This window comes from Pan troglodytes, chromosome 5 (genome assembly GCF_028858775.2).
Source record: "Pan troglodytes isolate AG18354 chromosome 5, NHGRI_mPanTro3-v2.0_pri, whole genome shotgun sequence".
NCBI lineage: Eukaryota > Metazoa > Chordata > Mammalia > Primates > Hominidae > Pan > Pan troglodytes.
This window is the reverse complement of record NC_072403.2, coordinates 68,884,380-69,427,895: the sequence shown is the minus strand read 5'-3', so window position 1 is coordinate 69,427,895 and position 543,516 is coordinate 68,884,380. Positions and strand designations below refer to the sequence as shown.

Genomic DNA, 543,516 nt, shown 5'->3' with positions numbered 1-543,516 from the left:
TCAGGCTTTTGCTTCTTTTTCTCATTCTCAATTCTCAGAGCACAATTGCTAAGCACATGGACTTTAGAGAAAAGAACTGAGCTAGGATTCCTGCTCTGACAACAGCAGGGTAACCTGGCCAAGTTTCCCAACTTCTCTAAGTTCCAGTTTCCTCAGCTCTAAGCCTTCACCTTTGAGTTGACCAATGTTTATACTAAGTGCTCAAAACCAGGGATGCCTTACAGAGGGCTCAAGGAGGCTTTCTGATTGCCACAAAGATTACATGGGGTGAACTTTACAGGTACTGAGATGCCCTGGTACTTTTACCTAATAGAGGTATGCATTCACTGTCTTAAGATGATTCTAAGCTTTTTTAAGTGTAAAACTTTTTTTAAAGAGGTTTTTCTTAAAACAGGAGAAACTGAAAGATGAAATTCATGTAATTCACTAGTTTGTGTAAGGCTGGTTGTACCTGGGACTGAGAATGGCTTTGGATCTACTACTCATTGAAAAATCTGCTCATTTTCCCTTTTTCTCCTCAAAAGGAAAACCTCAAATAGCTAATATGACCATACCTTCCCTATTCTCCATAAAATGTTTCAGTCAATCAGCGGTTACAAGATCTGCCTCTAACCCCTGGAGATGCTCATCCCTAATAGAAAGCTATATGGGCCTTGCCTATTTTAAAAACATGTATCAAGATTCGATCAGAACTGATTAAAGAATTTGATATGTAGAAAAAACTATTAGCGAAGAGGTGATCAAAAACTGACCTAACAGCTTGTTTTCATTCATTAACCCATTCGTTTTTACTTTCATCTTGCAAAAGAAATCTGGAGTCTGATATTCCCTCAACCAGATATATCAGTAAAGGTAGATTTATTGACGATATACACATTTGAAATTGAAATGTTTTTAAAATGTGTAAAACCCTGACAGCAATTTCTTTGTAATGGTGCAAATTATAACTTAGATTTTGTTTTGTTTGGGAACTAACTTTGTTTTCTAACAAGTTAATTTCCAAAAGAAAAGTGGACCAAAGTTAAACGGGCTTTATTTAAACACAAGTTCTCTGTTTTAGAATCTTATGATAGTAAGTTTCAGAGGATAAGGATAGGGAAAAAAGTACTGCAAGTCATTGCAAATTAGATAGAATGTTTGGTTCTGAATTTCCTCCCTTCTCTCCAGCAAAAATAACAAGGATAATTCTGTTTCAAAACCAATTTTTAACTCTAATCTTTAAGCTCTTTAGGAAAACAATCAATTTTGTGGAATTATTTATATTTTTCTTCATTAATACAGGTAAGTAAATAATAGAGTTCTCTTTCTTTTGTATTTTGGAAGGTTTTTTTTTTGTCAGCATCATTTGATAGCTCTTACTTTAAATTACAGCCATCAAAACCATGTGTTTTAGGGTTTAAATAAATTTAGATTTGAATTAACAATAGTTTTCATATTTTTTTTCAAGTAAAACTGGCATATGAAACTGTACAGTTACTTTACGAATTAGGCTAAATCGCACATTTTATAAAAAGATTCAAAACATATTTCTCTTCAAGTTCTGCGGTCTTTAATTTTAATGATTAGTGAGTCAGAGTACCAAATTGCGATGGTGTAAAAGTTTTCAGAAACTTACCTATAAAGTGGGCATAGCTGCACAGTGTTTCACAGGCAGTTCTAAATTCTAGCCTCTTTAGAACTACACAATTCATCTCAGCCTACAATTTAAGATTTTAAAAAATTGTTTTCCCCTCATCTAATGCCTGACATAGATAGCTATTTCTATATGTTCTTGGCTGAGTAACAAAAAATCAATGTCTGAAGGTAATTAAAGCTTTAAAGAAGAAATTCTTTTACTACTGAATTTCAAGTCACACACACAAAATAGGTGAGAAATTATTTTATCATATTTAGAATCAAAATATCCCTTAAAATATTTACATTTTACAGTAAAAAGGATAGCAAAACACAAGATCATGTACAAGCTTAAGTATTCAAGTTTCTGAAGAGCCAAAAATGAAAATGAAAATAATGGCCTACCACAAAGCTGTAGTATATGGTAATAAATGACTTCAATGAGTGCAGATTAAAGCAATAAATGTACCCCTTGGGCTTCTGATTCTTGGTCAAAAACTGCTCAACTAAATGATTAGCATAATCTGATTATGAAGTTGCTTGGATTTTTGTTGCTCCTCTACAGTTTCTTTAAAAACAGTGCAATTTAAAACAAACTTACAGAGCACACATTACTCCCAAATTAGTCATTATATAAAGGACATTCACTAGAGGAAGTAAATATATTCCATAGTTAAACCATATTTACCAATTAAGGAATAAAACTAAAATTTCTAAGCCTTTATTGCATATTAATAAAACAAATCTTTGAATATACAGCAATGTAAAACTTTTAAAAATATTAAATTCCTATAACTAGGGACCGTTGGTATGAAGAAGGGATGATGAGCACTGGTACAGAGCACTCTGCACCAACACACAGAATTTACTGTTCTGCAAATGACCAATAGTAAAAATTTTAAAGATGGCACAATCCTAGCAGGCAATCTTTCTTTTGTTTACAAGATACAACATTTTAAGTTATTTAAATGTAATCCTGAAGCAGCCTGCAAATTTTACCTTTTGCTTTTAGTTCTGTCAGTGTGGTCCCTATCTTTGTGGTACCTATCCCTGTCCTTTTCTCCTTCTCTATGTTTACTTTTCTCTCGTTCTTTGTCCTTCTCATAGTCTTCACTTTTAGGTTTATCTGGCTTCTTGTCTACATTCCTACTATCTCTGCTTGCTTTTCCATCTGTTCCTCGATCACCATGTGATAACCGTGCCCTCTCTTTATCTTTGTGCCCTTCCTCCCTGCTTTTTCTGTCTCTGTCCTTGTCTTGGCTTCTGTCTCTGCGTCTATGCCTTTCAGATTCTTGCTCCCATTCCTTTTCATGTCGCTCTCTTTTCAAATGGTGTGAATCACTATAAAATCTCTGGCGGTCCCCTTTACCCCTATTAAATGGCCTATCCAGTTGCTGTTGGTCTTGCCTACCCCAAGGGTCACTATGGCGCCTTTCTGGCCTCCGAATGTCTTTAACCTGGTAAAAGTTCTGCGGGCCTATATACCTTGATGCTTGTGAGAGAGGACCCATCATACGCTGTGGCTGACCTGGGAGATGAACAACAGGTGGCCAGGGAACCATGGGATTTTGAGCAAAGCCAAAGCCTGGAGGGGGAAGTAATGGAGGTGGCAAATGTGGTGGAAATCCAAACATGCTTTGTGGGGGAAAATTAGGAGGCCCTGGAAATGGAAATCCAGGTGGGCTAGACTTGAGATGCTGAAGGTTGGGCTGCTGTGGCCTCATGGGTGAAAAGTTTGTACTTGTTCTGGGGCTGGTGCTTCTGGAAGTAAAGGTGATGCTTTTAGAAGGAAATTCTGATGGACATGTGTTTCCAACTTCAAAATGAGATGTCGCTACTGCTGATCCTCTTCGAAATGGGTGCACAGTTTCAATATTTTGCATTAAAATATCCTCCTGTAAGGGTTTTGCTTGTTCTGCTTGAGAAGTCTGTATGTTTTCTACTGATGGTGAGTTTTGTGCAACTTTTAAATTGTCACTCTGCTGAACACACGAGTTTTTCTCTACAGAACACAACTTTTCCTCTACATTGATTTGTTCTGTTAAGTGCTCCTTGTTGTGTGACAGGCCAGGCAGCATGTGTTTTTCTCCATTCCGGCAACTATCTCCATCTTTGCTTTCTGAAGTAGTTACAGGCTGACTTCGTCCTGCTGCTTGCCTAGGATCCCTTTTCAGGTTGATAAACTGTGGAGACCTCGCTGTATTAGCAACAAGGTTTTCACTACAGCTCACATTACCATCTATGTTTCCTTTTCCTACATTAGATCTGCATGGAGAACTATTTGAAGTCTGGTTATCTTGCAAATTATTCTCTTGATCTTCCTGAAGCTGTCTTTTTAATGTTTTCTCTTTACTCTCCACAGTTTCCTCTTGTTTTGACTGAATTGATAAATTTGTTAAAAATGCTTCTGTAGAAACATCTGGTGGCTTACCTCTGAGACTAAGACTCGTCAAAGGCCCTGCAGAAATGGAAGAGGACCCTACTACTGATGTTTCTATTTCTGCTGACTTATCTGTAGATTCTGAAAGATTATCTACTTTATCTTTTATCTCCTTGTTTTCACCATCAGTTACTTCCACATTATCTGTTTTCTCTATTTTTGAGTTGGTCTGCTCATTTAAAAATGGAATTTCTTTAACAGTGTTTTGTTCCATCACTGACTGGGCCTGGTCATATACTTGACCAGTGGTGCCCAAAAGGCTTTGAAGTATATCATCCACAGGAAGAGGTTTATTTGCTAATTCCAGAGTAGTAGGTTGATTCTCCCAGCCAATCAACACGCCAGGAAGAAATCTTAAAGGTTTTGGTGGCTCCTGTTTGGTGACTTCCATTAAAGGTTCAACTGCTGTTGGAAGGTCTTCCTGAAGATTCTGCTGAGGTTTATTTCTCTGCTTGTGTAATACAGTTGTAAAAGAATTAAAAAAGTCATTTTCTTCCTCTGGTGCTTCTTCTGTAGAAACTTCTATTTTACTTTTTTTATCAGGTGGCAATGCTATTGGTGGTGCACTTTCAGGAGTCTCAGCTATATGACTAGTACTAGCACAGGCACTGTGCTGTCGCTTCAGTTTCTGACGAATAATTAAGCCCAACAATAGATTAGGTCTATGCAGTTCAAGCCCTGTATAAAACCAAAAACATCAATTAATTCATCATTTTCAATCATTGCAAAAAAAAGGTAAAATTCTGCCTCTAACTTATTACAGGATATTAAATGGTGCCTGGCCCTGTCAAGCCATCACTAGAGGGCTGGATCCTGAGAAAGAAGGCAGAATCAGTCTTTTCACTCTGGTCCCACCTCCCATGTTATTTCATTCTTATCCTATTATTAAAACGTATACCTACCAGGTCCATCAAAAGGCACAAGAGGGTGTGGAATTTTATCTGTGGCACCCAAAGGAATAAGGTACATATCTTTAACCTGCTTCATGTTGTTAGCAGCTACTCCATAGCGCTTTCTGCTACTGAAGTATGCAAAGAGCAAAGTATAAGAAATTTGATCTTCTTCAGTTACTGGTGTGAAGCGAACCACACAAATTTCCTGTTCAAGAAAATAACAAATAATTGTTTAAGGTAATAAGCTAAAGAGTAGCTTGGTTTTAAAACTATTTCTCAATTAGTAATAATCTATTGAACTTCGTAATGATGGTACCAAATAACGTGGTTTACCAACTTAAATACAGAAGAGAATATTAAAAGCAAGTAACTCTTAAGAAAAGATCTTTACTGATCCATTGATGGATTTATCTGATGGCTTACATTTCTTATGGAAACATAAGAAATGGAGTCCAAAGGTGATTAATGACTTTTTTGAAGGTGACAGATACAACTTGTCAATGGCAGAGATGATACTGAAATCCAAGTCTTCTAATATCTACACTATATCCTGATTTCCAATGCTGTAACCTCCACAAAGGGCTGCCTATGTTTTTGACCCACTGGGAACTAAAAGCACCCAACACTTCCACCCTACCATACATTTATATACACAAACAGACAAATCTACTAATAATCCAGTTACTAGGCACTGAATTTAGAAATAAAAAGGGCTGGATGAAGAGACCTTATATACATACAGACCATAAATTTTGTAAAGTAATTTGGCTTAGGAATTTTCTTGCTTGCCTCTAGGTTTTGTTTCAGATAGAAAAGACAGTCCTAATTTGTTATTAATTTGGTAGTGTTCAACAACAATGTTTTTTTTCATGATGGTATATGGCCGAAATGGGAGAGCCAGATTTGCTGCAAAGCCTAAAACTGATGCAAGCTCCTAAGGAAAACATGTGAATGAGCTGAAATATGACTCTATCTCTTATAAAATGTGTGTTGTGTGTCATCTAAACTGCCCTCTTTTAGAGTAAAAATCACCATACATATGTTAGTAACAACTATTACAGAGTGTTTAAATCTGTTAAATCGGAACATACTATAAAGTGTTGGGCAGTAATATGTGTGTGGATTCAAGAGTGATTCTCAAAATGCCCAAGAGTAATACTTCTCATTTTTATTAGTGCTTTAAAGTTTATTTGTATTTTAACACTGTATCAATTTAAATTCTAAAAATCTATATTGGAACAAAATATTCTTTTCAGCTTAAGATCATCCATTTTGGATCATTCCAAAGAAAAGCTAGAGACTTCTGAAAAAGAGGCAAAAAAGTAACATTTATTCATTCAAGATTTATTTATCGAATGACTGTTAATATACTAGGTACTATCACATCCCGTGGAGGGAAAAACAATTTCTTCTAATGATTAAATTTTCCTCTGTAGTAATATTCTATAAGTTTAAAAAAAGAAAAGAAAATGTAGAGAGAAAAAGGAAAAGGAGAAATATTATTGTGATAGAGCCATTTCACAGTATCTTTTCTCCTTTCCTCCTATTACTAATAAGAAGCCCTTAACTTTTAGCTGGTCACATGGCCATCCAATAAAGATTACATTTCCCAGCCTCCCTAGCAGCTATGTATGGATGGCTATGTGACTAGGTTCTTTCCAATGGAAGTTAATGACTGCAATTTGCCTTTGAAACAACTAGACAGGTATTCTTCCTTTACTCCTATTTGGTATGTTTGACTGCTGAGGACAACACTCCAATCAACTTCTATATTTTTTGAGTCACTATATTTTAGATTCTCTTTTTTGCAATAGCTTAGCTGTGCCCTAACTCAAACACTTGTCTGTAATAGAAGCAAGGCAAAATTCCAGGGTGAATTTCAATACTTACTCTAAAACATTTCTTCTAAAACATTAACAGAAGCCACAAAGAGAGCATCCCAGGAGAGGAAAAAAAAAATGCTGTACTGTTGACAGCCTCAGCAAATGGCTTTTGTTCAGTTTTGTGAGGTATATTACATAGACTTAAAATGTGTATTGCCTCCTTTCCCCAGGAGACTTTGCACCCTTGCATAAGAATTCTAAACTGTTTACTTTCTAAACATTTTCCCATGCTGGTATAGTGAAAAAAGTTTTCCTCACCTTGGTTCCTGATGCTTTTATTTTTTCCACATAATCCCAAACTGTCTGAGGTGATATCCTGCCACCTACTTGAATACTATCTGGTAGGTCCTATGGTTAAAAAAAAAAAAAAAAGAGAGATCAATATATATAGATTATCTTTATTATGACATTAGTAATTCATACAAATTTGATTCTAAGACTAATTTGAAACAGTAATAAAAACAAGTAAATAAAGAGATTATGAAAAATGTATCGGAAAACATAATATAGAGAGCAATTAGGTTTTACTTGAAATGCCAACTACAAATGACTGTTGCCTAAAATACAGCTACTAAGAAAGAGTCTGAGTTCATGCCCAATCTCACTACGAAAGATGGGAAAGGGAAGCAATGGCAAGCATACCACATTAACAATTCAGAAAGAACACAACACATTTCAGAATATTAGCAGAGATTGTAACCTCCCCTTTTGGTAGCAGTAGGCAGGAAAATTCCTTAATAATTAACAGCTGAATTTCAAAGGTTACCAAATGTAATTACAGAGTGTATTTTTGCACAAAGGAGAATAATATTGTAATAATTCAAGGTTTATTTTTTTAAAGGCATAATCTTTCTGAAAACAGATGACTACACATGAAAGCAATTAAGAATATTTAAAACTTTATTCAGTACATTCCTATTTTTTCCACGAAGACTGAGGAAAATCATAAAAACATAATTGATATTAAATTCAATTTAGTTTATTTAAATTATTAACTACTTTAAAATATTTGATTTGGGATTTTAGTCCAAACTAAAAACAAGTACAAAATGGAAGTGAAAATCTGGAAAGCAACCACATAAAAACTGTGTCTCGGAGGGGAAAATAATAATTTTGTTTAAAATCAAAAGGATTTTGTAGTTAAGGGCTTACCTCTCCGTTTAAAGAATTATCTTCACCATGGACTGACCAAATAATAAATTTCTAAACAGATTTGCTCAAGAAGAACATCATGGATCTAATTCATTTTTCTCTTATAAAGCTCACATTTTTAAAATATCAAGCAAACTGTATATAAAAGTGATTAGTCTGTTTATTAATCGAAAACACACTGCTAGGCTGGGCCCGGTGGCTCACATCTGTAATCCCAGTATTCTGGGAGGCAGAGGCAAGCAGATCACTTGAGGGCAGGAGTTCAGAACCAGCCTGGCTAACATGGTGAAGCCCCGTTTCTACTAAAAATACAAAAATTAGCCAGGTGTGGTAGCACACATCTGTTAATCCCAGCTACATGGGAGGCTGAGACAGGAGAATGGTTGAACCCGGGAGGCAGACGTTGCAGCAAGCCAAGATCACGCCACTGCACTCCAGCCAGGGCAACAGGGCAGACTCTGTCTCAAAACAAAAACAAAAACAAAAACAAACCCACAACTGCTAACCAAATAAACTGATCAACATTACATAAACAGTATTACATTGAATTAAACTAATTGCAGCCTAATCCAAAGAAAAGTGAAGTTTATGTTAGCCTTAAAAAAAAAAAAAAAGACAGGCAAATGATTTAGGCTTTTTCAAATAATAAAAGGAATTTTTTTACAATCTTTTAATTCTTTAAAATCAGCAGATAGAGAATAAATGAAAAAGGTCAGATATGAACAAGATAGCAAAATATGATCTCAACATAAATACAGTATATATGTACTGATTTATTTTCCTTCTATACACATATAAAAATACATTTCCTTCAAAATAATTCAAAAATGTCACTGTCTCATTTATCACAATATTATAATGTTACTGCTGCTTATTTTCCATAAATACCACATAATAGTTTCTTTCTATTTCCCTCAGGTGTAGAACCAACCAAGGGTATCACTTGCAGCAACTACAGTCACTAGTCTCACTGGTTTTCAACTAGCTGTAATGCTTCAACTCCCAGTCTACATAAACCACATTCACAGAAATAGGCAGGTAAGAACAGTAGTCATGAAGATGGGGAAACATAAGCAGTGGGGAAATCAGAAGATCTGTTCAACAAAAAATTCTTAATGTGTTAACATTAAAGACCAAAAGTATGTAAATCTTTTATTTAAGTGTGTATTCAAAGAAAAACTTGGATATCCATGTAGACTCTCATTGATTTTGAATTATCTGACACAGTGAGGCAGTACATCTTGGGAAAAGTGCAGGACACAGGAGTTTAAAACTTTCAGAGAATAGTTTATTTAACAATTCTGAAGATCCATTTGTTAATTCATAATTATATTACTTGGACTGTTTAAAAATCATTGTTAATAAATATTTCTATTACTAACTGTCTTATTTCCCTGTCAATTACTTTCAGAAACACACATTATCAATTCATGCACAGAAAAGCAGAAAAGTTCACAGTACCTCTGTCAGGTATTCTGGGGAGCCAGATACTGGATAGGCTTTGGTAACAAATTTTGCCACAGAAGGCATGTTGATAAAACCTTTCCAGATGAAGTTCAATCGAGCCAGAAAGGTAGACTCAACTTCAACAGTTCCAGGCATCTCTGGACTAGAAAATGACATTAAAAAGCCTAAAGACAAGCTGATGAATAAATCAATGTCCTACCTAGTCATCAGTTACTCGTATTTTAGCATGTGAAGAAGGCCAAAATATGAGGCTATTGACAAAGAGTTCACACTTTCATTTTATAAAATTACATTCATATTTACATAGTAATGTTTTACAAAATCTTCCCTCTTGGCTGGCTTAGGAGAACTAAGATTGAGAAAAGTGCAAACATTTCGTCTTTAATAATCTATCCCTGACTTTTGGGACCAGCATAATTAAAGAGAATTTTAAAGCTGTTTCCCCACATGCTCCAATCTCTCACTGAAAACACTCCAAATATATTTATTTTCGAAGTCTTGTTTTATCTATCTCAAAGTACAGGAAAGTACAGTTATTTTCTCAAATGAGAGGTTCCCAAAATGTCACTTTTCTGTTTTTGAAGACTTGCAAGTATAATCTGGCAAAGATCTATAATGAGTATTACAGAATTTACAACAGAGAAAATTACCGTGGAGCAGGAGAGAATGTTGACTTTGGAGACTCCTGTTTCTCCTCCTCAAAGAATTCAGAAGCCAAAATATTTGAGGTTGAAGACAATGCATCTGCTATACTTTCTGCTTCATTGTCTGAATGTTTGCGAGCTACTCCTACAACAACTTTTACTTTTTTTGGAGAAAGATCATCTACAGGTGGTGCCATTCGACCTAAGCCCAGAATACATCAAATGAAACCAACTGTTAACTACAACTTTTATAACTTAACCCATTTTCACTTTCTAAAGTTATTCAGGTTCTATGATTCAACTGCTGAGTAACCATACATTTCCTGGGGTTATATCTAACTGTCATCATTTAGTTATATCACAACCACATTTAAGAATCAGCAGAAAATTCACTAGTGTTCTCCCCACTGCCAGCCCTCTTCTATATACAGGGACCTAAGCTTATCTGAAATGCAATTCAAAGCAAATCATGCATGGTTCTACCTGTAATAAAGTTAATTTCCCCTTAAAATCTCTTTATAATTATTTCCTACATGTAAAACATATCATGAGTAAATATGGACAAGATTAGCAGTCCCCAACCTTTTTATCACCAGCAACCAATTTCATGGAAGACAATTTTCCCATGGACGGTGGGATGAGGGGAGAGATGGTTTCAGGATGAAACCATTACACCTCAGATCATCAAGCATTAATAGTTAGATTCTCATAAGGAGCACGCAACCTAGATCCTTCACATGTGCAGTTCACAATAGGGTTTGCACCCCTATGAGAACCTAACGCCACTGCATCTGACAGGAGGCGGAGCTCAGGCAGTATCGTCCACCGCTCACCTCCTGCTGTGAGGCCCAGTTCCTAATAGGCCATGGACCGTCCAGGTTTGTGGCCCGGGGGTTGAGGACCCCTAGAGTAGTAATTCCTCTCTTAGTGAAGTGAAAAATTAGAAGAAGAGAATGTTAAACAACTCAGACAAGCTAAAATGAAAATATTATTACTAGAACCTAAAACAGGTTTCTTAATTCTCTGACAATTTTTTTTAACTAAACCACACCAAATTCCAATAGTCTCGAGAAGTAACATGAAGAACTAAGACAAATCTGTATTATCTGTATCCAGGTTTGGATTATATAGCAACAGCTCATGACTATACATGCCTGAAGAGACACCTCACCAGAGAAGCTATACAGGTGGCATATAAGCATGAAAAGATGCTCCACATATGTCATCAGGAAAATGCAAAGTAAAACAACAGAGAGATACCACTATACACCTATTAGAATGGCCAAAATCTAGAATACTGACAATACCAAATGCTAGCAAAGATGTAGAGCAACAGGAACTCTCATTCATTGCTGGCGGGAAGGCAAAATGAACTCTCATTCGTTGCTGGCAGGAAGGCAAAATGGCACAGCCTCTGTGAAAAATAGTTTGGAGGTTTCTTATAAGATAAACATACTCTTACCATACAATCCAGCAATTGTGCTCCATGGTATTTACCCAAAGGAGCTGAAAACACATCCACACAAAAAGCTGCATACAGATGTTTATACTAGTTTTATTCGTAATTGCCAAAACTTGTAATAAAACAAGATCTCCTACATTAAGTGAATGGAAAAACTATACATCCAGACAATGGAATATTATTCAATGCTACAAAGGAATGAGTTATCCAGCCATGAAAAGACATAGGGGAAGCTTAAATGCATATTACTAAGTGAAAGTAGCCAATCTGAAAATGTTACATACTAGATGATTCCAATTACACAATATTCTGAAAAAAGCAAAACTACAGAGACAATGAAAAGATCAGTGGTTTCCAGGGGCTGGTGGGGGTGTTGGGGGAAGGGATGAATAGACAGAGTAAAGAGGATTTTTAGGGCAGTGAAAATACTCTGTATAATACTATAATGCTAGATTCATGTCTTTACACATTTGTCCATACCCACAGAAGGTACAACTCTAAGAGTGAACGCCAATGTAAACTATGGATTTGGGGTCATTATTTTTCAATGTAGGTTTGTCAGCTGTAGTAACTGCACCACTCTGGTGTGGGATGTTGCTAACAGTGGAGACTATGCACGTAGGGAGGCAGCAGGTACGTGAGAAATCTCTGTAACTTCCTCCCAATTTTGCTATGAACCTAAAAGTGCTCTTAAAAATAAAAAGCTTTTTTACAAAAAAGTAATTTCAGTTTCTGATTTGTCTTATGTTATATATAATAAAATATAAATGCTATTTTACTCCTTTACTTTAGTAAATGACAGTATCATCACAACTGCCCACAATGTTTGATGTTCATTCTAATGGTTAAATTCTTGTCATTTGACTCCAGCAAGAACAGTTTTTAAGTTCAAATCATATATAGTATAATTAGGTCTAGACAGTAGACTATACCACAGTATCAAACTATACCTCAACCCAGAAAACCAGTCACACGAAAGCTTAAAGACTGTGAGTGAGTGCCTCACCACCAATATTGGGAAAACAAAACCTACTTAAATTACATATACTAGTATCTAAGTATCCTTCTTTCATAATGAATGCAAAATTTTAGGAAGAAAAACTTCCAATTACCTATGCAGATTTTGCAGTTGAGATCAAAAAGATGCTGTCTGTGTTGACTAGTGGTATCTTTAGACATAGAGTCAACCTCCTCTTTTTGTTTTTCAGATCCTTCTGGCTTCTCCAATGACTTATTGGCGGCTGGTTCCTAACGTAAGTCAAAGTAAAAATTAGTTTTAGCTGATAAAATTTGGCCTCAATTATCAAAATCAATTTATATTTTCCATTTATATTTTTCTAAAATGCAGTTGTTCCATAGATAAGTTTTTGATTTTTGTTTTTTGTTTTTTTTTTACAATTTCTTAAGAAAATGAATGCTAGCTTTTAACTGTGACTTAAAAGAGCAAAAATTTAAACATTCCCCATTCTTCAAGGCTTCTAGTAAGATTTCAAATTATTTCTTCACTGACTTTTGAAAATAAGAAAAGCTATGCCACCTATCAAATGACAGTCTGCCTAAGAAGCACTTACAAATTTCTAAGCCTACTAAAAAATTCACTAAGTCAGGCCAGGCACGGTGGCTCACACCTGTGATCCCCACACTTTGGGAGGCCGAGGTGGGCAGATCACTTGAGGTCAGGAGTTTAAGACCAGCCTGGCCAACATGGTGAAACTCTATCTCTACTAAAAATACAAAAATTAGCTGGGTGTATTGGCGCATGCCTGTAATCCCAACTACTTGGGAGGCTGAGGTGGCAGCATCGCTGGAACCTGGGAGGCGGAGGTTGCAGTGAGCCGAGATTGCTCCACTGCACTCCAGCCTGGGCAACAAAGCAAGACTCTATCCCACCAAAAAATAAAAAGAAATTCACTAAGTCAGAGCACTCCAGGAATCTACACTGTAATAACTGTTCAACAGGTACCTATAATGCAATTTGAGAGACATTACTCAACACTCAAAAAACCACTAAACCAATAAAATAGGCTACTTTTAAATGGATGCATATTTTAAAATTCTTTTCTCTATTTTAAAAACATTAGGCAAATAAACCTTTTCTGAATCTTCATGTTTTGAGCTATAAAACATGGCATATCTATCCTTACCTGAATCTCCATGGCTGCTTCCTGTTCTTTCATTGGGGCATCACTCTCAATTTCTATTTCACCTTTATGAGTTATTTTGGTGATTGGCCGTCGTTCCACTTCTCTCTGCTCTTTCTCAATCATTTCTATGGTCTAACAGAAAATACTTTTTTAAAAATATTAAATTTAAAATATGTATTTCCAAGTGTACACCTTAAATAATAAGAGCTTACCTAAAAATAAACGAATCACCACAGATGACTTTTAATCTTAAGGTAATGTCTCATACAACAAACATATTCTGAGTACTTTTATATGCCAGAGACAGTTTTAAGTACTGCGGTTATAAGAATTAGACCCCATACCTCAACCATGAGAAGTTCACATGTACATTTATATCAGGAGGCAAATGAAGTCCAAAGTAATTTGCAAAGTGGTGAAACATACTATTTGTATTTGAAATCTGTTTGCTGATTTAGTACTTTTTAGCAGCTGCCACAGGGAAATAAGAACTATTTTGCTCTTAAATTCCTAATTCAATGTTCTAACATCCCCCACAATAGTAGTTTATTCAAACGACCGATCTGGTAGTCCTTTGTTAGTTGTCTCCTAATTAAGCCTGCTTAGTGACCCTGAAAATTCGGTTGAACAAGCTTAGCAACAAAACATCAAAATTAAGCAAGTATAACAAGAAGTGGTATAAAGGTAGCCAGGAATAGAACAGGTAAGGAAGGCATAGATGGTACTGCCTTTGTTAAGTACAAATCATCCTTTAAAGAAAAATCAGGTACATGGCCTTAAGAAAGAACAAGCTGGCATTTTCTGATACAGATGATACTCGCAGCCAGTTTCAAAGCAGAAGAGTGGCATGTGCATATTTGGGATATGGAGGGAAGGAAGAGGAGGTGATATTATTTTCAAAATATAAGAGGCGGAGAAATTACACACGGTGAAGGTAAAGGAATGTATGAAGAAGTATGAGATATGTCAAATCAAGGCCTCTAGATGAGCTTCAAACTAGATCTGGCATAGGTCTATATGGAGGTTTAGTGCCTGAGATGTAACTAAATATTATGAACAAAAGAATCAGATAAATCATGTAGAGTTAATATGAACTACAACCAGTATTTTCTAGAATAAGAGGCTAACATTCTGATGCCATTGTAATACAAAAATTGGATAACATGGCTATCTCACTGTCACAATGGCTCTAAGTAACATACTTAATTTTTAAAGGTACTTTAAATACCTTTAAGTTCACAATCTCCAAACAAAAATTCTTGCTATCTGTGAGTTTCAGAATTTTTAAATTTAAACATGAAATATGGTGCACACACTCTATATTACATAACATTCCAGTTAGGTCTGAGACACGTAATTAAATATACAATATTTCTGTGAATATGAACATTCATACATGGCAATTCAGGTTAAGCTTTATCAATAAATTAGTTATGCGAAAATAACTTTATTTTTCAGGGCTTTTGGCATTTGAAACTTTGGATAAGAGATAAGCCTGTACACATTTTTATTCTGACTTAATTCATCTGGCTCTACAAATTACCAATATTCATAATACCTTCAAACTGTGCTGCTGAAAAATACAGATGTAATTATGAAAAGATGTTAATTCTTTTCCCATCCTTCTCATTTACAAACTATAATAAAACACAAGGTAATTCTGTAACCTAGCAACTGGAGAAAATGAGAAAAAAACCTGACAAGATCAGAGAAACCAACAGAATTTAAGAACTAGAGGAATGGAGAACAAGTAACTAAAAGAAGCATGTAGGTGGCTCACGCCTGTAATCCCCACACTTTGGGAGGCCAAGGTGGGCGGATCATGAGGTCAGGAGATCGAGACCATCCTGGTTTAAGAGGTAAAACCCCACCTCTACTAAAAATACAAAAATTAGCTGGGCGTGGCAGCACGTGCCTGTAATCCCAGCTACTTGGGAGGCTGAGGCAGGAGAATCACTTGAACCCAGGAGGCAGAGGTTGCAGTGAGCTGAGATCATGCTGCTGCACTCCAGCCTGGCGAATGAGCTAGACTCCATCTCAAAAAAAAAAGAAGCATGTAACACAAAGTCTGTGTTATTGTGCAGTCTGTGTTGAATTTACCTCTGTATAATTTTTACCCAATGGCTGAAAAACATAGATTTTGATAGTCAAACGCATATTTATAGATAATCTTACATGTCTGTTTTCTCTTCGTCTCCAAGCAGCTAACTCTTTAGAAGCTAGTTCTTCTGGACTCATTCTGATAAGATGATCAGGAGTTACTTCTCCTTTCAGTACTTTTTTAAATAATATCTGGAAGGATTTTAAAATAGGAATAGAAGGGGAGACAAACATTTAAAAGAGTGGTTACTACACAGAAATTTATAATAAAGATACAATTTTTGAAGACTGATTTACAAATACTTAATTATTTATATATTACCTACTACACAGAGATTAAATGACAGCTTTGTGTTCTAGGAATTTAAGGCAGCAAAACACACATTTCATATAAAAATCAACATATATGGAGAAGCATGTACAGTAGAACCATTACAATACCTACCCAAAAGTTGTATTAAGTCTACCCAGGGACACAATCTAACCATAACAATAAGCAATCTATAGTATAGCGAGGTACTGCATCAAAGAGCTTTACTCAATGTAATGGTCTTCATAGTTTTAAGATTTTACATATTTAAATCCTGACAGGCTTGGAGGAAACTGCAGAGCAAAAAACCACCTGCAAGGAAGAAACCTGAAAGAAACCTGAGGGAGGCCGGGTGCCGCAGCTCACGCCTGTAATCCCAGCACTTTGGGAGGGCAAGTCAGGAGGATCACAAGGTCAGGAGTTTGGGACCAGCCTGGCCAAAATGGTGAAACCCCGTCTCTGCTAAAAATACAAAAATTAGCTGGGCGTGGTGGCGTGTGCCTGGAATCCCAGCTACTCGGGAGGCTGAGGCAGGACAATCATCTGAACCCGGGAGTGGAGGCTGCAGTGAGCTGAGATGGCGCCATTGCACTCCAACCTGGGTGACAGGGCAAGACTCTGTCTCCAAAAAAAAGAGACAAAAACCTGAGGGAAATAAATCTTTATTTAATTGCTGAAGAAAAGCTTCCAGATTATGTAATTCCAGAAGCATCTGATCCTCGGGACCATGATGGCAGAATGTACAATTTTAAGTCTCTGTTAGTGTACTTCAAGAAAATACCTCAAATCACCTACTGTAGCAAATATCCTTATACAAATTTATATCAGTTGTGTGAAAACCTTTTACGCAAAAAGGTTGCATCTAATCACATTCTGTTACCTAGAGTAATCTATAGTAAAAAACTGCTGGTGGACCTAGGTAAATGTCATACACAAGAGATCAGTCATGTTCTGAACCTTTAAAATGTTTGCTGGCATGATTTTTGCTTATTGTACTTATCAGAGACCTTCTTTTGGTGTTGAGAGCTAACACTGACACATACACGCACACAAATGCACAGCCTTTAGATTTCCTCTGTCCAAAACATGAAATCCCAAGAAAAAATTAGGGGTTTAATTAACATTTACTCTACTGCTATAATACTTGGAACTAAAGTTATATTTAAGACTATCTTTAGAACTAAAGTTATGTATTTTCTTAAGAAAATAAATTACATTTCGATAAAAACAATTTAAAAGCATTTTTACTCTATCTTCAGATTTAAGTACAAAATAGCTCTATTTTCATATTTAAGAAAAAAATAGTGTTATAAATTTTAGCTTAAAAGTTTTTGAAGAATACATATGAATGAATTTTTTAATAAATTGTATTATATAAAGGAGAGTAAAGAAAAAATAATATAAATCAGGTTAAGACACGTTTAGCATTTCAGTAGACTGAATGGTTAATGCTATTAGTATGCAGAATTATTCAGTAGCAAAAAGACTATTAAAATTACATGTTCTACATCAAAAGGAAATTATAATCTCACTCCAATTAATAAATTATAGATCTACTGTATTACAATCTGAGATACCTATGTACTCAGGAAAGTTGGAAGCATAAACATATGAACAAAGCATACTTACATTGTTTTTAGGATCTTTCAAATTAAACATCAAACTTCTATATTTGTTCTTATATTTAGCATCTGTGTCCCGAAAAAAAGAGAAAAGCTCTTTCTCAATTTTTGTGGCAACTTTTGCTGCCTTTTCCTCTGGTATCTTCAAATTTGAGTCTGTAAGTCTTAAAATTAGAACAATTCAATTATTTTTCAAATGTATAAAGCATAATTATTGATACTTCTATAATAAAAATATATGTTACCTCTTCATAAGAATGTCTTTGAGAGAATGTCTGACACTTTGCCTGATCTGATCTGCAGAAGGCTTGGAAGCAGAAGCAGCAGGATGTACATTAAGCACTCCTTTTTCAACTTTCTTCTTTTTCATCTCTTGCTTCTCATGAGTACCTAATTTGAATAAATATCCAAACTCATTACATTGCTTTTAAAAATATCTTTCCTTTTTAATGAATAAGTTTACAAACAAAACTGATTAAAAGTCACTATTTAGAAATAAGATCAGAACCCACAATCCATACTGAAATATTCCTGACACTGAAATCCTAATTAAAATGAATAGTGACTAAAAACTAGTCCTACTCTTTCCTCAATTTAGACAATGGCTTTTAGAGCTAGTTATTTTTCCACAAATATATATTAATTAACTTTTAAAAAGTTTTCAGAAATTTTGATCTGAACTTATTAGGAGCAGATAACCTAATACCACAAAATTGATGAATCTCTTCTGGTTTTACTAATTTGAATGTTAAGCTTTTCAAATTATTTTTATTCTATCATTACTAATTCCCAAGCATCTCCAAAATCTCAATGTCAAACATCCCACTGCTCTGACTTATTATACCAGCACATTTATTCTAGAATCTCCTCATGCCAACAATTCTTAAATCTATGATTTTTACCATCTTCATGTATTCACTTTTCATACATTATAAACTTAGATTAGACAGTCTAATACCATTACCAGCCCCTCGTATACTTAATCTCTTTATTCTCTCTCTTTTAAACATGTGTGTTGACAAAACCACAACCCTGCTCAAAGCCAACTTCTATCCTTCACCCAAATAGGCAACAAACGGCTGAAGACAAGGGAGAAAAATAAGCACTGGTACTGACAGATGTCATTTTAAATTTATAACCACAAGTTTTAAGTAGGTAAACTCAACCTTCTGCCCTAATCCTATTAACTTTTCCTAATAAATTTGCTCTCCCACTTTTTAAGATATCTATTTCATACTTTTTCTCCTCTCATCTCAAACCAACAATACCTCCTTCTCAACTACAATCTTTTTGATTTGCTCTTCATATTTCACTGAAAAAAAATGGAAAAACTGTCAACTATCATTTTCCCATTACCGAATCCAACCTACCTACATTAGTTCTTCCCCCTACCACATACAACCTTCCCTAGTATCCAATGGATGAGCTTTACCTTTCTGATAAATACCTCCCTCCATGTGGAGTGAATCCCATCCCCTCTTGTCTTCCCGAGTTTCACACCTATACTATCACTTCCCTCTCTTACATCATCAACATCATCTCTCTCTAGCTGTCTGTTTCTATTGGATCATTCCCATTAGTCTTACAAACATACTATGGTATCTTCTTTAAAAAAAAATTCACATCCACTTCTAACTACGACAGCATTTGTTTCTTTAAACAGCAAAACTCCCTGAGAGTTATCTGTAATCAACGTCTCCAGTTCCTCACTCTTCCGTTCATTCATAAGCCATTACAACTGGTTTTTTTCCCTACTGCTCCACCGAAACCATTCTAGTCAAGGTCACCAATGATTTCCATTTTGCTAAGTCATAGACTTAACAATCTTGTGTTTATCTTACTAAATGTCCAGACAGCACTTGGTCATTCCTTCCTTCTTGAAACTTCACCTGGCTTCCAGGCCACCAGTCTCAGTTCTCCTCTTTCCTCACAGGCCACCCATTAGTTTCCTTTGCTGTATAACCTCTTCTCTCCCCAACTCTTAAATGCTGATGGCCAGGTTCAATGGCTCATGCCTGTAATCCCAGCACCTTGAGAGGCCAAAGCAGGAAGATCACTTGAAGGCCAGGAGTTTGAGACCAGCCTGGCCAACATAATGAAACACCATCTCTACAAAAAATCAAAAAATTAGCTGGGTGTGGTGGTGCACACCTGTAGTCCCAGCCACTCAGGAGGTTGAGGCGAGAGGATAGCTTGAGCCCAGGAGTTCAAGGCTGTAGTGAGCTGCTATTGCACTACTGCACTCAAGCCTGGGTGACAGAGTGAGACCCTGTCACAAAAATAAAGTAAAAATAAATGCTGGTGCTTCCCAAGGGCTCTGCTTCTGTCCCTTCATTGTCAAACTCTCCTGTAGCTATTTATATCTAAGCCCATGATTTTAAATACAGGTTGAGTATGCCCTTATATGAAATGCTTGGGACCAGAGTATTTTCAATTTCAGATTTTTTCAAATCTTGGAATATTTGCATTGTACTTACCAGTGGAGCATCCCAAATCAGAAAATCTGAAATCCACAATGCTCCAACAAGCATTGCCTTTGTGCATCATGCCAGCATTCAAGTTTCAGATTTTAGATTTGGGATGTTTAACCTGTACTAACTGCTATGCACTAGTAAATCCCAAATTTATATACCAACCTCCAAAGTCTTCTAATAGGCTCCAGACTCATCAGCCAAAGATTTACTCAAAACATTTCCATCTCGATGTCTAATAGGAATCTCATAATGGCCAAAACATAATTTTTCAATTTTCTTCCCCAAACCTTTTTCTTTTCTCAGACTCTATTTCCTTCACCAATACCAACCTATATCTAACCCATCAGCAAGTTCTGTCAACTCTATTATAAAACATATGTGAATCTGACCACTACTCACTACCTTCATTATATTTCCATTCCAAGCTACCATCATTTCTTTCCTAGGATATTGCTACGGACTAATCAGGCTACTCTCTTTCTCTCCTGCCTTCCTACAATCCAAACTGTACAGAGCAACCAGAGTTTTCCCTTGTACAAAACCCTCTAAAGGTTTCCCACAACATTCAGAACAAAATATAAACTCTGCCATAGCCCCAAAGGTCCCATGAGGTAGAATAAACCATCGGAGTACCTGCTACTCTTGTTCTAATTACAATCCACAAAGAATTACTAGTAAAACTGGAATTCTGGGATCCTTGGGAGAAATTAATCACATCCTACTAATAATGTTCCTGAAAGACAGGGAGAGGAACGCTATACAGATAGACATATACTCAGGTTTTAAAATAGGGTACGAGCAATAATTTTCTCTGAACTCATCTTCTAACACTGTTCTATCCCTTTATGTATTACCTTCTAATCACTCTACAGTGGCTTTCTTGCTCCTCAAATGCCACACTTCTTTCTACCACAAAGCCTTAAGATTTGATGTGTCCCTTACCTAGTACCTCCTCCAAAAATCTTTGCACCCCTTCAAATCCCACCTCACAAGTTACTTCCTCCATTCCATGTAAAAGAGAAGTCCCATTACTCTTCCCACCTGTGACTATCCATCCCATTACTCCACTTTTTCTTCTCAAGCTGTAAAATAACATACAATTTTCTTACTTGCAAACTTACTGCCTTCTTCCATTAGTATTTAAGTGCCATGAGAAGAGGGGTCTTATCTTAATTTCACTAGCGCTTCCCCAGAATTTAGAGCAAGTTTTTAATTACAAGTAAGGCCAATCACCTAACCCATTTGTATTGCCTTAATGGCAATACAACATTTAATAATGTTAAATTTGTAAAAATTCCCTAAGTATACTAATTAATTGTATATTAAATAAGATATAAATATATTAGTATATAATTTTTTCTGTTCATCTCACTACCTGGTTTTGAAGCTTTTTCTCCTGTGCAAGTAACAGTTGTAGACTCTTTCGGTATTTTTTCACTTTTTTCTTCTGAGGATCTCCGAGGTAAAACTGGTTGTCCCATCTTACGAAGAGGAGCTAGCTGCCATTTTTTAATTTCATTATCTCTACAGTCTGATGAATTTCTGCCTTCACCAGACTCCTGGAAAATGAGTACTTAATTCATTAGAATGAAAATAACTAAACAATCTTTGTTTTTTAAGACGTTCAAAAATAACTCTTGATTATTAGTAAAATGAGATTCACTCTTTCATTCGAAATCTATTCTGCACCTATTTTGTGTAGAACACATAATAGCTTATAAAGGAGAAACAAAGGACATAGAGATCATGTTCCCAATACCATTAGTAGAAAGAAAATTAAAAATAAGGTAGTAAGAATTCTCTTATTTGGCTCTGGATATGGAAAAAGGAGGAAATTGTAAAGAAACAAGTATCTATATTCTAAAACAAATGAAATTAAGTTCACTTATATACTAGCAAGTGTATCAATTAAGTTCTCAGTATGCCTATTGGCAATTTTAATTCCCATGAGGTAGAATAAACCATCAGAGTACCTGCTACTCTGGTTCTAATTATAATCCACAAGGAATTACCAGTAAAACTGCAATTCTGAGATCCTTGGGAGAAATTAATCACATCCTACTAATGTTCCTGAAAGACAGGGAGAGGAATGCTATATAGTCAGACATATACTCAGGTTTTAAAATAGGGTACAATCAAAATAGTGCTTTTCTCTAGACTAAGAATCCTCTAATTTTTATTTATTTGTCTGGTTTTTGTCTGCAACTAGACATTCTTGAGAGCAGGAATATACTTCAATATTATACACCCAAGGCACGTACTGCTATGCCACACAACAGAAACTCAATAAATAGTTCAACATAAAAATCTAGGGATAAGAAAAGCAGATTCCATAAACTAACATCAGACAAGTCCAAGACAGAGTCAACAGTTCACATCAAAAAGAAAAGGAAGCAGTGATCACTTGTATGGTGCACACATTTACAAAATCAGACTCACCTCAGATTCTTTTCTGATACAGACTGGATAAAGAGGTTCTCAAAATGTTAAAATTGTTAACGTTTTATGATGTCTTTTTATTTATTTATGAGACGGAGTTTCACTCTTTTGCCCAGGCTGGAATAAAGTGGCACAATCCCAGCTCACTACAACCTCCGCCCCCCAGGTTCAAGCGATTCTCCTGCCTCAGCCTCCCAAGCAGCTGGGATTACAGGCATGCACCACCATGCTCGGCTAATTTTTGTATTTTAGTAGAGACGGGGTTTCACCATGTTGCCCAAGCTGGTCTCAAACTCCTGGCCTCAGGCGATCCACCCACCTCAGCCTCCCAAAGTGCTAGGATTACAGGTGTGAGCCACTGCACTCAGCCTTTATGATGTCTTTTTAAGCAAGACAGAGACAACTCAGCTATGGTCAATACAATGAGCTATATTTCTCATTGTACTGTATATGTATATGGCCAAGAAGCTGTACGTAAGAGGTGAGTATTAATACTAGTTAATAATAAATAGAAGTTTTCCAAAGACATGCTATAAACTGTTCTCATTGTGGCTCTCAGATCCATATTATCAATTACTTTGATGATCAAATCAACAAAGTAATAACACATATCAGAAGGACAGAATCTGATTTTCAAAAAGTCTTGACAGACAAAAAATATTAGATGCCACAAGGATATGACAAACTAGAACTTAATCCAGATTTGTCATACAAGGAATGCCTGAAAGAAACGGATTTGTAAGTAGGTAAGATTCTGGAGAACACATCCTCATGCTCTTCAATCTAAATTAACTTCCATATCGTGTTGCAGAGAAATTAAGTTTTAATAAGGAGGCTTCAATTCAGGGATGCAAATTTCAGCTCAAACTGATCAACTTTCTGACAATTAGATGCTTAAAAATGAAGATGTATCCCCTTGCAATGGATTTCAAACAGAAACTAGATCATCACTTCCTAGAAATGTTGTAAGGCATATTAATAAATCAAAATGATTGGACCAAAAGATTTCTAAAGCTCCAACTCTAAGATTCATGTTCTTTGCGTTTTGGATTATACTTGCCTAACCACATACATGTGTTGCCACTGTTTCTCCTCTCTATCAGTATTCTATAAGAATAACAAATTAACGACTAAAAAAGTGATAGGTAATAAAAAGGTAGACAATGAGGAAAGAAAATTTAATCAGATAAAATGCCGTGTCCTTTATACATTTCTCCTATTAAAGCCTAAATATCTTGAAATTTCTATTTAGAAAATGCTTTCAGAAGGTAGTCAAAAAAATAATGCCAAATGGTCAAAGGGCTGGTAGATATTTATGACTGAAAAGCTTTTTTAAAACAACTTAGCAAGCACAATTTACACTTAATGGCCACAAGATCCACACACATCCTACAACAGAAAATTCAAGTACCAAACTAGGGGCTAGAAATGGCAAAAAAGACTGTAAGAGATAAGGCCTGCATATTCTAAAAGTCACTATCTGGTTTCACCAAGACTGACAACAAATTTTAAATAAAAACCTATTCACTTTCATGGAAAACTAAATTTGAAAATGTAAAAGGACATTAAAACTTCTAAAGAGAAATTTCAAAATTATTGCAGTCAGTCCATACAAAAAGCTCTTAAATAAACAAAATAATGCATTAATGAAGAGCTCACCCGTTTTAAAATTTTGACCTTGTGCTTCACTGTATCATCTATATATTTGGTTCTATCATTTGTTGTGTGTTTTGATAATCCAAGCTTTTCACACTCCATTGTTTTATCTCCACTATGGAATTCAACTGTAGCTTGGTTTTCCAAAGTATCTGGATCTAGTATTTCAGTCTTTTTGTCTTCTTCAGCACAACATTTTACACAGACATATTCTTTGTCTTCCTCGCCCATCTGCTGTGCTTGAGAAAGACTTAACCCAACACAATCACCATGAAACCAGTCATCACATCTCCCACAGCCAACCATAAACCTGGAAAACAGAACACCAAAAAACTTTTATCCCTTTTTTTAACAAGAAAATCTATGTCAAAAATGAGGCTAAATTAAATTTTCAATATTTGATTTTCTGAAACTTTGCATGTTTTCCATCTCTATCCATTCCATAAGTTCAACATACAGCAAGTTTTCAAAGAAAATAATATTCTATTAAAATGATACCTTTAAGACCTCAAATATTTCTCCTCTGGTATGAATGAGAAAATGCTGGGGGAGGGAGGGGACAATAAACCATCAGGAAGAAAAGACAACTGGCCTTTGTCAGTCTTGAATACTATAAACAATAACAAAGTATAGACTAACAATAAATTTATCCACTGAGAAGGGTGGTAAGATCTTGGTAATAATTTCATCACAGACAATCCATCAAAGTTACAGCTACCTACCTCACCACAGACGTGACATCACACATAAAATTGGGAAGAATTGTTTATCCAACAAATCGTTTTAAATAAAAGAAAAAAACAACAATAGTAACAAAAATGGAACTCAAAAACTAGCATGATGGAGCCTCTCAAACTGTTTATTAGCCACCTTACCTAGATAACCTTAAAATATTCTGGTTCATGGTGTCACGCTGATTCAGCTAAAGAATCTTTTTCTGTACTTTTAAGTTCAAAGGACTTCCTTACTAATGACCATGTGTTTTAGATAAATTTCTTTTTCCAAATAAAGATCACTATTCTATCTTAACATAAAAATATTAGTACTTGGGTTGGATTTAATTCCCAATCTCCTTATAAAAGTTTTCCCATCACTGTCTTTTAGCTAAGTAATAACTTCACTAACCAATAGGAAAAGTCCAGGGATGTGAAACGTATGACTCTAAAAAAGCTCCTATCTTTCCAGTTTAAAAGGAGTATCTATAACTACTTTTGAAAATAATAGCAAATGAGATATATACACAGCAATTTAATTTACCTGCTTTTTAACCCGTTGTTAGGAAAGCTGCAATGCTTTCAGACAACCATCCTTAACTTTGTCCTTTTTTCATCTTCAGGCTAGCAATTTATGATACAGCTGAAAGACTTAGAAGGATTTAGGTATGTACTTTAACGATCTAAAGACTGTGCTACTGATTTTGATAATAGTGGCACCACCAATAGTACCAAGCTCCTTTCAAAAAGCTGTAATCCAAGAGAGAGGATATTGAAGGTAACACACTGGGTGATATGGTCAATTCAAAATATACCAGAGGTACTGTTTTAATGTTAAAACTGTAAAAACTACAAGAGTGAGTTCCAATCCTTAGTATTTTTAAAGTCTTGCCAAATACCTCATTCCTCAATAACAGCACTTCCTTTTCTTCTTCCTCATGTGCCTATTGTGTATAAAACCACTACTATGCCTTGAGACTTGACTTCATCACATCTATAACTTATCATTCTTTATCCTTGCTGGTAATACCTGTGCTAGCTTTAGCAGGTTAAGTCCTCATTTCCCTAGGGATTAATTTGGTTTAAAAAAATAATATAGAATATTTGGGGTTGACAAGCAAGAAAACTTTCGAACAATGTAACACACGTTTAGAAGACAGAAATAATTCCAACAGGTTTGAGATTTTTGATGGGCCCATAATGATACAGATATTCTAGCAAAAGTGGAATAAAGTTTGAAATGCAAGTGTTTAAAAGTTCTCCCACTTCGGGTTGCAAAGCTAAAATATTAAAGATGATTATTTGTAATGAGCATTGTAGCTTTCCTAACAATGGGCTAACTGCTATTTCTTGAAAGCAACTGTCTAACATGAATGTTTCTGAAATGCTGAAGGAAAGCTAATGATTTCCCTTTACTTCCACAATCAAAGGTATATTAAGATTTCTTCAAAGCAAGTCTGGGATAGTTTCAGTGAGACATGACTTAAAAACCTACAGTACAAATAATGCTATTGTTCCAAATCCAAACCTAAAGGTCAAAATATAAGGCACATATTAAGGAATTTTCACATTTTTATTTCACAACCAGGGAAGAGTGGTTTGATGATCGTGAAATTTATCAAGCAACTCTTTCAATAAGCCTCATTTCAAGTTGGAAATGTCTCAAACTTGAGAGGCTATAAAAAGCAAAACTCTAGTGCCATCTACAGATGTATCTTAATAGTTTATATTTTAGGTTAAAAAATGCAGTTTTAAGAGTTTTTGAGAGAGAGAAAAGACTCACTCTTCTAAGATCAGAGAATTCTACGCCACATAAACATTAAATCATTTTTGTTACTAACAATCTGCAGAGAAAAATAGAATCCTTTGTTCTAGAAGAAAATTTCTTCTCAGAAGTTTTCTTGTTTGAAAGCTATAAATCCATTTTCTAAGTCTGTTTGTTTTTTAAATATTATCTGATATACTAGTCTTCTACAATTGGGGCCAAGAAAGTGTAATGCAAACTAAAAACTCAAGCATCTTCTGGAGAAGTAGAAAAACAGAAACCACAAGGTAAATAACATGAAAAAACTAAGACTTCCTCCTTACAAAATGCCAACTGACTTACGTTTAAAAGAAGTTCAAAAGTTGCATTAATTTAAAAAATCAGAGGATTAAATAATCTGGTCTTTAAAATCATACACCTTTGATGTAAGTTTGAATCAGGAAAATAAAAGGAAGCAATAAAAATCTAGCATATGTTGCTTCTTTAAGGGTCTACTGTCTTTAGGATATGCATAGAAGTTGCTTATGATTAATATCACATCTAGCCATGACATAGCTATATTACAAAATATAATTTCCAACTGGGAGCACACACAAGGAAGCTAACTTCAACTGCAATATGTAAAATGATAAAGCGTTTATATAGTCTTTACAGAGGCAAAGCTGTTGCAAATGCTAGAAAATGTCATATTAACAAACAGCTTTCAATGTATCTAGTGCATAAAATCAAAGAGAAGGATCAAAATTATTTCCAAACATGCCCTAATAAATTTATATTCTTACACAAGGATGAGAATAGGAAAATTGCAACCTGCATGACAGGTGCATTTTCTGAGTAAACGAAATGTATACAAGCACAATGTATCAAAGTAGTAGAATCACAGTAGTAGTGAAGGCTAGTTAATATGTAAAAACAACAATCAGCTGGGCGCCATGGCTTGTGCCTGTAATCCCAGCACTTTGGGAGGCTGAGGCGGGCGGATCACCTGAGTACAGGAGTTCGAGACCAGCCTGGCCAACATGGTGAAACCCCATCTCTACAAAAAATACAAAATAAGCCGGGCATGGTGGCACTTGCCCGTAATCCCAGCTACTTGGGAGGCTGAGGCAGGAGAATCACTTGAACTCAGGAGGTGGAGGTTTCAGTCAGCCAAGATCGCGCCACTGCTCTCCACCCTGGGCAACAGGGAGACTTTGTCTTAAAAACAAGAGAAGAGGAGGGGAGGAGGGAGGGAAGGGGAGGGGGAGGAGGGGAGGAGGGAGGGGAGGTGGAGGGAGGGAGGGGAGAGGGAGGGGAGGGGATGGGAGAGGGGAGGGGGAGGGGAGGAAGGGAGGGGGAGGGGGAGGGGGAGGGGAGGAGGGGAGGGGGAGGGGAGGAGGGGAGGGGGAGGGGAGGAGGGGGGGAGGAGGGGAGGGGGAGGGGAGGGGGAGGGGAGGAGGGGAGGGGGGATGGGAGGGGACGGGGAGGGGAGGGGGATGGGAGAGGGGACGGGGAGGGGGAGGGGACGGGGAGGGGAGGGGGAGGGGAGGCGAGGGGAGTGCGAGGGGAGTGGGAGGGGACGGGGAGGGGAGGGGGGTGGAGGGGAGGGGGAAAAAACAATTACATAGGCTTTTTTTTTTTTTTTTTGAGACGGAGTCTTGCTCTGTCACCCAGGCTGAAGTGCAGTAGCATGATCTCGGCTCACTGCAAGCTCCGCCTCCCTGGTTCACGCACCATTCCCCTGCCTCAGCCTCCCAAGTAGCTGGGACTACAGGCGCCCGCCAGCACACCCAGCTAAGTTTTTGTATTTTTAGTAGAGACGGGGTTTCACCGTGTTAGCCAGGAAGGCTTTAATTCACAAAATTGAAGTAATCGAAAATGCTGCTTCCATAATTGTTTCCAATGTTAAATTATTCACATCAATTACAGAGTGTAAACCCAAAATCTCTATGCACCTGACATTCTAAGTCATTCTACAGACGTGAGCAAAAACACTCTACATTCTATACAGTAGATCCAAAAGGTGGCAGCAAGTAAACAACAACAAAGGGACTAACACCTACTCTTAATTTAGGAAAATTATTAAATGTTGGTGAAGCATGAGTCATCATTAAAAAGCCTGGGCAAACTCCTGAAGACTGGACTGGAACTTTATCTACAAGGTTAGTAAGTTACATTATAACTTACTAACATGGCTTCCAACTCTATGCCAAAGTTTCGTGTTAGAAATTCATTTACTTAAGGCACCTATTCCATCTCTCTGTCCACATAATTTTTTAAAGATTCTGGCAGAGAGAAAAAGGCTGGTTTAAAGGAGCACTTAAAAGCACCACCTAACTCTTAATTCTCTTTTGCCTGAAAACAGCAGGCCCACTTCAGAATATTTGAGTAATGTGTTCATTTATTTATGGAGACAGAGTCTCACTTCGTCACCAGCTAGAGTGCAGTGGCTCGATGTCGGCTCACTGCAACCTCCATTTCTCAGGTTCAAGTGATTCTCATGCCTCAGTCTCCCACATAGCTGGGATTATATGCATGCACCAGCACACCCAGCTAACTTTTGTATTTTTAGTAGAGACGGGGTTTCACCATGTTGGCCAGGCTGGTCTCGAACTCCTGACCTCAAGTGATCTGCCTACCGCCCACCTCAGCCTCCCAAAGTGCTGGGATTACAGGCATGCGACTGCGCCTGGCTGAGTAAGGTGTTTTAAATAAAAAACCATATAATTAAGAGCATGTAAGTGACAGTGAATGTAGCACTGTATTCAAACAAGTGACAACTTTTAAAAACTGGAATATATTGTTATAAACTAACCCTTGACGCTAAAAATAGGCCATGGGCTGGATCACAAATGAAGAAATACTTTGACATAAAACTTATTTTACACAATAGCCCCAACATCTCCTTTCCGAACTCCCCAATCACCCTAACACCACCAAAATAATATGTTACAACACACTTTACTAAATTGTCCCTCCCTAAAGAGCTTCATTTTTATGTACTAAGATAGTGCTGGGAAAAATCACTCTAGCACACTTTCATGAATAAGGATAAGAAGAATATAATATACAAATTATAATGTTCTTTTATCATATCAGCATTGAAAGAAGTTCCAACAGCAATATGAACACTTGAACAGAATAATCTGGTAGCTGCAAACTCCACTTCATCTCTTGCTTTCCTTTTCTTAAAAAGCTAACAAAAAACACATTGGGGATTGAGGGGTGCAGTGTCATAAAACTACAAATCACTGAATACTAGAAAGAATGATGAAAGTCAGTGCTAAAATCATCTCTAAAATTTTAAAAAGACTAGAATTCACAAAAAATTATTTAAAACATTCAAAAAAAGAAATACGTTTTCACTCTATTTCATGTTGACCTGGGTAATCTAACAACTGTTTAGCTGTCAAATTTCACTGCAAGATAAAGTTTGATAGTTATGAAATGGTGTTCTTTAATATGTTTCATTTTAAGAAAAAAAAAACTTCAAAAGAAAAATAGAATTTCCATTATGACCTTCATACTTTATTACTAGTTCTTCTCACACCAAATGAATTAATATATAACTTACAGACCCAAAGCAGTGTAACAATTTTCCAATTACCAGGAAGTGTTTGGCTTTTTTGCAGATGCAGTGGCTAAATTACACTGTCTAACCTGTGACAATGACAAAATATTTCCATGTATGTCAGCTGTTGGCCAGACTATGCTTTTTTAAATGTTCTAGGATGATATATTTGTAAATTCAGTAGATCCATCTTTCTATCATTTATCCAAGACTGATGAAGCTTTTTGTTTTTGCACAGGTCTCTGTGTATCAAATAATGTCTTTAAAACAATTCTCACATTAATCCCACCCCCAAAAAAGCAATTTATTTTCAATGTACACATCACTCATACACACATACACACACACCTGTTGCCATGTGGTTTTTTGCAAAACCCACACTGCTTGCTGGGAGTCCACATATATTTGCTTTCAAATGAGGAGCTATGATCAGAGCCTTCTCTTCTTATGGTAGCTATGTTATCTGGAATGAACAATGGTGGCTCATCTAAAGAAAAACTTTTGCTGCTTCTTCTTTGGCGGGGTTGTAGGTTCTTCTCAGGTTTTTTCAGTTTCAGTTTATCCTCTTCCTTAAAATGCTCAACGCCTGGGTGTTCAAGCTCTTCCTTCACGTGACTATTGGTTTTCATTGCTGGGGCCTGTTGCTGAGGCTTATGACACTGTTTCTGGCTAGAATGTGATACATGTCCAGTTTGTGCAGGATGATGAGGTTCTTTCAAGCAACCAGGATGAGCGTGTGACTTATCACTCAAAGAATGAGTTAAGGGCTTGAAAATTTGTACTAAAGTTTGATCCTGTAATGTTTTTTTCAGTACAGAATGAGCTTGGTTTTTCACAGATTTAACCCCAGAATTGCAACTCTGAATCTTTGGCTCCTTATCAATTTGTTTTTTTCTGACTTTGACTGGCCTATGAAAATTTTGCTGAGATTCTGGTTCATCAGTATTTCGTTTCACACTTTTGACATTAACTTTAGTTTTGCTATGTATTATTTCATACTTTGCTGCAACAATTTTCTTCGGAGTATCTGTGGTCATGTTTTGCTTAGAATGAATTACAGGTTTTGTATGTTTGGATTTTACACTTTTTGACTCTAAGTAAGAAACGCTACTTGACTGGCTGTTTCTGTCATCCTGAAGGTTTGCTGTTTCATGGGACTCTATTTTAGTACTTTCTATAGCATTCAACTGTTTTGAATTTTGGTCAGGCACATCACAAATAGCATTTTCCAAAATATTACTTTCCGGTCCAAAAGTACTAGTATCAACCACCTCTAAGTTTGATTTATTAAACTCAGTGCTCTCCAACTGCCTATTAGACTCCGCATCTTCACAATAACCCAATGGTTCAATTTTATTTCTTTCAAGGGTGTTCTCAGTTTTATCAGCAATATCCATGGTATCCTTCAATTCCAAATTACATTCAGTCACTTCATCTACACAACTAGGCAAACCTACAAGGCTGTTTTCTGTCTTATTTGGATTTGTACAAGCAGCATCACTAGAAATATCAGAAGATCCAGCGTCCTCAAGAATATGGTCATCTTCATGGGATAATTTTACTGTCTCCTTTGATTCCTGTTCAACTTTTCTTGTTGCTATCATTTCTTCAACAACAGTCTCACCCGTTTTACCTGAAATGGAATCATTTTGTTCATGTTCTTCTTTATCTGAAAACTTAAACAATGGACTACCAACAGGCTTGGCTTTACATTCCATCAAAGCTTCATTTTTCTTTTCTCCAATAGTAACACAAGTCTCTGAAAGAAGTGAACAATTTAATTCATGAGATGGCACATCTATTTCTCCCGGATTATTACACTTATGCTTAGAATCTAATCCATCTTCATCCTTCATTTCAAGACAAGATGACACTGAAGAATGACTTGAAGACACTGATACTTCAGGTACCACTTCAATTTGTCCGCTATTTCGGCTGCACCTTCTATTCTCCTTATGGTACTCAGGTTTCAGTGACATACATACTTCTTCTTTAACCTGACTCCTTTCTGGTTGTTTCACTCCTGCTTTAGCAGTAGATACAGTCTTCCCAGATGCTTTTTTTGTGTTACTTAATGGTGCTGCATTTGAACGCTTGGCAATAGTGCTCTGTCGCAAACTTCTTACTTGTTCTATCACAGGGGAAAAAAATAAATAAAAATACTTAGCTATTTTGTCATGTGCTTTTATTTCAATACAATTTAGAATATATCACTTCTTTATTCTGAGCTATAATTTTCTCAACAAAAATGTATTGAACAGTACTCATAATGGTGACATGATATATATACACATATATATAATTTAACATGTGTCAAATTTTATATTTATCAAAGTTCTCTGAATTCTAGCAGGGGGAAAAGCCTCTAAAAAATTCAGACTAATATTATACCTTATTAAAAGAAATGTTTTCATCAAATCTCTTTTCCATAAAAAGTAACCTAGGAGTGACGTAAGTAAAATGAGCTTCCTTTACCATTAATGCCCATATTAAAGCAAGACCATCATGGATTTTTAAACATTAAATATTTCTAAATCTATAAAACCAAATATATTCCAGTGCTAAAGAAACCTGAACTAAAAACCTCCTATCACAAACCAGGATCTGTGCGAGTTTCAAAATACAGCCTCAAACGGACTCTAATTCCTTTATCAATGTGCTTCCCTTGGGTCACCATTTTAGCATTAAAGCTATTCCTAAGAAATGATATCAACACAGAGTACCACATACAGCTCATCAAAAAAGAAACACAATTTAAAAGACTTAAACCAAGCAAATGTATCATAAGGAAAGTATGAAAATAATTTAAAAGCTTCCCACACAATGCTCCTAATAGTCCATTAAATGAAAAGAGTTTCATTTCCCTATTCTGATACATCCCCCCCCTTGTATCAGGAGAAAGGAGAAACACAAAATGAAAAGAGCTAAAAAGAAAGAGAGCTAAATAATTCAGTAAGTACAAAAACAACCCACAAACTGAATTTGTCACTTATCACTGAACTGTGAGAATCTTTAAAAAGGTAAATGTCCAGATGTTGCTCCTAGTTCTGATCTAGTATTAATAGCACACTTTCATTTTCAAAAGTATGCCCAATTTGAACAATAAAATTATATAGTCATCCTTATCTTAGAGACCCTTTCTAATTCCCGTAGGACTCAACAAAGTATCTGAGTATTAGGTTAAGTACTTAATAACTTTTAAAAATTACTTGGTGGGTTATGAACTATTTATCACATATTCAGTTATAAAATTTTTTTAAATAACTAAAATTTTAATAAAGCTTTGTTTCAATATTTAGGTGATCTTTAAAGCTTTAAAGACAGATTATAGTAATTTACAGCTCTACTTTATTCATCCTTGAAATGAAACAAATGAAGGATTTTAACACTTATTACACATTAATAAATAAAGATCTTTTAACACCCAAGCGGTTGCTAAAAATGACAAAAGAATAGTATATTCAGCTGTGAAGGATTTTCAGATAAAAAATGGTTTTCCAATAGGAAGCAATTTATTAAGCAAAGGCTAAAGTCACTTTTTCTCCTCTAAATATTACCTGCCTTAGTTTGAAGCCTGATTCTATAGGCAAAAAAGTTTTATTTTCCTACAATGTTTATTCTATTCTTTTCATTTCTCAAAGCCACAAGTATATACCAAATAACTGATTTTGAAAATGTATTAAAAACATAGATCAAGAAAAGATGATGAAATAAATACATGCATCTAAATTTATTCACTTCTCAAAACCCTACTGAAGCTATAACAGCGGGACATTTTTTGAAAAGTCCAAAAGGCAAGGAAGAACGAGAGAGGAAAAACCAGCAGCAAATTTTGGAAACCAAACAAGAGATGATTACCAAGTAATTGACATAAGAGACCCAAAAGTAATTAATAAAACACTAGGCTGGCAGTGTTGGCAAAAACTAACACCATTAACACCTCAAAAGTCTTAAGACTTGGTGGTCCCAGATGATTCTAAAGTGTGAATGAAGACAGATGCTTAACACTTAGAAGGGCTGAAAGCTCTTTAAAAGCAGCAGTTAGATTTCTAGATCCCTCTTTCCCCGACTCCATTTATTGGGCAACTGCCCTTCCCTGGTCCTGAGCCAAAACTCGTAGCTTATTCTCTGGAGATAGTAAAGCAAGGTTTCTAGGCTAAAGAACATGAGGCACAGTTGAGACTGGCTGTAAAGTACATTGAAATTTGTAAGATTAAGTGAATTTGTATATACTGAAATCTGAGAAACCCCAGTCAGTTTCCCTTACAGGCTTCCATAATATGCTAGCAATCTAATAAGTTATGGAAAATAACCTAAATTCTGATAGGAAGGTTTCTGCCAGACAACAGTACAGCCAGATTGCTATACGCTGACGCTCACAGCTGGTAAAACCCAATCCCCACACTTGGAAGTTTCATAATTTTAGTTCCCTACCCTTAAACATGAGCAATAATCAAGGGTCAGACATTTCAGGAGAGCATCTAGGAAAGATGGAGGCCAAAACCTTTTTTAAAATTTTTTTTACAATAATGCAACATTGAGAAGTCAGAAACTATGAAAGGAGACAAAAACTGTTTAAAACGCCATTAGTATCTTAATAAAGACAAAAGAAGATACTACATCCATGAAACATGAATAGAACACTACAGAAAGGACCATTCTCAAAACAACAACAAAAAGAACATTTAAGAATCAGAAGTTCAAAACTTGACTGAAAAGTTGGAGGATAAATATGAGAAAATTTAAGCACGTTAAAGAAAAATTACAAAGAGGTGGGAAGTAGGCAAAATAAAGAAAACAGAGGGACCAGTCCCTGTTATGTAACAAATAATAAAGGTTCCAGAAATCAAGAGCTAACAAAATAAAGAGAGGAATTAACAATGAAATAATTTGAAAAATTTTCCCGGAATTGAACAATAACATTTTTCAGACTAAGAGGATCTACTGAGTGTCTTGAGCTCCATACACAAAATACACCAAAACCAATACATATCATCATGAAATATCAAAACACCAAAGCTGAAGAGCAAGATTCCACAAACTTCCAGAAGAAATCAGATAACATACACTCCTACACACACACACATCAAAATAAACTTCTCAACAACCCTGAAGTTAGAAAAAAATGGAGCAACACCTTCAGAATTTCTGAAGGAAAATGATTTCCAACCTTGAATTTTACGTCCAACCAGACCATGATTCCAGTATGAGAATAGACTAAATACAAGGTAAACATACAAGGTTTAAAAAGTGTATCTCACAGCTCCTTTTTCTCACAAAACTACTGGAAGAGGTGCATCACCAAAATAAAAAAATTGAATCCAGAAAGAGGAAATAGGAACTACAACAAAAGCCCAAAGCACAGACTTCCAGAAAAATGGTAAAGAGAGATCCCTGAACAGCTTTGCATCAGGCTCATAGGACTAACAGGAGTCTGTCTACATAAGAGGGAATCAGAAGGCTCCAAGAGGTGTTTTCAATAAAACGGATATGACAGAATACCTGAAATACACAAATATCTTTAGGGTAGATTTAGACAACTGGTAGAGCAGTTTTAGTATAACTGCTGGTATGTACACACTAAACAACTGAGAAACTAAAACACTTAAATCAGAAACACAAGAAGTCATACAAGAAAAGTAACTGTAGTTTATTAAATGTATCATCTCTAATAGCATATTACTCATACTAACATAATTACCATTGATCTAACAAAATTATATATTGGAAAAATGAAAAAGATGTTCTTTTTCGTGATGGGGACAAGTAGCAGGAAGAAAACCATCCACAGTGGGAAGTCAATAGATGGATGAATAATAAATCAGAATAATCAAAAAACAGCAACATATGCATGTTACCAAGAGATATAAAGGTAAATACCAAAAAAAAAAAAAAAAAAAAAATTAAACCAGCTCAGAGTTACTAGTGGTTTCCCCTGGGGAAGGAGAAATGGGTAGTGTGGGGTGGTGGGTACTGAAAACTTATACAACAAATTGATATGATCTCAAAACTGATTGCCATCAAAACGAATGGATTAGCAAAACATCAAGAAAATATGATTTCTGCTCAGCAGGTTTATAACCTAACACATCTGTCCCTATACCTCTAATTTTCTAGCTAGACCTCTCTCAAAGGATTACCTTGTGCCATTAAACGAGGTGATTTTCTTGGAGATCTCACTGAATTTTCTTCTACCTTGTCCCTTAAGTTCCTGTTAGGTAAAATCAGTTCTTCTTCATCAATGGTATCATTGCCACTTTCTTTAACAACTCCTTCATCCATAATATCGTCAAGACCAACAACTAGAAAAAAACGACAAAAAAATTAACTTTTAAAAATATTGGGAATGTTAGGCAATTAAAGGCAGTACAGAATACTGTGAGATAGTCTTAACGTAACACTACATACACCTGAAAATCTGGAATGTGAAATTTTCTAACATGTGAAATTGCCACTACCAAACTCCCAAATCAAGTCAGTTTTATAAACTTCCACCTTGTAAAGTAATTAGTCAAAGAGAGTATTAGCTATATTATACTCTTTCCTGATTTAGCCTCAAATATCACTTCCATTTATTACTTGCTGACCCCTTGTGAAAGACATAGGTGACTATACCTGGAGTACTCAAGTATCACAATTTTGGTTAAGGTAGTACAGGAGTTCCATACCCTGAAAGATTCTAGGTTCATGCTAGAATCAAAAATTCTACTTCTAACTGGGATCCCAATACTCTACTACAGACTTTATGCTACATGTATGAAAGCAAGCAATGCAGATGTGCTTTTGACTGGTACCAAAAGAAAAAAAAAAAAGGAAGAAACGGAAAAAAACAGAGAGAGGAAAAAAATGAAAAACATAATGTAACTTCCCCTTCCCCCAAATGCTGGAGAAAATAGTAGATGTTTAATATAGCTATATAATTACATTACCTTCTCCTAGTCAAAAGAGAGACAGAGTCATGTATTTAATTTGTGGGGTGGAGAAAGAATGTAAAAAGACTCAGGAACAGTCAAAGAAATAGTAACACCGTACTCATATTGTCATTAGGTTTATTTCTGTGTAGAACAAATGCCACTTAGCCAACATGTATCAGTAATTCTAAATGTGCAGTTGTACGAAATCTTGCCAAAAAGAATGTGATTATTTAGATCAGCAAGTCTGGATTCAAATCCTTACTAGAACGTTTAAAAAAAAAAAAAACACCTTTATCAAGTCACTTAACCTCTCTATCAGTTTCTTTATCTCTAAAATGAGAATAACAATACCTGTCCTACCTACCTCACAGGGCTGTTGTGAGGATCAAGTGAGATGATGTATGAGAACTCACTCTGTAAACTTTAGAGCACTATACAAATGTTAGTTATTATCTTCATCCTAGGGGTTAGAAGGAACCTCAAGGAGTTATCTAGTCCTCATCTTTGTGTCCAAGTAGAACTTCATTTAAAAGAGCTCAACAAGATAGTGGTCTATCCTAAAATTTAAAGAGAACAAAATTCTTCATAAGTTTACCTTTAAATGACACAATCTTTTTGAAGAGCAATTTGACAACAAACAGAATCATGAAACTGCTCATATGCTTTGATCAAAATAAATTTAAAGAGAGGAAAGAATAGATTATGAAGAAAATCCTGACCAGAAAACAGTGTGATCCTTGTTAGAAACAAACACACAAATAAAATGCATGCATATGTACATTTAGATAGAAAAAAAAAAGATTGGCAGAAAACAGATGAAAATTATACCAGTAATCATATGCAGTAATTCTTATCCACAAACAGATAAGAATATACCTTTTTCCTATTTTCCAAATTTCCTGCTATAAGCATGTATTATAAAAGTAAAAATAGAGCCCACGCTTTTAACCATTATGCTATGCGCTAAAAGTTTGGAGGAGAATATGCTTTAGAAAAATTAATCAGGATTAATTTAAGATATAATTTGTGTAAAGACAGGTAGGAACTCCAGTTAGGCTGTTCCACCATGATGGAATATTGGTTGCCACACATTCACATACATCCTCAGGTTTTTGTTGCTATTGTTTTTTGTTGTTTTTTGTTTTTTTTTTTTTTCTTTTTTTTTGAGACGGAGTCTCATTCTTGCCCAAGCTGGAGTGCAGTGGTGCGATCTTGGCTCACTGCAACCTCCACCTCCCAGGTTCAAGTGATTCTCCTGCCTCAGCCTCCCAAGTAGCTGGGAATACAGGTGTGTGCCATCATGCCCAGCTAATTTTTGTATTTTTAGTAGAGACGGGGTTTAGCCATGTTGGCCAGGCTGGTCTCGAACTCCTGACCTCAGGTGATCCGTCTGCCTTGGCCTCCCAAAGTGCTGGGATTACAGGTGTGAACCACTGCACCCAGCCTCAAAAAAGTTTTGACATTAGATTATAGGTCTACTATGTTCCTTTAAATACATAAATTTTAAGACTACTTTTCATTAATTCTGTAGAAAAGCATATATATATAGTATATGCATTACAAAGATGCATAAGAAACATTAATAGGAAAAACACAACAGACTGTTCAATCAGTGATTTAGTTGTAAGGAATTTTGCCATTGCTGTTGTTTTTTAACCTTCATTATACTTTCTCTGACTTTTCCAAGTTTTCTATAATGAGCATGTATTCTACAATGTAAACAGGAGAAAAAAAGAACCATCCAAAATAGAAAAACAGACCAGAAGGAAAGCCTGATGAATAGTGTTTGTTGACAGGGAGTGAAGTCATGTAATGAATTTTAGAGCTGTATTACAAAGCAGAATCAACAGGATTTTGCAAGCCAAATCCAAAGGTCAATTATCAGGTTTTAAATTATTCCATTTCCTAGCAGCATCTGACACAGCTGATTCCTCTCCACTTTCTGAATCTCCTTTTTTTTCACTTCACTTCTGGGATATCACATCCTCCCATTTCCCTAGCCACTTGTCAACAGCCTTTGATAAAGCCTTCTCTTCCTGCAGACATCTACATACTGAAGGATACAACAGTTCAGTCCCCCCATCTTTCTTCTTTATCTACACTCATACTCACTCATCCCTTCACACTCACTTATCCCTAAGGTGATCTTATCCAGGCCCATCTATACTCTAACGATTCCCATAGGTATCTTCTCCAGCTCGAAGCTCATGAGACCTTCAGAAGAGTGTAATCTGACATCTTCATTAAGTTGTCTAATAAGTACCTCAAAGTTAACATACCAAAAATGAACACTGATTCTACCAATCCTCCCTCCCCCTCAAAAAACTGTTCCTCCCAAGGTATTCAGAGTAAATGGAACCTCCAATCACCTAGTTCAATTCTAAAACTCTAGAACTGTCCTTAGCTCCTCTCCCCATATCTGACACATCCAAGCTATCAGCATATCCTGCTAGCTTTATCTTCAAAATGTATCACACATCTGACCAGCTAACATGCTACTCCCAAATCACATCTCTCATCTAAGACTGTAACAGCCTCCTAGTGTCCCAGGTTTCTCTACTGCCATCCCCTCTCCCCTGACAGTTTATTCTCCACAGTTATCACTGTGATCCTTCTAAAATATTAAGTCAGATCACGTTAATATTCTTCTGTTCAAAATCCTCTAAAACCTTCCCAACACATTTAGACATAAAGCCCAAAATCCTAGCCAGGGCCCACAGGGTCCTATAACAAGATCTTCTCCTGCCAATTTCTTTGACTCCATCTCCTCCCCCTGCTGATTCACTCTCCTCCAGTCACACTGGCTTTTCCTGAACATAGGGAAGCATAAGCCCATCTCCAGGTTTTTGCACTTGCTATTCCCGCTGCATGAAGGCTCTTCTCCCAAATACCCATAACTCATTCTTTCCCTTCCTTCAGGTTTTACTTAGATGTCACCTTCTCAGAGAAACCTTCCCTAACCACCTTATGCAAAACAGCACATATTCCCATTACTGCCTATGGATCCTTAGCATACTTTATCCTTTAAAATGTTTCTCTTTAAGACATTAAGTATCTGACAGTCTTCTCCACTAGAGTGTAAGCTGCACAGGTAAGGACCTTTGTCTCCTATTTGTGGCTGAATCCCCAGAACCTAGAATAACAACCTTGTGTACAGTAGGTATTCCAGAAAATATTTGCTGAATAAAAGAATTATGAGAAAAGACAGATTGGGAGAACTTAAACCTTGATGAGTGAGAGAAAATGTTTCTATTGACCAAACAGAGAAGTTGGAAAGAACAAATTTGGAAGTAACATACTGACTTCACTCTTTTGATATATTGAAGACATGAAGGAAAAAGATCAGACAAAAGATGCATCAAGGTAAAGCAACATCACAAAAATTTCAAAGTCGTGGTAATCAGGAAGGTTAACTGCTACACAAAGAACGAATAAAGGAGAGAAATCCACTAGTTTGACACACAAAGCAGAGAATCAGATGAGAAGGAGTTAAGAAGTAAGTAAATGAAGAATGACAATAATTGTAGTCGCTTTTAAGTTTAATGGAGGAAAGTGGAGAGAAGGAAGGGGACAGAAGAGGGAAAAATCAACAGAGATCTGACCATGTTTATATGTGCTGGAAAATAACTTGGAAGGTAAGTGATGACTTGAGGTTCTATCATTGAACAACCTCTTGGTCAACAATCTACAATTAGAATAACTAAGACTGCATTTGAGATGTTTCTCAAAGGTAAGATTTCCAAGCATGCATCTTTTTTTGAACTCCTGCTCCTCCTGACAACACACTTCCTTCAACTCAAAAATCCATTTCTACATTAAATCAAGCTCTACATTGCTTTCAGAGTTTCCAGAGCTCTCATGCTGAACATTCAAGAGCCCCAACAACAGAAGCACCTCCAGTATGTTTTTAGTTCCCACCTATATTCCAGAACTAGGTACTAGGTGCCATTCTCATTTTTACCCCCAAGTCTGAAACTTAATGCCAACTTTATAACAGAGGAAATAACTGATCTAGAAGTAGTTAAGCTGAGTTTGACCTTTGTGCTGCCAGCATAATCATCACATAACAAATGTGAAAAACTCCCTACTAGTCCTGCCTTGTAATTTTCCTTTTTGTGTGGTATTAAAGTGATTTAAACCAATCCCTACTGTTGAGAAATGGAATAAATTTAACCCCAAATGGTTCTGAAATTTTGGCATAAAATCCATGATCATACTCAGAAATCTCTTCGAGCCTGATTTTACATCACATTCAAATTCCTCCCATCCCAACCCCAAATTGCCCTAATTAAACTTGCTTAAGTGAAGTCCTCCTGACCTTGATACTATTTTAACTCCAGACTATGTAATTTAAACCTATCTTTTTGGAAAGGGGGCAAATGAGATAAAGAGAATAAAAACCATTCAGAGTTAAATTTATTGCACTGCTCAACAATAGAGATTTGTTTAAATCACTTTAATACCATACAAAGGGGGAGAATTACAAATCAGTAACAGGAGGGACTCTTCATATTTGGAATGCATTAATTATGCAGGCAGCACAAAGGTCAAACTTAGCTCAACTATTATACTTCTACATCGGTTATTTCCTCTATTACAAAGTTGGCAGTAAGTACCAGACTTGAGGGGGAAAAGAACATATCTGTGCAGTATCACAACAATAAAGAATAGATATCTACTTTATAGGGGCTGTGTTAAGTATAGTAAGAAAATATGTGAACACCTCCTCTTAACAGAGCCCCTACAGCTTACCCCTCTAACATCGCAGGAGACCACCAGTCTCTACTTGACTACCCGTTGGTAAGAGTTCTTTCCTTCATGAATGAGTAACAGATTCACTCCAAAAAGAGGCTGAGGTATGATACACTACACCGAGTTGTATGTTACATACAATTAATTATTTGGGAATGAATTTATCCTTGTAGATAGTATCATGTTCTTAATTTGAAAAAAATTAACAATGCTATATAAATGCTGCTTTTCTTCCCCTCTTCTATTCCTTCTTTACGATACATTTTAAAACACAGGTTCACTGAGTTGAAGATGGTATATATATACACCATATATATGTGTGTATATATATATACACACACACACATACACATATGTGTGTATATATATATACACACACACATGTGTATATATATACACACACGTGTATATATGCACACATACACATATGTGTATATATACACACACACATACATACACACACATATATATTCATTTTACTCTTAGATATCAAATGTCTCTCCAAAAATATAAAATATTTACAGTGCAAAGGGCTTCATATTGTCTCAATAAGAACTCACTAGCACTAATTTCAGATTTTTAAAAGAAACATGGTTACTAAAAAAGCTTGAATACTTTGTGGATTTATACACTGCCTTTTTGTATATCTTTAAGTTTGTCAGTTATTAAGTCAAATTTAAAATTTCCCTATTAATTCTTAAGTACTTTGTATAAGGCCAAAGAGCTTCTATAAAAGAGCAACGAATTCGGCTGCCCAGGAATGGCAGCTTTACCAGATACAGCAAAAGCCACCCCTATCCTTTGACTGAATGTTTTTCTCTGCAATATGGCTTTAGCCCAAACTATGCAAACTCTAAAGACAGATAAGGTGAAATACTTGGCTCCTGTCAACTCCCTTACCTTTATAGTTAAGAGGAGGAGATATTCACCTTTTTGGTACAGGCACAGTTTGGTGCCCATTTGCTACTTTTTCTTACCTGGTAGGTTAGACTTTCAGTTGTAAGGTATTGGGATGCTTTTGCTTAGAAAGGGTCTGGGAGGCATTCCAGTCTCAGGCGGGTACCCTGCCCCCTTGATTTTTCAAGGAACCCTCAGCCCCATCCTTGAAGAAAACATAAGGATGTTTTGCAAGTTTCTAGAAATCTGAGCCAGAAATTAGAAATCAATTTACTGATTGTTGTAGATGTGAAGGATTAACCTTAACAAACAGACAAGAGGCTGACAGAAGTGAGCTAGGTCTTGCTTATCCTGTTATTAGGTATTTCGTGGAATAAGCAGTTGAAGCTGGAGAAGGACGAGAAGAAACGGTGATTTTTTTTTTTTAATGTTTCGGGGGTTTTCTCCTATGGTTATCCTGAGTTGGGGTTTATAAGGCAGCACAGGCTGCCTAATGCTGCTTTTTTATGAACTGAAACCACTTTGGGATATTTTTTCTGCAACACTGGAAAATTTTATTTAAAAACAAAAAATACTTAAGCAGATATCTGTATCTTTTCAATTCTTTTCTAAGAGACAATACTTATTGGGTCTGCACCTCCATACTTGAGCTTGTTAGCGGTGCTGTTTCTGCTGTTAGCCATGTTAAAGTGTTAATCCTGCACATTTGGTAATACAAGATTGTTGACATTAAAAAAAAAATCCCAAGCATAGACAAAACAAAGAATAAGACAGTGTTAAAGGAAAAACTTGAGGAGAAATAAATTTGAAGGAGCTTTACTGAGCAGTGAACAACTCATGAATCAGGCAGCCCCCAAAATCACAGCAGATTCAGAGAGACTCCTAGGGTGCCTCTTGGTCAGAACAAATTTATAGACAAAAAAGGGAAGGGAAAGTGACATACAGAAATCGGCAGTGAGGTACAGAAACAGCTGGATTGGTTACAGGTTGGTGTTTGCCTTATGTGAACACACTTTGAACACACAGAAGTCTGAGTGGTTCAAGTATGGCGGCTGGGATTGACCAATACTCAGCTACTGTTACAGGCACATACTCCCAAGTTAGGTTTCTAATCTTGTCTGCTGTTAAGCTAGGTTACGGCTCATCCACAAGGACTCAAATATAGAAGTAGAGTCCTTCTCAGGCATATTTAGTTTGCTTTAACAGTAGATATCCTATCATGTAACCACAAACCATACCTGTGGAAAACAGAGCAGTAGAAACCTAACCATAAAACATGATCTTCTAATTTCATTAAAGGAGTATCTAAATATAGGACATTATAATAAAGGCTAAAAATGTATTAAAGTGTTTTTTAACCTACCAAGCAACATTATGAAATTAAGAAAAATAAAAAAATACACATTCCAAATTTTCATTTCGATTAGCTCTGTCTGCCCTATGTGTATAAAAACAGGCAGAAAGGAGGCACTTGGCCAGACACTAACCAATTTTAGAAAATCTATGGTGACATAAAGTATACACTCTGTTAATATGAGTATCTGTGTCTGTGGAGAAGGGGAGAATACTTTATGGATTGCTTCCTAATTGTTTAAATATTATTTTTATTTCTTAGATTTTTTTATGCAATAGCACATGAGAAAGTTACTGTCTCATAGTTCATTTATTTATACAGCCCACTAATTACAGACTTGGTTCGGTAAAAAACTGTAAATATTGGCCAGGCACGGTGGCTCACGCCTGTAATCCCAGCACTTTGGGAGGCTGAGGCGGACAGACGACGAGGTCAGAAGATTGAGACCATCCTGGCCAACATGGTAAAACCCCGTCTCTACTAAAAATACAAAAATTAGCTGGGCGTGGTGGCATGCAGATCATGAGATCAGGAGATCAAGACCATCCTGGCCAACATGGTGAAACCCCATCTCTACTAAAAATACAAAAATTAGCTGGGTGTGGTGGTGCGTGCCTGTAATCCCAGCTACTTGGGAGGCTGAGGCAGGAGAATCACCTGAACCAGGTAGTCGAAGGTTCCAGTGAGCCGAGATCGCACCACTGCACTCCAGCCTGGCGACAGAGGACGACTCCGTCTCAAAAACAAAACAAAACAACTGTAAATATGAATGTAAGCATGTAAACACAACCCTCAGAGATACTAGAACTATTTAGTAACCATGAATTACTTTAATCTGATAAAAGTATTAACTAAACATTTTGAGTACCCTTCATTTGCTATTTCTCTGCTTGGAATGTACTTTACTCGCCTAGGATTTTCAAAAGGCTGGCCACTACAAGTACCTCAGCATGCAGCTACTCTCAATGTTTGAGAGAGGCCTTCCCTAACTAGCCCAAGTCAAATAAACCATGACCTCTGCCACCAAAAAAACAATTAGACATTTTCTATCACCTTACAATTTACTAGGCTGACACAAAAGTAATCGTGTTTCTTCCCATTGAGAGTAATGGCCAAAGCCACAATCAATTTTGCACCAACCTAATACTTGCCGGCTCCATGAGGGCAAGGACTTTGTCTCAAACACCACTCTATCCTCCAGCACTGGAAACAGTCTGGCATATGATAGGTATGCAATAAATATTTGTTAAACAAACAGTACAGTACCAATCACTTTTATCTCAAAGAAAATCATTATACCTTACATACGATTGTTGTAAACTGCTGATCCCTGGAATGTTATTTAATGAAAATCACGTTACTGTAAAACAGGAATAGGTTTAAAAAAAAAAAAGCAGCTCAACCATCTTATAATATGGATCTCATTATTATTCACTGAGTTTCACATTCTAATAAGTCAATTCCCAACTAGGCACTTCATTCTGTAACATTTCAGTTGCATTTACTCAAATATATGAAAAAAAACAGACACAAACAGGACCACCCAAAGAGTTCTTAGAGAATCACATATTTTTTTCAGTAAAAGAGGCCAGGAAACTGAGTTAAACAATTTACAGCCCTAATTTGTAGTAGCCCAGGAAAAGACTATTATGCTACTATATGCTCCACTAAATAGAATTAAAACTCCACAAGAGCAGGAATTTGTTATTCCTTTGTTTTCTGATGTATCACTAGTGCTAGAACAGCAGCTGGAACATAAAATGTTCAGTCTTAAAACATAGCTTAAATGAACAAATGCATGAGTGCATACAAAAATATCATAGCTCTATCTCAACAGATGAGAACCTCCATGTTCAACTAGACTCAAATCAGGAAGCTATCCTCAGCAATCAAAAGAAATAGAATAAAACACCTCCGCCGGGCACGGTGGCTCATGCCTGTAATCCCAGCACTTTGGGAGGCCGAGTTGGGCGGATCACAAGGTCAAGAGATCGAGACCATCCTGGCTAACGTGGTGAAACCCCATCTCTACTAAAAATACAAAAAATTAGCCAGGCACGGTGGTGGGCACCTGTAGTCCCAGCTACTTGGGAGGTTGAGGCAGGACAATGGCGTGAACCCAGGAGGCAGAGCTTTCAGTGAGCCGAGATAGCGCCACTGCAGTCCGGCCTGGGCGTTAAGAGCGAGACTCCATCTCAAAAAAACAAAAAAACAAAAAAACAAAAAACACCTCTACTCCATCACAGTAGTGTTGACTAACCCATGCAGAAGTCAGAATTAGGATGACAGTTTAGAAAGCACAGATGAGAAGGAAGCATCCAAACATGGAATAACCAAATAACTACAAAAAAAGCTGTTCACTCAAAAAGATGGAATTAGTAGCATTTTTCAGGGTGTATGCCTAAGAATCACAGTCTCCTTTTAAGAGTATAAAAATGGTTCTATAAAAGGAACTTTCATCAAGTATATTAAAGAGATTAAAGATATGAACCTTAATAGAAAAAAAAAGTCAACTCTGTAATAAATTTGGAACACATAAGAGAATTACTACAACTTGGAAAACACAATTCTGATAAACATACCTAGGTAAAGGTCATAACTTAATGAGAAAAAAATTATTATTGTATGTATTCAGCCTTGAAACAGCAGTAAAATGTATCTTGCTCCATTCTATAATGTAGGTTTAGAAGTCAGTAAATGCTTCCTGTTATCTTCCATAAGTTTCTCTGGCCTCTTATGAACAGTTTAGAATGGGTAAACGCTTACATCAAGTTCATTTCAGTTAACTTTCCAACTCTAGAGCCTTCCTCAAGAAAAATCAAGTATATAGAAACCCTCAGAGAAAAACTACTTTAATACGGTTTATTTGTCCATGTGTTTTACATATATACACACCTTTTTAAGAGTGTAGTCCCTTATTTTTATTTCACATATTTCTAATAACTCAAGTTTCCTGGCCTCTCACAATTAGACGAATGGATCGAATATTCTAGATGTTTGAGAAAGATAAACTAGAAGGTCCTAAGACAGTATTATAAAAAGACGAGAAACACATCATTCAAAAGCAATTTTTTTCCTAGTGTATTTGTCCCAGGCCCAGTTAATACAGGGACCAAAAGCCTTACCTACAAAAACAGTACCTAAGGATGTTGCTAATAAGTAATAATACAATCACTGGTTTCCCAAGACTACTAAATCAACAGTTAAAAGCTAAATTATGTTCACTATACTGCTTTAAAAAGGAAGAATTATCAATATAGTTTTTTAAATGTCAGTTTCTTGAAGATTTATTTACAATAATTATTTCCCTAAATCATCACAAGAATGTTTCTGTATTAAAGCCAAGACTGATCTGTCCACTAATCAAGGTCATTTATTTGACAATTTTCCTGTCACCAGTGTGTATCAAATTTAATTTAAAGCATTTCATCAACATTCAGCCTTAAGATAAGGGAAAAATTTTCTACCAAACCTTCACAACCGATCAGTTAATTTCCAAGCTGACCTCCTTTTACATATTTCACGTGCTTTTTTGAAGTTGCATATCAAGAAATCTTATACTGAAATTGATTGTAATTATACACGTAACAGAGGAAAATATGGTCCTAAGGCCAAAATTAAAAAATCACAGAATGAAAAAAAATCAGCAAGTACTTTTAGAAGAATTCTGCCTCTATAACAGTAACAAAACTATGCAATGGAACACACAATTAAAAGTACATCTCACTGACTACATTGTGAGGTGATTGGGTTAAAAAAAAAATTTGAGCATCTTAAGGAAAAAAGCACTGTGACATATATATTTTTTTAATCTATGAACTCATTATAACCATCAAAAAGGAAAGAGGGCCGGGTGCAGTGGCTCAAGCCTATAATCCCAGGTTTAGGAAGCCGATGCGGGACAATCACTTGAGCCCAGGAGTTCAAGACTAGCCTGGGCAACATGGAGAGACCCCATCTATACAAAAATAAAAAATAAAAAATAAATTAGCAGGTATGATGGTACACACCTGTGGTCCCAGCTACTTGGGAAGCTGAGGCAGGAGGATCACTTAAGCCCAGGTGGTCGAGGCTGTAGTGAGCCATGATCACGCCACTGCACTGCAGCCTGGGCAATAGAGAGCCTGTCTCAAAAAAAAAGGGGAGGGAGGAGGAAGCCAAAAAAATTATTTGCCACCTCTGGCATTAGCAGTGATCATTTCACCAAAACTCTTTACTCTGAAAGATCATTCCTCCAACTCCTAACTCTGAAATGTTCATTCTTTCCTTCTAATCTGCCTCTTCAGTAGGAACTGTAAGCAACCAGGTAATGAAACAAAACTTTCCCTTACCAGAATGCAGCAAATAAATGTAAAAGAAAAGTTAGATTTAGAAAGCCATCATTTTGCTACAACTGACTCCAGCGAATATCATCAATGGATGCATAAAACCATTAGGAAAAAGGCTGATGAGGAAATAAATATTTTCATATTGCCAAGGCTGCATCGCTGTGCAGATTACTTGCCATCTCAAGTATTTAGGAAGAAGAGATTTTGCTCTCACCACCTTAACCCAGTAATCCAATTTAACATCAAGAGTCAGATGATAAACATTCTAAGATGTGACATTATACAGCTTCACCTATGAAGTTTTCTGAATGCCAAATATGTTTGACTCTAATCAAGTTTTTAAACCTAATTTCCAACTTGCAGAAAATCCAGTTTAAAAAATCTAAAACTCAGGATGTTGCTAAGAGACATTTGGTCTTACCTGTTCAAAATGTATCAATGGAAAAAGGAGTGCAGAGACTTCGGAAATACAACTAAATGCCAAACTAGGTCCTTGATTACAACCTGAGTTGAACAAACCGGGTGAAAATAATAGCTTGGGGACAAATGACTAATTTGAACATGGACAGAATATTAGATGATACCTGGAAATTGTTTCTTAGGTGCAGTTATGGTATTGTTATATATAAGTCCTTTTTGGGAAGATACATGATAAAGTTCAACTAAATGGGTAGACTGGATGGATGAACTGGTAAACTGATAAATTAATACAACAAATATAGCAAAATATTAACAGCTGTTGAATATTGGTGATGACTAAACGTGAGTATACTGTACTTTGTTTTTCAGTATGTTTTAAATTTTCATAATACAAAATTAAATTAAAAATTTTTTTAAAGCTTAAAATGACAAGTATCCTTAACCAGGTATCTAAATAGCATATATCTCATTTACAGTCTACTTTGTTCCAAAACATATTTAAAGTGTCTTTTAAAAGGATATACAGTCAACCCTCCAAATCCATGGGTTCTTCATATGTGAATAAAACCAATAGCATATCAAAAATATTTGGGAAGGCTGAGTATGGTACTCATATCTGTAATCCCAGCACTTTCGAAGGCCAAGGTAGGAGGATTGCTTGAGCCCAGGGGTTCGAGACCAGCCTGGGCAACATAAGGAGACCCCGCCTCTGCAATCCCAGCACTTTGAGAGGCCAAGGCAGGCAGATCACTTGAGGTCAGGAGTTCAAGACCAGCCTGGCAAACACGGTGAAATGCTGTCTCTACTAAAAATACAAAAACTAGCTGGGCATGGTGGCACGTGCCTGTAATCCCAGCTACTTGGGAGGCTGAGGCAGGAGAATGGCTTGAACCCGGGAGGCAGACAGTGCAGTGAGCTGAGATTACACCACTGCACTCCAGCCTGGGCAACTGAGCAAGACTCCATCTCAAAAAAAAAAAAAAAAGGAGGGGGACAATGATGTCTGTATGAAACATGTACAGCCTTTTTTTTCTTGTCATTATTCCCTAAAGAATACTTCACCACAACTATTTACACAGCACTTACGTTGTATTAGGTATAATTCAAAGATGATTTAAAATACATAGGAGGATGTGCACAGGTTATATGCAAATATACACCATTTTATACCAGAGACTTGAACATATGAGTATACTGGTATTGTGGCAGGGAGAAGTCCTGGAACCAATCCCCTATGGATACCACGGAATGACTCTACAATATAAGGGAATGTTTTAAAAGAAAAAAAAAATGCTGACAAACACGAAGCAAATATATATATATTAAAGATTATTAAAATCTTTATGCCACATATATATGTAAATATATATACGTAAGAAACTAAGATGAACTCAAGAATAATGTCAGTACCCAGAGTAAGTTACAAATATTTACTTTTATTAGGCGTTCCCTGATCTCATGAAGACTAAAAGTCAAAGTTTGTCAGGTATTCAGCAAAGCTCTTTATGGAGAAACGCATGAAAAAACAGTCAGTATACCTTAAAAAGGTACTACCTCTAAATTGGTCACTCCTTCAAAAGACATCCTTATAGCAGCTTTTATTAGACTTTATACATTAAGCAAATCATTTCCTAAGGGGGTGTGTATAACTAAAGCGGTAGACATGACAATCAATCTATGATTAACTGCTACCTAAATTTTAAAAAGAAATCAAACTTAACTAGTATTTAATCAGATTGCCACTAGTATCCTTGATGAATACATGTCAGTCAATTTATCCAAAAGGAAGGATACTGAAAGAGTAAAAATTCCATAAAGTAGAGAGGAGTTGACACCCTTAATGCATTTTGTTTGCCTTCAGCACTTTGCATTGTTACAGAATGTCATTAATATAAATATAGTTCCTTTTATACTAAAAATACTTTGTAAAAACAGTAGACTGTTTACAGTAATTTTAGGCCAGGTGCAGCAGCTCATGCCTGTAATCCTAGCACTTTGGGAGGCTGAGATGGGTGGATCACTTGAGGTTAGGAGTTCGAAACTAGCCTGGCCAACATGATGAAGCCCCGCCTCTACCAAAAAAGGCAAAAATATTAGCCAGGTGTGGTGGCAGGTACCTGTAATCCCAGCTGCTTGGGTGGCTGAGGCAAGAGAATTGCTTGAAGCCAGGAGGCGGAGGTTGCAGTGAGCCAAGATCACACCACTGCAGTCCATTCTGGGCAACAGAGCAAGACTCTGTCTCAAAAAAAAAAAACCACAAAGCTAAACAGTAATTTTAATGAAACAGGAAGTGATTATTAAAATCTTTATGCCACAAAAAAATTATCCATTAATTCATAGCAAAGGACTTAAAAGAGCTATTATACTTAATAAATTACACATTTTTGGTTTACAAAATAAATGTTCTACAAATAAGACAAGTGTTAGAAACGTGCTGGCCTTTTCTAAGTAGATGTGATAAGTCATGTGAGAAAATACACACCTTTAATCTGTCCCTTCTAGATAAAATGATATTTTAGTGATAAGAAAGAAACTCTTTTTCTTACTTTAAAAATAAAAAACTCGGGCTAAGAAAACTGATATTTAGGTATGTTTTCATTGTTACGTATTATCTGGCTAAAAAATGAAATGTGGCACTTAAAAAAATGTTTTTAATCTGGACATTTAAAAATTTTCCCAAATAAAAAAGTTCAGTGAATTTTGATCTCATATAGTAATAATTATTTAATGTAACCACTTCCTAGTAGTTTTAAAAAACAAGCACACTGAAAGATGGCAGAAATGTTCTAATTAACTAAAATAAAAGCTTTTCTGTATTTAAAACAAAAAAAAAAACTAAGATTATAACTTACAATAAATTTCTTCCATTTAAATGTATGTATAATCGAGTTATCTTTTTCAGCTATGATAGCCATTAAAACTCAGTATCAAGCTCAACTTGGAACCAGATATGTAAAAAATTTTATCAAAATAAGATGAAATTTCCAAAACTAATTAAGCATGTGCAATCGTAATGCATTCCAAGTAAGTTCTTATACAACTAATAATTTTAGTTAATAATTTGAAAAGTATAAATATTTTATCTATGGCTCAACATTTTAAAATATTTAATATCTACTGTATTTGTTATACAAAATACATTAATACAGTAAAACAGTAAGACAAGTAATATAAATACACGTAAAAATACTGGTGTGCACTCAAATGTCTTATATATAAACTTACACAATCAAAAAAGTTTGGTTATCTTACCTTAATGAAATATCTCCAATACACAAGTAGCAATTTTGACACCCATCTCCTTCAGAGTAAAACAAGAATTCAATCTCCCTCTAAAATTTCTGATACGAGCAAATGATCATGCTCTATGAACAGAGAACTGGACTTTATCTGATTCCCAAGTTCCACTTGTTAGGGAGGAAATACAGATATACAGTCTAGAAGTCTTTGACAAGTGAAGTGAGGCAGGATGTGCTCTGAAAAAAAGCCTAGTAGTCAAACCTGGGTCCCAGGATGACCAATGAACTAGGAAAAGGTACTGATCTCAGATTCCTCACAGACTGAACTATAGAAATTGTACTTGAAACTGCTAGCTGTTGCCCAATAACCATTCAGCCATTCTTCCTCATTTACTGGAATTCCTATTTTTTAGCTGGGTACATGGTTACTCATAAAAAAAAATGACACTTTTCAATCTACCTTACTGATAGATGAGGTTACTAAGGTGTGGCCAATGGGATGTGAGTAGAAATGAACATACAACTTTCAGGATACAATTTTAAATGAAGGAGATATTACCTTTCCCTCCCCTTTTTTATTGAGTGGAATCAATATCTAATAGCTGAAGGGGCCATCTCAAATTATGCAATAAAGGTGAAATTAGTCATCACACATAATAGCGCAAGGTAGAAGGAGCTTGGGTCCCTGGCACTGTGCAACTCCATACTAGCTCTCAGTCACTTCCTTCTGAGCTACTGCAATTTCTTTCTTTATACCACTGTTATCTGGAGTTTTCTATCACTGTTAGCTGAGTGTAATCCTAACTAAAACCAAGGCCAAAAATTCTGAGTCAAGATGATGACTCAGTAAATTACAACCTATGGGAAGCAAATCCATGATGGCAACAGAGACTAGGAAAATAATATAAAGTCTGGAGTACAGAAAGTGTTTCTGGGGTCAGACAGGAGGCTGAGGAAATGAGAAATGGACAGCCAGGGAGGCTGAGGAGGTCTAGGTCTATGATTTGGAGAAATGTAGGTAGCCAGCTTTCCCACTTCTCTAAAAAAACAAGGATCTGCCACTGCCAAGGAATTATGAAATTCAGCTTCTGTAGCTGGCGGGTACAGAAGCTATCCTATTTCTAGGATAGTGAAGGCGAACCAAGGATAGGGCCTTGAAACAAGTAATCACACTTCTGGGCCACTATAAATTAGCCAGTCTCATCTTGAGATCCCGTAAGAATCAAGATGCAGCTCTCTATCTTTCATCAGAATTTCTTTTTGATCAGTGTCCTCAAAAGATAGCAAAGACCTTAGAGATTTTATTATTTACTTTGCTTCCTGACAGAAAAAAATTAGTAATTATGAGGCTAATTAGACAAAGGAAAAGGAGGTCAAAACTAAGGTTAAGAAAACATTTGCTCAAGGATCCTTGATATTCTTTATATCAAAATTATTTTTTTATTCACTTCCTTAAACTATCCAGGCTGTTGTCCACTCAACTTAAGGGGACTATTCACACTGTATCTTCTGAGATTGGTACCCACTGGAGTTGTCAACCAGTAAAATGCTCTCATCCTAATCTCAGACTCTGTTTATAGAAAATTAGCTTTAGCAGGAAAATAGAAATGACATCAATTATGCTTTAAACAACGTCATCATTTTGGATATTCTCATACTTCAGGAAACTTACATGTAATCATTCCATGACAATTTATCGTTCTTGTTATGTAAGCACATATTTGATAACTAATTTGTCATTCACGATTCACTTAAAGACATGATAAAAAAAACCTATGACGAAAGATCAAAATTAGGGAAAGACAGTATTTTAGGGAGGAAGAGATGGCAGAAAATAGTGCCAATACCAGTAGATCCAGATCAGAAATCTTTTGAGAAGATCTCCAACTAAGCAATAAATATGGAAGGGAAAAGAGTACAAGGGGAGAAGACACAGGTCTACAGAGTTCCAAAAGAATCCAGGCAGCAACTATAGTAAAAATGGCAACAAGGGATTCTGCAATCCTGTCATGACTAGAAGAAAACAGTGAGAAAAATCACTGGAACTAAAGAAGATAAAATTGATGAATTTTACTCAGCTAGTTCTTACTTTAAATGTGGGCTATAAAACAAAAATTATACCAAAATGATCTTCCTTTGTGTCTGAAGCTGTGGAGCTTCTCCTGTCTATTTAAGGCATTAAAGAGGACCCCAAAATAACTTTTTGAGGAAAATTTTGGCCCTGTCCTCTACAGCAGTGGCCCCCAACCTTTTTGGCACCCGGGACCAGTTTCATGGAAGACAATTTTTCCACGGATGAGGGGGTGGTTTTGTGATAAAACTGTTCCACCTCAGATCATCACACATCAGATTCTCATAAGCAGAGCACAACCTAGATCCCTCACATGCAGAGTTCACAATAGGGTTCGCGCTCCTATGAAAATCTAATGCCACCGCTGATCTGACAGGAGGTGGAACCCAAGCGGTAATGCTCACTGGCCCGCAGCTCACCTGTTGCTGTGCAGCTGGGTTCCTAACAGGCCCCAAACTGGTACTAGTCCATGGCCCACAGTCTGGGGACCCCCGCTCTACAACAAGGACAGCAGAACAGCCTCCTATTCAAGAAACACTCCTATCAGAGCCTAAATTTATGCAATCTCATACCCAGCTCTGGTGATCAATAAAACTTATGTATAGGGCAAAAGAAAACAAAAGGCTAATTACATTCTCAACAGTTCTCAGATAGTATCATATAACTCATCTTCTTACCAATATATTGAAAAATCTAGTGAGAACTGATATCCAAGGTAGGCTGTTTGAAAGATAACTTAAAATCTACCTGGGATTGGATCAGTCAGACCATGATGTTAGCCCCTGTAATACTGCTCATACTGGAATATATATTGAGGGATATAAGAAAAAGCCCTATGTTCACTGAAATTATGTTAAAGATTTTTTTATATCACACTGGTTGAAATTTCTTTCCAGTTTTAGTGTCAAAAATTATTTTCCTTTTCCTAGATACTAAATTTGTTTTTACATTCAGGACATTGTATTCTTCACCTCGGAATGTTTCCTCTTCAATAGTAATTGCTATAAATCTGAGAGGCAAAGTTGTACCTCACCTGCATCAAACATTTTATTTTCTTAACTTCTAGTCTCATTATCTGGTCCCACTTTTTCCTTGTGCGTTTTTCCAGTCAAAATTTACTAAATGCCTACTATTCTAGTGCCGGTATGAATAACATACATAGCTGCAATCCCTGCCTTCCTGGAGGTAAATTATTTAAATATCTTTAATAATTAAAGTATGGCTAAACCTCCACGAATAATTCCTGGGATTAAACACAGTAATGCTGAGAACTGCAAGAACTGTAAAGGGTCTGGGATTTTTACCCTACTCACAAACTAATGAACTAGCCCATTACTGATTCATGTTTACTGACAGAAGACACAAGGGTACTGGGTAAAGACAAAGAACTCTGTCACCCATGGCACAGCAAGCAGCATGATGACAAGATAACCCTGTCTCCTCAAGTTCCACAGGGACAACACAGATATGCCTATACAGATGCCTACAAACACAGTGGGTTGAAATACAGGAGAGCAACATTGTTGAAAAGGCATTGCCTTTTATAGTGAGCAGTAAGCAAGCCTGCTGATTGTCGAGTTAAGAGGTAGGGGTGAGAGAGCAAATGTAATGTCATCCTTCAATGCTGCTTGCTGCAATTATGACCCTGAGAAATGGTCCAGGAAAAGAGTGGTCAGGACCTTGCATTCTTGCCATGCTGAGCAAGAAAGCTCAAGAACACTCAAAACTCATGGCAGACAACCTCTCCCAGTAAGTTTATGTTAAATAACTAGACTTATTAAACATCCTGGGAAAATAAGAAGAAAAATTATTTCTATACTAAACTTTAAGCTCCATTAAGAAGAGATCAAGTTTTGTTTTACTCAACATTGTATGTCCACTGCCTAGCATATTACCTAGCATATAACAGACATTCAATAAATGAATAAAGTCAAAATCAGCTAATTTGTACAAAAAAATTATCCAAGTTAATGTTTATTCCTAAACCACAATTTCTTCAACTGTAAAATGAGTATGAAGTTAGAGGTTTTTTCTTATATCTAGTTGCATTCCATCCTGAATCAACTTTATCTGATAAAGAAGGGTTCAAGTAGCTTGCAGTACACGTCTACCTGTTGGCATTTATCAAAGGCACATCTTTAGAGCACGTCTCTGGTATTCAAGATTAACAAAATCACTGGCCAATGACTATTTTTCTCTCTAAATTGCTTGGTCTTTAATAACTAAGCGCCATTTTGGGCACTCATACATCTTTCCTACAAACACACATATATTCTTTAAACAGGAAAAAGAACTATCTTCTTTGTTCTTTCAAGAACAAAACTAAAAAGAAACACACACACACAAAAACAAGATAACATCCTAATCTTGCTGACTACAAAGCTAAACAAAATCTGAGAACCGATTTAGAGCACTGATCTTAACAGAACTTACGTACTTGAAGGCAAAAAAATTTAGAATGATTGCAATCTATGTACCATGACTTACATATTAATAACCTCAGGAAATTAACCATTCTCAAAACTTCAGTTTACTGGGCTATAAAATGAGATTAATAGTACAGGTTGAGTATCCCTAACCCAAAAATCAAAATACAAAATACAAAACTTTTTGAACACCAAAATGACATTCAAAAGGATATGCTCATTGGAGCATTTTGGAGTTGGGATTTTCAGATTAGGCAGGCTTGCTGAATGAGTAAGTATAATGCAAATACGAAAAAATAAAATCCAAAATCTGAAACACTTCTGGTCCTAAGCATTTCAGGTAAGGGATACTCAACCTGTATTATCTACAGCTCTTAAGGTTTTCGTGAGGATTTAGTAAGATAGAGCTAGCAAAGTAGTTTTGCACAGTATTTGGTACATTAACTTCCACACATTTTAACTATTTTTTCCACTTCCTTTATATATAAAATCCCTTAAGAGAAAAGAGCTGGGTGCTTTCTTTTTAAGCTGCATCTGCCTACAATACTCATCTTGAAACCACTTTCTCAAAAATCCTAAGATTAACACTAGTTTCATGACAACATATATAAAATAGCAGTTCAAAGAATAATGTATCATCTTCTGAGTTTTTGGGACCTTACTGTGATGGTTAATTTGATTTTTTAATTATTTAGTTGACAATAATATATGTTTATGGTGTACAACATATTTTGAAATATGTATACATTGTGGAATGGCTAAATCAAATTAATTAACATGCATTAACTCACATCAACTTTTTTGTGGTGAGAGATTGTTCACTTTATACATCAACTTGGCTAGGCCATGATTCCCCAATATCTGGTCAAACACAAGTCTAAATGCTGCTGTGAAAGTATTTTTTAAATAATTAACATTTAAACCAAAAGACTTGAGTAAAAAAGATTACTCTCCACAATATGGGTCAGTCACAATCAATCAGGTAAAGGTCTTCAGAGACAAAAATGTAGGTCCCCTGAATAAGAGAAATTCTGCTTCCAAAATGCCTTTGGACTCAAACTGCAACATCAACTCTTCCCTAGGTCGCCAGCCTGCCAGCCTACCCTGCAGATTTTGGGCTTGCCAGCCAGTCTCCACAATCACATAAGCCAACTCCTTAAAATCAATCAATCAATCTCTCCCTCTCTCGTTATAAACACACACACACACACACACACACACACACACAGAATCTATTGGTTCTGTTTCTCTGGAGAAACTTGCAAACTCAGTGAGGTTTGTTAATAGCTTTATTACTAACACAAAATTAATATTACTAACAGATGAAAAAATCTGAAAGCAAGGAAAGTAATGCAAACACACCATAAAAGAAATAAACATCAAGGTAACAATGGAGAGGGTTCCAAAATCCCTAAGTAACAATTACTGGATGCCAGAAATTTTATATTTATTATGACTTAATTAAAAGAGTCACTGGTTCAATATGGCAGACTTTGTACATCTTTATTTCTCTCCCCACCCCCAAATCCCATTAAAATGAGAAGAAACAGAAGGTAAAAACCTGTAACAACAAAGTGAATAAAAAGAAGACCAAAAGCAAATGAAAGATTTAAATACAATTCTAGGAGATGAAGAGAAAACTGAACAGAAAAGATTACTAAAACAGAGCATGAAAAAGTCATAGCCTAGAGTCCAAAGGAGCTGAAGCTTAAGAAGTTGTGAACAACCTTGTCTAACAAACTTTTAGAATCTCTAAAAATGAAATGATAGATGGCATAAGTAGTGAGCTGGGCTAGACATAAGGATTAACTGAAAGCCTTAATACTTTAATACTGAGAGGTCAACCTCATCTCTTCCCCTACTTGAATACCCAGCAAGGCCTACAACCAAGCATTGAACTCAAAGTAAGAGAAAGTATTTTCTTAACCCTGAACTTAAATTGAATGAACTGAAGGAAATAGGACAGTTACCATCTAATGATAAGGTACTTCTCACCCTGGTTCCCCAAAATAACCTCAGGCTATCTATCTAAAGCCTACTTATCCCACAGCAAAACTTGACTAGATTTCCTATTCATTGTAAATATTAACAACCAACCAAAAATAATCTGACCTTTGGGGAAAGCACACAGTACTATGAGAAAGATCAAAATAAACAAATAGGAAAATTAATTCAGACTATATATAAAGAGAGACTTATTCAGTTGACCCTTGAACAACATGGGTTTGAACTGCGCAGTTCCACTTATACATCGATTTTCTTCTACCTCTGCCACCTGTGCGACAGCAAGACTAGCCACTAGCCCCTCTTCTTCCTCCTCCTCCACAACCTACTAAACATGAAGATGAAGATGAAGACTTTTTTAATAATCCACTTCCACTTAATGAATATTAAATACATATTCTCTTTTTGATGATTTTCTTCATGACATTTCTCTAGTGTACTTTATTGTAAGAATACAGTAGATAATACACATAACATATAATGTACAAAATATGTGTTAATCAGCTGTTTCTGCTATCAGTAAGGCTTCCAGTCAACATTGGCTATTAGTACTTAAGTTTGGGGGAAGATAAAAGTTGTATGCGAATTTCTGAATGCAAAGAATGGGGGCTCTGTGACCCTAAATCCCACATTATTCAAGAGTCTACTGTATATCCCTTTGAGAATAGACTACTACTAAAAACATGGAATAAAGAGAATACATGAAAGAATTCTTAGCAACAGTAAAATATTTGTCAAAATGAAATATTCAAAGAGGTGGAAAATATGGCAATAAGTATCTAGAAAGACATAAAGCAAAATGTTGGAAAGACGCAAGAAATACGTAAAAAGCACCAGCCAACATCTGTCTTCCAGGAGTTTGCAGAGAAAACACAAGAAAAGTTTCCAGACTTGAAGAGAACACACTCCAAATTGAAAAGGCCCACCAAGTGCCCAGGGAAATAAATGAAAGGCTAATGCAGATACATCACTGCAATTTCAGAACATCAAAAGGTAAAGAGAAGATCCTAAACTGGGTTGGAGGAAAGGCAACCTAACAATGCAGCAAGCCTTATATAAGTATCAGGCAACACAGCAGCAATATTAAATGCTAGATGGCTAAGAAACAATGAGTTAAAATTTGAAGGAAAAGTGATATTCAACTTTGGATTCTATGTAAAACCAAATCATTACTCAAGTATGAGAGTATTAGAAAATTACCAAGGACTTCAACAAAGAAAGAGGGTATAGATAAAAAATAAAGAAGATCGAATACAGGGAAACAATAGCTCTAATCAAGGAGAGCAGTAAAGCTCAGAGACAGAAGATGTATAACATGCCTAGAAAATGACAAACTCAGGGGGCTCTGGGCAACAAATCTCCAGGGGAAAAATGAATTCAATAGACCAATAGTAGGCTCAAAATCTTGGAAAAAGAAGTCTCTTGTAACAGCACAGAAATGCAAGTTTATACAAACACACATACAAACACACAGTCAGCAACTGTACTAGAATAAAAACTGTACTAGTCTTGGTCCAAGGTGTCTTGGTTTTTTTAGGGTTTCAGGAATACAATGGAATAAATTTAAGCAACAGATGAAGAAACAAAAACTATCAGAGATACAGTAATGAAGACAAGATTAATTTTATTTCACATTTTAAGTTAAAAAGAAAAAATTAAATCGTCAATGCAAAGTACAACTAAGATATATTCAGTTTTATATTATGTCAAGCTATGGAAAGCAAAAATAAATGTAAGCAAGTAGAACTAAAACAGAAAAGCCACAGAATATGCAAAATAAAGACTTCAACTGGAAAGCTCTGGCCTTGGGCCAGAAATTCCCTACTCTGGATTTTCTGAATTTATAAAGTGATACTTTAGTATTTACATTAAAAGATGTATATGTTTTAACTCTGAGTTCAATTGTTACTTTTGTTATTAAGGATGGCTGCAGCAATGACTATGGAAAAATATTTGAAAAGAACTGCACAATCTATTAGAAATGTCTAAAGCAGGGGCGGGCACAGTGGTTCATGCCTGTAATCCCAGAACTTTGAGAGGACAAGGCGGCAGAATGGCTTGAGCCCAGGAGTTCAAGACCAGCCTGGGCAACATAGCAAAACCCCAACACTGCAACAAAAAAAGAAAAAGAAGAAATATCTACATAGAACAGCAGTCTATAACCCAGAAAAAGCATAAGAAATAAAACAACAAGAAACAAACTGAACTAAGAGCAATTAAAGCTGCTTATATAAATGTAGTAGTTACCACTGTGCTTTTAAGCTATATTGCATATAATTTAAAGAAGCTATGAAATACATAAAGCCTACCAATAAAACTTAGGACTAAAGTGAACATAAAAAATCATTTGTATTTCTTTTTATAAAAAGAAATAACAGTTTCATGGATAATTTAGTTTGGAACAGACCTTAAAAGGTCACCTGAAGCCAGGCGCAGTGGCACATGCCTATAATCCCAGCACTTTGGGGGGCTAAGGTGGGCAGCTCGCTTGAGCTCAGGAGTTTGAGACCAGCCTAAGCAACATGGTGAAACCCTGTCTCTACAAAAAAACACAAAAACAGGCCGGGCATGGTGGCTCACACCTGTAATCTCAACACTTTGGGAAGCCAACGCAGGTGGATCACCTGAAGTCAGGAGTTCAAGACCAGCCTGATCAACATGGAGAAACCCCATCTCTACTAAAAATACAAAACATTAGCCAGGCATGGTGGCGGGCATGGTGGTGGGCGCCTATAATCCCAGCTACTTAGGAGGCTGAGGCAGGAGAATTGCTTGAACCCGGGAGGCGGAGGTTGCAGTGAGCTGAGATAGTGTCATTGCACTACAGCCTGAGCAACAAGAGTGAAACTCTGTCTCAAAAATAATAATAATAATAATTAGCAGGGCGTGGCAGCACACACCTGTAGTCCCAACAACTAGGCAGGCTGAGGTGGGAGGATCACTTGAGCCTGGGAAGTGGACACTGCAGTGAGCTGAGATTGTACCACTGCACTCCAGCCTGGGCAACACAGTGAGAGCCCCATCTCGGAAAAAAAAAAAAAAAAAAAAAAAGGTCACCTAATACAAATAACTATCTGATGCCTGAATCCCCACTGAAACACCTCAGTCAAAGGGTCATAACCAGCAAAAGCAAAAATCCTATATGCCCAGCCAGGGAACCTATTATTCCATTTTGGAGAACCACAAGTTCCCCCTTTTAGCCACTTAAACTCTGCCTCCCCCTAACTGCTGCCTAAGGGACCTAGGTCTTTCCCTTTTATTCATAAAGAAGTCAAATCTCTTATCAATATGATAAACTTCCAAATATCTATGGCAGCTACTAGGTCATACTCTTTCGATCTTTTGGCATTTCCTCTTCTTCCCTAAGTTACAGCTCTAATTCTATGAAGTGTTTACCTCTCTTTTATCTTTTGCTCTCTTCAAAACATACTCCACGTTCATCTGAACCTCTCTACGTAAAACTCAAAATGATATGTAATCTTAATCATCAATCTTCCAGAAATTTTTATTCTTAAAGGGTATGTATGTGCTTACAAGGTTCATCAGTTCATCTTGTTCAACATTTGATAAAAAGTATATACTTTGTCTTAACCAATGTATTTCCATCTCATCTGCATGGCTACACGTATTAAATTTGTATTTTTCATGTTCAACCATGATTGTCTCTGTAATAATAAGTCTCCCATCAAAGAAAAGCCCAGGACCCAGTCTTCACTGCAGAATTCTATCAAACATTTAAAGAACAAATACCAATTCTCAAATTCTTCCAGAAAATTGAAGAGGAGGGAATTCTTCCTAACCCATTCTGTGTGGCTAACATTACCCTGATACCAAAACCAGACAAAAACACAACAAAAAAAGAAAATTAGAGGCCAATATCCCTGATTAATATAAATGCAAAAATCCTAGCAAACTGAATCCAGCAGCACATTAAAAAGATCACTCACCACAATCAAGTAGCATTTATCCCAGGAATGCAAGAATGGTTTAACATATGAAATCAATAAATGTGATACATCACATCAACAGAATGAAGAACAAAAACAGTATGATCATCTCAATAGACACAGGAAAAGCGTAAGTGATAAAATTCAACATCCCTTCACAATAAAAACTCTCAACAAGTTAGGTATAAAATAAACATATCTCAACACAATAAAGGCATGACAAACCACAGTCAACATCATACTAAATGGGGGAAAGTTGAAAGTTTTTCCTCTAACATCTGAAACAAGACAAGGATGCCCATTTTCATTCGACACAGTACTGGCAGTCCTAGCCCAAGCAATTAAGCAAAAGAAAAAAATATTAAATAAAGGACATCCAAATTGGAAAGGAAGAAGTCAAACTGTACATCTGCACTGTGAGAACTTATAAACAAATTCATTAAACTTGTAGGATACAAAATAAACATACAAAAGTCAGCAGCATTTCTATATACCAAAATAAACTAGTGGGGAAAAAAATCAAGAAAGCAATCCTACTCACCAAAAAATGTAGAACACTTTGGTATAAATTTAAGCAAGAGGTTAAAGATCTCTGCAAGGACAACTACAAAAAAAACTAATAACAGAAATTAAAGAGAACACACATCAAAAAATGGAAAGACATCCAACGTTCGTGGTTAGAAGAATATTGTGAAAATGACCACATTACCTACCAAAAGCAGTGTATAGATTCAATGCAATGCCTACCAAAATACCAGTAACAATATTTACAGAAATAGAAAAAAAAATCCCCAACACCACACAAAAAAAAATACACAGAACCACAAAAAAAAAAACTAGCCAACATAATCCTGAGCAAAAAATGCAATGCCTACCAAAATACCAGTAACATTATTTACAGAAATAGAAAAAAAAATCCCCAAAACCACACACACAAAAAAAATACACAGAACCACAAAAAAAAAAAAAAAAACTAGCCAACATAATCCTGAGCAAAAAATAATAATAATAATAAAGCTGGAGTTATCACACTACTGGACTTCAAAATATACTACAAAGCTATGATAACCAATACAGCATGGTACTGGCCTAAGAACAGACATACACACCAATGGAACAGAAAAAGAAACCCAGAAATGAATCCACATATTTATAACCATCTGATTTTCAACAAAGGCACCAAAACAATCATTTGGGAAGGAATAATCTCTTCAACAAATGGTGCTAGGAAAACTGGATATCTATGTGCAGAAAAACGAAACTAAACCCCATCTCTCTCCATATAGAAAAATCAACTCAAAATGGATTAAAGACTTAAATGTAAGATCCAAAACTAAGAAACTACTAGAAGAAAATGGGGGAAATGCTTTAGGACATTGGTCTGTGCAAAAATTTTATGGAGACCTCAAAAGCACAGGCAATAAAAGCAGAAGCAGACAATTGGGATTAGATCAAACTAAAAAGCTCTGGACAGCAAAGGAAACAATAAACAGAGTGAAGAGAAACCTATAGAATGGGAGAAAATATTTGCTACTGAGCCATCCAACAAGGGATTAATACCCAGAATATATAAGGAACTCAAACAACAACAACAACAAAAAAGCAATCCAATTTTTTAAATGGGCAAATAAGCTGAAAAGACATCTTTCAAAATAGACATACAAATAACTAACAGGCATACGAAGAAAATGCTCAACATTACTAATCATCTGGGAAATGCCAATCAAAACTACAATGAGATATCATCTCATCCCATTTAGAATGGCTATTATCAAAAAGATAAAAAATAATAAACACTGGCAAGAATATGGAGAAAGGGGAACTCTTACACACTCCTGGAGGGAATGTAAATCAGTACTGTCATTATGGAAAACATATGGAAGTTCCTCAAAAAACTAAGAACAGAACTACCATATGATCTAGCAATCCCACCACTGGGCATAAATAGCCAAAGGAAAAGAAATCAGTATCTCTGCACTCCCATGTTTATTACAGCACTATTAACAGTAGCCATAATATGAAATCGACCTAAGTGTCTACCAACAGGCGGATGAATAAGAAAATGTGGTATATATACACAATGGAATACTAACTAACCATTAAAAAAGAACAAAATTCTGCCATTATGGGAACACAGATGAGCTCTAGGACATTAGGTGAAATAAGTCTGGCACAGAAATATAAATACCGCATGCTCTCACTCATATATAGCAGCAAAAGAGTTGAGCTCACACAAGTAGACAGTACAATAGTGATTACTAGAGTTGGGGAAGGGGAAGGAGCAGGGGGAATAGCCAAAAGTTTGTTAACAGATACAAAATCACAACTAGGCAGGGCACGGTGGCACACACCTGTAATCCCAGCACTTTGGGAGGCCAAGGCAGGCAGATCACTTGAGGTCAGGAGTTCAAGACCAGCCTGGTCAACATGGTGAAACCCTGTCTCTACCAAAAATACAAAAACTAGCTGGGCATGGTAGCAGGCCCCTGTAATCCTGGCTACTCAGGAGGCTGAGGCAAGAGAATCACTTGAACCCGGGAGGTGGAGGTTGCAGTGAGCCAAGATCGGCCCCCTGCACTCCAGCCTGGATGACAGAGAAAAACTCCATCTCAAAAAGAAGGAAAAAAAAGAAAAAATTACAGATAGATAGGAGGAATAAATTCTAGTACTCCATTAACACTACAGGGTAACTATAATTAACAATTTATTGTGCATTTCCAAATAGCTAGAAGGGCAACTTTTGAATGTTCCTAACACAAAGAAATGACAAATATTTGAGCTGATGAATATGCAAATTAACCTAATTTGATCATTACATATTGTACACATGCATAAAAATATCACTGTACCCCACAAATATGTACAATTATGTGTCAAAAACAATTTTTTAAAACTCGATTCTCAAAAATAAGTTATTAGTGTAAAAGGTTCATTGAAGCACAGAAGCTTTAAAAAAATCAAATACTAATAATAAACAAAAACAGTCAAGACTCCAGTGAAGATATATAATGAACTTATATGTGTAGTTGGATTCAGAGATCTAATTAATATGCACAAATAGCCCCACCAACCCCCAAGAAAGTACAAATAGGGAGTAATAAATATCTGAAAACTGAATTTCACTAGACCAGAGAGCCACTACGTTCAGTTCAATGTACTGTCTGATTGAAATGCTGTCCAAGAGAAACACAAAGCCATAAAACCCAAAACTTTTTAAATAAATCTGTGACACACTGGTACACCAAACCTTTTTTCCAGAACAAGTGCAATATAATTTTTCCAATATTACATAGATGAATTGTCTAGTGATAAAGGAGCCTCAAACTAGGTATGACTAAAGTTTAAAATTCATATGCCAAAAAAGGGACTAAATCACACTATTACTGATAGTTTTACTAATTGTAAAACTAGTCTTAACATATATTACAAGTATTACAACACTTTGCTTGAAAGCAGTGCAAGTAAAAATTCTATCGAACAACACTGCTTGATGTCATATAATATCAATGTCATTTATGATAGGAAAGCAACGTGATGTAAGCAGGTGTTTTCCTTTACTTGAAAAAATACTCAATTACACAATATGAATCAACTCTTCCCAAATATTTGGGATACCTGTAACAGTTCAATGACTTTTTAATTTGCTTAACCTCCAAAAACCATACTAGAGAATTTTTTTTTAATTAAGTGAATGATGATTTTGCTAGCCATAATGCAGCCTTGAAAGGACATCTTGGTTTCACTGAAGGATGCAGTAGCTGCAAGTAGTAACCTACAGTAGCAGATAAGAGTGCTATTTGAATGAAAGGCTGCTCTAAACACTCATGTTTCTACAGTATGTCTGTTTTGTTGGTCTTAAAACAATGTTGAACTATATTGTAAAAACTAAAGATATCAACTTACAGCCACTGAACATTTATTTTCAATATACCATATTAAGAAATGGATTGTAAACACAAGATTGTTCCACACTTATGAATCATAGCTTAGCTGTCAATGTAAAAAGGGAACACATTTGTTTGTAAAATGAGAGATAAAATAAACATTTCTTCATAACACTGATAATGCCAGTAAACACCATTTCAGTGATTTTGAATACACTCCTCAAGTGGTATATATAAACAGTATATTCAGTATCTCAAACCTGTTACTTGGGAAAATACTCTTTTGCTTACTCGCTAGAGGTTAAAAAAATGTATTAATGGGCACATCTAAAAACCATATGCAAACACTACAATTACATGAAGTAATACTTGACACAGTCAAAAGCATTCAAAGAAGAAAGCTGGCTGCTTTCTCTCAAAATAAAACAATTGGCATCCCAACTTTTGTGTATCCAACAGAGCACTAAACGTAATTTTCAGTTTAGTTTCTTATTTTTATAATTTTCTAAAACTATGATTTTTTGAGACAGCTGAAATACAATCCAAATCACTATGTCAACAACAAAAATACTGGTCCGAAACCAGCCTGGTTCATCATAACAGAAAAGATGATATAGCAATTATTTTGGTAGCTAATTTTAGCACTAAGGTTACAAAATAGCCACAGTCTATAGCTTTCATTGGTCTAAGGAATACATATAGGATTATTTCCCTGCTTAGCTTCAATGAAAACAGCTAGTAAAAGCCCATAGTGCCAGAAACAACAATCTGGGCAAGAACTATGTTGTTTTTATTTAAAAACAGCTGAAGTTATTTATAAATAGCTGAAAGTTCCTGTCCACACAGGGTTTTCATCAATAATTACAATAAGATTTCCCAGGCCAAGCACAGTGGCTCACACCTGTAATCCCAGCACTCTGTGAGACAGAGGCCGGAGGATAGCTTGAGGCCAGGAGTTAGAGACCAGCCTGGGCAATATAACAAGACCCTGTCTCTACCAAAATAAATGAATAAATAAATAAATAAATAAGATTTCTTTTTTGCAATTATCTCTTAAATCTAACAAAAAGTTAAATTTTTTTTCAAAAATGTTTTCCATTTTGCTTTCAGAAAATGTGTGGGCCTTTTACTGACCCAAATATCCCAAAAGGAAAAGAACTTTGAAGAAATCAAGATAAATCCCCTGCTAGATGGCACAATGAAATTTAAACAATCCTAAACAGAAAAGCCTTATTAAGTTTCCCCCACATATTTCCTTACATATCTTAAAAACATATACACTATACATATACCAATACAAACATTCTGCTACAGAACCAAAGATAAATAATTCTAGTAACCAAATTTTAATATCAGAAAATTTAGGAAGTAATTTAAGTTCCTAAATTTAAAAGTTCATTTAAAAGATAACAGAATCACAAACGAATAATAAATTGTATCTCAAAAAATTTCTATGTACTTCATAAAGGTGCTCTAAGTCTTCTATTAGCAAAAGAAATGTACAACAAAACTGAAGAGATTTTTCACATTAATAAAAACTTTTCATATCAACAGAAATCAATTTTTAAAAAAGGACAGGAAGTAGGAATACAGGTATTACTATAGGGGTGGAATTTTATAAGTAAAATAGTCTAACAAGATGACACGTGTCAGTTCCACATCCAATATAACCACCCTTGAAGGTAACTGGAGTTCCAGCAACAACCATGTTAATATTAAATAAATGTTCTTCCTGAATTTGGACTAAACTAGGAAACAGTGAGCATACAACCAAACACTGTCAAAAATGCTTAAAAATAAAGATAATTAGAGCTACTATACTGACACAAGCACCAAAGTAAAAAACTTGAACAATGCATACATAAAACAAAATTTTAAAAGCTTTAAAACATTTAGAATACAACAACAGAACAATGTAAACCTAAGTAATAACACAACATAATATAAATAATTCAGAGATACACTATTAGCAAGCAATTCAAAAGACCTCAGTTTTAAGTTGTTAAAATGAAGCTTCCTAGTAGCCAGTGTTGAGGTCCTCAGGCAGAGTAACCTGACAAACTTAAGGGCCAACAGCAGACCACCTATTCCCAACATTAAGTATTGCCATATTAAATTTAAAATATACATAGAAAATGTTTTAAAAAATGAAAAATATGCCGAACAAACTGTACAGGAGAAAAAGTCTAGTCAATGAAAAACAAACCAACATCACATAAACCTGAGAACTATTTACTCTAGGGAATGGTGAGGGAAAACCTTACTGTTCCATGGGAGGCTGATTTTACCTTTACCTATAATTTTACTCACAGAATAGCTATTAGTAATTGCCACAACGTTTACAGTAATATTTTCTCTGCTTTATAAAAGAAAAACTGTTTTTTATACATTAACATGACAAAGTAATTTCTTATTAAGAATAGTTTAGCCTTACAGAAAATTACTATCTTCAGTCTTTCAGTTACTTCAACTACAGACCCTTTTCTGTCCAACAGAAATATAAGACACGTATGTAATTTTGAATTTTCAAGTAGTCACTTTTAAAAAGGCAAAAAAACCAAAACAAGTGACATAAATTTTAACCACAAATATCCAAAATATCACCTCAGCACATAAGCAACATAAAAAAATTGAAGAAATATTTTTTAACTTTTTTTCATACTGAGTCTTCAAAATCTAATGTGCATTTTATAGCACATCTCAATTAGGACCAGACTCATTGCAAGTGACCAGACTCATTGCAAGTGACATGTGGCTAGTGTTTACTGTCCAGGGCAGCAGAGGTATAGAGTTCTTTCTCTGGTTTTAAGATACATGTACAAAATACCAAAGGAGGTGAAATGGGAGCAAACAATGTAAATATTTCAGGGGCTGGGAGGTATGCTGAGAAAGGTCAATTCAGCCATCCCCCGACTCCAGCAGGCCTAAGGTGACCACATGTCTCAATTTGCCGGGCAATCCCTATTTACTAAAGAGTCCCAATTTACACCTGTTGTCAAATGTAATTATTAAAGTACTCTCTGTAATTCTAGTAAGTGTCCCATACTGGATAATAAATTATATGGTCACCCTACCTATATCCATAATATCCTTGAGGATAACTCCACACTCCTTGGAAGAAAATGTAGTTTAAATTTTAATTCTGATGCCTGGAAAAGAAGCTCTAAATTCAAAGGAAATAACCCTAAATTTACTACCCTCCTCATTAAAAAAAAAAAAGAAAAAAAAGAAAAAAGAAAAAGCTGCTGAAAATTTTTTTATTTTAAATTGCAGACTAAAAAAAAAAAAAAAAAAAAAGTAAGAATTACCTGTTGAACAAGGCATCTGGAAATTGGGATCATTGCTATCCAAAACAGGCAAACAGAACTGGTTACTTGCAGATCCTAGCATAGGATCCTTATCGCTGAGCATGTTCTTCAGCGAGTCCTCTAAGACATTTTGACTTGCACTAAAATCCTCACAGACTTCATTCTCCAGGTTGGATCCTAGAAATAGGGCATCATCTAAGTGTTCAGTAGGAATTAAATGATTAAATGTATCAACTATATCCATGAAGACTTCTGTGTGTCTTTCAGCCCTATAGAAAGACAAAAAAAATACCATAAGAAATAAAGCTATCAATTGAAAATCACCTAATACCAAATTATTTTAATAGTTTTGAGTCTAAGAACACACTTAAGGTATTTCTGAATTGTTGTTTAAAAAAAAATCCTCACTTGTTTTTAGAATATACATTTGGAAATGTAGAACGAATCTTTACTAAATAATGTTTCTTCATCATGCATGTAGTATATCACTTTACCAGAAATCCTACTAAATGTTTACTCAGTTCATTATTTTTAGGAAAAAAAAACTATGTATATAGTCCATTAACTTGACACATACGAAAGAATTACATGGCTTAAAGCATAAAAACAATTGTTTTTAACCACAACCTTTTCACAAATTAAGCATCAGACACTGCTTTTACAATAAGTCCACATAAAAGAGCTAAAATCAAATATTTTAAATTTTTATCCCATACCTATTAAAACCATAAAGTAGGCTTGTTTTATTTACAAAGTATTAAAATTATTTAAAGAAAGGTAATATATATAGACAAAGGGCTTTTATTGTGGGGGAAGAGGTGGAAAATGAAAAAGAAACTATTAACCCAACAAATCAAAACTTAAAAGACTACACACACACACAAAGATGTGCACAAACACACCTTTTTTCAAGGCCCCCTTTTAGGATAAAAACAAGATAAATGACACAAAAACAATCTACATCATGTATTTAGATTTATTTTAGTTACGTGTGGTCTATACAAGTATCAAGTTAGTCTCCCATTTGAATTGTACCTACATTGCTCAGCAAAGTCATTTCAAAGCTCTACAGGAGCCTCAATTATGAAAAGTTAAAACAATTAAGTTAAACCAGTTTGAGAGAAAACTGAATCAACATATTTTAGGGGGTGGAAAGTCAACCGAAAAAAGTTAATATTAATTTAACAAAAAGTCCCAGTGATTAACCTATAACATCCTGGGCTCCTTAATTCTACGATTTTTGAGATTAGCTCCAAATTTAACAAAATTTCCTCAAACTAGTCTTGAATTCTCTCCCCCTATAAAAATGAGAGAAGAATTTCAGATACACGCTAACATTCACTAGTTATATATGTCATACTGTACAAAACATTTAACCAACATTTATATAATTTAAGCCCCAATAATAAACAGGGTCTATTATCATCCTCGCATTATTTTAAGAAATGCACTTGAATAATTTAAATGTCTTCCCCAAAGTCACAAAACAGAGCCAAAATTCTAGCCTGGGTTTCAAGCTCCACAGCCCATACCCATTAATAAGTGTTACCCTTTCACACTGAGCTAAGGGCTGGGATGATCTGACTCATTAAGGGCTCTTTAAAAACAATTTTCCTGCCAGGCCCAGCGGCTCATGCCTGTATTCCTAGCACTTCGGGAAGTGGGCAGATCACTAGAGCCCAGGAGTTGGAGACCAGCCTAGGCAACAAGGCGAAACCCCGTCTCCACAAAAAAAAATACAAAAATTAGCCAGGTGTGGTGACGTGTGCCTGTAGACCCAGTTACTCGGGCGGCTGAGTTGGGAGGATCACTTGAGCCCGGGAAGTGGAGGTTGCAGCGAAATCAACCCACTGCACTCCAGCCTGGCAAAAGAGCCAGAACCTGTGCCCAAAAAAAAAAAAAAAAAAAATCCAACAAATTAGTGACTGCCTGGGGCCACGAATAGGGAAAGGATGAACTGCAAAAGGGCAGGTGGATACCTGAGAGGTGACGGAAATGTCCTAAATCTTGGTTGTGATAATGGTTTCACGAAATCTGTTCATTTTTAATGAATGCATTTATTATACCTCAATTTTTTTAAAAAAATAAGCAAATTCCTCTCTCACAAAAGTTAATGTCCTTCTAAATAGAAGTTTCAGTATCTCTTCTCATTTTTTTCCATTTATTTACACTGAAATGTTAATAAAGCACTGAAAGAAAATGCTAACTACTTTACAGATTTGCTGCTTATTTTACATGCATTCTCTCAACTGACAGAAAATTGTAGCTAGCAATGCTGAAGAAAACTCAGGACAAGTTCCTTTAAGAATTCCCTACCACTATATCATCTCAGTGCCAAAGAAAGTCTCAATTATCATACAACACCAATACTTACGCCCAATATGTTTTTAGGTTCCAAAAAAATTTTAGTATATTAAATTCTGGTAATTAAAAATAATTTATGAAAATATTCACTAAATGTTTACAAAATTAAGTAGAACTACCAATGACTTCATTTATCTGAACATACTGGAATCCAATACAGCAAGCCAAAGCCACCTCCTCTTCGGAGAGTTGCATCCCAATTAGTAATCTTTTTTCTCAGATCAATCAAAAAGAAAAAAGGCAGTTTCAGCCCTAGAAACAAATGGCTAACCTTCCTTCAAAAAACGGTATACTGAATCTACTGAAAAAGTAAATGCACTTGTTACCATAGCAACATGAGGCCAGCAAATTCTGCAAACTTCCTATGAGGTCTTCCTGTTGTACCAACTATATGCTGTGAGCTTTCAAGTGATGGGAACATTCACAACATTCAGAAGTTATGGTCACAAAGCTCAAGATCCCATAGCTATACTGAAGACCAGGCCATTCTAACTAGTCATCTAAAGGAGCAATTTTTTTTGTTTTCAATAATACTGCTATTAGTGAAACCATCCTAAAACTCCTTTACTGAAAGTGGCTTCAGAGCCTGTAATATATTTCTTGAAGATCGATTTTTTTTAAATAAAGCATATTGTAAATAAAATGGGTCAAGTTTTCCAGTAACCTTTTTAAGTCAAAACTATTATGACTTATGAAGTATGCTTCCCCAGATTTAAACAGGCATTATCAGGAAAAAGGTTTCCACAGTCACAAGTGGAGACAGACTGAAGTTATGTTTCTTTAACGATACCGTTTATTTATTCATCAAATGTTTACTAAGCAGCTACCATTGTGTGAGACATGTTTAGTAGGCTAATGAAAATGGGAATCTTCTAAGAACATAGTAATAAAGCATATCACATTTGTGAGTCCAAAGAAGACAGTTTCCACAGGACAAATCACAATCCTAGTGTTTCATGGGACACGTTTTAAGGAAAATTGTTATAAATGAGTCAGAATAATTTTTCTTACGTGGTTCCAACTGGCTCTGGAGATAATTCCAAAGAGAAAATGCCAAAAATGAACAGTATGTAGCCATCCAAAAGAACTCCCTTGAAAGTAACATTTACTGGAGGTATAATTCATTTTTAAAAATCAGTTTCAGATATAAAGTGATCAGTCTCAAAAATAAAATAGCTCTAATGCTAAACAGGCAAACAAATTAGCCAAATGTAGAAATATTTACTCACTCGTAATGGATACAGTAATCTATTAAACACATTGTGGTACCCTGGATTAGATCATGGAACAGAAAAGGGACAGTAGCAAAAAAAAACTGGTAAAATCAGAATAAAGTCTGTAATTTACCATTATCATTGGTAATACACCAATAATAATAATCTCTGTTCTGATAAAGCACTAGCTTTATGTCAGATGTTAATAATCAGGGAAACTAGATAAGAGTATATACAAACACTACACACCCTTTGCAACTTTTCTATAAATATAAAATTATTACAAAATAAAGTCTTAAAAAAACTAATCTAAGAATATTCTGGGATACCTAGTAATGTGGCTAACAAAGATAATCAGATCTAATTAAGGGGGAAAATTAGGAGCCAATTTAGTATCTTTGTTAATTAAACAAATTGTCTAATTTAAACAAATTCCTGTTTCTTACACTAAAATTTTACTTAAATGCTTTCCTATATTTGGCATTCTAAATTTAATAAAACATAGGAAGCCCATCTACTGGCATTCTAAATAATTAAAACATAATAAGCCTATATAGGGTGTATTTTAAATGGCTAATGATACGTGTATATCCAATTAAATCCGTATTGGTAATTTGGGAATATACATGTTAAAGTCAGAAATTGTTTCTGGGTAAATTCATGTTTACAGACAACAGAATATATGCAGCTAAGTATATAAGTGAATAATCTGCATAATTCAAAATTATTCATTTACTCATACATGTGTTAAGCATCTACTACAAAGCATTTTAAGTCTAGTGAAATGAACCCATCTGAAAGTCGAAGAACTCACAATTCAAAACGACATAAACATATAAGCAAATACAACACATATAAACATCACAACAAAATGCTAAGTGCCGTATTGAAGGGCTTCACAGAGGAAGGTAAAACTCCGGAAGCTAACAAAGGCTAGGCAGGTGATGATGTGTAAGCTGGATCCTAATGGTCCAGAGGATATTCTAGGCAAAGGGAACAGCATGTCTTAATCATGAATGGCTGAGTTTGGTCCTGATGGACCATTTATAAAGACTCAGAATACAACTAAAAATAATTAGTACTAATTTGCCAAATAAAATTTAATCTGAGTCCGAAGATATTTCCTGCTTTAAAATATGTTTCATCTGTAATTCTCAGAGAATTATACTGAAGCCAGGTTTAGTTTATACTAACAAAATAGCCTAATTGCTTTTCAAGTGTTTCAAGTATTAATAGAATGCAAAAAGATGAGATTTAGAAAGTGTCAACAGCAAAAAAAAATTTCACTTTAGGCCGGGCGCCATGGCTCACACCTGTAATCCCAGCACTTTGGGAGGACGAGGCGGGCAGATCACCTGAGGTTAGGAGTTCGAGACCAGCCTGACCAATATGACGAAACCCCGTCTCTACTGAAAACAAAAAAGATTAGCTGAGTGTGGTGGTGCATGCCTGTAATCCGAGGCTGAGGTGGGAGAATAGCTTGAACCTGGGAGGCAGAGGTTGCAGTGAGCCAAGATCGCACCATTGCACTCCAGCCTGGAAGACAAAAACAAAACTCCGTCTCGAAAAAAAAAAAATTACACTTTACAAAAACTCACTTTAACAGCAAATTAAAATTCTCTATCCCAACTTTTTAAAAACAACTTCAAAGTAAACCTATGAATTCTATCCTATTATTTCCTAAAACACACACACACACACACACACACCAAAAATAAATCACTAAAGCTATCAAAGGCCAAAGAGGTTATATACTAAGATGAAGTTGTCTCTCACGTAGTCTACATTTGTGTCTGTGGGTGTGTGTGTAGGGGAGTGGTGTGAGGGGAGCAAAAATATATCAGGAGACCAATATCGCTCAAGAAAAGTTATACAAGGCAATAGTGATGGTGGTGGTGATGGGGGATTGGTCTATGTATGATAGTAAGTGAAGGCCTCACAGCGTAACATTTGAACCAAAATCTCAAGTGAGGTAGTGATCAATGCATAAATGCCAAAGAGCAATCCAGACAAAGACCCAGAAGTACAAAGGTCTTAAAAGTGGAGCGCACTTGATGCCTTCAGCCCCCACACCATCGTTTAAAATAAGCAATTTCATCAGGCATGCTTACTAAAAACAAATTCCTAATAGGCAGTAGCAGTAGAAGAACAAAACTACTACCAGTAATGATAAAACAAAACTTCTTGTGCTCAAACTTCAAGACAGGCATTGTTCTACATGCTTTATATCTATAATTCTCAATCAGAGGTGAGTATGCCCATGCAGAGAACATTTGCCATGTCTAGAGACATTTTTGGTCATCACAACTAGAAAGGGTACTATTTGCATCTAGTAAACATACTATAATGCACTAGGACAGCCCCACACACACACAAAAAATTATCCAGCCAAAAATGTCAACAGTCAAGTTTAAGAAATTCAGCTCTACATTTTTTAATTCATTTAATCCTCAAAACAACCTTATATTATTATCCTGATTATATAAAAATTGAAATAAAATGAAATTAGGATCAAAGAGTTTAAATAATTTGCCATAGTAGGTGATGGAACTAAAAGTTGTTTGGTTTTATTTGTTTGTTTGTTTAAGCCATCTCCTACAGGAAGAACAGAGCTAAAATCTGAATCCAGAAAATTTCATTTAAGAGTCAATGTGCTTACAACTACCCTATGTGTTTGTAAGGTTAAACTCACTGGATATTTACTGTGTGCAAGGCATTGTGCTAAACAAATTAAATGCATCATGCCATTTAATCCTCACAACCAAACCATTAGGCAGGTACTATCATCCCCAATTTACAAGAGAGGGGCTAAAGTTTAGCAAAGTTACACCCAATATTACAAAATAAATAAGTGACAGAGCCAGGACTCAGATCCACTCTGCATTACACTAAGGTCGGTTCTTAACTACTATGATATAACAACACTAAAGATGAATCATGGGTTATCCATCCTTCGAGGACAGAGTCAAAAATTAGTAAGTGGTTAGGCCATGTGGTATGACACAATACTACAAAGTATCATTCTACGAAGCAATTCAACCTAGTCATCTACTCTACACCCCCACTTCAAATTCTGGTTCAGTTTCATTAGTTAGAATCTATTGGCAAGACATCATTAAAGAAAGCAAGGATCATAACTTTTCTAAATGTATCTGGTAAAAAGAAGATATCAAAGTGTCTGCTGCACAAAGACAACTAAGACCAAAGCAGACCTAAGTCCCTAGGAAAGGATCTGAAGATGTTGAAACTGGCAAACGCAGAATTACAGTAGCCAACAGCAACAAGAAAGAGTTAACTTCAAAGTTTACAACTATATTGGCATTATATCATAACTGACATTATAAACATTAGGAATTTGAATAAACCACCAAAGTAGTGGACCTAGCTCATCATTAAAACTATGGCCTAGGGAGTAACAACCCAAGCTAACGTGTAATTGGCACACACTATATGCCAGGCCCTGTGTATTGTATGCATTATCTCATTAGTTCCTCACAGCGACCCTATAAGGTAGGTGCAATTATTAGTCCTTTCTCATTAGAGCAAACTGAGACCCAGATAATTACATAATTTGCCCAAGGTCACATACCCAATATTCCTACATTTGAACCCATTCAGTGTGATTCCTGAGCCTACACTTTTACACTCTATAATGCACTCTACACATTAATTTTTATGCTTTTAATATATCATTAATGAAATCTTAAAAAATGCTAGAAACAAAAGTGACTCATCCTTCTTCCAAAATAAAACAGGAATATGCACTTAGCCACCCTCTACACATTTAAAAAAAACAAAATGTAAGCCTCAATGCACATGAACATCATTGGAGGAAAAGCAATTTATCAGCTACAAACTTTTCCATTTATTTTCAGTCTAAAACTTTATGCTTTCATGTGCCCAGCTCATGCAAATTACAAACGAATTAAAATGTTAAAGTTCAGCCTTTCTGTATAATCTACCACGCTCTTCGAAACTGTCTAATAAAGTTAGATTATGCCAACAGGTTAAAACTTCTGGAAATATCTTAAAATTTTTACTGAACTATTTCTCTATATCCACTCTTCACTGTATAATAGTCATAAAATTTTAAAATACCATTAAAAATGGTCTAAATTAAGCACATTATGCAGGACAATAATTGTCAAGTCCACACATATAGCAATTCCTCATAAAACTCTTGATATTTTCCCCTTTAACTCTAATACACTGATTAACATCAGATGTCAATGAATCTTGTTTCCCAGACTATAATATCTTTACTGAGAATAGAAACAGCCTCAGGGTCTCATGTATGTTTAATCACATCAATACTCTCAATATCTTTCCATGTGTAATCAAAGGGCAACAATTAAAGAATATTTTTTGACTGTGTTCTCAAAAATGCAACAGTATCATAAATGTCTAACAGTTTGCCAAGCAATTTTTATAGTTGAAAAAGTGTCTATCCTTCTGAAGATACTCCAGAATTCTGAGAGAGTGCTCCAAGAAGAAATAAGAGAAACAGAGCCCAAGATGTACTTTTCCAGAAAAGAAAAAAATCCAGCAGCCACTTGTCAGAAAGAATTCTTGAAATGTGGATGAATAAAAACTGTTAGAAATCAGCACCCTAAGAATCCTGAACTCCTTGACACTGTGTGGTGAAATATGTATTTGTAATACACAAACCTAAATGTTGACCAAAAAATCTCATTATCTCACTAAAAAACAGAAAAGTTATTATCTCCAGAAAAAACATATGTAAAAAGGATTTTATGAGAAATTTAAATGGATCTTAAGAAGGCAAAATGTATCAAAAAAGCAAACACCATCCCACCATGTTAAGGAAGATAAACATCATCTATTTCAGTAACTGAAACACAGAATTGTATGTATAATTTTCATTCACCAGTTTTTCCAAGTAGGCCTTATACTATGAAAAAAATCTAAGCTCTTGATTTTGCAATACTCCAAATTGCCACTTGCTGCCTCCCAACTTTTATAAGTAATACATTACATAAGTCAAAGACTGTCAACTTTCCTAATGGATTCCAATACTCAATAAAATTTAAATTTTAATAACATAGTTTGAAATGATTAAAGACAAATTCCTTTCGATTTTTCTATCTTGAAATGTGCATCTGACCAAACCAATTTTTTACCTACATTTACATAGACCACTTCTCAGAGGTGACTTTTCTGATTATGCAACATATAAGTATACCATAAGATCAACATGATAAAGTTATCTGAAGTCTATCCCAACAAGAGAAAATGCATAATTCACGTGTATGCAAAAGCAGTAAAATAAACTATATTTTTCTATTCTTCAAAAAATGAACCTATAAAAAATGTAAATAAGAGGCAAACTTTGGTCCCATCACTGGCTCATTTTTATCATTTTGACAAATTACCGAGTACAGCTATCTGAAAAAGCTTAAAATCTAAAGTTGTAATCTTTTTACATAAAAGTAGCCCGTTGCAGGACTGATTGTGTGGCTCAATCAGAGGAATCATCACTCCTAAAAGTCTGCCACTAAACTCTGCTACTATCACCAGAAAATGAAGTATGTATTGTAAAATAATAATAACAGTGATAATGACAATGATGATGAAGGAAAGAATCATTATGGTAATGTATAGCCAGTAAACAGATGAATGAAGAGAAAAATTAGTGGGGAAAACGGCTAAGTGATAACTAAAGTTTAAAATTACTATTTAAAATAACAATAATCTTTACACAACACCTTTTTGTGCTGTGGAAGGGAGCTATAAATTCAAAAACGTAAGTATGCTACAATAGAAAAGTTTCTGGTGCTTTGACTCAACATGTCGCTCTATCACAAACATACATCTTTTTCTACAAATATTTTCACAGTTCCAAACACTTCATTCAGGAATCGAAAAATGAATAATGGAGGCGTAGTTTTGTTAGGTCTTTAACAATCATTTTGTCAAAGGGAAGACAAGTTCGACCCCAAAATAGTAACTAAATACAACAACGTACTGTTTAAGTACTCCCTATAGAGTTTACTGCATTGGTTTTTAAATTTAGCTTAAAATAAGATAGTAAAGTTAGTATTTAGAGAAGCCTCAATAATCGATTATTCTTTTTAAATTAAATTTCTCTACATGTAATGCAGATTAGGACTAGAATATTAAAGCAGTGTTGCCACTTAACATTAATCCATGAACATATTCTACGCTGACTACTGGAAAGCACAATAACCACCCCAATCTAGTCTCTAGGAATTGGCATTTAAAAGCCCAAAGATGGAAAAAGGTCACCTAACCCGGCAACACATCCTGAGGGAAAGGAGGGACACAGGACTCCGTGCGCGATATCAACATTCTCTTCCTTTCTACTCTCCGCACCGCCCCCGCCCCCCGTGTCAGGTGATCAGTTATTTAGCACCATTAACACGTACGTATCGACAAGTGGTTCATTAAATTACATGTATTATCGGAAGGCAAGAGTCTAGGCTTCTCATTTCAAACTAAGCAAAAGGAGTCCACAGTTTGAGTCCCGGGCACAAAAGCGCGCGGTAACTGGAGGATAAATGGAACAGCAACTCTCATCTCCAAAAAGCAGCAGCAGGGAGCAGCCTAGCAGCCAGGGCCAGTCCCAGTTTCCCGAAACCAAGGCCCAAAGCTCCATGCTGGGGCTCCCTGAGAAGGAAGAGGCCCCAACGGCCGGATCCGGGGGCCTGCGAGACGGGCCTTCCAGGCAGCGCCCGCCGTGCCTCGGGCCTGCGCGCCCGCGCCTCAGCGGCGGCGGGGCGCCCTCGCGGCACACGGCTGGGTACCAGTGGTCGGGAGAGAGGCCGTGGTCCCGACCCTCCGCCTGGCGACCGCGTCGCTGCGACTCCCTCCCCAGCCCGCGGTCCAAATGGTCCACAGGCGGCAGCGGCGCGGCCCAGGTAGGCCGAGGACGTTGCGCAAGAGGCCCGAGAGGCGATCTCTCGGCTGCGCGGGAGAAAAGCGCGGAGAGTCCGCCGCGGGAGGGGCGGAGAGGCCCGCGGAGGCGCTGTGCGTGTGGAAGGGGATGGGGGAGGGGAGGATTGCCCGTCTCCCTGGCCGCGGCCACAGCCGCAACTCACCCAGCTCCGCCAGACGAGCGCTACCACTGGCAGCAAGAGGAAGATGGTGGACGCTGCCGCCGCCGAAGAGGAGGAGGAGGGGGCCCGGTGGGTGCCGCGGAGAGGGGGTACGCGCAGGACGTCGGCGTCGCTGCCACAGCCTCTTTTCCTCCTGGGACCAAATGGCTGCTGCTGACGACACTATTCTTGGCTTCCGCGCCGCCCTCCTAATCCTCGTTGCAGCCGCCGCCGCCCTGAGCCCGAAGGTCGCTTGCCGCGTGGGGACCGTGCGACGGCGCGAGACCCCGCAGCCATCGGCGTGCGGCGGCGGCGCGGGAGCTGGAGAGGGGCCGTGTCACGTGACCCCACTGTTTACCGTTCCGGGGGCCGCGGCCTGCGTCGCTGCCGCGCCTGCGCGCTTTAGGGCCTCGAGCGCCGCGCCTCCGTGGGGCCCCGGGCTGCAGCGCTTCCCGGCGTTGCCGCGCCCCTCCCTGTCTTCGGAGGACGCGGCACCGCCTGCGGGCTTCTAGCTCACACCTCCGGGCCGCCGGGAGGGGCGAATCAGAGGAGCGCTTTTTCTCGACCGTAGTAAGCACTAAGGCTTCACAGTTAATATAATATTGATGCGCAGCTCCCCAACCCCAGGTACTTTTTATTAATTGACTGTGAGTTCAAGAATGGTAGAATAGGATGGAGTAGATGAGCCCCTCTGCCCAAATATCTGTGCTGGCTCGGCACAGCAGCCTTACCATTAACTACCTCCGTTACCCTCACCCTACATGGCTGATCTACCTCAGGACTCAAATTGCTACCTCCAAGAAACATTCTTGGTATCCAGTAAGCAGTCTTCAGAATATGGTCCCAGGTTTCCCTGAGGGGTCGCCAAGACCTTTCAGAAGAGCCTCCATTCCTTTGCCAGAAGCATGTGTCTAAGGCCAAATTTTCTTCCCACCCTTCAACCCAAACAGCATATAGCAGCTGATTCAATGCAGAAACAGATAAGAGAATCCAGCCATCTTCTATTAAGCCAGACATTGAGGAAATCTGCAGAAATTTTAGATATCACCCTTTTATTAATTTGGAAAATATGCTTTTCATAAATACATTATTTGTGGTAACAAATATTGTGTAGAGGTCCAGAGACAAAAAAAGTTTGAGACCCACTGGTCTGCTTCCACAGACACTTGAGCTAACCCCTATCTCAGCCCTTAATAAGCACTGTGAAGTAATTGTTGCTTGTCAGTCACTCCAACCAAAAGGAGCTACTTAGGGACAGGGTTTGTGGCTTTTATCTACAGGGACTATTACAGTATTCTGCCAGTACCTGCTGAGCACCTTCCTGTGTGGTCTGCACTGTTCTAAAACCTTTACAGTACTTGTTGATTTAAGCTTTAGACCAACCGCAGCCCACATTGTAAGATTAGTGCAGGGTGGAAGAATAAGTCACAGGCATGTGGTGAAGATCTGTTCTTTCCTCTCTCTAGTCTTCTGATATTTTAAGCACTCTTAATAGCAAATGCTCTTCTACAAAGGAAGTTTGGGTTGTCCTGATTCCACTGGATTCTTAGAGTTTCACCGCCTGTCTTGAATAATCAATCCCTCAAGACTTTGTTTTACAATCTTTTTGTAATGTGTTTTTGAGAAAGGAAAATAGAAATGAGAAATTTTTTTTTAAATTCTCACTTGGGATGTCTGGGATGAATTATAAAAACAAGCCTAATGTTATTCTTACTCTTCTGGTGGATCTCAGTGTGACGTTTTAAAAGGGCGTTCGGAAAGAGTAAAATTATTGTTATAAACAAAATCCAACCCCGAAGGAATTCAACAGAGTAGAACTTGATGAGGGAGACCACTAGCTGGAAAATCCCTTAGAAGGGCTGAGGAAAACTTACCTTCTCAGAGAAGTTTTAATAAATTTAAGATAAAACAAAATGGAGATTAAAAGAAAATGTAAGAATCATAAGACTGTCACATTTACAAAGCAAAGATTTCTGATCCTTAAAAAGTCAACAAGCTTGCCATAGGCATGATGTTTTGATTCTGTTATTTTGAACCAGCCAAGTGCCCAGATTCACATTTGTCCACTAATGGTCTTTGCTTTTTGCTTCCAGATGTAAACACGAACTGTTTATCTTATACCCAATTCATGGAAAGGTTAGTAGAAGAAACAACCAGCATAATAATACTGGCAACAGCTATAACTGCACACAGGACTTATTGGAAGATCAGATTGTATCAGTAACATTGAAAACTCCAAATTAACTTAGGAAAATTAAATTTGGTAGGAAAACAAGACAGAGTAATTGATAATGACTAAAACTGACAGTGTATTTGTATTTAACTAAAAAATTATCAAAGAAGGAAAAGTGATAAAATTTGGATCTTGCAAAACATTGACCCAAGAAAACTGAGCCTGGCAGAGATTAAGACCATGGAAGACAGTAAACAATGTAGATACAAAAGTGAATTTTGATATGAAAAATGCTTGTCATCACTGAAACATTGGTCCCTACAGTAATCAGTAAACTAAATATGGAAAAAAAATTGGAAGAATTAACCACTATGAGCAGAAAGTCAATAAAAATATTAAATTTATTTAATGAAGTTTTTTCTGGCAAACACTTTGTAGACATGTACTTTAGTGTTAATTTAGAATAGATTTAAACGTTCGTATGCTTAAACACAGAATCAAAACAGTGGGGTCAAAAGATCTCAAACTCAGCCGGGTGCGGTGGCTCACGCCTGTAATCCCAGCACTTTGAGAGGCCAAGGCAGATGGATCACCTGAGGTCAGGAGTTTGAGACCAGCCTGGCCAACATAGTGAAACGCCGTCTCTACTAAAAATACAAAAATTAGCCAGGCATGGTGGCAGTCCCATGTAATCCTAGCTACTCTGGAGGCTGAGGCAGGAGAATGGCTTGAACCTGGGAGGTGGAGGTTGCAGTGACCCGAGATGGCACCACTGCATTCCAGCCCGGGCATCAGAGTGACAGAGACAAAAAACAAAATAACTCAAACTCATTTTACCGATATCATCATTGAACTTGGAGGCTTAAGTTACAACACTTTTTCTTACATCGTGGGCTTGCTGCCTTCCACACATTTTTTTTCCTAGTTTCTCCGGAAAGATGGCCCACAGCTACTCAGGCTTTCAGCAGTAAACAGTGGGTGAAAAGAAGTGCAAGCCCCACCGGGAGGTTAAAATTTCCATAGCTTACCTCTGTTGAGGGGGTGGTGCCTAGGAAGTCTGGGTCAAACAATAAAATAAAGCTTTTCCGTGCATCAGGACTGCACAAGCTATAAAGCACCTTTGTAAACTTCAGCAACTTTAAGGCACAGGAAAAGAGCAGAGAGAGACCTGAGGCATCAGATTTTTAACTAACTCTGTGATTAACCGTCTTTGTGACCTTATCTCTCTAAGCTCCTCTGCATTACTCTCCCTGCCAACACACTTCATTTGCTCATTTGTTTATTCATTTATTCCGTTATGCACCCCAATAGGTTTCAGAAATAAATGGTATTGTTCCTGCCCTCAAAGAACTCAGAAGAGTGGCAGTAGATAATTAGGATTCAGCCTGGTGTGACAGCAGTTGATGCAAAAGACCCATATTCGTGTTTTATCTGGCCTGGAGTGGGTATGGGGGCATTTCTGACAAAAGGGATGGCCTCAAGGTCAAAGAAGTACCAGAGAGCTTGGTGTGTTTCAGGAACTACAAATGATTCATTATCTGATTTGAACATGTTGCAGCCATGAAAATAATCAAAATTCTTTTAACAAAGAAACTATCTGTGATGTTGTCCCTCAGTGACAATATTACCTCCCTACTTGAAATCTTTTCATAGTTCCCCAAAATATAAAGAATAAAATCCGGGGGGGGCGCGGTGGCTTACGCCTGTGATCCCAGCACTTTGGGAGACTGAGGCAGGTAGATCACCTGAGGTCAAGAGTTTGAGACCAGCCTGGCCAACATGGGAAAACCTTGTCTCTACTAAAAATACAAAAATTAGCCAAGCATGGTGGTGCGTGCCTGTAATCCCAGCTACTCAGGAGGCTGAGACAGGAGAATTGCTTGAACCCAGGAGGTGGCGGTTGCAGTGAGCCAAGATCACACCACTGCACTCCAGCCTGGGTGACAAAGTGAGACTCCATCTCGAAAAATAAAAATAAAAATAAAATCCAAACTTCTTAATGTAATCAAGGCCCTTTAGGATTGGTCCTTGCCAACTCTTCAGTCTCTTCTCTCCCTGTTTCCTGCTTTTTAACTTATGATACAACAATACCTAATTACTTACTGTTTTCTACACACATCCACACAATGTCCCTCAACCTAAAGTTTTTGCTCATGCTGCTCCTTCTGACAGGAATGCCCCCTCCCAAATGACCCCAAAAGCCTCATAATTCCTCCTCTCACTTTATCTGAATTGTTCCTGCATCCCTTAAAGATGCAGTTCAATGATGTATCCATCACACTTAATGGTGGAAAGATAGACGCATCCCCACTCAAACCAGGGTTACACAAGGCTGCCACTATCACCACCATTATTCAATATTTGCCAATACTAAAAGGCAAGAAAAGAAATAGTAGCTATAAAAAAGGAAAGGACACAAAAGACCATTATTTGCATATAATAAAAACTGCCTAACAGAGAATCAACAAAACAACTGCTAGCAGTAAAGAGTTGCCTTGGTACTATTTAAAAATCAGTGAAAAAAATAATGGCTTTCCCATAAACAGCAATCATCAGTAGAGTACAGTAGGGAAAATAAATTCCAACAAAAATATAAAACATTTAAGCAGCATAACAGGAAAAAAATGTGTGTTTTTTATATGTACACAAAAAGAAAAGCTATACATATAAAGAAACAACCCAGAATAGCCAAAACAATATTGAAAAAGAAGTGGAAAGGTGGAGGACACACACTTCCTGATTTCAACACTTATAATGAAGTAACAGTAATCAAGACAGTGTGGTACTGGCATAAAGATAGACATATACATCAATGGAATAGAATTGAAAGTTTAGAAATAAAACCATGTGTCTATTTTCAAAAGACTTTTGACAAGAGTGCCAAGAATACCATGGGGAAAGAATAGTCTTTTCAACACATGGTCCTGGGAACCACTGATCAGCCACCTACAAAAGAATGGAGTGGGACCCCCACCTCAAACCACGTACAAAAATTACCTCAAAATGAATCTACCAGACTTCAGTTACAACAAAGAGGTGAAGGGCACCTGATATGGGATAGTGAAATACAACTTTTTTCTGACTAAAGACTGGTTTCCCAGTTGCTAGAGCAATCATTTGTACTCTGAGCACATTCAGAATCAGAATCACAAGATACGATTGAAAGCAAGTTTATGTTGCATGCTCCTAGGCCCAGAAAGTAGAGAAGCAAAAGGAAGGGTCTTTAGTTTAAAAACACAGCAAATGTTATAGCTCTCCCTACTCCAGGCAGAAGACTAGAGGTTAAGTGTCCCCTGAAGTTTGTGGTTTCCCAAGATGCTGCATCAACCAGTCCAAAGGTGGAGAAGCAACTTGAACTGCAAGCACAGTAAATTGGAGCAAGAGCAGAATGCATGTCCATTAGGCAAGGCTGCCTTTGGAATGAGGGTTAGGGGACCTGCTTCTTATGGGGCTAAATAGAACCATGCCTTTTCTCAAAAGGGACCATGCTAGCATTCCTGAGCTAGGTGCCCACTCATAAGCCTTTCAGATTATTTCACTAAAAGCCAATAACTTGTTTGTAATTTGTGTTTAAATTCCAACTATAACAGAAGAAAAAAGTTGTAAAATCTTGTGTACAACTTAATGTCTACAGAGAGAGAAAGCCTCAAGAAAATGTAAAATTTGCTTGGAGGGTCCAGGCTCTACAAGGACATTTTTTTCAGGAAGTCCCGCCAATACAAATATGTAGAAAACTTGGTTGATCACAAATTGGAATTCAGAAGACATATTGGAAAGATTGGAAGGGAGGGCCAGAAATGAGGATTTCCTCAAACTAGAGGAGGTGCTGGGAGTTGAAAAGGTGAAATTGTGTGATAGCAGACAACCAGGGAAGTCATATGACAAGAACATTCTAGAAGAAGAAAAGGCTAATTCCAAGATACTATAGTAGTAACACATTTGGGAGGTTCTAGAAGCAGAAAGAAGGCTAGTCTGACTGGAGTATAGGGGGCAAGACGGAAAGATGAGAGATTAGCAAGAACAAGGCAAGATGTTTAGAATCTACTGTAAATAAAATGAGAAGCTGTGGGAGTATTAAAAGCAAAAAGTGACGTCTGATTTTTTTGGTAACAGTTGTTATTAAGATATAATTCACATACCATATAATTTGCCCATTTAAAGTGTACCACTCAATGATTTTTTAGTACTTTTTTAGTATATTTAGTGCATTTAGCACAGAATTGTACAACCATCACCACAGTCAATTTTAGATCATTTTCATAGTGCCAAAAATATTCCATACCTTTTGGTCGTTACCACCCATGCTTTATTCCCTCACCAGCCCTAGGCAACCACTAGTATGTCATTAATTGTCTCTGGATTTGTCTATTCTGGACACTTCTTACAAATGGAATCATATAACGTGGTCTCTTGTGACTGACTTCTTTTACTTAGCTTTAATGTGTTCAAGGTTTGTTCATGTTATAGGGAGCATCAGTACTGCACTTCTTTTTATTACCAATAATATTTTATTGTATGGGTATACCACAATTTTGATCCACTGACATTGATGGACATTTGGGTTGTTCCTACTTTTTGGCCTTTATGAATAATGCGACATAAACATATACAAGCTTCTGTGTGGACATACACTTTCACTTCTCTTGTGGTTATACTTAGAAATGAAATTTCTGGGTCTTATGACAGCTTTATGTCTAGCAATTTTTTTTTTTTTTTGAGACAGAGTCTTGCTCTGTCACCTAAGCTGGAGTGTAGTGGCACAATCTCAGTTTACTGCAAACTCCGCCTCCTGGGTTCAAGCAATTCTCGTGCCTCAGCCCCCCATGTAGCTGGGATTACAGGTGTGCACCACCATGCCTGGATAATTTTTGTATTTTTAGTAGAGATGGGGTCTCACCATGTTGGCCTCGCTGGTCTGGCCACCTGGAACTCCTGGCATCAAGCAATCCACCTGCCTCAGCCTCCCAAAGTGCTGGGAATATAGGCGTAAGCAACCATGCCTGGCCTATGTTTAACAGTTTTAAGAATTGCCAAACTGTCTTTCAAAGCAGCTGTACCATTTTACATTCCTAAACAGTAATGTATACAGGTTCTAATTTCTCCACTTCCTCTCCAACACTTGTGATTATCTGACTCTTTGATTATTTTTATCTCATTAGGTGTGAAGTAGTATCCCATTGTATGATTTTCAATAAACCTACTCATATTTTCTGTTTTCCTTGAGTCTAATTAGTTGTTATAGTTTCCTAGGAAATTGTTCATAATGTCTACATTTTCCTATTTTGTAGCACAAACTTTTTATTTTTATTATTCTCTTACTTTTTCAGGTCCTTTGTATTTATTTATAGCTTTATCAACATTTTTTTCCTCATTTTTCTAAGGTTCTGCTTTCTACAATTTTGTTTGAATAATTTTACCAAAGGTTTGTCTATTTTGTTATCATTTTAAATCATTTTCAGCTTTGTTAATCCACTCTACTACATCTTTGTTTTCTATTCTTTGATTTGTCTTACACATTGCTCAAACTACTTTAAGGAAAATGAATTTCAGCCAAACAAGAGTGAACAATTATGGTTGAATGCCTATAAAAGCGAAAATAACAGATATTCCATTGCAGAAATCCAAGAGGCTGAGAAAAATAGTGATGCATGGACCAGTGTGGTAATAATAGGATTGAAGGAGATTTAAACACAGCCAGACTATCTTTTGAAAGTAGAACTGGCAAGGTATACTAATGGATTAGATGCGGGACTAAGGAGAAAGAAGTTAAGAAGTTCAAGATTTGGCATCTAAGTAACAGGATGAAAGATGGTATTATTTGCTGGATTTGGAGAAGATTGGTGTGGGAGCAGATTAGGGTGCAGGGGTACAATGATTCTGTGGTAGGCATTTCACAAATTTTATGTTGGAAATATCTGTGAGATATCCAAGTGAGACTTTAAAATGAATAGTTGGATATAAAAGCTTAGAATTCAGGAGTGATGGTAGAGCTGAAGTTATGAATTTTTCAAGCAGTCAGCATACACTAGATGATACTTAAAGCCACAGGACTAGATTAGATTACCTTAGGAGTAAATGTAGACAGAAGGATAAAAGGAGCTGAGATGGATCTGTGGAGCATGGCAACGTGTAGAGGTTGAGAGGAGGATGTAGCAGAAATCTTATACCCAGGAAATTGCTTCAGGTGATCTCTGGAAGCTGACACAATCATGCATGTGAGGCCAGACAAGATAGTCCTTCCTGATTATACTTTATTTATTTATTTATTTATTTATAGACATAGTTTGACTCTGTCCCCCAGGCTGGAGTGCAGTGGCACGATCTTGGCTCACTGCAACCTCCACCTCCGGATAGCTGGGATTACAGGCGCATGCCACCATGCACGCTGGGCTAATTTTTGTATTATTAGTAGAGACTTGGTTTCGCCATGTTGGCCAGGCTGGTCTTGAACTCTTAACCTCAGGTGACTCGCCCGCCCGCCTCAGCCTCCTAAAGTGCTGCAATTACATGGATTACGTGCATGAGCCACCATGCCCAGCCAATACTTTTGATACATATTTAAAGAAAAGCTTATGATACAAAGTTTTGTGTACTGCTTCAAGAAGATGTTTCTGATTATTTTCAGAAAAGGTCTTAAGATTGTTGTGCCCTTCGCTATGCATATGCCATCAGGGAAATTCAGAAGGTGGAAATTTCTGAAAGTCAAATGACCCAGTTTCTTCAATAGATTAATGACATTAAAAAAAAAAACTAGAAAGGGAAGGTGAAATATTATTGATTAAAAGAGACTTAAAAAACACATGAAACAAATACAGTATGTGGATTTTCTTTGGATTCTGGTTTGAACAGACTAGTAAGCAACTGAACAAACTAATAACTGAAACATAAAGACATTTTAAGGCAATTGGAGAAAATTGAACAGACTAAATATTTAAGGCCTTTAGAAATTTTTGTTTAGTGTGATAACTGTATTGAGCTATGTTTCCTAAAAATCCCTTGTTTTTTAGAAATTCTTGTGGACACTCATATAGGTGAAACTGTCTGTTATCTAGAATTTTATTTTAAAAACTCCAGAAAAAATAATTAAGATTAAAATTAATGGATGGAGGCTAGAAGAAAGAAGAATGACAAAATGCTAATAATTATAAATACTAGGAGATGGGTACAAGAGGGCTTATAATACTGTTCTCACTCTGCTTTTATGTATGTTTTTAAAATTTCACAATAAAAAGTAAAATTAGAAAATCGTTGCTTTCACATGTGCTTATTTATTTATTTATTTATTTGAGATGGAGTCTCGCTCTATCGCCAGGCTGGAGTTCAGTGGTGCAATCTTGGCTCACTGCAACCTCCACCTCCTGGGTTCAAGGGATTCTCCTGCCTCAGCCTCCTGAGTAGCTGGGACTACAGGAGTGGTCACCACGCCCAGCTAATTTTTGTATTTTTAGTAGAGCGAGGTTTCACCATGTTGGCCAGGATGGTCTCAATCTCTTCACCTTGTGATCCGCCTGCCTCGGCATCGCAAAGTGCTGGGATTACAGGTGTGAGCCACCGGGCCCGGCCCACATTTAATATTTTTTCATGAACTACTTCTTTTATACAAACACATTTAATGTTTTAAGCTTTGGATCTAAAAATGTGGCAGAGGAACACAAATTTGGTTTTAAGAAAAAAAAATCACTTCCAATATTTTAACCTCCTACTCAGTTTTCATTATGTGCTTATAATTTCCAAAATCTCCCTTGAATTTAAATGACAGGAGGATCTTAATGCCAGCATGTGAGAAATGCTTGCCCTCTCAGGACACGTCAATTTGGTTTCTTTTTTTTTTTTTTTTTTTTTTTTTGAGACGGAGTCTGGCTCTGTTGCCTAGGCTGGAGTGCAGTGGCGCAATCTCGGCTCATTGCATGCTCCGCCTCCCCAGTTCACGCCATTCTCCTGCCTCAGCCTCCCGAGTAGTTGGGACTACAGGCGCCCGCCACCGCGCCCGGCTAATTTTTTGTATTTTTAGTAGACACGGAGTTTCACCGTGTTAGCCAGGACGGTCTCGATCTCCTGACCTCGTGATCCGCCCGCCTCGGCCCCCCAAAGTGCTGGGATTACAGGCGTGAGCCACCGTCCCCGGCCCAATTTGGTTTCTTCTTAAGCAGCCAACTAACATCTTTTGCAGGTAATCATTCATTGTTAGTAAGTCCTGCCAGGCTAGCATTGTAATCTACCAAGTATGGTAAAAAGTCTTCATTTTGTTCCCGCAAAAATATGTAATAGCATATGTAATAGCAGATATTCCATCTTGCTTGAATAGTTTGTATGAGAACATGAAAAAACAATTCCAAAATCTGAGTCGATCAAATTAATATTCTACTTTTAATTCTTCCTCACATAAGTGAAAGATTCTCAAAAGGAATTTTTTTCTTCAAAAACTTCATAATACAAATGAAGTTAAATAACAAAATTTAAAATACAATTCTTAAAGATTATTTTGATGCTATGAATTCTAATTTTTAAAAGTTCTGCAAAGATTATAACTATGATGATGATAAAATCTAATCTCTATTATTCTGTCTGATACTATTTTTGAAATTTTTGCAAACATCTCTTGACTCGAAATTGATACACTATTCTTAAAGTTGTCTAGCCAACATTTTCTTGTAACATTGATATGAATCATAACTCTATAACCTTTTGTATTTAATATTTGAAAATCCTTAGAAATTGTCTTGGTGCATTAAATTAACAGCTTTTATAATCATCATTAATCACTGCATCATTTACTCTTGTAATAATATAAATATATATATTTGTACTTTAAGTAATTGATAAAGTTTCCAAATTTAAAGCCCTTGAGGACTTTGATTTTTAGGATACTTATTTATATTTTAAAGTGTATATTCAGATATCAATACATTCAAGTGACATGTTTAGTGTATATACTAGGTTGTCAGGCTTATTGTTTAGGATAGTAACCTATGTGTTCACAGAATCACTGTTCAAGTTCAGGGATGTATAGAATAACGCTGAAAAAGGTACTCAGCTATTTAGCCATCCAAAGAAAAGCCAAAACCAAAGTGGTATTGAAGATTTGAGCTCATAACCAAGGCAAAGTCTGGACTACAAAGGAAAGGACAGTATCATTTGTAGGATTTACACTGTCTCAAGGAGTCTCACTGGAAGTGAGTTGGATCTACAATAGAGCAAACAGTTAACAATACCTCTTCTCACTACAAAATATGTATTTTCTTAATCAGTGTGGTTAGAGTGGCCACCAAAATCTGATGCCAGGAGCATCAGTAATCTCAGTTACATTCTGAAGTGTTTGCAAGTTCAGTATGCAAGAAACATAGACCCACACAATTAGATGAAGGCTTGGCCTCTGGACTTGGGAGTATGGCCACAAATTCTTTTGTTGAATTGGGTCATAGCTCTATGGGCAGAATTTTAGAATTTCAGCAGTAGATATCTGAAAGTGTCATCATAGGGAAATGATAGGTAATCTAGCCACAGGAGTGAATGAGGTTCCAAGTAAGAAACTTAGCCCTGGAAGGGCAGGTGCTTGGGTAGGAACCTGGTCCCAGAGAGGAGAATGGTTTATAGGATATTGTACCAGTAACCTGGAAATGTAAATTTATGATGTGGACTCATGCACTGGGGCTTTTAGGTGCCAAGGTCAGAGCCAAAGCAACAGCGAGACTGACTATGCTGAGCTGTTAAATAACTGCTCTTGAATTAGACTCTTACAAACTTCTGTCCAGGAGGCCAGGGAAAGGGCTAACAGAGAAAACAAGCCACGTTTGTTGAGAATGATTGCTGAACACTGTACACACATTATTACATTTAAGTGCCTCGACAAACCTACAAGATTGTTAATCTCATTTGGAGATAAGAAAGTTTAAGTAACTGGACGCAGGTTTTAGCCAGGAGTCATGAAGTTATAATTTGAACTCAGGTCTTTCTGCCTCGCCTCCTCACTCTATGCTTTTTCCTCAGAACTTTGATCGAAGCTTTTTCTTCATTTGATCAGATTTGCTTCAATCTGTATCTAAACATAATCTGTATCTGCTCTTTTCTTTTTCTTTCTTGTCTCGATATAAGAGAGGCTCTTTTCTAGATGCAGTGGCTCATGCCTGTAATCCCAGTATTTTGGAAAAACAAGGTGGGAGGATCATTTGAGCCCAGGAATTGATGCTGCAGTGAGCTATGATCACACCGCTATGCTCCAGCCTGAGCAACAGAGGGAGACCGTGTCTCAAAAAAAAGTAACACATGTTTATTGATTTAAAAACAAACCTTAAAGAAGTTATAAAAGTAGAAGTCCCCGCATACCTGCCCTCACTACCAATTTTACTCCATGTAATGCGTATCCTTCTAAATATTTTTTCTAAATATTTTTATACATAATTTATATCAAATATTTGCAACTGGACTTTCACTTGGTCTCCTGATCCCAATTACTATGCACTAGTCTGACCTCTGGCCCAATCAAATAGCAATGGGAGAATTCTCAGTAAAAGGCACTAGAATGCAAGTTATTTGAAGGCAGGGATTTTTGACTGTTTTATTCACTGATATACACCTAGCTCCTCAAACAGTGTCAAGTACATAGTAGTGGTTCAATAAATATGTATTGAATGAATGAATGAATCTCTGACAAAAGCCAAGAGGGGAAATTAGCGCAGAACAGCAGCTGGCCTGGAAGCTAACAGATAAAAATGGAGTAGACGAGAAAATGATCTGGCTACTGCAATAATTAGAAAGACTGATAAGTAGCATCTTAGACCACAGAAAGTAGAGGACATCTTATTAGGTGACTCCTTGGATATTAGGGAGCCATGTTTCAAAACTTGAGTATGGGCTGGTCTCTAACTCGCCGGGTGATAGGGGAAGTAGTGCATTGCCTCTGCTTGGCACCATGAGGTAGGATGTAGGGCTCGTGCCTGAGTGAGCCCTTTTAGGAAAAGTGGTGCTGGGCCAGGGTCTTCCTTCACATCTGAGGTGCTTTATGTGCACCACCACCCTCTAAGCCAAAAGAAGTTCTGAAACATTATATTCGTCTGAGTCCAGGACAATTGCGCCCTTTTGAACACAAGCTCCCAAAACCTTCTACTTCTCAGTATATTGTAATGGTTAAGAGCACATATTCCTCCTATCGAATATTGGCTTTACCAGTTATTCCAATGACATACTGTATAATGTAAGGCAAATTGCTTAGCCTCTTGGTGGGTTAGTTTTTTCGTCTAAACAAATGGAAATGACAAGAGCACCTATTTCCTAGGATTGTTGTGAAGATTAAATAATTACTGTAAAGCTCTTAGAACATCACTTGGTGTTATGGACTGAATTGTGTGCCCCTAAAATTTATATGTTGAAGCCCTAACTCCCAATGTAACTGTATTTGGAGATAGGGCCTTTTAGGAGCTAACTAAAGTTAAATGAGGTCATAAGGACGGCCTCATATGACTGGTATTGGAGACAGCCATCTGCAAGCCAAGGAGAGAGGCCTCATAAGGAACCAACCCTGCCAACACCTTGATCTCAGACTTCTAACCTCCAGAACTGTGAGAAAAGAAATTTTTGTTGCTTAAATGTGAAATAATTATATATATATATATATATGTAATTTATACAAACACATTTAATGTTTTAAGCTTTGGATCTAAAAATGTGGCAGAGGAACACAGATTTGGTTTTAAGAAAAAAAAATCACTTCCAATATTTTAATCTCCTTCTCAGTTTTCATTACGTGCTTATGATTTCCAAAATCTCCCTTGAATTTAAATAACAGGAGGATCTTAATGCTAGGTTCCATATGAGAAATTCTTGCCCTCTCAGGACACATCAATTTGGTTTCTCCTTAAGCAGCCAATTAACATCTTTTGCAGGTAATCACTCATTGTTAGTAAGTCCTGCCAGGCTAGCATTATCATCTGCCAAGTATGGTAAAAAGTCTTTATTTTGTTCCAGTAGCCTTTTATATATGTAATAGCAGATATTCCATCTTGCTTGAATAGTTTGTATGAGAACATCAAAAAAAAATTCCAAAAAGCCCTATCTCCAAATACAGTTACATTGGGTATATATATATACACACACGTATATACATGTGTGTGTATATATATATATATACGTGTATACATATATGTGTATATATGTGTATTTATATATATACGTGTATTTATATATGTGTATATATGTATATATGTGTATATATATGTGTGTGTATATATATGTGTATATATATGTGTGTGTATATATATATATGCCCCAGTTCCTGACTTTAAGCCACTAAAACCCTTGTAGATAGGGGTGCTAGGAGAATCTTCACTTTTGGCATTTGGTCTTTGATCCTGATTCCTGACACAGACCTCCTAAATCTCTTGATATTTCCTGGGTTATAGGAGGATCTTTTGTTCTAATGAGGTGACTTTTGGTGGGCTCCTGAGTAGCCTCAGGATAGGAGCTTGTTCCCAAGGGAAGCAATCGTATGACCAGAAGATTGAAACTTTCAGTGTCATTCCCAACTTCTGGGGAGGAGAGAGGGGCTGAAGGTTGAGTTGATCACCAATAGCCAGTGTTGTATTCAGTCATACCTATGTAATGAATCCTCCATAAAAACCTAAAAAGACAGGATTCAGACAGCTTCTAGGTTGCTGAACATGTGGAGGTGCTTGGAAGATGGTGTGCCTGGAGAGGGTATGAAAGCCCCCCCATACCTCTCCCTCCCTGTGCATCTCTTCTATCTGGCTGTTCACCTGTATTCTTTGTGATATCCTTATAATGAGTAAACATAAAGTGTTTCCCTGAATTCTTTGAGTGTCGTAGCAAATTATTGAACAAGAGGAGTTGGTCATGGGAATCCCAGTTTATAGTTGGTTGGTCAGAAGTACAAGTCACAACCTGGGACTTGCAATTGATGCCTCAAGTGAAGCCAGTCTCGTGGGACTGAGCTCTTAATCTGTGGGATCTAAAAAAATTAGCTGGGCATGGTGGTGCATGCCTGTGGTCCCAGCTACTCATGAGGCTGAGGCATGAGAATTGCTTGAACCTGGGAGGCGGAGGTTCCAGTGAGCCAAGGTCGACCCCTGCCCTCCAGCCTGAGTAACAGAGAGAGATTGTCTCAAAAAAAAAAAACAAAAAAACAAAAAAACAAAACTGTGGGGTCTAACTCTAACTCAAGTAGATAGTGTTTGAATTGAATTAATTGGATTATAGGATGCCTAATTGGTGTCCACTGAGGAAGTCCTTTGTGTGTGAGGGAAAATCCTCCCACATATGGTATCAGTTTTCTATGTTGTGTTGAGTGTGTAAAAATAGGAAAAACAATTTGTTTTCCTAACTCTTACATTAAGCCACTGTGATATTTTGTTATGGCAGGTTTAGCAGACTAAACAGTTGGTATACAGTAAATATTCAGATTCTGTCAGTTCTTTTTATTAATTATAATATCATTTTCCAAGCCCATGAGGGGTACACCTCCTCTCCTGCTACATTCTCAAGATTGAAAGACTAATCCATCCTTCACACTTACCCTCAGGTATCATTTCATAATCTATTTTCTGCAGATATCTTCAGTCTTGTCTTTTATTTCTTTAAACGGTCAGCATAGTGTTCTTAGACTCTGCATTTGGTAATCCCTACATCTAAAGTCTCTGAGGGCCTGCCTTTTGCTCATGGAGACTAATTTGGGGGTGGGAGGCTTGATTATCTGTTTGCTGGGCATTGTGATTGAAATTGAAATGTTTTGAAGATACTCTCCTCCAGAAAGAGTTAGCACTCATGTCTGGGGCTGTTATAAGTCCTGGACAATAGTAAACCAAATTCAAGTCTTGAGTTTCTCTGGATATTCCAGTAGATTCAACTGGGCTGTGATTCTACATAGGCTCTTCCATTTCCAGGTCATCCACAGTTTGAAAGAATAGCTCCCATTTATTGCAGGGAGGATTCTTTGGAGCTCCCCGCCAAACCTTTGTTCCAGACCTTGGTTGATTTATCTTCCTTGTTACTCCATAAAGATTCCACATTCGACTCCTATACTTAAAATGGGAAAATGCTGTTGGCCAAAAACAGCTTTCTTGTTAGAATAACTCTCTAGGTTCTTTTTTTTCCTTCAAATGTGACCTAATAATTCTCTAATGTCTTGTCATTTATTCCATACTCTTAAGAATTTATTCCATACTCTTAAGGGAGCCAGACTGGAAAGGAAGGGCAAGCAAGGTGAGAGAAAGTTTAAAAAGCCTAAGAGTGGAAGGGAGAGGGAGTCTAGCTGCTGGCTTGGCATACAGTCAATCAGCTCCATCTAGTTTTCTGTCAGTGGAGCTGTGGTTGTGGGGTAGGCTTTAGGGTCCTTCATGTCTTACTGAAGAAAAATGGCCTTCTAGAGTGAGAAAATCTGCAAACGCACCAAGCCAATCTCATGTTAATATTGACCTGATATGAACTCAATAAATATTTGTGAAATGAATAAAGGAAGCTAATAACCTGAGTATACTTACTTAATGCTCCTCTATTCATCAACATCATTGAAACGATAGTAAAGAAATACGAAGGAAATAACCCCATAGCAGTAAGTAAAATGGGAAGTGGCTGATCAGTTAACCAGAGTTTTCAATGAATTTCTGGAAGATGGAATATGTATGGTAGTTTACTGACAAAATAACATAAAACATGAGCTTCTGGCCAGGTGAAGTGGCTCACACCTGTAATCCCAGCACTTTGGGAGGCCAAGGTGGGTGGATCACTTGAGGTCAGGAGTTCGAGACCTGCCTGCCAACATGGAGACACTCCGTCTCTATTAAAAATACAAAAATTAGCCAGGCGTGGTGGCAGTTGCCTCTAATCCCAGCTCCTTGGCAGGCTGAGGCAGGAGAATCACTTGAACCCAGTAGGTGGAGGTTGCAGTGAGCTAAGATCATGCCAGTGCACTCCAGCCTGGGCAACAGAATGAGACTCTGTCTCAAAAACAACAAAAACAACAAAAAATTATATCATAGAACAAAGTCTCAGCATTCCCATTCTGACTTTTTGTTGCTTCTCCACACTGTCCTCTCTCTTTTTCTTTCTTTCTTTTTCTTTTTCTTTCTTTCCTTCCTTCCTTCCTTTCTTTTTCTTTCTTTCTTTCTTTTTTTTTTTTTTGACAGAATCTCGCCCTGTTGCCCAGGAGCATGATCTCGGCTCACTGCAACCTCTGCCTCCCAGGTTCAAGCAATTCTCCTGCCTCAGCCTCCCAAGTAGCTGGGATTACAGGCACCTGCCACCACGCCTGGCTAACTTTGTTTCTTTAGTAGAGACGGGGTTTCACCATGTTTGCCAGGCTGGTCTCAAACTCCTGACATCCACCCGCCTTGGCCTCCGAAAGTGCTGGAACTACAGGAGTGAGCCACTGCGCCCAGCCTGTCCTCTTGCTTTCTACCTAAAAAGACCAAATAAATAAAGTTGGCCAAGAAATACCCCTCACTCATCTACACACATACTGCTGCTAGCTAGGGAAGAGACTTGCTGGAGAAACAACACACAGCTGGAGAAACTCATGCCAGCATTGATACTGACTAGCCTATCTTTTATTTTGTAAGTATAAATGGACAAATATATATATCCCCAGAAATAGGAAGAAAATTAACAATTTTAATGTAAAAGACCAGGATGAACAAACCAAAAATGGGCAGAAACAGAGCCAATTTGAGAAAGAGAAGAGAACTTACAACATTGATAACACAAATTCTTATTAGTATCCTCTGAAGAGTTAGAAGTCATATTGTATCCACATTACTATGCTAGATACTCTGTTCGAAAAAACCTGTGCTAAAAACTATGAAAAATGAACCATTGGGAAACACAAAAAAGCTTTTAGAAACCAAAAACAAATGTTAAAAAAAAATCAATAGAGCTAGGTGTGGTGGCCCACACCTGCAATCCTAGCACTTTGGGAGGCTGAGGCAGGAGGATCATTTGGGGTCAGGAGTTCGAGAGCAGCCTGGCCAACATGGTGAAAACCTGTCTCTACTAAAAATACAAAAATCAGTCGGGCGTGGTGGCTGAGACAGGAGAATCGCTTGAACCCAGGAGGCGGAGGTTGCAGTGAGCCGAGATCATTCCACTGCATTCCAGCCTGGGCAACAGAGTGAGACACCGTGTCAAAAAACAAACAAACAAAAAATCAATAGAAGTGCTGCAAGGAAGTCTCCAGAATGAAGAGCAAAAATGAAGATGGGAAGCATGAAAGAAAAGGTGATATATAGAGGCTTAATCTAGGAACTCCAACACTTGATCTAAGGTGTATTTCAGAAAAAAAGAATTGAAGAAATAGAGGAGAGGGAATTATTAAAGGAAGAAAATTCTTAGGACTGAAAACAAATAAGTTTTTAAACTAAAAATACCTATAAAGAGTCAAGTAGGCTATATGAAAACTAAAATAAAATATTACGTTCCCACATCTTCATTATATTTCAGATTACCAAGGAAAAAGATAAAAGTGTAAAAGCTTCCAGAAAGAAAATCCAAGTTCACTTACAGAGTAAGGAGTATCCAACTGTCAATTTCTAAATAGCAACACTGGATATGAGAAGATAATGATGAAAAGTGTTTATAAACTTCTCAAATAAGTGATTTTGGACTTCATATTTTATGCCCAAATTATCAGACAATTGTTGAGTACAAAGAAATACATTTTTAGACATGCAAGAATTCAGAAAGTTGATCTCCCAATCATCTTTTTTGAGGATACTATTTGAATATATAGTTTAGCAGAACAATGAATAAATGTGAAAAAGAGGAAAGTATGGAAACAATGAAGCTAAGCCAGGGGAAAATTAGGACAAAGTTTGTCCAGATGGAAGCAGGAAATTAGAGGGATCCTGGAACAGTCCTGCAACAGATAGTAATTTCTACAGGCTGGATAATCTTCACATAGAGTAAAGGGTTTCTTTTGTCAGCGAGGCGAAAGAAAAGCAATCAGAAGTACCACTAAGCAATAAAGGTTTTATAAGAAATGGTGGTTTACGGAGTGATTGCTTTTCCCCCTTTGCCCTTCTGTCACCCATCCCTTGCATGTGGCTCTTTGAAGCTTCTCAACTTTCTCCTGGGACGCTTCATGAATAACTTGTAATAGAAATGTTACTGAAAAGCTGCCTAAACAAAAAATCGTATAAAGTAGGAACTTGTATAAACAACTAATACTGTTGTAAATAAAAAAAAAAACTGATGAGTTAAATATAAGGCAAACTAAAATATGGAATGATTGAATAGGCAACTGAATGTAAGAAGAGGAAATATTTTATCTTGATGTTTGGAACATTATTTTTTGATTGGTACAGGGAAAAAATGTTGGACTTACAGCAAAGTATAACCTTATTCTGCTTTACTCTGTAGTAAACAATATTAACGTCATAAAAATGTAAATGCTATCTTTTGAGGGGCTTTCAAGTTTCAAAACTATTCTACACAAAACAAAGAAATCTTAATTTTTGTCACAGAACTGAATAAATGACTGAATTAAATGATTTCATTTAGTTACATTAATTATTTACTTCTTATCAATTGGGAGGTGCAAGGTCAGGAGGAGAGATGAAGGATAATGCAAGAGTAGCTTACAAAACAGGGAGCCAATATGTTCTAGTTGAACTGAATAAGAGCTCTCTTTGCTGCATCTACTGCGAAAATGAAGACCATTCTCAGCAATCATACTGTCGACATTCCAGAAAATGTCGACATTACTCTGAAGGGATGCACAGTTATTGTGAAGGGCCCCAGAGGAACCCTGCGGAGGGACTTCAATCACATCAGTAGAACTCAGTCTTCTTGGAAAGAAAAAAAAGAGGCTCCAAGTTGACAAACGGTGGGGGAACAGAAAGAAACTGGCTACCGTTCGGACTATCTGTAGTCATGTACAGAACATGATCAAGGGTGTTACACTAGGCTTCCATTACAAGATGAGATCTGTGTATGCTCACTTCCCCATCAATGTCGTTATCCAGGAGAATGGGTCTCTTGTTGAAATCCGAAATTTCTTGGGTAAAAAATACATCCGCAGGGTTTGGATGAGAGCAGGTGTTGTTTGTTCAGTATCTCAAGCCCAGAAAGATGAATTAATCTTTGAAGGAAATGACATTGAGCTTGTTTCAAATTCAGCGGCTTTGATTCAACAAGCCACAACAGTTAAAAACAAGGATATCAGGGAATTTTTGGATGGTATCTATGTCTCTGAAAAAGGAACTGTTCAGCAGGCTGATGAATAAGATCTAAGAGTTATCCAGCTACAGAAAGAAGATGCCAGATGACTCCTAAGACCTACTTGTGATATTTAAATGATGCAATAAAAGACCTATTGATTTGGGAAAAAAAATATACTGAGTAAGATACTAATGTTTAAGAATATGTGAATTTATCAATGTAGCCATTAAAAGAAAAGCAAGAGTAGTGACTGTAATTACTTACACAGTATTTACTATGTGCCAGGCACAGTTCTAAGCATTTTACATACATTAAGTCATTTAATCCTCACAATAATCACTCTAAGTATTCAGAGACTTTTGTCCACTTGAGAGACAGTAAAACTGAGTCACCAGGTGCAGTGGCTCACGCCTGTAATCCCAGCACTTGGGAGGCCGAGGCGGGCGGATCACCTGAGGTCGGGAGTTTGAGACCAGGCTGGCTAACATGGAGAAACCCTGTCTCCACTAAAAATACAAAATTAGCCAGACATGGTGGTGCATGCCTGTAATCCCAGCTACTCGGGAGGCTGAGACAGGAGAATCGCTTGAACACAGGAGGCGGAGGTTGCGGTGAGCCGAGATCGCGCCATTGCACTCCAGCCTGGGCAACAAGAGTGAAACTCCGTCTCAAAAACAAAAACAAAAACAGAAAACAAACAAAAAAAAACTGAGTCACAGAGGGTTAAGTAACTTGCCCAAGTTTACGTACATAGTAATGGTGGCTCACAAATGGAAATAAAATAACGATTTAATTAAGAGGTATGGATGGGAAAATTGATAAGTATGAAAAATGATTTGTATTAGGAAGCAATATATCTTATATATTATCCCAAGTTGATAAATTTGCAGTAATAAGCTATTTAGAGCTGTGGAGTTTCAACTGTAATTACTAGAAGAACTAGAGGCTGGGCAGCAGAGTACTTTATATTTTACTTTCCATTTTAAGCCATTTTACATAGTTATTTAATAAGTGTATATATTTTTTTAAAGTTTTAACTCTTTTTTTATTAGAAAAAAAAAGTTTAGGCTGGGAGCGGTGGCTCACGCCTGTAATCCTGGCACTTTGGGAGGCTGAGGTGGGCGGATCACCTGAGGTCGGGAGTTCGAGACCAGCCTGACCAACGTAGAGAAACCCTCATCTCTACTAAAAATAAAAAATTAGCCGGCCGTGGTGGGGCATGGCTGTAATCCCAGCTACTCGGGAGGCTGAGGCAGAAGAATCACTTGAACCCAGGAGGCGGAGGTGGTGGTGAGCTGAGATCACGCTGCTGCGCTCCAGCCTGGGCAACAAGAGCGAAACTCCGCCTCAAAAAAAAAAAAAAAAAAAATTAAACTGGGCCAGGTGTGGTGACTCATGTCTATAATCTCAACGCTTTGGCAGGCTGAGGTGGAAGGATCACTTGAGCCCAGGAGTTCAAGACCAGCCTGGGCAACATGGCGAAAACCCAGCTCTGAAAAAATTAAAAACTTAGTCAAGTTTGGTGGCATGCACCTTTGGTCCCACTTATTCAAGGAGTGTCACTTGAGCCCACGAGGATGAGGCTGCAATGAGCCATGATCACACCACTGCACTCCCACTCCCACCTGGGTGACAGAATGAAAATTACAATTAAAATTAAACAGATCACCTCCTTCCAAACATCTTACTCACTCACACATAATGAAACATCTCTCAAGATAGCTTCCTCTTGATTTTAGATATTAGTACATTCATACTTGGGGAGATTGCAGATAATACTACCAAAATACAAAAAGTGTCTTCAGGTCATTTTGGTTAAAAGTGCCTCATCTGCCATGTGTCTGTATACAGTTCATCTTGTGTTCATAAAAGGTGACATTAGAAACATCTTACAAAGCTGTTAAAATGTTTGTGTCATCTGAGCACAGTGCTTACTAAAGTAATGTAGTGAAGAAAAATCCCATGGCCTGGGAGAGTAAAGATGATGAAAGTGTTACAGTGAGAGCATACAATAGAAATACTGAAGAGTTAATGATGCCAAATTAAAGAGCAACCAAAAGCAGAGTCATCATGGGATTATAGAAAGGAAGAGAATGTTAATTTATTCATTCTCTTATTTAACCAATATTTATTGGGCATCTATGTGTTCTTAATGTATATCACATGTTAAATGCTGAGCTTATAAAAAAATTGGACATGCAACTTGCTCTTAGTTTACAGTTTAGCAGATAATACAAAGGGTGCATATAAATACCTTTAGTATATGATAGAAATTTATAAGTAACATCATGTGATAAAAATATGGTAACAAAAGTAAGGGAGAAATGCTCCAGGGAAATTATAAAAAATTGAGCAATTTTTAATTGTATCATGTGCTCAGTGACAGGCGGATGCAAACTAAGTTGTAGGCCCATCACTGGGGTTGATAAATATAGGTCAGAAGATAAGGAGACATCATGTGATGTTGCTACTGAACTAATCGTATGTAAAAGTAGCCATATATTTTTGTTAAGAGAACTACCTTTACCAATTCTTTCTGGAATAGGACAGTTACCCATACCTCTGCTGGGCACTCAGCCTACCCAAAGCCAGAATAATACAAGGAGAATATGATAGAGGAAAAAAATACAATATCTTTTAGCAAAATTGCACACTAGATTCAATGTTCAGTATTAGAAGGTTTGTGTGGTTAGGTGATTTTGACTCTGAGACTGAACCAGGTGGCTGATTTTTCAACTTCTGCATTGTGGGCAGGGTCCGAGAGGCTGTAGTACTCCCCCAGTGTCTCTCCCTTATCTCTCCACGCCCACCAACACACACACACACACACACACACACACACACACACATCCTTGTCCCTCTGTAGCTTGGGTTCCTTGTTAATCAGATACAGAGAGAGCCTGAGCCAGAGAGTGAAGAGAAAAAGGTGGGATGGTAAGGACAGGGAGGGGAGAGAAACTGGATGGCAGCCAGCTCATAAAGGTTCATTGGACAAAGCACAGCAGGACAATGTGGAATACAAGGTTGCAACTTTTTCTGGTATCTCTAAGAAGCTCATTGGAAAGGATGTTACTTTTGAATTCCCAGAGTTTCAGTTGTAAACAAAAATAACTAAAGTATATTTATAGTAAAAAAAAAAGACTCATCTTTAACACATTTAAACATTGAATTCAATCAGATCTAGTACTAGTTTTAGTGGACATGAAAAGATTTTGGGAAGTGGGCATTTAATAGGAAAATGCTAAGTGGAACCCAAATGTTCATCAGTCTTATGTCTTAGAAATTCAAACACAGATGAGGTATGTTAAAATGATCTGCCCCTGTTCACCCAGAGTTTCCAAAATATTGACATCAGAAGTGTGTTCTCCTGAACTTTCTCTGGAGGTTGGGCTCTAGGTCTATGGTTCCCATAGCAGTGAAAAACACATTCATCACTTTTTACTGTGAAGGGTTAACTATATCTCTCACTAGACAATGAGTTCCAACAGCATTAGATTCATGTCTTATTCATTTTTCTAGTAGTGTTACTTTGTTTTATATAGACTGCTTTTCTTTCTTTTCCCCTTTTCTTCTTTTTCAATAAATGTAATAAAATGTTCCCCCAAATGCCAAAAAATACTAAGGAAGAATCCCTTCACTAAAATAAGCCTTCATTTTGTTATTCATTATATCATTGTTTTCATTCATTGTGAGTCTGTTTAATTTTAAGTAGAAGCTTGTAAGACCAAATTTTTATAAATTAATGTAAGATGACTAATAAATACTCTAACAGAGTACAACAGCAAATAGCTGCTCAAATTCCAATGAAGGTGATTCTTTACCTAGTTCTCCTTACATTTTTTATTCTAGAATTGAATTTAGTGATAGCACAGAGAAAATTCACAGTTTTAAAAAGTAATGAACTACCTATACAATAGGACAAAAGATTTACTAAGCTGAAGTCATTTTATGCTTCATGCGCTTAACCCTAATATTTTGGGCAGATAACTTTTTATGAATCCAAAATAAGTAAGCATTCACAACAGCTTTTTAAAATTGTATTTGAAAATAGTGCATCATGAAAGTAGAAACCTTTAAACAACAGCTGCAAAAAATGTTAAGTCAGCAAAATTGTGTTCATGTGTTGGGTTTTTATTTGTTTCTGAAGACAAACACAATATATGAACCACTCTCCTGATTACAATGTGAGTACAACATATATTTCCATAAAAATATATTTACTTTTATACTAAATTTATATATACATGATTTATATGTACAATACACATATATAAATACACATATATTTATATTACATTTTATATATACGTATGTGCGTATTTTTGTATATATGCATATATATAAAATACTTGAACCTCAGAAAATTTTTACTTTGGCCTCTGTTGAAAGCACTCAATAAAGAGAAAATTTGTTCTATATTCAGATTCTATGACCTGGCTTCCTTATCAGTGGAAACATTGGCAAATATTAGCTTTACTTAGGATCAGATTTATTTCTGTTGTATATGCACATAGTTGTAATTGATTGCTTTCTATGTTAACTTCCCAGGAAACCAAGGGTTATTTTAAAGAAGCATTGTGGGTAATACTGAAATCCAGCGAACAAGAACAGGCAGGAGACATGATTGAACATTCTTTACAGAGGGAAAAAAAAGGCATTCAGAACTCATAATGTGCTCTAGAGTAGTTAGCTTCTGCTTAGTAGTCATAACATTACAAGAAACCAAATGTCAGGTTTAAAAATGATTAATGTGTAAATGAACTGTTGTGCTACCTGCTGCTAAGATCTCAACAATCAAAGTACTTTTAGCACTATCTTGGAACAAAAACCATCATTTCTAGGGCAGAGGTTTGCTTTATTTTTTTATATTTTTTGGGATGGACTCTTGCTCTGTCACCCAGGCTGGAGTGCAGTGGCGCAATCTCGGCTCATTGCAACCTCTGCCTCCAGGGTTCAAGCTATTCTCCTGCCTCAGCCTCCTGAGTAGCTGAGTACAGGCATGCACCACCATGCCTGGCTAATTTTTGTATTTTTAGTAGATATGTGGTTTCACCATGTTGGTCAGGCTGGTCTCGAACTCCTGACCTCGTGACCCGCCAGCCTCTGCCTCCCAAAGTGCTGGGATTACAGGCATGAGCCACCGTGCCCGGCTGGGGTTTACTTTTTCTCCTCATAAAAATGCTGATGTTTTATATGATTAGAATGAATCAAGTCAAAAGTGAAAATAGGCCAGGCACAGTGGCTCACATCTGTAATCCCAGCACTTTGGGAGGCTGAGGCAAGAGGATCCCTTGAGGTCAGGAGTTTGAGACCAGCCTGGCCAACATGGCAAACCCCATCTCTACTAAAAGTATAAAAATTAGCCAGGGCATGGTGGCACGCACCAGTAGTTACAGCTACTCGGGAGGCTGAAGCATGAGAATTGCTTGAACCCAGGAGGCAGAGGTTGCAGTGAGCTGAAATTGTGCCGCTGCACTCCAGCCTGGGCGACAGAGGGAGACTCTGTCTCAAAAAAAAAAAAAAAGAAAAGAAAGAAAAAGAAAAGAAAAGAAAAAGTTGAAGTACATTTCTATTACAACTTCAGTTTTGGTTTTTTATAACATATTGCTGTATAAAAGTTAACATATAAGGTAAGGAAAACTTAGTGCATTATGGCTATTAACTTATTTTATTTTGTCTAGTTTTTAACTGTTTATTTTCAATGTTTTTGGGTACATAGTAGGTATATATATTTATGGGATATATTAGATGTTTTGATATAGGCATGCAATGTGTAATAATCACATCATGGAAAATGGATATCCATCTCCTCAAGCATTTATCCTTTGTGTTACAAACAATCCAATTAGACCTTTTTAGTTATTTTTAAACGTACAATTAAATTATTATTGACTGTAGTCACCCTGTTGTGCTATCAAATACTAGGCCTTATTCATTCTTTCTAACTATTTTTTGTATCCATTAACTATCCCCACCTCCCTCTCACTCTCCCATTACCCTTCCCAGCTTCTGGTAGCCATCCTTCTACTGTCTATCTCCAAGGGTTCAATTGTTTTGATTTTTAGATCCACAAACAAGTGAGAACGTGCAATGTTTGTCTTTCTGTGCCTAGCTTATTTAACTTAACATAATGACCCCCAGTTCCATCCATGTTATTGCAAATGACTGAATCTCGTTATTTTTTATGACTAAATAGTACCCCATTGTATATAAGTATGACATTTTCTTTATTCATTTATCTGTTGATGAACACTTACATTGCTTCCAAATCTTAGCTATTGCGAACAGTGCTGCAATAAACATGGGAATGCAGATATCTCTGCAACATACTTATTCTCTTTCTTTGGAGTATATATGCAGCAGTGGGATTGCTGTACAGTACTTCTATTTTTAGTTTTTTGAGGAAGCTCCAAATTGTTCTCCATAGTGGTTACACTAATTTACATTCCCATCAACAGTATGAGAGTTCCCTTTTTTCTTAGCTTATATCCAAAAGACAGGCAATAACTGGGGGTGAGATTAGTTATGAGGGTGAGATGACATCTCATTGTAGTTTCGATTTGCACTTCTCTGATGATCAATGATGTTGAGCATCTTGTCTTATGTCTTCTATTGAAAAAATGTCTATTCAAACCTTTTTCCCATTTTTAATTGGATTATAGAATTGTTTGAGCCCCTTTATGGCTATTAACTTTAAAACAATAAATAGCTAATGTTTAATTTATGCTTATTATTCGGGTTCTTTTCAGTATCATTAGGATAACTTTGTGGGTATTGGCTTCAAAATTACATCCAGTAGGCCGGGCACAGTGGCTCATGCCTGTAATCCCAGCACTTTGGGAGGCTGAAGCAGGCAGATCACCTGAGGTCGGGAGCTCAAGACCAGCCTGGCCAAAATGGCGAGACCTCATCTCTACTAAAAATACAAAAATTAGCCTGGCATGGTGGCAGGGGCCTGTAATCCCAGATACTCGGTAGGCTGATGCAGGAGAATCGCTTGAACCTGGGAGGCAAAAGTTGCAGTGAGCTGAGATCACACCACTGCACTCCAGCCTGGGTGACAGAGCGAGACTATGACTAAAAAAATAAAATACTTTTTTTAAAAAAAAGAATAAATAAATTTTTTAAAATTTTAGAAAAAAGCTTAGTTCAGCCTGTAAAAATACAAATAATATGATTATGGACAAATAACCACTGAGCCACTAACCAATTTAATTTCTTCTCATATATGGTCAGAATGGAAGCTAACTTTCCTTCATAAGCAAGAAGTCATTGTATGCCATAATACTCAAAAGGAATGAAAACCACAAAGCAAAACTTTCCAGAAGATCATGAGAATCAGAGATCTTTTCGAAGACTTTATAAATTCTTGGCATTGGATCATACTTTAGCTTTGTTCAAGAGTCATTGTCTTTTGGAAGAAGTTTTCTGATCTCCCGGCTCATAAGCATTCAGGACACAGCAGGGGCCGAGTAAGGAAATTGTGGAGATTTTATACAAACTGGCACAAAGGATTCAGGTGACTCTGAAAGGTGGAGCAGTTGGTGTTCTGGGCAATGTTGCTGGGTGTTGGTGGCAACACATTTATGTGAAGTGAGTGGCCTGATTAGGGAAACAGAAGCAGTGTGATAGGAAAGGCTTGGCTTCTAAGAGTCATGGAAGGGTTTGTTACTTTCAAGAGTGGTATAATACATGCCGCTATTAATACTAACAGTACATTTTACTTGACAGCAAAGCAGCCAATCAACCCAGAACACCAATTGCTAATAGTGACGGGTCTAGGTAGAGTTAATGGGGCCTCAGACCTTTCAGAACTCATTGTTCTTTCAGAACCTAGGTTTGGTCAATGGCTCTTTAGTCAAACCAAGGAAGGTTGTGTCCCAAGTCCAGCTCGACTTAGAGGTTGGGAAAATCCTTGAAAATGTTGAATACTTGTTGCAACCATCCTTGCAGCCAAACATGGAATGAAGGTCAGGCATTTCTTTTCATGGCACCATAGCATCACACTATTATTTTCTAACTCTCTGTCTCTTCCAACAGACTGTAAATTATTTGAGTCAAGAAAACTTACATATTTTTGTATCTAAAGTGGCTTGCACAATATCTGAGACAGAATAAATATTTTTACAATGAATGAATGGATTAAGCAGCTAAGGACTAAATCAGAAGGGAAATCTAAAGCTGGAATGTTAGTCTATCAGAAGAGAGAGGTTCCAGGCGGAAAACGGTGGCTCACACCTGTAATGCCAGTGCTTTGGGAGGCTGAGGTGGGAGCATTGTTGAGACCAGGTATTAAAGATAAGCCTGGACAACATAACAAAACCCCTGTCTCTACAAAAAATTTAGAAATTAGCCATGTGTGGTAACACAAGCCTGTAGTCCCGGCTACTTGGGAGGCTGAGGCAGGAGGACCACTTGAGGCCAGAAGTTAGAGATTGGTGCACTATGATTGCACCACCGCACTGAAGCCTAGGTGACAGAGCAAGACCTCGTCTCAAAAAAGAGACAGAGAGAGAGAAGTGATGGAGCCTGAGTTGTTACTGTAGCTACCACTGAAGTTTGCCAATATGCCAACCACCACGTTAAACATTTTTCATGTATCATATAATCCTCACACAACCTTTTGAGGTAAGTACCATCATAAGTATCATGGTACAGATAAGTATATGATACAGATAAGGAAAATAAATAAAAGAAAATTACAGAAAATCCCCCAACAAAACGTGGCCCTGAGTCTCACAACTAGTAGGAATTGGACACCATAGCTTAAGAGTTTTTTTTAATTAATTAATTTATTTTTTATAGCAGTTTTAGGTTTGTGGAAAATTAAGCCGATAGTAAGAGAGCTCCCATATAACTCCTTACTCTTTAGCTTATAGTTTCCCTTATAATTAAAATCTTGCATTAATTGGTGTGTTATAATTAATAAACCAATAACAATATATTATTATTAACTAAAGCCCATAGTTTATGGTCCTTATTTTGTGTTGTACAGTTATATGGGGATTGACAAATACATACATAGCTTAAAATTGTAACCCCATGTCACAATAAAAAGATACTCTGGAATCATTAAAAAGATGTTTGAATGAATTCTGAGATCTCATCATGAAGATGGCAACTCTTCCAAATTAATCTATGACGTTAGTGCAATTCCTATCATACATCCAAAGGATCTTCATTAAATTTGAAAAACCCATGCAAAACTCAAATGGAAAAGGCCAAGAAGAGCCAGGACAATTTTGAAGAAGAGGAAGCATTATCTTTACCAGATATCAAGCTTATAATAAATCTATAATAATTAAAACATGCTCTTTTTACAATTAAACAGATCATCAAATAGACCATTAAAACGAAATACAAGTCTGGAAACAGACCCATGCATATATGGATTTTTTTATTTAAGGCAGAATTTTTATCTATTTATAAATCAGTTGGGAAATGGTAAACTATTCAATAAATGACACTGGAACAAATGATTCTCCATATGGGGTAAGAAGGAAAATTTTGCCACCCACCAAAAAATTAAGGTAAAGTAGACACTAAACATGAAAAACAAAACTATAAAACTTAAGAAAACACAGGAAAATGTCTTCATTATACCTGGGCCAGGACAGATTTCTTTAATAAGGCACAAATACCACAACTCATAAAGGAAAACTGATAAATTTGCATATAATAACATTTTTGCATATAATAACATTTGAAATTTTGTATGACAAAAGACACCATAAACAAAGTAAAAGGACATGCACAAATTGGAAGAATTTTGCAATTCACATAGCAAAATACTTAGAATTTACGAAGAACTGCCACTAGATAAATAAGGCAAAGCAAAAAGGAAAAATAAAGCAATTGATTTAAACAGGAGAGGAAAAAACGGATGGCAAAGAAAAATATGTAAAGATGTTCAACCTTGCTATGAATCAGAGGAATGCAAATGAAAGGCACAATGCTAGGCTCTTTTATACCTACTGGCTTGAGAAAAATTGAAAATTCATATTATGTGTTGGTAAAAGTGTAGAGAAATAGAAATTCTTGTACACTGCTAGAAATATAAATGACTCTCAATACTTTGGACAGTGAGGCAGAGACTGCTTATTCTTTATCAAATTCATTTTCTTCTTTTTCTAGGGTGCGCAGCTAGACTGTCTTTCCTAGGTTCCCTTGCAGTTGGGTGTGGTTATCTAACAGAATGTTACCAGTGGAATGGGATTAAAAATGATGTGTTTCTCCATGTCCTTTCCCCCTTCTGACTGCCTGGAATGGCCATGCCAAGGGAAACTTGAAAGTCACATGTTAAAAATGGCAGCATCCCTTACAGCCTGGTTACCTGAATAGCTGTGTAGAGCAGAGTACCCCTCCCCTCAACCCATTCTACAAGTTACCTGGTGTTCATTCAACTCACTATGAGGGTCTCAGCACATGCTGCTCTAGGTTTTTAGGTGAATGAGAAATAGACTGTTATTGTATTTGCTGCATTATTTTGGGGTGGGGGAGGGTCTGTCTGATGCTGAATCTGAGATGCATTTGGCAATATACAAGATCTATACCTGTGGCTAGCAATTCTGTTTTTACCTACATTCCCTAGAGAAACTAATAGTTATATGAAGAGGGAGACATGTATAAGAATGTTCATTGGCCGGGCGCGGTGGCTCACGCCTGTAATCCCAGCACTTTGGGAGGCCAAGGCAGGCGGATCACAAGGTCAGGAGTTCGAGACCAGCCTGGCCAATATGGTGAAACTCCGTATCTACTAAAAATACAAAAATTAGCCGGGTGTAGTGGCGGGCTCCTGTAGTCCCGGCTACTCTGGAGGCTGAGGCAGGAGAATCGGTTGAACCCGAGAGGCGAAGGTTGCAGTGAGCCAAGGTCGTAGCATTGCACTCCAGCCTGGGCGACAGAGCGAGACTGCGTCTCAAAAAAAAAAAAGTTCATTGCAGTACTAATGGTAATAGAGGAAAACGGGAGGAAAACTAACTACCTTCATACAGGAAAGGATAAATTGTGACTTGTTTATAAAATGGAATACCATAGACCAGTACTTATTAGCAATTTAGACACACACTTATTAACATGGATAACATTAAAAAGCAAATTATGGCCAGGCGCAGTGGCTCATACCTGTAATGCCAGCACTTTGGGAGGCCGAGATGAGTGGATCACTTGAAGCCAGAAGTTCAAAACCAGCCTGAGCAACATGGCGAAACACTGAATCTACGAAAAATACAAAAATTAGCCAGGTCTGATGGTGCACGCCCATAATCCCAGCTACTCGGGAGGCTGAGTCAGGAGAATCGCTTGAACCTGGGAGACACAGGTTGCAGTGAGCTGAGATGGCACCACTGCACTCCAAGCTGGGCAACAGAGCGAGACTCTGTCTTAAAAAAAAAAAAAAGCAACTTGCAAAATAACTATAATATGCCATCTATGTAAATATTTAAAGATCAGCCTATGGGGAACACTTATAAACAGTACGAAAATGAGAATTATAATGAAAATCACTAATTCAGTATAGGAATTCTGGGTCGGTCATGTATGATTGTGTTGTGGGCACCATTCATGTAAACTACAGTGTTTATGCAGTATTCAGTCTTCTATGATAGACATAGGAAGGAAAGGTAGAAAGATGGGCATGATTTTTTAATCATTTATTTATTTATTTTTGAAACAGTCTCACTCTGTTGCCCAGGCTGTAGTGCAGTGGCGTGATCTCAGCTCACTACAACCTCTGCCTCCCGGGTTCAAGCGATTCTCCTGGCTCAGCCTCCCCAGTAGCTGGGATTACAGGCACCTGCGATCATTACAGGCACGTGCCACCATGCCCAGCTAATTTTTGTGTTTTTAGTAAAGACGGGGTTTCACCATGTTGGTCAGGCTGGTCTCGAACTCCTGACCTTGTGATCCGCCTACCTCAGCCTCCCAAAGTGCTGGGATTATAAGCATGAGCCACCACACCCGGCCATTTTAATAATATTTTAACTTTAATTGTGTCTGTAATTTATTTTAAATGACAAAGAGAAAGAGAAAGAGAAGAATCTGATATTGTCAAATGTTGACTTTTGTTTAATCTTGCAGTTCATTAGTAGATGCCTTTTTTTTTTTTTTTGAGACAGAGTCTTGCTCTGTTGCCCAGGCTGGAGTGCAGTGGTGCGATCTCGGCTCACTGCAACCTCTGCCTCCCAAGTTCAAGCGATTCGCCTGCCTCAGCCTCCTGAGTAGCTGGGACTACAGGTACGTACCACCACACCCAGCTAATTTTTCTATTTTTAGTAGAGACAGGGTTTCACCATATTGGTCAGGCTGGTCTTGAACTCCTGACCTCGTGATCCACCCACCTCGGCCTCCCAAATTGCTGGGATTGCAGGCGTGAGCCACCGTGCCTAGCCCTTTTTATTTTTGTACTTTTTGCTACGTGAATAGTGTTTCATAATGTACCCTTTTTATTTTCATACTTTTTGCTACGTGAATAGTGTTTCATAATGTAAAAAGATAAAAAGAAAAGTAACTAAAGAAGGTCCCAAGGGCAATTCTTTTTATTATTTCACTATTTTATTATTCTTTTTATTATTTCACTTTATTTTTTTCGTGATTGAAAAGTAACGGCCAGGCGCAGTGGCTCAGGCCTGTAATCCCAGCAGGTTGGGAGGCCGAGGTGGGTGAATCATCTAAGGTCAAGAATTCGAGACCAGCCTGGCCAACACGGTGAAACCCTGTCCCTACTAAAAATATAAAAATTTACTGGGCGTGGTTGCACACACCTGTAATCCCAGCTACTTGGGAGGCTGAGGCACGAGAATCACTTGAACCTGAGAGGTGGAGGTTGCAGTGAACCGAGATCATGCCACTGCACCCCAGCCTGGGTGATAGAGTGAGACTCCATCTCAGAAAACAACAACAACAAAAGAAAATTAATAAATGCTTTATTATAGAAAAATTTGAAGAGCACAAAACACAAAAAAAGACTAAAGGAAATAAGTCACTCATATTCCCATTCTAGAAGTTCTTATATTTCTGAAAGTGTAGCAAGATTCCAAAGCCACTGGAAAAAGTGAAAATTATAATAAAATCTAGTATATGCATCAATATTTTGATGCTTATTTAACTGTAATATTCTACTGATATATTGTGGTTTGCCTATAGTATATGGCCCATAAAATTGGTATATTAGATAGGCAATAAAGTGACTGCTATGGTTTGCAGGGACCTTTATCAAAATAAAACTCATTAATTCCAGTTATTTTCAAATAGGAATAGAGAGGGGATTGGTGGGAGTTTACAGACATGGGCATGGCTATTGTTGGTTGGATGTGGAGCCTTAGAAAAAACACACTGTGTCTTTCATTTGTCTTATTACTCACCAGTGGATATTTATAACAATGAAGATGAAATTCGGTTTAAACAGTGCTGAGGACAATTCAGAAGCACTGAAAACAAAATGCATGTTAAAGGGTAGGTGCAGTGTGGCAGATTATATTTTCCAAATGTGGCCACAACAGTATCTTTTATCTCACCTCTCGTCTTACCATACATTTTCTTTCTTCCCATTGAGAGATGGGGTGTAGGTTATGACTTCTCCTCTCCAACCTGGGCAAGTCTTTGTGACTGCCTTGACCAAAAGCATATGGCAGAGGGATGCCATGTGACATCTAAGGACAGGTAATAAATATGCCACATGTTCACCTTGATCTCTAAGGATCACACTGAGGGATGCCACCCACATATAAGCAGCCTAAATATTCTGAGGCTGCCATACTTTGAGGAAGCCTAAAGTAGCTCATATAAAGAGACCCTGAGACTACTTGGAGAGAGATGCTTGACCTGCCCCCAGTTGCTTCAGCCCTTCATTGGTACAGTCAGTGTCTCACTACAATTGCATTAGAAACCCAAGCCAGAACCATCTAACCAAGGCTTTCCTGAATTTCTGACCCACAGAAACCATGAGAGATAAGGAAATGATTGTTGTTTTAAGCCATTAAGTTTTGGAGTGTTTTCTTAATACCACAATACATAAGTGAAACATGTAGAAAAGAGGATAGAAGAGTGAGTATAGTTAACAATAACTTATTGTGTATTTCAAAATAGCTGCACAAGAAGATTTGAAATGTTCTTAACATAAAGAAATGATAAATGTTTGAGGTGATGGATATCCTGATTACCCTGATTTGATCATTATACATTATATGCATGCATCAAAATATCACATGGACCCTATAAATATGTACAATTATTATGTATCAATTTTTTTAAAAACTATAAAACAGGCCATGCAAGGCGGCTCACACCTGTAATCCCAGCACTCTGGGAGGCTGAGGCGGGAGGAACACTTGAGCCCAGGAGTTTGAGACCAGCCTGGGCAACATAGTGAGACCCCATCTCTACAAAAAATAAAAAATTAGCTGGGTGTGGTGGTGTGTGCCTGTAGTCCCATCTACCCAGGAGGCTGAGCCAGGAGGATTGCTTGGGCCCAGGAGATGGAGACTGCAGTGAGCTATGATCTCACCACTGTACTTCAGCCTGGGTGACAGAGGTAGATCCTGTTTCAAGGAAAAAAAAAAAAAATTGCTTCTCCTTCTCTGACTTCTCCTCTTTCACTCTCACTCTCCAATGAAAAACAAACAAAAAAGAGTTTAGGATCAGTTGCTAGCCTCCAGATTCTGAAATTTTGTTAGTACCAATTGGAAGCTTCCAGTTTCTTCTTTCCACATACATAGTCCCTTGGGTCTGGTCTCTGGTAGTGTTTTGTACCTCAAGAGGGAACAATTAACGTTAGTTGAACAGATGACTATTCTGCAGCAGCTGAGCATTCTTACCCTGGGTTTTCACCTAGCCAACATGGTGAAATTCCGTCTCTACTAAAATTACAAAAAAAAATTAGCCAGGTGTGGTAGTGGTGCCTGTAATCCCAGCTACTCAGGAGCCTGAGGCAGGAGAATCGCTTCAACCCGGGAGGTGGAGGTTTCGGTGAGCCGAGGTCACGCCACTGCACTCCAGCCTGACAGACAGAGTGAGACTCTGTGTTACAAAAACAAACAAACAAACAAACAAAAAAAGGCCGGGCATGGTGGCTCATGCCTGTAATCCCAGCACTTTGGGAGGCCGAGGCAGGCGGATCACGAGGTCAAGAGATCGAGACCATCCTGGGCAACATGGTGAAACCCCTGTCTCTACTAAAAATACAAAAATTAGCTGGGCATGGTGGTGGGTGCCTGTAGTCCCAGCTACTCTGGAGGCTGAGGCAGGAGAATCGCTTGAACCCAGGAGGCGGAGGTTGCAATGAGCCAAGATCATACCACTGCACTCCAGCCTGGGCGACAGAGCTCGACAGAGTGAGACTCCGTCTCAAAATGATAGTAATAATAATAACACAATTTTAAAAAATGTTGGGTTTTCATAAAGTAAACCAACATTGGACGCCCTTGTATTCTCTTCATTGTTCTTCCCACAAACAGGAAGTATACTTACTTTGTAAGGCAGTACAGAATACTCTTCCCCTTAGAGCTTTGCCTAAAAGCTTTACTAGTTTCACTTTTTGAGTCATGATGTTTTCTTCTTGGCATAAATGATAATGTGCTGTCTTCAAAATACTAGACTACGTCTCTGAATTTTTTATCCACTGTATAGTTGAAGAACAAGTGTGTTTAGTTTTGAGGTATTGCATATCATATAGTCCTAGGAATCACTTCTATATAGTATTATTATCATTCTTCAAATCTTGGAATTACTACCTTTAAAGGAAGAATAGAAAGCAGGATTTCCAAGGAGGAAGGATTAAAAATCAATTGGAAAATAACCAAATTAAACATTAAAAAAAAATTAAAACATTCATTTAACTAAAATTAGTGCAATAAATAACTGGGTAAATTTCCAAGAGTATTTGTCTAATAAAATCTATTATTACTCTTTTTTGTAAATCAAAAAACCCCAGTTTAGGGAACTAGTTTGGGCAAAAAATGGGGATTTGTTGGCTCATTTAAACAAACCCTGGCTGAGCACGGTGGCTCACGCCTGTAATCCCAGCACTTTGGGAGGCCGAGGAGGGCAGATCACCAGAGGTCGGGAGTTCAAGACTAGCCTGACCAACATGGTGAAACCCTGTCTCTACTAAAAATACAAAAATTAGCTGAGCGTTGTGGCACGTGCCTGTAATCCCAGCTACTCAGGAGGCTGAGACAGGATAATTGCTTGAACCCGGGAGGCGGAGGTGGCAGTGAGCCGAGATGTCACCATTGTACTCCAGCCTGGGCAACAGAGTGAGACCCTGTCTCAAAAACCAAACCAAATAAAACCAAAAAACCCTATTAAGATCAGCAGTACAGTTAGCATCAAAGGTATCTGGAACCAGGAACTCAAAAGTATTGCAGTCTTTCTCCCTTGTACCGTCTCTCCCCGCTTTTTTCTCTCTTTCCCCGTTTTTTGGTTTGCTTCTCTCTACTTTTTAATCTTAACACATTTAAAAGTAGAAGTTTCCTGTTTTTAATTCCTACTTCAGTCTGTTTTTCCTATCTATTGAATGTTTTAATTCCCATCAATCTTTATTTTTAACATCAATCTGCTTCTTCAAATTTTAATTTTTTAAATCCTTCTTAGCCTTTGAATTTTTGTCCCTAACCTTTACTCTTTGTCGATAGTGTGTGCTTATTACCAATTTATCTCTGTAAGAGGGAAGTACCAGAACTTAAGAAGAAGCATGGGCCTACAAATGTAAAGAAATTGATTTGCATTTATAAATAATGGAGACGGCAAGGTTCTGAGAAGTAGTCAGCTGGTATTATCTCAAACTTGACTTTACTGATGATTTTTAACCACGAAATTTAGACTTTCCTTAAGGATAATAACTTGCTTGTTTATCCCATTTCTTGGCTAAGGATGGGAACTACATTTCCCAGAATCCTCTTCCCTATATGGTTCTAGGTTAGAATTGAACAAAAGAGGAATGTGTATGAGATTTGGAAAGTGAATGAAACTGAAGCGACTGTGCTCAAAAGGTCATTGCTGTGAAACCGGGCGACAGGTAGAGACAGATGCTGCGAGTCCCAGCTTGTCCTGCTAGTCTCCATTCTGTGTCTTGCCTCTCTTGCCACCTGCTGGTTCGGCTGATCAATAACAGCCCCTGACCCAGGGTGTAGGCGATAGCTACACAAAGACAAACCTTTCCCCAGAGATGGCAATTTCGAGACCCTCCATGAATACGCTCTTTGCAGTCCCACTTTGGCAACTAGTCACGCTTGTTTTCCTGGATTTCTCGGCCAGCTGCAGTTTGTTACTCACATCAGTGCTTCAGTGGACTCTTCAGCCTATTTCTCTGATTCTCTGACTCTCCCTTCCAGACCTTCACTTTTGCAACTCTTTTCATATTCGTGTAAGTCCTAATTCCTATAGTAAATTAGTTATTCTCATTATCATTACAGTGTCTCTTGGAACTCTTCTATCTTCGTGCTCGGCTGTCTTTATTGCTTCAGGTGTCTTCCCTGATAGTTGCAAATGGCCACCACAACCGAGCGTTCCCTACTCATCTGACGCTGCTCCAAGCAGCAAGCAAGCGCACGGGTACTTACAAGTCTTTCTCCTTACAATCTTCTCTTGGTTCAGGAAAGAATATTGTTTTTACCAGAAACCTCTAACAGAATTCCCCTCTAAGTCTCCTAGGTCAGATCAGGCATCTTCCCCTGGTCACTGATAAAGGAGCTAAATTGCCATGATTGGCTCAGACTCGTGGTCCTGTCCTTGGCTGCACATCAGGGAAAATTTTAAAACGTATTTTCACCCGCACCCAACTTGCAACGATTCTGATCGAATTGTTTTGGGGTGGTGCTGTAGCTCAATATTTGTAAAATGCTTTCGCAGAGATTATAATGTGCAGCCAGGGTTGAGAACCACTGCTTGGATCAAACATGATTCATTCTCTTAATATTTCACAGTGCCTGAGCAAATCAGGGTTCTGTATAAGGAAGAAGGTAGAAATGCTGAGGGATTGGCAATCAAGATTTATTCATCCAAATTATCTCATTCAAGCATGACCTATGAAATAGATGGAAATATGACTAAATTTTCCACTTGATTTTCATCATCTAACATCACTAAGAGTTACCAGAGTTTAAACAAGTTATTTGACTAAATCTAGGAATAATAATACAACAGCTATTCTCTATTCCTTAGTTACTGGAAGTAAAGCCATTCTGAATGAGCTACTAAACCACGTGGCACAGAGCTCAAGAAATAACTATTCCTTTGTGGGGCACCTAATGAATTAGCCTTATTTAATTAATTATATAATTAATTGCATGATTAATATAATTAATTATATAATTAATTGCATGATTAATATAATTAATTATATAATTAATTGCATGATTAATATAATTAATTATATAATTAATTGCATGATTAATATAATTAATTATGGGGGTGGGAACATGGAGAGATGGTCAAAGGGTACAAAGTTTCAGTTAGAAAACATGTTTTTGAGATATATCGCACAGCATGGTGACTATAGTTAATAATGTAATGTATATTTCAAAATTGCTAACGGCAAATTTTAAATATACCACAAAAAATGGTAAGTATGTGAGGTGATGGATTTAATTAGCTTAATTTAATCATTTTACAATACGTAGATATATCAAAACATCACATTGTACCCCACAAATATATATAATTGTCAATTAAAAACAATTAAAAATTTTTTAAAAATCCCTGTAGTTCTGAATTTGAGTTGGAAGTATCAGTATGATATTGTAACATTATCTTTTTTTTGTATTTTCATTATAATTAATTTTTTTGTGTGTGTGAGAGAGGGTCTCACTTTGTCACCCAGGCTGGAGTGCAGTGGCAAGGATCTTGGCTCACTGCAACCACCCCCTCCTGTGTTCAAGCGATTCTCAAGGCTCAGCTCTCTGAGTAGCTGGGATTACAGTTGCACATCACCATGCTCAGCTAATTTTTGTATTTTTAGTAGAGATGGGGTTTTATCATGTTGGCCAGGCTGGTCTCGAACTCCTGACCTCAAGTGATCTGCCTGCCTTGACCTCTCAAATTGTTGGGATTACAGGCATGAGCCACAGCACCCAGTCTCAGTATAGTTAATTTTATACTACAGTTTAATTGTCTTTATAATGCACTTATTTTTTTCCACTTATTTTTTGAGACTGGGTCTCTATCGCCCAGCCTGGAGTGCAGTGGTGCAATCTTGGCTCACTGCAACTTCTGCCTCCCAGGCTCAAGCTATCCTCCCACTTTAGCCTCCATAATAGCTGGGACTATAGGCGCAGACCACCATGCCCATCTAAGTTTTGTATTTTTTGTAGAGAGGGGTTTTGCCATGTTGCCCAGGCTGGTCTTGAACTCCTGGTCTCAAGCCATCTGCCTACATCAGCCTCCCAAAGTGCTGGGATTACAGGAGTGAGCCACCATGCCTGGCCAGTATAATGCACTTACTTCTTAAACTCTGACTTTCTTTCTGCCACTTTTGCTTATAATTACATAATTTTTTGATATAATGTTATAATATTTACCCTTAGGAGAGATCAGAATCATACATCACTCCTCACAGAAATTGAGAGATTTTTTTCCTGTTAAACAGCATATTTTAGTGATTTCTCTATTGCCATGGTAAGGCAAGCCAGGTTAAACCAGAGGAGAATATTTAAGGGAATGTTCCTGAAAATTGTCTTATTTCTTATCTTCACTTTTGTGAATGGATACAGAATTTGTGTCTATTTCATGAATTTCAGATTAACTTGTACAGAAAAGTCATTATGATGTTCTCTAAAATGCAAATGTGTTAGGTTAATTTACAAACTATTTGAAAAGTTAGGCATTTCCTTCATTCTCCTTTCATTTAAAATTATTGCAAAAGCATAGAAATATTCAGATCATGTGGAGTATGTACATCCAAAATAGATAATTAAAAAAAATTATCTTGATTCTGCCATTGGAATTTTTAAAACAACTTTACTGAGATATAATTCACATACTGTATGGTTCGTCCATTTACAGTGTACAACTCAATGTCTCCCACAATATTCACAAAGTTGTGTAACCACCACCACAATCAATATTAGAATATTTTCATCACCCCGAAAAGAAATTCTGCATCTCTTAGCCATCACGGCCACCCTCTTCCATGTTCCTTCACTTTCACCATTCCTAGGCAAACACCATCTACTTTTTGTGTCCATAGATTTGTCTGTTCTGGACATTTCATATAGATAAAGTCATACAAAATGTAGTTTTCTTTTTTAAAATTGTATTTTATTGGCCGAGCGAGGTGGCTTATGCCTGTAATCCCAGAACTTTGGGAGGCCGAGGCAGGTAGATCACCTGAGGTCGGGAGTTCAAGACCAGCCTGACCAACATGGCGAAATCCTGCCTCTACTAAAAAAACAAAAACATTAGGCAGGCGTGTTGGTGCATGCCTGTAATCCCAGCTACTCGGTAGGCTGAAGCAGAGAATTGCTTGAACCCGGGAGGCTGAAGTTGCAGTGAGCCAAGATCACGCTGTTGCACTCCAGCCTGGGCAACAAGAGCAAAACTCTGTCTCAAAAAAAAAAAATTGTATTTTAGATTCAGAGGATATGGTGCATGCTTGCTACGTGGGTATATTGGTAGATATTGGGCTTCTAGTTTACCCATTACCCAAATAGTGAACATTGTACCCAAAAGGTAATTTTTCGGCCCTTGCTCCCTTCCCACCCTCCCCTCTTCTGGAGTCCTCAGTGTCTATAATTTTCATCTTTATGTCCATATGTACCCATTGTTTAACTCCCACTTATATGTGAGAACATGTAGTGTTTGGTTTTCTGTTTCTGAGTTAGTTCACTTATGATAATGACCTCCAGCTCCACCCACATTGCTGCAAAGGATATGATTTCATTCTTTTTTGTGGTTATGCTTCTTTTTTAAAAGTATTTTTTTTACCTTTGTCCACTGAAAAGACCTGGAGATAATGACCAACCCAGTAAAAATAACATGTATTACACAGACTGTGTTATAAATACCATTTCCAAATAAATGGAATTGATGCTTCTTGGAGGAATGACTGATTCTAGATATGGACCAGAAAAAGTACATGATGAGGCTAAATCATCATGTCATAATAAAAAGCAAAGAAATGATCAATTCTACTGGGATCATATCAAAAACACATGGTGCCAACTTGAAGAAGCTGCCACTGTTCAAAGACAGGATGATTTGACCACTAATATGAATAATGGATTAATCTATTGCAATAGATTAAAGTGCAACAAATATGTTTAAAGCCATAAATTCATAATGATGCTTTAAAAAACCCTACTGATCATCTTCAGGGCACAGAAGGAAACCAACTCATTATTTTGAAATCTGATAAAGAACACATATCATACATTTATTCTGCCTTTCTTGTATGCATATAGATAATGAGGGGAAGCCAGGTGTGGTGGCTCACGCCTGTAATCCCAACATTTTGGGAGGCTGAGGCGGGTGGATCACCTGAGGTCAGGAGTTCGAGACCAGCCTGACCAATATGATGAAACCCCCACTAAAAATACAAAATTAGCTGGGCGTGGTGATGGGCACCTGTAATCCCAGCTACTCAGGAGGCTGAGACAGGAAAATCACTTGAACCCGGGAGGCAGAGGTTGCAGTGAGCTGAGATCACACCAATGCACTCCAATCTGGGCAACAAGAGCAAAACTCCATCTCCAAAAAAAAAAATTCCCAAAAAGGAGCTATCTAACACTATGTGCCTCCTAATAAAAGTGCCACCTACAATGCAATATTATCAAGCAGACAAAAAACTCAATCTGAACAAGTCTCTGTCGTTACCAATTTACAGAAAATACAAGAGAGAGGAGCATGTTCAATAGCACCATTTTACTGTCAGAATCCATTTGAGAAAAAAGTTTTTAAAAATATATACAAAAAAAAATCCACCCTGTGAATGCAGTCAGCAAAATCTAGAATATAGGATATCTATAGGACAAACAACCCAATTTTTTCAACAAATAAATTGCAAAAAAATAATTGAGAAAGAACCTATAAAAGAAATATACCAACCAGTTGCAATGTATGGAAATTATTTGAATCCTACATTGAATAAACTTAAAAAAAAATGAGATAAACTTGAGCAGTGATTAGATACATTGGATACTTGATTATATTAAGCAGTTATTGTTCATTTCTAAGTGTGATAATATGATGGTATGTTTAGAAAAAAGAAATTATTTTTTAGAAATCCACAATGAAATATATTCAGATGAAATGATATTGCTTCTGGGGTTTGCTTCAAATAATCTAGTATGGTGGGGGGTGTTGTATTAGGTATCTATTGCTGCATAACAAATTACTCCTACATTTTGCAACTGAAAACAACAAACATTTATCTCAAAGTTTCTGTGCATCAGATATCCAGGCCTGGAGCCGTGGCTCATGCCTGTAATCCCAACACTTTGGGAGGCTGAGGCGGGCAGATCACTTGAGTTCAGGAGTTTGAGACCAACCTGGCCAACATGGTGAAACCCTGTCTTTGCTAAAAGTACAAAAATTATTTGCCCAGCATGGTGGCGTGCGCCTGGAATTAACTGTTTGAACTCGGGGCGGAGGTTGCAGTGAGCTGAGATCGCACCACTGCGCTCTATCCTGGGCCATAGAGCGAGACCCTGCCTCAAAAAAAAAAAAAAAAAGTTTCTGTGGGTCAGGAATCCAGAAGCAGCTTAGTTGCATGTTTCTGGCTGAAGGTCGCTGCAATTATCTGAAGTCTAGAGGGTCTGCTTCCAAGTTTACTCGGTGTTTGGCTGAGCTCATTCCTCACTGGCTGAAGCTAGAAATCTCATTTTCTTTCCACATGGGCCTTTCCATAGGCTGCTTAGTTAACAGCAAGATGTGGCAGCTAGCTTCCCGAAAAATGAGAGCCTAAGATAGAAGCTTCAGTCTTTTATAACCTAATCTCAGAAAAGACACACCATCGCTTCTGCCATATTCTGATGGTCACACAGACTAACTCTGATACAACATGGAAAAGGGAGTACTGATGGGTATAAATACAATGAGGCAGGGACCGTTAGGCGCCATCTTAGGAACTAGCTACCACATTGACCCAATGTTTTATGGACTTAGGTCAAGCCTTCATCCTTCCCCTGACCATAAACCCAAACCTGACTGGTGGACCATAGTAGTATTTCTAGTCTTTGGTTTCATTTTTCAGATAGAAATTGTTGGTAAATTTTAGATCTTCTTCTACAAGGAACAGCCTGATTTATACATGCAGCCAGGCAAGCAACTTAATGCCAATATTTATACTTGGAAGTTTATCCTGTCAAGTTTTTACTTTTCGAGCTGCATTTCTGTGATGGGTTTGAATATTCAGATGCACCGACGAGCACTATCAAACCTGGCTGTATTTATTTTTATACATAGCATATTTTAATTAGCATAACTACAAGTATTATTTCATTAATGTCTAAATATTTGCTTTGTTTTTCTTTCCTTTTTTTCTTTTTTTGAGATGGAGTTTCACTCTTGTTGCCCCAGGCTGGAGTGCAATGGTGAGGCCTTGGCTCACTGCAACCTCTGCCTGTTGGATTCAAGTGATTCTCCTGCCTCAGCCTCCCAAGTAGCTGGAATTACAGGTGCCTGCCACCATGCCCAGCTAATTTCTGTATTTTTAGTAGAGACAGGGTTTCACCATATTGGCCAGGCTGTTCTCAAACTCCTGACCCTCAGCTGATCCACCCCCCTCGGCCTCGCAAAGTGGTGGGATTACAGGCATGAGCCACTATGCCTGGCCAATATTTGCTTTCTTTAAATCTGTATCTTAACAGCATCCAGCTGATAGCTAGCTACCCATGAAAATTATTTGAATATACTTTTGCAGCAGGGGCATTTTAATGTTTCTTTTGCAATCCAGAACCTTTAAGGAGAAGTTGTTTTGGTTTAGATTACTTGTTTTTATTATACTATAGCCAGTAGTTCATGTTTAAATTTCGACCTGCTAGTCTAAATTCCACGAAGGCAATGACTGGGTTTCTCCTCACCACTTTGTCTTCATTGCCTAATACATAGGATGTAATGTTCATGCAATGAGTGTCTATGGAATTAATGCATGATTTCTGGATTCTAGCAAATTGAAAAACTGAATAGCTCCCTCAAGACTGAAAATTTAAGATCCTAGCATACATGATAAAAATTAAGTCATAGATGTAAAATACTAACTAGTAAAAACAGAAAAGAACAAACATTTACAGCACTGTTTTCTTAGCATTCTGTCCGATTTTTTCTTTTCTTTTTTTTTCTTTTTTTTTTTTTTTTTGAGACGGAGTCTCGCTCTGAAGTGCAGTGGCATGATCTCAGCTCACTGAAACCTCTGCCTGCCGGGTTCAAGCAATTTTCCTGCCTCAGCCTCTGGAGTAGCTAGGACTACAGGCACGTGCCACCACGCCTGGTTATTATTATTATTATTATTATTATTGTATTTTTAGTAGAGGCGGAGTTTTACCATGTTAGCCAGGATGGCCTCGATCTCCTGACCTCGTGATCTGCCTGCCTCAGCTTCCCAAAGTGCTGGGATTACAGGCGTGAGCCATCGTGCCCGGTAACTATCTGATTTTTTTTTTTTTTTTTTTTTTTTTTTTTTTTTTTGAGATGGAGTCTTGCTCTGTCTCACCCAGGCTGGAGTACAGTGGCGTGATCTTGGCTCACTGCAGCCTCCGCCTCCCAGGTTCAAGTGATTCTCCTGCCTCAGCCTCCTGAGTAGCTGGGACTACAGGCATGCACTACCACACCCAGCCAATTTGTGTATTCTTAGTAGAGACGGGGTTTCACCATGTTGGCCAGGCTGGTCTCGAACTTCTGACCTCAGGTGATCCACCTGTCTCAGCCTCCCAAAGTGCTGGGGTTACAGGCATGAGCCACTGCGCTCGGCCAAGTGTCTGTTTTTCTTATGATTGCATTCAAGTTAGGGGAAATACCTCAGTAGAGATTTTTCTGAAACAGTTTCCTTGCAAAGGAAACAGATATTTAGATACAGTGTGCTGAAACTGGGGCAAGCCTGGTTGCAGATTTTATCATGTTACAGATTTTATCATGTTACAGATTTTGCATTATTATGATAATTAAAGAAACCTGCTGTTGAGTTAGTTCTCTCAGGCTGGATTCTTCATTGACAAGAAAGGGAAGTTACCGGTGAAGTTCTGTGGCATCATCTTATCAACACTATTTTTTGGCCTCTAGTGTGGGCAGGTCTCTAATAAACAGGTAACTGAATAAAAGAATTATAATGAATCACACCTACCCAAGTCCCATTTGATCTAGTTGAACTCTGTTGCTTATTCCTTCAATCTAGGGGCTTTTAGCTGTATATTCATTGTTTTGAGTTCCTATGTTAATGAAGTTCTAGTGCACGTCCACTTGTAAAATGGTCTTTATTTTAGCACTAGTAGTGCCCAGTATATCCAAACCTATTTATTGGTCTTCTTGCCAATGAATGTAGCCAATAACACAATGTAAACAAGTGAAACTGGAATTTAAGTTGCTGAATTTTATGAAGTTGTGAAAGTTGTCAGAATCAAAATGCAATCATTAACATTAGAACAACAAAAACAGCAACAAAACTCTAGAGCCAGGAAAGGCCATGAAGAGAGGGTTCTCATGCTTTTATGCTTGATAACAAAGACTATCACAAAGACTACAAAAACCAACCTTGCACAAAGGCCATTGCAACCTTACACAACAAATTCTTTTGCAAGGACATCTGCCCAGCAACTGCCTATCCAATCCTGGACTGACGTCACCCTTGTTATTGATCTTTGCAGCCAAAGATAATTATTTGAAAACAATTATGTCATCCTCATTCTTTTCTTAAAAACCTTTGTGTTCCTTTACCTCCCTGAATATGCACATAGTTTACTCTGGCATGAATAATCTCACTGCAATGCCCTATTCCCAAATAAGTACCTTTTCTTTTAGAGAGCCTCTCTCTGTTGTTTAGACTGACAAAGTCAATGAAAGTGATGTTTGAGAACTGCTCAAATAATAACAAAAGTTATTGTCAGATAAGGATCTGGCAGAGTTAAGTCAATTAAAAATGGAAACAAATGAAAATTTATATGGATGCTGTATTAGATGCTTCAAGACAAAATTATCTAAATAATAACTGGCTAAGGCTGGCCTTTGGAAAAATTAAAGTCCTGAAATATTTTTGCAAAAAATGACCAAGTTTGTGATCATATTCTGCAAGTCAGAAGTGAAATGGACATTATATTGTCACTCCCCCAAAAATCAACACTTGACAGCCGGGTGCAGCAGCTCATGCCTGTAACTAAAGAAGTTCCCAAGGGCAATTCTTTTTATCATTTCACTATAAAGTCTTTATTTTTTTTTTCATGATTGGAAAGTAACGGCCAGGCATGGTGGCTGTGTAAATGTCATCTCTTTTTTTTTGAGACGGAGTCTTGCTCTGTCTCCCAGGCTGGAGTGCAGTGGCGTGATCTTGGCTCACTGCAACCTCCGCCTCCCACGTTCACGGCATTCTCCTGCCTCAGCCTCCTGAGTAGCTGGGACTAGGGCGCCTACCACCACGCCTGGCTAATTTTTTGTATTTTTAGTAGAGACGGGGGTTTCACGGTGTTGGCCAGGATGGTCTCGATCTCCTGACCACCGGCCTCGGCCTCCCAAAGTGCTGGGATTACAGGCATGAGCCACCCCTGCTGGCCAAATGTCATCTTTTGAGAGTGTCTGTTCATGTACCTTGCCCACCTTTTGAAGGGGTTGTGTTTTTTCTTGTAAATGTGTTTAAGTTCCTTGTAGATTCTGGATATTAGACCTTTGTCAGACAGATAGACTGCAAAAATTTCCTCCAATTCTGTAGGTTGTTTGTTCACTCTGATGATAGTTTCTTTTGCTGTGCAGAAACTCTTTAAAAGTAATCCCAGCAGTTTGGGAGGCCAAGGTGGGAGGATCACCTGAGATCAGGAGTTCAAGACCAGCATGGCCAACATGGGGAAACCTCATTTCTACTAAAAAAAAAAAACATAAAAATTAGTTGGCGTGGTGGCATATGCCTGTAGTCCCAGCTACTCAGGAGGCTGAGGCAGGAGAGTTGGTTGAACCCAGGAGGCAGAGGTTGCAGTGAGCCATGACCACAACCACTGCACTTCGGCCTAGGTGACAGAGCGAGACTCCATCTCAAAAAAATAAAATAAAATAAAATAAAATAAAATAAAATAAAATAAAATAATTAAATTGAAATTGAATGAATGAGCTATTTCATATTACTGTAGATACCTCCATTATATTATCACTTCCAAAAAATGTGTGTATTGCCACCTCTAAAAAAACGGAACATGTGTGTATATGTATGTGTCAGTTTGGATATCTTTAAAAAATGAATAATGTCAACTTTTCCCAGTGTGTTCTGTAGAACACTAATCCCAAGCAGTCATCTGAAAAAAAAGGCATCTGCAGTGGTACAGGATGTTTTCTGTTTCCCACACGCTATTCTCTGTTCTGCTCTGTCCCCAAAAGGCTGATCTGTATAGATGACAGGTTCATTTGCCCTCTGCCTGGGGAGAGAGGGGAAAAGAGAGACTAGTAGGACATCAAAGGGGATGCGGAAATGAGGCTGAATATTTCTCGGTCTTTTATCGGTCTCCACCTGGATTGCTGTTAGTTGGCTGTATCTTCCAACTAAGGTCACAGCTTCTTTGAGGAAGTCCTATCCATTTAGCTCTTCTCTTCAGTCCCAGTAACTGGTCCCCCTCTCTTGCCTCTTTAGGCTGGGAGGTGGCAACTGTATCACAACATTCCTGTTGGCTTCCCTTTATTAAATGCTGCTTAGTTGCCGGGCGCGGTGGCTCACACCTGTAATCCCAGCACTTTGGGAGGCCGAGGCGGGTGGATCACCTGAGGTCAGGAGTTTGAGCAAGCCTGACCAAAATGGTGAAACCCCGTCTCTACTAAAAAACAAAATTTGCTGGGTGTGGTGGCACATGCCTGTAATCCCAGCGACCCGGGAGGCTGAGGCAGGAGAATCACTTAAACCCAGGAGGCAGAGGTTGCAGTGAGCTGAGATAGTGCCACTGCACTCCAGCCTGATGACAGAGCGAGACTCCATCTCAATAAATAAATAAATAAATAAATAAATGCTTTTTTCCTTTTTATAAAGTTCTGGGATACATGTGCCGAATGTGCAGGTTTGTTACATGGGTAAACGTGCCATGGTGGTTTGCTGCCTATTAACTCATCACCTAGATATTAAGCCCAGCATGCATTAGCTATTTATCCTGATACACTCCTTCCCCCACCCCCCAACAGGCCCCAGGGTGTGCTGTTCCCCTCCCTGTGTCCACGTGCTCTCATTGTTTAGTTCCCACCCACTTATGAGAAGATGCAGTGTTTGGTTTTCTGTTCTTGTGTTAGTTTGCTGAGAATAATGGCTTCCAGCTTCATCCATGTCCCTACAAAGGACATGAGCTTATTCCTTTTTATGGCTGCATAGTATCCCATGGTGTATATGTACCACATTTTCTTTATCCAGTCTATCATTGATGGGCATTTGGGTTGGTACCATGTCTTTGCCATTGTGAATAGTGCTGCAATGAACATATGCATGCATATATCTTTGTAATAGAATGATTTCTGTTCCTTTGGGTATACACCCAGTAATGAGATTGCTGGGTCAAATGGTATTTCTGGTTCTAGGTCTTTGAGGAATTGCCACACTGTCTTCCACAATGAACTAATTTACATTCCCACCAACAGTGTAAAAGTGTTCCTATTTCTCCACAGCTTTGCCAGCAGCTGTTGTTTCTTGACTTTTTAATAATTGTCATTCTGACTGGTGTGAGATGGTATCTCTTTGTGGTTTTGATTTGCATTTCTCTAATGACAAGTGATGATGAGCACTTTTTCATGTTTGTCGGCTGCATAAATGTCATCTTTTGAGAGTGTCCATTCATGTCCCTTGCCCACTTTTTGATGGGGTTGTGTTTTTTCTTGTAAATGTGTTTAAGTTCCTTGTAGATTCTGGATATTAGACCTTTGTCAGATGGATAGACTGCAAAAATTTCCTCCCATTCTGTAGGTTCTTTGTTCACTCTGATGATAGTTTCTTTTGCTGTGAAGAAACTCTTTAATTAGATTCCATTTGTCAATGTTTGCTTTTGTTACAATCGCTTTTGACATTTTCATTATGAAATATTTGCCTGTGCCTATGTCCTGAATGGTATTGCCTAGATTTTCTTCTGGGGTTCTTATAGTTTTGGGTTTTACACTTAAGTTTTTAATCCACCTTGACTTAAGTTTTGAAAAAGGTGTAAGGAAGGGGTCTAGTTTCAATTTTCTGCATATGGCTAGCCAGTTTTCCCAATGCCATTTATTAAATAGGGAATCCTTTCCCCACTACTTTTGCCAGGTTTGTCAAAGATCAGAGGGTTGTAGATGTGCGGTCTTATTTCTGAGATCTCTATTCTGTTCCATTAGTCTGTGTGTCTGTTTTTGTACCAGTACCATGCTGTTTTGGTAGCCTTGTAGTAGTATAGTTTGAAGTCAGGTAGTGTGATGCCTCCAGCTTTCTTCATTTTGCTTAGGGTTGTCTTGGCTTTAGAAGCTCTTTTTTTTGGTTCCATATGAATTTTAAAGTAGTTTTTTCTATTTCTATGAAGAATATCAGTGGCAGTTTAATGAGAATAGCGTTGAATCTATAAATTACTTGGGGCAGTATGGCCATTTTCATGATATTGATTCTTCCTATCCACGAGGATGGAATGTTTTCCCATTTGCTTGTGTCCTCTGATTTCTTTGAGCAGTGGTTTGTAGTTTGAAGAAGTCCTTCATATCCCTTGTTAGTTGTTTTCCTAGTTATTTTATTCTCTTTGTAGCAGTTGTGAATGGGAGATCACTCATGATTTGGCTCTCAGCTTGTCTGTTGTTACTGTATAGGAATGCTTGTGCTTTTTGCACATTGACTTTGTATCCTGAGACTTTGCTGAAGTTGCTTGTCAGCTTTAGAAACTTTTGGGCTGAGATGATGGGGTTTTCTAGATATAGGATCATGTCATCTGCAAAGAGAGACAGTTTGATTTGCTCTCTTCCTATTTGATTACCCTTTCTTTCTTTCTCTTGCCTCATTGCCCTGGCCAGAACTTCCAATGCTATGTTGAATAGGAGTGGTGAGAGAGGCCATCCTTGTCTTGTGCCGGTTTTCAAAGGGAATGGTTCTGGTTTTGCCCATTGGCTAGGAGTAGGCATAAATGGCTCTTACTATTTTGAGGTCTGTTCCATTAATACCTAGTTTATTGAGTTTTTAATATGATGGGATATTGAATTTTATCGAAGGCCTTTTCTACATCTATTGAGATAATCATGTGGTTTTTGTCTTTAGTTCTCTTTATGTGATGCATTATAATACATTTATTGATTTGCATATGTTAAACCAGCCTTGCGTCCCAGGGATAAAGCCAACTAGATCGTGGAGGATAAACTTTTTTTTTTTTTGAGGATAAGCTTTTTGATGTGCTGCTGGATTCAGTTTGCCAGTATTTTATTGAGGATTTTTACATCAATGTTCGTCAGGTATATTGGCCTGAAATTCTTTTTTTCTTGTTTCTCTATTAAATGTTTAATTATCCACTGTGAGTGAACAATCTGTCTTCTTCTGGGACACTGATTGATACAATGGATAAATACAATATTGTTCTCTTGGAAAGATTAAAAATTCACACCAGCATATTAAAGGCTCTAATATTGCAGTAAATAATGTCTAAGTTAGCCCAGTGTTTGCCAAACTTATTCATGAGACCATTTCTCTAATATACCTAAGAATATCCCTTGAAAATATTTGATTATAAAATTTCTTTGCTTAAAAACCACAAAACCGGCCGGGCACGGTGGCTCACGCCTGTAATCCCAGCACTTTGGGAGGCCGAGGCGGGTGGATCACGAAGTCAGGAAATGAGACCACCCTGGCTAACACGTTGAAACCCCATCTCTATTAAAAACAAACAAACAAACAAAAACCCCACAAAACCAAACTTGGCCGAGCGCAGTGGCTCACTCTTGTAATTGTAGCGCTTTGGGAGGCCAAGGCAGGCAGATCACTTGAGCTCAGGAATTTGAGACCAGCCTGGGCAACATGGCGTAACCCCTTTTCTACTACAAATACAAAAGCTAGCCAGGTGTGGCGGTGCACACCTGTAGTCCCCAGCTACTCAGGAGGCTGAGGTAGGAGTATCGCTTGAACCCAGGTGGTTGAAGCTGCAGTGAGCCAAGATTGTACCACTGCACTCCAGCCTGGGTGACAAGTGAGATCCTGTCTCAAAAAAGAAAAAAAGTAAATGCAGTACTAATCTAAACACACACACACACACACACACACACACACAACCAAACTTAATGGTTTATATTCTTGATGACTATTGTCAATCCTTGTAAGCAGCTAATTGTTTTGTGCTGTGTATGAAATATCGATTTCCTTATGGTCAATTGAGGTGTATAAGCTTAAAGCTATTAGTCATAGCATTGACTTGTCCCAAGTGGCTGTACTTTTTATATTTAGTTTTTGTGATTCCAAATTTGTCTCGTTATCAGGCTTACAAGTGTATCTTAATTGCTACCCATGTGCTTCTCAACTTTAGTGCCTGAATTTCATGACATCTATTTTGGCTGCCTGGAAACTTTAACCCCTTATGTTGGGCATTTCAGTTATGTAAAACGTTGCTGTGGATGTACTCTTTTAAACCCTGAGGTGGAGGTGATTAATTCTGTGTAGTTCTGGCCTTTCAGCATGTGATAGAAATGCACTTCTGAGTTAAGTGACATGTATGATTTCTTAGTCAAGCTTTTAATCACCGTGAGACACTCTAAATCCCTTTTTGCCTTCTGTCACAGCTAGGTTTCTCCTAAAAATACAAAATTCCTGTATTAAAAATACAAAATTGGCCGAGTGTGGTAGCGCATGCCTGTAATCCCAGCTACTTGGGAGGCTGAGGCAGGAGAATCACTTGAACCCAGGAGGTGGAGGTTGCGGTGAGCCAAGATCAGGCCATTGCACTGCAGCTTGGGAAACAGCAAAACTCCATCTCAAAACAAAAAACAAAGTCATGCATATTCATTTACATAACTGTGTGGTGTAGTGGACCAGCTCAAACACAGGTTTGAATCCCTGACTTCTACCACTTATTAGCTAGTCCCCTATCTGGAGGCTCAAATCCCTTACTGTAAAATTGGGACAAGACTGTTGGAAGGGAATCAAATTATAAAAATTACCTGAAAATAAAATCATTAATAAATGATCAATGCTATCAATTTATTAACTGGTTACTGCGGCAATATATATAATTATAAAATCACCATCAATCCTTTCATTCATACATTAACACATATCACTGGTTTAATTCATTGAAGGCAAATACAAGTTTTTCCCTTACTTTCCTTCCAAGATTCCACTTAGGCTGGTTACCCCAAAGGTAATGGAGAAACATTAAATGTCACTTTTAAACCACTTTTAAACCAGTCTTTAATTTTCAATTCAGGTGTGAGGCACATATATACACACAAACATATTAATTTAAGGAAGCAAGAATGTAGAATATTAACATGTATGGCAGACACTACTTCATGTATTTTGTTTAAAACTTAACTTTGAAATAACTTCATTGTTTACATGTAAAAGAAAAATATTCACTTATACTTCCACTTCCCTTTAAAGTATTCTCAAATTATATTTCTTGAAACTCCAATAGAAAGCATTCTCTCTTAATCATGGCAACGGGTCGGGTACTCATTGGTGACCAAAATCTGGTGACACCATCTTTTATGTTCTTTGCCATATTCTTAAATGCCTGGCAAACAGTAGATATTTACCAGATGAATATGACATTAAAAAAATAAATTTCAAGAGATTGAGATTCTTTAGCCAAGTTGAGGGACTACATCATTTTGAAGCACTCTAGAAGGGGGATGTGATTAAATGTGACTGCATGCCTGGGCTGGCTGCTTCTAGGTATAGAGCTGTGTTAAGGCGTGGGAATAGGAGAGCAATGCCCTAGGGAAAAGAGGGCACTAGGGGAAACAATGGTTGCAGTGCACTGCAGAATGACCAATGGCACCTACTTCCAGAGTTTTCCTTCAACTAAAAAGAGATGGCATTTTCTTATGATTCAGTAACCGCATTACTTACATCAACATTATGGTTTCTATAGACAAGCCTAGGTAACTAGCCTCTATTTACATCATCCCATTAAGGGTATCCAAACCCAAGTAACCAAATTTTAGAACACCATCAGATAGTTTCCTGCATTCAAGACTTCAACTCATAACTCTTTGAACTCTTATTAGATATAAGGAATCTAAGATGTATTATAGGCATTCCTATAATTAGCCATATTTACAAGATACAAAATATTTGGATAAAAAGCAAATTTCATCACATCGTATAATGTACAGATAAGGTTTATAAAGTAAATTAATTTATTTTTAGCACCATATATACAATCCAAACACTGCAAATTAATTTCTTTTCAAACTCAAAAGATAGTTTTCATTAATCATGATGGCACATCCTCTCTCTCAATAAATGCAAATGCTGTTTTATGGGCTGTGTGGTAATAGTTTAACATTTAGTAATTGATTATATAAAATTATGTTCTCAAGACTAGGCTGCATTTCCCTTAAAAAAAAAAAAAGCTCAGGTTAAAAATTAGCCAAAAATTTGTGATTACTATCACAAATAATCCAAGATTTAAATAACCAAGGGCCTCCAGAGGCCCCTGTTCTTCCTTTTGCCCTGTCTAAAATCCAATGGAATATATTAAGTGTTAAACTGGTATGAAGAGGTGGAACTAAATTCTTTGAAACACAAGGTGGAGTATCACTTTTTAAACTTTGAGTCCTTTACATTTATAACTGCTATTCAAAAAAAATTAGACAAAGACATCTAGATTTAGATTAACATGATCAAAGGGATTATTGTGGACCATTAAAGGAAACTTAACATTAAGCCTTCATGTACCAAATACTAATATTTAAATTAATTTCAAAATCTATAAAGGTATTTAATTATTAATTTGCAAAGGAGAAAACTCAGGCTCAGAAGTTGCACAAAACCATGAACTAGTGGAACTGAGCTTTACAAACCAAGGCTGTCCTCTACTATACATTATTTCTCCTCAGTACACAATAATAAATTGGTTCAAAATTATCTAGACCTTTAAAAAGTATATAATGGAAAGTGCTTTTAGTATTAAAGTTTTCATGAATGACCCTAACAAATTTTGTCTAAAAGTTTACTAAAACGCTGACATCATTTATAATCCTTCATTTATTTGTAAAAAGATGAGGACACACATTAAGTGAAGTGCAATTCATTTTGTTTTCTACAAAATAAGTTAATTTTAAGCAAACCAATCTCAATGATGATAAATGCATGTCATTATTTATTTAGATGTTTCAGCTCTCGCACTAAGTTTTTACAAGCTGGTGAACACTGACAAAATTATTTCTCCCACAGAACTATAACCACACATCCCCAGACAGTATAAATATATGGTTGAACTAACATTAATACACATCACCATTTTATCAATTACATAATAAAACAAATTGTCAAGTATCCAAATATTAAGTTACACAGCTCAAAAGGCATATAAAATATTAGATGTCTGCTCAATTCATTAGCAGAAACCCACTTCTTTTTTTGCAAGAGAGGTTGGGAAGGAAAAAAAAAATCACACTTTCAAACAAAAATAAGTTGGTAAACACACTTCTGATAAGTATGGGGAAAAAATTACAAGAATTTCAGGAAGTTTATGATTACAATAACAAAGCATCTCTACCTTTTAAAAAAATATTTTACTAAATTAAAGAGCATATTCTACATGTTTGCACAAGACAAAGGCAACATTTTGCTAAAAATAATTAATAGCCCCCTCCCATTCTTTTCTCAGGCCCTCCCTGTTAAGTTGCACCTCAGAGTGCAAACATTAAATTAATGTAAGGCTTTTTTGTCTGAAGACATTAAAGACATGTGCTTCTGTACAACGTAGATTTTCAAAATGGAGGTTTTTTTAATACAGCACAAAGTGAGATACATGGAAACACATTAAATAATCACTGTAAGACTTGGTAAAAAAAAATCAATGGTTAAGCAAACCTGACGTATATTGGTATGAATGTGGGAGATGTAAACATAAAGTGAGCAGGCAAATAACCATGTAGGCCCTACTTTCAATGTTTGAAATGATTGAAGGAATAAACCACATAAGGTCTAGTGTTCATAGTTCCTGGGATTTTAGTTCTGTATGGTACTAAAAATACACAAGTATTGTGCTGGGTATTTTGGCACCTAATCTTCCTAAATTTCTTATGTATTGATAAGATTCTGGCATGGGAATAGATTTAAACAAGTCATAACTCAATACTGCATGATTTGGGGAAAGGTCAATTGATACAAATGACAAGCACATTTTATATGCTGACAGCAAGAATCTTTTGCCAAGTATCCAAATAGGTTGACTGTAACCCAAATACAGAGGTTGCCAAATCTGTCTAGCTTGAGGCCTGGTAAAACTGCCTTTCAATACTCCTATGGAAGCTTCATTAGACTTACTAAGCCAACATGTTGGCTAATATGTATAACAAATTAGGCCCTATCTCAAGTTCCACTTCCAGTAGCATTAGGCACCCCAATTTTATTGAATGCAACAGTTGTTTCTATGACCGTTGGAATCTTTGAAACGCAGCCGCATTTTAGGACGATACTTCTCCAAATACAGAAGTTGCTTGCTGTTAAAAGCTCCACGCCGCTTTCTGGGAGGAGAAAAAAAAAAAAAAAATGAAACAAGGCAAAAGCCCCCTACAGTAATATTTAGTGTCTTATAGACAACCATCACCTCTCTTGTGGCAATTTATCTTTTGATTAATTAGGCTGTGACCTGATGCAGAAAGGAATATGAAGAGGCACATCAGTGTAAATGGAAAAAATCATAAAAAGTTAATTTTCTTTATATCTTTGTTTGAGTATTGGTTACAACAGTCGACTCACAAATCCATTTACACGTAAGTCCACGAAAAGACAAAACTAATTTATAGTGAAGTCAGAAGTTGCCTCTGGTAGCAGGAAAGATGACTACAAAAGCCACAAAGGCATGTTCTACAGCACTCAAAATTAAGATCTTGATTTCCTGGTTTTAATACTATCTCAAAAAATAATCACAATGATTAAATGGGCTATTAGACTATTAAACTCACTGACACTCAACAAGGAAATGAAAGAGAGTGCAAATGAAAAGAGAATCCATTACTTACTGTCTTATGAATTGTACTGCATCTTCATATTTCATTCCACCTTCAATTAATGCTAGGGCAACAAGTACTGGAGCTCTGGTGAGGTAAGAATTTTGATAAATAGTTTTTTCAAAATCAGATCTTTGTAAATTTATTTCTCCAAACATTCCCCAACTCAGAAGTATTATCTACCACCCTTCCTATTTAAGTAATACCTATGACAAATGTTGACTTTATATTAAAAAATTATAAGAATTTTTCAAGTTTCTGTATTTTCATTATCAATAGATTTTTACCTAGAATCAAATTGATAAATTCATTTACCTCCCAAGGCCTGCAACGCAATGAACAGCAATACAACAACCAGGTTCTTCACGAAACTTAATTTTCACAAGACTTAACCAGTCATCAACAATCTGGTTGGATGGTGGTGCACCATCATCAAAAGGCCAATCCTAAGTCAGAAGAATATTTAAACATTTTAGATCATTATATAAACACTGTAGTAATAATTCTAAATTTCTAACATGGAAATGTTTTCAAAAGCATTCCCATTTTAATGTTTAATCACATCTTATTAAACCCTGTTGTCTACCAAATGTGACTAAATGCTCAATCTTTACAAAAATGTTTCACAACTTCAAATCCTTGCTTAGCTTTTCACCTTTATTTAGAAATTAAGATTCTGCACAATAATATTTGTTTTTAGCTTTTTGAGGTCTATTTATGACTTAAATAGATATTTATTTGAATTTACTATTTGAATAAACTTTTGTAGCACAGCACCATAAACCCATAAGAACTGTTAAATACTTACAAGAACATGGATACCTTCTTTCTCCACAAGAGTAGTGTCATAAGTTGCTTCACATACTCTTACTATTGTGGTAACTCCATACTTCTTAAGTTCCTGGATAAAACGTACATTAAAAAAATCTTAATGTTTAACCACATCACTATAACTCAACATTTTATATTCTGATCATCTCTGATCAGTAAGTATGCTGGTTAACAGAAAATCATTTAAAGAATGCTAGAATCTATTTATGTTTAACACAAAAGCAAATTTTGTTTTAAGTGACAATGCTAGAATATAAAAAGAAAAGTGAATATTAAATACCATACATATTTTTAATAAACTGGAAAAGTTTTCCTTCTTTTGTTTAAATTGTGTGCCCCCTTCATACACTGAAGTTGTTTACAGTCATGGTAATACCGGATTGGGATGAAACATTAACCAAAAGGGGCTAGCAGCAATGCAGACAAAGGTAAATGTAACTAAAGGCATTATTTATAACTAATCGGGTAATCTGACTTCACTCAATTATACTCACTCCTTAAACTTTACTCATTTAAAATACATTGAATGAAGTCTTAACTACAGTAAAAAAGCCCACATACCATTTAAAACTACAGGCTTCAAAATGCATTATTACTAATTATAACTCTCCTGACATTTTTTATATATATGGTAATAAAAATTATATATTTATATATAATTTTATAAATTATATATATTTAGTATATATAATATACTATAATATATACTTATATATATACTAATAGCATATATATACTAATAGTATAGAGTATATATAGTATATATACTAATACATATTATATACTATATATTATATATTAGTATATATATAATATATAGTAATAAAAATTAAAGTACCATTAAAGTATTTCCCAGCCAGGCGTGGTGGCTCATGCCTGTAATCCCAGCACTTCTGAGAGGACGAGATAGGTGGATCACCTGAGGTCAGGAGTTCGAGACCAGCCTGGCCAATATGGTGAAACTACGTCTAAAAATACAAAAATTAGCTGGGCAAGGTGGCGTACGCCTGTTGTCTCAGCTACTTGGGAGGCCGAGGCAGGAGAATTGCTTGAACCCCGGGAGGCAGAGGTTGCAGTGGGCTGAGATCATGCCACTGCACTCCAGCCTGGGTGACAGAACGAGACTCCGTCTCAAAAAAAGGAAAAAAAAAGTATTTCCATTATGTTCTGAGAGGCCTATTTGCTATTTCTTAACAACTGTAGGTATTTATAAAATAAAACATGTGCACATCCCGATATACTATTCAGCATTCAATTCCTTTCTCCTAGTAAAAAGAGGCAGGTAGAGTTTTGGCTACATAGCTACCATTAGGAAGGAACAGAATTTGTAGTTGAAAATTGGATTCTAAGCATCAGATGGGGTTCAAGAAAAACCAACTCTGGTTTATGGCATTAGTCATTAGGTTAAGCAGATATATAAAAAATCCATAAATGGCAACCTTTCCCATGTAAATTTCTTACAAGGTAAGTAAGAGCTATACTGTTTTACTGTCCACATACCAATTCAAGCAAACTCAGGTACAAGAACTATTAACTCAAGCACATGCCCTTCTCAAAATGTATAAATATACCTCTAACATATAGAAGACATTGACATTTATTTCTGGGAACTGGAATTGTAGGTATACCATCTCATTTTTTCCAAAGTAGTTTTTATTTTGTTAGCTATAAGTCCCACTATTATATTGCAATCAATTTAAGCTACTAAAACATATCAAATCTTACCTCTATAAATTTGTTTAAGGTCGCATTGGTTGGATTGTGTGTAATAAGAAATCTCATGTTCTTGTATGTGACTTCCACAGGAGCTGGGCGGTTCATTCGAGCCATGTTAATTTAGTTAAAAAACACTCAATAGGGTTATGAAATAATTAAAAAAATTGAATACAGAAATGATGCAAAGAAACTGAAGTCTACTTCAATATACTCCACTTGAAATTCTCAGTGCTTTGAGTATGAAGTTGTAAGTAATGATAAATGAAATGAACCTCCTAACAAGAAGCAGCAATTCTTCAATCCAGTAATACTGAGGCCAACAGAAAAGAAGTGCACTGAGGTTTACCCCATCCAGGTCAGAACTCTTGTAAAATGCTCTGTGGATTTCAATTCAACACTTCTGTGTCCAGGATAACCACTCTTATGGGGGCTTCTTGGTGGAGCAGTAATCAGTTTCTACAGTTCACTTGTCTGCATAGAGGTCGTGCTGTGCCTGGCAGTAATCTCCACTGCCCTTCAGAAACTCCATAAATGTGTGACCAAGAACACCACAGAATTGCTGTTTAAAAGAAAAAGACAGAAAGAAGGAGAGAATAAGTTATTTTCCAATTCAAAAGAAACACATTAGGGTTTTACACTATTTAAGTTACACAACTATTTTTCTAAAGCAGGGCCTGAGCCGCTTCATCGACTTTTACTTGAATTGCAAAACTCAAGGGGTGAGTACAGATTAAATCAATCAGCATAAAACAAGCAGTCAGATAGATTAAACTGAAATCCATGATCTATTACCAAGATTCCTCAGAAAAAAAAACCAAACCCATTGTTACATTTTTGTGAAATTCATATATATATTCATATATATTCTATCTAGTTATATTCTCTCTATATATACTATCTATATATAATATATAATTATATGATTCTAGTAATTATCCCTTTCGATAGTTGTTTTCTTTACATTGTAATTACATACACTTTATGTTGATTTTTCCAACTAACAAAAACATTTTTACACATTAATACAAACTCCAGATAACTCTCAAGTTATTAGTCTTGCATAATTTACTTAACTTATAAACTGAAACATCTAAGTTCTTTTCCAACTTTATGCTTTTATATCCTTTTCTTAGACTGATATAAGTCCTTCTATATTTAGAATCTCACTTTATCCTTAACAATCTGTTATCATTCCTATTAAACTGAAGACGAGGAAAATGAGTCTCTGAAAATCAACTTGTTATGTGAAATACCATAAGAATGTATGCTTATGAATCTAAAAAGGAAACAACTCTCATTTATAACTGTAAAGAAAATATTCATAATTTTAATAATGTTCTTTTGTATTTTAAAACCAAAATTTCACATATACAACTCAAAACTGAAATCCAACTCAGAGAAGGCGGACAAAGGGATGTTGAAGGTGGAAGTGGCAGGTCTCAAAAGCAAGGTAACTACTGTAACCAATAAATATAAACAAATATGAATGTATTTATATTTTCTCTAAGTTCCCCCTTAAGAACTAAACCATTTTTATGCCAATATCAAACATTAAACCAATAGTCACAGCATATTTTTAAAATATGTACATGGAAGACACTGATGTTAATAATTAGTCTTCTTCCAAATAGTTTATAAGGTACCTGTGTACTCGGGAGTAAAGAGGGCACTAAGGAAAGTATTAATAACAGGTTAACAAGAGCAGTAATTCATAGTCACTGCCTCAAGCACTTCATGTGTACTCTCATTACCAAAAATGTTTTAACAAAAGGTTCCATTAGTTTCCATGCTTAAATTTAAGCATTTGAAGTCTTAAAATTAAAAATCAAACGATCTGCTCCCATTTCCATTTTACACCTTTAAATAGTCCCATGCTAGTTATAGTTTCTACAACTTTGCTAAATTTTGAAGAATAATTCTTATGATGATTACTGCAGAAAACATCAAGTCAAAAACCCAGTCTACTTTTCTGGTAAAACACAGAACTAGCATTAACAGTCATTTATCAAAAGGTCCCATAAGAAAGGTAACTTTCATTATCACAAGTTTGTTCAAACAAGCCCTCAGAGGTTACTTCACCTAGTTGGTCAGCAGGGTTAAAAAATTAAGTGTCTAAATTACAAAGCCATCACAGTTACAGTGAATACAGATTGTAGTAATCTGAAAATAATTTCATTATACTTTCACCGCAAATTCTAAATACTACCTCCGTAGAATAAAAAGTGTATTCTGACACTTTCCCAATGACATACAATGATCTTTAAAAGCTTTATAATGACTCATCACAGTATTCTAATTTCTAGGTATTACCTTTTTTTCAATTAAAAGCTAATTTGAGGCAGTATTTCACACCACTATTTCCATATTTAATAGCTAAAACTCCTGTCGGCTACAACGTAGTCTGGCCATATCCCTTCATGTAAGTAAGCACTTTCATCAGGAAGCAGAGAAAGAACTATATTAAGAATTCCCTTCCTGAAATGGTTATTTTTACTGAGTGGAGCCACCTAGTGGATGGGGGGACTCGTCTGTTAAAGCAGTGGTGACCACCGATAGCTTTCTGTTCCGCCCAAGACACTCCTCCATTCCCAATCTCCTACCCACAGGAAAAACTATCCATAATGGGGATTTTTTTTCCCTCCCACATATCAGTTGCATTATAATCACAATCATATACAAGAAGGGAGAGGAGGAAAGAGTAAACTCTGTGCAGAAGCTTAAATCATTATTATACTGCAGAGTCAAGCCAATTAATGTGTGTGTAACTCCTTTGTCACAAATAATTCGTTGTATAGTCTGTTCCACATCTATTTAGGTCTTAGGGCACCTAAGAAAGCATGTGTAAAATGCTGCTCACTCTTGGGAATGATTTAGTTTTCTAGTTTTCAACTGACTAACAGGAAGCACTGCCTCAGGATCTAGATGTCGGGCAGGTCAACAGTTCCAATCGTTGTGTAAATAACTTAATACTCGTGGACTGGTAGGGGGCTCCGCGGACAGAAGATAAAAAACCCTCAGAATTCTGGCTCTGGTTGGCTACTGCTGCCACAAACCAACAGGAGGCAACAACATATTACACCACAGAGTTCAGGAATAGTTCTAAACAGTCCCCGATTAAAAGGCGCCATCCAGGGCCCTTCCAAAATTGGCAGGGGAAATGTATGCTGGTGCCCGGACAGGAAGTCCTTCGCGTCAGTGTAACTAACAGTAGCCCTGTCAGTTTCCAAGACGCTCCGAACCAGGCCATTTCTCGACGACTGGCCCAGAGAAAGGACAAGACTAGACTTGTTCCCATTATCACGAGCCCGAGGTGGGGCGATAAATCCGGAACAGCTCGAATTACCAGGTGGAGCCTGGGAGGAGGGCGGGGCGGACGGCCGAAGTTCTCACCTAGCAGAACCCCACTCTGGCCCGGGCAGGGGTGCAGCTCGCGGAATGCCCCCGAGGGCCGCCGCCCCGCGCACGCGGCTGTGTGCGCCCGAGCACGCCCGCTGCGCCCCCTCTCCGCGCCGCAATCACGGGTTCGCGCCGCGCCTTCAGTCAGGCGCGGGCGCCGAGGCCATTTTGTCTGAGGCTCGGGTCCCGGCCGTCGAGCACAAGAGTGTAGCTGCACCCAGTGGCTGTCCCGCGCCCACCCCGGAGCTCCGAGAAGCTCTGGAACCAGATCGTTACCACCCGTGCCTGGCTGTCCCGCCTACCCCACGCCCGCCCGGATCTGGAGGCGAACCCGCCACCGCCGCGCCCTCCCCGTATCCGGCTCCGCAGTGACACGCGCAGCCCTCGCCCCACCCCGGGCCACGTCTCCCCGCTCCCAGTGCAGCCACTCTCCTCCGGCCGAACAAAGAGGCCCCGGGACGCCGCGGAGCCTGCCATGCCCGGACGGGTCGCGCCAGACCAAAGGGCCAAGGGCGGAGGCGGCGGTCACAAAGCGGCTTTTGTGCCACCCACCCGGCCCGCTGCGGAAGCCGAAACTGCCCCCGGCCGCCGCAGAAGCCGGACCGCGCCGCCCCCGTCGCTCCGGGCTCGGGAGGGACTCAAAAGCCGGTGCCCCCGGCGGCCAACCGCCACCCTGCAGCCCCGAGGGGCCCGGCATCTGCCTCCGCACAGCCGGCCGCAATCGGCCGGCCACAGGGCCATAACCCGCCCGCTCCCACCCGGGACCCACCGGAACCGCAACCCGGGGCAACCTGGAGGAGACGCCGGGCTCCGAACAAAGGCGACAGCGGGGATAGGGGGGCCGGTCGTGGATTCCCAGCCCGAGAGGCGACGATGCGACGGCTACTCACAGGAATATGTTTACTCATTGAAGATTGTGGCCTAATCATACAGCCGGTCCCGAGGCGGCGGCGACACAGGCGGTGGCGGTGGCTGCAGGGCAGGAGGCGGCGGTGGTCGTGGCGGAGCGGCGGTGGCGGCGATGCAGGCGGCGGCGGGGGCACCAGACTCTACCATGCAGTGAGCGGCTCCGAGCAGAGCGCGTAGCCGAGCCGGCCCGCAGCCGAAGGAGCCAATACACGCGCCGAGGCGCCCTTGCGTCACAAGCCCTCCCTTTTATAGCCGGCGCGACGTGCAACCCTCCAGCCACCAATCGCGGTCTGGAACCGCGGGCCAGGAGACGACAGGCGGGGGCGGAGGCCCGCCCCCTCCGGACGTCACTCCGCGGCGGCCGCCGCCGGTGTGAACCGGTTGATGAATGGCTAAGCGCCGAGTCGGAGCATCCCCGGGGCGGGGGAGGGAAGGGGCTGCCGGGGGTGCTCCGGGATGCAGGAAGCCTGAAGTTAAGAAGGGGTGGGAGCGAGAGAGATTCCGATTTATCGACTGGAAGGAATCATGCTGCAAACCACGTTTCTCATAATTAAAACCATCCAGGAGTGCACACATGTCACATGAGGAGACTCGAAGTTTGCCTGAATCGTAAAATGCAATCCTTCTAGGGCTGGAACTGCGTCTCAGTGTCGAGCCTGCTTTCTACTGCCTTAACCACGGTCATCTTTGCCAGTGGTTTACCTTGGCACCTGGGCCCCGAGTACCTTCGTCATCAAATAATATTTATGTCGCAAGACCGCTGTACCCGGTGACTCAACACCTTGCATGCCACGGCCTTAGGCTTGGTCAAGATGAATTCTTGTCCCTGGGGGCGCTTTCAAGAGGGGAGAAACTTACCTTCGCAAAACTTAAGGCTATAGAAGATGGGGAGAGTATCTTTTGATGCAGACGAAGCCCTATGCTCCCTATATTCTTTTTTTGATCACGCCTCTCTATACTACGTACGCGTGCAACTGCAGTTGGCTCAATTGTGGCATTTCGAAATCACATGCATCCTTTGTACTGCTGCTCACTTGATATGTTGTCTCAGATAATGAAAGGTTAGGAAGTGCTTAAAGAAAGCGTTTTTAGAAATTAAGAATCCTCGGTTTTGTCAAGCACTGATGTAATTCTTTGCGTCAAAGCTAAAGCTCTTCTTTATGTTCGTTTTCAGTCCTCTTTTACTGACTTCATTATTTAAGCCCCTAAGAAGTAAAGTCTTATCGCAATTCTGTGGCATACAAGGGCAACTCTGTTATTTATAATCTGAAAACCCTTTCTCCTCAGCTCTGGAGAAGGAGTAAACAGGACCTTTACCTGCTTTTTAAGAACTCAGTTTTCCACTAACACTGAAGCCTTTTGTTTGTTATTTTCACCGAGTATGAGATTGGAGAGGGCTTTAGGGATCAAATTTTGTCCTCTTTCAGTGCCCTGCAGCATCTTAGGATTTATTAGAACTTCTATTTAGAGACTGGTTGTATAGTTATTCAACTTTCTTAACTCTGTAAGTAAAATAAGAACTTTAAAAAAACAAAAACAAACAAAAGCCTGGGCCAGACTTTCAAAGGAACAAAAACGATTCGTCATTTTGAAGAAAATGGCTCACCCTACGACACATTTTAATCCATTAAAATCAAGGAAAACTAGCACACTTGAGACATATGTCCCTTTACAAATAAATGATTTTAAAAAGTAAAGACTTTAAAATCTTAAATTCTAAGAAAATATAGAAAGCTTAAAAATCTTGGGTGGTAGGGGCAAAGCTAAGCAGGCTGGGGAACTCATGTCGAAAAAAAGGGACAGATTTCATATATAAGAACTAAAAACTTTTATATGGCAAAAGGCTTTTGACAAATGTCAATTTCACACTGGGGGAAATACTGGTGATACTTCATGGGTAGGGTTAATATAAAAAGCTTGGCCAATGTATATAATAGTGTAGTTAAAAAGCACATATTCAATCAGCCACTCTTACTCCACAAGTTGGTAAACACAGATAATTGGAATAGTGAAACTTTTTCATGTAATGGCATTTCAAAAAATACATTTGGTGGGACAAGATATAAACTCAGCAAATGATTAACAGAGCCAAATATGTGTTAGCCAATTTTCTTGTAGAACTTGTGATACAAGTTGTGAGCCTTGTGATCCACAGATCCTGTAATTACCACAAGCAGTGCTGACACGAAGTATCCAGTCAGCTATGCTCATCAAGTTCTAAAAGCTCTCAAATTCTCAAGTGGCCTGGGGGTCTTAGCCTCTCAGACAAGGTACCATCTTATCCTACTATGAAAGTAACATATTTAAAGGATGAAAAAATGAGGCTTTTGCTGTTGAGAGAAATGATGCATTTTATTTTATGTATTTATTTGAGATGGAGTCTTGCTCTGTTGCCCAGGTTGGAGCACAGTGGTGCAATCTTTGCTCACTGCAACCTCAGCCTCCTGGGTTCCAGCAATTCTCCTGCCTCAGCCTCCCAAGTAGCTGGGATTACAGCCACCTGCCACCACACCTGGCTAATTTGTTTGTACTTTTAGAAAACTCCATGTTGACTAGGCTGGTTTTGAACTCCTGACCTCAAGAGATCTGCCTGCCTCAGCCTCCCAAAGGAAAGGACACATTTTAAACAAGATATAAGTGTGGTCTTGCTGACCAATCCATTAAATGTTCCTGCTTGTCAGCTGCCATTGTGGTTCACTGCTATGCTGAGGGTGTCTGCTGTATTTAGTTTAATACTTTTAAGCTGCAGATTCTTGGAGAACAGTAGAACATCCCAGCATTGGTCGGGAGACTTCTGTGATTTGAGGACTCACTAACCCTTACAGACTTGCACTCAGAGCATTAGCACCTGTACTTATTTAAAGTGGGTCTCTAACAGACTTGAAAATAGTGCTTCCAGACATCAAAAAGGGAGAAAACACCTCTAAAAGCCAATGCTTACTCTAAGTTCCAGGAGAAGCTCTAAAATAGAGGATTTTCCCTCCTGCTAAACAAGATTCTCAGCTGGAAGTTACTTCTCTCAGCAAAACATGTGTCCTTAACCTCATCACGATAGGCAGGGCTTTCTATTGACAATTCAAAATATAAAAGCCAGCAGTTGGGAAATAAGACTAGAAGAATATTATAAGGAAGTTGAGCGTGGTAGCATACAGGCTCATGCCTGTAATCCCAGTACTTTGGGAGACCAAGGTGGGTGGATCACCTGAGGTTAGGAGTTAGGAGTTCAAGACCAGCCTGGTCAACATGGTGAAACCCATCTCTACTAAAAATACAAAAAATTAGCTGGGCATGGTGGCAGGCACCTCTAATCCCAGTTACTTGGGAGGCTAAAGAAGGAGAATCACTGGAAAGCCGGGAGGCAGAGGCTGCAGTGAGCCGAGATCATGGCACTGCACTCCAGCCTGGGAGACAGAGTGAGACTTCATTTCAAAAAAAGAATATTATAAGCGATATTTTATGGAAGATGAAAGACTGCAGAAGGCAAGAGTGCAGAGGAAGATTGGCAAATCTTGATGAAGAAGAACAGAGAAATCTTCACAAGAACAGCAGATCTAGTAAACATTGATTCCATTTTACCAAGTTTACAAAAGGAGTGAAGGATTCCTTGATTTTCAATCTTCTCAGATTGGTTGGGGCTACAAGGAAGTCTGATAAAAACATTTAACATAGCAAGAGTAATATCATTGCAATAATAGATTAAACGTGACAATATCAACCTAGAAAAAGACACTAGATTGCAAGGTATAATGACAGTCTAGCAAATATATGTAATAGAGGCAAATACCCCAATGGGCCATAATCTAGTAAGTGTCTGGATACTAGTGCAGAGGGTAAGTTCCCATACCCATATTTAACAAGAGTCCTAAAAATTCAAGTATGCCATGGCTGCTGTCAGCATTGTTAAAGTTTATTTCCCTCTTGCTGTTTTAGAACAGCCTATTTTATATCCAATTAATTTGCTTATATGATTATTAAAAATAAATATGTAGTATACAGGCATACCTTCATTTATTGTGCTTTGCAAATATTGTTTTTTTTTTTTAACAAAATGATGGTTTGTGACAGCTTTTTGTCGAGCAAGTCTATCAGAGCCATTTTTCCAATAGCATGTGCTCATTTCATGTCTCTGTGTTACATCTTGGTAATTCTCCCAATATTTCAAACTTTTAAATTATTATTGCATTTGTTATGGCAATTTGTGAACAGTGATCTTTGATGTTGCTATTGGAATTGTTTTGAGCCACCACAAACTGTACCCATTTAAGATGGCAAACTTATTTGATAAATGTTGAATATATTCTGACTGCTCCGCTGATGGGCCAGTCCCTCAGTGAGACACAGCAATACTGAAATTAGGCCAATTAATAACCCTACAGTGGCCTCTGAGTGTTCAAGTGAAAGGCAGAGTCATTCATCTCTCACTTTAAATCAAAGCTAAAAATGATTAAGCTGAGTAAGGCAAGTTGAAAGCAGAGATAGGCCGAAAACTAGGCCTCATACCCAAAACAGTCAAGTTGTGAATGCCAAGGAAAAGCTCTTGAAGGAAGTTAAAAGTGCCACTCCAGTGAACACAGGAATGATAAGAAAGTGAAACAGCCTCATTGTTGATAAGGAGAAAGTTTTAGAGTTCTGGATAGAAAACCAGCCACAGCATTCTCTTAAGTCAAAGCCTAATTCAGAGTAAGGCCTTAACTCTCTTCATTTTTATGAAGGCTGAGAGAGGTGAGGAAGTTGTAGAAGAAAAGTCTGAAGATAGCAGAGGTGGATTCATGAGGTTTAAGAGTAGAAGCCCTCTCCCTAACATAAAAATGAAAGGTGAAGCAGTAAGTGCTGATGGAGAAGCTGCAGCAAGTTATTGAGAAGATTTAGCCAAGAACATTGATGAAGGTGGCTACACTAAATAACAGATTTTCAATGTAGACAAAACAGTCTTATACTGGAAGAAGATGCTGTCCAAGACTTTCATAGCTATAGAAGTCAATGCTTGGCTTCAAAGCTTCGAAGGACAGGCAATTCTCTTGTTAGGGGCTGATGTGGCTGGTGACTTTAAGTTGAAGCAGATGTTCATTTACCATTCTGAAAATCCTAGGACCCTTAAAAATTATGCTAAATCTACTCTGCTGTGCTCTATAAGTGGAAGAACAAAACCTGGTTGACAGCACATCTGTTTAGCATGGCTCACTAAATATTTTAAGTCCACTGTTGAGACCTACTGATAAAACGTGATTTATTTAAAAATACTATTGCTCCTTGACAATGCACATGGTCACTGAAATGCTCTGATGGAGATGTACAAGGAGAGTAATATTGTTTTCATGCCTTCTAACACAGCATCCATTCTGCAACCCATGGATCAAAGAATAATTTTGACTTTCAGGTTTTAATATTTAACAAGTACATTTCATAAGGTTATAAATTGCTGTAGATGGTGATTCCTCTGATGGATATAAGCAAAGTAAACCAAAAACATTCTGGAAAGGATTCTAGATGCCATTAAGAACATTCATGAGAGGAGGTAAAAGTATCAGCATGAACAGGAGTTTGAAAGAAGTTAACTCCAACTCTCATGGATGACCTTGAGGGCGTTCAAGACTTCAGTGGAGGAAATCACTACAGATATGGTGAAAATAGCAAGACAATTGGAGTTAGAAACAGAGTCTGAAGAGTTGACTAAATCGCTGCAATTTTATGATCAAACTTGAATGAATGAGGAGTTGCTTCTTATGAAGGAGAAAAGAGAGTGGTTTCTTGAGATAGGATCTGCTGCTGGTGAAGATGCCGTAAGCATTGTTGAAATGATAAAGGATTTAGAATATCACATAAACTTAGCTGATAAAGCAGTGGGTGAGTTTTAAGAGGACTGATTACAACTTTAAAAGAAGTTCTCTTGTGTGTAAAATACTATCAAACAGCACTGCCTGCTACAGAGAAATTTTTTGTGGAGTCATCAATGCAGCAAACTCCATTGTCTTATTTCAAGAAATTGCCACAGCCACCTTAACCTTCAGCAACTACGTCCCTGATCAGTCAGCTGCCGTCATCACTGAGGCAGGATTCTCCAACAGCAAAGATTATGACTTGCTGAAGGCTCAGATGACTGTTAGCATTTTTTAGCAAAAGTATTTTTAAATTAAGGTATTCTAGGGTACCCGTTTTCCCCACTTCGTTTCTGTGTCTTGACCAAAATCACAGTGACCCAGCCAGCTGTAGCCATAGGTTTTCCTCAGCTGGCTTGAACCCAAACCAGCTTGAACATTCCCAGGCACTGATAATAATGTCTTGGTTTACTGGAAAGAAACTGACCCCGACCCTGAGCCGAATTCCTTAAATTTTCATGTAAACTCCATCCCCTCACCCCCTGGCTACAGACTAATGTGGGTAAAACATCCCTTTTCTCTTGCTGTCCATCACAATAATACATTGCAACACCCTGCAAGTTCCTTTAATAAATGTTTTGGACTGATCACTCTGGCATTTAGAGCTTCTTTCTTTGAAATCTCAAACCAGCCCTGTCTTCAAATGGTTTGGGGTACTCTCTTGTACGAATTCTCCTGCTGCTGCTTTTAAGGCAACTCCAGCTATGGGTTCAGTGGGACAAAACAGGTATGTTCATTTTTTAGACATAGTGCTATGCACATTTAACAGACAACAATGTAGTGTAAATGGGAAACCAAAAAATGCATGTGGCTTCCTTTATTGTAATATCTGTTTTATTGTGGTGGTCTGGAGCTGAACTTGCAATATCTCCAAGGTATGCCTATGCTTAAATCTCTATGAACATATAATTTGCAGTGCTTAAATATTGTTCAAAACTAAAACATGCTCTATGTTAAAAAGTGACTTAATTTTCTTCCTTAAGACATTGATTTAAAGTTTTATCAAAAGTCTTTTGAGTAAGTTTTGATGAATAATCAAAATGCTGTAGCAGTGCTACATCCTAATTTCTGTGGGAAATTTAGACACAGAAATTTCCAATGAGCAAATAAGCTTGTTACAACAAGCCTTTTAAGGAATCTGGCCTAAGGACAAAGTCCAAAGGCCAATAGCTGCCTGTGGGCTACTGTGTTTTGTTGAGTCAGACATATAGAAACAGTCACCCACCTAGGAGGGTACTACAGATGTAAATATTTATATTAATAAATGAATCCTGCTGGATCAGAAGTAACATCTTATCAAGTCATCATATCAAACCATTTGAGGTAATATTTTCTCTGTAAAATTGATTAAGGCAGTTTTGAACGACTTTTTTTTTTTAAAGTCTATTTTAAGAAACAATTCTCTTGAATCGATCTCTATTATGCCCATTCTCTGTCCCTTTTTCATGTCTAATTGTAATCAATTTAAATATAAACCTGAAAGTTGTCTAGGTAGTCTCCAAATCAAATGAGAATGTGTATTCACATTAGTAATTCTGCCGCTTAATATAGTATTTACTTCTGTAGGAGCTTAGTGTGTGTATTAAGATGTGACAGATACCGCCTGGGCAACACAGTCAGACCCTGTCTCTACAAAAAAAAAAAAAAATTATCTGGGCATGATGGTGCATTCCTGTAGTTGTAGCTCCCTGGGAGGTTGAGGTGGGAGGATTGCTTGAGCCCAGGAGTTGTTAGGGCTGCAGTGAGCTGTGATCATGCCACTGCACTCCATCTGGGGCAACAGACCAAAGACCCTCTCTCTCAAGGAAAAACAAAAAAGAAATGATGGACAGATTGATTAGTAAGAGAATACTTTTCATTTGCATGCTGAAAGGCACCATTTCCTTGGGGCACTGAATAAAGGACTTATTATGAATCTATCCATAACTCATGACTGCTTTGCCTACTGGTACCTGGAGGAATCTAGTTTGAGAAGACTCTTCTTATTTTAGCAAATTTGGTGAAATTTCTGTTGCTGTTCTATAGCCTGAATAAAAATCATTTGGGAATTGAAAATCAGGAAGGCCACAGTCTCCATGTGATTGTTTAGAACATGTTGAATTATGCCACAGTCTGAACTGAGGCAAAAATAGCTTAGGAAAGGAGAATTTAATCTGGCTAGAGAAAGGGAATGGAGTATAAATAAATTTTAAAGGTTGGATATGCATGCTATGGCAAGGCTGTCACTTGACAGGTTTAATTTACAGAGTTGGCATTTAGGCTGCAGATAATCCAGACAGACACTGACCTAAGCAGCATTACTGGGGCAGGCCTTACATAAGGAGAAATGTTGTTGAACAATTTCCTGCAAGCATAATAACATTTATTTAACAAAAGCTGCAACAGTCATGCTTTTTTCTTATCCTAACACAGTTGCTTTTTAACTAGGGATGTTTAACAAACGTTGCTATCTTTGTGTATTTCTATAGTTCCATTCATGGTTGGAAGATACTGAACATAAGAGAAAATGAGTATAGAAGCCTTTTGAAATTTCTCTCTTTTTTTTTTTTGAGACAGAGTCTCGCTCTGTCACCCAGGCTGGAGTGCAATGGTGCAATCTTGGTTAACTGCAACCTCTGTCTCCCGGGTTCAAGTGATTCTCCTGCCTCAGCCTCCCAAGCAGCTAGGATTACCAGGCACCTGCCACCACACCCGGCTAATTTTTGTATTTTTAATAGAGATGGGGTTTCTCCATGTTGGCCAGGCTGGTCTCAAACTCCTGACCTCAAATGATCCACCTGCCTTGGCCTCCCAAAGTGCTGGGATTACAGGCGTGAGCCACCATTAAATATAGTTGTCCTATAATGTATTTCTTTAATCCTCAGACATATTAATGCACATAGTAAATACTCAACCACTATTTATTTGCATACTATCATATTACTTTCCCACATAAAATTCTATTAGGGCATCCTATTCCCAGTTTTTCTAAGTTTTCTTTGCAGGGTTCTTAGTCTCTCAATCCCATTAACAATGGTGTTCACTGGGGTTTTGTCCTAGGGCCTCCTGGACTCACTTTCCACTTTCCTTGGGGTTTTCACCTACATCCATAGCTGTGGCTGTCAACCTTCCCTCCTTCCCCAACACAAATGTGTTAAATGCCTAGCATATGCCAGGCACTCTGCTATCTTATGAATAACATAAACATGTTTTCTGCCCCAATGAAATTTATATACAGGTGAGAAAAGAGAGAAAATAACAAGTAAATAAGCATAGAATATATTTATAATCTGTGCTGTGAAGGAGGTCGACAGAATGGCTGGGGTGACTTAGTTTAGACAGTGAAGTCAGGGGTGGTGTCTCCCAGGAGATCCAGATCTAAATGATGAGAATGAATCACAAAAAGAGGGGGAGGAAGAGAGATATTTTTGGTGGAGGAAATGACAACACAGAATTTCAGGTGGGAGTTTGGTTGGTACTCAAGGAGTTGGAAGACCTGAGGGACTGCAGCAATACAAGGGAAGGAAATAAGCCTGGACATCTAGCAGGGACTGGATCACGTAGGACCTTGTAGGCCATGGAAAGAATTTGGATTTATTTTGCTGACAGTGAATCACACCACATATCAGGAAATTTGTTTTAAGAAAATTGTTTTTCTGTTCTGTGGAGAATGGATTGGAGAAGGCCCTAGAGTAGAATTATTTTAACAGGGTGAAACACTTGAGATTTCCTGCCTTGTCAAATGGAAGACAATGTTGGTGTTGACTATGATCAGGACAGTGGAGGCAGAGAAAAGTGGAGAGATTAGAAATATGGAAATAAAATGGAGAAGATTTACATCACAAAATGCCACACTGCCTCTAAAAATTGTCAAAGGCCAAACAGAGATATAAGGCCATGGTTTTGAGCCTATTTTGTGCTATGGTGCTGAATGTATAGGCACACTGATGAAAAGTTCCATAATTTCACATTTTCATTAGCAATATGTTTGTAGGGAATAAACCAGAAACTTAAAATAAATAAAGGCACTCAAAGTATGCTTAGAGAAAGACACTATTTCTGAGGGTTTTGAGAATATAGCAGCGGGACTCCTAAAAGTTGTATATTTAGGTATTAAGAGAACAATTAAACTCTTGATAGATTACAATAACAGCAAGAATAGCTAAAACTTATTGTGCTCTTGTTGTTTTCCAAGCCATGTGCTAAACACATATTTGCACTGTTTTGTTGAATTTATTAGAATACTCAGACTCTGAGATAGAAATTAGTTAAAAAATCAACTCATAGTGGGTGATATCACTTGAAGTATCTATATAATGAAATACTTTTCGGATATTAAAAGTATCTTGCCAGTCAAGGTGGCTCACGCCTGTAATCCCAGCACTTTGGGAGGCCAAGACAGTTGGATCACTTGAGGTCGGGAGTTCGAGACCAGCCTGACCAATATGGAGAAACGCTGTCTCTACTAAAAATACAAAATTAGCTGGGTGTGGTGGCACATGCCTGTAATCCCAGCTACTCGGGAGGCTGAGGCAGAAGAATCACTTGAACCCGGGAGGCGAAGGTTGTGGTGAGCTAAGACCGCACCATTGCACTCCAGCCTGGGAAACGAGCAAAACTCTGTCTCAAAAAAAAAAAAAAAAAAGAAAAAAGAAAAAGAAAATATCTTAATGTCTTTAAGATAAATAAATAATTGTAATGTTAAATAAAAAGAAATGCTATAAAAATAGAAAGAAATAAACTAAAATGTTAACAGGTAATAACTGACATTTAAATACTTTATGGGTGTCACTGGGTGATGTGATGATAAACAATTTTTTATTTATAACTTCCTATATTTTGTATTTTTTTTCCAAAAATGATACTCTTACAGTTGGGGAAAAATCATTTCAGGTAAATGCTCAAAGAGGTTGCACCGATAGGTCTGTAGCCTTATTGTACTCTCTGCAGCAGAGATAGAAGCACCAGGTTATCCTAACCTGACAGCAGCTGTCAAAAACTTTATAATCACTTTCGTTCTGATTCCATGTTCTTGGATAGTTGATCTGATTATAATTTACTTTCAATGTGTATTTGTTTGCCATCAAATGTGAGAATATAATGCCCAACTAGTGAGAAGCTCCCTGGGAAATTAAAGTTGTTTATGTATCATGTTTGTGGCTATAAACCAAGAAATCACCTCTAAACGTTTGGAAACATCTAAAACCCAAGGTGACTTGGGTATAACCTAAGTCACCTGGGTTGTGATTGTAAGTGCCCTGGAATGTGATTGTAAGCGGAAACAAAATCAATTTTATTTTATCTGCCCAGAGGAAGATTGTGAGAACAGAAGGAAGATGATGACTGGGTACACAGAATAGAAAGGTCTAAAGATATGAAGGTTGTCAGTGTTTATCAGGCACTGTCTAGGGAAGAGGCATTGAATCTGTACTGAATATGCTGGTTGTTGTAGAAATATACCTTATTATAGGATAGTATTAATAACATTGACTGACATTTATTGAGTGCTTACTATGTGTTGGGTATTGTATTAAGCACTATATTAATCCTTTCATAAATCTCTCCAGATTGATATTACTCCCATTATAAAAATCAGGACATGCAGCCTCAGAAAGCTTAGGGTCATACAAGTATTATGTGATGCAGCTGGAATTCAAATTCCAGTGGCTTAACTGCAAGAGTCCCTGCTTCCATCACTCTGTTAGGCTGTACTCATGGCCTTGAAATATCCCTTAAGGTTATTTACTTTCTTATGCTCTGGTTCTTTGCTAAACAAACAAGCTTTCAATTATTAATTTGGCTTCCTACGTGTTCTGATCCTGTAAAGGAATTATTCCATTACAAATGCACTGGCATTTGGGCTTATATTTCATCCTTCCATGAGTTTAGTAAAAGTGAATCATAAAATATGATTATGCAATACTTTACTGAAAATCTGCCCTTCCTTTTCATTCTGATGGCTACTTCAAGAGAAGTTGTTCCCCAGACTAATTCTACTCTAAGTGTATTCTGTGAACTGGTGCCAATCTATGAACTGTTACTGGTCTGAGAGGAGATAAGCATAGAAACTGAGAGCAAGCATTTAAAAACTTTTACAGCGATTTGACAGGGTAACTTTATTTCTATTGAACTTAATTTCAAAAATTAGGCTTTGTGGCTGGGTGCGGTGGCTCACACCTGTAATCCCAGCATTTTGGGAGGCTGAGGTGGGCAGATCACCTGAGGTCAGGAGTTCGAGACCAGCCTGGCCAACATGGTGAAAACCAATCTTTACTTAAAAAAAATACACAGATTAGTGGGCCATGGTGGTACACGCCTGTAATGCCAGCTAGGGTGGCTGAGGCAGGAGAATCACTTGAACTTAGGAGGCAGAGGTTGCAGTGAGTCTACGTCATGTGCACTGCCTTCCAGCCTGCACAACAGAATGAGACTCTGTCTCAAGAAAAAAAAAAAAAAAGGCTTTGTGTTTTGTTTTTTACTTTTCACTTTTCTTTCTTTCTTTCTTTCTTTTTTTTTTTTTGAGACGGAGTCTTACTCTTGTCACCCAGGCTGGAGTGCAATGGCGTGATCTCAGCTCACTTTAACCTCTGCTGCCTGGGTTCAAGTGATTCTCCTGCCTCAGCCTCCCAAGTAGCTGGGATTACAGGCGCTTGCCACCACATCCCGCTAATTTTTGTATTTTTAGTAGAGACGGGGTTTCCCCATGTTTGCCAGGCTGGTACTTTTCACTTTTCAAGTAATTCATTTTTATTGAGAGGCACTATTGTAAATGATGAAAACTATGGAAATTGGTTAGATATGTTATGAAATGCATTACCGTGGGGTACCTTCCTTAGTCTTTCATGAATGAGGCCATTCCGTGATCTTCCACAATATTATATGTTCCTGGTATGTCCATCCTGGGTTGCTGTTGTCACGAAAAAACACCATTCTGGCCAGGCACGGTGGATCACCCCTGTAATTCCAACACTTTGGGAGGCCAAGGCAGGAGGATTGTTTGAGCCCAGGAGTTCGAAACTAGCCTGGGCAAACCTGCCTCAGACTCCCAAAGTGCTAGTATTATATGCATGAGCGACCATGCCTGGCTGTGAAATTCATTTTTTTTCCCTCTTTTGAGACAGAGTCTCATTCTGTCACCCAGGCTGGAGTGCAGTGGCGCGATCTTGGCTCACTGCAACCTCTGCTTCCTGGGTTCCAGTGATTCTCCTGCCTCAGCCTCCTGAGTAGCTGGGATTACAGGCATACACCACCATGCCTGGCTAATTTTTGTATTTTTAGTAGAGACAGGGTTTCACTATGTTGGCCAGGATGGTCTCCATCTCCTGACCTCATGATCCACCCACCTCGGCCTCCCAAAGTGCTGGGATTACAGGTTTGAGCCACTGCACCTGGCCGTGAAATTCATTTTTTAAACCAAATGATTTTTTTTGCTGCGTTTAAGCCATTTTTCTTTTATTTAGTGTTCACTGTGAAAAGTAAATTTGCTGTTTTTACAAGTAAGGATGGAAATGAAACTGTCAAATAGCTTTATACACTATCACTTCCCCCAAATAACTCCACTTAAGTCCTTGCTGTTTACAAGTATCATTATATTATGATCCTTTTAATTAATGTAGAACAGCTTTAATAATCTTTGTTACAAGGGAGTATTTATAAGATATTTTTCCTCATTAGCATGTTATTTGTAAATAAGAACTGATTTTGGTGAAGTAAAGCTTGTTAATTTCCCGCTAATGGACATGGTGAACATCAGTGATTCATCTCTCCAGTGTTCTTTTGACTGATAAGGGGAGCAGAGTGAGCAAAATGATCTATCCTTCTCGCCTCCATACAGTCAAGCCATCCTTATGGCCTCTGATTTGTCCTGTTTAAAGCTAATCACCCTTCAACATTTATTCGGTGCTTACTATGTGCAGGCATTGTAATAGACACTTTAGGAGCATTATCTAACTCTTACAACAATCCTACTTGACAGATGAGGCAACTCATTCCATATCTTTATTTCTTTCTTGAAACTCTCTTATGGGGGCCCCTGGGATGGCTTGTCTTCCTCTGCCTCCCTGACCTATAGGTGTTGGTATTTTAAAGAATATTTCCTATTCTTTCTCTGTCATTCTTATACACTTTACAATTTCAGACTTACTTAGAGGACTTCTTTGGTCTCAACTTCCAAACATTCAAAGATGACTCTAAGATGTGCTTCCAGTAAAGTCTTCTCTTCTGAGCTCTGGATGTATTTATATTTCCATGGGATGAACTGAGGCACCTCATATTCAACATGGTTTAGGCTGAGCCAATAATCTCTCTTCCCCCATGAGACCTGTTCATTTTACTGTTATCATGAGACAATGACTGAAGCCTTTGTCCTTAAGGTGCTCAAGCCACAGATGTGGCAATCTTACTAGACTCCTCCCTTTTCTTCTTTTCTGTCTGACTGGCTACCACATTCTATTGAGTCTGGAGAGCAGTGGCTCAGAGATTGTCCCCCTCCTTCTAATTTTTTACTGTCAAAAGCCTTATTTGTTCATTTGTTCCTTCTTTCCTTCCCTGCTTCCTTCTCTCCTCCATCCCTCCCTCCTTCCCCCTTTTACTTCCTTCCACAATATTTTCTGAGTTGTATTGCAATAACTTAATTCAATGACTTGTCTTGTCCCATTTAATCCACCCTGCATTTTAAAAATGCATATGTGGCCGGGCACGGTGGCTCACGCCTGTAATCCCAGCACTTTGGGAGGCCGAGGTGGGTGGATCACAAGGTCAGGAGTTCGAGACCAGCCTGGCCAATATGGTGAAACCCCATCTCTACTAAAAATACAAAAATACCCAGGCATGGTGGTGGGTGCCTGTAGTCACAGCAGGAGAATTGCTTGAACCCAGGAGGCGGAGGTTGCAGTGAGCCGAGATCGCACCCCTGCACTCCAGCCTCGGTGACAGAGCAAGATTCCGTCTCAAAAAAAAAAAGCATATGTTCAGTATCATTTTAAAAAATGCATATCTGATCTTGCTATCCTCTTTCTCAAAATCCTCCAATGATCCTACACTGACTTTTAGATAAAGTCCAAACTCTTTCGCAAGATATTTAAGACCCTTCAAGATCATGACTGCCTTATAGCCCTACCTCCTGCTCCACTCCATTATGCTTTCTAGATGTTTGAAACCAACTGTGATTTCTAACATAGATGCCACACTTTCTCAGACCTCCATGGCTTTGTATCTGCAATTCCTTTTACCTGGAATTTTCTCTTGCTACTTCCCCTAAAACCTAGCATTAATTTATATTTTTATTTTTATGAAATGGAGTTTCACTCTGTAGCCCAGGCTGGAGTGTAGTGGTGCGATCTCGACTCACTGCAACCTCCATATATATATATATGGAGCGGTTCTCATGCCTCAGCCTCCTGAGTAGCTGGGATTACAGGCACACACACTACACCAGATAATTTTTGTATTTTTAGTAGAGACAGGGTTTCACCATGTTGGCCAGGCTGGTCTCAAACTCCTGACCTCAGGTGATCCACCTGCATTGGCCTCCCAAAGTTCTGGGATTACAGGCATGAGCCACCATGCCCACACCTAATATTAATTTTTAAATTAAATTTTCCTGACTTCCTCATCAACACAGGTATTCCATTCCCTGTACTTCCATTGTACCTTGCAAATACCTCTATTGCAGCATTCATCCCATGATGATAATCATTTTTTAAACGTCATCTATCTCTCTCACACCCTTTGAAGAATTCCAAGACAAAGGCTGTGTTCTATTAATTTCCCTGTGCTTAACACAGTACTTGGCACATAATAAGTATTTAATAAGAAACTAGCATATTTCATGCTATAATTGTTTCATGCTTGATTTCAGGATGTTTGGATGACTGTGCTAGTGTTTGGTAGACAACAGAAACCCTGAGAAATAGGATCTGGCAGCAGACAATGAGATTAGAGGATGAAATCAAGAAGTGATGATGATAATAGATGGGTTTATCTTGGATAGTATCACCTAAGTGCTACAGATTGTTTACTAATTTCTGCTTGTTATATTTGGGCATTTCTTGTAAAAGTCGATTAACAACTCACTTTTACGTTACTGTTTAGAATAATCATACTTTTTATTCTTTGAAATGAATAACAAGAACTGACAAGCAGTATCAGTGACTCAGGAATAAATTATTGATGTAGTACAGATTCACCCAAAGCGATAGTGACATGCTGATCTTTTTGGCAAAGCCTTTGCTCAGAGAATTTTAGACTTAACTTCCCCTGTGGTATCATCCTCCCATTATGCATTATGAGGCATACAGAAACCACGCCCTGAGAAAAACACCTAACAAGGCACACCTAGGGCAAGTTTGCCATAACATCTTTAAGTTGTTTTATTAGGCAGAGCATAGTGGCTCATGCCTGTAATCCCAGCACTTTGGCAGGCCAAGATGGCAGGATCACTTGAGCCCAGGAGCTTGAGACCAGCCTGGGCAACATAGTGAGACCTCGTCTCTACAAAAAAAGAAAAAAAAAAAGAAAAAGGCAAGAAAAAAAAACCAAGTTTGATGTTATACACCTGTATTCCTAGCTACTCTGGAGGCTGAGGCAGGAGGCACCCTGGAGCCCCGGAGGAAGAGCTGCAGTGAGCTGTGATTGTGGCACTGCAACAAAGCAAGAGCCTGTCTCAAAATAAATAAATCACAGTAAAAATTTTTTTAAAATTAAGAAAATAAACTGTTTTCTTGTATTAGGGTGATTAGATTTTTAGATTTGCAAAATGTGAACTTGAAAACTGGAGTAATTTTTTTGGAAATTTAGGGAAAATATTTCTATTGTCTTTATTGTGTTATACCAAAGAAAGGCTGAATAATATTAAAGTTTAATTGAGGCCAGGTACGGTGGCTCACTCCTATAATCCCAGCACTTTGGGAGGCTGAGGCAGGCAGATCACTTGAGGCCAGGAGTTCGCCAGCCTGGCCAACATAGCGAAACCCTGTCTCTACTAAAAATGCAAAAATTAGCTGGGTATTCTGGTACACACCTGTAATTCCAGCTTCTTGGGAGACTGAGGCAGGAGAATCGCTTGAACTGGGGAGGCAGAAGTTGCAGTGAGCCGGGATCACGCCATTGCACTCCAGGCTGGGTGACAGAGCGAGACTCCGTCTCAAAAAAAAAAAAAAAAAAAAAAAAGTGTAATTGAGAAGTGAATTGCATACTTTCTGTTGACTCACCATTGCTAGACAGAGTGGATGTATGCCTTTGGTAATACAAAGCTGATATGTCATGCAGTGAGACAAAATCCTCCATAACTACTACAATAGGCACAGAGATTTTTTGTGGTGCCAAGAACTATGATTGCAGCAGCAGCTACACTGGCAGTAGTAATACTTCTGGTAACCCAGGCCTCCTGCCATTTATACAAATGGATAACTGAAGACACTGGAGAAAGGGAGACACTTTTTGGCCATCAGCAATTTCAAGGATTTTCCTTCCTATTAGTCTAGATCTAATCTAATGACTGTGACAACAATATTGAATTATTAAATATTCTAATTTCCAGGGAACTCTCCTAAGTTCCTTGTTTCATTCTAAAAATCTGACTCAATCCTCTAATGCTGGAAATGTTTGCCCTGGAGAGTCATGTACCTCTACTCGGGGCAGCCTCTAAAGATCTACAGAACCCATTTTCTTTGCTGAGCCAACTAGATCTTCTTTGAAGAAGAAAGGGTCAGTTAGCACTATTCTTATATTACCAGAAATGAACAACAATTATTTTGGGAGTGGAAAGATGAAAAGAAATGGAGGTATGAGCCTTCCAGGAATACATGGAATAATTGCTGCTTTGCTTGGCTGTGTTCTGATATCAACCACATGTTAACAGAAACCACACCATGTGCTTCAGAACTTCCGACACTGCTGCTAAAAACACAATTGTCTCTTTGTATGATTCTAACATAATTTCTGTGAAAATCTACTATACACCAGCATTGCCTAAGAGGTGGATATACAAACATAAATAAGAGTAAGATTGTCCCCAAAAGTGACCCATATGTAAACAGTGACAATACAGCTTGATAAATTGTTCCTTTTTTTTGAGACAGACTTTCACTCTGTCACCCAGGCTAGAGTGTAGTGGTGCGATTTCAGCTCACTGCAACCTCTGCCTCCCTGGTTCAAGGGACTCTCGTGCCTCAGCCTCTCCAGTAGCTGGGACTACATGCCACCATGTCTAATTTTTGTATTTTTAGTAGAGATGGGTTTCACCGTGTTGGCCAGGCTGGTCTTGAACTCCTGACCTCAAGTGATCTACCCACCTTGGCCTCCCAAAGTGCTGGGATTACAGGCGTGAGCCACCGTGCCCGGCCTAAATTATGTAATAGGTGTTCCTTATTGTGTGCTATGGGAAGGCTGAGAAGAGATACCTAATTCAGGCTGGAAGGTTGTAATGTGGGAGTGGAGGTAAAGCCCTTGAAACAGTCTTCTAAGGATTTGGGACTACAGTCTAGAAGAAAGTGTATAAGAATTTCTGGTCAAGTTCTGGACAAGATACTCCCAGTATTATGATAAAAGAACATGAATAGAATGCTTTTCATATGCTTTGAGGTTTAAGAGAGACCAGAAGCTTGACAAGAATAGAGAAAATTCCTACTGTAATGGAATATACTTAAAAAGAAACTGCAAAACTAAATTATAACTAAATACACTTCTGGTGAGGATTGTAAAGTCTTTTTATTGCCTCTGAGAGGAGGCTACCATCTGTTACTTTGAATATTTGTGCTTTCAGTCTTCTGAATGTTTTTAAATTTAAATTACAGCACTGAATTACTCCTCCCCTCCTCAGATATAGTCAATGTCTATGGAAATTTCTAGACTGGTAATTGGAAATTTTCAGGTGTGGTTATAAGCCTCTTAAAATAAGGCCAACTGATATCACTAACTTTGATGCCCTGCTATTTTTCTTTCATATTTTCTGTTTTAAACTACTGTAGCCATAACCTTTTGAATAACCTGACTCAAATACGTTAATTGTACTCCATTACAATTATAATCCCAGGCTGGGCAATGGTTTTGTTTAGTTTGGTTATGTTCCTGCCACAATTTCCTCTTCCTTTCTCTTCTCCTACAATCCTTCAGTGAATTTTAAATCATAATTTACCTTTCCTGCTCCTATACACAAAGATACTAAATTCCAATTCCCCCAACCTAATCAGTGATAATGCAATCAATTCTTTACCAGGAAGCTACACATTCCTTAGCTGTCATTCATTAGTTAGAACATCAAGATCTAAATATGTGCTAATGTCCAGGCAAGGCTGACAAATTAGCTACACTGAGACACTAAAATAGCTATACTGCATGACAGGATACCAAACTGGCTTTCATTAACCTGTCTTGGCCAAGAAGAACTTTATTTTTAGGCCACCCATGTAACTGGTTATTTATAAGGAGGAAGCACATTGACCTTTGGCTTTCACTACTGAACACACAGTCATGGAGACCAAAATTGTGTGTGAAACTCATTCAGTGACCACAGGAGATTCTATCTGAACCCGAGTCGCTAACAGCATCCTGTTACTTTATGGTCCTGAAGCATGGTTTTGGGTACAAAATTTCAGCCTTGTGTTAAAAGCAGAGCTTTGACATCATCAACAGATTACGTTAAACTAAGCTGTATCACACAATTACTGAGGACTTATTTGATGAGGGAAAATTTGTAGTTCACATTTGAATTGTATACTTTGGAGGAAAAAATGGTTTGAATATAATCAATATACACAGATATACATTCTCTCTACTACTTTGCAACTGGTGACAAGTTAAATACAGTGCTGGTACATCTGTATGAAGACTCTCGTGCAACTACCTACATCATAGTTCCCAAGAATATTCATTAAAAAAAGGTTATGATCATAAAACAACGTTAAAAATAATGAACGGACTTCAAACTATACTACAAGGCTACAGTACCAAAACAGCACGGTACTGGTACCAAAACAGAGATACAGAACAGAGCCCTCAGAAATAATACCACACATCTACAATCATCTGATCTTTGACAAACCTGACAAAAACAAGAAATGGGGAAAGGATTCCCTATTTAATAAATGGTGTTGGGAAAACTGGCTAGCCATATGTAGAAAGCTGAAACTGGATCCCTTCCTTACACCTTATACAAAAATTAATTCAAGATGGATTAAAGACTTAAATGTTAGAACTAAAACCATAAAAATCCTAGAAGAAAACCTAGGCAATACCATTCAGGACATAGGCATGGGCAAGGACTTCATGTCTAAAACACCAAAAGCAATGGCAACAAAAGCCAAAATTAACAAATGGGATCTAATTAAACTAAAGAGCTTCTGCACAGCAAAAGAAACTACCATCAGAGTGAACAGGCAACCTACAGAATGGGAGAAAATTTTTGCAACCTACTCATCTGACAAAGGGCTAATATCTAGAATCTACAAAGAACTCAAACAAATTTACAAGAAAAAAACAAACAACCCCATCAAAAAGTGGGTAAAGGATATGAACAGACACTTCTCAAAAGAAGACATTTATGCAGCCAAAAGACACATGAAAAAATGCTCACCATCACTGGCCATCAGAGAAATGCAAATCAAAACCACAATGAGATACCATCTCACACCAGTTAGAATGCCAATCATTGAAATAACAGGTGCTGGAGAGGATGTGGAGAAATAGGAACACTTTTACACTGTTGGTGGGACTGTAAACTAGTTCAACCATTGTGGAAGTCAGTGTGGCGATTCCTCAGGGATCTAGAACTAGAAATACCATTTGACCCAGCCATCCCAATACTGGGTATACACCCAAAGGATTATAAATCATGCTGCTATAAAGACACATGCAGACGTATGTTTATTGCAGCACTACTCACAATAGCAAAGACTTGGAACCAACCCAAATGTCCATCAGTGATAGACTGGATTAAGAAAATGTGGCACATATACACCATAGAATACTATGCAGCCATGAAAAATGATGAGTTCATGTCCTTTGTAGGGACGTGGATGAAGCTGGAAACCATCATTCTCAGCAAACTGTCACAGGGACAAAAACCAAACACCACATGTTCTCATTCATAGGTGGGAATTGAGAATTGAACAATGAGAACACATGGACACAGGAAGGGGAACATCACACACCGGGGCCTGTTGTGGGGTAGGGGGAGGGGGGAGGGATAGCATTAGGAGATATACCTAATGTAAACGACAAGTTAATGGGTGCAGCACGCCAACATGGCACATGTATACATATGTAACAAACCTGCACATTGTGCACATGTACCCTAGAACTTAAAGTATAATTAAAAAAAAATGAACTTAATATGACAGAATCCTAGTTTTGAGACAAAATATTTGTACATAGGAAAAAAGCCTGGAAAGAAATAGGTGAAAATGCATACAGTGACTATTTGTGAATCGGTATGAATTGTGGACATTTTATTTTCTATTTTCTATTTTTTGTTGTTGTTGCCCAAATTACCCACAGCGGCTGGGTGCAGTGCCTCATGCTTGTAATCCCAGCACTTTAGGAGGCCAAGACAGGCAGATCACCTGAGGTCAGGAATTCGAGACCAGCCTGGCCTACATGGTGAAACTCCATCTCTACTAAAAATACAAAAACTAGCCAGGTGTGGTGGCGCGCCCCTGTAGTCCCAGCTATTTGGGAGGCTGAGGCAGGAGAATCACTTGAACCTGGAAAGCAGAGGTTGCAGTGAGCAGAGATTGAGCAACTGTGCTCCAGCCTGGGCAACAGAGGGAGACTCCATCTCAAAACAACAGCAACAACAAATTACCCACAGTGGCTTGTAATACTTTCATAAATAAAAAAAACCTATCAACATTTTCCAAGAGGTCCAGGTAATTATGGTCATGTATATACAATTAGATTCTCAAAGCAAAAATAAAGGTTATTTGAAAAAAATTATGGGGCTGGGCACGGTGGCTCACCCACGTAATCCAAACACTTTGGGAGGCCGAGGCAGGCGGATCACCTGAGGTCAGTAGTTTGAGACTGGCCTGGCCAACATGGTGAAATCCCTGTCTTTACTAAAAACACAAAAATTAGATGGGCATGGTGGCGGGTGCCTATAATCCCAGCTACTCAGAGGCTGGGTCTGGGAGAATTGCTTGAACCCAGGAGGTGAAGCCTGCAGTGAGCTGAGATCATGCCACTGCACTCCAGCCTGGGCAACAGAGGGAGACCCTGTCTCAATTCAAAAACCAACCAACCAACCAGCCAAAAACAAATATCACTATAGAAATGTTGAAAAACAAACCTCCTAATCACATATGCACCCGAACCAAGGCTCGAGGAGCTCTTACAGGCCCTTTATCATGAAAGTTGGTGTGGCCTACTCACCCCTCTCTGTAGCAGTGTTCTTTCTTCAGGTAGAGTCGCCTGAAGAACGCTTCAATTTTTGTAGCTTCACCCTCAGGTAGAGTCGTCTGAAGAACGCTTCAACCTTTGTAGCTTCACCCTCAGCTCACCAAATGGTGACCCAAGCCTCTCACAACTCCTTTTATACTCCAGAAAGAGAGGGCGGGCACACTGCCCTGGTTGATTACATTATCTCTGATTAATCACATAATCTTTTTTTCACACTGCCATTAATTGCAATCCAGGGAGGGGCTCATGAAGCATTTTGTTTTGAATCTATTATGTAGATTAAAAAACCAATCACTGAGGATTATCTAGTTTGGCTCACATTTCTCAGTTTTAAAGTTTTTCTTTTAAAATGTATCTGTTTAAACGTTTCAAGTTGACACATAATAATTGCACATATTATGGAGTACATAGTGATATGAAACTTATAGCATATAGTGATTAATTAGATCAGAGTAATTAGTGTGTTCCTCATCTCAAACATTTATCACTTCTTTATGTTGTGAACATTCAATATCCTCCTTCTAGCAATTTGAAACTGAATATTATTGTTAACTATAGGCATCTTACAATGCTACAGAACACTATAATTTATTCCTATGTAGTTGCAATTTTGTGTTCTTTAACAAATCTCTCCCTATTTTCCTCTTCCCTCTACCCTTCCAAGCCTCTAGTATACCGTGTTCTACTTTTTACTTCTATAAGATCAACTTTTTTTTTTTAGCTTCCACATATGAGTGAGAACAATCTGTGTTTAACTTTAGGTTCCTGCCTTCTTTCACTTAACATAATGTCCTCCAGTTCTATCCGTGTTACTGCCAATGACAGGATTCCATTTTTGTATGGATAATTAGTATTCCATTGTGTATATATATCACATAAAGGTTTTCTTTAAAAAAAAAAACTTCAAATCTTGTCAACATTTATCACCTTTAAAAATAATTAAATCAGGCTCTCTCCTCCTGCCGAAAGGAAAGAAGGCCAAGGGAAAGAAGGTGGCTCCAGCCCTGCTGTCGTGAAGAAGCAGGAGGTTAAGAAAGTGGTGAATCCCCTGTTTGAGAAACGGCCTAAGAATTTTGACATTGGACAGGACATTCAGCCCAAAAGAGACCTAACCAGCTTTGTGAAATGGCCCCCACTATATCAGGTTGCAGCGGCAGAGAGCCATCCTCTGTAAGTGGCTGAAAGTGCCTCCTGAGATTAACCAGTTCACCCAGGCCCTGGACCACCAAACAGCTGCTCTGCTACTTCAGCTGGCCCACAAGTACAGATCAGAGACTAAGCAAGAGAAGAAACAGAGGCTGTTGGCCCTGGCCAAAAAGAAAGCTGCTGGCAAAGGGGACATCCCCACTAAGAGACCACCTGTCCTTCGAGCAGGAGTTAACACCATCACCACCTTGCAAGAGAATAAGAAAGCTCAGCCGGTGGTGATTGCACACGACGTGGATCCCATCGAGCTGGTTGTCTTCTTGCCTGCCCTGTGTCATAAAATGCGGGTCCCTTACTGCATTATCAAGGGGGAGGCAAGACTGGGACGTCTAGTCCACAGGAAGACCTGCACCACTGTCGCCTTCACACAGGTTAACTCAGAAGACAAAGGCGCTTTGGCTAAGCTAGTGGGAGCTATCAGGACTGACTACAATGACAGATACAATGAGATCCGCCGTCACTGGGGAGGCAATGTCCTGGGTCCCAAGTCTGTGGCTTGCATTGGCAAGCTCGAAAAGGCAAAGGCTCAAGAACTTGCAACTAAGCTGGGTTAAATGTACACTGTTGAGTTTTCTGTACATAAAAATAATTAAAATAGAACAAATTTTCCTTGAAAAATTAAATCAGGGTTGTGTTTACATTAACTCAGTAAACCTTTTCTGAATTTCTACCATGTACCCTGGTACCCTGGGCTGTGCTTGGAGAGAGGAATAGAAGGAAAAACAGGACATGGTCACAGGCTCTACATAGCTCACAGGCTGCTACGATGGAGACAAACAAGAAAACTGAGAGCACCTATGTAGGAATGTGGCATAAGGACATATAAATACTGCTGTGAGTAGCGAACACTTTAAAGTGCTTGCCTAGTGCCGTTCTAAGCCTGTTCTATGTATAAATTCATTTTATCCTCACAACAAACCCATGAGGTAGATATTGTGATTTTCTTTACATTGCAGATGAGGAAACTGAGGTACAGAAAAGTTATGTCACACAACAAATAATTTGAATCTGGATTCAAAGCCTGGCTTCAGATTATAACAGATAAATAACAGTAATGCAGAAAGTGTTATAGTAGGGAAAATAAAAAGTGCTAAGGGAAATCGGAGAGGGTCATCTAACTGAGACCTAGGATTCAAAAAAGGCTTTCATGAAGAGGTTATGACCTCGGAGCTGAGTTGTGGAAGAGTAGTGGGTTTTGGAATATGGGGGATGTGGGCAGAAAAGAAACACGGAATCCCTAGAGGGAATTAAACAAGTTCCTGATTGTGAAAGAATTTATATTCCATACTAGGGAATATGAAATGGTGAGATAATGGGGAACTTTAAGGGTTTTAAGCAAGAAAGCCTTAAATCAAATTTGTGGTTTTTAAATAAATAAGTGTTGGAAAGTGCAAGAACAAAGGTGGAGAAATAAATCTGGGGTCTGTGTAGCATTAACAAATCCCCCCCTGGGCCGGGCACAGTGGCTCACGCCTGTAATCCCAGCACTTTGGGAGGCCGAGGGGGGTGGATCACGAGGTCAGGAGATCGAGACCATCCTGGCTAACACGGTGAAACCCCGTCTCTACTGAAAAAAAAAATACAAAAAATTAGCCAGGCGTGGTGGTGGGCACCTGTAGTCCCAGCTACTCGGGAGGCTGAGGCAGGAGAATGGAATGAACCCGGGAGGCGGAGCTCGCAGTGAGCCAAGATCCTACCACTGCACTCCAGCCTGGGCGACAGAGCAAGACTCCATCTTAAAAAAAAAAAAAAATTCCCCTCGGCACTTTGGGAGGCCGAGGCAGATTAATCACTTGAGGTCAGGAGTTCAAGACCAGCCTGGCCAACATGGTGAAATCCTATCTCTACTAAAAATACAAAAATTAGCTAGGCATGGTGGCACATGCCTGTAGTCCCAGCTACTCGGGAGGCTGAGACAGGAGAATCACTTGAACCTGGGAGGCGCAGGTTGCAGTGTGCTGAGATCATACCATTGCACTCCAGTCTCAGTGACACAACAAGACTCCATCTCAAAAAAAAAAAAAAAAAAATTCCCCCCTGCTAGCCTGTAAACTTCTGAACTCCTGAAAGGCATTCTCTTGAGAGTGATTAATCTTATTATATCTGAGTAGGGCAGAGCCAAAATGGTGCCTGTGAAAGGAGAATGCTCAAATAAACTTTTGATGGGAAATAAGTGAAAACCATCTATCACTACTATAATCCAAAACTTTTTAAAAAAGAATGTTTTATCAACTTTATTAAGGTTTAAAGAGTAATTGACAAAAATTAAATATATTTATGGTGTACTGTGTGATGTTTATATATATACACCTACACATTGCGAAATAAATAAAGCTATTTAACATATCTATCACTTTACATATTTTTTTGAGATGAGAAAATTTAAGATCTAATCTATTCAAAATTTTCATGTGTGTAACACATTATTATTAACTATAGTCACTATGCTGGGTAATAGATCTCCAGAACTTAGTCATCCTAACTGAAGGTTGTACTCTATTTTTTTTTTTTTGAGATGGAGTTTTGCTCTCATTGGCCAGGCTGGAGTACAATGGCACGATCTCAGCTCACTGCAACCTCTGCCTCCCTGGTTTGAGCGTTTATTCTGCCTCAGCCTCCCAAGTAGCTGGGATTACAGGCATGCACCACCATGCTCGGCTAATTTTTATGTATTTAGTAGAGAGAGGGTTTCACCATATTGGTCAGGCTGGTCTCGAACTCTTTGCCTCAAGTGATCCACCTGCCTTGGCTACCCAAAGTGCTGGGATTACATGGGTGAGCCACCACACCCGGCCAAATGTTGTACTCTTTAAACAACATCTCCTGATTTTTCCCCAAGCCTCAGCCCCTGGCAACCACCATTCTACTCTCTGCTTCTATGATTTTGACTTTGTTAGATTTCACATGTGAGATCATAGAGTATGTGTCTTTCTGTGCCTGTTTTATTTCACTTAGCAAAATGTCCTCCAGGTGCATTCATGTCATAACAAAGGACAGTATTTCCTTCTTTTTTAAGGCTAAATTGTATTCCTGTGTGTGTATATACTGTATATACATGTTATGTATATGGTTTTCTTTATCCACATTTTAAAATCTACATTTTCTTTATTTGTTGGCTATTGTGAATGATGCTGCATGGATCAAGGGAATGTAGATGTCTCTTCAACATACTGATTTCATATCATTTGGATATATACCCTGAAGTGGGATTGCTGGATCATATAATAGTTCTATTTTTAATATTTTTAAAACTCTGAAACTACTTTCTGGATATTCTTGTTTTAAGCAAATGAGTAAATATATTTTGAATAACAGAACCAGGTTTATTTTTATTTTTCTTTCTTTTCTTTTTTTTCTTTCTTCTTAGAACCAGGTTTCTCACTGCTAGAGACAAGTAGATACAAATATGGAACATGGGAAAGCTAGAATGAATCTCGGAGTATTGGATTGAATTTTGAGTACGTCTAATAATATTCAGATTTTGGTTCCTAAATACGTTTTCCTCTAAAAGGAAACAGGCCTTATTGAGAAATGACTTGTTCCAGGGCTGGGGCAGGAAAAGTACAAGGTAAGATTGGAAATTTCTTTCTTTCTTCCTTTTTTTTTTCGAGACAGACTCTTGCTCTGTTGCCCAGGCTGGAGTGCAATGGCACGATCTCGGCTCACTGCAACCTCTGCCTCCCAGGTTCAAGCAATTCTCCTGCCTCAGCCTCCCAAGTAGCTGGGATTACAGGCATGTGCCACCACGCCCAGCTAATTTTTTGTATTTTTAGTAGAGACAAGCTTTCACCCTGTTGGCCAGCCTGGTCTCAAACTCCTGACCTCAGGTGATCCATCTGCCTCCGCCTCCCAAAGTGCTGGGATTACAGGCATGAGCCACCACACCCGGCCTAAGAAATTTCCACGCCCAGAGATTTCTTGAGCCAGAGATTAAGGAAGTACTCAAAGGCAGAAGGAAAAGACATGAAAAGGACACCAAAATCTGCTTGAAGAGACTTCCAGTTGCCCCAAATCTGGGACGATTTGAGTATCAAAATAAGAAAAGATAGAAACAGATTATAACTCACTGAATAAAAGGAGAATCAATGAGTACATACTTAAATAAGTATTTGAGCAAGAAAGGAAACCTCCTTACAGTAGAATGCCAATTGGTACATGTTGAAGAAATGGCAGAATTAGAAATCACCATTTGGAAATTATCATGGTAATAATTTGGGATCAAATCATCAGTGGATGATAAAATTAGTGCATGAAAGTTTGATATGCAATATGGTATTTATATAACTTTAAAGTATCTCTTCGGAGACATTAATTGTAAAGGGAAAAGTAGTTATTTTAGAAATCTGGTAGCCATCACCATGACCAAGTGACCAAAGTTAATATCTTCAGTAATGGGAGAAATTAACATCAAGCATTTCCTGATAGGATACGTGGAGAGGAAAATAACATCACTTCAGAGATATTCCTGCCAAACGTGTATCCTGAATCTAATCATGAGGAAACATCAGAAAAACCCAAACTGAGAAACATTCTTGGTATAATTGGCTTGTACTAATCAGAAACATCAAGGTCATATAGAAGATAAATAATAATGGATCCACTATTAAGATCAAAGCAAACATGACATGACAACTCTAGCCAGTCTGTGACCCAGGTTTTTATTTTACTATAAAGGATATTACTTCGACAACTAGATAAATTCTAGCTAGTGTAGGTGAGCTAAGACTATTGTATTGATGCTAATTGCCTGATTTTGATAATTGTGCTGCAGTTATGTAAGAGAATATATATTCCTGTTTTTGGACCCTGGGGTTTTAGGACACTAAAGTGTTAAAGATATAATGTCTGCAACTTCCTTGCAAACAGTATAGAGAAAGAAATAATGTATATACATAGGTAGAGAGAGGATGATGGAACATGTTGGCAAGATGTTAAAATTCAGGGAATCTGAGTGAAAATATGTAGGAATTCTTTACATTTTTCTTGCATCTTTTCTTCATATCTCAAATTACATCAAAGAATGTTTAGAAAACTAAGATGATTTGCGGTAAAGCCCTCCAGACAACTGTCTGAGGCACAGTGTCTGGTAGTCTTTACTCCCCACCATTGTAAGTAGAATTAGGGCATACCAGCTCATAGGCAGAAAAGGAAACTCCGCTACATGAAATACGGGGTTGGGGGCGGAGAATTACAATGTGGTGAAGGAAATGAATGGTTGAAATCTGAAAGTTCATTAAACTCTGGACTACTCCATTTCTTTATATCTGTAAAAAACTTTATAAACAATTCTTAAAAACAGAATAACAAGGGACTATCAATGCTTTTGTGTACAAATAAACACGAAGAGTAAAATGAAATCTACTTTGTTTGGGGATCTAAAAGAAACTCTTATTACACTGTGAGCTGGGTAGAAAGTTGCTAGAAATTAAGCTAGAGGCAGATAGGTAGGAGAATGTCATTATAAGTTTCACTTGACTTAGGAGGCATTACATGATTTGCCCCAGGTCTTTCAGTAAAGATTAGGGTTTATTTCTCAAATATGGGGCTCTTGACTGGGGAACCAATTGGATGAATGGGCACAGTGTGTAGGTCACAATCTTCTTTCCATGTTCATGTGATATATCCTTCCTCACATTCAATCATCAACACTCTGCCTTATGAATACATAGATGCATTTATTCAATGAACAATTATTATTCTTCCTGTCAGATACTGTTCTCAGTACAAGACAAAATGGTGAATAAGTTAGATAAGATCCCTTTTCATAAAAAGCTTATAATTTACACTTTAGTGGGAGGATTAGACAGTAAACAAGACCCAAATATTTCAATATGACTATTGCAACTTTTGAAAGGTGCCAAGAAGGAAACCTACAGGATGATATAATTGAAAGAAAGAAAAATAAGTTTTCAGATCTTCCCTGAGGAGGGTTCATTTTAGTTGACGTCTGAATGATCACAAAATGCCTGGGACTGAGGGGTTTCCTGGGATAAGGAACTTTCGGTTTTAAAACAGGGACAAGTCTGGCAAACTGAGACATGAGACACCCTAGCACATGACTGGCTTATGCTTCAAAGGAGCACTCTAATTTGTGAATGAAATGATGTCACAGCTTTGCTTTAAAATAATCCAGCCAGGAGAAGGTGCATGGGGGATGTAGTTGAAAAAAGATTGGCCATATGTTAATTAATGTTGTGATGGGTAGTGGAACTCATTATACTATTCTAAATTTGTAGTTTGCAAGTTCAAGAAGATAAAAATAAAAGGATGCTTCTGGCTGTTTTATGGAGAATGGTTTGCAAGGGTTAGGAACACGACATAAGAGGCTAGAGCAGTAGTTTAGGAGACATGATCATGGCTTGGATGAATCAGGTAGGGGTGGAGGTGGTGATAATATGGGATGTATTTTGCATATAGAGCAATGGAAAGGATGTAGGATTTGTGAAGAAGTGTGGATTTAATAGGTAGAGGTCAGCGGAGAGGTTGGTAAAGGAGATTTCAAAAAAGCAGTCGGTGAAGGAAGACAAACCAGCGAGTGTCAGGTCAGTGAAAACTGAGTCAAGGAGAAAACTGGTCAACTATGTGAAGCGCCAAGGAGAAATTAAATGGAATAAGGTTAGATCATTGAGTCTTGGGGCAAAAACTGAACTGAAGAGAGATTGGAGAGAGGCAACATGGGAAGAAGGAATATGGAGAGGCTGGACTCTTGAAAGGTTTTACTGTGACTTGGAAAGGCAGTAGATTATTAAGTCAGATTTAGTAGTTTTTGAGTTCAAAGGAGAGTTTTTTTTTTTTATTTCCATAGGTTATTGAGGAACAGGTGGTGTTTGGTTACATGAGTAATTTCTTTAGTGGTGATTTGTGAGATTTTGGTGCACCCATCACCCGAGCAGTATACACTGCACTCAATTTGTAGTCTTTCATCCCTCACCCTCTTCCCACCCTTTCCCCCTGAGTCCCCCAAAGTCCATTGTGTCATTCCTATGCCTTTGCATCCTCATAGCTTAGCTCCCACTTATGAGTGAGAACATACGATGTTTGGTTTCCCATTCCTGAGTTACTTCACTTAGAATAGTATTCTCCAATGTCATCCAGGTTGCTGTGAATGCCATTAATTTATTCCTTTTTATGGCTGAGTAGTATTCCATTGTGTATGTATATACATATACACACACACACACACACACACACACACCACAGTTTCTTTATCCACCAAATGAGAGTTTTTAAAACATGGAGGAAATTCTATGTAAAAAAGTTATGTGTATTTACCAGTATATTTTAAAATGGCAGAAAAAGATGGGAGACACCAGGAAATGGTTGTAAGCTGGATGGAAATGACATAGTACAGAGGGAAATATTGATGATGTGAAAGAGAAACAGGGGTGAAGCCATTAAGGGTTTAAGGAGGTTGGCTTTCAGAAGGCAGTAGTGACATTTCACAGTAGTAGGAAGAGATGGTAAATCTATTAATAAATGCATCTTTTTTAATGGAGTTGGATGGAGACAGTAGGGGCTTGCCCTTCTGATTGCTTCTAATTGCTTGGTGAAATATATGGTAAGTTTATCAATCAAGGGGTGATATATGAATGCAAAGAGGTTGGAAATATCAGTCCTAAAATCTGATATTCCTTTATTAGTGCTAGATTCCTTTCAGACTTAAATTGTTTTTCTTGAGACAAGGTCGCCCAGGCTGGAGTGCAATGGCGAGATCTTGGTTCACTGCAACCTCTGCCTCCGGGGTTCAGGCGATTTTCCTGTCTCAGCCTCCTGAGTAGCTGCAATTATAGGCACCTGCCACTATGCCTGGCTATTTTTTTGTATTTTTAGTAGAGAGGGGTTTCACTATGTTGGCCAGGCTGCTCTTGAACTCCTGACCTCATGATCCACCCGCCTTGACCTCCCAAACCTTTCCTTAGCAAAATTATCCAAAGAGAATGGGAATCTAGCTAAGATACCTGGCTAAGAGGGAGGCTAAGAGGGAGGCAATGGGAGATACTGATACTAGTAATGGAAGAAGAAAACCTGCTTTGATTGTTTTCTCTCTTCTAGGATGAGATGCAGATTTCTTTTAAACTATATAGAGCTCAGGTTGAGTTAATTATACTCCTTAGTTTATGGCACACTATTCATTCTGTGAGGATTTCTTTCTTTCCCTCCCTTCCTTCCGTCCTTCCTTCCTTCCTTCCTTTCTTCCTTCCCTCCTTTCTTTTTTTTGACAGAGTCTTGCTCTGTCACCCAGGCTGGAGTGCACTGGCGTGATCTTGGCTCACTGCAACCTCCGCCCCCAGGGTTCTAGTGATTCTCCTACCTCAGCCTCCCGAGTAGTTGGGATTATAGGTGACCGCCACCAAGACCGGCTATTTTTTTTTTGTATTTTCAGCAGAGATGGCGTTTCACCATTTTGGTCCTAGTAGAGACGGGGTCCTATTTGCTATTTCTACGTCTCCCCGCCACCCTCATAACCATTCTGATGTGTTTAATATGCATCCTGTTTTGTGTGCATGCATTTTAACTTACATAAATGGTATTGTGATAGAAATCTCATTTTCATCTAACTTTTTTCTTTTTTCTTTTCTTTTTTCATTTGTGAGACAGGGTCTCTATCTGTCACTCAGGCTGGAGTGCAGTGAGTGGAGCAATCTTGGCTTACTGCAACCTCCGCCTCCTGGGTTCAAGCGATTCTCATGCCTCAGCCTCTTGAGTAGCTGGGATTACAGGCATGCACCACCACACCCGGCTAATTTTTGTACTTTCAGTAGAGACGGGGTTTCACCATGTTGGTCAGGCTGGTCTCAAACTCCTGACCTCAAGCAATCTGCCTGCCTCAGCCTCCCAAAGTGCTGAGATTACAGATGTGACCCATTGTGCCTGGATTTTAAGATCTATCTATGATTCTATAGACATCTGGATTTTAAGGACTGGATTTTAAGATCTATCTATGATTCTATACACATCTGGGCTCCTGCTTTTTCTAATGGCTGGGTGGTAGGTTGTTCAAGGAGTAAGTGCATCTACCACATTTTGTTTATTCACTCTCCAACCACGTACACCAGATTCCATCATCATCCTCAAACTTGTCTCCTTTTGGATGTTCAAAATGTCTTAGGGATGGATACCCAGGAGCTAAAGTGCAGGGGCATGGTGCATAGCTATATTGATTTGACCAAGAAACTCTAGATTGTCTTCTGGATGGCTGTATCAGTGTCCACCAACAGTCATGAACATTCCTATTACCCCCACCCCCAAACCCTCCAACGCTTGGCATTATCCAACTTTCCAATGTTTGTCCATTAATGGATCTAAAGGGTTATGTCACTGTATTATTTTTTTTAAATGTGTATACCTCTGATTATTAAGTTTAAACATATCTTCACACATTTGCTGAACTTTTGAGTTTTTTTCTGAAGATTATCTATTCACATCCTTTGCCAGTTTTTTTTTTTTTTTTTGAGACAGAGTCTCACTCTGTTGCCAGGCTAGAGTGCAGTGGTACGATCTCAGCTCACTGCAACCTCCCTCTCCCGGGTTCAAGCAATTCCCCTGCCTCAGCCTCCTGAGTAGCTGGGACTACAGGCACAGCCTGGCTAATATTTTTTGTATTTTAGTAGAGACGGGGTTTCACCATGTTGGCCAGGATGGTCTTGAACTCCTGACCTCGTGATCTCCCTGCCTCAGCCTCCCAAAGTGCTGGGATTACAGGAGTGAGCCAACACACCTGGCCATCCTTTGCCTATTTTCTTTTAGATTTCCTGTTCCTTGTTGATTTGCAAACCATAAAGAATAATGATTAAACATGAAGGATAGTGAGTACCCCTATGGTTGAGGTTGGAAGTGGGATGGAATCCTGGAGGGAGATACAGAGGATTTTAACTGCATTGTAATGTTTAATCCTTCAGGTTAGGTGGTAGGTCAAGTATACTTATTGAATTACTCTTTATCTCTTTGTTAATATTACATGTTATGTAATTTTAAACAAATTCTACAGGTTAGAATTTATTCATTATTCTAAATCAGTACTTTACAGGCCAGGCACGGTGGCTCATGACTGTAATCCCAGAACTTTGGGAGGCCAAGGTGGGTGGACCACCTTAGGTCAGGAGTTCAAGATCAGCATGGGCCAACATGGTGAAACCTCTACTCTACTAAAAAAACACAAATTAGCCAGGTATGGTGGCGCACACCTGTAATCCCAGCTATGTGGGAGGCTGAGGCAGGAGAATGGCTTCAACCAAAGAGGAGGAGGTTACAGTGAGCTGAGATTGCACCACTGCACTGCAGCCTGGGTGACAGAGTGAGACTCCATCTCAAAAATAAAAATAAAAAAATAAATAAATATTATTACTTCTCAAAATGCGGTTCCCACACCTAGTATCATCAGCATCACCAAAGAACTTGTTAGAAATGCAAAATTGGCTTGGACTTCAGACCTCTGGAATCAGAACTCCGGAGGTGGGGCGCATCGGTCTGTGTTTTAACAAGCCTTCCATGTGACTCTGGGACAGCTAAATGTTTTGAACTATTGTAGGCAAAAACTAAAGCACATTTTCATGCTATCTTAAAAAATAAGAAAATCTCTTTTGCAATCTCAACTTCTTTTTTTCTTTTTGCATGCTATTTCTTGGTATTTGCACTATTTTATATGCTTGGACCAAGTTTCAAAATCCTATTAATTATTTATTGCTTATGCAAAGCTACAGCTTCAAATACTGAACATGTAACTTTATCACTAAGTGTCTTGAATTCAAATTAAACTAATCTAATTTTTATTATGTTTTAAAACACAGAATATCCAACATTGATCTTTTATAATTCAATTGCTAAATCATTCAGTCTCAGTTTTTGCAAGTTTATTCTTTTTATGAAGAATGGAAATCCCTGTAACAATGTTCACTGAACTTTCAGTACAATTTTTTGAAATCTTGTTGCTAGAGAAACTAAGAACAGTTCTAGATTTCCCTCTTTCTCTGATGCCAGCTTCCAACCAGAACTTGGGAAACATTTCCTTTTGAACAACCTATCATTTCCCTACTGGTAAACACCAAGGCTCATATTCCAAAGAAGTTTTCATGGTGGTGATTAGGCACAATCTTGCTAAAAATTTGCATGTACATTTAATGTCAGCAAATTTAAAAAATTTTCCCACTATTTTGCAAAATAATTTCAGAGATAATTTATCTTTCTTTCTTACTAATCTCCATTTGGCTATACAAGACTGGCCTCAGGTAAACTCTGACTGATGCAAGTGAAATTTGTCTGTGACACTACATCCGCTTTTCTGTTCTTTTAAACTCCTGTCTGGGCCTGCCTGTATTCCATTGGTAGGATTCTCCCCAACGTCTCTCTCACTAGGGACGTGGCCCTTTCGCCAGATTCTTGGCGGTTGAGGTGTCCTCATTGTGCCCTATGGGTTAGGATAGTCACCCTCCTTCCCCCTTGCCATGTAAACACAAATTAAACTGTAGGGTCCCTATTTCCTCAGGGTTCTGATCTGCTGACAAGGGTGTTAATGGTTTAAGTGGAATTAATCAACCTTGACTGATTGTACTCAACTTGTGGTTTCACACTTCTTTTAGGAAAAACTTTCATTGTAAAAAGAAGTAAAACAAACAAATGCAGAATTCAACTAATTCATTGAGTGAGGGTTAGTTTTGGCACTCAGCCAGTTGGCTTTTTTCTCTGGGGTGAAAAGGTACGCTCTAAGGCAATGGTTCTCTACTGGGAGCGTTGAGAACCATATTGATGCCAAAACCCTGTTTCCAGAAATTCTGATTTAATTGGTCTGAGCCTGAGCCTGGGCCTGGGCATTGGGAGTGTTGAAATCTCCCAGGTGTTACTAATATGGTTTTTCCTCTTTATCCTGCTTTAGAATCACCTGTAGAGCTTGTTAAATCAGGATTCCTGGCTCCACTGCACAGTTTCTGGTTCACTAGGTCTGGAATAGGGCCTGATGATTTGCATTCTAACAATTCCCAGGGGACGTTGATGCTGTTGGTCCAGGAACCACATTTGCCTCGACCAGGAAATACTTCTACTGTCCCCACCCTCTTAAAAATACTTGTAAACTTAAGAATGGTTAAGAACATTATTCTCTTTAATTCATTCACTTTATCATCATGAATCCATGGAAGCCCCTTTCACTTTAGTTTCTAAAAATATTTAATTTAATTTTAATTTAACAAATATTTAATTTTAAAACTATTTAACCTGAATTCCCAATCACTACTCTTATTCTCTCTTTTCCCACTTTCTCTAATTCATTTGACATGTTACCCAGTTGAAGTGCCAATCCTCAGAATTAAGTCATAGAGCTTTTTGCTTTGAGGAAAATTTTAAATTGGAATGCTTTAGGGGGACCCTTATGTTACAAAAAGACTATGCTGCTAAGACTATCAAATATGTTATAGTTTAAATGTTGTATTTATCATTATTTACATAAATAATATAATAAAACCTTTTCTAATAAATAAAAATTAAGACTGCTTTTTCTTGTAGTGATACTTATTTTCTATTAAGTAGGAAATACTATAAAGAAATTCTTTAGAGTATTTATTATCCTTGTGGATAAAACACAGTTATCACGACTGACACAAATGTTACAGTGGGAAAATATTATAAAGTCATACATCAATTTTAAAACAGGATAAAAATTATATGGATAAAATATAAGTGGTGATTTGTTCCCCACGAAAATTCCTGAGTTCAGATGTTTTTGAATACCACTGTTTTAATCTAATCTTGTTATATAATTCACTCTGTCTGGGAAATTAATGGGATATCCTTAAACTTTTGTGATTGGTTTTCAAATACCAGTAAAGCAGAGGGATAAAATGACCTGTGTCAAAATTAAATATAGCTATTGATTTTTCTTTTTCCTTTTCTTTTTTTTTTTGAGACAGAATCTAGCTCTTGTTGCTCAGGCTGGAGTGCAGTGACAGGATTTCAGCTCACTGCAACCTACGCCTCCCAGGTTCGAGCGATTCTCCTGTCTCAGCCTCTGAGTAGCTGGGACTTGGCAGGCGCCCGCCACCACGCCCAGCTAATTTTTGTATTTTGGTAGAGACGTGGTTTCATCTTGTTGGCCAGGCTGGTCTGGAACTGTTGGCCTCAGGTGATGCACCGGCCTCGGCCTCCCAAAGTGCTGGGATTACAGATCGGGAGTGGTGGCTCAAGCCTGTAAACCCAGTACTTTGGGAGGCCGAGGTGGGTGGATCACCTGATGTCACGAGTTCCAGGCCACCCTGGCCAACACAGTGAAACACTGTCTCTACAAAAAATACAGAAATTAGCTGTGCATGGTGGCGCACGCCTGTAAACCCAGATACTCGGGAGGCTGAAGCAGGAGAATCGCAGCCTGGTTGACAAGAGCGAGACTCTGTCTCAAAAAATAAAAAAGTGCTGGACTTAACATGAGCCATCGTGGCCGGCCTAAATATAGCTATTGATTTTTAACTAGCCATAATCTTCCGGAAGGCTGTCAGCTTTGTGATCCTTTGATATCACAAAGGCACAATCCTTGTGACTAACTCATCAAAACTACTATAAATGTGTTTATGATGTTGCTCTAAGTATTACATTGATTTTTATAAATATTTCTACATTTATTAACATTCGATACCTCATATTATCCCTGAAAGAATCATATGACACATATGTACAACTGGCAAATGCCACTAATTTTAGTTATAGAATAAATGAAGTTTATTCACCATTTAATTAAGGAGGGAAATGCATATTATTGCTTTTTTTTTTCTTTTAAGACAGAGTCTCACTCTGTTGCCTAGGCTGGAGTGCAGTGGTGCAGTCTCGGGTCACTGCAACCTCTGCCTCCCTGTTCAAGTGATTCTCATGCCTCAGGCACCCAAGTCGAGTAGCTGGGATTACAAGCATGCCACTATGCCTGGCTTATTTTTTGTATTTTTAGTAGAAACGGGGTTTCACCATGTTGGCCAGGCTAGTCTCAAACTCCTGGCCTCAAGTGATTTGCCCTCCTTGGCCTCCCAAAATGCTGGAATTACAGGCGTCAGCCACTGTGCCTGTCCTATGACTGTGTTTTTAATCCTTCTAAATCTTTCTTCATCCACAGGGACCACACCCCATGTATTTTATTACCTAAAATACTGTTTATATGTTAACATTCTTACAATTATTATTATTATTATTTTGTGAAGGAGTTTCACTCTTGTTGCCCAGGCTGGAGAGCAATGATGCGATCTTGGCTCACTGCAACCTCCGCCTCCTGGGTTCAAGCAATTCTCCTGCCTCAGCCTCCAGAGTAGCTGGGATTACAGATGTGTGCCACCACACCCAGCTAGTTTTTGTATTTTTAGTGAAGAAATTTCACCATGTTGAAATTCTTCAGTAAAGAATTTAGTACAGAAATCTTTACTAAATTCTTTAGTAAAGAAAGAAATTCTTTACGAAATTCTTTAGTAAAGAAAGAAATTCTTTACGAAATTCTTTACTAAAGAAATTCTTTAGTAAAGAAATTTTACCATCTTGGCCAGGCTGGTCTCGAACTCCTGACCGCAGGTGATCCACCTGCCTCAGCCTCCCAAAGTGCTGGGGTTACAGGCATGAGCCACCGTGCCTGGTGACAATTTTATTATTATTTTTTATAGACATGGTGTCTTGCTACGTTGCCTGGGCTAACTCTTAGGCTCAAGCAATTCTCTAGCCTCAGCCTCCTGCGTAGCTGCGATTATAGACTTGAGCCACTGCACCCAGCATAAATGTTTTGTAAGTACTGCATTGACTTAGACCCCAGTTTTAGAGGTGTGTGTGTGTGTGTGTGTGTGTGTTTCTCTGTGTGTGTGGTGATGGCTTCTGTGTTATTACCTTCACTCAGTGGAGAAATGTATCAGGTTTACTAGTTCTGTATTCAAATGTCCTCAGAGAACCATTGCTCCTAACTTAGAGTGAACCTGGATCCCAGAGAGATTGCATGGCACCAGATGTAGTAGAAAAACATATTGCTTTCTGTTTCCTTCCAATTACACTGTTAAACCATGTCCAAAGTAAAACTTTTTTTTTTAAATGTAATTGCCATACATTCTGATGTGTGTTCAATTTGTGATGAATGGCAGTTTCCACATTAAAAAAATGTTTGTTCGGTTGGGCACTGTGGCTCATGCCTGTAATCCCAGTACTTTGATAGGTCAAGGTGGGCAGATCACTTGAGGCCAGAATTTCTAGACTAGCCTGCCAAAATGGTGAAACCCCGTCTCTCCTAAAAATACAGAGATTAGCCAGGCATGGTGGTGTGCACCTGTTATTCCAGCTACTCGGGAGGCTGAGGCACGAGAATCACTTGAACCCAGGAGGCAGAGGTTGTAATGAGCCGAGATCACACCACTGAACTCCAGCTTGGACGACAGAGTGAGACCCTACCTCAAAAATTAATTAATTAATTAATTAATTAATTAAAAAAGTTTGTTCAGGAATTTGCTATATTTTGTTTGTGTAGCTTTAAAAAAAATCCTAAGTATACTTCCCCATACATTTCTCAATGCTATTGCTCATTAGTCTATATGCCTCCTTCTGCAGCTTTACAAAGTCATTTAGAATTCTAATCCTGTCCTCCCAAGTAATAACCATTTATTCTAATTTGCTATTATCTGTAAATTTAATCATGTGCTCTAGTCCCTCAGCCATAAAACTGCTGCAAAAGTTAAATAGCTTTGTATTCAAGATTAAACAACGCATACTATAGTTTGGTAAGCATTATTTCTTGAGCAAACTCACTGTGAATCTCCAACCAAACTATTTTTTAAAGAGCTCTGTTCTAGCCTTTATTTTTTCATGTAATTATTCTGTGCAATGCAAAATTAAGATATTTTTAATGACAATATATATTCATCTTATTGTTTTCTTTTTTGAGAAACAGTCTTGCTCTGTGGCCCAGGCTGAAGTGCAGTGTCATAATCTTGGCTCACTGTAACCTCTGCCTCCCAGGTTCAAGTGATTCTCATGCCTCATCCTCCCAAGTAGCTGAGAAAACAGGTGTGCGCCACCACATCTGGCTAATTTTTGTATTTTTAGTAGATACCAGGTTTAACCATGTTGGCCAAGCTTGTATTGAACTCGTGACCTCAAGTGATCCACCTGCCTCAGCCTCCCAAAGTGCTGGGATCATAGGCATGAGCCATCTCGCCCAGCCTTATTGCTTTCTTTTAATCTATCAAGTCTCTTAAAGGAGAAAATGAATGCTTATAGATTTTGATGCCTCTGTCAGGTCAGTAGCTCTTCAAAGGCAGTGTCTGGTGATATTTCTGTGACTAACCCCTCCTTCCCATGCCATAGGATGAAGGCTCACATCGGGTATGTAATACCTTAGTGCAATACATTAATTATTAATGGTTAGCTAAAAAGCAGATATAATTTGATCAGTGTAACAAAAAATATATTGTGCAGTATTTTTTTTCCAGACAATATTTTTTGGTAGCTTATTCCCAAATAGAATTCAATCTTTTGGGGCCTAGATACTGATTGAACATGCTCATGTGTTTTTGGAAAATTTGTAACAATAAAATATTTTAACTCTCATAGTTATAATATGATTGATTTTTGTTTCACTCTCCAACTTCCTCCCCTCCATCACACTTGTTCTTCGGTTGAAAGGTGTACAGTGGCATAGGACATTTTTGAGATTTAATAAGGGGATAGTGAATGGGGAGATTTTTTTTGTGTGGATTTAATGGCATTTATTTACCTGGTTTGCACCTACCTCCATGTACAGCTAGCTGCCTTGGTATAGAAAAGGCTTCCAGAAATAGTCCTACCATCCACTGTGCTGTGCTGACCCATACATAGGATGTATGCAGCCATGAGCAGGTCCTGTGGCTGGTACTGGTAGTATGTGGGCATAGAGGAGATTCAAGATTTGAGAGGTATGAATCCAGAAGCAAAACTGTGGAAAATCTTATAGGAAAAGATCAAAAAACAACTTAATAGAGATTCACCAAAATTTGACAATATTCCTGAAAATTTGTATGACTTCACTCATAATAAATTGTGACACTAGAAGAAAGTTTTCAAAATTTCAATAACAATTTCAATTATATATGTGAGAGGAAAGATTGAATTGTTATTTCTATTTTTTTCTTTATTAACTATTATAAAGTTGTCATAAGAAGAGGCAATCAAAGAGTATGTGGTTGACCGGGCGTGGTGGCTCACGCCTGTAATCCCAGCACTCTGGGAGGCCGAGGTGGGTGTATCACACGGTCAAGAGTTCAAGACCAGCCTCACCAAGATGGTGAAACCCCGTCTCTACTAAAAATACAAAAATTAGCCAGCCATGGTGGTGGATGCCTGTAATTCCAGCTACTCGGGAGGCTGAGGCAGAGAATTGCTTGAACCCGGGAGGCAAGGTTGCAGTGAGCCTGGGTGATAGAGCAAGACTCTGTCTCAAAAAAAAAAAAAAAGTGTATGTGGCCATAAACATGCAGATAAAAGTGTTATGGGAGGCTGGACATGGTGGTTCATGCCTGTAATCACAGCACTTTGGGAGGCCAAGACAGGTGGGTCACTTGAGTCCAGTAGTTAAGACCAGCCTGGGCAACATGGTAAAACCCCATCCCTACAAAAAAGTATGAAAAATTGATCAAGCATGGTGGCTCGTGCCTATAGTCCCAGCTACTCAGGAGGATGAGAGAGGAAGATTGCCTGAGTCCAGGAGGTCGAGGCTGCAGTGAGCTAAGATGGCACCACTGCATTTACAAAAAAAAAAAAAAAAAAAAAAGCATAATAGATATGGGTCAGGAACTTAATACAAATATTACATTATCTCTTCTGGATTTTGTGATGTCTATGTAGGCATTTTACATTAAAAATTATAATTTGTTATGTTTTTTTCTTTCCAAATAAATGTTCATTTTTGGAATAAATTTTTTATTGTTTTAGTTAAAGAGAACCCCCAGACTGAAAATGTTACAGGCCTCACAAATCGGTATTTGCCCTTCATTCCATCTATTCCCCACTAATTAAACCAAATCCTCTTCTTAGTCTGTGATTAGTTTAGAGGTGGACAGTCTCTGCCCATTGGCTGTGAACCAGGAAGCAGGTAGCCCTCATTGCTTGCAGTTATCTTGATGGACACCAACTCAAGAGGCAGGCAGAACTGAGAGGACTTTGGAGACTGAGGGAACTGTGCTTGAAACCTGATCTATCTTTGGACACACAATATAGAAGTTCTCTAGTATTTATAATATCAGAATTTTCACAAGCAAAGCTCATTCTTATATTTAGTTGAATAGTTGAAATTATAAAGCTAGGTTAAAATGCAAACAAATGTAGAAAAATAGTGCTCATTTTTCTAAAGGATTTTCCATTGGTATGGAAACCATTCTAATCATTACATCTCTGATAGTTTATAGCATTGAAGCTATAAGAAAGTATCAATTTGGATGTTTTAAGGTACTACTTTATTAAATGTTAATTTATTTTAAAACTGCTGATTTATTCAATGTGAAAATACAGAAGACTAGGAATAAGAAAAAATGAATTCAGGTATGCCTCTAGAAATTTCATTTTGATGTACTTCCTTCTGATCATTTTTCTATGTATATGTTTTATTTGAAAAAATCTTTATGATAGTTTAACACAATTTTATTTTCTCCTTTTTTTCTATTATTCCCTATGACCCTAGTGATTCAGCACAGAAGGGCCTCCATGTTCACAAATTCAGGGGGCTTTTTTCACATTGTAGCCTATGTGAACGGCGTCCACTGGAGTTGTGCAGTAAATAGCCTGTGTGACTGTATGAGGCAGCCATTTACATCTGGGCGTCTAAGCCTTCATGTTTACCTAGAGCATCTTATGGTACCATCCCAACTACAGATTTGGGAATAAAAGGCAGGGCAAACCACTCCTGGCTGCCTTCCAGTACCATCATATAAATTTAATATTCAGCCTTTGTGCCTTTTTCTCAGGCTGGCTTTGTCTGTAGCTGTGTCTCACAGCTGTCCTCTTACAAGGTTACATCTATGCCTTTTCTTCACCTTGGAATAATCTGCTGACTCCAGTGTATGAAAAAAAAAGTGTTAAGTAAATTAACCTCATGGCTGTTTTAATGATCACATTTCATTGTTATATCATTTTGGATGGTTCCAATTTGACTTCCTTCTGTCAGTTTCTTTGGATTGATTTTCTATCTGCTCATTTTCAGAAATCTATACTGTTATTATCCTTGCCCTATCTCGAGAAACAGTTAATCTTCATGATTCTAATTTTCTTTTTGTCAAAAAGTGAAATATTACTCATAACTCTATAAAGGTACCTAAATAATGGTGAAAAGACAAATTACATAACCATTTGTAATGGCAAAATATCCTATTTCTTTAATAGTGAAAATACTAACTTACTGGTAACTGCAGACATATTTTTACACCTAACTGATAATTTTTAGTTCTCTGATAGCTCCTGCCAATTCCTCTTATGCACGTATTTTGGCAATATGGATGTGGGTAGGTGAGGGATTACTCAGAAAAACTGAACCTCATTCTTGGCTGATAGGATGATGAACTGTGTGATAAAATGCATAACCTTTTCCTCCACCCTTGGTTCACAAAACTTTTAGTTTTCTAACTTTTATTTTATGCAAACAGGGTTGGCTGCTCAAACCAAGCTTTTGAGAGAGTACAGCAAACAAAGCAATTTCTTAAAAGTTTAAGCCCCTCCTCTACAAAAGGAAAGAAAGGGGTGAGAATTAAAAGGGAGAGAGGTAGAAAAGGAAGGCTAGGTTGTTAGAAAAAGAGGCAAGAGAGGCAAGGGGGGGTGAAGGAGGAGGAGCAGGAGTGAGAGAAGCAAAGTAATCTGGTCAATTATTTTGCCTAAAAGTTTGAGAGATATCTGCTTGAATTGATGTAGGAAATTAAGCAGTTTGATGTTTGTTCTGATATTTGTCTTGCAATAAGACCATCTTATGTATCAAATGTTATGTAGAGAAAGAGTAGGTATTATTTTTTTGAGACTCCAGAGAACCTAGACACCTGTCTAAATTATATGAAAGTTCTGTAAAGTTATTAGCAAATATATATATATACACATATATATATACATATATATACACATATATATACACATATATACACATATATAATACACATATATATACACACATATATATACATATATATGTGTGTATATATATATATATATATATACACACATATATATATTTTGAGATGGAGTTTTGCTCTTGTTGCCCAGGCTGGAGTGCAGTGGTGCAATCTCGGCTCACTGTAACCTCTGCCTCCCAGGTTCAAGTGATTCTCTTGCCTCAGCCTCCCAAGTAGCTGGGATTACAGGCATGTGCCACCACGCCCAGCTAATTTTTGTATTTTTAGTAGAGATGGGGTTTCACCATGTTAGTCAGGCTGGTCTTGAACTCCTGACCTCAGGTAATCCACCGGCCTCGGCCTCCCAAACAAATATTTTTATAAAACATATTCGATAGTATAAATACTCTGTGGAGGGTGCCACCAAAGTTGATATTAAACCTCGCTTTTTTTTGAGACAGGGTCTCACTCTCGCCCAGGCTGGAGTGCAGTGGTGCAATCTTGGCTCACTGTAGCCTTGACCTCCCCAGTGCTCAGGTATTCCTCCCACTTCAGCCTCCTGAGTAGCTGGGATGACAGGCGCACACCACCATGCATGCCACCATGCCTGGCTAGTTTTTCATGGCTGGCTAATTTGTTTTGTTATATTTTTCGTAGAGACGAGGTTTCACCATGTTGCCCAGGCTGGCCTTGAACACCTGCGCTCAGGCGATCTGTTCACCTTGGCCTCCCAAAGTATTAGGATTATAGGCATGAACCACTGTACCCAGCCTTAAAAAAAAAAAAAAAGACAGAGATTCACTGTGTCTCCCAGGCTGATCTCTAATTGCTGGGCTCAAGCGATTCTCCCACCTCAGCCTCCAGAGTAGCTGGGACTACAGGTTCACACCACTGTGCCCAGCCAATGCTATTCTTCAAACAGCCCAATGGGAGCAGAAAATATACTATGTGTGCTCAAGTCATCTACACCATGGCTCTCTGTGTTACTAGTGTGTTTGAAATTTTGCGGATCAGTAAGAATTTTAGTGGCTCACTAGGCTTTATGAACCAATATATGTAGGAGTGGGTTACCCAGCAACCACTCTATGGCTTTAAGATGAGAAGGTAGGGGAAGTGAGGAAGTCACACTTACCTGCCTGCTGCCTGCCTTCCTTCTCCCATAGCCATGCTCTTGGCTGGGGAGAAAGGGTAGATGTAGAGCCTCCAAGAGCTGCAGAACTATTAAAAATCCAGTGGGTTTCTTTCATAAACACATAGATGCTTTTCTAAATCCAGCAGAAATCTGACTCCCTGACCTGATTGTCAGACTTGTGGTCAGAATCCCAGCACATGAACTGGCACTGCTGCTGGGAATTATGAGTCACCCTTTCATGTTCTTCCTGGTGTTGAAGCAAGTCTCTGCAGAGGAAAAAGAGCAATCTGTCAGGTGAGCTCATCACTGTTATCGTCACTGTCTAAACTCTAACTTCCCAAGAGACCATGCAATGTATGTGAAAGAGCCCTTTTCGAATTCCAGAAACATCACTGTCTCATTACGTGACCTTGGACATGGTTACTTAAGTTCTCAGAGCTTCAGTTTTCTTGGTTAAAATGGAAGAGTTGTCACCGAAACTTAAATGGGAAGTATCACGCAGATCTAGAAAAGTGAAAATATTATTTTATAATACTGTGGACACAGTATAAAGCACATTAGATATTATTTATACCCTCTACATTTTGAAAAGTTTTTGAGATATCTACAACATAAGTAGAGGAGAAAGGAAAGACCCATCAAATAGTAGATGACTATTTGTTAGGTCATTATTCACTCGGCACTTATTGGTCAATATTCTATGCAAGGTCTGTGGGTTACTGTGGTGATACGAGAATCTGTAAGATATATGGCGTATCTTTAAAGAGTTTATAAATCTAGGAGGAAAGATTGAACATAGACACAAGCAATTCAGAAGAGAACATGTGCTCTGTTTAAAATGTGCACATAAAGTAACTGCTATAGCACTTCAAAGCAGACTAATTCTGAGAAGACTCACTGTAGAAGAAAGGCAATCCAAGCCAGTTCCAACATGTGTTGAGTATCCATTATGAGGACTGCTCAGGTATTTGTATATTCAATAAGGACTCTCAGATAAAAGAAACTGCCTGAGTCAAGACATGAAGGTAGAAATACATATATAAGGTGCAGCAGGGAACAACAATGAGCTCATGTGGAAGCAGTGCCCTAATAAAGAAAGATAAACTTGAAATCATTTTGAAGAAGTGCATAACATCATGGATGCCCTTACATATAAATCCAACATTTGGTCTTTTGTCCTGTAGATAGTGCAAGTAATGCATCCTATGGAAGCCCTTAAGAAGTGTGTATATATATATATATATATATATATATATATTTATATTTGAGACGGAGTCTTGCTCTGTCACATGTTGGAGTGCAGTGGTGTGATCTCGACTCACTGCAGCCTCTGCCTCCCAGATTCAAGAAATTCAGCCTCCGGAGTAGTTGGGACTACAGGCGCATGCCACCATGTCCAGCTAATTTTTGTATTTTTAGTAGAGACAGGGTTTCACCATGGTGGCCAGGATGGTCTCGATCTCCTTACCTTGCGATCCGCCTGCCTCGGTCTCCCAAAGTACTGGGATTACAGGCATGAGCCACTGCGCCTGGCCTAAAAATCTTTTTTAAAAAATATTTTTGTTCTGCTTGCGGATTTATCATACGTGGTCTTCCTCTCTGTTGAACTGGATTGGCTCTGATTCTGGGAAAGGTTATGTAAGAATTCTTCATTTTTGATAATAGAATTTCAACTTTGTTATTAGCTATTCTAGAACCCAAAGCTTCTGGAAATTTCTTTTATTTATTTATTTATTTTGAGGTGGAGTCTTGCTCTGTTACCCAGGCTGGAGTGCAGTGGTGAGATCTTGGTTCACTGCAACCTCCGCCTCCCTCGTTCAAGTGATTCCCCTGACTCAGCCTCCTGAGTAGCTGGGACTACAGGCATCCACCACCATGCCCAGCTAATTTTTGTATTTTTAGTGGAGACGGGATTTCACCATGTTGGCCAGGCTGGTCTTGAACTCCTGACTTCAGGTGATCTGCCCACCTTGGCCTCCTAAAATGTTGGGATTACAGGCATGAGCCACTGCGCCTGGCCTAGAAATTTCTTAAGGCAATAAAATATAGTGGTTGAAACTCCTGGCGCCACTCTTTTGTATACTGGTACCGAAAGAGGGTTTAAACAATTGACAATTGGAAGAGACTGTCTTAGAGATACGTTGTCTCCTTAATGTCCCAACTCACTAGAACTCAAATATTAACATTTGTATCAGTCAGGGTTTAGTCGGGAAAAAAGAAACCACACCAATTATTTTAAGAGAGAATTTACACAGGGAAATTTAGTTATATAGATATTGGAGGACTGACAGGGGAAAAAGGAACAAATACACAGGGAAAGTAATTGCAGAAAGCAGCTGCTACCACTAGGCTGGGGGGAAAGGTGAAAGGTTGGGGTTGTTGGAAACTACAAGCTTGGAGAAGGTGGAAGCTGGAATCCAGACCTCTGAGGTGAGGAAGCTGCCTGGATGGCACTAGTGCTTCAGAACGCAGAGGAGAGTCCAGTGGAGCTGGAACCCGGATTTCAGAAGATGCTCTGAGAGAGTGGCATGAACTAGGTTCTGGGAGATGGGGAAATAGTGGAAACTGGAACCAACTGCTACTAGAAAAACCTAGAACTGCTGGCGTGAAGAACCACAGCTAGGTGATACTGACAAGAATAGCAAGCAAACGGGAAGGAGTGTGTTCCACCTCCTTCCTCCCGTCTGTTCTCTCTCTAGCTCCCCCATTGGCAGAATCTAACCGGAAGCCAGGTGGCAAAAATGACACTGGTGGTTACCCACAACCGGCTTCAGCATCACAAGGCCAAATATGGAAGAGCAGGTTTGATCCTGAAAGAGTACTAATAACTAGCACTACAGACACACAATTCACCAGGATAACTTATTTACAATTGAGAATTTTGAAATCTGTACCGGAGTTCTGATTCAGTAGTTGTAGAGTGGGGCTTAGAAATCTTCACCTTTGAAACAGCCTTGAATGATTTGATGCAGGACATCTTCTAAACACCCTTTCAGAAATGCTGCTCTAGTCTGTCTAAGCTAAATCCCTGAATCAAGTTAGAACAAGGCTTGGTGACGTGCTCAACTCCACTAATTTAGGAGTTAAACTCAATAATTAATTTTACTTTCTTAAGTTTTTTCATAAAAAATGCTTATATGAAGAATGCCTCTGAGGTATCTTCAAAAACTGCAATTTAAAGATTTGTCCATTGTGGTATGCAACATCTCGCATTCACATATAATGTTTAAAATTCTAAAACATATAAAAAGGAAATGATTAAAATAGAAACTTTGAATGAGATAATATATACAATTTCATGTGAGAAGATAGGTTTTTCACATGAGCTTGTATGTTTTTTCTTGTCAGTCAAAAGAAAAGAAAAGAAATAACACTTTGCATTTCTCTTTTGCTTTGGCTGCCAGGAAGCTCAGAGTCATTCAGTAGAATCTCATCCAAGGCTTCTGTTTGGATAATTTTATTTTTACGTTTTTAAAAACTGTGAGTTGCTTCATCTTTTTTCTTGAAACATATTAAACAATAAATTCATATAGGAATTAAAATTATACATATTTTTCAAAATGCTTTTACATGTACTACCTTGAAGTTCTCACTTATTAAACTCAAGGTATAATAAAGGCCCAAATTGATGTCCTCTTAGAAGAAATTCATCTGCTGTGGCAGTTTTGAGAAGGTACTGGTCTTCAATATGAAATATTTTTTTCATACAAATATGTGTCATTAATATATCCGCTAGGACTCTTTACACTTTATAAGCTAGATTAAAAGCCTATTGAGTGCTGGGCATGGGGGCTCACGTCTGTAATCCCAGCAATTTGGGAGGCCAAGGCAGTCGGATTATTTGAGGCCAGGAGTTTGAGACCAGCCTGGACAAGAGGGTAAAACTCCATCTCTACTCAAAACACAAAAATTCACTGGGTGTGGTGGTGCGGGCCTGTAGTCCCAGCTACTTAGAAGGCTGAGACATGGGGAGAATCACTTGAACCTGGGAGGCAAAGGTTGCAGTGAGCCAAGATGGCACCATTGCATTCCAGCCTGGGCGACAGAGCAAGACTGTCTCCAAAGAAAAAAAAAAAAAGCCTATTGATACAATTCTACCTTTTTAATATTTAATTTATTTCTACTGTTTATATAGTCATACCTTAGAAACTTGAGAATGACAATAAAACATTATTATGCTAGGAGTAGGCAATCTGTTAAAAATTCAGACACAGAGTGCTATAGGCCAGGGGTGTCCAATCTTTTGGCTTCTCCGGGCCCCACTGAAAGAAGAATTGTCTGGGCCACACATGAAATACACTAACACTAATGATAGCTGATGAGCTTTAAAAAATCGCAAAAAAAGTCTTATAATTTTAAAAGAGTTTATGAATTTGTGTTGGGCCATATTCAAAGTGTCCTGGGCCACATGCATGGATAAGCTTGCTCTAGGCAAATAAGATGTCTTAGATCTGAGTGGGCTTATAGTAGATTGACATGGAACTGGTTTTATTTTTCTGCAATAACTTACCACCTTGCAGAATTTCTTTTATTTATTTATTTATTTATTTACTTATTTATTTATTTATTTTTGAGATGGAGTCTCACTCTGTTGCCCAGGCTGGAGTGCAGTGGCACGATCATGGCTCACTGCAACCTCCCGGGTTCAAGCCTCCCGAGTAGCTGGGACTACAGGCATGCCCCATCATGCCTGGTTAATTTTTGTGTTTTTTAGTAGAGACAGGGTTTCGCCATGTTGGCCAGGCTAGTCTCGAACTCCTGACCTCAAGTGATCTGCCTGCCTTCATTTATAGACATCATATTGTGTATAATGCCTGAGAAAGTACATAATAGTGAAATAAACATCCTAGACACTTACTTTATAGTTGTTTTTGATGACTCGTAAGAGTGATGCAAAAAAAAATAAAAGAGTGATTCGGCTGGGTACTGTGGCTCGTGCCTGTAATTTCAACACTTTAGGAGGCTGAGGTGGGCAGGTCACTTGAGGTCAGGAGTTTGAGACCAGCCTGGACAAAAATGGTGAAACCCCATGTCTGCTAAAAATACAAAAATTAGATCAGCTTGGTGGCACATGCCTGTAGTCCCAGCTACTCCGGAGGCTGTGGCAGGAGAATCGCTTGAACCTGGGAGGTGGAGGTTGCAGTTAGCTGAGATCGTGCTGCTGCACTCCAGCCTGGTTGACAGAGTGAGACTCTGTCTCAAAAAAAAAAAAAAAAAAAAAGTGATTTAGTCTTATAAAGGGGATCATTTCATGACCTCAAAGTCTGAGTCACTTTACATGGTAATTAAAATGAACCCATTGCACTGAATCTTCCATGGTAGAAAACAGTAATATGGTATCTCCCCTATTGTTGAAAGAGTATCAGCTGTGAGTAAACATATGAGCAATAGGAGTCCCCAGGTCCAGTTGGAAAAAAATGATAAAAACGTATGAGCAAATATTTGTTTTCTGGCTGCTACACTATTGTGTTCTTTTAACTAATACAAATAATGTAATTTGGGGAATATTCAACTTATAGAGCCCTTTTCTACCTCAAAAAGAAAGTGCTTCCTATTGCTCTCTTTGCTTACTAAAGCTTGTCATGGTTACAGTCTTGATGAGAGTGATAAAGAGCTCTGGCATTTGGTCTGTTTCACCTGAATTGTAACTAGGGTCCCCTGATGAAATTATCTCCTGCAGGGACTACTTATTTATTGTTTATCTTCTGTTTAACTAGAATGTTTTTAGCAGATACAAGGTGATCTCATTTACATCATGAATGTGGTTTCTGGACATCTTATCTTTATAACTATACAAATAATTCATCTAAATTCAAATAAGTAACAGAAACAACAGTTCAAATTTGCCATATATTGTAGCCCTTAAAATACTTTGGAGAAAAAGGAATATGACATTCCATAAAATCAGAAAACATAAATATAGAGTTGGGATAAGGAAATTCAAGAGCCTAATCTGGAAGACAAGGATTCACCTATGTATTAACAAAAGGTTCTACCAATGTAATCCAAGACATGAAACAGTATCTGGCAAAGCCTGTAGGAAAAAGCACTGGAGAGGGAGACAGATTACTTGGGTTCTAGTCTGGGCTCTGCCACTAAATGAGTGTGTGCCCTTGAACAGATCAGAACTCTCTATGAATTATTCCATTTGTAAAATGAGAGAATTAGATTAATACATTTTTATAAGATTCCCATTGTTCTAACAGTCTGTCCCTAGGTGTTCCATAAAATATACAAGTAGGTTAAGTTAGAATTACCTGTTTAAGAGTAGCTTTTCAGATTGATTATTATTTCAGTTCATTCTGCATAAGGATACCAGACAAGGCAACTCAAGTCCCGGGAGGGTCAGAAAGTGCAGGAGCTTAAGTCTATCTGTTAATGAGTTACTGTAGGGGAGGCAGAGAAAGGGTAATATATCTGTTTATTTTGCAATTTATACAGTTCAAGGGGACAGTTTCTAAAATATATGCTATTTGTTTCCAAACTATGCTACTTTAGGAAATGCATAATTTTGGTGGTTAATGGTAGTATAATAAAACTTAGTTATGGCATTTAGCCATCTGTCATTTACCCTCTTTACATGTGTTGTTTATGTATTTTCTGTTTTTATGTAATTAGCTCCTTTGGTGTGTTCCTACATGGAAGGATACTGCCTCTTTCTGATCCTACCTGAGCTTCTGAAATAATTAGATTGGGGAGAAAAACGCTGAATTGAAATCTGTCTGACTTTTAAACAATGATGTTGACTCACTTTATGCTAGAATATGACAAGCCAGATATTATTTTCTGTGCAACATTAAAAAATTATTTGCCGTATTTTTCTTTTCTTGCTCAGTTTTATTTTTATTTTATTTTTTTCTTTTATTTTACTTTAAGTTTTGGGCTACATGTGCTGAATGCTCAGGTTTGTTACATAGGTATACATGTACCATGGTGGTTTGTTGCACCTATCAACCCCTCATCTAGGTTTTAAGCCCCGCATGCTCTCCCTCCCCTTTTCCCCCACCCCATGACAGGCCCCAGTATATGATGTTCACCTCCCTGTGTCCATGTGTTCTCATTGTTCAACTCCCACTTATGAGTGAGACCATGTGGTGTTTGGTTTCCTGTTCCTGTGTTAGTTTGCTGAGGATGATGGTTTCTAGCTTCATCCATGTCCCTGCAAAGGACATGAACTCATTCTTTTTTATGGCTGCATAGTATTCCATGGTGTATATAAACTGATTGTTTATGTAGTGCACTCCCTATAGCACATGGTCTAATTAAATGATCTCTTTACCACCTGTTTACAAGGCAAAAAATTAAAAAGAACAGTAACTCTGGCACTAATCATATTGACAAGGAAATAATAAACACAAACCACAGATTTATAAGGTGAACAATTGTGCCAAGGTCTTTTTTTCAGATATCTATTTTCATTTTATTTATTTATTTATTTATTTATTTATTTATTTATTTGAGACGGAGTCTCACTCTGTCACCCGGGCTGGAGTGAAGTGGCATGATCTTGGCTCACTGCAACCTCTGTCTGCCTCCCTGGTTCAAGTGATTCTCCTACCTCAGCCTCCTGAGTAGCTGGGATTACAAGCACATGCCATCACACCTGGCTAATTTTTGTATTTTTGATACAGATGGGGTTTTGCCACATTGGCCAGGCTGGTCTTGAACTCCTGGCCTCAAGTGATCCGCCCGCCTCAGTCTCCCAAAGTGCTGGGATTACAGGCATGAGCCACCGCACCCAGTCTATTTTCATTTTTAGTGTTTTACTATTTTTCCTATTCATTAGCAATGTTAATTGATAGATCTCCTGAAGGCCAAGGACAATATATCACAACATTTAAAGATAAGAATCACATAAATGTCTAATGGGAAAATATTCCCAATTGTAGAATCAATGAAGACTGAAGATAAAAAAAGAATGCATACAGAGGAGAGAAAAGTATCAATGCAACAGCAGTGTGTAAAGAGATCCAGTGGTTAGTTTTTGTTTGATAATTATGTTCTCGCAAATTTATGTGTAGTTTTAAAATATGTTGGATTCAGGCATTGAGGCTCCTCGAAAAATTATAGGTAGATGATACATTAAATCAGTCTACAGCTTTATACAGTTACAGGGTAAAAATTATTATCTACTGAATTTTAATGTGTTGAATGTCTATTTCAAGTCCATTTGTCAAAATAAAGTATGGTAGCAAATGTCTTTAATCTGAACAGAATGGTTTTTATTGATAAATTGATGATTGAATTTCAGGAGCTAAAAATCTATATTGCTTTCTAATTTTCTTATTGGTTTATTTGCAAGTCAAGTGTAATAGTAGGAAGTTAACTATAGTTTTAACATTGAATTACAACTGTCACACATGAATTGCTTAATACCTTTTCTGGATTTTAGTAGACTGACCTGTATTTCATTTTCATGTCCTACTTTTTAATTCAATTGAGTCACATAATGGGCTGTAATTGAGTCACAAAACAGGAAATAAGCTTGTGCCAAGTATATGGAACAAACTTGGCATATGTGGTGTCTTTACCCTTATTAGTGGAAAGTCAGTTCTGGTAAATCAGTCAGTCAGTTTATCATTAGTATTTCCCTCACCTGGTAAGACAGGACATAGTACAGTTTCACATCCCTTACCTGAAATTATGAAATCCAAAAAGCTATGAAAAGAGGAAGTGTTTTCAAAATTCAAAACCTGACCTGACTTGACTTGAACTCATTTAGCACTGAAACTGTACTGAACTGATATGCACCTTTGTAGTCTTTTTTTTTTTTTTTTGAGACAGAGTTTCAGTTTTGTCACCCAGGCTGGAGTGCAATGGTGTGATCTCGGCTCACTGCAACTTCCGCCTCCCAGGTTTCAGTGATTCTCCCGCCACAGCCTTCTGAGTAGCTGGGATTACAGGCACCCACCATCATGCCCAGCTAATTTTTGTATTTTAGTAGAGATGGGGTTTCACCATGTTGGCCAGGCTGGTCTTGAACTTCAGGTGATCTGCCTGCCTTGGCCTCCCAAGGTGTTGGGATTACAGGCGTGAGCCACTGTGCCCGGCCTGTAGTCTTTATTTATCTCACTTAGTGTGAATATGCGCATGCTTTACTACAGTGATATTAATATGGTTAAGAGGGTGCTACCCAGATCCTGCTGAAAGTATAATATATGGCATATGTATCCTGCTTTTTTTTCTAAAATCTGAAAGATACTGACTTCCAAAACAGTCTTCAAGAGTTACCTTTTCTTTGAATATAAATCTCCTAATGTGCATTTTTCAATACTGAGTTATTTTCTATCTTTTCAGCAACTTCCCAGGTACATTTACGATTATTGCATTATTATTGCAAGTATTAAAGGCAAAATTCTGCTTTTGTCCTCTCTGTTGTTAGTACACTGTGAAGGCTGAATGGCTTGCTAGAAAGAACCTTAGCTGTAAAGAGACCTAGAGGTAAATCCTGGTTGGGCTGCTCATAAGCTGTGTGACCTTGGACAACCTATTTAACATCTCTGAGCATTACATTTCTTTTTCTGTAAAATACTGACGGATACCTACATTGCCCCCACCCTCTTTTTTAGTCTCAACCTCAAAGAAGGAATTCTGATTAGGTGGACTATGGTTGTTATCCTTTACCTCTGTTGGATTCCATTGCTGCTCCTTTGTTTGCCCTGGGGATGTCCAAAATGATAATTTTTTAGTTAATCAATTATAAAATTTATTCTTGCCTTTTCTGCCAGGACCTCAAGATACCTAAGCTGTTAGTTTAGGTACAAGTAATAAGAAAAGTAAATACAAGCAAGAGAATTGATGTTATGCTTATTAGGGAAAGTAAAATAGCAATCTAAGATGTGCTCTGGCAGCAATAAAGTTATGGAAAAGGTGGCACAAATATTTTCCATAGTAAAGGGATAGTCTAGAAACCTACCGAGATTTTTTTTTTTTTTTGGAGATGGAGTCTCGCTGTGTTCCCCAGGCTGGAGTGCGATATGGTACTATCTGGGCTCACAACAACCTCCGCCTCCCGGGTTCAAGCAATTCTCTTGCCTCAGCTTCCTGAGTAGCTGGGATTACAGGCGCCTGCCACCACACCTGGCTAATTTTGTATTTTTAGTAGAGATGGGGTTTCACCATGCTGGCCAGGCTGGTCTTGAACTCCTGACCTCAGGTGATCCACTTGCCTGGACTCCCAAAGTGTTGGGATTACAGGCGTGAGCCACCGCGCTTGGCCCTACTGAGATTTTATAAGTGTCAATGGATTCTTTTAAAAACTATTGGGTTGCACTAGTAGAGACATTTTTGACATGATTTTGGACATAGTCTGTGTTTAGAGGTAGAGGAAGGCTGCTCCTTAATTTTTAATTCTCCATCAGTGTCTGTGATACATATTGTTGAATTATAGATCATTATTGACAATTTCTGATATAAAAGTCATATATGTGTGTGTATGTGATTGTGTGTGTGCATGTGTGTGTGTGTTGATAGATGGTGATGGTCCTTGTTTTGAGTTTTTAGAGTATATTTCCCTTTACAAAATTGTTTCTTTTGTTCATAGTGCTATTGTTGTTAATTGAGGTTATCATCAGGAGATCTTTCACCATTTAAATGGTTTCACTTTACGGGGCATCATGTGTGCATACCTTTATTTTCCATTTTAAATTTCTTTTTAAAATTCAGAGTCCTTCAGACTAAGAACATTAGGCAACACTTGGTGTAAGAAAATATGTGGTTACCATGGGGATTAGGAGCTATTCCAGGTCTGTTTGACCTCTTTTCTTTATTGCAGGTAATTTATTCTAATACATCAAAAATTGCTTCTCAGGAGAAACTCTATTCTTTGATAGGCACCCTTATAGTTCTTTAATGCCACTGGTCTGAAAGGTAAGACTTTCCAGATATATTTTATTTTTCTGAATATTTAGACCATAATATTATCCTTGTTTAATAATAATATAATAGTAATAATAAGCATGATGTATTGCACACTTACTATGTAGCTAGCACATAATCTCATTTAATTCTTAAAACCTTTCTTTGTGGTAGTATTATTAATTAGAATTAGGTTTGGCAGACAGAGAAATAAATATCCCAAAACAATGGCTTCAGTCAATGGTTTATTTCTTTGCCTATTCAAGAAATCCAGAAGAGTCAGTTCGGGGTTGATATGATATGGTGGCGGAGACTCAATCTCTTTCTGTCTAATACCTCTGGCACATATAGCTTCCAATTCCAAGGTTACCTCATCCACAGAGGAAACTGTTGGAGCTTCTGCCTTCATGTCCATATTCTAGCTGTAGGAAGAAGGAAGAGGAAGTCCTACCCCTTTCTTTAAGAATACTTCCCAGAAGTAGCACATGCCATTGCCACATATATCCCAAAACTCAGATGGCCACACCTAGTTGTAAAAGAGATTTTGTTCCACTCACCTGTGTGTCCTGCTAAGAACTAAGATTCTGTTGCTTTGAAAGATGAGAAGAATGAGTATTAAGAGACAGCCAGCAGTATGCCATGTTTGAGTGCCCTCATGCCCAACTTACAAATGGAAAAATTGAGTCATAAGAAGTTAAATGGACTTACTAAGAGCTCACAGCTGGTGGAGTCAAGATTCAAAGCTAGGTCATTCAAACTTCAGAGCTCTCAAGCACTACTTTGAAGTGCTTCTACCGTAAAACAGTTGTTTGACTTTATTAATCTCTTCTGCTAAATTAGTCTAAAGAAAACATTTCTGGACTAAGTTGCTAGGTCAATCTGTTGAAACAATGGAATCCTTTATTTTACCAAGCATTCTTGGCAAAGGGCACAGTACTGGTATCAACTTGTGCAATGAAGCCTTTACTTTTGCTGACCTTTTGGATAGGTGGATTCAAAAAATTTAGTGACAGGTTTAGAGAATTGCCTGGTGTACAGATTAAAGTCTTATTTTCAATCTTCTACTTGCTTAGGGTTGCAACAGGTTTTAACTTCATTAAAATATGCTTTGCTGTTTTATTGATGGTTTAGATTTTCAACAAGGTAATAAAGGGACAAAGTTTTCAATAGAGCCAATAAGAATAAATAAAAATAAATGATTTACTGTAGGAAAAATCACAGTAAATTATGATTATTTTTCTACTAAAAATTTTTCAAGATAAATGATAGCACATCTTAGAATAAATCAGACTATGTTACTTCTAAGTTATTTGGAAAGTATTACATTTAGATGGTTAACTTGTAATTCTTTAATATCTTACTAGTGTAAAAATCTAAATCATATAACACATTATGAACTAGGCCTCCCTTCCTTTCCCTTTCCTTTCTTCCTTCCATTTCACAAAGCCTAATTTGTTGTTCTTTTCCTTAGGTTAGGTTCGTTTTTGTTTAGATTCTTCTCTCTTCCTAGCTCGCAAGGGTTTTTAATCATTCTCATGCCTGACTAGCTCTTTGCTTTCTAGCACCAAGGGAGAAAATGAGAATATGAATTAATAAATCAATAAAAAAGTAAATACCATGCTTTATACATGTCAACTCAAGATTGCTATGTTGCTTACAATTTTCAACATTTTAAATAACTTCTGTAAATTTATCAATACTTTTTAGAGGCCAGGTGGGGTGGCTCACGCCTGTAATCTCAGCACTTTGGGAGGCTGAGGCAGGCAGGTCACCTGAGGTCAGAAGTTTGAGACCAATCTGGCCAACATGGTGAAACCCCATCTCTACTAAAAATACAAAATTAGTTGGACATGGTGGCGGGTGCCTGTAATCCCAGCTACACGGGAAGCTGAGGCAGGAGAATTGCTTGAGCCTGGGAGGCGGAGGTTGCAGTGAGCTGAGATCTCGCCATTGCACGCGAGCCTGGGTGACAAAGCGAAACTCTGTCTCAAAACAAACAAACAAACAAACAAAAAAACTTTTTAGAAAGGTGATTAAGATAAATGATATATATCAGTTGCTCAAGCCAGGCATGGTGATGCTTGCCTGTAGTCCCGGCTACTCAGGAGGCTGAGGCAGGAGGATGGTTTGAGGCCAGGAGTTCAAGGTTGCAGTAAGCTATGATCATGCCACTGTACTCCAGCCTTGGTGACAGAGTAATACCTTGTCTCAAAAAACAAACAAGCAAGGCTCGGCACAGTGGCTCATGCCTGTAATCCTAGCACTTTGGGAGGTCAAGGTAGGAGGTACACTTTCATCCAGGAGTTTGAGACCAGCCTGGGCAACATGGTGAGACCCTGTCACTACATAAAATAAAAAAAAATTAGTTTGGTGTGGTGGCTGGTGCCTGGGGTCCCAGCTGCTAGGAAGGCTGAAGTGGGAGGATCACTGGAGCCCAGGAGGTTGAGGCTGTAGTGAGCTGTGATTGCACCACTGTACTCTAGGTGACTGAGCAAGACCCAGACAAACAAACAAACAAAAAGCAGTTGTTCAACAGAAGTTCTTTACTTAACAAACCACAACAACACTGGGGACATAGAGTGGTTAATGACAAGGTTTAATGATTTGAGGGTTTGCTTAGAAGTCAATAGACATTTCATTGTTGTGACAACTTACAGAAAAGTCACTTCCAAATGAAAAAATATATGATAAAACGTCAAAGAGGGCTGGGTGCGGTGGCTCATGCCCGTAATTCCAGCACTTTAGGAGGCCGAGGTGGGCGGTCACTTGGGGTCAGGAGTTCAAGACCAGCCTGACCAACATGGTGAAACCCCATCTCCACTAAAAATACAAAAATTAGCTTGGCATGGTGGTGCATGGCTGTAGTCCCAGCTGTTCAGGGATCTGAGGCAGGAGGATCACTTGAACCCGGGAGGCAGAGGTTGCAGTGAGCCGAGATTGTGCCACTGTATTCCAGCCTGAGTGAAAAAGTGAGTCTGTGTTTCAAAACAAAACAAAACAAAAAAAAGCCAAAGGGAACAGTGATCACAGAACAGATCAAGGGTCAGAGCACAACAGAGATTTCTACTTATTTGTAGTGTGCCTTTGGTTCTTTGCAAACATTGAGCAAGAACAGGACCAGGGACCAAATGATGTGGGCAGAAGAACACAGATGATTAGTCTTTAACAGATTTTTCACTAATTATTTTATATATTATTCATTTATATTTATATAAGTAATATCTTAATACATATTCCTTATGAAAAATTCTAAAGCCACATTGGAATAAAGGCAAAATGTCTGTTTTCCAGTGTTTTTTTTTGTTGTTGTTGTTTTGTTTTTGAGATGAAGTCTCGCTCTGTTGCCCAGGCTGGAGTGCAATGGTAGGATCTCAGCTCACGGACACCTCTGCCTCCTAGGTTTAAGCAATTCTCCTGCCTCAGCCCCGCGAGCAGCTGGGATTACAGGCACCCGCCTCCACACCCAGCTAATTTTTGTATTTTTAGTAGAGACGGGGTTTCACCATCTTGGTCAGGCTGGTCTCCAATTCCTGACCTCAGATGATCCACCTGCCTTGGCCTCCCAAAGTGCTGGGATTACAGGTGTGAGCTACCACACCTGGCCAATTGCTTTTCTAGTTGAATGTGCAAAAACAACATTAAGAACCACTACAAATTCCTCACACATAATTTTAAAACTAGAGTATGAAAAGTACTCCTAATTTATTATTACTTTTCCATGAAGTGGCCAGAGAATTAATTCCAGGAAAAGGGGACTACGGAAAACATTGTAATTGGGTAACCATTATCCATGGCTCCCCTTATAAAAAAAAATCCCCATTTTATCTGGGGCAGCAGTGTGTGCAGCCCATAACACTTTGTTGGATAATTACCTTCCTAGACTCCTTTGCTTTTGAGAAGACCAGTGTGGCACACAATCCTGCCAATGAGATTTCATGGCAATCTGCATAGGAGGCTTCTGGAGGTTTTTAAATCTTTGCAAAAGGGACGATAATAAGAAAAAAGTGTCCTTTTCCATTTCTTTCTCGTTTGAAAGTAGATGAGGTATTTAGAACTATGGCAGCTATGGAACAATGAAGTGAAAAGAATAAAGACAAAAATCAGCACGTTAAGGACCCAGAGAAGAAAGAACCTGGACTCTTGGTTATATTTCAGAGGAGATGGACTAAGGATTGCCCCCCTCTAAATTTCTCTGGGTAAACACTGAATGTCCCTATGGTTTGGCTACTTTTAATTTCCTATTCTGTCAGTTGCTGCTGAAAGCATTCCCAATACAAATACGTATCTGTCTTGTTCTCTGCTTTAGTACGGAGAACAGTGCCCAACGTGTAATAAGTGATCAAAGAATGTTTGCTGAAAGAATAGAGTGAGTGGATTTTAGATCAGATTCTAAGCATCATACCAAAACTTGTGGGTAGTAAAGTTGTATTTATTTTACACTGAATTTTTAGTTTGAGTATAATTTCCCTGAAACTATTTGCCTTACACTGCTTTTTCCATACTAACAAAATCTCAGATATGTTTATCCTTCAACATGTTATCTGAGGGAAGATAGACCCCTCTGCAGTCTCATAAAAGCCTATCTTAATTGATCTAAGCTAATCATGGTAGTCTCATACCCTTTGCACAATGAATGACTTATGCCTGGGTATGAGAGGCAACTGTGGCCAACGGGGCTAATTCTGTGGGGATTTCAGGAAAAATATTCCCCATTAAATAAAAAGTGGGGCATGGAAGATAATGATTCTAGGTCTTCATGTGATGTCAGGATATGCCCCAGCCACTTTGCAGCAATGAAGGATAAGGCTTGAGGACTAAGCCACCACGCAAAGAATGAGAGCATGAGGCTGGCGCCATGGCTCATGCCTGTAATCCCAGCACTTTGGGAGGCCGAGGCAGGTAGATCACTTAAGGCCAGGAGTTCCAGACCAGCCTGGTCAACATGGCAAAACCCTGCCTCTAATAAAAATACAAAAACTAGCTGGCAGCTGTGGTACATGCCTGTAATCCCAGCTACTCGGGAGGCTGAGGCAGGAGAATCGCTTGAACCCAGGAGGCGGAGGTTGTGGTGAGCCGAGATCACACCACTGCACTCCAGCCTGGGCAACAGAGCAAGACTTTGTCTCAAAAAGAAAAAAAAAAAAAAAAGAACATGGAACAAGGGAAAGAACTTGAGTCCTTAATGACGACTGAGCCAGTCCAGGAGCAGAACTACCTCCATACTTCTTGCCATATAGTAAAATAAGTATCCTTACAGTTTCACCACTTTTAATTTTTTCAATCTGCATCTGCTTGCTAGGGAATTATTAATTTTTTTAATTACTTGCAGCCAAGAACATCATAAATAGTATGTGGATTTAAACTGTCTTTCAAATGTGTACACATAAGTAGTAACAAATCCCAATGTGTATTTTTCATCATCTTCAGATTTGGAGAGTCATTTTCTCAGTAAGAAGCATAAGAAAAATTACATAGTAAAAATATTTTCCAATTTTGATTCTGAGGGACAATTCAAAACCATGAAATAATAAGCTCTGTTTCAGAAAAAATTTTAATACGTTAGATTTGGGGGTCTATAATCTGAAACATCTAGGTAAACTATAAACTGTCAAAATTTTAAAAATGCCTAGGTAATGATTTCAAATTCTCAAAGCTACATTTTAAGAATTCACTTGAGGCTGGGTGCGGTGGCTCATGCCTGTAATCCCAGCACTTTGGGAGGCCAAGGCGGGTGGATCACCTGGGGTCAGGAGTTCAAGACCAGCCTAACCAGCATGGTGAAACCCTGTCTCTACTAATGAAGTACAAAAATTAGCTGGGCGTGGTGGTGCATGCCTGTAATCCCAGCTACTCGGGAGGCTGAGGCAGAAGAATCACTTGAACATGGGAGGCGGAGGTTTCAGTGAGCTGAGATTGCACCACTGCACTTCAGCCTGGGCTCCAAGAGTGAAACTCCATCTCAAAAAAAAAAAAAAAAAAAAAAAAAAGAAATCTATTTACTTGTATAAGCTTGACCTGGAGTAGGGATCAGGATTTGTAGGGCTTCCACTGGGCTCATCTTATCATCTTATAGATATAGCGTGTTGCAGGAAGAGGTGGGAATGTAGAACCAGGCACTTGTGTTAAGTGCCCCGATTGTTACTCCTAGAGTAATAGGTGCCATGAGCATAGCACCATTGATCTCCTTATTCTACCAAGCACATTTTATTGCCATCATTAGCTTATCTGTCTAGCTGCTCCTCTAAATAATTTGCATCTTGACCGGGAGCGGTGGCTCATGCCTGTAATCCCAGCACTTTGAGAGGCAGAGGCAGGATGATCACCTGAGGTCAAGAGTTTAAGACCAGCCCTGGCCAACATAGTGAAATCCTGTCTCCACTAAAAATACAAAAATTAGCCAGGTACGGTGACATGCGCCTGTTGTCCCAGCTACTCAGGAGGCTGAGGCAGGAGAATCACTTGAATCCAGGAGGCAGAGGTTACAGTGAGCCGAGATTGTGTCACTGCACTCCAGCCTGGGTGACAGAGCGAGACTCTGTCTCAACAAAAAAAAAAAAAAAAAAAAAAAAAAAATTCGCTTCTTGAAGGAAGAGAACATGTTTTGCTTATTTCTGTATTCCTGACACTGAAGATGGTGCCTGGCACATAATAGATATTGAACGAAAGTGGGGAGAAGAGATTATCTCTGGGGGAGTAGAATAAGGGGAAAAAAATCTAAATGTTAAATACTGAGGAGTTGTGACTTGAAGTGTTTAAAAAACTAAAAAAAAAAAAAAAAAAAAAAAAAAGAAAGGTAGTCAAACCATAGAAAGATTAAGTGGTAACTAGAACTTACAAGGGTTAGTTTAACTTTTATGTCTTTTTTCCTTCTCCCTGGGAAAGTACCTTTGGGATCATGTGGTGTTTGTGCAAATCGCTTGGGTCTACACAGCACAGAGTGGGGCTAAAGTGCAGATGAGGTGGAACTAAGAAACAGCCTGTCCAAACAAGCATGATTTAGAGCAGTTGCCTCATATACTGGACCACTTTTTTAGTACTGAAGGCGGCAATGACATACTTTATGGCAGTCACAAGCTGCTTTTAGTATGTTAAATGAATGAATACAGGCAGTTCTTCTGGAAACTCAAGGGTTTGTTGTTGTTTCTTTCTATCTTTAAAAAATTCAAAAATAAACTTGCCCCAATATTAATTTTAACCGAAGCTTTATTAGATGGTTACATTTATAAATTTACACTTCATTTGTGATAGTTCTTAATTATAATTATCACATACTCATGTTTTGAAAAGTTAGTGAAACTTTCCCTAAAGAGCAGGGCTTTCTGTTCTACCTCCATACAAGGCACTATCAGTGTGGGAGGAAGGGCAAAACACTGTGCTAAACCTGGCCCCATCCCAGGTCTGCGACTAACCCGGGGCCTTGGCCAAGTCAGCTAGCCTATCTACTGTTTAGTTTCTGCATTTGTAAAACAGAGGCATGTGTGAAGACAATCTCTTATGATTTCCCCTAGCTCTAAAATTTTACTGTTATAACGTATGAAATGCCTATGTTTATAGGAACTGAAACGGTTAAGGGTTAATATTTACTCTATAAGCTAGGTTTATCACTTCATCCTTTATAACGAAATTTTCATCTTACACATTATTATATCATACATTTAAGAAACTATGGCAGCTATATAAAATAATACAAAAACGAAAAGGTATAATTAATATTTGATATATTTATTTTAATGTCGATTTCTACAAATATACAACATGCGTACACCTAATTGAGATTATACTGCATAGAGAGCTTTGTATCCTCGATTTCATTGAATTTTGTATTGTGAACATTTTCCCATTTTATTAAAAAAATCCTTAAAAAATAGTATTTTTGGCCAGGCGTGGTGGCTCATGCCTGTAATCCTACACTTTGAGAGGCCAAAGCAGGCGGATCACCTGAGGTCAGGAGTTCGAGACCAGCCTGGCCAACATGGTGAAACCCCGTCTCTACTAAAACTGCAAAAATTAGCCAGAAGTGGTGGTGTGCGCCTGTAATCCCAGCTACTCAGGAGGCTGAACCTCAAGAATCGCTTGAACCTAGGGGGTGGAGGTTGCAGTGAGCTGAGATCATGCCAGTGTACTCCAGCCTGGGCAACAGAGCGAGACTGCCTCAAAAAAAAAAAAAGAAAATTTTTTTCCTTTATTACAAAATTTTATATTGTTAAATATAATATGAATACAAATAAATTATATAAATAATTATTATAAGGTGAACACCTGTAACTATCACCTCACTCAGTCACCCCAGAAATACTCTTTTTTTTTTTTTCTTTTTTGAGACAAAGTTTTGCTCTTGTTGCCCAGGCTGGAGTGCAATGGCCCAATCTCGGCTCACTGCAACCTCCACCTCCTGGGTTCAAGCGATTCTCCTGCTTCAGCCTCCTGAGTAGCTGGGATTACAGGCATGCACCACCACGCCCACCTAATTTTTTTGTTTTTTTAGTAGAGGCAGGATTTCGCCAAGTTGGTCAGGCTGGTCTCAAACTCCTGACCTCACATGATCCACCTGCCTCGGCCTCCCAAAATGCTGGGATTATAGGCGTGAGCCACCGTGCCCAGCCAGAAATACTCTTATAACATAACCATCTCCCTCCCTACTGAAGTGAATTGCCCTAATGACTTTTAATCATTTATTTTTCTTTATAGTTTTGCTATGGTGTGTGCATCCCTATACATTATCATTTAGTGTTTCCTAAGAGTATAATTTTTAATGTAAGTTTATTATTCTACTATATAAAGATACATAAATTCATACAACTTTTTAGCTTATTTTTTGGTGGTTTTAAAAAATTTTATTTTTTGGCTAGGTATCTGTTTACATAATGCAAAATTTTAAATGTTCAAAAGGGAAGGCAATCAAAAGTCTTACTACCACTTTGTTCTTCAGCCATCTGGCTATCTCTATAACCAGTTTTTAGGAAGTTGTTTTTGAGGAAAATGAGCCTAAGAATGGTATTGATATTTTTTCAGCTTTAATGTCCTAAACTAACCTCCTAAGTAGGTACAAAAATATAATTCTTAGAAAAGCATTCAAAAAGTTGATTTTTCTTTTATATGAAGTTGGCATAATTTCTGGAGTAAGATATGTGATTTTACTCTTGAACTAGTTAAATATGTAACATTGAACAGTTACCATGAATTGGTTGTGAAATAACCAAAGAAGGAAAATTAGGATCCAACTAGGTATAAATAGTGTGGTGGTATTTTACTTTGCTTGACTATGGAGCTGAGAGACCCAAGTTGCTTTTTTTTGTCTCTTGGGCATGATGGAAAACTCAACAGTTTCTTATGTTTTTGCTCTAGTAGATCAATAATGTCATGAAGATAACATGTTATACAAAAATGCATAATTCAGTTTGCATTAATGACAGAACTACCATCAACCTGTCTGAACAGTATACCATTTTTATGAAGCAGGGTTCTTTGGCTGTAAGAAACGAAAACAGGCTCTGCTTAACCTAAATAAAGGAAATTTACTGGGAGAATTCGGGTACTCATTGTTTGGCAGAAAGGATGAAGAATCAGGCTTTGAAATGAACAGAGCCAATACAACTTATGAGGTCCAGGAACTGCTGATAACAAGAATGGTCTCATATGAAAACTGGCTTTGGATATTTTACTGGATTCTAATAGAAACTGTTCCTGATTGTGGAACACCAGGTGACTATGCAACTAGACCTACTCATCAGGATGTTATCAGATACAGTAAGTGATAAGTTTGGATGGGTGTATCATTAGACTTATGATATAAATGAAACATATGCATCCAGCTTGACCATATTCAAAAGGTATGAATGAATTATATGCACATGTATCTCAAACTTTCAGGTCATCTGTCTCTGTCGCACCAATAACCCTCCCTTAACTCAAACTTGGGCCTCATGAAGGGAGGGGAGTAAGTGCTCCCCTCTGACTAAGTGATGGAATAAGAAATAACTTGGCCCAGTTTACACATGAATTCTCACAGTACATTAGCGATAGTGGAGAGTAAATTGCCACCACATTATAGCTCCACTCAAGGACGGAGGGTCAGCTGTGAAAAGAAATCCTCTCTCCAGGCAGGCAATGTTATGAGTAGTGCGAATGGTCATTCACTTGGTATGGAGAGAGAAATGTACTTTGTATAGATACATGGGGACCTGGGGAAGGTGGGAATGTCTTGGCTGGTTTGTCGGGGTAAGGCATCCTCGTATTGGCTCTCCCATCTTCCCTTCCTTATTATTCTACTCCCTCACTCCTGCTTCCCTGGGATTGCAGGGATACTAGTAAGATAGTGTCACGTGAACTTTTGTCTCAGGCTCTGTTTTGAGGGAAATCACCTTCTCTGAGATGTTCAGTGAGATATTTGTGGGCAAACCAGACTCCCTAACCAAATTACACATGCTTTACCAGAGCAACAATATATGTTCAGTGGTAGCTCAAGCTGTTTTTATGACCATTTTTCTTATTTTGGGAAGAAAATGAAGAGAAGCTTGTTCAAATTATTTTTGATAACTTTCAAGTATGCCCTTTCTCTTAAAATCTTTCTACTAGGTTAACCATTTATAAAATAACTGGGTTAGCAATCAGAGATAGAAAACTGTTTGTGAACAGAATGAATAAGGAAATTGTGTCATCAACAAAACAAGAAGAGCTGGGCGCAGTGGCTCATGCCTGTAATCCCAGCACTTTGGGAGGCCAAGGAGGGTGGATCACGAGGTCAGGAGTTCGAGACCAGCCTGGCCAACACAGTGAAACCTCGTCTCTGCTAAAAACACAAAAAATTAGCCAGGCGTGGTGGCGGGCACCTGTAATCCCAGCTACTTGGGAGGCTGAGGCAGGAGAATCGCTTGAACCTGGGAGGTGGAGGTTGCAGAGATCTGAGATCCCACCATTGCACTCCAGCCTGGGTGACAGTGCGAGACTTGTCTCAAACAACAACAACAACAACAACAACAACAACAACAACAACACCACCAACAACAACAAGAAGAACTTATCTCCTTTCCATGAGAAAAATCAATATGTAATCAAAATTTTTATTTTATTTAAAACTACCCAAAAGGTTGAATTTGACTTTTTCTAGATACCATTCACTATGTCAAAAACCTAAGCAAAGAATGTAAATAACTTTCAAAGTATTTCTTCCACTCTACTCCTGATGAGTCTAAAGTTAAACAACTGAAAACTGCCTCCCTCAGTTTAACATTTGGCACATCTCTTTTTAAGGACTTTGGAGATACCCTGTGTCCCATTACAAATAAAATATGACGGCTGGGCGCAGTGGCTCATGCCTGTAATCCCAGCACTTTGGGAGGCTGAGGTGGACGGATCACTAGGTCAGGAGTTTGAGACCAGACTGGACAACATGGTGAAACCCTGTCTTGACTAAAAATACAAAAATTAGCCGGGCATGGTGGTGCACACCTGTAGTCCCAGCTACTTGGGAGGTTGAGGCAGAAGAATTGCTTGAACTTGGAAGGCAGAGGTTGCAGTGAGCCGAGACTGTGCCATTGCACTTTGGCCTGGGCGACAGAGCGAAACAAAAAACAAAACAAAACAAAACAAAAAAGAATGCCAGAATTTCTTTCTTTCTTTCTTTCTTTCTTTCTTTCTTTCTTTCTTTCTTTCTTTCTTTCTTTCTTTCTTTCTTTCTTTTCCTTCCTTCCTTCCTTCCTTCCTTCCTTCCTTCCTTCCTTCCTTCCTTTCTTTCTTTCTTTCTTTCTTTCTTTCTTTCTTTCTTTCTTTCTTTCACAGATTCTTGCTCTGTCCTGCTCTCGGCTCACTGCAACCTCCACCTCCTGGGTTCAAGCAATTTTCCTGCCTCAGCTTCCGGAGTAGCTGGGACTACAGGTATGTGCCGCCACACCTGGCTAATTTTTGTATTTTTAGTAGAGATGGGGTTTCACTATGTTGACCAGGCTGGCCTTGAACTCCTGACCTCAAGGTGATTCACCCACCTCAGCCTCCCAAAGTGCTGGGATTACAGATGTGAGACACTACGCCCGGCTTTACTTTAGAATTTCTTAACTAAAGAGCTGAGGAAAAGCATATAATTCCTTGGCTTCACTTTATAATGCTTGATAGAAAATGGGGGTGGATGAGGAGATATCAATAACGTTAAAAAAAAAAAGCAAGTTACTAACAGGAATGAGGAAGCAGAGGGAAGTTCAAAATGTAGGATGAGGTGGGCTTTCTAGCCAATATAGGACAATAAAGAAGAAAAGGAATTCCATGGTCATGGTGATAACCTTACCAGTTCCTGGTGTAGATGAGAAATGAAGCATAGCTAATCTACTAATTTTAGGTGACACCATCATGCCTTTCACTATGACTCAAAAGAATGTGTGACAAACCACTTTCTCATCAGACCAGCTGATGGTATTGCCACTCAGAAATGGGGAGAAAATTCTTAAAGAACCACTAAGAGCTTTTCACTACTCTGAACTCTCAGCTTGAATAAAATCCACTTAGTCCTTTCTGTATTTCAGTGACTGCAATTATCAAGCATTGATAAGGAGCTTCTTGGGTTTTCAGAATGGTCATAAAAAATGATTTTCAGCTGAGTGTGGTGGCTCACACCTGTAATCCCAGCACTTTGGGACACCGAGGTGGGTGGATCACATGAGGACAGGAATTTGAGATCAGCCTCAGCAACGTGGCGAAACCCTGTCTCTATTAAAAATTCAAAAAATTAGACGGGCATGGTGGTGCACGCCTGTAATCCCAGCTACTCGGGAGGCTGAGGCACAAGAATCACTTGAGGCTGGGTGCAGTGGCTCACGCCTGTAATCCCAGCCCTTTGGGAGGCCAAGGCTGGTGGATCACTAGGTCAGGAGTTCGAGACCAGCCTGGCTAACACTGTGAAATCCTGTCTCTACTAAAATACAAAAAATTAGCTGGGCATGGTGGTGGGCACCTGTAGTCTCAGTTACTCGGGAGGCTGAGGCAGGAGAATGGTGTGAACGTGGGAGGCGGAGCTTGCAGTGAGCCGAGATTGCACCACTGCACTCCAGCCTGGGCAACAGAGCGAGACTCTGTCTCAAAAAAAAAAAAGAATCGCTTGAACCAGGGAGGAAGAGGCTTCAGTGAGCTGAGATCGCCACTGCACTCCAGCCTGAGTGACAAGAGCAAAACTCTGTTTCAAAAAAAAAAGATTTTTATTTTATTAAATATGGGTTGAAAATAGGTGAGGTATTTATAAAAAAAATGGTTAAGGATGGTGTATTGAGCATCTTTAATGTGTGACTGTTCAGCATTCATTTCTCTTTCCTAATAACATCACATTTCTTTTAGAGGGAATTATAATTTTATTATTATTATTGTTACTATTTGCATATATATTTTTATATATTTGTCATTGTTGTTGTTGTTTTGGTTTTTTTGAGACAGGGTCTCACTCTGGTTGTCCAGGCTGGAGTGCAGTGGGGTGATCTCGGCTCACTGCAGCCTTGACCCCTCAGGCTCTGGTGATTCTCCCACCTCAGCCTCCTGAGTAGCTGAGACTAGAGGCAGGTGCCACTGTCCCCGGCTAATTTTTTGTATTTTTAGTAGAGGCGGGGTTTCACCATGTTGCCCAGGCTGGTCTCAAACTCCTGGGCTCAAGCAATCCACCAGCCTCGCCCTCCCAGAGTGCTGGGATTACAGGCATGAGCCGCTGTGCCTGGCCTTGTTACCATTTTGGATTCAGCCTGGTGGACTTTTACTCAGCAGACCTATACTTTCTTAGCCAAAGTCTGAATATATGGTTGAAACCAGGCCAATCAGACACCTACTCTCTGGAATTTAAATCTTGGGTAGAGGATTAAAGAGAGGATTAATCTATTCTGGGGCGAGTCCTGGATTTTGTCAACGTGAAGCCATTCTTGTGATCTCCAGATCCTGGACCACTGCGAATACCTTGGATCAGCACATTTCAAAGTCTGGTTCTCTAGCCTTACTTCCAGGCGATGAAGTCTGATATATTTCAGTAAGTTTCCTTTCCATAAATGAACTAGAGCCTCTTTCTGTTGTCTGTATCTATAGAACTCTGACTCATTCATAAGTTATATCTTACAAATTAGGCAGTTTAAAGAAAAATGGACTTTACAGCTACAAGGTAAACAGTATGAGATCATAGCTAGAAGTAATGTCATAGTTGATTATTTAAACATTTTTTTAAAGCCTGCAGAAAAAAATTTACTCATGATGAATACAATAATTTTATAGAGAAGAAAAGTGGAAACTGGAAAAAAGAAGATAACATTGAACAAAAAAATTAGAAAATATATTTTTGAGAATTTTCTTATGGCAAAAAATATAAATTAGGTGATAGGTATTTAAAAAAATATCTGACATCGATTAATTAATTCATAGATTCTTACTGATGAGCGTAGAGCACAGATCGTCTTCTAGCTGGAATTATTTTCTAATTACTACTTGCTCCTTATTATTCAGATCTCACAACTTTTCTGGCTAAGTCTGTAGTATTGCATGCAGAGGGATGAAATTTCAAAGCTACGAAACTTGATTTGACTTGAATCCTCCCAGAAGTGAGAATTGTACAGAGAGCTTAGTCAGATGAGATTTAATAGGATCCAAATTTCAGGATTTACTCATTTTTCTCTTTTAGAAGGTCCAGCAACATTGATGACTTTTATGTGGGAAGAGTATCTTGATAAATCATATTAAAGAAAAAGTGAAGACCTAATTGCTTGTCACATTCCATCTGTATCATTATCCTGAACGATCATCAGGTATAACCCTCTATCAACAGACTTAATATATTATATTAACTTTCTTTTTAATGCATTTTTTTGGTGGTGAAAATGAAGGCTCATTTTTTTCCCTACCATTTTTTCCCTGTTCATTCTCACAGAAATTATGTAAAATAGAATGAGTCATAGTATATCAGGTATCTTAACCTTTATTACAGAAGCACTTTGAGAATTATTGCCCTAGCAGGTAAGCAGTTGGCATAAGGAAAAGACTGAATGGATTATGATGTGGTGATTATCCTAGACTTCACCCTCTGCTTTTTCTCAGAAGAGACAACACTTCTCTAATAGATAGTTAACTCAATCTAAGGAGAAAAGGTTCTGAAGTATTTCCAAAGTATTTCCTCTTATCTTGAGGTGGTTAAGGCTCCCTCTGAATCTGATGTCTGTGTGATTATGAATTTGCAACCCAAACTGTACTCATCATAGAAAACTTACACTGGGCCAGGCACAGGGACTCATGCCTGTAATCCCAACATTTTGGGAGGCCAAAGTGGGAAAATCACTTGAGCCCAGGAGTTCAAGACCAGCCTGGGCAACACAGCAAGACCCTGTCTTCTATACAAAATTGAAAAGAAAATAGCTGGATGTGGTGGTGTGTGCCTATAGTCCCAGCGACTTGGGAGGCTGAGGTGGGAGGATTGCTTAAACTGGGAGTTTGAGGATGCAGTTACCTGTGATCGTGCCACTGCACTCTAGCCTGGGCAACAGAATGAGACCCCATCTCTATAAAAGAAAGAACATTTACAGTAATGTTCTGTTAGTGATCTAATTCTACATATAGCCCTAGGATCTTCTTAAAAGATCCAAGAACAGCAGGATCTCCCTTAAGAAGCATTTTCTTGAAAAATATGGTCATGTCACTACTTTGTTATATTTGTTAGGAGTGCTTTTAGCTGCAAATAATGGAAAAAATCCAACAATTACTTAAACAACAAGCGCTTTTTTTTTTTCCACATTAGACAGCAGCTGGTTTCAGGGCTGTTGTCTAATGACTCCGTAAGTTCATCAAGGATGCAGTTTGTTTTTATTTTTATATTCAGCCATACATAGCATATTTATTTGTTGCTTTATAGTCTCAAAATAGATGCCATAGCTCTATGCATCACTTCTATAATGAAGACAAGAAAAGGCAAGGGGTAATGACAATGGCTTCTCCTCTAATTTTTTTTTTTTTGAGACGAAGTTTTGTTCTTGTCACCCAGGCTAGAGTGCAATGGTACAATCTCGGCTCACTGCAACCTCCGCCTCCTGGGTTCAAGCAATTCCCCTGCCTCAACATCCCCAGTAGCTGGGACTACACTACGCCTGGCTAATTTTTTGTATTTTTAATAGAGACGGGGTTTCACCATTTTGGCCAGGGTAGTCTCGAACTCCTGATCTCAGGTGATCCACCCGCCTCAGCCTCCCAAAGTGCTGGGACTATAGGCATGAGCCACCAGGCCCGGTCTTCCTCTCATTTTTTCCTTTTTTAAAAAAGCAAAGCCCTCACAGATTTGAAATAACCTGTCAGTCAGGCACAGTGGCTCACGCCTGTAATCCCAACACTTTGGGAGGCTGAGCCGGGCCAGATCACTTGGGGTCAGGAGTTTGAGACCAGCCTGGCCAACATGGCAAAATCCCTTCTCTACTAAAAATACAAAAATTAGCCAGGCCTGGTGGCACATGCCTCTAATCCCAGTTACTCAATAGGCTAAGGCAGGAGAATCACTTGAGCCCAGGAAGCAGAGGTTGCAGTGAATGGAGATTGCATCGCTGCACTCCAGCCTGGGTGACAGAGTGAGACTCTGTCTCAAAAAAGAAAAAAAAAAAATAACTAATTGCCAGGTGTGATGGCTCACACCTGTAATCCCAGCATTTTGGGAGGCCGAGGCGGGTGGATCACCTGAGGTCGGGAGTTTGAAACCAGCCTGACCAACATGGAGCAACCCTATCTCTACTAAAAATACAAAATTAGCCAGGCGTGGTGGTGCATGCCTGCAATCCCAGCTACCTGGGAGGCTGAGGCAGGAGAATCACTTGAACCCAGGAAGCAGAGGTCGCAGTGAGCTGAGATCACACCATTGCACTCCAGCCTGGGCAACAAGAGTGAAACTCCGTCTCAAAAAAAAAAAAATTAATTAAAAATAAAAATAAAATAACCTGTCAGAGGTCACTCAGACATGAAACAGAGAGGCAAGGATTCTCACCCCAGCTGTCCACTTCTTAAGCCAGTGCTCTTGACCATTGCCTTCTTTGGAGCAGTGATGGCTACTCTATGAGATTACAATCTTTTTTTTTCCATTATAATTCTCCTTCATATCCTCAAGTTTTCAGTAAGTTCTGTTAAATGCTGTAGCTTGGCTTTAGCTCTGCTTTGTGAGTTAAGGGAGGGGCCTCTGTTAACACTTATGAGAAAAATTTGGGCAGACAATACTGGCCAGGAGAAGCTTATTAAAGTGAGCTGCGGGGATTGGAGCAGGATGGCTACCTGAGGGGATGATAACAGCAGTGTGAGCTTGAGGAATATGCCTCTTTCAGACAGAGAGATGTCTAAGAACTTGAAGCACCCTCAGAAATGTATGGAATTATGGAAACTTGAGTTGTCATTACCTGGATTGTTAAATAAGGAGCTCAGAAAGCTGGGGAATTTGACATATGGTTGCATGAGTCTCTGATATTTGGTTTCTACTCCTAGACTTAATGTAAATTGGACATATAGACCTAACCAAATCCCACCTTGCTGCTAATTCCAAATACAACCTTGCACTCTACTCTGTTCACCTCTTGAGCTCAAGAGGGGTTGGATTGTTCAGGCTGCATAGGGCCTAAAGGTATCCTACAGCAGAAGGCTTTTAACAACATAAAAGACATTATCAGGTGTTCCATAGGTGATGTACAGAGAAAAACCCATATTTGGAGATTGCGCTGAACTGGAAATTGCTGCTGTAGTTATGAAGATTTTTATGCACCTGAAGCAGGAAAGAACTATCTCTTATTCAAATGCTACAAAAAGAGAGATTTTCTTCTCTATTATCCAAAGAACCTACTATAAGGAAATAAAAGGGATTGAAAAACTCTTAAAGCCCCACCCATAGCAACCGGACAACTTTTCAGGAATCTAATGTATAACAATCTATGAATTAGGGATTACTCTTCCCATTTTACAGAGTTGAGCACAGTGTTGCTTATTTGAGGTAACACAGCTGCTCACTAGTGGGACTAGCAGAGCTGGCACAGAAACCACTGACTGTACTATACTTTTTCTTGCACTCTGTTCAGCTTTTATCAAAATTTCCAAGGTTCTCTTCCAATGGGAGGCCATGTATGTCCACACATTAATGTAAAAATGATTAGGTTTGAGTGTTTAATGAAAAATTCTGTATATTGTAGATGTTATACAAGGCTTAAACAGGTCACTAACCAAGCAAGCAAACCAGAACTGATTTACTTTGGAATTGGTAAAAATCATCACATAAACAATGTATACACAAAGCAGATTCACTTGGGTTTTATACATTTTTCTAAATTCCTAAAGAATGTAGGATTTGGGAAACCATCAATATGATAATTTAATGTAGAGTTTTAAAAAGTACGTGCTTTAGGTGGGTGCTAATAATACATTAATAAATTCCATGTAAGCTCAGGTAAGTACCAAATGGCCTTTTGGTATACTTCCACCATCGGGTTTGCTTTCCACATCTCTTTGGTTACCCTATAGTCTTCCCTGCGTTAATCAACCCAATACCACTTTTCATTGTTGGGAAGAGTTTCCCATAAAGTTCCTCAATTAATTCCTGTTCTCTTTCATTCCCTACCCACATGAACTCCTGTAAATGAGCACTTGTCTCACCGACAGAACAATGTAACAGGGAGAAACCACATGAAAACATTGCTTCACTGTCCTGTCCTTGTTCAAGCATTGTGTCCACTATCTTTGATAGCATGACAAGTTTTGGGTTTTGGGTTTCTGTCATGACTACAGCAAACCTTGACTGACTGCCTACTACTTGCCAGACATTGTGTAGGTGAAGATCGGAGAACAAGACTGATCCCAGATTTGCTTTCATAAAGCTTATGTTCCAATGGGAGCCAATAGAAAATGGAAGGTAGAGATAAGCTCCTGGCATGAGTGCTCTGTTACAAATGACAATAGAGATGAGATAGGGAATAACGGGTTGGGGCAGGCAAGGTTGCTCTGACCAGGTTTTTTAAAAACTGAAATCTGCCTCACAAGAAGGAGCCAGAAAATCAGGCTTCGACCTGTTTGAACATCTGATCAGGTGAGATACTTTTGGCAAGTCATTAAAACTTTCAGTCTGTGTTTTCCTCTTCAAATAAGAAACATGACAAGGTGGGATGCGGTGGCTCACGTCTGTAATCCCAGCAATTTGGGAGGCCGAGACAGGTGGATCACCTGAGGTCAGGAGTTCGAGACCAGCCTGGCCAGCATAGAGAAACCCTGTCTCTACTAAAAATACAAAATTAGCCGGGTGTAGTGGTGCATGCCTGTAATCCCAGCTACTCGGGAGGCTGAGGCAAGAGAATCGCTTGAACCCGGGAGGCAGAGATTGCAGTGAGCCGAGGTTGTGTCATTGCACTCCAGCCTTGGCAACAAGAGCAAAACTCTGTCTCAAAAAAAAAAAAAAAAAAAAGAAACATGACAAATCTATAGAACTGTGAAGAACAAGGAAATAATTTCTCAGATAACTTCGTATGTGGGAAGAGAATTAACTATGCTAGGTCAGCCATTGAACATAGAATTTATGTCAACTATCTCACTAATCATAATTCCCATAAAATATAAAGGGCTATAAAATGATTGTTGTCATTCAACTCTCCCCAGGTCAGTTTTCTGTAGTCCTCCTTTCCTAAAATGACTCCTGTGGCCACTCAAGCTGAATGTGGAAAAAATAGCGCAACTGCTTATTTTCCCTCTATGCCTTTCCTATGCCAACTTTCTGTTAGTGTTGGGCAATGTTATAACTTTCTAATATTATTTTCTTTTATTTTATGTGAGATGGAGTCTCGCTCTGCCACGCAGGCTGGAGTGCAGTGGCATGATCTCGGCTCACTGCAACCTCCACCTCGCGGGTTCAAGTGATTCTCCTGCCTCACTCAGCCTCCTCAATAGCTGAGATTACAGGTGCCTGCCACCAAGCCTGGCTAATTTTTGTATTTTTAGTAGAGACGGGCTTTCACCATGTTGGTCAGGCTGGTCTCGAACTCCTGGCCTCAGGTGATCCGCCCGCCTTGGCCTCCCAAAGTGCAGGGATTACAGGAGTGAGCTACTGCACCCGGCCCTAATATTTTAATCATGCCTGTAATCCCACCACTTTGGGAGGCTGAGGCCTCGCTTGAGGCCAGGAGTTTGAGACCAGCCTGTGCAACATAACAATACCCCATCTTGACAAAAAATGTTTTAAAAAAATTAGCCAGGTGTGGAGATGTGTGCCTGTAGTCCTAGCTACTTGGGAGGCTGAGGCAGGAGGATTGCTTGAGCCCAGGAATTTGAGATTAAATAGTGAGGACAATGGAGTGAGACCCTATCACTAAAAAATAAAAATAAAAACATATTTCAATCAAGGATTTTTGTTGTAACCTTCAAATCTTTGTTCTCTTGTACTCTTAACATCCATGTGGTTGCTCAGACTATCTTTGGATCCTATATAGGCAAGGGCAGAACAAAACTGCATGAGCTTTTGACACAACCACTTCCTGGCTGGGTGATGTTAAATTATTTATCTATTTGCATTTCATCTATAAAGTAGGGATGATAGTAGTACCTACCTCATAGGATTGTTGTTGTAAAGAGTAGGCTGGGCATGGTGACTCATGCTTGTAATCTCAGCACTTTGGGAGGCTGAGATGGGAGGATGGCTGAGCTCAGAAGTTCAAGGTTATGGTAATCTATAATTGCACCACTGCACTGTCTCAAAAAAAAAAAAAAAGGAGCAAATACCTCTAAAGTTACTTCAAATAATAAACACTTTATAACTGTTGCCTATTTTATAACCTACTTCCTGAATCTATTTCTTTTTTATCTTATCCAGGCCTTTGCTATCTCACTGAAGTTATTGCCACTCCCTTGTGTATAGCGATGCCACACAGCTATATGCAACCTTGTCTTAATTGCCTATAATTCTGTCATTCATGCACTCCACAAATATTTATAAAGCACTTATTATGTGTGTGTCATTGTCCTAGTGGCTATGGCAAACTCTTAAAATAGAAAATATAGTCTGCCATCAGTAAGGTCAAAATCTAGCTGAGGAAGGGACTAATATACATGGAAAATGCTACAGAACAATATGAGTTAAATAGCCTTATAAATTAACACAAGAGGGCTGGACACTGTGGCTCACGCCTGTAATCCCAGCACTTTGAGAGGCCAAGGCGGGCGGATCACCTGAGGTAAGGAGTTCGAGACCAGCCTGGCCAACATGTGAAATCCCATCTTTACTAAAACTACAAAATTAGCCAGGTGTGGTGGCAGTCACCTGTCATCTCAGCTACTAGGGAGGCTGAGGCAGGAGAATTGCTTGAACCTGGGAGGCAGAGGTTGCGGTAAGCCAAGATCACACCACTGCACTCCAGCCTGAGTGATAGGGCGAGACTCTTTTTTTAAAAAAAAAAAAAATTAATTAATTAATACAAGAGGAGTCTAAGACATTACATGTGAGTGTTCCATTTACAAACATTCATGTCATCCTTTATTGCTATAAGAATTAGTATGCATTTTTTCCAGGCTTATGCAGTATTTATTAAATTTTCTCTTGATCCTTATACTAATCCCCTCATTAGATTTAAGTATCTTTTAGACCAGGCATGGTGGCTAACGCCTATAATCCCAGCACTTTGGTAGGCTAAGAAGGGCAGATCACTTGAGGCCAGGAGTTCAAGACCAGCCTGGTCAACATGGTAAAATCCTGTCTCCACTAAAAATACAAAAATTAGCAAGGCATGGTAGTGTATGCCTGTAATCTCAGGTACTAGGGAGGCTGAGGCAGGAGAATTGCTTGAACCAGGGAGGCAGAGCACTGAGATCTCACCACTGCACTCCAGCCTATGCTACAGACTGAGACTCTATCTCAAAAAAAAAAAAAATAAATAAATAAAATAAAAGAAAAAAAGAAAGAAGATTTAAGCATCTTTGAGAAGAGGGACTAGATCTACAGCAGAGTGTTAGTGCATAGGCTCCGGGGGCAGAAGGATCTCTTCTCTGCTACTTGCTAACTGTGAGAGGAAAAGTTGCTCAGCTTCTCTCAGCCTCATTTCCTCATCTAGAAAATGAGGAAAAAATAATACTTTTTTGGGTTAATGTGGGATTGAATGATATAATTCATGTGAACCCTTATGCAAAATCTGGCATTTGTAAGTGCTCAATAAACATAAATTATAAAAATAACTGTTTTATAGAACTTCTGGTATGTGAAAAATCTATAATAATCTATAAAATCTATAATTTATAGAGTATCTAGTACAGTGCTGTGTCAATAGTGGACAGTGAATTAAATGTGTTATTATATAGGTTAATAGGCAATGAAAACTTTCTACCCTCACCCTCAAAGGCATAAAATGCATGATATTTTAATATTTACTAAAGCAAGAGATTTAAACTTATAAATATAGGAATTAACACTGAAAATATTAGCCAATGTCTTTCCAGTAAGTATCTTGTTTCGGAACATTGTTCTACTGATATTATCTAATTTAGTGGAACGTCAAGTATTTGTCATCACACTCTAAATTAAATAATAAAACTTAGAATCTACGGACTGTAAAAATACAATAGAGATATAGCAAGGTAAAAGTTTTGCCTATGGCACACCGTTTCTTTAGAAACAGAACAGCTGGGTTCATGGGGGAGGATTGGTTCATGGGGGAGGATTGTGTGAGCTCAAGAGTTTGAATCCAGCCTGGGCAACAGAGTAAGTCCCTGTGTCTAAAAGAATAAAAAGAAGTAGAATAGAGTGCTTTAAAATTTTCAAATGCTATTCTTCTTTAGAAATTAGATAATGTGCGTTTCAGTAATTGGTACAATGCCAATTCTCAAAGACCTTCAAATATGAATCTGTAATTAAAATCAGAAATTTGAGCCACAAAATTATAGAGACACATATTCTTCTCATGTTTCATTATTTATCTTTATTTCTTGGCACTCTTACTCCTCTATTGCATATGTGTATATATACATATTACACGTTACATATGTGTCTATTCTGCTTATATATTTTATATTAAGAGTGAACACATAAGACTTATAATGATAAGCTGCTATAGGCTGCTGCTTTGGAGTAAATATGGGGATCCGAGGAGCCATAGAAATAATTTCTTCTGGCTGGGCATGGTGGTTCATGCCTGTAATCTCAGCACTTTAGGAGGCTGAGGCGGGCGGATCACCTGAGGTCAGAAATTTGAGACCAGCTTGGCCAACATGGTGAAACCTCATCTCTACTAAAAATACAAAAATTAGCCGGACACGGTGGTACATGCCTGTAATCCCAGCTACTTGGGAGGCTGAGGCAGGAGAATCATTGAACCCGGGAGGCAGAGGTTGCAGTGAGCCAAGATTGAGCCACTGCACTCCAGCCTGGGCGAGAGAGCAAGACTCCGTCTCAAAAAAAAAGAAAAGAAATGATTTCTTCTTTCTTTCTGTTCCAAGGGCACCTGAGATACAATGATTCACCTCCTTGATTGTTGAAAATTGAATCAACTTTTGAAAAGCAATTTTGGTTTTATAAAGTCATAGTTTATAAAGCTTCAGAAGTCATTCCCAGGGGATGCTTGAGGATGAATCATCAAAGAACTGATACCTGAATCAGAGAGTGATCATTCATGGGGCTTAGAAGTGTCAGACAAATAGGCTCATGATTTGGCTTTACATAAATGGGCCAGGAAGAGATGGTTGAGGAGTCTATAGTCATGGTACTGGGAAGGTCAAGGGAGGAATATCTCCTCTCCACGCAGGTTTAGCCTTTTGTCAACAAGAGAGACCCAAGATCTGATGGACACCATAACTCAGTGTTTCCTAGGATAGCCTAAAAGTTTCCACACCTGAATTAAATTCTAGAAAATTAAATTCTTTAAACTGAACATCTGGACAGTCCTGCTGAGATGCCAACCTCAAACTGTTGGAGTTGAAATCTAAGGAACATTTCTTCCATCTGACCTGAAGAGTTTGGGAAAAGGGAAAGAAAATGGACTTTTGTCACCTATAAGCTGAGTCAGATGGCTGATTACATTTCATTAAATTTTGTTAAGAAATCTGTGCTCTGCAAATTCATTGCTTTTAACACATTTGCATTTCCTTTACTTCCTTGTAGTTTTACAATGAAAGCACTTTTCATTTTGTTTTAAACCCACCCAGGGTCTTTGTGACCTAATTCTCCTAACAGATAGAGTCCTTCATGTTGAAGCAGCTAACCAAAGCAGACATTCAGGAAAAAATAATGGGGTGACAAAATATATTTTGTCTTATCAGACCTGGAAGGGTTGAGGAAGAGATTTGGGGAGAGGAAAGAGGGGGCAATAAGACATTGGAGAAATGTTAATAAAGAGTACCAATGGTGTTCACATTTACAAACATAACCCAAAGCAGAATAGTCTGTAAAATGTGAAGTTCAAAGCCAAATCAGCACTTCAGGCAAAAATGACATTTCTTTCTCAGCTTTATGAGACAGAATCCTGTAAGCCATATAACTTCAAATATCTTTAAAAGTGCAATCATTTCTCAAAAGTACTCAGCCTGAAGTGTGATTTTAAAGTTGGATTTAGATGTAAAAGTTAAGCCATTACACCTACACCTGTGTGTTTACTGAACTTTATATAGATGTGTATTTACTGGGCAACCATTGATATTGTCTTCCTCGAGTACATGCTGTTCTGTGCCTGGAAAAGCTTTGCTGTCTTTGTGTGGTTGCCTTAAATGTCAAGGCTGCTGCTGCAATGCCTCCTACCTCAGCAGGGCCGTGTGCACACCCACTAGCCTTAATAAAGAGGTAAGGTCTTAGGAAACAGAGTTAAGATAGAAAAGTGTCCTTTTATGCATGAACCCAGTCAGAACTCTGCCTTGATGTTTAATTCACTCATAGCTTTAAACATGTAACAACAGTTAGGTGCACAAGTGTTGTGAAGTCACTGTATAATTACGGATGTTTTCAAAGGAATTAGCATATAGTTACTATGAACAACATGTCCTATTTTGTGGAAACCATGCAATTAACTTGTCCTAGACTAATAAATTAAAGGTAGTATAAGCTTATATAACAGCTGCAGGAAGGACAGGATGGCTGGCAACACATTTATTGAGACCACTTTGAACTTATTAGCCTTTCTACTCAGTGCATAGATAGGTGTGTCCTGATTTAAGGAAGTTATGCACATGCCTGCATTTACAAAATAGATGTTTTAGGAAGTTTGAACATATTTGGTTAGGAGAAAGAACATAAAGTAGAATGAAGAAGAAGGAAAAAGTTGTGAAAATGATGCTCGTATAATTTGAAGTAGAACCAGAATGACAGTAAAACATACGTTAATTTTTTTTTTTTTTTTTTTTTTTTTGAGACGGAGTTTCACTCTTGTTGCCCAGGCTGGAGTGCAGTGGCGTCATCTTGGCTCACTGCAACTTCCGCCTCCCGGGTTCAAGCGATTCTCCTGCCTCAGCCTCCCAAGTAGATGGGATTATAGGCACACACCACCACGCCCGGCTAATTTTTTGTATTTTTAGTAGAGACAGGGTTTCACCATGGCCAGGCTGGTCTTGAACTTCTGACCTCAGGTGATCCGCCCGCCTTGGCCTCCCAGAGTGCTGGGATTACAGGCGTGAGCCACCGTGCCCGGCCACATATGTGAATTTATAGTGAATCCACACTAGCACATGGCACTTGCAGAAATTCAGTTTATAGGCAATTTATCAGAAACTCATCTATTGCAATTAGAAAGACATCCCTGTACCATACCCAGGAAGTTATTGATTATTTATTATATGTTAAAAGACTCTTTAATCTTCTTTTGTGTCTTCTGCCCATTCATATTTCATTATAACTGGCCTAAATTTGATTGAAAAAGAGAAACAGTTCTCCAGTTTGTTTTTCCATGGAGGCTTTGGGAGGATTCTCAAGGATTTTACCAATCACCTTTGGATCTCCTTTAGAATTTGGTTTTGGTGTGTTTTGAGGAAAAGACCTAGGGTCTCCCAGCTTACGCAGGAATTGCTAGAAGTGGATGGCTGACCTCATAAGTGCCCAGCCCTGAAGTGGTGATTAATGCCAATTTTGGCATTTTTGGATGTCTTCCAAGCAAAAAGCATTGCTGTAGGGCAGGGAGCACACTGACTTACACTCCAGGTTAAAGTGCTGGAATATCTGGGGTCTTGGTGACCTCTCAGCTTTCAGTCAGGGGCACCCCATCAGCATGGTCACCATAGAGAAGAGAAAGGTGCTGGTTAACCCTACCCTGGGAAAGGGCCAGATAGTTGGTAAAACATTATTTTTGAATGTGTGTATGAGGGTAGTTTCAGAAGAGCTTAGCATTGGAATCAGTAGACTGAGTAAAGAAGATCCACCCTCACCACTGTGGGCAGGCATCATCCAACCCGTTGAGGGCCCTAATCAAAAAAAAAAAAAGGTTGAGGAAGGATGAATTCACTGTCTCTTCTTGAGTGGGGTGTCTGTCTTTTCCTGCCCTTGGATATCTGCACTTTTTCATACTTGAACTGGGACTTAAACCATTGGCTCCCATTGGTCCCAGGCCTTTGGGCTTGGAATGGGACTTAAGCACCAGCTTTCCTGCACATCCAGCTTGCAGACAGATCATGAGACTTCTCAGCCTCCATAGGCATGATACCCTTTTGGTAGCCGGGCATGGTGGCACATGCCTGTAATCCCAGCTACTTGGGAGACTGCAGGAGAATCGCTACAGCCTGGGAGACAGAGGTTGCAGTGAGCTGAAATTGCGCCACTACACTCCAGCCTGGGAAACAGAATGAGACTCTGTCTCAAAAATAATAATAATAAATAAAAAATAAAAATAAAATAAAATAGATACCTTTTGGATCTGTTTCTTTGGAGAACTTTGGCTAATGCACTCCATGTCATGTGGCAAAATTCCTAATTCTGGTTAGGGTAAGGTTAAGTTTAGGCTCAATGACTGGAGGAAGAAATTTATTTCCTTGTGTTTTTTGCTTGATTGGTCATCATAAGGTTGGCATCATCTGTTGGCAATCTCTCCAAGAGAGGATCCACTCACTTATGGAGGTAGGTATCATACATTCTTATTTAGAAACTAATCCTCTTAATGTTTCTGCTGTTACCCATCTATTCTCAACCTTATACGGATGACCTGAAAACAGGCAGGAAGAGATACAATTGTCATCTAACTCGAAGAAGGACAGAGGCAGTGTACTCTTCTGGCAGCAGTGTAAAGACTTCAAACCAAATAGTTTACTTTTAACTGAATCTTTTGCACATGTGTTTGAGTATTTTCTTTTCCTATGTAATAGAGTAAATTCAATGAAATGTTATTTTATTTAAAATAGATAGCATTTTCTCAATTATTTCTATATTTTAAAAATAAAATACAGGCGCCAGGTGCAGTAGCTCACATCTGTAATCAGCACTTTGGGAGGCTGAGGCAAGTGAATCACCTGAGGTCAGGAGTTCGAGACCAGCCTGGCCAACATGGTAAAACCCTGTGTCTACTAAAAATACATAAATTAGCTGGTTGTGGTGGCATGCGTCTGTAATCTCAGTTACTCCTCAGGAGGCAGAGCCAGGAGAATCACTTGAACCCAGGAGACGGAGGTTGCAGTGAGCCAAGATTGTGCCATTGCAATCCAGCCTGGGTGCAGAGTGAGACTCCATCTCAAAATAATAAAGAAATAAATAAATATGTAAATAAATAAATGAATAAATAAAATCCAGGTCAGGTGTGGCGGCTTACGCCAGCCATCCCAGCACTTTGGGAGGCCAAGGTGTGTGGATCATTTGAGGTCAGAAGTTTGAGACCAGACTGGCCAACAAGGTAAAAACCCATCTCTTCTAAAAATACAAAAATTAGCCAGGTAGTGGTGGTGCACACCTGTAATCTCAGCTACTTGGGAGGCTGAGGCATGAGAATTGCTTGAGCCTGGGAGGTGAAGGTTGTGGTGAGCTGAGATCGTGCCACTGCACTCCAGCCTGAGTAACAGAGTGAGACCCTGTCTCCAAAGAATAAATAAATAAATAAAATAAAATACAGACTTAAGTAGCTTTTGAATTAAAAGGAAATCTTATTCCAGGCTATTTAGATATACTTCCAGCAGAAATTTAAATTGTATAATAAATGCTACTCTTATCTCTTTAGCATTGTGTATTTATTGGATAAATTACATGAAAAGCTAATTTCGTACAGCAAAAATACTCATTTAGCTTAGTTAAAATGTTCTATGATTTTTATGGCCCATTTCCCACATCTAAAATGGTTATATTTTAAAAAGAATACAAATTAAGCATTTTTGCTTAGTAGTATATCAATTTTTTTTCATGATCCTTAGCAAAAATTCAATATTATTTTACCTGCTTTGATATCTGCTATATTTATTTGTTATGGATTGCCAGTTTAAAATTGGAGGACAGAATTCATTTTCAAGTGACTTTCCAAAAAGATTCTGTGATCAATTTAAGATAAACATTATTTGGTATGTTCAAAATTTTGTTAAGATTTAATACTCTTGGAATTTCTTCTACCTTATTTATTCTCACTTGCAAAGGGAGAATAGTGCTTAACTAATAAAGCAGTTATGAGAATTAAGCTAAATGACGTAATATATCTAGAGCACTTAACACAGTAGTAGGTATTATCATTTGTGATAAAAGGTGTATATTCTCAATATCAAGCTCCCAGACCCTTCCCTAAGGAGAAATTAGTCTCTGCTTGGGATATTTGTGATTGTGAGTTTATCTTGTCAGAAAAGCACCTGGATATTATTAATATGGAAAAACTTCCCTGATGTGCAGTATTGGTTAGCTGATCACACAATTTTAGGATTATGAAAGTGTTAAGAGTTTATAAATTAAATGCCTTCAAAGCTAGTAGATTTTTTTTTTTTTTGAGATGGGGTCTTGCTCTGTTGCCCGGGCTGGAGTGCAGTGGCGTGATCTTGGCTCACTGCAACCTCCACCTCTTCGGTTCAAGCAATTCTCCTGCCTCAGCCTCCCGAGTAGCTGGAATTACAGGTGCCCACTACCACGCTGGGCTAATATTTGCATTTTTAGTAGAGATGGGGTTTCACCACATTGGCCAGGCTGGTCTCAAACTCCTGGCCTTAGGTGATCCGCCCACCTCGGCCTCCCAAAGTGTTGGGATTACAGGCATGAGCAACCACGCTCAGCCCTGTTTTATTTATTGTAAGGCTCCATGCAGGATTTTGAGGATTTATACCACTGAAAACTCTGACGTCTGTGTTCATTATTATACATAGGATTGGATAGAAGGATCTGTCTCCTGAAGCCCATGCAAGAAGACAAGTTTGAGTTCTCTTAACATTCAGGTTAGCTTTTGAGTTATCAAAGCAAAAAATATTAAAGAGTAGTGTTGAAAGATAATTTTGGCATTTTTGGATGTCTTCCAAGCAAAAAGCATTGACAACTTTGTTAGAGAATATTTGCAAAGTTTGCTGTAGGGCAGGGAGCCGATTGACTTACACTCCAGGTTAATAAAACTAGTTTCCCTCCCTCCTTGGAGACAGTCCAGGTGATAAAGATAATATCTCTTTCTGTGTCAGAAGGCAGATTTGTTTCCTGATCAAGATAATAAAGACAGGCCGGGTGTGGTAGCTCACGCCTGTAATCCCAGCACTCTGGGAGGCCAAGGCGAATGGATTGCTTGAGCCCAGGAGTTCGAGACCAATCTGGGCAATATGGTGAAACCCCATCTCTATTAAAAATACAAAAACAGTCCAGGCACGGTGGCTCACACCTGTAATCCCAGCACTTTGGGAGGCCGAAACAGGTGGATCACTTGAAGTCAGGAGTTTGAGACCAGCTGGCCAACATGGTGAAACCCCATCTCTACTAAAAACACAAAAATTAGCCAGGTGTGGTGGCTCATGCCTGTAGTCCCAGCTACTCAGGAGGCTGAGGTAGGAGAATCACTGGAACTCGGGAGGTGGAGGTTACAGTGAGCTAAGATTGCACCACTGCACTCCAGCCTGGGTAACACAGCAAGATTCTTTCTCTAATAATAATAATAATAATAAACATACAAAAACTGAGGTGGGAGGATCACCGGAGCCTGGGGAGGTCGAGGCTGCAGTGAGCCATAATCACACCACTGCACTGCAGCTGCGGCAATGGAGTGAGACTCCATCTCAAAAAAAAAAAAAAAAAAAAAAGAAGAAGAAGAAGAAAATAAGGGCAATGTCTTTAGCTATAGAGGTGGATGAGTGGGTATTACTGCAGCTCCTTTGAAAGATCGGGTTAGCTGTTACACAAACCCACTGTGTGTGCAGCATCTGCCTGGGCCTACCTCTGCATCTTTGCCCTGGGACCTGGGGGCAAGAGGGAATCAATGTGCACATGAAGCTCATGCTGTTGGCTGTGCCATGTGTAATATGTGAATAAACTGAACAAATCCATTTGGGCTCATTGTCTCCCTACTGACTGAATCTGTGGAAGTTTGGCAAACTGACCTAGCAGCTGTCGTGTGACTGCTGTTCAGGATCTCTTTGGCTGCTTGACAGGTAGGATGTTCACCTCCAAAAAAATGTTGATCACGAGTTCCTTACCTGAAAGGCAAATTCTCATTCTTATCTATGCTTTCAACTTTGTAGGAGAGTCCATAGTCATGTGAGAGATATTAGTAAAAGTATTAATGATATTTAGGTTAATGTGTATATGAGTACTTTAAAACTCATAAATGTCTTAGGTACACATTTATTAGTTTTGTCAATAATTGCCTTCCTGCTATCTTAAGGAGCATTTCCCTCTCATCCATCCATCACCAAAGTTACTATTTTGATTAGGAGATCCTGATCAACTTCTACAAACAATGTTCAGCCAGGTGTGGTGGCTCACACCTGTAATCCCAGCACTTTGGGAGGCTGAAACAGGTGGATCACCTGAGGTCAGGAGTTTGAGAGCAGCCGGGCCAACATGGTGAAACCCCATCTCTACTAAAAATACAAAAAATTAGCTGGGCATTGTGGTGCGTGTCCATAGTCCCAGCTACTCGGGAGGCTGAGGCAGGAGGATCACTTGAACCCGGGAGGCAGAGGTTGCAGTGAGCCGAGATCACGCCACTGCACTCCAGCCTAGGCGACAGAGTGAGACTCTGTCTCAAAACAAGAAAAAGAAACACAATTTTAATCTGTCCACATTCTGAAAATAACAGATGCTGGAGAGGTTATGGAGAAAAATGAATTCTTATATACTGTTGGTGGGAGTCTAAATTAGTTCAACTATTGTGGAAGACAGTGAGGCTATTCATCAAGAATCTAGAACCAGAAATATCATTTGGCCCAGCAATGCCATTACTGACTATATGCTCAAAGGAATATAAATTGCTTATTATAAAGACATATGTACGCATATATTCATTGCAACACTATTCACAATAGCAAAGACATGAAATCAATCTAAATGCCCATCGAAGATAGACTGGATAAAGAAAATGTGGGACATATCAACATGGAACATAAATTGCTTATTATAAAGACACATGTACGCATATATTCATTGCAACACTATTCACAATAGCAAAGACATGAAATCAATCTAAATGCCCATCGAAGATAGACTGGATAAAGAAAATGTGGGACATATCACCATGGAACACTATGCAACCATATAAAAGAATGAGATCATGTCCTTTGCAGGGACATGGATGGAGCTAGAGGCCATTATCCTTAGCAAACTAATGCAGGAACAGAAAACCAAATGCCACATGTTCTCACTTGTAAGTGGGAGCTAAATGATGGGAAGACATGAACACACAGAGGCGAACAACACACACTGGGGCCTATTGGAGGGTAGAGGGTGGGAGGAGGGAGAGGATCAGGAAAAATAACTAATGGATACTAGGCTTAATACCTGGGTGATGAAATAATCTGTACAACCCCCCATGATACAAGTTTACCTATGTAACAAACCTGCATGTACCCCTGAACTTAAAAGTTAAAAAAAAGAAACACAATTAAAAAAAAACAAATAGTGTCTTTAAGTAACAAGACAAAGTGGATAAAATGCATAGAATAAATCTAAATCTTTCTTTCAAAACTTGCAGGTTTCACTGGGGAGAAAGATGGGGAGATACAGGGTGTCCACATTCTGACACATTAACTTAGCACTTCGGTTCTAACATACTGAAACAAATTTAGGGCTTCCTTACTAAGGACCTTGCTACTTTGATTCTCACAATAACAGTAGGTATTATTGACACAACTGGTCCAGAAGTTATTTACCTCAGAGCCAGTATAATGCTTTGGGTATATTCTCTTGCGTGGTAAATCATCTTTTAATATGTACCTTGGTCTAGAATGCAGAACTGCAGTGCCAATCTGAAACTAGATTGAACCTGTCCACTGGCAAAAGACAAAGCACTCTTGTAAAGCTCTCTAGTGTTTTTGTCTGCTACATCTTTACTTAAATGCTGTCAATTGGTCTTTACATCTGGGTAGTCTTCTGGGATTTTTTTTTTCTTTTTTTTTTGAGACGGAGTCTGGCTCTGTTGCTTAGGCTGGAGTGTAGTGGCGCTATCTTGGCTCACTGCAACCTCCACCTCCCGGGTTCAAGTGATTCTCCTGTCTCAGTCTCCTGAGTAGCTGGGACTATAGATGTGTGTGGCACCACACTCAGCTATTTTTAAATTATTTTTTATTTTTAGGAGAGACAGGGTTTTGACAGGTTTTGCCATGTTGGTCAGGCTGGTCTTGAACTCCTGACCTCAGGTGATCTGCCCTTCTTGGCCTCCTAAAGTGCTGGGATTACAGGCGTGAGCCATTGTGCTTGCCCAGATTTTTGATGCCTATTTATTTTAGGATGGATTGGTGGTGCATGAATTAGTTTTCTGTTTTGTTTTGAGACAAAGTCTTGCTCTGTTGCCTAGGCTGGAGTTGCAGTGGTGCCATCATAGCTCACTGTAACCTCGAACTCCTGGGCTCAAGCAATCCTCCCACCTCAGCCTCCTGAGTAGCTAGGACTACAGGTGCTTGCCCACATGCCTGGCTAATTTTTTATGTTTCATTTTTTAACTCGGAAACCTAGTTGATTGCATGTTATGGGCTGAACTGTACTCCCTCAAATTCATTAGTGCTAACCCCTAGTACCTCAGAATGTGACTACTGGAGATACTTCTTTAAAGATTCTCAGAGTAGATGACAGAGTGAGACCCTGTCTTAAAAAAAAAAAAAAGAAAAAAAGGAAAATAAAGAAGAGAAAATTTGGAGAGAGATACAGAAGGAAGACCATGTAAAGACATAGGGAGAAGATGGCCATCTATAAGCCATGGGAAAGCCATTAGAATAAACCAACCCTGCTGACATGCCACCCAATCTGTGGCATTTTGTCATGGCAGCTGTAGAAGATTAATGCAGAAAACAATAAGAAAAGAGCTTCTGGCCAGGCACAGTCGCTCATGCCTGTAATCCCAGCACATGGTGAAACCCCATCTCTACAAAAAACACACAAAAAAATTAGCCGGGTGTGGTGGTGCATGCCTGTAATCCCAGCTACTCAGGAGGCTGAGGCAGGAGAATTGCTTGAACCCAGGCAGCAGAGGTTGCAGTGAGCCCAGATCAGGCCACTGCACTCCAACCTGGGTGACAAAGTGAAACTCTGTCTCAAAAAAAAAAAAAAAAAAGAGCTTCCTTTTGCACTTCTCCCTAGTTTGAAATCCATGAGGTATTTAAAGCTATGACAGCCATGGAACAATGAGATGAAAAGAATAAAGACACAAGCCAGCATGCTAAGGACACAGAGAAGACAGAATCTGGACCTTTGGTTACATTTTAGAGAAGCTGAACTAAGGGTTGCCTTTCTCTAAATTTCTGCTAGGTAAACACTGAATGTCCCTATGGTTTAGCTACTTTTAATTGCCTATTCTGTTAGTGGCTGCTGAAAGCATTCCCAATAGAGATGCATATCTGGCTTGTTTAACTCTCTAGTCTTAGTAATGAGAACAGTGCCTGACATGCAGTAAGTTGTCAAGGATTATTTGTTGAAAGAATAGGTCAGGCATGGTGGCTCATGCCTGTAATCCCGGCACTTTGGGAGGCCAACGTGGGCAGATCACTTGAGGCCAGGAGTTCGAGACCAGCCTGGCCAACATGGCGAAACCCCGTCTCTACTAAAAATACAAAAGTTAGCAGGACATGGTGGTGCGCGCCTATAGTCCCAGCTACTCGGAAGGCTAAGGCAGGAGAGTCGCTTGAATCTGGAAGGTGGAGGTTGCAGTGAGCCAAGATCATGCCACTGCACTGCAGCCTGGGCGACAGAGTGAGATCCTGTCTCCAAAAAAAAGAAAGAATAGAGTGAATGGATTTCGGTGTGATTTCGGCTCACTGCAACCTCTGCCTCCTGGGTTCAAGCAATTCTTGTGCCTTCTCCTGAGAAGCTGGGACCACAGGCGTGCACCACCATGCCTGGCTGATTTTTGTATTTTTAGTAGAGATGGAGTCTTGCTATGCTGCCCAGGCTGATCTCAAACTCCTGGCCTGAAGCAATCCACCCGCCTTGGCCCCCCAAAATGTTGGGTTTATAGGCGTGAGCTACTGTGCCTGGCCCATAAACCTTTTTGGATAATACCTGAAGTTCCTCAGCCTTAGGCAACAAGATTATTAGATTAAACTCAGTGGGTATTTTACTCTAATGAAGGGATCCAGGTGGAAGGAAGACTTGATTTACTTATTCAATAAATATTTTTTGGCTGCCTACCATGTGCCAGGAATTGCTCTATGATCTAGGTGTTGGGAAGATAGAAATTTGAACTAAAAGTTCAAGATCTCATGAAGCTTACATCCAACATGTGTATATGTATGTGTGGGAGAGGGAGAGAAAAAGAAAATATATGCTTAAATTAAAAAAAAGAAATAATATGTCAAGTGTAAATAGGCAAAGTGAGAGGAAAAGAAGGCTGAGAATTTAAAGGATGGAGTTCTGTTGAATTACTATATCTTATAGGAAATAAATGACCATTATTCAGAATAAACATGCCAGAAGACAAAGATTTCGTAGATAATCAGAAATAGAAGATAATGAAAACTTTCACTTCCTTTGCCTGAGGTTGTTTTTTTACTAAATTAACTAATTAATCTTTCAAGATTTTATTTAAGTGCAATGATCCAGGATGGATTTGAGATCTTGTTGAACGCAGCCACATCCATGGATTGCATATAGTTCTCAAAGCAGTGATCTGCTCCTCCCGCATATCTGTTCCAACTTTATCATCTTCAACATGATCTTTGAAGTTTTAAAATTCCGTATCCCACTGTAACTAGTTGAGAGGAGCCCCAGACTAAGCGGACTGCTTGAATTCTTCTGACTCATTTCTCTAATTTTTTTTAAAAAATTTTATTTTAATAGCTTTTGGGGCCGGGTGCAGTGGCTCACGTCTGTAATCCCAGCACTTTGGGAGGCTGAGGCGGGCGGATCACGAGGTCAGGAGATCGAGACCATCCTGGCTAACACAGTGAAACCCCGTCTCTACTAAAAAAAAATACAAAAAATTAGCCGGGCGTGGTGGCATGCGCCTGTAGCCCCAGCTACTCAGGAGGCTGAGGCGGGAGAATCGCTTGAACCTGGGAGGTAGAGGTTGCACTGAGCCGAGATTGCACCACTGCACTCCAGCCTGGGTGACAGAGTGAGACCCCGTCTCAAAAAAAAAAATAGCTTTTGGGGTACAAGTGGTTTTTGTTGCATGCATGAATTAGATAGTTGTGAATTCTGAGATTTAGTGTACCCATCACTCAAGTAGCATATATTGTACTTAATATGTAGTTTTATTCCTAGCGCCGCCCCTTCTGAGTCTCAAGGTCACATTATATCACTTTGTATGCCTTTGCATACTCATAGCTTAGCTTCCACTTATAAGTGAGAACACACGGTTTTTTGGTTTTTCACTCCTGAGTTACTTCACTTAGAATAATGGCCACCAGCTTCATCTAAGTTGCTGCAAAAGACATTCATTCCTTTTCATGGTTGAGTAGTATTCCATGGTGTATATATATATATATCACATTTTCTTTATCCACTCGTTAGTCAGTGGGCACTTAGGTTGGTTCCACATCTTTGCAGCTGTGAATTGTAATTGTGTTGCTATAAAAATATGTGTGCAAGTTTTTTTTTTTTTTGTTTTGTTTTTTGTTTTTTTTCATATAATGACTTCTTTTCCTTTGGGTAGATACCAAGAGGTGGAATTGCTGGACCAAATGGTAAATTTACTTTCAGTTCTTTAAAGAATCTCTGTACTGTTTTCCATAGAGGTTGTACTTATTTGCATTCCCACCAGCAATGTGTTAAGTGTTTCCTTTTCACCACATCCATGCCAAAATCTATTGCTTTTTGACTTTTTAATGACACTCTTCTAATTTTGTCATATCTGTCTCATTATCACAAGGTTTCACATCTAGTGAGATGAAAGATGGCAACAGGGGCAGGGTTTTTTTTTGGCTTTCTTTGATTCATACTATGCAGGGTATTCTTCCCTTTGCCTTTTTGATTCTTTACTTTCCTCCCCCTTATCAAATCCAAATAGATAAATGTCATTGTCATCTTCACGATCTGTAGCTCCAGTTCCTCTACTATCTTCCACATTAGCAGGACCATACTTGCCCAAAGCTTTCTTCATTCCTGCTAGGCTGGCTTTTTCCTTTTCGTAAGACTTGATGTAATTATACCAATGTAGAGCATGACACAAATTACCAGACAATGGACTGGAGACTGCTTCAATTACTGCCACATCTGCTTGTGATGGCACATACCCCTTGTTGCAGCTCTGGTCAGCCAGGTAACCATTGTGCACCTGGAGGCCAGTGGGGCTTTTCAGGTCTCTGAAACCCATGGCATCAACTGCATCTGAGAGCTGGGTAGCAGCAAAAGGAAGGAGCACAGGTTGTGGATGCCTAGCACTAAGAGAGGAAACAGGGTGCCTGGGGTTGTTGTAAAGAGTGAGTGGGAGTAATGACCTTAGAGAAAAGGCCCCCACTAAAATGTGAACTTCATGAAGGCACAGTTTTGCTTTGTTTTATTCTTTCCTGTATCTCCAGTGACTAGAGAGGTACCTGGCAAATAGTAAGTGCTTGATAAACAATTGCTGATAAATGACTGAATGATTAGGAAATAGGTGATTTAGACTTTGTAAATATGGCCAAATCAATTAAACAGAGTCTCAGATTCTTCATCTATAAAATGAGGAGTTCAAATTGAGCACTTTTTGTTTGTTTGTTTGAGACGGAGTCTCACTCTGTCGCCCAAGCTGGAGTGCAGTGGCATGATCTCGACTCACTGCAATCTCCATCTCCCGGGTTCATGCCATTCTCCTGCCTCAGCCTCCTGAGTAGTTGGGACTACAGGTGCCCGCCACCATGCTCAGCTAATTTTTTGTATTTTTAGTAGAGACGGGGTTTCACCATATTGGCCAGGATGGTCTCGATCTCCTGACCTCGAGATCCGCCAGCCTCGGCCTCTGAAAATGCTGGGATTATAGGCGTGAGCCACTGAGCCCAGCCTTGGGTACATTTTAGGATTTCATTTAGCTCTAACATTCCATTGCTGAAAAGAAAAAAAAAAAAAGAAGTTGTTACTGTACCTCCTACTTCACTTTGTCTACTTTACTAGATATATTTTCATCGATAGGCCAGAAAAATTATAGTGAATGTTGTTTGTCTTTCCAGCATCTATTACTTCCTTTCCCCTGCCTAAGAGTACTTAAATTTTCATCTGGGTCTCCCTTGCTGATACGCTTTGAAAGCAGTTGATCACCAGAAATGGACTGTGATTGACCAAAGCCAATCTCAGTAAGCCCATCTCCCTTGATGCAGTGATTGGTTGAGGCCTGGGTTGTCTAATCTAACCAGTTAAGTTAGCATTTCTCTGTCAGAAATGGACTCCTGTCTCCAGACAGGCCAGTGAGTTATGGATAAAGGGATTTTTGGGAAAAGTGTTTCTTGGCTCTTCTGAGAGTACAACTGAAAGACATGTTCTCTCTTGTCTGTATCCTTTTATACGTCTCTGTAAGCTTGGAACCATTGTAACCACTGTGGTATCATGAAGGTTGTAAACCTTGGAATAAGCTGACACTGTAGAAGGAAAAGCTGAGAGAGGAAAAATTAAGTCTTTGATAAAATCACTGAACTCTTGCATCAAACCAACCTTAAAGCACAACCTACCTTTTGAATTTCTAGTTCATAAACCAATAAACACCTTAATTGTTTACTCAAGCTTGTCTTTGATTTTTGCAGTTTTCTTTGAGGAAATAAGTTTAAATTCTTGAATCTTTAGAGTAGGATGAACTGATGATCGTCTATATGATTAGAACGAGCCGTACATGGGGGTGGTGAGGCAGCATTTTCAGCTAGGGATTATTTTTGGCTCTTTGTTCCTCAGAATACTTCTTTTCAGCTTACCTCTCACAACCCCACCTGGGTGATGTAACTCAACTTATTTAGGGTGGATGATGGAAATTTAGATTTTTTTTCAGAACGTCCTAGGGCCCACAGGAGTATTAGGGAAAGCAATACATGAAGAGTTGTACTTAGTTACCAGAACATTTTCATCACCCCCAAAAAGAAACCACGTATCCATTAGCAGTCACTCCCCACTGTGCTTCCCCCAGACCTTGGCAACCACTAAGGTACTTTCTGTCACTGTGGATTTGTCTATTACCCATTTATACATTTTAAACATTTTTTGGCTTAATAATTTACTAACCTCTTAAAATCCTCCCTCTTTGCTCTAATAGCCTTTTTGGTTTAACTTAAATTAGACTGTCAACTAAACTGGAACTCTTCAAATTTAGGTAGGTTCAGTGAATAGCTATGTATCTGACTCCATAAATCTTTACAGTATAAGATATATAAAACTTTATGTTCAGTTATTCTTCTTTTATTTTGTTTTTTCCTTTGATATAAGTTCAGTTCAAGAATACAGAATACTAAAGAAGGAAAAAGAATATGAGAAGTAGGAGGAGGATGAGGAGAAAAAAGAAGAAGATGAGTAGGGGGAGGAGGAGGAATATGACAGTATCACAGAGAAAGGAAAATTTTATTGATGAAACCAAAGAAACAGCCACTGTTGGATTCTAGAAAACATTACCCTCCTCCTCTGCAAACAAAAACGGATGAAGCCTGGGTGTGATGACTTATACCTGTAATCTGTAATCCCAGCACTTTGAAAGGCCAAGGAAGGAGGATTTCTTGAGGCCAGGAGTTTGAGACTAGTCTGGCCAACAGAGTGAGACCCCATCTCTACAAAAAAAAAAAGGATGAAAACCAAAACTGGATCTTACATGATTTATGTGATGAAAAACATTTTTGAAGCTTCGTAGACTAGGACGAGACCCCCATGGCATATTTCAAAGAAACTCTCCATTTCTATGTTAAACCCTATTTCCTTTCAATAAACGATCTGATTTGGATATGTGAACTTTAAGTGCTTTGTTAGCCACGAGAAAAGAAGATACAGCAATTTCATCATTTTGGGAAATATAAGAACATCCTTTTACTTTGTAAAGTTTAAGAGATCAGGTACATGTTTTTACATAGAACAAAAGAAGAATGATTAAATGTGATATTATGAGTTTTATTTTATAAAGGTAATTTATAATTAACTAAGAATGGATGACATAAAACTAACTGTTCTAGAACAGCATGTAACAAAGCAAAGTCTATTGTCTGTCTTTTCTGACTTTTAAGCTTATGAAACTTTGTTTTGTATTATTTCTTCAAGGAAGATTAACTGAAATTCTGTATATTAAATTTTAACTCTAAAATAGCATTCCTATCACAAACTGTGATGAGAAATGCTGCTTCCAACAGTTTTGGTATCAGAAAAACAGTACGGCAAATGTTAGAAACAAATTTAAAAAGAGAACTTATTTTCCATCTGTCTAGGCTTGACTACTAGGAAGGGTTTCAATTAAAAGCCATAGCTTCAGAGTAAAGGATGCTTATTTCCAAATTTAGATGGGAAGAGTAACATAAGAAAGGTAGAAGCAGCAGAATGATGAAAAAGTGTTTATGATGAATTAAAAACAATGGCAAATTTTATAAGACTTCCTTCCTAGATGATTGGATCTAATTTCTCTTCATTGAATCTAGGCTAGTCATAGCGATTTCCTTGATGAATAAAGTTCAGTGCCAATATCACTGAGTGACTTCCAAGGCTGGGTCTCCTTGCAGCTTATTCTTGGTCTCTTAGAATGTTTGCTTCATGTGCTCTTTAGACTCTCCCTTCTTGAGATACTATGTTTTGGAGTCTAGCAGCTACTCAGTGAGAAGACCCAGCCACATGGAGAAACAGCATGTAGGTGCTTGAGTTAATAGCTCCAGTTGAGCTCCCAGCTGAAAGCCAGCACCGACTGCCTTGTATCTTTGACATCCAGTCCAGCTGAGCCTTCAAATGATCGCAGTTCCAGCCAATATCTGACTGCAACTGTAGGGGGAACTCTAAAGAGAATTGCTCAATTGAGCTCTTCCTGAACTACTAACACCTCACATTGTAAGCAAAATGAAATGGTTGTTTTAAGCTATTAAATTTTGGGGTAATTTGTTATGCCACAAGAGTTAATCGAACAGTCCTGGTTTTTTCAACTGCTCTAACTTCTGTCACATCAAGCTTTGTATGCTGAGGTTGTTAGATTTGCAAGGATAGGAGAACACAATCTGAAAACTTGCAATAAACAAGTCATGTAATTATGAGGTAGCACTATCTCACCAAGGTGAACTTTTAATGATTTTGTTGCTTAGTGAAGAATCTCCTTAAGCTTCTCTCTTATGGCTTCATTACATCTATCAGTTAAAAAACAACAACAACAACAACAAAAAAAACAAAAAAAACAAAAAAAACCCAAACCAAAATAAAACAAAAAATCTACATAATAATGTCCTTTATCTCCACTCGGCTCTTGATCTGAATGACGTTAGACTAGACACCCTGCCTTTTCCCTCTTCCTCTGAAGGGCTGCCTTTGATTTTAGCACTCCTTGGGCCTGCCAGAATTTCAGCAGTCCCAGTAGGTTCCAGGGCAGACTGTTCTGAGCATGACCTGCTGGCATCAAAACTGGTGTGTGACTAAATTCTGATCTGCCCAAAACATTCTCTTACTTTAGCAACAACAGTTGCTGTCGATGTGCTGCTGCTTCTTTTTTAAACTTAGTGCTTGGGGTTGTTAACTACTATTAGCCCAAATATTAGAAATGTGTTTTTGGTATATCAGTCAGTCCCTGCCCACTATCTGGTATACTCTATATGAAGTTTGAAGCATATTTCAGGCCTTATTTCGAATACCTCTTTACTGGCCTAGGATAAGAGACAAAATTTATACCAACCTGTTTGAAATATTCAATTGTATAAATGCCTCATTCTTTATTTCACCATTAGGTCACTGAATTTTATTAATCATCTCAAAGTACACACATATCACTTTCCCAGGATTTGTAATAACTATTAACCAGAAACATACCATGTTGGGTTGGTATGATATCTTTGGATGTCAAGTATGTTGGGTCTCTGTGGGTGGTAATAGAGGGCAATTGGGTGTCTTTTTTTTTTTTTTTTGGCAGATCTATTCATTTAAAGCAGAAGTTGCAAACCCAAAAGTCACTGCAGCAGCATGCCAATGGGGTTGGCATGGGGTGTTAGGGTATGGGGACTATGAGGTATATGATGAGGTATATGAATGAAGACAGTAAGTTTGTAAATGCATTTTATAGCAGCATTTCTGCATCCTAAAACAAATCCTTTTTGATACCTCAGTTCTTACACTTGTTTTGTCCTTATAGAGGTCATTGTTCTTACAGTGGTTTGTTTTATAACAATGTTTTTAGTTGAACTTCTACAATGGAGACACATTTTGTTTGCATATTAAAGTTGTAGGAATAATTATTATTTCCACAAAGAAATATTCATTGTCTCATTTGCACAAAATCTGTGGGGAAGTCAACCTTTCATTTTCTCATTTTCTTTCTTTTTTTTTTTTTTTGAGACGGAATCTTACTCTGTCACCCAGGCTGGAGTGCAATCTCAAATCACTGCAACCTCAACCTCCCAGGTTCAAGCAATTCTCCTGCCTCCATCTCTCAAGTAGCTGGGATTACAGGCATCTGCCACCACGCCCAGCTAATTTTTTTTATCTTTAGTAGAGACAGGGTTTCACCATGTTGGCCAGGTTGATTTCAATCTCCTGACCTCAGGTGATCCTCCTGCCTCAGCCTCCCAAAGTGCTGGGATTACAGGCGTGAGCCACAGCGCCCAGCCTAACTTCCCACTTTCTTTTTTTTTTTTTTTGAGATGGAGTCTTGCTTTGTGGCCCAGGCTGGAGTGCAGTGGCGTGATCTTGTCTCACTGCAAGCTCCACCTCCCAGGTTCATGCCATTCTCCTGCCTCAGCCTCCTGAGTAGCTGGGACTACAGGCACCTGCCACCATGCCCAGCTAATTTTTTTGTATTTTTAGTAGAGACGGGGTTTCACCATGTTAGCCAGGATGGTCTCGATCTCCTGACCTTGTGATCCGCCCACCTTGGCTTCCCAAAGTGCTGGGATTACAGGCATGAATCACTGTGCCAGTCCCGTTTTCCCACTTTCTACACAAACATGAATGCAAAGAAATATTTCTGTGTTCTAAGAAAGTCAGCTGTCCACATATAGTGATAAATGGCAATCCATACTTGGTTTGCATGTTAGAGAAAAACAGAAAGTGGTAGTTACTGGGTTGAATTGAAGAGTACAAGCAGCTTCTAAAAAGGACATTGTCACCCAGTTCTACCTATGTGTCATGTGTGAATGTCATAATATGGGCCAAGTTCTCCCATGTTACCTGATTTCCCATGGAAAGCTGGATTTGGGATAAACATCTTCTGATTCCAAATATTGGCAACCAAGTCAATTTATAAATGAATGAGTGAGTTAAACTCAGCACATTGTGACAATAAATGGCTTGAGGGCTGCCAATGGAGCATGTATCTTTAATCTAAAGGGTTGTTATAGTTTTGGGCTTTTTAAATGATTATGATGTATATCATTATTAATAGCAAACATTGAGCAGGTATAACCAAGGACAATTTTCTAGACAGAGAATTTGGCTCAAACACAGAAGTAACATCTCAAGAAGGACATGTGTGAGACGAATCCAATGTGGAATATACAGATGCGGATAAATGGGATTAGGACTACTTGGACCCCAGTCAGGAAGAGAGCAGAGTCTTCTCTCAAGTATATCTGCCAAGGGTTATTCATCTGTTTCGTAACAACGAAGGAATAAAAATTGATATAGAATCTATTAAAATACACTTCCTCCAGACAATTATTTATGTGTAGGTTGTGGACTAGGGGTGGGAGAGCAGGACTGGTGTGGCTGAGACGTTGGTTAAAAACTGAATTTAAACATGAGCTAGATTTTTTTTTTTTTTTTTTTTTTTTTTAGACAGAGTGTCGCTCTGTTACCCAGGCTGGAGTGCAGTGGCATGATCTCGGCTCACTGCAACCTCTGCCTCCTGGGTTCAGGCTATTCTAGTGCCTCAGCATCCCTAGTAGCTGGGATTATAGGCATGCACCACCATGCCCGGCTAATTTTTTGTGTTTTTAGTAGAGACAGGGTTTTGCCATGTTGCCCAGGCTGGTCTGGAACCCCTGAGCTCAGGCAATCAGCCCACCTCAGTCTCCCAAAGTGCTGGGATTACAGGTGTGAGCCACTGCGCCTGGCCTAAAAGATTTTTTAATGAAGCTATCTCCTGGGATCTTCCCTGAATTGAGTCCAGGACAGTATGTCAAACCACTTCCTTTCCTTGAGCTCAGTTAATTGGTGGACTTCTGCCCAGGCTGAAATGGGAGATCTTATTTTTCACCCCATCGTAATTTGCAGAAATTGCCAAAACTTTTAAAATGTGGCCTTGAATTGGGCAAAAATTTTTTTATTTTATTTTATTTATTTATTTTTATTTTTATTTTATTTTTTTGAGACAGAGTCTCGCTCTGTTGCCCAGGCTGGAGTGCAGTGGCATGATCTCGGCTCACTGCAAGCTCCACCTCCTGGGTTCATGCCATTCTCCTGCCTCAGCCTCCCGAGTAGCTGGGACTACAGGTGCCTGCCACCACGCCTGGCTAATTTTTTGTATTTTTAGTAGAGACAGGGTTTCACTGCGTCAGCCAGGATGGTCTCGATCTCCTGACCTCATGATCTGCCCATCTCGGCCTCCCAAAGTGCTGGGATTACAGGCTTGAGCCACCGCGCCTGGCCCGAATTGGGCATAATTTTTAAGGAGGGAGCTGTCTTTCTGCCTTCAGTGTTTGGTGGAATAAGAGGATTGTCCCAAAACAGTGGTTGTAGATATCTATGTAGTATTGCACTAGCATCAGAAAGCCCAGCTATTCCAGAGATTGACTCTCTCTGGGGAGCTCATAGAGATAGTAGATTCTGTTCATACATGAGAGTGGCTTTTGAGTGCTTTTCCTAGGCACTCAATGTTGAAGCACTTCAAGAATCACTGAAATCCAGTCCACTTTGTCTTGAAGAACCTCAGAATCTTCATTTATTTATTTATCTTGCTATTTCTCCACCTTTAAAGGAACTTTGGAATCTTGATAACATTTCTTTACCCACTTCTACCCCCATTTCTAATTTTGAATAAACTTTCAACCAAGACAGGACCAGTCCCGTTTCAACCAAATGTAGGCCGAAGGGCCAGAGTTTGGGATGGGGATGCTTTGGGCAGGGAAATAAAATACGCCTTCTCATTAGACACAAGAATCAGCAAGTGTGTGCACTATCAAAAAACACAAAGGAATTTAAAGATACAAAATACAAGGAGGCAAATCAGAAAGATTGCTATATTTGTAGCTGCAGAGGCAAGAAATAAAGTTAGGGTGAGGATTAGAGAGAAAAAAAGAAAATAATCCTGGATAAAACAGAAGTGAGATTTCTGGTGAGGGCTCTCTTCCTGCTTGTAGACAGCCACCTTCTTGCTGGGTCCTCACATGGTAGAGACAGGATGTGATTTTGATCTCTTTTTGTCTTATTGTAACGGCACTAATCCCATCCTGAGGGTCCCCACCCTCATGACCTCATCTCACCTTAATTACCCCCAGATGCCCAACTCCAAATACCATTGCACTGGGGGTTAGGGCTTCAACATATGAATTTTGGGAGGCCATAATTCAATCTATAGCAGGTAGTAAAATGAATGTAAATCCTCATTCCATTATATTGGTCTACTGATTTTTTTTTTTTTTGACAGAGTCTTATTCTTGTCACCCAGGCTGGAGTGCAGTGGCGGTGATCTCAGCTCACTGCAACCTCCACCTCCCCAGTTCAATCGATTCTCCTGCCTAGCATCCCAAGTAGCTGGGGTTACAGGCACCTGCCATCATACATGGCTAATTTTTGTATTTTTAGTAGACACAGGGTTTCACCATGTTGGCCAGGCTGCTCTCGAACTGCTGACCTCAAGTGATCCACCCATCTCGGCCTCCCAAAATGCTGGGATTACAGGCACGAGCCACTGCTCCTGGCCTGGTTTACTGATATTTAGCCAGCTATTGTGTAATCTTCAACAGTTCCTAAGTAGAGATCTCTTCCCAATATTTATACATTGCCACCTGGATTGAAAAGGCTGAATCTGGGCCAGGCATGGTGGCTCACGCCTGTAATCTCAGCACTTTGGGAGGCTGAGGCAGGTGGATCACCTGAGGTCAGGAGTTTGAGACCAGCTTGACTAACATGGCAAAACCCTGTCTCTACTAAAAAAAAAAAACAAAAAAACCAAAAAACAACCAAAAAAAAAAAAAATTAGCTGAGTATGGTGGCGCATGCCTCTAATCCCATGTAATCCCAGCTGCTTGGGAGGCTGAGGTAGGAGAATCACTTGAACCCGGGAGGCGGAAGTTGCAGTGAGCTGAGATTGTGCCATTGCACTGCAGCCTGGGCAACAAGAGCAAAACTCTGTCTCAAAAAAAAAAAAAAAAAAAAAAAAGAAAGAAAGACTGAATCTGAACTGCATTTAAGATTTTGGTATTCAGAGTCAATAACTTCAGATGAGTACCCTTCTCAAAGAATTTTCTCTTCACTGTACTTATACTTATTTCTGTCTTGAAGTGCTACCAGTTACAAGATCCCTTAGGAATGTTCTTTGGTGTTCTTCTTGTGCCCCTACTAAGGATGACCTCAAAGAAGACATAGACTTTATTATATGTCCATTTCTGGCGGCTCCCCAACCAAGAACAAACAAGCCCCGTTTCAATTTTTAAGGTGTATTTCTTATCAGAGCAAGGAAATCGGTGCGGATAAAAATGCCCTAGTAAACCATGAAGAGTCACATGCCTCTAGAATCATTACACATTTATTTTTTCAGGTTAAAATAAAAAAATATATATTTATGTATCTCCCAGAGCATATAAATAAGTCATATCTTCTTTTCTTTTCTTTTTTTTTTTTTTTTGAATTGAGACAGTCTTGCTCTGTCACCCAGGCTGGAGTGCAGTGGTGCGATCTCAGCTCACTGCAACGTCCGCCGCCTCGATTCAAGCTATTCTCCTGCTTCAGCCTCCTGAGTAGCTGAGACTACAGGTGCACATCATCATGCCAAGCTAATTTTTGTATTTTTTTTTTTAGTAGAGACGGGGTTTTGCCATGTTAGTCAGGCTGGTCTTGAACTCCTGACCTCAGGTGATCTGCCCACCTTGGCCTCTCAAAATGCTGGGATTACAGGTGTGAGCTACTGTACCCGACCATAAGTCTGAGCGCGTGCCTGCCTGCCTGCCTTCCTTCCTTCCTTTCTCTCTCTTTCTCTGTCTCCTCCCTCTGTCTCTCTTTCCTTTCTTTCACCACAAATGCTTTATTAGATGAAATTACAAATACTAATTATAATTAAAACAATAAATGTGGCCAGGCACAGTGGCTTACGCCTGTAATCCCAGCACTTTGGGAGGCGAAGGTAAGTGGATCGCCTGAGGTTGGGAGTTCAAGACCAGCCTGACCAACATGGAGAAACCCCGTCTCTACTAAAAATACAAAATTAGCCGGGTGTGGTGGCACATGCCTGTAATCTCAGCTCCTCAGGAGGCTGAGGCAGGAGAATCGCTTGAACCTGGGAAGCGGAGGCCAAAATTGTGCCATTGTACTCCAGCCTGGGCAATAAGATCGAAACTCCGTTTCAAAAACAAAAACAAAACAAAACAATAAATGCAACTTAACTTTTTTTTCAGTATTGTTTTATGCTTGGAAATCAAATATAAGGAAATACTGTGTAATCAGAGCCCTAAGTTAACTTTTACATTTTCCAGTATGACAAATTCTAACAAAAGCAATAATTCTGTTTGATCTTACAAAAATTTTTATCACTATAATTAAGTCATATTTTCAATAGGCAATCTTCTTAAAATATCTTTTAACTCCCCACCCCACTATGTCTTGAATATTGGTGGTCCTGGTCCACTGACATTTTTCTAGGCCTTTGATCTTTACTTTAATTTTTAATGGTGATGCTTACAGCATTGCCTTCCAATATCTGACTTGGCTTTTAGAAAGGATTATGCAGAACATTTCCTGCCTGATCACTCCTCAGCATCAAAGCATAAAGAAGCAATCAAAATAGAAAAACAGCAGCCTTTATTTCTTACAGAGAACATTTGCACTTCTGAAGATAGTAGATTGAAGCATACCAAGTTTCTGGCTCCTGGGCTCAGCTCAGGAACATTCCTTCTGGACCCATATGTACATGTAATAAATTCATTAAAAGTACTATTGGGGCAAAGCAAACATCCTATAATAGCAGTGACTTAAAGAGGGTAAATATAACATGTATAAAATATGGTCCTACTTCAGGATTTTTTTAGAATTAAAAAATAAAGGAAGGGTGCAGTGGCTCACCCTAGTAATCCCAGCACTTTGGAAGGCTGAGGTGGGTGGATCACTTGAGGTCAGGAGTTCGAGACTAGCCTGTCCAACATGGTGAAACCCCATCTCTACTAAAAATACAAAAATTAGCCAGGCATGGTGAAGCAAGCCTGTAATCCCAGCTACTTGGGAGGCTGAGGCAGGAGAATTGCTTGAACCCAGGAGACAGAGGTTGCAGTGAGCCGAGACCGTGCCATTGCACCCTAGCCTGGACAATAGAGCGAGACTCCATCTCAAAAAAACCCCCAAAAACTAACTAACTAACTAAAAACATGGCCGGGTGCGGTGACTCATGCCTGTAATCCTAGCACTTTGGGAGGCTGAGGCGGGCAGATCACCTGAGGTCAGAAGTTCGAGACCAGCCTGACCAACATAATGAAACCCTGTCTCTACTAAAAATACAAAAATTAGCCAGGTGTGGTGGCACGCGCCTGTAATCCCAGCTACTTGGGAGGCTGAGGCAACAGAATCGCTTGTACCCAGGAGGCAGAGGCTGCAGTGAACTGAGAGCTTGCCACTGCATTCCAGCCTGGGCAACAGAGCAAGATTCTGTCTCAAAATAAATACATAAATAGGCTGGGCGCAGTGGCTCATGCCTGTAATCCCAGCACTATGAGAAGCCAAGGCGGGCGTATCACTTGAGGTCAGGAGTTCGAGACCAGCCTGGCCAACATGGTGAAACCCTGTCTCTACTAAAAATACAAAAATTAGCTGGGCGTGGTGGTGGGGGCCTGTAATCCAGCTACTCAGGAGACTGAGGCAGGAGAATCATTTGAACCAAGGAGGGAGGTTGCAGTAAGCCAAGATTGCACCATTCCACTCCAGCCTGGGTGACAAGAGTGAAACTCTGTCTCAAATAAATAAACAAATAAAAATTAAAAAATAAGTAAATAACAGTATCACTGATTGCTACAGACTGAATTTTGTCCTCTCAAAAAAGTCATGTATTGAATTCTTAACTTCCAATGTGAATATATTTGGAGATAATTAAGAGATAATTAAAGAGATAATTAAGACCGGGCCCGGTGCCTCACGTCTGTAATTTCAGCACTTAGTGAGGCTGAGGCGGGTGGATCATTTGAGGTCAGGAGTTTGAAACCAGGTTGGCCAACATGGTGAGATGCCATTTCTACTAAAAATACAAAAATTAGCCGGGCATGGTGATGCGTTCCTGTAATCCCAGCTACTCAGGGGTCTGAGGCAGGAGGATCACTTGAACCCGGGAGGCTGAGGTTGCAGTGAGCCGAGATCACGCCACCGCACTGCAGCCTGGGCAACAGAGTGAGACTCCGTCTCAAAAACAAACAAACAAAAAGATTAAATGAGACCACAGGGTTAGAGTCCTAATCCAATAGGACTGGTATCCTGCTGTCCTTATAAGAAGAGGAAGAGACACCAGGCTTGTTCACACAGAGAAACGTCCATGTGCAGTCACAGGGAGAAGGTGCCCCATTGGTAAGCCAAGGAGACAGGCCTTAGGAGAAACCAAACCTGGTGACACCTTGATCTTGAAATTCTGGCCCCCAGAACTGTGAGAAAATAAATCTGTTTTTTTAAGCCACCCAGACTGTGGTATTTTGTTATTGCAGCACTAGCAAATACACTGATTGTGTTTTATTTTTGCTCTGAGTTCTAGGAAACTCAGAGGCAAACGTGAAGTTTATAGTAACCATGTTGATCTTGTAGTTACCATATTTTTAGTCTTCTGTGACTCAGATTTTTTTTTTTATATTTCACTTTTATTAACTTACTTTCTTTTTTATTGTTTACTGCCTCAAAGTCTTTGTAGGGAAGAAACAGATTACAAAGAAATAAAGAACAATTCAAATGAATTCCTGATACGTACAAATTCTTATCTTTTATAGGCACATCTTCTCAGTCTCCTTTTTGCTGATCTCTTTCATTTCCTGGACCCTTTAATGGTGGAGTGCTGCAGGGCTCAGTCCTCCGACCTGAATTTTTTTCTATGTCAACTTACTCCTCAGTGAGACTCAGCCAGTCTCATGGCTTTAAACACTGGTTTTATATATGCTGATTTATATATTATTTTATTCATCATTTTCTTAAGTTCTTAAGTTTTGTATGTATATATGAAACCCAAACCTTTCCCCTGAACTCCTCATACCAACATCCAACTGTCAATTCAATATCCTCATTGGATATCTAATAGACATCTCATACTTTACATGTCTGAACTCCAAATTCTTCTCTCCTATTCTACTCTTCCCATAGTCTTGGTAAATGCCATCTTGGTCTTTTCCAGCTTGGTAGATACTAACTCTATCCTTCCAGTTGCTTGGGTCCAAAACTTTGGAGTCATACTTGACTTTACTTTCTCTTATCTCCAATTTCCACTCTGTCAACAGGCCCTGCTGGCTCTTCCATCAAAATATACTTAAAAATTGACAATTTTTAACATTTTCCTCACCACAAAGGTGGAAGCCACTATCATCACAACTCTTGGATTATTGCTGACTAAATGGTTTTTCTGGTGCTGTGTTTCTCCCCTGCAGCCTATTCTCCACAGTAGCCAGAGCATCCATTAAAATGTAAGTCATTCAGATCACTTTTCTGTTCAAAATCCCCAGGCATGGTGGCATACACCTGTAGTCCTAGCTACTTGGGAGGCTGAGGCAGGAGGATGACTTGAGCCCAGGTGTTGGAAGTTACAGTGAGTTATGATTGTACCACTGCATTCCAGCTTGAGTGACAAAGTGAGACCCTGCCTCTACAAATAAAAGTAAAAATAAAAATAAAAACTCTCTAGGGGTTTCCCCATCTCTCTCAGATGATTAAGAGGCAGTCTTGGCTGGGCATGGTGGCTAATGCCTGTAATTCCAGTGCTTTGGGAGGCCAAGGCAGAAGGATCTCTTGAGGCCAGGAGTTCAAGACTAGCCTGGGCAACCTAGCAAGGGAGGCAGAGGTGGGAGAATTGCTTAAGCCCAGGAATTTGAGTTGGCAGTAAACTATGATGGTGCTACGGCACTCCAGCCTGGGCAAAAAGTGAGACACTGTCACAAACAAACAAACAAGGCAATCCTGATAATGATTCATAGGCACAATATGATCTAGCTTGTGACCCAAATCATTTCTCATTTTTCACTTGTTTCCAGCCACACTGGCCAGAGTGCTTGCTGCTTGCTGTTTCTTATGGGTGGAACAGAATTTCTTCTTCTCCAGAATATCCGCAAATTCACTCTCTCCTTTGAGTCTCTTTTTCAGTTTACTAATCAATATAACTTTATGAAAGAGGTTTATCTTATGGTGTGCTGGTGAAAGTTTAATAATGGGTTCTCTGAAAAAAAATATGCTAGTATATACATTGTAACACCAACTTAAATTTAATCTCCATTGTTGGCATTTTATTCATCAGTTCCTTAAGTTCAAATTGACCATCAGTAAACAATAAACTACACTGAATTTCCTAGTAGAAAATACTCTCACCATGGCCACCTTCAAGCTACTAAAATGATGTCACTGAAGGTGGAGTTGGAAATAGATGTGCAGGCTGAGCATGGTGGCTCACGCCTGTAATCCTAGCATTTTGGGAGGCCAGGGTGGGCGTATCACTTGAGGTCAGGAGTTCGAGACCAGCCTGGCCAACATGGTGAAACTCCATCTCTACTAAAAATACAAAGATTTAGCTGGGTGTGGTGCCTGTAATCCCAGCTACTCAGGAGGCTGAGACAGGAGAATCACTTGAACCCAGGAGGTGGAGGTTGCAGTGAGTGGAGATCATACCACTGCACTCTAGCCTGGACGACGGAGCAAGACTCCAACTCAAAAAAAAAAGAAAAAAAGAAAAAAAAGAAAAAGGCCAGGCATGGTAGCTCACACCTGTAATCCCAGCACTTTGGGAGGCCGAGGCAGGTGGGTCATCTGAGTTCAGGAGTTCGAGACCAGCCTGGCTAACATGGTGAAACCCTGTTTCTAATAAAAATACAAAAAACTAGCCAGGTGTGGTGGCATGCGCCTATAATCCCAGCTACTCAGGAGGCTGAGGCAGGAGAATTGCTTGAACCCAGGAGGTGGAGGTTGCAGTGAGCCGAGATGGAGCCATTGCACTCTGGCTTGGGCAACAAGAGCGAAACTCCATCTCAAAACAAACAAAGAGCAACAACAACTAAAAGGAAATAGACATGCAGTAGTAGCACACCATTATATAGTATTTCCACCATACAGATAGATAGGACTTGAATAACCACAAGAGCATGGGGTGGGTAATAGTAAAAGGTAGTAAAATAATTAGGAAGTTTTTTTTTTTTTTTTTTTTTTGAGACAGAATCTCGCTCTTGTCACCCAGGCTATAGTGCAATGGTGTGGTCTCAGCTCACTGCAACCTCCGCATCCCAGGTTCAAGCGATTCTCCTGCCTCAGTTTCTCGAGTAGCTGGGATTAGAGGCACCCACCACCATGCCTAGCTACTTTTTTGTTGTTTCAATAGATAGGGTTTCACCGTTTTGGCCAGGCTGGTCTCAAACTCCTGACCTCAGGTGATCCACCTGCCTTGGCCTCCCAAAGTGCTGGGATTACAGGCATGAGCCACTGCATCTGGCCAGGGAGTTTTAAATATTTGTATGTTTCTTTTCATAAAATTTAAAGTTTATGTAATTTAAATTTTAGTGATGATCGTGTGCATACCATTGGCCACTTCTCTGATCATCCTATATAAATTAAATGTCCTCTTTTAATTTCTCTTCATTCCTTCTATCCTGATATATTTTTCTCCATTAATATTTAATACATTATATACATATATATATATATTTTTCCATACTAGATTTTAAGCTAAGTGAGGTAGGTACTTTACTTATTTTGTTTGTCTCTGTACTGTCAATGCTTAGAACATGACTTGCACATTATTTATTGAAGGAATGAATGAGTTTATTAATATTTTGTTCAAAATAGATATTAGCCTGTAATAGAGAAAGCAAACAACTGAGAATCAGAAAAATACTCCATGCAATTGCTGCATGCAACAGTTACATGCAATAGGTCATCTAATTCTCACAACTTCCCTAAGAGGGAGGGATTGTTATTACCATTTTATAGATGAGGAAACTGGGCACAGTCCTGCCCAATGACACATGATAAAGAACACAGCCAAGATTCATAGTCTCACATTTTTTCTTTAAACTTATTTTTTTTTAATTAGGGAAAGTTTCAAAAATGGACTAAAGTAGACAGAATAGAAAAATGGAACACAAATATCCATAATCCAGCTTCAGTAATGATCAGTTCATTGTCAGTTTTTTTTTCATCTATGCTCCCTTCCCTAACTAGATTATTTTGAAGGAAATTCAAATTACCATTTATCTGTAAAAGATAAGATAAGGGCACACTCTTATTGGAAATTTGGTACTATCCATTTTTGGCTTAGTGTTTGTTGGTCCCTTACTAATAGTTCTGAGACAAAGTTTTCTCATCTGCAAAATTGATACATCAGGTTTGTTCAAGTATTAAATTAGATGATATATTCAAAACACTTTGTTATACTACAAAGCACTATTAAATTTCAGGTTTTCAACACATGTCATTAACTAAATTGTGCTATTTACACAATTAAAGACTCTACATCAAAGCCTAGTTTGGTTGAGTACCTACAAGCATGACCTGCTTTTTCCCAGCAACATGGTTTCCCAAATAATATCATGCCTCATAAATATGCCAGAGTTCTTATAGAGAATCAGCAGTCACACATAACGTACAAGGCCTTGCAAGACCATAAAGTATTAAAAGCAAATAAATAAAGTATTACTTTTATATTGTAGTAAAGAGGAACTTGAACATCATATGTATTTATAACAATCTATAGGAATTTGCTTCTCAAATATGAATATTTTAGCATTCCTAGATATATGTAGCAATGTACAAGAGTGGCAGATGAGACAAAATGAGGTGACAAGATTTCTGTGGCACACCTTACTGGAGCCTCAGTTGTACTCTGCCGTAAATATAAAACATTCTTTTAAATAATAATAATAAATAAAGATAATAATATCAGCATATACTTAGATAGTTCTTTATACATGTCAGGTACTATCCTAGATGCTTAACATATATTCACTCATTTCATCCTCACAACAACTCTATGAGGTAGGCACAATTGTTATGTCCCTCTGAAAGATGGGAAAACAGAGATACAGAGAGGTTAAGATATTTGCCAACGTTACAAAACTAGCAGTGGAGGATCCATAATTTAAACTCAAGTGTCTAGCTTCAGTCTGTGTTTCTACCACTCATGCTGTCTCTCCTATCAGAAGAGAAAGAAATCATTACAGTAATGTTTTCCAAATATCTAGCTATTCAAGTTTTCCCTTTATAATTCTTATTTGTGAAAAAATATCCATGAAATCAATAGTTTGGTCAACTGGTCATATTTTCTCCTAAGACACACCTGAACATAAATCCATATTTATTAAAACAAGAAATGTATTTATCTGCATTCTGTTCCGGTTTATCCTATCTACCATGATCTTGGACACATTGGATTATGTAGACAGAAGCAAGATTGAGATAAATAATTAAGGTATCAAATTTGAATTTATGGCAAGTACGCTGTAGAGGTAGGCCTTGTGACAGTCTGGAAACACTCCTTGGTTGTTAGAGGCATGTGAGTGAAAAGTTTGAAGTAAACTTCTTAGGTAATAAGGCTTAGAGAACAAAAACCAAAATCTAGGAATATATTTGTTTTGTGCAGTGGTGCGATCTCAGCTCACTGCAACCTCTGTCTCAGTTTCAAGTGATTCTCCTGCCTCAGCCTCCCAAGTAGCTGGGACTACAGGCATGCATCACCATGTCCAACTGATTTTTTTTTTGTATTTTTAGTAGAGATAGGGTTTCATCATGTTGCCCAGGCTGGTCTTGAACTCCTGACTTCAGGTGATCCACCTGCCTTGGCCTCCCAAAGTGCTGGGATTACAGGTGTGAGCCACCACATCCAGCCATATGTTTGTAAACGGTGAGTACTAGTCATGGGTTTTCCTAGTAGTTCTTATTATTTCCTGACACTAGGTATCAGATACCCGAATCAGATACAATCCTTGTTCTCAAGTATTTCACAGCCCACTGGGAAAGACAGGCCTGTAATATTCTAAAGCAGTGTGATATGTGGGTTGAGAGAAGTTTTTATAAGATGATAAGTTTATAGAGTAAGAGAGTTCAGGCTTTGCCTCGGAGAATCAGAGAACACTTATTTATGACTTTTGGAAAAGACCTGGAAGAGAAAGAATTCTGAAGCTTGCAGAAGAAACGAAGGAAAAGTCCTAGTAGTACCAGATTCTTTCCCACCCTAGAAAATAATTATTAGCCAATTGCATACAGGAGAAAAAAAATGAAGCTCAGGCGACTATACTAGTATATGCAGAATCTATGTTCATACTTAGATGATAAGAATTAGAGTTGGAGCCAGAACTGTGTTTATACTAGAATTCAAAAAGGTCTGGGCATGTGTTTTAGAGCAAGCTTCTGGTTTCCTGACATTGATGCAGTATAATATGAAGTTTAGGAAGCAACACATTTGGAATACAAATTAATAGAAAGTAGAGAAGCTATAATTCAGGGCCGTGGGGTCTGAAGACCAGATTGATTTGGGATCTGTCCTTTGCCAACTGTCCAATGTAGAGTAGTTAACGTAATTTCTTGATGCCTTTGTTTTTCCATCTGTAAAATTGCAGCATATCTCTTCTGGAGGTGGTCATCAGAATTAAACTAGATCATGTAAATGTAGAACACATTCTGGAAACAAGAAAGTTCACAGGAAATAACTTGTCATGTGGGAAGAAAAAGTTCACAATGTTGATGTGCAAGGGCTTGGTTTGAAGACAGTCAGCCAGTATTTGAGGGAGAAATTATCCTTTAGCTCAGGCTCCTTGGATTCAGGACTAAATCTCAGGATGAGGGAGTACAAATGGAGAACAAGAGAAAACCAAAAGAGCACAGACAAGGCTGGGCATGATGGCTTATGCCTGTAATCCCAGCACCGTGGAAGGCTGAGGTGGGTGGATCACTTGAGATCAGGATTTCGAGACCAGCATGGCCAACACGGTGAAACCCCCATCTCTACTAGTAATACAAAAATTAGCCCAGTATGGTGGTGCATGCTTGTAATTGCAGCTACTCGGGAGGCTTGAGCCCGGGAGACGGAGGTTGCAGTGAGCTGAGATTGCACCACTGTACTCCAGCCCGGGCGACAGAGTAAGACTCTGTCTTGGGGGAAAAAACCCAAAAAACCCAGCAGCAGAGACATTTACGATACAAGATGGCATGGCAGTGGCCCCAGTAGCTACAGAAGATAGAAGCCCTCCTGAGGGACGCTTGGCCCCCTCATGCCAGACATTCAGTGTAGACTTTGATGCCTGTGGTACTATACACATTTTGATATGTGGGAGACTTCCTCAGTAGATGTTGTCTATTGGCTACTGTTTTGGGTGTCAAGGGCAACAGGAGTCATCACCTTAGTGAACTAGAACAGAAGAGAACAGCCAAAAGTATATTCAGAAGAACACACTCCTAATTTTTGGGAGGTTCAGTTTTCCACCGGGCATGCTGGGACAGAAAAGGAAAAATCCACAAGCCTGATTGTCATTGTGATTATTATTTTTTTCCCCTGGGCTGGTTTGTTCTGGGAAACATAGTTTTCACTTAAGTAATAGTAGGAGGGAAGGAACTAAGAAAATTCCTCCTAATAATAGAAATGAACAAGGAAGTGGCAAATAATATTCAGCATGGGCAAATGCAGTGGTCAGCATCCAGTTATGAATGATAGAAAGTATGATTTCAAGGTAAAAGAGTAAAGGACGTCAATTTAAATTCAAAGATAGAAATTTTCTTTTAGTTTTTCAATGTATTAATTTAGTACAAGACAAGTGAAATATTGGCTACTGTTAGGAAAGTTATCAGACTCATGAAAGAAAGCACAGTTATCTTTCACTCAGAAAACTGTGGTGTGTTTTTGGGCATCACACTCAAGGAAGACAATAAAGCTAAAAATAAGTGAATGAAGGTCAGAAGTAGAAGGGTAATAAAAGCTAGGGAATGGGGCCGGGTGTGGTGGCTCATGCCTGTAATCCCAGGACTTTGGGAGGCTGAGGCAGGTGAATCACGAGGTCAGGAGTTCGAGACCAGGCTGGCCAGCATGTTGAAACTCCGTCTCTACTAAAAATACAAAAAAAAAAAAAAAAAAAAAAAAGGGAATGAAATCTTCCATTTAAGGCAGATTTGAAAGACTAGGATTTTGATGTGGAAAAGGCCCAGAAGGAGATATGAGCAAAGTTTGTTGCACAATGAAGGGTGTGGACATGGAGCACGTGAAGTTGGTCATCAAATTCCTAGGAAACTTTAGCATTATTAGGTGATCAGAAAAGCTTCTTTTTTAAATTTATTTTTATTTTTTGAGATGGAGTTTTGCTCTTGTCACCCAGGCTGGAGTGTAATGGCATAATGCACCTCCTGGGTTCAAGCGATTCTCCTGCCTCAGCCTCCTGAGTAGCTGGAATTACAGGAATCCACAACCACGCCTGGCTAATTTTTGTATTTTTAGTAGAGACAGGGTTTCATCATGTTGGTCAGGCTGTTCTCGAACTCCTGACCTCCAGTGATCTGCCTGCCTAGGCCTCCAGTAAAGCTTAAAAAAGATTACTACTGAATAAGTGAAAGGAAGGTCTACTTCAAAACATGGGCAATATACATATAGACTTCATCCTGAAAGAATGAATAGATTTGCTGGGGGCGGCGGGGGTGGGTATGGTGGCTCACACCTTTAATTCTAGCATTTTGGGAGGCGGAGGTTGGAGGATTGCTTGAGGGCAGGAGTTCAAGACCAACTTAGTCAACATAGTGAGATCCTATAATGAACAGATTGAAAATTTAAACAGAAAATTTAAAATTCAAGAAAGTACAATAATTAATTTATAATATACTTCAGTAGACATGTAAGCTTGTGGCGTATTTTCCAAAGCTTTTTGTATTAATGAATGGAAAACCATTAATATGGTCTCTCCTAGTTCATAGACAGAATTGGAGTATTCAGTTAAACGGCATAAAAAAAATCTTCTGAGAGAACCAAAATGGTTTGACATTTTACCGTCAAACCCTGATTTCTGACTTCCATTTTAGGCCAGCTTTAAGGAACAATGCCTATAATTAATGGAAACATTGTTGACATTTCGAATTATAGTTGTTAATAATACAACAATAGACTTGGTCTTTCAGGTAAAATCTTATGTAAAGGAAAACACTCTAAAGCAAGTCATAAGCATCTTAGTCTGAGAGCAACTTGCTGAATAATTCCTGACATGGTATTTTCATCTATGAATAAACAAAGGGTTTCACATAGCATTATTACAAACTTTACATAATGGTAACAAAAAACTGAGCCTAATTTGTCTCTTCCAGTAAAAGTATTTGAGAAATTTTCCATTGCCCAATACCTTCCCATGATGGAAAATACACTGCATGGAAGGTATGTGTAAATATTTGATTCGTGTTTTACTGATTTCAGTGTCACAACCTAGCAATCATTAACACTTCAAAAAACATATACCTGGTTAGTTGTTTCCAAAGTACATTCTCTCTCTGAAGGCTTTTCAGACTCCTAGAATTAGAGAGGTCCCTAGCGAGAACCCAGTCTAATCTTTTAATGTCATAGGCAATGAAACCAAGACCGAGAATGTTTGGGTAACTTTCACACAGTCCTCCAACCTTAGTTGGGTCCTAGGACCGAGATCTTCAGGCTTTCAGCTCAGTTCTTTTTTAACATAAGTGCAGAATTACTGTTTACCCTTTGTTCTGAAGGAAGGTATATATAAACACGGTAACAATGTCATAGTTGTAGAAACTGAAGTGAAAAAAATCTAGAAAATTATAGGCGCAGCATTTGTTTCCAACGCTAATATATATGGTCACTTTATAAAATGAAAGGCTAGCCGGGCCCGATGGCTTATGCCTGCAATTCCAGCACTTTGGGAGGCCGAGGTAGGTGGATCACCTGAGGTCGGGAATTCGAGACCAGCCTGACTAACATGGAGAGACCCCGTCTATACTAAAAATACAAAATTAGCCAGGCGTGGGAGCACATGCCTGTAATCCCAGCTACTCGGGAGGCTGAGGCAGGAGAATCGCTTGAACCCCAGAGGTGGAGGCTGCAGTGAGCTGAGATAGTGCCATTGCACTCCAGCCTGGGTAACAAGAGGGAAACTCTGCCTAAAAATAAATAAATAAATAAATAAATAAATAAATAAAAATAAAAATAAATGAAATTATAATCACTGGAGAAAGAATTGTGAAAATAATAGCTTGACCTTGTGCTACTATGACATTAAATAAAGGTTTCCAACCTAGTGCCTTGTAGATGGTAAATATGTGAAAGTATTAGTTAAATCTGATTTGAATTTATTTTAATTAATTAATTAATTTATTTATTTGAAATGGAGTCTCACTTTGTAGCCCAGGCTCGAGTGCAGTGGTGCAATCTCGGCTCACTGCAACCTGTGCCTCTTGGCTTCAAGTGATTCTCCTGCCTCAGCCTCCTGAGTAACTGGGATTACAGGCACCCACTACCATGTCTGGCTAATTTTTTGTATTTTTAGGAGAGACGGGGTTTCACCACGTTGGCCATGCTGGTCTTGGACTCCTGACTTCAAGTAATCTGCCTGCCTCGGCCTCCCAAAGTTCTGGGATTACAGGCGTAAGCCACCATGCCCGGCCTGATTTGAATTTAAAAACCTAAATTCCAGATAGAAAAATACCTGGATTATTGGATTGCCAGACTATATTTTAATTTAATTTATTATTTTTTGAGACAGGGTCTGGTTTTGTTGCCCAGGCTGGAGTGCAGTGGTGCAATCTTGGCTCACTGCAACCTCTGCCTCCTGGGTTCAAGCAATTCTCCAGCCTCAGCCTCCCGAGTAGCTGGGACTACAGGCATGTGCCACCACGACTGGCTAAATTTTGTATTTTTATTAGAGATGGGGTGTCACCATGTTGGCCAGGCTGGTCTCGAACTCCTGACCTCAAGTGATCCGCCCGCCTCGGACTCCCAAAGTGGTGGATTACGGGTGTGAGCCACCACGCCCGGTCCAAACTATATTTTTAGAAAGTAGAAATATATCTACAAGATGACAAAATAACAGTATGAAAGAAAATCAGTCAAACCAGTATTTGGTGTAGTGTGGACTAAGCAACCACTTGTTAGGCATTTAAAATATCAATGGTCTCTAAATGATGAGGGTGAGAATGAGGGGAATGCTCCAGGTGAGCAGCATTCCTTAATGAGGTCAAGCATTTTGACTTTTGAATAAGGTTGTTTTCTCCATATTAAGGTGGAGAAGCAGTACGATGAAATGGGTAGAGGTTCAGGACCTCTGAACTGTTTTGTTGGAAACTTTTGCTCAGGGTAAAGCCTACAGAATTCCTTGAGTAACTCATTCAGAGAAGCCTGCAACAATGTGCTTGGAGCCTGATCTAGTGGCAAAGAATTTCTTCCCTTCTCTGCTTTCTTCCCTTCTCTGCTTTGATGAAGGGGGTGCTATAAAATGGCTCCTAAGCCTCTTGTTCTTTGGCCAGTGCCAGAATTTTCAGTCTGTTAGGAACAGAGGCTATTTCTGGTGACAGACCCATAGCCCAAGCTCTAAGGAGCTGCTGCAGAATGAGGAGGCTCTATTGAGTATGAGGGGCAGTGTGGTATATTCCAGGGAGCACAACTTACAGGTTTACTCTCTTCTGTGACATGAACTAATAACTGTCAACCTGAACAAAAAAACTGAGGCAAACAAGAAGATCGTTTGTGTGGTGGCTCATGGCTGTAATCCCAGTACTTTGGGAGGCTGAGGGGCGCTTGAGTCTAGGAGTTTGAGACCAGTCTGGGCAACATGGGGAGACCCTCGTCTCTACCAAAAAAAAAAAAAAAAAATGTATGTATGTATATGTATATATATATATTTCTGCCAAGTTTGAGGTCTGCAACCTGGGAGTATAGACTCAAGGTGCCCTGAAGATATGCTCCAATTAGCAGAAGTTACAAGTGAGTTTTAATTTTTTAACTTTTACTTTTTTTTTTAGATGGAGTCTCCCACTGTCCTCAGGGCTGGAGTACAGTGGCGTGATCTTGGCTCACTGCAACCTTTACCTCCCGGATTCAAGGGATTCTCCTGCCTCAGCCTCCCAAGTAGCTGGGATTACAGGTGCCCACCATCAGACCTGGCTAATTTTTTTGTATTTTTAGTAGAGACGGGGTTTCACTATGTTGGCCAGGCTGGTCCCGAACTCCTGATCTCGTGATCCACCCACCTTAGCCTCCCAAAGTGCTGGGATTACAGGCGTGAGCCACTTCACCTGGCCCTTGTTTTTAATAATCAAAAGTTAATTTTTTTTCTTTTTGAGACAGGGTCTCGCTGTGTTGCCCAGTGTGGTCTTGAACTCCTGGGCTCTAGTGATCCTCCTGCCTCAGCTTCCCAAAGTGCTGGGATGATAATCCTGAGCCACTGTGCCTCTGGGCCACAGATGAGTTTTTATTTATTTTTATTTTTATTTTGAGACGGAGTTTCACTCTTGTTGCCCAGGCTGGAGTGCAATGATGCGATCTCAGCTCACTACAACCTCTGCCTCCCGGGTTCTAGTGATTCTCCTGACTCAGCCTCCCAAGTAGCTGGGATTACAGGCACATGCCACTGTGCCCACCTAATTTTGTATTTATAGTAGGGACGGGGTTTCATCATGTTGGTGAGGCTGGTCTCAAACTCCTGACCCCAGGTGATCCATCTGCCTCGGCCTCCCAAAGTGCTAGGATTACAGGAGTGAGCCACCTCGCCCCACTCACAAATGAGTTTTTAAATGAAAAAAGAAGAGGTGATTTCTAAGTTGTTTTACGAGAATTTATATTAAAATAGCTTAAGCTATTGATTGGCTATGCATTGTTCTTTGTATCACAAATCCCAGGTACCTGAAGATAATGGGTGAGGCAGTTTGGTCAGAAACAAAATCCCTTTCAGAAATTGCCCTTGGGCATGGGTGCTGGTGTGGGAGGATAGGGAGAGTGAAGTCCCATATTCCTGTCTTTCTGAACTGGATAAAGTTTGCATGTCTCACATAGCTCAGAATGCGCTGAGCTATTTGTTTTTTCCTTGTAACTGAGATCCAGTTGGTTTTATTGGTGGGATGTTGTGGCTAACTTCCTTATAGAAAATGTAAAAACTTGGCCAGGCGTGGTGGCTCACGCCTGTAATCCCAGCACTTTGGGAGGCCAAGGTGGCTGGATCACCTGAGGTCACAAGTTCAAGACCAGCCTGGCCAACGTGGTGAAACCCTGTCTCTACCAAAAATACAAAAATTAGCTGGGCGTGGTGGCAGGTGCCTGTAATCCCAGCTACTTGGGAGGCTGAGGCAGGAGAAACACTTGAACTCAGGACGTGGAGGTTGCAGCGAGCAGAGATTGCCATTACACTCCAGCCTGGGTGACAGACAAAGACTACGTCTGAAAAAAAAAAAAAAAAAGAAAAAGAAAAAAAGAAAACGTAGGGCCAGGCGCGGTGGCTCACGCCTGTAATCCCAGCACTTCGGGAGGCTGAGGCAGATGGATCACGAGGTCAAGAGTTCAAGAGCAGCTTGGCCAAAATGGTGAAACCCCATCTCTACTGAAAATACAAAAATTAGCCGGGGATGGTGGCGGGCGCCTGTAATCTCAGCTACTTGGGAAGCTGAGGCAGAGAACTGCTTGAACCCGGGAGGCAGAGTTTGCAGTGAGCTGAGATCACGCCACTGCACTCCAGCCCTTGTGACAGAACAGGACTCTGTCTCAAAAAAAAAAAAAAAAAAAAGAAAATGTAAAAACTTCTAGTATAGAGCTGGCCTCAAGCCTCTTATCTGTTAACGACTAAATTACTAGTTTACTTAAGCTGAAATTAGTCAACTGGGAATCAAAAAAGAACTGGGGTTTAATATTGGTGTCCATAGAAATGTGGTAAGAATTTATTTTTTCTCCAGTACCTATCCAAGGAAATTAAAAGTGTTTCAATCTGTATTTAAACTTCCCTCATGCAAAATGCTAATAGCCTTACTGTGGTCCCATAACGGTGACAGGAAAAAACACACATTATTTTGAGTATTTAATTTACATTAGATGGTAAATGAATAAAAAAGACACTAAAAATATTAAAATCTGAACATATTTGAGAAGTAGCATCAGGAGAACACTAAAAGCTCTGGAAACAGGCTGAATGGAGAGGCAGCAAGGGGCAGTATTGAATGCTCTGTATCAGTTTTCCTACATGTAAATTGGGGATAATAACTGTACCTAGTGTATTGAATTGTTTTGAGGATTAATTATAATGACGGCCAGGCACGGTGGCTCACGCCTGTAACCCCAGCATTTTGGGAGGCTGAGGCGGGTGGATCACGAAGTCAGGAGACCGAGACCATCTTGGCTGACACAGTGAAACCCTGTCTCTACTAAACAAAATACAAAAAATTAGCCGGGCGTGGTGGCGGGCGCCTGTAGTTCCTGCTACTTGGGAGGCTGAGGCAGGAGAATGGTGTGAACCCGGGAGGCGGAGCTTGCAGTGAGCCGACATCACGCCACTGCACTCCAGCCTGGGCAACAGAGCGAGACTCCGTCTCAAAAAAAGAAAAAATTATAATGACATACGTTTGTTCAAAGTAAAAGAACAGAAAACAATATACCATGCAAACAACAAAAAAAAGCAGGGTGGTTCTATTAAAATCAGAGTTGACATTATGATAAAAAATATTACCAGGGATAATGAAGAACATTACATTACAATAAAGGGATCAGTTGAAGAAGACCTAGCAATCCTAAGTGTATATGCACTAAAAACAGAGCTCCTAAATACCTGAAGTAAAACACTTAGAGAACTGAAAGGAGAAATATATAAATCTACAATTGTAGTTGTATATATCAACTCTGTTTTTTTTTTAGTAACTAATAGAACACATAGAGAGAAAATTAGAAAGGACATAGAAGACAACCAACATGATCTGTTTATTTATAGAAAACTCCATGTAACAGCAGCAGAGTACATATTCTTTTCAAGTGCAAATGTAACATTCACCAAGATAGACTATATTCCAGGCCATACAAATCTCATTAAACTTAACTGAATTGAGATAAAATAATACAATGTATGTTCTCTGGCCAAAAGAAAATAGAAATAGAAATTAATTACAGAAAGATATATTAAAAATCTCCAAATATTAAAAAACTAAACACTATGCTTTTAATAAAATATGAGTCAAAGAAGATACCATAGTTAAAATTATAAAATATTTTGAATGAAACCAAATGAAAACAAAACCTATTAGGATTTGTTAGTGTGACCCAAACAGCACTTGGTTGGAAAGTTATAACATTAAATGCATATATTCAAAAAGAAGAAAGATCTCACATTAATGATCCAAGCTTCAATCTTAACATACTAGAAAAAAAGGGGCAAATTAAGGCTAAAGTAGGCATAAAGAAGAAAGTAATAAAAATAAGAGATGAAATCAATAAGATAGAAAGCAGAAAAAAAAGAAAAAAAATGGAATGCAACACTACTTCTTTGCAAAGATCAATACAACTGATAAACTTGTAGCCAGACTGACAGAAAAGAGAGAGACAGAGAGAGAGAGAGAGAAAGATAACATACCAATATTAGGAATAAAATCGGGGACATCATTACATTTCCTACAAATACTTAAAAAAAATAAATATATTATGAATTTTTTTCAATATATTTGAAAACAGATGAGCTTTGCAAATTCCTTTGAAGTCACAAACTACCAGAGTTTACTCAAGAAGAGACAGAAAATCTGAATAGCCTAATAAAATCCATAAAAGTCACAGTGAAAAATTTTTCTGCAAAGAAACCCCAGGTTGCTGGGTGTGGCGGCTCATGCCTGTAATCCCAGCAACTCCAGAGGCTGAGGCAGGAGTATTGCTTCAGCCCACGAGCTTGAGGTTGCAGCGAGCTATGATTGCGCCACTGTACTCCAGTCTAGGTGACAGAGGACAATCCTGTCTCTAAAATAAAGAATAATAAACAAACAAACGAAAAACCAACAAAGAAAACTCCAGGCTCAGACAGTTTGGCGAAACCTACCAAACATTTGATTTAAAGAAAAAATACTAATTCTCCACAAACTCTTCTGGAAAATAAAAAAGGAGAGATCATGTCCCAACTCACTTTATGGGACCAGCATTACTCTAATGAAGACCTTAAAAAAAAAAAAAAAAAAAAAGACAAGAAAACAAAATTCTAATATTTCTCATAAACAAAGATGCAAAAATTCTTAACAGAGTATTTTTTTCCTTCTAATCAATGGAATCCGAAGTATTACAGAATTAAATTCAGTGATATATAAAAAGTAATAGATCATGTCCAAGTGAGTTTATTCTAGGAATTTAAATTTAGTTTAAAAATTTTAAATCCATCAAAATAATACACCACATCAACAGATGAAAAATTGTATGACCGTCTCAATTGATGCATAAGATATATGTATGCATTTTTTTATGTTACTTTTTTCTTTTTTTTAAATTAATTTTTATTTTACATTCAGAGGTACATATGCAGGTTTGTTACATAGGTAAACTTGTGTCATGGGAGTTTGTTGTACAGATTATTTCATCACCCAGTTATTAAGCCTTGTACCCATTAGTTATTTTTCCTGATCCTCTCGCTCCTCCTACCCTCCACCCTCTAATAGGCCCCAGTTTGTGTTGTTCCCCTCTATGTTTCCATGTGTTCTCATCATTTAACTCCCACTTACAAGTGAGAGATACAACTATGTGGTATTTGGTTTTCTGTTCCTGCGTTAGTTTGCTAAGGATAATGGCCTCTAGCTCCACCCATGTCCCTGCAAAGGACATGATCTCATTCTTTTATACAGCTGCATAGTGTTCCATGTTGTATATGTACCACATTTTCTCTACCCAGTCTATCTTTGATGGGCATTTATGTTGAATTAATGTCTTCTTTGCTATTGTGAATAGTGCTGCAATGAATATACACATGTATGTGTCTTTATAATAGAATGATTTATATTCCTTTGAGTGTATATCCAGTAATGGGATTGCTGGGTCCAATGGTATTTCTATTTTTAGATCTTTGAGGAATCATCACACTGTCTTCCACAATGGTTGAACTAATTTACACTCCCACCAACAGTGTATAATTTTTTTCATTTAGCTGTCTTTTTTTCATTTAGCTGTTTTTTAATTTTAAATTTATTTTAATCAATGAAAACATTTAAAATAGTATTACTAGACATAAAAAAGGAGTGCCCTGTCCCTTTTGATTTTTGCTTTCTTGAAAACCATTACAGCCGGGTGTGGTGGCTCACACCTGTAATCCTAGCACTTTGGGAGGCCAAGGCCAGGGGGATTGTCTGAGCTCAGGAGTTCGAGACCAGCCTGGGCAACATGGTGAAACCTTATCTCTACCAAAAATATAAAAAATTGGCCAGGTGTGATGGCGTGTGCCTGCAGTCCCAGCTACTCAGGTGGCTGAGACAAGAGAATCACTTGAACCTAGGAGGTGGAGGTTGCAGTGAGTCAAGACTGCCCCGCTACACTCCAGTCTGGGCCACAGAGCAAGACTCAGTCTAAAAAAAAAAAAACCATTACAATCTTTTTCAATTTTTAGCTGTTTTGTTCTTGTTTTTTGCTTTTTTATTTACCTTTATGTTCGTAGATAACATGTTTACTAACGTTTCTTAAAAAATTATTTTTCTTTTTTTTTTTTTTTGAGGTGGAGTTTAGTTTTGCTCTTGTTGCCCAGGCTTGAGTTCAGTGGCACAATCTTGGCTCACTGCAACCTCTGCCTCCGGATTCAAGAGATTCTCCTGACTCAGCCTCCTGAGTAGCTGGGATTACAGGGCCTGCCACCACACCTTGCTTATTTTTAAATTTTATTTATTTATTTATTATTTATTTTTGTGATGAAGTCTCACTCTGTCACCCAGGCTGGAGTGCAGTGTGCAATCTCTGCTCACTGCAACCTTTGCCTCCCAGGTTCAAGCAATTCTCCTGCCTCAGCCTCCTGAGTAGCTGGGATTACAGGTGCTCACCACCATGCCTGGCTAATTTTTTTTTTTTTTTTTTTTTTTGCATTTTTTAGTAGAGATGGGGTTTCACCATGTTGGCCAGGCTGGTCTAGAACTCCTGACCTCATGTGATCCACCTGCCTCAGCCTCCCAAAGTGCTGGGGTTACAGGCGTGAGCCGCCATGCCTGGCCATTTTTCAATTTTAGACATTATTAATTGGTTTTCTACTAAGGAAGATGAGGACTTTGTTCTTTTTCTCGGACTCTCTCTCTCACACACACATTCAGATACATGCTTCTCCATGTCTCATACATTGCCTAAAAAGGGTATGTTTTCATTTGATAAATAATTGTGTTTATGTTATTATGTGACAGCTCATTATTTTCAGCTAAGCCACATAGTGGCTTACATTACTTGTTCAACTAGTTGTATATTCTATTTAGTATTGTTCAGTGTTAGTGTTTTGTTTCTGTTGTTTCTTAGGATCCAACCACTATTTTATCCTGAAACTACCTACGACTGAAAAATCTTTTCTGAATAGCCTCAAACATCAGATACTCATTTTTGCTTTCTTTCTCTGGGGGGATACCCTTTCTTTTATCTTCTTAATCCAGTTTGGACTGGTTGTTTTCTAGGAATTTTGAACAATTGCCATTTTGAATTTCTAGTCACCATTATACCAGATTATTTCTTTCTTTTCTTTTTTTTTTTTGACGGAGTCTCACTCTGTTGCCAGGCTGGAGTGCAGTGGTGTGATCTCGGCTCACTGCAACCTCTGCCTCCTAGGTTCAAGTGATTCTCCTGCCTCAGCCTCCTGAGTAGCTGGGACTACAGGCACCCACCACCACGCCCGGCTAGTTTTTGTATTTTTAGTAGAGACAGTGTTTTACCATGTTGGCCAGGATGGTCTTGATCTCTTGACCTTGTGATCCGCCCGCCTCGGCCTCCCAAAGTGCAGGAGCCACCGCGCCCAGCCTGTCCTTTTCTTTTATGCTTTTCCTCCTTTGCTTTTATGTTGGCTCTCTCTTTCTCTGCTGTCCTGGTGAGTTTATTTATTTAAAATTTCATAACTGTCATTTTATAGGTACAGTTGTCTCTCTGTGTCTGCAGGGCATTGGTTCCAGGACCTATCCGCAATCCTGCCACTGGCAGATACCAAAATCCCCAGAACTCAAGTTCCTTATATAAAATGGCGTAGTATTTGCATGTAACCCAGTTACATCCTTCCAATATACTTTAACTCATCTCTAGATTACTTATAATATCAAATACAGTGTAAAATGCTATACAAATAGTTGTTATACTGTACTTAAAAATTTGTATTTTTTGTTGTTATATTGTTATTTTTTCTTTTCTATTTTATCTCGTTAAACACACTTTTAACCTCTGAGTTATTTATTTATTTTTTTCTGAGTATTTTTGGTCCATGGTTGGTTGAATCTGCAAATATGAAATCCATGACACAGAAGGCAGACTCTATTTGGGGTAGAAGTCAAGATAAAAATGTGAATTTTAACAAAAATGAAAAAAAAGAAGAAAAAAGAAACAAAACAAAAAGAATAAGAAGAAAACTACAAAAACAACAATAACAAAAAATAAAAAAATGTGGATTTAATATGCCATGTAACTGGACCAAATTTGTTAACTTTTTTGTTGGGCCTGCCTGTCTTCTCTCCCTCCCTCCCTTTCCAGAGACAGGGAGGGGCAGAGTAGGATCCCTGAGACACCCTCCGTGATAGCTTGTTAATTTTTCATAGATTTTGTTTGAAATGCCCTAGAAAATTGTCCCTATGACTCATGCTTAAAATACTTAACCTTTCATATGATGTTTAGTAAATAAGGATGAACTCATGGGAGATTTAGGTATAAGCTAAATTTTAGCTTTTCAAACCAATCTGAATAGCTGATTCTCTGATATAAAAGTATAAGATGTCCAGTTGTCCTCTTTGTACATGGTGAGCCTTTTTTGTTTTATATTTTCCTCGTATCACAAAAATTTACTTAGGACATTGTAAAATAACATAGTGAGATAGTAATGTTCTATATTAGCACGGTGTCTTTTATCCAGAAGGTTTGCCAAGTACTTTGTAACTTGAAGGAGAGATTGTTTTGTTCTTAATTTAAAAGCACCTCATTCTGAGATGAAATATTATTATTTTATGAGGCACAGCTATACAAAATAATATTTTAATGAAAGAAGCATTCTTTTATGGAACTATGAGGATCAGATGAGTATTGCTGACAAATATAATTCACTAGGCTCTTTGAGTTTCTTGTAGGATGGCATCTAAATTTTGTTGGACAACTTATTGGATTTCCTACTTTGAGTTATGGAGAAGTGCCGTCATTTATCAATAACATGTTTCATAGCATTCCATACCTGAAATTAGCATCTACAAACTAACTCAAATAGGGAGTTTCATGAAGACTGCCCAAAAGTTAGAGGCACAAATAAATGAAAGATTTTGACATAAAAGTTATTGTAATATTTATTATATTTATAGTTTCCAAAGTAATAGAAATTCCAAGATTGTGACAAGAATATTCTGAAAAATGAATAGGATGCTAACAGTTATTTTGACTCCTTATAGTCATTAGGATAGATTAACAGGGAAATAGATTTAAGAACACTATAAAGATTGTATTTACCTGGACAGTAAATCTTGCTAGACATAACTTTTCATCTTTACTAAGATATTCAAAATAGTTATTTCATATACATATTACTAACTTTTAAAAATCCCAAGTTAATCCCAGTAACATAGAGCCAAGTAAGGTAGCAACACCAGATATTCTATTTTGTAGACTACTATTTCATTTCTAAATATAGCAACACTGCTTATTTGGCAGTCAGACTTCTGGCAACCCAAACTAAACATGCAGCTGAGACTCCAAACATAAATTAAAAAGGCCCCTGAGTGGTCACAATAGATGTCAAAAAAGCCAGAACTTTATTGAGGTGGAGACATGCCAGCCCTCACATTTAGCAGATATTCCATTCCACAACTGTTTATAAAAACAGAAAGGCTGCTATCATTAAGCACACTGACAGCAGAGTCTGCATTAGTTTAGCAAGATTTCCAAAAATGAACAAACAAACTTGTTTTGCTGTTAACTGCTATCCAATGCTAAAGTGATTCTTGTTGAGCTTAACTTTTTTTTATTTTTTTGAGACGGAGTTTCACTCCTTTTGCCCAGGCTGGAGTGCAATGGCACGATCTCGGCTCACTGCAACCTCCGCCTTCTGGGTTCAAGTGATTCTTCTGCCTCAGCCTCCTGAGTAGCTGGGATTACAGGCTCCCGCTGCCACGCCTGGCTAATTTTGTATTTTTAGTAGAGACAGGATTTCTCCAAGTTGGGCAGGCTGGTCTCAAACTCCCAGCCTCAGGTGATCCACCTGCCTCAGCCTCCCAAAGTGCTGGGATTACAAGCATGAGCCACTGCTCCCGGCCGTACTTTTTTCAACTATACTGAATTTTTCTTGGGTCAAGTAAGACCACCAACTCACATCAACTTAACAGCCAGCATGAATTGAAAAGCTCAAGGTCATGTTAGAAATCTTTCCAAACTCATAGGTTAGGAAATAGAATGATAATGCCTGACATAATTGATGGCAAATTTATTCACTCAACAAACATTGTATTGGGTGCATACTATGTGCTCGTTGCTGTTCTACTGAAGAGGTTACATTAGTAAACAAAATCCTTGACCTCGTGAAACTTATATTCTAGCAGAAGGAGGCAGAAAGTAAGCATAATAAATTAATAAATGATATCGGGTGTGAAGTTCTTAAATATTATGGCAGGGTAGAGGGAGACAGATTAAGCTCTGGGGGTGGGAATGTGCTTGGTATGTTTGAGAAACTGTGAGAAGGCCCATTTCCTGGGCAGAGTGATGGGGAGGCAATCCAGTCAGTGAGGTGAGAGGGCATGCCATCGTGTACGCTGTTCGTTTTTTTTTTTTTTTTTTTTGAGACACAGTCTCGTCACCCAGGCTGGAGTGCAGTGGCCGATCTCTGCTCATTGCAAACTCTGCCTCCCAGGTTCAAATGATTCTCCTGCCTCAGCCTCCTGAGTAGTTGGGACTACAGGAATATGCCACCACGGCCCTGCTAATTTTTGTATTTTTAGTAGAGATGGGGTTTCACCGTATTGGCTGGGCTAGTCTCGAATTCCTGACCTCCAGTGATCTGCCTGCCTCAGCCTTCCAAAGTGCTGGGATTACAGGTGTGAGCCACGACACCCGGCTGATCATGTACACTTTGTAGGCCATTGTCAAGATGCTTTTACTTGGAGTGTGATGATGGAGAGGTCATGGGGCGGTGGGGGTTGAGATGTCTGAGATACTTCAGAAGGATCACTATGGCTGTGTTATGAACGGAGAATAGATGATAAGGAACCTAGGGTGGAAAGAAGAACACAGTTGGCAGGCAATTGTAGTAATTCAGATGAGAGTTTATAAAGCTTCCAAACATATTAAGTATTTTATTATAAACAAAAGTCTCTAAATCTATGCTGATATTGAAGGTAATGACCACACATTCTTAATTCTTATACAAGGCATGAGATTCTTCTTTTTTATTTTTATTTTTTTTTGAGACAGGGTCTTGTTCTGTCACCCAGGCTGGAGTGCAGTGGCAGGATCTCTGCTCACTGCAACCACCACCTTCCAGGTTCAAGTGATTCTTGTGCCTCAGCCTCCCAAGTAGCTGGGACTACAAGGGCCTGCCACCACACTGGCTATTTTTTTGTATTTTTATTAGAGATGGGGTTTCACCATGTTGGCCAGGCTGGTCGTGAGCTCCTGACCTCAAGTGATCTGCCTGCCTTGGCCTCCCAAAGTGCTGAGATTACAGGCGTGAGCCACCGTGCCTGACCAGCATGAGATTATTTTTATTTTTTTGAGACGGAGTCTCCCTCTGTCACCCTGGATGGAGTGCAATGATGCAATCTCTGCTCATTGTAACCTCTATCTCCCAGGTTCAAGTGATTCTCCTGCCTCAGCCTCCTGAGTAGCTGGGATTACAGGCACCTGCCACCACACCCAGCTAATTTTTGCATTTTTTGTAGAGATGGAGTTTCACCACGTTGGTCAGGCTGGTCTCGAACTCCTGACCTCAGGTGATCCGCCCACCTCGGCCTTCCAAAGTGCTGGGATTCAGGCAAAAACCACCGCGCCAGGCTATGAGATTCTTGTACAAGGGTGTCTGCCCCGCAAATGGCACTTTTCCATGGAAGCTACCCATGCCCAGATCTTGCATCAGCTCAACTGTTTTGGACAAAGTGACCTTGTCCTTTCCCTCCTTCCAGCCTTTCGTTGGTTGGCTAGAGAGGGAATTGGACTCAAGCACAGTCAGCCATGGCATGCTAGTTCTTCAGGAGTGGGCCTGGGAAAAAACGCTCCATCTAAGTATTTTTGTGCTGATTCAATGAGATTCTTCTCAGGGATTTAACTGAGAAGAATGAAAAGAAAACTAGTTGATAACAGTAAAAGAAGGGGTCAGACAGGAGCAGATATGTTAATGGTGGAATGTTAGAGTAAGAAAAATTCATAAAGTCCTGCTTCTCAGGTCCCTAGGGAAGTTTAAAAATCTCAATGGCCTTCTAGTTTCTGGCTCTATGAGGCAGATTCTAAGTGATTCCTGCTTTCCCTGAGTTCTGTGTATGTGTTAACTTATATTGCTATCCTTCCTCATGTTACACTACTTTGAATAAACAGAATACATCTCTATTCCTTACATATAAAGAGCCCAACAGAAATTACAACCACTTGTGTAACAGGCTTCTTGCATTAGTAATCATCTATCAATGATTTTAGTCTATCACACATTGGGAAAGATTTTCACTGTCTACATCATTAATGTGTAGTGGAGAACACAGAATTTGAAGCTAGCCTCCCTGAGTTCAAATGCCAGCTCCATCCCTTGCCAGTTTTGTTATCTTGGGCAAGGAATTTAACTCGTCTTTCTGTTTCCATATCTATTTTTTTTTTTTTGAAAAAGAGATAACATACTACTTAGAGTTGTTGAGAAGATTAAATGAGTGAATACTGAAAGCTCTCAGACAGTGCCTGGTGCATAATAAAGACTCGAGAGGCATCATCATCCAGTAATGAAACAAGCCATTATTTCTAGATGATAAAAAATTCTCTGGGTGACTCCTATTATGAGTTGGTTAACTGCTATTAGTTAGGACAGTGGCATTTTTTGTTTAATTACTTAGATTCCTTCAAAATAGTTAGATAATTCCCATACCCTCTTGGCATGTTTCATAAAGGTCTCATGACACTTTTTTTTTTTTTGGTGACAGCTGACCATTTAGTAGAAATGAGCCTTTACACAGCTTTGTGTAATAACTAGAAATGGCTATGTTTTCTTTCTCCCCACCCCCAAGCCTATTCCTTTAGGCATGCAGGTAACTGTCCCCCACCACCTCCCATTTCTCCTCATTCCACCCGGAAACCCTGACTAAGGAACGAAGAAGTCCTACAAAGAGGAGGTCTCAAGTACCAATCAGCAGCCATTTGATGATGGCAGGTAGGTCTGATGCTAAAAAGAGTTTGTGTCCAGCAGAGCCCAATTCTGTAGGAATCCAAGCTCCAAGGCTGGGAGGCAGCAGGTGCTGGGGACAAGCTCACTGCTGAGAGTCGGTCTGGAGGATCTCATGGTGGTGCAGACCCTGGACCACATTGTCATAGATGGTGTTCATGCTGGTGCAAAGGTGAGAGGTGACAATGTACTAGCAGCCCTCACTTGCTCTCGGTGCCTCCTCGGCCTTGGCATCTGCTCTGGCCGCACTTGAGGAGCCCTTCAGCCCACCACTGCACTGTGGGAGCCCCTCTCTGGGCTGGCTGAAGCTGGAGCTGGCTCCCTCTGCGTGCAGGGAGGTGTGGAGGGAGAGGCACGGGTGGCAACCAGGGCTGCATGCTCGCGGGCCAGCACCAGTTCCGGGTGGGCGTGGGCTCGGCGGGCCCCGCACTCGGAGCAGCCTGACAGCGCCACTGGCCCTGGGCAATGAGGGGCTTAGCATCCGGGCCAGCAGCTGCGGAGGGGGCACCGGGTCCCCCAGCACTGCTGGCCTGTCCGCGCCCGGCTTGAATTCTTACCGGGCCTCAGCCACCTCCCCGTGGGGCAGGGCTCAGGACCTGCAGCCCGCCATGCCCGAGCGCCCACGCGGTGGGCTCCCAAGTGGCTCGAGCCTCCCTGACGGGCACTGCTGCCTGCTCCACAGTGCCCGGTCCCATCGCCAAGGGTCGAGGAGTGTGGGTGCGTGACTGGTGGGCAGCTCCGCCCATGGCCCTGGTGCGGGATCCACTAGGTGAAGCCAGCTGGGCTCCTGAGTTGGGTGGGGACTTGGAGAACTTTTATGTCTAGCTGGAGGATTGTATATGCACCAATCAGCACTCTGTGTCTAGCTCGGGGTTTGTGGATGCACCAATCAGCACTCTGTATCTAGCTAATCTGGTGGGGACTTGGAGAACTTTTATGTCTAGCTAAAGGATTGTAAATGCACCAATCAGCACTCTGTGTCTAGCTCAAGGTTTGTAAATGCAGCAATCAGCACTCTGTGTCTAGCTCAAGGTTTGTAAACGCACCAATCAGCACTCTGTGTCTAGCTCAAGGTTTGTAAACACACCAATCAGTGCTCTGTGTCCAGCTAATCTAGTGGGGACTTGGAGAACTTTTATGTCTAGCTAGAGGATTGTAAATACACCAATCAGCACTCTGTGTCTAGGTCAGGGATTGTAAATGCACCAATCAGCACCCTGTCAAAACGGACCAATCAGCTCTCTGTAAAATGGACCAATCAGCTCTCTGTAAAATGGACGAATCATCAGGATGTGGGGGGGGCCAGATAAGGGAATAAAAGCAGGCTGCCCGAGCCAGCAGCAGCAACCCGGTTAGATCCCCTTCTGTGCTTTCTCTTTTTGCAATCAATCTTACTGCTGCTCACTCTTTGGGTCTACGCCGCCTTTATGAGCTGTAACACTCACCTTGAAGGTTTGCAGCTTCACTCTTGAAACCAGTGAGACTACGAACAAACGCATTGGGAGGGACGAACAACTCCGGACGGGAGGAACGAACAACTCCAGATGCGCTGTTTTTAAGAGCTGTAACACTCACAGTGAAGGTCTGCGCTTCACTTCTTAAGTCAGTGAGACCACAAACCCACCAGAAGGAAGAAACTCCGGACGCATCTGAACATCTGAAAGCACAAACTCCGGACACACCATCTTTAAGAACTGTAACACCGCGAGGGTCCGCAGCTTCATTCTTGAAGTCAGCAAGACCAGGAACCCATTATTCCGGACACAGAGGGGCAGCTGCTGTAGCTGTGTCACCCGACAAGCAACCAACACCCCCGCCGCACAAAGCAGAAGCAACAGCAGCAGCAGCAGCAGTTTCAGCACAGCCCAGAAACGAGTGTGCTGCCGGGGGAGTGGCTTGCAGGGGCAGGATTCGGACTTAGATTTGGGGGTCTGATTTGTTTCCTTGGTAGATATCATCTGCTCCTGCTTGGCTACTTTGAGGGCATCATACTCCTTTCTCTGGCACTCCTTCTCTTCTGCCTTCTCCCGCTTCCGCATTTCCTCTCCTGAGCTTCCTTAGCTTGCTGCTTTGCCTCATGCTTCTCCTCTGTCTCTCGTTCTACTCCCAACCCTGCTGCCTCTCCCACTTGTGGTCTGCCTGTACAGCCTTCATGTGTTGTGATGCTTTGTTTGCATGCTGTTTCCATGGCTTCTCACCCAAGCAGTCACTTGCCACCTTGGCCAGGCTGGGATCCAGAGGTTATCCTTCAGGTCTAGCCACTTCAGGTTCTTCAGCTGAGCAAAGCTGACGACAAGGTGACCAGCCTGTTGTTGAGGAGAGCCAGGTGCTGGAGGTTGACCAAACGGCCCAAGTCTGCTGGTGGCTGCTGTGGCTTGTTCTTTCTAAGGTCTAGCTTCGCCAGGTGTGTGAGGCCACAGAAATCCGACGGGAGAATAGTCATTATTTATTTTTTTGAGATGGAGTTTCACTCTTGTTGCCCAGGCTGGAGTGCAATGCGCAATCTCGGCTCACTGCAACCTCGGCCTCCCAGGTTCGAGCGATTCTCCTGCCTCAGCCCCCCGAGTAGCTGGAATTACAGGCATGCACCACCACGCCTGCCAAATTTTTTTAGTATTTTAGTAGAGACAGGGTTTCTCCGTGTTGGTCAGGCTGGTCTTGAACTTCTGACCTCAGGTGATCCGTCCTCCTCGGCGTCTCAAAGTATTGGGATTACAGGCGTGAGCCACCGTGCCCGGCACAATAGTCATTTATTACAAGACAGATCCAGTGTGGTGGTCTTTGGAAGGGCAGCCCGCTCCTTGACCGGGTCTTCATCCAGGTTGCTGAGGCTCAGGTCTTGTTTGTTGCCGTCTAGCTGGTGGCGGAGGTTTCCGCCCTCGCTATCTGTGTTGGTCATGGTGACGGTAGGCTGAGCGGACCTGGCTCCAGGGTTTTGATGGGCGGGGGTAAATGAGCTGAAATGCCGCTGGTTAGTTCAGCGGGCCCCCACCCAACCCACCACGCCTGAGCCCTCTGTCGCCGCTGGTGCCTACACCTTGTTAATTTTAGACAAACAGATATCTAGGGAAAGGAGAAACAGGCAGTCATAGCTGTAGAGTGCCTGCTCTATACAGGAAGGAAATTGTTTGGTACTGGGGAAGGTGATACTACTGTAGAAAAACCAGGTTCTCGATACACGATCAGGAAAATTTAGGCAGGCACACACATTATAGGGTTTATTCGGTGAAGAGAAAAAAAGGAAAGAGGAATTCTCAGCAAAGTGAGAAAGAGTCCTGATAGCAGGTTTCCCGCCTCACAGATTGAATGCCAAATCACCACACAGGAACTGAGGAGGCCAGGCTCCTCCACCTACAAACAGCCTGAACTTCGCGAGGCTCCACCCCGTCCTCCCAGGGCGTAGGTGGTCATTATGCAGGGAGAATCAGTCAGGAAAGGGCAGGCTTCATCCGGGACCAGCAGTCTGGTTTTAGGCTTGAAGGCAGCCAGGGTTTCCCCAGGGACCTTTGGCTATCTGCTGTCCCTATCAATATTGACATCCAAAAAGCTCAGAACTTACAAGTAGAATCTGAACTCCATGAGGGCTTAGAAGACTGTTTTAGTGGTGGAGAAACCTATGTTTGTCTTTTTAAAACAGATACCAGCACCTGGAATATAGTAGACAATAAATATTTTTTGAATGAATGTTGAATAAATGAAAAATAAGCACAATGAACAAAAAGGCAGAAATTTCAAAGCTAGAAGAGATGTATAAATGAAGGGCTATAGAAACATAAAAGAATGGATAATAAATTCTGACCACACTGGAGTATGTGTATATAGAGAGAAGATTCGATATCTGAATTGGACCTTAAAGAAGAGTAGAGCTTTGACAAATGGTGCAGTGGGGTGGGACTTAAAGGGAGAGCTTTTCTACCAGAGGGAATTCCAAAGAATTAGAGAAGTGAACATGCATATTTAGTCTGGGAAAGAAAATAGATGGGGGGAATTAGAATTGAGAAGAGGTGGAGGACAAGAGTGGTTGGAAGGCAGTGGCAGGAGATGTGCCTGGAAAGATTGTTTGGAACAAGAATGTAAAATGACCTCCTGTCCCATACTTCAGACTTTATTCTACAGGCATGAAATTAAAAAAAATTTTTTTTTTTTTTTTGAGACAGAATCACACTCTGTCGCCCAGGCCGGAGTGCAGTGGCACAATCTGGGATCACTGCAACCTCCACCTCCCGGTAGCTGCGATTATGGGCTCGCGCCACCACGCCTGGCTAATTTTTGTGTGTTTTTTATTATTATTATTATTTTTAATTGTATTATTATTATACTTTAAGTTTTAGGGTACATGTGCACAATGTGCAGGTTAGTTACATATGTATACACGTGCCATGCTGGTGTGCTGCACCCATTAACTCGTCATTTAGCATTAGGTATATCTCCTAATGATATCCCTCCCCCCTCCCCCCACCCCACAACAGTCCCCAGAGTGTGATGTTCCCCTTCCTGTGTCCATGTGTTCTCATTGTTCAATTCCCACCTATGAGTGAGAATATGCGGTGTTTGGTTTTTTGTACTTGCGATAGTTTACTGAGAATGATGATTTCCAATTTCATCCATGTCCCTACAAAGGACATGAACTCATTATTTTTGATGGCTGCATAGTATTCCATGGTGTATATGTGCCACATTTTCTTAATCCAGTCTATCATTGTTGGACATTTGGGTTGGTTCCAAGTCTTTGCTATTGTGAATAGTGCCTCAATAAACATACATGTGCATGTGTCTTTATAGCAGCATGATTTCTAGTCCTTTGGGTATATACCCAGTAATGGGATGGCTGGGTCAAATGGTATTTCTAGTTCTAGATCCCTGAGGAATTTCCACACTGAATTCCACAAGGGTTGAACTAGTTTACAGTCCCACCAACAGTGTAAAAGTGTTCCTATTTCTCCACATCCTCTCCAGCACCTGTTGTTTCCTGACTTTTTAATGATTGCCATTCTAACTGGCGTGAGATGATATCTCATTGTGGTTTTGATTTGCATTTCTCTGATGGCCAGTGATGGTGAGCATTTTTTCATGTGTTTTTTGGCTGCATAAATGTCTTCTTTTGAGAAGTATCTGTTCATGTCCCTTGCCCACTTTTTGATGGGGTTGTTTGTTTTTTTCTTGTAAATTTGTTGGAGTTCATTGTAGATTCTGGATATTAGCCCTTTGTCAAATGAGTAGGTTGCGAAAATTTTCTCCCATTCTGTAGGTTGCCTGTTCACTCTGATGGTAGTTTCTTTTGCTGTGCAGAAGCTCTTTAGTTCAATTAGATCCCATTTGTCAATTTTCGCTTTTGTTGCCATTGCTTTTGGTGTTTTAGACATGAAGTCCTTACCCATGCCTATGTCCTGAATGGTAATGCCTAGATTTTTGTGTTTTTTGTAGAGACAGTTTCACCTTGTAGGTCAGGCTGGTCTCAAACTCTTGACCTCAAGTGATCCACCCACCTTGGCCTCCCAAAGTGTGGGGATTATAGGCATGAGCCACTGCACCTGGCCAAAAATAGTTTCTTTTGAATTATATACATATATACTCATACCGTGTAAGCAATGCCAAATAGTCTTTAGTACAATGTAGACCTAATGAACTGTGAGATTTCAAAAAGTAATTTTCATGGCAGTGTGGACAGAGATTAGAGTAGGGAGAGAGACTAAATTTGGGAGAGACGAGTGGGTTATTGTACTATATATATATATTTTTTGAGATAGTCTCACTCTGTCACCCAGGCTGAAATGCAGTGGCGTGATCTTGACTCACTGCAACCTCTGCCTCCAGAGTTCAAGGGATTCTCCTGCCTCAGCCTCCCAAGTAGCTGGGATTACAGGTGCCCACCACCACACCTGGCTCATTTTTGTATTTTCAGTAGAGACGGGGTTTCACTATGTTGGCTAGGCTGGTCTCGAACTCCTGACCTCAAATCCGCCTGCCTCAGCCTCCCAAACTGCTGGGATTACAGGCGTGAACCACTGTGCCCAGCCTGTACTAATTCTTATGAGAGGAAAAATGCTTTTAGGATTTCTGGAATTTCAACAAATACATTTTGACTCCAGCAATCATTATAGAATCCTGCTATGGCTTCTACAATTAACAGGGCTTTGAGTTCCTTTTCTTCACTAGAGTCAATTCAAGAAACATTTATTAAGGCCGGCACAGTGGCCCATCCTGGGCGAGAGAGTGAGACTCTGTCTCAAAAAAACAAAAACAAAACAAAAAACAATAAAATCAGAAAGAAATAAATATTTATTAGGATCCTATTACGCATTGTGTACTGTGGGGAGTGCAAAGCAATAGAGAGCAAGAAGCTCCAGTCTGCAGGGAGACACGTATCAGGCTCAGTCATGAATAATGAGGTATCAAATGTTTAGATCTCTGACAATTTGGCGAAAAAAAATGGTATTTTGGTGCAGTTCCCTTCCTTTCATTCCCTTTCCCTTTCCTCTCTTTCTGTCTCCCTCCCTCCTTCCATCCTTCCCTCCCTCCCTTCTCTCTCTCTCTTTCTTTCTTTTTCTTTCTTTCTCCTTTCTTTCTTTTCCTTCTCCCTTCCCTCCCTTCACCACCCCTCCCCTTTCCTTCCCATCCCTTCCCTTTTCTTTCTTTCTTCTTTTTTGATGGAGCCTTGCTCTGTTGCCCAGGCTGGAGTGCAGTGGTGTGATCTTGGCTCACTGCAACCTACACCTCCTGGGTTCAAGTGATTCTCCTGACTCAGCCTCCCGAGTAGCTGGGATTACAGGGGCATACCACCATGCCCAGCTATTTTTTTGTATTTTTGGTAGAGATGGGATTTCACCATTTCTCTCAGGCTGGTCTCAAACTTCTGAGCTAAAGCAATCCACCTGCCTCAGCCTCCCAAAGTGTTGGGATTACAGGCGTAAGCCACTCTGCCCAGCCTCTAAGAATATCTTTCTTTTCTTCAAAACTGTGGAATTCTTGGGTGTCCAAACCCAATGAGTGTGTTCTTAATCTGGGACAATTCACTCTCTGCCTTTGTGTTAATTCTGAGCCTTGCTGTCTGGGGAATGGTGGCAATTGCCTTCTCGTTTTCAAGGACAGGCAGGGTTCTATGAAGGCAATGTAGGAGGGTAAACATGTGGCAAAGCTGGGGGTGGAGGGTTCCTGGTCACCACAGCCACAGTACTTGCAAATGAAGTGAACCCATTCATTTATTTTGAAAACAGTTGATTTTGAGGTAATGTGTTGTTAATAACCAATGCTATATGATTGTTTTAGAAAAGAAACATTTTGGCCAGGCGCAGTGGCTCATGCCTATAATCCCAGCACTTTAAGAGGTGAGGTGGGTGGATCACCTGAGGTCAGGAGATTGAAACCAGGCTGGCCAACATGGTGAAAACCCGTCTCTATAAAAATACAAAAATTAGCTGGGCTGCTCTCATAAAGTTTACAGTTTAGTAGAGAGACAGAAGTACATAGTATTTCATTTGCTAATAAAAGCTCTGAAGAAAAATAAAGTGATATAAGGAAAAAAGAGAATGAAGATGGTGGTAGGGCTATTTTACATGAGGTGGTCAGCAATGTTCTTCCAGGGAATATGACATTTGAACTTAAAGAAAGTAAGGTGTGAACTTTGTGGGTTTTGGAGGAAAATGTTCCAGTCAAGGATTTAAAAAAACACAAAAAAGAGCAGTATGACTGGAGCAGAGTGTGCCAGAGTACAGAGATTAGTGATGAAGTTAGGAAGTGGGAATAGTGGTTTTTCTTTTTTTTTTTTAATTTGGATGATGACTCAAATACTTTTTTATACTATAATCACATACATATTCTTAAAACTGAAAGAAAACTTTCGTGAAACATTTACTATTTTTATTTGCTATGCATTCTAATATTTTTTATTCAATTCAATATTAAATATTCAATTCGATTTTATTTTTAAGAAGATACTGAGTGCGACCCACTAAATTAATTTCATGACCCATAAATGAGCCATGATTCATGGTTTGGAAAATTCTGATAAGGCTTTGTTGACCTGGTAGGATTTGGATTTTATTGAAAATAAAATAAGGAATTATTAGATATTTTTAAGCAGAGAAGTCACATGATCTGACATATTTTAAAAGAATTATTTCATCTGTTTTATGGATAACAGACCTTGTGGGTGGGTGGGTGAGGGGCAAAGGTGGAAGCTGAGAGATGCGACCATTCAGTTCTTTCTGTAACTTTACTTAGCACCATTAGTATTCATCAAACATCTTTTATCACATGTGCTAAGGATACAAAAATAACAACTAGCTTTTATATAGAAGTTTTATAGTTTGTCTTAAAATGGATTAACACATGCAAAACTTGACAGAATTGGTGCTCAGTAAACTTCAATTTTCTCTATCCTTAAGCCTTAATGGAATCTTCTCTTTGGCTGAACAAGGTTGATCTGAAAAGAGTTAAGTTTCTCTATAAATCTCATTTTGTTGTCTAATCTTGGCTGGCCTCAGGCTATGTTCCTTGGATGCCACACTTATCTTCTTGTATCTGCACCTGCACAGCCAACGTCCTCTGACTCAGATGGCATCTCCGTGGTGGGTCAGGGCTTTCTGTCCTTGATAAAATGGCTCGAGGCACATGATAATTTTGTTATTGCTGCTGATAGCAGAGAAACCCTTAATTGTGTACATCTTGCTCCTGAATACATGTAGCTAATGAATGCGAAAACTGCTTTTTTAAGGAGAAAAGTTTCTTTGGCAAAGAAGAGAGAACAGGGAAAAGCTCCTATGGAACTCTTTTAACCCAGAGGGTGCTTGATATTTTCTGTTTCTTTCTCATGATGTACCTTTCCTCTTTCTTCACTGTGCGCTGTTTTCCTGAGAGGCTGACTTCTATAAACTTTCCCAAAGGCTGTCTTCCCCTCTGGTTTCAGGTTGGGCTTGGCCAATGGTAGGCACCTGTGGAGATCTGATCATGAGAGGGGAGTGGGTTTTGGGTATTTACTGCTCCAGCTTCCTTTTTGTTGGGTTGCCACTCATTAGTTTTGTCTCTCTGCTAAAGGTCACAACTTCTTTCTTTTTTTTTTTTTTTTTGAATTTTTAGTAGAGACAGGGTTTCACCATGTTGGCCAGGCTGTTCTCGAACTCCTGACCTCAGGTAATATGACAGCTTTGGCCTCACAAAGTGCTGGGATTACAGATGTGAGCCACGGCTCCTGGCCCAAAGGTCACAACTTCTTCTTTTTTTTTTTTTTTTTTTTTTTTTTTGAGATGGAGTCTTGCTCTGGTGCTTAGGCTAGAGTGCAGTGGTGCGATCTCGGCTCGCTGCAACCTCCACCTCCTGGGTTCAAGCAATTCTCCTGCCTCAGCCTCCAGAGTAGCTGGGATCACAGGCGCCCACCACCATGTCTGGCTAATTTTTTGTATTCTTAGTAGGGACGGGGTTTCACCATGTTGGCCAGGCTGGGCTCGGACTCCTGACCTCAGGTGATCTGCCCGCATCAGCCTCCCAAAATGCTGGGATTACAGACGTGAGCCACTGCGCCCAGCCAGGTCACAACTTCTGAGGGGGCAGCCCTCTGTGACAACTACAGCTTTTCTTGGTGGATTCTAGTAACTCTCTCTGACCTTTCAGACTAAAGTGTGGTAATGGTTCCTAGTTTTTCTTGGTCCCAGGGAGATGCACCAGCCTTTGTTTCTCTTAACACTGCCTACTCCTTTGTAAAAAAATGTTTTATTGAACTCTGCTCAGTTGTTCCATTTGGTACCTGCTAGTCCCATGACAGGATACACAGAGGTTCCTCCACAGGGAGAGCTGGATGGGAAAGTGTACAACTTTTTTATTCAAAATACTTAAAGCTGTTTAAATATCAGGGACAATTTTGTCTTAAAGTAGCAGAAAAGGGGATTCTCAAATTATCCGTTCGTCTATGGCCATCAACACATGAATACTCATGGTTTATATGCACTTATTCTAAGCAGAACTGGTAGAATTACTTTGAAGAGAGAGTGTTTTATATTAAGCCTTAAATGTCTGTGTGTATATCTACAACCAGGCAGAAGTTCCTTATAAAATTATTTCAATTGGCAAAAGTAGTAGTTGGATGTGATTGAATAAGAGACTTCTAGTTATGAGACACATTGAATACTCGTTCACTGTGAATCACAGATATTCAATGAGAAAGATTACTGGTTACAGGCAGCATGCAATCATATTTAGAGCACAGATTTTGGAGTGAGACTTCCTGGGTTCAAATCCTGCCTCTGCTATTTATTAGTTGGGAGACTTTAGGCAACTTGGTATCTCTGTGCTTCAGTGTCCCTGTCTTAAAAGAAGAAAAATAGAAGTAATTAACATAGTATAGCTATAAGAAATAAATGAGTTAATTCATCTAAAGCCCTTAAGATATTGTCTGTTGCTAAGTATTTGATTACTCTATTTGTATTATCCTGAAAGTAGACAGGAAGTTTCTGGGACAGAGGCTGATTATTATTATTTAGAGCAATAATTTTATTTGTTATTTACCACCCCGCCAACTTTCCCCCTTCTGCGATGATAAAAGAGCCAGATGGACAGGCTTATACATGGGGATGTTTGGATTTTACCATAGGAGAGAAGCCCTAGAAGTACGAATCTTGGAGCTTGTAAAGGAAAGAGATGTCCCTTCATTATTTGAGAAAGGGAGAGATACTTTTGCTCCTTACAATAAAGAAGTTCTCTTTGGAATAGAAGGGTAAAGAGCATAGATTTTTATCTTTTCAAATGTAAGTACCTGTTTCCAAGGGAAGATAAGACAAATGTCTTTAGGTTTACAACTCCTGGAATGTCATTATGGCTTTGGGTCTCATCTTTTCCTAGAAGTGTAAACACATACCTCTGGGGAGGTAAATCTTTTACTATCTATTCAGTAATCTTTTGGGTTTAAGGCTGTTCTTTAACCTAAGTCCCAGTAAAATTTTTCTAGAAAATTCTGTGGAGAAAAATTTATTTCTTTTTCTTTTTTTTTGAGACAGAGTTTTGCTCTGTTGCCCAGGCTCCAGTGCAGTGGTGCGATCTCGGCTCACTGCAAGCTCCACCTCCCAGGTTCATACCATTCTCCTGCCTCAGCCTCCCGAGTGGCTGGGACTACAGGTGCCCACCACCACGCCTGGCTAATTTTTTTGTATTTTTAGTAGAGTCGGGGTTTCACTATGTTAGCCAGGATGGTCTCGATCTCCTGATCTGGTGATCCACCTGCCTCTGCCTCCCGAAGTGCTGGGATTACAGGCATGAGCCACCACGCTCAGCCTAGAAAAATTTATTTCTGACACCTGACACATAGCAGCCCTATCTATATAAATGTTAGTTACCAGGATCTTGTGAATGAACAGAAGGCATGGAAATTGGAAATTGCAGGTAACTTTTGAGGTTTATTTCTATCTGGGAGTTGTTTGATAAACTTACTGGCATTCTGTGTGCTACATTAATGCTGTTTCTTTTCTTTCTCTTTCTTTCTTTCTTTCTTTCTTTCTTTCTTTCTTTCTTTCTTTCTTTCTTTCTTTCTTTTGAGATGGAGTCTTGCTCTGTCACCCAGGCTGAGTGCAGTGGCATGATCTTTGCTCACTGCAATCTCCCCCTCCTGGGTTCAAGCGATTCTCCTGCCTCAGCCTCCCGAGTAGCTGGGACCATAGGTGCCCACCACCACGCCCAGCTAATTTTTGCATTTTTTTTTTTTTTTTTTCAGTAGAGTCGGGTTTATACCATGTTGGGCTGGCTGGTCTTGAAATCCTGACCTCAAGTGATTCGCCTGTCTCAGCCTCCCAAAGTGTTGGGATTACAGGCGTGAGCCACTGCGCCCGGCCAATGCTGTTTCTTAATGAAATTCAAAACTTCTGAAAGTTTGTTGCAGAATCCAAGATAATTTACAGTCATAATAATCAGGAATGTAAGATGTTACATTTAGTTAGTTAAAACTAATCACTTAGCATAAATGATCTAATTTAAAATTTTTGGCAATTTCATAAGAAAGATACTTAATATCTATATTTTACAGAATGGAAAAATAAAGCTCATGGGGATTAAGTAATTTGCCAAGGTCATACAACTAGTAAGTGGTAAAGCTAGAATTCCACTTCATGTTTATATGACTTCAAAACTCATGCTCTTAACTGCTGCAGTTGGAAGCAGAATTTGTTTCTTCAATGGGAAACACGTAGAAGTCCTCCATTCTCTCTGCTGATAGATGTCAACATCTGGGGATCAGAGGTACTGTGAAATACAATGCTCTTTCTCTTCTGCCTGGCCCCAACCAACACTCAGGTTTTGGCTTTGTGTACTGAGCCCAGTCGGGTACATTGGCCAAGGCTTGGCTTTGAACGGCCTGAATGTAGAGTCAGAAAACCTGGCTTTACTTTCTAGTTCTACTACTTAATAATTTGGTGACTCAAGGCAAGGTGGTTATTGTCTCTCAAATTCTGATTATGAATCTGTAAAATGGGGATGAAAATGCTGGGGTTGCCTTACTCACAGGGCTCACAGGGTCATTTGTGAAGATCAAATGGGATAATGTATATCAAAGCACTTTGTAGACCACAAAGTTTTAGAAGAGTAAGGTATTATTTACTCACTAGTAGACATATTTTGCCAGGCACTGAGTTAGTTGAAGGCAATAACAAAATGAATAATACATGATCATTCAGGTTGCTTTTTGAACAGCTCTTAATTATAAATCATATGTGGTAGACAAGGCACCCACCAAATACCCATATCTTTAACTTAATCATACATTTGTTCAGGATGGCAATGTGCCTGACCTCAAGCAGTGGATCATAGTTTGTTCAGATTGACATGGCTCCCCTGTTGTCTGGTTTTCTAACTCCTTTGCATTTAAAATTCTATATGTACTTGTTAGACTCTTGGCAGGGAACACAATTTCACTCCGATGATAAATTTAAACGATTTTAGGCTGGATGCAGTGGTTCATGCCTGTAATCCCAACACTTTCAGAGGCCATGGCAAGCGAATCACTTGAGGCCAGGAGTTTGAGACCAGCCTAGCCACATGGTGAAATCCCATCTCTACTAAAAATACAACAATTGACCAGGTGTGGTGGTGCATGCCTGTAATCCCAGCCACTCAGGAGTCTGAGGCAGAAGAATTGCTTGAACCTACGAGACGGAGGTTGCAGTGAGCCAAGATTGTACCACTTCACTTCAGCTTGAGAGACAGAGCAAGACTCTGTCTAAAATAAATAAAATAAAATAAAAGATTTTAATGATGAATCCACTTATGGAGATGTGGCAGGGTTAAAGATATCAATGAAGCACCCAGAGACCAGCTGTTCCCACCCCAAGGCCTGACAAAGCAAGAGATGGAATGTTACCAGAGCCCAGAGAGGCTGGAGCTTTGGAGAAGGGTGTCTAGAAGAAGCTGTAGTGATGGAGGACATGACCAGTCCCAGAATTCTGCTGAAATGGGACAATGGGAAGGAACAAGGAAGAAATTCCCTGATTTCACTCAACACACACCCTCCAATCTTTTTTCACGTCTCTTGTTTGACCTGACCAGAAGCCATAAGGCAAAGAAGCTCACCATCTGACATCATTCTGATCAATAAGATGTAGGGAGAAGTCTGTTATAGGCATTTCTGGGAAATTTTGGCTTTCCTGTTGAAAGCTGTCAGGTATGGATGAACAGTTCCCTTTATTCCTCCTTTCCTTCCATCCATGAATGAGGATGTGATGACCTGAACAGCAACTACATTGCAATCATGAGGCAATAGGCATGAAGGCAAAGGACAACATGCCAAGTGTGTTGGAGCAGAATGATAGGAGGAGCTTGGGTCTCTAGTGGCCTTGTTGAGCAGCTGAGTCAGCTCCTGTAATCCCTGTCTTCAGACTTTTTTTTTTTTTTTTTTTTTTGAGACGGAGTCTTGCTCTGTCCATGGAGTTCAGTGGCACAATCTCAGCTCACTGCAACCACTAACTCTACCTACTGGGTTCAAGCGATTCTCCTGCCTCAGCTGCCTGAGTAGCTGGAATTACAGGCGCCCGCCACCACACTCGGCTAATTTTTGTGTTTTTAGTAGAGATGGGGTTTCACCGTGTTGGCCAGGCTCATCTCGAACTCCTGACCTCAAGTGATTTGCCTGCCTCAGCCTCCCAAAGTGCTGGGATTACAGGCGTGAGCCACCACACCTGGCCCAGATTTCTTGATTTTTAAGAAATGTTTGAGTCTATATACTTTTGGCTGGTCCAATTCATATATAATATAGCATAGTTCTTTCATAGATGTTGTTTATATTTGGTCTGAGGAGATACAATAAAATCTCTTATTAAAAAATAGCCAAAATAGTGAGAGGAAAGGATTTTATCAATGAAGGAAGTAAAAATATGGCATCTGGGTTCATATAGTCCCAATATTTAAAAAAGTGAGCCTTACATCCAAATACCTTATTGTTACTAATTTTGTCATACTTTTCCCACTTGTAATACCTGCTTGTTAATTGTCTTCAGTTAGACTGCAGACTTTGTGCTAATGGGACTATGCTTTTCTCTGACTGCTTAACTGCTGAAGCCTCATGTAATGTCTAGCAAAGAGTTGGTTTTGAGGTCAAGAATTTGCTGTAATGTTTTCTTTTTAAGAGATGGGGTCTTGCTATGCTGCCCAGGCTGGCCTCAAACTCCTGGGTAGCTCAGGAATACCTCAGCCTCCTGAGTAGCTGGGACTATAGGTGCGCACCACCATGCCCAGCTGCTATAATTTTCTTAATGAACAATTTTCTCCATCATAGTTTCTTCGAGAAAATTTCATCTTATGAGAGCTGAAACATCAGGGATCCTGACTTCTCTATGAGCCATGAATCTTTGAGGACATTTCTTTGGATGTGAATGAAGAAATGGGAGCACCTAATTTGCAAGCTAGTTCTGGGTCACAAGATTTTCTGTCTAGAAGTTGTTGTGAAGGCTGTGCTGGAATGTCCTGCTCATTTAAAAGAATTATGCCTGGTTGGGTGCGGTGGCTCATGCCTGTTATCCCAACATGTTGGGAGGCCAAGGCGGGTGGATCACTTGAGGTCAGGAGTTCGAGACCAGCCTGGCCAACATGGTGAAACCCCGTCTCTACTAAAAATACAAAATTAGCTGGGCGTGGTGGTGCACGCCTGTAGTCCCAGCTACTCGGGAGGCTGAGGCAGGAGAGTTGCTTGAACCCAGGAGGCGGAGGTTGCCGTGGGCCAAGATCGCGCCATTGCACTCCAGCCTGGGTGACAGAGTGAGACCCCATCTCAAAAATAAATAAATAAATAATAAATAATTATGCATGTATTCATTCATTTGTCCAGTTCTGAAAATAAATACCTTATATTCCAGACCCAAAACTAAAAGTAGCTTTACTTAAATAAGGAGGAGGATGCGAACTGGAACACAGGCAGCATTTTAGTAGGGAAGAAGGTAGGTTGGGAACCTGCTTTATTGTGCAAACGTTTTATTTTTATGAGGTGTTATTAATAGCAGTGTTTGGTTAGAAGAAAATAAACACCTACAGCAACTGGAATGTTGCTCTCAGCATGAGGAAAATCACAAATATAGCTGTTTTATTTTTAATGACAATTTACTTTTGTGATAAAAACAGCATAATTTAATTATATATTAAAATAATTATGCTAGATTTATTGTGTTATTTTTTTGAATACTGGGATATATAGATAATTAGGTGCCTGTTAATAGATTTTTTTTTAAATCAATAACTTGAAGAAAATGGGTTTCTAGTGTTGGCTACAATTTTATGTAAACTGATTATCTTAGATTGATTCTTAGATGCGAGCAGAGTTTTGAGGGAGCCAGAGTGTATTTAACATTTTGGTAACTTGATTATGATAATAGTTCTCTGGTCACAAGAAGACAGCGTCCCTGTTCATAATCTTATTTTAACTAAGCTACCCACAAGGAGAAAACAGATTTATAATAATTTAGTCACCAAAAAACCTCTGAATTGCTGGGAAAAGGCTTAGAGAGTATAAACTGAAGAGAACTGATTTGACTGGCAAACTACTGTGAACTATTTTTATGCTGTGTATTTGTTTTCCAAACATTTCAAATTAGCACATTAAAAAATTGAGAATCTGTACTGAGACACTTTATATTGTGAGGGCAGATCAAGAATAGCCTATTTTTCCCCCTATAATCTGCCTCGGCTTATATTTTTAGTTTTCCAGCACCTGAGTAAGGAAAAATACAAGTTTGAAGTATAACAATGACCATGATGTTTATTATCTCGGGTGGAAAAAGTAACTATGAAAAAAAGGGAGGCCGGGCATGGTGGCTTATGCCTGTAATCCCAGCACTTTGGGAGGACGATGTGGGTGGATCACCTGAGGTCAAGAGTTCAAGACCAGCCTGGCCAACATGGTGTAACCCCATCTCTACTAAAAATACAAAATTAGCCAGGTGTGGTGGCACATGGCTGTAATCCCAGCTACTTGGGAGGCTGAGGCAGGAGAATTGCTGAACCTGGGAGGTGGTTGTTGCAGTGAGCTGAGATTGCGCCATTGTACTCCTGGGTGACAAGAACGGAAACTCTGTCTCAGAAAAAAAAGAAAAAAGGGAAAGGTCTGTAAATTTCCGGGTGCCAGTCATTAGTTAATTATTTATTTGATTGTCCTGAATCGCCATATGAATATAAAAGGACATTAGTTGTGTCCAAGGTATCAAGGATGAAAAGACAGGACACACTGATTTTATGAGCTGTTTTATGCCACAGTCATTCAGAATGTCAAGATAATAGTTTGTTCTTGACATACACTTAATAAAGGAAAATTTAAAACCAATACCTGGGCCAAGTGTGGTGGCTCACACCTGTAATCCCAGTGCTTTGGGAGGCCAAGGCAGGTTGATTACTTGAGGCTAAGAGTTCAAGACCAGCCTGGCCAACATGGCAAAATCCTGTCTCTACTGAAATACAAAAATTAGCCAGGCATATTGGCACCACACCTGTAGTCCCAGTTACTCAGGAGGCTGAGACATGAGAATTACTTGAACCTGGGAGGTGGAGGTTGCAGTGAGCTGGGATTGTGCCATTGCACTCTAGCCTGGGCAACAGAGCGAGACTCTGTCTCAAAAATAAATAAATAAATAAATAAATAAATAAATAAAACTAAATAACTTTATGCAGCCTACAGTTACCTGGGTTACACTCAGGCACAAGGAAAAATGGCAAACACTTCGTTTGTGTGTGTATATGAAGTTGGTAGAGGTCGGGAAGTAGTTGAGGGTTGCATAGTTCTAATATCAATTTTATAGCATCTCTTTAGACTATAATTGCGTTTATGGAGTTTAGCAACTCCCACTTGGATCAGCTTAAATTTAATTTATATTAGAATTGCAGAATTCCAAAGGGAAAAGCAAATCTCTAAGGATCATAAAACTTAGATGCTAGGAAGTTAATATCTTTTATGAAATACAGTGTGAAACAACCACCACTCTTCATAATTTGGAAAAATGTGTGCTATCACAGTCAATGACCTGAAGGCACTGCCACCTTTTCAAGTATTTTCTTATCATGTCAAGTTGCTGAGAATTGTGGTCCTTTCCCTTGCATTAAAAAAATTTTTTTAAATTCCATTTTTAATATTGAGTAATTTTAGATTTACCTGCAGTTGTAAGGAATAATACAGAGACAGATCTTGTGTACCCTTTACCCAGTTTCCTCCAATGGTAGTGCCTTGCAAAACTATAATATAACTGAGTATATACACATACATAATATAACTATTTATATAATACAACTGAGATATTGGCATTAATATGGTCAAGATACAGTATATTTCTTTTTATTGTTTTTATTTTTATACAGGTGGGGTCTCACTATGTTGCCCAGGCTTGTCTTGAATTTCTGGACTGAAGCAATCCTCCTGCCCCAGCCTCCCAAAGTGCTGGGTTTACAGCCATCAGCCACCCACCAAGATCCAGTATATTTCTGTCACCACCAGGATCTCTTGTGTTGCCTTTTATGTATACCTACTTCCCTTCTCCCTTCCCCTGCTCCCTAACTTCGACAACTGATTTATTCTCCATTTCTATAATTTTTTCATTTCAAGAATGTTATATGAATGGAATCAGTATGTAACCTTTTGGGATTAGCTTTTTTCCCCCACTAAGTAGTATTACCTGGAAATTCATTTAAGTTGTGGCATGTATGAATGTCCAGTCTTTTTTTTATTTCAGAGTAGTATTCCATGGCATGAACTTACCAAAGTTTGTTTAATCCATTCACCCAGTGAAAGGTAGCTGGATTGTTTCCAGATTTTAGCTATAATGAATTAAAGCTGCTATAAGCATTCATGCACAGGTTTTTGCATGAACATTGGTCTTTATGTCTTTGGGATAAGTGCCTAGGGATACAGTTGCTGGCTTGTACAGTAGTTGCATGTTTAGCTTTTTAAGAAACTGTCAAACTGCTTCTGCAGAGACTGTACCATTTAACATTCTCAATAGCCTTCTGTGAGTGATACAGTTTCTCCATATTCTTGCTGGCATTTAGTGTCACCATTTTTCATTGTAGCCATTCTGATAGGTATGTAGTGATATCTCATTGTACTTTAATCCGTAATTCCCTGATTGGTAATCATGTTGAACATCTTTTCATGTGCTTATAGCCATCAGTAGAATGTCTTATGTCTTTTATCCATTCTGGAATTGAATTGTTTATTTTTCTACTGGTGAATTTTTTTTCTTTTTCTTTTTTATGGAGATAGGGTCTAACTCTTTTGCCCAGGCTGGAGTGCAGTGGCACATCATAGCTCACTGCAGCCTTGAACTCCTACACTCAAGAGATCCTCCCACCTCAGCCTCCTAAACAACTAGGACTACAGGCATGCAGCACCATGCCTGACTAATTTTTAAACTTTTTGTAGAGATGGGTTTCACTATATTGCCTAGGGTGGTCTTCAACTCATGGCCTCAAGAAATCCTCATTCCAAAGTTCTGGAATTACAAGTGTGAGCCACTGTGCTTGGCTTTTACTGGTGAATTTTGAGAGCTCTTTTTATATTCTAGTTATTAGTCCTTTCTCAGATATGTGTTCTGCAAGTACTGGTTTATAGATTTCACTGTTTTGTGTGTGTGTGTGTGTGTGTGTGTGTCTGGTTTTGGTTTCAGGACAATACTAGCATTATAAAATAAACTGGGAAGGGTTCCTTACTCTTTGATTTTCTGGAAGATATTGTGTAGAATCAGTGTAAATTCTTCTTGAAATATTTGGTAGAATTCTCCGGTGAAAATATCTAGGCCTGGAGATTTCTTTTTATGAGAGTCTTAAAATTATGAATTCAATTTCCTTAATGGTTATAGGGAGACTCAAGTGATCCTTTTCATATTGGATGAGTTTTGGTAGTTTATTTATTTTATTTTATTTTTGAGGAATTTATTCATTTTATCTAGATTTCAAATTTATATGTATACAGTTGTCTGTAGTGCTCCCTATTATAGTTTTGATGTCTGTAGTGATATCCCCTATTTCTGATATTGGTAATATGTGCCTTCTTTCTTATTTTCTTTGTCAGTATTGCTAGAATTTTACTCAGTTTTTCTTTTTTTCTTTCTTTTTGCTTTTGAGACAGAGTTTTGCTCTGTTGCCCAGGCTGCAATGTAGTGGCATGATCTTGGCTCACTGCAACCTCCGCCTCCCAGGTTCAAGTGATTCTCCTCCCCCTCGGCTTCCTGAGTAGCTGGGATTACAGGCATGCGCCACCATGCCCGGCTAATTTTTTTGTATTTTTAGAAGAGATGGGGTTTCACCATGTTGGCCAGGATGGTCTCGAACTCCTAACATCAAATGATCTGCCTGACTCGGCCCCCCAAAGTGCTGGGATTATAGGCGTGAGCCATCATGCCTGGTCAGTTCTATCAGTTTTTTTCTTCAAGTATTTTGCCACTTTGTTGTTTGATATATGCACATTTGGGATTATTTCTTCTTGGTGTATTACTTTTTTATTATTACATAATTTATTTTTATTTTATTTTTTACTTTTTATACAGGGTCTCGCTTTGTCACCCAGAATGGAGTACAGTGGTGCAATCTTGGTTGACTGCAACCTCTGCCTCTGGGCTTCAGGTGATCCTCCCACCTCAGCCTCCTGTGTAGCTAGGACTACATGCTCAGCTATTTTTTTTTTTTGGTAGAGACAGAGTTTTGCCATGTGCATAGGCACATCTCGAACTCCTGGACTCATGAAATCTGCCTACCTCCTGCAGTGCTGGGAGTTTACAGGCATGAGCCACTTTGCCCAGATTATTATTATTTTTTTGAGACAGGGTCTCACTCTGTCACCCAGGCTGGAGTGCAGTGACACAATCACAGGTCACTGCTGCTCGACCTCCTGGCTGGAGCAATCCCCTCACCTCAGCCTACTGAGTAGCTGGGTCTATGGATTGGCACCACTGCTCCTGGCTCATTTTTTATTTTTTGTAGAGACAGGATCTCATTGTGTGGCTCAAGCTGGTCTTCAACTCCTAAAATCAAGTAATCCTCCCACCTTGACCTCCCAAAGCGTTGGGGTTACAGAAGTGAGCCACTGTACCTGACTGAAGCCTACTTTAAGTGATATTAGTTTAGCCACTCTTCTTTTGATTAATGCTAGCATGCTATTTTTTCTATCATTTTACTTTCAAACTATTTATTCTTATAAATAGGATATAGTTGGTTTATGTTTTCTTAATCCACTATGCCAATCTCTGTCTTTTAATTGGGGTATTTAAACCAATTACATTTAATAGAACTATTGATACATTAGGAGTGAAGTCTGCCATTTTGTTTTTTTATTTTCTGTTTGTACTTTCTGTTTTTTCTTCTCTATTTTTCTTTTCCCTGTCTTCCTGGGGGTTACTTGAACAATTTTTAGAATTTTATTTTGATTATCTGTAGTATTTATTTCTTATTTTTATTTCTAAGTTTTACTTTTCTGTATATATAGTATTTTCGTGTTTATCTCTTTGTATAGACATTTGAGGGAAAGGTAATATATATACATAACTTATCTCAGTCTACTAATGTCATCATGCAAATTGTTTACTCCTATAGGTAAATGGGTATCTCTTTTTTTAACATAATTTATTTTTTAGATAATTTATAGGTTCATAGCAAAATTGAGCAGAAAGCACAGAGTTTTCATATAACCCATTCTCATATATACTGCATATATACAGCCTACCCACTATCAACATTGGACATTAGAATGGTATATTTTGTTACATCTCTTACTGTTTTAAGATTTTTTGGGGGGACCAGGCACAGTGGCTTACATCTGTAATCCCAGCAATTTGGGAGGTCAAGGTGGGCAGATAACCTGAGGTCAGGAGTTTGAGACCAGCCTGGCCAACATGGTGAAACCCTGTCTCTACTAAAAATACAAAAATTAGCCATGTGTGGTGGCACATGCCTATAGTCCCAACTCCTAGGGAGGTTGAGGTGGGAGGATCGCTTGAACCCGGGAGGTAGAGTTTGCAGTGAGCTGACATTGCGCCACTGAACTCCAGCCTGGGTGACAGACAGAGCAAGACCCTGTCTCAACAAAAAAACAAAAAATTTTTTTGGTCTTTCATTTGCAGAAGTTTGACTATTATATGTATCTTCCTGTGGGTTTCTTTGGGTTTGTACCATTTGGGTTTCACTCAGCTTCTTGAATTTGTATGTTTATATCTTTTTTGTCAAAGTTGGGAAGTTTTCAGCTACTATTTATTTATTCAACTACTTTTTCATTCATGCCTTCTTTTTTCTTTCCCTCCAGAACTGTGAGGACAAGAATGTTAGAACTTTTGTTATAGTCTCACAGGTCCCTAAGGACTTGTTCATTTTCTTCCCTATTTTCTCTCTATTGTTCATATTGAATAATTTCTTTCTTTTTTTTTCTTTCTTTTTTTGAGACGGAGTCTCACTCTGTCACCAGGCTGGGGTGCAGTGGCTCAATCTTGGCTCATTGCAACCTCCGCCTCCCGGGTTTAAGCGATTCTCTTGCCTCAGCCTCCTGAATAGCTGGGACTACAGGCACGTGCCACCACACCCAGCTAATTTTTGTATTTTTAGTAGAGACGGGGTTTCACCATGTTGGTCAGGATGGCCTCGATTTCTTGACCTGGTGATCTGCCTGCCTCGGCCTCCCAAAGTGCTGGGATTACAGGCATGAGCCACAGTGCCTGGCCCCGACTGAATAATTTTTTTTTTTTCAGACAGAATCTTGCTTTGTCGCCCAGGCTGGAGTGCAGTGGCATGATGATCTTGGCTCACTGAAACCTCTACCTCCCAGGTTCAAGTGATTCTTGTGCCTCAGCCTCCCGAGTAGCTGGGATTACAGGTGTGTGCCATCACGCCTGGCTAATTTTTGTATTCTTAGTAGAGGTGGGTTTTTGCCATGTTGGCCAGGCTGGTCTTGAACTCCTGACTTCAAGTGATCCACCCACTTCAGCTTCCCAAAATGCTGGGATTACAGGCATGAGCCACTGTGCCTGGCCAGACTGAATAATTTCTATTGTTTTATCTTCCAGTTTACTTATTCTTTCCTTTGTTCCCTTTATTCTGTTGTTTTCTTTTTAATCATTTTTTTACCTGACTCACCAAGCCACATTCTGCTGTTGAGTTCATCCACTGAGCTTTTTGTTTCAAATACTGTATTTTTTAATTCTAAAATTTTAATTTGATTTTTCTTCATTTTCTTTATCTTCTATTTCTTTACCAAGACTTTTGATTTCTTTGCTGAGATTAAAAAAAATTTGTTCAAGCATGTTCACAATTGCTCATTGAAACATTTTTATGACAACTGCTTTACAATCTGTTAGGTAGTTTCATTATGTATGACATCTTTTTTTTACATTCCTTTTGAGATCTTCCTGGTTCTTGGTATGATGAATGATTTTCAATGGAAACCTGGACATGTTGAATATTGTGTTTTGAGACTCTGGATTTTATTTAAACCTATGTTTTAATTGGCTGTTGCTGATAACCCTGCAGCAAAGGAAGGCGCTACCACCTTTTTACTGCCAGGTAGTCTGTGAATTCTGGCTTCTAACTAGGCCTCTAATGATACCTCCCAAACTGGAAGGAGTATTAGTACCTATCAGAGGCCCAGCTGAGCTGGAGAGTGCTGAACTTACAGGTAGCCAGTTAGAGTAGCCAGTTAAAGCCAGGAGCCAAAATGAAAGTAACAGTCAAGCCTTTAATCACTTCCTGTGTTAGTATATGCAAGAGGTTAAGGAGAAAGTGCTGCCTGCTCTGGCTGTTTTGCCCCATGGAATGGCACATCAGTTGAGGGCCAGGTGGATCAGCACAGAGATGGTGTTGTCTCACTGCCAAACAAAAGGCTACTGTAGTTTTATGGGCCCAGGGGGCCGGGGGGATGCAGAAGGGAAAGGTCTAGGAGTGAAAAAGTACAAAGTACTTTTTTTTTTTTTTTTGAGACGCAGTCTCGGTCTGTCGCCTCCGCTGGAGTGCAGTGGTGCGACCTCGGCTCACTGCAAGCTCCGCCTCCCGAGTTCACGCCATTCTCCTGCCTCAGCCTCCAGAGTAGCTGGGACTACAGGCGCCTGCCATCATGCCCAGCTAATTTTTTTGTATTTTTAGTAGAGACGGGGTTTCACCGTGTTAGCCATGGTCTTAATCTTCTGACCTCATGATCCGCCTGCCTCGGCCTCCCAAAGTGCTGGGATTACAGGTGTGAGCCACCATACCAGGCTTTTTTTTTTTTTTTTGGGAGGGAGTTTCGCTCTTACGCCCAGGCTAGAGCGAAGTGGTACCATCACTGCAACCTCTGCCCCCCAGTTTCAAGTAGTTCCCCTGCCTCAGCCTCCCGAGTAGCTGGGATTATAGGTGTCCACCAACACGGCCGGCTAATTTTTTTATTTTTAGTAGAGACAGGTTTCACCATGTTGACCAGGCTGGTCTCGAACTCCTGAGCTCAGGCAATCCGCCCGCTTTGGCCTCCCAAAGTGCTAGGATTACAGGCGTGAGCCACCCAGCCAGGCCGAAAAAGTATCAAGTACTTAAGGCAGAGTGCAGGAAAGTGTCTTCAAGCTTCCCTGGTAAGGAGGCCTCAAAATGGAGGAGCCCCAGCTAAGAATGCAGATATACATAAAAGCATGGCTGGTCAGGGAGGATTGAACCCTTGGCTCTAATTCCCTTCAGAGTTTGTAGTGTATTGGTTGTGCACCAAATCTGGTGTGGGGAGACCATCTTTCCTCCTTGAGGCCTGCTAGGTAAAGCCTTCGTAATCGTTTATGGTTGTGCCTAAAAAAATCACACATAGGATTTTGGCTGCAACCAGACGCCTTATTAGTGCTTTATGATAGTAGACACTTTTTCATATTCCTCACACTAATGACAACTAAAAACCCTGACCATTATATATAAAACAAACATAAAACTCTGGAAGGTAGAAATAAGAAGGCTGACTGGCTAGGAACCTCAGGACTCAAGGAAAATACAGTGATAAGATCCCTGGATTTTCTTTTTGTCTCATGTATCCCAGATTTAGAGCTGAAGAAGTCAGTGCTCCTCACTTGGCTTCTACTGACACCATGGCAAGGGTGGCCTCATTACCTATGGGTGGTAGTGAAAGCCCTGACACTCTGCTGGGCATCCTCTGGCACCACTCCAGTGGGGAAAGGAAGGTTGCTTCATTACTGCTAGGCTGGGAGTCAAAGTTCCCCTCATGCTGTGAAGAGGGAAGTCTAGTTTTCTTTGCTGGCACAGTGGGGGTGGGGCACAGCTTTTTCTGTGGGTTTGTTTAGAGTAGCTATTGTCTATAAGGTTTCTGCCCTGCTAGGCTGCCCCTTTCCTGGTTTTTTGGCTAGAAGTAGCGGGCTTTTGTGGGGGCTTTTTAGTCTATACACTTTGGTGTTTCCCAGTTACTGACTTCTTCAGCTCTAAATCTGGAATACATGAGACAAAAAGAAAATCCAGGGATGTCATCACTGTATTTCCCCTTGAGTCCTGAGGTTCCTAGCCAGTCCGCCTTCTTTCTACCTCCCAGAGTTTTATGTTTGTTTCATTTGCTTTTTATTTTTATTTTTTATTTGAGACGGAGTCTCGCTCTGTCGCCAGGCTGGAGTGCAGTGGCGGAATCTCGGCTCACTGCAACCTCCGCCTCCTGGGTTCAAGAGATTCTTCTGCCTCAGCCTCCCAAGTAGCTGGGACTACAGGAGCGTACCAACACCCCCAGCTAATTTTTGTATTTTTAGTAGAGACGGGGTTTCACCATGTTGGCCAGGATGATCTCGATCTCTTGACCTTGTGATCCACCCACCTTGGCCTCCCAAAGTGCTGGGATTACAGGTGTGAGCCACTGCACCTGGCCTGTTTGTTTTATATATAATATTCAGGGTTTTTAGTTGACATTAGTGTGAGGAATATGAAAAAGTGTCTACTACATAATTCCAGAAGTTAACATCTTTTTCTTTGCATTTTTAAAATTTAAACAATCAAATTAATAAAATACTAAAAATTAAATGGAAACATTTATGAGAAAGGCAATTAGCCTTATCTCACTTCTGCATACCTCCAGTATTGTTTCTTAAAGAAGAACACAGTAATCATGTGTTTCCAGTTGTTTGGGGGTTTATCTCCATATAGTTAAATATGATAATGTACTTATTCATTATTTTAAAATTTATAACCTCTAAACATTATTCTGCTGTGTTACAAAATAATTTAATTTGGTTGCATTGTCCTCTTTATTCTTCTCTCAATCTTATTGGCATATATCATTAATCTTCAGTTCTATGGTTTACCTGTGTAGCATCAAGTTATAGTCACACTGTCACTGTATCTATACATGGATGGGTCTTTACACTAAGTACTATGAGTCCTCCTTTCCTTTCTTCCAGCATTTTCCTCCTCCCTCCATCTGACAACCTCTAACAGCTACACATTTACTTTACTCTTTTCCCTGCCACACTTTTACATAGTTTTATTTTAAAACAATCTTGGTGTACTCGGTTTATATGATACCAGTTTATATGTGTTAAGCCATAGTATAGTTAGGGTCCAGATAGGAGACAGAAATCACATCTGCTATTTAAACAGACAGAAGCAGAAGAATTAATAACAAAATGTAAAGTTATTAATCAGGTAACTGAAAGGGTAAAAAGTGAATTCTAGTCATCAAGGAGATAGCAACTATAGGAAGCAGCTATCACCCTTAGGACTGAGAGAATAAAGAGAAGATAGGAGAGTTAGTAAAACTTAGAAACTTAGAGGAAGGGCCCTGAAAAGCTGAAACTCAAACTTCAGAGTTGAGGGCACTGGTGCTGGTGTGTTGTGGGGTGGGGGTATGGGTGTGATGAGCCTGGTTTTGTGAATGTTAGAAAAATTGCACACAAGATTCAGCTGCAGCCATGGAAAGGAATTGCTGCAGCTGGGGGGAAGAAGTATTAATAGGATGATTCTCATAGGAATGGGAAACAGACAAGAAGAAGTACGTCTTTTCTTCCTCCAGCCTGTAGTCTCTCTTCAGTGCCTTCAAGGGTCAGCTGGCAAAGCAGAACTGTGGTTTGTAGGGTGCCAGGTGCAGCATCACAAAACAGGTTAAAGAAGAGGGATTTCCATGTTGTTTCACATCTGTTTTTGATAAGGACTGTGTATTTTATTTCTTTTCTGTAAGTTCAACTTTCGTTAAGTGTGTGTGTGTGTGTGTGTACATACATATGTATGTACATACACTTTTAAAGTGTATATATATATTTCTTTTAAATATCTACTTAGGCCAGGTGCGGTGGCTCATGCCTGCAATCCCAGCACTTTGGGAGGCCGAGGTGGGCAGATCACTTGAGGTCAGGAATTCAAGACCAGCTTGGCCAACATGGTGAAACCCCGTCTCTACAAAAAATACAAAAATTAGCCGGGCGTGGTGGTGGGTGCCTGTAATCCCAGCTGTTTGGGAGGCTGGGGTAGGAGAATTGCTGAGGTGGAGGTTGCAGTGAGCCAAGACTGCGTCATTGCACTCCAGCCCGGGCAACAGGAATGAAACTCCGTCTCAAAAAAAACAAAAACAATAACAAAAAAAAACTATGTATTTTATAAATTGTGTGTACAAAATACATAAACCACTCTATTTATGAGCAGATTCAGTTTATTTTAACCCATATTCAGCTACTCTAAGAATTTTAAATTTCATTTATTAGTGGTAGCCTGTAGGGAGTAAGGAGTGCAAAGAAAGACTGAGTTACTTGAGGGAGGATGTGATACAGGATATCAAAGATATATCTATATATTCATTATTTCTCAGTTTGGCCCTCAATGCCATCTGATGTTTCCTTGGACCATTAACTGCTCACTTCTATAGGGAATGCTTAATTCAAACATGTATGCCCGTGTTGGCAGAAGATTCTTTGTCTTAGGAGCATTTGAGACAGTAGCAATGAATCGTGCTGCCTCTAAGTAATTTTTTTTTTTTCAGAGATGAGCCATGGAGCCCACCATTAGCTGAATATTCTGAAAAAAAAGAAAAAAAAAAGCATCTCCCTTGGAAATGGAAGGGAAGGATGAAATCTGAGATAAAGATGAAATAATCTAGGTTTATGAGCTGTCTTCTCTTCTCAATGGTCAGGAAAACAGGGAATAAGGACCTTTTGCTTCATTTTGGATGTTTTATTTTATTTAATCTATTAGATCAATGAATGGCCTCCTCCCAATGCATGCATTCTCCATGTATTTGATGGTATTAGATGAAAGAATAATAAATGCCCGGGTGAATCTAAAGAGAGTTCACATAACGCTACTTACTCAACATCTATGGGAGTACCGAATGAAAATGTGCAAAGTAAAATGCATCAACAATTTAGAAATTCATGAAGTAGCAAAGCATAATGATTGGAGAAGCTCTTTTGACTTTTAGGCAGTGGAAGTCGCTCTAGCTATCTCAAGAAATGAGGGTTGATATGGTTAGGCTTTCTGTCCCCACCCAAACCTCACCTTGAATTATAGTCCTCATAATCCCCATAATTCCCACGAGTCAAGGGAGAGACCAGGTAGAAATAATTGGATCATGAGGGCGCTTTCGCCCATGCCATTCTCATGATAGTGAGTTCTTATAAGATTTGATGGTTTTGTCAGGGGCTCTTTCCCCTTGCCTCGGCACTTCTCCTTTCTGCTGCCTTGTGAAGAAGGCGCCTCGCTTCCCCTTTGCCTTCCACTATAATTGTAAGTTTCCTAAGGCCTCTCCAGCCATGCTGAACTGTGAGTCAATTAAACTTTTTTCCTTTATAAATTACCCAGTCTTGGGCAGTTATTTTTATTTTTTATTTTTTGAAATGGAGTCTCCCTCTGTTTCCCAGGCTGAAGTACAGTGTCTCAATCTCAGCTCACCGCAAACTCCGCCTCAAGGGTTCAAGAGATTCTCCTACCTCAGCCTCCTGAGTAGCTGGGGTTACAGGTGCATACTAGCATGCCTGGCTAATTTTTGTATTTTTATTACAGACAGGGTTTCAGGGTTTCTCCATGTTGCTCAGGCTGATCTTGAACTCCTGACCTCCTAGGTGATCCACCTGCCTCAACCTCCCAAAGTGTTGGAATTACAGGCGTGTCCCACTGTGCCCTGTGGGCAGTTCTTTATAGCAGTATGAAAATGAACTAATTGAGGGGGATATTTTATTTTATTCTTTATTTTAAAAAGTCTCCATTTTTAAATTTTTAAAGTTTTCATTTTTAATTTAATTTTTTTAAAAGGGGGTCTGGCTCTGTCGCCCAAGCTGGAGTGTAGTGGCATGACCTTGGCTCACTGCAACCTCTGCCTCCCAGGCTCAAGCAATCCTTCCACCTCAGCCTCCTGAGTAGCTGGGACTACAGGCCCACACCACCACACAAGGCTAATTTTTGTATATTTTGTAGAAATGGGATTTGGCCATGTTGCCCAGGCTGGTCTTGAATTCCTGAGCTCAAGTGAACTGCCTCTGAAAGTGTTGGGATTACAGGCACGTGCCATCGCGCCCAGCACATTTTCTATTTTTTTTAAAGCTTTATTAAGGTATAATTGATATATAAAAAGCTGCACATATTTAATATGTACAATTTTATTAGTTTGTGCATATGCAAACACTGGTAATAGCATTACCATAATCAAGGTAATAGACATAATCAACACCTCCTAAAGTTTCATTGTGTCCCTTTGGGTTTTTTTCTAAAGAATACATATCTACTCTCTTAAGAATTTTGAAGACTACAATATTATATACATTATGATGTATAGCACTTTTTCATCTAACAAAACTGAAACTTTATACCTATTGAACGACAGGTTCTCAAGGAAATGGGATATTTTACAGATGTATGTGAACAAAAAGATCAAGGATCTCATAGGATTTCTTGAAAGAATAAAGACTAATTTTTTTTTTTGGCACCTCAGGTGCATCAGGCCCTGTGCCACATAGTTTATACCCAGCAGCTCATTTAGCTCTCCTGAAACAAAACAAAACAAAACAAAATTAAGACAGTATTATTATCTTCATGTCTTGAGGCTAAGATGTTGTGACTTGATCGTAGTTATGAAGGAGAACATGGGAGAGGAAGTACAGTGTTTGTGATTCCAGTGGCCACTCTTCTCGACTGGCCCCCTGTTAATTACAAGCCTTTAATAACAGCCACCAATACTGAATATATTGGTGAATATAATAATGAATCCTCTTGCCTCTAATATTCAAGATAGCCATGGTGATTTAGTTGAATATAAATGAATTATATATATACACATGAAAGCTAGTATATATTCTAACAATAATTACTAACTTTAAAGGATAATCAGAACTCTATTCTGTTTGCACTTACTATCTTATCCTATTAAGGCAAAATCATTTCAGATTATTAAATATGACATTAATGTAGAAATAATTTTATGGCATTTTACCTTTATATGAAGTAACTCAATTATTTGTAAAAAGAGGGATAATCATGTCACAACCTTTATGCAATACATATAGTGGGTGGAAAATGACATTTTAGTTTTAATTAGGATAATTTGAGATTCCTGCTGAGAAGTTTGCCTAAGGTCACAGAACTACTCAGAGCTAGAAATACAGCACAGGAATCTCTATTTCTAGCCCAATGATCCACTTAGTTAAAACAGGGCTTATGCTATTCATAAAGCAATGTCATCAGTCACAAATCTAGTTAAGTAAGAGAGGAGTAAAAATTAGATATTAGGAGAAACAACCATTTATGTAATAAATGTCAGCCAATCTTTCTTTTTAAATTAATTTCATAATATTGTGTATCCATTTCTTAGAAGAAAAGTTTTATAAATTTAGGAAAAGAATGTAACTATTCTTGATTATCAGTTTCCTTGGTTGAAATGAAACTGCATTTAGAGTTCATTTTGTAAAGCTTCAATGGTGTCTCTAAAATTAGATGTAAAATAATAATAGATTATTATTAATTATACAGATCTCCATGATAATCCATAACCTCTGTAATGTATGGTGTTGCTTTATATTTTATTAATATGAGTGTTCAACACTGGTAGTTTAATTCAGAAACTGTTTTTACTTTTTCAGGATTTGTATAATGGTTTATAGGGATTATGATACCCCCTGTATTGTTCTCACCTTATTGACTTATTTTAGCACATGATTTTATGATCAATTTCTTCTTTCTAACTTGCCCTCATTTCTTTTCTTTTCTCTTTCTTTCCTTCTCTCTTCCTTTCTTCCTTCCTATCTTCCTTCCTTCCTTTCTTCCTTCCTTTCTCTCTTTCTCTCCCTCTTTCTTTCTTTCTCTTTCTCTTTCTTTCTCTCTCCCTTCCTTTCTTCCTTTCCTTCCTTTCCTTCCTTCTTTCCTTTCTTTCCTTCCTTTCCCTTCTTTCTTTCTTTCTTTTTCTTTCTTTCTCTCTTTCTTTCTTTCTTTCTTTCTTTCTTTCTTTCTTTCTTTCTTTCTTCCTTTCCTTCCTTCCCTTTCTTTCCCTCCCTTCCTTCCCTTTCTTTCCCTTTCTTTCCCTCTTTCTTTCCCTCTTTCTTTCCCTCTTTCTTTCTTTCCTTCCTTCCTTCCTTCCTTCCTTCCTTCCTTTCTTTCTTTCTTTCTTTCTTTCTTTCTTTCTTTCTTTCTTTCTTTCTTTCTTTCTTTCATCTCTCTTTCTTTCTTTCCTTTCTTGATGGAGTCTTGCTCTGTTGCCCAGGCCGGAGTGCAGTGGGGCGATCTCACTTCACTGCAACCTCCGCCTCCTGGGTTCAAGTGATTCTCCTGCCTCAGTTGCCTGAGTAGCTGGGATTACAGGCTTCTGCCACCATGTCCGGCTCATTTTTGTATTTTTAGAAGAGACAGGGTTTTGCCGTGTTGGCCAGGCTGGTCTCGAACTCCTGACCTCAAGTGATCTGCCCACCTCAGCTTCCCAAAGTGCTGGGATTACAGGTGTAAGCCACTTTGCCTGACCTGCCCTCATTTCAAGTCTCTAAAAACAATCCTGAAAATTCACTATTTTAAGTTTTTCTCTTTACCTTTAGTATAAGAAGAAATAAAAACTCATTTTATTTCTACTTGTTTTGTTTGCTTACCCAGAAATATTTCTACATAAGATATTTTATTTTAGAGTTTTTAATTGCGAAATGGTCATTGAATACTTGCACATTTGATAGTGCTTAAGTATTTTAGCACAACTTTTTTTTCTTTTTTGAGACAGGGTCTCACTCTGTCACCCAGGCTGGAGTGCAGGGGGACCGTCATGACTCACTGCAGCCCCAACCAACCTCAACCTGGGCCCAAGAGATTCTTGTGCTTCAGCATCCTGAGTAGCTGGGACTACAGGTGCACACCACCACATCCAGCTAATATTTTTTATTTTTTGTAGACTTGGAATCTGACCATGTTGCCTTGGTTAGCTCAAACTCCTGGGCTCAAAGGATCCTCCCTTCTCGGCCTCCCAAAGTACTCGGATTACAGGTGTAGCCACCATGCCTGGCCTTAGCACAATATTAAGCACTTCATAAGGCCTCAATAAAAATTAATTTTATTATTATTACCATTAATAGTGTGAGCAGCGCAATAGAACTATAGATCAAGTCTCTGTCTTCAAGGACAGATCTTAAAATTCAGTAATGGAGGAGATATGGCATTTAGAAAGAAGATGACACACAAGCCAAGGCTATGTCCTAGTGTAACTTATCTCTGATGCCTTTGCCTACTTTCTCCTTACCTGCTATCCCCTTTACTTGATAACTAACAAAACCGAAAACTGAAAGTAACTGGGAGAATGTCTGCGTAAATGTTAGCTCACAGCGTAATTCCTGGTGCTTGGGAAAATTCCAAATCACGAATATAGACTTTGACCAAGAGATCTTTGGGACAGTCAATATTATTCTTTAGAGAGCTGGCAAAATTTCTAGTCAATTTTAGGAAGAGGCCCTTGGAGTAATTCTGGAGTCCTGAGGCTACTTTGGAGATGAGACGAACTATAGTTGTGTGTCTGAGAAATAATCCTGATAAATTTAGGCACAATTTACATTTCCTACTAACTCAGTAGGTGTCTCTAAATATCCCCAAGAAATAGCCTGTACTGACATTTCTGGCCTAGCTTTATGCCAAACCTCGTTGCTTAGGAATTGGAAAAAAACTGGTTTTGCCCTGAGGAAGTGGTATGTTTGGAGCATGAGGCAGCAACCATTTACCAGCATGTGGGGTCATTAAGATTTCATGAGCTTTTTCTGTGCTACTCAAGTCCACCAAAATTTTTTCAACACCTATTAAGTGCCCAATACCATACTAAATACTTGGTTAAAACACATGTCATAGGTTCTTGTCCTTGAATAGCTTAACAATTTCCAAGGAGCAGGTTTTAAACTGCGTTCATTGCACTTTATGGTTCCAAGAAAGAAGCCCCAGAGCCAATACTGGCTTTAGTGTAATTTTAGAATTGCACCTAGCACATAATAAATGCCCAAATTGTGTTAGCCTTGTGGGTTTATAGTTCAACTGAAAAACTTTTATTGGCTTTATACCATTGATATATATTTATATATTGATCTTCTGAATAAGATTTTATTTGAAAAAAGTTTCTGCTGCTAAATAAAGTTTGAAAAACTAATGATCTCAGGTATCTCATTTCAGAGTCGTACTAAAAATTAATATAAACATTCCATAAAGACTTTACTCAATTTTATAATATTATAGAGTCCCACTTTTGATTAAATGAATGTCTACAAAAAGTCAAAACATTTTGACAAATATGTACACTTTACTGAGTTTAGAATGGACCAATTATAGATAATAGGAAACAAGACTTATAGCCACAAACATTATGAAACTTTGTATGTGTCAAACCTGTACCCGTTTTTGTGAACATTATAAAGGTTAACATGTATTGAGTGCCAGGTACTATTCTAAATCATTTTAAATATTTTATGTCATATCTTCATAGCCATATTAAGAGACAGGTACTATTCTATAGATGAGGTAATACCTTATTATTTTATTTTATTTTAATTTTTTTGAGATGGAGTCTTGCTCTGTTGCCCAGGCTGAAGTGCAGTAGCACTACCTTGGCTCACTGCAACCTCCGCCTCCTGGGTTCAAGCAGTTCTTCCTGCCTCAGCCTCCCGAATAGCTGGGATTACAGGCACCCACCACGCCCAGCTAATTTTTCTATTTTTAGTAGAGATGAGGTTTTGCCATGTTGGCCAGGCTGGTCTTGAACTCCTGACCTCAAGTAATCTGCCCATCTCGGCCTTCCAAAGTGCTGGGATTACAGGTGTGAGCCGCCACACCCGGCTGAGGTAATAACTAAAGACTAGAAATATTTAACATGACCCAAATCATGTAGCAAAAAAGTCTGTTTGTATAAAAACACAAGGCCATCTGAGCTATTAAGCATTATTATCCCAATTTTATAAATGCTGAAACTGAGATCTGAAATATCAGAATTTTTGTCTTAGATTATATAGCTATTAACTGTCAGAGCTGAAATTTAAAATAAGGTCATCTGACCCCAAATCTGGTATTTAAGGACTACCATAATGGTTAGAAATAGTTAAAACTTAGCAAAATATAAATTGGTTGTTTCTAACAATTGTGTAAAGTGAATACTTGATCAAGAAGTTTAGATACATGTAAAACTATCTTAAAAAGCCTGAATAGACTGACTAGATTACATTTTGTGGTTATTAATATATCTAAAGAAAGATTACATTAATCTAAAGAAACATTTAACATCTTTGTTGAGATATATCCCTAAGTGTTTCATATATTTATGACATTACAAAATATATTTTTGGCTGGGCGCGGTGGCTCACACCTATAATCTCAGTGCTTTGGGAGACTAAGGCAGGAATATCACTTGAGGGCAGAAATCTGAGATTAGCATGGGTAACATAGCATGATCCTGTCTCTACAAAATATTTTAAAAATTAGCTGGGCATGGTGGTGTGCACCTACAGTCCTAGTTACTTGGGAGGCTGAGGCGGGAGGATCACTTGAGCCCAGAAGTTCGAGGCTGCAATGAGCTATAATTGCACTACTGCACTCCAGCCTGGGCAATAGAGTAAGACTCCATCTCAAAGAAAAACAAAGATATTTAAAAATACTTAATCCTGATTATTTACTGCTAGTATATAGAAATACTTTTTTTTGTTGGGGTTGTTTGTTTTTTTCTTGTAAATTTGTTGGAGTTCATTGTAGATTCTGGATATTAGCCCTTTGTCAGATAAGTAGGTTGCGAAAATTTTCTCCCATTTTGTAGGTTGCCTGTTCACTCTGATGGTAGTTTCTTTTGCTGTGCAGAAGCTCTTCAGTTTAATTAGATCCCATTTGTCAATTTTGGCTTTTGTTGCCATTTCTTTTGGTGTTTTAGACATGAAGTCCTTGCCCATGCCTATGTCCTGCATGGTAATGCCTAGGTTTTCTTCTAGGGTTTTTATGGTTTTAGGTCTAACGTTTAAGTCTTTAATCCATCTTGAATTAATTTTTGTATAAGGTGTAAGGAAGGGGTCCAGTTTCAGCTTTCTACATATGGCTAGCCAGTTTTCCCAGCACCATTTATTAAATAGGGAATCCTTTCCCCATTGCTTGTTTGTCTCAGGTTTGTCAAAGATCAGATAGTTGTAGATATGCGGCGTTATTTCTGAGGGCTCTGTTCTGTTCCATTGATCTATATCTCTGTTTTGGTACCAGTACTATGCTGTTTTGGTTACTGTAGCCTTGTAGTATAGTTTGAAGTCAGGTAGCGTGATGCCTCCAGCTTTGTTCTTTTGGCTTAGGATTGACTTGGTGACGCGGGCTCTTTTTTCGTTCCATATGAACTTTAAAGTAGTTTTTTCCAATTCTGTGAAGAAAGTCCTTGGTAGCTTGATGGGGATGGCATTGAATCTATAAATTACCTTGGGCAGTATGGCCATTTTCATGATATTGATTCTTCCTACCCATGAGCATGGAATGTTCTTCCATTTGTTTGTATCCTCTTTTATTTCATTGAGCAGTGGTTTGTAGTTCTCCTTGAAGAGGTCCTTCACATCCCTTGTAAGTTGGATTCCTAGGTATTTTATTATCTTTGAAGCAATTGTGAAGGGGAGTTCACTCATGATTTGGCTCTCTGTTGTCTGTTATTGGTGTATAAGAATGCTTGTGATTTTTGTACATTGATTTTGTATCCTGAGACTTTGCTGAAATTGCTTATCAGCTTAAGGAGATTTTGGGCTGAGACAATAGGGTTTTCTAGATATACAATCATGTCATCTGCAAACAGGGACAATTTGACTTCCTCTTTTCCTAATTGAAAACCCTTTATTGCTTCTCCTGCCTAATTGCCCTGGCCAGAACTTCCAACACTATGTTGAATAGGAGTGGTGAGAGAGGACATCCCTGTCTTGTGCCAGTTTTCAAAGGGAATTCTTCCAGTTTTTGCCCATTCAGTGTGATATTGGCTGTGGGTTTGTCATAGATAGCTCTTATTATTTTGAGATACGTCCCATCAATACCGAATTTATTGAGAGTTTTTAGCATGAAGCGTTGTTGAATTTTGTCAAAGGTCTTTTCTGCATCTATTGAGATAATCATGTGGTTTTTGTCGTTGGTTCTGTTTATATGCTGGATTATATTTATTGATTTGCCTATATTGAACCAGCCTTGCATCCCAGGGATGAAGCCCACTTGATCATGGTGGATAAGCTTTTTGATGTGCTGCTGGATTCGGTTTGCCAGTATTTTATTGAGGATTTTTGCATCAATGTTCATCAAGGATATTGGTCTAAAATTCTCTTTTTTGGTTGTGTCTTTGCCCAGCTTTGGTATCAGGATGATGCTGGCCTTATAAAATGAGTTAGGGAGGATTCCCTCTTTTTCTATTGATTGGAATAGTTTCAGAAGGAATGGTACCTCAGAAGGAAAGTTCCTCCTTGTACCTCTGGTAGAATTTGGCTGTGAATCCATCTGGTCCTGGACTCTTTTTGGTTGGTAAGCTGTTGATTATTGCCTCAATTTCAGAGCCTGTTATTGGTCTATTCAGAGAATCAACTTCTTCCTGGTTTAGTCTTGGGAGGGTGTATGTGTCGAGGAATTTACCCATTTCTTCTAGATATTCTAGTTTATTCGCATAGAGGTGTTTGTAGTATTCTCTGATGGTAGTTTGTATTTCTGTGAGATCAGTGGTGATATCCCCTTTATCATTTTTTATTGCGTCTATTTGATTCTTCTCTCTTTTCTTCTTTATTAGTCCTGCTAGTGGTCTATCAATTTTGTTGATCCTTTCAAAAAACCAGCTCCTGGATTCATTAATTTTTTGAAGGGTTTTTTGTGTCTCTATTTCCTTCAGTTCTGCTCTGATTTTAGTTATTTCTTGCCTTCTGCTAGCTTTTGAATGTGTTTGCTCTTGCTTTTCTAGTTCTTTTAATTGTGATGTTAGGGTGTCAATTTTGGATCTTTCCTGCTTTCTCTTGTGGGCATTTAGTGCTATAAATTTCCCTCTACACACTGCTTTGAATGTGTCCCAGAGATTCTGGTATGTTGTGTCTTTGTTCTCGTTGGTTTCAAAGAACATCTTTTTTTCTGCCTTCATTTCATTATGTACCCAGTAGTCATTCAGGAGCAGGTTGTTCAGTTTCCATGTAGTTGAGCAGTTTTGAGTGAGTTTCTTAATCCTGAGTTCTAGTTTGATTGCACTGTGGTCTGAGAGACAGTTTGTTATAATTTCTGTTCTTTTACATTTGCTGAGGAGTGCTTTACTTCCAACTACGTGGTCACTTTTGGAATAGGTGTGGTGTGGTGCTGAAAAAAATGTTTATTCTGTTGATTTGGGGTGGAGAGTTATGTAGATGTCTGTTAGGTCTGCTTGGTGCAGAGCCGAGTTCAATTCCTGGGTATCCTTGTTAACTTTCTGCCTTGTTGATCTGTCTAATGTTGACAGTGGGGTGTTAAAGTCTCCCATTATTATTGTGTGGGAGTCTAAGTCTCTTTGTAGGTCACCAGGACTTGCTTTATGAATCTGGGTGCTCCTGTATTGGGTGCATATATATTTAGGATAGTTAGCTCTTCTTGTTGAATTGATCCATTTACCATTATGTAATGGCCTCCTTTGTCTCTTTTGATCTTTGTTGGTTTAAAGTCTGTTTTATCAGAGACTAGGATTGCAACCCCTGCCTTTTTTTGCTTTCCATTTGCTTGGTAGATCTTCCTCCCTCCTTTTATTTTGAGCCTATGTGTGTCTCTGCACGTGAGATGGGTTTCCTGAATACAGCACACTGATGGGTCTTAACTCTTTATCCAATTTGCCAGTCTGTGTCTTTTAATTGGAGCATTTAGTCCATTTACATTTAAAGTTAATATTGTTATGTGTGAATTTGATCCTGTCATTATGATGTTAGCTGGCGAAGGACATGAACAGACATTTCTCAAAAGAAGACATTTATGCAGCCAAAAAACACATAAAAAAATGCTCACCATCACTGGCCATCAGAGAAATGCAAATCAAAACCACAATGAGATACCATCTCAAACCAGTTAGAATGGCAATCATTAAAAAGTCAGGAAACAACAGGTGCTGGAGAGGATGTGGAGAAATAGGAACACTTTTACACTGTTGGTGGGACTGTAAACTAGTTCAACCCTTGTGGAAGTCAGTGTGGTGATTCCTCAGGGATCTAGAACTAGAAATACCATTTGACCCAGCCATCCCATCACTGGGTATATACCCAAAGGACTAGAGATCATGCTGCTATGAAGACACATGCACATGTATGTTTATTGCGGCACTATTCACAATAGCAAAGACTTGGGACCAACACAAATGTCCAACAATGATAGACTGGATTAAGAAAATGTGGCACATATACACCATGGAATACTATGCAGCCATCAAAAATGATGAGTTCATACTCTTTGTAGGGACATGGATGATATTGAAAATCATTATTCTCAGTAAACTATCGCAAGAACAAACAACCAAACACCGCATATTCTCACTCATAGATGGGAATTGAACAATGAGAACACATGGACACAGGAAGGGGAACTTCACACTCTGGGGACTGTTGTGGGGTGGAGGGAGGGGGGAGGGATAGCATTAGGAGATATACCTAATGCTAAGTGACGAGTTAATGGGTGTAGCACACCAGCATGACACATGTATACATATGTAACTAACCTGCACATTGTGCACACGTACCCTAAAACTTAAAGTATAATAAAATAAAATAAAATAAAATACTTTTTTTTAGTATATTAATCATTGCAATGGACTGGATGTTTATGTCTCCCCCATAAAAGTTAGTTGAAATTCTAGCTCCCAAGGTTATGACATTAGAAGATGGGGCCTTTGGTGATACCCTCATGAATGGTATTAGTGTACTTATAAAAGGGATGCCAGAGAGCTTGTATGACTCTTTTGCTATATGAAGTTCCAGGGATAAGATATCCATCTATAAGAAAATGGTCCCTCGCCAGACACTGAATCTGCTGGTGTCCTGATCTTGAATATATCAGCCTCCAGAACTGTGAGTAATAAACTGTTGTGTATAACCACCTACTTGATAGTATTTTATTATATAAACCTGAACAGACTAAGATTTCTATAATAAATAGAAATCTTGCTAAGCTTACGTATTAGTTCTGGATTTTTTTGGTAGATTCCATCTATTAATATTATCTATTTCTTTTTGAGTAAACTTTGGTAATTTGTATTTTTTGAGGAAATTTAAGTTAACACATTTGTATCAAAGTTGCCCATGATTGTATTTTAAGTTGTACATAATTTATCTATCGCTATGTAATAAATTACCACAAACTTAGTGGCTTAAAACACACATTTATTATCTCAGTTTCTGAGCATCTTCTAGGAGTCTGGGCATGGCTTAGCTAGGTCCTTCGCTTAGTGTCTCACAGGCTGCAATTAAAGTGTCATCTAGGACTGGATTCTCATCAGGGAAATATATTCCTCCAGGCTCTATTGAGTTGTTGGCAGAATTCATTTCCTTGTGGTTGTAGGACTCATGGGGGCTTGCTTCTTAAAAGCCAGCAATGGAGAGAGAAAGAAAGAGAGAGAGAGAGAGAGAGAGAGAGAAAGAGAGGCTAGCAAGTCTCTCATGTAACCTGATACATGTAAACACGTGTATCTCATTGCCTTTACCACATTCCATTGTTTAGAAGCAAGTTACAGGTCATGCTCACACCTAAGGATGAAGGATTATACAAAGTCACGAACACCAGGATGTGGGAATCACGGGAATACTTTAAAGTCTGTTTACCCCAGTAATATTGTCCTATTAACCTTTTAGTATTTGTAGAATAGTAAAGGTTATAGTAGTATAGGTAATAGTAGAATGTGTAGTGATGTCCCCTCTGTCATTCTAGATATTGCTAATTTGTCTTCTCTTTTTTTCCTTTTCTGGCTAGAGTTTTATCAATTGTATTGATCTTCCTCCGAAACTAGATTTTGGTGTCATTGAGTTTTCCCACTGTTTTCTGTTTTCTACTTAATTTATGTTTTGATCTTTATTTTCTTTTTCTGTTTGCATTGGATTTCATTTGATCTTTTATTTCTCAAGGTCCAAGCTAAAGACATTGTTTTGAGTCCTTTATTTTTTCTAAATTTAGGCATTTAATACTACAAATTTCCCCCTAAATTCTCTTTTTATGTCATCCCGCAGATTTAGATGTGTAGTGTGCATCTTGACCTTTCCTCCTCAAAAGTAGTCTGCACCACAAACCTTACTTAGTATTACATCCTCCTGACCTTAGCCCAACCCTCCCAAATACTTCATGGCTGCCAGCCCATAAATGCAAACTTTTACTTAAAATAATAACCTAGGATCATTTTTCAAAGAATTCCTAGACTTTAACATCCATATTTATCACCTGTATTAGATTAGTTCTCCAGAGAGGCAGAACCAATAGAATGTTGTTCTATCTCTCTCTCTCTCTTTCTGTCTCTCTCTCTCTATCATCTATCTATCTCTATATAAATTTATTTTAAGGAGTTGGCTCATGTGATTGTGGGGCTTGACAAGTATAAAATCTACAGGGTAGGTTGGCAGGCTGGGGAGCCAGGAAATAGTTGATGTTGCAGCTTGATTCTGAAGGCAGCTTGGAAATAAAATTTCTTATTTTTGAGGGGACCTCAGTTTTTTTCTAAGACCTTCAGTTGACTGGATGAGCCCCAACCATATTATGGAGGGTAATCTGCTTTATCAAAAGTCTACTTATTTAAATGTTAATCTCATCTTAAAAAAAAAAGAAAACCTTTATAGCTACATTAAGGTTGGTGTTTGCCCAAACATCTGGGTACTATGGCTTAGTCAAGTTGACACATGAGATTTATTATCACATCACCCATCTAATTTCCAGATTGCTCAATTATTAACTTCTCATTTCCAATGACCTACCTGCTCCAATTATATGTCTGTTCCAAAATTACATTCTGAGCCTGAAAATCACCAGGCAGGATCTACTCCAAAGTCACTAATTCAAATAGTCCACTTCCTGACCAAAGTCCCTTATTATTTCAGCTTATGTGTTCAAGTACTTTTATGGTAAAAGTTTTTAGAAGAGATAAGAATCTTCAGGCCCTTGATTCTTACTCTTTTCTCTATCAGTTAGGGCTCTTCCTTATCTATCTTGGATGTCATGGTCAAGTTCTTAAATTACTCTCTTGTAAAAATATTAAACATTATTTTTCTATCTTTCCATCATATCTTCTTGGTGAAAGCAACATGGGATGAACCCACATATTTTCTCCAAGCTTGCTTCTGGCTATCTGAACACCACTGGAGAAAAGGCACAAGAGTGCAGAATTTACTATGAATTTATGTTCAACAGGCTCAATGGTTTTCAGTTGCCTGACGACTATATATATTTCTTTCGTGAGCCAAATTTCTCACTTTAGATTGACTAAAAAAAATCCACTGTCATCAAACTTCCACATCCACCTTCACCTTGTCACTCTCATAGTATTTTTTCACCTCCTACGTCTTCAAGAAAACAAGAGCTCCTTTACAGCTAGCAGCTAGAGTTCTAGTTGCTGCTCATGTCTTCATGCTTAGCAGTAGTGATGGCTGCTTACAGTTGCTCGTCACTGGGAGCTTTACTCTTCGTTGTCAGTTGCCTTAATCCCTTTTCACATGTTGGTAAGTACTACCTTCATTAAACTTTCTTTGATTAAACCTTTGGGTATGCCATCTGTTTACATAAGTAATCCTGACCAATAGAAAATCTTAAATCAGCCTTTTGCCCTGTCATCATAACTGCACGCTCCAGTCGCATACATTTTAACACAGACTTCTCTAGAGCTAAACCAGGTATTAGGCCAAAGGTGAAAGATTTGGTACAATTTTCACCTACATGCCCATGGCTGATATTATGGATCGTGGCATGTATTCCTACTGATCCTTCCCACTTACAGCTGGGCAACTCATGAATACATCGGTTTAAATTTTGCTTTTTGCAAGTTGCATTCTTCCAAAGTAGTTTGCTTTTACATAACCTCAAAATTTTCTGCCCTTGTCACTCTTAGTTTGATTAATGGACATCTTGTGATGGTTATAACCTTGTTATTTTTGTATTTATTAATTATTAACTTTTTGAATTAACTTGTACCTTAATTTTGTAGCTATTTCTTTTTTTTGAGACAGATTTTTGTTCTGTTGCCCGGGCTGGTGTGCAGTGGCATGCTCATGGCTTACTGCAGCCTCAACTTCCTGGATTCAAGTAATCCTCCCACCTCAGCCTCCCAAGTAGCTGGGATCACAGGCATGTGCCACCATGCCCAGCTAATTTTTTTTTTTTTTAATTTTTGGCAGAGATTAGATCTCTCTATGTTACCCAGGCTTGTTTGAAATCCTGTGCTGAAACTAGCTTTGTAACTAAGTCTTGATTATTGGAGAACTCTGAGTTTATCCCTGTGCATAAGAAGGACATAGGTATAGAAAAATTTATTGAATTTGCTTATGACAGGTTGGTATAAAAGTCCAATTATATTATAATAATGGGCTTATCAAATATTTATTAATGTTGAATTAATGTTTTTTTTCAAACACAGAGTCTTGCTCTTGTCATCCAGGCTGGAGTGCAATGGTGCCATTTCAGCTCACTGCAACCTCCATCTCCTGGGTTCAAGTGATTCTCCTGCATCAGCCTCCCGAGTAGCTGGGATTACAGGCGCCCACCACCATGTCCAGCTAATTTTTGTATTTTTAGCAGAGACAGGGTTTCACCATGTTGTCCAGGCTGGTCTCAAACTCCTGACCTCAGGTGATCCACCTGCTTCAGTCTCCCAAAGTACTGGGATTACAGGCGTAAGCCACCACGCCCGGCCGGAATTTATGTTTTATTGTACATAATATTTATTTTTTGGATGATTGGAGAACAATGATGCCAGTTTGATGGACTCTCCATATGAAATGCCCCAAAACACAGTATCATTACCTTAAAGGTTAGTAGAGATATGCATGCATTTACATTGCAACATTGATAGAAACCACATTTAGAAGATAGAGCATGAATATGTTCGTGCGGAGCCCTTGACTGTATTTAATCTTACATTAAGCCAGGAGGATGTCTACTGTTATCTAGCGAGATGGCCTGCTCATTAAATGTCCTGGAGGTGCACTTTATCCATCTTTTGGTAGGACCTCTGCTATATTCCTACCTCTGTCCTTCCCACTTTCCTAGAATCCTGAAGAAGTTTACAGCTTATAAGGAAATATTCTTGCCCGTCTGTTAACAGTGCATCTGCCCAGTAGACTGGAAGCCCAGGACTCCTGCCCCTGCCAAGCAAGTTTTCTCATTTGCCAAGCTGGAAGTTGAGGCTCTCTTTAGTGATATCAATACAAATGTTTCTGTCATTATTTACTTGTTTCATGGACTTGATTCAACTAACATCTATTTATTACCCTTTATATGCCAGGCCATCTTCACGATACTGAATATTAAAAGATAAACAAAATGAGGGCTATTTTTGCAATAAATTTGAAGTCTATATCAAAATCGTGTGGAAATATATTAACAGAGAATTAAGTCTAGGTTAAGAACAAGAAAATCCTAAAAACTAATTTAGTATATTGGGAGGCTGAAATGGGAAGACCACTTGAGGCCAGGAGCTCAAGACCAATCAGTCTGGGCAACATAGCCAGACTGTATCTCTACAAAAAATAAATAAAAAAAAAATAGCTGGGTGTGATGGCATACACCTATAGTCCCAGCTACTCAGGAGGCTGAGGTGAGAGGATTCCTTGAGCTCAGGAATTTAAGGCTGCAGTGAGCTATGATTGTGCCACTGTACTCCAGCCTGGGTGACAGGGAGAGATTCCATCACTAAAAAATAAAAAATGATGGCCGGGTGCAGTGGCTCACACCTATAGTCCCAGCACTTTGGGAGGCCGAGGCGGGTGGATCATCTGAGGTCAGGAGTTCGAGATCAGCCTGCCCAACATGGTGAAACCCCATCTCTACTAAAAATACAAGAAATTAGCCAGGCATGGTGGCAGGCACCTGTAATCCCAGCTACTCAGGAGGCTGAGGCAGGAGAATCACTTGAACCGGGGAGGCGGAGGTTGCAGTGAGCCAAGATCATGCCACTGCACTCCAGCCTGGGCGACAGGAGCGAAACTCCGTCTCAAAAAAAAAAAAAAAAAAAAAATTAGTACTGTTGTGTGTTGCTAAATGATGCAGATATATTCTGAGAAATGTGTCATTTAGTGATTTCATTGTATGAAAATCATAGAGTGTATTTACACAAACCTAGATGCTATAGCTTACTACACACCTAAGCTATAAGGTATAGCCTATTGCTCCGAGGCTACAAACCTGTATAGCACATTACTGTACTGAATACTGTAGGCAATGGTAAGACAATGATAAGTATCTGTGTATCCAAACATAGAAGAGGTACAGTAAAAATATGGCGTAAAAGATTAAAAAAAAATGAGGCCACGTGCGATAACTCATGTTTGTAATCCCATCACTTTGGGAGTCCGAGGCAGAAGGACCACTGGAGCCTAGGAGTTTGAGACCAGCCTAGGCAGGATAGGGAGACCCTGTCTCTACAAAATTTTTTTGAAAACTAGCCATGTGTCATGGCATGTACTTGTGATCTCATCTACTTGGGAGGCTGAAGTCTGAGGATCACTTGAGCCCAGAAGGTTCAAGGCTGTAGTGACTTTAGCCTGGGTAACAGGAGCAAAAGCCTATATCAAAAGAAAAAATATATATATTTAAAAAAGTGGTACTATGAATGGAGCTTGCAAAACTGCAAGTTTTTCTGAGTAAGTCAGTGAGTGAGTGGTGAGTGAATGTGAAAGTCTAAGATATTGCTATACACTACTGTAGATTTTATACACATTGCACATTTAGGCTATACTAAATTTATTTAAAAAATAGTATTCTTCCTTTAATAATAAATTAACCTTAGCTTACTATAATTTTTTTACTTTATCAACTTTATAATTTTTTCAATTATTTTACTCTTTTGTAATAATGCTTAGCTTAAAACACAAACACATTTTACAGCCAAACAAAAATATTTTCTTTCTTTATATCCTTATTCTAAAAGCATTTTTTCTATTTTTACATGTATTTTTTACTTTTAAGGCATTTTTGTTAAAAACTAAGACATAAGTACACACATTACCCTAAGCCTACAGAGGGTCAGAGTCATCAATATCATTGTCTTCCTCCTCCACATTTTTTCCCATTTCAAGATCTTCAGGGGCAATAACACACATAGAGCTGTCTGTCATCTCCTGTGATAACAATGCCTTCTGGAATACCTCCTGAAGGACCTGCCTGAATCTGTTTTACAGTTAACTTTTTTTTTTTTTTTTAGTAAATAGGAGTATACTCTAAAATAATTAAAAATATAGTATAGTAAATATATAAATAAATAACATTTATTATCATCAAGTTTTATGTACTGTACATAATTGTACATACTATACTTTTATATGACTGGCAGTGCAGTAGGTTTGTTCACACTAGTATCCCTACAAACAGGCGAGTAATGTGTTGCCTTGCAACATTATGACAGCTATGATATCACTAGGCAATAAAATTTTTTCAGCTTCATTATAATCTTTTTTTTCTTTTTTTCTTGAGACACAGTTTTACATTGTTGCCCAGGCTGGAGTGCAGTGGCATGATCTTGTCTCATTGCAACCTCTGCCTCCCAGGTTAAAGTGATTCTTGTGCCTCAGCTTCCCGAGTAGCTGGGATTATAGGTGTAATTACAAGTGTAATTACAGGCGTGCCGCCACGTCCAGCTGATTTTTGCATTTTTAGTAGAGATGGGGTTTCACCATGTTGGCCAGGTTGGTCTCAAAAACTTCTGACCTCAAGTGATCCAGCCTCCTTGGCCTCCCAAAGTGCTGGGATTACAGGTGTGAGCCACCACACCTGGCCCATAATCTTTTTTTTTTTTCTATTAACAAGTCTTCCCACTTTTATTTTCCATTCATCATGCTCCTTTTTGTCAAAATCATAGCCCGCTTCTTTAAAATTGACAACCAAGATTCACTGGCAAGCATCCTTTGTCCTTGGACCATATAATCCCAGCTTTTGCCATTATGTGTTTTTTTTTTTTTCTCCCAAGCCGACAAGTTTCCTGGAGCCAACCTTTGCAGCTCAAAATTGTTCACGTAATTTTATACTTTATGGCTTTGAGCCATGAACACTTGTACAACGTTGTTTTGCCACTTTTCATTTTATTTGGCGATTATTTCCTTCTGGAATACTCCCTTTGTATTAGCCAAAGGAGTGAAAGTTTGTATTGATTTCTTAGATGGTGCATGGGGGGTTGTGAACATATTTAAGACACAGAGCTGGACAGATAGCAAGATGAAGCTGTCTTATGAGATAAGAGGATTGAGCTCTGAAATGCCCAGGGTCCAATCAGCCTCAGGTGTAATTCTCCCGTCATGCTTCTATAGGCCAAGAGTAGCTTGAGGGGGATGCAGAGCCTGCTAATCTATAAGGTAAGACCAGCCAAAGGCTAATATCTGGGGGGTGTGGGAGGGGCTCCCAGCTCAGGCATTCTCTTCCTTGGATGGGGATTCTGGCCTCCAGAGGAGGTGCTCCTTGAGGTTCTAGCCCTCACCAGCCACTCAGATCACCTGCAGCAGCACCTGCCTATCACTCAGCACTTTGAACAGGTGAGAACACCCCTTCCCCCATACACACGCTTGGTATTATCACTGAATCCTCCACCCACCCCAGTCCCCATCCAGACATCTTGCCTCTCTCCTCACTTACCCTAATATTTGGCACCCACTTCACACTCACCCTCTTCCAACAAGCCTCAGCCCCCTGATTCTGCAACTCCCAAGGTCCTGTCTTTCCCACCCTTTGCAGAACCAGCCCCTCCACCCCAGCAAGAGACTCCAGCTGGAAGAGGAATCTTCTAAGCCCCCAAGGGAGGGGTAAAGCTAGAGGGGAGCACCAATATTGAAAGCAGGAGGCCACAACTGATGCGGAGAAGGGTACCCAAACTCCAGAGCAGCCTGACTAGGGCTGGGGCTCTCAGGCAAATACCTGAGGCTGCCCATCCTCATCCAGAACACCTCCTCTGAGCCCTAAGGATGAGGGGAGCCTATGGCAAAAGAAGCTATAGGCAGCAGCATCTTGAGGTCTAGAGAATAACTGGATTTGTTGAGTGAGATTCTGGACAGTCTGAGTGTTGGAGCCAAGAGTGCAGGCAGCCTGAGACCAGGCCAGAATTTAAACTGCTGTCACAGAGGGGACCTAGACAGCTGATTCATCCTGGTGGAAACCCTGCCTCTTCCCCAAGTTTTACCCTAATGGTCCATTCAACTTGCCAACCCCTTTGCCATCTAAAGGCCAGCAACTTGCCTGTCTCTCCACCCTGCCCAGCCCAACATACCAGGAAGAGCAAGATAGCAACCAGACAATGAGAAACTGCCAGAGCTTCAGCCCCTGTCCCTGCCTGCAGACCTGCCGTCTCTGCAAAATGCCTCATCTCTGGATGCTACAAGCTTCTCAAGGAATCTCAAGTCCTAGCTGTCCTAGAGGCTAACCAAGAAGTCATCTCTCCATTTCAGTCCTCAACAGCTCCTGCAGACCCAAGTAGCGGAGGGGACCCCGAACACTCTCCTCCCACAGAGTCCCTAATCCTTTATCTCTCCCCTCCCTACAAGGCAGCCAAAGATTCTAGAGCCCAGGAGAGCCCCAGTTCCAGGCTCTTCACAGTGCCCACCCAGCCCAGCCCTCCAGAAAGCCCCCCAATTCCAGCCCCCACAAAGTCCAACTTTGATATTGTCCTGATAGTCCAGCCTCTTGATCCTTCCCCAGACCCTAGTTCTCCAGAGAACCCCAGAGCCCAGCCTCGCAAAGTCCTGCTAGCAGAGCACACTCACCTCCAGTCACTGGAAGAATTGGGAGGCCTGAATTCCATCACCCACCAGCAACCAGCAAGAGCCCCAGGCCAGGAGCCAGCCGAGAGTGGCTGATCTTAAGTGCTTTGACGGTTAAGGATCAAGGGTTGGGAGGAGACTCCTGTCCTTCAATAAAGCCACAAGAGCCAGAAGCTGGTTTTTCCTGGTGAATTTCTCTAAGGCCCTCTCTCTGGAGGGGAACACAACCTACCCACCTCTCACCCTCCAAGGGCAGCCTCTTTAACTGGATCCTAGAAGGGAGTTCCAGGAAGCCCCCCAATATACCGGGATCCTTACAACCTTACAGTTCCTCTGCATTTGTGTCTTCCGTCTTGGCTAATGCCTCCAATAGCTCAAAACAAACAAACTTTATTATACTTCACTATTAATTTTATATAAGTATATAAAAAGTTAACAGCCCTGCCCTCCCTTGTCCTCAGGAGCAGTCTTTGAAACACCTTCTTCCATGCTATTCTTAAGAACTGGGTGGATCTGATTGCCCAGAGAGGGCTCTACCTTTCCCCAAGGTCACACAGCCATGAAGTGGGACAAATGGAGGAGAGGGGAACTAGATGGGCAGGCAGCCCCACAGTTTCTTCTTGGAGTCCTGAGGGACCCAGGCCTCAAGTGCATGGGAGAACTGAAAGAAAGGAGAGGGAGTTGTCAGGTCTGCAGTGCACACAGAGGGAAGATGGTTCCACAAGCGAGGAGGTGGATCCCCAGCCCTGACACCCTCAGCTGTAGGCACAGCCGACTGCCTGACAGGCGGACGCCCCCCCAGGCCCTCCTGCAAGTCCTCCTGAGCTGTCAGAGGCCGTGGCAGCTGCTGTATACAGCAAGCCAGCACCCGGCAGTCCTGGGCAGGGGCAGTGGCTGCATTGGGCCCCAGTGTTACCGGAAAGGGGTCCTGATCCAGACCCCAAGAGAGGGTTCTTGGATCTCGTGCAAAAAAGAATTTGAGGTAAATCCATTGAGTAAAGTGAAAGCAAGTTTATTAAGAAAGTAAAGGAATAAAGAATGGTTACGCCATAGGCAGAGCAGCCCCTAGGGCTGGTGGTTATTTTTACGGTTATTTCTTGATTATATGCTAAACAAGGGGTGGATTATTAATGAGTTTTCCAGGAAAGGGATGGGCAATTCCCCTGGAACTGAGGGTTCCTCCCCCTTTTAAACCATACAGAGTAACTTCCTGACATTTGTAAACCATCATGATGCTAGTGGAGTGTCTTTTAGCATGCCAATGCATTATAATTGCATCATAACTAGCGTATCATGAGCAGTGAGGACCACCAGAGGTCACTTTCATCTCCATCTTGGTTTGGTGGGTTTTGACCAGCTTCTTTACTGCAACCTGTTTTCTTATTAATTATTATTGTTATTATTGAGACAGAGTCTCGCTCTGTTGCCCAGGCTGGAGTGCAGTGGCGTGATCTCGGCTCACTGCAACCTCTGCCTCCTGGTTTCAAGTGATTCTCTTGCCTCAGCCTCCTGAGTAGCTGGGATTACAGTCGCCCACCACGCCCAGCTAATTTTTGTATTTTTAGTGGAGACAGGTTTTGCCATGTTGGCCAGGCTGGTCTCAAACTCCTGACCTCAGGTGATCCGCCCACCTCGGCCTCCCAAAGTGCTGGGATTACAGGTGTGAGCCACCACACCCAGTTGCAACCTGTTTTATTAGCAAGGTCTTTGTGACCTGTATCTTTTGCAGACCTCCTATCTCATCCTGTGACTTAGAATACCTAACCTCGTGGGAATGCAGCCCAGTAGATCTCAGCTTCATTTTGAAGTGGCTACATTGTCTGGGGTATATACCTGGGATTTGTTGTCTGGTGCCAGGAAAATTTAGGACACAGACACACATGAGGAGTTTAGGAGCGAAGGTTTAATAGGCAGAAGAAAAGAAAGTAAAACAGCTCTGCCTCTTGAGAGAGAGGGGACCTCTGAGAAGAAAGACCTGCCAGCAGTGGATGGGCCAGATTTTATAGTCAGGTTTGAGGAGGCAGTGTTTGATTTACATAGGGCTCACAAATTGGTTCGATCAAGTATGATGTTTTCATAGTGCTTGTGGTAAGACTGGTTGCCCCACCCTAATCTTATCGTGCAAATGGGCTTTCCAGTTAACCAGCGCCATCTTGTCTGCTCCTTACTGTACAGAAGAAGGGAAGATGGGCCAGGCGCGGTGGCTCACGCCTGTAATCCTAGCACTTTGGGAGGCTGAGGTGGGTAGATCACTTGAGGTCAGGAGTTCGAGACCAGCCTGACCAACATGGTGAAACCCTGTCTCTAGTAAAAATACAAAAAAATTAGCCGGGCTTTGTGGCACACATCTGTAATCTCACCTACAGGTGGGGGAGGAGAGGCTGAAGCAGGAGAATAGCTTGAACCCAGGAGGTAGAGGTTGCAGTGTGCCAAGATCCAGCTATTGCACTCCAGCCTGGGCGACAGAGTGAGACTCCATCTTGGCTGGGCGTGGTGGCTTAGCCTGTAATCCTAGGACTTTGGAAGGCCGAGGTGGGCGTATCACGAGGTCAGGAGATCAAGACCATCCTGGCTAATGCAGTGAAACCCCGTCTCTACTAAAAATACAAAAAAATTAGCCGGGTGTGGTGGTGTGCGCCTGTAGTCCCAGCTACTCGGGAGGCTGAGGTAGGAGAATGGCGTGAACCCGGGAGGCGGAGCTTGCAGTGAGCAGAGATTGCGCCACTGCACTCCAGCCTGGGCGACAGAGCAAGACTCCATATAAAAAAAAAAAAATAATAATAATAATAAGAAGAAGATGGAGCCACCATCTTGAACATGATTGGCACAACTGCCAATCAATGTCTGCTGCTCGGTTTTACAGACTGCTCTTCATTAGAAAGAAAAATAATTTGGGGCTGCTTTTCATTAAAAGGAAAACCTTACCGAGGACTTCCGTATCCTCATTATCTGCCTAAGTAATTTCTTCTTAACTCCTTTATCAATTTTACCCAGCCCCTATTCAAGATGGAGTCACTCTGGTTCAAAGGCCTCTGACACCAGCGTTCAGATGAGCTGCTACTCCTCCGGAGGCAATTTGAAGTTGAGGGTCTGTGGCGCATGGGCACCCACCTGTTCCTGGCTGCTGGGTAGGTAGGTTTCCGCCTCCATCTGTGCTTCTCCTGAAGCTTCTGCACCAGTAGTTCCAGTCCCACAGCCAGGAGTAGGGTGGCCAGGATGGATTAGTCCACATGATAGCAGTGATGCCCCCTGAGACAGGGTCCCTTTGGAGCTGGAGCTGGTGGGCATGATAGTGCTGCTCTCATTTACAGAAGGGGCCCCTGCTGTAGAGGTTTGTCTCAAGGCTGGGCCTAAGGAGGCCTGCAGCAGAGGCAGGCCCAGGGCCAGGAGCAGCCCTAGGCCAGGGTTTGCCATGGGCTGGGTGTCTGGTTGGCAGCACTGAGGAAGGGGCTTCTAGCACTGCGCCCCTCCTACTTCATATCAGGACATGAGTACCTGAGAGGCACCTGGCCTGGGCGTCTTTGACCTCTCTCAGATTTCTGGTCCATGCCCCTCCTCTTTTATAATCTTATGGGACCACTGTTTTATATGTGGTCCATTATTGACCAAAATGTTTTTATACAGTACATGACTATAATTACTTGGAATTTTGGGGTGGAGGATGAAACCAGCGTTGTTGTTTTGTAATTTTTAAAAATAAACTTTCATATCATTGATTCCTTAAAAGAAGACTTATACTGGAGAAGAGACCAAGTCGCTCTGTGCGTCAACCCATGCCCATTGTCCTTCCATGTCCAAAGACCTCTTCTATGAAAGACAGCTGAGTGTTTCTCTGCTCCTAGGGCCCTTATGCTTTACATCATGTGACTTCTGCTTTTCTGGACCAGCAATGACTTAGTTCAAGGATTAACCTTTGAGACAGAGATAGCTAAAGCCTCGCTATCAGCCCATGAAGTGTAACTGAACTCTGCCCAGCAAGAATGGTCAATATTGGATGTTGACTAACCGTAAAGCAGATCTCCCTTGGGAATTTGGAGGGAAACTTAGGTGAGCAGAAACTAGAGACACATTGAGGCTTCAGAAGTCACAAGATAGTAAAAGCTAACACAGACCTTGAGGTGGAGAGAAGGCAAGTGGAGAGAACAGTGTTGGAGGATACAGAGGTACAAGCAGAGACTGAAATCAACCCACTTACAAGTTGGGAATCCTTGTCAGAAAAAGCAACAGAAGTTTACAGATGCATGGATCTTTGCAGATGTTGCTGTTAAGTGTAAGAGCTGCTATCAGTCCTCTACATTGTGTATTCTGAATGAGCTACAGTTCCAGCTGCTGGCTGAGTAGTTGCTAAGACACAACCTCTTGGTTCTTACTTCCCTTCCATATCTTTAGACCTACACCAACTAAGATAACTTGAAAATGTCATGTTTTTCTCAAACCCAAATAGGATTGACTGCTAAGGGCATTTATACATTGCAAATAAATTATTTAATAGCAAATTTGTCTCCATTATCATATTTTTAAAAAATGAGATTTTAAATAATGCTAAATGAGTCTTACCTGTGTACATATTCTATTAGTGCTATTTGAGATCTGATAATACTTAGTAATTCTATTTGTCTATTTAGCAGAAGCAATCAATTTATTTCAGATTACCTTTTATCCAAAGAGTAGGTAAAAGTATGCATCTTTTCCAATGGAACTTGTTATAATTCAAATAATTGAAAGTGAATGGAGAGAGATAAGAAAGTTAAGGATATTATCTGAACTAATTCAATTCCAATTTTCTTTTCTTTTTTTTTTTTTTTTTTGAGATGGAGTCTTGCTCTGTCGCCCAGGCTGGAGTGCAGTGGCATGATCTCGGCTCACTGCAGGCTCCGTCCCCCGGGGTTCATGCCATTCTCCTGCCTCAGCCTCCCGAGTAGGTGGGACTACAGGCGCCCGCCACCTCGCCCGGCTAATTTTTTTTTGTATTTTTAGTAGAGACGGGGTTTCACCGTGTTAGCCAGGATGGTCGCGATCTCCTGACCTCGTGATCCGCCCACCTCGGCCTCCCAAAGTCCTAGGATTACAGGCTTGAGCCACCGCGCCTGGCTGATGCCAATTTTCAATAAAACGAATTCAATTCCTGTGTAACAATCTCCTCCCTGTTGATAAAAAAAAATCTGACAATGAAGTGGTGAATTTGGCAATAGGTCATGCATTCTAAGAAAATAATAGTTGATCAAAATTTGTGGAATCCGGCTGGCACAATGGCTCAAACCTGTAATCCCAGCACTTTGGGAGGCCAAGGCGGGTGGATCACCTGAGGTTAGGAGTTTGAGACCAGCCTGGCCAACATGGTGAAAACCCATCTCTACTAACAATACAAAAATTAGCCACTAGTGGTGGTGCATGTCTTTAATCCCAGCTACTTGGGAGGCTGAGGCACAAGAATCGCTTGACCCTGGAAGACGGAGGTTGCAGTGAGACAAGATTGCGCCACTGCACCACTCCAGCCTGGGTGACAGAGCGAGACTCTGCCTCAAAAAAAAAAAAAAAAAAAAAAGAAAGAAAGAAAGAAAGAAAGTGTCCAAATACTTCAGCTGTAGAATTATTCTTTATACAGTTTCTGAGACCATTAGAGTATTTTCTCTTCATTTTCTACATCTCCCTACTTAGCATTCACAAAAGGTGTGAATGAAGGTTTTCTTTAGGCTTAGATTAGACCTAGAAAATTTTCTCTCACCATTTTTTTTTTTTTTGTGGGAGATGGGGGAGGAAGAGAAAAAGGAGATAAACTTTGAAGCATGTACATTAATGCACTTAATGTCTGGAGCACAATGACTACATTATTTTTAGTGTACAAAATAATTTAAAATGACTGCATTTTATGATCTCTATTTCTGTATGCACTACCTTTGAATTTCTGTATTGGAATAATAGTACTGATATGATCGTCTCCATTAGTAGATTCATGAACTATCATGGTTTGGTTTACTCACTGGCTTATATACTTAATATTGAAATGCAACCATGTAGCAGTTTCACAGCACAGAATGGCAACCAAGAGTTTTGTATACAGATAAGATTTAAGTGAAACTACACAGGACCATTGTTCAAAACAGAAGCCATGCTTTCCTTAAGGTTAAACACAGTTCCTTCAAATTTTTCTCTTTTGTTCTCTCCTTCTGTTATCAGATTGTGCTAGATTTTGCAATGGGGTCAAGGGTAGATGCAGAAGAAGACGGTGGGATTGTTTTGCCAAAATAAGACTGACATGTTCTAGACTGAGTGTAGTTTCCATTACTTGTTTAAGAATGAACACATAGAAACACAAGAAGATACAAAATGAATCAGGCTCAATATCCTTTCCTCTCTATCTGAAAATGTAAGGTAAGCTTCTTTTCTATTGTTAGTAAGAAAATATGGGAGTAGAAAATAGAAGGTTTCACATTTTTTGATTTGTTCTTATATTAATAGATCTATTATTTATCATAGCTTTTTCACTTTCTGTGTGACTCTGAGCAATTTACTTACTCTTTCTGTGACTCAGTTTCCTCCTTTCCAAAGTGGAGACAATAATGTTCAGTTTACTTACACATAGGGGTGGCCATAAGGATTAAATGAATGAATACTTATAAGGGTTAGCTCTTTTCTTCTTTTCCCTTCCCTTTTTGTCTTCCTCATCCTATTTGTATTTCATCCTTGTAGACTAGGAGTTACTACTTTCTGTGCATTCTGCTTAAATATATACATCCTAAGATGATTTTTGAGTGACTGTACATGGTTTGTGCCAAGGATAAGAATGTCTTCTATTCTGCTTTCAACTCACTGCCTGCTTATCAATACTCTGATGGCCTTTTTGTCTATTAGAACCACATTAGACTGACAACAAGTTCTCTGTCTTGTTTTTCCAAATGGCCCTCGAAGCCAGTTATCCCTTGGCCATTATTTACGTTATTTCTAGCTTTAAGACCTCTATTATTTTTCCAGGGCTGCTGTAACAAAATACCACAGACTGGGTGGCTCAAACAATAGAAATTTATTTCTTCACAGTTCTGGAGCCTAGAAGTCCAAGATGAAGGTGTTGGCAGGGTTGGTTTCTTCTGAGGCCTCTCTCCTTGGCTTGTCAATGGCTGTCTTCTCCCTGGCTTCACATCATTTTCCCTCTGTGCACCTGTGTTCAGATTTCCTCTTCTTACAGGGACATCAGTCATATCAGATTAGGGCTCACCCTAACTGGCCTCATTTTAACTTAGTTACCTCCTTAAAGATGCTATCTCTAAATACGGTCACACTCTGAGGTACTGAGGATTAGAACTTCAGCATGTGAATCTTCAGGAAACACAATTTAGCCCATAATAGGACCTCACTTTTCTCATCAAGAAGCTGGTATCTTAAATTTCTGTCCAACTGCCTACCTTGTGAAATTTCCTAAACTTTTTCCTTATCTTCATAATTCACCACTGGTAAGTCATTTTTAAATTATGAAATGATACTCCATAGTCATCTTCTGTTTCAAAAATTATTGCTGGGCATGGTGGCTACAGGCATGAATCCTAGCACATTGGGAGGCCAAAGCAGGTAGGTCACCTGAGGTCAGGAGTTCGAGACCAGCCTACCTAACATGGTGAAACCCCATCTCTACTAAAAAAAAAAAACAAAACAAAAAAATTAGCTGGGCATGATGGTGGGCACCTCTTATCCCAGCTATTCGGGAGGCTGAGGAAGGGGAATCACTTGAGCCTGGGAGGCGGAGGTTGCAGTGAGCCAAGATTGTGCCACTGCACTCCAGCCTGGGTGACAGAGCAAGACTCTGACTCAAAATCAATCAATCAATCAATCAATAAATAGCCAGGCGAGATGTGGTGGTATGCCTGTAGATCTAGCTACTCAGGACGCTGAGGTCGGAGGATGGCTTGAGCCTGGGAGACTGAGGCTGCAATGATCATGAGCTATGATCATGCCACTGCAGTGGGACTCTGGCTCAAAAAAAAAAAATTATTGATCAAAGTTAATCTCAGTACTGATCTCTGTGACATCTCTCCCATTGCATGGATTCCACTAAAATTCAGGCTCTAATTTTTGGTACTAATATATATTTTTAATCCATGATAAAATATTTTCTGTGAATACAGTTGTCCCTCAGTATCTGTGGGGGGTTAGTTCCAGGACCTCTGGAGCATATCAAAATCTGCAGTGGCTCAAGTATCTGATAAAGCATTTGCATGTAACCTATGCATATGCTTCTGTATACTTTATATAATCTCTTAAATCATTATAATACCTAATACAACAAAGATATATAATATGTAAATTATGTAAATAGTTGTTATACTCTGTCGTTTTAGGAATATTACAAGAAAAAATGCATCGGTATGTATTCAGTACCGATGCATTTTTCTTTTCCTGAATATTTTTGATCTATGGTTGGTTGAATTCATGGAAGAGGAACCCATGGATACAGAGGGCTGCTAATTGTATAATCCGATAGTGAGTGATTCACCTTTAAGATAATCTTTGGTTCGAAGGTCTGAATTTAAAGTCTATGCACTTTACCTTTGCTCGTTGTCCTTATTTATCTATTTTTCTTTTATTTTTTTTTGAGACGGAGTCTTGCTCTGTTGCCCGGGCTGGAGCACGGTGGTGTGATCTCAGCTCACTGCAACCTCCACCTCCTGGGCTTAAGCAATTCTCCTGCCTCAGCCTCCTGAGTTGCTGGGATTACAGGTGCACGCCACCATGCCTGGCTGATTTTTGTATTTTTAATAGAGACGAGGTTTCACCATATTGGTCAGGCTGGTCTTGAGCTCCTGTCCTCAGGTGATCCATACCAGCCTCGGCCTCCCAAAGTATTGAGATTACAGGCATGAGTCACCATGCCCGCCCCTTATTTATTAATTTACCTCTTCAAAGAATGCTACTAGACGACTATAATATCCCCTTACAGAAACCATATTACTCTTTTCCCAGTAGATTACCCTCTCTAAATATTTATTGAGTCAGAGAAAGGAACATGGGTTCTTTTGTTGAACTTCAATGTTGAGTGTATAGTCAAGGTATTGTATAGTTCCAAGACCATTAAAAGGAATTACTAGATACAAAGCATTTTCAAGAATGACATTTAGGTTAACTGGTTATGACTAGGAATGCAGAAATCAATACCTGACGAAAAGTGATGCAAAAATCAGGAAATGAGATTGGAAATATGAAAGACAGGTTACCAAAATAGGATCAGAGAATCAGATAAGGAGAATTAGCCAGAAACAAACAAACAAGTAAGCAATAATAATAATAATAATAGTAAAATAAAAATTAAAAAGCCCCAAAACTCTGAAAATCAATGATATTCTCAATGGCTGGATCAAGGTCAATGTATTTGTAGCTGAGCTACAGAAAGTAAAATGTTTACCTGGTGGCATGTCTTATCCCACTGAATTTTGGATTATAGATTAAGCTCTATGTATTCATCCTATCTATAGTCACAAAGGGGTCCCTTTCTTGCTTATAAAGTCTCTATCAAACTTCCAAGTAGGGAGGTAAGACTCTACAATTATAAAATCCTTTTAATATTTTATAAATCCTGAAATCTCTGGCAATTTATAAAGTTAATGAGAAATTGTATGTATTTCTACATTTTCACCTTATAATTTTTAAAAACTGTTAAGTGAATACTATCTGGTCCCAATATATTAACATCAAATTTATTAATTGGGTAGAATAATGAATAATGGAATTAGTAAAGTAGTTGGTGTCAGGAAATTGGGTTTGAGGTCTCAGACTTTTTGCCTATGTGATATTGGGTATCGTTCCTTCAGGAATTTGCCATTACTTATAAACAGAGCATAACACAGATATATGTATTGGGTTGACCATGTCAACTAAAAGATAGGTTATTAGCTTATCTTTCTGAATTTGCCTACATTTTGGAACTGACTTTGGACTTCATTTAAGTGGATAGATCCAAGATTGTAATTCCCACCTAAGAGAAACTAAGCAAGTTTATAGGGGACAATTGAGAGTCTAATGCTTGGAAAACTATGGATAAGTTAGAGATAAGTTAAAAACTCTGTGACGGGTTGGAGGCAAAACTTAAGAGCCAAGAGTATAGAGTTGGAAATGGAAGAAGACTAAGAACTGATGAGGAATAAAGGAGTAAAGTCTAGAGCAACTGCTGAAACAGCCTTAGCTTGTCAATAGCTAAACTTTATCCAATTGATTGTATCAATAGGATGATTTTGGCTATAATTTATAGAAAACCACAGCTTAAAGAAATCAGGGAAACTTATTTTCATATAAGAGGACACTTGAAGACAGAGTGATCTAAGTTTAGTTAATTCAGTGGCTCAGCAGCATCATTAAGAAACAAGTTTTTGTTTTATGTATATTTTGGTAGATCTGCCATACTCAACATGGAAACCAGTTCTCAGATGGATTCTCTGTACAGGTGTAAGATGGCTAAAGCAATTCCCATCTTCATAATCAGATATCAAAATGTCCAGTAACAGAAAGGGTGCTTCCTTCCTTGTGTCATGATTTTAAAATTCATTTACATGTCATTTTTAAATGACTATATTAGATTTCTAGGGCTGCCATAACCAAATACCACAGGCTGAGCTTCCTAAAGAACAGAAATTTATTTTCTCATAGTCTGCAGGCTCGAAGTTCAACACCAAGATATCACAGGTTTGTTTTTTCTGAGGTCATCCTCCTTGGCTTGCAGCTGGCCACATTCTCTGTGTCCCCACATAGTCTTTCCTCTGTTTGCTTATCCCTGGTGTCTTTTCAAGTGTCCATAGTTCCTCTCAAAATGACATCAGTCAGATTGGATTAGGGACTTCCCATAAAACCTCATTTAATTTTAGTAACCTCTTTATAGACATTATCTCAGCCGGGTTCAGTGGCTCATGCCTGTAATCCCAGCACTTTGGGAGGCTGAGACAGGAACACCTGAGGTCAGGAGTTTGAGACCAGCTAGCTTGACCAACATGGTGAAATCCTGTCTCTACTAAAAATACAAAATTAGCCATGTGTAGTACTGCATACCTGTAAACCCAGCTACTTGGGAGGCTGAGGCAGGAGAATTGCTTGAACCTGGGAGGTGGAGGTTGTAGTGAGCCGAGCTTGTGCCATTGCACTCCAGCCTGGCTAACAAGAACAAAACTCCATCACACACACACACACACACACACACACACACACACACACACACACACAAAAGGCGTTATTTCCAAAGGCATTCATATTCTAAGGTACTGGGAGTTAGAGCTTCAACGTATTAATTCAACACAATTCTGCTCATAACGGTAGTGGAAAACCTTTCCATAAGTTTCTCCCATATCATCTCCCCTCATGTCTCATTGTGCAGAATTAGGTCATGTGATCATGCTTAAACCAATCCTTGGAAAAACAACTGGGGTCATAATTATTGGTATAGGCTTATCAAGATTTACTCTGGGAACTGAAAATGGGGTAACCCCTCCTTGGTTCTTGTGGCAGGAAGAGAGGTAGACATCAAATGAAATCAGGGCCCTTCAAGCATGGAAAAAACTGGGGAGGACTTCTAGGAAGGCAGCCAACTGGTGTGCACAATCATCATAGGTTTGTGGTTTATGGGTGATTTGGGTTGGTCTAAACGTTTAGAAGCAGAGGAGACCGTAAATACACTAAGGAGTGGTGAAATCTAGGGAACTGAAAGCAGACATCTAGGATCCTTTTAGAATGTCAAGTTAGAGAAGTGGTTAGCAGAGAAGCTGGTATGTGGGAGACAATATTAATGAATAACCAGAGATAAAATGAGTTTGAAAGGGTGGCTCAATAAATAGTTCTACAAATTCTGACTTTGCAGTGCAGGCAGTATACTGTATCCTCTATGAGTTATTTACCCTCTCTGATCTTTATTTGTAAAATGGGAATGATAAAGTCAATTATTTCACAGATTTGGAGGATTAAATAAGACAACTCAGTGAAAAAGTTATTAAAATATAAGGTAATACATGGATATTAGAAACTATTATAGTGTATAGTTAACAGCATTGAATCTAGTATATGACTTGTCTGTGTCCAACACAATTTGAGAAAATTAGTTTAGTAAAGACTTAGAATTTCTATAATCTGTTTTGTGTCTTATTTTTATTTATGAGGGCATAATTTGCACTATGATCATCAGGTAGTTACCTGGATTAAAAAAACGCCCTGTTCAAAAGGCTTATCTCTAAGTTTTGGTCTATTCTGTTCTGGTGTATTCTTATCCCTGTGTGAATATGCTGTTGATCCCCTGGGTCTGTGTATGTGCATGCAAGAGTGTGTGTGTGTGTGTGTGTGTGTGTGTGTGTGTGTAAGTAATGGTTAAGCAAGGTTTATGTGCTATTTTGTGTGGGTATGAACCTATGAGTTGGTTGACTTCCCTTCTGTTATTGAGAAAGTTTAAAAAAAAAAATCCCCTCTTGGTTGGATGTGGTGGCTCATACCTGTAATCCCAGTACTTTGGGAGGCTGAGGAAGGAGAATTGCTTGAGCTCAGAAATTTGAGACCAGCCTGGGCAACATAGCTATACCCTATCTCTATAAAAACAAACAAACAAACAAACAAACAAATAAATCTGCTCTTTTAAAGGTGCTTAAGGCTTTCCTTCTTAACATGAACAAAAGCAGGAAAGGTTAAGCAGTCTTTTGAATTTGAGATACATATGCCTGTAGCTATTTAATTAATTAGAATGTGGGTCTTACATAAACTTAGAAAGATCATTGAGCCAGATAATCCCTTTTGTCTTTTTCATGGCTAATAATGATGGTAACAGTATTTACTTTTACCCATTCTTGAACTGTTCTAACTTAACAGTATGTGACAGCAGTAATTCTTATTATATATGTATATGTTGTACAGTTATATCTTAGCTTGGGTTTGCCAGGAAGCAGAGCTTGAGACAAAGTCTTGTTTTAAAACACTTTATTGGGAAGTATTGAGTCCAGAGATCAAAGGTGAGCCAAACAGAAGAGAGATGCCAAATGACAATGTATTATCAAGTATATATGTCTACAGGCAACTAGCTCCTCAATCACCCAGGCACATAAAATTTGTCTTAGGATTGTCCTTCTGAGACAGTGAGAAACCTTTCTCTCTCAATGGTCAAATGATTGGCTTTACTCTCCTAGGTAACACATGCATGGGTGCAAAACATGCTTCTGTGTCATCTCACATAGTGTGGTCAACAGAGAACACCTGGGCAGAAGATGAGAGGCTCCTGGGGACTGGTCTGAGACAAGGTGCTGTAAAAGAAAACCTATATTAAAGTGGTTGGAGGTGCACAGACTGGTTGCTTCACCTGCAGCCAGAATGCAAGACAGGTGAGGTGAAAGTCTAAAAGGATGCATAAAGACATATTCAATGTACTGTATACATACACCAATAATTTTGGTTAACTAGGGTTTCACTGTTAAAATAAATATTATTACTAGTAAGTATTTATAGTGAAGATATATTTGAGTCTATATAAAAACATAAGTTCTCTTCAATGTGGATGGCATTATCTATTTTAAAATGCTTGCTTATGAAATATAATACATTTTGTAGAGGAAATACAATATTCAAGGGTCCTGTTTTAAGCTTTGTTTCCTCTTGAAAGTGAGAAGCCTTAATGATTGAAGAAGAATAGCACTTGGTTGATTGCTTTTATGTTTAAGGTACCAGGAATTTAATTTGTGTGCTAGTAGGTTCAGCATGAGTGTGAAAATGTGATATAGTGTTTAAGAGTTGTCATGTAGTCAGGAAGGAACATTTTCTTTGGAATTAAAAAAACAATATTATCCCTTAGTGACTTTTTGTTGACATTCAACTAATGACAGAGAGACATTTCTGTTTCCTTAGAGGGCACTATGCTTTGAGGTATAATGCCATGCTCTGGGGGTAATTTCTGAGCTCCATTGCTTGCTGTGTCTGGAGTTGGACAAGATGAAATGGCAATATCAAGCAGCCACCTGCATTTTATTATAACTTCTTATTGTAATTATAGTCATCATGGCCATTTTGGTCCAACTTAGTTTTTCCAGATGAATGGGTTAATTTGCAAACTTGTGGTGATGAGGTAAGTTGTGATATTCATGGTCTTTCAGAAACAATAATTTTAAATGGTATTAACCAGTTGTACTCAGAAGGCTTTCTTACTGGATAATTTTTTATGAAGGAAATGCTAGCCTGTTTGATATTACTTTTCATAAGAAGTTATTTTCAAGAAGGGTGTGGTCTATAGAAGAAGTTTTTCGTAGTACTACTCTTTTCTTTCAGTACCAAGGTCAAGTATTTCATGATGAAATTTAAGAGCGGTTGTTAAATTTTGAGCAGAGGAAGAAATTTCATCAACCAACTACTTTCTTCCTGTGGATGCCCTGATTTGAACTATTTCCTTATGAAACTGGCATACAGATTGCAGAAAAGTTGAAATTAATTGACATCCATATGTTTTATTTTGCATCGTAAGCTGTTGTCTCTCAAATTTTTTTCTTCTTTCTTCGAGACAGGGTCTCACTCTGTCACCCAGGCTGGAGCGCAGTGGCACAATTATGACTCACTGCAGCCTCGACCTCCTGGGCTTAGGTGATTCTCCCACCTCAGTCTCCTGAGTAGCTGAGACTACAGGTGTGCACCACTATGCCTGGCTAATTTTTGTGTATTTTGTTTTCTAGAGATGAGGTTTTGCCGTGTTGCCCAGGCTGATCTCAAACTCCTGGGCTCAAGTGATCTGCCTGCCTTGGCCTCTCAAAGTGCTGGGATTACAGGCCTGAGCCACCACGCCTGGCCCATCACTTTTAACAGGTGTTTGTCTCTTAACTGAAAAAAAATTTCCTGAACTTTCTTTCTGAGAATTGAGATCAAATTCCAAATAGGGTTTCCATATTTTCATAAAGTTTCTGAAATATTCAAACCTGTATTAAATACAAAGCAAAAACATGCATATAAAAGGCAAATACCTTTCTGGCATCTAGAATGAGGATAAAGAGCACAAAAATTTAGGAAAAAAAGAAAAGAGCTATTTTTTTATTTTGATGCCACAATGAACAAATTTTATCCTGTTGGCTAACCTGCAACATGGCAATAAAAATGCTCCTTCCGTAACTTCTCTATGAAGGCTGAAAAAAAAATGTGTTCAGAAAGTGAATGTTATCAAGTCAATCACATAAGACTCCACCTGTCAAACAGCAGATTTAAGTTGGTGATGCTTATGACGCTGTGTACCAAAAAGGAGCAGCTTGAACATAAAAATAGGTCTGTGCCCTAGGGAGGCATGCTGTTTCCTTTCCTGTGATATGTGTCTGCAGACTCATCTCCATCAAGAATACCAATTCAAATTGATGTTATTGCTTTCTATTCTGTATTTTTTAGATGTCTGCCAAGTACCTACCAATGTGTAAAGTAGCACAGAAATTCAACAGGAGGAAGACAAGGTCTCTGGTTTTTTGAAAACTTTTTTTGAGAGAGATGTGTTGAAACAGACACATTAAAATAATGCAAAACAAAACCCTGCAAATGACTAAAAGCCATAGTAGATCTTTAGCTAGAAAACAATTTTATGAGGCCGGGCGTGGTGGCTCATGCCTGTAATCCCAGCACTTTGGGAGGCCAAGGCAGTGGATCACCTGAGGTCAGGAGTTCGAGACCAGCCTGGCTAACATAGTGAAACCCAGTCTCTACTAAAAATACAAAAAATTAGCTGGGTGTAGTGGCAGGCACCTGTAATCCCAGCTACTTGGGAGGCTGAGGCAGGAAAATTGTTTGAACTCGGGAGGCAGAGGTTGCAGTGAGCCAAGATTGCACCATTACACTCCAGCCTGGGCAACAAGAGCAAGAGTCCATCGCAAAAAAAAGGAAAAAAATTTATGGCAGATTGCTTCTACATTAACTACAGCAACATTTTACAAGCCTGCAAAATTTTTGTAAAGAAAACGAAAACAACTAAAACTAGCTTCATGGATCCTACTCCAGAGAGTTTGATTAAGTAAGTTGAATGCATGGACTAAGACTCTATTTTTAACAAGCTTCTGAGGTGCTTCTGCTAATCACTGAGTTATTGACCACTGGAGCAAGAGGAGCTAAAGAGGACCTGCTGCAGTCTGCTTGATACACACACATCATACAAATATTAATCACTGAGAAAAATTGAAAAGGCAATTTTATTGGCAATACAGATAAGGAAAGAAATAACATCAACTGCACTACCACCTTTCTCCTATTTTTCCTCCCAGGTGCAAGTCATCCCTGAGGAAGTTTTGACCAGCCGTGGATGCTACGCTGAGGCCCTTCTTTAAGAGTGATCTGATAGCACTGGATGTCTGCTGAGGCTTGTGTCGAGAAGGAATGAAAGGATGTGCCAACAACAGCAGTTGTCTCCTCATTTTCAAAGCTCAGGCCTCATGGTACCCCCTTCTCTTGGTTCTGTTTACTAAAACATATCAGTGCCTGACTATGCCTGAATGATCCATCTTCCTTAAGGCTGCTACACCATAACTAGGAGCTTTAAAAAAAAAAGGGGGGGCATTTACTCTCTGAGGCACTCAAAAAAGCACATGCTTTTAATTGAGGGATGGGGGTGACAATGGATCATTCTGTTGATTTTAACTATCTCATATTTGTTAACAGCATTATTTCCATGGATAGCTTTCTGAAAGACTGCCTATCCACTTAGAGGTGAGGAGAAGTAATAGGGGAGGAAACCCTGCCGAGCTGCAAAAAGTTCTAAATCCAGTCCTTTAATTATCTTGCTTAAAATTCTTTATTGGCTCTTTGATACCCTCAGAATAAAGCAAACTCCTTAAACATGACTTACAAAGTAATTGCTATAGTTTGAATATTGTCCCCCAAATCACATGTTGAAATTGATTCCTAGTGTCAGAGGCGGGGACTGTGAGAGGTGTTGGGGTCATAGGGCATATCTCTCATGAATAGATTAATGCTCTGTCAGCATGGGGTGGGGGTTGTGTGAGTTCTCACTCTTATTAGTTCCCAAAGAGTTGGTTATTCAAAAAGAGCCTGGCATCTCCCTCCTCTTTGTCTCTTGCCTCCTCTTTCACGTGTGATCTCTGTGCATGTGGCTTTCCGTTGCCTTCCGCATGAGTGGAAGTGGCCTGAAGCCAATGCTGTGCCATGCTTCCTGTACAGTCTGCAGAACCATGAGCCAAATAAACCTATTTTCTTTATAAATTATTCAGCCTCAGATATTCCTTCATAGCAACACAAATAGAGTAAGACAGCCATTAATATCATGCCTATACCTGAGACAGTGGTATGCATTAAACGTTACATCTGCCCCTACTTTTCTAGGTCATTATAATTTTGGGGGTGGGGTGGGAGAAGCATATGACTAGTGCTAACCAATAGGCTGTGGGTAGAAGTGATGTGTGTCACTTCTAGACTGAAGTATATAAAAGTCATTCAGATGTCTATTCCCCTGCTGTGGTGATCAAGAAAGCCAGATGTTTCTATTGTTGCGGATATGAGATGTTGTCTCCATTACTCTAGATCCCTAAGCGCTTGTGTTCATTAGATGCTGCAGCTAAACTGAAATTCTTTCAGTTCCTTGGTCATGCTTACCTGTCATCCTTTGCAAATACTTTTCTCTTTCTAGATTACTTTTCCATCTCTTCTTCAAGTGTCTCTTTTTCTTTTCTTTTTTTTTTTCAAAAATCTGGTTTAATCTTCTACCTAGACCACTAAAACCTTTCTCCAATAAGCAATAAGGCTGTTTTTCTTTCTTATTATTCATCCTTTTTCTTTCTTTTTTTTTTTTTTTTTTTTTTGAGATGGAGTCTCGCTCTGTCGCCCAGGCTGGAGTGCAATGGCACGATCTCGGCTCACTGCAACCTCCACCTCCTGGGTTCAAGCGATTCTCCTGCCTCAGCCTCCTGAGTAGCTGGGACTAGAGGCGCACACCACCACGCCCTGATAATTTTTTGTATTTTGGTAGAGATGGGGTTTCATCATGTTGGCCAGGCTGGTCTCAAACTCCTGACCTTAAGTGATCCTCCTGCCTCGGCTTCCCAAAGTGCTGGGATTACAGGTGTGAGCCACCGTGCCTGGCCCAAGTGTCTAACTCTTTTCTTCTCTACTTGGTCAGAACATCACTTTCTCTGGGAAGCTTATTTTGATCTTCTAGGTTTACGTTAGGTGTTCTTTCTATAGAATTATCCTGCACTTATCACACCATGAGGTAATTAGTTTCCTGCTTCTTTATCCTTGCACTTCTTTGAAGGATTGAATGAACCAACTCCCCAGGGCTGAGTTTGGAGAGCTGGGGCAAAAGGTGGAGTGAGGGAGGCAGCATGGCAGCATCTGGAAAGCTGTGGAAAATTTGCCTTCAGGGCATGCAGTTGATGGTTACCAACCCCCATTCTATTGCCTGGTTGATTGTTAGACCTCTTCCACCTTCTGGGTTGCTCTCTGCCTATTGGCTTGCCATAATTCATAAAGGATACGTTAGCGTCTATTGCCAAAGATTAAAAAAGCCAACTGGTTTCAGAATACTAAGTGGCAAATGTTTACTATAAGTCAGATGAAGACAGGCTGTTCCCTTAGCAATATTTTGCTCTAAGTAAGAGGAAAATTAGTCTAAAATTAATTTAAGATATAAATTATAATGTCAAAAAGAATCAGTGCATATCTGTCTACTTCTTTTTGAGGTATCATTTGCACCTAAAGTAATTTTCTTAATATGGGAGCAGTCTGTTTAGATTAGAAAAGCACAAGCAAGGCACTTCAAATAGTATATTTTTCTTTTGTTCTGCTTTGTTCTGGGTTTGGTAGCCTAGGAACACTCAGCTGAATTGTGTTTGGACAAGAATAGTGGCCACTTGTGAATGTAGACCATTGTTAAAATGCACTTTGTATGTTCTAGTAAAAGTTATTCACCCCAAAATCTTGTTTTAGCTAGCAAACTGACTCAATCTGAAAGTAGATGAGTTTTAAAAAGTCAAATAAAATACAATTTCCTATTTCCTTTTTTCATTTTAAGCCTATTCTCTGATGATTCCTTTCTCATATTTAAAATTCTACTGGGCTCAGGTAAGAGGCAGTCAGATAATTAAAAAAGAAGTTAAAGAGAAATGCAATAGGTGAATGTTTTCTAGAAGCTCAGAAAAGGCTGAGTGTATCCATTGCCATTTGTTTAAGTCTATTAGGGAGCTATAGTGCATAATATTGAATCCGAGCATAGTGATTTTTCTAGATGTCAGCATCAGTAGCCAGAGGGCTTGCTCTTCATCAAGGCAATCTTTACCCTTTGTAAGCTTGGCTCTGAATAAATAGAAAGTATTGATTAAGAAAAGTGAGGAAAGGGAATAATTTTGATGTTTCTTAGGTTTTAGATGGTACTCCTGATGTTTATTATCTGCATTGCTCTCTGCTGTGAGCCCAGGGTGTTTCTTCAGAAACGTTCTGTGTTCTGCCCTTAATAAGCTCTTGGGTTAAGTAAAAAAGAAATAGAAAGCTTTTTCTCTGCCTTTGAAGAGTGTAGGAATGGTTAGAGAGACAAAACACAGAAAATGTAAGCGCAATTAGCAAGCATCGGGGGAACATGGGCAAAATAATCTGGTATGAAGTAGGGTCTGTGGAGTAAAGAATCATATATCGTGGAGAGAGCATAGCAGTGTGTTAGAACGGGTTTGGACTGCTTGGGTTTGATATCATTCAGTACTATTATATTTAATTTGTGACATTAAGAAAATTACTTAATCCCTAGGCAAAATAAAGATAATACAACATTCACTTCATTTGGTTCTAAGGACCAAACAAGATAATATGTAGAAAGTGATTATCATGATACCTACAACATAGTATATGCTCAAAAAACATTAGCAATTATTATCAATATCATAGGCAATATTTTTGATTAGGGAATTATCTCACTTAAAGGAAGTAATTTTCTACTCACTTCCTAACATGCTATCTTTCTCTTTTGTTTTTCTTATCTCATTTCCAAACTCAGCATTGTCTTGACCCTTTAAAAAGTTTCTTAAAGTTGAGAAATAATAAAACCTATTATTAAAAATAATATACCAGCCAAGGGCAAACTGCCTTAAATGCATTACTCTCTAATCTCTCCAACAACTAATAAAGTAGATGGTGAGTACAGACGAATATATACATATCCACATAAATAAGTGTTTTCATATTTTGCTTCATGTATCAACCTAGGGAATGTGAATAAAAATGTTTCCATTTATGATCCAGCTTTTCTTGCAATTTCAATGCAAACTAGTAGTAATATTTGCCAAGAAAGATCATAATTGCTATATAATAATATAAATATAAATATATAGTAATAATAGCGAACACTTATACAATTGTTGTCAAGCACTCTTCTAATATATACATATATGTATGTGTAAGAATTAATTTAATACAATTACAGAAAGTCAAATTGATTATGAGGACCACCAACAATGTATTCTTTTGGCCACTCTATACTGCTTTTTATCAGCTCTGGATATATTTAACCCAATTTTAAAATTCTGGAATTCCTTAATTTCTAGAATTTGTATCTTTCAGTCAATGCTTAAAAAAGAAAATGATTAAAAAACAGAAACGGAATTAATTCTTGATAACATGTTTTCTTATTGCCCCAGAAAATCCACAATGACATCAATAACAATAGAGTCTTATAGCCTAAACAGAGTTCCCATGATAATTAGGAAACATTTGTGTCAAAATGTCAAACTGTCTTCCCAAGATCAGGTTTTCCTAACATGTTTATTATCAGCAACTTTTTTTTTCTCTTTTCCAGTCACAATTTCCTTTTATTACAAGACTGTATTTGCACAGCAGTATTTCCTTAAGCAAGAGATGGAGATGTTCAGGAGTAGCACATGTAATACCGGAGCTAGGTGTAGGTTTTGTTATCCAGGATACTGTGGAAGACAATAAGGGAAAGGGGCCTCATGCCAAGGATGCAAGCAGCCTCTAGAAGCTGGGGAAGACAATAAAAACCATTTTACTTTCCAGCCTCCTTGTGGATCCATTTTGAACTTCTGACTTCCAAAACCATAAGACAACACTTTTGTCTTGTTTTAAGCCATTACATTTGTGTTAATTTGTTACAGTGGCAGTAGTAAACTAATGTTGATACTAAATGGGAGAATCATTGTTCAAATCTGGTCTTCAAATGTGTCTATTCCAACTAAAATGTGTTTATGATCCTAAGTGATGTATTTTGTTCATTTTAACATCTTGGGAATTGAGATGCATCTTAGAATCAATGACATCTTACAATTGCTGCTGGTCAGATGGCAAAGGTGCTGTAGTGGCATTACCCTTCTTTTTGGAACCTAGAAGCACTGTCAACAAAATTTGCAGAAGGAGTATCAACTATTTCAAAGAAAATGTCAGAAAAATAGCATGGCGCTCTATTGAAACCATTTTGTTTTGAAATAATTGCCTACTTTCAGAAAAAAATGATGCAAATAATTTCTTTGTAAGCTTGACCCAGATTTCACGAAGATAACATTTTACCACAATTTGTTTTACCATTCTATCTGTATCTAAGTAATATATACTGGTGTTTTTTTTTTCTGAATAATTTGAGAGTAAGTTTTGGGCATGCAGACACAATGCCCTTTACACCTAAATAATACTATACTTCAATGTGTATATTCTAAAAATAAGGTCATTTTCTAACATAACCATAGTACAGACATCAAAATTAGTCCATTAGCATTGATGAAATATTCTTATCTAGACATTCCAATTTTGTCAGTTGTCCCATGGATGCCACTCCCCCCCACCCCACCCTGGCCTTTTTTGAGACAGAGTCTCGCTCTGTCTGTTGCCCAGGCTGGAGTGCAGTGGCCTCATCTTGGCTCACTGCCACCTCCAGCTCCTGGGTTCAAGCCATTCTCATGCCTCAGCCTTCTAATTGTTTTTGTAATTTTGGTAGAGACTGGGTTTCGCCACATTGCCCAGGCTGATCTCAAACCTCTGACCTCAATTGATCTGCCCGCCTTGGCCTCCCAGAGTGCTAGAATTACAGGCATGAGCCACCACTCCCTGCCCCACAGATGCCCTTTTTTAGCAAAAGAAATAATTCTTGTCAGGGTCACATGTTGTATTCAATTGTCTTGTCTCTTTAGTCTCCTTTAATCTTAAAAATTCTTCAATCTTTCCTTCTCTTTTATGACCTAACATTTTTTAAGATTACAGGCCAGTTATTTTGTAAACATATCTTAATTTTTGAGTTTGTTCTGATGTTTCTTCATGATTAGATTCAGGTTATACTTTCTTTGGTGGAGGAGAAGTGGGTCAGGAAAATCACAGATATTTATTTTCAGTGTAGCATATTAGGAGTTACCTGATGATGTCATTTTGTCTTATCACTGATGTTAACTCTGATTACTGGGTTAACATGACGTCACCAGGTTCCTCCACACTGTAGTTACTATTTTTCCTTTGGTAATCAACATGTATCATGTAGGAAGAAACTCTGTGCTCACTTAAATATCTTTTTTCTTTTCATCATTTCTTAATTGAGCACTCTTCTAAACCATAGGAACAAAATGGCTGTGGAGGAGGTAAGGGAGGTGGTGAGTCACATGTGTTTGCAAGCTGCTTGCATTGGGAGTCAAAGGGATGTCAGCCAGCTTTACATAGTCTCAAGTAGCACCAATGGCTTTGGTTCTTTGACAGATTATTTTATGAAATGCTGTGTCACCAGTGCAGTTAATGTAACAGAGGATATTTTGTGGAAATAAATTAAAACATGGGACTGAGCCCAAAAGTTAGACTTGGATGTAAAAAATTGTAGAAAGAAATAACCAATTTATTTACCTTATTTTTTTGGTATGTGCACACAATGATGTATAATAAAAATCTACATATAGTTAAGTACAAAAGAACTTTTAAAATAAGTATAAATGAATATTCTTAGTGTTAGGAAAGCCTTTTGTCATAGTTTGTTTTTTTCTTTTTTATTAGTACATTATGGCATGTTTTACAATTATGGTGTCTTAGATTCCATATGATGGAAGATTTGACATTATAGGATAAGGACTTTGCTGATCTAGTCCTTACTATTTTATTCTTTGCTTTCATTTCCCTCTAAATTGTATTCTTATGTTTTCTAAAAGAAAGTCGGATGAAAATAATTTACAATGTATCATCAGCACGATGAGCCCTAGTCAAAACTCTGAAGTAGAATAAATTCTTTGCTATTTGGAAAATCCCGTTGGTGGCATCTAATCATTATTTCCCCCCCTCTTACCACCCACTCCTCCACACATAGGGACACAGCTGCTCTTAGAAAAAAATCAGATCAACTTATTTGAAGTGAGTTAGGAAAGACAGTAGCATCACTCAGTATTCTATCTCAGCATATTTGGATTTTTGTGGGTACAGAGCCCTAGGTCAGCTTGATCAAAGAAATGAAGCCTAACTGAACAGTTTCACACATCTTGGTACTTCATGGGGTATTAGTTTTAGAGAGCTGGGAAGATTTTTATTTTTGTTTTACTACATAGTCAACAGTCCGGGACTAAGCAGCCCACCTGGTGTCTTCTGGACACAGTAGCCCCAGAGGAGTCTGTTTTATTCACTGTATTTCTTTTGCATGATGAATGAAACAAGAGTAGTAGCATAAGCAGAGACTTTGTAGTCACAAAATAGCCTATTTACCTTCATGAGACAAATACACATAATTTCTAAAGTCAGCAAACTCAAGGAAGACCCAGATTGGAAGCAATTTTGCAGACATCAGTGACAATAAGCATAGATTAGAGTAAAAGCCTTTCTCATGAAAAATGAAAAGATTTGAGAATACTGTATTTACTCTGCAAAGGGAAGATTAAGGGAAAAATGTGTTTGCTGCAGTTAAACTATGAACTGAGAATAAGCAGTTCTTTACCAAAACTACTCTGGGCCTCTATTTTTCTCCCATTATTAGCCCACACCTGAGAAATTACGTTGTCTAAATCCAGGAACTTTAAAGGACCAAAAGTCATTAGTATTGGGTTATAACAATGTAAATCATTCCCTATTTGACTAATAACTATTTATACTAAGAAAATGTGTTATTTTGACTGCTGGTTCTCATTTATAGGTAAATGTAGAAAAAAAGTTGGTGACAACTTCAGCAGCTGCAGTGAACAGAATTATGACTTCCTTTCCTTTTGGCTCTTAGGAGTTCTCCAGAGGTGCAGCAGAAATATCAACACCAGATGCCTCTAACAGAGATTACATTCATTTTTTATTTATGTTCCATCTATTTCTAAAAAAAGTATTTAATATAGTTCAAAATCTCAAATCATTTTCAGAGTGGAAACTTCTAATTGTTCTGAATATGTCTCCCTAGAGGGAAATGCCGTTTTCAGTGGTTTACAGAGCAAATCTCTTGGTTCGGTTGTTTATAAAAGTGGTGATAGAAGTTGGTTCTTATATGACAGGGCCTTGTGACTTGAATTGCTATGGCAGGGACTGACCCTGGTCCTGATCCAAAGATTCTAGAAAATAGAAAGCATTAGAAGAGCACCCAGGATATGTTCTAGGATGTTTTTTAACTACTTAGATTTGTCTGAATAGAAACAGTTTAGTTTTCAGTAAATGCTCATTAGTAGTTTTATAACTTGCTTTGCTGAAAGGGAAAGACATAATGATAGAGAAGAACGCTAACTAACATTTTGAGAAATTAATATATGCTAGATGCTAGACTTTCCACTCTGACAGAACCAGTCTGTTGGTCTTATGTTTCTTTTTTGATGTATACGCAAAAATTGCGCATGATAAAAATCTCCGTTTCACAGGCAGGGCCAGCTATGTAATTTGCAGGGCCTGGTGCGAAGTGAAAACACAGGCCTCTTGTTCAAAAAGCAGGAAAAATGCTTTTTCCTATTTCTAAAGTTTTTTTCTCTACTAGCCATAGCATTTTAAAAATTTTGTTATTTAATATTGTGCTTTCTTGGCATGGGGCTACTTGCAGGATGAGTGCAAACCCTCACAGGAACCCAGAGCCCTGCCCTGATACTTGGCAAGCAGAATGCTTACATCTGGCCCTGCCCCAATCTGTGCCCCTGCCCAGGCCTCAGCTGGGGGTGGAGGGCACCAGTGATTGCTGGGTGAGGAGAGCATCTTTGAGATCTCATCCTGGATAGATGCGTAGGCAGGACCCATGTGAGCCAAGGCTCCAAGCCTCCAGTGCCTGCTCCATGTCCCACAGGACTTCACTTACAAAATTCAAAGTCAAAGAAAATTAAGAATTTCAAGGTAGTGGCCTCTGGGCATTCAACCCTAAACATAGGCTTACGTGAGTGTGGGAATCTGCATGACCGTGTAACTGCCCTGGTTGTACAGCTCTGCTTATAAGTCCTTCTGAATAGGTTTTGGGATTCTTATTTTATAGACGAAGAAGTTAAACTATGAGTGTTCACACCTACTAAGTCACAGAATTAGAAATTCTACCTAGGTTGATTTAGCTTCTATACCTGTACCTGGGATACCATGCCAGCACATCTTGTCAGTTACTCTGTTCTGGGATCTACCTCAGGGCTCTGACTTTGCAATGTGACTTCTTACTTGAGGGGGATGTTATCTGGCATGAATAGTTCAAAAGTCTTTACAATAAGCTGAAATTATTGCATTTCTATTATCAAAATTCTAATGTCTGTAAATCTCCAGGTTGCAAATACCTGGAAGAGAAATGTGACTTTTGTTTCTTCTTCTTCTTCTCCTTCTCCTTCTCCTTCTTCTTCTTCTTTTTTGGATACACAGTCTCACTCTGTCACCCAGGCTGGATTGCAGTGGCCTGATCTTGGCTAACTGCAGCCTCGGCCTCCTGAGTTCAAGCAATTCTCATGCCTTAGCCTCCTGAATAGCTGGGAGGCAACAGGCATGTGCCACGCCCAGCAAATTTTTTGTATTTTAGTAGAGATGGGGTTTCACCAAGTTGCCCAGGCTAGTCTCAACTCCTGAGCTCAGGCTTCCGAAAGTGCTAGGATTATAGGCATGAGCCACCTCACCTGGCCTTATTTTTCTTAAATACTTTGAGTACTCTATTCCTATTAAGACAGTGTGCTTCTGGAAAGAATTCTGTAAACTCAATATATAAGTCTAACAGTTCTCTCAGTCACTTCCTAGAGAATATTCATTTTCTTATTGCATTGACTCTCCAGCTACCTGCACGGGGAGCTTGAGAAACTGATAGGCCCCATGGTTCAACAATCAAAGCAGAACCTCTAGGGTGAAGACTGGGCATCAGTGCTTCCACATTTTCCCAGGTGATTCTCATTTGTAAACACAGTGGCGAACTACCACTTTGCCTGTCACACTGAATAACCTGACATGAACGACGTTATTTTACAACAGGAGCCTTTCACTATCAGAATAAATTTCAAGTGACCTAGCATTGTTGCCACCTAATATTCAATACCTTCAATTACACCTGCATATGAATGTGTTCAAGCCAATGTAGAAATATTTCTCCTGGTATATTTATTAGTCACAATGGACATCTATTTACACTTCAAAAAGTAGCAAGTATACACATTGCAAGTCACATGACTTAAGACTCTGCCTACAGATCATTCTGGATGGATGTTTGGTGGTATTATTGTAGGAATTCTCTGGTCAGGTGCTCCAACATTTATCTGTGTATGAAGTTAAATCATCATAAAACAGCACATTTAAACTGATGTTCCCTTCCTTGTTCAGATTTAAAGACATACCCTCAACCTTTATAGAGACAAATATGAGCAGCACCAATGTGAAGGAAAGTCTCTGGATTTCCCGCAACTGTAATTGAAGGTAGTCATCATAGTGTTAAGATTTTGATGTGGCTCACCTGGAACAAGTTGATGGTTTTTGGTCAACTTCTCTTTAGCAGAAATAGAGGAATACTGATGGGGTATGTGTTTAAATATCCATTCTGTATGCAAATATGTATTTTGCAGTAACTCTGTGCCAGGCTTCCTTCTTACTCCAGAGGACATAACAGTAAACAAAACAAGATAAAAATCTTTGTCTTCATTAAGTTTACATTCTGGTAGGAGGAAACAGACAATAAACAAAATAAATGAATTTTAAAAATTAGAGGCTGATAGATGTTTTGAAGAAAAAGAATGCAGACGAGGGAAGTAAGAACACTGCAGTGGCAACATGCTGCGTGTGTGGAGTGGGGGGAGGAGTGTTAATTTTAAACGGTGTTACCGGGAAACAATTACTGAAAAGGTGACCTTTTAATAGAGGCTTGAAGGAGGGGAAGTGGTGAGCTGAGAAGGAGTCTAGAGGAGAGCAGCAAGTGCAGAGCCTGACATTCTCTGGGAATCCCAACAGGACTGTATTTCTGGAACGGAGGGGACAAGAGTGAGAAAGTTCCCATAGACGGTTAGGTCAGGGATTTGGAATTTCTCTGCTAAAGGTGCTGAGGGGAATTTTATAAAGCTGTAAGGAGGGTGCTGTAAGAGATTCACCATCAGAGGAGTACTTGGACCAGATAGCCTTTAAGGGTCCCTAGGAAATGCCATGATTCCTGGTTGTTGTAAGATGCACTTTAGTCTCTGAGCAGGCGTCTTTAACTTCAAAACCAGTCAGGATAAAACAACGAAAAGTCAAATTCAAAGTTGCTCCCACTTTTTTTTTTTTTTTTTCTGGTTCCTTTTTTTCTTTTTTTTTTTTAATACTTTAAGTTCTAGGGTACATGTGCACAATGTACAGGTTTGTTACATATGTATACATGTGCCATGTTGGTGTGCTGTACCCCTTAACTCGTCATTTACATTAGGTTTATCTCCTAATGCTATCCCTCCCCGCTTCCCCCATCCCACGACAGGCCCCAGTGTGTGATGTTACCCACCCTGTGTCCAAGTGTTCTCATTGTTCACTTCCCACCTGTGAGTGAGAACATGCAGTGTTTAGTTTTCTGCCCTTGCAATAGTTTGCTCAGAATGATGGTTTCCAGCTTCTTCCATGTCCCTACAAAGGACAAGAAATCATCCTTTTTTATGGCTGCATAGTATTCCATGGTGTATATGTGCCACATTTTCTTAATCCAGTCTATCATTGATGGGCATTTGGGTTGGTTTCAAGTCTTTGCTATTGTGAATAGTGCCACAATAAACATATGTGTGCATGTGTCTTTATAACAGCATGATTTATAATCCTTTGGGTATATACCCAGTAATGGGATGGCTGGGTCTAATGGTATTTCTAGGTCTAGATCCTTGAGGAATTGCCACACTGTCTTCCACAATGGTTGAACTAGTTTACAGTCCCACCAACAGTGTAAAAGCTTTCCTATTTCTCCACGTCCTCTCCAGCACCTGTTGTTTCCTGACTTTTTAATGATTGCCATTCTAACTGGTGTGAGATGGTATCTCATTGTGGTTTTGATTTGCATTTCTCTGATGATCAGTGATGATGAGCATTTTTTCATGTGTTTGTTGGCTGCATAAATGTCTTCTTTTGAGAAGTGTCTATTCATATCCTTTGCCCACTTGTTGATGGGGTTGTTTGATTTTTTCTTGTAAATTTGTTTGAGTTCATTGTAGATTCTGGATATTAGCCCTTTGTCAGATGAGTAGATTGCAAAAATTTTCCCCCCTACTCTAGGTTGCCTGTTCACTCTGATGGTAGTTTCTTTTGCTGTGCAGAAGCTCTTTAGTTTAATTAGATCCCATCTGTCAATTTTGGCTTTTGTTGCCATTGCTTTTGGTGTTTTAGACATGAAGTCCTTACCCATGCATATGTCCTGAATGGTATTGCCTCAGTTTTCTTCTAGGGTTTTTATGGTTTTAGGTCTAACATTTAAGTCTTTATTCCATCTTGAATTAACTTTTGTATAAGGTGTAAGGAAGGGATCCAGTTTCAGCTTTCTACATATGGCCAGCCAGTTCTCCCAGCACCATTTATTAAATAGGGAATCCTTTCCCCATTGCTTGTTTTTCTCAGGTTTGTCAAAGATCAGATAGTTGTAGATATGTGGCATTATTTCTGAGGGCTCTGTTCTGTTCCATTGGTCCATATCTATGTTTTGGTACCAGTACCATGCTGTTTTGGTTACTGTAGCCTTGTAGTATAGTTTGAAGGCAGGTAGCATGATGCCTCCCCCTTTGTTCTTTTGGCTTAGGATTGTCTTGGCAATGTGGGCTCTTTTTTCGTTCCATATGAACTTTAAAGTAGTTTTTTTCCAATTCTGTGAAGAAAGTCATTGGTAGCTTGATGGGGATGGCATTGAATCTGTAAATTACCTTGGGCAGTATGGCCATTTTCACGATATTGATTCTTCCTACCCATGAGCATGGAATGCTCTTCCATTTGTTTGTATCCTCTTTTATTTCATTGAGCAATGGTTTGTAGTTCTCCTTGAAGAGGTCCTTCACATCCCTTGTAAGTTGGATTCCTAGGTATTTTATTCTCTTTGAAGCAATTGTGAATGGGAGTTCATTCATGATTTGGCTTTCTGTTTGTCTGTTATTGGTGTATAAGAATGCTTGTGATTTTTGTACATTGATTTTGTATGCTGAGACTTTGCTGAAGTTGCTTATCAGCTTAAGGAGATTTTGGGCTGAGACGATGGGGTTTTCTAAATATACAATCATGTCACCTGCAAACAGGGACAATTTGACTTCCTCTTTTCCTTATTGAATACCCTTTCTTTCTTTCTCCTGCCTGAGTGCTCTGTCCAGAACTTCCAACACTATGTTGAATAGAAGTGGTGAGAGAGGACATCCCTGTCTTGTGCCAGTTTTCGAAGGGGATGCTTCCAGTTTTTGCCCATTCAGTATGATATTGGCTGTGGGTCTGTCATAAATAGCTCTTATTATTTTGAGATACATCCCATCAATACTTAGTTTATTGAGAGTTTTTAGCATGAAGTGCTGTTGAATTTTGTCAAAAGCCTTTTCTGTAGCTATTGAGATAATCATGTATTTTTTTTCCTTTGGTTCTGTTTATGTGATGAATTACATTTATTGATTTGCATATGTTGAACCAGCCTTGCATCCCAGGGATGAAGCCAACTTAATTGTGGTGGATAAGCTTTTTGATGTGCTGCTGGATTCAGTTTGCTAGTATTTTATTGAGGATTTTTGCATTGATGTTCATCAGGAATATTGGTCTAAAATTCTCTTTTTTTGTTGTGTCTCTGCCAGACTTTGGTATCAGGATGTTGCTGACCTCATAAAATGAATTAGGGAGGAATCCATCTTTTTCTATTGATTGGAATAGTTTCAGAGGGAATGGTACCAGCTCCTCTTTGTACCTCTGGTATAATTTGTCTGTGAATCCATCTGGTCCTGGACTTTTTTTGGTTGGTAGGCTATTAATTACTGCCTCAATTTCAGAACCTGTTATTGGTCTATTTAGGGATTCAACTTCTTCCTGGATTAGTCTTGGGAGGGTGTGTGTATCCAGTAATTTATCCATTTCTTCTAGATTTTCTAGTTTATTTGCGTAGAGGTGTTTATAGTATTCTCTGATGGTAGTTTGTATTTCTGTGGGATCGATGGTGATATCCCCTTTCTCACATTTTATTGTGTCTATTTGATTCTTCTCTCTTTTCTTCTTTATTAGTCTTGCTAGCAGTCTGTCAATTTTGTTGATTTTTTCAAAAAAAACAGCTCCTGGATTCATTGATTTTTTGAAGGGTTTTTTACATCTCTATTTCCTTCAGTTCTGCTCTGATCTTAGTTATTTCTTGTCTTCTGCTAGCTTTTGAATGTGTTTGCTCTTGCTTCTCTAGTTCTTTTAATTGTGATGTTAGGGTGTCAGTTTTAGATCTTTCCTGCTTTCTCTTGTGGGCATTTAGTGCTATAAATTTCCCTCTACACACTGCTTTGAATGTGTCCCAGAGATTCTGATATGTTGTGTCTTTGTTCTCATTGGTTCAAAGAACATCTTTATTTCTGCCTTCATTTTGTTATGTACCCAGTAGTCATTCAGGAGCAGGTTGTTCAGTTTCCATGTAGTTGAGCAGTTTTGAATGAGTTTCTTAATCCTGAGTTCTAGTTTGATTGCACTGTGGTCTGAGAGACAGTTTGTTATAATTTCTGTTCTTTTACATTTGCTGAGGAGTGCTTTACTTCCAACTATGCGGTCAATTTTGGAATAAGTGTGAGGTGGTGCTGAGAAGAATGTATATTCTGTTGATTTGGTGTGGAGAGTTATGTAGATGTCTATTAGGTTTGCTTGGTGCACAGCTGCGTTCAATTCCTGGATATCATTGTTAACTTTCTGTCTTGTTGATCTGTCTAATGTTGATAGTGGTTTGTTAAAGTCTCCCATTATTATTGTGTGGGAGTCTAAGTCTCTTTGTAGGTCTCTAAGGACCTGCTTTATGAATCTGGTTGCTCCTGTATTGGGCACATATATATTTAGGATAGTTAGCTCTTCTTGTTGAATTGATTCCTTTACCATTATGTAATGGCCTCCTTTGTCTCTTTTGATCTTTGTTGATTTACAGTCTGTTTTATCAGAGACTGGGATTGCAACCCATTTTTTTTTGTTTGTTTGTTTTCCGTTTGCTTGGTAGATCTTCCTCCATCCCTTTATTTTGAGCGTATGTGTGTCTCTGCATGTGAGATGGGTCTCCTGAATACAGCACACTGATGGGTCTTGACTCTTTATCCAATTTACTAATCTGTGTCTTTTAATTAGAGCATTTAGCCCATTTACATTTAAGGTTAATATTGTTATGTGTGAATTTGATCCTGTCATTATGATGTTAGCTGGTTATTTTGCTCATTAGTTGATGCAGTTTCTTCCTAGCATCAATGGTCTTTACAATTTGGCATGTTTTTGCAGTGGCTGGTACCAGTTTTTCCTTTCATTTCATTTTCATTTTTTCCTTCATTTCAACTTTGTTGAATCTGACAATTGTGTCTTGGAGTTGCTCTTCTCGAGGAGTATCTTTGTGGCGTTCTCTGTATTTCCTGAATTTGAATTTGGCCTGCCTTGCTAGGTTGGGGAAGTTCTCCTGGATAATACCCAGAAGCGTGTTTTCCAACTTGGTTCCATTCTCCCCATCACTTTCAGGTACACCAATCCGATGCAAATTTGGTCTTTTCACATAGTCCCATATTTCTTGGAGGCTTTGTTTGTTTCTTTATATTCTTTTTTCTCTAAAATTCTCTTCTTGCTTCATTTCATTCATTTGATCTTCAATCTCTGATACCCTTTCTTCCGCTTGATCAAATCAGCTACTGAAGCTTGTGCATGCATCACATAGTTCTCGTGCCATGGTTTTCAGCTCCATCAGGTCATTTAAGGACTTCTCTACACCATTTATTCTAGTTGGCCATTCGTCTAATCTTTTTTCAAGGTTTTTATCTTCTTTGCGATGGGTTGGTACATCCTCCTTTAGCTTGGAGAAGTTTGTTATTATCGATCGTCTGAATCCTTCTCTCAACTCATCAAAGTCATTCTCTGTCCAGCTTTGTTCTGTTGCTGGTGAGGAGTTGTGTTCCTTTGGAGGAGAAGAGGCACTCTGATTTTCAGAATTTTCAGCATTTCTGCTCTGGTTTCTCTCCATCTTTGTGGTTTTATCTAACTTTGGTCTTTGATGATGGTGACATACAGATGGGGTTTTGGTGTAGATGTCCTTTATGTTTGTTAGTTTTCCTTCTAACAGTGAGAACACTCAGCTGCAGGTCTGTTGGAGTTTGCTGGGTTCCACTCCAGACCCTGTTTGCCTGGGTATCACTAGCAGAGGCTGCTGAAGAGCAAATATTGCTGCCTGATCCTTCCTCTGGAAGCTTCGTCTCAGAGGGGCACCTGGCTTTATGAGGTGTTATTTGGCTCCTACTGGAAGGTGTCTCCCAGTTAGGCTACTCGGGTCAGGGACCCACTTGAGGAGGCAGTCTGTCCGTTTTCAGATCTCAAACTCTGTGCTGGGAGAACCACTACTCTCTTCAGACCTGTCAGACAGGGATGTTTAAGTTTGCAGAATTTTCTGCTGCCTTTTGTTCGGCTATGCCCTGCCCCCAGAGGTGGAGTCTACAGAGGCAGGCAGGCATCCTTGAACTGCGGTGGGCTCCACCCAGTTCGACCTCCCCGGCTGCTTTGTTTACCTACTCAAGCCTCAGCAATGGTGGATACCCCTCCCCCAGCCTCACTGCTGCCTTGCAGTTTGATCTCAGACTGCTGTGCTAGCAGTGAGCGAGGCTCCGTGGGTGTGAGACCCTCCGAGCCAGGCACGGGACATAATCTTCTGGTGTGCCGTTTGCTAAGACCATTGGAAAAGCACAGTTATTAGGGTGGGAGTGTGCCAATTTTCCAGGTACCATCTGTCACGGCTTCCCTTGGCTATGAAAGGGAATTCCCCGACCCCTTGCACTTCCGGGGTGAGGTGATGCCCCGCCCTGCTCTGTGGGCTGCACCCACTGTCTGACAAGCCCCAGTGAGATGAACCCGGTACCTCAGTTGGAAATGCAGAAATCACCCGTCTTCTGTGTTGCTCACACTGGGAGCTGCAGACTGGAGCTGTTCCTAGTTGGCGATCTTGGCATCTCCTCTTACTGGTTTCTGTATTAACTTTTAATTGTGATTTTAGAGTATACTCCTTCTACTTATATATATTTAAAAAGTTAACTGTAAAACAACCTCAGGCAGGTCCTTCAGGGAATGTTCCAGAAGAAGGTATTGTTATCATAAGAGATGACAGCCCCGTGCATGTTACTGCCTCTGAAGAACTTCCAGTGGGACAAGATCAAGTTGCTCCCTCTTGAAATGAAAACTCTGTCAACACAAATAGTTTTACGTTTTGTGTCCATTGCTATGTTTCAGGAGCTACAAGTGTGCCTGACATACAATACCTGCAAAATGAATATTTATTGTTTAAATAATGATCATTGAAGTTGACAGTTAATCAACCTACCCTTCATTCTTGCTAACAAGAAGTTCACTGAAAATCATCCACTTGTTCAAAGTTAAAAATCTGGGGTTGTAGGGGTGGAGCCAAGATGGTCGAATAGGAACAGCTCCAGCCCACAGCTCCCAGCATGAGCGACGAAGGAGATGAATGATTTCTGCATTTCCAACTGAGGTACCGGTTGCATCTCACTGGGGATTGTCGGAAAGTTGGTGCAGGACAGTGGGTGCAGTGCACCGAGCCTGAGCTGAAGCAGGGTGAGGCATTGCCTCACCCAGGAAGCTCAAGGGGCCAGGGAATTCCCTTTCCTAGCCAAGGAAACGGGTGACAGACAGCACCTGGAAAATCGGGTCACTTCCACCCTAATACTGCGCCTTTCCAATGGTCTTAGCAAATGGCACACCAGGAGATTATATCCTGCGCATGGCTAGGAGGGTCCTACACCCACAGAGCCTTGCTCATCACCAGCACAGCAGTCTGAGATCAAACTGCAAAGCGGCAGTGAGGCTGAGGGAGGGGTGCCCACCATTGCCGAGGCTTGAGTAGGTAAACAAAGCAGCCAGGAAGCTCGAACTGGGTGGAGCCCACCGCAGCTCAAGGAGGCCTGCCTGCATCTGTAGACTCCACCTAAGGGGGCAGGGCATAACCAAACAAAAGGCAGCAGAAACCTCTGCAGACTTATTTGTCCCTGTCTGACAGCTTTGAAGAGAGTAGTGGTTCTCCCAGCATGCAGCTTGAGATCTGAGAATGGACAGACTGCCTCCTCAAGTGGGTCCCTGACCCTCAAGTAGCTTAACTGGGAGGCACCCCCCAGTAGGGGCAGACTGACACCTCACATGGCTGGGTACTCCTCTGAGACAAAACTTCCAGAGGAACGATCAGGCAGCAATATTTGCTGTTCATCAATATCCGCTGTTCTGCAGCCTCCACTGCTGATACCCAGGCAAACAGGGTCTGGAGTGGACCTCTGGCAAACTCCAACAGACCTGCAGCTGAGGGTGCTGACTGTTAGAAGGAAAACTAACAAACAGAAAGGACATCCACACCAAAACCCCATCTGTACATCACCATCATCAAAGACCAAAGGTAGATAAAACCACAAAGATGGGGGAAAAAACAGAGCAGAAAAACTGAAAATTCTAAAAATCAGAGTGCCTCTCCTCCTCCAAAGGAACACGGCTCCTCACTAGCAATAGAACAAAGCTGGACGGAGAATGACTTTGATGAGTTGAGAGAAGAAGGCTTCAGACTATCAAACTACTCTGAGCTAAAGGAGGAAGTTTGAACCCATGGCAAAGAAGTTAAAAACCTTAAGATTAGACGAATGGCTAACTAGAATAACCAATGCAGAGAAGTCCTTAAAAGACCTGATGGAGCTGAAAACCACGACACGAGAACTATGTGACGAATGCACAAGCCTCAGTAGCCAATTCGATCAACTGGAAGAAAGGGTATCAGGATGGAAGATCAAATGAATGAAATGAAGTGAGAAGAGAAGTTTAGAGAAAAAAGAATAAAAAGAAACAAACAAAGCATCCAAGAAATATGGGACTACGTGAAAAGTCCAAACCTATGTCAGATTGGTGTACCTGAAAGTGACAGGGAGAATGGAACCAAGTTGAAAAACACTGCAGGTTATTATCCAGGAGAACTGTCCCAATCTAGCAAGGCAGGCCAACATTCAAATTCAGGAAATGCAGAGAATGCCACAAAGATACTCCTCAAGAAGAGCAACTCCAAGACACATAATTGTCAGATTCACCAAAGTTGAAATGAAGGAAAAAATGTTAAGAGCAGCCAGAGAGAAAGGTCGGGTTACCCACAAAGGGAAGCCCGTCAGACTAACAGCTGATCTCTTGGCAGAAACTCTACAATCCAGAAGAGAGTGGGGGCCAATATTCAACATTCTTAAAGAAAATAATTTTTAACCCAGAATTTCATATCCAGCTAAAGTAAGCTTCATAAGTGAAGGAGAAATAAAATACATTACAGACGAGCAAATGCTGAGAGATTTTGTCACCACCAGGCCAGATCAGAGCAGAACTGAAGGAAATAGAGACACAAAAAACCCTTCAAAAAAATCAATGAATCCAGGAGCTGGGTTTTTGAAAAGATCAACAAAATTGATAGACCACTAGCAAGACTAATAAAGAAGAAAAGAGAGAAGAATCAAATAGACGCAATAAAAAATGATAGAGGGGATATCACCATCGATCCCACAGAAATACAAACTACCATCAGAGAATACTATAAACACCTCTATGCAAATAAAGTAGAAAATCTGGAAGAAAGGGATAAATTCCTCAACACATACACTCTCCCAAGACTAAATCAGGAAGAAGTTGAATCTCTGAATAGACCAATAACAGGCTCTGAAATTGAGGCAATAATTAATAGCTTACCAACCAAAAAAAGTCCAGGACCAGATGGATTCACAGATGCATTCTACCAGAGGTACAAGGAGGAGCTGGTACCATTCCTTCTGAAACTATTCCAATCAATTAAAAAAGACAGAATCCTCCCTAACTCATTTTATGAGGCCAGCATCTTCCTGATACCAAAGCTGGGCAGAGACACAACAAAAAAAGAGAATTTTAGACAAATATTCCTGATGAACATCGGTGCAAAAATTCTCAATAAAATACTAGCAAACCAAATCCAGCAGCACATCAAAAAGCTTATCCACCATGATCAAGTGGGCTTCATCCCTGGGATGCAAGGTTGGTTCAACATATGCAAATCAATAAATGTAATCCAGCATATAAACAGAACCAATGACAAAAACCACATGATTATCTCAATAGATGCAGAAAAGGCCTTTGACAAAATTCAACAGCGCGTCATGCTAAAAACTCACAATAAATTAGGTATTGATGGGACATATCTCAAAATAATAAGAGCTATTTATGACAGACCCACAGCCAATATCATACTGAATGGGCAAAAACTGGAAGCATCCCCTTCGAAAACTGGCACAAGACAGGGATGTCCTCTCTCACCACTTCTATTCAACATAGTGTTGGAAGTTCTGGACAGAGCACTCAGGCAGGAGAAAGAAAGAAAGGGTATTCAATAAGGAAAAGAGGAAGTCAAATTGTCCCTGTTTGCAGGTGACATGATTGTATATTTAGAAAACCCCATCATCTCAGCCCAAAATCTCCTTAAGCTGATAAGCAACTTCAGCAAAGTCTCAGCATACAAAATCAATGTACAAAAATCACAAGCATTCTTATACACCAATAACAGACAAACAGAAAGCCAAATCATGAATGAACTCCCATTCACAATTGCTTCAAAGAGAATAAAATACCTAGGAATCCAACTTACAAGGGATGTGAAGGACCTCTTCAAGGAGAACTACAAACCATTGCTCAATGAAATAAAAGAGGATACAAACAAATGGAAGAGCATTCCATGCTCATGGGTAGGAAGAATCAATATCGTGAAAATGGCCATACTGCCCAAGGTAATTTACAGATTCAATGCCATCCCCATCAAGCTACCAATGACTTTCTTCACAGAATTGGAAAAAAACTACTTTAAAGTTCATATGGAACGAAAAAAGAGCCCACATTGCCAAGACAATCCTAAGCCAAAAGAACAAAGGGGGAGGCATCATGCTACCTGCCTTCAAACTATACTACAAGGCTACAGTAACCAAAACAGCATGGTACTGGTACCAAAACATAGATATGGACCAATGGAACAGAACAGAGCCCTCAGAAATAATGCCACATATCTACAACTATCTGATCTTTGACAAACCTGAGAAAAACAAGCAATGGGGAAAGGATTCCCTATTTAATAAATGGTGCTGGGAGAACTGGCTGGCCATATGTAGAAAGCTGAAACTGGATCCCTTCCTTACACCTTATACAAAAATTAATTCAAGATGGAATAAAGACTTAAATGTTAGACCTAAAACCATAAAAACCCTAGAAGAAAACTGAGGCAATACCATTCAGGACATATGCATGGGTAAGGACTTCATGTCTAAAACACCAAAAGCAATGGCAACAAAAGCCAAAATTGACAGATGGGATCTAATTAAACTAAAGAGCTTCTGCACAGCAAAAGAAACTACCATCAGAGTGAACAGGCAACCTAGAGTAGGGGGGAAAATTTTTGCAATCTACTCATCTGACAAAGGGCTAATATCCAGAATCTACAATGAACTCAAACAAATTTACAAGAAAAAATCAAACAACCCCATCAACAAGTGGGCAAAGGATATGAATAGACACTTCTCAAAAGAAGACATTTATGCAGCCAAAAGACACATGAAAAAATGTTCATCATCACTGATCATCAGAGAAATGCAAATCAAAACCACAATGAGATACCATCTCACACCAGTTAGAATGGTGATCATTAAAAAGTCAGGAAACAACAGGTGCTGGAGAGGATGTGGAGAAATAGGAACACTTTTACACTGTTGGTGGGACTGTAAACTACTTCGAACATTGTGGAAGTCAGTGTGGCAATTCTTCAGGGATCTAGAACTAGAAATACCATTTGACCCAGCCATCCCATTACTGGGTATATACCCAAAGGATTATAAATCATGCTGCTATAAAGACACATGCACACATATGTTCACTGAGGCAGTATTCACAATAGCAAAGTCTTGGAACCAGCCCAAATGTCCAACAATGATAGAGTGGATTAAGAAAATGTGGCACATATACACCAGGGAATACTATGCAGCCATAAAAAATGATGAGTTCATGTCCTTTGCAGGGATATGGATGAAGCTGGAAACCAGCATTCTCAGCAAACTATCGCAAGGACAAAAAACCAAACACCGCATGTTCTCACTCATAGGTGGGAATTGAACAATGAGAACACATGGACACAGGAAGGGGAACATCACACACCGGGGCCTGTTGTGGGGTGGGGGGAGGGGGGAGGGATGTCATTAGGAGATATACCTAATGTTAAATGACGAGTTAATGGGTGCAGCACACCAACATGGCACATGTATATATATGTAACAAACCTGTACGTTGTGTACATGTACCCTAAAACTTAAAAGTATAAAAAAAATTGGGGGTTGTAATTTTAACTTACCTTTCTTTGTAACCATAAAGATGCTTTAAAGATTGGAAGACAATTGGTCATGTTGCAATTTTGGCACTTAACATCCTATATTTTCAGGAGAAGATATCTCCTCTCCTAGGTATATGCATGGCACAATTCCTCAGTGTCTGTTCACATCTTACCTTCTCTATCCAAATGTCACATCTTTGACTACCTTACCTAAACATGCCTCATCTCTTGACTGTTACTTTTATTTCTTTTACTCTGCTTTATTTTTATTTTTATAATTTTTTAACTTTTTGAGACAGAGTTTTGCTCTTGTCGCCCAGGGTGGAGTGCGGTGGCATGATATCAGCTCACTGCAACCTCTGCCTCTCAGGTTCAAGCGATTCTCCCACCTCAGCCTCCCGAGTAGCTGGGATCACAGGCACGAGCCACCACACCCAGCTAATTTTTGTATTTTTTTAGTAGAGATGGGGTTTCATCATGTTGGTCAGGCTGGTCTCGAACTCCTGACTTCACGTGATCTTCCTGCCTTAGCCTCCCAAAGTGCTGGGATTATAGGCATGAGCCACTGCGCCTGGCCTGCTTTACTATTATTTTTTAAAATGTGGACTATGAGTTGAATTGTTTTTCCCCAAAACGAAAGTTTGAAGTCCTAACCTTCAGGATCTCAGGATGTGATCTTATTTGTAAATACAGTGTTTGCAGATGTAGTCAAGATGAGATTATTAGGGTGGGCCCTAGTGCAATATAACTGGTGTCCTTATAAAAAGGGGAAATTTGGACATATATATATAGATGTGCATAGAAGGAAGAATATGTGAACAGATACAGGAATAACACCATGTGAAGACAGAGTACTGGCAAGGAGCAGTGGCTCACGCCTGTAATACCAGCACATTGGAAGGTCAAGGTGGGTGGGTCACCTGAGGTCATGAGTTCACAACCAGCATGAGTAACATGGTGAAACCCCGTCTCCACTAAATACAAAAAATATCAGCCAGGCATGGTGGCACATGTTGTAATCCAAGCTACTTGGAAGGCTGAGACAGGAGAATTGCTTGTACCTGGGAGGCAGAGGTTGCGGTGAGCTGAGATTGCACCATTGCACAACAGCCTGTGCATCAAGAGTGAAACTCCATCTCAAAACAAAACAAAAAGACAGAGTATTGGAGTGATGCATCTACAAGCCAAGGAATGCCAAAGATTGCCAGCAAACGACTAGAAGCGAGAGAAAGGCCAGGAAGATTTTCCTCCAGGTTTCAGAGACAGCATGGCTCTGTGGACACTTTGAGTGAACTTCCAGCCATCAGAATTAATGACACAATAAATTTCTGTTGTTTTAAGTTACCCAGTTTACAGTACTTGGTTATGGCAGCCCGAAGAAATGAATACACCACCTGGCATAGGATGTACTATTTTTGTTGTTCAATTTCTGCCTGCCCCTACTAGACTAATTACCATGAGGAAAGAGACAAAGTACATTTTCTTCACTTTTGTGCCTCAAGTACTTAGAACAGTGCCCAGCACTCAATACATATTTGCCAAGAGAATGTAGGGATATTTTATTTTTCATTTTTTTTAAATTGATACATAGTATTTGTATGTATTTGTAGGGTACATGTGATATTTTGTTATATGCATAGAATGTGTAACCATCAAGTCAGGGTATTTAGGATACACATCACCTTTTGCATTTATCATTTTTATGTGTTGGGAACATTTCAAGTCCTCTGTGTAGCTATTTTGAACTATACAATACATTGTTGTTTACTGTAGTCACGCTTCTTTGCTATGGAACATTAGAAACTATTCTTTCTTTTTCCTCCCCTACACCCACACCCACACCCATACCTATCTTCCTAGTCTTTAGTAATTGTCATTTTACTCTGTACATCCAAGAGATCAACTTTTTTTTTTCTCCCATATATGAGTGAGAACATGCAATATTTGTTTTTCTGGGTCTGGATTATTTCACTTAACATAATGATCTCCACTTCCATCAATGTTGCTGCAAATGGTATTATCTCATTCTTTTTTATGGCTAAATAGTATTCCATTGTGTATATGTATCATATTTTCTTTAATCATCTGTTGATGAACACAGGTTGATTCTCTGTCTTTGCTGTTGTGAATAGTGCTGGAATAAATATGTGAGCGCAGATGTCTCTTCAACATACTGATTCCTTTCCTTTGGATAATTGCCCAGTAGTGATAGATCATATGGTATTTCTATTTTTAGTTTTTTTGAGAAATCGCCATGCTGCTTCCCTAGTGGCTGTACTAATTTACATTCCCATCAACAGCATACAAGAGTTACCTTTTCTTTGCATCCTCACCAGCATCTGTTATGTTTTTGTCTTTTTAATAATAACTATTCTAACTGGGGTAAGATGGTATCTCATTTTGGTTTTAATTTACATTTCCCTGATGATTAGTGACGTTGAACATTTTTTCATGTATTTGCTGGCCATTTGTGTGTCTTCATCCAAGAAATGTTATTCAGACCTCTTGCCCACTTTTTAAAGGGATTATTTATTTATTTTTTTTGCTGTTTGAGTTCCTTATGTATTTTGGATATCAGTCCCTTGTCAGACAAGCAGTTTGCAAATATTTTCTCCCATTCAGCAGGCTGTGTTTTCATGATATTGATGGTTTTCTTTGTTGTGCAGAAGCTTTTTAGTTTAATATGGTACCGTTGTCTATTTTTATTTTTGTTACCTGTACTTTTAAGGTCTTAGCCATAAAGTCTTTGCCTAGACCAATGCCCTAAAGTGTTTTCTCTAGGTTTTTTCCCTAGTAGTTTTATAGTTTGAGGTCTCATGTTTAAGTCTAACCCATTTTGAGTTGATTTTTATATGTAGTGAGAGATAGGGGTCTAGTTTCATTCTTCTGTGTATAAATATCCAGTATTCTTAGCACCATTTATTGAAAACGGTGTCCCTTTTCCCAATGTATATTCTTGGCAACTTTATAAAAAAAATCAGTTGCCTTATATGTAGACTTATTTCCAGGTTCTCTATTCTGTTTCATTGGTCTATGTGTCAGTTTTTGTATCACTGCAATGATGCTTTGGTTACTATAACCTTGTAATATATTTTGAAGTCAGGTGGTGTGATGTCTGCAGCTTTGTTCTTTTTGCTGAGGATTGCTTTGGCTACTCAGGCTCTTTTTTGGTTTCATGCAAATTTTGAGATTGTTTTTTCTATTTCTGTGAAAAACATTCTTTTTTCTTTTTTTTTTTTTTGCTACAAACTGCTTCTTTCTAAAAGAGAAATCTAAGTCCAGGTATTAATGAAGTAAGAAAAATTTCAATAATTATAAGAGTATAGTAGAAAACTTCACCTTATGTTCTGTTATGGTTCCCTACAAAATACTCTGTGATAGAAGCTATTTCTCTGGTAGGGAGAGTCTTAAACATCTGTGAGCATATCCAGGGAGGCACTGTTGCCAGGGATGGGAACATTTTCTGCACAGGAGACCCTGTTGGGTACTAAGGATCAGGTTTTCCTGTGTGTCTCAGGATGTTGCCTATTGCCTCTTGCCTGTTGGGTCTGCAACAGAAATCTGCAATTTCTGTCCAGACTGCTCAATTTCCTTCCCCTTTGGTGTTACTGACCTCTGCTGTTAAAAAGCAGCGCCTCTGCTTGCCTCTAAAGCTACTCTCTGGTTTCCAACCACTAAAACATTCAATAACCAATCTCATCATTCTGGAAAACAAATATCCTGGAGCTCAAAGGCTACAGAGACATTTCCAATTATTTCCTAAAATGGCTTTTTAGATTTGAAAGTTCATCTGTGAGAACCAGGGTCACGTGTCTGTCTTCAGCGTTACAGAGAAAGACAGATGGAGGTTGTTGCGCTCACAAGAGAAAAGGAAACTTAAGGCAGCTTCCCCTTTTCTTGACCACCGGATGTGTCTTCTGCAACTTCTGTGAACTCCAGTAATTGAGGTCATATTGTGGCATTAAAAAAAAAAATCCAGCTGTTTGCATGGTTCCCTTAATCCTTACTTTTATCTAATTCAACCACCTAATCTGGCCAACAAATGTGAGGGGAACAAAATTCTATCCCTTTGTTTAGAGACAGATGAACAGTCTCTAATATAACCCACAAATAAAACTGTGTGTCTGTGTGTGTGTGTGTGTCTGTGTGTGTGTGTGAGAGAGAGAGAGGGAGAGAGAGAGAGAGACAGACTGGAGTGCGGTGGTGTGATCATGGCTCACTGAAGCCTTGATGTCCCAGGTTCAAGCAATCTTCCCGCCTCAGCCTCTTAAGTAGCTGGGACTAGAGGCATGTACCACCACACCTGGTGAATTTTCATAGTTTTTGTAGAGATGGAGACTCTCTATATTGCCAGAGCTGGTCCCAAACTTCTTGGTTCAAGCAATCCTGCCTCAGCCTCCCAAAGTGCTGGGATTCTAGGCGTGAGTCACTACACCTGGCCAAACAAAACATTTTTAAGATTATTGATCTTAGTGGAGTCCTTGTGATAAGGCATAAGCATGACATTCCAAAATAGAAAGAATACAAAACAATGGATTTGCGCGTAAATATCTCTACTAACATGTGAGTTTTGGAAAATTCCCTATTTCATGAATCATTAGCTTGTAAGTTTTGTTTTGATGTTATACAAGCATTTCTAAAACAAGTCTGTGTAGATGTTGCCACCTACTGTTTGCCTAGAAACATCCTTCATATAATTCACTTCATATAACAATACTCTTCTTTCTAATTGCATTTATTTTCCAGGAAGGTCATTTCTGTCTCAACCATTTCTTGTTTTAAAATTATTTGTCTATTTGTTACTTACTCTTAAGTACCATATCTACGAGGTCATTACAAGAAATTCTTTCTTTATACATTGGAAAATCCTGAGGCAATGACACAATTTTCTTTAAATGTTCTCTGATATATTGAAACTGTAATCAGTCTTAGGTTTAAAAAGACTATACAGTATATGTCATTGAAACATCATTTAAAAAATTATTAGTCTCCATGTAAATCAAAGTGGTCAAGATCATTAGATTGCTGTTAGTTTTATTTTGACATTCATATTTAAGATATTTAGGCTGAGTGTGGAGGCTCATATCTGTAATCTTAGCCCTTTGGGAGGCTGAGGTGGGTGGTTCACTTGAGGCTAGGAATTCGAGACCAGCATGGCCAACATAGGAAGACCCCGTCTCTACTAAAAATACAAAAAATTAGCCTGGCATGGTGGCAGGCACCTGTAATCCCAGCTGCTTGAAGCTGAGGCACAAGAATCACTTGAACCTGGGAGGCAGAGGTTGCAGTGAGCTGAAATCGCACCACTACACTCCAGCCTAGGTGGCAGAGTGAGACTCTGTCTCTGTTTCTGTCTCTCTTTCTCTGTCTCTCTCTCTCTCTTCCTCTCTCTCTCTCTCACACACACACAGACACACACAGACACACATACACACACACACAGAGATATTTATAAAGCAAATATCTGCTTTTTTTCCTTCCTTTTGTCTTAATCTTTTCAGGCTGCTATTAGAAAGCACCATAAACTGGGTGGCAAATAAATATCTGAAATGTATTTCTCACAGTTCTGAAGTTTGAGAAGTCCCAGATCAAGACACTGGTAGCTTTGGTGTCTGGTGAGGGTCTGCTTCCTCACAGACAGGGTTATCTCACAGTAACCTCACATGGTAGAAATGGGAAGGGATCTTTCTGGGGTCTCTTTTATAAAGACACTAATCCCATTTGTGAGGGTTCCATTCTGATAACCTAATCACCTCTCAAAGGACCCACCTCTTATGTTAACCTTGGGGGTTAACATTTCCACATATGAATTTGGGTGGAAGGGACACAAATATTCAGAATATAGCACTGTAAATAGTTTTGGATGTTAGTGATTGAATGGCAAATTCTTTTTTATTAGGATAAAAAACCAATTGTTTTACTTACCAATTGGTCGTCTGAACTTGTTTTTGTTTGTTTGTTTGTTTTTAGATGGCTCTGTGGCCCAGGCTGGAGTGAAGTGGCACCATCTCAGCTCACCGTAACTTCTGCCCCACAGGTTCAAGTGATTCTCTTGCCTCAGCCTCCTGAATAGCTGAGATTACAGGTGTGTGCCGCCATGCCCAGCTAATTTTTATATTTTTAGTAGCAAGAGGGTTTCACCATGTTGGCCAGGCTGGTCTGGAACTTCTGACCTCAGGTGATCCACCCACCTTGGCCTCCCAAAGTGCTGGGATTACAGGCGTGATCCACCACCCCTGGCCTGAACTGTTTACTTTGTAGTTAGTTTTATGATGTGCCTGTGGCACTATTTTCAGTGTGCTGTTTATTAAAACTGGAAATAAAGTAAAAAATTTTAAATCTTCACAACCAGGTTAATTTGAATGCACTGAGATAATTTATGGTTTGCAGACAAATAACTATGACTAGATCCAGTAATAATTATAATTAAAAATCTGTAAAATATTTTCCAGTTTGTGAAGTCCTTTGTATATTTTAATAAATTTGGTCCTAATAACAACCCTGTGAAATAATTAATATAGTAATTGCTTTCATATTATAACCAAAGAAAGAATGAAAGAAATCAAGGTAATAATTGGATAGTACACAGCTAGAATAACTCTATAAATCCAGTTTTCTTAACTAAAAAGCTTACTCACTTTTACCATTCCTCATGAGTTAATTATTAGGTTGGTGCAAAAGTATTTGCGGTTTTTGCTAATTACTTCTGCACCAACCTTAATAATTTACATGACAGGTACTGAACTCTTTTTCAACTTTTCCTTGTTGAATGAATAGTTTTAAAATGCTTTCAAATAATCAAACATTCTTCTAAATCTTTGGGTAGGTCTCTAATAACTGAAATGGAACTATATTCATCTTCTGTGAAGCTGGCCTGGATAAACCAGCTTATCCCTAAATGCCACCAGAATGTGTTGAGAAGTGGATTGTTCCCAGTCTCCGTAGAAGACCTCAGCCTACCCAACACCTTGATTTCAGTCTTATGATAACTTGAGCACAGAACTCAATCACGTCGTTAGGACATCTCATCTACAGAAGCTGTGCTATCATAAATTTGTGTTATTTTAAGCCCTTTTTATTGTAAGACTCTGGTTCCTGTTTCCTTGCTGGTTGTTGGCCAAGGGCACTTTCAGCTTCCAGAGGCCATCTGCATTCTTTGCCATGTGGTCCTCTCCATCTTCAAAGCCAGTGGTGGAAAAACTCTCCCTTGTGGAATTGCAATCATAGTTTGAATCTCTCCAACTTCCCTGTTGCTGACCTCTAAACACAGATTAAAGGGTTTGTGATTAGGTCAGACTCTCTTAGAATGTTTCTCAACCTTAACTGATTTGAGGCCATAGCCGCATCACAAATCTTTTCACAGCAACACCTAGATTAATGTTTGATTGAATACCTAGGAGAAGGTGTTTTTACACCAAGGGTTGGGAATTTAGGGGCCTTTTTAGAATTCTACCAACCATGTTTCTCATCAGCTACAAGTATTTCCTAATTTAGCCCCCAGTCTCCAGTCTCTGCCTTAATACTCTCACAATTTACATTACAGAGTGGCTTCTTAATGAATCATTCCAAAGCACAGTTCTGATTAAGTTTATTATCTTACTTAAGTCAATAACAACAAAACAACCAAAAGTTTGAGGGCAGCCTATGGCATGTAAGAAGGTCTTTGAAAATCAAGGTCTAAAGGACTCCTGTTTCTCTTCCTTTCTTCATGCATCATTAAATTGAGTATTCATCTTGTTTTTCTGTGCACAGTAAGCTCAGTGCTTTGACTTCTGCCCCCTTTTCCTTATCTTCAACTTTACAGGAACAATTCTCGATTGCTTGAAGGCTGCATTCCAATGCTAACTCTTCCAAAGAACTTTGCATTAACTTGTTCCCCTTTGAAAGCCTTTACTACGTAGTTTTAAAAATCTATACTTCTGGCCAGGTGTGGTGGCTCATGTCTGTAATCTCAGTGCTTTAGGAAGGCGAGGCAGGAGGATTGCTTCAGGCCAAGATTTCGAGACCAGCCCGGGCAACACAGCAAGACCCCACCTCTATTTTAAAAAAGCAAAAAAATTAAAAAAAGTAAAAATCTTCATTTCTAGTGTAGTTAGTATCCTACTTTGGGTTAAGATACTAAATAAATGCTCCATGACTCCTACCAAACGCAGATTACTGTAGGCCAGATGTGCAATAAGGTGTTGTCTCTCTTCAACATCTACTAGTGCCTTGTAGAGATATTATCCAAAATATTTGTTGAGCCGTTAACTAAAAAATCAAAATAGAAACTAGAATGCCATGCGCACCAAGAGCTCGTAGACCTGCATTGTGAATGCTTAATTACATTTCCATATATATATTTTTTCTTTTGAGACAGAGTCTAACTCTGTCGCCCAGGCTGGAGTGCAGTGGTGTGATCTCGGCTCACTGCAACCTCTGCCTCCTGGATTCAAGCAATTCTCCTTCCTCAGCCTCCCGAGTAGCTGGGATTACAGGCATGCGCCACAGCTCCCAGCTAATTTTTGTGTTTTTAGTAAAGACGGGGTTTTGCCATGTTGACCAGGCTGGTCTCGAACTCCTGACCTCAGGTGATCTGCCCATCTCTGCCTCCCAGTCCATACTTTTATATTACTCTCTTCTTTCTTTTGTGGCTGCTAGTTTTCAAGGTCATTGTCTCCTGAGCTGCTGTATTTACGTTAGACTATATTCTTCAGCTCTTGGCTAATATTGAATGACTAGCTTATTTATGCTTTCTTTTGTTACAAATCAGTGGTTTTATTTGTTTTTTTCTTACTTGGAGAAAGGAGTTTCTCCTCCAATTTTAAGAAAATTTTCAAGAGCTAGAAGCAGACTTGATGTTATATCTTATTTTCTTATTTACACAATTAACCTTTTTCTAATATTAGGAATATTTCCCTACAAGTCATTCCTGACTAATGAACTCTGCTGTATGAGTCATATATGACTTAGCAAGCATTTTGGATTTTTAAATAAGTTACCGCTTATTTAAGCAGGCTGCAGAAACATTAGTCATTGTGAGATTCAGCTTACACGTTTTCACTTAGTGACTAATTGAGTATAAGAATGGAACAGATATTTACGTGGTAATTTTCCAAATTTTCAAAAGACTTTGGCATCAGTTATCTTATTTCATGAAATGTGTCACTGTAAGATAAGCAGTACCTTATCTTAGAGACCTCTCTAGCCTTTTAAGCATACTGGAAAAAGCCATCTTGGAAAACAAATGAATGAATGAAAGAATGAATGAGTGAATGAACTGATGGAATAATGATGGATTAGAAAAGACACTGAAGCAGAAAAGTCATAGACCTTGAAATTATATGTCTGAACAGTAAATTAGACCTTATAACTTAACTGAAGAGCACAAAGAAGACCTAAATCAATAGTAAACCATATTATTATAACCCTCCAAATTATAAAAATGTCAATTTCCCCCAAATATTTAGTTAATGCAAATTCAAAGTACTTTGGAGTTCTTTTTTTTTTGTTTTAAAAAAGACTGGTTTTAAAATTAATCAGTAAGGAAAAATACATAAAACTAAGAAATTTTGAAAAGAAATAATGAAGTAAGATTTGCCCCATGAATTGTTTTTCCCTCTCCTACTCACCACTCATTCTCAGTTCCTCACTTCTGACACCAGATGGGTAGGATTTATTTTTCCCCACATACTAATTCTCCAGCAAACATCAACTGGGTGTCTCTGGTGGCACAGATCTTCCAATCCCTTGAAATTTCCTGGATGATAGGAGTGCCTCTTGTTCTAATGAGGCAACTTTTGGTGGGCATCTGAATGGAGGCTGGTAACCAGAAAGACTAAGCCATGATTTGAAGACTGGAACTTTCATACTTCGCCAGGAGATGCTACCCCTCTCAGCTTCTCCATGTGTTCAGCAGTCCATAGGTCTCCCAATTCATTGTTTAGGGATTTTTATGGAGGCTTTTTCAAGAAGGCATGACCGATCATTAACTCAATCTCCAGCTTCTCTCCTCTTTCAAAAGGATGGTGGGGTGAGCTCGAAAGTTCCAGGCCTATAATTCAATTCAGTTCTGGTAATATCTACCTAGAGTTAGAGTCACATCCTATAGGTTAAGGGCTCAGTCTCACAGGATTGCCCCCACTTCAGAGGCCAACTGCAATCTGGGAACTTCTGACTGGCTGGCTATGAATTGGGATTCACATGACTTCCTCCTTAGGTTAAATCATTTAATCATTTACTAGAGTGGCTCATAGAACTCAGGAAAGCACTTTACTTTTTTTTTTTGCCAGTTTATTATAAAGGATATTATAAAAGATACAGATGAACAGCCAGATGCATTAGGCAAGATACGGGGGAAGGGGTACAGAGTTTCCACGTCCTCTCCAGGGCTCAGCATCTCCATGTGTTCCGCAGTCCAGTTGCTCTCCAAACCCATTGTTCAGGGATTTTTACGGAAGCTTTTTCAAGAAGATATGATCAATTATTAACTCAATGTCCAGCTTTTCTCCTCTTTCAGGACAATGGTGGGGTGGGCTCAAAAGTTCCAGGCTTTAAATCATGACTTAGTCTTTCTGGTTACCAACCTCCATGCAGACGCCCACCAAGAGTTGCCTCATTAAAACAAGAGACACTCCTATCACCCAGGAAATTTCAAGGGATTGGGAGCTCTGTGTCAAAGACCTTATTAGAACAAAATATTCACCTAGCACCCCTATTGCTCAGGAAATTAGAAGAGTTTTAGGAGTTATGTGCCAGGAACCGGGGACAGAGACCAAATAGATATTTCTGATGTCACAATATCACAAAAGTATACTTTAAATTTGTGGTAAATGAAACAATGCAGAATTAGTGTAAATTCAACAAATGCATCAACAGAATGGAATATAGAATCCAGAAACAGACCATTTAGTTTTGGAAATTTAGTTTATGAAAAGGATGGTCTTTCAGTAAGTGGGAGAAAATTTTTAAGTAAAAGATATTGGACCAAAGAGTGTTGGTTGGCCCATTCTTTGCTGCTTCTGTGGTTATGGAACCCATGATTTCTAGCTGAACAAATGGCTGCCCACAGTAGACAATACTTCCTAATCTTTCTTGGAGTAAGGTGGCCATGTGATTAATTCTAGACCAGTGGGATGTAAGCAGAAGGTTGTAATCTTAAAGTGAGGGGCATGACCACCTAACAGGGCTTTCCTGCTGCCTGAAATGAGAACATGATATCTGCTACCTATAGCTATCTTGGCTCATATGGAAAATGCAATGGTTGTGATTGGTGGAGTAATAAGACATAAAGAAAAGGGATCTCTGACACTTCTAGTGACCTCCCAAGACAGGTCTCATCATGAAGATACTGTGTCTTTGGAATACACTACAAATCTTGAATTGCCTGTCTTTAAATTTTATTTTTGGTGGAAAATAAAATTCTAGTTAGTTTAAGCTACTATTATTTTAGATTTTCTGTTATTCCCAAATGAACCCAATCTTAGCTGGCACAGATGTGAGGTTATTGAATACGCATTTAAAATTTAAAATTTACAGAAAAGTAAAAGAGAAGAAATAAAAAAGAAACCACCTTATTAAAATCTGTTAAAGAGGAAACAAAGAATTACCCAACCCAAAACATATATTTCTGAGTCTAGGTTTCATCCTTCTATTGCTAATGTTTTTAGCATTAGCATAATAATATTGCTAATAATTTTTTAAAGGAATATTTATTTTTTTTTGTGGGATAATGGTGTCAGCTCCAAAAGTGTAATTGTAAATCTCTTATTTAGGTCATAGAATGTATTTTCCTTTAGAAATTAAGTTATAAACAATGATTGGGTTTCCTGTGAGCCAATGCTATAGAGGACAATGGTAGATTTTGATGAACACATAAGACTTTAAACCAAAATACCGATAGTGGTATGCATTTCTAACACAATCACATTATCACATTGTAAGTTTACAGTATTATGTGTGCTTATAGTATCTTAACTATAAATGCTATTTATTCCTTTGCCAAATATCATTCTATGAGTATTTTTTTCTGTACTACAACTTTTTGTTTTCCTTTGGGCTAATAACAGGTTTTTTTTTCTTTTTCTTTTCTATTTACTTGTCTTTCTATATACTAATAATCAATTTGGCCCTAAACTCTCAGCCAGTTGTCTAAATCTCCTCTTCATACATTCAGACCCACCAGGCATTCTTACAATGTCCACCATTCTGAAGAATCTCTCCCAGGCCTTCAGAACTGCTTTCCTCTAGAGTGATTTCTCTGTGGGCCTTGTGTACAGCCATCATCATGGGAACTCTTTTCACTTCTTCTATAAGTAGGATCTCTTGTTTCTTGAACTGCATGATTTCTTCTTTTTTAGTTTACTTTCTTTGTAGTGGAGCACATCTTCTAGTAACCTCCCCAGAAAGGCTTCATAATGACAATACTGTGTTTTCAGAATATCTTGGTATAGCCTCACGTTTGTTTGATAGTTTGACTGGAGAGATAGTTTTGGATTTGAAATTGCTTTTCCTCAGAATTTCAAAAGCAACTTACATTTTCTTCTAAACTACAGCTTCGCTACTGAGAAGTCCAAGCCATGCTTATTTCTAGCCCTTTATCACTGTATTCATTTTCTACTACTGTGTAATAAGTTTACCACTAATTTAGGGACAACACCTATTTATTATCTCATAGTTCTATAACTTGGAAGTCAGGGTGAGTTTTCTTCTTTTAGGGTCTTACAAGGCCAAAACCAACATTTTGATTTTGGGCTGGGCTGTCATATGGAGGTTATGGGGAAGAATGTATTTCCAAGCTCTTTCAGATTTTTGACCAAATGTGTCTTCCATCTGTAGGACTCAGGTCCCTGTTTCCTTGCTGGTGGTTCTCTGGGGGCTGCCCTCAGCTTCTAGAAGTTGCTGTCATTGTTTGTCATGTGGCCTCCTCTGTCTTCAAGCCAGCAATGGTTCACTGAATCCTAATGGCTTCCTACCTCTCTGAATTTCCCTTCTGCCAGCCAGAGAAAACTGCTTTTAAAAGGCTCATGGGATATGATTAGGCCCACCCAGATAATCTTTGTATTTTAAAATCAGTGATTTGGGATTTTAGTTGCATTAGCAAAATCCCTTCACCGCAGTACCTAGAGTAGTTTGATTGAATAACCAAAGGAAGGAAATCTTGGGGGATCTCTCTTTAGAATTCTGCCTACCACAGTAACCATTCATATTTTGCAAAAGAGCATTCCCTTTCCTGGGAAGTTACGATACTCTTCCTTGCTGCTTGAGTAGGAATGCTCCCCATACCCTACTCATTGTCATCTGTCAGGCCTAGATTTCTACTATAGATCACATGGAGAGTGACAGGGAAGCAACTAAGGGTAGAGCAGGACTGCTTATTTATAAGTTGAAAAATTGTGAGCTGGGTAATTCCTTTTTAAACACACACATTTATTTAAGTTATATTTTTTGACTCTTCTGTTTTATAAACATATAATTCAAAGTGATAGGAACTCTTAAATGGCAGATCATATCTCAGACTGATGAAAGTAACTAGGAAATAATAAATATGTAATTGAATGCCTAATCTTTTATGGAGATTCGGGTTAAAACGTGAATAGGACTTAATTAAAAAATTATGCAAGCCTACATAATGAGTTAGCTTAGACTGTTTTCTTTCAACTATTTTATTGGTATAAAATCATAATTAACATTATTCAAACTATTATATTTATAACTCATATGAATAGGCAAGTCATTATTGCAATTAAAGCATAAGGAACTTGAAGACTTTTATATTAAACAAATTTTAAAATGTCATTAAAACCAAGAAGTGAATCTGAAAATGTCTCATATGTTTGAGAGGAAGCAATATTTTGATCCAACAAGGAAAAACTTTCAAGTCAAAAGCAGGCTGAATAAGTGAATGTAGGGGAGAGAGGAGATTGACTCCCATATGGTTAATGGTCAGTGTGACATCACTGCAGGAAACATGATTGGTGAATAAGGATTAAGGCTAAATGACACAATCAAGCTGACATATGCTAGGGCCAGAATTTGAAAGCCTTGTGTTATATCTGAGTTTCAGTGCATGGTTCTGATCGATGTAAAAAGGGACAGTGTTAATTCCTATTATTTCACGAGTAAAATTTAAAAAGCTGATCACCAAACCTTCGTATATAGAATACACTTCAGTGCTTTTAGTGAGATCTTATGAATCACACTATAATGAAATTATTGAGCAATTTTCTCTTTGGTAGTTCTTGGACACTGACGTTCAAGTTCATTTTGTTGACTGAATTTAAAAAATATGTTTCTAATATTTTCTTTATAGACATAAAGTATAACTATTTAATGTGTACTACTTGCTGTGTTCATTACGTTTATTGAATCATAGCATGTGTCATGACTATTTCCAACCCTCTTTTAACTATTTTAAATAATTTTTAACAGCCTTAAATAATCTATTATATGCCAATACATAAATAATAACATTTCAAGTTAAAAAATACTATTGCTTAAATTGTTTGAACTGAACTAATTCTATAATTGCATAAATAATATGTATAAATTGGGGTTCTCAGTGACAGAAATCAAATTGGTTGATTTAAACAGAAAATGAAATTGTAAAGACATTGAACAGCTTGCAGAGTCATCAGGGAGCTTGGAAATGAAGAGTAACAGACTGAACTACAACCAAAAGCATAACACAGAACTGGCCTTACAAAGATACCTCTGCCACTGTACACTGGGTGATGTAGCTTGACCCATTGATATCACCCATGGGACACCATGTCTTGTGACTTGTACCATCACTACTTTTACCCCTGGAAACTAGAACTTTCAGTCACTGCTACCAGCTCTAAAATGAAATCTTCACCATCCCTGCTCCTTTGCATCCTTGCTCCTTTGACTTAGAATGCTGGTAGCTCTAAGTGGTTGAACAGAGGACACATATCTATGCTTAGATAAGGTACACAGGTTGGCTGCATTGTTAGACATTTGAGAATCTGTATTTTCTGTTTCTGTTGTGATAGTCAGTGTATAACTGGCACAAAGACTCTCAAGATAGGGTTTTCTTCCAATATAGGAAGGGTTTTAGATGTTAGGAAGAAAAAAAAGGCAAAGCAAATATCCCTTTAGCCCCCACTGACATTCTCAAATGTCAATTTAGGGTTTGCAATGTCATAATGCCAGCTGGACCCTTCCTTTCCAGTGTCATAGGGTGTTCCATCACACTAGCCAATGCAGTGTCCTATATCCCAGGGAACAGGTGGACTAGCACACCAGGAAGTCTTCCCCCAGGACAAAAGGAGCCATAATGCATAATCCCCAGAGCCTGGGAGCTACCTTCCTGGGGCTGCTGCTACTGACAGCAACCCCAGCCACTCTAGAGACAGGACGGACAAGTACCTGAGCATGCTTTCAGGCATCCTGAAGACCGATCCACTCACACACATTGTTTGGGAGTGTAAGGACAGGCCTGCCTAGCCCACCACTGCCAGTGCCTACACATGTTGTTTGAAGGCTTGAGGATCAGTCCATACCACCTACAACCAGTGGTGCTCATGCATGCTGTGTGGGAGCCTGAGGATCGGCCGGCCCTGCCCACTGCCACTGCCACTGCTGGCATCCATGTGTGCCATCTAGGGGCCTGAGGATCAGCTTGCTTCTGCTGGTACCTATATGCACTTCCCATGAGCCTGAGGCCTGGACTGCCTGGTGTTCCAGTTTCCAGCAGAGCCTCACTGAAGCCAACACTAACAAGTGTAGCCTAAGCCACTGAGGAACTCAGAGACACTGCTGATGTTGACTACAGTTGAAGAAATCATATGGAGACTACACTACTGCATCCACTCATAATCAAAACCAAAGCACACTACACAACCAACGCTATAGATACTTTTACAGGAAAAAAGTCTTTCGCTATAAAAACCAATCCATAAATTTGGAATAAGTGACTGTTATATCAGGTGTGCAGATAACAATGTAAAGACACACACACACACACACACACACACACAAAACCATAAAAAGCAAGGGAATATGACTTTCCAAAGGAAAATAATAGTTCTGTAATAATAGATCCTAAGTAAAGGAAAACTATGAAATGCCTAAGAAATTCAAAATAATGATCTTAAGGAAACTCAGTGAGATATAAAAGATAAACCATACAAGGAAATCAGAAAAACAATTCATGATATGAATGAGAAATTCAACAAAGAGATAGATATCATTAAAAAAAAAAGCCAAACAGAAATCCTGGAAATGAAGAATTCAATGAAAGGAAAAAAAAAATACAAGGGAGAGCTTCAACAATAGACTAGATCAAGAAGAAAAAAGAATTTCTGAACTTGAAGACAGGTCTGAAGTAACCCAGTCAGACAAAACAACAACAACAGAATAAAAAAGAATGAAGAAAGCCTATGTTACATGTAGGACACCAAAAAGTGAACAAATATTTAATTTTGGGAGTTTCAGAAGGAGAGGAGATGGGGAAACATGTAGAAAATCTATTTAATAATATAATAACTGAAAACTTCCCAAATCTTCAGAGAGATATAGACATCTAGATACAGGAAGCTCAAAGATCCCCAAATAGATTTAATCCCAAAAGGTCTTCTCCAAGGCACATTATAGTCAAACTATCAAAACTCAAAGAAGAATTCTAAGGACTGCAAGAGAAAAGCGTCAAGTCACACATAAGGGAATTCTCATCAGACCAACAGCATATTTCTCAGTATATATCTTATAGGCCAGGAGGAAATGAGTTGATATATTCAAAGTGCTGAAAGAAAAAAAACACCCTGCTAGTTAAGAAGAATACTATAACCAGTACAGCTATCTTTTTTTCAGAAAATGAGGAGAAGTAAAGTCTTTATAAGAAAAGCAAAAACTGAGGGAATTAATCACTGTTAGAGGGGATCTACAAAAAAAGCTTATGGGAATCCTACATCTGGAAGCAAATAAATGCTATCTGACATCATGAAAACACATGAGAATATAAAAGTTACTGGTAGAGCACATACACAAATGAGAGAGAGAAACAAATCAAGTTATCATTACAGAAAACCACCAAATCATAAAAGTAAACAATAAAAGAGGAAGAAAGGAACAAAAGATATACAAAATAATCAGAAAACAACATAATGACAGGAGCAAGTCCTCACCTATTGATAACAATCTTGATTATAAATGGTTTAAATTCCCCAATTAAAAGATACAGACTGGCTGAATAGATGGAAAAAAACCAAGACTGAACTATATGATACCTACAAGAAACACACTTCGCCTGTGAAGACACACATACACTGAAAGCGAAGGGAAGGAAAAGAATATTCCATGCAAATGGAAGACAAAGCATGCAGGAGTAGCTATACTTATGTCGGACAAATTAGATTCTACATAAAAAACAACAACAATGAAAAGACAAAGATAATTATATAATGATAAAAGGATCAATTCAGCAAGAGCATATATCAATTGTAAATATATGTGCGCTCAATATAGGAGCACACAGATAGGTAAAGCAAAGATTATTAGCACTAAAGAGAGATTAAACTCCAATACAATTACAGTTAGGAACTTCAATATCCCATTCTCAACTTTGGAGAAATCATCCAGATAGAAAATCAACAAAGAAACATCAGACTTAATCTGCATTATAGACCAAATGGACTTAACAGGCATACAGAACATTTCATCTAACAGTTACAGAATACACATTCTTCTCATCAGCACATGGAACATTCTCCAGGATAGACTATATATTAGGCCACAAAACAAGTCTCAGAAAATTAAAACAAAGTCAATATCATATCAAGTGGCTACTCAGATAAAAATAGAATAAAACTAGAAATGAATAACAAGAGGAACTTTGAAAATGTACAGTTTTCAAATATATGGAAATTAAACACCATGCTTCTTAATAATAATTGGGTCTATGAAGACATTAAGAAGGAAATAAAAAATGATCAAAACAAATTAAAATGGAGACACAACACAACAAATCCTATGAAATACAGCAAAAGAAGTTCTAACAGGGAAATTTGTAGCAATAAATGCTTACATTACAATAGAAAGATTTCAAATAAACAACCTAAGGATGCAGAAAAGCAAGAACAAACCAAACCCAAAATTAGAAAGAAAGAAAAATAATAAATATCAGAGCAGAATGAAACAAAATAGAGACTAAGAAAAGGATCAATAAAATGAAGTCTGTTTCCTGAAAAGATAAAATCAATAAACTGTTAGCTAAACTAACCAAGAAAACAAGACCCAAATAAGTAAAATTAGAAATGAAAAAGGAGCCATTACAACTGATAACTACAGAAATACAAAAGATCATCAGAGACTGTTATGAAAAACCATATGCCAAAAAATTGGAAAACCTATTAAGAAATGGGTGAATTCCTGAACATATATAACCTACTAAGATTGAACTAGGAAGAAATAAAAAATCCCTGAGGTTCAGAGCTTCAGTGAGGGCCTGAAGAGCAGACAGGGGCTATGGAGGAATCTGAAATGTAGCTGTACCCCCAACCCAAACCCTACTCTTATGATCTCAATCGTGGTGATGTTAGAGTGCCTATAATGGCATCTTATTTATTTATTTATTTATTTTTGAGATAATTTTGAACTTAAAGAAGAGTTGTCAAAATATTACAGAGTTCTGGCTGGGCACGGTGGCTCACGCCTGTAATCCCAGAACTTTGGGAGACCAAGGCAAGTTGATCACCTGAGCTCAGGAGTTTGAGAGCAGCCTGGCCAAGATGGTGAAACCTTGTCTCTACTAAAAATACAAAAATTAGCCAGGCGTGGTGGTGCGTACCTGTAATCCCAGCTACTTGGGAGGCTGAGGCAGGAGAATCACTTGAACCTGGGAGGTGGAGGTTGCAGTGAGCCAAGATTGCACCATTGCACTCCAGGCTGGGCAACAGAGCAAGACTCCATCTCAAAAGAGAAATAAATAAATACATAAATAAAATAGTACAGAGTTCTTACATAATCATCACCAAACTTTCTCTTATGTTGCATATTTTTGTTGTTTGTTTTTGAGACAGTATCTCACTCTGTTATCCAGGCTGGAGTGCAGTGGTGCAACCATGGCTCACTGCAGGCTCAACTTCCTGGGCTCAAGTGATCCTCCCATCTGAGCCTCCTGAGTAGCTAGGACCACAGGCATGTGTCACCATGCCTGGCTAAATTTTTTGTATTTTGTGTAGAGATGTAGTTTGGCCATGTTACCCTGGTTGGTCTCGAACTCCTGAGCTCAAGTGATCTGCCTGCCTTGGCCTCCTAAAGTGCTGGATTACAGGTGAGAACCACCTCACCTCGTCCAAAGTCTTTTTTGTATTTATTTATTTATTTATTTTTAAAATTGAGACAGAGTCTTGCTTTTGTCTCCCAGGCTGGAGTGCAGTGGCGCTATCTTGGCTCACTGTAACCTCTACCTCGCAACCTCTGCCTCTTGGGTTCAAGTGATTCTCATGCCTCAGTCACATGAGTAGCGGGATTACAGCTCTATGCCACCATGCCTGGCTAATTTTTGTGTTTTCAGTAGAGACAGGATTTTGCCATGTTGGCCAGGCTGGCTTTTTGTATTTTAGGAAACTACATTACATTTAGAAATGTCAGGCCAGGCAGAGTGGCTCACACCTGTAATCCCAGCACTTTGGGAGACCGAGGTGGGCAGATCAAGAGGTCAGGGATTTGAGACCAGCCTGGCCAACATGGTGAAACCCCGTCTCTACTAAAGATACAAAAAAATTAGCCAGGCATGGTGGTGTGTGCCTGTAATCCCAGCTACTCGGGAGGCTGAGGCAGGAGAATTCCTTGAACCCAGGAGGCGGAGGTTGTAGTGAGCCAAGATTGTGCCATTGCACTCCAGCCTGGGTGACAGGGCGAGACTCCATCTCAAAAAAAAAAAAAGAAAAGAGAGGAATGTCATAATTTTTGGGGCCGGGCATGGTGGTTCACGCCTGTAATCCCAGCACTTTGGGAGGCTGAGGCGGTACTATTGCCTGAGGTTGGGAATTCGAGTCCCTACTAAAAATACAAAAATTAGCAGGGCGTGGTAATGCACACCTGTAATCTCAGCTACTACGCGGGATGCTGAGGTGGGAGAATCGCTTGAATTTGGGAGGCAGAGGTTGCAATGAGCCGAGATGATGCCACTGCACTCCAGCCTGGGTGACAGAACGAGAGTCCATTTCAAAAAAAAAAAAAAATCATTATTTTTTATTATTCCATATAATCTATACATAGAAACTTTATAATTTTATACATAAATATATATATATATATATATATACACACACACACACACACAGATATTCTATAGGGAAAATGACCTTAAAAATTGTATTACAATTACAGCATGGGAGTGAAGGCATGTGTGAAACTAGTAATACCATCTAAAGCATAAGTAAGTGCAGGGACTGCAGATGGGTCTCTCTCTCTGTTTTTCTTTTATTTTTATACTCTGTAAGTGTACATATTTATAGGCTACATGTGAATCTTTGTTACATTTATAGAATGTGTAATGATCAAATCAAGTATTTAAGGTATCAATTATCCAAGTATTTATAATTTCTGTGCGTTTAGTACATTTCAAGTCCTCTCTTCTAGCTCTTTAAAAAAATACAAAACATTGTTGTTAACTTTTAAAAAATGCGTTGTATAGTCTCACCTTACTCTACTATCAACATTATAAATTATTCCTTCTATTTAACTGTATGTTTGTATCCATTAGCCCACTTCTCTTAATCCTCCCCCACTCAATCTTACCAGTTTGTGATATCTGTCTTTACCTCTATGTGATCAACTTCTTTAGCTCTCACATATGAGTGAGAATATTCAATATTTGTCTTTCTGCACCTGGCTTATTTCACTTATCAGAATGACCTCCAGTTCCATCCACATTGCTGCAAATGACATGATTTCATCATTTTTTTATGGCCAGATAGTATTCCATTGTGTATGTATAGCACATTTTCTTTTTTTTTTTTTTTGAGACGGAGTCTCGCTGTGTCTCCCAGGTTGGAGTGCAGTGGCGCGATCTCGGCTCACTGCAAGCTCCGCCTCCCAGGTTCATGCCATTCTCCTGCCTCAGCCTCCCAAGTAGCTGGGACTACAGGCGCCCGCCAACACGCCCAGCTAATTTTTTGTATTTTTAGTAGAAACGGGGTTTCACCGTGTTAGCCAAGATGGTCTCGATCTCCTGACCTCGTGATCCGCCCGTCTCGGCCTCCCAAAGTGCTAGGATTACAGATGTGAGCCACTGCACCCAGCCCAATGTATTTTCTTGATGGCTTTGTTGAAGATCAGCTGGCCGTTAAGTATGCAGATTTATTTCTGGGGTTTCTATTCTGTTTCATTGGTCTATGGGTCTATTTTTATACCAGAACCATGCTGTTTTGGTTACTATAAACTTGTAATATATTTTGAAGTCAGGTAGTGTGATGCCTCCAGCTTCATCCTTTTTGCTAAGAATTACTTTGGCTATTTGGGCTCATTTTCAGTTTCATGGAAATTTTAGAATTGTTTTTTCTGTTTCTACAAAAGTGACATTAATATTTTGATAGGGATTGCATTGAATATGTAGATTGCTTTGGGCAGTATGGTCATTTTCACTGTGTTAATTTTTCCAATTCTTGAGCATGGAATTAGTCTTTCTATTTGTTTGTGTCCTCTTCAATTACTTTCATTAATGTTTTATAGTTTTCCTTGTGGATATCTTCTATCTAATAGGTTAAATTTATTTCTAGTTTTTTTTGTAGCTATTGTAAATGAGATTATCTTCTTGGTTTGTTTTTCAGATATTTCATGATTGGTGCATAGAAATGCTGCTGGTTTTTAATATGTTAATTTTGTATCTTGCAACTTTGCTGAATTTATCATTTTTGAATTTTTTTGTAGTCTTTTAGCTTTTCTAAATGTAAGATCATGTCATCTGCAAAGAGGAACAATTTGCCTTGCTCTTTTCCAATTTGGATGCCTTTTATTTCTTTCTTTTGACTGATGCTCTGGCTAGGACTTCTAGTACTATGTTGAATATAAGTGGTTAAAACGGGCATCCTTATTTTCTTCCAGTTCTTAGAGAAAAGGCATTCAACTTTTTCCTATTTAGTAAAATGTCAGCTGGGCATTTGTTATATATGGCCTTTATGATTGTGAAGTATATTTTCTACACCGAGTTTTTTGAGAGCTTTAATAATGAAGCCATGTTGAATTTTATCAAATGCTTTTTCTGCATCTATTTAAATGATCATATGGTTTTTGTTCATTCTGTTGATGTGATGTTTCATATTCATTGATATGCCTATGTCAAACCATCCTTGCACCCACAGTATAAGTCCCACTTGATTATAGTGTCTTATCTTTTTGATGTGCTGTTGGATTGAGTTTGCCAATATTTTGTTGAGGATTTTTATGTTCATCAGGCATATAGACCTGTAGTTTCCCCCTTCCCCTTCCTCTTCCCTTCCCCTTCCTCTTCCCTTCCCCTTCCCTTCCTTTTTCTTTTCTTTTTTTTGCCTCCCTCCCTCCCTTCCCTCCCTCCCCTCTTCCTTCCTTCCTTCCTTCCTCTCTCTCTCTCCTTCCTTCCTTTCTTTTTCTTTCTTTCTTTCGTTCTTTCATTCTTTTGTTCTTTTGTTCTTTCTTTCCTTCTTCTCTCCCCCTCCCCTCTCCTCCCCTTCCCTCTTTTCTTTTCTTTCTTTTCTTTTCTTTTCTTGCCTGGTTTTGGTGCCAGGGTAATGCTTGCATTGTAGAATAACTTAGGGAGAATTTCCTTCCCTTCAACTTTTTGTAAGGCTTGTTATTAGTTCTTCTGCATACAATTTGGTAGAATTCATCAGTTAATCCATCCAGTCCTCAGCTTTTTCTGTGTTGGGAGACTTCTTATTGTAAACGCACCAATCAGCACCCTGTCAAAAGAGACCACTTGGCTCTACCAGTCAGCAGGATGTAGGTGGGGCCAGATAAGAGAATAAAAGCAGGCTGCCCGAGCCAGCAGGGGGAACCCGCTCGGGTCCCCTTCCACACTGTGGAAGCTTTGTTCTTTCACTTTTTGCAATAAATCTTGCTACTGCTCACTCTTTGGGTCCACACTGCTTTTATGAGCTGTAACACTCACTGTGAAGGTCTGAAGCTTCACTCCTGAAGCCAGGGAGACCACGAGCCCACCGGGAGGAACGAACAACTCCAGACGCACCACCTTAAGAGCTGTAACACTCATCGCAAAGGTCTGCAGCTTCACTCCTGAGCCAGCGAGACCACGAACCCACCAGAAGGAAGAAACTCCGAACACATCCGAACATCAGAAGGAACAAACTCCAGACGCACCACCTTAAGAGCTGTAACACTCACCGCGAGGGTCCGCGGCTTCATTCTGGAAGTCAGTGAGACCAAGAACCCACCAATTCCGGACACATGTTGGTGACCACGAAGGGACTTTCACCTACCGCCATGTGGTGAGACAATCGCCAAGCAGTGAGACCATTGCCTATTGCTGAGCGATGAGACCATCACCTATCACCAAGCAGTGAGTACCATCGGACCCCTTTCGCTTGCTCTTCTGTCCTGTCTTTCCTTAGAATTCGGGGGCTAAATACCGGGCACCTGTCAGCCAGTTGAAAGCGACTAGCGCGGCCGCTGGACTAAAGACATGGGTGTCAGGCTTTCCAGGAAAGGGCTCTCTAACAACCCCCAACTCTTTGGAGTTGGGACCATTGGTTTGCCTAGAAACAGCTTCCTCTTTTCCTTTACTTCTGGGCTGAGCCAAGGGTTGACAGAGAGGAAAGCCATGCAGCTCTGGGGTCCCAACAACAAGTTGGTTGACCCTGCGGCCATGAGCGGAACTCTCAAAGGCATGTTGCCCAAGTGAGACTCGCCCATCTATACTATCTATCCTGACCCTTGCCCCCTGGGTCCCAATGCCTGCCAGACAAACTTCCTCTCACCTCTCTTCTCTGAGGTTAGACCCGCTTCTAAAAATTGCTACCTGTCTCTGGTGCTTTTCTAGTTTCTCCTATAAGAATGATTTCTAATAAAAATTCCAGGACTCTGTTACCTTCTTTAGGCACCTGGGCTCACCAATCAGAAAGACACAATTTTTGCCCAAAGCCCCGTCATAGTGGGCACTCCCTGGAATTTTAGGATCCCTCCTCAGACTAACAGGCCTAACAAAAGCTATTCCTGAAGCTAGGATATGGGGAGTCTCAGAAATTGTATCCTTCCTATTCATATAAGTGAGGACAAAAGGTGTCACTCTTCCAACCCTGAAGATCCCTTCCCTCCCTCAGGGTATGGCCCTCCACCTCATTTTTGGGGCATAACATCTTTATAGGAAAGGGGTAAAATCCCAATACTAACAGGAGAATGCTTAGGACTCTAACAGGTTTTCAAGAATGCGTCGGTATGGGCCACTAAATCCAATTTTTCTCGGTCAGTCCTCCCTGTGGTCTAGCAGGACAGGCAAGGGTGCAGGCTTTCCAGAATGCGTCAGTAAGGACCACTAAATCTGACCTTCCTCGGTCCTCCATGTGGTCTGGGAGGAAAACTAGTGTTTCTGCTGCTGCGTAGGTGAGTGCAGCTATTCCGATCAGCAGGGTCCAGGGACCGTTGTGGGTTCTTGGGCAGGGGTTGTTTTCTGCTGCTGCATCGGTGAGCACAACTATTCCGATCAGCAGGGTCCAGGGACCGTTGTGGGTTCTTGGGCAGGCGGAGAAACAAAATAAACCAAAACCGCGGGCGGTTTTGTCTTTCAGATGGGAAACACTCAGGCATCAACAGGCTCACCCTTGAAATGTATCCTAAGCCATTGGGACCAATTTGACCCACAAACCCTGAAAAAGAGGTGGCTCATTTTTTTCTGCACTATGGCTTGGCCCCAATATTCTCTCTCTGATGAGGAAAAATGGCCACCTGAGAGAAGTACAAATTACAGTACTATCCTGCAGCTTGATCTTTTCTGTAAGAGGGAAGGCAAATGGAGTGAAATACCTTATGTCCAAGCTTTCTTTTCATTGAGGGAGAACACACAACTATGCAAAGCTTGCAATTTACATCCCAGAGGAGGACCTCTCAGTTTACACCCATATCCTAGCCTCCCTATAGCTCCCCTTCCTATTAACGATAATCCTCCTCTAATCTCCCCTGCCCAGAAGGAAATAAGCAAAGAAATCTCCAAAGGACCACAAAACCCCCCGGGCTATTTGTTATGTCCCCTTCAAGCTGTAGGGGGAGGGGAATTTGGCCCAACTCAGGTACCTGTCCTCTTCTCCCTCTCTGATTTAAAACAGATCAAGGCAGACCTGGGGAAGTTTTCAGATGATCCTGATAGATACATAGATGTCCTACAGGGTCTAGGGCAAACCTTTGACCTCGCTTGGAGAGATGTCATGCTACTGTTAGATCAAACCCTGGCCTTTAATGAAAAGAATGCGGCTTTAGCTGCAGCCCGAGAGTTTGGAGCTACCTGGTAGCTTAGTCAAGTAAATGACAGAATGACAGCTGAAGAAAGGGACAAATTCCCTACTGGTCAGCAAGCCATCCCCAGTGTGGATCCCCACTGGGACCTTGACTCAGATCATGGGGACTGGAGTCATAAACATCTGTTGACCTGTGTTCTAGAAGGACTAAGGAGAATTAGAAAAAAGCCCATTCAATGATGTCCACCATAACTCAGGGAAAGGAAGAAAATCCTTCTGCCTTCCTCAAGTGGCTACGAGAGGCCTTAAGAAAATATACTCCCCTGTCACCTGAATCACTCGAGGGTCAATTGATTCTAAAAGATAAGTTTATTACCTAATCAGCCGCAGATATCAGGAGAAAGCTCCAAAAGCAAGCCCTGAGCCCTGAACAAAATCTAGAGGCATTATTAAACCTGGCAACCTCGGTGTTCTATAATAGGGACCAAGAGGAACAGGCCCAAAAGGAAAAATGAGATCAGAGAAAGGCTGCAGCCTTAGTCATGGCCCTCAGACAAACAAATCTTGGTGGTTCAGAGAGGACAGAAAATGGAGCAGGCCAATCACTTGGTAGGGCTTGTTATCAGTGTGGTTTACTAGGACACTTTAAAAAAGATTGTCCAATGAGAAATAAGCTACACCCTAGTCCATGTCCACTATGCTGAGGCAATCACTGGAAGGTGCACTGCCCCAGAGGATGAAGGTTCCCTGGGTCAGAAGCCCCAACCAGATGATCCAACAACAGGACGGAGGGTGCCCAGGGCAAGTGCCAGCCCATGTCATCACCCTCACTGAGCCCCGGGTATGTTTAACTATTGAGGGCCAGGAAATTGACTTCCTCCTGGACACTAGCACGGCCTTCTCAGTGTTAATCTCCTGTCCTGGACGACTGTCCTCAAGGTCCATTACCATCTGAGGAATCCTGGGACAGCCTGTAACCAGGTATTTCTCCCACCTTCTCAGTTGTAATTGGGAGACTTTGCTCTTTTCACATGACTTTCTTGTTATGCCTGAAAGTCCCACACCCTTATTAGGGAGGGATATATTAGCCAAGGCTGGAGCTATTATCTGCATGAATATGGGGAAAAAGTTACCCATTTGTTTTCCCCTACTTGAGGAGGAAATCAACCCTGAAGTCTGGGCATTGGAAGGAGAATTTGGAAAGGCAAAAAATGCCCGCCCAGTCCAAATCAGGTTAAAAGATCCCACAACTTTTCCTTATCAAAGGCAATATCCCTTAAGGCCTGAAGCTCATAAAGGATTACAGAATATTGTTAAACATTTGAAAGCGCAAGGCTTAGTAAGGAAATGCAGCAGTCCCTGCAACACCCCAATTCTGGGAGTACAAAAACCGAATGGTCAGTGGAGACTAATGCAAGATCTTAGACTCATTGAGGCAGTAATTCCTCTATATCCAGTTGTACCCAACCCCTATACCCTGCTCTCTCAAATACCAGAGGAAGCAGAATGGTTCATGGTTCTGGACATCAAGGATGCCTTCTTTTGTATTCCCCTGCACTCTGACTCCCAGGATCCCACAGACCACACGTCCCAACTTATGTGGACGGTCTTGCCCCAAGGGTTTAGGGATAGCCCTCATCTGTTTGGTCAGGCACTGGCCCAAGATCTAAGCTACTTCTCAAGTCCAGGCACTCTGGTCCTTCAATATGTGGATGATTTACTTCTGGCTACCAGTTCGGAAGCCTCGTGCCAGCAGGCTATTCTAGATCTGTTGAACTTTCTAGCTAATCAAGGGTACAAGTTGTCTAGGTCGAAGGCCCAGCTTTGCCTACAGCAGGTTAAATATCTAGGCCTAATCTTAGCCAGAGGGACCAGGGCCCTCAGCAAGGAATGAATACAGCCTATACTGGCTTATCCTCACCCTAAGTCATTAAAACAGTTGAAAGGGTTCCTTGGAATTACCGGCTTTTGCCGACTATGGATCCCTGGATGCAGCAAGATAGCCAGGCTCCTCTATACTCCAATCAAGGAAACCCAGAGGGCAAATACTCATCTAGTATAATGGGAACCAGAGGTAGAAACAGCCTTCAAAACCTTAAAGCAGGCCCTAGTACAAGCTCCAGCTTTAAGCCTTCCTACAGGACAGAACTTCTCTTTCTACGTCACAGAGAGAGCCAGGATAGCTCTTGGAGTCCTTACTCAGACTCGTGGGACAACCCCACAACCAGTGGCATACCTAAGTAAGAAAATTGATGTAGTAGCAAAAGGCTGGCCTCACTGTTTAAGGGTAGTTGCAGCAGTGGCCATCTTAGTGTCAGAGGCTATCAAAATAATATAAGGAAAGGATCTCACTGTCTGGACTACTCATGATGTAAATGGCATACTAGGTGCCAAAGGAAGTTTATGGCTATCAGACAACCACCTACTTAGATACCAGGCACTACTCCTTGAGGGACCAGTGCTTCAAATATGCATGTGCGTGGCCCTCAACCCTGCCCCTTTTCTCCCAGAGGAAGGGGAACCAATCGAGCATGAATGCCAACAAATTATAGTCCAGACTTATGCCGCCCAAGGTGATCTCTTAGAAGTCCCCTTAACTAATCCTGACCTTAACCTATATACCAATGGAAGTTCATTTGTGGAAAATGGGATATGAAGGGCAGGTTATGCCATAGTTATTGATGTAATCACACTTGAAAGCAAGCCTCTTCCCCCAGGGACCAGTGCCCAGTTAGCAGAACTAGTGGCACTTACCCGAGCCTTAGAACTGGGAAAGGGAAAAAGAATAAATGTGTATACAGATAGCAAGTATGCTTATCTAATCCTACATGCCCATGCTGCGATATGGAAAGAATGGGAGTTCCTAACCTCTGGGAACCCCCACTGGATGCCACAGGGAAGTTATGGAGTTAGTGCACACGGTGCAGGAACACAAAGAGGTGGGAGTCTTACACTACCAAAGCCATCAAAATGGGAAGGAGAGGGGAGAACAGCAGCATAAGTGGCTGGCAGAGGTAGGGAAAGACCAGCAAGAAGGAAAGAGAGAAAGAGAAAGAGAAAGAGACAGAGAGAGGAAAAGACAAAGGAGAAGTTGAAGAGAAAGAAAGAGAGATGGAAGTAGTAAAGAAAAAACAGTGTACCCTATTCCTTTAAAAGCCAGGGTAAATGTCTATCTACCCAGCCAAGGCATATCCTACTTATGTGGATCTTCAACCCATATCTGCCTCTCAGACAGTTTGCAAGAAATAATGAAATCTATCCTTACTTTACAATCCCAAATAGACTCTTTGGCAGCAGCGACTCTCCAAAACTGCTGAGGCCTAGACCTCCTCACTGCTGAGAAAGGAGGACTCTGCACCTTCTTAGGGGAAGAGTGTTGTTTCTACACTAACCAGTCGGGGATAGAATGAGATGCCGCCCAGCATTTACAGGAAAAGGCTTCCGAAATCAGACAACACCTTTCAGATTCTTATACCAACCTCTGGAGTTGGGCAACATGGCTTCTCCCCTTTCTAGGTCCCATGGCAGCCATCTTGCTGTTACTCACCTTTGGGGCCTGTATTTTTAACCTTCTTGTCAAATTTGTTTCCTCTAGAATCGAGGCCATCAAGCTACAGATGGTTTTACAAATGGAACCCCAAATGAGTTCAACTAACAACTTCTACCGAGGACCCCTGGACCGACCCGCTGGCACTTTCCCTGGCCTAGAGAGTTCCCCTCTGAAGGACACTACAACTGCAGGGCCCCTTCTTCACCCCTATCCAGCAGGAAGTAGCTAGAGTGGTCATCAGCCAAATTCCCAACAGCAGTTGGGGTGTCCTGTTTAGAGGGGGGACTGAGAGGTGACAGCGTGCTGGCAGTCCTCACAGCCCTCGCTCGCTCTTGGCACCTCCTCTGCCTGGGCTCCCACTTTGGTGGCACTTGAGGAGCCCTTCGGCCCACTGCTGCACTGTGGGAGCCCCTTTCTGGGCTGGCCAAGGCCAGAGCCCGCTCCCTCAGCTTGCAGGGAGGTGTGGAGAGAGAGGCGCGAGTGGGAACTGGGGCTGTGCACGGCATTTGCGGGCCAGCTGGAGTTCTGGGTGGGCGTGGGCTTGACAGGCCCTGCACTCAAAGCAGCCGGCAGGCCCTGCTGGCCCTGGGCAATGAGGGGCTTAGCACCCAGGCCAGCGGCTGCAGAGGGTGTACTGGGTCCCCCAGCAGTGCCAGCACACCAGTGCTGTGCTCGATTTCTTGCTGGGCCTTAGCTGCCTTCCCGTGGGGCCTGAGGGCTCAGGACCTGCAGCCCGCCATGCCTGAGCTTCCCACCCCCTCCGTGGGCTCCTGTGAGGCCCAAGCCTCCTCAACAAGTGCCACCCCCTGCTCCACAGTGCCCAGTCCCATCAACCACCCAAGGGCTGAGGAGTGCAGGTGCATGGCGCAGGACTGGAAGGCAGCTCCATCTGCAGCCCTGGTGCGGAATCCACTGGGTGAAGCCAGCTGGGCTTCTGAGTCTGGTGGGGATGTGGAGAAACTTTATGTCTAGCTCAGGGATTCTAAATATACCAATCGGCACTCTGTATCTAGCTCAAGGTTTGTAAACACACCAATCAGCACCTTGTTTCTAGCTCAGGGTTTGTGAATGCACCAATTGACACTCTGTATCTAGCTACTCTGGTGGGGCCTTGGAGAACCTTTGTGTGGACACTCTGTATCTAGCTAATCTGGTGGGCACGTGGAGAACCTTTGTGTCTAGCTCAGGGATTGTAAACCCACCAATCAGTGCCCTGTCAAAACAGACCACTCGGCTCTACCAATCAGCAGGATGTGGGTGGGGCCAGATAAGAGAATAAAAGCAGGCTGCCCAAGCCAGCAGTGGCAACCCACTCGGGTCCCCTTCCACACTGTGGAAGCTTTGTTCTTTCACTCTTTTCAATAAATCTTGCTACTGCTCACTCTTTGGGTCCACACTGCTTTTATGAGCTGTGAAACTCACCGCGAAGGTCTGAAGCTTCACTCCTGAAGCCAGCGAGACCACGAACCCACCAGAAGGAAGAAACTCCGAACACATCTGAACATCAGAAGGAACAAACTCCAGATGCGCCACCTTAAAAGCTGTGACACTCACCGTGAGGGTCTGCGGTTTCATTTTTGAAGTCAGTGAGACCAAGAACCCACCAATTCCGGACACATTATTCCTGATTCTACCTTGCTACTTATTATTGGTTTGTTCAGGTTTTCTATTTATTCCTTATTCAATCTTGGTAGGTTCTATGTTTCTAGGAATTTCTCCTTTTCCTCTAGATTTTCCAGTTTGTTAGTGTATAATTGTTTATAACAGTGTCTGATGATCTTTTGTATTTCTGTGATATCAGTTATAATGTCTCCTTTTCCATTTCTAATTTTGCTTATTTGGATCTTCTCTCTTCCTGGTTAGTCTAGCTAGGGATTTATTAATGTTGTTTATCTTTTCAAAGAACCAATGTGTTTGGTTGAACCTTTGTATTATTTTATTAGTTTCTATCTCATTGAGTTCTGCTCTGATATTTATTATTTCTTTCCTTGCACTAGTTTTGGGTTTGGTTTGTTCTTTTTGTTTGTTTGTTTTGTGTTTTTTAATCAAGTTCCTTAAGGTGCATCATTAGATTATATATTTGAAAATTTTCTCCTTTTTTTTTTTTTTGAGACAGAGTTTCACTCAGTCTTCTAGGCTGGAGTGCAGTGGTGTGATCTCAGCTCACTGCAACCTCTGCCTCCCAGGTTCAAGAGATCCTCCTGCCTGAGTCCCCTGAGTAGCTGGAACTACAGGCGCTCAACCACGCCCAGCTAATTTTTGTGTTTTTAGTAGGGACGGGGTTTCACCATGTTGGCCAGGATAGTCTTGATCTCCTGAATTCGTGATGTGACCACCTCGGCCTCCCAGAGTGCTGGGATTACAGGCATGAGCCACCGTGCGCAGCCTCCTTTTTTTTTTTTTTTTTTTTTATGTAGGTGTTTATTGCTATCAACTTCCCTCTTAGCAGAGCTTTTGCTGTACCCCACACATTTTGGTATGTAGTTTTTCTATTTTCATTTGTTTCAAAAAAATTTTTTTTTATTTTCTTCTTAATTTCTTCATTGACCCAGTGACCATTCAGGAGCATGTTGTTTAATTTGCATGTATTTGTAGAGTTTCCAAAGTTCCTCTTGATGTTGATTTTTAGTTTTATTTAATTGTAGTCTGAGAAAACACTTGATATAATTTTAATTTTTAAAAGTTTGTTTAGACTTGTTTTGTGTCCTAACATATAGTCTGTCCTGGAGAATATTCCATGTGCTCATGAAGACAATGTGTATTCTCAGTTGTTTTATAAAATTCATTTAATATCTTACACGATCACAGAACAGAGATAAGAGAAACCTGAGATCATCTTGCCCTAAACCACATTTTGCACAAAAGGAAACCGTTATCAAGAAAACTATGTGATATGTCTTTAAAAAACAGTGTTTCCTATAGAACTCAAGTCTTTAATCTGCTGGTTGTTTCACTACAGCAGCAGTTCTGAAAGTATGGTTCAGGGACCCCTAGGGATTCCAAGAACCTTTGAGGAGACTGTGAGGTCAAAATTATTTTCACAATAATGGTAAGACCCTATTTGCCTTTTCATTCTCATCTAGCATTAGTGTATAGTGAAGTTTTCCAGAGGTTGAATGACATGGGCTGTATCAAAAGAATAAATGCAAGCTGGGAGCGGTGGCTCACGCCTGTCATCCAGCACTTTGGGAGGCTGAGGCATGTGGATCACCTGAGGTCAGGAGTTCCAGACCAGCCTGGCCAACATGGCGAAACCCTGTCTTTACTAAAAATACTAAAAATTATCCAGGTGTGGTGGTGGGTGCCTGTAATCCCAGCTATCTGGGAGGCTGAGGCAGGAGAATTGCTTGAACCCGGGAGGCAGAGGTTGCAGTGAGCCCAGATCGCACCACTGCACTCCAGTCTGGGTGACAGAGCAGACTGTGTTTCAAAAAAAAAAAAAAAAAAAAAGAATGCAAAAACATATACAAGATTCCAGTGGTTTTTCTCTTAAGCTAGACATTAGAGCAATTTGTGAAAATAAGAAATACATCAATTTTCTATAAAAAATGCTATTTATGTTAATATGTACAATGCCCATTATTATTATATTTTTAAATATGCTAATATTGATTAACATAACCTGTGTGTGTGTGTGTGTGTGTATATATATATATATATATATATATATATATATATATGAGGATTTGGTGCTCTCAAGAATTTGTAGGTATTATCACAATAAGTAGAATGATGCCAATAAAAGAAGGAAACAAGGACAACACCAGCTACCAATTTTTTAAAATTAATGGTGTTATAAAAATGTCTTCTGTGAATAGACAGTAGAGACTCAAAAGGGTGGAGTGGGATGAGTGATGAGAAATTACTTAACAGGTACAATGTATACTATTCTGGTGATGGCTACACTAAAAGCCGAGACTTCACCACTATGCACTATATTCATGTAACAAAACTGCACCTGGACTCCATAAATCTTACAAATAAAAAGAAATGTATTCTGTGGCACTCTCCTTCTTCTAAAAATAGCTTGGGCTGTTTTGGAATAATTTTTAACTTATTATATGTGATTGCAAGCTCCTTATGTGCCTTGGAATTCAGAATTTCATGCTTCCACTTTCACAACTGACTTCATTTAACTTTATGAAGCTTGTGCTAAATATATACATGCTTAAGGATATGTGAAAATCATTGAAAATGCTAAATTAAAATGATTTTAAACTAGTTTTAAATTGTATCAACTTTACAAAATAATTTTTTTCAGGGAGTTACACTGTTTTCTACTCGTTGCTTACTTAGGTTTATCGAAGGGGCAGATGAGAGGAGAAATTCCCTTTCTGAAACAAATGAAAAGGACACACAAAAATATTCTTCAGTTTCCCTGCCAATGTGTGTTTCCGCTCAGCCCTGAATTCACTGATTTTCTACCTGTCCTCACTCCAATATTTTTTAATCATCGATTTTAAATCTTAATTCTGTAAACAGATCTACCATTTTCTTAGAAAATGAGGTATTTCTGGGAAGAACTGAAAAGAAATGGGGACTGGATTCATGAAAGGAACTTTTGGGGGCCTTTGTGAACAGGAGTTCTAGAACCACTAGGGAAGCTCAAATATTACTCCTTATAATTTTTGTATGATGTTCTCTTCAATAAAGGGTGTCAATGTAGTCTTCCTGTTACATATGTCATAATTAGATGCATATAAAGGAGGAACAAACCCATGCAGCTTCTAGAACAACAACAAATCGGGAGAAAGATAGGGTGGAAGTATCCTTCTGTCGTGGTTGTTATGTTCTTATGCTGACCTGAAACCATATTTTTGTGATTCATGAAGGTCATAAGAAAGACTATTTCCTTCACTGAACTTGGCTATTATTCTCACAAGTCAGTTATTCCCTTGGTCTCATTGGGCATGTTTTCACCCTATTTCCTTATCAGTTAGTGCTGGGAAGACAAGAACTTTGTATTTTATACACTGTACTGTAACATATAATATATGTAAACATGAAACAAAAACAGATTCATTGTGATTTCATTTTCTCCCACAGTGAAAGAATAGATTTAATCCTTTACCTAATTTGCATCCTTTGCTCTTCCAATCCTGTTCAATAATTCATCAGAAGGCAGTAACTTAGTGGTAAACAACATATTGTTTCCCCTTGTTGGTACTTAGTAAGCTTTAGCTTCTGCAATCTGTTCTCATGAAACGAATCCCATAATTCCTTTAATCATTTTAGTTACTCTTCTCTGGATCCATTCAATTAGATTACAACTTTTTGGCAGTAGAAGTACTTGAGTTGAACAGTCTTTCCATATGTTGTCTCAGAAGAGTGGTAAGAGAAAGACTTGGATCATTTACATTCATGGCTCAATGGCTACATTCATTTTGACTAAGATAGCTTTCTGGATATAGTACACATTGAACAAATGCTTGTGAATGAAAGTGTTTAATATGGACTTATTGACCATTTATTATTTTTCTAATCTATTTGTTAAGCCCTTTACTGACATTTGGTTTCTCCTTTGGAAAAACTGATTCTAAATAATGGTAATACTTTTAAAATATGTATCATGCTAATACCATAAATTAGGTTATACACCATATGTCCAACCAAGCTTTAGAACACTTTTTACAAAAATGGGCAATTCAAGGTTCAGGAAAGGATATTATAAAAAAATCATGGATACACATTGAGAAGAAGAGATTGTCAAAATAAGGTAAGGAAAAGAAGATGAAATGAATCAAATTTCATATTCAATAACAATAAAATTCCCAGGAGAAAATTTGGGTAAGTAGTACTATAAAGGAATGATTTTTTAAAAACATGTCCCAATATGTAACTGAACATGTAAACCAGCTTGGAGTTCTTTTCTTTGATATAGGAAAGGGAACATTTCTGAAACAAAAATGAAATTTTTCACAAAACATTTTTTTCCATAGCTCAATGGCACCTGTTTTGCATGGAGACAAGCACATGCGAGAAAAAGTTGTAAAAGTGGAAGCAAATGTGGTCTCAGAAGAGGACTGAGAAAAACTTAGGTAAGGCTCTGGTACAAGACATTGTGGGAATTAAACACCCTACTAGAGATCTGGGGGAAAGCACCAAGAGCAAGTCAAATACTAGGATAGGAGATAGAATCCCTTTTCTTGGGGAGGTTCGAGAGTCCAAAAGAGCCATATTCAGGATGCAGTTTCAGGTTGGCATCAGCATCAGAACTAGGTCCAAATTCAAGATCTGGTTGTAGATCAGGCTACACAGAGCAGAAGCTTTAGAGTCAGTCATGGAACAAGTACCAATGGAATGGAAATAGGAATAGTTAATCACTGTCTTTAGGAAATGGGGCTTTTGAAATGGGCCAAGAGAGTCAGGCAGGATTGAGTGGTTGTAAGTATTGGCTTGGTCTTCCTCAGGCCCAGAAGACCAGGAAGAAGTGATTAGCCATGGAGACTATACACTTCCACACAGAAAATGCTTGGAGAGAATTTGGTTTGGTTCAGAAGAAACTGCATATCCTCCTTCATCAACAATACTTGAAGTTGAGTTGATAGCAGCAGAAGTGTGATTTCAAACCCCCTTTACTAGTGAAGAGAAAGCATTCCCTATTTCCTCTACTGAGTTAGGATTGTTTATGGGACCCTATGGGGCAGCCTGTAGATGATTCCGTGTTCATTGTGCACAGTGGGGATGGTCTGGGATTTGTCACAGACTGACATCGGAGAATTGGAAAAGCTAAAGAAAGATATTTCAGTTTTATAATGAAGGTCCAGAATTAATTTGGAGGCCAGAGGGACCTAGAAAAGAAAATAAAAATGAGAATTACAAATGAGTGGATCTTTGCCATTGGTAAAAATCTGGGTCACTTATAGCTGTATTTTTCCATCTTTGCTTTTGTCTGTGGGCTTTGATAGCATAGTCGTCTAATAAGTGTTTCATCATCTGAATCTGACAATAGATATCATTCCAGAATACAATTGTTATGTAACAAAAATTCTGTATGTTGGAGAAAAAAGTCAATCAACACAATTTTAAGCTTTGTATGTCTTTTGTTTGCAGGGAGTCAGGCGTAAACAAGCATTTGTCATTCGATTCTTCTAGTGCATTTTCAGCATACTGTGCCTTGGGCATGACACATCAGAATCTGATGTTTATCTTTTATTACCTGCCAGACCTCTCTGGAAAAGCCTCTATGGAATTCATCATCTGCAGTCTTTGTTGTAGCTACACATATAAATACACGTTGAATGCACTTGTTGAGGATATTGTGGCTTCTAACGCTGAACTTAAAAAGTGTTGAGATGAATAATGAAGAGGACCTTCTGCAGGAGGTATGAAGCTAATCATTAAAATGTTTTTAACCAAAATATTGACAGTAAATCTTTTTTAAAAAATGTCAATTATTTGAATGCCAGTAAGAATAAGGGCAGCATAATTATACTTGTTATATGTCCACTCAGGAGAAGTTTATGAAGAATTGCCCTTCTGTACTACACAGTGAGTTTATAAAGATAATAAAAACTAAACAATTCAAAATATTCATCTAGGAAAGCTCATTTGGTTTGAATAATCATTTAAGTTCAATAGGCACTGAGTTTCAGAAGCATAAGTATGCTATAAAAAATTTTATTTCTATTTTGGTTGTTATTGAGAGAATAATCTTTGTTTTTCTCAAAGCTTTGGCCTCTTTCTAATAAATATGCTTTGAGATTAAATGACTAAAGGTGGAAACCTGTTTTCAAATTATATTTGAAATGCACAGCATGAATAATGTTAGCCACTTATAGGGTCTAGCATATGTTAAAATAATCAGTTGTCAACATATAACATTTCTCCTCACTTCTTAATGTGCGTGTACCCAACCTTCACTCTTGTATTTCTGACTGACCATTCTGAAAGATTGAAGTGCAGACTTGGAGGCAAGCTGTGGTAAAATTTGGGAGGATGCGAGTTATCTTTAGTAGGTTAAGAAAATATAATGCAAGAAGCATACCTACTATGTGAAGAGTGCAGTGGAAGACCAGTGCATTATGTATGAAATAGTGGCATATAGAGAACAAACCTGGTCCCCACTTTTGCATGTAGTGGAGAAGATAGCTAACATCTAAGAATGGGTTCAGTGATCTGTGTAGTGAATACAAGCAGTTGTTTTGAAATAGAGTCAAGAACAAATGCACTTTCCCTAAGGAAACTGGGCAAGGCTATGTGAAGAAGGCACTCCCTGAGGAGGAGCTGTGGCTTATCCTGTACTGTCATGTCACTGTTGTAGGCATCAAATGGTGGATATGTTTATGTGATTATAATGAATTTAGCTAAAAGTAAATTCATAGCTGCAAAGGAAGGCTTATAGAAAGAAAGTAAAGGTAATTAGCATATACATCATTAGCTTTTTGGGATTTTGATTTCTAACTATGTAACTTCTTGGACTAGTTTTACTTACTACTTCTGATCCCATGGCAGAACTCTGCTTTCTTCCCCATCTCCCACAATTTTAGCCCAGGATTCCAGGTGATACAGCTCCCATGAAAGTCCTTAAAAGCCATGCCCTCCTCAAGACCAGTCTAGACCAAATGTTGATTGTTTACTCTTAGGAGAGCAGAAAAATGAACAATATGATTTTTAAACTGCACAATTCTCACAGCAAGAGACATTCTCTGTCTTTTGAGGAAAAGTTCCTTCAAAGTTGGAATAGAGCATTGTATTTACTAGATGTAATAAAGGTGAATCTTGGCTGGCCACTTGACCCAACTCCACTGAGTAAGCTCTTTTATACTCTCCTGTATAGGGTCACATTCTCAGGAAGTGAAAGAATATGGAAGGAGGGAGAGAGATGACATGTGACATTCCTTTTCCAGCCAACTGATGTTTGGAAAAGGACAAGACTGTGTTCCATGCTAGATGCTCTGGTAATGTGAGCAAGAGCAGCATGAAGTTAACTACAAAACACAGCAGCTGAACAAAAGCTCAGTGGATTCCGAAGGGCAGATTGTGTATATGGAGAAAATCCCTCAGAATACTTACTTCCCCAGTCTGAAGAAATTCTTTGTCAGAATATTCAGTAAAATGAACAGTTATTAATCTTAGGTTTGGTACTTCCCTAAAGAATATTTTACTGAGATTCTCTATTTAAAACAATGCTGTAAAGTCATGCATTCAGCTACATTCTTAGCAGTGGCAGACAAAAAATAGATTGAAAACACATTCTTACTTCTTAAAGTAGATCTTATGGGTGTATGAAGTTGTGAAATTGAGTGAAAGAGTGGCATATCATAACAATTAAAATCTGTTTATCAAGAACCTTGTGTGTGGTGCTGAGCTGGGTAATATGTCAAGTGAGTAAGATCTGTTCTCCACCCTGCAGATATTTATAACTCAATACAGAGAACACTGACACAGGTAGACACAGTTCTGACGTTTCCATATCACAGAAGAAATGAATGCCATCTGGGGTGAAGTCAGAGACTCATCCTGCTCTGCAGCCTGTATCTGTTGGGGGCATGAAGTGCAGCCCCATGGGAGGCTCTACCTGACCTTCTAGAGGCTTGCTTCAAGAGGCTAGAGATTTACCTACCCCAGCTTTCCCTGCTTTATGCTATTGTCTGTGTGACTCTAGAGACCTCCTGATTCTTGTTTTGTATTTTCCATTTGTTTTGTCTCTGAGAATTCAGAAGATTTGTCTTCTGAAGATTTCAAGGTTTATAGTTCATTTTATAATTATTTACCTCAAACTTACCTACTTCCAGTGTATCAACTAGCTCTCCATTTAAGAAATCTCAGTGGAGAGACAAGACAAAAATTAGATTTGAGTTTCAAGGGCAGTGGATTAAGCTCGCACTTCCTGAAATGAGAATGCCTGCATTTTAATCTTGGCTCTGCTACTTACTAGCTGTGTGACATGGGGCAAAGTATTGGACTTCTCTGTACCTCACTGGGACATTAATAGTGCCTACAGGAAGGGATTTTGTGGAGATTAAATGAGTTAATACATGTAAAGTGCTTAGAACTGTGCTTACAATATAGTGAGAACTCATTAAAAAGGAGTCATTCATTACATATACTTTATTATGTTATGTTGACTTCTAATAGCTCTCCTGTTTTCATTTTTACAGCCTTAAAGAGTTTTACATGTTTTCCTTTACATGATAGAATTTGTTTGCTTATGATAGTAATGATAACAATTATATATAATATACCTTTTTACATAAACATATATCCATCCACTTCTAGCCTATTAAGGCTTTCCTAAGGCACAATGACTAGAACTATTTTTAGCAGTCAGTTACAGGCATATCATAACTTTTTTAAAGGGTAGAGCACCTTCCCCCATCACATTTATAGTATTTTTATATTCATATTTGCAGTATTTTTATATGCTGCAGCAGCCCATTAGCTGATATCTTCACTAACAGTTCCATAACATTCTTGGATCTTTTTTCATACTACATTACAGAGCCCATTATCATAAATATATATTATATATACATGAATATTTAAATTTTTTCTACATGTCTTTTTACCTTTGAAATATTTTTGTTGCTTTTCTGCTCACCCACAAAGCCTTCACAAATTATTTTTGTCCTGTCTACATGGATAAATATATTTTTAGCCATACGATCTTAATTTCTCTAAAAAATATGGAGAATTCTTCTTTGATTTACTTATGAACATACTAAATAAAACTTTTTGCTTCCTTTATTATTTTAGTTTTCTTTATTATTTAGCTTCATATTATCAAAATCACATGGTGTTAGACCTTTGTAAAATTATGTTTTTCCTTCTCTGAAAATGTTTGGTTAGGTATATTTTTCTTGTGTAGAACTTCTATTGTAGATTTTGCATAACTTGCCCACAGAGGTGAGATTTGTTTATGGGTTGATACACACTGTTGACTATTAGCCAATTTGTTAGAAATAACAACGAGACTCATAGCTTTTCATATGGGAGCAGCTATATCATTTACATTCTGATACTTCTTTCACACAGAGCTCTCAATAATGATCGTTGCTCTATCATTCTTGGTCACATGTGAATGTTCCACCTAATCTGCCAACTTAGGTCTAGGTTATTATCTTGTAAAAGTGGTGAGGATTAAACAGTTAGAAAGTGAAAATTTGATCGTAGAAGTGGAAATTAACCAGGTTGACCCTGACATTTGGCTAATCTCCCCACAAATGTGCTTGGAGATGAGAAACTCAACACTTTGACAAATAACCCATTCCATTTTGGGCTCATTATATTAAGTAAAATTCTGACTCCTTGCAAATTCCAAGAAATTTATCTGGATTTTCCTTCTGTGCTTTGTTTTACTTCAAAAGATAGAGATACTATTGAACTCTCACTTGAAATGTGGAGTTTTTTTTTTAAAGACCTGAATTTCCTTAGTTTTCTGTATTTTGTCACATATAAAGTTTGTAAGTAGCATGAAGAGATGAAATAAGAGTTGTAAACCACACATATTTGAATTCTGCTATGTTCTAGCTATGAAGCCAGTCAAGTTGCTGCATTTATCAGATCCTCAGTTGCCTCACTGAAATATATATCTATATATTTATATAGATATATAGAGAGTGAGAGCATGCATACACACACACACAGAGAGAGAGAGAGAGAGAGAGAGAGAGAGAGAGAGAGAACATTTTAGCTATTCTTCAGAAAAGCAAGAGAAATAATGTTTTCTCAGTATCTTAAGTGGGGTAATCATAACCGTGGGGAAAAGGCCTGATATTGAGGGTAACTACTGTGAAAAAACCCTGAAGAAAAGGTAAAATTTATAGAGTAAAGCTACAGAGGCATTGTAGAGCAGGCTTTCACTAGCACAAGCCCATCTGAGTAAAGAAGCACAGGTCTAAGCCCTTCTAGAGAAAACTTTGAAGAAGTCCATGCCATATTTTATCTAGGAAAGCTGTTTTGACTGAATCATCCTAGTGGGTTACCATCAGGTCTTGCTGACATCCAAAGAAGTCTCATTTAGAATCTTTTATAAAGGAGAAGTCTGAGTCAAATGTCCTTTCTGGCCTTATACTTCAACATGGTAGGTCTTGGTTGTAATTAATTAATTAGAAATTATTTACTCAATTACTACTTTATGCTAGGCAATATGTTAGGCACAAGGATACATCTAAATGCCACCTTCTAAGAATCTTCAGTCTTTGACATGTTCTTCTTGTCATCCTTTCCTGACTTGACTTCTTATCCCATCTGTCTTGGATTCCATATCCCATTATTTTAGCATCTTCCTTGCCCAAATCCTCAACTTATTTTTGTCATTGTCCTTCTGAGTTTGTGACCTCATGAAACCTTAAACCATGGTGTCTTCACATTTCCAGCTGAGCTTTGCTAGAGAAAATAATTACCTGTGCAGATTGGTGTCACTTTAAACTTTAAAACCTCCAATTCTTTCTGGGCCCTTGATATTTTTCTTTCTTGTGTCGGCTCTTTCTCAGTTTCCACTGTAACTATGTGAAACAATTTCCATTCTCCTTAAGCCTTTAGTCTTCCATATTCCTACTCTATCTGAACACTTCTTACCCTAAAGGGAAAATTGGAAGCACCACAACCCTCCACCTTTTCTTATCCAGAATGGATAAGATAGATTAAGGTTTAAAATCAGTTTTAGATTGAAATTCTGCCATTTGTTGGGTGAAAATCTTCCTGAGGCTCAGTTATCTCATCTGAAAGGCACTCATGAAATGTTAACAATTCTTTGCTTTCTCTCTTTCTCCTCCTAATAGTCCTCTTCCTCCTCATTTTTTCTCTTCCTTCCTTGTCTCAGTCAGTTTGGGCTGCTATAACAAATTGCCATAGGTTGGCTGGCTTAAATTACAAACATTTATTTCTCACAGTTCTGGAGGCTGTAAGTCCAAGTTAAAGCCTCTGGCAGATCTAGCATGTAGTGAGGCCTCACTTTCTGGCTGGTAGATGTACATATTCTTGTATCCTATATGGTGGAGAGCAGAGAGAGAGGAAGTAAGCACTCTTCTATTTTTTTTTTCCCCATAAGGGCACTAATTGTATCTTGAAGGCTGTAGCCTCATGACCTAATCTCCTCTCAAAGGCTCTGCCTCCTAACATCATCGCATTAAGTGTTAGGGTTTACTGTATGGTTTGTGGGGGACACAAACATGCCGTTCTTAACTCTGCTCTTTCTTCTAATGATCTACCCCTTTTCCTTCCTCTGATAGAGGAAAATGTATTAAAGTTAATTCCTTTATTTCAATCCCAGATTCCATCTTTTCTGTCCTCCCAGGGACCTCCCTTTATTTTTTTTCTACTCTCTCCTACATCTCCTTTTTTGTTTCCTTTCATTAAGCATGTATTTATATATGTATATATGTATGTATGTATATGTATGTATTTATTTTTGAGACAGGATCTCACTCTGTTGCCCAGGTTGGAGTGCAGTGGTGCAATCTTGGCTTACTGCAACCTCTACCTCCTGGATTCAAGTGATTCTTGTGCCTCAGTCTCCCGAGTAGTTGGGATTACAGGCATGCACCACCATGTCTGGCTAATTTTTATATTTTTAGTAGAGACGGGGGTCTTGTTATGTTGGCCAGGCTGGTCTCAAACTCCTGGCCTCAAGTGATTTGCCCACCTTGGCCTCCCAAAGTGCTGAGATTACAGGTGTAAGCCACTGTGCCTGGCTGTCTTAGCATTTAAATATATGCAAGTCTTCTCTACCTAAAAGCAATGTATTCCCCTGGTAGATATCTTTTCTGTCTTCTTTACTTCATACTTTTGAGTTGTATTTCATATTTTCATCTGATAATATTTCTTATGGGCTTACTGGGTGTAGATCCTGGGCTAAACAACTCACATTCCTCTTCAACTCACTGGATCTAGCTGCTGCTCACATGCTTCCACCGTGACTGTCCTTACCAAGGCCTCCAGTGACTTGGGTTGCAAAATACAATGGGCAAGTATTAATACCAACCTTATTTATCATTTCATCAGCATGGTCCTTTGGTACTTCCTTTTTATGTTTACTCATTAACTATGGTGGGTTTTTAGTTCTATTTATTTATTTATTTATTTATTTTTACTGTGCACCATTTAAATGAACATCTCAGTTCTCTTTTACATCTCTTATTTTCTCAGTCCCTGTTCTTTCCCTTAATATTTCCAACCACTGTCAGGGCTATTTTTTCCTTCCATTTTGTCTTTTACATTTTGGCCCTTATGGTCAATGCTTGCTGGACACCTCCAGATGACACAATCACCTTAGATTCCATATGCCCAAAACAAAATTCATAATTTCCCTTCTCAAGTCTTTGCTTTTTGGGTTTCCTAGTCAGAAATGTGGTTGTCATTTTTCAGTCCTCTGTCTCTGACACTTCCTATATCCAGCTAGTTACCAAGCTGCGAAATCCACTTCCCAAGTATGTCTGCACTATGCTCATTTCGCCCCCTACTCCAGAGCTATTCTCCTAGTTCAGATCAATGTAATCTCTACTCTAGATTACCCAAGTGGGTATTAGAGATATAAATAGTTCCTTGTTTTATAGTATCCTGACCTAGCTGTAGTGTTTCTCAATTCTACAAGGGACACTTAAATGTATACTTGGCACTTAAGAGATCATAATGCCTGGGACTAAAGTAATTAATGCCTTTTAGTTTGGAGAAAAAAAACTTATACATGGACGAAAGCTCTACTTTAATGATACTGAAAGTTATTTAATGAAGCATTAGGTGAGATCTCCAAAGGGATACTATATAATTTACCAATTATAATGAAGACAACATAACTATGAGTTATTTGAAGGGACAGAAAGTTTAATAAGGATTCTACTTTCATTAGAGACTTAAGAACATCAATCATCCATTAAAAATAGAGCTACCATATATGATTCAGCAATCCACTACTGGATATATATCCAAAGGGTGTGGAATCAGTATGTTGAAGAGATATCTACACTCCCATGTTTATTACAGCATTATTCACAATAGCTAAGATATAGAATTGACCTAAGCATCTGGCAATAGATGAATGGATAAAGAAAAAGTGATATATATACACAATGGGATAGTATTCAGCCTTTAAAGGGAAGGAAGCCTTAAACAGGCAATAATTAGCTTAGCCCAGGCATTATGATCCCTTAAGTGCCAAATAAAATTTTCTGTCATTTGTTAAAACATGAATGGACCTAGAGGACATCATGTTAAGCGAAATAAGCCAGACACAGAAAGACAAATACTTCATGATCTCACTTATATGTGACGTGTAAAAAGGTTGAACTCAGAGAAGCAGAGAGTAGAATGTGGTTAACAGAGGGTAGGTGGTGGAGGGATTGGGGAGATGTTGGTCAAAGAATAAAAAATTTTATTTAGAAAGAAGAGTAGTTTCAAGAGATCTACTGTACCACATGGTGACTACAGTTAATAATAATATATAAGGGGACCTCAAAAAGTTCATGGAAAATGTGTATTATAAAAACTGCGTGTGGATTTTAAAATCTTTTGAACCAAAGTAAATTCATGCTAACTTGTTATGACATGTCTGAACAGGATATAGTTTGAGGCAGTAAGCATAGGACATCAGTTTGAATAGAGCATCTATCAGAGCAGCATGAATTCTGCTAAAATCAAAGCAAGAATGAACATCAAATTTATGGTGAAGCTGAGGTGGAAGAATGGTGAAATCCTTGATGCTTTATAAAAAGTTTGTGGGGACAATGCTCCAAATAAATCAGCAGTTTGAAATGGGTGACTCTTTTTGAGAAGAGATTAAACAATGTTGAAGATGAAGGCTGAAGTGGCAGATCATCCACATCAATTTGCCCTAGTTGTTCATGCCTTGATTGAAGACGGCTGGCGATTAACAGCAGAAACGATAGCCAACACCACAGACATCTCAATTAGTTAAGTTTACACAATTCTGACTGAAAACTTAAAGTACAGCAAAGTTTCTACTTGATGTGTGCCAAAACCATTGTACCCAGATCAATTGGAGATGAGAGCAGAGCTTTCAGTGGAAATTTTAAACCGGTATGATCAAGATTCTGAAGCATTTCTTCAAAGAATTGTAACAGAAGACAAACATGGCTTTACCAGTATGATCCTGAAGATACTGCACAATTACAGCAATGGCTAGCAAGAGGTAGAAGTGGTCCAGTCAAAGCAAAAGTGGACCAGTCAAGAGCAAACGTCATGGCAATTGTTTTTTGAGATGCTCAAGGCATTTTGCTTGTTGACTTTCTAGAGGGCCAAAGAATGAGACCTACTTATTAGGAAAGTGTTTTGAGAAAGTTAGCCAACACTTTAGCAGAAAAATGCCCAGGAAACCTTCACCAGAGAGTTCTACTTCACCACGATGATGCTCCTGCTCATGCCTTTCATCGAACAAGGGTAATTTTGTGAGCATTTTGATGGGAGATCATAAGCATCCAGTTTACAGCACTGATTTGGCTCCTTCTGTCTTCCTTTTGTTTCCTAATCTTACAAAAATCTGTAAAGGGGATTCATTTTTCTTTAGTTAATAATGTAAAAAAGACCGCATTAATAGGTTTACATTCCAGGACCCTCATTTTTAAAGGGATGCACTAAATGGCTGCTATGATTGCTTACAAAAGTATATTAACCTTGATAGAGCTTATGTTGAGAAATAAAGTTTATATTTTATATTTTTATCTTTTAATTCCATTTCCATGAACTTTTTGACATACCTTCATATTGTATATATAAAAATTGCTGAGAGAATAGATTTTCAGTGTTTTTACCACAAAAAATGGGAGATAATATATATCCAATAGCTTAATTTAGCCATTCCACAATGTATACATATATCAAAAGATTATATTGTATACTATAAATATACATAATTTTTACTTGTCAATTAAAATTAATAAACATTTTAAAAGGAAAGGAGATCTAGGTCACCTTTTGTAGCCCTTCTGTCCCCAAATAAGAACATTAATCATTTTGTAATGGATGGCTACATCAAACCACCCTGCAGGTTAATTTTTGGTTGTGGCCAGAAAAGTAGGTAACTATCTTATCAGGACAGGCTAGATAATCAACAGGAGCCTAGGAAAGAAGGAAACAGTGTGACCCCAAGAAATGATAAAACTAGTTTTGTACAGATGGAGATAGGGTTTGTATGTGAAAATTCCCAGCTGCGAAGGCTGGAGAGATTGTTGAGAGGCTGGATTATGCAGAGCCTTAGAGAATACCAATTTGAGTTTTCCCTGAAGATGAAGGGAGAATTGTGGAGGTATTTTCAGCAAAGAAATAACAAAACCAAAATTGTGTTATAGAAAAATAACATGGCAGTAGTATGAAGGATGAATAGAAGAAGGGTAACATTGGATACACAGAGAATGGTTAGAAATTGTGGAGCTGGTCAAAGAATACAAAATTACAGTTAAATAGGAAGAATAAGTTCAAGACATCTAATACACAGCATTGTGGCTATAGCTAATAATATACCTTCTTGAAAATTCTAAGAAAGCAGATGTTAAGTGTTCTCATCACCAAATGATAACTATGTGAAATAATGCATATTTAATTAGCTAGATGTAACCATTCCATAATGTATACATACTTTAAAACATTATGTGGTATACATACATACAATTTTATCTGTCAGTTTAAAAAATTAAAGGAAAACGCCAAAAAAACCCCATCAGACAATCTTATAAAAATGGGTAGTTTTAAAAAGGTACTTCAAAAAAGAAGATATTGAAAAAAATTGTGTCAATTTTTTGACACAATTAAAATTAATAAACATTTTAAAAGGAAAGGAGATCTAGGTCACCTTTTGTAGCCCTTCTGTCCCCAAATAAGAACATCAACTCCAGCCTGTTGCCCAGGCTGGAGTGCAATGGCGCGATCTCGGCTCACTGTGACCTCTGCCTCCCGAATTCAAGCAATTCTCCTGCTTCAGCCTCTGGAGTTGCTGGGATTACAGGCACCCGCCACCACAACCGGCTAATTTTTGTATTTTTACTAGATGCGGGGTTTCACCATGTTGGCCAGGCTGGTCTCAAACTCCTGACCTCAGGTGATCTACCTGCCTCGGCCTCCAAAGTGCTGGGATTACAGACGTGAGCCACCGCGCCCGGCCAGAAGTGCTTATTTTTAAATGGTAAATCACTTGAAAAGAATTGCCACATGTATTTAACTCTTTCTACTTTCTCGTATGCTACTTTCACATTTTTACTATTATAATGAAGGTGGCACTGAACATATATGACATATCTTGGATTATTTTCTTAAACCAAGTTGCTAGGAGTAGGAATACAAGGTTAATAGGTACGGATATTTTTAAAGTAATTAGTACAAGTTTGTGATGTAGTCTTTGAAATAACACTTCCGTAAATATTTTAAGCACATTTTCTTTCTTTTTTTCTTTGAAGAACACACTTAAAGGTAACTGAAGGCACATTCTTTCCTCTTTGACATATTCTTTTAAGTTTGATAATTATTGATCCCTTTTTCCACTATTTCTAACAGAGGTTAAAACTTGATGAAATTTTGTTTTGCTTGTTTGCGTTTTCATGCACCTCTCTCATTAACAAAATCAGATGTTTGGTAAATGCATTAATGGCTACATCTCAGACTATAACTATTATACAGGGATAAAAAAAGTTTTTTTTTGTATTGACATTAAAAATGTAACTGTTAGAGAAAAGTAAATCAATAAAATCAGTGATATTTAGAACCTAAATAACACATTATTATATTGGAAAGAAATTTATTAGGTCAAATTAGGGTCTACATTTAATGCTTGACAGTATTCCTTTAGGTTAAGCGTTTTTTAGTTAATTTGATCAAGTCACTGAGTTGAAATGCAAAATGATAAACTTATATTAAACCATATAAACACCATTTCAAAAGAATCACCATGATGAGAAAAACATGAATTATGGAAACATCTTGTAATGAATTTGAATGTAAGAAGGAAACATTTTTTATGGCCGTTCCCATGTATGAGACAAAAAGCCATCTGACGAAACGATAGTGGAAACATTTTGGAATTGTGAAAAGCTGCTCTGGTGAAAATTTCAAAAGAAATCAACCTGTTGTAGTAGAAATTTGGGATTGTCCAAATTAAGCATGAATTAAATGTGTATATTTATGCCATGCAATCAAAATGAAACTGCGTATCTGTACTTACACTCATGATTCTTCCAGCCTGGTTTGCCTCACTCCCTATCTTCAGCTGAAATGCTCCCTCTTCTGTTTAAGGCTGGCCTATCTGAAGACTGAAATACTCTGCCTGTGTAGTAATAGCATTACTGTAGAGTCCAAGCCAGGCTATTTGGGTCACACTGCCCCACTCTGAGAATCCTCGGACTGCTTGATATGCCTTCATGATTCTGAGAGGTTCCCCTATTTTATTGTGTTTAGAATCTGGAGCTTCTTAGATAAGGGAATAGTGCCTGACCCAGTGAAAGTCACCTCTAGGCTGGCCAGGGCCTGTGAGGTAATCTAGAATGAGTTATCTTTCCACCAGAAATCCTCAGTAATGCATGGTGCCCAGGTAATAATTGTGGCTGACCTCTGTTTAGTACTTACTATGCATCAGGCATTGCTTTTCCAACATAATGGTGCAACCAGGGAGAGCTGCATCACTGAGTGCTTGATAAATGGTCAAATATTTCTAAACTGATTGGTAAACAGTGGCTAACAAGAGCCTCTTAACGGTCCACTCTACCCAAACTTTTCTACCTGTCCTAGTATTTCCCTGGGGCTCTTGGACCTGTCCACAGCCCATCAATTAAAGAGTTAAAGAACTAGTACCTGGCCCTACAGGCCCTCCAGGACCTTGCTACAGCTTCCTAGCACCCCAGCAATGGTTGGGAGGATATCCTGGTGACAGTGTTCATTAAGAGTGTGCCAAGTACTTGGTGCTCTGGAGCCAACTGGCTGGGTTCAAATCTGAGCTTTGTCACTTATGAGACTTGTGAGCTTGGGTTAGTTGATTAGTCTTTCTTTGACTCAATTTTTCTCATCTCTGAAATAGGATGGTAATGTATTTATCACATGGGATATTTTTCAGACTAAATAAATTAAGACATGTAAAGCATTTAGAAGAGATCTAGCACATAATAGGCACAATATAAGTGTTGGTTATTTTTATTAGATGTACCAATGGCTAAATATTTTCACCATCACCCTTTAGTACCACACTAGATACCACTGTTGGGGAAAAGACAGGTGGTCACTGCTGATACAGTTGTGCCTCATATCTCTAGAGCTGCTGCATATTCTGAACAGCATTCTGGTAGTTTTGAGACCTAGTTGTGTGGTAGTTGAGAAAGTTTATTTCTTTACTTCTTACCCTATATTTTAAATCAATTGACAGTATTTAACAATCATGAAATTTCAAATAAAAATCCAGATTTCTGGCATGTTTTGAAAATTTGTAAAACTGGCAACATGAGGGCCACGTTTTAATACGGCAACAATCATCTGGACTCCTGTGTTGGCTCCTTCCTGGGAAGGGGTATCAACTACTGTGTTCGCCCTCCAGCCCATTGTGTTTTTTTGTAATCTGTCTGGTATTTGAGTTTGCTCTCCTTGAACTAGGCTAACCTAAGCATATCTCTTTCTTTACAACATGGAGGCCCTTAACTGCCACAGCAACACTTTATTGCCTCTACTAGATTGTAATATTCTTTGTGAATCATGTTTTATGTTTTGTTTATTTTTATGTCTTTGATTTTGCCTTATCCATAGTAGGTTACATCTTCACTCTTGGGACTAATGAAGTTTAAACTGGTGGTGATGTGAATTAAGGTGGGTTTTGCTTTTATACAGAAAAGAGTTATAAAAATACAATTGAAAAAGAATATATAATTGAAGAAGTTGAACAAGTTTTATGAGTTACACAGATCACATTATATAATAAAAACAGAATTCCATTTAAGTCAATTATCAAGCTGTGGTGATGTAGGAAGCACCTCAAATAAAATACTTAGATTTGAATTCCTATTCTTCCTCAGATATGACCTTGAACAAATTACCTAACCCCTGTGGGTTATTTCTGCTTTGGAAAAAATGTAGGTAATAATAAATATTCCCTGTATGTTGTGGGTATTAGATGAAATATAAGATATTATCTGGATATGGCAATGCTTTTAAAATGTTAATATTTTTATAGGTATTATTTTAAAGACTTTTTTTGTTGTTGTTGAGACAGAGTCTCACTCTGTTGCCCAGGCTGGAGTACAGTGCGATCTTGGCTCACTGTAACCTCCACCTCCTGGGTTTAAGCGATTCTTATGCCTCAGCCTCCCAAGTAGCTGGGACTACAGACACGTGCCACCAAATCTGGCTAATTTTTTGTATTTTTTGTAGAGATGGAGTTTTGCCATGTTGCCCAGGCTGGTCTTGAACTCCTGGCCTCAAGTGATCCACCCACCTCAGCCTCCCAAAGTTCTGGGATTACAGGCGTGAGCCACCCCACCTGGCTGGATATTATTTAAAAGACTTTAGGCAAATTAAATTTAACAGAGTTTAATTGAGCAAAGAATGATTTGAGAATTGGGCCTCCCTGAGAACCAAAATAGGTTCAGAGCGACTCTGGAGCTGCCACATTGTTGGATAACATTTATGGACAGAACAAGAAAAGTGATGTACAGAAGACAATAATGAGTCACAGAAACAGCTGAATTAGTTACAGCTGGGAGTTTCCCTTATTTGAACATGGTTTGAACAGTTGGCTGCCTGTGATTGGCAGGCATCTGAAATTCTAATTGGTACAGGAGTAGGTTATAGTTGGTTTATAAAGTTCTAGGCCAAACTTAAGATAGGTAAGGAGGTAGCTTTATGTAAACAATTCCTCCCTTTGGGTCAACCTCTTAAGATTGAGAGGTTGACTGAAACCTTAGGCATTGACGTCACTCTCACACCATTGTAAATGGACTTATTTGGTCTCAAATTCCACTGGGAAATAGCAGTACAGTGGATTTTGTAAGGTGGGAATATGGAAACAGAATGAGAGAAAAATAACCTGATTGTTTACTTTAGGTTAATTTTTTGTAAGGGTTAGAGCAGAGGGGACTTCTTTATTATGCTGGTATCTCCTGTTTTCAGAAGGAAAAAAAACTGTTCTGTTTTGGAATCTATCTTCTTCCTTAAAGTTTCACTGTGATTATGTTGTATTAGCATGAGTGATTTTGTTTTGATTTGGTCTGTTCTGTTGGGGCCTAATGCAAGAGTTCAGTCCAGAACAATGGTCTTCCGTAATTTTGTTTAACAATTCTCTTCTTTTGGTCAGGTTCTCACCTAGATGAGAGTGTGACCAAAACTTAGGGCTTTGGTGCTACTTCATATTACCATTATTTTGGGTTTTCTGTCTTAGCACATTATTGATAGGTTATAGTGTCTTCACGGTCAGGCATTTCTTTGAGATTTTGTCATTCCAGTCAAAGAGACCATCTGATATTCTACACATGGCTGTCTGCAAACATTTAAAACTTTGGGGAGAATATAGCATACCAGGGAGAATACTATTGTGACTGTCAGAATGATAATGATAATGACTACTATAGTGACTGGCAGGAGCATACCAAGAATTTGGAGTATGCTCCTTAGCCAAGGTTCCTATTAGTTCCTATTAATCAACTAAAGTTAAATAGATCGAAGAATAAGCCAGATGAAAAGTCTACATGTTTTAATTAAGCAGCCTGTTCATTAATCTCTTGTAACTGAATCTCTACAAAACCCAGTGTATTTATTCATGTACGATAAGAAGTGTAAGCCACTGCACAGATTTCTCCCTGTTCAGCCTGTAGGTAATCTAGAGCAATTTTATTATCTAGCGCAACTTTAGCAAGAGAATTTAAAGAAGTCTGCTGCACAGGCACAGGTTTTGCAGTAAAATCTGCTATACAGACTACTGTAAAGGATACATTTCTAATCATTACCTCATTTACTCCAAGCCATAGAAAAAGGGAACTAACAAATGATGCCCATCTAGAAAGGTGAAGGCCTTCTGGCAATGTTTTATTTAACCTAGGATGTACGTTAAGAGAAGTGGACTGATGTTCTGTTTCTGACTGATAATGGAGTAACAAAGGTGTCATTAAAATTCCTAGCCTACACTGGCCCTTCATCTTGCATCCATCAAGAGATAAGGTTGCTCATGTATAAGGTTGTCTGTGAAATCTAACACAAATAAAAATATACTCCACACACATAGGCCCCTTTTCCCACTGTGTTGTTCCAAGAGGCATAAGCAAGGCAAAAGTTAAGAAAGGTTAAGAATCTTATAATGGGAGAGAAGTCTTGTTCCATGATCTTGGGAAAGCTTTCTATGTCTAGGATGCCATCTGCTTCAAGGGAGAAAGTTCTCTGGTTAGCTTTACCTTAAGGTCTCTGGCAAGTGTTTGGTTTCAAGAGGCTGGATGGGCCAGACTCAAGGTTCAAGGTCCCAGTATTTTACTGCAGTGTGAGTGGCAAGGGAAGTCTTTCTCTGATGGTGTTTCCAGAAGGCCCAGTCTCTAAGTTTTAGACCATGAAGGGTTTGACTGTATCCGGTCAGTGGATCATAAAAAGCTCTTTTTACCTAATGAAAATACACTTTGGCACAATGCATTGAAGCCTACATTGTAGCATTTAGTCATATAAGAATTTAGGTGCAGAAGATACATAAGGTTCTATTATTAGAGGCCTTACAGTGACTATTTCATAAATGGTCAACTCATGTTTTGATTGGAAGAGGAACTGATTGTCATCAGTCTGCAGTACCTTTGACCAAGACAATTCAGTCCATTCAGTTAGACTTGCCTAATGCTATTATAGCTGTAACAACTTATGTTTTACAACTTGTCCAGTGAAACAAGTACCTTTATTGTTGGAGATTTCTCTAGGAATGTTCCATGAGAGAAACACATTTCTTGATAACCGTTAAGCTATTTTAGCTATTGTTATTGCATTAGCCTTCTTGCATGAGAAAGCTTGTATATAACTAGAAAACATGCATTACAAATGACAATTGAATAGAAGCCATCTGTAAATGTTCAAATGGCCCATCAAGTAGCAAAAATGTACCTGAAGTTTTTTTTGTCTTCCTAGGATTATGGATTTGACAAAGCAAAATAAACCACTTTGGCAACTTAGAATAGTCATGACACCAGTATATTTTTAAAAATATAATTTGGACGCAATCTTGGCTCACTTCAACCTCTGCCTCCTGGGTTCAAGTGATTCTCCTGCCTCAGTCTCCCGAGTAGCTGGGATTACAGGTGTGCACCACCATGCCCGAATAATTTTTGCATTTTTAGTAGAGATGGGGGGTCTCACTATATTGGCCAGGCTGGACTCGAACTCCTGACCTCGAGTGATCCACCTACCTCTGCATCCCAAAGTGCTGAGATTACAGGCGAAAGCCACCATGCCTGGCCGAGTGTAGAGCTTTCAATGATGGAAGTTTTAATTACTTGAGAAGGACCAGGCAGCTCTCCAGACTCACCATGAGTCCACACTCGACAATGAATTCATATTATCTTAAATACAAATTTCGTTTCTTCAATTTAGGTGCATAGCACTGCTTATATAAATGGGTTATTGTAGGCAATTTGACTTGAACTATGAACCTCATTTAAATTGCATATTTTAACAACATCAGTACTGGCTGATCTAGCATGGAAATCTGCCAAAGTATTTCCTTGGTATTCAATTAGCTCTTGTGCTACTTAAGTTGGCAATTTTATAAACTGGTCAACTTCTTCATTAGAGTTTTTAGTATTCTTATCCCGTCCAAATGTATATCATTCTAGAGTTATCAGAAACCTGTATTCAAGAGTGTTTATGAGCATTCTTTCAAACCTTTCCATGAACCTCCTTGAGGACACAACATTTTAGGATTTTACTTGATTGTAATGAGCTTTCAGAAAGTTCATCAGAATTAATAAACTGTGAATAAGACTTAAAATGGTTATGGTTAAAGATGCAATTGACAAGGAAATTTGGCTCTTTCTGTAACCTATAATAATTTAACATAAATAAACATAATTATTACTGATAACATATACTAAGACATATCAGAATATTAGGAGTCACATATGATTTTGAAATACATATTCATAATATATTCATAAAATATAACTCAGAGAATGTTAAGTACCATTTATTTTAGGATGCTTTCCATTTTATTTAACATATCAAATAAGCCTATTTATTGTCTCTTTTTTGGATGCTTCAGGGACATTTTGGAACATCCTAAAGTTAGTTTGAAGGAAAAAAGACTTAATTTTAGAATTTGAAATTTGATTTTAGGAAGCCTATCAAATATGCCAAAGGTTTTAAACACTATCAAAATAGAATCACAGATTATGGCAAAATAATAGTAATTAATTTAGCCTAACTGATAATTAAAAGGTTTTCAAAAGCAAAAATCCTTATTCATTGATGAAGAGGAGATTCAGTTTTCCAAATAATCAAAAGACATAATAAAGACAGCACAAAACAAAATTTGTCTCTCCTCTATTTTTGTTTGCATTTTACTCAAAAGGTGGACGAAAATCTTTCACTCTTATTAATACTACAATAAATTCTTATTCAAAGGAGAAAACAGAATTTTACTTTTTTCCCCTGTGAACTCTGCAGAGAAATATGAATTTTACTTTTGTGTTAGTATATAATCAATACTACTGCTAATTTTCAGAAAACCTTATAAATAAATATTCACCTTCAATCAGCTTTTGAACACACAAGATTTCCATAATCCTTTTTATAGCCTCTTACATTTTTTTCTATTTTCCCCCAACCTTGAATATCCATTTAATTTTATTTATATAATTTTTTCATTTTGAAAGAACCTTTAAATAACCTCTAAACTAGACAAAATTATTTTTTCTCAACAAACACACACTTTAATTTTCTCATCAAAAACAATCTTGCTTTTCTTGTACACTTTACATATAGAATTATTTATTTTATTGTATTTATTTTTTTTAAGACAGTCTCATTCTGTCACCCAGGCTGAAGTGCAGTGGCACAATCTTGGCTCACTGCAACCTCCACCTCCCAGGTTCAAGCCATTCTCCTGCCTCAGTCTCCCTAGTAGCTGTGGTTACAGGTGTGTGTCACAATGTCTGGCTAATTTTTGCATTTTTAGTAGAGACGGGGTTTCACTGTGTTGGCCAGGCTGGTCTCCAACTCCTGACCTCAAGTGATCCTCCCAGCTTGGCCTCCCAAAGTGCTAGGATTACAGGCATGAGACATCGTGGCCAGCCAAATTATTTACTTTAGTAGTTATAATTACATATATTAACTTAAATTTTAACTCTTAGTAATTCTAACTTCCAGTGTAAAACCTAGGAAGTAAATGATTTTGAAGTGTTTTATATCAGTATCTGCAGATAAAAACCATTTCATAATTGTGTAGAAAGATGTTTCCTCAATTATTTTTAATAGATCTAAATATATTTACATTTTCAATATCATATAAAAATAAGATGCTAAAGCATAAATTTATGTTAATAATTAATACTTCAATATTTTAACTTCTTAGAAATGACTCAGATATTTAATGAGTAATTATTTCTGAATTTATTCTTATTTTTTATTTTATTTTTTGAGATAGATCTTGCTTTGTCACCCAGATTGGAGTACAGTGGCATGATCTTGGCTCACTGCAATTTTTGCCTCCCATGCTCAATTCATTCTCCCACCTCAGCCTCCCGAGTAGCTGAGACTACAGGCAAACACCACCATGCTTAGCTAATTTTTATATATTTTGTAGAGCTGCATCTCACTGTGTTGCCTAGGCTGGTCTCAAATTCCTGGGCTCAAGTGATGCTCCCACCTCAGTCTCCCAAAGTGCTTGGATTATAGGAATGAGCCATTGCTCCTTTCCCTATTTCTGAATTTAACACGGCTTTAAGATTTTAAGTTTCTGAAAATAATTTTGAAAAAATAACATAGGTATTCTCCCTAATGTCCTGAGTGGCACCTAGGATGGCTAGGAAGGCCAGGGCCCATCTGGGACCCTAATTTACACACCAGGTGTAGAGTCAAGGACTGAGGACAGAGCTATGAAAAGGATGTCTGGAGGATCCAACCCCTCTCAGCATGGCCAGCAGGCAAAGCTGGAGGAGGAAGGGCAGGGCCATATTGGGCTTGGCTGTGCCCTGCTGCTGGTGGCCCAGGTACAGTGGACATACACGTCTCCAGGCCTCACCATGACCACCTCTCCAGGCCTCAGAATTCAGAGGCTCAAAATCAAAGACATAAGCTCACAGTAAGATGTGTGAAAGGCTTCAGGGGAACCCAGTAGCCAGCCTTTTCAGTGTCAGCTTACAGACAATCAAGCACATATCAAAATTTGACAGAAGCAGCAATTTTGTGACCCTAAAACATATAGCAAAAACAGCATAAACCTTTCTGACCAGTAGACCCAGAAAAAAAAGTCTGAATTATATTTAGTATTGACAATTCTGAAGACATTCCTATTTTATTTTGCCAACAATGTAAAAACTTGCTTAATTTGACAAATATTATATAAGATCAGAAAGAAATATCTGATACACATAACACTTACAGACATATAGACAGACACGGACAAGGGCAAAAGTTAAAATTTTCAGAAAAATTTTTCATTTGCTAGTTTCCAAATAGTTTTTTTTCCCCCAATTCAGACTATCAATATTCCAATTACCTGTTTCATTGTTCTAAGCAATTGTTAGCTAGAAAACCCTAAAATTTCACTTCTAAGAGGATGACTTTTAGGTAAAACAAGGTAGAAATTTTATCTCTCAAATGCATACAGCTGAGACTTTAGACCTAAATATTGTACCATCTTTTGCCTAAATCAAGGAGGGAGGATGTGGATAAATGCCCAGTTAAGACAGGATGGATAGGAAAAGGTACTCTGGAGGAATCTTGTTACATAAATGTAAGTCAATGATAAGAGTCTCTAGTAACTTAGTCTTTCCTCTCTTCCTGCTGCACAGAGGCAGACACCCTTAAAAATGGAGGTTTCCTTTATAGATGTAAATTTCCTTTACAAATATGTTTCAAAATAGCCAGCTAAATGCCAGAAAGGTGAATTTGGAGACCAATTTAGTTCAATAGGTGGTCTTTTTAAGTTAGCCACTATTTTTTAGCTAAAATTACTGAGTTCAGGTTGGAGCCCATTAATTAATAAGGCCAGGAAATAATTCTCTATGTGTGGACTCAGCATGGATAGCTCTGAAAAAGAAAAAAGCCTACTTTACTTGAGGGCCTACCTTTCATGAACACTTTATATAATTCTCTTTTTATCTTTGGGGCAGGATAGTAACTAAGCCAAAAGATTAGAAGATTCAATTTTTCTTATCAATTAGTTGCTTAAGCTTTTTGTTTGCCTTTTGAAAGGCTTTTAAAAGAGGCAATAGAAATATTAACACTTTTAAGAAGGTTCTGCACATCAATAGGTGTCCCTGGATATGCCTAATTTGGGAGCCTTCATTTTTAAATGCACTTCTTAAAGTGTGGTGTTGGTGTTGTTTATTTGGAACATTCCACCATAATTTTAAATTATCTTTATAAGATTTTGCCATTTTTGTAAGTATTTGCAGCTTGTGGGACCTAATAATTATACATGTAGAGGTATGGGGTAGACAAAAGTGGAGCACTCAGTTCATCAGAAATTAAGGATTCCATTTTTATATTGAAAATTGGTTTTGGCTGTCACATCTTGATCAACTAAGCTGAAGATTTTTCCCTACCTCATGCATTAGAAAAAGAAACAAAAGGGATAGGACACAAAATCCTGGTGAATTTCTGAAAGCCAGAGTTCACACCTTCTGCAGTATTGCCATTTACTGCCAGTTTGTCTAACCAGTCAGTCATCTAAGAATTCTAACTGGATATAATCCAATTAGTTATTAAGTCTAACACAGTCCAGTGTCTGTCATGACTTCTGAACCCAGTTAAGATAAAAAATGTGCCCATACAAATTCAGATAGTCAAAACACAAATGCATGGATCTCCATAATCTGAGAGACAACTTACCCATGATCCCCAGTTGATTCGAGAGAGCAACAGATACAATGGAGCTGGTGTACCTTGCTTAATCACTCAGTGCTCCTGGGGGTTGCTGGAAGCTCTACTTCAAATCCCACTTCTGAGGCCATCTGTTAAAAGAAAACCTGTAGAAAAATTAAATTTTAAACCCAGTTAAAGAACAATTCAAGAGTCAGGCAGCCCTCAGAACAAGAATATGTTCAGAGCGACTCTTAGGCTGTCACATGGTCAGATGACATTTATGGACAGGAAAAGAAAAGTGATGTACAGAAGATTTCCATCTTGGTACAGAAGATGGGAATGAGATACAGAAACAGTGTTGGAACATGTTTTGAACAATTGGCCACCTGTGATTGGCTGAAACACTGTGATTGGTAGAAGAGTAGTTTCTAGTCTGCTTAGAAATTTTTAAGTCAAACTTAAAATATATAAGGAGGTAGCCCTAGGCTCAATTTAATTTGACAGTATGATTTTATTTATATTAGTGTTTACAGTTGAGAATGCCAAGGCCCTAGAAGGACTTGATACTTTGTGGAAAGGTCAGAATTACAGCCCAAACCTCAATCATCTGGGCTAGTAAGTTTTTTACTGAGGCATCATTCACATTGCACCTAAGTGTAATTAAAAGATCAAGGATTAAGGAGAATAAAAATACTCGAATGGAGGTGGGATAAATGAAGGATCCAATAAATTTGTTTTATTATAGCTATGTTTATATGCTGATCACCCTAGTATGTAAAAGAAAACCAAAGGACTGAATGAAATGTATTCTTCATTTGAAACCCCTACTCCCTTTTTTGAGCATTTTTATGGAGTAAAAGGTATGTACTGTGCCTTAGTTTTTGGACTTTTTTTTTTTTTGATACCGAGTCTCACTCTTCTCTCACTCTTCTTGCCCAGGCTAGAATGCAATGGTGCCATCTCGGCTCACTGCAACCTCGGCTGCCTCTTGGGTTCAAGCAATTCTCCTGCCTCAGCCTCCCAAATAGCTGGGATTACAGACACGTGCAACCACGCCTGGCTAATTTTTGTATTTTTAGTAGAGATGGGGTTTCACCATGTTGACCAGGCTGGTCTCCATCTTCTGACCTCGTGATCCACCCGCCTTGGCCTCTCAAAGTGCTGGGATTACATGTGTGAGCCACCGCGCCTGGTCAGTTTTTGGGCTCTTATTGGTGAAATTCTCAGTTAGTAACTAGGTAAATTTTTTTTTTTCTTAAGAAACTTTCTCTTTTGATCGGGTTTATATGAGGGCAGGTGAATGTTTTTAAAATGACCTTTCTTTTGTCTTGGATCTCTGGCTTTTAGGAAGCAGAATGGCATGTTGAAAAACAAGGTATTTTTAGAAACTGCATCTTTCATTCACTCTTGTGGCCTGGGGCAAGTTATTCTGAGTCTCATTTTTCTTATTTGTAAAATGGTGAGATTTTATTAACTTAAGGGGTACCATGAGAAAACATGCTTGACAATGTGCTTAATTTTAACACATTGTTATTTAATTGTTTATTCAGTTGCAGGTTAGAGTTTGAAACTGAAAGAGATGTTAAAGTTTATCTCACCCAATTCCTTCAATTTATATATGAAAATATTATATATGAGCAAAGGGTCAAGCTAAGACAAATTTAGTCTGCTCATATTGCATTGATAATTATATACCTGGCTAAGTATTTCATTTTCTAAACAATACTTCTTTAAAAGACTATATAAATAAATAAATAAATAAAAATAAATATATACATATGCATTTAACAAAAGTAAAATTATAGACTATGCATTTCTAGCAAAACAATTTTAGACATGGTGAACATGTACAATAAAGCTTTATATTTCTGCCAGATTCTATCAGAAGTGTGTTGGGAAAATTTATGCAAGTATTGAAATTAAATCCTAAATTACTTACAAAATTAATTATTATATATTAAGTATCATATTGTCCAAATATAAGGTTATTTGGAGTGAAAAAGACCACAATTTTCTAATAAGTGAAACTTTAAAATTACAGAAAAGGCTTTGTTCTAGGAAATATAACTTTGTTAATATAACAATAATAACAATGCATCATAATTACATATAAGCAAGCAAAAAATGAAAATCTTTCTTTTTCTATTTTAGCCTTGGGAGAATGAATTGGTTTTATAGATGAAGTGATACAGCTGCTCCCCAGCAGCTACTCAACATATATTTATATAACTTGCCCACAGATGTGAAACCTCTCGGAGCCTGCTTTTCAAAAAGATACTAAGCTCAAAGTGTTTACAACATACTTTTTGACCCTGACCCTGTCACTTTCCTCTCTCCTCAAACCACTATGAGGGGTTTGTAAAAAACCTTAAAAATACCAGTGTCAGCTTTTTCAAAATTTTTCATATTTTTTTTCAGTGACAGCTTTTGTGTCTTGGGACTGCAGGGGTGACTCTGTGCACTGTTAGTGCTGAGATTCCTGAGCTCCCCAGCACCAGCCTGTGCCTCACAGCCCAGCTCCCTGCTGGGCATATCCTGTCATGTCAAGGATTATAACTAGATTGTGAAAGTTAGGTTATTTTGTTTTGAATGCATTTCCTTAGATTTTCTTAAGCTATAAAATGGTTTGGATATGATGTTTGTTTTACACATATAAAATACAGTCACAAAATAGCACTTTATGAATTCAATTACTTTTTTGAAGTGAAGTAAATATTGATGCAATTATTAATTGCATTATTAATTTTTTCCTTTTTCATAAGGAAAAAGCAGAGAATACAATTCTTCAGATGCTTATGCCTTCAGACAAAAAGATTAGAAATCCTAAAAAATAGAAATCATAAAAAGTAAACTTTTTAGTTAAAATAGGTTTTGCAAAATTATTTAGGAATAAATAATATAAAATTCCCAAAGTAAAAAATAAACATAGAAATCTTGAGTAATTAGACAAGATTTTAATTTACTTAATGATATTTTCTGTATCACATATAAAAGGAGATAGAGAATATCTGGCCTATCAGCACAACACTGGGCTTTTAAATTGTGAGTTATTCAGGTGAGTGTGGAAGTGACAAAATTTTCGTCATTATAAAAGTCTTCTATGCTCATTAAAAAATTGAGCTATTCAAATATACTCTCTCGACATCCAAATATCATTGTTTGAATAATCTGTTATTTGGCTTTTTGTTTATTAATTATCAACAGGACTCAACAAGAGATGAAGGCAATGAGACTGAAGCCAACAGCATGAACACATTAAGAAGGACAAGGAAGAAAGTCACTAAACCACATATTTGTTCAACTGAAGTGGGAGAAACGGATATGTCCAATTCAAATGGTATCTAACTACTCTGAGCCCTCAAAAATGGTGTGGTCAGTGGCAATCTCCATTTGGTCTTTCTTTTCATAAAACATCTTCATTTCTTTTTTGGGAGAAGCAAAAGGACAAATAAAAGTTATTCCTACATAAGTGTCATAAAAGATGGCAAATGTAAGCTTACAATGTAAATATATAAAAGTAACCAATCAAAATATTTACAATGTAAAGAGGGTTAGAATTAGGATGACAGTAGTAGAAAAAAAAAAGAACAAACAGAGGAATGTATGAGTAGGAGGAGAGACAGTTTTCTGCTCTGAAAATGAATAGAAAAATCATTACAGAGGATTTGAGGGGCCATAAGAAAGGTATGGAAGGTGTCTTCATAACACATTTTGGAACTCCAACTAGATTTCAACAGATGTGAGACACTGCTAAAACTAGAAGTTAATTTGGGCAACAGGCTCAATCCTAGGAATCACTGTGTCCTAAGGCAGGACAGTAGGAATTCCCAGCATATGGTTACAATAAAAAGCAGTCAGATTTTAGTAGATTTTATTATTTATTTATTTATTTTTAATTAATTAATTTATTTTTTTGAGACAAGAGTCTCACTCTGTCACCCAGGCTGGAGTGCAGTGGCATGATCTTGGCTCACTGCAATCTCTGCCTCCTGGGCTCAAGTGATCCTCCTGCCTCAGCCTCCTGAGTAGCTGGGTTTACAGGGCGTGCCACCATGCCAGGCTAATTTTTTATATTTCTAGTAGAGATGGGGTTTCACCATGTTAGCTGGTCTGGTCTCAAACTCCTGACCTCAAATGATCCACCTGCCTCAGCCTCCCAAAGTGCTGGGATTACAGGCTACAGACATGAGCCACCTCACCTGGCCTGTTTTTAAATTCTCTATAAACGATGCACTTTCTTGGCCAGTGACTAGGGTAGACCACTCCCATTGCCCCTCATTTAATATGTCACTGCTAGAAAGATACTATTTTCTCAAGTATTCCTCTCCATATTATATTAAGAGACAGTTGAAAACAGTGGAAACATATTTTAACATTTTTCCTTATTACTACAGAGAGGATCAGAAACCAAATGGTGTGCCACAAATTAGGGAACACAAGCAAACCTGTCATAGGACCTGGCTCTGCTGAGTCTCATCTGTCATATGATGACAAGGACTCTCAGGATGAGACAACAGTGATAAAACCTTTGCCCCCCAGAACAACAACCAATGTTCCTGGAGGTGAATTTAACCCAAACTCTGGTAAGGATTTACTGGTAAGGATTCTGGAACAAACTGGTATGTGGTTCTAGCCACTAACCCTAAGTTTGTATTTGAATTAGAGAGAATGTAATGTTGGTTGAGGAATACTAGCCCGGGAGTCAGAACACTTACAAAGATTTTTATACCTATCTTTTATAAAATACTTTGTAGTTTTCTTTACCCTTTAGGCTGTTCATCTGGAAAATAGAGGGGTTGCAATGGAAGATGTCTTGCCTTTTCTAAAAGTAAAATCCTATTATTCTAAGTTTCTGGCTTATTAATAGTGATGTAACTATTTTGGTACATGAGTGTATTGGTTAAAACTCACTTGAATTAAAATGCTGGAAATTAGTTACAAAAGCAAATCTAAAAGCCAGGCACAGTGGCTTACACCTGTAATCCCAGCACTTTGGGAAGCTGAGGAGGGGAGATCGCTTGAGGCCTGGAATTTGAGACCAGCCTGGGCAACATAGGCAGACCCCGTTTCTACACAATCAAAAAATTAGCTAGTGTGGTGGCAGATGCCTGTGGTCCTAGCTACTTAGGGGAATGAGGTGGGAGGATCACTTGAGCCCAGGAGGTTGAGGTGAGTTGTGATTGTGCTACTGCATTCCAGCCAGGGTAACAGAGAGAGACCCTACCCCCCTACCCCACTCTGAAAAAAGGAAGTCTACAATGACAGGGTTAAACATACAAGATTTGGAAAGATGAGAATATACCAGAGTGGGACGTTAGAGGGATAGTGTCTACCACATTACCCTCATTTCTGACACCAATTACAAGTTTTGGAATCCCCCAAGTTAACCTTAGTTTTGGTAATTTGCTGGAAGGACTTACTGAACTCACTGAAAGCTGTTATATTCAAGGTTATGGTTTATTACACTAAAAGGATACAGATTAAAAATCAGCCATGGGCAGTCCAGGCAAGTTCTAAGCACAGAATGTTCACTTGTCCTTTCTTAGTGGAGTCATGGACAGACAGCACTATTCTCTTGGCAATAACGTGAGGAATATTGCCAACCAAGGAAGCTCACTTGAGTCTTGGTGTCCAGAGTCTTTACTGGGGCTTCATGGTTAACTGGGCATTTGGCTGACCTCACTCTCCAGCCGCTTTGGGGATCAAGCAGTTACTGCATGACTTGAAGTCACCACTATAAATAACATTGTTAGAGTGTCTGGGTGGCCTAGAACCCCTTGGTAAACAAAGACACTCTTGTCAGGCAAGACATTCTAAATGCTTGGAGATTATCTCCCAGGGACCAAGGGCGAAGACCAGAGCTCTCTTTGGGCAAGGTTAAATCCTTTAGTACACATAGGGCCTAAGGAAGAGCTAGAGCCTGGAAAGTAAACACAAACTTATTATCTTTTTAAAAATACAAGTGTACTATCTCACAGTTTTGTATGTTAGAAGTCTAGGTTGGCTCATCTGGTTTCCTTGTTTCAGGTTTTCCAAGGCTGAAGTCAAGGTATTGCCATCTGGTTTCTTATCTAGAGATTCCAGGCAACAGTACATTTACAAGTTCATTCAGATTGTTGAGAGAATCCAGTTCTTTGTGACTGTAAAAGTGAGGTTCTTGTGTCCTGGCTGGCTGTCAGCTGGGGTGGCCCTTATCTCCCAGAATCCTCTCTGTGGTTTTATATCTCAGAGATAGCAATGCCTGAAATCCTTCTCATATTTAGAGCTTTTCTGAATTCCCCTTCTTCCACATCCCTTTTCTGCCTTCAGCTGGAGAAAGCCATCTAATTTCAAGGGCTTAGATGGATAATCCAAGATAATATCCCTATTTTAAGGTCCATAACCTTAATTACATTTGCAAAGTCCCTTTTGCCATGCAATTTAACATATTCACATATTCCAGAGATTAGGTATGGAAGAAATTTTCGAGGGGTTATTCTGCCTACTGATACCGAAAGGAGGCAGGGAAATACTGCATAGAAGAGGGCAGTTCCCTGGCAAAGGCTCCACCCTCAAGCCTGGAAACCCATGGCCCTGAATAGGAACAGACATTTCTGTTTTTGTTCCAAAATGTTGCCTTTTCCAAGACCACTCTGGCCCACCATGTCCCTATCCTATGCCCATATAAACCCCAAGCTCCACTGACAGAGCAGGAGAACAGAATGGCAGAGAGGGAAGGAGCATCTGAAGGTGGGGAGGAGTTCAGCTGGGGACGGTCGGAGAGGAGATCCGTCGCGGGACAGCCGAACTCCAGGGGAAAGTCATATTCCCACTCCATCCCATTTCCTGCTCCCCAACCATCCCACTGAGAGCCACCTCCATCACTCAATAAAATCCCCACATTCACCATCCTTCTAGTCCATGTGACCTGATTCTTCCTGGACTCCGGACAAGGAGCCAGGTACCTAGAGAATAGGGTGTAAAAGGCCGTTACCCGGACTCTCCACTGAGCTGGTTAACAGCCGTCCGTGGATGGCAAAACTAAAAGAGCATGGTAACACCCCTAAACACTGCTGTAGGGCCGCAACCTGAAAGCGCTCACCTTGGCTCACCTGCATGTTCCCCCTCCCATAAGTGGTTTGAGTGCAGTGGCCGAGTAAATGAGTCATGTCCCTGTTGCATGCTCCGCGAGGAGGTCAGGGAACTCTCCCATCTCACTACCACACCGTCTCTCATAACTGAATTTCTCTCTACTTTGGCTTTATGAATTTCTCCGAAGTGAAGAGCATGAGCACTAACAACCTCTGAACATCAGGCGGCTGTTGATACAAATACCCACAGGGGCCAGACAGTTAATACAAAAGATGGGCTGGTGTAAGAACATAGGGAGTGGTTCTGGTCATGAGAAAACTGGAGCAGAGAGCAACAGACTATGGCCCAAAGGCTAAATTCAGCTTGCTGGTCAGTTTTTCTAAGTAATGTTTACAAATTGTTTATAGCTGCTTTTGTGCTAAAATGACATTGTGCTAAATGAGTAGCTGCAACGAATACCATATGGCCTACACGGTTGCAAATATTTACTATCTGGTCCTTTACAGAAAATGCTTGCCACCCCGTGAAGTAGAGGTTGCCTGCCTATCTAGACTACCTCAGAGTTCCAACCAGTTGTTGCTATGGAGAAATACCTACCCATGGTTGCCAGATCTAGTTTCAAAATAAATTTGAACTCAAGATTTTTACATAAAATTTTCTAATAGTGAAGTGCTGTCCACTATTTCAAAAAAGTTTCTAAACACTGGGAAGACTAATCAGATAACATCTGCTGGCCACATTGACTCCCCCACAGTTTGTGGTCATTGTTTTATATATTCTAGTTTTAGCTACAAAAGAGAGAGGGATTTACCATTTCTTTGTCTTAAGCCAGAAATCTGGAGAAAGATCTTGTATCATGAGCTCTCTTTGCACTGTCAATTGTGACTTACAGCATGGGTACCATTACTAACTCAACTTCTTTAGCTCAGAAGCTCCCTTTTTGGCCCAGAGTGTATTAAGTTCTCTATAGGCCTTCAGTACTAAAAATTTAAACCACAAACCAATACATATACATAATTTAAAAATAAACTCCCAAAATAAGTGTAAGGAATTTTGATATGGTGTTTCTTCTTTGGAGTAACTTCTCTAAGTTTTTCCAAAACTAATACTTTTTTTTTTCAAAGAAAAGCCCCCTTTCCCTCCCACTTTTTATTGTATTGCTTTTTTTCCCTGCTTTGTACCTGGTTATTCTGCCACCTGGGCTTTCCAACAATGTCTGCGCTAATATGATGTGGCCAGAAGGTAGCACAAACAGGGTGGCTCTCACCATAGCCACAATGATGAAAGATGGCTGGACCTTGAAAGAGCATGGTACATTATGCTAGGTGTGCAATAAGCTGAATGTATTCCAGAGTTTTCTCTCAAGTGCACTTTTCCCTTTCTTTGAATTGGTATTTCTGAAAGCCCAAACATCTCTTCAATCTCCCTTTTATAAGTGACCATGGCTTGTTCTCTATATATAACTGATATATGTCCTCATTATCACTGAACACAAACAAAATTTCTCCAAGGCCTCCTAGTTGCTATAGAGCTTTAAGGGTTTTTTTTTTTTTTAAATATTTTCTTATTTTTTCCCTAAACATTCACAGCATTAAAACATCTTCTACAAAAACACATTGATTTAATTTATTAATCCTCTGAGGGAATAGAAAAGAAGAAAAATCTCCTAGGAACCACACTGTAGGAAAAACAAATGAGCTCCTGAACTGGCAATTATCTGCCTGCTATTCATCATGTGCAACTGGGAAAGGCTGACCAAAAGGTTTAATTGTAAATAACAGGTATGATTTATTGAAGAAAATAAATTCAGACAATGATGCAGCAAGATCAGTTGATGCCTTGAAAATGAAATGGGATTGGATAGGGTTCTCATATTTGGTGAAAGAATTGAACTTTTAAATGAAAAATCGATGCTTAGGATATGTACTAAAATATATGATGACAACTTTTACTTATTAATTAGGCAAAGTCAAATCACACAGGACGTATTCATTCATTCACTCACTCACTTATTTAAAAAATATTTGTTGAGTGACTATGAGATGCCTATACTGCTACAAGTACCAAGAAAACAGCAGCAGGTAAAACTAAGCCCTGGCTCTCAAGGAGCTGATAGGCAATGGAGAATGACAGGAACATGTGAGTATACAGTGTGGCAGGTGCCAATAAGGACACTGAAGAAAATAGAAACAGAATGATACACTGTTATGTGTTGAATGGTGTTCCTCCAAAATTGTTAAAATGAAATCCTAACCTTCAGTACCTGATAGTGTGGCTGAATTTGGAGATACGTTCTTTAAAGAGGTAATTAAGGTTAACTTAGGTCAGTAGGGTGGCCCCTAATCCATTATGATTCATGTCCTCATATGAAGAAGAGTTTAGGCCACAGACATGCACAGAGAAAAGAACATGTGAAGGTGCTTGAAGAAGATGGCTGTATAGAAGCCAAGGGGAGAGAGAGTTTAGAAGAAACAATCCTGCTGACACCTTTGGTTTCGGACCTCTAGCCTTCAGAACTATGAGAAAATAAATTTCTGTGTAAGCCGCCTGTCTGGGGCATTTGTCATAGTAGCTTTAGTAAACTAATACACGTACCCTACTCACTGTCCAGTCACAGGGCAACTTGGAGACTTCAAAATTAATCAAGGGTTAGAGCTGTCCATGTTGTGATCAAGTTTCATACAATTAATACTTCAGGTGATTATGTTTTTTTTTTTTCCAGCCCTTTCACTGTGTGAATTTATCCCACCCTTGTATTTGATGGCATGTTTATTATCTATACTCGCCCCACATCATAATATAAAGTTCTATGAGGGTAGGGCTCTTTCTGGCTGATTCCTAGGTACACGTTCAGTATGAATAGTATGTGATAATGAAAAATATCTATGTTGAGTGAATGAATATTGTTATTATTTATTTATTTATTTATTTTTTTGAGATGGAGTCTCACTCTGTCACCCAGGCTGGAGTACAATGGCACCATCTCAGCTCACTGCAACTTCCACCTCCCAGGCTCAAGAGATTCTCCTGCCTCAGCCTCCTGAGTAGCTGGGATTACAGGTGAATGCCACCATGCCTGGCTAGTTTTTTAAAAAACATTTTGTAGAGACGGGGTTTCACCATGTAGGTCAGGCTGGTCTTGAACTCCTGACCTCGTGATCCACCCGCCTCGGCATCCCAAAGTGAAGAGATTACAGGCTTGAGCCACTGCACCCAGCCAAATATTCTTATTTTAAAATAATATGTATTCATTGTGGAAAGTTTAGGAGACACAGATAAAGCAAAAAACTAGTAAGACTACCTGTTATCCTATTACTAGTGAACCAATAAAATTACCCTTTCTCCTTTTATAGGAGATGTCTTCTTTATAGCCTATGTATAATTGCTTATTATGTTTAGAATACTCATTATCTAAAAATTTCCATATTATTATTATTATTTGTTAAGACAGTCCCTCTTTGTGGCATAGGCTGGAGTGCAGTGGCGCGATCTTTGCTCACTGCAACCTCCACCTCCCAGGCTCAAGCGATTCTTGTGTTTCAGCCTCCTTAGTAGCTGGGACTACGGGCGCATGACACCACACCCAGCAAATTTTTGTATTTTTAATAGAGATGGGGTTTTGCTATGTTGCCCAGGCTGGTCTTGAACTGGCCCAGGCTGGTCTTGAACTGGCCCAGGCTGGTCTTGAACTCCTGGCCCCAAGTGATCTGCCCACCTCACTCCTGCTGGTATTACAGGAGTGAGCCACCACGCCTGACCCAAATTTCCATATTTTAAAATGCCTTTACATTTTGTTTTAAGGAGCATTCTTCATCTTGGGCTGAACACCCAATATTTCAGTGTAGGTTGGGAATACAGCAAGGTTAATTTAGCATGAAATACTTTAATTGCTACAGTTTAATTGTTTGTTTTAAATGGAAGGTAGTTATAAAGCCTCCGGAGTTTCAGAGTAGCCAAATGTATCAGTGATAGCACATTATCACTAATATATTTGCATATGTGGAACCAGTAATTTGTTTTTCCCATGCTTCATACTTAAAATCTACTTAATCTATGTTTCTAAACTGTCAATCTTTATGCTTAGTTTTAAAGCCTAATTAAATCTTGCAAAAGAATACTCAGGTATCACTTTAAAATTACAGCTGCTCAACATCAATGATGTGAGAGATTGATGGGTGTTTGGATGCAGACTTGATCATGATAACATTTACTTGGGCTAGAGTAATTGTACTCACTTTATGCATTTAAGTAGCACTTACATGGTGCTTACTGTCTGCCAGTAACTGTTAATAACTTGTTAATCCTCATAACAAGCCTATGAAGTAGGTCATATGTTATTGATGAGAAAGTCAAGTCATAAAGAGGATAAGATTGTTGCTAGGGCAAAGGCAGGATTGGAAGGGAGGTAGATGGACTTCAGTGTTTTGTGCTAACCCAAACTACACTCTGCTGCCTCTCCTAAAAGTTCTGACAGCAACTAACATTTATAATGTGTACTATTTGCCTGACCATTCTATGTGCTCTAGACATATTAATTTAATTTGTGGTAATAAGCCACCCAGCATGAATCAAAAGTCTGCATTCTAGTTTCAATTCTGCAGTGGACTGATGGTGTGGTTTGGAGTAACTCATTGTACCACTTTGGGACTCAAGCTAACGAGTTGGTTAGATTAGATGATTTATCTCCAAAGTTCTCTTCTAGCTCTACAGTTAGAATTTTCAAACTATCTTAAAAGTCTTGAAAAGAATGTTTTTTATGTTTCTAATTTTAAATTGAGTATGCAGTCCAGATTTTTCATCTCCTACACTCTCATTCTTAAAAAAAACCCACACTTTTGTTTGCTTATTTAAGCAAGTTTTAAATTTGACAGAAATATGTACATTTCTTAGAGTTAGATGCCATTAAAAAGATATAAAGCCCTTTGGGCAAAAAACTCCCAGAATGAGACAAAACCCCTCAAAATAAAACCAAATTCACTTTTAATCATATAGAAATTTAAATTTAGAAATTAACAGTTAGTTCAAGAAGCCCAAATATGTTTAATAATAGTCACCTACAGACAGGCTTTTATGGTCCCTTTTTTGCTGTGAACTTATGCAAATATGTTCTAATTTCCATAAGCAAAGGGATTTTCAGTAAGTATCTACATATGATATCGCTATATCCTTATGCAAATAATGTCGATTTTGACCTCGTCCTAACTGATAAATGATCTCTCAGGTTGTTTAGACACAATGTTCTTGGGAAGACGGTAAAGGCAGAATAAGAAAGGTAAGATATCCAACTCTAAGCCAGTGACATGATGAATATATAATGTTTTTGTTAATAATATTGACTAATTCACTAGTCTCCAGTCTCCTTTTGCTTCTCAGTCCATCATGATCTCGTGAGTTAGAACCTATTTTTTTATTTTGCAGATTGCATGAGGGACAGCAGTCAAATTTTGACCCCACCTCAACTCTCTTCTAGAATGAAACACATTAGACAAGCCATGGCCAAAAATCGCCTCCAGTTTGTACGATTTGAAACAACAGACCTCCACGGCGTGTCCAGGTCTAAGACTATCCCTGCACACTTTTTTCAAGTGAGTTTTACACACAGTTGTGACTAAATGTAATTTCATGACCATTAGCAAGCAAACAGTTCTTATTACTCTTTCTTATTTTCTTGTAATCTTATACAGCAATTCAAGCTGAAAATCAATAACTTATTTTGTTTCTTCCCTTGTTCCTCCCGAACACATTATTGCTCCCCAAGGAGCTAAACACGTACTCTCAGCTCTCAAACAGCAATTTCTTTACCCAATAGAAATACAAAACTAATTGAGACTGGTAATTTTAGTCCTGCCTTGAATAATTTTGCTCTACAGAATTATTTTTTCTCCCTTACTGCAATTATGAAGATTATATTTTATTTGACATGAGAAAATTGCAACAGAAGACCCAAAAGCAAACATAAAAAGGAAAAAATGATTAAATAGAAAATATTTGCTAGATAAAAAATGTATTCCTTTCAGCTCCAAATTCTGATAAGAAAATATTCCATTGTTGTTGGATGACTTAATGAATATTATTAAATTCCCAAAAATGATGATATCAAGAAATATTGTTTTTGTTGTTTTGAGACTTCCTTAATTTTTTGTATCAGTTTTTGTCATGTGTTTATTTTGATGACTGAGTTGTTGTGTTAATTAAATATCAAATTTCTTAGCAAGGGACATCAGGTCAGTACTATTTAAGAAAGTGTGAAAGTTAAGCATCCTCTAGGTTTAACTGTTTAAAAATATTACACTTTTATCACATTAACATCAGATTCTAATTTTTAAATTTGCTTCATGTTGGGGAAAACTGGACATCTTCAAAAACTCTTTTTAAATAATTCTAACAGATTCAAACTTCTTTCTTAAGGAATTATTTGGACCTGCTTGCAGATATTGTTTCCTCGTCATTCAGGCAAGAATACATGTTGCTTAATTTCTATAAAAAATGAGGATTTTCTTGTGGACAAGCCCAGAATATAATTGAAATGAGTCTCTTTCAATCATAAGGAAAAGTAACTGGCACTTTAAGTACTTGCCAGAGACCTCAATGTAAAAGTGTTTGCTATTCAGTTTTTGTCAAATTTTAATCATTTATTTACTAATGGCACCTAAAAGTCCATATATAGGACATTACTCTAGTTTCTCCATGGAATCCTTTTACAAAAATAAAACAGTATGCTGCTTATACTTGCTAAGGATTGATATAATTGACATAAAGAGAAAAATTCTGCATACTTTTTTTTATCCAACTGCTACTGAAAATATTTTTCATTATTTTGTTCAATATCCCACATACAAAAAACACTTTTTTTCCTTGAGTTTAGCTAGAGAAAAAGTTTGTTTCTCATGAGAATTTTAATGTAACTCATTATACACCTTCTCAATGGCTATATTTATTCTTAGTCCCAGTTTCCTAATAACTAACTTCCCTATTTCATTACCTAGTTATTATTATTTTGTTCTCATTTAATGATCATAGAGTATCTATATTTTTTTAAGAAGCCACTTTAAATTTATTTTTGAAACTTGTGAAGGTATAAATAATGAGTATTAGCACAATGAATATTTGTAATTTAAGAGAAAATAATTTATTTTGGAAAATTTGCTGTGAATAAACATTAAAAATAGGTTTAAGAGGCTGGGCGCAGTGGCTCATGCCTGTAATCCCAGCACTTTGGGACGCTGAGGCCGACGGATCACCTGAGGTCAGGAATTTGAGACCAGCCTGGCCAACATGGTGAAACCCCATCTCTACTAAAAATACAAAAATTAGCTGGGCCTGGTGGCAGGGGCCTGTAATCCAGCTACTTGGGAGGCTGAGGCAGGAGAATCGCTTGAACCCGGAAGGCAGAGGTTGCAGTGAGCCGAGATCGCGCCATTGCACTCCAGCCTGGGCAAAAAGAGTGAAACTCCATCTCAAAAAATAAAAAATAAAAAAAAGATTCATCTGTGCAAAGTAACCTAAATATCGTGTGTGTGTGTGTGTACCTTATTCCATCTCAAAAAAAAAAAGATTCATTTGTGCAAAGTAACCTAAACATTGCATGTGTGTGTGGTGTTTTAAGGTTTAAATCTTACAACCAACTTATATTATCTCTGTTCTATCAAAAGGGTTGATTTTTATTTAAATTATATGCAAATAATGTAGGCTTTTTCTATATTTGATCTAGACAAATTATGATATATTGCTACAGGACTCGTAACTAATTCTTGTTTTATTTCAAAAGATGACCTTTACTATGGTCCAAGTTTCATTTGTGATAAGGATTTAAGTTATTCTGCAAAAATTTTATTGGGTCCATAGTGATCTATATTGAAGATGAAGTTGTTCCAGTGCTTTATATCTATAAACACTACTTAAGACAATATATTATCATGAATATATTAACATATATTCATATATTTCCTATAACTAATAGAGAGTAGTTTGCATTCTCTATGTCCAAGAAAAGAATAAAGCAAATTACAGTGCCAGAAAAGAGCGTTCAAAAAAATACGAACTAAATAATCTAAAGAATAAAGTGTGACTTTTTACTATGGTATGAGTTCATATAGGACTATTGGAGTGAAATGGCAACCAGCTGTTGTCTACTACTCACAGCCAAGTGAATACAAACACAGATTTAAATTGCAGGAACTCATAGAAGTCTCATGAATAATATATATTATTTCTCATTTTAGATATGTAAAGAACTAATATACGGAATTTCAAACTAAAAAACTGACAAGCAGGGAAATGACATTATTGCTTATAGTGAAAATATGAATTAAAGGATTCCATGCTATAATATTCTAATATCCCACAGTATGCGTGTGTGTGTGTGTGTGTGTGTATAAAGTTTACATGTACAGGTCCATGAGTGAGTTGGAAAATTAGGCAGGCACCAAATGGTGTTTGGCTCACTCAACTTTATTATTGGTTAAAGTGGAGTTGGATCAGTTCAGTCAAATAGCATTCGAAAATATGTGTAGAGATGGTTGAAAGTGGAGGCAGTGGTTCATGGGCAAATGCCGAAGAGTGAACCAGTAAATTACTTTGGCTAATACCAGCCCCTCTTTGATAGCCATGCTTCTTGGGGTCTGGAGGCAGCATAAGAAATAGTCTGGCTTCCTTCCACCATGTAAGGATACACAAGAAGAAGCCATATACGAACCAGAAAGCAGCCCTCACCAGACACCAAATCTGCTGTTGCCTTTATCTCGCACTTCTCAGTCTCCAGAACTAAAGAGGAATAAGTTTCTGTTGTTTATAAGGGGAAAAAAAGAGAAAGAAAGAGAAAGAAAGGAAAGGAAATTGTCTGGCTTGCAGATTGTTAGAGTGTTTTATTAACCTCATGATCTTCACTGACTTCATGGGAACCAACCTTTTATACTCAGTGATTTTTCTCCATCTATTAATGTAACATTCAACCTTGTTGATATTTCTAATACATAATTTTCAGAAATTGTTTTATGTGTCTGTTCAACTTAATAACCTTATTGCTTCCCTGTTGCCTGGCACAGAGCAAAAGTTAAATAAATGACCAAATTCACTGAACCCTAGAGATAGATGGCTAGAAAGTACCTTAGCAGTCATCTAGACTAACACTTGTTTTACTGATGTGGAAGCTGAGGCACATAATCCAATGACTTGCCGAAATTCACAGAAGCAATTAACGAAAGAGCTAGGATGAGAAGGCAGATCTGTTGACACCCAGTTCATGCTGACTTGAAGGCTACAACATTTTGGAAGCTATAACTTTGGAGTTATAGGTCCACATTCATGGACAAGGGTTCTGGGACTCTGAGACAGTGAGGTTTTTAATTCTTAAATGGGTTGTAAAAGTGAATAAAGAGAGGAATGCAGCTGTCAGCATCCTGGCTCCCCTGGTGTTAGGACAAATGTGCTGTGTGCCACAGTACTGACCATAGTCTGCAATTTGAGAAGGATTGAGAATTGTTTACTGTAGACTTTTGAGGGTCAGTTAACTCAGGATTACAATAAAATAAGCAAAAATAAAGCCTTATCTGAAGAATTAACAACTGTACTATAAAATAAAAAGTGCTTCAGGAAGCACTTTTGATGATGATAATTTCAAATAATTCCATAAGGCTTTACCTTTGTTTTTTGCTGTAAAGGATTTTCTTTATCATTATACCTTTCATTTATAACTGCTATTTTCAGATCTAAGAGCATATAAGGCCTTCAAGGCTTAAAACAATGCATTGTTTATAAAGTTGCCTTTGGGGGTTTTATTTTAAAATGTTTAACATTTATCTGATATCAAGTTAGTGTTAACCAACAAATGTTAAACATATATATATATATATATATATTTATTTTATATATATATATTTTTTTTTTTCATTAGCAAGCCTTTTTCCACCCCCCCCCCCACCCGACCCTTTTGTTTGTTTTCAAAACCTAATTTCTTCATTTTTTTCCTTCTTTAGGAGAAAGTGAGCCATGGTGTTTGCATGCCCCGAGGTTATCTTGAAGTGATACCAAATCCTAAGGACAATGAAATGAATCACATAAGAGCCACATGCTTTAATAGCGACATAGTCCTAATGCCAGAGTTATCAACCTTTAGAGTTTTGCCATGGGCTGACAGAACTGCAAGAGTGATATGTGATACCTTCACTGTGACTGGTGAGCCTCTTTTGACTTCCCCAAGGTACATTGCAAAGAGGCAGCTGAGCCAGCTGCAGGCCTCTGGCTTTTCCCTGCTTTCTGCTTTCATCTATGATTTTTGCATTTTTGGTGTGCCCGAAATTTTAAATTCAAAGATTATATCTTTTCCTGCTTCAGCATTTTTAAATAACCATGATCAGCCCTTCATGCAGGAACTTGTTGATGGCTTGTATCACACTGGAGCCAATGTCGAGAGTTTTTCCTCCTCTACCAGGCCTGGTCAGATGGAAATCTCTTTCCTGCCTGAATTTGGCATTAGCTCAGCTGATAATGCATTTACCCTCAGAACAGGTGTCAAAGAAGTGGCAAGGAAATATAACTACATTGCCAGCTTCTTCATTGAGACTGGATTTTGTGATTCAGGGATTTTGTCTCATAGTCTCTGGGATGTCGATAGGAAGAAAAACATGTTCTGCAGCACTTCTGGAACTGAGCAGCTCACGATCACTGGGAAAAAATGGTTGGCAGGACTCTTGAAGCACTCTGCTGCGCTCAGCTGCCTGATGGCGCCTTCTGTTAGCTGCCGAAAGCGTTATTCCAAGGACAGGAAAGACCTGAAGAAGAGTGTGCCTACAACATGGGGATACAATGACAACAGCTGTATATTTAATATCAAATGTCATGGAGAGAAAGGCACCCGGATAGAAAATAAACTAGGCTCAGCAACAGCAAACCCTTACTTGATGCTGGCTGCAACTGTTGCTGCTGGCTTAGATGGACTTCATAGCAGTAATGAGGTCTTGGCTGGTCCAGATGAGAGCACAGACTTTTACCAAGTAGAACCTTCTGAGATCCCTTTAAAACTAGAAGATGCCCTTGTGGCACTGGAAGAAGATCAATGCCTGAGACAGGCTCTAGGAGAAACCTTTATTCGATATTTTGTTGCCATGAAGAAATATGAGTTGGAGAATGAAGAAATAGCTGCAGAGAGAAATAAATTCTTAGAGTATTTTATTTAGAATAGAGCTCACAACTACTCCTTTAGACATGTAATTGTTACTTAAAGCTAATCTACCAAAACAAAAAGACTGAACTTTTGTAATTAACAACAGCAACAATAACAAGATTACGAATGATTTTGACTTTTTTTTTTGTCCATGGAATATTTGACAGATGAAGTAGGACTGCTGAGAAGATTCTGATAACAGAAACAAACAACAAAGTTGTGGTGAAGCTATAATATGCAAACTTACCAGATCTTGTCAGTTAGTCATTTCCTATGTGTATGTTGACCTGGATAAGAATATCCAATTTTGGGCGGCAATAAATATATTTGCACATTAAGAAAAAAAAGACTTAAGCATTAGAAAGCAAAATTTAAATGACTAAAAAAGAAAAAAAAGAAAAGGAGAAAAAATTTTAATGGTACACATAGGTTATGATTTCCAGGGAGACAAATATACTAATATAGTCTCGCTAATCAAATAATATTGTGAATCCAGGTTGTATGCACCATTATGGTCTTTCTAAACAAGTTAAATAAACTTTTGCCAAAATATAATGACAGGTAGGCAGTTTTCCCCTAAGTCTCTTCTCTTTTCACCCTTCTCCACTAGCTCCTGAAAAGCTTATGAACTTCAAGGTTATAATGTCCTCAAGAAACAAATCCCTAAGGAATAGAATTGGAGCTGGGAGCAACGAGGTCAGATTTTAAAAGTAGTTAAAGCCTTTCTTTTAACAATGCCTCATATAGAAGTTCAATACACAAAGTATAGATAGAAAGATGTTTGTGTGTGAGGGTAGGTGGGCTCTGTCTACTCTGCTTCATTCTTTGAAACTAGATGTTCCTCTGAAACCTCTAGTGCTCTGTGGAGTGTGAGAACAACTGCCTGGCTAGCCAGGGCTATGTTTGGAGTTTAAGTTTGTTATTCAAATTACTGAATCTGCTGCTCACAGAGGTTGGTACCTCCCCAGAGAATATTACGTGTTCCAGGCCTTTGTTTGAGTGAGATAATATTGTAACTATCACAAAAGTTTAGCTTCTTTTGGGAAGAAGTCCAAAATCCACTTACTAGCAAATGAAACATTATTCTACTGCTTAGGATCAAACAGCAGATTTTATGTTCAATTAAAACTGACTGTGGTCTCAATTTAGATAGCAAACACACAAGCAGAGGATTAGAATTTGGCTCAGATCCTCTTATTAAAATTCATATTACTCAGTAGCTTAAACAGTGAAAGTCAGTCTATCCTTCACTAATTACTCCCTTCTTTTTTCCTTTGAGCAGGAGAAGTGTGTTTGGATACATAAGAAGAAAGTTCCCAGCACTTTGGGAGGCCAAGGCAGGAGGATTGCTTGAGGCCAGGAGTTTGAGTCCAGCCTGGACCACATAGTGAGACCCCTGTTTCTACAAAAAAAAAAAAAAAAAATGCCTCGCATGGTGGCACATGCCTGTAGTCCCAGCTACGTGGGAGGCTGAGAAGGGAGGATCACTTGAGCCTGGGAGTTTCAGGCTGCAGTGAGCCATAATCACACCACTGCACTCCAGCTTGGGTGACAGAGTGAGACACTGTCTTAAAAAAAAGAAAAGAATAAAATTCATGGATGCATATGGGGTAGAGAGAAAGATAGTGTAGGGTAGCTGGGGGAAGGAAGGGAACCTGTCCTGAAACCTCCAGAATGAAATCCCACACGTTACATCATGGGAGGGATAAGGAAGACTCTCATGCCAATTTTCTAGCTGTCTGCTAGAAAATTCCCCTCTGTTCATTTCCCCCTCTGTTCTCAGTAATAAAACCTCAATATGTTCTTTGAAAGCAATGAAAAATGAAATGATATTTCTGAGCCTTCATTAAGGTTGGATGTGGTCATGTTATTAGGTTAAGTGCAAAGAGGTGAAAGTAGAAGTGTTGCATATAAGTTCTTTAGGACATTTTCTTTTCTTTTCTTGTATTTTTTTTTTTCCGAGATGGAGTCTCGCTTTGTCACCCAGGCTGAAGTGCAATGGGGGGGGGGGGTCTTGGCTCACTGCAACCTCTGCCTCCTGGGTTCAAGCAATTCTCCTGCCTCAGCCTCCCAAGTAGCTGGGATCCCAGGTGCCTGCTACCATGCCTGGCCTTTTAGTAGAGATGGGGTTTCACCATATTGGCCAGTCTGGTCTTGAACTCCTGAACTCAGGTGATCAGCCTGCCTTGGCCTCCCAAAGTGCTAGGATTACAGGCATGAGCCACCATGCCTTATCACACTTTAGAACACTTTTTTAAATGACGGATGCTGTGTGCTCTGCCCTTTCTTTCTCTTGCTGCCTTCACCCTTCCTGCTGAGTGGCCTACAGATAATGTGGCTAGGATAATGTCCTTGGGAAGGGAGGTTTGCTCCACAGGGTACAGTAATAAGGTGGAATCTCTGCTTTGTAGAGCAGTTTGACTTGCCTACATCCAGATGTTTACCTGAGAGAGAACCAAACTTCTATCTTCTTTAAGCCACAATGATTTTGATTCTTTGTTAGTTGCAATGAAATTTATTTTCTCTTTTCCATGTGTGTGTTGTATGTGTGTTTGTGTGTGTGTGTGTGCATATGAGTGGGGAATTTGAGGGATTGGGGGATGAAAGAATAAAGGTATAAGAACCAGTGAAAGATGACTTCCTCAATATTCCCACTTCTAGAGAGGATAATCTGAGTTAATCAAAGGGATCCACACATGCAAAAAATGGGATTGGCTCTAACCCATCCCTATAAAGTGGCATATCCCTTTATAGTCCACGGGCCTTAATGAAACATGTCTAATGCATTGACTTCATTTTACCATAATGAGTAAAGATGCTGTAAAAAGTCTGATAATCACAGTGTTTGAAGCCGTTTTTTCCCCTTTCGCATTATTAGCATAACTTAAAAACACAGTACTCAGGATGCCATGTGAAGGAATTATATAACTAGGAATATTATCTTCAGTATTAAGTGTACAGTAGTGAGTCAAAGAAAATATTCAGCCATAGATTACAAATCAGTTGATAACGTAAGTTGGTGTGGCAGTCTCCACCAAGATTTCAGTTAGGTGTGTGCTGATGTATATTCTTGTTCTTTAAGGCAACCCAAAAAGAGGCATTGGCCAGCAGAGTTCAGGGCCAAAGACAAATTGGGGTAGGTACATGTAAAAATCAGTTATCTATTTTTCGATTTCTTTCATCTGTTCATAGGCTTTCTATTGTTGAAGGGACTTTCTGCTGATGCTTCTACCTTCTTGGTCTGGGTTAAGAGGGTAAGACATTCATTCAGCAGCACTTATTGAGCACCATTTGTGTGCTAAGCCTTCAGCTGGGAGCCATCATACTAGGGGAGACCAAAACAAAGATGAGCAGACAATGAAAGAGTTTTGGATCTGTGTATCTTAAGCAGAACATAAATAATTTTTTTTTGTAGACCTAATGCTGAAAAAAACTATTTGGAAAGCTTCTTTATGGCTCGAAAAGGGTGCTTTATAAATAGCTTTACAAAAATTGCTTTCTTATTTTCATTTACTATAATTGTTCTAATCAAAGCTTAGGGGAAAAATGTGATTACTGAATTTAAAGTTGGTAATTAAATGAGTATACATAAGAAATGTAAATTAAAAGCGATAATATTTTAAGACTAGAAATTAAAACATTAGTATTGTAGTAACAAGTTTCTATTTTCAAGGACATTCTATAATCTAAAATTTCATTTTACAGTGTGTGAATAACAACAACGCTTGAAATGATTATTTGAAGGCAATGAAAGATCAAAAAACTTTAATCTGAATAAAAATTGAAAGCATACAGTGAAGTCTGAGCTTATCAGTAAAACAGAACAGTCTATTGACATATCTCCAGTCACCTGTTTGACAAAATACGCTTACCAATATGTTTATGATATAGGTATGACTGGACAATACCTTTAACCTTGGGTTTTCTATGACAGGGGTAAGAATTTGTGTCTTTAAACATTGCCTATGTGCACAGTGCCTTCCCTGTTAAAGCTCTTCTCATGCTGCCTATAATTAGGGGTTTACATGATACTTCCTAATTGCTAATTAGGATGTGAATTCTCAGAATAAAAGGTACAGATCTTACTTACATTTGCATTAATACTTCTTGTTCCTTGCATATGTTCTGGAATTCAATTAATGTTTAATCAATCAATGCATATGTTATTAGCATAGTACAATACTATGCTTGTCCAGTATAAAACACACAAATTCACCTACCCAGAGAGAGGGAGGAATAGAGACAGTGGAGAAGTCCAACAGTTTGTGTTTTTTTATTGATCCTGCAATTTCTGCCATTAGAACTTCTTCAGGTTTTCTGCTTCTAGAAACTCCTGAGTAAACAACATTTGATTAGCTTGATGGGGATCAAAAGAACAACAACAATAAAAACAAAAACAAAAAAGAGCAAGGTGAAGTTATCATGCTTTTTAGCCATGTGGAACCTTTCAATAGCTCTCTTAGATTTGTGGAATCCCTCTTCTTTGGGCTCTTTTCTCAGAAAGTAGAAGTCAGAACCTCACCTTCCCAATTTCTCTTGCTGCCATTGAGAGGTGACAGCGTGCTGGCAGTCCTCACAGCCCTCGCTTGCTCTCGGCGCCTCCTCTGCCTGGGCTCCCACTTTGGCGGCACTTGAGGAGCCCTTCAGCCCGCCGCTGCACTGTGGGAGTCCCTTTCCGGGCTGGCCAAGGCCGGAGCCGGCTCCCTCAGCTTGCTGGGAGGTGTGGAGGGAGAGGCGTGGGCGGGAACCCGGGCTGCGCGCGGTGTTTGCGGGCCAGCGCGAGTTCCGGGTGGGAGTGGGCTCGGAGGACCCTGCACTCGGAGCGACCGAGCGGCCGGGGTAGTGAGGGGCTTAGCACCTGGGCCAGCAGTTGCTGTGCTCAATTTCTTGCCTGGCCTTAGCTGCCTTGCCTCGGGGCAGGGCTCCGGATCTGCAGCCCACCATGCCCGAGCCTCCCCCTACTCCGTGGGCTCCTGTGCGGCCCCAGCCTCCCAGACGAGGGCCGCCCCCTGCTCCAAGGCGCCCAGTCCCATGGACCACCCAAGGGCTGAGGAGTGCCCGCTGGCGGCACAGGACTGGCAGGCAGCTCCACCTGCAGCCCCTGGTGCGGGATCCGCTGGGTGAAACCAGCTGGGCTCCTGAGTCTGGTGGGGACGTGGAGAACCTTTATATCTAGCTAAGGGATTGTAAATACACGAATCGGCACTTCGTATCTAGCTCAAGGTTTGTAAACACAGCAATCAGCACCCTGTGTCTAGCTCAGGGTTTGTGAATACACCAATCGACCCTCTGGATCTAGTTACTCTGGTGGGGACTTGGAGAACCTTTGTGTGGACACTCTGTATCTAGCTAATCTGGTAGGGAGGTGGAGAACCTTTGTGTCTAGCTCAGGGATTGTAAATACACCAATTGGCACTCTGTATCTAGCTCAAGGTTTGTAAACACACCAATCAGCACCCTGTGTCTAGCTCAGGGTTTGTGAATGCACCAATTGGCACTCTGTATCTAGTTAATCTGGTGGGGAGGTGGAGAACCTTTGTGTCTAGCTCAGGGATTATAAACGCACCAGTCAGCGCCCTGTCAAAACAGACCACTGGGCTCTACCAATCATTAAGATGTGGGTGGGGCCAGATAAGAGAATAAAAGCAGGTTGCCTGAGGCAGCACTGGCAACCGTGGAAGGTTTGTTCCTTCGCTCTTTGCAATAAATCTTGCTGCCCTCACTCTTTGGGTCCACACTGCCTTTATGAGCTGTAACACTCACCGCGAAGGTCTGCAGCTTCACTTCTGAAGCCAACGAGACCACGAACCCACTGGGAGGAACGAACATCTCCAGACGTGCCACCTTAAGAGCTGTAACACTCACCGCGAAGGTCCGCAGCTTCACTCGTGAGACCACGAACCCACCAGAAGAAAGAAACTCCGAACATCAGAAGGAAACAACTCCGGACACGCCGCCTTTAAGAACTGTTAACACTCACCGCGAGGGTCCGCGGCTTCATTCTTGAAGTCAGTGAGACCAAGAACCCACCAATTCCGGACACACCATGGTACAAGGACTCTGCCAATCAGATGCAGTCATAAAACATGGACTCCACTCTGCTGAGCTTGAGGGAGGCAGCAGCGACAGGCATCCATGGGTGCCATCCTGGGGTGGCATTGTGGGGGGGCATTGGTGGTGCTATTGCCAGTGCCAGTGGCTGTCGGATCTCTGGAACAGTCAAGCGTAGCTTCTGAACCTGATTTTCTGGCCCTCCGAGATTCTATTAAATATCTAATATTTTTAAAATAAATTTCTTTTTTTCTTAAAGTAGCTAGAATTTTTAAAAAGAAGCCTAACTGAAAAACAGTATATAAAAAGACACGCGAAAAGCAAGAAAACTTTGATAAAAGAGAAGAAGAAAGAAAGGCAGAGAATTACTCTTAATCAGAAGACTAGGAACAATTGAATGTTTATACTAGATACGGATTAAACAAAGGTTTATTAAGCTCTTAGTACATAACATACATCATGTGGGCACTTTCTCATTCATTTCCTTATTTCATGCTGTCTACAATTTTATAAGAAAGGTAGACTTATTATTTTTAAAAACAAGAGATTTAAGACCCTAAAAAGTTGTTGTGTTGAACGAACTAGGAATCAAATCCAGGTTTCTACTTTCAGTCTCATGGTCTCTGTGCTACACCAGAATGCCCTTCACTACAGTCTCAGCTAAGTACAATACTGAAAATTATGCTGAATATTACATTTTAGTTTTAAGGCTTCTAGGCATTAAAATGAACAGAAGTAGGTAGTAGATACATGCTTGATAACTCTATCCAGGCCAGAAGGTCTTATGACAAAGAAGTATGATGCCATAACATTATTTCAGAACTTTGGTCAGATAACAGTAATTCAAGCCTTAAGTAGTTTCTTAATTTGTTTGAACACAAAAAACACCTGGCTGAAATTTCTGACCATCCTTAGAATTTGAAATAGTGCCAATCAATTTATTTTGTTTCATTTTTAGAAATATTCTTTGACAAGAACTCAGCATTCACTGAGAGCATAAAAGATTTGATACTTCTCTCTGGCTGCTTAAGAAATAAAAGATAAGAAAACACACTGATTTTTGAAAATAGCCAACCTATATGGAGGCGAAATGTGTAAATTAAGGGAAAAAGAAATTGGCTGAGAACCTGCTACACAATGACATAACAAAGTTTTTCTTGTCTCTTCAAGATGTTTCCTAAGATTAATAAGATCAGTTTTACCTGGAAAGAAAAATAACACTTTAATTAATAACTATAAAAATTTAATGTTTATAAAACCGCTAATATAGGATTCATTAAATACAAATGAATATCAATGTATTGGGCATATCCAAGAGACTACTGGATAAATTGTTACATTATAGAAAACTTTTCAAACATAAGCTAGAGGGCAGCAACGTACCATTAAACAGTGTTGGTGGCTCAGAATTCAGAGCAAAGCTGAATATTAAACATAAAAGTAACTGGATTTTCAATCTAGTTACTTTGAATAAATGAAAATTGAAAAAATGTATTAGAAATACTAACAGCAGAAAGGCATTCCCAATCACATGACTTGCATTTGAATATTTTTAGGTTAATAGATATTAAATACAGGCTCAATATCAGAGGGGAGGGGGGGAAAGGAGTGTTGACAGGATATGATATTACCAATATTTAAGGGTATATTCAAGAGACGTAGAAATATGAAACCATAGAAATATTAGCTGCATTCTGTAATGCCTAAAATTAATCTAAATGTCTTAAATTTTGGATGACTCTACAATAGATTTGAAATAAATAGTTCTGAAAAGAACTAAAGAAGAAATCTTTAATAAACTATGAAAAAAAGAAAATCTAGTAATTTGTTACTTATTTGGAGGTTCATTAAAATGAATCACATTATAAGAGCTTCTACAATATCTACAAATTAAATAAATGCTACAAAGTGTCTTCTTTCTGTGATCACTAGAAAACATATATATCAATTCACTTTTTATGAGGTAAACAAATTATGATACTTTAGTGTTTGAAGTGAAAAAGGATTGTTAGATAATGAATTGTTGTTTAAGTTAGACACTAGGTAGCATTTTTATTCAATTTTTGAAATAATTGCTTTTGAGAGCCATTTGTATGTAAGTTACGAAGGGGAAGATACAAAACTGGACAATACATGTTTTTCTCCCACAAAGAGCTTTTAACTTTAAGTGAGAGAACAAATGTTTCTAAATGTCTATGGATGGAGGATAGAATTTATGTGGTGAGGAGAGAACAAAACAGCATAGAGGAGGATGCCATTGATCAAGCAATGCGAAGTCTTGGGCTGGATCTCAGCCTTCTTTGGCTCCAACCACCTTTCTCACTGGATGGCAAGGGTTATAAGGTCCCATGTCCCCAGCACTTGAAGAAGGAAAAGAAATGTGGCTAGGAAGGGGCAGATACAACTAACTCTAATAGTGCTGTGTCCCGTGGCCACACTTCCTTAATTCCCTGACAAAGAACAGGCGTCTTATCTCAGACTTAGCACCTTTCTTCCTTCTCTTAACTTTCAGTGCAAGGGGTGCCTCTCACTGTTGGCAGGATCCCACCCCTGTGGCCTTCTCATGCCAGTACCCAATCTCTACTGTATCTCCAGTATGTTCCTCTCCTGGTGTTTCTTTCCCATCAGAATTTAAGCACATTGACATGGTTGCAAGGTGCATAATGCACACGCGCACGCACATACACACACACATACACACGGAAAAAAATCTATTAATCTGAAGTACCCTTCTCACTTCTGTCCTTGTCTTTAAAATCAAATTTATTGATTAGGTTACATGTCCTTGCTCTTTCTACTTCCTCTATTTACTCCTCATAGCTTCCCGTCACTGCCCCCAAATATTTTCGTTTCTACCTCCACCAATCCCCTTCAACTGTTCTCACCAAGGTTAATCATAACCTCCCACTTGTTAAATACAGGGGACATTTCTCATTCATGTTTTATGACTAGTAAACAGAATTTGAAATTGCTGACCTCTACCTCTTTGTCAAAATGGTTTTCTCTTGACTTGAAAGGCACTAGAGGTTCTAGATGTTCTTTCTCTGGCCACTTCTCAGCTTTTCAATGTCTTGTGAATTCCTCTTTTCTGCCTGAAATTCGATGTTGAATATTATTCAAGATCCTTCCATTCTTGGTCCTTTCTTCCCTCTAAAAATTGTCTCCACAACATCTTATTTATTATTACTATTATTTTCCATGGATTAAGACATTTATTTATTTATTTGTTTATTTATTTACTTATTTTTGAGACACAGTCTCATTCTGTCACCCAGGCTGACACGATCTTGGCTCACTGCAATCTCTGCCTTCCAGGTTCAAATGAATCTCCTGCCTCAGCCTACCAAGTAGCTGGGATGGCAGGCACACACCACCATGCCTGGCTAATTTTTGTATTCTTAGTAGAGACGGGGTTTCATCATGTTGGCCAGTCTGGTCTTGAACTCCTGGCCTCAAGTGATCCACCCGCCGCAGCCTCCCAAAGTGCTGGGATTACAGGCATGAGCCACTGTGCCTGGCCAAGACTCTCGGTTTAAAGTAATGGAAATCAAACTGAACTTGATTAAACAAAATAAGGAATTTTTTTGGTTGAGATAGAAGAGTGCCTCATGGACTCTAAGACCTTCAATGTGTCTAGGTGTTAGGAATGAATCTAACCTAAAACTGAAGCACTGTAGATAACCCAGGACATCTTTTCTATCTGTTCTTACCTCTGTTGTGTTTCTCCTCATGCCAGCATCATCCTTTCACTCCTGCTTTAGACTGGCTTTCTCTGTTTCTTTCTCGACATGATGGCAAATGGCTGCTGAAACAACTTCCCAAATTTACATCTTTTATGTTGAACAAGCAACCTGTTTGAAGCTAGTCTATTCTAGTCCAAACTCTAAATTCATTAGTTTAATGTGGGCAATGCACTGACTCCTCATCCAGTGAACTGTGGCCTGGAAGGGAGATGTCACATTGTGTGAACATGGCTTTTCTCTATTATAACACGGATGGGTCAGGCAAAGGAACCTGGTGGGATGGCATAAAAACCCAATGATGCTGATAGTAAAGCCTATACCTTCAATTTTTACTTATAAGCAAATGATTGTCAAGTTAGTTTCTCAAAGTGTACATCCACTCAAATGTCCCACAGGTATTTCAAAGTCAACACATCGGTGTTTAATTTATCACCTCTTCCTCACTCTGTTGGCCTAAAAATCTACATATTGGTTCTTTACTATTTTTAGAGTCTTCACTGGCCTCCCTCTAGAAGAAGTCGCTTGTCACACCTGGTAATTAGTCATCTGCTGCCGCCTATTGTTTCAGGCTAGGAGGGCTAGTGAGACATGCAGTCTCTTCTCTTCACATGGTGAGGGCATCCTCGAGTTCCTTCTCTTCTGCCATCTCAGTGCTACTTCAATTCTTTCTGGCACTGTAGGTGTTCTAGCCTCAGTTGTGTCCTTTATCCAATGATGGACCTAGGAGGCCCGCTTGGCAGCTTGCTTCAGCTACAGCTTCACCTCATTCCACATACTGTGGCACACAGCAGGCCTGCTGTCTGTCTCTCAATGTTCTTGACACACGTTCTTGAAAAAGTATTCTAATTTTTAGAGCCAAAATTCCCCCATCTATTAAATGAGCATGTCCTTTTTACCTATAACAACAAATCTGTTACACTAATTGTTTTCCTTTTTTTTTTTTTACATAAAAATACTACATACAAAGTCAGATCCTGTTGCTAAGAAGCTTCACAAATGTATTATATTAAGCTTCTTTGGACATCCCTCTTAAGATGTGACACTGAGTGATTGTATGATTTAACTACTCAACACTTCAACTGAAAACTATGCTATGGGTTAGATTAACAGAAGCCTAAAGCCAAGTGGAGAATAAAGAAATGTCTTGACTGAAATCTGCAAAGAGCATTTGAATTAGACCCTACATGTACTACAAATCCTCATGGCTTCTCTTAATAGAATGAAACAACAACCAAGAATTCAATTGGCAAGGCCACCTGCCTCATTGAAGCTCATGGAGAAGGTGGGATAGAATGGATCCCCCGTTTCAGAAATACTTGATATTCATGCTCATGTTCCCAGTTAGAGAAGCCCTATGCTGCACAGTGACCTTATGGTTGCCAGGGCTGTTTCTCTGTCTCACTGGTAAGAGAGAAAAGAATAGAATAGTGAAAAAAGTGAGGCAGTTTCAGGATTCACAGTGGTTACAGGATGCCCTGAAATAGCACTGTTCAAAGTGACTTAAACTGGGGTCCTTGTAGCAGCACAAGCATTAGCTCTGAGCTTTTTAGAAATGCAAACTGACAGGCTCAGAAATGTGTATTTTCACAAGGGCTCTAGGCATATTCTCTGAATGCTTAAGTTTGAGAAGCACTGTTCTGCAAGATCAAGACCTGTCCAGTAGTTCACAGAGGTTTCCATAAGCCCTGAATCTGAGGGGAAAAAAAATCCACAGAGGTTTTTGCTGCTTTCAAGATGCCACTTCCATGCTTATAGTTTCGTGTGCCCTTGGAGCTAACATTTGCTATTCTAAACTGCTACAGAAGCCAAACAGCTGTTCTCATACGTAGAATATCTTCTTAATATCTGAGGAAGGCTTTTACATGCTTAAAAAAGTATGTTATCCGCTGTGCTATTAGGTCCAATGTGATGACTATTAATCAAGATTGCAGCTAAGACAGTTAATACCTTCTTGACATGTGAATGATCTCATTTCACTTCATCACTTATTTCTTTTAGGAAGGAGAGAGATTCCATACAGAATAGTTTCTGATTGAATGGCTTCTGTCTTATACGGTTTGGGATATTTTTAAGAATATAATTTTGGCAGCACGTTTAACCTTTTTGAGCTATCTGATATTCCCAGGAGGGAAAATTCTTGCAATGTCAAGAGATCACATGGTTTTTGTTTGATACTAGTTGGAGTTATGCAACACCTCTTTATTCTTGTTAATAATAAGTGCAGATTTTCATAGGACAGAAACAGCTATTTCAGGATATGTACTTACAACAGGAAAGGACATTTTACACATTGCATTTGCCCACAGTACTCTAAAGAATTCTGAAATGCATTATTCACATCAGATTCTCTCTCACACACACACACACACACACACACACACACAGAATAATGGGATAGAAGGAAATAATGTATTTATCTGTAATAGATCTAAATCTCTACAAAGAAACACAAACAACTGTACAACCTGAAAAAGTATAGTCACTAGGCTTATTGGGGAAGTTGAGTGTGGAGTCTTACATGGTGTAGTCTCTGGAATTAGACTATCTGAGTTGGAGGCTTAGCTCTACCACTTATTATCTCTTGAGTCTTTGGGTAGTTTTATTGGAGGCTCAGCTCTACCACTTACTATCTCTTGAGTCTTTGGGTAGTTTTTTTTTTTTTTTTTTTTTTAACCTTCTGTGCTCAGCTTTTGCATTGGTAAAATGAGGGTCGCAATAAAACTTCAAAAGTCAATGTGAGGATTAAATCATTAATGCATGCAGAACTACTAAAATAGTACCTGATATTTGTTAAGCATGCATTTAAATTAAAAAAAAATTTTTTTTGTTTGTTTTTTTAACTATTCCAGTTGGAGAAGGAAGCAGGAATTAAGTATTTGCAAATGACCTTCAGAATTTTTAATCTTTTGTGACGAGAGAGAAGACATGTATTTCTCTTTACCACGCCCACACAGTTTGAGACCTCTTTAGTTGGGGGCTACAGCTTAAAAAAAGGAATTCCCTTGGGGGCAGACATGCTGTGCGTGCTGTGGGGAGAGGAGGAAGCAAATGTGGGACTAGTTTCAGGCTTTTAATCTCAATGTGTTTTGGCCTCTTGGCTTGTTTCCTTCTCTCCATTCTCAATAATTCTCATTGCTTTGGATAGGATAAAGGAGCACTATTTTTTTTGAGTGTGTGTGATTTTTTAAAAATAATTTACTTCATTACTTTTAATAGACTGCCAAGGTATTTAGTTTTTGACTGACAGAAAATATAATGATATATCAGATTCAAGCAGTCCCTCAAACATCATTCTTCACAGTTAAATTCTATATACATTTAAGAAAAAGATGACATTCAAAAATGAAACTTTCTGGAAGATATCTTACAGATTTGTATCTGTCTATAAAGTTCAAAAGAATCTTTCTAGCACACTAAATCACAATGTATTTCTTGAATAGACAGGACTGAAATACAGGGTTATTCACTCATTTTCTTACTGCTAAGCACACATTTACAAGTTAGAGAAGAAATATGCAGAGTTAAGAAAAAGACAGATTTGAATAATTTATAAAAAGGACAAAACCCCAACATATATAAAAAAAAGTTTGACACTGAGTTTCTTCTGAAAAGAGCTTATTTTATTAAATTTCAAGAAAAGTAAGCCTATTCTAATAAGTAACAGATTTATAATCTTTTAAACAATAACTCTTTCCCAATGAAAAATATCTATAAATTTAGGAAAAATATTATAGTTATGGTATTTAGACCAATAAATAGCATAAAATTTTATATACTTTATGGCTTCTTTTATATAATTTTCAAATTTGACAATCTTCCCACAGTATACTTTTTTCCTGAATATTTAAAATATCACTCCTCAAATAATAATCTATTTTATGCTATCTTATTTAGTTTTATAGTTCAAATAATGATGAATAGACTTTTCTAAATAGGAAATAAAATGTGGGCAAATGAAGATAGTCACTAGCAATCTCAAAGTATTTATAAAATATAGTTAATATTAAAGTGAATTGACACTAAAGATGATCACATTGTTATTTCCTCTCTCAGATTTGGGCATATTTGTACTACGAACTTTGTTATTAATAATTTCGCTACGGAAGGGCTTCTACTGAGAAATTCACAATGAATTAACAAAATTTCAAGTTTTATTACCATAGAGAGACATAATACAATCCTTTGGGATCCATATTAAATCAGAGTTTCACCGTAAAGTGACTCAGTTGGTTTCATGCTACTGCACAGTGAATAGGAGTCTCACAATAAAGCTACAGTATGAGCTTCTATATCGTACAGTAAATCCATAGCGTTTTACAACAGAATTACATGGTAAGCTTCTCTGTACTTTAAATCAATGTAGATTCACAATAGGTTTCACCTTTTAGCTTCTATGAATTGCATGGTAAATCTGAAGTCTTTATTCATTTTAAAACTGGATGGTTGCCATCACATTAGACAATAAAGCTAAAGGCAGACCATTTCTGATAAGAATGAATTCCTATTAGCAAAATTTGCCTCAAAATAGCTAATGAGTTTCTCAAGAAAAAAGGTAGTTACCTCTATTATGTCAAATGTTGGAATCACTTGGAGGGAAGAAGTAAAATCTTCTGGAAATGACAAGACAGTTTTTTGAACCACAAACTCATGAAGAAACTGAAAACTAAGAGAAGTATTTCTGTTGTTGGGAGGTAAGATGATGGTGGAAAAAAGGATTCAGCAAGAAAAACTTGCAAGAGGGAAGAGGATGGTATGCTGGTCAAACACTGAAAAATCCCATCCATGAATAGTAAAATCTATTCTTTCTTTCCAGAGATAGTTACTTGACTTCATGGTCTTCTTTTTTTTCTTTTTTCTTTTTTTGAGATGGAGTCTTGCTCTGTCGCCTAGGCTGGAGTGCAGTGGTGCAATCTTGGCTCACTGCAACCTCCGCCTCCTGGGTTCAAGCAATTCTCCTGCCTCAGCCTCCCAAGCAGCTGAGATTGCAGGTGCCTGCCACCACACCCAGCTAATTTTTGTATTTTTAGTAGAGATAGGGTTTCACCATAATGGCCATGCTGGTTTTGAACTCCTGATCTCAAGTGATCTGCCCACCTCATCCTCCCAAAGTGCTGGGATTACAGGCGTGAGCCATCGCACCTGGCCCCATGGCCTTCTTTAATTAAAACAGTTTTGGGATGTAGAATTAAAGGGAAACAATTTTTTTTTTTTTTTTTAGATGGAGTCTCAGTCCATCGCCAGGTTGGAGTGCAGTGGCGCGATCTCAAGGGGAAACAATTTCTATAAAGATGTTTTACCTTGAAACGTTTTCTGCATTATGGAAAATGCCTGCATTTTAGTAGAGCATTGTTAATTTTCTATAGACTAAATTGAAGTAGGGTGAATTCAGGTGGTTTTAGTTTTTTAAAGGGGGAGGGAATTGAAAGTACCAAATTCAATTTTAAAGCAATTTTCTTTATAAAACAAACATGTGGATCTTTTAGACAATCCGAAGTTTGAAGTTTCCAAGTACATACAGAACTAAACGTTTTGGAGATGTGGAAGATACTAATTATGCCTTACCTTTCGTTTAAGTATGAAGAACCTAAGGTTTTGAAAATTGTATATGACTTCCTCAGGGCTCGTAGTTACTGACAGAGTTAAAACAATATCAGGATCAGCCTGGTACTTTTTTGTTGTTGTTGTTGTACAATGTCAGCTTCCCGCTATCCCATATTTAAATAGGATTTTGTGTGTGTGTGTGTGTGTGTGTGTGTGTGTGTGTGTGGTTACTGGAACTTGTAAAATATTTTTACCCTTGAATTTGCCCTTTTATGTGCATTTTGCTGTGTTTTATTATATTTATTTATTTATTTTGAGACGGAGCCTTTCTCTGTCACCCAGGCTGGAGTGCAGTGGCGCGGTCTCGGCTAACTGCAAGCTCTGCCTCCCGGGTTCACGCCATTCTCCTGCCTCAGCCTCCCGAGTAGCTGGGACTACAGGGGCCTGCCATCATGCCCAGCTAATTTTTTGTATTTTTTAGTAGAGACGGGGTTTCACCGTATTAGCCAGGATGCTCTCGATCTCCTGACCTCGTGATCCACCCGCCTCGGCCTCCCAAAGTGCTGGGATTACAGGCGTGAGCCACCGTGCCTGGCCACATTTTGCTGTGTTTTAAAATCTTTTTTTTTTTTCCCTAGAGGAATTTTGAATCAAATTGTATTTTAGGTTCTAAACTTGTTTTCAAACTCATTTACAATTGACTCATAAAATTCTGAGCTTGCCCTGCTGGAGTTTGGGCCCATCCCATCCCCTGATTTAAATGGACTTAGATATAAACTGGAGGTCATTTTAAAATTTTCTCTACTTCCCAATCACCAGTCAGAGTGTTGCTATTTTATTTCACGTTCTTATGACAGACACTGAGCAAAGCATCCCAACGCTTGAGGTGATTTAAGAGCACGCTGGACCAGATTCAAACACATTAGGGGAAAAAAAGGAGTGGAGGTAGATTTTAGATAAAAAGTATACTCAAACGTGTTCCAGAAAAAAATGCCAGCAGGTGTCGATGACTCATAGCCTTCCAGTCCTTTATCACCTCATTAGCTTTGATTGCCTGACCCTGGATGCTCACCCTGGCTTCCTGTTTTCTCTGAGGAATCTGAATTATCCCCCACTCAACTTAAAGCTTTTACCAACAATGCCCTTTGGGAATTGGAGTAGCAGAGAAATGCTGTGTAAAAAATGTTGTATCTGTTTTTGACACCTTTACTGCTAAACGTCAATAATCTTTGAGATTTTAATTTTATCTTCTGTGTGTCCGGTCTTACACAGACAAAACAGGCAGTTATAAGGAGCCTAGAGTGCCTAACAATTCTGCCTGCCTTTCTTCCCATCACAGTTCTGAAATATACAAAGCGACAAAGTTTTAAGCAAAAATTTTCAATAGAGATTATGTAACTCTCTCTGTGTGTGTGTTTGTGTCAGAATTTGTGCAAGCAAGTTAGAAATAGAGTATAACCTACATTTCTTTTAGTGAGTGAGAGGTAATGTTTACATTCAGCTTAAATAACTATTGGATAAATAAATGAAATTAGGATACATTGTTCTTTCACATTTCAGTTTTGAACACTTAAATATTTTGATCCAGTGGAAGACAAGCCACCTAGAAGCGCAAACCCAGTTCCCTGCTCCCTGTTGGAGCTATAGTCAAGATGGAGAGGGATGTTCACATGTCATCACATTCAGGGTGACAACTCCGCAACTCTAGCCCAGAGAGTGGAACACTGAAAAGAGAGAGGAGAACTGCAGGACAAACAACCAAAATAGACTGTAATGGTAGTAGCTAGTCACACATGAGCAGGGCAGGAGAGAGCCCCCTACCCCAAGGGAATGTCAGGCAACCATCAGGTGATGGTCAGGCAGTTGTTACACAGTCTCTCTAAAATAATAATTGGTTGCTGCAGCACCAGGGAAAGGCAGTCTTCCAATAGACAGAAACACCTGAAACTGGTGATCAGCAGCTTCCTGATAAGATCTCAGGAGTTGGGTGAGTGCACGCAAGCATGTGCACTAAGAGGCAAAAGAGCGGATGACCTTCCTTTAGGAACACTGGACTGGTAAGGAAAAAACACCTCAAGTGAGCATGTATACAATTCCAGTAAACACACTGCACATGCTCCCTCCCAAGTGCTAGCAGACCACTGCGCATGTGGACAGCCCACTGCAAAGGAAGAATCAGGGGATAAGGAACACAAGACCCTGGAATCATGCTAATGTATAAAAACCTAAGTCAATGGTTAAACTGTACACTTACTCTCTCAAGTCGCCTGCTTGGCCCTCTTCCAAGTGTAACTTACTTCCTTTTATTCCTGGTTTAAAGTTGTTTAATCAACTTTCACTCCTGCTCTAAAACTTGCCTCAGTCTCTCCTTCTGCCTTATGCGCCTCAGTCAAATTCATTCTTCTGAGGAGGCAAGAACTTAGGTTGCTGCAGACCTGTACAGATTTCGCTTCTGATAACAAAACTCAGACTGGTTATTTCCACTCTTAGAGATTCTCGATATTGGCTGCATATTGTAGTTACCTGGGGAGCTTTAAAAATACTTTAAAAATATCCCACCTCCAGACATCCTGATGTGATTGATCCGGGCCAGGGCCTGAACATCAGGATTTCAAAGATGTCAAAAGGTGATTCTAATATGCAGCCGAGTCATTCCTAAGCTTGGCCTTAATGAAGTATTGACTGTCAGTTCTGCTTTTGATTTAGCCAGTGGTTCTCAAACCTGCCTGTGAATGAGAATCACCTTAGAAGTTTTCACAGAGATTTCCTAGGCTTCTTCCCAGTTCACCTAAACAGAATTACTTGAAGGAGGTGCCCCCAAAATTTGCATTTAAGAAAATACCTTTTCAATGATATTTTAGCAGCCAGACATTGAGAAACAGAATTATTTGTCTGCTCTGACAATTACTAAATTAATTTCTACTGGTTTATGTCTGTTGCACTCATAGGAACTTCAGTTGTTAGTACTACTCATAGCTGATAACGGGGAGGAGAGTGTGCAGGAAAGTGGAAGTTATGCTGGAAAATACCTTCGAAGAGTGAAGAAGAATAGGGGGAATATAAAAAAGGAAGAGAAAATTTTTGTGTAAATTCAGTACTATTTAGTAATAAACCTATCTTTTGACTTATGTAGAAATCAATCCAGTAACTTTCTAATGTTGCAGAAAGAGCTGGATTTGCATCCCAGAGATGCCAGTTACCAATATGTAAACTTGAGAGATCTGTGTTTCTAGCTATGAAATGGATATAGCACCACCTCTTCTCTGGGTTTGTTGTGAGATAACATATGGAATGTTCCTAGTACAATCTTCATGTGGCTGTTAGTAAGAGGCAGCCATTATTTTCATAATATACATATTATAAAAATATATGTGTATAAATGTGTATATATGTATTATACATTGATAATACATATAGAGAGGATTATAAGGAGAGAAGGAAAATTAGGCAGAAGTATACCAACCCTGGAATAATCGTAAACCTTAATTGTCATCCAATAAAGAAAAACAAAAATTTCAAGATTGTTTTTAATTTTAGTCTTTTTATTACATTGTTTTGAAAATGTAGTTGGTCTCAAAAATGCAATTTTATTTTGAAATATTTTCTTTAAAAATCATTAGCATCTTCTATCTAATTATCTAAAAACCTTTGCGATTATCACCAGTATTATAATCATCCACAGAATTATTATTTTTCCATCTTAGATATGCAAAAATAGCCCAAAATATCAATTTTGGCTTAATTATACTGTATTTTACTTTCTGTTTTCCAAAACCCTATACATCTCTCAAGTTATAGGAAAATAAGTGAAATTTGACTCTGATATGTATTAACTATGGTATTTATTTGACATGATACATCAATTTTAATATATTTAGGTCTCTGAACAGTCCATGTGAACAGCAGACTGGCTATATTTCTATGATTATAAACAGCAAAAAGACTTAAAATATCTCCTGATCTGTCAATAGAAAATAATCTCATCTACTATCTTCATTGCCTAGTTTCAGATAGAAGAAAGAGAGGGATAGAGAAAGAGAAAGAGAAAGGAAGGTATGCTACTGCAGACGTATCACTTAATGATGGGAATACAGTTGGAGAAATTATTTGTTAGGTGATTTTATCATTGTGTAAGTATTTACATAAACCTAGGTCATATAGCCTACTACACACCTAGGGGGTATATACCAATATAGTTGGTATTCAACCAGGATCTTGTGAATATATGGTTGGGTGTATATACCAATATAGCTATGTGGCAAAGCCATACACTTTGTTACCGTACTGAATACTGTTGCCAATTTTAATGTGCTGGTAAGTATTTGTGTATCTAAACAAAAAAAAAGTACAGTAAAAATAAGATATTATAATCTTATGGGACTATTGCCAGAATTGCCTTTATATGGCACATGACTGTATAACAGAATTTCCTCCTTTCTTAGTATGACTCCCAACACACAATACCTCCAAGACTTGCAAGTCATACTACAACTATCCCTTTTTACAAAATATACACTAGTGACCTATTTTTTAAAGCAACATTAGTTACTACCACAGGCCTAGAAATGCACAGAAGAGGCCGGGCGCGGTGGCTCACTCCTGTAATCCCAACACTTTTGGAGGCTGAGGCGAGCAGATCACCTGAGGTCGGGAGTTCGAGACCAACCTGACCAACATGGAGAAACCCTGTGTCTACTAAAAATACAAAAAATTAGCAGGGCGTGGTGGCACATGCCTGTAATCTCAGCTACTCTGGAGGCTGAGGCAGGAGAATCGCTTGAACCTGGGAGGCGAAGGTTGTGGTGAGCCAAGATCATGCCATTGCACTCCAGCCTGGGCAACAAGAGTGAAACTCTGCCTCGGAAGAAAAAATAAATAAATAAATAAATAAAAGGAATGCACAGCAGAAGAATTCATAAGGGAAAGAAGACCACCAAGGCCTCAGTGGTAATAGGGATGTGAGAACCACAGGCGTATGTTCTCTAGGTGAGTAACTCCAGGGGGATAAAGAACAGAAGCAGTGAATTTCATAAAATAACTTAAGGTTATGGTGTGAGGGCTTCAAGCTTTAAACCACACTGCAAAACAAACATAAGAAATTAACTGGTTTTAAAGATAAGAGGAGAAAAGAAGACTCCAAGTTGACTTCAATAATAAAGGTCATTTATAGTGTTGTGTAACATTATAATGTTTGATATAATTTCAATGTAAGTTCCTGCCAAATCTCATGTTGAATTATAATCTCCAGTATTGGAGGTGGGGCCTGGCAGGAGGTGTTTGAATCATAGGGCAGATCTCTCATGAATGGTTTGAGTGATAAATCACTTGGCAATAAGTGAGCTCTCTGAGTTCACATGAGATCTGGTGGCTTAAAGTGTATGGCACCTCCTCCCCCACTCTCTCTCATCTGCTCCTGCTTTTGCCATGTGATGTGTCTTCTCCACCTTCCCCTTCTGCCGTGATTGAAGGCTCTCTGGGGCTTTACCAGAAGCCAAGCAGATGTTAACACCATGCTTCCTGTAAAGCCTGAAGAACCATGAGCCAATTAAAACTCTTGTCTTTATAAATTACCCAGTCTTAGGTATTTCTTTCTTTTTTTTTCTTTTTTTTTTGAGACGGCGTCTTGCTCTGTCGCCCAGGCTGGAGTGCAATGGCGTGATCTCAGTTCACTGCAACCTCCGACTCCCGGGTTCAAGCGATTCTCCCGCCTCAGCCTCCTGAGTAGCTGGGACCACAAGCACCCGCCACCACGCCCAGCGAATTTTTATGTTTTTAGTAGAGACGGGGTTTCACCATGTTGGCCAGGAAGGTATTTTTTACAGCACTGCAAGAATGGCCTAATACAATGTTGATGGCGAATAGCTTATTAAAAGTAGTTTGTATTTTATTAGCATTGTAGACTAATTAGCTTCAATGTGTGGTTCATTCTCTAATGACTCTCACAGTATTTCTGAATGACAACCAGGGTGGAATGGACCAGAGCAATTATGCATTAGGATATGCTAAGAATGCTAGGCATTTTTCACAATAGCCAAGTAGCATTTGTTGGGTGGGAGATTAATATGCCTTCCATTATTTGTGCAAAAGAATATAGCTCTGAGATTGGACTCACATCATAAACAAAAGGACCGATTCTTCCAGGCTGGAGAATTTAGGTCTTTACAGTGCATGTGCTCTCTAAAGAATTTTTCAGTCAGAATAATGAGTAATCTAAGAGCCTAGTAACAGTTGAGGCCTCCCAGGGCAGCGTACACCTGGTCATTTTTGATAGGGAAGTAACTTAGGTAACCAATGCCCGAGTCTTGTCCTGTGTTTCCTATTTTGGATCTTGGATGCCAAAATAAGTGCATGCCTCCTTATAAGTTTTCTTGTGTTTGTGCAGTGACATCTTATACACATATTTTTTCTCACTGTTGATATATCCACAAATAATATGGATATTAATCCTTCTTATATACAGATTAATCTTTTTGAAGTATAGTTCAGATACTGTAACATCCTGAACAAGAACAACCATGACTCACAGCTGCCTACAGCACAATATTTATATTCCTTCACATTTAATTCAGCGTGCATTTTCCTTGAAGACACCATAGCCCAGCAAAATGCAACTATTTAAAGTCCTGTTTTCAATTGGCATTTCTCACCTCTGTACCTGCTTTTGCTCTTGGTATTCCTTTCGCTTGAACTACGCTTTATCCACATCTCTATCTGTCCAGATCTTCTGTCCTTCTAAAGCTAGCTACAATGTTTTCGTCACCATTCTATCCTTTAGTCCTTTCATGCACACATTCCATTTAAAGTGTGTGTGTGTGTGTGTGTGTGTGTGTGTGTGTGTTCTTGGAATTTCTGGTCTAGCTTGCACATTAGGAGGAGATTTTGTGAATATCACAAACTCAACCAGGATCTTGTGAATAATCGATGTAACATCCTAAGTCAGACTCAAATCAGTGAACATTTTCTCACATCTAACATAGACAATTTCCATGTCAATGTTACAATGTCTTCTTCAAAGTCTTATTAGTTCAGCCCCCTTGCCATATGCTGAAATAGAAAATTTCTAATCTTGGTTTTGATGAGGTCCATTATTAAGAGACCCAGAGGGAGATGCAGTCGGAGGAAACTTGATATTTCTCTTCAGGTATTTCATCTGGTGCACTTATTGTTTAATGTCTTGTCTTAGTATATTTGCACTTGCTAAGTTTCTAGTACAAGATCCTGCTAAGATCTAGTACAGTAAGGCTTTGGTGAACGCCTGAAATCTTTGCCTGAAGTATTCTGATTATTTTTTATTTTCCTCATGTCCAGTCTATAAATCTAAGGAAAACGAAAAACCTGCAGAACAAATAGGATAAGGGCAATGAAAGCATTTCTAACTACCGAACTACACCCTAATTACAAGCTGTAGAATATTTTAAAACAAAACAGGATGGAGATAGTCTTTCATTGTCTCAGAAAATAAAATGTAAGTTATTAGAGAAGGTGTTATTTATGCTAAAAACTTAGAAACCACAGAAGGAGCTGAGATAGGTTGGTCAGGGCAAAGGACCAGCCTGACCAACATGGAGAAACCTCCTCTCTGCTAAAAATACAAAGTTAGCCGAGCGTGGTGGCACATGCCTGTAATCCCAGCTACTCGGGAGGCTGAGGCAGGAGAATCACTTGAACCCGCGAGGCGGACGTTGCAGTGAGCCGAGATTGCGCCATTGTACTCCAGCCCGGGCAACAAGAGAGAAACTCTGTCTCTAAAACAAACAAACAAACACAAACTCTGCAGGTTTAGCTGCGTGACCAGACCGATCCTAGTTCACTCATTGAGTGTTCTCGTTTAAAAACCTATCAAACAGACAGTAAGTGAGCTCCTTGAGAACAAGTTCCATATTTTATTCCCCTTTACTATTCCTTCAATATGATGCTTTGTATAGCATAAGCACTTGAGAAATAATTATTTAATTAAAGAAATAAAACTGATATCGCTGTGTGTTATGTGAAAATGTTTACAGTTTTGAGCTTGAGTGTCAGCTTGGTCATGTACTAACTTTATGATACGAGTAAATCATTTAACTTCTCAAGTTTTTAATTTAACCATCTGTAAAAATAAGTTAGTAATGATATCAAATTTACAGTTTTATTGCAAGGATCAATGAGTATGCTTAAAAATTTCTATCCTGTTTGTATTCATTTATTCAACATGCAGCTAATGAATGCCTGCTCTGTCCCAGGCAGAGTTCTATGATATTTTGGGGTATGTCAGTAAACAGGATAGATAAAAAACTCTTGCTATCATAGAACTTGTGTTATAGTTAAGAAGAAACAATTTAAAAATCAATCAATCAATCAGCCAACCAATCAATCAATTGCATAGAATGTTAGAAGGCCACAAGTGCCCTGGAAAGAAGAAAAAGATCAGGGAGAGAGGATGGAAATCACAGGGTGTGACCCAGGGGCCATACTACAGTATTGAATTGAGTATTCAGAGCAGGCTGTGAAGGTGATTTAAGCAATGTTTGAAAGAGGTGAGGGAATTAGTTAAGCAGGTATCAAGGAGAAAAGGCTTCTGGGGTAGGCCAATATCCTTAGGTAGAAGGATTTGTCTGGAGGATTTCAGGGGAGGCTACAGGTGGGTGAGTGGGCAGAGAAAGGAGTTGGAGATTACAGTCATAGAAGTAAGGATGGGAGTAAGCAGTGGTAGACATTTAGGGCCTAGTAGGGTCTTGTCAATATTTTTGGTTTTCCTTTGGGTCAAACTGGGTACCGTTGCAGGGGTTGAGCAAAAATGATATGACCTGCCTTTTGTTTTACTCATGTTTAGTGTGTGGAACACAGTGGACACCCAGTATACCTCTGGCAATGCTTATGAATTAAAATTCATATTTTTGATGATTACTCATGATTTTCTTCGATCACAATAGCATCTACAGCATGCTAAAATGGTCGACAAAATAAAACAAACAAGGAAATTTCCATCGGCCTATTGCCAGTTGTCTAGGTTGACTGAAGATTATTAATAATGTATTTGAATTTTTATTTTCCAAAGAGTTAGATCTTAGAAAGTGAACAAATTCCAACTTGTAAAAAGTCAGTATGAAATGTCCTATCTTTTCGTCTTAAGTGCTCTGGAAACATGACAAATTTTGGGAGAATTTAAAGTAATTCAGTTTTCTTAAACATTATACCACTTTTCTACTAAGAGGGATTTTTCTGACTTATGCCTGGTAGAAGTGTTGAGCGAGAACTTCACCGTCTAGTGACTGAGCTGCTTTCACTGATTTCAGTCTGGTTATTGTCCTATTTGGGGTTTAGTTAGTTGCACTGCTTTTCCCTTTTCCTCAGACCCTTATCCAGGTCTCTCTGTTACTCATGCTGCTTGGCACTACCAGAACTTTAGAACTTGCACAGAATGCCTAATTTTCTTCTTTTCCAACTTGCCACTACTTTCTTCCAGAAATTCCCTTACTTCTAATCAGAAGAAACAATTTAAGACATGCTTTTCTTACTTTCAAAGAGTCCTGAGGGCACAGTCACAACAACTATACTAGTTACAATTTAATTAAATGACATTCTTTGCTCAATAAATTACTACATCCACACACATTTATTCTTCAAATTATCTCAGAAGGAAAAAAATTCTCACAAATTTGGCAAATGCTCATAAAACAAATGTTTGAATTCCCTTACCTTTAAAATCATTTCATGCAATTTATTGACAGATCTTTGGTCCATAAAATGACAATACTTTCTGAAATTTATTATGTGCCATTCAAACATATTGATGATGCATTTGATACAGTAAAAATAGTTCATTTTTCTTAGTTTTCAATATAGCTATCATCTTATTATATCTCCATAATTTGTTTCAAAGATTTAAAATACTAGTAAGTGATTTTTTTAATACACTGCTGTACATTGAGGTAGACAGAATAATGGTCTCCCAAGGATGCCCATGTCCTAATCCCTGGAACCTGTGACTATGTTCCTTACATGACAAAAGGGACTTTGAAATGTAATTTGGTTAGGGATCTTGAGACAGTGAGAGCATGCTGAATTATCTGGGTGGATGTAATGTATCATAATTATAAATGTCCTTTTAAGAAGGAGGCTAGATAAGTAGGTAACAGAAAGAAGGTCCCGGGGTAGGCCAAAGAGGGTCAAAGTTAGAGAAGCTGATGTGGCAAGAGCAGAGGCTGGAGTGATATGGCCACGAGTCAAGGAATGGTGGCAGCCTCCAGGATATGTTAGAGGCAAAGCAGGTTCTCGCTAAGAGCCTCCAGGAGGATTTTGTTGGAACCTGAGGACACCTTGATTTTGGCTCAAGGAGACTGATTTTGGACTTCCCATCCCCAGACCTCTAAAGTAATAAATTTTGTTTTAAGCCACCAAATTTGTGGTAATTAACAGCTGCAACAGAAAACAAATAAAGCATGTCTATGTGATGAAAACAAATCCACATTTTAAAAAGTTGATAACAAACAGGTTTATGTAGTCAATATATTTGTTGGTACAAAAATGCAGAGTAAGAAATAGGATTCACTTTTATTTTTATGTAATTCATTATAGATGCAAAACTAAAGCCAAAGAGTGTCTCATAAGTTTTTTTTTTTTTTAATTTTTTAATTTTATTTATTTATTTTTTTTTGAGACGGAGTCTCACTCTGTCGCCTAGGCTGGAGTGCAGTGGTGCGATCTCGCCTCACTGTAAGCTCTGCCTCCCGGGTTCACGCCATTCTACTGCCTCAGCCTCCCGAGTAGCTGGGACTACAGGCGCCCGCCACAACCCCGGGCTAATTTTTTGTATTTGTAGTAGAGACGAGGTTTCACCGTGTTAGCCAGGATGGTCTGGATCTCCTGACCTTGTGATCCACCCGTCTCGGCCTCCCAAAGTGTTGGGATTACAGGCGTGAGCCACTGCCCCTGGCCCATAATATCTTTTTGAATACATGATTAGAGGGATAACCAACAGTTCAGCAATTTATGAGATTATCCTGGAGCTAATGTGTTTGAATGAGATGTCAGAGACAGTTGTAGTTAAAATCGGGAAGAAACAAACCTCATTGTTGATTGTTGCCCATCACTACCCCTTTCTGGGGTCTTTCATCACTAGTGTCACCTCCTCCATCTGATTCCTACTTCTGCTCTATGGTAAAGTGAAAAATCTGATAAACTGTTACTGCATTATTATGCTTAGTTTAATTTGTTGAATATAATCAGAGGTATTTATATTTTTGAATAGGTATTTATATATTTTGAAGAAATCCAAAGGAAGAAAACACTGATGGGAAGAATTTTTTTTTTTTTTTTTTTTTTTTTTTAGGTGGAGTTTCACTCTGTTGCACAGGCTGGAGTGCAGTGGCGTGATCTCGGCTCACTGCGAGCTCCGCCTCCCGGGTTCAAGGCGATTCTCCTGCCTCAGCCTGCTGAGTACCTGGGACTACAGGCTTCCGCCACCACCGCCGGCTAATTTTTTTTTGTATTTTTAGTAGAGACGGGGTTTCACCGTGTTAGACAGGATGGTCTCCATCTCCTGACCTCGTGATCCGCCCGCCTCGGCCTCCCAAAGTGCTGGGATTACAGGCGTGAGCCACTGAGCCGGGCCACCGTCAGGAAGATTTTAAGTATCATGAAATGTAAGAGAAACTGGGCAGGGCTAGAAGGCGTGATGGGGGTTCTCAAATTTCAACATATGGTGGTATGTTACCATACTGTACATAGTGCAGAAATTTCAAGCTGATTTATTTTGAATTTTTAAAACTTTACAATAATAATTTTTGCTCAGTGTAAAAAATTTTGAAAGTATAAATACAATAAAGTGTAATATTACTATAATATGAAGCCATATTAACAATCACTAATAATATTGTTGGGTACTTCTTTCTGACATTATTTCAGGTTTTTTAAAAAAAATAATTACACTTTACATTTTTCATCTTTTTTCACTTAACATTATATCATGAGAATTTTTGTTGAAATTTTGTTGATTCATAACATTGTGTTTCTTTGATTTCTTTTGAAAATCAATTATTTTAATAGTTTATTTGAACTTTTGTGACTTATCTGTTCATTATTAGCGTTAGGAGAGAGCAGGATTTTTTTTTTGTCATTTAAAATCATCTTACATAGTAAGAACACTAATCATGTATCTATTGTAATTATTGTTTAAATAATATTAAATGTTTTCCCAGTCTCTTATATGTCTTTTATTTCTATTTTAATGGGCTTTGCTATTTTGATATTCAAATTTTATGCAATTCAATCCATCAATCTTTTCTGTTGAAATTTCCTTTATTATTTTTAATCTTAGAAAGTTCCTCCCTCAAGATATTTATATTTTATATATAGATTATTATATTTAATATGATATTATTTTAAATTTTAAAATAATGTCTAAATATGATATTTTAGATTTTAGATTCATTTGTATTTTCTTATGAATTTTAAATCTGGATTTTAAATTACTGGTTTTACTGATTTATTTAATATTAATTTGAGCTCACTTAGACCTCTTAGGATTTATTTGGAAGTGTGTTGGGAGATAATGCTCTATGGGTCTTTCATGATTTGGCACAATTTGTGTTGAAAGGCACTAATTTTTCTTTGTTTCACACTCTCTTTTCAAGGATATTGGTCTAGCAAGCAGGCTTGGAAGATAGGCATAGTGTCTCCCTTCAGAGCAAAGGGCAGGCATGCTTACTGAACATTATAAAATATTCGGATTTCCTGAACTTAGGGTTCCTCTTTTGTACTGCAACTCACATACATGCAGATATCAATCTGGGCCCATTTCATCCCCACTCTTGGACCTGGCGGCAATAAACACTGACGCAAGTATACTTGGGCTCAGAAGAGCTGAGGGCAATAAAATTCTTTATCTCTAACATAGCATCCATGAAACTGGCATACTAACTTACTGGCTTTCGAGCACTGAATAATCTTAGACATTTTGCTATTCTTGACAAGTAAATTGTTTAACTTTAAATAACAGCTGATAAAATACTTGCTCATTAAGCAGGTCTATATCATCATTTTATTATATTTTCTACATGTATTTTAAAATATCCAAGGCATGTGTCTTGGTCAGGTTTGTGCAGCTATAACAGAATACCTGAGAGTGGTTAATTTATTGACTTATTGTTCTGGAGGCCGGGAAGTCCAACATTGAGAGGCTGGCATCTCGTGATGACCTTTCTGCTGTATCATCTCATGGTGGAAGGGCAAAAGAGGATGAGAGAGTAAGAAAGGGCAGAACTCATTATTTTATAAGGAACCTACTCCCTTGATAATAAACTCATTTTTGAGATTAATTCATTGCATTAATTCATTCCTGAGGGCATTGCCTCCATGACAAACGTCGCTTATTAGGCCCCACCTCTCAACAACACTGCATAGAGAACAAGTTTCCAACACATGAACTTTTGGGGACACATTCAAACCATAGTAGCATGGTTTGTATCTTTAGTGCTACAATAGTGTGAATGTTGTATTAAAAGAAATAAGGGACTTTTCTCCAATAGTTGGGTCTTTAAAATGAGTTAGTATTTTGAGATTCATTTGATTGCATTTATAAAAAATTTATTAATAAAAATCAGTGTTTCACAGTTTTGAGACTTATTCTCACTTTAAATTGCTTGGCTAAGCAATAGGTCATACTTAATCAAGGAAGCTCAACTAACATTTTTTGGATAATGAACCAAAAGCATAAAAAATTCATATAGGAGATCATGCATCAGATATTTGCAGATGAAGAAAAAATTAATAAATATTTAGAACCCCACAAATTAATATAACACACCACAGTCTTCCATGCTAGTGCATATATATAGTTTTATATATATATAATGTATGTATAATATATATGTACATTCAATACCAACACAGAAATTATGCTATGATATAAAAGCAATAGAAAGAAACTGCAAATTTCAACTGATCTTTTTAATATTAAGTGCAAACAAATGCTACTTGAATATTTTTTCAGTATTAAAAAAGGTGAAAATAACTATTTTGTTGTTATTATGTTTAGAAACATCTGGTCATTCTCTTTTTTTAATAAGAAAATACAAAAAAATACAAAATGTAATTTTAACTGTCAGTTTCTGCTGCAGTAACATAATTTCAATACTCCTGTGGCTTAAAACAATACTTTTTTTAGTTATTATTCACATTACATGTGGGCTTGGGCTAACTATGGGTTGTACTGAGCTGGAATCAGGTTTAGGTTGTAGGTCAGGTTTGTGTATCTTCCAAAATATTTTCATTTTATGACTCAGAAGGAAGGAATAGCTTCTATTGGAGGCAGTTCTTTTTCCTGTCAGAAGGCATATATGAAAGAAAGACCAAGCCAAATACTGCAATAGCATGGGAAGCTTCTGTGCAGATACGTTAAATATTATGTCCACTCACATCTCACTGGCCAAAGGCTGTCGCATGACAAGCCCCAAATCTGTAGGCTGGGGAACTAAACTAGGCATGGCTAAATTGGCAAGAGAGCAAATAATTATGAGCAAATAAAATCTACTGCAGGAAGGCGTTCATGGTGCATGGAATAAAGATAGTAAAACTCTTAGCTAAAAATTGTGTAACGATTGGACTAACAGTACACTGATTAACTTTGAGCATCAAAGGTCACTGTCCTCTTTTCTCACCTACATTACCATATTTCTGTCATATTAATCTCACTGTTACTCTCTTCACGAAATGTCTCCTAAAAAATTTCTCAGAAAAACAATCAGATTTTGCATTGCTTTAAACTATGGATAGTTTAATGCAGATAAGAACTATATTTATATTGTGCCACTATTTGAATTATATTGAGATTTTTAATCCTCTTTCCAAAACACGTGCAAGGCATTTGTAGAAATCAATCAGTCTATTTGGAGAGCAGGGCTTTTGCGGATCATGGAAAAGTTAGGTTGGAAAAATGGGTCTGAGCCTGATTGTGTAGGTTTTTTAGTATTAGTTTAGCTATTAATTTGCAAATAGCAAAACTAAAATAATCCCATTTCATCCTCATTCTAATAGTTTACTGGGTTTTAATTCAGAAAGTGAAATAAAAGTTAACCTAGCCACAAGCCTTTTCTGTTATTCAAATCCTACCGTAATCCTTTCTCAAGGCTCTGTTAAAATTCTACCTAGATCATGAAAGCTGCCTCCAGGCCTCAGTCATCTCTTTATTATTTTATTTTATTATTATTATTTTTCGAGACGGAGTCTTGCTCTTTCGCCCAGGCTGGAATGCAGGGGCGCGATCTCGGCTCACTGCGAGCTCCGCCTCCCGTGTTCACGCCATTCTCCTGCCTCAGTCTCCCAAGTAGCTGGGACTACAGGCGCCTGCCACCACGCCCAGCTAATTTTTTTGTATTTTTAGTAGAAACGGGGTTTCACCGCGTTAGCCAGGATGGTCACGATCTCCTGACCTCATGATCCGCCTGCCTCGGCCTCCCATAGCGCTGGGATTACAGGCGTGAGCCACCATGCCGGGCCCCAATCTGTTTATTTTTCTAGAATCCAAGACATTAGGCTTTTTAGTCCAAAAATTATGCTTTAGTCATTAAATGGATAAAAGAAAAAAAGTTTGAAAGGCTAAGAAAAATTATGAAGTTATGTGTCTGAAGCCGTGCTTGACCTTCTGTTCACCTACTCTGAGTATATTTAGGAAAAAAAAAATTCCATTTTAACTTACTCATTGTTTTGGATGCCAGTATTTTAATAGTTTCACCAAAATATTAGGTGACATAATTATATTTATTTATATATGTTTATATATATTTCATATGTGTGTGATGTATACATATACGTACACATGAAATATATGCTATATACACACACATATATGCCATATATGTAATGTATACAAATATATGGCATATATACCAACATGTTATATATTAATTTCATTTGGAATGGTAAAGGGGAATTATGAAATATTTACAAAATACGTCATTGAGTCTGATAAGGCTGGATACTATTGTACTAAAAATGGCACATTTGTACATAGGGGGATAAATTTAGAAACATCATTGTGGCATCAAGATCGAGGATGGGCTGCAAGATACTGAGACCTGAGACAAAAAGCAAAAATAATGAGAGCCTGAGGTAGGTAACTTTTATACATTTTAGAAATTGAAAATCATGTAAAGTTTTATTTGAAAGGAATGCCACTGCTAAGAAGGTTGAAAATCGTATTTAAAAATAAGTTTTAACAAATGGTTAAAGTTTCTAAGAAAATTTTAAAAAGTAGAAAAATGAAAAAAGTCATTTATGATACCTCACACCTGGTAAACTTTTACCATAAATATTTTTGTTAAATTTCATTTCTGTAAAATGTGTAGGCATTTAACACTATCTTCAGAAATGACTTTTGAAGTAAGATACATACCTCCACACGGCGCCTCCTCCAACAAAATCAAATGAAGCAGAAGATTCTAATATAAAGCATAAAGTCTTCCCATCCCCTGTCCCAATGCCTAGAGACAATTACTTTTTACTGTTTTTATTCTTGTTGACAGGATAGCATCAAATATTTGTAATTCCAATTGATACGGGACCTCTTGGTCTATTCACCACATAATGGAAGTGTGTATGTGTGTGTAGGTAAAATTGACATACAATAAATTACACATTTTTGAAAGTACAATTTGATGTTTTCATATATGAGTAGAACCATGAAACTACCACCACAACCAAGATGAACAATTTCATCACCCAGGAACTTTTCTTTTTCATCTCTTTTCCCTCCCTTCCTGCTCTTCCTCATCCTGTACCTCTCCTTAAGCAATCATTGATCTGCTTTCTGTTGCTATAGGTTAATTTACACTTTCTAGAATTTTATATTAATGGAATCACACAGTGTGCACTCTTTTTATTTGCCTTCTTTCATTCAGCATAATTATTTTGATATTTAACAGATTGCTGTGTATACCAACAGTGGATTCCTTGTTATTGCTCGGGAGTGTTTTGTAGTCTGGATAGCCTACAATTTATTTATCCACTTACTTACTAACGGACATTTAGGTTATATAAAGTTTTTGGCTATTACTTATAAAACAGCTATGAAAATTTGTAGTTAATTCTTTGTATAGATGTGTGCTGATTTAATTTCTCTTTTATAAATAGGAGTGGAAGGGTTGTGTTATAAGAAAAATGTATATGTTCATGTACATGCACAGAAAATATCTAGAAGGATACACATCAGATGGTTTATGGAGCTATAGCTAGCAACAAGAAGCGTAAGGAAAGGAAAAAAGGGGGCTTAGACTATGCTTTTTGTTGTTGTTGTTGAGACGGAGTCTCGCTCTGTCGCCCAGGCTGGAGTGCAGTGGCGCAATCTCAGCTCACTGCAAGCTCCGCCTCCCGGGTTCACGGCCATTCTCCTGCCTCAGCCTCCCGAGTAGCTGGGACTACAGGCGCCTGCCACCACGCCCGGCTGATTTTTTGTATTTTTAGTAGAGACGGGGTTTTACCGTGTTAGCCAGGATGGTCTCCATCTCCTGACCTCATTATCTGCCCGCCTCGGCCCTCCAAAGTTCTGGGATTACAGGCGTGAGCCACCGCACCTGGCCTATTTTTTGTTTTTATCTATATTGTTTGAAATGTTTAAGATAATATGTTCATGTATTTCTTTTGGAAAAAATTTTCCCAATATTATTGAATTCTTGTAGAAAAAAATAACTTTTTAATGCAAGACTGAAATTTCTAGTCTTCAGCTCCTTTCCCCTGCATTGAGGTAGCTCTTTAAATTACAAGATTTTAGACAGGATTTTTAATTAAGTTGAGATTTCATAAGAAAACATTTTTAGTGTTAGAGCAGAATGAGCTTCCAGGTTTTGCATATGTAATTTTGTGTATGTGTGTATGTACATGCATATGTATGTGGATTGGAATGCAATTAAAATTTTTTTTTCAAGCATAATTTAGGGAAATCAGTCTGCAAAGATAGAAGCTTGAAGAGCACACTTGCTGTTTAGAGGAATAAGGATAACCCATGTATTTATCTTTAAATTATGCTCATCTCATTAAATTAAACTGCTTTATACATGCCAATAAAATGTCAGGTATGGCTAAAATAAGATAGGACAGATAGAGGAAATAGTCCTATTTTCAAATTGTACACCTGTTTTAATTGGAGAAGGAAAGGACTTTTCAATTATTTAGAGAAAACCTCTGAAAACAGGGATTCACAGCATGGTAGTCATTGAGTATAAATTCTCAAAAAGCCACAGCTCATTCTGACCACCAAGCCTTCTAAAAGCAAAGTGCAAGTAAATGTAACTATAACATATTTCTAGAGCAATTTCCTAGAGGCAGTGGGATATGAGTCTGGGGGGTTCCACTGTTAGATCTTTTACTTAGTTTGTGACCACTTAATATTAGTTTTATTTTTTAAAGAAGGGATAAATAATAAATTCTGATGGGTCATGAGAATTATATGCATACAGTAACAAGACAAGAACAGAAAACCAAACACTGCATGTTCTCACTTATAAGTGGGAGCCGAACAGTGAGAACATGTGGACACAGGGAGGGGAACAATACACACTGGGGCCTGTAGGGGGATGTAGGCAGAGGGAGAGCATCAGGATAAGTAGTTAATACTGCTGGGCTTAATACTTAGGTGATGGGTTGATAGGTACAGCAAACCACCATGGCACACGTTTACTTATGTAACAAACCTGCAGGTGTCCTGCATGTGTATCCTGGAACTTAAAATAAAATAATCTGTATATATATATAAAATAAGTTAAATGAGAAAAAATACATAAAGTATATCTAATGCTTAACATCATAAATAACAGCAAATATTTAGGATTGCCAGATTTCCTGAACTTAAAGTAATCACAAGTATTTCTGGATTCCTAGAATATTCCAGGGAAAAGCTAAATACTCCAAGTCGCCATCTACTGCACCTCTGGCCCCAAATGTTTCTGTCCATATTGGATGAGTTCCAAAACGAATTTCAGTATGAGAGGTAGCATGATGCAATAGTTAGGAACCTGATTAGGTCCTAAACCTGAACTTGCCACTAAATAGTGTGTGAGTTGGATCAATATTTACCCTCATGACTAGTTTCCTCATCTACTTCCCCCATTTGAGGATTGTGAAGATTCACTAAGTTAATATGTGCTGCTGATGTTTAGGACAGTGCCAAGCTCATTGTAAGAGCAATACAATGTTTGCTGTTACTTGCAGTTTTTACCAAAATTGAACCATGCTATTATTGTTGCAGTGCCTCACTATGGAAGGAGAAAAAACCATTTTTTTCTGCCTCTACCACATATACTGTGAGCATTACTCTAACATCCTGATCCCCAAATAGAGTACATTGTCCTTTTAAGGATACAGAGAGGACTTTTGCGTGACAATCCATCTCCAAGTAACTTCATGCATCCCCTTTCTCCCGAGGAATTAGACACGAATCAGCAGGGTCAGTCTTTCCCTTTAAGTATTGTGTAACGGACAAACTCAGCTGCCTATTTGTCTCTATCCCAAATGGTATGGGAACTGGGGATGTGGTTTCTTTTTTTTTTTTTAAGACTAGGTCTGGTTTTGTTGCTCAAGATGGAGTGCAGTGGCACAATCTCTGCTCACTGCAACCTCTGCCGCTTGTTTTCAAGTCATCCTCCTAACTCAGCCTCCTGAATAGCTGGGACTACAGGTGCGCATCATCACGCTGGGCTATTTTTTTTATTTAATTTTTTTTGTTGAGATGGGGTTTTGCCATGTTGTCCAGGCTGGTCTCGATTCCTGGGCTCAAGCGATCCACCCATCTCAGCCTCCCAAAGTGTTGGGATTACAGGCATGAGCCAGAGTGCCCAGCCACATCTTTCAAGATAACTATAAAATGTGTACAAGCATGAAATATCAAGCATTGGGAAAAAATATTAATTTATGACAACCTTCCAGACTACCTGCCAGAATATTGCCCATACTTAGTGAGCATGGTTTCCAGATATTGGGAACATAATTATACAAAAAATTATTCCTTGTTTATAGGAAATGCAAATATAGCTGAGCATCTTTCTATTCACTAAATCTGTCAATCTTTTTGGGAGAGTGAGAGATGCAGTTTTATGGGATCACTCAGCCATAGAAGTTTAACTGAATATAAATATACCTTGTGAAATGGGCTCTTCAAGAACTTCAGTGTCCCCAGGTAAACTGTGCTGGATTCCTATTGTATTAGCTTTTGCCAAAACGATATAAAGTGAGCTTGAAATGTTCTTAAATTTGGCAAACTCAACTTTTGGAGGCTTTTTAGGTGTCTATAAAAGAATAGAAGAAAAATTCTTTTAATAGAATCTTTAAGTTTCACCAAAATCTGTCTTGCAAATGCCCCCATTAGCAGCAAAAGCTCTGTTCCCCTTCAGGTGATTAATATCACATTCCCTTTTACGCCTTCACATGCTCATTCAACACAGGACTTGAATTTTATTTATGACTTCTTGCTTTTTTAATAGTGATGCAGAATATCTAGTTAAGAAAAAAGAATCAAATAAGAAAACCAAAAAACTTTAATTTTCTCCAGCCTGTCGACAGAGTGAGATTCTGTCAAAAAAAAAAAAAAAAAAAAAAAAAAAAAAAAAAAAAGAAAAAAAAAAGGAGAAGAAGGAGAAAATAGATCTGGGTGGAGAGCTAGTAATCTCTGTCCCATAATCTTAGGTCTCTGACAGTACTAGTTGCCACAGCCTGTACCTTCAGGGAGCCGCCCAGTGGATTAGTTTTACCATTTCCTCTCAATTCTCAAACATCACACAAAATATAAGGAATATATCCATATATTTCTTTAATTCATAGTGTCACTCTTATTCTCAGAATACTGGTTCTTTTGCTACCATTGGCCATTTACTTACTTCTGTTTTCTCTTCCAACAATTCCCACCAAGCCAGGCACAGTAATTATCAATACATATTTTTTTGTTGTTGTTGAAATAGAGAGAATCTACCTTATGTGATTCCAGTTCCACTATAAACATATATTCTTTTATCTGTCATTTATTTGCTTTAACTGGAAAGTGGCATTTTCTTGAAGAGACTAATTCTTTGTGGCTCCTTTGAATGGGAGCTACTTATTCTCCATGTTGCAGGTTGGACAGGACAAGGAAGTGTTGTGCTTATTTAATTGTTTCCACTTTGCCTTAGTGAAAATATGGCAGGAGATTTGTGATGGCTCCTTCAAGTCTCATGCCATCTGTGTGTATCTCTATGAATCATCACTGTCATCTTTTGAACTCAGCATGCCCATATTAACTTAGGAATTTAGCACCTTGTTGATATTCCTTTTCTATTGCTTACCCATGTTTCTTTGCTTTTCATGTTGTGACTGCAAAACAATGGTGTATTTCTTTTAATACACTAAATTATAGTGGCAAGGGGTTCCACCAGCCTGATGGGAAAAATTATCCTGTCTTGTTGTCCCACTGTCTATTACTGTGAGTTTCCTAGGCTTTCTCACTTCCATACTGGAAATAATCTCCCACTGGAAATAATGATGGAAATAAAAACTCATCATTCTAGCTTCCCTGACAGCCTACTAGGATGCCACTGCTACTGTTAGCTCTAGAGAGATAGCCTCTCCTTTGGACACCGATGTCCTCTGCTAAAGATAGCTGCTGACACACATCTGAGGGGGTACCTGATACTCTGATAATGGCGAGTTAGGCCCAAGCACCAGACATTCCTACTAATTTTTCCTGCAGTACGACATATAACCAACCTGCAACTTTTAAATAAGACTTTATTAAAGGTTTGAGAATGTTGAAAGGGTAGTATACACAGAAAATAGGTACAACTTACATAACCATTCTGAAGGTCTTGTAAAAGATGGATGACCTGCTTAGCTACATTCCCGTGGTGCATCTCCACTGAATTGCTTGTGATCTGTTGAAAATGAATTGGCCATATATGTTCTAATGTATCTCTGGACTCTCTTCTATATAGTTGATCTATTTGTCTGTTTTTACACTAATATCAAACTTTCTTGATTACTATAGCTTTAAAATAAATCTGAAAATCAGGTAGTAAAAGTCCTCTCTATTGGTGATGAATTTTTTCTGCTTTGGTATGTTGGGAAAAAATCTTTAACTCATCTTTATTCTTGAAAGATTTTTTTACTGTGAAAACAATTCTGTTTTCAGATTTTTTCCTTCATTCATTATGTTAAAGATCTTGCTCCATTATCTTTTTGGCTTGTATGGTTTGACATGCTAAGTCTGCTTATCTGTGGTCTCTCTACATAATATATGTTTCTTTCCCTGGCTACTTTTTTTTTTTTTTTTTTTTTTTTGAGACAGAATCTCACTCTGTCACCCAGGCTGGAGTGCAGTGGTGCGATCTCGGCTCACTGCAACCTCTGCCTCCTGGGTTCAAGCGATTCTCCTGCCTTAGCCTTCTGAGGAGCTGGGATTACAGGCGCGCACCACTATGCCCGGCTAATTTTTGTATTTTTGGTAATGATGGGATTTCACCATGTTGGTCAGGCAGGCCTTGAACTCCTGACCTCGTGATCTGCCCACCTTGGCCTCCCAAAATGCTAGGATTACAGGCGTGAGCCACTGCTCCCGGCCTTCTCTGGCTGCTTTTAAGAAATTCTATTTTCAGTGATTTTAAGCAATTTTATTATTATGTCCCTTAATGTAGTTTTATTTATGTTTCTTGTTCTTGGGGATCAATGAGATTGTTGGGTCTGTGGAATTTCCATAAATTAAAAAAAATTGGCCATTATTTTTTCAACGATGTTCCTTCCCCTTTCCTTTTCAGCAACTCCAATTACATGTATTTTAGCCACTTGAAGTTGTCTCACAGTTCACTGATGATCTGTTCTTTTTTTTTTTTTTTTCTGTCTTCTTTCTTTCTGTGTTTCACTTTGGACAGGTCTATTTTTAGGTCTTTAAGTTCACTGGTTCTTTTCTTTGGTTATGCCTAATTTGATTATATATATACTAGATGTATATAATATATACTATTAGTATATTTTTCATATGAGACATAATAGCTTCCATATCTAGAAGTTTGAGTCTCTTATATCTCCATGGCTCTTCTCGACATGGCCAATCTCTCCAACAGGTTTTTGAACATATGAAATATAGTTATAATAATTTTTTAATGTTGTTTACTATTTCTATCATCTATGTCAATTCTGGATCAATTTCAATTATGTATTTGTCTCCTGATTTTGGGGTTTATTTTCCAGCTTCTTTGAATGCTTGGTAATTTTGTTATTGGATGCCTAGTATTGTGAATTTTACCTTGGAGGTTATTGCATATTTTTATATTTCTGAAAATATTCTTGAGATATGTTCTTCCATTTCATCAAGTTACTTGGTAAGAGATTATATCTTTTGGGTATTCTTTTAATATTTGTTAGATCAGATCAGAGCACTGTTTATTCTAGAGCTAAAGTTTTCCCACGGAGGCCAAATTGCTTTAGAAAATCCTAGCCAATGTCCCATGATTTATGAAGTTTTCCACTATGGTTCTTGAGAAGGACTATTCTGTGCCATGTATGCGTTCTGGGTATTGCTTTCTCTACATTTTTAGCATGGTTCTCCTCCTGGCCTTGAGTTCTTTGCTCATATGCGTATTCTGATTAATACTCAGCTGAAGACTGGAGGAGGGGCCCTTTAAAGAGGTATTTAGAACTGCTCTGTGCAGCTATGTCCTCTCTGGTAATCTCTCTTAAAAATACTAGCTGCCTTAACTTCTCAATACTCCCAGACCAACTAAATTTAGAGATACCACCAGCCTCCACTTGAATTCTTTATTTGATGAAGCTTAGAAAGTCACTAAGAAGTAACCTGGGGGCAATCATAGAGCTCATATAATTTCCCTTCTCTCTCTTTTCTCTCTCTTAGGGGTCTCTGTCCTTTGTTGCCTGATATCCATTGCCTTGAAAATAATTGTTTCACGTATTTTGTCTGTTTTTTTTTTTTTTTTTTTCAGTTAAGGATGAAGAATAAATCCAGTTTTGTTATTCCATCTTGGCTAAAAGTAGAAATCAAGCCTTCTTTCTAAACTCAATCTTCTTCAAAATTATTCTTACTAAAATGATTTACAAAGTCCACTTATTCATGCTGGAAAAAATTCACCCGTAGCCATAATGGAGTGGCCTTGCTTTTAAATTCCCAGGAGAAAAATTTTAAAAAATTAAATTTAACTAGGAAATAATGATCAAAATAGTAAAAATTCCAGATTTTTTAGGCTCAGCCTTAATGAACACCTTTAACCAGTCTTGTCTTCATTGGCTGCCAAAAGTTCAATTCAGTTATCTTTCCAAGTCTTTCATCTAGCTTGACTCCTGGTAAAGACCAGGCCTACAGATAAGGGGGTTTTGAAGGTGTGTGTTCCTAATTTCTAATGAGAACCTGCACAAACAACAGTGAATTCAGAATATTTAAGAATATGTAGTAGTACCAAAAAAGGCAGTCTAAATTCGTAGCAAAACACACGTATTTTTCTAAAGGAAACAATCTGTAGAGCTGAAACTTTTCTCTAAACCACATTTTATAGTGTTCTGTGAAAGAGCTTTGTTCCTTGAAGCCCACTGATATAGTTTCCCCAGATTTAAGAATTCTGCATCAAAGTAAATTCAAACCTTAATTCTTAAGGAGTAAATTTGTAACTTTCAGTTTTCAGTGTTCCCTCATGGAGGATTTCATTCAGATCCAATTTGTTATACCCTCATAATCCTGCCTTTATCCTAGGTTACTTAATATCTGCATAGACCACCCACATCTCAGCCTAGCTTTCAGCCTTCCTTGACCATCTTTCCATTTCACACAAATCATCTCTTTTTCTAACATTAACGTTTTCCAAGTCTTTCTGTCCGAAATTCCTTTACCAAATTCTCACTCCCTGCCCCAACAGATGACCCTGCTTTCTTCTTAAACTGATAGCAACTGAATCCACTCAACTTCCAACTACAAAGTAAACTGTCTTCTTATCTCCCATCTTTCCTTCTTTCTTTCTTTTCTGTCTGAGAGAAGTAGATGTTCTTCACATCTAAGGCAAATTCCTTCATATAACTGTGGATTCTATCTTCTGCCACCACTACATGAACTTTGCTCTGTCAATTATCAACAACCTTCTTGATTCACATCTTTCTTCAAATGGTTATTGGAATTAAATATTACCTGTTGAGAGGAATGGTTTCCAAAGCTGTAAGTTTGTACTATTTGTACTATTTTGAGTCATGTCAGAATGACCCAGGGCAAAGTAACTTAGAAATAAACACCAAATGGACACTTTTGTTTCTGACTTTGTGTCTGTTGTCACATATAGTAGACTCTAAGTAATTTAGAGGAAAGATAATTTAAAGGACTCTATGGGAGAAATGAGACAGTAATAATAATGACTGCCATTTGTTGAATGACTGCTTGGACTAGATCTTGTAGTACATGCTTCACATATATTCCTTCCGTTAATCCTCAGATATTTTTGGTTTTAAGTAATGTAATAAGTATGCCACTAGTAAATATGATGAAAATGAGGCTCATAGAAGTTAAACAATTCATCTAGGTTACTGAGGATTTAGTAAAATTATAGACAAAAGTATCCCAACAGGTAGCTTGCTTGGAAAGTGTTGTCAATAACAACAAAGAAGGAGGAATAAGAAAGTTAGGAGGTAAAACAGGAAAGAGAGAAAGGCAATATAAGACATATTATCAAGTTGGCCACCATTATGGGTAACTGGACTGGATCTCATTGGGACCTTTTGAAAAAGCCTAATGAAGGGTGTCACAAAACTGTTCTCCCAAGGGATGAAAGAGGAAAGCATTTAATTATCTGTTCTTGTCTCTTAGTGGTCAAGGGTGGTCCCACAGGTCTAAACTCTCCTGCACCCTGGATTTATATTCAAAAGAGAAACCTTAGGACAGGAAGTCAAAGGCAAGTATTGTACAGTTGCATCTGCAAGAAGCCATCTGAAGCCTGCATGGAACTGTATGCAGAGCTGGAGTAAGAGGTAGAGCTGGAGGATCTGACGTGACACTATCAGAGTTGTTCAAGACAATCCAATTTTGTTTCATGTATTTCTGCCATGCCTTCTATTTAAGTCCGTATTATAGAATCCCTTTCAAGGTGGTGGCCAGCTGCAATCACTGCAAGGGCTAAATACAAGTCTGCTTCAGCTGGTTTCAAGGCTATAACTGCTATTCATTATTTCCTTTCTCTCTCCTCATACCAAATTTTCCTCATTTTTGGCCAGCACTTAAGCTGCCAAACAGATGTTCTGGTATTCAAAGCTCTCTTTGGGCTAGTGGGTTCTTATTCCTGAGAGTTCTGAGCCCTTACTTCCTTTGGCCTTTTTGGGTAGTGATTATAACCAGCATTTGTCCGTCATTATTGTTCTGCGTGGATGCACCAAGGAATGATTCAGTGAATTTACAATGTTTGAAATTTACTTCTTTCTGACTCCATCATTTTGTAGCCTACATAGTATCTCATAGAAATTAGAGCTAATCACTCCTACCAGTGGAGTGCTCTTTTTGTTGCCTGATGTTCTACTGGCATGAGGAATCAGGGTTACTGAAAGGTAGTTGCATGTAGATTCAAGTGGACATATTTTTGAGTAACCTGGGAGAAGTGTTTCTCTCCCTCCATCTCCAATCCACAGTCTTACTCTCTTTCTGCTATATTTGAATGTGTACCCCAAAGTTCATATGTTAGAAACTTAATCCCCAGTGAAACAGTGTTGGGAGGTGGGACTTTTAAGAAATGATTAGGTAATGAATTATTGCCCTTATCCTGGGAGTGGGTTCCTGGTAAAAAGATAAATTTGTCCCCCTTCTTACTGTCTCTCTTGTATGCTCTTTTGCCTTTTGCCATGGGATGACACAGCAAGAAGGCCAAAGCCAGATGCTAGGAATTCCCTCAGTCTTGGGCTTCCCAGCTTCCAGAAAAAATGGATCAATAAATTTATGTTCATTATACATTACCTAGTCTCAATTATTCTGTTATAGCAGCACAGAATGGATGAAGACACTCTCCCTTACCTTCCCACTTTCCCGTGAAACCCCAACAGGCATCAAGGCCTCTAATATGGCAAAGCCTAAGAGCAAAAGGTTGAGAAATACAACTTCTTCAACTGTGTCATTAGGAATTATATTTAGAGGAGTCAATTCTTTTCCTGCCCATTGTTTCATAGACTGATGCAATTTCGCATTTGGGAACACTGCCTTATATATTAACAGTTGGGTGGCTGAACACCACCCAACAGGGGTGCCCAATCCTGCAGGGTGCTGTCCCTAATCTAGAGCTGTAACTAAGCCTTTTATATGCTCTACCACTGTTTTATTTCACTGGCTGCTTCTGGATGATGAAGTGTATGTTAAGACAAGTGGATATCATAATCCTGTGCCATTTTTTCATACTTTCTTTGCTCTAAATGGGTCTCTAGGTCTGAGGCAATTTTGTGCCGTTTCCCATGCCAATGGATTTAGCATTCTCTAAGTCTTTGATTAGCAGTGCTGATAAAGGTAAACCCACATCTGTAATATGTACAATTTTCATAAAGGACATAAAAGACTGGGTCCTCCAGGAAGGAAGGAGTCTAATGTAATTAGTGACCAAAAGATCTTAACATTCCCCTCTGCTTGAGTAAACTTTACACAGGCTTCTCCTGACTCTTGGTTTTTGAACTCTATTCTTAGAGCCTTTACCTTAGAGAACTGGTAATTGTAATTTCTCTGCCCCTTTGAGATGTAAATCTTTTAAAAAGATTTCTGTTAGTTTTGCAACCAGGAATGTCCTTCTCAAAGACCTGGGTGCCATCCCTTTGAGAGCTAATAATAAATGATAACACCTATTTCCCAGTCTCTATGGAAAAATTAGAACGTAACTTTGATGGGCACCAGTCAGCAAATACAGATGGCCTAATCACAGAGAAAACTCAGAAGTGACTCAATATGCTCCACACACCTCACTAACCAACATCCTTTCTGACATCCTCCAGTACTTTTCCACTAGCTCACCCCAGCACTTAAAAACCCTCCTGCCCTTTGTTTTAGGGAAGTTGAGTTCAGACTGTTTTCTGTTCTCTCTCTCCTGCTGTGATTGCCTTGAATAAACTCTTCCTTACCTGTTTAACATTGTCAAGGACGATTTTTGCTTTGACATCAGCCTGCCATCAAGTGGCTGACTGGCCTTCTTGATGATAATGGCATACTAAGGCTAAGCAATGATGTCTGATGCTGGCCTGCCAGACCGTCAGCAGTGGCATTAATTACAGCAGTCTTAGTGACCGGGAGTACATGCTGTTGGACCCATACATAGCCTCTGTTCCTGTGTGTGTATAAGTATACATACTCACCCCATAAATATATATGCATACATTTGATTTTTTCTGGATCCGTTCAGAATAAGTTCTGTACATCATGACCTTTTTCTCCTAGATACTCTAATTTTTATTCCCTAAAATAAGGATATTCTTTTCCATAACCAAATTACAGTTATTATCTTCAATAAATTTAACATTGATACAATATATTTTCTAATCTATTATTCATATTCTAATTTAGTCAATTGACACAATAGTGCCATTTATAGTGCTTTTCCCCTGCAAGATTTTAATTTAGATCAGATATTGAAGTTAGTTGCCATGCCTCTTTAGTCTCCTTTAAGAAGTATTTTTCAAAAGCAAAGGAGAAATAAAATCCTCTACAGACAAGCAAATGCTGAGAGATTTTGTCACCACCAGGCCTGCCTTACAAGAGCTCCTGAAGGAAGCACTAAGCATGGAAAGGAAAAACCAGTACTAGCCACTGCAAAAACATATCAAATTGTAAAGACCATCAACGCTATGAAGCAACTGCATCAACTAATGAGCAAAATAGCCAGCTAGCGTCATAATGACAGGATCAAATTCACACATAACAATATTAACCTTAAATGTAAATGGGCTAAATGCTCCAATTAAAAGACACAGGCTGGCAAATTGGATAAAGAGTCAAGACCCATCGGTGTGCTGTAATTAGGAGACCCATCTCAAGTGCAAAGACACACGTAGGCTCAAAGAAAAGGGATAGAGGAATATTTACCAAACAAATGGAAAGCAAAATAAAAATAAAAATAAAAAAAATTAAGGGTTGCAATCCTAGTCTCTGATAAAAAGACTTTAAACCAACAAACATCAAAAAAGACAAAAAGGGCATTACATAATGGTAAAGGGATCAATGCAAGAAGAAGAGCTAACTATCCTAAATATATATACACCCAATGCAGGAGCACCCAGATTTATAAAGCAAGTTCTTAGAGACCTACAAAGAGACTTGACTCCTACACAATAATAGTGGGAGACTTTAACATCCCACTGTCAATATTAGACAGATCAATGAGAAAGAAAATTAACAAGGATATTCAGGACTTGAAATCAGCTCTGGACCAAGCAGATGTAATAGTCACCTACAGAACCCCCCACCCCAAATCAACAGAATATACATTCTTCTCAGCATCACATCGCAATTATTCTAAAATTGACCACATAATTGGAAGTAAAACACTCCTCAGCAAATGCAAAAGAACAAGAATCATAAGAAACAGTCTTTCAGACCACAGTGCCATCAAATTAGAACTCAGAATTAAGAAACTCACTCAAAATCACACAACTACATAGAAACTGAACAACCTGCTCCTGAATGACTACTGGGTAAATAACAAAATTAAGGCAGAAATAAATAAGTTTTTTGAAACCAATAAGAACAAAGACACAATGTACCAGAATCTCTGGGAAACAGCTAAAGCAGTGTTTAGAGGGAAATTTATAGCACTAAATGTCCAAAGGAGAAAGTAGAAAAGATCTAATCGACACCCTAACATCACAATTAAAAGAACTAGAGAATCAAGAGTAAACACATTCAAAAGCTAGCAGAAGATAAGAAATAACTAAGATCAGAGCAGAACCGAAGGAGATAGAGACACAAAAAAGCCCTTCAAAAAAATCAATGAATCCAAGAGCTGGTTTTTTGAAAAGGTTAACAAAATAGATAAACCACTAGCCAGACTAACAAAGAAGAAAAGAGAGAAGAATCAAATAGACACAATAAAAAATGATAAAGGGGATATCACCACTGATCCCACAGAAATACAAACTACCATCAGAGAATACTATAAACACCTTTACACAAATAAACTAGAAAATCTAGAAGAAATTGATAAATTCCTGGACACATACACTCTCCCAAGAGTAAACCAGGAAAAAGTCAAATCCCTTACTAGACCAATAACAAGTTCTGAAATTGAGGCAGTAATTAATAGCCTACCAACAAAAAGCCCAGGACCAGATGGATTCACAGCCAAATTCTACCAGAGGTAAAAAAAGGAGCTGGTACTATTACTTCTGAAACTATTCCAAACAATAGAAAAAGAGGGACTCCTCCCTAATCCGTTTTAGAGGCCAAGATCATCCTGATACCAAAACCCAGCAGAGACACAACAAAAAAAGAAAATTTCAGGCCAATATCCCTGATGAACATTGATGCAAAAATCATCAATAAAATACTGGCAAACTGAATCCAGCAGCACACAAAAAAGCTTATTCACCATGATCAAGTCGGCTTTATCCCTGGGGTGCAAGGCTGGTTCAACATACAGACATCAATAAACATAATCTGTTACATAAATAGAACCAATGGCAAAAACCACATGATTATCTCAATAGATGCAGAAATGGCCTTCGATAAAATTCAACACCCCCTCATGCTAAAAACTCTCAATAAACTGGGTATTGATGGAACGTATCTCAAAATAATAAGAGCTATTTATGACAAACTCGCAGCCAATATCCTATTGAATGGGCAAAAGCTGGAAGCATTGCCTTTGAAAACCAGCACAAGACAAGGATGCCATCTCTCACCACTCTTATTCAACATAGTATTGGAAGTTCTGGCCAGGGCAATCAGGCAAGAGAAAGAAATAGATATTCAAGTAGGAAGAGAGGAAGTCAAATTATCTCTGTTTGCCCTTCACATGATTGTATATTTATAAAACCCCATCTTCTCAGCCCAAAATCTCCTTAAGTTGATAAGCAACTTCAGCAAAGTCTCAGGATAGAAAATCAATGTGCAAAAAATCACAAGCCTTCCTACACACAAATAATGGACAAACAGAGCCAAATCATGAGTGAACTCCCATTCATAATTGCTACAAAGAGAATAAAATACCTAGGAATAAAACAAGTGATGTGAAGTACCTTTTCAAGGAGAACTATAAACCACTGTTCAAGGAAATCAAAGAGGGCACAAACAAATGGGAAAACATTCCATGCTCATGGATAGGAAAAATCAATATCGTGAAATGGCCATATTGCCTAAAGTAATTTATAGATTCAATGCTATCCCCATCAAGCTACCATTTACATTCTTCACAGAATTAGAAAAACTGCTTTAAATTTTATATGGAACCAAAAAAGAGCCCCTATAACCAAGACAATCCTAAGACAATCCTAAGCAAAAAGAACACGCTACCTGACTTCAAACCTTACTACAAGGCTACAGTAACTAAAACAACATGATACTGGTACCAAAACAGTTATATATAGACCAGTGGAACAGAACAGAGGCCTCAGAAATAATGCCACACATCTACAGCCATCTGATCTTTGACAACCCTGACAAAAACAAGCAATGGGAAAAGGATTCCCTATTTAATAAATGGTGTTGGGAAAACTGGCTAGCCATATGCAGAAAACTGAAATTGGACCCGTTCTTTACACCTTATACAAAAATTAATTCAAGATGGATTAAAGACTTAAACATAAGACCTAAAACCATATAAACCCTAGAAGAAAACCTAGGCATTACCATTCAGGACATAGGCATGGGCAAAGGCTTCATGACTAAAACACCAAAAGCAATGGCAACAAAAGCCAAAATTGACAAATGGGATTTAATTAAACTAAAGAGCTTCTGTGCAGCAAAAGAAACTATCATCGGGGTGAAAAGGCAATCTACAGAATGGGAGAAAATTTTTGCAATCTATCTATCTGACAGAGGGCTAATATCCAGAATCTCCAAGGAACTTAAACAAATTTATGAGAAAAAGACAAACAACTCCATCAAAAAGTGGGCAAAGGATATAAACAGACACTTCTCAAAAGAAGACATTTATGTGGCCAACAAACGTGAAAAAAAGCTCATCATCACTGGTCATTAGAGAAATGCAAATCAAAACCACAAAGAGATACCATCTCACGCCAGTTAGAATGGTGATCATTAAAAAGTCAGGAAACTAGATGCTGGAGAGGATGTGGAGAAATAGGAATGCTTTTATACTGTTGGTGGGAGTGTAGATTGGTTCAACCATTGTGGAAGACAGTGTGGCAATTCCTCAAGGATCTAGAACCAGAAATACCATTTGACCCAGCAATCCCATTACTGGGTATATACCCAAAGAATTATAAATCATTCTACTATAAAGACACATGCACACGTATGTTTCTTGCAGCACTATTCACAATAGCAAAGACTTGGAACCAACTCAAATGCCCATCAATGATAGACTGGATAAAGAAAATGTGGCACATATACACTATGGAATACCATGCAGCCGTAAAAAGGATGAGTTCATGTCCTTTGCAGGGACATGGATGAAGCTGGAAACCATCATTCTCAGCAAACCCAAACAGGAACAGAAAACCAAACACTGCATGTTCTCACTCATGAGTGGGAGTTGAACAATGAGAACACATGGACACAGGGAGGGGAACATTACACACTGAGGCCTGTTGGGGGTGGGGGACTAGGGGAGGGATAGCATTAGGAGAAATGTTTAATGTAGATGACAGGTTGATGGATGCAGAAAACCACCATGGCACATGTATACCTATGTAACAAACCTGCACGTTCTGCACATGTATCCCAGAACTTAAACCATAATAATAAAAAAGAAGTATTTTTTTCTCAGCCTTTTGACTTTTTTTTTGACAGAAGTTAACTTCTTGCCTTTTAATAATATCTTTGAATATAGATGGTTTCAATTCTCCAATAACAAGATGTAGAGTGGCCAAATGGTTTTTCATACATATTTGCCTAGTCCAGACACCCAAGAGTATGTCCCTCTCTTGGGCATAAGAAAACCTAGAGTTATATTTAGGGCATCATGTGTGGTGAATAGTTGACTGAGCTGGCATGCTCACAATGACCAAATTATGTTTGTCATATTTTAATCCAATACATTGATCTACTATGAACTTGTAAATAATGTATTTGCTTTCTAGACACATTCCAGGAAGACCAGAGAAACTGACTTTTATCCATATGGAATAATCCACTGGCAAATTTCTTTTAGGACAGACCAAAGCTGATCTAGAACATAATCTTTACATACTTGGATCCTTCCCATCAGACGAGAAAGAACATCTGGGGTGAAAGGCTCCATTAGAAGAGCAATGTGGGATGGTGCTGTGCTGATAACTGGTAGTTCCTGCCCTACATCTTTGTAGAGGACTGGAGCCCAGAGCATGCCATGGTCAACTTGTATGTTGAAGTGAAGACCTCCTTCAAGGTGTGCATGTGCTTATTACAGATATGCCACAGTGCTAAGTACCCCAGGACTACAGGAAAAAATAAGAATAGATGCTGTATCCATGATCATGAGGCACACAGGCCAGAGCGCCAGCTGTGGAATCGCACAGCCTGGGTTCAAAGCCTGGCTGGGCCATGACCACCTGAATGACCTGAGGAATGGTCTCAGGCAAATTTGTAAAAAGTAGAGACCCTGCCTGCCAGGGAGGCATGTGGTAAGAGGCGCATCCAGTCAGGTCAGGGCACCGCGTCCTCTCTTTGGAAACCTGCGGAGTGAGGCTGGTGGCCCTTGAGGCCACGGCAGCCATGGAGAAGGCGGGCCTGGCTCCAGGCAGCACAGAGGCACTGGAGAGGCCCCAGGGGAGCCTGGCAGGATCTGGCTGGTCCTGCACGCTGCTTCCAGGTTCTGGCCCTGTAACCCAGGGGACAGGGCCAGCCAAGACAGGGCCACTGGGTGCTAGCCAAGACCTGGGCCAGGCGCCAGGCAGAAGTGCTCTGGCGGATCAGCCCCACACCTCCAACAGCCCCACAGGGGGGCCCATCCAGGGCCACACACCTGCCCCCAGGAGCAGGACGTCCCTGAGGCTAGAGTCCAGCTGGATCGGTGGAAAGGTCTCACCCTTTGCCCTTTGACTCCTCTTGTAGGCACCCTCGCTGGGCTCCTAAGCACTCCTCCACACCCTGGCTCTGTCACCAGCCCCATGGTGATGTCATAAAACTCCCAGATGCCCAGTGTGCACCCGGCCACAGAGAAGTGGGTGACTTAGGAGTATCCTCTCCACTTCTGACCCTTAGTTTCATCTGTGCACAACTCGCTCAAAATGGGCAACTCACTAAGCGTATTTTGTTCCTGGTTCCACCGCAGGTCCTGGCCATGCCATCGGCAACCTGCTGGTCTTTTCCGTGAGGCCTTCCCAGCTGGCCAGGCTCACCCCGCGGCTCCTGCACCTGTGCCTGCCCCGGGAATCGTGGGCCGTTTCCCACTCCTCAACTGTCAGCGACATCTTGGGCCTTCTTTTCCAGTCAGGTGGGACGGCGCCCCTATGAGGCTGAGTCTTATCCCTCGGAACACGGGCACCCCACAGAGGGTCCTGCCTCCTGTGGTCTGGAGCTCCCCCTCAAGGAAGAAACCCGTGCTGTCTGCTCACAACTCCATGATGTTTGGACACCTCAGCCCCGTGAGGATCCCTTATCTCAGAGGCAAGTTTAACCTTCAACTTCCTTCATGAGATGAGCAGGTGATCCCAGCCAGGCTCCCGAAGACGGAGGTGAGGGCAGAAGAGCCCAAAGAAGCAACGAAGGTGAAAGACCAAGTAGAGACCCAGGGGCAGGAGGACAATAAAAGGGGCCTCTGTAGCAATGGGGAAGCAGCCTTCACCTCTGGGCCCCTGGAGACTCAGGGAAACCTCACTTCCTCCTGGTACAATCCCAGGCCCTTGGAGGGAAATGTCCACCTCAAGAGCTTGGCAGAAAAGAACCAGACTGACAAGGCCCAGGTGTATGCAGTGAGTTTCTACTCCAAGGGCCATGGAGTCTCCAGTTCACACAGCCCTGCTAGAGGCATCCTTCCCTTTGGGAGGCCTGACCCACTTCCAACAGTGGTCCCTGCCCCAGTTCCGGGCTGCTCCCTGTGGCCAGAGAAGGTGGCCTTGAAGGTGCTGGGTAAAGACCACCTGCCCAGCTCTCCAGGCTTGCTGATGGTGGGGGAGGACATGCAGCCCAAGGATCCTGCCGCTCTTGGATCAAGTAGGTCTTCTCCACCCAGAGCTGTCAGCCACAGGTCCCGCAAAAGAAAACTGTCAGGGCCACTGCTGCAGCTGCAACCGACCCCTCCCCTGCAACTGAGGTGGGGTAGAGATGAGGGACCCCCACCGGCTAAGCTTCCATGTCTATCTCCTGAGGCACTGTTGGTGGGTCAGGCTTCCCAAAGAGAAGGACTCCTCCAGCAGGGCAACATGCATAAGAACAGGAGGGTGTTAAGTAGAACATCAAAATTCAGGAGACTAAGACAGCTGCTTAGGAGGAGAAAGAAGAGACGGCAGGGCAGGTGTGGTGGCTCACACCTGTAATCCAGCACTTTGGGAGGCCCAGGCGGGTGGATCAGGAGGTCCAGAGATTGAGACCTGAGGAGCATCTCTGCTTGCACCATCTGGGAAGTGAGGAGTGCCTCTGCCTGGCTGATCCACCGTCAGGGAAGTGAGGAGTGCCTCTGCCCAGCCACCCCACCGTCTTGGAAGTGAGGAGTGCCTCTGCCCAGCTGCTCCACCGTCTGGGAAGTGAGGAGCACCTCTGCCTGGCCACCGCACCTCTGGGTAGTGAGGAGCACCTCTGCCCGTCCCCCACCCTGTCTGGGAAGTGACGAGCGCCTCTGCCCAGCCGCCTCACAGTCTGGGAAGTGAGGAGCGCCTCTGCCCGGGCCCTGCCCCATCTGGGCAGTGAGGAGTGCCTCTGCCAGGCCGCTGCCCTGTCTGGGAAGTGAGGAGCGCCTCTGCCCAGCTGCCGTCCTGTCTGCGAAGTGAGGAGTGCCTCTGCCCAGCCCCCTTACACTCTGGGAAGTGAGGAGCACTTCTGCCTGGCCACTGCCCTGTCTGGAAAGTGAGGAGCGCCTCTGCCCAGCTGCCCACCATCTGGGAATTGAGGAGGAGCACTGCCTCTGCCCGGCCTCCACCCCATCTGGGAAGTGACGAGCACCTCTGCCCGGCCGCCTTACAGTATGGGAAGTGAGGAGCACCTCTGCCCAGCCGCCACCCTGTCTGGGAAGTAAGGAGCACCTCTGCCCAGCCTCCTCACCGTCTGGGAAATGAGGAGCACCTCTGCCTCGCCGCCATCCTGTCTGTGAAGTGAAGAGTGCCTCTGCCTGGCCTCCTCGCCGTCTGGGAAATGAGGAGCACCTCTGCTCGCCACCGTCCTGCCTGTGAAGTGAAGAGTGCCTCTGCCTGGCCTCCTCACTGTCTGGGAAATGAGGAGTGCCTCTGCCTGGCCACCGTCCCATCTAGGAAGTGAGGAGTGCTTCTGCCCAGCGGCCGCCCTGTCTGGGAAGTGAGGAGCGCCTCTGCCCGGCCCCCTTACCATCTGGGAAGTGAGGAGCGTCTCTGCCCGCCTGCTTTGCAACCTTCCAAGTGTGAAGTGACAGCCTTGTGTGTGATCTTTCTGCCCTCCCCAAGTTTGCATTTTTGACATTAAAGTTTACTTTTTAATTTAAAAAAAGGAGATCGAGATCTTTCTGGCCAACATGGTGAAACTCCGTCTCTACTGAAAATACAAAAATTAGGCAGGCATGGTGGCTTGTGCCTGTAGTCCCAGCTACTCAGGAGGCTGAGGCAGGAGAATGACTTGAACCTGGGAGGTGGAGGTTGCAGTGAGCCGAGATCGCACCACTGCACTCCAGCCTGGTGACAGAGCAAGACACCGTCCTGAAACGATGTTGTAGTTGAGAGCAGGATGGTCTTTTGGGACAGGAGGAACAAGAGGTTGTAGTTGCCACTCTTCAATCAGTTCTTCTTTTTCCTTGACTGTAAGATCAGATCGTTCTTGTAATTTGTAAGTCTTAGAGAAAAGAAGTCTGATTATCCAGAGTATCAGAATCCCTTCCACAATAAGATGGTAAGCAGGAGCCTCGTAAAGCGCCTGTACCATCCCCACCAGAACCCAGTGCTCCGTGGCGGTCACCATAGTTAACCGCTTCCTTCCGGAAGACGGGTCACAAGCAACTTGACTTTTATAACAATGGTATTTTTTAAGAGTACAGGTCTCTCCATCCACCCTTTATTTTAAAATAGAATATTTCACAATTTAGGTTTGACTAATGTTTCCTCATGAATAGACTCAGATTATGCATTCCCTTTTGAAATATAGCAAAAGTGAGGTTGTATGCTTCCTAAGGCACCACAACTGTATCCAGTTTTGATGTTCATTTGTGATATTGATTCTGATTATCTACTTAGTGCCTTGTGTGATTTATCAATTATGTAGTTCTTTCTTTTGTAACTAATAAGCAACGTGCAGACAGACATTTTAAGATCATATAAACATCTTGCTCGCCCCTTAGTGATAATTGCATTAGAGTCCCTTCACCCAAACCCACCTTTCTCTGAGATTTTATTCATTTGAAATACACTTGGATTCATTTATTTGTTTTAGTTTCATTTTATTTGCTTTCAGTTTTAGTCCCCTCACCTATTTCTTATTCTTGTTGATTTTTTTTAACATACAGATGATTAATATATTTCTAAAAGTTAAGGCTCTGAAAGGCATTTACAAAAATGTGTCAGTCTCAACTATAACCCTTCTGCCCGCTTCCCACCTGCCCCTTGTAGGAAACAACATTATAGTTTTCTGATTTATCCTTTCAGTGTTTTCTTTTTGTAGAGATGGGCACATATATTTGTATTTTTATATTTTCCTTTCCTTCTTAAAAGGTAGATAGCATATGCTGTTTTGTACTTTTTTCACTTCACAGTATCTTCTGGAAAACATTTTATATAATATCTTATTTTTTTTGTTAGTGTGCTAAGCGAAATTTAATTGCCAATGAAAATTTTAAGAGTAGCATTATGAGACAGCAAGAAATGACCTTCATTCCAGGTAAAACAGAGGCATCATTTAATTTATTCATTGAGTTCATAGTGCTTAAGAGAGACTCTCGGATTCCTGGTTAGACAGAGCTTGGTACAGCACTTTTTAACCATCTTCTGTTGGGAGGTTACAATGCTTAAAATGAAAACCCAAAACCAAAAAAAAAAAAAACCAGTCCATGTGTTTACCAAGATGATGTTTCAATTATTCAAATAAAATATTCAGTTTCAACATGTCAACACATGTATGTTCATAAGTTTTCTTTAAAATTATACAATTCATGCTATTTGGATTTATCTTCATTTTTCATTTAAATGCACTGGTTTCTTCATACTTTTGTCATTTCAAATTGCTTGAGTGTAGCTCTGTGAGTCATTACAAATACATAGTATTTCACCCGTGAAGGGCGAGTATAATGTTTTTGCTCTCATAAACCATGTGGGGTGGGGGAGGGGGAGGGATAGCATCAGAAGATATACCTAATGCTAAATGACGAGTTAATGGGTGCAGCACACCAACATGGCACATGTATACATAAGTAACAAACCTGCACGTTATGCACATGTACCCTAAAACTTAAAGTATAATAATAATAAAATTTAAAAAAATGTGGTTCAGGTTTTGAAAGCTTTTTTTTTTTTTAAATGAAAGTAAAAGTTTCCTTACAAGCAACCTACTCTGTTTATTTTATTAGGATTCAATGCAAACGAATAATTCATACATATTATCTTTGGGTTCTTGAAGTAAAATTGCATAATCACCTAAATTATTTAGTTTTTCCAGTCCAGAGAATGAAAAGTTATGTTCAATATAAATGTTGGACTTAAAAATTTTAACACCAATTAATACAATATCAAAATTTATCTTAAACCATTATTTCTCAGAGCTAGAACTGACATGGTTTGCATTACTGACTTTTCAGTTGTAGGTGATGTATTGTAGATTCCTTGAATTCCTCTAGCATGTAATGATAGAAAGAACACTGGGCCAAAAATCTAATAGTTTGGATCATAGTCTTGGCTCTGAATGATTTGACCATTTGATCTTGTTGGAAGATCTGAATATTATCTAGTCTAGTTCTTTAATTTATGGATTTCACTATGAGAATTAAACAAAAATGAGAGTGCTGACTCTCATTTAAAATTAAAAAATGGAGGCTTTTGCCAAAAAGGCATTAAAATATGTTGCTAGTAACTACAACCAGTGTTCCATAAAAGAAAGAGTATTTTAACACACACACACACACATGAACTCGCTAATACAGAGCAAATAACAGTACAGTACTTCAGGCTGAATAAATATAGTTTTCATGAATCACTAGAGAGTGTGGTGGAAGAAGATAAAATTCTTTTCTTTTTATCCCCATCTTTCCTTCTTGATTTTATTCCCAACAGAAAAGAAAGGCATTTTTAAAGACAGATAATTTATTAACATAATAATACCCTGAACTACTCTAGGAGAGGCAATTGATATAGCCAAAAAATTTTGTTTGTCTTATAGAAACCTCAGTTTGAAGACCCTAACTTCCCTCAGAGACATACACTAGGGACCTCACAAAATGCCTTCAGTGAGGAACTGGAAAACTGGAAGAAGTGCAGAGAAGAAAAGGTCAAGAAGGTCCTGAGGGACAGGATAATTGAGGAAGCAAGAAGTGCAGAGGAAAGTGAATACAGAAAGAGGGAAATTTATGGATGCTGAGGCAGACACTAAGTTGACTGAATCTTGGGTCTGGGCATAGGTAAATAAACCATTTGGAATAAGTACATTGTATTTGTTTCATACTGAGGTATACTTCTGAGAAATGGATTGCACATGATTCATGTCTAGGATGTTATGGGCATAAATTAAGTAGCACAGCATTTATTTTTTAACGTTTTTCTTCTAGTTGAAAACTTGTGAAGAACTAGCACTTTGTAAAGTTAGAATTTTATGTTTCCACATGTTTTCTCCCCTGCTTCAAATGTCCATCTTTCCTTCTTCATCTAGGTAATTTCTATTTATTTGTCATGATTCATCACAAACAGTAAGTCCTCCAAAATACGTCTTAGCTTCTCTTTAGAAATTTGATGCCCTTTGTCTATGTGGTCACAGCACCTTTGTCATTTTTTAGCTTATTATACTGAATAACACCTGTCTTATTTGTTTGTCACCTACTCATCTATAAAGTTCCTGACACTCAGAACTGTATTTTAACTATCTTTTGCTTCATTTCTTAGTGTTGAGTAAGAAAGTGCTATTCTACATTTACGAGTCTTTATCTTGGATTTCCCCTACCTAGAATTCTATTCTACTTGTCTGCTAGGAAATTTTCAATTATTTTCTTTAACTTTGTGCTAACTTTCTCCATGAAGTCTTTCTTGACCTTTTCTCTCACTGCAGCAGATTTAGTCATTTCATCCTCTCTCTTAATTTTGTATCTATACTAAAAGATAGTTTTCAAAATGATAAAATTATGTCTCATAAAAATATAAAATATTTTATTTAACTCATCAATTAATGAGTAAATTAGTAAGATGTTATAACCACTTCAAATGAGAATTTAACTAATGGAGATTTACGTATCTACTCAACAAATTCATTTGCATTACCATAAACAGGAGCCAATTGCATTACTGTGACAAAGAATATCTGTGTCACCATTACTTTTCTGTAGATTAACTTCCATCTCTACAGAACTATAGAATATTCTAGTCAAAGACAATGAAAGATGCAGATCCTTATAAAATTAAGACAAACTTCAGCATTCTACTGAAAGAACATCCAATAATTTTTTTTGCCTTATGGAAGTCATTTACTTTTTTTCTTGACACTTATAATAGTCCAATATTAAATTTTCATCCTTTTGAAATTATTTTCATATTTCCCCTATACCTTCCTGCCACATTGTACCCTTCAGAGAGGGACTTGACCATAAACTCTTCTCTGGGCTGCGTAAAGAATCTCTCATTTTCCCCTTCTATTTAGTTGACACCAGCTACAACAAAGAAGGCCAGTTAATTAGCAAGTTAAAAAAAAAGTGTGAGTAACTTTTAGAATCTGTGAGAAAGCACTGGAGAAATGAAACTGGAAGAATTAGTTGATAATTCTTGCCTTCTGTTTTTCCAGTGTTTTATTTAATCCCCACGTGCTTTCAGATAGTTTAAGCTCATTTCTTTAGATTGAGAGAGAATGGAGGATCCTGAAAGGACTTGGGAACATGAATGAAGATAATTAGAGGTGATGGTGACAAAAGGAATAGTAAATACAGGAACTCACTTTTAGAGACTCCATCAAAGGACAGGTTCTTCACAAGGCAGTTTTGTTTTACTTTGGTTTAAGGGTGGACCATTATCAACATCCTATAAGAAGAGAGGTTAAGTAACATGTGAAAGACCATACAGAAATTAAGTGGCAGACTAGGGATTAAATCCAGCACAATCAGATTCTCAGTTCCTAAAAACTAAAAAATTAAAAATTAAAAATTCAGCCTGGGAGCAGCTGTAGCACAGGAAAGTTTGCACCAGGATAGGCTATGATGTTTTGGTGTTTGAGTCTGTACTCAGCCAGAAGTTCTTAGTAGATACACAGAGGCTGGATCTGTGAAATATTTCACCAGTCAACTCAGTAAAACTAATCATACAACCCCCAAAATACTCACCCACATGGTAGATGTTGAGTTATAAACAGTTGTCCTCATATTTGGTGAGCTCTATTATTTTCTGTACCAATGGGGATGAGAAAGGGGGTGGGCAGCAACTTTCATAATTTAGAATACCAGATCATTTAAACACACTAATGTGTGTTCTTAAATGTTCTTTTGAAATTATTTGAATATATATGTGGCAGGTATTTCAGAACTCTTTTTTCAATAATAGTATTATATAGTGCTTATTCAGTTCTGGGTACTATTCTAGGTATTTTTATATTGTGAAGTCATTTTATCCTCTAAACAACCTCATGTTTAGTATTATACTATTTTGTGGATGAGGAAGTTGAGGCACAAATGTTGAAGCTGGGATTCAAACTCATGTAATCAGTTTCCAAGAACACATGCCCATCACTGTAAAGCTACCTCATGGTGAGACTACACTCAGTAATACCAATTCACAGGTGATGAGAATGCCCTGTTTCCTCCATGAAATTATACTTTTATCCTCACCTTGTAACTCACACTTAGCCTGGAATAAGGTTATTTGTTCTATAGCATATGTAGGTTTTGTTCTTTTTGTACTTTCCCTGGGTAGATAAGAAAACTGGGTTTAGAAGATTCACAGTCAATAGGATTTGAGATGTTAAGATAATGACAGTAAATGGAAGAGAAATTACAAACAGTAAGATCAAATTAGTTTCTTTAGTAAGTACCAATTCAACTAACTGGAAGCAAATATAAGGAAAATGTAGTTAATAGGATAGCATAGCTGTACAACTGAATATTGGTGATTTTAAAGGTGAGCTACACAGTATAAATCATAGAAAGAGGGAGTGAGCTTTAAGAATTTAACAAAATTCTGTATAGCATCACATCTGGGCTATAATTATTACTTGTGTGACCTTGAGCATACTAATTAGCCACTGTAAGCTTCATTTTCCTCACCTGTAAAATGGAGATACTACCAACTTACCTTAAAGGGACAATTGAAATAATGTTTGTTAAAATGCATAGTATAGGTCTGGCATATGACAAATTAAGTGCTCAATCTGTGCTAGTTAGTGATTATAAATTACTCCAAGACGTTCTTTACAGAATGTTTTTAGTGGCAGTGTTTCTCAGCTACTAAAAAATATCTTTGAGGATAGAGGATTTTTTACTTTATAGTCATATAGAAATGTGTATGCAGAAATCTTGAAATTGAAGCAACCCTTGAAGTGAGATCCAACTTGACTGTGGTGGAAAAGTAATTCAATAAAGCCAGAATGAGCTGTGATATGGTTCATACAGAGCATTGTTATCTGCTGCTAATCATATGACAGGACACAGTACAGGGCCAGTGGCAAAAGCAGACAAAATTCATATTTAACTTTCCTTTCACATCTCATAAAATTTCCCTTCAATCAATGAAATAAAACATTTATAAGTGCTTTTATTTTTTAAAAAAATACTTCAAATTCTACCAAATAATTCAGAAAAAATATCTGCTTTTATTTTACGAGTGTTTTTTTATTGTCCATGACAATACAGAAATAAATTCCGCAAGTAAGTTTACTCTTTGTTTTCTGTCATTTTTAGGCCTAATATAATTCATGATTGGGGATAAATTATCCATTCAATGCTTGATTTAATCCAAAAGCTGAATTTTCAGCTGAATAGTTGGCATGCAAAATAATTGGGGCTACAGCATTTCTAAGCTGATTTCTTTAGTAATTTTAGTGACTCATGTGGATCTTTAGTATTTTGAGACATGGATTTAGTTTAGGATCTATTTTTAAGATTTTATTTAAGCTTCCTGTTTTTGGAGTGTGTTTTCCTTATAGCACAATTATGTTCTTATTTTAGTTCCCACTGGACAAATTTAAAGTGATGGTTAGTCTTTCCAAGGAAGTATAAATATATATGTAATTGCATTCTGAGGAAATATTTTCTAAGTAGAAGAATTTGGTACTTAGTGCTTTCAGGTTTGTGAGGGTCCTGGGCCAATATTGTGGCTATTGTTACTTTTTGTTGTTGTTTTCAAACTAGATTGACTGTGAAGTTCAAAGAAGTAAAAGTAAAGCTTTGATGGAAATTGCATAGTATAATTCTATACTGTTTTATACAGCATTTAAATTATTGCAGTTCATAGAAAAAGATGAAAAATTTCAGAATTTGCTTTGTGAAATAATCTTAAAAGCCAAATACGATAAAAATGGGAAAACAAAAATTTTCATAAATATAGCTAGATCATAGACCAAAATTTTCATAAATATAAATCCAAAAAAGGAAGAGAATGCCACAATGTTAGAACTAAAAGCCATTTGAGAGAAAATTACATTCAACTTCAACTTCCAAGTAGCAAATGAGACAAGTGTGGCTCAGTGAAATTAAGTGGCTGGTGGAAAATGATGCAGTCAGTTAACCAACATGATGCATCATCATGAAGAATTAAAAAATTAGCCAGGCGCGGTGGCTTGAGTCTGTGATCCTAGTACTTTGGAAGGTCGAGTTGGGCAGATCACTGGAGCTCAGGAGTTCAAGATGAGCCTGGCCACCATGGTGAACCCTGTCTCTAAAAATTAGCTGAGTGTGGTGGTGGGCGCCTGTAGTCCCAACTACTAGGGAGGCCGAGGCAGGAGAATCGCTTGAACCCAGGAGGTGGAGGAGCCGAGATCGTTAACACTGTACTCTGGCCTGGGTGATAGAGCAAGACTCTGTCTCAAAAAATAAAAGAATTAAAAAATTAAATATAATGTTATAGAAAATTAATTGCATAAGAAATAATTTTATTACAAAGTCAGCTAAAAAAACCCAGCAAACCACTTTAGAAAGCGAGTGATTCTTAAAATGTGGAAAATCGCTGTACTGTATTGCTGCAAATTATCCAGGACTTTAGATCTTGTCCTTTAATTCTCAATTCGTTTCACCACTATGATGTGCAGCCAGATTTTAGTTATTCAGTCAAACTAGGTGTTCTTTGGCCAGTTATTTAACCAAATTGCTACTTATTTTGTTAACCAGTGTTGACCTGATGAATTACATAGGCAGTCTCAACATATTTTTAAACGAGAGATCTTGAAATAAATGATTTATCTGTATGGATTAAAAAACAAAAGATATCATTATTTTATAACATTTTACAAATTATTGGAGGTTGATATATGTCATATTCCTCAAGCAGTTTGCATAAGATGACAAAAACAATCTCAAAAATTCTATAAAATAGTTGGCTAAGTTTTGAATGAAATTGAATTTTGATGTCATTTTAGACATTACCAAAACCAGAGAATTGTCAAAATGTGAACATAAATATTTGGAGCTTTTAATCTAGGAAGGCTGATATATTTCAAATTTAGAAACATTACATTATTTCTTACAGTTTAAAAAAGCTGGACAATGACACATCCCTCTTCTTCAGCAATTCAATTATCAGAAAAACGTGAACCAATTGGGAAAAAAGCACTAATTGAAACAATAAAGATATAATTGTAGGAAAATGAATCACACATGACACACAATATATTTAACATTATTCCATCTAATATTTTGGCTAGCTTTCCACAAATGCAGCAATTTAGAGTGTAATTTGAAGATTTGGCCAATTTGGCATATCTCAATCAATTCACAAGGAAATTGAAATATCAGTTTTTGTAACTTAGGGGCAAGTCTTTCAAGCCCTTCCCCGATTGATTCAAATAAAAAATCTTTCCACCACACACGTATGTGAATGTTTTGAAATCCTCTTATTGTCCTTTCTGTACTCATATTTCAGCAGCATTCAAAGTATAACAGCTGGCTGATCATGAGGTTTTTTTTTCCCTATAGCCATTGGCTGCTATATTTTTCTTTATGTTCTTAATGGCTGTGGATAGCTGCTAGGCTAGCATCTGCTTGAAACACAACTACAGTGAGAAATTCACAACCACAACTCAAGCCTCTGGGTCTTTGTAACTTACAAAATAGCTGGGGCTCAAATTGTTATATGAATCTGAAAAATGAATATCTGTTCACCAGGGAAAGTAGAAGAGAAAGCAGGGAGAGGATATGGAAAACAAATGAGAGTTTAGCAGTCTGTTCATTTTACGTTACTGACAGAAAATCTTTTTGAAACAGCATAAATATAACATGAATATGGTTGTTTCCAGAGTTTCCAAACTCAGGTAAATTCTCTAGAGAACACGTTGAGCAATTATATTCAATTTCAGGATGTGCTGAAAGTTCTCATTACTTATAGGCTTCTCTGAACAGCAGACCCTTAATACTGATTAAAAATTAGTTACATTTACCATAGTTATATAAATTTGCTTTCATGTACAAATCTGCATATATGATTTTTTTTTACATTTCTGTACTACATAGTACAAAGGATATAAAATCTTGGCTTATGATTTTTGCTGTAAATTAATGATATTTGATATTTTAGTGGTATTATAGTAATGGATATAATATGCATTTATATGAATAAACTATATCTTTCTGAAGATTTCTGAAACATAGCAGTTTTATTGTTACTTTGGGGAAATATAAATAATAAGGCTGGCTATAAAATTTTAGCTATTTGAAGTTTTTGATTTTAATTTCTGTGGGCTTGAGCATCTGTCTCTTGTCATGACTAAGTTATATTGCCTGCATTTGCACTAATAATCATTTACTTAAGAATAAGGATTAAAGGTCTGTAGAAAGGTTTAAGCATCACTGAATCCTATTTTATTTGATCAACTTCCATGTGTGATATTTTGGATCACTAAGGTCAGTGGTCAGGAGTTATGTAAGAAAAATGTAAGGAATTAAATTTTCATTTGGTTAATAGTATCTGTAATTCAAATTATTTATATGCAGTAAATTGTAGCTCTAAGATATTAAAATATCCGAGTTAGGCCCAGAAGATAACCTGAATAACATTTGGCCAATTAGTAAAATCTATTTCTTATGACTGAATACACAGTGCTATAAACTAAATATTTGTCTCCCACCCCCAAATTTCTATATGGAAATTCTAACCCTAAATATGACGGTTTAGAAGCAGGGCTTTTGGGAGGTGATTAGATTATGATGGTAAAGCCCTAATAAATGGGATTAGTTCCCTTATTAAAAAGACCTCAAGGCTGAGTGCTGTGGTTCAAGCCTGTAATCCTAGCACTTTGGGTGGCTGAGGTGGGCATACTGCTTAAGCTCAGGAGTTTGATACCAGCCTGGGCAACATGGCAATACTGTGTCTCTACAAAAAATACAAAAATTAGTTGGGTGTGGTGGTACTTGGCTTGTAGTCCCAGCTACTTGAGGGGTCGAGGCAGGAGAAACCCAGGAAGTCAAGGCTACAGTGAGCCAAGGTTGTGCCACTGCACTCTAGCCTGGGTGACAAAGTGACAAAGTGAGACCCTGTCTAAATAAATAAATAAATAAATAAAAGACCCAAGAGAGGTCTCTTGCCCTTTTGCTGCCATGTGAGGACTGTGAGGACACAGGGAAAAGACAACTGTCTATGAGCCAGGCGCTTACCAGACAGCAAACCTATCAGTGCCTTGTTCTTGGACTTTACAGCCTTCAGAACTGTAAGCAATAAATGTTTGTGGTTTAAGCCTCCTGTGTATGGTACTTTTGTTATAGCAGCTCAAACAGACGAAGACACATAGATATGTATATTTGTTCATATATACTTGTACATTTAGATACATATATCAATTATATAATATGGGAGTCATATTTCTGAAGTTTCTAGATAGGGTGAATAGAATCCAAACATCCAGATAATTAATGGACATTCCCAAAATAGCAAATATCAAAACAATATATTGAAAAGTAAAATAAATAATTTTATAAAATAATCTTGTAATCAAGAAATAGAAAAATGGAGAAAGACAAAACATTAGAAAAAGATTGATAAAAGTGCTTACATAAAATTTAAAAAAAATCTGCAAAGAAAAATAAGAATGACGTCTAAAGGCAACTGGCAAAGGTCCATATTCTTTAATATATAAGAAGCTCTTATCTTTCAATAAAAAAGAAGACATGCATAGCTATTTCATTAAAAAATGCAACTATTTTACTAACATAAAAAGATGCTAAGTAAGGCTCACTTGTAATTAAATATTTGCAAATTAAAGCAATAAAATCCATTTGTCATTTTTTTTTTTAAATGAGCTTAGTAATACCCACATTTGGCAAGAAGATCTGGTATGTTAGGCATACTTCTGCTAACTTTTTGAAGGGCTATTTTGCAATAACTGTGCAATAAAAAAAGTCACATGATTTTTGACCCAGGTGCTGCATGGTTAGAAATTTACCCCAATTGATATATTTGAAACCATATGTCAAGATATACATACACATACACATATACACACATTCACACACATATTTCTGCAGCATTGTCTATAATAACAAAAATATTGGAAACTACATAAATGTCAACACTACATAAATATTGGTAATCTATGTATATATAATATCATGGATTCACACAAAAAGATGAAGCAAATATATTTGTGCTGATTTGGAAATATCTTCATGGTATATTGTTGGGAGGAAAAAGAACAAAGTTCAAGACAATGTAAGAACAATGTTCCAATTTGTGCAACTAAAATAATCACCAAGATGTGCTGTGTATACTATATGCTAAGACTTACACTAACTACTTTACAAATTTCAACTTTAAAGCAATCCCCTCCATTCTTCCTATATTAAGGATCTGAAGGGATTTCTAATTTTCCCAAAATTACGCAAGTGACTAACTTGAATTTATGTCTCAGTATACAATTGTTAAGTTTGTTAGGGGCAAATGCTCAAGTATGTCCCTGTAATTTAATATTATAAATTGTGGCTACTGAAAGATCATGGTATAACCTCCATAGAGAATGTCATGTAAAAATGAGTTCATTCTATGTTTCTTACCATTTTTTATTTACATATCTATATAGTTTATTTTAACAAGTACACATATTTGTGTCTTTTCTTTTTAAAGAAATGATAGTCAATTATTATATATTTTTTAAAAATTTGACTTGTAAGAATTAGCTTAGGGTCTTCTAACAGTCACATAGAGCAAAGTGCTAGGGGCTGGAGGGTGATGGATGTGGGAGGGGGATTATTAAGATGATTTTAGCTGCATTCACATGGCAAAGCAGTCATCTCTCAGGGGAGCTACCTGAGTTCTTTACCTTTGATACCAGATATATATTTTTACTCTTCTTGAGATGATGCAGTTCATGTAGAGCATCAACTAAGGCTCAAGGGCTTTGCACCAAAGTGCTCCATCAGCTCAGCAACACTTACTAACACTTCTTAAATTGAAAGGGCAATTGTTCCTTGCCTTTTCTTTCTTTTCCTCTTTATGCATAATTCATACAAGATTATTTATCTATTTATCATGCTACTCTATATTCTAACTGAAGATTAGAAATGAGAAAATAGAACTTTTTTGGCCACAGATTCAGGAAGAATCTTTTGCTTTTAAACATAATCAATTAAATTTTTTCTTGAAATGAGGCTCATAATTTTGAAATCTGAAATAGTCTTGTTATGAAAATTGTACAATCATGGTGAATAATAGTGAAATATAAATGTGTAGCCTTACAAGTGAATTTGTAATGTTGCAGGAATCAGAAGGACCAGAGAGACCAATGGGTGAAACAGGAGGATTTTATTTAAGTGGCCACTGGCCCAGCAGATTCACATCCAAAAGCTGAGCCCTGAACAAAGACAGGGCTTGACTTTTATATATATTCCTGAAAGGGGCTGGCTAGTTTGATTGTGGTGGAGGGAGTCTAATGGCATGAAACTCATGGTGCAGGCAAGTGGGCTTACAGAAGCAGAACAAACACAGTTAATCAAACAGTGACAGGGTTAAGCTTGTGACCTTGTAGCTGCATTGAAAGAAAAACAGGAACTTACAAAAGTTGGGAAATTGAGAAACAGTAATGGGATGAAGAGCTAGCAAAGGAATTTGTTTTCTTGTCCTTGCTCTGAGGGGGGTGTTGGGAGGTCTCTGGGGCTCATTCCTGTGGACTCTGGCTTCCTAGATAGTGTTATCACATCTCGGCCAGGGCCCTGCCTATTGCTGGCCTTGGAGTGAGTCAGCCAAGTACAGGAAAACTTGTTTTTCTCTTTTAACTTCTGCTTCAGTAACAAAGAGTGGAGAACAACATATTTTTTAATACTCAGAACTTAAATTTTTACAATAATTTTAAAAATACTATATATAATTGGATGACATAGATTACAGATAGGCTAAACTATGATAACAAAGAGGTCCCAAAATGAAAAGGCTCAAACCAGAAAGCACATTATTCCTTTTAGCAGTCAGTGGGCATGTGGGTTCTACTTCTTGAGGTAAGCCAAGGTTTCAGGCTGACTTGGTTGCTCTTGCATAATGAGGGTTTCAATGTTACTGCACCATTTACAACTGGAGAGAAAAGGAGAGGGGAAGGGAAGGGAAAGTGATCTTTCTTTAAGGCAAGTGCAAGATGCGGGAAGCATGCATTTCTCTCTGGCACAGTTCACTGGTAAGAAATAGGATTCATGGCTAGCCATACCTCTGAGAGAAGCCAGGTAATATAATCTGGGTGGCTATGTGCATTGTTGAAATGTTATTACAAAAGAAAAAAAGAGGGCCAGGCACAGTGTCGCACTCCTGTAATCCCAGCACTTTGGGAGGCCGAGGCTGGTGGATCACCTGGGGTCGGGCGTTCGAGAACAGCCTGACCAAGATGGAGAAACCCCATCTCTACTAAAAATACAAAAGTATCCAGGTGTGGTGTCGCATGTCTGTAATCCCAGCTACTTGAGAGGCTGAGGCAGGAGAATTGCTTGAACCCAGGAGGTGGAGGTTGCGGTGAGCCGAGATCATGTCATTGCACTCCAGCCTGGGCAATAAGAGTGAAACTCCATCTCAAAAAAAAAAAAAGAAAGAAAGAAAGAAAAGAAAAAAGAGAAGTATAGATTTTTTGGGGGCAGGAACAAACAGTTTGTCTCATTTGCCCTTAATTATTTCACAATTTTAAAATTTATCTTATAGTTGCATACAAATACTAAAGGATGGAGATTAATAAAGCATAACCTGAAGCTGCTATAATATGAATTAAGATGCGTTTTTAGCTGCAAGCATTTAATTTACATTTAAATATACTAGGATTTAGAGTGTTAAGTAATTGAAACTAAAAAGTCCGGTCAATAGTTTTAATCCAAGTCACCTATAAGTTACATTACTACTCTTCATTATAAGAATTGTACAACTGAAAATTCATACTGTTATAAAAATGCCAGGGTTTTGGTCTAGGTCCTGCAGCTCACTACCCTGAAAGCCAATCACTGAGACAATGAGAATTTCCAGGGAAGAAGGCTTTATTTGGGTGCTACAGCTGAGGAGAACGGGAGATGAGCCTTAAATTAGTCACCTCAACCAACTAAAACTAATGGTTTGTATAGCAGGGAAGAAATGTAACTATGTGTGGGAAAACAGGAATTAGGGAGGGGTAAAGAAGAGGAGTTGGTCAACAGGAAGCAGGTGGTCACTTATGTGATCATGACAGGTGAGGAGTCTTTCATCTTATTGTCCAGATGTGGTGATCTGGTAAGTTTCCTTTCCTTGATACTGTCTGGGAGGCCTGATGGGTGGTTTCCTGAGAAAGGAACCCAGATAAGACAAATGTAACTTTGTCAAGTTTTAAGATGGGAGCCTCAATTTTTATGTTTATTCAAAAGAAACCATAAACAGCAGTTCTATGAGTAATTAGGCTGGTTCCATACCATATTTTTATTTATATTTAGTTATTTATTTAATTTTTTTATTTCCATAGATTTTTGGTGAACAGGTGCATACTGTATTTTTATTTTATTTATTTATTTATTTATTTATTTTTTGAGAAAAGCCAGCATAAAGCACTTTTATTGCAATAATAAAACTTGAGACTCATATATGGTGCTGGGGGAAGGGAGCAGCAACGATTCCTCTCACCAAATCACTACACAGGACAGCAAAGGGGTGAGAAGGGGCTGAGGGAGGAAAAGCCAGGAAACTCTGAGATCAGCAGAGGGAGCCAAGCATCAAAAAACAGGAGATGCTGAAGCTGCAATGACCAGCATCATTTTCTTAAGAGAACATTCAAGGATTTGTCATGATGGCTGGGCTTTCACTGGGTGTTAAGTCTACAAACAGCACCTTCAATTGAAACTGTCAATTAAAGTTCTTAAGATTTAGGAAGTGGTGGAGCTTGGAAAGTTATGAGATTACAAAATTCCTGAAAGTCCGTTAGAAAAACCACAGGATGAAAAAAAAAATATAAGTCAGTCCACAAAGAAGGCTTCAGAGGTCCCTGCTGGCCCAGGAACAGATACCTGTAGTGTCCAGCATCGCAGTGAACATGACCTGCTTTCAAAGGCAGAGAGTTTAAGGGGAGGGTGGGGTGGGAATGGTGGAGGCAAAGCCTCTCCCCATCCCCACCTCAGTTTTAGGTAGGGCTTTTAATTTAACCCAAGGACATCTCTCAACTTGGAGAATAATTCAGTCCTCAACAGTGCCTCAAATCTGCTATGGATTTGCAGCGCAGCAGCAAGAATGTTTAATATATAATAGATAAAAATTTCATCCAAAAAAATAAAATAAAATATTCTTGCAACCCCCTCAACACCAATTCCTATCCTAACTTTAACTTATCACTTGTGCTGTTAACACTTGACCATGTACTTAATTGGAAACCTATATTCAAAAGACTGAAACTGAATCTTCACCCCAAAATGAAAAAGTAAAATGAATAACTTGACGTTTATGGCATATAGTTTAGGTAAACACACATACCAGGAGAAAGGGGAAGAGGAAACAGAGGTGTCGGAAGCAAAGCGGAGTGACAGAACACATTCAGTCGGGGCAGATGTCTATACAAAGTGGAGTGGAACATCAGGAAAAGCTCCATATGGATTGATGTGCACACGTCTGGAGGCACCAGATCCCTCCATGGCAGATTCAAGAACAGGGAGCTAAGGGAGGAGGCCATTCCTGTCATTCCAGTTTTAGAAGCTCCACATCGAAGACGAGAGTGGCATGTGGTGGGATGATGCCTGGGTGCCCAGTGGCACCATAGGCATAATCTGGAGATATAGTCAGTTTGGCTCTCTGACCCACACTCATCTGGGCAACCTCTTCTTCCCAGCCTCGGATCACCTCCTGCTTGCCTAGCATAAACTTAAAGGGCTTGTTTCTATCCCGGGAGGAATCAAATTTCTTTCTATCTTCAAGCATCCCGGTGTAGTGCATCACGCAGGTCTGGCTGCGCTTCGGGAAGGTGCGCCAGTCTCCTGGGGAGATGGTTTCCACGTGCACTCCCATGGCGGCGGCCGACGCCTAGCGGGCGGGCAGTTCGACTGGCGGCGTGGACCGACAGCGACCTGGCGGCAGTTCCAAGGCTCTGCCTAGTCCCTCAGCGCGTCGCCTGCCCATACTGTATTTTTAAAATCTACAAATTCTATATTAGTGCCTTCTGGGCAAGTGTGTTGAATGAGTCACTTAAAAATCTCTAAATAGGTTTTTTTTTTTTTTCCTGTACTGGAAGTGTTACCATTTCATTGTTAACTTTGTGTTTAGTCTCTCATTATCTGTGGCGGCTACGTTCCAAGATCCCCAGTGGGTGCCTGAAACCACAGAACCACAGATAGTACAGAACCCTATATATACTATATTTTTTCCTGTACATATATACCTATGATAAAATTTAATTTATAAATTAGGCACAGCAAGAGACTAAAAACAATGACTAATAATAAAATAGAACAGTTATAACAATATAAAAGCATCATTACTCTTGCACTTTGAGGCCATTATGAAGTAAAATAAGGGGTTCATATTAAACACAAGCTCTGAGGTACCTTACAATTGATCTGATAACCAAGACAGCTACTGAGTGACTAACAGACAGGGAGGGTATACAGTGTGGAGATGGTGGACAATGGGATAATTCACGTCTCAGTCAGGTGAAAGCGGAACGGGATGGCTCGAGATTTCTTCACACTACTCAGAATGGTGTGCAATTTAAAACTTATGAATTGTTTATTTCTGAAGTTTTCAATTTAATATTTGCAGACCACTATTGACCATGGGTAACTGAAACTGCAGAAAGCAAAACTGCGGATAAGGGATACTATTGTACATATCTGGAGTTTGATTTAAAGGTCTAAAACAGATCTCTAAAACTTTTGCTCAAATGAATGAACTGTTGTCCAACTAAATAGTATACTACGATTAGTGTAGCCACTATTGTCAGGTTTCTGCCAGAAGTATCAGTGTAGAGAGACATTTTAAAGAAAAAAGGAAGGATGTATACATTTGAGAGTTGTCCAGTACTTTGCATATAAACTCACAGTTATATTTTTCTTTCTGTGTGTTCTATTATGTTCATGTTAACTTAAAAAGAAATATGCTTTGAGTCTAGTTTACAAAGAACGATATAGATTCAGTAGTCTAAACTTAATGATTTACATACAGCTTTTTTAGTGATAGAAAACACTAGGTAAGTTAAGAAAGTTTAAGAGAAGCTGCTATTGTTCTTGAAAGCATGTATATTTAACTCTTTCTATGTGAAAAGAATGTTTTTGCATTCTTTGTTGCTGTAGATGTTATGTGTATATACCTTTTATTTTTGTAATTTTTTAAAAACAGTGGAATTATAAATTTCTTATCAACTTGTCTTTAGGTTAAATACATTTAGTGTAGCCTCTGCTTGCCATTAGGGCTAAGAACCTAACTACATTTGAAATAGAACCATAGTCGACCTACGTTGCAAAAATTTTTTATTAGAATTCTTCTGATAATACTTCACACATTTCATAGCCATCTATATGCTAGTATTTCCAACAAATTATCAGATGCTATTTCTACATAACCCTTTTCTCAACAAATGACCTGTCATGTTCATAATGGCCTCATTTTTTGGTGGCAGTTTTAATTTTATCTAGCAAAAAATTGAAAGCTAACAAAGAAACTAATTACATAGTTTCACAGTTAATAATATGGTTTCTAGTTTTAAGACTTGTAATGTGCAAATTTATCTAGTTAAATTTTCTAAGAGTCGAGGCTGCTGTTTCTTCTTTTAAAATCATTTACAAACCCTTTTTGAAGGAAAGTAGAAATTTTCATACTGTGGTCTTACAAGGATTGAGTGTTGATTTTACATTGTAGTTATTGATTATTTTGTAAGCATAAACTCATCTACATCACATTTCCATTACACACACAATGTCTCGTTAAGTTTCCTTCTTTGAAGAATTAACTGCTCTCCAAAATGTAATCAGAAGGAAGGCATATCAACTGGGAATTTATTTGGGTTATTTACCAATAACGCCAATAGTACTTATTATCTGAAACCTTGGGATTTTGAACAATATGATTCTTAAGGTATGTTGTTTTTCTGACAGAAAATTCAAGATGTGGAGAGTTATTTTATCTGTATCTAGGGTTATCTTAGCAAAGACACAATTATTAATAATTAAATTGACTAATAATACAAAACTGATATCATTTCATGTGATTTTGTTAACAAATAAATATTTTAAAACCAATATTAAAATGTAGTACTTTAACATTTTTGTCACTTGATACTATCCTTTGACAACTTGAAGAAGAATTTAAGATAGGAAAATAATAAAAGTAGGAAGGAAGAAGAAAAAAGCAGTTTAGTGAGCAAGAGATTGAAATATTAGAAATGTTACACATCATAGGGAAACTGAAAGAACAAGCTAAGAAAAAAGCAGTTGAGGAAAACGAAAAAAATAGAATTGAAACAAATTTGAGGTTTACTAAAGTCTTTAGGTGAGATATCCTATTTTGTCTTAAGTTACAGAGATCTGAATATTCCTACATTTATTTTCTTAGCATATAAGGACTCTGCCATTCATGTGTCCACCTGTAGATGCACAAGGATTTCTGTGTTGACTCCAGGAAGGTCTAAGAACATCTTGTCAACTTGTTATTTTGCTTTTCAAGTCTAATCTGAAAATATACTTTTCATTATTTGATTTCCTTAATTGCTTTCTCTCATAGTTGGTTTGGTGAATTAATGACTTACGTATATTCACCGTGTAGTGGCATTCCACTTACTTACATCATTTATATGATTATACCTTATATTATTTATTTTCTCATTTTATTTCATAAGGCTCTTGAGGTACAGCTTATCAAAAGTATATTTCCAAAACTCATAGATATTATGCTTTAATGTTAAAGTATTGTTTCCATTAACCTTAATGGTCCTTCAGAGAAACTGACTTTTGAATATACAAAACTATTTTATCATTTTGATTGAAGTAGTTTTAATTCGAGTACTTTGTCACCTGCAATGTACTGAATGCTTGCATGATTGGGCTCAACTGCACACACTCAGTGGATCTATCATAGAGAAAATTGTGGGTTTAGTTTTATCATCCATTATCATTACTACTGGTTGACTTTCAAATTTTAGACTCCGAGAAGGATAGTATTACTCAATGACTCTAGTACATTGACTCAGAAATGAACTTGTTAGTCCTAAAATTTAAGAGACAAGTATTATGCCCTTTAAACGTAAGAGTTTTTAAGTACAGACTGAAATCTCACATGACTTAAACTGTCATTATTATTGTAAATTGTGTACATAATGACAAATTTGGTGCTATGAAATTAAACATTTGTACAAGTAATAAAAGCAATTGAAGTTTGACCTCTGGATTGTGGAGGAAACATGAAAGATATTTTTTTCTCTGTGTTTGAATGATTAATCTGTTTAAAAGAAACAAAAAGAAATGCAGTTTATAAACTGATTTTGAAGAGATAATTTCTTTGAGAATTTTTGTTTCCCTTATAAAAAGCAAGTTGCCATGTAAATGACTATCCTATATCTGGTCCAAGTGTTGGACAAGGTGTCCCTCTCTTCTCTCTGTCACTATTCCATTGAAGGTGGTATTGAAAGCATAGGTGTATTAGTTCATTTTCACACTGCTGATAAAGACATACCAAAACTGGGAACAAAAAGAGGTTTAATTGGACTTAAAGTTCCACACGGCTGGGAAAGCCTCAGAATTATCATGGGAGGTGAAAGGCACTTCTTACATGGTGGCAGCAAGAGAAAAGTGAGGAAGAAGCAAAAGCAGAAACCCCTGAAAAACCCATCAGATCTCATGAGACTTAGTCACTATCACGAGAATAGCACAGGAAAGACTGGGCCACATGATTCAATTACCTCCCCCTAGGTCCCTCCAATAACACGTGGGAATTCTCAGAGATAGAATTCAAACTGAGATTTTGGTAGGGACACAGCCAAACCATATCATTCCACCCCTGGCCCCTCCAAATATCATGTCCTCACATTTCAAAACCAATCATGCCTTCCCAACAGTCCCCCAAAGTCTTTTTTCAGCATTAACCCAAAAGTCCACAGTCCAAATTCTCATCTGATACAAGGCAAGTCCCTTCTGCCTATGAGCCTGTAAAAGCAAGAGCAAGCTAGTTACTTCCTAGATACAATAGGGGTACAGGTATTGGGTAAATACAGCCATTCCAAATGGGAGAAATAGGCCAAAACCAAGGGGTTACAGGGCCTATGCAAGTCCAAAATCCAGCAGGGCAGTCAAATATTAAAGCTCCAAAATAATCTCATTTGACTCCAGGTCTCACATCTAGGTCATGCTGATGCAAAAGGTGGGTTTCCGTGGTCTTGGGCAGCTCTGTCCCTGTGGCTTTGCAGGGTACAGCCTCCCTCCCAGCTACTATTCTGGAGTCTGGAGGACAGTGGTCCTCTTCTCAGAGATCCACTAGGCAGTGCCCCAGTAGGGACTCTCTGTGGGGGCTCTGACCCCGTATTTCCCTTCCGCACTGCCCTAGTAGAGGTTTCCTATGAGGGCACCACCCCTGCAAAAAACTTGCCCGGGCATCCAGGCGTTTCCCTACATCTTCTGAAATCTAGGCAAAGGTTCCCAAACCTCAATTATTGACTTCTGTGCATCCTTAAGCTCAACACCATGTGGAAGCTGCCAAGGATTGGGGGTTCCACCCTCTGAAGCCATGGCCTGAGCTGTATATTGGCATATTTCAGCCATGGCTGGAGTGGCTGGGACACAGAGCATCAAGTCCCTAGGCTGCAAATAGCATGGGACCCTGGGCCTGGACCACAAAACCATTTTTTCTTCTTGAGCCTCTAGATCTGTGATGAGAGGGGCTGCCATGAAGGTCTCTGACATGGCCTAATGACATTTTACCTAGGGTCTTGGGGATTAACATTAGGCTTCTTGCTACTTATGCCAATTTCCGCAGCTGGCTTCAATTTCTCCTCAGAAAATAGCATCGTCAGGCTGCAAATTTTCCAGACTTTTATACTCTGCTTCCCTTATAAAACTGAAAGCCTTTACCAGCACCCAAGTTACCTCTTGAATGCTTTGCATTTTAGAAATTTCTTCTGCCAGATACCCTAAATCATCTTTCTCAAGTCCAAAGTTCCACAAATATCTAGGGCAGGGGCAAAATGCCACCAGTCTTGGTAAAACATAACAAGAGTCACCTTTACTCCATTTCCCAAAAAGTTCATCATATCCATTTACGGCCACCTCAGCCTGGACCTTATTGTCCATATCACTATCAGCATTTTGGGCAAAGCCATTCAAGTCTCCAGAAAGTTCCAAACTGTCTCACATTTTCCTGTCTTCTTTTGAGCCCTCCAAACTAGTCCAACCTCTGCCTGTTACCCTGTTACAAAGTCACTTCCACATTTTTAGGTATCTTTTTAGCAATGCTCCACTCTACTGGTGCCAATTTACTGTATTAGTTCATTTTCATGCTGCTGATAAAGACATACCTGAAACTTAGTACAAAAAGAAGTTTAATTTGACTTACAGTTCCACAAGGCTGGGAAGGCCTCAGAATTATGGTGGGAGGTGAAAGGCACTTCTTACATGGCAGTGGTAAGAGAAAAATTAGGAAGAAGCAAAAGTAGAAAGCCCTGATAAGCCCATCAAATCTCATGAGACTTATCCACTATCATGAGAATAGCATGGGAAAGACGGGCCCCCACGATTCAATTACCGCCCCTGGATCTTTCCCACAACATGTGGGAATTCTGGGAGATACAATTCAAGTTGATATTTTAGTGGGAACACAACCAAACCATATCAATAGGAAATGTAACAACCGACATTTTTTATTTTATTGATACAAATTCAAAAGATACTCAGTAACCAAAAATCCTTGCTCTTAAAGAGTTTGCATTTTGGTAGAGAATGATGGACAATAAAAACAATGAATTAGTAAATTAAATCATGGGTTAAATTGTATTATGGGGTGAGTAAGAGAGATGGGGATGTCAGAGCTGTCACGTCTCATTGAGAAGCTGATATTTGAGAAGAGACAAATGAAGGACAGAAATTCAGCTTGCAAATATCTGAAGGAGGAGTATTTTAGGCAGAGAAAACAGCCAGTGCTGTGGTCCTGAGGCAGAAGTATGCCTTGTGGGCCTGAGGAACTAGAGGAGGCCAATGCAGCATGAACAAAAGTAAGAGTCATAGAAGATAAGTTCAGATAATAGGAGCTTTGGTTTTTGTTTTGAGTGAGAAATGACATGTGACTTATATTTTTAAAAGATCCCTTTGGATGCTACTTTGATAATAAATTGAAGGGAAACAAGGATGAAGGGGAGAAGAGCACTTGGGAAGCTATTGCAATAATCCAGGTGAGAGATGGTGGTAGCATGGACCAAGATAATTGATTAGAGGGTGGATGAAGTGAGGAGTGTTAAAAAAGAGAGGAGTCAAGGATGACTCCAAGATTTTTGGCCTGAGCAACTGATATGGTGTGGCTGTGCCACTACCAAAATCTCATCTTGAATTTTAACTCCCACAACTCCCATGTGTTGTGGGAGAGACCCAGAGGGAGGAAATCGAATCACGGGGGTGGGTCTTTTCCATGCTATTCTCACAATAGGGAATATGTCTTACAAGATCTAATGGTTTTAAAAAGGGGAGTTTAACCACACAAGCTTTCTTCTCTTGTCTGCCATCATGTGAGAAATGCCTTTCATCTTCCACCATGATTGTGAGGCCTCCCCAGCCACATGGAACTGTAAGCCCAATAAACCTCTTTTTTTTTTTTTTTGTAAATTTTTCAGTCTTCCATATGTCTTTATCAGCAGTGTGAAAAAGGACTAATACAGTAAATTGGCACCAGGAGTATCTGCAGCTTTTCCAGGTGCATTGTTCACCTGGAAAGATACCTGAAAATTTAGAAGCGACTTTGGAACTGGGTAAGAGGCAGAGGTCAGAATAGTTTGGAGGGCTCAAAAGAAGACAGAAAAATGTTGGAAAGTTTGTAACTTCCTAGAGACTTATTGAATAGCTTTAACAAAAATGCTGATAGTGACATGAACAATAAGGCCCAGGCTTAGGTCATATCAGATGGAGATGAGGAACTTGTTGGGAACTGGAGCAAAGGTGACTCTTGTTATGTTTTAGCAAAAAGACTGGTGACATTTTGCTCCTGCCCTAGACATTTGTGGTAACTTGAACTGAGAGAGATGATTTAGGGTATCTGGCAGAAGAAATATCTAAGCAGCAAAGTGTTCAAGAAGTGACTTGGGTGTTCTTAAAGGCATTAGTTTTATAAGGTAAGCAGAGCATAAAAGTTTGAAAAATTTGCAGCCTGACAATGTGATAGAAAAGAAAATCCCATTTTCTGAGGAGAAATTCAAGCCAACTGCAGAAATTTGCACAGGTAACAAGGAGTCCAATGTTAATCACCAAGACTATGGAGATAATGTCTCCAGGAAATGTCAGAGGTCTTCACGGCAGGCCCTCCCATCACAGGCCCAGAGGCCTAGAAGGAAAAAGTGGTTTGCAGTCTGGGCCCAGGGTCCCCATGTTGTGTGCTGCCTAGGGACTTGGTGCCCTGTGTCCCAGTCACTCCAGCCATGGCTGAAAGGGGCCAATGTAGAGGGTGGACCCTGGCTTCAGAGGATGCAAGCCTCAAACCTTGGCAGCTTCCATATGGTGTTGAGCCTGTGAGTGCACAGAAGTCAAGAATGGGGGTTTGGGAATTTCTGCCTAGATTTCAGAAGATGTAGGAAAACTCCTGGATGTCCAGGCAGAAGTTTGCTGCAGGGGTGGGGCCCTCATGGAGAACCTCTGCTTGGGCAGCACAGAAGGGAAATGTGGGGCTGGAGTCTCCACACAGAGTCCCTACTGGGGCACTGCCTAGTGGAGCTGTGAGAAGAGGGCCACCATACCCCAGACCCCAGGATGGTACAGCTGCTGACAGCTTGCATTGTGCACCTGGAAAACCTGCAGATACTCAATGCCAGCCCTTGAAAGCAGCTGGGAGGGAGGCTGTACTGTGCAAAGCCACAGGGGCAGAGCTGCTTAATACCATGGGAACCCACCTTTTGCATCAGTGTGACCTGGATGTAAGACCTGGAGCCAAAGGAGATCAGTTGGGAAATTTAAGATTTGACTGCCCCACTGGATTTCAGATTTGCATGGGGCTTGTAGCCCCTTTGTTGTGGCCAATTTCTCCCATTTGGAATGACCATATTTCCCCAATGCCTGTACCCCCATTTTATCTAGGAAGTAACTAACTTGCTTTTGATTTTACAGGCTCATAGGCAGAAGGGACTTGCCTTATCTTGGATGAGAGACTTTGACTGTGACTTTCAAGTTAATGCTGAAGTGAGTTAAGACTTTGGGGGACTATTGGGAAGGCAGGATTGGTTTTGAAATGTGAGGACATGATATTTGGAGGGGCCAGGGATGGAATGTTATGGTTTGGCTGTGTCCCCACCCAAATCTCATCTTGAATTGTAGTTCCCACAATTCCCACATGTTGTGGGAGGGACTCAGTGGGAGGCAATTGAATCATGGGAGCATGTTTTTCCTATGCTATTCTCATGAGAGTAATATGTCTCATGAGATCTGATGATTTTAGAAAGGGGAGTTTCCTCACACAAGGTTTCTTCTCTTGTCTGCCATCATGTGAGACAGGCATGATTGTGAGGCCTCCCCAGCCACATGGAACTGTAAGTACAATGAACCTCTTTTGTTTGTAAATTTCCCAGTCTTGGGTATGTCTATATCAGCAGGGTGAAAACAAACTAATACAGTAACCGACAGGATGGAATTGTCATTGCTGAGATGGGAAAGTCTGTGGAAGGCATGGGTTTAGGAGAATGATTAAGAGTTCAGTTTTGGAACCATTAAATTAGAAATGTCTATTATTCCTCTAATTGGCAATGTCAAGAAGGAAACTGAGTTGAAAGAAATTGGGGCTCAGAGGAGCGGTTTGTTTTTGAGGCATAAGTTGGAAGTCATCAGCATATTGATATATTTAAAACCAAGTGAAGGAATGAAATTACCAAGAGGGTAATTATAAACTGAGAAAAAACTCAGTCCAAGGACGGAGCTTCTGGGCACTCCAGTGCTAAGCTATGAGACGTTTTTTGGGTAACTAAAGAGCTACAGAGGAGTGTTGACCAATAAGGCAGAGTTTAGGAAGATGTAGCCTGAAATGTAAGTGACTTTCCCAGCAGCACTCTGGTGAGGACCCTAATTTAAACACTGCATGATAGAAGGAGGCAGACATGAGGAGGTCCGATTACTGCCTTTTGGGATTGCAGTTGCTATTTGCAAGCCTATATTTTAAATGAGTTAATGTTTGTAAAGCATTTAGAAAAATGCCTGACATGTGCTTCTTTAGTGTTTGTTACATAGGTACATACATTAAATAGTCATTAGTACTCTTGCCCCTCGCCTTTTTTTTTTTTTTTTGAGACAGGGTCTTGCTCTGTCTCCCAGGCTGGAGTGCAGTGGCACGGCCTCCGCTCACTGCAAGCTCCACCTCCCAGGTTCACAGCATTCTCCTGCCTCAGCCTCCTGAGTAGCTGGGACTACAGGCGCCCTCCACCATGCCTGGCTAATTTTTTTTTGTATTTTTAGTAGAGACAAGGTTTCACCATGTTAGCAAGGATGGTGTCGATCTCCCGACCTCGTGATCCGCCTGCCTGGGCCTCCCAAAGTGTTGGGATTACAGGCATGAACCACAGCGCCCAGCCTCTTGCCCCTTTTAATTATTCCCCAACACCTCCATAAAAAATGGCTTAGGCTCTGCCTTTTATCCTTAGGTTAAGATATCAGATAATTCTTCTTTAAATATATATATTTTTAATATGAAGGGAATCTTATTTTCTTAGTGATAGATTTTTGCAGCAAAGAGACTTTCTAAGCAAGGGCTTTGATAAACCGTCTGCATAGGGAGTCATAGCTTGAAGAAACATAGATGGTTACTATTTACTTTCTGTGTAATTAGTAAACAATTATTTTGTAGAAGAGGGTAAGTAAGTTTAGGAAACACAATTGTGGATGTTTCTTGGAAGCTCTGTGTAGGAAAAGGAAAAGAAATTAAGTGGCAAGGTTGAAGAAGAATTTAGTAGGAAAGAATGAGAAATAGAAATATCTGTTAGGGAATTTTATTAAGTTTTTACTGTGTTACATATGACGAAAATGTTTTCGCTCCAATATTCTCATAAAATAGTCAGTAAAATAGCTATTTTAAGAATGTGTTGTTGAAATGGATGTTTCAGAGAATATGGCAAAGTACTTCTTGTTGTGTGAAGGATTTGAAGTGATAACAGAGATACAAGATGTTAAACTTGAATATTTTTCTTACTCTCCTAGGCCACACAGATGTTCCTGTCTTTGAGTTCTCATCTCTTTTGAAAGTATTTTAACTTTCTCTTAGATATTTTCTGCAGAAACCAGTATGAGAATGCTAATAAGTGTAACTTGAAAATATATGGGGTTAAACACAACTAAATAACTTCCTTTTCTGTAAGAATTTTCAATATTTACTATGTTGTTTGGTAGTGAGACTCATGAAGTAAGGGAAAATAGTATGTACTAACTATTTAAGAAAAACATATATTTCACAGGATTCATGATCTGTGAAACACACTTAAAGAAGCCGTTCAATTAAAAGTTATTTTTTTCCAGCCACAAAATCCCTACCAAATACAATAACCTGGGTCCAAAAATAGATTGTTGTGAGATTATTTAAATGAATGGGCATATTTTGAAATTAATGAAGTGAATGAGCTTGATGATCTGAAGTTCTGGAAGACCTCAAATTAATATGGACGTGAGACAAGTCCAATCTCTGTTGTATTTTGGTGTTACCTGGTGGAAGTTATCTGACTTATTTGAAATATTAGTGAGAAGGATTATAAGTCCCGATATTGACTGGGATGTCCAGTACAGTAGTAGTGATTCTAGAAGTCTTCCAATTCCTTGGTGCAGGAAAAGACTGGAAAAGAGAAACTACTTTCTGCTTTTCCACATCCTCTTGCCATATCCTGAGACACATCACCTGTTATTTCTTTGGGGTAATCTTTCCTTTTATGTTTCTACCTCCCCACAGAAGATTAGAACTTGAGTCTTCCCGCACTGGAGAATGGATATTAGGTGCATGATTGGTGCCAATCACAATTAAGACATATCTCAATTCGATTTATCATGGGGATTTGCTCTATAAGTTACTGGAATTCAGAAAACATGCTATATTCTGTTGACTCACCAAGGAATAATTATTTTGTTATGGTGTAGAATAAACAAAACTTATTTTCTACCTTCAAGGGTAAATAGTACAGTAGGGGTGATTGCAAAAGTACAGTAGGGGTGACTAAATATTAGCTGTAATTTATTACTCTACTGTAATAGAGTTATATAAATTACAGCTAACATTCAGGACTGGCTACATAATTTTTTGGGCACAGTATAAAATGAAATTGCAGCTTTGCTAAGGAATGAAGAAGCTAAACTACTTGGCCAATGTTACACAGTTAGTGGCAGATCTAGTATTCAAGGCCAGGTCTTCTAGTTTCAGAGAATCCACTTTAGCCACTAGATAATATGACCTCCTTATTTCTTTTTAAATTTAACTGTATAAAGCAACTCACTTACTCATACACATAGATACACCCTCCCCACAGTAGCCTCGAAATTTTTTTCTGTATTGATCCTACATGACAAATTATGAGTTATCTTTGCCTATTTCTTTAATTCTTGTTTGTGATGGAGTAATCAGCTTAAGCAGAGAGAAGTGCTAGACACGAGTATTGTCATGCTATACGTCAGTGTCTCCCTCTCCAGTGCAAGACCAGCTAATACAGTCACCAGAAGATGTAAGTTAGGTGTTTCTTAGAAGTAAAAGCTACCTACCCTATGAGAGATTTATTATGAAAAAAACTGGGATAGGCAATTGAAATATTTGATTTTCTGATATGTTGGGAGTCCCCACTACCCAATACCCAAGTATTTCCTAAGAGTCTTTATATAAATCACTCTCCCAAACAGTTATCAGATGGTTTCCATATTCCCGTCCTCTACATTTTTTTGGAGAGAGATAGGAGTTGGCACAGAGAGGTTGAGAATAAGAAGATAGATGAATGTTGAATTATTAGTATAGTATCTGCTAAAGAACAAGGATAGTGACTAGTATGCACCTACCTATTTGAAGAGTTCTGCTGTGTGGCTTGAATGGCATGTTATTAAAGCTCATTTATTAAACTCATCCTTTTGATGATGGAGGAAACAGAGGCCTAGAGAGGTAAAATGCTGAGTTGATGGCGTACCTATGATGACTCCCAGGTGTCTCATTGCCTACTATCATGTTCTTTTGAATACCCCGGTAGCTTTGCCTCTCCTGAAATCAGTCTTTTCATGGATGGAATACCTTACTTAGTATCTGCCAAAATTGACTCATTTTATTTGATGAGGTGGACAATTAGCATTTTCACAGTGCTTTCTTCTAGGTTAGTTATTAATCCATAGTGGAAATTCTAAAAACTTACAGGTTAAATGGGTCCAAGTAAAAACATAATTATGTAATGTCTTGCCTAATATTTCATATGAAAAGTATTAAAAGTTGCGTATTATTTTGTGTAACATTTGGTTTTGAAGAGGATACATGACTTCTTTAGGTTAACAATGTACTTGTTTGAAAATTGAAGAATCTACTTTAATTCCACAAAAAAGTCAGTTCTATGACTCATAGTAAAACAATCTACTCCATGGGTAGATGTTTGACTTTGTGGATATAGCATTTTTGTCTATACCCTGAAGATGACGTGTTTACTTAATTCCTTTTATTTTATTACTGTCAATGAAAGCAAATCTAAATTACTATGCAGATATTACTAATATGTTCTGTTTAATCTAATTATGGCAAAATGTGAAAATACAGAAAAAATAACACATACTTAGATGTTTTCTAATGAGGGCAATACATTATTGCTTTCAATAATTTGGAAGTGAGTACTTTCAATACTTATTTTCTCTGGTGAATACTTTCATTAATTGTATTTATAGTCCAGGGGAGGCATAATGAATTTAAAAAGTATGTATCATTTTTTGAAACAGTCTAATTTCTTTGGGAAAGGCATTCTTATCAGATTAGAGTTTTCTTGTCAGGCATTCAGTTCTTCATTCAATGACATTGTTTCCTTCAAAGAAAAGAAAGCATTCATTTAAACCTTATATTATTATTTTTCTTAATAATCCCTATAAACACTAGAAATAAAAGTCAGCATTTCTCACAGTTTTCAATTCTGTTCTTCTCAGCATTTTATACAAAAGCCAGTGAGCACCATAGTTACAACTTTGATAAAAATCAAAAGTGAGTAAGTCTTTGAAATTCTACTATCAGTCTTAAGTAGACTTTGAAGGGAGTAGTTCATATTTATTATGTGATAAAGAAATAAAAAAGGAGACATTTTGCTAAGATGATTGATTTTTGAAAATACTGTTGCCTGAAATACAAGATTAATTTGGAGAACTAAGTTGCTATAGAGAATTAGTAAGAAGACAGGTTATAAAAAAATCTGAAAGCAAACATCACACTTATAACATTCAAAGTAGACATAAACTGTCTATTGGACAGGGCCATAATTACATTTCTTTTATCTGCTGAAAGAATCACTGTCAGCTTTCTATAATGAACTCAATAGTACCTGGGGGCTTTTTAATCTTAGAATTTCTATAGTCATGCATCAGTGCTGAAATTATAGATCTCATGTGTTTTATGATTGAAGAAAACTCTGGACATGTATGATTGGATATTGCTAACATCCCATTGAATTCCCTTGCTAGTGAGCTTTCAGTATAATTTAAACCCCCTTATTAACAGAAAATTAGATGAAGAAATTCTAACTGACAAATATGTAATAAAAACTTGAGGAAAAATACAACATATACAATTGAACAGTCTGAATTATTAACTCTGTATTAGCCACTTAAGAGCACAAAGAAACTAAATTATAATTTATATTAAACACACAGGCATTCATCTCATATAATTTGTGAAACTGTGCTTTGCATAAATGTGTTACTTATAAATACTTTATATTCATAAGCAAACATTTGAATATTATATTACAACATAGTTTATTAAGCAATAAAATAAAAACCATGGCATTTGTTGAAGAAGGGGAAAGATTTTTCATTACAGTTGATAGTATACAGTTTCCAATCAATCTAAGAGTTTGGAATAGAAAAATATATTATATTTTTTAACCCCAAACCCTGGGAATGAAAAAAAAGAAAAAGAATTTACTGTTTCCAATGGAATGACAATTTTTGTTGGGAATGTTTATTTACAGATCCTCCTGGGGGATGTGTTAGGAAAAAGAGAGAAGGCAAAGAACGGGGAAGTATAATTTTGCTTAATAACATTTCAGACAATGAAATGCTCTCAAATCCCTTTTGTTGTCTGTAAAATTTCTGAAAGCTACTCATGAGTGCTCAAATCGAGCTTTGGGTTTTTCTTAATTCTTAACATAAAGGATCTTTCAACCCTATACCAGGAAAATTGCTACATATAATGTATTACCTTTCAGAAATATATGGATATATCCTTATGGTAGTTTGCTTTCTGCTAATAGCTTATCATTATAGCATAATATTTCTTTAGCTAAAACAATTATAGCTGAATAGTAGCAATATCGTTGAGCATAATATTGCATGGAATCATGGTTTCAGAAATGATCTTAGACAACATTTAGTTTAATAATTTTTTACAAGTTTTGCTCATTTGTACCTTAAATTTGTGAAAAACAATGTCTTTCTTCAGATATTTTTAACTTGACAGTGATTTTTTTACATCATAATTTTAAGTATCTTACTTTTTTTTTTTTTTTTTTTTTTTTTTTTACAGATTCTTGCTCTGTCTCTAGGCTGGAGTGCAATGACATGATCTTGACTCACTGCAACCTCCGACTCCCGGGGTCAGACAATTCTCCTTCTTCAGCTTCTCAAGTAGCTGGAATTACAGGTGCCCACCACCACGCCTGGCTAATTTTTGTATTTTTAGTAGAGATAGGGTTTCACCATGTTGGCCAGGCTGGTCTTGAACTCTTAAGCTCAAGTGATCCACCCATCTCATCCTGCAAAGTGCTGGGATTACAGGCATGAGCCACTGCACCTGACCCGTATTTTATAAATGCTGATATTTAAAAATTAAACTGCTACATATAAGAAAATGCAAAATCTGTAGTGATTTGATAGTTAGACTTATTCATTTAAAATACATGAACTAGTGGCTCATGCCTGTAATCACAGAACTTTGGGAGGATGAGGCTGGTGGATCATTTGAGGTCAGGAGTTCAAGACCAGCCTGGCCAACATGGTGAAACCTTATCTCTGCTAAAAATACAAAAATTAGCCAGGTGGTTGTGGTGCATGCTTGTAATCCCAGCTTCTCGGGAGGCTGAGGTGGGAGAATCCCTTGAGCCTGGGAGGCGGCGGCTGTGGTAAGCTGAGATCATGCCACTGCATTCCAGTCTGGGTGACAGAGTGAGACCCTGGCTTGAAAAAACAAAACAAATATGTTTGTATGTGTACTGTTTTATACCAAGAGTACTCAACCTGTTTGTGTGTGTGGTTACACTTATAAGTCTGCTCTACGGACAGATATGAAAGTGCAGGGGTGGAATGGAAATCTGTGTAAACCCTCATGGTGGATGTGGTATAAAGTTTTTCTCCCTTTAAGAGAACCTGCTGCAAGAGCTGGCTTAACATTCACAAGTCAATAAATATGATACACTGCATAAACAGAATTAAAAACAAAAATCACATGATCATCTCAATAGATGCAGAAAAAGCATTCGACAAAATCCAGCATCCTTTTATGATTAAAACTCTCAGCAAAATTCGCTTACAAGGGAAATACCTCAAGGTAATAAAAGCCATCTGTGACAAACACACAGCCAACATAATACTGAATGGGGAAAACTTGAAAGCATTCCCTCTGAGAACTGGAACAAGACAAGGATGCCCACTGTCACCACTCCAACATAGTACTGGAAGTCCTAGCCAGACCAATCAGACAAGAGGAAGAAATAAAGAGCATCCACATTTGTAAAGAGGAAGTCAAACTGTCACTGTTTGCTGATGATATGATTGCTTATCTAGAAAACCTTAAAGTCTCCTCCAGAAAGCTCCTAGAACTGATAAAAGAATTCAGCAAAGTGTAAGGATACAAAATTAATGTAAACAAATCAGTAGCTCTTGTATACACCAACAGTGACCAAGCAGAGAATCAAATCAAGAACTCAACCTCTTTTACAATAGCTGCAAAAAAAAGATAAAATACTTGGCAATATACTTAACTAAGGAGGTGAAAGACCTCTACAAGGAAAACTACAAAACATTGTTGAAAGAAATCATACATAATACAAACAAAACACATCCCATACTTATGGACGGGCAGAATCAATATTGTGAAAATAACCATTTTGCCAAAAGTAATCTACAAATTTATTGCAATTCCCATCAGAATACCACCATCATTCTTCACAGAATTAGAAAAAACAATTTAAAAATTCATGTAAAACCAAAAAAGAACCTGTATAGCCAAAGCAAAGCTAAGCAAAAAGAACAAATCTGGAGGCATCACATTACCTGATTTCAAACTATACTATAAGGCCATAGTCACCAAAACAGCATGGTACTTGTATAAAAATAAGCACATAGACCAATAGAACAGAATAGAGAATCCAGAAATAAACCCAAATACTTACAGCCACCTGATCTTCAACAAAGCAAACAAAAACATAAAGTGGGGAAAGGACACCCTTTTCAACAAATAGTGTTGGGATAATTGGCTAGGAGAATGATACTGGATCCTCATCTCTCACCTTAAGCAAAAATCAACTCAAGATGGATTAAGGACTTAAATCTAAGACCTGAAACTAAAAATTCTAGAAGATAACATTGGAAAAACCCTTCTAGATATTGGCTTAGGCAAAGACTTCATGACCAGGTACCCAAAAGCAAATGCAATAAAAACAAAGATTAATAGCTGGGGTCTAATTAAACTAAAGCGCTTCTTCATGGCAAAATGAACAGTCAGAGAGTAAACAGACAACCCCCAGAGTGGGAGAAAATCTTCACGATCTATACATCTGACAAAGGACTAATATCCAGAATCTACAATGAACTCAAACAAATCCGTAAGGAAAAAGAAACAAAAAAAAACTCATCAAAAAGCGGGCTAAGGACATGAATAGATAATTCTCAAAAGAAGATATGCAAATGGCCAACAATCATATGAAAAAATGGTCAGCATCACTAATGATCAGGGAAATGCAAATTAAAACCACAGTGCGATACCACCTTACTTCCGCAAGAATGGCCATAATCAAAAAATCAAAAATAGTAGATGTTGCTGTGGATGCGGTGAACAGGGAACACTTCTATGCTGCTGGTGAAAATGTAAACTAGTACAACTGCTATGGGAAAGAGTATGGAGATTACTTAAAGAAATAAAAATCCCAGCTGGACGCAGTGGCTCACGCCTGTAATCCCAACACTTTGGGAGGCCGAGGCAGGTGGATCATTTGAGGTTACGAGTTCGAGACCAGCCTGGCCAAAATGGTGAAACTACATCTCTACTAAAAGTACAAAAATTAGCCAGGTGTGGTGGTGGGCACCTGTAGTCCCAGCTACCTGGGAGGCTGAGGCAGGAGAATCGCTTGAACCTGGAAAGGCCAAGGTTACAGTGAGCCAAGAACATGCCATTGCCCTCCTGCCTGGGCCACAAGAGCAAAACTCCGTCTCAAAAAAAAAAAAAAAAAAAAAGAAATAAGGAATAAAAGTCCCAAGAAGCAGCTTCCCTGCTCCTTCTGGAATCTCCACCTGGTTCAGCCCACCTGCCTCCACCATGTCCATCAGGTTGACCCAGAAGTCCTACAAGGCATCCACCTCTATCCCCGGGACCTTCAGTAGGTGCTCTTACGCCAGGGGGCCTGGGGCTCACATTGGCTCCTTGAGCTTCTCCCGAGTAGGCAGCAGCAGATTCCAGGGTACCCTAGGCAGAGGCTATGGTGGGGCCAGCAGTATAACCAGGGCCATGGTCAACCAGAGCCTGCTGAACCCCCTTAACCTGGAGGTGGACCCAAACATCCAGGCCGTGTGCACCCAGGAGAAGAAGCAGATTAAGACTCTCAGCAAGTTTGCCTCCTTCATTGACAAGGTACAGTTCCTGAAGGAGCGGAACAAGATGCTGAAGACCAAGTGGAGCCTCCTACAGCAGCAGGAGATGGCTTGGAGCAACATGGACAACATGTTGGAGAGCTACATCAATAACCTTCGATGGCAGCTGGAGACTCTGGGCTAGGAGAAGCTGAAGCTGGAAGTGGAGCTTGGCAACATGCAGGGGCTGGTGGAGAACTTCAAGAATAAGTACGAGGATGAGATCAATAAGCATACAGAGATGGAGAATGTATTTGCTACCATTCTTAATAAAGAATTAATTTATTTTGACTGAAACACATACTGTATATTTTTTGTTCCCTTGATACAACTCACATAGCTGCTTAACATAAACATGAGGGGGTATCTTACTGTCCTTTGTTGAAGTCTGCGCAACATAATCTCCTATTTGTTTCTCTGCAGCATACTGAGAAGTAAGAGGTACGCATGCTTGTTCCTGTGGGAACCTGTGAGGAGGTCAGATCTACCATTCCACCTCTTTCCGCATCCTCTCTCACATAGAGCATCTAATGGCTTCCTCCTACCTAGTGCAACACCCTTTCTGAGTACCCTCATTTCAGAGGGTGCATGTTAAAAGATACATGATTTTATACACCTCTATTCTCATTTTCTCAGTGACCATCACTTCAGTGTTGATCAAGTCCAAAACTTTATTTCATCTACTGCGAGTTATTAAAATGACTATACCTTAATCCAAATGGTCAGAAACCTGAAGGAAAAACTTCAAAGTATCCTCTGCTATCTGGTGGAATATATGATAATGGAAGCTGCTTGTTCCTTTGCCTTCAGGCTGGTGTCACCTTGGATATGTCTACAGAGTTTACCTGCCAGAGCACAACAAATATAGAGTGCATGTGAATTATTTTTCTTTTCATAATTTTCTGTGTTGAGTGATATTTCTATTTCACTGTTTCTGTACAGACAGAGCTTAAAATAATTTTACGGTTGACTTAGATGAAGGAATAAGACTTGAATTTTGCATAGGTAACTTGCAAACGCAAAAGGGATAAGAGAATATATGGCAGAGTTGAGGAAATGCAAATAATTTAGTTAACCAAAGAGAAAGAGTGAAGAAGGTTGATACATTACATTGATAAAAGTATACAGATGGCATATCCTACGGTGCTAGAAATAAATTTTTATGTTAGGCACATATTTCTGGAAACTATGAACTAGATAGAGAAAAGGCTAGTTTGAGTATTACATTTTTCTAGGCAATAAATGATGAAAATTTGAACTTGATGCTTCTATTTTCGATGGATAACGTGATAGTTAATTTTGTGTATTATGGCATACCTAGATATTTAGCTAAACTTTCTGGATATCTTTGTGTGGATGTTTCTGGATGAGATTAATATTTAAATTGGTAAAGTAAAGCACATTGCCCTTCCCAATTTGGGTCAGCTTTATCCACTCAGTTGAAGCCTGAATAGAATAAAACAGTGAGTAGGAAAGAATTTTTTCTCTCGGTCTGACTATCTTTAAGTTAGGACACAGTTCTCTCCTATTTTTGGATTTGGACTTGGACCAGACTTACACCATTGGTTTTCTTGCTTTTCAGTCATTCTTTATTTTTTGCACTTGTCTTTTTAACTTACTAGAATTCTTAATTTTTTGTGGGTACATAGAATGTATATATATTTATGGGGTTAAAGGAATGTTTTGATACAGGCACGCAATGCATAATAATCACATCATGGAGAATGGGGTATCCATTCCCTCAAGCATTTATCTTTTGTGTTACAAACAATCTAGTTATACCCTTTTAGTTTTTTTAAAAATGTACAACTAAGTTAGTATTGACTTTAGTCATTCTGTTGTGCTATCAAATAGGCTTTTTAGTAATTCTATTTTGGACTGGAACTATACTATTGCCTTTCTCGGGTTTAGACTTCTCAGCCTCCATGATTGCATAAGCCAATTCCTTATGATAAATCCCTCTCTCTGTCTCTCTCTCCCCACATCCTATTGGCTCTGTTTCTCTGGAGAATCATGACTAATACACATTTTGGTACTGCGAAGTGGGGTGCTACTGTAACAAATACTTAAAAATGTTGTAGTGGCTTTGGAACTGGGTAATGGGCAGAGGCTGAAAGAGTTTTAAGGTGTGTGCTAGAAAAGCTGGGATTGTTATGAAAGGATTGTTAAGGATTGTGAAGAGATTCTGATGAGGGCTCGGAAAGAAAAGAGAACATCTGTAGATAGAGCATCTATTCTTAGAGAATACATATATAATTATAAACAGGATGTTGGTAGAAATGCTGGCAAAGATTACTCTGGTGAGGTCTTAGATGTAAATGGGTGCACATTATTGTTATAAAGTGAGAAATAATTTGGCTGAACTGTGTTCTAATGTTTTGTGGAAGGTAGAATTTGTGAATGGTGAAACTGTATATTTAGCTAAAATTTCTAAGCCAAATATTGAAGAAATGGCTTGGTTCTTCCTGACTTCCTATAGTAAAAGATGAGAAGAGAGAAAGTGAAGAAGGAACTATTAAGCACAAAGAAACCCAAACTTTAAGACTTGGAAAATTATCAGCCTATCCATATAGCAAACAACAGTTTGATAATAACATTGGGCTGAGTGTGAACTGTGGACTTAATCAGCCACCACAGCAGAAACACTGCCATGCTGAACAGGAGAAAACAGAGATGGAACAAGATGAAGGAAGGATGTTGATTCTTTTAGACTCTACAGGACCAGGTCATAGAGCTATTTGGCTGTGAACACTCACTATTCTTCAAACAGGAAAGAAAGACTCCAAAGGCAATTCAAAGATCAATGGAGTAGCCTCCTCAGTTTCAAAGTAGTGAGTGGAAGGTAAGGGACCACCTGGGTTTCAACAGGCCAGAAAGCAGTTGCCTGGAGCCTTGCAGAGCCACAGAGGTGGGACAAAAGCCCGAGAACCAAAGAGAATTATTCTTGAGCCTTAAGATCTAATAGTATTTACCTTGCTAGTTTTGGTGCTGCTTGCTTGGCACCCATCTCCCCTTTCTTCCTTCTGATTTCCTTTTTTTTTTTTTTTTTTTTTTAGGAATAAGAATGTCTAGTTTATCCCTGTCCTACCACTGTATTTTGGAAGGACGTAATTTGTCTTGCATCACAGGTTCACAGCCGTAGAGGATTTTAGCCTCAGGATAAATTGTACCTCATGTCTTATATCTGATTTGGATGATATTTATATACAACTTTGAACTTTAGAGTTGATGCTGAAGCAAGTTAAGACTTTTGGGGCTTTTGAGATGGAATGATATATTTTGTATGCAAGAAGATTATACATTTAAGAAATCAGGGTTATAATGTTATACAGTGAATGTTTGTGTACTTACAAAATCATATGTTGAAGCCCTAACTCCCAAATATTTAGTATTTATAGTGTTTGGAAGAAGGGCCTTTGGGGGATGATTAAATTTAGATGAGGTCATGTGAGAGGGCCCCCACGATGGACTTAATATCCTTATAAGGGGAGCAAAGAGACCAGAATTCACTCCCTGTCCCCCTTCACTATGTGAGGACACAATGAGAAGGGGACCATCTGCAAGACTGGAAGAGAGTCATCAACAGAAACTATATTGATTGGCACTTTGACCTTGGACTTTTTAGCCTCAGGAACTGTGAGAAATAAATGTCTGCTTTTTAAGCCATCCAATCTGTGTTATTTTGTTATAGCAGCCTGAGCGGACTAAGATAGATAATGAGAGGAGGGATGTAGGGATTATTCAGAAGTTTCTAAAAAATTTCAAGGTGGGTGTAATTTTCCAGGAGAGGAATTGTTAGAAGAAAGAAAATTGTGAGAAGAAAAGAGGGAAAGTTTTGAAGATCGATGATGATTAGTCCTTTGGAACATATTGGAGTGGGGGACATTTGCAAAGTTGAAGTTCCTAAGTAAAGATGTTTGGCATGAAATTGGGTCTATAAATATGGAACAGAGGAAAGCGATTGGGAGTAGAGATGTAAATTTCAGAAATTTAATTAATAATGGGAACATCATAAATATGCTATAGGTAAATAATATTATGAAAGGACCACATTTTAAAATACAAAATACCATTTATGTATAATATTTTAATAATTCAAAATATTTTTATAGTTTATTTTAGAAGCAGTGTGATGAAAGAGACCATTATAATTTGTCTAGTTTATCATCATCTTGCCTTGTGGGAACAGGACTTATTCCAATCAGATAGAAAGTTCTATTCACTTATGACACACTAGAGAAAACCTAGGAAACAATGAGATTAATGATTCCTTCACTCACTTCCTCTTTTTTCCAAATTTGGACTGGTTTAAGGCTCTCAATGGTAAGAGTGCTTAAAATGCACAGGTTACAGAAAGAATATTTCCTTTTAAAATTTCTTTTGCCATCTCAATAATCAGCAAAAATTTCCTGTATAGGAAAAATAATATCCTGCTAAATTTAGATTTTCTCATGCTTACCTTTAGGTATATCATCTCATTTCAGCATTTCTCTTTCTTTATAGCTGTGGAGAGCAATTATCTTAGGTAATGTCAGTAGGAATAGAATCCTCTGAATTATACAGTGGCTGCCAAAAAAAACCTCTCAAAATAGTGTTCAGTAATTAGCAAAATGTTCTCATGTCATATCACTTAGACCATGGATCATTGACTAACCATAAAGAAGAACTAGCTTTATCATTTCAGCATTCCAGTTTGGGCTAATTTAGGTTGTACAGATTGCTTAATCAAACATCTCTTTCTTACTCATGAGACTTTAAGGTAACTGAATTTAGGTTCTGGGAAAGAAGTAGTTTATAGACCATGTTGTCATATCATTCTAGATGAGGAAACTGAGGCCAAGTTGTGATGAACTGATCAAGAAATATTTAGATATTCAAAAGCTATTCACTCTGCCAGCACTCTTTCCTTTGCCTGTATAACATCTTGGGTTTTTGCAACATATAACTTTCAGAAGTATGCAAAATTAAATCAACACAGTCCTGTTGGGGTCAGTCTTTAGAGGAAGTAGCAGGCTATGGTGATGCACACATGACCATATCAGTTTACGTTTCCCCCAAAACAGAGCCTGAGAATGAGGACTTGGGTGCAGGTGGCTTATTGTGGAGGTGGTCCAAGGAAGCAAGAGTGAGAGCTGGGGAAAATGAGATAAGGCAGAAGGAAAAAACAACTTTATGGTGTATTTCCAGGGCTACTTTACTGAGGAATGTGGGTTTGATTCCACTGGAATATCCTGAGAAATGGGCAGGAGGCTTACCAGAATTACCCATCCAGAAAAATTGGGAGACATTTTTCCACCATCCCTTACACCCATTGGTTGAAGGTTGCCCCTGTGGCATTAACTATCCTGTTTCTGGGGTGAAATTTGGCAGGGCACTAAGACAGATCTTAGTTCAAGTCCTGGATTCTTAATTTACCAGTTGTGTTTATTATTATTACGTAGCATTTTGAAGACAGATAGTTATTCCTTACATTTTGATGTTATGTAATGGGATTTTTGTAAAAAACACGTTACAATGTGGCCCTACATAATGGTTCATTTTTTTCCTTAGTAAAATTTAGAAAGTCACAAATTTATTTTGAACAATTTTTTGTTTTTCAAGCACTCAAAGATCAATGGTGGAGACAGTGTGTCTAATTAAATTTGGACTGCTATAATAAAATAACAGACTGGGTGACTCATAAACAATACAAATTTATTTCTCATAGTTACAGACAGTGGAAAGGTGAAGATGAAGGCACTAGAAGATTGGTTGACTGGGGAATGTCTGCTTCCTCATTGACACCTGCCTTCCGTTGTAACCTTGCATGGCAGGAGGGGCAAGGGACTTCTCTAGGGTCTCTTTCATAAGGGCTGGCACTAACCTTATCCATGAGGGCTCCTCCCTCATAACCTAATCACCTGCCAAGCCCCTACCTCCATAACCATCATATTGGGGATTAGGATATCATCATAGGAACTTCAGGGGGACACCAGTATTTAGTCCATTGCACAGTGTAACCTCATTATAACACTGTCTCATGGATGGACTGCATGAATACAATAAGATGTCATAGTGAGATTCCTGAATACATCAAGAAAAAATAAAGCATCAGTGACACTGAAATTACTTTTCAGGGTTTGGCATATGTATTCCTGTGTTAAGAAAATGGGAAAAAAGCCAGCTTTAATAGAATGACAGGGGCTCATATTTCATAAATATTAAGAATTACAGGATGTAGATGATGGGAAATTGAGAGGAATAGCAATTACCATGAGACAGGAGTGCCACTTTTGAAATTTATTCTTATTATATGAGTGCCTGTGTCCTGAAAAAGTTACATATGTCGTTTGAATCCCCAAGAAGCCCTCATGATGTATTCCCATTTCATATTTGCATGAGATCAGAGAACTCCAGTTGTTAGTAAGGGAGGAAAGACTTAAGTATAATGAATTAAATAATTAAAATAGCAATGGATTTGCACTTATGTCTGTGTGGAAAAAAATGTTAGAGATTAGATAAACCCTTGGTAGGTGCCAGAGTTTCTTGCTAAATTGTTCAGAATTTCTTGATGATGTAATGGTGACAATGTTCATTTCTTTATATGTATTTCTGAGTGTGCTAGGCTTTTTGGAAATTTTTTTAGGTGAAGATTTAATATGGCTTTGAAAATTTGGAATTGTCACATTCTGCACTATAATAAAACTCCTTATTAAGTTTTGAACACTGTGTGATTAACAAAAATACGTTGACATTTTGTATTAGCTCGTTCTCACACTGCTAATGAAGACATGCCCAAGACTGAGTAATTTATAAAGAAAAGAGGTTTAATTGATTCACAGTTCTGTATGGCTTGGGAGGCCTCAGGAAACTTACAATCATGGCAGAAGGGGAAGCAAACACGTACTTCTGCACATGACGACAGCAAGGAGAAGTGCAGAGTAAAGGGGCAGGGGAAGGCCCCTTATAAAACCATCAGATCTTGTGAGAACTCACTCACTATCATGAGAATAGCATGAGGGTAACTGTCCTCATGATGAAACACCTTCACTGGGTCCCTCCCATGATACATGGGGATTATGGAAACTATAATCAAGATGAGATTTGGGTGGGGACACAGCCAAACCATATCACATTTCTTCCATGAAAGATGAGTGATTACAAAATTCATAACTCATAGTTAGAAAGATGACAACATTGTGAAACTGTGTGACTGCTTTTTCTTTATCCAGCTGTTATAAGACAATATCAATATCTTAGCAATCATTGCAAAGTTTCTACCTCTTAGTTGGGAATAACACACGTGTCAGTTTTAAAGTATAGTTTAGTCTGGAGACAAAATATTGGTCCATATAACTTGTCAAAGTCTCAATTCCTTTTGTATTTCAGGATGTAAAGGGGAGAAGATATGGTAATTATTTACAGGATAATTGTAAAAAAAGAACAATAAGAGTCAGTCACAAATAATATTATGGCTTAGGCTTTACCAGCTGATGTCTATAAAAAACAGTAAAATTTCTTATATCCAAATTAGGGTTCCATGGACTGAAACTCCATCTCTCTAGGAGGCTGAATGTTAACCTCTCTCAATGCATTTCTTGTTATTTTCAAAAGTACTTAAATGAGACTACAGATATTCTTATAATTCATCCAGTCAGCTACAGTTATTAAGGGTATTACTTTTCTTATCCTTTTCTGTTTCTCATTTGTCTACCTACACTGCCTGAGAAGCCAATTGGCCACTGCCTGTATTGGGACCTCCAATGTCAATATTAAGTAACCTGACTCTGAATGATATCTTTCAAGACTTCTAGTCTTGGAAGACTTCAGTCATTATTACTGAAGAATTAGGAGAATAGACTTCTCCTCAATTATTTGCCACACTTTGTTTTCTTGTCTTAAAAGCACCTATGTCTGTGTCCATAATCTTACCAATTGCATCAGTTAGTATATCAGCTGCCCATCCTCTGTTATTTAATCACAAGAGTTTACCTAGTCCATGGACCAGCTGAAGAATAGGCTCTGTAAAATCTTATGTATCCTCCTCCTTCTTCTTTTACTTCAGGGAGGTGAAGAGTTGAGGAACATTGAATGAGAGGTGAGGTATGTTTCTTCTGATGACATTCACATCCCAATTAAGCCAGCAGAGACTACCTTATTGTAGTTCCATTCTTACTTAAACTGTGAACCACCACCACCATCACCATTACCACAACATACACACAAACACACACACGCTCACAAACTTTATTTTATTGATAAGGAAATGGATTGAGTAACTAATGTGTTTGAGATCATGCAACTAAAGCAAAACTGAAACCAAGTAAGTCTGTCTGAGACCATAAAAACAACTTTAAATATGATTTGACTCAATCTTAAGTATAAAAACTTTGAGATATTGAGAAGTTTGCTGCTTTTTCTTACCATTCTGCCATTGTGAAATGTAAGCAACAAAAAGGAAAGCTGATAAATTCAGATTATAATATTAAAAATATTTTAGAAAAATATCCTACTGATTCCATTAATCATATCTCAACATTATGGTCGTCACTTTAGATAATGTTGATAATTATATTCAAAGATGGCATTAGGTGGAACTATATTTTACATTTTTTCCAGTAGGGTGGATAGATTCATTTTCAGTCATGTATATACTTTCATTTAATTGGCTTTTTAAAACCAAGACTTAAATACAATGAAAATTGTGATTGAGAATTAGCATTGCACTTCATGGCTGTTGTAAAAAATTATATTAACTGTTCTATATGGAAATTAAAAAAATACTTTGAGATGGAAAATAATTCAATGAAGAGCACCATGAAGTATAGTAGTATGTAACTTGAAAAAAATAGAGAATAAAAGAATCACAATCTCCATGCTCTTCTATAGAAATTTATGTAAATATGTTTATAATCTAGAAATACGAAACAAAAATGAAACAAAGTCTTTCTTGTGGCCAGGCACGGTGGCTCATACCTGTAATCCTCACACTTTGGGAGGCGGAGGTGGGCAGATCATTTGAGGTGAAGTTTGCAATGAGCCAAGATCAAGCCCCTGCACTCCAGTCTGGGCAACAGAGAGAGACTCTGTAACAACAAACAAACAAACAAACAAACACAGCCTTCTTGTGAGTTCATTGTTTTGTTTTGTGAACCAATCAACTACAAAATTGGAAGATATTTGTTACCAAAATATGAGTTAAAATTGGCATTGTTCCCTTTTGTTCCAGAGAGGATGCAGCCAGTTGAGAGACACTGACAAGTGTTTAGAAGTTTAGATTATGAAATTAAACTCAATCCAGGATGAGAGCCTGAAAATTCCCAAGTTATTTTATTTAACTCATTTTGTTGAAAATTACCTTATTTCAAAATATGTATGTATCAAGCTATTTTTAGAAATATCAAATTCTGCCCCCCTCATCCAATTACAAAGTGATTCAAGCTCAAGGGGCTCAAGAGAATGTTAATATTATATTCAGTGAGGAAAAATAGAAGGAAGATTTAGGATACAACTCCTGTGGTGTGCCGTATGGTATATGTTTTGTCTAATGGATCTTTGTAGGACAAATTTAAGTGTATCAGCTTCATTGTAAATATAATATCAAAATTTTCTGATTTGAACTGTTTTTGACAACCTAATTTATAATATCTTCTGAAGTGGAATTTAAAGTGAAAGTGTGAATTACATAAAGTATAAATAAGAAAGCAAAAGCAGTATCATAAAAAAGCGGTCCCCTCTGATTTAGTCTAAAATGATGGTGATTTTATAAGGCAAGGATGTTGAATTTTCTAACAGGAATAAATATGTATGAACAATACTTCTTCCAAGCAGTGAGTTCTTGGTTCCTTTAGGTGATTCATTTCTATTCAGTAAAATAGATGTCCTCAGTGTTCTGAGTAATCAGTTTATCTCTAGAGAGAACACAAAGCATTCTGGGACATTATTTTTCAGTAGTATAGAGTTATTAATAATCCAAAGAATAATGGACATTTATTCAAAGGAATTCGGGAACTTCTATCATTTAATATGATAGCTTTGCTGGTTGCATTCTCTGATCAAAATCACTTACTTTTATTAGATAGTTAAGATAAAAAATTTCAGAATTCAAATAACATATGCAAACAGAATGCTATCTCATTTCAAGTTTATCTTAAGTGATACTGAAACAAATTTCAACGTGAAGCTGCTTTTTTACTTTAGCTGGATTGCTGGTGTACAAATTCTTAAACTTGTTTTGTTTTTAAAAAAATACTAATTAAAATAATGGTATATAAAAGTGTCATCTTCCAGATAATTATTCTTTGGAAACATAAAAATACAAATATAAACACATAATATTTTACCTGGTCTTGCATTTCATATAGCAAATTGATGAAAAAAGCAAACATGCCCAAAATAAATGAGCACTTCAATATAATTTTCAAATTTGCACAAGTATTTGAAAATTAGTGGACATAGAGGCTAAAATTGTCACCTTAAAAGACCATGGGCCTTTTGAAAAAAACATGAAGTAGCAGGTTGTCCTTGCCATGGCTTCTCCTCCTCCTCCTCTTCCACCTCCTTTTCCTCCTCCTTTTTCTTCTTCTTTTTCCTTTGGAAAGGCATCTTTAGACTACCTCCATCAAATTTCTTAATGAAGTAACTCTTATTATTCCTAAATGTTAAAAATAAGATATAATGTTTAACTGAATTTTCCTATTAACTATTATAAGATATAATTTTAAGTTTTGAAGAAATTAGCATATAATAAAATACAATTAACATTATAGGCCAGGTGCGGTAGCTCACGTCTGTAATCCCAGCCCTTTGGGAGGCCAAGGCAGGTGGATCACCTGAGGTCATGAGTTCGAGATCACCCTGGCCGACATGGCAAAACCCCCTCTTTACTAAAAATACAAAATCAGCCAGGCGTGGTGGCACATGCCTGTTATCCCAGCTACTTGGGAGGCTGAGGCAGGAGAATCGCTTGAACCCGGGAGGCAGTGAGCAGAGATCACACCATTGCACTCCAGCCTGGGCAACAAAAGTGAAACTCCATCTCAAAGATAAAAACAAAACAAAACAAAACAGAAAAAGAAACAAGCAAAAACCATTATAATCATATTATACAGGATTTAACTTATGTTTTATCTCCTCTAGGCATTTAGGATCAAGCAAATCTTTAAAGTCATTATAATGAATATCAGCTACGTGTGTTTCACACTTTAGAAAAAATTCTCACTTTCTGTATTTTGCAGTGGTTTGGATATTTGATGTGTGTGATTTTAATATGTAAACATATTTTTCTGTGACATTTGAATGCTTTTATTTAATATGTGTGTGCTTTTCTTTTCTTTTTCTCTTTATCACAAGTTTAGTCTTGGGCTGTAAAACTGTCTTGTGTTTTACTGAGCTATAAAAATCCTTGCACACTGATCATAGAACCACAAAACCATCCGTGGATTTATCAGATTGACCAATCTATAACCTCGTAGTTTACTGGTGAATAAAGAAGCACTGGGATATGTTGTACTTGCACCTTATTTTAGAAAATTCTCAGCTGGTCACATTAACGGTCTAGAATATTGTTTTCTGTTTGAGAATTCCTTATGAATATTAGGAATTCGATTAAATTCTATATTTAACTTAACATTTGTGGAACACCCTTGTAGATCTTGCATCTTAGAGTATTCAAAGTGCTATGCTCTGTGGATGGCAGTAATCTGATACAGATTGCAATTTAATTGTATCTCACATGATTGAAGAAAAGGTTTCAGTTTCACCAGAGTCCCTCAGTACAATATGGTAGACCATTTTCACCCATGTTTGAGGATGTAGACAGTTTATAGACTTGTAGATTGTCTAGAAAAGCTGTGTTAAGTATTAATTATATATTTTCAATGAAGTGAATTCTAATGGGGTCACAGTAACAGAAGAACTGAACTACAAAACCTACGATGGAGAACCCAGCTGTCAGAAAAGTCACACTCACCCTGATTACCCACAGTAAATGAAACAGAAGATGCTTATTAGATAAAGGCTGTTTTGATTAAATTTCTATTTTCTCACTGAAAGCATTTGTAAAGCCAATCTCTTTGAAGGTGTTTTAATTTTTGTTCTTGGGTTGGACATTTTCAAGCACTAACTCTGTAGACACTGAAGAGCTCATCTGAAGTGTATAGCAGGAACACTTGAAATCGAAGCAGGCTGAGTTTTAAATTCTGTGGAAAATTTTTTGAAAAAGTTCAGAATTTTCACATAATAATTTATTTACTTTCAGGAAAGTAATACATGCTGCCCTGCTGATTGTTGTAATGTGGATGAAAGTTAACTATGTGTAAATTGAAAATTAGAAAACCCATTTTTTTCATCTTTTATGTGTTGGTTAAAATAAATTTTCAGAAACAAAAATTGGGTTTTATGTTACTTTATCTCTATACTTGTTCTTTGGCACAGCATTTAAAAAAAAACATGTCAGGGAAATGTTAATATTAGGTTGGTACAAAAGTAATTGTGATTTTTGCCACTACTTTTAAATAAAAGTAATCCTAAAATTCATATGGAACTAAAAAGGAGTGTGAATCATTAAAGCAATCCTAAGCAAAAAGAACAAAGCTGGAGGCATCACATTACCTGACTTCAAATTACATTACAAGGCTATAGTAATCAAAACAGCATGATACTGGTACAAAAATAAACATATAGGTCAATGGGATAAAATAGAGAACTGAGAAATAAAGCTGCATATCACATCCAAATGATCTTTGACAAAGTTGACAAGAACATACATTCAGGAAAGTACACCTTTTTCTTTTTTCTTCTTTTCTTTTCTTTTCTTTCTCTTTTCTTTTCTTTTTTCTGTCTCTCTCTCCTTCCTCTCCCCTTCCCCCTCCACTCCCCTCACCTCCCTTCCCTTCCTTTGGACAGGGTCTTGCTGTGTTGCCCAGGCTAGAGTGTAGTGGCATGATATAGTTCACTATCACTTGAACTCCTGGGCTCAAGCAGTCCTCCCACCTCAGCCTCCTGAGTAACTTGGACTACAGGTACTCACCATCATGCCCAGATAATTTTTAAATTTTTATTTTGGTGTAGAGATGGGGGTCTCACTATGTTGCCAGAACATGTCTTGAACTCTGGGCCTCAAGTGATCCTTCCACCTTGGCTTCCAAAGTGTTGGGATTACAGGGGACCACTATCACTCACCAGAGATCATCATTCTTGAAATATCTTTGATGTCTTTGATATTCCTAATCTCATCCTCCTTCTCCCTCAGATAAATCACTATTCTGAAAATTGTGCTTTTTGCTCCTTCCTTTATAGTTTATTCTACCATGTATCTATACATTCATTCCTTTAGATTTCTGAAAAGTACAATTTCAAGTTTATAAAGATATTGCCTGTATATTTTAACAAATATTTTATGGTTTTACCATTCATATTTAAGTTCTTAAATGCATTTCACTTTTGTGCATGGTATGAGTAGGGGTATCCAGTTATATTTTTTTCTGATAAAAATAACTAATACATTGAAAATCACTTTTCTTCACCTGATCTGTACTATTGGTTCTATCAAATAGTAAATTCCTCTGTATGTAAGAGCCTGTTTTAGTACTCAGTATTCAATTACATCAGTCAATTTGCCTGTTTCTTAGAATAATACTACACCATTTTAATTATAATAGTTTATAGTTAGTTTTGATATAGCAAGTCCTATCACTTTCTTCTTTTTCTTCATCAGTATCTTGTCTCTTCCATAAAATTTTAAAATCAACTTCGTAAGTTTCATGAAATGCTCTCTTAGGATTTTTGATAGATATTACATGCATTCTGTTTTTTACAATATTCTATGTCATGAGTTATGAATCTCTATGTCTCTTCAGGTATTTCAGTTTTCTTTGATGTCTTTCAAAAGTCTTATAATTTCCTACATAAAGAAGATTTTTGGTTATATTTATTTCTGTGTATCTTATGTTTTTTTAATTTCTCATCTTTATTTTCCTGACATATAGAAAACAATTGATCTATGAACTTATTTGATTTTACATGTTGAAACTTTGTTAACTTCTCACCAGTTCTAATAATTCTTAGATTATTTCATCAATGTGAATAACAGTAACAGTTTGGTTTCTCCATTTCTATTTCTTACATTTTTTATTTTTCTCTCTTTTATTGTGCTACCTGAAAACTCCAGTACAACATTAAACAAAAATAGTCTGCACAACAAGCCCCTCATGACACAAGTTTACTTATGAAACAAACTGGCACATGTACCCCTTAGCTTAAAAGCAAAAAAGAAACAACATAAAATAAAAAATTCTGATGGAACTGTTTCTAAACTCTGCTATAATAAAAGTTAATTTTTCACCTGTAAAAAAAAAAAAAGTTCTAATAAAGAGAAAATATGCCGTGTTTCTTATTTTTAAAAATCCTTTTAATTTTTTTAATACTTTACTATCTTCTGCATTTTTTTGTAGGTGACTTTTAGGTTAAGAAATGTCTTCTATTTCTCACTAGCTTACAGCCTTTAAAATTATAAGTGGATGTTAAATTTTATCAAATTCTTTTTTACCTATTGGGATACAGTAATACGCTTTCTATGTGGGGGGTCATTATGCATTTCTTGAGTAAACCTGATTTGTGAAGATATTTTATGCTTTTTATGCATTGCTAACTTTAGTTTTCTAATATTTTGTAGAAACATTTCACATCTAAGTTTATGATCAAAAATTGACCTGTAATTCAGTCCTTGTTTGATGTTGGAATCAATGTTACACCACTAGTACTGTCACTGGTGCTTCTGGTATTACTTTTTATTTGCCAAGGACACTTCTAAATACCGCATATGTAATAGCTCAAGAAGCCCTCACAACAACTATATGAGACAAATACTCTGTTAATATCTCCATTTTACTTATAGGAAAATTAGGGTACACAGAGGACAGGGTAACAAAGCTGGGGTTTAAACTTGGTCTTTGGTACTATAGTTGTGCCATTAATCACTGTGATAATATTAGTTTCACAAAATAATTTGGCAAATTTTCAGAAAAGAGTTAAGATAGTGAGACTCAGGTTGTTCTCCTTAGAAAGATCTGCTTGCTGGGTTGGCCCTTGGCTGGCATCTGGGCACTTGAATGGTAAACTGTCCCTTATGCTGATAATAACTTTGCCTAGATGAATAAGTGCAGCTCACTGTGTCTAAACAATATGGCATATTCTGAACACTTGCTTTCCTTCTGAGAGTCTAGAATTTTGGTATGTGCTAGGCAGATGCTGTCTACAATTAGCCCCCAACAAAACTTTGGGCATTGAGTCTCTAAAGGCCTTTTTTGGTAGACAAAATTTCACAATTTTTTTCACAACTTTCAGTTGCCAAAAGAATTAAGCATGTCCAGCTGGGCAGGGTGGCTCATGCCTGTAATCCCAGCACTTTGGGAGGCCGAGGTGGGAGGATTACCTGAGGTGGGGAGTTCAAGGCCAGCCTGGTCAACATGGTGAAACACCATCTCTACTAAAAATACAAAAAATTAGCTGGGTGTGGTAACACACACCTGTAATCCCAGCTACTAATCAAGAGGCTGAGGTGAAAGGATCACTTGAGCTCGGGAAGCGGAGGTTGCAGTGAACAAAGATCTTGCCAATGCCACTGAACACTGCACTTTTAAGAGTGAGACTCCATCTAAAAAAAAAAAAAAGTTAATCATGTCCTATGTGACTCCTCTGGCAAAGGACTCTTGGAAATTTACACCTGGTTTTTCTCTAGATGTCATTCTATGCACCTTTTCCTTTTTTGGATTTTTTTAATCCACTCACTAAAATAAATCCACAGCCAGAAATATGACTTTATGCTGAGTCCTGTGAATTTTCCTAGTGAATAACCAAACCTGGGTGTGGTCTTGGGGACCTGCAGACACAGGAAATGTCCCTTCATATAATAATATGAAAAAGTTGGTGTAAGGTTGGATTGACCTATTATTGAATGATTGATAAAATTTGCCTATAACACTATCTGGTACAACATTTAAAGTTACGTATCAAGTCCTTCACTTAGCAGATGGGAAAAATGACTCTGGAAGCAAATAACTTACCCAAAGTCATATAATTAGTAAGAATCAAGATTTGAACTTCTCTACCTGAAAGACTCATGCCCTCATATGTTCATTGCAGGGCTATTCACCGTAGCAAAGACAAGGAATCAACTTCAGTGCTCATCAGTGATGGATGGGTATAGAAAATGTGGTACATACACACCTTGAAATACTGTGCAGCCATTAAAGGAATAAAATCATGTCCTTTGCAACAACATGGATGCAGCTGGAGGCCATTATCCTAAGTGAATTAATGCAGGTACAGAAAACCAAATATTGCATGTTCTCACTTATAAGTGGGAGCTAAACATTGGATATTCATGGACATAAAAATGCCAACAATAGACACTGGGGACTACTAAATGGGATATAGAGGGAGGGAGGCAAGGATTAAAACACTAACTGTTGGGTACTATGCTCACGACCTGGGCGACAAGATCCCAAGCCTGAGCATCATGCAGTATACCCAGGTAACAAACCTGCACATGCACCCCTGAATCTAAAATAAAAGTTCAAATTGTAAAAAAAGATTTGAACCTCATTTTATTTAATTCCAAAACTCATAATCTTCACCAATTCAAGTGTTCAAGTACACCACACCTTCTAGTTCCAGTTTTACTAAATTTCTACAATGTTAAAGACACAACATAAAATTTAAAGTGAGCCATTTCTCAATTGTCATCATGAAGTAATTAAATTTTAATATACTGAAATTTTGCAACCAGGGAGAAGTTAATGGTTATACAAAAGAAATGTCATGGTATCTTTAACCTTGGTCAATAGGGGCTTCTGTTTTCCAAAATAGTTCCCTGCCTCCCTCATCCCATTTAAGAAGTTAATCCTCCAATCAAAAGAAGTTAAAACACATGTTTTGGAATACAAGAACAGCTCCCTCTCAGTAGACGAGGATACAAAGATAATTCAAAACATGAATTCTAAGTTACAGGCTCAAAGGGGCTATGGAAACAAAGTGAGGCTGTTTCTCACGTAACTAAGTCTAATTGTTTAACATCTACATAGCACTTTTAAATTAATGTTTGTGAAGCACATACTATGAATCAACCTAAGCTATGTACAGAGATATGCAAAGATGAATTACAGTCTGTGTATTTGAAGACATTGCAGCGTAGAGGAGAAGACAGAGATGTAAACATGTCATGTAAAATATGGGAAGTTTTCTAATAGAAATATGAGGTATATAGCAGCGGAAAGGATTGGTAGCCCTAAGTTTCCAGAGACAATAAGCCTCAAGGGTGAGTAGCTATTAGTAGGTAAAGTACGAAGAAGTGTATTCCAGGCATAAGAAAACAAAGGCTCATGGACGCACTATAATTAGAATATAAACAGAAGCTAAGCCATGGCAAATAAATTTATAGCAACAGGAAAGGCAGGATTAGGAAAGGAAATGCATATTATGGTTTTTGTTGTCTAAATAGTGAAGCCAATGAAGGTTTTAAGGAGGAAAGCAATATGCTTTTGGATAGACCATATTCAAAGCAGTGTGACAGATGGATTTTAGATGGGTAAGACTAAAGAGAAGGGGGTTGTAAAGTGTGCTCTCTTTCTCTCTCTCTCTCTCTATATATATATATGTATGTTTGTGTGTGCGTGTATATATATATACACACACACACACGCAATTACAGTCATACACCCACTGACATAGATGAGGCCCTTACTAACATGTCCTTGTACAGTGAATGGAGGAGAGAGGACAAATTTAACAAACAGCAAGAAAGTAAAATTAGTAATTTTAGTGACTGATTGTTCAGGGGAGGGTGGATGAGGAATCTTAGATGACTTTCAAGTTTCTGACTGTGTTGTCCAATGAAAGAGAACAGGAACTGTGAAAGGGAACAGTAGATGAGAATATGTCCAGAGTAGAGGACGTTAAATACATTTATACATATTGCCTTTGAGATGTTCATTAACCATCAAGAGAAGTTGTCTTAGATCCATTTGAATAAATGTGTCTGAAACATAGAGGAAAAACATCTTTTGGGCACCATCAGCGGTAGTGGTTAAAGCCATGAGAGTGGAGGAGAATGCAAGTGAAGAACATGAAGAATGAGAAGTGCCAAGTGCAGAACCCTGGAAACACCCACTTTTAGCCTTGAATTCTAAGGGATGACTAGAGGAAGAACCCACCACAGATTAATCTTTGTAAAATATGTTGACATTGTACAAATTTTCATGTGTGATTGTTAATTATTTTAATACATTTTATGTTGTTGGGTCACCACACAGGACTCTAAAATTTGTTTGCAATTTGTTGTATTGGAAATTAAATATACAAAATGGTATTTCTATTACTTATGCAGAATATCAATAATAATAATAATAAAATGAGCTCTGCATACTTCTTACCCAGTTTAATAAATGAAACTTTACCATTCTTTTGAAACCTATGTTCCCATACCAATTCCCTTCCCCAAGATTCCCTACACCTAGAGGTAACTGATATGATACATTTTGTTTGCTATTTCCTTGATTTCCCCTTAATTCCACTATCTATGAATGTAGTAGAGAGAATAGAGTTAGATTTTAAAACTGATTTTGGACTTCACTTAATGAAATCACATTATATATTCTTCAGAGTCTTGACTTTCTTACCCTCAACATTGTTTTTGAGATTCTCTGTTGAGATATTTTCTACAGTAGATTTTATAAATCAATATACCACATTTTATGCATGTATTTTTAACACAAATGTACATTGGGTTATTTCTCTTTTTTCATCTTTTATTTGTTTCAGTGAATGTTTTGGCACCCACCTCCTGTGTAAGAGTAAGCTCTTCCTTAGAACATATCACTAGGAGGGGAACTGCTGAACAGTAGCAATGCCTATATTCTATTTTCTTATATAATGCCAAATTATTTTCCAAAATTGTTATGACAATTATTGCTCCCACTAGAAATGTTTAAGAATTGTTTCCCTGTGTATTTTCTCCAAATCCTGAAAATGTCAAAATTTAAAATTTTTGCCAATCCAGTAGTTATAAAATGATATCTCTGATTTTAATTTATGTTTCTATATTAGTAGTCAGTAGTTTTTATATTAAAAGTAATGGCAAAAACCGCAATTACTTTTGCACCAACCTAACACATTTATTAGTCCATTCTGTTTACGGAATGTTTTTATGTGTTGAAAATATATTTTCTCAGCTGGTGGCTTGTCTTTTTATGCTCTTTATCATACCTTATGATAAAGAAGTGTATCATCCCTTATAATTAATAGAATTCCTTATTTTTCAGTATTTTTTTTATTAGTAGTGTTTTTGTTTAATCAATCCTTCTCTCCCTGGAGTACATATTTCCTCAGTAAAGGGAGTGATTAAATCTTAAGCTAACATCTATATCATCTTTTTTTATTCTCAAATTAATCTTTTTTTAAAAAAACACACATGGATATAGCATTTTTAACTATAGTTTTTTTTAAGTTTTTTATTTCCATACTTCTGTAAGTTTTTATTTTTGCCTTTCACATTTAAATATTCAGTGTATTCAGGATGGGCTTTTTCTAATTTTCTAAGTGCTCAAATACACCTAGATGAGACCAGAGTAGCCCACTATTTGCACAACACAAATATTGATTATTATAGAACTGCCCTTCATTTTTTAGGATAAAGACTTTGGAATTAACGTTTAGGCCATGGGCATCCACCAGTGATATCTGAGCAAGAAAGAGACATAATTGAAAAATGACAATTGAGAATGATTTATCTGTAATATTTCATAAAGGATGAGAAGCCATAGGAAACACTATTAGAAAAAGTAAATAATGGGTGATGAGTGAACACACAGAATCCGATTGTCAAATCAGACCCCCATGAATCATAAATTTTACACAGTACCAAGCTTAAAAAATAATATCAAAGATACAAGCAATCAAAGAGCCCAGAGGAAAGAGGGAGCCATCTGGGATGTCAAGGGGAATATTCATGTCCTTCCCTCTGTCCTGGAATAGGTGAGGTCTTTATGTGAGGGGCACATGATCATCTCACATGCTAGCAGCATTTAATTACAAAACACCTCCGTTTTATATTCCATAGAGTTATGTTGTCTACCTGATATCTCCAGAAAGCCATATTCATAGATCTGGGGTTCCACTTGCTATAGATAATGCTTTGCCAAGAACATTCTGCCAAAGGCATTTCAAAGATAAAGCTTCTTCTTCCTAGCAAATATTGTTAGTCTCCTTATCCAGAAGTACAGTTATGAAGGAGATTGAACAGGGGGCACTGGCCTTTTTTTCCCCCTCATTCTCTGCAGTGCTTGGATGATGTAGCTCCAAAATCTTTTTTATTTTATTTTATTTTATTTTATTATTATACTTTAAGTTCTAGGGTACATGTTCACAATGTGCAGGTTTGATACATATGTATACATGTGCCATATTGATTTGCTGCACCCATCAACGCATCATTTACATTAGGTATTTCTCCTAATGCTAACCCTCCCCCAGTCCTCCACCGCCCGACAGGCCCTGGTGTGTGATGTTCCCTGCTCTGTGTCCAAGTGATCTCATTGTTCAATTCCCACCTATGAGTCAGAACATGCAGTGTTTGGTTTTCTGTCCTTGTGACAGTTTGCTAAGAATGATGGTTTCCAGCTTCATCCATGTCCCTGCAAAGGACATGAACACATCCTTTTTATGGTTGCATAGTATTCCATGGTATATATGTGCCACATTTTCTTAGTCCAGTCTATCATTGATGGACATTTGGGTTTGTTCCAAGTCTTTGCTATTGTGAATAGTGCCACAATAAAAATACATGTACATGTGTCTTTATAGTAGCATGATTTATAATCCTTTGGGTATATACCCAATAATGAGATTACTGGATCAAATGGTACTTCTAGTTCTAGATCCTTGAGGAATCTCCACACTGTCTTCCACAGTGGTTGAACTAATTTACACTCCCACCCACAGTGTAAAAGCATTCCTATTTCTCCACATCATCTCCAGCATCTGCTGTTTCCTGACTTTTTAATGATTGCTATTCTAACTGGCATGAGATGGTATCTCATTGTGGTTTTGATTTGCATTTCTCTGATGACCAGTGATGATGAGCATTTTTTAATATGTCTGTTGGCTGCATAGATGTCTTCTTTTGAGAAGTGTCTGTTTATATCCTTTGCCCACTTTTTGATGGGGTTGTTGTTTTTTCTTGTAAATTTGTTTGAGTTCTTTGTGGACTGTGGATATTAGGCCTTTGTCAGATGGGTAGGTTGCAAAAATTGTCTTCCATTCTGTAGGTTGCCTGTTCACACTGATGGTAGTTTCTTTTGCCATGCAGAAACTCTTTAGTTTAATTAGATCCCATTTGTCTATT

At 38.7% G+C, this 543,516-nt stretch overlaps 6 protein-coding genes and 4 pseudogenes across 14 annotated transcripts; 4 read left to right on the top strand and 6 right to left on the bottom strand.

The window, feature by feature from the left end:
- Positions 1–1,864: 1,864 nt before the first annotated feature.
- PHF3 (PHD finger protein 3) lies at positions 1,865–81,014 on the bottom strand. Of its 7 annotated transcripts, none has more exons than XM_063813134.1 (17): positions 80,530–80,666; positions 69,873–70,141; positions 37,607–37,799; positions 36,469–36,630; positions 30,677–32,459; positions 24,304–24,610; positions 21,581–21,764; positions 17,977–18,121; positions 17,739–17,895; positions 15,875–15,991; positions 13,700–13,831; positions 12,668–12,803; positions 10,100–10,295; positions 9,444–9,591; positions 7,089–7,178; positions 4,957–5,152; positions 1,865–4,732 (listed from the first exon to the last, which is right to left on the bottom strand). In XM_063813134.1, exons 4-17 carry the CDS (start codon positions 36,608–36,610, stop codon positions 2,610–2,612), a joined length of 5,856 nt encoding a protein of 1,951 aa, XP_063669204.1. In that variant the 5' UTR covers positions 36,611–36,630; positions 37,607–37,799; positions 69,873–70,141; positions 80,530–80,666; the 3' UTR covers positions 1,865–2,609. The 7 variants fall into 7 exon arrangements, with proteins under 7 accessions (XP_063669204.1, XP_063669205.1, XP_063669206.1 ...); XM_063813135.1 differs by lacking the exon at positions 80,530–80,666 and adding an exon at positions 79,858–80,205; XM_063813136.1 differs by lacking the exon at positions 80,530–80,666 and adding an exon at positions 79,885–80,189.
- Positions 80,228–83,103, top strand: LOC112209479 (uncharacterized). The gene is made up of 2 exons (XM_054685927.1): positions 80,228–81,153; positions 82,620–83,103. The coding sequence occupies exon 1, from the start codon at positions 80,319–80,321 to the stop codon at positions 81,036–81,038; it is 720 nt and encodes a 239-aa protein (XP_054541902.1). The 5' UTR covers positions 80,228–80,318; the 3' UTR covers positions 81,039–81,153; positions 82,620–83,103.
- Positions 83,104–100,312: 17,209 nt separating this feature from the next.
- LOC100611223 (large ribosomal subunit protein uL6-like) lies at positions 100,313–101,033 on the top strand (annotated as a pseudogene).
- Positions 101,034–135,247: 34,214 nt separating this feature from the next.
- PTP4A1 (protein tyrosine phosphatase 4A1) lies at positions 135,248–144,049 on the bottom strand. Of its 2 annotated transcripts, NM_001246639.1 has the most exon segments (6): positions 135,248–136,642; positions 137,141–137,215; positions 137,444–137,574; positions 137,937–138,029; positions 139,685–140,234; positions 143,962–144,049. In NM_001246639.1, coding segments are annotated over 5 exon segments (522 nt in total). In that variant the 5' UTR covers positions 139,790–140,234; positions 143,962–144,049; the 3' UTR covers positions 135,248–136,524.
- On the bottom strand, positions 139,681–144,202 carry LOC134810311 (uncharacterized). Its single transcript, XM_063813131.1, has 2 exons — positions 143,962–144,202; positions 139,681–140,234 (listed from the first exon to the last, which is right to left on the bottom strand). The coding sequence occupies exons 1-2, from the start codon at positions 143,998–144,000 to the stop codon at positions 140,139–140,141; spliced, it is 135 nt and encodes a 44-aa protein (XP_063669201.1). The 5' UTR covers positions 144,001–144,202; the 3' UTR covers positions 139,681–140,138.
- Positions 144,203–150,904: 6,702 nt separating this feature from the next.
- On the top strand, positions 150,905–443,402 carry LGSN (lengsin, lens protein with glutamine synthetase domain). 2 transcript variants are annotated; one of them, XM_054685912.1, is made up of 7 exons: positions 389,188–390,106; positions 394,395–394,493; positions 395,622–395,780; positions 420,571–420,703; positions 421,761–421,949; positions 429,856–430,022; positions 434,412–443,402. In XM_054685912.1, the coding sequence occupies exons 3-7, from the start codon at positions 395,697–395,699 to the stop codon at positions 435,609–435,611; spliced, it is 1,773 nt and encodes a 590-aa protein (XP_054541887.1). In that variant the 5' UTR covers positions 389,188–390,106; positions 394,395–394,493; positions 395,622–395,696; the 3' UTR covers positions 435,612–443,402. The 2 variants fall into 2 exon arrangements, 1 of the variants encoding a protein (XP_054541887.1); XR_010158055.1 differs by lacking the exons at positions 389,188–390,106; positions 395,622–395,780; positions 420,571–420,703; ... (1 more) ...; positions 429,856–430,022; positions 434,412–443,402 and adding exons at positions 150,905–151,179; positions 333,794–333,985; positions 336,878–337,048; positions 365,488–365,602 and having other exon boundaries at positions 394,395–394,488.
- On the bottom strand, positions 235,786–236,367 carry LOC750800 (elongation factor 1-beta-like; annotated as a pseudogene).
- LOC750798 (leucine-rich repeat-containing protein 59-like) lies at positions 272,901–275,907 on the bottom strand (annotated as a pseudogene).
- A 41,786-nt stretch (positions 443,403–485,188) lies between the features above and the next one.
- Positions 485,189–486,596, top strand: LOC750793 (putative UPF0607 protein ENSP00000383144; annotated as a pseudogene).
- A 16,766-nt stretch (positions 486,597–503,362) lies between these two features.
- Positions 503,363–504,054, bottom strand: FKBP1C (FKBP prolyl isomerase family member 1C). The gene is given in 1 exon segment (XM_054687009.2): positions 503,363–504,054. A coding segment is annotated over 1 exon segment (438 nt). The 3' UTR covers positions 503,363–503,616.
- Positions 504,055–543,516: the final 39,462 nt, after the last annotated feature.

Bases quoted from the DNA above. Each gene is read 5' to 3' on its own strand.
- LGSN (XM_054685912.1), top strand. From the start codon at position 395,697: ATGCACTTGTTGAGGATATTGTGGCTTCTAACGCTGAACTTAAAAAGT. The intron at 395,781-420,570 runs GTATGAAGCTAA...AATTATCAACAG, and splicing joins AAGAGGACCTTCTGCAGGAG to GACTCAACAAGAGATGAAGG. The intron at 421,950-429,855 runs GTAAGGATTTAC...TTTATTTTGCAG, and splicing joins TGAATTTAACCCAAACTCTG to ATTGCATGAGGGACAGCAGT.
- LOC134810311 (XM_063813131.1), bottom strand. From the start codon at position 144,000: ATGATTAGGCCACAATCTTCAATGAGTAAACATATTCCT. The intron at 140,235-143,961 runs GTGAGTAGCCGT...TCTTTTAAACAG, and splicing joins CAATGAGTAAACATATTCCT to CAATTCTGTGGTGTTCTTGG.
- LOC112209479 (XM_054685927.1), top strand. From the start codon at position 80,319: ATGGTCCACAGGCGGCAGCGGCGCGGCCCAGGTAGGCCGAGGACGTTG.
- PHF3 (XM_054685913.2), bottom strand. The intron at 24,611-30,676 runs GTGTGTGTGTAT...TCTGTTTTCCAG, and splicing joins AAAAAACCACATGGCAACAG to GTTTATGGTTGGCTGTGGGA. The intron at 15,992-17,738 runs GTAAGTATGCTT...AAATCCTTCCAG, and splicing joins TGAAAGATCCTAAAAACAAT to ATATTATTTAAAAAAGTACT.
- PTP4A1 (XM_054685523.2), bottom strand. From the start codon at position 139,789: ATGGCTCGAATGAACCGCCCAGCTCCTGTGGAAGTCACATACAAGAAC. The intron at 138,030-139,684 runs GTAAGATTTGAT...CGTTTTATCCAG, and splicing joins CCTTAAACAAATTTATAGAG to GAACTTAAGAAGTATGGAGT. The intron at 137,216-137,443 runs GTAAATGAATTT...TTACCTCACCAG, and splicing joins TGCGTTGCAGGCCTTGGGAG to AGCTCCAGTACTTGTTGCCC.